The 575,267-nt window shown below is 37.3% G+C and overlaps 1 protein-coding gene, 2 long non-coding RNA genes, 1 other non-coding gene and 1 pseudogene across 4 annotated transcripts; 2 read left to right on the forward strand and 3 right to left on the reverse strand.

Moving 5' to 3' along the window:
• Nucleotides 1-30,956: 30,956 nt before the first annotated feature.
• GPR158 (G protein-coupled receptor 158) lies at nucleotides 30,957-467,536 on the reverse strand. The gene is given in 11 exon segments (XM_025930720.2): nucleotides 30,957-35,368; nucleotides 36,097-36,243; nucleotides 39,428-39,533; nucleotides 45,078-45,216; nucleotides 61,274-61,512; nucleotides 90,991-91,100; nucleotides 171,173-171,241; nucleotides 230,854-231,077; nucleotides 260,269-260,371; nucleotides 430,544-430,649; nucleotides 466,585-467,536. Coding segments are annotated over 11 exon segments (3,678 nt in total). The 5' UTR covers nucleotides 467,478-467,536; the 3' UTR covers nucleotides 30,957-33,826.
• LOC112868016 (U6 spliceosomal RNA) lies at nucleotides 83,149-83,255 on the reverse strand. Its single transcript, XR_003224216.2, has one exon. It is a non-coding gene; the product is annotated as a U6 spliceosomal RNA (small nuclear RNA).
• On the forward strand, nucleotides 134,132-158,662 carry LOC147579461 (uncharacterized). Its single transcript, XR_015253175.1, has 2 exons — nucleotides 134,132-134,529; nucleotides 157,615-158,662. It is a non-coding gene; the product is annotated as an uncharacterized LOC147579461 (long non-coding RNA).
• Nucleotides 467,537-536,526: 68,990 nt separating the features above from the next.
• LOC147579462 (uncharacterized) lies at nucleotides 536,527-540,527 on the reverse strand. The gene is made up of 2 exons (XR_015253975.1): nucleotides 540,262-540,527; nucleotides 536,527-537,805 (listed from the first exon to the last, which is right to left on the reverse strand). It is a non-coding gene; the product is annotated as an uncharacterized LOC147579462 (long non-coding RNA).
• A 2,654-nt stretch (nucleotides 540,528-543,181) lies between these two features.
• On the forward strand, nucleotides 543,182-543,310 carry LOC112868069 (U4 spliceosomal RNA; annotated as a pseudogene).
• The last annotated feature ends 31,957 nt before the right edge of the window (nucleotides 543,311-575,267 follow it).

Consider the following 575,267-nt stretch of genomic DNA (forward strand, 5'->3'; position numbering starts at 1 on the left):
AATTTTTTTAACATTTATTTATTCTTGAGAGACAGAGAGGCAGTGCATGAGCAGGGGAGGGGAAGAGAGAGAGAGACACAGAATCCAAAGCAGGCTCCAGGCTCTGAGCTGTTTGTCAGCACAGAGCCAGACGCAGGGCTGATACCCATGAGACCATGACCTGAGCCGAAGTCGGGCACTCAACTGACCAAGCCACCCAGGCGCCCCTATACTTTTTTAAAAAGTGTATTTATTCATTGAGACAGAGAGAGAGCGTGAGTGGGAGAAGGGCAGAGAGAGAGGGAGAATCCTAAGCAGAATCCCATGCTGTCAGCACAGAGCCTGGTGTGGAGCTTGAACTCATGAAACTGTGAGATCATGACCTGAGCCAAAATCAAGAGTAGGATGCTTAATCAACTGAGCCACCCAGGTGCCCCGCATCTTATGTATGTATGTATGTATGTATGTATGTATGCATGTATGTATGTATGTATGTATGTATTTACGTATTTACTTATTGAGCACAAGCAGGGAGGGGAGAGGCAGAGAGAGAGGGAGAGAGAAAGAGAGGGAGAGAGAATCCCAAGTAGGCTCCACGTTCAGCATGAGGCCCAACACAGGGCTCAATTCCACAACCCTGGGATCATGACGGGAGCCAAATTCAAGAGTTGGATGCTTAACTGACTGAGCCAGGTGCCTAAAAAACCAAATGTACTTCTATATACCAAAATAACAACTGGGAAATAAAACCTTATAAAATCACAACATTTAATAGGTCATCTAAAAACATGAGCTACTTAGGAATAAATTTAACAAAATATGTGCAAGAGTGGTACTCTAAAACATAAAAAAAATGAGAGACAGTAAAGATTATATAAATAAACACAGAGATTGAGCACGCTTAAGGGTTGGAAAGTCAATATGTTAAGATATCAATTCTTGTGGCAATGAATCAATTATTGTGTCTATAGTTAACAGTACTGCATTGTATGCTTCACATTTTGTTAAGAGGGTAGATCTCATGTTAAGAATTCTTACCACAATAAAATAAAATAAAGTAAAATATAAAATAATGTCAGTTGTACCCAAATTGTTCTATAAATTGAATGCTATGTTAATCAAAATCTCCACGGGATTTTTTTTGTGGAAATTGGCAAGTTGATTCTAAAATTTATGTGGAATCCAATGCTAAGGGCAGAGAATAGTCAAAATAGTTTTAAGGGGGAAAAAGAATCAAGTTGCAAGACTTAGAACTATCTGATTTCAAGACTTTCTAACAAATAACAAATCAGCATAATGTATTATTTGCATACAGATAGATATATAGATCAATGGACCAGCATAAAAAGATATATAGCACAAATGTATAGGCAATTGATTGCTTATAAAGGTGGCAGGATAATCCATTAGGATAGTCTTTCCAACAAATAGGTGTTGGATACCTGAATAAACATATATTAAATAAAAAGAACATCAAACTCTGTTTCTCATGTCATATGCAAAAACTTACTCAAGATTGCAGTTAGACCTAAGTTTAAAACCTGAAACTATAAAATCTAGTGACAAACAGGAGAAAATCTTTGCAATTATGGAGTAAGCACAAAACAGCTAGCTTGGAAAGAGTTGGCAGTTTCTTTTCAGTTGAAAATACACTCCCTATATGAGACAGCAATTCCATTCTTAAGCACTTACCCAAGAAAAATGAGAACATATGTCCACAAATATCTCTGGATGCTAATATTCATGGTAGCTTTATTCATTAAAGCCTAAGACAGAAAGTAACCCAAATGTCCATAAGTAAACACATTGAGGTATATGCATATGATAGAACGCCATGAAGCAATGGAAAAGGAGTGGATTGCTGATGACATGAGGTATGGATTGAATTTCAAAAACATTCGCTGAGTTTTAAAAAAGCCATGGTGTTACTTCATTTATATGAAATTCTAGAAAAAGCAACACTAATCTATAGTGATAGAAGACAAATCAGTGGTTGTCTAAGACCAGGATTTGGGGGAGGGGTTACTGCAAAGGAAACAATGGAGTTTTTATAATGACATAGATGTTCCATATCTTAATGTGGTTGTGGGGGGGGGTCTGGGTGGCTCAGTCGGTTAAGCGTCCGACTTCTGCTCAGGTCATGATCTCACAGTATGTGAGTTCGAGCCCCGCATTGGGCTCTGTGCTGACAGCTCGGAGCCTGGGGCCTGGAGCCTATTTCAGATTCTGTCTCTGTCTCTCTGCCCCTCCCCTACTCGCTCTCTGTCTGTCTCTGTCTCAAATATAAAAAGTAAGCCACACACACACAAATTTAATGTGGTTGTGGTTATGTGGAAATATACATCAAGTTCCTTAAACTGTAAAATAAATAAAAGTGATATTTCTTAAAAGGGGGAATGGTTCTCTGTTTTCTTTTCCCCCCTTGCTTTTCAGAATAAGAAGCATCGAGCAGAGTTGCCTGGTTACTTTCAATCAGAAACTCCTTGAAAAGTCTGTTGATGAAGGGAGAATCAGAATTAGGCCATTAGAACAGCTTGTTTGACATCTAAATGCAGAAATTCCTACGGGGAAAAAAAAATCACTGTTTGAATTACTGTTGTGTATAAGGAATGGCCTGCAGAGAGGATGTCCTGGCAACTTTCAGGTAGGGTTACCTTTCCCGGGGAAGTGAAGGGCACAGGATTAGGAGCTCATCATTGACAAGGATTCTGAAACTTCATTTTTATTAATACATTGTTGTTTGTGTGGCAGAGGGATTGCTAGGCTGATTGGGAAGTCTTTCCTGCACTGAAGAAACAGCACCAATTAACAATATTCATCGGCCACTTCAGCTCTGCAGGTTCAGGCTCATTTAATTTGACAAAAGAAGCTCCTTTTTCCTGAGTAGGGAGTTTTTCTCTGCCTCTAGCCCTGGTTTATGGGTAGAGATGGTAGAGGAATTTTCTTCCAGCTCAGCCATCTATCTCCCCATCTCATGCTCTTTACCAGGCCATGGGATCGCACACTTCAAGGGTACCCATTTCAAGACCTTCTCGTTTCTTTATCACCAAAGTCACTCTCCATATGTTGTTAGCCAAAGGCCCCACTGCAGTGTTGACTGGGTGTCTTTTTTTCTCTCACTCTTAATATTGCTCTCTTTCCCTTCAATTCTCTCTTCCTTTCTATCCCTTTGTTCTTCCTTTCTTTTCTTTTATTGAGGACTTCACCAGTCCCTGGCATATGTTCAACTATATGCCCCCCATATGGAATGATGGTAGACTGGCCCAAGCCATCATATGGAATGATGGTAGACTGGCCCTATAAAAAGTGACAATCATCAATTGTGGGTAAAAGAGAAGATGATAAATATCCATCACATCACAATGGAATTGATTTTTTAAAAAGTATATTCTTTGCCATGTAGTGGAAACAGGCAGACACAAAACAATTTATACTAAAAGAGTGTGAAAGACATGAGCAAAACTTTTAAGGGTGATTGACAGGTTCATTAACTTGACGATAGTGATGGTTTCATGGGAGTTTATTATGTCAAAACTCATCAGATAGTACAATTTCAGTATGGACAGTTTATTTATATCAATTGCACCTCAGCAAAATTGTAGAGCAAGCAAATAGTCGAAAAACATCTATGACTTAAAAATAACCAGCCAGGCTATCATCACCTGCAGACAAGTGTACGTGGAACTTGGGCGTGTTATTTACCAGCTGCAACCTTACTATATGAAAGTCTCATTTTTCCTTAAAAATTTATAGTGTGAAGATGTATCTAATGAATGTTGACTGCTTCTTGGGTGCTCTCATGCAAGCTTATCTCATTGTGAGCTGATGAGTCAGCATAAAAGCTGCATAATGCCTCCTGATCACACCCACTTCCCCAAATAAGATTGTTTTAACTCACTGTTCCCATATTTTGAAGGATACTGTGAAAACATACGAAACAGAGATGTTATCCACCCTGAACCCCAGTAACTTTATCGTCCAACGTTGTCATACATACTACCGGAGCTAATGTCCTGAGGTCACCTACGGAGGGCTTATTCACATTGATCAATGCTATTGACCACATTGGTTTGCAAGGAAAATTTTCCTTTATCCACCTTCAAATAGACAACACTATGAGTAATCAAATATGAATGATGGAAAGATAGCCTTATTCCTCGAAGCTCCTTTATTTATTTTTTCTTTTAACAACGTATTATGCTTAAAAGCAGACCATTTTGACAGAAATGAACATAGATTATGTGGGTCATCTATATTCTCTGTGTTAGAATCATTACCCTATTAACAATCCATGATTATGTTTTGTTCTGATTATGGATTTCCGTGCAGCAGACTTATTGTTTGATAATATTGGAAAAAATGGTTAAATGTGGTTATGTGTACTTGCTTTCAATAGCTTTATTGAGGTATAATCTGTATACAAAGAACTGCACATATCTAATAGATACAATTTGATGAGTTTGGACATATGCAGATGCCTGTGATTCCTTCAACACAATGAAGATAACAGATCCAACATCTCCCAAAGTTTCCTGGGTCTCTCCCGTTTTGGTGGTGGGAATATAATCTGAGGTCTACCGTCTTAAGAAATTTTGAAGCGCACAATACTGTATTGTTGACTACAGGTACTATATTGTACAGCAGATGTCTAGAACTCATTCATCTCGTGTAACTGAAACTTATCCCCCTTAAACAACAACTGTGTGTTTCCTACTCCCTCAGCCCCTGGCAAGCACTATTGTCTTTTCTGCTTCTATGAATTGGACTATTTTAGATACCTCATATAAATGGAATCATGCAGTATTTGTCCTTCTGTGACTGGCTCATTTCACTCAGCAGAACATCTTCCAGGTTCATCTATGTGGTTGCAAATGGCAGAATTTCCTTTCTTTTTAGGCCGAGTAATATTTATAGTGTGTGTGTGTGTGTGTGTGTGTGTGTGTGTGTGTGTGTATACCTTATTTTCTTTACCTATTCATCCATCGATGGACACTTTTGAAAAACTTCCCCAGAGTAACTATAAAGAATATATGTTAGGGGCGCCTGGGTGGCGCAGTCGGTTGAGCGTCCGACTTCAGCCAGGTCACGATCTCGCGGTCCGGGAGTTCGAGCCCCGCGTCAGGCTCTGGGCTGATGGCTCAGAGCCTGGAGCCTGTTTCCGATTCTGTGTCTCCCTCTCTCTCTGCCCCTCCCCCGTTCATGCTTTGTCTTTGTCCGAAAAATAAATAAACGTTGAAAAAAAAATTAAAAAAAAAAAGAATATATGTTAATGATAATAATTATTTCTCCATGCTTACTGTGGAAGCTGGAGAGCTATAAATCAAATGTAAAGCTCTGTTTTGGGGGATGTTAAGAATGTATCCTGGGTGCTATCGTTACCCTGGCAGCAACTTATTTTTCTACCATTGTTTTCTCTTTATCTTCGTGTCTTTCTTTAAATCTGTTGTATTATTCCAAGCTTCCACCACTCCTTTTTCAAATAAGGTGGGGTATAAAAAAAAAGGAATCACAAACGTCCTTTAGATGTGAGAAATGTGAATCTTTTCAAGTGTTATTTTCAAGAGCCTCAAGGCAACACCAGGATAACAAGATAACATGAAAACTGTAGAGATAAATTGTGAATCTACGTGAGCCCCAGGGTGGCTTTTACTTACAAATCATACTTCTCAGAGGGTTGGACAGACATAAGCCAGGGATTCAGAGACAGAGAGCTCTGAGACCAATGCTTGTCTCTGCCTAACGATGACATGTTCGCCGCAGAACAAGGATACACTGGGGAGAGCAGTGGCATGGAAGGAAGTCTGTTTCAGAGGGAAATCATTGCAACGTCACTGTCCAAACATAGCAATAGGTCATGACTATTAACTGATGAACCTGGAGAAGAAAATAAATCAGTCATAAGAGATCATGTGTGATAACCACAAAGGACTGATGAGTAACATTTTCCACCTGGATATTAATGCATTCTTAGTGTTTTTGTTGCTGTGGTGGTGGTTTCTATTTCTGGGGATTTTCATACAATAGAGGTATTGTATATGTATGTATACAATATGTATTGTATGTATTGCAGTGCAGGTATGACACTGCAGCAGGTGTCAGCCCTAATAGCCCTTCGCTTTGGTTGTCTCCACGAGGAGTCACTGCATCTAGTACGACGCCTTTCTTAGAGGGCCCACAACGGAGATGGGGTCCGGAGGAACACACAGAGCAGCCTTTCAGTTAGGGCCAAGCTTCCGTGCTACTTTATAACCCACGCAGAATGCATAGAAGGTGAGGATTGGAGCCTGGTGTCTACTCTGTCATACTGAACAAGAACACCGTTAGGTTCATGTGGCTCTCATGCCATGGTGACCGTAGATGTGGGGAAAACCCACATCTAAGCCTGCAAATGTCTCAGGGTGACAAGATGAAAACACTAAGGATGACCGATCACAGCAACCAACTAGACTTAACCGTAGCCAGTAAAATCGTTTCCTCTCTTGGCTTCTGCACTTTCTCCAAGTCTGGCTCTTGCCAGCGGGTGGGTGCAGTGCCTCTTACCACTTCCTGTTCAGCTTGCCAGATTAAAATTGATAAATGCTCGCATAAACTCTTAAAACTTTTAATGTGACTCGGTTTATCTTTTAACAACTCGATTCAGCTGATTCCCAAGCAAAACCCTAATCCAGTTTTAGGTAGTTGGCCTTACCAATATGGACATTTCCTTCTTATATTACTGAAGTCAAATAACTTTAGAGCTTAACTCATTATTTAATATTAGAAGCACTATTCATATATAGCCTTTATAACCCTAGTTTTGAAAAGATCTTATGTTAGATTAAGTGGATGTACCATAACTGAATTACTATTGTTAGATATATAGGTTTTTTTCCTCATACTATTATATAGTTTCCTCAAACTATTATATAGTTTCGCCCCCAATTTTTTACTATTAAAGATCAGAAATACTTTGTGCATGTGATTTTTTCCCATATTTTGTAATGTTGTATTAGGCTACTGTTTCATAAGTTGAGGATAAGCCTATATAAAAGGTATACATCTTTTTTACTGCTTTTGATTCATATTGCTTAATTACTTTCAAAAGGGACTAGAACAATTGCTAATGCTGCAATTGAAGATATCCTTACTATGAGTGATATCATTTAAAATAGCCTTTCTTTAACAGGGAAAAAAAAGTACCTGTGTAATTTCAAAGGAATCCCACATTGCCCACTGTATACTGGTATCTATTTTCTGCTTTGCAATATCTAGAAAACCAATACTGATCCCAAGTGGACTGGGAACATTTCCTAAAGACACATTCCCTGGACCACAGTTGTTAATTTCTGACTTGTGAATGCAAGCTGCTCAAAATATTGGGATTCGATCATGTACTTTCTAATTAAACTCAGATCCTGATTTGGATCATTTTGTGTTTGGAGAGGTTAAGAGCATCATCAGCGGAGAGAGTGTGGAGGCAATGGAAACACTGTGCAATTAATGTTCTTATCTTTTTTTTATTTTAGGTAATGGCACTTCTGTTTTTCAGAATAACATCTTCAGGGAAAGCATATTGAATTCAATCTGTTGTGTGAATATTTTCAGTTAGAGAAGGTACAGTATGTATGTATAAGTGAATGTACAGGCTTCTTATGATTTATTTTTGTTCTATAGCAGCCTTGGAAATAGAACTGAGCTTTTTATATAGCATCTTCCAGAATCAGGGTAGCCCTAAGCTCTTTATGGAGCAGTCATTTGGGCTATGGCTAAATATGGCTCATCCTTATAGTCAAAGATAAAAAGTTCAGATAATAAACCACTTCATTTTTCTACATGACATCATGTAAATGGTTTTATTTGGGGCTTCCACAATTGCACGGCTATTTTTGCCTTTGCAGGTGCATCTTTTGCAAGTCTCAATGTCCTGTAAAAGTAGTAGGCTATCAAGGATGTTCCAGATGAATCTATGGGTAGGGAGTGGGAATACCCTTCTTGGAAAACAATCATGGAAACAGTCATGGGATCTGCACAGAACTGGTAACTCCAAGGTGTTGCCCAAGTATGTAAGGACAGACCTACCTCAAAAGGAGCAGCTGTAACTTGACCATAGTGGGGGAATTATAGTGGGAAATAATTGAAGTAGTAATTATTGCTGATAATTTTTTGCCCTGCCTGCTGAAAGTACCCATCGGAGCTCTTCAGTTGCCTGGTGGGTAAATGTATATATGCAACACTTTCTTCCTTATGCTCAGGAATAAATTTAGTAACCATGTTTACCAAGAGTACCCTTTTATAGCCTGAACCACACATTTTGGTCTGTGTTGCCATATTAATAGCAATGCTTTGCATTTGTTCATTCAGACTTTTGAAAACCTACTTTTGTATTATCTATACAATAACAGCTCAGTCATTAGCTGCTACCTCCTAACGATCTCTCAATTTCCACTTCTCCCCACTACACTTCTATTTGAAACTTTTGTTATTCTTGCTTATACAACTATAGTTGCCACCAGGCTGGTGTTCCTACTTATTACACTCTTGATTCTGTTGTGACCTATTCTTCATAGAAGAGCTTGAGTAAGCTTTAAACGTCATAACTCATGACATGTCTCTGCCCTGCTTAACATCCTTTATTGTTTTCCACGGTGCTTATAAAAAAACCTAAACGCACAAAGGCCCTACGTGATCTGGCCTCTCCCAACATTTCCAACTCATACAGCTCCCTCCTATCTCATGACCACAGCAGCCTTTGTAAGTTCCTCAAGCACAACCCAAACTGCCCTCCTGAGGACCCTTGCACCCGATGCATCTGTCTGAAAACCTCTTCAGGTGGCTGAATTCTTCTTATCCTTTGGGATCGAGCTAAATCCCAAAGGACAGTTCATGGAGTAGTTCATCTCCAAGAATCCTGCCCTCTAAAAATGAGGATTTATGGAGAATGTGAAGCCCGGATTAGGTTCTATAGCTATGGAAGCATGGAACGTGGAATGAGCCTAGTTTTACCACTCTTTGTCCACCACTCCTGCCATAATTTAAGCCAATCTGTGTTTTATAGACATTCCTCTGTCACTAACTCGGGAGATACTAAATTATAGGGACATTTCTTCTATTTTTGTTTGCTTGCATTATTTTAGCTACAATGGTTAGGAAAAGAGGGAGGATGTTGCTGATGTTGAGTAGTTTCCTAATGGCTGAGATTGATTCTGGCGGGATGGGTTTTGACTACTTGACAACTGATAAAGATGCATGCTTATCAGCTTCCAAGGAACCATGCACCCTTGGGTTCTTTGGAGAGAGGTGAGGGCTCACCTTGCTATGTATTTGTCTGTATTTGTATTTAAAAATGATCATAAAACAACTCATCATGAGTTCTTTGATTTAAAATGGAAACATATTTTAGGTCCATTTTCTGCCCTTAAGTAATATTTCCTCTGCACTAGGATATTACAGAGTAAACAGGTCATTTTTCCTCTGGGATATATATTTTTTCATCCAAACATTGTGTTGCAAATATAATTTTTACATCCATTTGTGACTCATTCTCACTCTCTTAACCTAGAGGCTCCCCATTGTCGGCTGGTCTCCTCTGAGTTATTCATCCAGGTCTTGAGCAGATTGTGTACATATGGCATGTGTCACCTTGGACAAAACTGAAAAAGGGTGATAAAAAAAGAAGCAAACACTACTTTCTCTAACCGTTAATAATTTGCATCTCAGATGTTTTCATGGACCTTCATTTTAGAATACCTGAATCACAGAATGGAAAGAATTCTTAAAGATATTTAGGCCCCTAGCCTCACAGATGCATCACATCTTGGCTGTATTGCCACCATGCTTCTTCCAGCCTTACCACCTCAGTAGTGGGAACTTACTCTCTCCTGGGGGGACACCATCTTTGCACAGAATTGTTAGAAAGTTAAGGTAACCCTCAACTTTTGGCTATTACCTTGGTCAACAAGTAACATATTCTTTCATCCAGGTCCTTGAGTAAACACTAAAGAGCCAAGAACAGAGGACAGTGGTTGACTTCTAGAGAACTCTAGAACCGTCAATCAACATGGGCTGTGTCCTATAATCTGGCTGCAATGTTTAATGGGGACACCACAGAAGTCTTTGGCAATTAAGGTACACTATATATCCCATCCTATTAACATTCCTGGGTGAACCTCCCCAGTCTAGGAAACTTTGGTGACCTCATGTTGTCCTCTGACATGGGGTAGTGGGCAATGTTATTGAGTAAGCTAAGCCCAAGGTAAGGATTTGACAAAGATTTATATAGATTAACACCTCTTCTCTCATTGCAGATTTTCCAAAATCCCCTCAAAGTTCCTTACCTCTTTATCTCCATAACAACACATGCCATGATGATCCATAGGAGAGCCTGATAATTCGATTTTATCACAAACTGAGAGATGTTCATCTCTTCATGTGTCTCCTGATAATGGTATCTCCCTTCCTTCTGGGGCTCTTGACATTTGGAGATGCATAGTACATGCCCAACCACACTAGAAAAATCACCAGGTGAATCTAAAGCTCCCCATGCCTTCCTGCACTAAGGATATTATGTTTATGTGTCTTCTCCACAATAGTTAGCATTCACAAGAACCCAAATTCCACAATTTATATGAATCTTGTATCTCCAATGTGGAAAAGGTAAAGGATCCCAGCTGTACAAAGGTAATAAAAAAAGGAATGTGGATTCTTGCTGGTTGACTCCAGTGAGGGGAAATGGAAGATTATTGAGTTCTGAAAAAAGCATAGGCCAGGAAAACAAGGAAAGGAAAAATACAGACCAAGCTAGGTTGGCTATAGCCTGAAGTTGGGTAAATATAGCTCACCTCAATTCTGCTGGAGCACACCCCTCCCCTCCAATTTAGCTTACTTTGATAATGTATACACTTGTTTGCAATTGCATCAAAAAGGAGATGAGGTTAGCCTGGCATGACTTAACTTGTTCTAACTGAACCCATGCTGGCTGCTAACGATCGCTTTTTTTTTTAAATGCTCCCAAGCCATCTGTTTAATAATCAATTCTAGAATTTTGTCTGAGAAGAATCTCAATGCTAGTGAGGTGGAAAGATTCCCCAGGCAAAGATCAAGAGACACAGGTTCTAGGGCCAGGCTCTGTCACTAACCAGTTGAATGTTGCTAGGCCAGCACCTTACTTTGTCTTATCCCATTTCTTCTCTAAAATGAGTGGGTCAGAGTAAATGATTTATATGGTTCCCTCTGGTTATGAATTTATGATTCCTCCACTACATTAGTCTATAGTTCTTGGAATCTGCTCTTTCCCCTGTTGAAAACCAGGACTTTAAGCAATTATAGTCATTAAGCCTTTCTGTTCTGTGGGTTCTAGATACTGCTCTTTCACTAACTTGTTAGTAAACCAGGAAAGTTGTTAAAATTCTATAGGTGTCAGGTACTTCAAAAACGAAGGTGTTTAGGGGCGCCTGGGTGGCGCAGTCGGTTAAGCTTCCGACTTCAGCCAGGTCACGATCTCGCGGTCCGTGAGTTCCAGCCCCGCGTCGGGCTCTGGGCTGATGGCTCAGAGCCTGGAGCCTGCTTCCGATTCTGTGGCTCCCTCTCTCTCTGCCCCTCCCCCGTTCATGCTCTGTCTCTCTCTGTCCCCAAAAAAATAAATAAACGTTGAAAAAAAAATTAAAAAAAAAAAAATGAAGGTGTTTAAACCATAGCACCTCGGTAGCTCAGTCAGTTGAGCACCTGACTTCGGCTTAGGTCATAGCCTCATGGTTTGTGAGTTTGAGCCCCACATCGGGTCCGCTGCCGTTAGCACAGAGCTTGCTTCTCATCCTTTGTCTCCCTCTCTCTCTGCCCCTCCCCCTCTCAAAAATAAATAAACATTAAAAAAAAAAAAAAACCCCAGATGACATCTGCATTTCAGAGCATGAGCCCATAATGCCTAGACAATATTGAACATTATTTTTGTGTCCACATCCTGCACATTCTTTTTTTTTTTTTTAATGTTTATTTATTTTTGAGAGACAGAGAAAGAGTGCAAGGCAGGGAAGGCAGAGAGAGAGGGAGATACAGAATCTGAAGCAGGCTCAGGCTCTGAGCTGTCCTCACAGAGCCTGAAGCGGGGCTCAAGCCCACCAACCCTGAGATCATGACCCATGCTGAAGTCAGACGCTTAACTGACTGAGCCACCCAGGAGCCCCACACCCAGCACATTCTTGAAGTAACCAAATATTGTGTGTTTGACCCTGGAAAAGAGAAACAGACTCCCAGGTTGAGCAGCTGGGCTAAGCTTAAGCATTATCAGGCAAACAATTTACTGAATACTATTTAGAGTGACCAGTTGCTTTCTTCCTTGCCTTAGATTGAAATAATCTTGAATTTCTAATTCACACTAAATTTTTAATTTAATTTTCCTTTTTCCAATTGAACATGGTCTGCTGCTTGGCCCATTTGCACTGACTGAGGGCAACATGTTTATCTCAGAGAATGTTACAAAAGCTCTAAGGTAACAGTGAGAGGCATCTCTAAAGCTGCTTCTGTTTTTTTCTTTCATAGGTAATGAACGCTTTGGGTTATAGAGCTATTTTATTCTGGCCTGATGGTGTTGCATGACTCAGTGTAGATGATTCCCACAGGAAAGTCTGATTTTCATCCTTTGACTAAAAACTAAAAATAGAGCCTTCAACCCATCCTGGACTCTCAGCTGTCATATGCCGTAGAACCTGGGCACTTGGCATGGTTTATTGCAGCTTAAAAAAATGACTGTATTCTTTAGGTTAAAATAAAGAACAAACAAATATAAGTGTGTGACTCTGGGATGTTGTTTCATTTCCTATTGTCTTTATTCTCAGTGAGTTATGCAGCTGAAGGCGATTTTCCTTTCAAATTTATTTAAATGCAATTTTTTTCAAAGGTGACTGTAAGTAGGTATGGCCAGGAAAAGATATTCTGATTAATCACAGAGTCTTGTTAAATGTGCCTTCTCGAGAATAATAAATGCTGATGGAATTTCACCGTTTACATAGTCTCATTGTGGGTGGGCAAATCATCTGTTAGCCCTTCAGGCATAGGCAGAACAAGGTTGAGTATTTCGCCTCAAGTCACAGATCCAGTGAGTAGATGAGCTAGAACTGGCACCTGGGATTTATATCATTAGCCACTTCAATCTTTCCACTCTTAGCACCCCACAAGTGCCACTCCGCCACAACAAAGTGTCAGCTAAAGCCAGTGCGATCTTCTTCGCGAATCCTGCCCAGGGCATTCGTGCACACACAAATCGTCTCCGTCTCTGAGTATCTCTTGGAGTTCATGTTTGTGCCACACAGCTGAAACCCCTTCTTAGTTCTCTGTAGCCTTCTCATAGGTTTATGTCTTGGCTAGACTATTTCTTCTGTAGAAACCTCCTTCAACACTGAGTGCCAAGCTGAGTCCACAGTAGGTTGACTAGTTCAGTTCCAGAAACATGAGCTTACAGGCCAGAGAAGAAAACTATGCCATCCCTGGAGGTAACACATGGGAACTCTCCCATGTGGATTTCTGCGTGCAACCCAATTAGTCATAGACTCGCCACATTTCGTCAGTAGAAAGATAAAAAAAGAGCGATTAAACCTAAATTAAGTCCTCTGAGACCCTGGTTGATAAAATCCTATTCTTAAAAGTTTCCCTGGAAAAAACTTTCTAGTGTCTCACGATGAATCTAGTACATGATTCTATGGTTAGGAAATTAATTTGACTTGCAGAAGCAACCAGTTTGACTCTTTTGACTGAATTAGTTGGTGAATTCAGTCATATAATTCATAGAAGCAATTAAATTTTAAGATATTCAAATTGGGTTTATATGCTTCTGTAGCAAATGTTTTTTGCAAATCTCCCTTGTTCAGTTCCAGCTGATGCTGTGGGAAGTTACTAGTAATGGGCATGAAGCCCTAACACAGAGCTGCTGCAGATGTCTATCTCATTAGGTTTTAGACCAACCTGCTGAGAGTAAAGGGGAACTGGCCTATTACATCTTTTTCAAGAACTGGCTTAGGGAGGGCAGACTTCGCGAACTTGCAATTACACAGTTAGGAGCAGATTAATTGCAAAAGCCATTATGTCCATTAGTTAGTCCCAATATTTTCTTGTCGGAGATCAAGAACATGACATTGAAAATCACGTTGGTGGACCGAGGACATTCTCTAAACCTGTATTTCCATTTTGTGTACTTTGAAACTATGCCAGTTATTAATGTTTCGGTTCCAAATCCACTCTTCTTTGCTCTGCCTTGTGCTACTGGAGACGGACCCTAGAACACTTCTCCTTCATCAGCAGGTGCGGTGTTAGGGCTTGACGTTAGAGAGCACGGGAGAGACACTGAAAGAGGAAGGCGCTTTTCTTCCTCTTTCTGGTGCTGTTCTCTTCTTGCTTCTAGGGCATGACAATGGCGGGTATGTGAGACCCAGGGGTGCACACCCTCTGGTGATTTCCATCACCACCCAGCAAGACATTCGTTCCATCAGCCTATCTCCCATCCTAAGGGCCATTTCGTCCCACCAGTTGTGGCTTGTGACATCTCAGCAAACTTCACCAGGCAGTGGGCTACACATGCACAGAAACATCCTCTCCAAAGACATGAGTCTCAGCTGCGGAGTGGAGCCTTTTCCAAGTTTGTTACCACTTGGGCACTTCTCTCAGCCCTAGGGGTAGTGGATGCACTCGGCGCCTGCTATTTCTGTATTATTCATAGTTCTTTGGGCCTTCTTTGAAGTTGATCCCTTGTTACTAGTTGATAATTTTCCCAGTCAAAATCACTAGTGTGGCTTCTGTTTTTTGACTGGACCCGGACAGATATAGAACCCTTTCAAGAATAGATCATCCTCGGTCTCTGATCCATTTGGCTTCAACTGTTAATTCTCTCCTCTGTTTTGGCCCTGGTTATGGGTTGGTATGGACTTTGCTCCCTGGGACTGACACAGAAAACTCTTCATGAAGGTCATGTAGCAGGAGTGGGAACCACGGGCATCTGGACTAGTTCCTTATGTAACTTTCTTGTGCCTTCAGGACCTGCTCGACCCTGATCTCATATAAACCACTTCCATTTGATGATGGAGTCTGCTAATCACACTCACTCTGGCTTGGCAGGTCAGATAACACTCAGTTTATGATGGGCTAGTCAGGTCACATGGCAACTTGGCAGCTCATGGTTAAGCATTCAGTCTTTGCTAAGACCCAACAACAAGCCAAAAGCTGGTTCTCAAGTGGAAAGTAATTATCTGCAGAGGATGGTTGCTCTAAGATCCTTGGGGTCTGGAGTATGATTGGCCTATAGAGGCTGCCAAAGGCTCCGAGCAGTATCTTCATCTGCCACTCACAACTTAAGCACCGGTGGGTCTGCTGGACCCATTCCCACAAGTGGCGGAGCAGCCTGCAAACAGCGTAGGCTTGTTGCAGAACCTTCTCTTGTTCTGGGCTCCGCTCAGAACTGGAAGCTTTTCTAGTTATTTGGTGAATGGGCCAGAGCAGCACACCCAGATAAGGAATATGTTGCCTTGAAACTCCAGAGACCCACTAGGCATTCTGCTTCTCTTCCAGTTATAGCAGGGATTCGACGTAACAATTTATCCTTCACCTTAAAAGTGATATCTCGGGAAGCCCCTCATTCCTGGACCCCCAGAAATTTCACCGAGCTGGAAATCTTCTGAATTTTTGTCAGATTGATCTCTCACCCTGTGACATGCAAATGTCTTACCAATAAGTCTAGAATTCTTGCTCAGTAGTTCCAATTAGCATTATATCATCATTGTAATGGACCATTGTGAAATCTTGTGGAAAAGAGAGGCAATCAAGGTCCTTGTGGACTAAATTATGACATACGGCTGGAGGATTGATAAACCCCTAAAGTAAGACAGTGAAGGTGTGTTTCTGGTTTTGCCAGCAAATAGCAAACTGCTTCCAATGGTCTTTACTAATTGGTAGGGAGAAAAGCTTTTTCCAGATCAATGGCTACACACCAGGTACCAGGGGATGTGTTAATTTGCTCAAATGAGGAAACCACATTTGGAATAGCAGCTGCCATTGAAGTCACCACCTGGTAAAGTTTATGATAATCCACTGATATTCTCTAAGAACTATCTGTTTTCTTCACAGACTAAATAAGTGAATTGACTGGGATGTGGTGGAAATCATTGATTCTGCTTTTTTCACGTTTTTGATGCTGCTGCTAATCCCTGCAATATTGCCAGAAATGCAGTATTGATTTTGGGTTACTATATTCCAAAGTAAACACAATTCTAGTGGCTTCCACTTGGCCTTGGCCTTTGCCACCATAGTCTATGGGTCATAGAAACAATATGGAGATTCTGCCAATTGCTGAATATTTCTAATAATATTTCTAATAATGCATTTTGGAATAGCAGAAATATCTACAGGATAAGCTCAGAGACTAACCCTGAGATATACCTGAACTAAGACTCCATTGATCACTTGATTTCCATAGGCCACTACTCTTTTAAATCACAACATTTTGTATTTCCTGGAATTTGTGTCTAGTGTCCAGTCATCTCTGAAAGTCTGATTATTTCCTTTTCCCCAATGCATAGTCACCCCTGTGAAAGGCTCTTTCCCCTCTTTGCAAAAGGCCAGGAGAAAGATTAATAGTATCATTTTTTGGCTGTATAGGGGGGCCCTTCTCCAAGGATCTGGTGTCCTCTTCATACCAGGGCTTCCGGGTATGTGAGCTGGCTCAAGTCTGGGAACTGACTCAGGGGCCATGACTCTCTGTTTTGATGATTCATGTTAGACTTCTATCACTTGACCTAAAACTTCCCCACATATGCAAATCAAGGAAGAATTTAGTAGACTGCCCACCTATTTCTCTTAGGGAAACTATGATCAAGTAGCCTGTGAGTCAGGATGTTATGATTGCTGCTTTGTCGCTGATGTTCACTATGATAACCACTGGCAAGTTGTTTTGGTGATTAATTTCCACCAGTGGCTCTTGCCACCTGGAATCCAATTATCTCTCTGACATTTAAGGATCCTAGGTCAGTGATAGCAGTTCACCTTATAGTTTTGAACTACAGAAAAAAGTGACCACAGAGTTCTTCTAGGATGCTGAGGCTCCCCTCACAAATGGATTTTTCATAGTCATAATGAAAGTTATGTCCTCTGGCTCCTTGGCCGGGTTGAGGGGGGGGGGGGCGGTTAGCTGATAAATCAACTTCAACATTCCAATCTCCCTAAGCCTTTAGATATATTTTTCTCTAGTACATCAAGGAAGTTCCAGTATTCAACTTCATTTAGTGTAGGCCACCTTTGGGTCCATGTTTCAGTCAATCAAAAAGACAGAGCCCTTTCTAAGTCCTCAAGTTACAATAGTGAATCCAGAATCGCTGTTTAGAAGGCCTAATAAATTCACCCTGACCCAACTTTATATTCCTGTCACCATTATCTCACACTATAATATTAATTACTACACATATTCCCCATATTCTTGTCTGTATAAACTAGAAAAATTGTGTCATCTTTTGGAATGTAACACATGTCGTAAGTCACCCCTTTTGGGAGCCCTGCTAGAACTTGAGTCTAGCTATGAATCTAGAAGCAAAGAGGAGTGGTATAGGCATGTTTTGAGGTGAACCAGTTATGTCTTTCAAGGAAATTCCTTCAGAGGAGGCCATTACAATTTCATCAGGCAAAACTGGATTAATCTCAGTTGGGGGTGAAAGGGCCGTTTCTACAAATCAAGAAGACTCAGTGTCCCCAGCTTTATCAGTATCTACTCATATGCCCCATTTCAGTTTTCAAGACTCCATTCCTTCCTAATCAATGCCTTTACTTTAATACCTTGTAAAGTTGGGAATTCAATTTGCATTGTAATTAGTGAGTTGTAATACAACTCATTCACTGCATGAGATTCTGGGTTAGGTTTTCATAAATCCAAATCCTATGGCTACAAGAGGTAAATATTTCCTTCAAGGAAGACGTAGGAGCTTTCAGGTCATTATGTGGTGCCAGAGGTGGGAATTTGAATCTCTGAACACATCTTTTTCTTTCCCCATGCTGTCCACAGCAGTTAGGAACAAATAGCCAATCTTATTATACTTGTCAATTTGGCAAAATGTTCTAACATATCAAATATATGGCCATCCAGAAACTACTTTTGTAAGTATTTGATTAAAGGTGAGATTTTTACACATATTTTATGGAAAAATTAGAAAAGTCTTGAATGTGTCAGAAAGAAAGAATCATCCCACTGAAGAAATAGTCCGGGGATTCTGTGTTAGGGAGACAAGAGGAAGCTAGAGGACCCAGAGAACATGGCACAGGAAAAGCCTGAAATTAAGTGCAGTGGAGTGATTTTCCAGAGCATTTTCAAGCTCTCCTGCTCAAGAAGCCTTTCCACTTTGGTATTACTCAAACACCATTGCTAATTCCCAGCTTTGAAACTGAACTCCAAACTTCTTTAGTTCTTTCATTTCTGTAGTATACTACTACAATATTTAATATTTAGGTAACTCTTTTTCCAAATTAATGTATTTTTCCCTTTTGTATTTCTGTGAAAATTAGCATCTCCCTTACAAATCTGATAGAGTTATCTGCCTAAAATGGGGATCTGAATGAGGATTATTCAGAAGGAATCTAAAAAGAAATAGTTAATATTAAACTTCTGCTATTATAAACAGGATTTTGCAACAAAACACTATGCTTGCATGCCTGGTTTGATGTAGGGAAAGAGGATTTTCTAAACTACTTTAGGCCTGGATGATATGGATCATAGAGTTAACTCCTTAAAGGTAGAGAACATAGTCCTTCCACTAATGAGGGAGTGGGGAAAATATGATGAAGGAAAAACTAGAAGCCTACCCCTTCTAGTCTGGTGGGATTGTAGGGATAGAAAGGAGAAAGAGGGAGAGAAAGAAGGTCATATACCAGGTTCTCATCCCCCCACCAAATATAACTTCTGGTTGAAGCATCTGGGGTGGAGGAGTGGCTTCATGAAACACAGAGAAGCATGGGACAGTCCAAGTTCATGGCATACTTGTCCCAGGGGCCAAGGGGAGGCTGCAAAACCTCAGGAGAAACTCTATATGGGTCGTTCTGGCACGGGGGGGGGGGGTGATGGCATGAAGGCGGTGACAGATGACAGACGGTTGAGTACAGCAGCTATTCTGAAACTCATGGCCCATACTCGGTGTGCAAGAAAGTTGGATAACTGTGTGCCCCAGGTATGAGATGTGGAGGTGCTAAGAGTACCTACCAGTGGGCTGAAGTGCCTTGGGGTAAAAATTTGCTGACGAATGAAGAAACAAGGATTTCTAAACCTGGGCCAAGTCTCTAGGCATGCAGGCTCCAGGATGACAGTGGTAAAGATTGCAAAAGACTGGATGGAGGTGATTCCTCCATCACCTGTCCAGTGAACAAACCAATCAGAACCAATGACCACGTCTCCCTCTCACCATGAGAACCCAGTAAGACCCTTCCCACACCCAGATGCACTGGAGAGAAGGGGAGGGGCAAAGTATGACATTATTTACACAGAAGTTCATCATACCAAAGATGGACATTATGCTAGGTGAAATAAGCCAGTCTCAGGAGGACAAATACTGCATGATTTCACCTCTATGAGGCATCTAAAACAGTAAAACCCATAGATACAAAGAATAAAATGGTGGTTGCCAGGGACTTGGGGAGGAAGAATGAGAAGTTACTAATCAATGGGTCTGAAATATCAGTCATGCATGATGAATAAATGCCAGAGATTTGCTGTACAACATGGTGCCTACAGATAACAACACTGTGTTATACACACTTAAAAATCTGTTAAGAGGGTAGATCTTGTGTTAAATGTTCTTACCACAACAACAAAAAAAGAAAAGAATGCTTACAAACAAAAAGGAAAGTGCTGAGATTAGAAGGAATTGAAATAATCATTTGCAAATCACAGTTGTCCCTGTCTCCCAGGCCGGCTGGTGGAGGCCTGGAAGAAGAGCAGAGCATTTCTGGGGAAGAGTAACTACTTTTTCTCTATGTATCTAAGTATAGGCTTATTCTGCTTCAGTTTTTTTTTTTTCTGATTTTTTTTTTTTTTTTTTTTTTAAATGCAGAGTGCTTTTGGGGGCTGTACCTCTTGTAAATGGTACAAAGCCTCCTGTCTGTCCATTTTGCATTTAATTTTTTTTTTCAACATTTATTTATTTTTGGGACAGAGAGAGACAGAGCATGAACGGGGGAGGGGCAGAGAGAGAGGGAGACACAGAATCGGAAACAGGCTCCAGGCTCTGAGCCATCAGCCCAGAGCCCGACGCGGGGCTCGAACTCACGGACTGCAAGATCGTGACCTGGCTGAAGTCGGACGCTTAACCGACTGCGCCACCCAGGCGCCCCTGCTTCAGTTTGTATAGTAGTTCATTCTTGATTACATGGCGGTCTGAAAGCCCCTGAAGCAAACCAAACATTCTAAATGAAAATAATAACAATTTAAGTTGATATTAGGGATAATAACTGGATTTTTCATCTAAAAAAGGTAATTTTCTAGAAAACTGCTTTAATTATTTCTTCACAATGACTTCTTATGGATTTGATTCACAAAAAATTAAAACATTTAACACACACTGCTTTATGAACGATATATCTCTGTTAGATTTCTCTTGTATCTCCTGGCTCCTCAAGGGAGGAGAGTAAGTTTCCTTCCAGTGAGCGCGACACATTTTACAGTGGTCACAATGTAAATGTGGTGATTGGAGGCCCTTTTTATTCACTGGGGATGATACAACACATATATGTTTTATAGAAAAGTATGAAGAAGGGCAAAGCAATTATGTTGCGTATTTAATTATACATGTGGACAATAACATCGTGATTTTCAGTTTGTTCAGGTTTCTGTTTTGTTTTTTGTCTCTACATTTCAGGACCCCAGACTGCCCTATTTGTTGAGGGCACTCATGCTACAGTCAGTCTGTCTGCACTTGGCTGACTTCATCACTGTTCATCTATTATTCATGCCATTCACGGTTCCATCTCGCCTTATTATTTTCATTTCTTCCTTACTGCCTCCTATTTCTCCTTTCCCCCTCCTTTTCGGATACTTGCCAGTTTGATGCTCCTGGCACTAGGCTTTAACAACCTCATCTATTTACATCAGGCTCTTCTTTCCCACTGGACCTTCTGTCTTCTGTACTTGGAGCGTTTCTCGGTTATTTTGGCTACCAGTCATGGTCAACCACTAACTCACATCCAAGTTTGGGGCTGTCCCTGAACCCTGAGGCTGTTAGACTTCCCACACAGGGAAAACATAGGTATTATAATTCAAATAAAACAAAAACAGATACAAAAAGTCAAGATGATGGAACCAAAATATCTGTCAGATGAAGCTTATAAGGAGAATTTTAAAAATCAAGAGAGAATGGCTGCTAAATGGTCAATAGATCCTGAATAATTTACTTATATTTAATTTATGTTTGAGATGCAAATGAAGCAAATGGATTACTAGAATTGTGTTATTATAATTTTTAATTTTTAATTTTTTTGAGAGAGAGAGCATGCGTGCATGTGGAAGCAGGGGAGAGAGGCAGATGGAGAAGAGAGACTCTCAAGCTGGCCCCATGTTCAGTGTGGATCTTGGGATCAACCCTGGGATCATGACCTGAGCTGAAATCAAGAGCCGGACACTTAACTGACTGAGACACCCAGGTTCCCCAGAATTGTGTTATTTTAAATGAAGGTGGAAACAAGTAAGTACTTTCTTGATAAACTAAAAAGATGGGAATGAATATGATTGGGTCACAGCATGGGATGTACCTTTTGGAGGACCCACAGATGAGTAGAACACCTGTGGGAATTCCTAGAACAATGAGCTCTTTGAGCTGGGGAAAGAGGTGCTATGTAAATGTCAGGTTATTTTTATATCCTTGTTACTTAAGATGCTCCAAAAAGGTCAAACATTAGCCAAAGAGAACAGAATCTTAGGACACACATGTTTTCCAGCTTTTAATGGACTAGACCCATTCATCTGGAAGAAGTTTACCAGAGGGGTCTCACAGACAAGGTAGAAAAACAAGGCTACATATTTTTACCAAAATACTAATAAATTAACTAGGTTTTAATCCTTATAAATTGGTCTCAGAAGGATTTGAATCCTAGTGCATAAACAACTTTCTATTTGTTTGGTAGATGTGGGGGATTTAACAGATTCAGAAAGAGTATCAAATATCTTAAAGATAGGGAACATGTTCTTCAAAGTTCAGTTCTCAGTTCATACAAGAAGCTCAAGAAAAACTCATTGAATTGATTTGGTTGGAAAGGAATGTTAGCCCACTGTGAACTGGGCCAAACCAACAACTCAGTAAAGTAGACTGTCATTTCACTATCTTCTTGCTTAAATTTCATATTGGAAAGAATTTCCCTCAAACTGGAATTGTCTAATTCAAATATTACTTTTAAATGATCATTTCTAGCAAAGAGGAGCATTATATCCTCATGATGATCTTATGCTCAGTTTCTTTTGGATTTTATCTTAGACTGTTAATTGTACACCTTATAAAAGGAATATTCTTGATAAACTTTCTGGGTATTCACAAATTGTTCTGTTAAAACTTAGACTACCACCTAGAACCACCCACTGTAATGCCACCATCTACCACGAGGCAGCAGCTTTATCATCTCTCTCTAGCTGCCCAGGGTCAAGTGTATATCGTGAACATCAAACAAGTAAATTATATTAATGTTATATCATAGGAAAGCCCAAAAAATGCAGTTACCATCTTGGACCAAGGGGATAAAACATGGAAAGAGAAACCGAGGCTACCAAATGATTTACATGCTGTTATGTCTCAAAGCATCACCTTCTGCAATATCAGGTTTTTTTTTTTAATTTTTAAAAAATTTTAATTTATTATAGAGACGGAGAGAGAGAGAGTACACAAGTGGGGGAGAGGGAGCCAGAGGGAGAGAGATACAGAGAGAGAGAGAGAGAGATTGAGAATCCTAAGCAGGCTCCACACTCACTGTGGAGCCCGATGCAGGGCTCAGTCCCACCATCCTGGGATCACAACCTGAGCCAAAGTCAAGAGTCAAACCCTCAACCAACTGAGCAACCCAGACACCCCTGTGATGTCAATTTTAAGAAGGGGTGACTGCTCAGGTAAATTGGTTGAAGGTAGTCAGAAAATTCAACTTTGTCCCTCAATGTGCACTCCTCAGGTGGATATTATAATATATCATACACTTCATCGTCATGACAGGCAGATTACTTCACTTTATAATTTCTCTTTTCTTGAAGTGCCACTATAAAATTAAAACGTTCTGTGCACCCAAAGCCCACCATGAGGAGTTTTACACCAAAAGAGCTTCGGACCTGTAGTATCACTGATTCCACAGTACTTGATAAAGCTGGTACATTCCAAGAGTAGACTTAAGATCTGTATTTAAAATGGAACTTTCACTCATTTGGCACTGCAAGTAGCAGGTGGAATGAATTATTATATAGATCCTTCAAAGAATGGATTCCTCATTAACAGGATGGTTTCCTATTCTATAAAAGGCCATTTCTCTCCTCAATAATTACTCTATTTGTGGCATTGCCTTCTCCTCATTCACCTCCATTGTTGAAAGGTCCAAAGTAAGGGCTATCATGATGGAATTTAGGCTACAGTTTGGTCAATCAATTGAACAGACTTTCAATATCAGTCAGCTTTCACTGGGTTAAGATGTGCTAACAAAGAACCCTAAATTCTCAGCAGCTCACAAAAACAAAGTTTCATATTTTGCTCATATTATGTGTTGGCTGCGGAACTGCTATGATTTTGCTGAGCTCTGTGTGGCTCTGATCCACATGTCTTTTTTATTCTGAGATCTAGGCCAGAGGAGAAGTGCCAATGTAGGACATGCTGTTCTTGAAGCAGAGAGAAAACAACCAAGAACCACATGAACATTCTTAAAGCTCTGCTTGAATGTGTCTAAGCCTGAAGTCAGTGGGGGAAGGGAGTCCCCTCCTCCCCAGGAAGGCCCTGCAAGTCATGTGCCTGTGGGTAAGGATGTATATATAATAGTCTCACAGGGAAAGCTGTATATAAGTGGGAACAATCTCACATTCTAAAACAGTCCATATTCTTGTTCTCTTCCTTCATCAAGCAAAATACTCATTCATCCCTTTTTCAAGGAAAACACAGTCCATTTCTATTTAGTCACTCCAGCAGATAAAGCTTTCCTTGATCTAGAGTTCTGTGAACTACAAAGACGAGTTACTGCCCCTTCCCATCTTGTATACAAGAAACAATAGTTTCCCATTGATTTATTAAAGAAAGTAGTGCAGAAATCTATGACGTTTACATGCACTATCAAATTTAAAGCAAAAATTCTCTTTAGTCATATAGAAGGCATTGAAAGCCAACATAGCTTACATTACCTTTGCTAACATTCAAGCCACTATCTGAGATAAACTAAATACTGGCCTCCTAGACCATAGCACAGAAGTTTAAGCTGGGTCCATTCATATTTTTGTCAACATCAGAGTTTTGCCTAGTGTTAGCCTTGCCCTTCTTTTGTTCTTGCTATTAGGTATACTTCTACTGTCTGTTCATCTCTTAAAAAAATGTCCAAGCCACCTGGGCATAAACCCTGCCCCTTTCAATCGCACCCTGGAAGGCTTCTTCAGGACCAACCTCAGATACCTCAGAACCTCTGTAACGTCCGTAATGATGCTATGGCCGTTGTTTTGCGTGTTCTGGTCCCAGGCCAAATGGTCCAGAAGCCTGAATTTCATTAATTTCAACTCGAAACCAGGAAGGGATTTCAAGAAAAAATAAAAGTTTTATTCTAAATTTAACTTTCTTATATCAGCTGCCTGCTACAAATATTTTCTTGTCCTTTATAGAGACACAAACTCCTTGCTTACACAACACAGGCTTTCAATGAGCTATCTTTACTCCATTCCCGGTATTTCACCTACCCCTTGGGATCAAAGATAATAAAAATTTCTTAAGTTAAACACAGTTTTATGAAACAACAGGGGATAATTACCAGAGAAATAAAACGCAAAGGGACCATGATGCATTTGTGCAATATTTGGACTTGGGAGATTTGCTCTTTCAATATATAGAGAAGTAATGGGATGTAATGCATATATGTAAAATGGGCCAAATTTCAGGAAAACTGAATCAATTTTAAATTGATGTTATCCTTTTTATTTTAAATACAGTGAGAAAGTTGTAAACATCAATGTGGAGAAATCTATAGTACATAATTTGTGTTACTCATGCTATTTCTTCTCTGACTAGTAGTAATTGTCTACTCTCCAAGCTGACATTGAGTTGAGCATCAAGGGAGAATATGGTGTGTTGTACTCTGGAGATCATTTTGAAAGGGGAGGCATTTATTACACAAAATTGATCTCTGGATTAATCATCCACAAATCTTACTACATAGTTGCATTTTATACTTATTATGTTTGATTCCATTAGTCTTTAGGCTTATAAAGTTTATTTAAAACTTGGTCTCCCAAAAATATTTCGACCAGGCTTCTAATGATATATGATCATTAGTAGCTACTTCTTAAAGAATCAGAGCTATTTATTCCCAGCAAGGACTAATAGTGAGAAATTGAGCCAGTCTCATGATTCAGAAAGCAAATTGCTTTCCAGCATCTGATTCAAGGAATGACCCTAGCTTCATTTTGCTTTTTTTTTTAATTATTATTTTTTTAATGCTTTTATTTATTTTTGAGAGAGGGAGAGAGACAGACAAGACAGACAGAGAGAACAAACAGGGGAGGGTCAGAGAGAAGAAGAAGACACAGAATCCGAAGCAGTCTCCAGGCTCTGAGCTGTCAACACAGAGCCTGCTGCGGGGCTCAAACTCGTGAACTGCGAGGTCATAACTTGAGCTGAAGTCGGACGCTTAACTGACTGAGCCACCCAGGTGTCCCTCATTTTGCTTTTTGAAGTACATTCCATGACTCCCCCACCCCCTGAACCTGAGAACTCTGTAATTTTATATTAGTATAAAATATATCAAAAATTAAGGGGATGGGGATTAGTCACACTGCTGTTCCCTTTCATTTGTTTGTCTTCTTTCTCTAGATAATTTTAAATTTGCCAAATGTTTGACTAGATGTTAAGAAGTTTGTTTAACTATATACATTCTAGCAAACAGCTTAACACATTCAAACCCAAAGTGAAATTATACACACACACACACACACACACACACACACACACACACACCTTAGTCATAGAACTGGAGGGGTCCTGAGATACCATCTCCCAAAACCTCTCATTGTCTAGGTTAAGAAATGTAACAGAAAGCTGAAAAGACTTTCCCAAACCAAACATACCTGTGGCAGAACCAGGTTTCAGAAACAGTCTTGAACACCTAGTTTTTTTCTTAATTCATTCTTTTACATATCAGCAATATTTACCACTATTTGTATATGTTATAAAATATCTATAAAATATCTCCCAACTAGAAGATATTTGCAAATGAAATATAAGATAAAGCATTAGCATCCAAAATATATAAAGAAGTTATCAAATTCAACACCTGAAAAACAAATAATCCAGCGAAGAAATGGGCAGAAGACATGAATAGACACTTTCCAAAGAGGACATCCAGATGGCCAACAGACACATGAAAAGATGCTCAACATCACTTATCCTCAGGGAAATACAAATCAAAACCACATTGAGATACCACCTCACAATGGTCAGAGTGGCTAAAATGCACAACTCAGGAAACAGATGTTGGTGAGGATATGGAGAAACAGGAACGCTCTTGCAGTGTTGGTGGGAATGCAAACTGCTGCAGCCACTCTGGAAAACAGTGTGGAGGTTCCTCAAAATACTAAAAATAGAACTACCCTACGACCCAGCAATTGCACTATTAGGAATTTATCCAAAGGATACAGGAGTGCTGTTCATAGGGGCACATGTACCCCAATTTATAGAAGCACTTTCAACAATAGCCAAGTTATGGAAAGAGCCCAAATGTCTATCAACTGATGAGTGGATAAAAAAGACGTGGTTTATATATACAATGGAATACTACTTGGCAATGAGAAAGAATGAAATCCTGCCATTTGCAACAATAGGGACAGAACTGCAGGTAAGTGAAATAAGTCAATCAGAGAAAGACAGATATCATGTTTTCACTCATATGTGGAACTTGAGAAACTTAATAAAAGACCATGGGGGAAGGGGAGGGGAAAACATAGTTTCAAACAGAAACTATTGACAATAAATTATATTTAAATAAATAAATAAATATCTCCCAACTACTTACACGTTTTTAAATTTACACTTTGAAAATGTTTTTAAACTTAAAGGTATAGAAATGTAATTAAAGCAAGTAGGTCCACAGAGCAGAAGGAAAGGTATGTTTTGCTTTAGCCTTTTCATGGCCTCTGGGTCTTTAACCACCGAGGAGGGTACACTGCTCTGTGTGGTGACTCTCTCTGAGTAGGTCAGATAATGTCAGAATTGAGCAAATAGATGATTCTTCTGCATCTTTGCTGGAGGATGTAAAAAGAGACAGTGTCTCTGTGTATTTGAATAACAGACTTTCCAGCTTTCCAGCAAGTGGTTTCAGCAGAGTCATTCTGCTGACTTTTTTATCCAAGTGGTTATGAAACCGAGTTTGCACATGAGTATTCTTGAACAATTCTTCTTATAGTTTTCTCATTGCTTTCCCAGAAAGCAATTCCCGTATAAGGCGCCCTTTAACTCTGGTTTAATGCTGATTTATTTGCATGGCCTGAGAACCACAGTAATAAATCCAAGTTTCTCATTTACCGTATGGACAGAGTATTGTAAGAAGTGGAGGGAAAAATTCTTAAGCTACATGAGTCACCATTTGTGTTCATAGTTACTCGTCTTTAAGATGTAAGAAAAGGAGAAATATCTTTCATGATATTTTCACTATTTGGCAAATTTAGATAACTTTTGCAATATTCCAAGTTACAAAAAAAGTTGTATGTATGTACATATTTCTTTCACATATAGCACCTTTAGGGTTACCGAATGTGTACAATGACTCCTATGTAACATGAAATATATGGAAATGAAATCCTACAGTCATGGGGCACCTGGGCGGCTCAGTCAGTTAAATGTCCGACTTCAGCTCAGGTCATGATCTCATGGCTGAAACCCTGTATCGGGCTCTCTGCTGTCGGCACAGAGTCTGCTTCAGATCCTCTGTCCCCCTCTTTCTGCCCCTCCCCTGCTCATGTGCTCGCTCTCTTTCTCTCTCAAAAATAAATAAATGTGAAAAAAATCCTAAAGTCAGTCAAATATCCAAATAGTTTGTTCAAACTATCTCATTTCTCAGAAACATCTGAATGTTTAACATCAGGATCTATTTTTATGTGGATCATCTTGTATAGATCCTGACATGCTTTATTTTTCAGAAAGTGTTCAGAAAGAGTAGCAAGTTTCTACAGCCAAATATTTACTTTTTATGAAATACAGAGATGTCTTTTACAGCTCTAACAAATTGCAAGACCAATTAGTATTCAACATTTGAGAATTTTTGTAGCTAGTCGTCATCCAACTCCTGAATTTTTCTTTCTCTCCAAGTATATTTTAGACAATGATTAGTAATCAAAATTTGAATTGGCAAATATTTATTGAACTCCAAGAAAAGCACACTGCTTGAAATTGGGGATCTACAAATGGATCAAAAAATTCCTCACCCTCAAGGAGCCCTTAATTTGGCAGACTATTCAGAGAAGCATGTGACTAAATTGTGAGTCAATGCAATTACAGACATAAGCAAATTCCTAAGGTAAGTATGGAAGAGAGAGGAATTCATTCTGATCTGGGGCATTAGGAAAGTGTCCCCACACAGGAAGTGGGGCATTTGTGCTGCTCCTTGAACAGGGTAAACAATGCAACATCTTGGGGTTCCTGGGTCAGTCCTGGTTTATGTTTTTGTCCAGTCACAATTGTAATACTGCAGTTGCACAAACAAAGGTTTTCTTTGGAGAATACATTATATAATCGCAGTGGTACTGATGTTGACAGGGAAAAGAAGGAGGGAAAAGATTTTAGATGGACCAAGCAGCAAGTCAAAAGGCCTTGAGAAATAAAACCCCATGGTATGTTTGGGGGAAAACTATGCATCTTTGTTTTATGTACTCAAAAGAGGGCATCTTCCCCCTTTTCCTATTACTGTTTGAACTGAAATGGGAGTATGTTCTAGAAGAGTATGTCCTGAACTTTTCTGTTTGCATTATTTGACTTCTTTTTCTTTCCAGGAATGTTACTGTTATGCAACACAGACCCCTTTCTATATTTATCCCTCATTTTCCATTTTCATTTGATCAGTGTTATTTCTGACAAAGTACTCTTTTCACATCACAGAGAAAGAGAGGGAAGTAAAAAACCAATTCATACATTTCATCATCTGCCTTCTAACCAGTTAATATTGAATTAGAACATACAATTGTGCTTGAACTTTCCAAGCAATATATGCTACTTTCCAAGAAGCATATATTTGAAGAGAAAATAACTAAACTTTGATATTATTTCTGTTTTTATAACTATTTAAGGCAAAAAGGATGGAATTTGCTGAAATAATAAAGCAAATCTTAACCAACCTGTAGTGTTTTAGAACAACAGATTTACATTATTACTTGCATGATAAAGGCCATTTCCAATGGAAATATTTCCCTCAGGTATTTTTTAACAGAAAGTTCTAAATTTAGAACAAAGAAACAATTACTAGCATTATGCAAATATATGGAAAAATAATACAGTCGTCAACTAAGCAATTCCAACAACGGATAAGACTCTACCTTCCTTATCACATGAGAAGGGACAGTAGACTTGACTTTCATGATTTGTTAATTGCCAGCTGCTTTTGTCTTAGCCCTTTAAGGTCAAAGAGCTCAAACCACTGATTCTATGTCTAAGCACAAAGAATATGTAGAATACGGGACACCCATGTCTAAAGAGATGGGGAAGGATGTTCTCAATGACTTGGTTACTGGAAAGGAGCATCTTGCTCCCTCTTCTGCCCTCTTGCCTCATCTTCTCTGCTTCAGAGAGCTGCCATTCTCACATGGGAAGCTAAGTCTATACTGCAGCTCTTTTCCCAGCCTGGTTTAATATAAGGTCTCCCCACAGCATGAATTTGCTATTCTTTTCCACAGCTTTTCTTGTGGGCAGGTGACAGGAGGTCTATAGATTTTCAGAGAGGGGTTTTAAATTTTTTGAAACGATCCAAAGTGTCAATAAGCTTAGAAGGAACATTTATACTTGATATAGTTATCTACTGCTCTGATTTCTGACCTCATATAACAACACCAATACCATTTGAAGACTCCAGTTTCAGAAAATAACCAATAAAATCTTTTCCTCTCCTCTTTAGGCCCTCACCTTCCCTTCCTTTGACTCTTCTAACTGATGTAGCTGCCTGCAGTCTCTTCCCACTTCAGTCCATTCCTGGGCTGCTCCCCAAATGATCCTTCTACATGACTTCATTATGACCCAGTTTAATGCTTTTTGATAGGTCCCAGTACTGCAGGATAAGGCTGTAGTTAATCCGAAGCATGGCGTGCAAGGTTGCGTGCGATGACTTTTCCAGGGTTACACCTCCTGTTTATACCTGATGCCTTTGCAGAATTTCAGCCTTATGAGCTTGCACTACTAAGCCTCCCCTGACTCCATGACTTAGTCAGGCTGTCCTCTGTATTACTGCAGCAGTGACTGGATACTGGACACGGGATATTGGAGCTCCTGTTCATCTAAAGATCATCACCATTGCTTAGCAAGTTGCCCGTGTGTGTTCAGATAATTAAAAAAGGTAACTGAATTACTTCCCATTTAGGCAGAGCTGTCTTAAATCAAAACCACTAGTCCTAACAGGTTTTATTGGCTCCAAATGGTTACCTGTTTGAGGCCACATCTGGCTGATCATATATTTCTGTACATAAGCATATGAGGATGTATGTGCATGTGTACCAAAGCCAAAGATACATGGGATTCCTTCTCAAGTTGGTTAGGTGAAATAAATTTGATTCTTTTGATAGACACACAAATCGCCATGAATCACTTTCATATAAATATGTTTTATTGCAGAGAAGTTATTATTATTTACATGCTGTAACACATCACAACATAAATTTACCAAATATTTCATGGTGAGATGCTGTAGGTTTCAGATAATAGTTTCAGAAGAACCACAGATTAAGTGAAGAGACTTACAGCTTTATTGACTCTACAACTCTCGGTTGCTAAATGCTAGAAGTCAAAAGGCAGTGTTTTTCAGTCCTACCTGTCACCACTTGCATGCAGAAACCTAGGAAGCAAATACAAGAGAACTGTCGAGTTTCAAATCCAAGTTGCCACCAAAGTTTACAATGGGCTGAGTTATATAATTCATGTCGTAAAGCATTTAATTCTTGCATAAAATATACAGTTCTATTAAGATTGGTATAAATCTACTTATTTATAAACCCTGGCTTAAAAACAAGGACAGGATGCAGCCTGCACATGCATTGAGAAGGACAACCTAGCAAATGTTTGTGACCTTAACAGTGTTTATTCACTTTCTTACTGTTATCGATCTAGGAAAATAACCTCAAGAATTGTAGATTTAAACTTCTCTTGGTGATAAGCAATGGCAATGAAACTCTAGGAAGGACCCTAGGCACTCTCACTGATTTATGCTGGTGGAGAAAAATCTATGGACTGTAGACTGTCACTAAGGTATAATTTGGCAAGTCTTCTTTAAGCCACATCTCTAGCAGGATCATCCTGAAGTGCAATAAAAAGTCACTGATGCTTGACTGCTTATGTCTCAAAAAGCGAATAAAGTGCTCACAGACCTGGAACATAAGTGAAACAAGCAGGTAGACCTGGCAATTCCTATCCAAGTTCACAAATATACCTTAAAGTTGTATTCCAAGGTTACTGAATACATAGGCCTTGACTGAAAAGGAAGAAAAGAAGGAAATAAATGAAGGAAATGCAGAAAAATAGAATCTCTATATCTCTTCAAACCTACCCCACCAACCTGAGTAATGTACAAAGTGAGCAAATGGGTGAGGAAGATTTACGCACAGCTTTGCAAAATGGTGACACGCTCATTGACTCCTGAATAAAAATCGTTGAGAAAATTTGATGATGAATAAAGAGAAGTCCTAGTTTCTACCCTCCACTGAGAATGATATTCTCTCAGAACAGCCCCATATCTGCCTTCTGATTCTCTTTTCTTATCTTTCATCCTCCTAGCACGTTCCCCTTGCTTCTCATTAAATGAAAAGTTACTTAGGCGGGAAATGTCCTGGCCAAATAAGCCGTCGGTACTCCAGCGTTTAGCGGGGAGAGAAAGGGAAGTCTGCATTCTATTTCTAAGTAATTCATCTTTAACTAAGATGAGACTGAGCTTCAGATCAGAATCTCTTCTCACGATCACATCAGCAGGGCTAAGTCAGCAGCTTAGGATTTCCATGCCAAATGATCAGCGTGGAAGGCAGTAAGTTTTACAAATTTCGCTCTGGGACCTGTTTTGCTTTGCATGTGAACCTGGCATTTTTAATTGTGAGCGAGGTGGCAATATGTAGGACTTGTAAGTTTTCCAGTGCTCGGGAGAATGAAGAGCCTGTACCGTCTGACAGGCTTTGAATAAATCAGGTTATAAACCTCTTTGGGATTTAAGCCCAGCAAGTGCTACCCCTGGCTGAAGCAACGAGTAAGAGTTTATGAGAATAAGTAGTTGGAGGTAATTTAAAATATATATTCGGTATGCATAATAAAAATATATCCATACAATGATCTTGATGCTATCATAATTTTTCTCTTTAAAAAAATACTCCCTTGAAAGTGCTATCAGTAGCTCCCTTTCTGTCTGTGTTTTGAAAGGCAAATTCCCTGGCTCCGCAGGGAAGAGAATTCCTGTTGTAATTCTCATGTCATTCCTAGAGTCTTCCCTTTCGGTGGTGATACTAATGTGCAGTATATTTTTCTCACTCTTAGCTTCTTCCTTACGAAATGCTGCTAAGTATGAAATACTGAAAAGAGTTAAAAGGGACAATAGATTGGAATGAAGGCGTTACCTGTCTCTGACTCTGAACAAACAATAGGTAAGTTGTCCTTTACTGAGACATATGACTAGAGTAGGACCGCTGGGTCTCAGAGTCCTAACAAGAAGTGCAAAACAAGTAACTCAACTTGTATAAAAAACCCTGATTAAGACAGTATAACAAACCATGAGGTGAAACAATAGAGTCAAATCCAAATTCACAATATATATAAACCACAGCCAGAACGAAAAGAGTTTATCATAACAGTTATGGCTTCCCAAGCCAGAGAAAGCTTACTGTACTTCAAGAATCAACTAAAGTTGATAGATAGCAGGTATTCTGTAACTTGCGAGAACAACTGGGTAGCTGCAGATTGCATAAATGTGTTGTGTCACATAATATCAAAGTTATTTGCAAAAGTTATACAACCTGGAATGCTTGAATATGAGACACAACCATGTACTGAAACATACATTTATAAGAAAATGAGAGCAATCATTAATATAAAAGGTATTTTTGGGATGCATTAAGTTAGCAGTGCTATCAAGGTTAAATAGGTAAAGTAAGTTCAGTTAGCTACTTAGAATTTCGGTCGTATATGTCTATACCTTCTTCTTCTTTGCACAATCTCATACTGTGTCTTCTGGTTTGCCTTGCTTAGGATCTTCAAAGGGCCATGGGCAAATACTGATCAGGGGCAGACGGTGAGGGCTACTCTCCCTACGTGCCGAAATGTAAGGATTCTCCTCATGTCCTCAGGGGAAAGACTTCTCTAGGCCAGTCTAATTCCTCCATTGTGATGTTGCTCTGCCCTCCAGGTCTTCTTCTGCCCTTGTCTTTCCCCTTTCCCTTGACTGACAAATATTCTTTGGGAATTTCTATCTTCTGTGGAATTCAGGGTTTCTTCCTTCTTCTCCTTTTCTTTCTGGGGATGCTACGCCCACAAGTATCCCAGACCTCTTATTTCCGAGGCCCTGCTATCTTATTTGCACTTAAAGTGGAAGAGGCAGCAGGTAAAGCACTTCTTTCAGCATTTGGTAGATCTGGGGTCTCAAACTCCCAAGGACACACCTCAGCTCGCGATGTTAAAGGTTGCTGAAAGTTATTACTTGAGTTATAGGAGCCAGGCACGTTTTCCTCAGGGGAAGATGTTTTTTGTTCCTGGTCTCCCGTTTGGTTGAGATTTCCATTCTCTACTTTTGGTGCTACGGCTTTGGGGGGCAGCTCTTCATATTGCCCAGCACACACGTTTATCGCATAACGCTGACCGCCATTCTCACCTTTAGCCCTCCCTGGGGGAACCTGAGTCTTGGAAATCAAATTCTTCTCATCTTCCAAAACGGGCTGACCTTGGCTCTCCCAAGGGCATACCTCAGCCTTGTCTATGCTCTTCTGATTGGTTTGCTGACATAGTTCAGCTGCCTTAGGCTTCTGATGAGATTTTTCCTTTAAGGAAAAAGTTGGGTTTTTCTCCATTTCAGAAGCTGCAATAGATACGTGTTTTTGAACTTTTGATTCTGAAGGCACGGGACCAGGGGCCAGGTCATAAATCTCCCAAGGGCACACTTCCCCTATGTCAAAGTTGTTCTTCATCTGGGTGGTGCCTGGGCTCATCTCAGAATTGGCAGTGGACGGGTTGACCCTTTGTTGCTTCATAATCCCAGATTTCTGAGGTTTTCTTGGCTCCTCCAAATGACTGGAGTTTGGGGGGGCAGAATCTTTAGTCTCTGCATTATCTGAATTTGAGTATTTTCTGTTTGCTTCTTTATCTTTTGGCAGAGGTTTCTGGGAGTTAGCACGTTCTTCCAGGCCTGATGTTTGGGTCTTCCCAGCTAATCCAAGAGTCTTCTCCTTGGCACTTGCTATGACACTGAGAGACTTTTGTAACACGGATGTTCGTGGGTGCCCCTGCTTCTTCTCTGAGCTGAGATTGTGAGCACTTGCTGACTTACACACCAAAGGCACAGACTCTGTGGACTCGGCCTCACTGTTTTCTTTCAGTTTTTGTGTTAATTTTTTACTTGACAGAGACTCCAGTGTGGAATGTTCTGTAGACTCCTCTTCTTGGCTTTCCCCCGGTAAACTGTTGGACTCTTCTGTGTGCTCCCGCACATGATCGTAAGTGCTGTGGGATTTCTTTAGTGAGAAGACTCGGTTTTTCAGGGACTCCTCCTTGGGCTTCCCGGTGTTACCTGAAGACTCTTGCGGGTTCTTCCTGACCAGGGCAGTGCTTTTGGCTGTGCTGTGGTCTGTGACTTCCTTGTCCTCTTTGGAACACTGCCTGCTGACCGTCTCTGGGATCTCGGTGATACGCCTCATGATTGAACGGCCTAAGCCCTTCTTGGAGCACCGCTTTTTCTGGAGGTGGGGGTTATTTGTAATCATCTTCTTCCTCTTATATATTTCCAACTGGGCATAGAGTTTCTTCAGCTCATCCTGCCAGAACAAGAGCAAATTCACAGAGATGTGGAACTTAGTGATTTAGCAAGGTAATATTGCTAAATGTAATTTGAGGTTTATTAATTTGCATTCTGTTTCACATAGCGTTTGAACTTTAAGACCTGAACACATGCATTTTACCCTTGTTTCATGGAGCAAGCCCTTGGGACTTATGAGTTGTGTGTGCCAGACTCAACTGGGATCACAATAAAAACACAGCGTATTATCTACCGATAAGCCATACCCCTAAACGATATTGGAAGCATCATGTAGCCATTGATAAAATTACCCCTAATGGTAGATCAGATCTAGGGGACAACAGACCATCAGTTACTGAAAGCATCTTCTTACTCCAAATGCTGATGTGTTGTCACAGATTATTCTCAGTAACCCATTCTCTCTGCCCACAGATCTGCCTTTCCATCAGCAAAATGTCATAAACGGTATTAGGGGACCAGTGTAACCAGTTCATCATTACGGCTGCTAATAAAAGTCAGCTGAGACCATCAAGAGTGGCCTGTAGAATTTCTACCATAACAAATGTTTTACACCTGAATTAACTCCCTTTGATGTCTTTGGTTCTTACAAAAACACACATTCCCCTTCTCTTTTTCTCTCTGACTCACACATGCACACAGATGAGCATACACGTACATCAGCCCACATGGGCTTGCCTGTATAAACGGGGTTAATCTGAAATAAGAAAGATGAAATACTGGTATTACCCGAATGTCTTCTGGGTCTAAGCTGTGCTCACTCCATGCTGAATTGATACTGCTGTTCAGGTAGGATCCAGACCGGCCCATGTCTAGCTCATCTTCATATGCTTCTGTAGCAATGTCATCTCGTGGGTTATTGCTTGAATGCGAAAACTGCAATAGATAATATGAGCTGTAGACATTAGCCCACTATAAGGCAGAGCATAATAATTTTCTAAAGGTTCTAATGTTCATATTATCTCTTCGGCTTAGAACTCTTCACAAAAAGATCTGCTGCTATGTTTGTGTTTTGCTTTCCATGTTACACGCTAAAGCTCTTAGGCAATATTAATGAGTGGTTCCTTCTCTGACTACTATTTTCTTCTTTGTCTTTTCTCCAGGCTCCCGGTGTTCACTTACGCGACTCCTCTTCCATTATATTTGCATTTTGAAAATGAAAATAGGTAGAAAAACCCAAACAAATGTTTTCCAAGAGTAGCAATTTAAACTCCCCGGCAGTTGGATGGAAATATTTTTTGAGCAGTAGGGTCTACCTTGTGTTTGTCGTTTTGTTTCAAATAGGGGACACTGTATTTCATCTAAGGGCACAAGTGGCTCTGATCACAGACAGTGACTTTCTGTCTACTCCACTTAGCTTCAAAAAAGTTGCTTCCAAGACTCAGGGGACAAGGGATCTTAATTCCAACCTCAATTGTGTTGACAGTGATATCTTGAACAAATCGTGGAGCCTCTCTGGAGCACAGAGCCCTCTCAGCCTAAAGTGATGATATCTAACTTTAAAAGTCAGAGATTCACTGAACCTACAGAATTTTTTCTCAAGCTCATTATTCTCAAGTTCCTCCTTCACCGAACATTTTGAGGTATTTTTATTATTTTCATGTGTCTTTTTGATATTTTTCAGTTTCATGTACTCTTGCTATCTCTATTCTTTTGCAAATGGAGACATGAAGAAGAATGAATTGGGTAAATGATGGAAAGCAGGGAGACTCAAAACAATCCAGCCACTTCACACAATATATAAACTAAGTGACTATTCTATGAAAATTGAGAGAAAGGCTTAGGGAAATGAGTTCTCTTCTCACAGCTTGTCATCAGCTCAAATACTCCTTTAAAAAATTAACAGATCACCCTTTGATGATACAGAGCAATTTCAATGTCAATACTTGTTAAAATATTTATGTGGGCCGGTGAACATATAACTATATATATAAGATATATATATATATATATATATATATATATATATATATATATATATATGATAACTAATGTGAAATGGCAATTCTCTACTTAAGGAACCGTGAAGGTTTTGTTATAGGGGCTGGTTGAGAAACCACAGAAATGGGTGAATCTTGCCTTCACTCTTCTACTTATGTTTGTGGTTCCCATATGTGTCAGGAACTTAAGGCCATAAAGATGAATAGAACACAGTCCCTATCCTTCCAAATCTCACAAGCTACTAGTGAATCACTGAGAGGTTATTGATAAGAATGGACTTGTTTTTGTCAAGCACAGTCTTAGAGGTGACCATGAGTTTAAGAAACAGTTACTTGTCAGATATTGTCCATTTTCTACTGCATTATATTTCCTTATATCCATCTAAAATAATATTTGAAATATTTATCTTATCTTTTCTGTTTCCCCCTTCTCCAGAACATAAGTACCACAAGAGCACATATGTTATCTGTTCATTACTCTTATTCTAGTACATAGACCAGTGCTTGGCAAAGCCCCTCAATGATTTTTTTGTAGTTATCTGAAGTTGATATATAATTCATATACCATGAAATTCTCAATTTCAAATCATACAATTGAATGATTTTTGGTTTATTCACAGGGCTGTGCAACCATCACCACTATCTAATTCCAGAATATTCTCATCACCTCCAAAAGAATCTTGAACCCAGTAGGCAGTCACTTCCATATCGCCTCCTCCCTAGCTAGTGGCAACCACCAATCTACTTTCTGTCTCCATAGAGTTGCCTGTCCTGGACATTTCATAGAAATGGAATCATGCAACCTTTTGTGTCTAGCTTCTTGCACTTGGCATAATGTTTTCAAGGCCTGTACAAGTTGTAGCGTGTATCAGTGCTTTATTCCTTCTTATTGCTGAACAGTATTCCATTGTATAGATACACCACATTTTGTTTATACATGTATCAGTTGATGGACATGTGGATTGTTTCCACTTTTTAGCTGTTATGGATAGTGCTTCTAGGAACATTCATGTACAAATTTTTGTATGAACACGTGTTTTCAATTTTTACAACTGAATAAATAGCCTGAGTATACAGTATATCCATCTAATAAAAATGTAATCATATAATGGAAAGTATGAAAATGGATAGGATAAACTGCAGTAGCAGAATAGCCCATGGAAATTGTGGCTATTTGGTATAATTCAAGTAAGGAAGAAAGTAGGCATTTGGCTCTATTTACATTTGTTTGGACTTTCAGTCAGGCTGAATTTCATTTAATGTTTTGGTTAATTGTGAGAGGAGGTAAAGCCTGGAGTGGAGTGAATGATAAGAAATCACAATTCTTGTCTCAACCATGCTAATAATATATCGTGTGCCACTTACACAGATACATAGTGTCCTAATATTTTGTTTTTCCATGGGCAAAAGAGGAAAATAATAATAATGCTCTAACTTGTATGTTATTCTCCCACACTCTGCGATCATATTATTTCACTGTAAGCAGCTTTATGGCTATCATGTCCTAGATGAGGAAACTGAAACTCAGAGAGATGAAAGTCTTAGCTAATGATTCCCTACTGTATAACTAGTGGGGGCGGAGCACATATTGATAATTCCCCCCACTTCAGTATGCTGTCTAGATAAATCTTTGTCAGCCCATCTTTATTAAGCAGGATTCTTCTATACACAACATTATAATTATTTATTTCTATTTATATAAAAATTTTCTGAATGTTTGCAATACAATGCTTCTTGAATATCAATCCAAACAAGAGGACTCTTAGAAGAGGCTAATTCTTTTCAAAAAATAATTTTGATGTTATAGCTACAGTCAAAGGCCATCTTGAGCCCATAATTAAAACATAACTGTGTATCAAAATATTTGAAAAAGAACTGAACCAGAGGATGGGTTTTGTAAAAATTGAAGCATTTAATAATTATATAGGATATTTAATAAATTCGAAAAGAAAAGAGACATCTAGTTCCCTGAGGAGAGAGCTTTAAAATTATTTTAGAGCGTCAAGCAAATCTCCACACCTCTCTTGGCCTATATGCCAGATATTTTTTTAAAGCAGAAACAACTCCATGCTTATTTAAAATAATTGTCTTGCAAGAGAAAAGTAATGTTAAAGGAGTACCTTTGGAATCAAAAGCAACCCAATGGTGACTGTCACAGTCAAATGAGTATGTGCAAAATACAGCATTAGCATCCAGTCAGACTGAAGTCTTGAGGCAAGAACGAATCTGAAATGAGAATTCACCAAGTTAGTAATCCAACAAGATCTCTATTTAAAACCCTAGGATACTTGGAAACTTTTTTCCTTGGTGTATTTTAAAAAAACAAGCAAGCATGGAAACAGTTGTATTGCTGTTTCTATGGCATATATTGTCATCACAGGAGAATAAGGCTCAAAGTGACTGCAATTGGATAAAGATATGAACTCTTTATTATTTTTAATTTTAAGTTAGTAAGAAAGACAGCATATAGATATATAATGTGCTAATCATTTCCTGGAATTTTTATTTTGTATGTAAATTGAATGTCTTAAAATTAAAGCCACGAACACTTATGAATTCAAAAGAAGAATGGGCTTACAAACTGGTGACTTCAGGAAAATTTGGGCTATGAGACACATCCAAATAACTCTTGATTCTAATTCTCTACATTTGAAAACATTAATCAAGAAAAAAAAATAAGAAAAAAAAAGGATAGGTAATTATCTGTCTTTGTGAATGACCTCAAAGGCTTCAATGATGAACAATGTAATGGAAAAATGAATATACTAATGGTTTGTAAAACGCCTCTTCTAAAATAAAAAATTTAGTTATTGTAAAGTATCAAACTGTTTTATGATAATTTAAAATGCAATATTTAAAATCATATCTTGCTGAGTAATTTATAAAGTTGTGTTCTAGGAGAGTTTGCAGGAAACTTGTATAGGAAAACTTCAGTACTGAGATCTACTCTGGTAATTGCTGGAATATTTTCATAAATCATTAGGTATATGTACAAACAAACTCATGTTTTAAGGACTCATTCTTTTGCAGAAACCAGATGTTGCTTTTATCAAGGTCCTTTGCAATTATATTTTTCTTTTAATTTTTTTCCCATCTACTGTTTATCCACGAAAAGCTAAATATGAGATTTTACTGCATTTGGAATTAGACAATCAGCATTTTGATTCAGTGATATACATCATCAAATTTAAAAAGCTGATATCTTAAGACAATGCTTATGAACATTAACATATATAATGTTATATAAACATATATGAATCTAAACGCAGAAGAAACTAATTTTATATCTTTTACTAAGTAAATTAGTATTATTTATACTCAGAATTTCCACTAAGTGGATTTCTTCCTCATTTTTACCTCTATCCTATCCCCCACTCCCCCAAATACCAAGTTTCTCACCCCCCTCCCTCAAATATCAAGTTAAAATGGAGGCTCAAGAGTTGTCCAAAATGGAGAGGTAGTTTCCCCTGTGTTTGGAGACATACACAAAATGGACTTACAATACATGCATAGAAGTACAGAAAACTCACGATAGCTCACACGTTACTAAACAGGATTTTATGAATTAACATCTTCTCTAATTCCTTTGTCAGAAAAGTGGCTTTATACCTGCCTTGGATATGACTAAATGAATATCCACTTTGTTCAGGGATGAGATATTTTTTGACAGAGTCTCTGTAGGGTCAGGTGAGATTTTTTTTTTCTTTTTTAAAGCAGTGAAATAGGATCATCATCCTCAGTAACAAGTTACAGTATCTTAAGCATGGAAGCAATATAAAATGTGGCCTGGAAAATGATCTCATCCCAAACTGCTGGGGCCATTTCCAGTTCTGGGGCAGACAGTTATAGGGAAGGGGATGGGTCTACAGTCCACAGGCTCATGCACTGGGGATTCCTATTCAAATGCCAGTGAACATTATGAATGCCAGTGAATGCAAGTGAATGTTAGCCTGACAGTATCTGGAAGGAACAATGCTTACATGTATTTTAAATTAAAATGGTGAGTCTCCCAAAAAGTAATTTTGAAGTACTGTATACGAACATCAATTTTCCCTAAATTAACCAGCTTTTATTCAACGTTTTTTTTTTTTTTTTTTTATTTATTTTTGGGACAGAGAGAGACAGAGCATGAACGGGGGAGGGGCAGAGAGAGAGGGAGACACAGAACCGGAAACAGGCTCCAGGCTCTGAGCCATCAGCCCAGAGCCCGACGCGGGGCTCGAACTCACGGACCGCGAGATCATGACCTGGCTGAAGTCGGACGCTTAACCGACTGTGCCACCCAGGCGCCCCTAAATTAACCAGCTTTTAAATACTGCTGGGCTTGTTAGGTTGCAATTCTGACTAGAACGATCTTAAGAGAAATTGGGTTTTGCAGTCATTTTAAAGATTGGTTTTCTTTGAAAGACTATTACAGCTTCTAAAAAAATAGATCTAACAGTCAGGACCATAGAAATATTCAAAAATTCAAGTTAGGAAGAAAAGCAAACCTTTTAAAATCTCGCACTTTCCCAAAGCTCTGCTTTATGCTTAGTGAAGGATTATAGAACAGATTAAGCAAAATGCCTTCTGCATTATGAGACTGCCGGACTTAATCCTTTTAGTTTATTTGTTTAATCTGGCAATTTGATGAGAATAAAAGTAAATCTGTATATAAATATGCAGTTATAGCTTTACATATTTATGTATGTATATATACATACATACATACAGTTATGTATGTATAATTTTATATTTTAAGCAAATAAGAAAGAACAGATATGTCCTATTGATAGAGAATATCTTTGCTGATGTTGGATGCCTTATTTAATATTATTTGATTCTATTAAAAAATTACAAAGATGAACCCAGTTTATTTAAATTATTACGTTCTTGTTTCTTATTCTTGGACTTTACCAACATTGGAATCATAGCATGTACAAATTCAGTCCACATGTAAATAAGAAATTGTATATACTTGACTCCTTTAATTATTACTGCCTATTACTTGCTTCTTGCTCATCTCCCTAAAGTCAGTGTTCTGTAGATTTAGTGTGTCAAACTATAATTCTATCCTTGGCTGTTTATGACCATACAAGTTAAATTTCTGAGAAAGTAGCTAATATATACTATGATTCTTTGAAGCCAATATGCTACAATCTAATTGAAAGGTAAGTTAAATTTGGAACTTAAAATGTAGGGCTTCCCACGCAGGTGTTCTTAGGCTTGCCTAAGAAAATACCAAGGCCTCCTGCTGCCATTGGAAGTCCTCCCTGTTCAAAACTTATAGGGGACTACACAGTTGTCTGGAAGAAAATTGATCTTGTGAGTATGGCATGTCTACTAACACCAAATCTACTAGGTTCAACATGAACAATTCAGTCAGCACTTGTGCCTATGTGCACCCAGCTCATCATTTACATGGTTCATCTGGCTAGGCTAATGGGTTGTTTGGGACTCTGTAGGAAAGACCTAAGCAAAGTAAGAAAACTAATTTTGTTTTAAAGCAAGCTCGATGCCCAATGTGGGGCTTGAACTCATGACCTTCAGATCAAAAGTCGCATGCTCCCTGATTGAGCCAGCCAGGCTCCCAAGAAAATTATTTTCAGTGAATATTTAGCGTGTGTTTCCTAATATGCTAACAGTGCTTATCACTTTTGGGTGGTTGGATTAGGGAGTTTATTTTTTATCATTTTATGATTTATCTGTAATAACCACCTATTGCCTTCTTAAGAATTTTTTTTAAGTTCATTTAAAAAGTGCTTTACCTTGCCTACTGCTGAAAAGACTTGGACCAGTTGAGAGTTTAAAATCCATTGAAAAGGGGCGCCTGGGTGGCGCAGTCGGTTAAGCGTCCGACTTCAGCCAGGTCACGATCTCGCGGTCCATGAGTTCGAGCCCCGCGTCAGGCTCTGGGCTGATGGCTCAGAGCCTGGAGCCTGTTTCCGATTCTGTGTCTCCCTCTCTCTCTGCCCCTCCCCCGTTCATGCTCTGTCTCTCTCTGTCCCAAAAATAAATAAACGTTGAAAAAAAAAATTCTAAAAAAAAAATAAAATCCATTGAAAAAATAAATCAATAAAATCAATCAATCAATCAATAAAATCCATTGAAAAAACATTTAACAATGAAAATTGAAAAGAATAAATCTTCAAGTAGAAAAGGATAAGAATCAATTTAGGCAACTGCTTTAAACAGATTTAATTTCTTGGGCAATTTGGTTCTAAGAAATACAGCAGCTGATTGTAGGGCAAAAGTAGGAAGGCCTTTGCATGACATGGTCACATTCTGGCAACAGAAGACATTTAAACTCATCTGCAATAAGCCTCTTGGTATGCTTAGAACTCTGCAATTGGTTCGTTTATATAACACTTAACTTATAAATGGTTCTAGAGAAGCATGTTTGTTATACCTTGAAACATATGTGTTTGATATCCTGGACACAAAAAACAAAAATGCAACTTTTCTTGGGAGATGGTTTGGGAGACCTGTGAAGGCTTTGGGGCTCCGCCCATGGCAGAGTCCTCTCTGGTGCTCACTACACTGTGCACCGAGGACACCTCCTCTCGTGTCCTCCAGCTTTAGTCTAAATAGGATTAAGAGAGACTTCTTTTTGCCCAGTTATAATATCATATTTTGCTTCTCATCTTTCCTTCCTCTTCTCGTTTTCTCTTTTCTCTCTCTTTTGAGAGGGGTCAAGACAAAGCAAAGAGGCAAATTCCCTGGATTCCTAGCCCTTTGATGGAGGCTCCAAGATGATCAAATCATAAATACCCCCTTTCTTACTTAAAAGATAAAAAGTGTAGGTGTGTCTAAGGCTCAACTGCTCTCTGCCATCATCTGTTCCTAGAAGTGCAAGATATAATTTTATAATTATTGACTAAAGTGAGAAATGATAAATATCTTCCAAAACTTCCACAGATCCACACCTTCCCACTCTGACTCCCACTATTATTATTGTTTTTCCACTGAGGGAAATGGCTGAATAATTAAAATTTCTCATTGTATTCTTAAGTACGTCTTAACTTTTAAGATATGTCGAGCAAGTAATGACATTTATTTTGTTACTTTTGAAATTATAGGATTTCATTTTTTGTTCTCACTGAGGTTTTCATTTCATTTTCAGATAGGCATAAATTCGCAGAAGATAAGTCACACATATTTCATTTTGTTCACTTATCATTAGCCCCTTTCTTCCTCCTTTATACTGACCGAGTACGAAATATAGGGGATATCAAAAAATGGAGGGCCAAGCATACATGCGTACAATAGGTCACTGCTAAACCCCATTGCACACAAAAATCTAGTCCTTGGGTTGGAATGGTTTTTTAGTTTTGAATTCAGCAGAATAAATACACATAAATTGTCTATCTGAACATTGATTTTAAAAGCGTAACCCCATGCATTAAACATGAATGGAAACACAGATAATTTATTATATCAACTTTATGATGTATGCATGTGTAGCTTTATATCTTCAGAACAAAAAGTATTACATATCATAACAATATTCAATGACATTCCTGTAAGTGGTTTGATAGAATACAATAATACAGAGTAATTAACCTTCAAAATAAAGGTAGTAACAAAACATCAGCAGGAACTAAGAACAGTTAAAAAAAACAAAACCCTACATTCATTTGCCATTTCTGTGACAAAGAAATTAGTCAGCTTAAAAACATTATCCTTCCTGAATCTTTCCATGATGCATTTTACCCAATTTTGCTATTTAAATCAAACCACAACACATTGGAGAAATAAAACAGTTATTTGCTAGCTCTACAGAGCACTTGCCTAATTGTATGGAATATAGCAGAGATAATGAGCTCATTGTGAACTGCGACAGCCATATAGCGTGGCTCATGAAATGCTGATGGGACTGTCCGCACTGCATAGCAGAGATAAACACCCCACAAGAGGAATAAAAATTCAGCTGTGAGAAGAACAACAACAAAGAAAAGAACAATTTTCCATTAGTTTTATAGGTGAATAAAAATGCAAAATTTAAGTGCTTTAGCATGCATTTTGTGTCTATTACAGAAACATAAGTTTAGCTAGAAGTAGATGCATACAAAATGTCATTCACATATGAATACATGTGACATACATTTAAGATTTTATTCAGTGTGTAGACTTTTCAAAGGTACACTTTGGTTTTTGTTTTCTTGCTTTTTTAAAAACAGTGCTTGGTGTCTCAGATTTTTCTTTTGCTAATGCCTGGCTTTTTTCCTGAAACAACTGTAAAATTATTTTCTACATCCCCAACCTGAGTTTAAGATATTCACGGAGCATCTGGGTCATAATGAAGTCATCAAGGCAACAAAGGCTTGTATTGTGTTCATATGTAGCTTCTAGAAATGTAAGGTCTTACCGCATTGAATCTGGTTCAACAACATAAAAATATCCATTGCTAGAAATGTGAGAAAATAGGTTGATAAACATTCAGTGGCATATTTTATAAATGAACCATTATTTCTTCACACATGACAGAAATCCCATCTTTTGTGGGTGGAGTGCTGAAGGCTTCGTAAAATTCATAATCACCTTGTTTGTGGGATCAAGCCAGAAGAGACAAGCATAGTAAAGCGGTTAAGGATAAGGGCTTCAGAATCACATTAGGCCTGATTGGAAATTCTGGCTCTGTCTCTAATTAACTTTGCATAATCTGAGGCAATTTAACGTCTCTGGCCACAGTTTTCTTATTTGGAAAATGAGAATAATAAAAAGTACATATTTCATGAGATTATTTGCTAATGAAATTAAAAAATGGATATAAAGCACATAATATAGTTACAGACATGGTAGATATTAGATACGTAAAGGAATACATAAAAACACACATTAAATGGATCTTATTGTTAAACATCTCGTTTGACTTTTTTTTCCAAACTGAACATCACTACTTTAACCCTTTTTGACCAATAATTGCTACCATTCATTTTATCTGTCTTAGCGACATGACCTCACTGTAAGATAGTATCTAAAGAAGATAATATCTAATTAATAATAAAGAAGAAAGCTCTAATTTGGAGAAAATATTTCATCAAATGTATTACCTGGAGGTAACCTACTTACTTATGTACTGAGACACTGACTTCCATTCCCATATGCTAAAGCTGTTTTACCTGCCAACCTTTCAGCCTATTTCTGTCAGTATTTAAACAATAGGTAGTGCCCTAATTATTGAAAATCCCTTAAATAAACACATCTGTCAAGAGATACTCTAAAACCCTGATGTGGTTAGAAGCCAAATAAAAAATAAGGCACACTCCAAGATCTCCATAAGATTTATTCAGTCCCAATTATTCAGTATGTTGGCCACTGGCCATGTGCTATAAATGTTCTTTCCAGCCGAGTTCTACTGGATCAGGAAAAGCAAATCAAGAAATGCTGAGGTCTTCATGTAGCACTTTCCTTCCTAACTCTTGTATTTCTTTTCTTTTCTTTTTTTTTTTTTTAAGTTTATTCATTTATTTTGAGAGAGAGAGAGGAAAAAAAAGAGAAAGTCTGGGTTGGGGAGGGACCGAAAGGGAGAGAAAATCCCTAGCAGGCTCTGCATGGTAATCGCAGAGCCTGACATAGGGCATGATCTCACAAACTGAGATTATGACCTGAGCTGAAATCAAGAGGCAGATACTTAACCAATGGAGCCACCCAGTGGCCCCCTAACTTGTATTTCTGTCCATAGTACTGCTATTGCCTCTTTACCCACGTTGGAAATCTCAGCTGCCTTTCTTTGGTACATTGAGTTGTTTTTCATAGGGACCGTTCCTCCCAGTGCCTACAGTGACTACCCTTTAAGTGCCTATCATATTGCTCTTTATTTGTTACAGTTATTTTTCAACTGCCCCATCTAAACCTGGCTTCATCCTGTGTTCATTCATTCTTTATTTTCTGAAACTCCACTTTGATCACATCAGGATTTGTCCAAATCCCTGGCACTCCACTTGGGTTAGCTGATTCACATTTCCATTATAAAATTCACTCATACTCACTTTGGACCTTGGAAATAATTCTTGCCCCAAAAGGAAGACTACAAGGGATTCATGTCTGGGCAGACATGTCCTCACATTTAAGCCTTTCTTGCTACCCAGTCTTCATGTTAGTTGCTCACTTTGCTTGGCCTTATTCTTTTGTGCTTGTATATTTCTCACCCCTGATTTATCTAGTTGTTAACCCCTCAGGTCAGGCTTTTGTGAGGTACTGCATGCATCGTCATTCAGATATCTCTAGTGGCTTACTATTATTTTACGAAGGCTTGGTCCTGACATTCCTAGCTCCCTGTGACTTCATGCTATACATCCAACATGACCTTCCAATACTCCCTAGCATGAACTCTGAGCTGGCCCAGGAAGACTCATTGTCCTCTGACCACTTCAAAGATTCTTCTTGCTTCTGAGTCTTTGTTTATGCTATTGCTCACACCAAGAATTTCTTCTCACCCACATTTTCCAATCTTATCCAGTTTTTCAACGTCCAATTCAGGCCCCACCTCCATCACAAAGCCGCCTGAATTGATTCTACCTTGCACTGAATTTTCCTTCCTCTAATCTCTTATGGGTTTTAACTATCGATACTGCACAATGCAGAGAATAATGCCACAGGATATATAATTGAGAGAAAATTATTTGTGGAGTCATGTTAATCACTCCCTTCTTTAGCCCCAAATAGTTATGACCTTCAGGAAAAGAAGCAAGTCTTATTTATTTATTTACTTACTTTTTAAATTCAAGTATAATTAACATCCAGGGTTATATAAATTTCAGGTGCGCAATCTAATGATTCAACAAGGAATGGAGGCTTTCAAAGATTTTTTCTGCCTTTGCCCACATAGACAGCAACAGTATGGAGCATACATAGATAAGATTCAATAAATATTTGCTGAATTGAAAGAATATAAATGATATCACTTTCATGTTATTAGAGATGTAGACTTTCTGTTACCTTGTCACTCCCTCTAACACTGCAGGGATTACAGACATGTAAAGGTCATACCGGCATTATTATTAATAGTGCTAACTGCTGTTTACTGATGGGCCACGACGTGTATGGTAATGTGCTTGCCACTTAGGAATAATGAATCCAGAAATATTGTTAAACAACCAGCAGCACAGAAGTATGCTGAAATGGAAGGATTTCCACGTAGCAGAAACTATCTCCTTCTGAAGACACCACCTCCTGCCACTTGTTGCAGTCTTTTTACACAATGTTATCTTGAGGATTAAAAAAAGGAAAACAGGTTAATTAGGGTGCTGTAATGTATAATTATATTTAAATTATTATTTTTTTTTTAAATTTTTTTTTCAACGTTTTAATTTATTTTTGGGACAGAGAGAGACAGAGCATGAACGGGGGAGGGGCAGAGAGAGAGGGAGACACAGAATCGGAAACAGGCTCCAGGCTCTGAGCCATCAGCCCAGAGCCTGACGCGGGGCTCGAACTCACGGACCGCGAGATCGTGACCTGGCTGAAGTCGGACGCTTAACTGACTGCGCCACCCAGGCGCCCCTATTTAAAAATAAGAGATAAAGTAAGATTCCTCCCAACAGCTAAGCTTAACATTAAAATCATTTCATTAGCAATATCAAACAATATGCTCTGGCTGAAAAACAATTTATTATTCAAAGTACCAATTAAACTAAATGTGATATATAAAAGTTGTGCTTGGGAAAAAAAAATCAGTTTCATATAATTAACTTCAAACTAACACTGCAATTAGGAAAGAAAATATGCAGATGTTACCAAATTTTGCAGTGTTATTACGTGGGAGTTGAAATATGTGTTGTGCTTCTGCTTTAGAAAATAATTTCTGCTGTTAAATGATTTTGATGGGAGGCATGAGTACAGTTAGAGAGGGAATTGCATTTATATTCAAAGACCCAAGTGGAGCTTTCAGAAAACTGAGGTATTTTGCTTTTTAATCTATAAGGGATACCAGTTTGAAAGTGAGCTACCATAGCCTTTAAAAAATTTATATATGATAGTGAAAGCGATTTCAAGTTATCTTTCCAAAGGGCTGGGTCAAGCAAAGTGAGAATTAGTATCAGTTCTTTGACACTGAAGACGCCTGGGCTCTGTGATCTCAGAACACCCACGATGGCTGAGAGGAAAATAACTTCAGAGTACAAATGTCTCTCAAGCTGTGGTTCCCTGCTTTGCTGTGCTGCAAAGGCATTTTTGTCTTAGTAACATTTTATGCTTCTTAGCCCCTTTAAAATTATTTTTATGTGGCACAAGTAAATATATAAATGACACATTTAGGTTGAATTTTCCAAGAATTTCTGTTTTTTTAAAAGAATTTTTTAAATGCTTATTTATTTTTGAGAGAGAGAGAGAGAGAGCAAGGAAGCATACGCAAGTGGGGGAGGGGCAGAGAGAGAGGGAGAGACAGAATCCCAAGCTCGCTCTGCGCTGTCACCGCAGAGCCTGATGCAGGCTCACGAACCGTGAGATCGTGACCTGAGCCGAAATCAAGAATCAGAAGCTTCATCAACTGAGCCACCCAGGTGCCCCTCTAAGTATTTCTTTTAATGTCCTCCTCTGTTTTCCTCTAAGTCCTTCACTTTCAAAGTTTTCTGGTTTTGTGCATGCAATAACATGGTAGGCAGCACAGAAGTTATCATGAAATAGGAAAACAATAATGCTTGAGAGTAACTCAAGTTCCAGTGTTCTAGGCCTCAACTGGCATACAGGAGCCTTGATATTTGGGAGGCTTAGTTGCCTTTTCTTTTTAAAATAAGAACAGTTGCGAGAGTTACAATGCTGAAAACAATGAGAATGATACTCTTGATAGAATTTTAAAGCTAGAAGTGACTTTATTAGACCATGGAGTCTGGGGGTGCTGTTTGGAGTGTGTACGTGGCTGCAAAGATGGGTGGTTGGTGAACTGCTGTGATTCTGCTTGCCTGAAGTCCCTTCATTGAGCTTTGGGACAGAGACTGAAGCAGTAGAATGTGGGTGCTGCAGTACGTTTCACAAGGAGGACAGTGGAGGCAGGAATATCTGCTCCTTCCTTGGCTCTCTGGAAACAGTGAGCCACAGGGATGGGCAGCGCTGGGCTGCAGAACATGCCTGTGGAGAACCCTGTTGTATCCCTGTTGCCATCCCTGTGGTCACAGCAAAGTAGGGCCTGGAACACAGGCTCCTTAGTTCCTGACCAGTGTTCTCTAAATGACATCCTTGGGCTGAGATGAGGATGCTCTTACTAACTCTATTCTTTGATCTATTATTAACAGAGGCATAGACAAAACCTTGGGAAATATTTTTTTTCATCTTATTGAAGAAAACAAATATTTTCCCAAGCAACAATTGTTTGCACTTTAAATAATTACTATGCTAATTAGGAAAAGCTAGTAATTCCATTCGGAATTACTTTTTGTCCCCTGAGTCTGACTTTGTAGCTAACATCTGTTGAACGTGCCAGGCACTGTACTAAATGCCTTTTGTACATTATCCACATGTATGAAGGCTTTATTGCAGGCTGGGCAAAATGTTGAATGTCCCAGTTTCCAGCTTGGATCACAGATACCGTGTCGTAATACTAAGGAATACGATGGTTAATCATATGAACTATGTAGTGATTTGATTATTCCTCTCTTACACTCACTGCTAAGGAGTTCTCCAAGGCAAGCACTGCTGTGAATGGTCACACATTTGCAGGTTGGCTTTTCTTTATTGCTTCCTTTCATACATCTCTAGAACTTGGATCAAGTTTTTCACCATCTCCACTGCATCTTGAGTGGGAAAGTTAGAGAAGGCATATATTTTACCCCCTCTGTCTCTGGCACGTACATTTAAAGTTCTTAAGGTTTGATATGGGGTGATAGAAATTTAGTGAAATTCAGAAGCTCCAGAGTCTATGGACACACATTAAAAGATCATGAACGTAGGAAGAGCTCATAAAGATAAGATAAGATTGGGGAACTTTCAGGGCACAGGGTCAATGTCACAAGGCACAGGGTCAATGTCAGGACAGCAAGTTGTGTCTTCTAGTAGTGTTTCTTCCATTTCCCTCTCCCTGTCATTTACATGTGTGTTGTTTGAAGAGGGAGCTGCAGTCAGGATTATGTGTTACCTTTAAGAACTACATTTAGAGGCACCTAGGTGGCTCAGTCGGTTAGGCTTCTGCCCTCAGCTCAGGTCATGATCTCATGGTTGGGGGTGGTAGTTCGAGCCCTGTGTCCCCTGTTTCAGGCTCAGAGCCTGGAGCCTGCTTCAGATTCTGTGCCTCCCTCTCTCTCTGCCCCTCCCTGCTTATGCGCTCTCTCTCTCCCCCTCTCTCTCTCAAAAATAAATAAAACATTAAAACAATTTAAAAACTATGTTTAAAATTGTCAACCTTTTTTAAAGACTGACAGCATCGACAATTATTTACCTTTGTTTGGGCTACATCCCTATATTCGCACATACTTTTTTAAGGGCTAGGTTGAGTGGTTTTAGGATGATTGTGTGTGTGGGAGGGGGGGGCTATATTTCTGTTTATATTCTATCTTTGTGAAAATTATTTTACTTCTTTGAGATGTAGTTTTTTATATGATGTTAAAGGGGAAAGAGAATAAAACAATTTATTTTATACCTTAGTTTTATACTTACAGTGCCATTATCTCTTCCGGAAGTTAAAGAAATTAAATTCCTTGTTCAATTTCTAGCTTATAAAATCTTTTGAAGATAATTTTGCTGAGTTAGGCTTGGCTCAGGACATTACTTGACCACTGAGTGGGGGACTCACATGGTCATTACAAATCTGCCTTTTTCTTGGCCTAAAGGTCTTTTTCTTATTTAATTTATCCCACAGTTTCCACTACTTTGGGGAATGGGTCTCAGTGAGTTGAAACTGAAAAACCCACCAACCTTTCTACTCCTACATATTCTAATCTCAGAGGAAATGGTGGTACCAGGCTCTTCTTGATTACTGCAGAGATCGGAATGGGTTGAGCTGTAAGAATACAGGGAAACTTGCAGTCCATAGGGATTAACAGCTTGTTATTTAAACTGTGATAGTCCTCTCAATACAAGGAAAAGATCTGCCAAAATCTTCTTGACAACTGAGTTTAATCTATAGGATATTCTGTTCAAGCAACTAAAGACAGCCTTTTTTTTTTCCTTCTTAATGTTGCTTCCTCCCTTGAAAGTTCCAGAGCTCCCTGGGAGCTGAAACCCCTGAGAAGAAATTATGACCACCACGGATATCTTAGATACTCTTGCTCCCTGGCCTTTAGGAGCTGTCCCAAGAGAATCCCCAGCCCTAACCTCAAATCTCCTAAATTTCCAAAAAGAAAAGTAGCACTGTAAGGATAAAATTAAGATAGAAAATAATTTGTCCTGTTAGCCCTGTAGCATCATATAAATAAATACTCCTCAAAGACGTAACAGACTTTTCAGAAGACGTGGTATACAGATAAACAAGAAAATACCCCCCACTTCACTCTTTCTAAAAACAGTCAAGCAAGACCCTCCAAAAGCATGTGTGAGTTTCTAGCAATGCAGCCCAAGCCAAGGCAAATAAATTGTCTCTGTGGTCAGGCTTTTATCCTTTGATTGAAAATTAAAAATACATTTTTAAAGTGGTAACAAGTGATGCAGTGTGGATGAAGACATATGGTACATTAGACTAAAAGAAGATGTATGTAAATGAACCTACATCATGAACATTAATCTAAGTCAGATGAAGAGGAAGTCTAATCTATTTTCTCCCACACTCATTAAATGGTGTTTATATCACATTTCACCTGTCATAAGATAGACTAATCTTCTACGGTAATTAAGTATTTACATCCTCAGAAACAATGACTATTTTAGAATTTCCCTATATAACTCAGTAAGAGAGTTACTGTATTCTTCTTGGTTGCTTCTAAACATTGGCATATGACTAAGTAAATGACTGGACACATTGTTTTGTGTGTTTAAGATATCATACTAGGAAGGAAGAGAAAAAGAAGAGGATGTCAGTAAAGAAGAGAGTAAAGATTGTGTTTCCTGTAGTGAAAACATTCCATGTGGAATTCATGGAAATGAATTAGAACTTTTGAACAGTGGAATAATGAATATTGGGATTACTTTAGAACCACCAAATATTTAAAAATTCCCAAATGAAATGGGAACCCAAGCTCAACATGCCTGTTTGATTATTGCTTAGGTTTTTCTCTATGTCTTTCTTTCAAACTTGGTGAATAAAAGATACAGCAAGGGATGCCAAGCTCTAAGAAGTTTCCAAAACCACAAGATACCTCATGCACTGGTGGACTTTTCACAACTATGAAGACATGGACAAAGATCTTAATTTATAAAAGAGTCCTTATCAGGGAATAGTTATTAAATCATATAAATGTGGTTGAGAAGAGTTAAGCCATAACGGTGATATAGAAAGATACAGAGAATAACAGAAGGTAAACAGAAACCTGGATATAATTTTTTTGTATATATTCTTGTGCTTGATTAAGGAAGGCGGCAAAATAGCTTTATTCTCAATTACATCTTTTAAATCACATTAGATTATCATCACCTAACTTCTAGAAGAAACCAAGGAAACATTTCAGTGCTTGCCTAGATCTGAACTAAAGCTTGATGCTGAGATTTAGCCATGGAATAGAAGTTCCACATGTCTGTGACATTACCATCTATCAGTCACCCTTTTACAGCCTTGTTTCTTGTAGGTAAGGTATATGTCTGCTCACTTATTCTAATTTGTTTTGGTCATTGGTACTGTTTATCTTCAGTCTATGTTCTGAATGTGTAGTCAGATACTGACTGCTAACCAATGAAAGAATGAACTCCACTATATCACCACCTCTATTAAATTTATGTATTCCATGGGGTGCCTGGGTGGCTCAGTTGGTTGGGTATCCGACTTCAGCTCAGGTCACCATCTCGTGGTTTGTGAGCTCAAGCCCTGCATTGGGCTCTGTGCTGAGAGCTCAGTGCCTAGAACCTGCTTCAGATTTTGTGTCTCCCTCTCTCTCTGCCCCTTACCTGCTCGCACTCTGTCTCTCTGTCTCTCTCTCACAAAAATAAATAAACATTAAAAAAATTTAAAAATAAAAAAATTAAAGAAATTATGTATTCCAAACTTGGAAGCCCCATGTTGGAGGACTCTGCCTGCCAGCACTAAATCCAGGTGAAAAAGTATGGTCTTCCTTACTCTAGAGGTGACCTTATAAAGATAATTCAGGCATGAGAAGTTAATTCTACTCGTGTTAGTTTGTACCAACAAATTAGGAAACTCATAGGGTAAAAGAATTTTAACTTTTTAGCCATGAAAAATTTAGTTGCTATTGTGCAAAATCTTGACAAGGCACAACTGACTAGCAACTTACTAAATAGGGCAAATAGATTTAGAAAAAAAAATCTGAGAATCCTACTACCAACATTTTTAGGATATTTATTTGCTGCCTCCATTAATTTAGAAGAATGTTTCTCAGTCCCAACTCCCTTACCCTTTACATAGAATAGTGGAGTAATAAAAATTTTTTATCAATAGCATATCAGTTTTATTCTACTTCAGTATTTATAAGTGAATTATGTAATGTTTAAAAATATATATAATTTTGTTTTGCCATGTCAAATTTGTACCAATCTCTTATTTTGACTGTTGGACAAGTCAGAGGTAGAATTTTATAAAAAGGGCTCAGGGCTGTCGATTTAGTTTGTATAACTTGCTCAAAAATACCTCCCAAATTTGAACATACCATTAAGGGAATATGGGGACCATTGTGTAACTGCTGGATTTTTAGCTTTATCATGTTTCCTCACACTGTTCTAATCCTGACCATAGAAAATACTACAAGATAAAGGGAGCTGAGCTCATTCTTTATTCTTTCAGCAAATATTTATCAAGAGCTGACAAATACTTTGTTAGGTGTCAGGGATATAGTGAGAACAATCCAGTTGATGTTGCTGGGGAGTATTATAGCTACCAGCCTGGGAGAGAAAGGAGGGATGGGCAGATGTAAGCATATGAGCTGTAGATAATGTATTGAAACATACTCAGAAAATTCAAAGGGGTGAGTCACAGGATGATAAATAGTATAAGTTTTATAGTATTTTTTTATTATCGTTATAGATGATCTCCAAAGAGATATGGCAGTTAGTCTGATCCAGAAGTATTCTGGAACGTTCACATTTTGAAATTCATTTTCCACCAGATTAAAAAAAAATCACTAGGGTTACTGGAGGGGTTGTGAGAGGGGGGATGGGCTAAATGGGTAAGGAGCACTAAGGAATCTACTCCTGAAATCATTGTTGCACTATATGCTAACTAATTTGGATGTAAATTAACAAAAATAAAAAATAAAACATAAAATAAATCACTAAAAAGCTCCCAGACTTCTGGGCCTGGAAAACACCCTCACATTGCCCCATGTTCACCTGTCTTTTATAGTTGCAATGTTTACACTTCTATTTTATTTTTTTTAATTTAATTTATCTTCAGTAATCTCTTTGCCCAACGTGGGGCTCAAAATCCCCACCCTGAAATTAAGAGTCACATGCTTTACCGACTGAGCCAGCCAAGTGCCCCACACCTTTATTTGTTTTTCATGAAAGCTGACCTCACATTTTTTTTTGTATAGGACAAACATGATTATTAAGAATTATAAATAGATATAAATAACAATGGGATTCTGAAAGTCATCATTTCCCCCTTTCTATGTTTTCAAACAAAGAAACTCAAAGAAGAAACTGAGTCTCATAGAGGTTTGGAGATTTCGCAAGCAGTCTCTACACCTGTTTCCTCCTTCTGAAACCCTGTGGCAGGGACACCTGTCTGAGCAGTTCTGGAGATGCCCTATGCAGTGGGCAAATTCTTTAAATGTATGACCCATATTTCTACCTAGAGTTCTACTTCAGTGGGAAGACTAGTACTGCACTCTTTCAAATGGTTCCCTATTTTGTATTTTTAAAAATTAAATCCTTTTTGACAGGGAAAGCTAACCCAGAATGCATGTTTATAAATATATTAACTATTACTTTCTCTTTTTTTTCTAAATTGACTCCTGACATTGATGTAAGCGTACAGAGCTTCTGGATGAAAATTTTCCACAACCTCCAGGTAAAACCTATCTATTGCTTCTCCACAGCGTGTCCCTTATATAGAAACATTTCCATTTAGGAAATGGAATAATTTAGCTTTTAGTACAGGTTTCCTCTTGGCTGACTGAAGATATAAGAATTTACTCTTGAATAACAGTCTGAGTATAAAAAAAAAATCTAAGGGCAAACACGCTACTTATAGAAATATATAAAGAGAACTGCAAAGAAGCATCTGCTGCACATTAGAAAACATTAAATTAAAAGAGGTTAAATACAGAATATCTAGTGCTACATGCACTAGAAAGAAAAATCAAAGATGCACGAAAGATAAATAAATGGAACTGCTGTAGGGTAGTGTGAAAAAAAATCACAGCAACCACATGTCGCTGATTTTTTAAGACAGTCCTAATTTCAAATATTTGTTCCTGTTGTGAAACTATGTGTCTTGACTTTTCTTTAGAGAAACGTGTTGCTGGAGTTTTTGAAACTATGGTGTTCCAGTAGTTTGTAGGAACAAAACGATGCCTGAAGATAACAAAACAAACACCACCACCATTTGACTTCCTCTCATCTCATGGTCTCTGCACCCTATCACTAGTCTTTTATTTTCTGAGACCCTAATGCTACCATTTCACATCTGTGGGAGTATTAGTTTCACTAATGCCTGCCTCTCAAGTCTTGCTACTTTTATCTCACTGCTAAAGCCATGCCCCAGATCTTCCAATCATAATCTCTCCTCTTAGCGTCTCTCTCCTCACCTTCACGGAGACCTGCTTATCATCCAAAGAAATGCATTTCCAGCAGCAGCTATGGATCTGTATTTTTTTCTTGTACTCCCTACCCCGCAGTCCTCAGGAAAGTGAGCGCAGGGTCCTCCTTGCTCTCTGTGTATCCCCTTCTCTGGTGTTATCCAGAATTACTGTATTTAAAAAATGTCTACTTTTTCCATAGTTTCGTCCTTGCTAGCGGGAAAATTTGCCACCAGGTAAGCTGTCTCTCTGGAGGAAAGCAGAGTCTAGTGGCAGGAAAATACAATAAAAACAGCCCAAGAATCTAAAGAACTATCGCAGAGGGAGCAGTTAAATAGCCTGAGAGAACTCTGTGGTCAGAATGGAATTCTTTTTTTTTTTTTTTTTAAGATTATTTTGAGAAAGAGAGAATGTACGTGTCTGTACGTGAGTGGGGGAGGGGCAGAGAGAGAGACGGGGAGAGAATACCAAGCAGGGTCCACGCTCAGCACCGAGTCTGATGCAGGGCTATTAGAGCATGACCTGAGGCAAAATCAAGAGTTGGACGCTTAACTGACTGAGCCACCCAGGTGCCCCAGAAGGGAATCTTTTAATGAATGATTTGGGAGGTAGGGGAGTATCAGAAGACAGGAAAGTCATATAAAGTGAGAGAGGTCACTGGAGATAAGGGGGTTAATGTTGGATGAGGGGTTACTTTAGGTGATAAGAAGAAAAAAATAAGAATGGATAGAAGTACAGGAAGATCTATAGATATGTAGATAAGATTTGGAAACAACTGATGTCTAATTGCTCCTACTTACTTTTTTCAAGGAGGAGGCATCTAACAGAAAAGAAGTTTGAAGGTATGAAGAGGGAGTACAATATAAGACTTGAAATAATCACTGCAAACAATGTTCTAATGATTGATCAGGGAAACAGTATTATGGAATGCCCAGAACACAGCTGAGATAAGTGACATGTGTTTTAATATGTTCATCTGATTACTTCTTTGGAGTCAGTAGTTCTACACTTTAGAATAGCATCCAAATTACCCAGAAGGCTTGTGAAACACAGACTGCTGGGCCCCGCTATTCTTTTTTTTTTTTTTTTTTCAATATATGAAGTTTATGGTCAAATTGGTTTCCATACAACACCCAGTGCTCATCCCAAAAGGTGCCTTCATCAATACCCATCACCCACTCTCCCCTCCCTCCCACCCCCCATCAACCCTCAGTTTGTTCTCAGTTTTGAAGAGTCTCTTATGCTTTCACTCTCTCCCACTCTAACCTCTTTTTTTTTCCTTCCCCTCCCCCATGGGTTTCTATAAGTTTCTCAGGATCCACATAAGAGTGAAACCATATGGTATCTGTCTTTCTCTGTATGGCTTATTTCACTTAGCATCACACTCTCCAGTTCCATCCATGTTGCTACAAAGGGCCATATTTCATTCTTTCTCATTGCCACGTAGTACTCCATTGTGTATATAAACCACAATTTCTTTATCCATTCATCAGTTGATGGACATTTAGGCTCTTTCCATAATTTGGCTATTGTTGAGAGTGCTGCTCTAAACATTGGGGTACAAGTGCCCCTATGCATCAGTACTCCTGTATCCCTTGGGTAAATTCCTAGCAGTGCTATTGCTGGGTCATAGGGTAGGTCTATTTTTAATTTTTTGAGGAACCTCCACTCTGTTTTCCAGAGCGGCTGCACCAATTTGCATTCCCACCAACAGTGCAAGAGGGTTCCCGTTTCTCCACATCCTCTCCAGCATCTATAGTCTCCTGATTTGTTCATTTTTGGGTCCCGCTATTCCAGGGTCTGACAAGCAAGTCTGTAAATGGGCCCAAGAATGTGCATTTCCCAGGTGCTGTTGCTGCCATTGGTTTTGAGAGCATACTTTTGAGAGCCACTGCTCTTTCTCCATCTAATGATTAGGTAGAATCAAAACCCCTGAATTTGGTACATCTCTATATATCTATATATACCTTTAGGAGATATATCTATATCATCTATATCTATATCTATATCATCTATATCTATATCTATTATTTATAATCTATCTATGTATATCTATATATGCCTTTAGGAGATATTTATACATATCTCTCTCCTGAAGGCAATCTAGATTGACTTTATGGATTCATCATCACATCATATTCCTGGTTCTCCAAATTCATATAACAGGTTTTCAAGACTCACAATAAACTTACATATCCAGTATTAGTCACAATGTATTCCAACATAATCTTCTTTTCTAGTTGGGCACTTCCTTCATGTTTCATACAATTTCCATCCACCTTCACCACTATTCCTATCAAAGGGAATGTTCTCTGCACCACTTTACAATAACCTAAATATTACTCATGGCTCAAAGAACTTCTCTTTTATAAAAATTCCTGGGTTCTGGTCCAGACTGTTGTCCTCCTTTGTTGAACTACTATTGTAACAAGAGTCTTCACCACATAATTTTGTTTTTAATAACTTTTAACAATTTCCATTTATTTATACAAACTAATAGTAAGCTATTTGGTGAGAGGAATAAGGGTTTTATTCATTTTATGTCTCCTGCAAAACGTTCAACACAGTATCAGAGAAATTATAGATACCCAGTGGGTCTTATTTATTGTATGAAAATTTACTTATATATAACAAAGTTTATGGAAAATAAATTACAGATTGCTGTCAGCTATATATTCTTATTCACTCTATATAGACATCAAATATCATAAATATGATTTTCTTTAAAGTGTAAAAGAAATTTTTAAAAGGCCTTGAATACATGTCAAAACCAAGATGTACAAAATACAAAAAAAGGCTAGGTAAATAGGCCATGCTTTCTGCTTGTTTATTCCCTACAATGATGTATTTTGAGTATTATAAAACAGAAAAGAAATATAGTGGGCTTTTCTTCACAGTAATATGGGGAAATGATTTTTCCTAGTTTGGTTAACTTGGATTGAACAATATAAAATAATGTCAGAGATTTATGTTGAGTAGAAATCTTATATCTATATAACTTTTTAAATTTTCATATCCATATGAAAGTCAGAATCAGATTAGTTCTACGCTTTATCTTCTGACATTGATATATACTGATACGGATCTAATTATAATTTCCGATCTCTATTTTGATATTAATGAAAATAATGATGATTGGCTTTACATATTATCAATATAACCATTCTTTTATATACCCACATTGCTTTATTCATACAGATATCAGGCCCAGAAAATTTCTAAAATGTCTTGCCCAGAAAAATATTATTACATTTAAATTATAAACTAAATACATATTTTATTAATTAACTTCTGACAAAATACTAAATGTGAATATTCAACCAACAATCTCCAAGTCTGGGGAGACAGAAAATAGGAATTAAACTCATGTGTTTATTTTTTACATCTGCCAAATAAAATTAAGATTTGTCCTGTGGTTTACTGAGGGGAATGACAACAAAATAATAAAAATTCGTTTTCATTATTTTTTGTATCTTTAGAGGCCTAGCTTAAAATAGCCTAATGTTAACAGCAGAAAAATTCCTGCTGATTTCTCTTCCTCATTTTTCAAAAAACCAAGATGCCAGAGAAACCCGTGTTTCTGGCTTAAGCCTTTATGTGATTCTCCCGAGTTCTCTAGTTTCTAAGTCATCAAACTCTCACTAATCCCTAAAAAGCATGGCTTCATTTTTGTGTAATACTGGACCTCCAGAGAATTCCTAATAAATTGTCTTCAGATGAAAGATAGATTAATTAATCATTTTGCAAGGAAAATCTCTACACAGGGAGTACCCTGGATCCTAAGTCTGATATATCACAGGACCAAACCTATATAAAAAATTTCAGCATGTCTCCTTTTTTTTTCCCACCTAAAGAGATAAATCAAGGGAACAGCTACTGTTAATCTAATGGGAATACAGTGAGAAGGTGGAAAATAGAAACTCTCTGTGCAAAGAAGTTGCCTTTATTTGCTGCATTTCTCCTTCTAATTTCCTCAATTGCATTTTCTCAACAAAACTACAAAGCTACATAACTATGAAAAAAAGAATGGGAACTCAGAAAAAGTTTGCATTCCACATGTCATTATTGTCCTTTTCATAAAATTGCTTTACCAAAACCATATCAGGTGAAATTACTTTCAGTTTGGTAAAGGGGAGTGGTAAGGCGTCTACAGAAGTCTATTTTAATGCCACTGGAAAAAGGACAAGGCAAGCGCGCAAACAAGTGACCACATACCAACTGCTGTCATGTGATCCCAGCGCTCAGTGAGGCACATGTTGAAGATGAGGTGATCAGATGTTTGCCCTTGGCCAATAAGTGAAATCTGCCTCTCCAAATTCTGGCAAACAGACGAAGTCCAGCCAACAAGAAACCAAAATACTACCAGGAGCATTACTGCCAGCATCCTCATGACCCGTCCACCAGTCATATACGGAATCCGTTGGGCTGTTCGTGAAAGAAACACTTTCAAAACCCTGGAAAAGCAAAACATCAAAATGTGAAGGTAAGCTTAATAGTCAGAAAGTAAAACTCCACAATATTTTATTTTTCTAGGTGAAATTTAAACCCACCCACACCCTACTTATGCAGTTTTAACATGAAAAAACCTCAAAAACAGTATTGCTTATATTTTCACTTAATTTCATTCTAGTTTTTAATCTTTCAATAGCAAAACAGATATCCTACATTAGATGCCAGTGAGTCAACAGATTTGCAAAGGATGGAATTCTTTTGAGTATGTATTAATATTTCAAGGAAAATACTCAAGATCTTAAAAAAAAAAGATCCATAGGCAAACATTGCTCACACAGGGTTTCTAAGGGCTCAAAAATAGTCCTGGAAGTAAGTAGTTGGGTTTTACAATATTATACTAAGTCAAAAATTTCCTTAAATCAGTTTTTTTTAACAGCAGAATGTTACAAAAGTTATTTTCTGAAAATTATTCTAAATGACCTCTCTCTATAATTATTTCATTACATTACTAAAAATAATAATGAAGTGAATATGAAAACAATGAGAGAGGTATTTAAATAGGGTAACTGAATTAAGATCACCATATTAAAGAAGAGGATTGGGATGACATATAAGAAATGGATCTGGAGAAACTTAACACAAGACCATGGGGGAGCGGGAGGGGGAAATTTAAAAACAGAGAGGGAGGGAGGCAAACTGTAAGAGACTCTTAAATACAGAGAACAAACTGAGGGTTGATGGGGGTTGGGGGAGAGGGGAAAGTGGGTGATGGGTACTGAGGAGCGCACTTGTTGGGATGAGCACTGGGTGTTGAGTGGAAACCAATTTGACAATAAATTTCATATTTAAAAAAAAAACTAAAATACATAAATAAATAAATAAATAAATAAATAAATAAATAATATTTTTTCTATGTATGCAATTCAAATGAATAGCTAGAGTTGAGAACTACTGGGTTAAGTTACATCTAAGAACTATTCCATTTCTAGTTATTGTGTGAAGGCAAAATCCAAAGTTACTGTACAGGTCCTTCCGTTTACCCATTTCTTTAACTTTATCCCCAGAATATTCTTAGCTGATTTTCACTCCCCACTCTCATTCTGAAATTTTATGTCACAAAATTGTGACTTAAAATAAACTATCATGAATGGTTCATGATACTATGGGGGTATCCACAATCAATTTCCAAAAGGCAAAAATAAATTTATTTTCCCAAATTTCTATTCTGTCCTTCATCTCATTCTTTTTTTTTTTTTTAAATTTTTTTTTTCAACGTTTATTTATTTTTGGGACAGAGAGAGACAGAGCATGAACGGGGGAGGAGCAGAGAGAGAGGGAGACACAGAATCAGAAACAGGCTCCAGGCTCTGAGCCATCAGCCCAGAGCCCGATGCGGGGCTCGAACTCACGGACCGCGAGATCGTGACCTGGCTGAAGTCGGACGCTTAACCGACTGCGCCACCCAGGCGCCCCCCTTCATCTCATTCTTTATAAAATTTTTATGAAGTATTCCTATGAATTCTTCACAAAAATCATTTTAAGTCCAGAAATGAAACATACACACTTAAAATAGCCTAGATGTCTTATACTATTTTTTCTGTCTCTATAGACCTTCAGTAGCTCTTCCAGAATCAACACAAGACACCCAGCAAAGAAATTTATTTTTTAGCAGACTTTTATTTATCCTTCTTTCCCCTATATCTTTAACTCCATTGTCCTTCAATGTCCTTCAACTAACACACAGCATGAAGTTATTTAATACTGAATAAAATACCCTCAACTTTGCTGTGGAACAATGTAGCAAGATATGTATAAAAAAGAGTACAGCAGAAGACCTCTTTAACTATTCTCCACTCAACTAGTTTATCAGATTAAGGGTTATTCTCCATTCTCTATGTAAAACATACTGAGTACTGCCCATGTCATGCTAAATGCTAGCAGCGACACTTAACTTGCTACCTCTGTCTGGTATGCCTCAAACACTTCGACTCCAATCAGTTGAATTGCTACTTGTTAAGAATCAGTTGTATGTGTCCCCAAATTGTGCCCATTGTTATCAATTTATATAATTTAACCAAATTATAAATAAAATAATTACACATGACTGAAACAAAAGGAGACTTATTTGTATAAAATCTGTCTTGAAAGCTTTGGAAAGACTCCATGTAGGTGAATCATTAAATAAGCTGTTAACCTAGGGGAAAGTGAGGAAACTTTAATATATTGGGGTGGTCAAAAAACATAAAAATCTAGAAAGATTCTATGCTCAGAATGCTTTAAAAAATCTTTAGATTTGTGGTCTTATTTATTTATTATTATTATTTTTTAAATTTATTTTTGACAGAGTCAGAGTGCGAGCATGAGCTGGGGAGGTGCAGAGAGAGAGAGGGAGACAGAATCCGAAGTAGGCTCCAGGCTGTCAGCACAGAACCTGAAGCGGGGCTCGAACTCACAAACTATGAGATCATGACCTGGGCCAAAGTTGGATGCTTAACCGACTGAGCCACCCAGGCACCCCCAAGTTGTGCTCTTATTTAAAGAACCAATATTGTGAACAGTAGATAATGCACTACAGTAATTTATGTTAGAAAGAGAACAATGCACTCCAAACGTCAGACCCATAGTCAAACAAGGGGCCTATTTAAAAAACATTGGTAAATGATTATTTGTGTGTTTTAAATTGTAGTCTCTTATACACTTTAATGCCTTTCACTTTTAAACAAGTTTATCAATTTATTGACCAGTGACTAATCCCCATAAGAAAGGCTTCTACTGTAATTAGCAGATCAAAAAAATTCAGAGAACTCTTAGAAATAAGAGAATTTTTTTTAAATTAATGTCTTTTGCCAGTTCCAGTCTTATTTTCTGTAGAAGAAACTTGCACCCACTAGGTACACATAATTGTTTCTGGTCATACCTGGATGAATTCTAAGTTTTGAATGACTAGGAGCTTAAAAGAGGAAATCTGGCTCATTTTTATGGTCTTCTATATTTTGGCTAGGCAGAAAAAAAAAGAGAATTGTTCTAATTTTAGACACAATTTGAATTGAAATAGAATTATAATAAACAAATATTTATACAGTGACAATCATATACTGGGTATCATGCTAAGCAACATGGGAAGAATAAGATACAGTTCTAGAAGCTTACAATCTAACTAGAATCAAGTGTAGAAATAACTACCATATAAAACAGCATATATTCTACATTGTATGTACCTAGTAAGTCTAATAACCTAATAGAATAGGTTATATTTGGCCTGGACTTCAATGGATACCAACAGAAATGGAGGAAAGTGGAGAAGATATAAGGAGATATTCTAGCTTGAGAATAACATAACATAACAAAGTACAAAGCAGGAAATGTAAGTTGCATTTTGCAGAGGAAATCTATATGATCCCACTTTGATAATCTTTTAATCAATAAATCTGAATTCTAAATTATTAGAAATTTTCATGTTTTCCAGGTGATGTCTTGGGTATTTATTGTATAGTCTGAGAATTCAAGATTATCATAGATCCCATAATCTCATTTCCAGAGAGGAAAAACCAAAGCCAAAGGCTTCATGGGTCTCCTGTTATTAGTTTTATTGGCTTTTGAATACTAGGAAACACACTAACACAATTGTGCACTTCAGTCTGAGCATTTCAGGATATTGGGTTTTGTAAAATGGAAGAAGATGAATTTTTCTAGCATTGTTTTCAAATAAAATGAGAAAATTCTGCCATATCTTTAAAAAACAAGCTCTTGTTAGTTTATATGGGTTCACTCCCTAGATAGCAACTTCTAAAAATGAAATCCTTAGATATGCATTCATATGAAATACAGCTGTAGGAAAAAATACAATAATTAAATTTCTTAGATTACTTTACTATTTTTTTTCATAGATAAATCTTTAGGATACCATCTGTTCAGAAGATTTCACTGTTTCTGAAGGAAAGCAGTAACATATACAAGAAGATTGCAAGAAATTGACAGAGTTTAAAAAGGCATATTTAAAGAATATATTCAGTTCTCATTATTAATGGTAGATAAATTCATGGAAATGATGTTGTAACAATGAAAAGGGCAACCCAGGAATTGGCTGTCACTGGAGTATCTGTCTCTACTTTTTCACTTCCCACACATTTCTGGTTTGAGCTCATAAAACTCCACTGTCAGGACTTGTACTTCTCCAAGTATCTAATTGATATTTGTACTCTTTTTTTTTTTTTTTTTTTTTTTACTTGATATCTCTCCAGCTTTCAGCATGGCTAAAGCACTTGGCTTCCATTATGTCACATCCCCTTGATTTTCTTCCTATTCCTCTGTCAGCATCTTTTTAGTTTCTGATACAGATTCTGCTTCTCCAGTCTTCCCCTTAAGTGGTAGTGTTTCCCAAGGACCTCCTAAATGTAGCCATCTAGATCTATTTCTTACTTTAAATATCGTACCCAGGGAATTCCATTGACACCCCTGTTTCAGTTATCTACATGCTGGTGAGACCCAAATCCATATCTTCGGTTTAGATCTCTCTCCTGAGCTCAAGATCTTTCTACTCAGTGACCTACTAGACATCAACAGGTCCCCAAATGAAATTATCCCTCTTTCCACTCCTTCTTCCTCTAGCCTACTTTTCTCCTGTGTTACTTATCTCAATGACTAGTATCACTTAATTGATCGAAGCAGAAACCTAGGAATAAACTTTAATTTTTCTCTCTCACTTACATTCCAGACATGAAATGAGTGATCAAGAATTTAATTTCTACCTCTTCAATATCTTTCAAATCTTTCTCTTCTTCTCCATCTTCACTGCTATACTGGCTCCTGGTCATCAACCTGCTCCTATAGTAGCTTCCTAACTAGTCTACTTACTGGTCTTGCCTACCTTCAATCCACACTCCACACTCCACACTGAAGCCACAATGGTCACTTCTGATCATGTTACTCCCTGTTTATAGTGCTTCAGTGGCTTCCCATCCAAATCCTAGCTCCTTAATATGGTAAAAGACCTTTAAATGCCTTTGAATATTGGTTCCTCCTTGTCTCAGCAGCCTTATCTCTCACCACTCTCCCTTTCCTATAGACCTTCAGGTCCCTGTGGACTATATCTGAACCTTTGCCCTCAGTTTTCCTCACTGCCCCCCCCCCCCCCCGCCCCATGCCAACACCTAATTTTGCTAATTTCTACCTATTATTTCAAGGTTCAGTTTAGATGTTGCTTGCTCTAGGCCACTGGTTCCCAAACCGGTATCATCAATATCATCTGGAAACTTGTTAGAAATGCAAATGCAGTTATCTACCTGCTCCCAGGTTCATTGTAATTTAGTAAACATACATCAATAGGCAATTAAAATACGATGGTTTTGGGGAATAGTATCAGCAAAAATGATGGAATAAAGAACCCACAAGTCCATCCACCCATAAAAACCATGAATAAAGTGGCAAATCTATTAGAATCAACTTTTTTGGAACCCTGGAAAAGAATCAAAAGCTTATAGCAACCAGGGGGATGCTTAACCAAGAGAAAAACAACTGAATCTGAGTAAAAAGTTTTGTGACATTTTAACATACTGTTCTATCCAGTGTCCTATCTCCCACTCCCCAGATCAGTGGTGGACTTGAACACATCCCCCATTCTCATCACAGGCAACTAGTACTAGGCAAACAAAATACACCTTTTTCTTAAAAAATTGTGGTTGTTCATTTTGACCTTTCTGGTGGCTCTCTGGAGGACTAGTTCAAAAGGCCTGCCTTTATTTTTTTTTAATTCCAGTTATATTAGTTTCAAGCGGACAATATAGTGACTCAAGAAGTCTATACATTACTCAGCATTCAACATGACAAGTGCACTCCTTAATCCCCATTACTATTTCACCCATCTTCCCACCCACATTCTCTCTGGTAACCTTCAGTTTTTTCCCTATAGTTAAGAGTCTGTTTCTTGGTTTATCTCTCTCTCTTTATTTCTTTGTTCATTTATTTTGTTTCTTAAATTCCACATATATGTGAAATCATATGATATTTGTCTGTAATTGACTTATTTTGCTTAGCATTATACTCTTTAGCTGTATCCATGTCATTGTAATTGGCAAGATTTTATTCTTTTTAATGCTGAATAATATTCCATTGTGTATATATATATATACACACACACACACACATATATATATATATATATATATATATATATATATATATATACCACATCTTCTTTATCCATTCATCTATCAGTGAACACTTAGGTTGCTTCCATAATTTGGCTATTGTAAATAATGCTGTGATAAATATAGGGTATGTATCCTTTCAATTTGTATTTTTTATTTTTGGGGTAAATACCAGTAGTGTGGTTACTAGATCATAGGGCAGTTCTATTTTTAACTTTTTGAGGAACTGCCATACTGTTTTCCACAGTGGCTGCTACTAGTTTGTATTCCCACCAAAAGTGCAAAAGGGTTTCTTTTTCTCCACATCCTCACCAGCATTTGTTGCTTATGTTTTTATTTTTAGCTATTCTGACAGGTGTGAAGTGATATATCTCACTGCAGTTTTGACTTGCATTTTAAAGTCACCCAACTGGGAACCCTCCCAAGGCTGAGAGTCACTTGACTAAAACATTTAAAGGCAAATGGATTGGTTGATGTCACTTGGGGCAAGAGGTAACAGTTAGGACAAACTATAGACTAAACAAAAATGAATGAAGGCTGGGAAAGAGATATGCTGGGCAAAAAAGGCTTTGAAAAGTTCCCAAATATTCCCGGGCATCTAAAAAGCTGAAAAATACTCAGAAAATACCCAAGAAGGCGCTAAGTTCTCATATCCTGTTGACCCGAGGCTCTGTAGAAGCAAGAAGTCTAAGGCAAAGTGGTAAAGTGCTTGACTGAGTGTTGAAGACATGTCCCAATATACACATACACACACAGTCCATGTGCAAAAAATAAGAAATTTAAAAGAAGTTTTTATTTGTTTCAGACTTTAAGGAAATCTCTGTTAAATAACTAGCTCATCACTAAGTCAACAGAACAGAGACTTCAGTGGCTATACATAACAAAGGATACAGATATTACAGAATTAGCTCAGAAAAGCCAGTAAACAAATAAACAAAAGCAACTACAACAAGAAACAACAGTAAATGCTGGGGAAGATGAAGAATCTGATTCCAGATTTACCACATCATAATATTCAAAATTTCCAGTTTTCAAAAAAAAAAAAAAAAGAGACATGCAAAGAAACAAGAGTATATGGCCCCTATGAAAAAAAAAGAAATTAATAGAAACTGCCTCTGAGGAAGCCCAGGCATTGTACTTATTAGACAAAGATGTTAACTGTACTAAATATGGTCAAAAAGCCAAAGAAACCATGCACAAAGAACTAAAGAAAGAATGATGTTTCACCAAATAGAGAATACCAATAAATAGAAATAAAAAGGAACCAAGAAGAAATTGAAAAGTTGAAAAGTACAATAACTGAAATGAAAAATTCTCTAAAAGGATTTAAATTCTCTAAAAAGATTTGACAATGTAGAAGGAAGAATCGGTATATTTGAATATAGGTCAATTGAAATTGTACAGTATGAGGAGCAGAAATGAAAATAAAATGAAGAAGAATGAAAAGAGCCTGAGATACCTATGGTACACTATTAAGAATATTAGGATTTACATAACGGGAGTTCCAGAAAGAGAAGAGAAACAAGCCAGAAAGAACATTTGAAGAAATAATGACTTAAACTTCTCAAATTTGACAACAGACTTAAATTTACATATTTAAGAAGCTCAAGTAATCAAAGTAGGACAAATTCAAAGAGACTCACATTAAGACACATTATAATCAAACTGCTGAAAGCTAAAATGAAGAGAAAATCTTGAAAGCAACTGGAAAAACGTTACCCATTACATACAAGGGATTCTTAATAAGATTAAGATCTAATCTCTTATCAGAAACTATGGAGGCCAGAGGGCAGTGGGATAACATATTAAAAATGCTAAAAGAATGCTTGCTTCAGCAGCACATATACTAAAAAAAAAATGTTAAAAGAAAAAACAAACCTGTCAACAAAGAATTCTATTATCTGGCAAAACTGTCTTTCAAAAATGAAGGAAAAATTAAGACATTTCCAAATAAATAAAATGGAAAGAGTTTAGGAAGGGGCATCTGGGTGACTCAGTTAAGCATCTGACTCTTGATTCTGACTCAGGTCATGATCTCATGGTTCATGAGTTCCAGCCTTGCATCGACTCTGTGCAGACAGTGAGGAACCTGCTCAGGATTCTCTTTCTCCCTTTCTCTCTGCCCTTTCCCCACTTGTGCATGTTCTCTACGTCTCTCTCTCTCTCTCTCTCTCTCTCTCTCTCTCTCTCTCAATAAATAAATAAACATTAAAAAAAAAGAAATATTAAAGGAAGGCCTCTAGGCTGAAATAAAAGACACTAGGCAGTAACTGAAATGCACATGAAATAATGAAGAACATTGGTAAAGGTAACTATAGAAATAAATCTAAAGGTAAGTATTAATGTATTTTTGGCTTATAACTATTCTTTTTTTCTTATATAATTTAACAGGCAACTTTATAGAGTTACAAGTATAAATCTATGTTGATGGTCACACAATGTTGAAAGATTATAATTTGTGACACAAAGTAAAAGGGAAGCAGAGTGATATATGGCAAAGGTTTTGTATACTATTGAAACTAAATTGGTATTATTTGAAACCAGGTTTTTATATATTTAGAATATTAATGTTTTTAAATGTTTATTTTTGAGATAGAGACAGAGCATGAGTGGGGGACGGGCAGAGAGAGAGGGAGACACAGAATCCAAAGCAGGATCCAGGTTCTGAGCTATCAGCACAGAGCCTGACGAGGGATTCGACCCACAAACTGCGAGATCATGACCTGGGCCGAAGTGGAAAGTTTAACTGACTGAGCCACCCAGGAGCCCCTATATATTTAGAATATTAATTGTAGAATGTGAATTGTAATCCTCAGGGCAACTATTAACAAAACAACCACATATAGAAATAGATGAAAAGGGAATAAATATGTAGAAGTGCTCTTACCATAAGAGCAGGTAGTAATGAAGATATTGAGGAATAAAATGATAAAAGATACATACAAATAAATACCAAAATGATAGGAGTATGTCTTTCCTTATGAGTAATTACATTAAATGTAAATTGGTTGAATTCTCCAACTAAAAGTTAAAGATGGGAGAATAGATTTTTTAAAATGATCCAACTGTATGTTGTCTACAAGAGATTCACTTTGGCTCCAAAGAGAAAATAGGTTGAAACTTAAACAACAGAAAAAGATACCCCATGCTAATAGTGACCAATGAAGAGCTGGAATGGCTATGTTAAAAAAATAGTTTAAGACTAAGTTTGTTAAAAAAGACAAAGACACTACAAGTTATAAGTATCAATCCATCAAAATATTAATAATTGTAAATACACATGCACCAAACATCAGGGCCTCAAAATATATGAAGCAAATACTACAGAACTGAAGAGAGAAACAGAGTTCTACATTAATAGTTGAAGACTTCAATATCCTGATTTCAATAATGGATAGACTGTCTTGACAGGCAATAGGAAAATCGAGGGCTTCAACAACATTAGGAATCACCTAGATCTAATAGACATGTATATAAAACTACATAGCAGATTACACATTCTCCTCAAGTGCACAGAGAGCACTGTCTAGGATAGACACAAATTAGGCCACAAAACGAGTCATAATATATTGAAAAAGATTAAAATCCTACAAAGTGTTTTCTCTGACCACAATGGATTGACATTGGAAATAACAATGGAAGGAACTCTGAAAAATTCAAAAATATGTGGAAATTGAATGGCACACTCTTAAACAACCTACGTGTTAGAGAAGAAATCACACAAGAAATTAGAAAATAGTTTGAAATAAATCAAAATGAAAACACAACATACCAAAGCTTATGAGTTTTGAAAAATTTAGTGTTTAGAGGGACACTTATAACTGCTAATGCCTATATTCAAAAGAGAAGAAATATATCAAATCAAACTTTCCACCTTAAGAAACTAGAAAACAAAGAGCAAACTACATTGAAAAAAGCTGAAGGAAGGAAATAATAAATATTTGAGTCGAGTAAGATGAAATAAATAATTGCAAAACAATAGAGACAATAAACAAACAACAGCTGGTTTTTTGAAAAGATAAACAAAATTGACAGATTTTTAGTTACTCTGACAAAGAAAACAGAAAATTCATATTATTAGAATCAGGAAATCAAGGGGAGGAGACATTACTAGCAACTTCACAGAATAAAAAGGATTATAAGAAAATACTTATGAACAACTGTATACCAAAAAAACTAGGTAACCTAAATGGAATGGGCTAATTACTAGAAACACACAAATTACCTAAACTGACTCAAGAAGAAGTAGAGTATCTCAAAAGATCCATAATAAGCAAAGATATTGAATCAATTATTAAAAACTTTCCAAAAAAAAAAAAACCAATCAGGACCAGATGGCTTCACCAGTGAATTCTACCAAACATTTAAAGAATTGACACCCATTATCTTCAAACTCTTCTAAAAGTAGAAGAGGGATAAACACATTCTGTATTATTTTATGAACCCAGCATTATTTTGACTCCAAAGCCAGATAAAGACATCACAAAAAGACAATTACAGACCCATATCCCTTTTGAATATACATGCAAAATTCCTAAGCAAAATACTAGCAAATCAAATTCAAAAGCATGTTAAAAGAATTATATCCCATGACCAAGTAGGATTTATCCTGGGAATGCAAGGTGGTTTAACACACAAAAATTAATCAATATAATATACCATATTAATAGAATTAATAGAATGAAAAATCCTACATGATCATCTTAATTTGTGCAGGGGAAAGCATTTGACAAAAATCTAACACTCCTTCATGATATAAACATCAATAACTAACTATAGAAGTTAAATTCTTCAACTTGATCCATATTGGGCTTCTATGAAAAACTCACAGCTGATATATTCCATGGTGAAAGACTTAAATCTTTCCCCCTAATATCACAATCAAGGCAAAAAAGTTGTTCTCACCACTTCTACACATCACTGTACCAAAAGTTCTAGCCATGGAAATTAGTTGAGAAAAAGAAATAAAAGGCATTCATATTGGAACAGGAGAAGGACAGGTATAAGTAGATGACATGATCTTATATATAAAAAACCCTAAAGAATACACACACGTGCACACATACACAGACTATTTGAACTAAAAACCTAATTTAGTAAGTTGCAAAATACAAGTTTAACATACAAAAAAAAATTTTATTTCTGTATACTAGCAATCCCAAAATGAAACTGAGGAAACAATTCCATTTACTATAGCATCAAAATGAGTAAAATACTTAGGGGTAAATTTAACCAAGGAGGTAAAAGATATGTGTGCTGAAATCTATAAAACATTACTGAAAGAAATTAAAGAAGACCTAAAGAAATGGAAAGACAATCAGTGTTCATGGATCAGAAGACTGAATATGGCAATACTTCCTAAATTGATCTATAGATTCAAGTCAATCTAGAGATTGTAATGCATTCCCTACTAAGGTTCCAATTGATTTATTTTCAGAAATGGACAAACCGATACCAAAATTCATATGAAATTGCAAAGCACTTCAAATAGCCAAACGATCTAGGGAAAAAACCAAAGTGGTCTTGGACGACTCATACTTTCTGATTGCAAATGTTGCTATAAAGCCACAGCAAGCAAAACAGTATGGCACTAGCATACGGATAGATATGAGTAAATTAAAGTATGAGCAATTAAAGGTAAATTTTATTCAATAGAATAAAATTGATTATCCAGAAATAAACCTTTACATCCATGGTCCACTGTTTTTGACAATGGTGTCAAGAACATTCAATAAAAATAGTTTTTTGTTTTTTTTTTTAACAAATGGTGCTGGGACCAGTGGATATCCACATGTAAAAGAATAAATTTAGACCTCTACTTTACATATTATACAAAAATTAATTCCAAAGGTATAAAACCCAAATATGAGAGCTAACACTATGAAATGCTTAGGAGAAAACAGAGGTAAAATTTTTGATCTGGGATCAGGCAATGGTTTCTTAAATATGATATCAAAAGCACATGTAACAAAAGAAAAAATAAACTGAACTTCACAAAAATAAAAAAAATTGTATATCAAGGCACACTATCACGGAAGTGAAAAAGAAAACCCCCAGAATTGAAAAAAAATACTTTCAAATAATTTTTCTAATAAGGGTTCATATCCAGAATATATAAAGAACTCATAGAATGCAACAACAAAAAGGCAAACAACCTAATTAAAAATAGGCAAAGGACTTGAATAGACATATTCTAAAGAGATATAAATGACCAATAAACACACGAAAATAATCTTGACATTGTTAATCACTGAAGAAATGTATATCAACAGCACAGTGAAATATCACTTCACACAGACTAGGACAGTTACAATAAAACTAAGTGGATAATAACTGCTGAAGATGTGGAGAGGCTGGAAGCCTCATACATCTCTGCTGGAAACAGAAAATGATACAGCCCCGAGGAGAACAATTTGGTGGAAAATGCTAGACATAGATTTACTACGTGACCCAATAATTCCACTTCTAGTTCTTATATACCTATGAGAATTGAAAAATAGATTCACACACAAAAAAACCTGTATGTAAGTGTTCATGGTAACATTATTCATAATAGTCAGGAGTGGAAACAACTCATCCATCAAATGAATGAATAAACCAAGTGTCGCACATACATACAATGGAATATTACTCGTTAATAAGAAGGCATGAAGTACTGATACTTATTACAACTTATCACATATTACATATTACAAACATATCAGAAACCACCTGAGCCGAAATCAAGAGGCCGACATTTAACTGACTAAGCCACCCAGGCGCCCCTAGTCTTTCAGTTTCTTTACCATACATTTATAGATAAAAAATAGTACTAGGCCATAGGGGACCACAAAAAGATGACAAAATTCTTTGCAAATATGAAGTTACTCTTTTGTATGTGTGATTACTTATAAAAACAAGAAAATAAAATTCTCAATAAATAGTTGCATGTTAATATATTTAACCTATTTTAGGTTTCTCATAAAAAAGATGCTAAACAATATAAATACAAAAAATTAAATATATAAAAACTCTAAAATTACCATTGCATTCACCTTCACCTTAACCCACAGTAAAATACACAAAACATATTAGCTAGCAAGTAGAAGATGCGACCACAAAAGAAATTCGGATTTGCTATGTGAGTAAGTAATGACTCTTCAGTTTGTCTGACCGGTAGTATTTTTAACTTTTTAGATGGTATTAATTACCCTTAAAATAGAAGAACTTTCAGTTATTGCCAGTGAAACTTTTGGAAATTAATTATAAAGTATTCCTGTGATTGCTCTTTGGTTCTCCTACTGTCTAGCTATTTACACTTTGTTTCACCACTAGATTCTAAACTCTGACTTAAACTTCTTTGCAGGTCCCAGAGTACCTACTACATTGCCTTGCCTATTATACAATATCACAGACTCGGCTGTTTTTACATGCAAATTGATTCCTTCATTAAAACTATAATATATGGCCCAAGTAAAACAATAGAAAACTATAAACAAACAGAGAAAAATGAATGCCTAAAGTAGCACTAGCTGTACAGAAACACTTAGCATTTTGATGAATTTTATTCTCTAGTATTTTTTCTATATGTAAGTGTGTTTTATGACATTAGGATTACAATATATAATTTATGTGGTTCTTTTGAGCATTTTTTGTCATACAACATTCTATATTTGTAAATAGCATGACATATGATGGCACATAATCTTTTAAGCACATCATTATTTTTTTTCATTCTAAACTACAATCCAATGAACATTTTTTTCTCACTCCTTCAAAGCCCCAAAAGTCTAAGAATGGAAAATAGAAATCTAGTGCATTAACTTCTATACATATCAGTTGTTACTATCTATATTGGGGAACATTGTTTCATCTCTTTTATCACGTTTAGAATGGATTGAAAACTAATTGAAAAGGGAACTTACAAGAAAGGTGGTATACAAGGTCAAACATATTTTTTAAAGATATAAAGTTTCATATTTTTATACTGGAACAGATGCCAACTTAGGAAAACTTTTCCAGCGACTAGAGAACATAGGAAAAATTTTATCTATGTAAACCTGGCTATAATATGAAAAAAAATCATAAGCCTTCTGCATATGTACTATTTTCTTTTTAAAATGTTTTTAATGTTTACTTATTTGAGAGAGAGAGAGAGAGAGAGAGAGAGAGAGAGAGAGAAGAGAGAGAAAGGGACAAAGTGTGAGTGGGAGAAGGGCAGAGAGAGAAGAAGACACAGAACCTGAAGCAGGCTCCAGGCTCTGAGCTGTCATCATGGAGCCTGACATGATGTGGGGCTTGAACTCATGAACCATGATATCATGACTTGAGCCAAAGTCAGATGCTTAACTGACTGAGCCACCCAGGCACCCCAAGCCAATGTACTATTGTTGGCAACTTAAGAAGTATATGTGATTATAGCCTTCAAAGCCCCCTTTTTCATGAGCTTGACCTATTTTTTTAAGTGCCCCTCATAACATTCTTTGCTTATAGACTAGGACCTGCTGTATTCTTGGGTTAGTTTCTCTCTACTGTGTTCTACCTCCCCAGCCCCTGACAAACCTTTCTCTTTCAGGTCACCTTCCTAAGCTGCCTGACTGAATACTGTATTTTCTGGCTGACACCTAGAGTGTAATCTATGTTTATGCATATGTTTGTCCTACCTATACACCAATATTTTAAGAACATTATGAATAATTTTTGCAGATCAATTTTTGTATACACTTTTCTTTAGATTTCAAAAAAATAACTCACTTTTTAAAAAGCTCTTGATACATATTACCAAATATTTTCAGTGGATTGTACCATTTATGCTCTCTTCTTCAGAGTATGAGGGTATCTTACTCCTTGGATATTTAATATTATGAACAATTATAATTAAAAAAAAACCCCTTTCTCCTGAAATAAATGAAATACTGATCCATAATTTCCCATTGTTTTATTCAAAATTTTTTGCATTCAGTTTTATAATTTGTTGCAATTCTTATAAATTGAGATGAGACTGTGAGGTAATTTTTTTTAGACAAAGAGCTAATTTTCAAAATTATTTGTTGAATTGGCCATTCTCATTCTGTTGTTTTGGAAAGCTTTCTCTAAAAGTTTTGTAGTGCTTTCATATCAACCCTTAAGATTATTCCTAGGTATTTCAGGTTTACATTTAAAATTGTGAAGAGGACATTTCCATAATTATCTTCTCCAATTTAAAGGTAAATAGAAAGCTATTCTTTCTTATACAAACCTATACATCTTGCTTAAATTTTCTTGATTGAACTTTCATGAATATATGAATAATTCCTTTTCAGAGATATAACTCATATACCATAAAATTCTTCATCTTATGGAAAATTTATGAGACATGGTAAATACGGTAAATTTGACTTTTATGAAATTTATAAAATTCAGTTGTTTTAGTGTATTCATAAAATGTGCATCATAACCCCTATCTAATTTCAGAACAATTTCATCACCCCAAAATGAAACCTCATACCCTATTTTTACTCCTCATTCTTCTTTTTCCCCTAGACCCTGGCAACCACTAATCTACTTTACGTCTGTACAAATTTGTCTATTATGAAATATTCTGAATATTTCATGTAAATGACATCATAGACTATGTAGCATTAATGAATACACTCCATTACTTTTTCCACTGAATAATATTTCATTGTACAGATAAACCATGGATTGTTTATCCATTCATCAGCTGATAAACCCTTGGGTTCTTTCTAACCTTTGACTTTCATGAATAATCTTATTATGAAAATTTGTTGTATATATTTTTTTCTGTTTGGACATGTATTTTCAATTCTCATGGATATACACCTAAGAATGGAACTGTTGGGTGATATGGTAACTTTATATTTAATATTTTGAGGAACAAAATTGTTTCAGAACTTGGCTGTACCATTTTGCAATCCCACCAGCAATGTATGAGGTTTTCAATTTCTGCACATCCTCACCAACACTGTTATTTTAAGACTTTTCGACGATTAAAAATAAAACAGACTTTTTGATTATAGCCATCTTTGTGGGTTTGAAGTGCAATCTCATTGTGGTTTGAATGTGATATCTCAAATGACTAGTGAAAATTTAAGCATCTTTTCATGTAGGTATAGGCCATTTGTATATCTTCTTTGGAAAATTGTCTATTCTATTCAATTCCCATGTTTAAAGTTGTATTGTTTGTCCCTTAGTCGTTGAGTTGTATTACTTCTTTACATATACTGAATATCAGACCCTTATCAGATTTGCAAATATTTTTTCCTATTCCGTGGGTTTTCTTTTCACTTTTTTTGGTATGCAGGTTTTTTTTTTTTTAAATTTTAGAGTGAGAGACACAGAGAGAGAGAGCGCATTCAGCACAGAGATGGATGCGGGGCTTTATCCCACGACCCTGGGATCACGATATTAGCCGAAATCAAGAGTTGGATGCTCAAGCAACTGAACTTCCAGTTCTTTCCTTAAAGTTAAATTTATTTACACAGAACAAAATACACAAATCAGTGCACAAAACAATGACTTTTGATGAATGCAACAGCTTATATAACCCACACTTCCATCACTTCAGGAACAACTTGCTTATCCATTTTTCTGTTGCTGGACATTGGGTTGGTTCAAGTTTGGGGCTATTATAAAAAAAAATCCCAAGCAGGCTCTGCACTGCCAGGGCAGAGCCACATAGGGCTTAAAACCATGAACTGTAAGATTCTGACCTGAGCCAAAACCAAGAATCAGATGCTCAACTGGCTGAGCCACTCAGACACACTTGTTATTGAGTTCTATGAGTTTTTAAATATATTTTGGATTATTAAACCCTTTATCAGGTATATGAATTGCAAACATTTTCTCACATTCAGTAGGCTGCCTTTTCATTTTGTTGATGGTTTCCTTTGCTGAGCAGAAGCTCTTTATTTTGATGTAGTCCCACTTGTTTATTTTTGCTTTATAAAAGCTTTTGTGTTTGGAATCAGATTCAAAATTCATCGCTAAGACTGATATCAGGGATCTTACTGCCTATGTTTTCTTCCAGGAGTTTCATGGTTTCAGGTCTTACATTCAAATCTTTAATCCATTTTGAGTTAACTTTTGTGTATAGTGTAAGATAGTGGTCCAGTTTCATTCTCATGCATGTGGCTGTCCAGTTTTCCCAGCACCGTTTATTGAAGAGACTATCCTTTTCCCATTCTTGCTTCCTTTGTTGTAAATTAATTCACCATATGTCAATGGGTTGATTTCTGAGTGGTCTTCTGTTCCACCTCTGTGTGTTTCGATTGCCATAACTTTATAATATCTTTTGAAATTAGGGAGCATGATGCCTCCAGCTTCATTCTTTCCAATTGTTCGTGTCTGCAATTTCTTTCATCAATGTGTTATAGTCTTCAGTGTACAGGTCTCTTGGTTAAATTTATCCCTAGGTATTTTATTCTTCTTGATGCAATTTTAAATGGAACTATTTCTTAATTTCTCTTTATGATAGTTTGTTATTAGTGTATAGAAACACAACAGATTTTTGTATATTTATTTTATATCCTACAACTTTACTGAATTCATTTATTAGTTCTAATAGATTTTTGGTGGTGTCTTCAGGATTTTCTATATATATCATGTCATCTGCAAGTTGTGACAATTTTACTTCTTCTTTTCCAGTTTTGATGCCTTTTATTTCTTTTCCTTGCCTAATTGTTCTAGCTATGACTTCCAATACTATGTTGAATAAAAGTGGTAAAAGTGGGCATCCTTGTCTTGTTCCTGATCTTAGAAAAAAAAAATTTTCAGCTTTTCAAAACTGAGTACAATGTTAACTGTGGTTTTGTGATCATATATGGCCTTTAGTATGTTTAGGTACATTCCCTCTAGATCTGCTTTGTTGAGAGTTTTTATCATCAATGGATGTTGAATTTGTCAAATACTACTCTGCACCTATTGAGTTGATATGATTTTTACCTTCATTCTTTCACTTTTTTTATTGAAGCATAGTTGATACACAATGTTACATTACTTTTAGGTGTGTAATATAGTAATTTGACAAGTTCATACATTATGCTATGATCCCTGCAAGTGTAGCTACCATCTGTCACCATATAATGCTATTATAATATCATTGGTATATATATTCCCTGTACCTTCTATTCCTGTGACTTATTCTTTGCATAACTGGAAGCCTGTATCTCCCACTACCCTTCACCCATCTTGCCTATCCTTGCACCCCTGTTATTTTGTTACTTTCTTGATAGTATCCTTTGATGCACAAATGTTTTTCATTTTGATAAAGTCCAGCTTATCTACTTTTTTTCTTTTTTTGCTTGTGCTTTAGGTTTCTCTCCAAGACTATGAATATTTGTGTTTCCTTATAAGAGTTTTATAGCTTTAGCTCTTACATTTAGGTCTTTTATCCATTTGGAATTAATTTTTGTAAATGGTGTAGAGTAAAGGTCCAACCTCATTCTTTGGCCTGGAGAAACCTGGCATTGATCTGTGTGCCTCTTCCTCTTGCTGTAGCTTTGAAGTAAGTTTTAAAATCAGGAAGTGTGAGTCTTCCAACTTTCTTCTTCTTTTTTAAGATTGTTTTGGCTATTCTAGTTCCTTTGCATTTCCATACGAATTTTAGAACCAGCTTGTCAATTTCCACAAAAAAGTTAGTGGGATTTTAATAGGAATTAGGCTGATTCAATTTAGGAAAGATAGAAATCTGAAAATACTGAACTTGCCAAACCATGAACAAGGGATGTCTTTCCATTTATTTAGGTCTTCCTTAATTCTACAGTGTTTTGTAGTCTTCAGGGCACCTTTCTAGCAGTTCTGTTGTTAAACTTATTCCTACATATTTTATGGTTATGCTATTGTAAATGAAAATTTCCCCTTAATTTCAGTTTTAGTCTGTGGCTAATGTGTAAAATACAACTGATTTTTGTATGTCTGTCGTGTACACTGCAACATTGCTAAACCTGTTTATTAATTCTAATAGTTTTTGGTGGATTCCTTAGGATTTTCTCTACAGAAGATCATGTTATCTGGAAACAGTTTTACTTCTTTCTTCGATCTAGATATCTTTTATTTCTTTTTGGAGCTTAACTGCTCAGGTGAGAACTTCTAGGACAATGTTGGCTAGAAGTAGCAAGAGCAAACATTCTTGTCTTGTTCCTAATCTTAGGAACAAGGGGTAAAGACTTTAGGGGTAAAGACTTCAGTCCTTCATCATTAAGCATGATGTCAGCTGTGGGTTTTTCATAGATAACTTTTATCAGGATGAGGAAGTTCCCTTCCATTCCAAGGATGTAGAGTGTTTTATCATGAGAGTGTGTTGGAGTTTTGTCAAATGCTTTGTCTGCATTTGTTGGGATGATCACGTGGTTTTGTCCTTTATTATGTTAATGTACTCTATGACATTGATTGATTTTTGTATGGTCTAAATCCCACCGGGTCGTGATGTATGATCCTTTTTAGAGGTTGCTGGATTCTGTCTGGATTGAGATTTTTATGTCTATATTCATAAGAGATATTGGTCTGTAGTTTTGTTTTCCTGTGATATATTTATTTATTTTTGGTATCAGGGTAACATTGGCCTCTTACAATGAATAGGAAGTGTTGCCTTATCTATTTTTCAGAATGGTTTGCAAAGAATTAGTGTTAATTATTCTCTATATCATTGATATAACTCATCAGTGAAGCCTTCCAGTACTGGTATGTGGGGGATGGGGGGGCAGGAGGGGAAGATTTTTGATTAGTAATTTCAATGTCTTTACTTGTTTCAGATTTGTTTAGATTTTCTATTTCTTCTTGAGTCAGTTTTGGTACTTTGCATTATCTAGGAATTTCTAGAATAGTTGAGCTTTTAGTGTTAAATTCCTTGTTAGCTCAAATCCAGTCTTTTGAACTGGACACATGTGAATTCTGTGTGATGGACATTAGGATAACCAGAGGCCAAGCAAGACAATGACATGTTAGAAAGTATTATACAGGTAATACTATCTAAAATCACAAGCTTAACAATAGTCATGTTTAAAGGAAAGTAGTCTAAATACACAAATTAAAAGACGGAGGTTGTTAGATTAGACTTAAAGATGCAAGTCCTCACCGTAAGCTTTCTGCAAGAAATGCACATTAAATGTAAAACAAAGGTTTGGGGTGCCTGGGTGGCTCAGTTGGTTGAGAGACCAACTTCGGCTCAGGTCACGATCTCATGGTTTGTGAGTTCGAGCCCTGCATCGGGCTCTGTGCTGACCGCTCAGAGCCTGGAGCCTGCTTCTGATTCTGTGTCTCCCTCTCTCTCTACCCCTTCCCTGCTCATGCTCTGTCTCTCTCTGTCTCAGAAATAAATAAACATTAAAAAAATCACTTTTAAAAATAAATATAAAACAAAGGTTTAAAGTTAAAATAATGGGGAAAAAAGATATAACATGCTAACACTGATCAAAAGAAATAAAAAGTGGTTATATTAATATCAGACAAAGTAAATTTTATAGCAAAGAATATTACCAGGGACAATGAAGGTCATTTCATAATGGAGTCAATCCTTTATCATTATGGATAGGACATGAATCCATGTCCTATGAATAGGACTGAACAACTCCAAATGTTTATGCATCTAAGAACAGAACTTCAAAATATCTGAAGTAAAAACTGAAAGAACTGTGAGGAAAAACAGGCAAAGATGAAATTTCCAACTATTCTCTCAATAGAACAAGTAGAGAGAAAATTAATAAGGATATAAAAGATGAACAAAATTATTAAACAACCACAAAACCACAGAAGACACATTCTTCCAAGTGCCCGTGGAACATTTACCAAGATAGATTATATTCTGGGCCATAAAATGAGTCTCAATAAATTTAAGAAGATTCAGGTCATACAAGGAATGTGTGCTAACCAGAACAGAATTAAATTAGAAATCAAAAACAAAGATTTATGGAAAATCTCTCAAATATTTGCAAACTAAATAACCAATAACCTGTGGGTCAAAGAATAATTCAAAGTAGAAATTATTTTGAGCTGAATGAAAACGTAAAAAATATTTGGGAGTGGACACTTGTAAATGCTGGGGGAGGGACAGCAGAGTAAGCAGAGGCCAGGTGAGTAGATGGCGCATCAGGAAGGACGTAGGTGTGTCCACGTAATAACGCCAGCCGAGCCCCTGCCTCTGGGCCCAGACAACGGCAGGCAGCTGGCAGCAAACAGCTTGCAGAAGCAGACTGTCTCACTGTGGCCTTTATTATTTATTTATTTTTTAAGAAATTAAAAAAAAAAAAAAAATTAATGTTTATTTATTTTTGAGACAGAGAGAGACACAGCATGAGCAGGGAAGGGGCAGAGAGAGAGGGAGACACAGAATGTGAAGCAGGCTCCAGGCTCTGAGCTGTCAGCACAGAGCCGGACGCGGGGCTCGAACTCACGAACTATGAGATCATGACCTGAGCCGAAGTCGGATGATTAACTGACTGAGCCACCCAGGCGCCCCAAGAAATTTAAAAAATTTTTAATGTTTAGTTAATATATTTATTACAGCACATTGTTAGTCAAAAGTGTGGAAGCTTCATGAATTTGCATGTCACCCTTGCACAGGGGCCGTGCTAATCTTCTCTGCATCCTTCCAATTTTAGTGCATGTGCTGCTGCTGTGAGCACTCACTGTGGCCTTTAAAGCCTGGCTGCCCTTCTTTTTGCTACATGAATGAATTAATCTCATTTCCCACTTATTCTCTCACATCTACTTCACATGAGGAAGAGAAATATTTCCACTTGAGGGCATACAGTCTCTAACAAAGAACATTAGGATAAAGTATTTATCAACTATAGTCCAAGAAGTACTAATTCTGAATTACCAGATGGGCTCTTATTTGGCATTTTAATGTTAAGGAACACACAGAGAATTGCACACACACATATACAAGGTGACACCATACAATCCAGGCAATAAAAAACATCCCATGTTTCCAATGTGGCACATAGCCCCTAAACTATATACTCTAATTCAAACCTATTTCCAGAAATCTTGACATAAAATGCTCCTGCTGTGATTAGAAATTAGAGCCCCATATATATATATATATATATATATATATATATATATATACATACATATACATATATATACATATATATATGTGTATATATATATATACACACACACACACACACATATATATATAATCTCAAAAACAAAAAAAGGAGTTTAATATTAAAAAGCTTTGAATATAGATATTATACAATAAAGGGTATTTAAAAATTATGCATCACAAAAAATCAAGTAGGACATCTGAAGTCAGACAAAATAAGTAACGCTTTAAATCTCTTTAGTTTTCTGAGAAATGTTCCCATTTTATTCATGTCTAATATTTAATATATTCTGAAAAGTAGAAAAATTAAAAAATGAATTTTGTTTTTATTTCTAATTATACTGAAAAGGTGCTCATTGATGTTAATGGTTCTGTATGAATACAGACCTCTAGTTATCTTTTATCAATATGCTTACATATCCCCTTTTATTTCCTATAAGTAGATTAAATTGAGCATATTAATTCATAAATGAAGCTATTCAAGCCAGCAACCCTTAATTAGCTTCTGAAAGTGACAAGAACATACCAACATAATTAACAATATTTAGGGCCATTCAGCTGGGCCAAACCTTTGGGTCCTGTAGGAAGCCAGACAGGGCAGCGTGAAGTCATTAGAAGGGGCAGGATGGGGAGGAAGGAGCAGAGGGAATTGTCCTGTCCTCCAGCTGGAGATTTTATAATCAAAGAGTAACTCCTTGGAGCTTAGGGGACTCTATTTTCATGGTTTCTGCAGAGCCATTCATAAGGACTAGCTGTATACAAAGTCCCACAGGACTCAGTCTCAGACAGCTGTGGACGGATTACAAGTACTCCAAGAAAGGGGAGATGAGTATAGGAAGGACAAGTGAGAGGACACAATTTGCTTATTTCTCAGGTTTTCAAGGCCTCACTTTTTCTAGGTCCTTCAAAGCATATGAGTGATCAGAATGACAGAAATGTAGGGCTTGCAAAGCTAAGGTATGTAACCACACACTTTCTGAAAGTTAATTAGAATCGGGATAGCACGCAAATAGTTCTGTGCATTAGTGTGAGCCTTTATGGTGCATTCCATGCCAATGTTTCTTGAATTAATGAAATTATGAGGTAAATTTATCTTGTTAAGAGCCAAATGTCTTTTGATCTTTCCTGTTTCATTGCAAATAATTTAAAATGGTAAAAATATCTCTAGGGAAACTGTTTAAATCTTAATCTCACAAAGCCTAGGTTGGCACTCAATGAACTAAGAAACAGGTAAAGAGAAAGTCAAATTATTTACAAATCTAATTTTTTTCCCAAACCTCTTAAAATGCCAGTATTAGACATAGTTCTGAAACATGAATTTGAAACTTATTTTCTAAATTTTCATCCTAAGCATGTCATTTTTCTATAGAGCACCTAGTTATTTTCCAGTAAATGCAAAGTGTGGGTATAGAAGGTAAAGTCTCGGGTATTTGGTAGTCTGCCTCTGAAGCTAAGTAACTTTCTTTGAATTTGGAACTTACTTAGTTTTCTATTAACAAAGAGTCTCTGTTTAATCAAACTTTAGCCAGGCTCTTCTGAACCTTCTGCTCGACTGGGCCCAATGTTTGGACTTCCCTTGTCTTTTTGTTTGTTTTTCCTAAAATTAAGTTTCAATTATTCCAATAAAAGGATATAATTGCTTCAATTACTAATTAAATTTTGTGTAATGACTATATTCTCTATAATTTATAAATGCCTAAATTTCAATTTGCAACAAATTCCTGAGATAGTAGGTTTCAAAATACATAGAAGCTCAAGGTGTGTTGTTGTTTTAATCCACACAGTAAAAGAGAAAAAAGCAGAAGTAAATTCTCTTTGGATTTCCCTTGTCTTTACACTGCCCAATTGTAGCAAGATTCTTACTAAGTCAGTTTTGGGACAATCTCCCACCCTTGATATCTGAGACCACCGTGGCTTGCCTTTGTCAAGACTCCTATCAAATTGGTTTAGCAAGAAATTCACCTTTGCCTCTGATGCTTTCTCTTAGTAGTTTTCCATCTACTGCTCCTTAACTGTTAATCTCCACTTTTCCTTGTTATCTTCAGAGTTGAGCCCAATCTCTCTCTCCTGCTGTAAAACTCCATTGTCATTGACCCCTGAATGAAGTCTGTCTCACCATTCTTTAATGAGTGTCAGAATATTTTTTTTCTTTAACAATGTCCAAATATAACTCTAACAGGAAAAGAGACCTTCCTCAGAAGCTTATGAGTCCCTTTTCTCTGAGACAATATGGTTCTCAAGAAATGTTACTATGAGTAATTCTCCATGTGAAGGTATTCTAAATCCAGAGTAGGCAGCCGGAAAAGATGATAAATCACAGTGAACTCAGCAGAAAGGAGGACCTGAAATCATCATCATTATCATGATCCATATGGCAAACTCTTCCCATTTCCTAGTCAAAATGCAATGTCTGTGGTTACATGCTCAAAGGATGTTTAATTGAGACATTATTTTGGTTGAGGTGGGCAACTGGCTAAAACCATTTTGAAACTATTTCATATTCAAACCCCTATGGACCATGATTTGGGACCTTCAACATCATTCATCTGTGAGCTGGAGTTAACTGCAAGAGTTTTAGAGTAATCTTGTGTATGCCCAGAGGCATTTGCTCAGCCACCTAAGAACAAAAGTTGTTATTTTTTTGGCTTTCATAAATGAGGTCTAACCAACACCTTGCTCAATGGTCTGTTAAGGCAGATGGTTCTGCAGCTAATAGACAGTCTAATTTGCCTAAGTTCCTATCTCAAATTGCCTGCCAGCCAGTGGTTATCATAAGTTAAGCTAAAGAAGGAAACCTTCATCTTATTACAAGCTCTTAGCTTCTTTATATAGTCCCACACTTGCTTTTCTTTCTTTTGCTCTTTCAAAAATTTAACATACCTTACTGTATTTTATGTATCCTTATAAAGAATACATAAAATAAATAAATATAAATATCATCCAGTCACTTTTCAAAATTTACTAGGAAACAACCAAAAATAAAATAAAATAAAATAAAATAAAATAAAATAAAATAAAACCCTTCTCACAAAGTGTAAATATTTGGTGCTAATGAGCACAGTAGAGAAAACTGCTATGTATTGTGTTGTATCTAGAGCAAGGAATACTGAATAATGTATGAAGTGAAAATCCCTCATCCAGACCCAGAAGAAGGCTTTTTCACAGCTTGCTTAAATATTCATTTTAAATATAGTACAACAAAGTCTTTTGTTTTTCCTTGATTAGCCTTGGAAAAAGGAACACAGCAATTTGTTTCCAGAAACCATATTATAGGGAATAAGAAAATGTTCCTTTAGCATTAAGTTTCTTAATCTCTTTCCACCTCCTTTCCTTTAAAACATTTCCTCATTTTGCCTCCTGAAATTATACTTGGCTTTTCTGCACCTAGAGATACTGCCTTCCCAATTTTCTTAAACCAACTTAACTTAGCAAGTAATCTGTGAACACACACATCCATGGAGGTGCTAGATGTTCTTTTAGATCTGTCTTACATCATTCATGTCCCAAGTCAAACATATGTATGGTTCCTGAAGGAAACTCCTTTTTATCAATGAAACTCCTTCATTTTTTGCTACTCCAACACTATTTTCCCCCTTTTGATCCATATTAAGCAAGCTAAAACATGATCATTCTTCCTTCTTTCTTTCTCCAAAAAGGAACAAATAGTTTCAGGTTCAAATAAATTGCACTGCCTGAAGTTGGGGCAGTGGGACTGGTTTGCCCTAGGGTGTAGGTAACAAAGGGACTGATTTGCCTACAGATAATTTAAGGCAATAATAATGACAACTAAAAGTTGGTCTGCTTTTTATCTCCATCATGTGTTAGTGATCCTTTGGTTTGGCATTGTAGTCTTTGACTGCTTGAGTCTCAAATGTGGGGAGACACCACTAAATTAAAAAGTAGAAGATTTGGTAAAAGTACATGGAACTTTTAAGTCCCCATCCCAGGCTAACAGTATCATCTCTGTGACAGAGTGAGAGAGATCTTGTTCCTTTTTCACATTTGCTTCAAGTTTTCTGAGATACTGGAATTCTGTAAACACTACAATCAATCAATGAGAAACCAGGAGATGGAGAAAGAAATGTTCTATTACTAAACCTTGGGGGAAGTGACTGAAATAAAACAAAAACTCAGGTCTTTTTTGCCTGTCCTATTCTCAAGCGACTATAACATTCATCTTATATGTCTGTACTGATAATTTCCTTAGACTTTTCTGCCTAAAGAGTTGGGTTTACCTTTAAAAAAATCTTGAAATGAAAAATGAAGTTTCTGTGAAAATGATATATGGCATTCATTATGCTATCTTGATTCCTCAATCTACCTTGGATCAGGTTCTCTAAAGCCTAGTTCTGTGACTTTCTATCCTTCCAATGAATTTCCTTTTTGCTTAATTTAGCCATAGTAACCCCTCCCCCTTGATATATTTACATATATTCCAATCATATTTAGTCTTTACAACAACTTTACAAGTGAAGTGAGATAACTGATTTTCAGATGTTAAAATAATTTTTTTTGGTTTTGTAAATAGTTAATGGCAGGATTAAAATTCAAATTTGGATTTGTTAGGATTTATGTCTTTCCTCTTTATCATGTTACTACAAAATCTTAGAAGTCATTTCTTCAGGGCCACATGTTGCTTGAACCTAAAAGACACCAACCAAAGACACCCCTAGCTGCTCCATTCACTATAACCCATTCATTCACTTAACAAATATCTAAATGTATAAATATGGGCAAGATGCACAACTAAGGATGGAGAATACAAAGCTGGTTCAGCCGTCACTTTCATTGGGTTGTTCACATTCTTCTTGGATACTAACTGTTCAGTTTTATAGATTTAAACAATACTGGAATCAGTTCATTTAAACAATATGGAAAAAAACAGAATATAATATGAAGCCATATGTTTCAGACAGGATAAGAATAACTCAGCTCATTAAGTTAGAAACAGTTTCTATTCAATTTAGACTTCAGTGGGGGTAACTCTTCACTACAATGACTTCTAGAAATACATACAAAGATAGAGCGTTAATTCCAGTCTTTAAACAAAAGAATGATGAACTAAACTAGTTTCTCAAATTCCAATCATTTGCAGACCCCACTCAAGATTTCTGCCTAGGTCTGCATACAAGCTATACATTCTTTAAATCAATTTCTATTTATTGCTTTAAAATATTTTAAAGGAAACTTTATATTGCTACTTTCAATGAAGAACCGATAATCCAGAAATGTAAAGTAAGTATAGAAGTGCAATGAGAGAGTTAATAGTTTATATCCAGACAGCACTGCAGTGCACAGCTCTGAGCCCAAAGCTTGATCTGTTCTTTGTTGCAAAGGAGGATTAGAAACTGTTTGGCAGGTGTCAGAGACCTACTGGTTCCACACTAATTTTTCTCTTGGATATAATCAGAAGGATGGAAAGAGAACCTAAATGGAAGTAATTTTCTCATTACATGATTCAGCGCTATTTAATACTATATTTGCATCCCACCAAACAGCCTCTTACAGACCAGAGTTATATGTTGTAGATACTTGGGGACATACAGTGAGTCAGGGGCCTATGAATGAATGCATTATGTGTGGAGAGAACTGTTGGAAGCAGCTTTCAAGGCTGCATCTGACATTTTTATTCATTCAATCATCGACTAACGTGTATTAAACACCTCCAATGTATCAGCCATTGTGCGAAGAGGTGGGGATTCAATGGTAAGACCCTCATTTCAAAAAGAAAGTAAATTAGGTAAAAATGAAGAAGATAATTAAATAAACAAATTGTATTACATAATAAAGAACCCAAGAGATGCCAAGTGTTAGACTCACAGGGAGAAAGATAATTTTTAAATCTCAAGAGATCATCCTTTCTCTCAGGATTTCTAGAAGGCCTATTGTCTGTTATAAGCAATAACAACGATTACTCATTTTCTTTGGTGAACACCAGCTGAAAACAGCTATCATATAAGGAATGAAAACTGGAAGACACTTGGAGACTACGAGAACACAATAGCAAAGCGTGCTGTGGTGTGGGAAGAATAAAGCGAATGTCAGAAAGAACAGTAGAGATTTGTCCAATCCTTTCCATTTATAGGAAATAGAAGCCTATGCTTTCCTAGAGTTAGAGGCTGAACTGAGATTTAAGCTGGATTTCCTAAAACCCAGTCCAATGTGCTGTGTACTATAGGACATATATAAAAGAAAGGAATCTTGAGAGTTAAGGATATTTACATTTATTCTGAAAAGACAGTCTGGAGCATTCCCAGTAAATAAGTAAAAATGAAACAAGACAAACAAACAAAACAGAACAAAAAGCAACAACCAGAAAAAGAAATGGAGCTTCTTGTGTAATACACAATACAATGATCACATTTTAAGATTGAAAGGGGAACATTTAAAGATAAATGTAACACATATTATAGCTCTAAGATAAGCTGCTTTCTGAGCCATATTAAAATACTTTTATTGAGAAACACGATCAAATTAACATGGAAATATGAATGGTTTTCTATGGTTATAAAAATGACTTTAAAGCTAATCAGCATAAAGGTTTTCCTCTACAGGGCTGCAGATTTATCATGCAGGAGAAATTACGATCTCTCTCTCTGATGGTCTTTGGCACCACTGCATTGAGAGCGCTTGCAAAGAGGAGACATGGGAAACCCTTTTGTGCACAGATAATATATTATATTGCCTATTTATTCTTCCTATTTATCATAAACATTAAGAAAAGTAGGTGGTTTTGAAACTAAGTATAAAAGAATTCACACTATTATCTAATTTACAAGGTTGATAATCACTAGAGCACGCTGGTTAAGGAGGAAAGTCAAGAATACCATTTTTTTTTTTTTTGAAATTCACCGATAGAATATCAGCCGATCACCCTGGGGCATGTGATTGATGAATGAAGAACAGTAGTTTATGTCAAGTAAGCATATTGCTGAGTTCTACTATGTAAGGATTCTTTGGTAGCTCGGGACCTGGACTATTATTTCAGCGGTACTGTCTTTGTCTTCCTTCCTATTCTTAGCTAGTAAATACTGTCTTGCATTCATTCTAAACTATTTTTTATTCAGAATTCAAATTTTCATACCTAATGGCATATTTTATTAAAGCATGTTGTTCAAATTCAGTTGTATTAAAGATTCTCCTAGAGATTCTTAATAATATTGCCCTGAAAATGAAAAATATATATCATCTTGCTATCTCAATTCTTGAAATTAAACCATTTATGTGGCTGACCCAGCTTGCAATGACATGCCAAGACACTTTGATCCTCTCCTGGGAATGAAAACTTAGGAAATATAATGTACCTGTGAAGCTTGAGAGTGACAGTTCCATAAACAGTAGCAAAACCGAGAAGACGGACCCATCTTAGGAGAATACAGCGAAATGTGCTTGGCTCAAAGTACAAAATAACAACCTGTGGGATGAGAAGAGAAAGAAAGAGACCTTCAGGATCAACTGATGACCCATAGACTAAAATAGTATTTCATAATCTGATGTTTAACACATATGAATTTTAACATAAGCACACATCTTTTTGAACAAAACTTTATATTGTTTTGATCATTCATTGTCCATATCAAAGGACTGCAGAGTCTCCCTATTGTTTTCCAATCAAACCTAAGTTCCTTAACTTTTAACTTTCAGGAGTTTCTATCAATTGTCTCTAAGCCTGTGGTACATTCAAACCTAATGCTCTTTATTACCCCAGAGGGCCAGCCAGGCTGGCCTCCATTATGATACTTCGCTGGAGCCTTGCTGATTCCCACCTCCACACTTCTGGCAGTACCTTTCCCCAGTCTGAACTAGCCCTGAGAGGATTAGCCTGTACTGTAGTCCCCAGTCAATCTCCCACTCTGTAGTACTTTCTCCACTTAGTACTTGGCTCAATTGCTTCACTAACTCCTCTCTTCTCACTCCAGAGTTTTCATCGAGTAAATATTAATGAAGCATTTACCAGGAGCCAGACACTCTACTAGAAGCTGTAGACACAAAGGTTAATAAGAAAAAGAGAGACCTGGAGGTGAGGAGTTGTATTAACGTAGCACAGGTGCTGTCTGAGCATCTGTGCAGGTTCAGTGGGATACAAAGAACACGTGGCCACTTCCAGGGGGTGGTCAAAAGGCATGTGCAAGGCACTGTATGTGCTACCTTTCATACGCTACTGGTATTTTGGTTTTGAACAAGCCCTCATAGAATAGGAATTGGTTTGGCCCCACTTAAACAATCCAAAGAATAAATGCTGTTGAGAAAAATGTAGACTTTGATGTTAGAGCAGCTGGCCTGAACTGATTTTGCCGAAAACAAGGTCATCATAACAGAAAAACTCCTCAAATACTCACCCCTAAAACCCTGAGTGTTATTTTACATTTTTCTATCCTAAGGATGTAAATATTGGGAAACATAAAGCATGGCTGGGGGACATGGGGTGGGGGACATCTTACAAATGAAGCCCCACTCTCCAGCAGGGCCAAGAATGGCATTACCTATAACTCTCTGCTGGTATTTCCCAAGTAGTTCTACCATACGAAGATATTAAACTAAGTACTTCCAATACCATTAGAATTACATTCTCAAGGAGTGGGAAAAAGGCTGGTATTATGAAGAAATCAAAGGAAGGTAAAAATAGGTGTGGCCCCGAGATAATGTTGCTTTGTGTATATGTGGTATTTGCCTTTAATATTCTAATTTACTAGGTCTACGCTGAGGATAGAGATAAAGATGTTATTTTAAAATTCAATATACCAGGAAAGTATTTGGAGTCATCCAAAAATTGATACATAAAAAACAGTTCTTTTATGGATTATTTTCACAAAACAAGTTAAAATTCTGTAAATGCATATTCTAAGTTTTATTTAGCTCACATATTTTAGAAATAGTTCCTTTACACAAGGGTCTGATAGTAATTATAAGTTCTGCAAAAGAGGCTGTATTGTTTAGTCAGGAATCTGAGCCTTAGGAAGAAGTGAAAATTTAGGAGGAAAAAAAAACAAATAGAGAAAACTTGATAGAAGATTAAGGGATTGGGGGATCACATGTGTTCCTTCTAATGGCACAGAGAAATGACACATTAGAAACTAGAGAGAGAGAGAGAGAGAGAGGGAGACCTAAAGTCTAGAATATACAAAAGCTCAAATGTTTCCACTAGAAATGGTTCTAAAGATTATTCTAGCACAGTAGATTCTTGGAAGCTGAAAAGTCCTGTGACTTATTGCAAAGTTTTCCATTGCACACCAAGTAATGGATAAGGGAATGAATAAGCAAAGGTGACCAATGTAATATAAAAGTTTGCATATCTTTTTATTTTGAAGGAAAAAAATGCTCTTGAATTATTCAGGAACTACTGTTCTAGCTTCCAACTTTTATTTCACAGATGAAGAATTAGAGGAAGAATTAATGAGAGATTGAGTCGGTCAGAAATAAATGAAAGAATAATAGTCAATTTTTTCAATATCTACAGATGAGGTATAAGCTTAAAAATCATAGAAAGTGAAATTCTGTTGAACTTACTAAAATATATTGTTAGAAATGGTTCAGCAATAGTGAAGTAGAACTCCTAATTTTGTAGTAGAGAAACACAGGTTCTGAATCCAGTCTCCCTGGATTCCAATCCTGGTTCTCTTCCTTACTAGTCGTGTGGCTTCGACAAATGACTTAATGTTGCCTTGCTATGCCTCAGTTTTCCCATCTTTAAAATGAACACAACACTAATACTTCTAGGTGGTACTGTTTTGAAGTTTGAACGTGATAAACATAGTGCCTGCTACATTGAGCATTCAATAAAGTTTGGCTAATACCATTAGGAGAGTTGATTTATGCATGCTTTGTTCTAAAAGTGACCATTCTCACTGCAGTATAATTATATCTTATCGCAGTGAATTCTTTTCTGATTGTTCCACCCACTCTCTCTGAATTCCCCTTATCACATTTTGACTGTATACTTTTTTACTTTATCTTATACTGTAGTTAATTGTATGGGGGGAGGTCTCCCTGAATCAATGTAAAATCAGAAAAGGCATGCTTTTCCATATATTCCATGTGTTTCACACACAGAAAATTTAAATATGTTAAATGTTTGGTCAATGATTATTTTAGTCAATTTAACAAAGAAAATATTATATACAAAATAAAGTATTTGAAAAGTCCAATTACAATTCACTAATCATTGTGATTCTAACTCATAATTCACTATTTATTTACTCTGTGTGAGGCAGTAAGTGATTTAGAAGTCATAAGGATAAATCCAATGTGCATTAGGTTATCAGGTTATAGTTTAGAAGAATGGATGCTACGTGTAAATGATAAAAATAATGGCATGATAATACCAAATGTTTACACAGCACTATTGCTAGACATGAAATTAAGCATTTTTACAGTATTTACTTATTTAATCCCCACAATACCTTACATAGTAGGAACGTTATTTTACAGAGGAGGAATGACACATAGAGAATTTAAGAGATGCGCTCAATGTCACAAGCCAGGAAATGTCAGAGCTAGGATCTGAATCCAGGCAGTTGAGTTCCAGGGCTCACATCTTGCCTCTCTAAGTAGTTCTACCACATGGGGGAGGTGACAAATGCTAGCATACTGTGAATCGAATCATATTGAGGATTCAGAGAAAAGGGAAATTACTCTCAGTGGAAACAAGTGAAGTTATCCTGAGTAACAACCTGAGGGGGAGAGGGTTTAAGTATGTAAGCGAATAGGAAAGGGGGAGGGAGCCCAAGACAAAGGCACAGTTGTGGGAGAGCTTCAAGAGCATAGAGTATATGCTTACAGCCAGGAAGACATAAAGGGCAACACTAAAAATCAAGCTTTAAAACAGAGATGGAACCAGCTTTGAATAAAAGAGCCAGGAATTCAGATTTTATTCCCTGAGCAGACATGTCATTAAACTTCTTTAAATTGAGATCAGAAGTGGGTTCCAGGGAGTTAATCTGGCAGCAGCATGCATGAGGGTTGGATGCTATGGAAGGGGAAGATACTGAAGGTGAGAGGGCCAGTTGGGAGAAAAACAAAACAACACAAAATGGATTCATCATCTTCCTCACCAAACTTTTTCCTGTTCTTGTATCTTATTTCAGCATCCCCCTTTGTTCCAGTCCCCAGATGCTTCTGCTGTCTTAACTCTCCTGCATAGAACATTTCAGTGGCTCACAGGGCTCTTATGAAAAAGTCCAAATTATTTAGGATGATAGACACCAGTTACCTCTATTTAACATCAGTACTTTCACCTATGCCAGCCCTCCAATTCTTGCATCTGCTCTCCCTTCTGACTGGATGCTCCTTAGACAATCCAACTGCCTCACCCGTGCGTGGCTTATTCTTACTCACTCTATGGGCTTCAGTCTAAATCTCTCTCCTTCTAGAAAGAGGAGACCTTCCCTGTGCACTCAGCACACTGCCCCTACTTGATTATAGCACCAGATCCACAGCACTGAATTCGATTTGTAGGCTTTGTGACAACCATGTTTATCACGTTCAATTCTGTCGTAACGTCACTAGCAGTGCTGGCACACAGAAAGTGCTCATAAATATGTGTTGAATGAAAGAAAACATACAGCTGTAGGAAAATGGTAAAGAAGGATATAACTACTGTCGTGAGGATGGGAATCCAGACATTCAAGAGAATAGAGGAAAGAACACGCTGATTCACGAAAATTGGGCAGCTGATTATTTGTTGAGGCAAAAGAGAATAAAGTATCAAAAATAATGTGAAGATTTTAAGCTTGGGTGACTGGGAGGATGATTGTGTTTGAAAGGAAACAGATAAAAAAGAAGATGCATGAGTCTGGGTAAAACTATGTTAACTCTGCTTAGAAACCTCCCCACCCCCACTTCATCCTTCCTGGATTGGCGCTCCCCAGACTGAGTTGGATTTTCATCTTCTGCACATTAGTTACTTGTGCTGAATTCTGAGCTTTTCTTCGTTGCACTCACCAACTCTACTTTGATATAATTATTTCTGTAATTCATTTGTTAAATGTGCCTACTTGCTATTTGTAAATTGTATGAGGGCAGGGATCGTAACTATCTTACTCATGATTACATACTCATTCCTTGGTATCCTATCTGGCGATGGTATGTGAGCCTTAAATGTATGTGGAATGAATGAGATTTAAGAAAGGAAGGGAGGGAAGGAAAGGGGAAGTAAGGAGGGAGAAAAGATGATAAGTTTATTTTTTGATGCACTGAGTGTCAGTTCTCAACATCCCACCCAGATCTAGCTTTTTAGTAGTTAATATATTCTATAATGAGAAAGAAAGAAAGAAAGAAAGAAAGAAAGAAAGAAAGAAAGAAAGAAAAAGGAAAAAAGGAAGAAAGAAAGAAAAGAAAAGAGAAGAGAAGAAAAGAGAAGAAAAAAGAAAAGAAAAGAAAAGAAAAGAAAAGAAAAGAAAAGAAAAGAAAAGAAAAGAAAAGAAAAGAAAAAAGAAAAGAAAAGAGAAAAAAGAAAGACTAGGAAGTTCCAATGTCTTTCAAATCCCAGTATTTCTCTTTTTCTTGTTAAATACAATGTATATAAATGTATGGATTAAAAAATATTATAGATACCCCTTCCCAAATTCTGAGTTATTGACACATATTATAAAAACCTTCATAACAGAAGAAATGGAGAAAATCTAAGCCCCTGAGCTGAAGACTTTATGAATGATGATGATAATACAAATAGCTGCCATTTCATGTAGCAATAATGATAGCTCCCCATGCCTCCCACACACTGTTAGTATGATAGATATATTCCTTCCAAGATATACTTTACTATTCTCACTGTAAAGATAAAGAGGCTTAAGTTTGATGGGGTTAACTAATTTTCCCATGGTTATCAAAAATAGTATGTTTTCAAACCAGAATCCATACAAAGTTCCTCTACTAGAAGAACTGTCTGAGGTATATTTTCAAAGTACATATTTCAAGAGAAAACTTTCTGCATATTCTTTCCAGTACTAGAGGATAATGGTAGATATAAAGATACTTGGTGTGTGAGAAGCAGGACATAAGAGTACCACTTTTTGAGTAACCTAAGGACCGAAGACCATGCATAATTGCTGGATGAATGAGCACAGGGTATAAATGTGAAGTAGGTTTAGAAGGGTAGGGTGAGAGAAAAAGAGACCTCTATATATTTTAAGGACTTGGTTCTTCAACATTGGAAGATTTTTCAGAGTGGGATACTCTAGGCATTGTGTTTTTAAAAAGCACTACTGTTGGGGCCTCTGGGTGGCTCAGTCGGTGAAGCGTCCGACCCTTGGTTTTGGCTCAAGTCATGATCTCATGGTTTGTGAGCTCAAACCCCTGCGCTGACAACATGCAGCCTGCTTGGAATTCTCTCTCTCCCTCACTCCCTGCCTCTCTCTCTCTCTCTCCCTCAAAATAAATAAATAAAATTAAAAAAAAAAAAGCACCACTGTTTTGGAAATGGCCTTCCAAGTCTTCCCCTCATTACAAACAAATCTATATAGATTATTCACCCATATCATCAAATACGAATTTTTTTTTTAGCTAGTTTTGAAGTCAGCTTGATTGCCTATACTCTTTGGATACTGAACACAGATAATGGGGGAAGAAAAGAGAACCACAAGAGAAAAGAAATAGCCTTTCCAAACAGGAACAAAATAGAGGAACAATTTTAAATAGAATAACTTTCTTTTGCAAATACAGACGCAATATCAGAGACAGAAAATTAAAGTCTGCTGTGTCAGCTCAGTAGGTGTGAGGCCCAGCGCTTTTGGAAGAGGACCGCTGAGAAGGTAAAATGGTCAGAAGCTTGCACAACCCAGCGCTCTTCCCAGAGCCCTGAGAGTAAAATGTGTGAAGCTCTGGTTTTAGGCCTGATATTTTAAGGATCTGGGCAACAGCTTCCTAACAGCCTGGGACACAGTAGTTCTACTTTCCTAATCGACTCGTCCAGTGTTATTTGCTTCAGTCCAGTGAAATTGGTTGTGAATTAAACTAGTCATATAGGTGAACGAGGCGCAACATGCTTTGGTGTCTGTGTTAGTAGGTGTGTGTGAACCGTTTTATTTACAGAAGAAAGAAAAAGATTACTGGGTAATGGGAGAGTAACCGGTGCCAATGACAGGAGTTTTGTTGATGAAGTTGTCCTCTGATGAGGATGTGAAGGACTTCTAAAGCTTTAAGGGCTCTCTCTGCCACTTCTACAATTTCCTTCTGCTTTGTCCAAGGAAAAGTCTTGCTAGTCAAATATTTTCCAGGGCTACTCAACCTTCTCCAGTTTACTCTCTCCCAACACTCCTTACCAAACAAGTAAAGGATAAAGCTGATATCTTGACGGAGGACAGTCTGCAAGGTAACGCTTGGAAATATCTAATATTAAATCCTAGTACTTAAACCAACTGCAATTGCTATCTTTTGAAGTAGGAGGCTGGGAACGAATCGTGTGAGTGGAACTACATATATTTAAGCACTTTTATACAGGATTTGCTTTATAAAATAAGTAGATTCAAAGTTCCTTGAGTGTGTTCTAAAATGATTTTTTCTATATTTGGCAAGAGATATGATTCCACACACAGGAAATATTTAGGATGAAAATGTATGTCTTGTGAATGTGTAATTATCTAAAGTTGGATCCAAATGACAAAAAAATAAAAACTACTTAATACAACTTTATACTTCTGCAATTACCACACAAATGAAAGGGACTATGGCTGTGATTATGTCTTTACACAACCGTGGTCTAGAACTTATTACTTTGCACTTGGCTCCTATTACTCCAAAGCAGCAAAGGAAGAATAAATTAATATAGTAAAACATGATATATATATATATATATATATATATATATATATATGACTTTTAAATATTTAAAATGTAGAGAAGTAACATTTTGGGGTTATTGTGACAGCAGATGAGATATGTATGCCTGACACAGCCCCTCTAAAATCTCCAGTATAATACCCTTCAAAATATAAAAAGAAATTAAAAGGGTCACAGCTGTAAAAACTAAAGGCAAAGATGACAAGATCCCAAAGTCTCACTGGTGATTCTACTCACTGCCTGGTAGATGGTATCGAATTAACAAGCACACCTTTTAAATAAAACATCACATGCCTCATCCTCTGAACCAGAATAAGATCTGAAAGCCCAAAAATAACAGGGAAAGATTTTCATTCCTACTCCTTGTCAGGGTCTAATTCTGTGACCCCAGAGGCTTTTACTAAACGATACAAACAAATTAAAATGTCCTTGGTTGTGTCCTCACTGTGCGAGGACTATTTCCACCTCAGCCAGTCCTGCAGCCTTCTAGTCCATGACCACTTCTCCCCCATCGGCTGCCCTCTTCTCCATCCATTCACCGATTAGAACTGCCAGGATGCGGCACTCAGATATGTGATACTTAGCTGTCTAAGGGAAAGCACAGGCAAGGTGGAAGGAAGAACACTGAGAGAGGATGCTGCGAGAGGGAACAGAGAGCCTCCCGAGTCTGTTTTCCTATCTCTCCACAAGAAAAGGCACTTTGTGGAAATACTCCATCCCAACAATAAACATAGAAACAAATGACTATCTTTGTCTTAAGCTTTTATAACCTCAGTTTATGTGTTCAAAAGGAATAATTTTCTGGTCAAAAGTAAATTAAGGTGCATGAAGAGAAGATTATACCATCCTTAATAATCAAGTTCTCAAAAATATTAATGAATACAGTGAAGTTCTTGGGATTTATTTTAAGTGAAAAAACAAGCAGCACATAAAATATAGAGTTTAAGTATGATACTGATCATGCTTAATATTTATTTTTATAAATGAATATATATACACACACATACGTATACATAAATGATAGTATATCTACTCCCCGCTTATTACCTTTAACACCCTTAATTTGTTCCACAAAGCAGGGCATGAAGGGGTACCCATAAAGCCAGTGGGGGAAATGAATTGTATTGTTTGCTCCTATTAAGAAGTCCATCCCAAAATTATGTTTTCTGCAATTATCAAAAAAGCAAAAACAAAGAAACAAAAAATCTAAAGCTATGGTTCTGCTTCTTATTTTCTCTCCTGATGCTCTTATGAGTGAACTGTATGTTCCTCTGAGAAAAACATACACTACACATACACTAAACATACACATGAGCGGAATGGTGAGATTATGACCAAAGTATTACAGTTAAACCATTTTGTCACTATGAAAAAAATGTATATTCTCTGAAATGGTCATAAACTCTTGTTAGGCTCCAGTTGAAAACCTTATTGTCAATATTTACTAAGGGTTGGTTTTGAATCAATACAAATATATACACTTATGTGTGTGTATGTATGTCAATCTAAGTATCTCATGAACTTAATAGTGTTGCCAGTGAGTCTCTCGTTTTAGTATTAAGTATGCACATACTTCTCAGTATTTTAAAAATTTTCTATAACTAGAAAAAAAGGTTAATTTACGTAAAAAAGTATTCCAGTATCTCTTACAGGAGCTTAATAAATGGTAAGACAACACGAGATAGCTGAATCTTTTAGTTGAATCCATGCAGATAATGGGAGCATAAAGTTAAGCTTTCCAGATCCTCTCCTAAAATTTAACAATAAGAAAGGTATAGTTTATCTGATACATTGGCAGAGAGGTAAAAAATATACCTCCTGAGAATGAACAGGTTCAGGAACAAATGAGCTCTAAATATGATCAATGATTTTCATATTCAGTTTTTTTTTATAATGGACAAAGAATAGTACAAGAGTTGGTAAACAGGATGGTAATGAGAGGCCATTAGACATTGGGGGACTTTATTTAATTCAGAATATAAAATATATGCAGCATGTATCCTATGAATTTTTGCTGTGATTGCTGGCAGAATGATACACCTGGTTTAGAGCTAAATAAAAATAAACAGACACACACACACACACACACACACACACACACGAGATGAATTAATTAGCTTAAGTAAAACATATATGAGGCAGGAGAACAGATCTGATAAGACACAAAACTTTAAATATGAAAATTCTCATCTGTAAAATAGTGCAAATGTATGAGTTGCCTACCAGTCAAGTGGAAGGAGTTCTGCAGCCTAGTGCAATGAATAAAAAGAAGGAATTTGGAGTTAGCTGCCATAAATGCCAGTCTGGGCTCTACCACTAATTAGACATATAACCTAGAACAAATCCCTTAAGTTCTGTGGAATTCAGTTTCCTCAACAGCTTAATGAAGATAAAGCAAATCCTATAGTATCTATAGAATCACTTAATAAACCATAGATAAATGGCAAATGCCAGTTTTATTATTAACGTAAGAATTACTTTTGATATTTGTCACATTTCAGTCAAAAATGTGTTTAGTCCTCTTGTACATATAGCTTCAAATACTAACAGAAAAGAAGCTTCTGAATACTGTGGAGTTGAGAATGTAGTATATGCAGAATGGGAAAGAAACACATAAAGCAAACTATGTTCTTAAAGCAGTAGCAGAGCTATTAGCACGATTGGTGAAGGCAAGGAAAGCCTGGTATATCTGTTACCTATTGATATAACAAATTCGATAAACTTCACACCTTAAAACAACACATATCTACTATCTCACGGTATCTGTGGGTTAGCAATCTAAGCATTGCTGGTTTCAGGGTCTCTCATAAGACTACAATTAAAGTATTAATCAGGGCTGGGATCTCATCTGAGGGCTCACGGTTCTAAGCTCATGTGGTTGTTGACAAAATTTGGTTCCTTGAGGGCTGAAGAAAGTGGGGCCCTGAGCTGGCTTTTGGTGGGAAGCCACTCCCAGTTCCTTGCCATATGGACCTCTCCAACATAGTAATTTGATTCACTGAAGCCAGCAAGAAAGAGTCTGTTTGCAAGATAGATGTAATAATCTTTGTAGCCTCATCATGGAAGCGACATTCTTCGTTTCACATTGATGTGTTTTACTGATTAAAAACAGGTTAGTTAAACAGAGGGAAATGCACAGGCTGTGAATACCAGGAAGCAAGAATCACTGGGGCTATCTTAGAAGCTATCTACCACAAAAGGCAACCCTACTTTTATTTTTAATATATGTATTTTTAAATGTTTATTTATTTTGGACACAGAGACAGAGCATGAGTGGGGGAGGGGCAGAGAGAGAAGGAGACACAGAATCTGAAGCAGGCTCCAGGCTCTGAGCTGTCAGCACAGAGCCCGACGCAGGGCTGGAACTCACAGACCATGAGATCATGACCTGAGCCGAAGTCGAACGCCCGACTGAGCCACCCAGGCGCCCCTTAGGCAACCCTACTTTTAAATCATCAGAAATGCTGTTATTTTCTTTTTTTTTTTTAATTTTTTTTTCAACGTTTATTTATTTTTGGGACAGAGAGAGACAGAGCATGAACAGGGGAGGGGCAGAGAGAGAGGGAGACACAGAATCGGAAACAGGCTCCAGGCTCTGAGCCATCAGCCCAGAGCCCGACGCGGGGCTCGAACTCCCGGACCGCGAGATCGTGACCTGGCTGAAGTCGGACGCTTAACCGACTGCGCCACCCAGGCGCCCCAGAAATGCTGTTATTTTCAAAGTGAATGATGTAAGAAGAGTATGGAATCAAAAGCCATTACATAACTAGAACATGCACTTAGAGAAAGGATTATATGGAAAATAATTTTAAAGGAGAACTCTTTAAAAGATGAAAAGGATTCTACCAAGGCTGCCTCTCCATGGAGTCCAATTCATTGTTAAGTTTGTAATTCTGGGATTGTTGCACATAGCTCATGACTAGAAGCTGTGGAGAAACAACTTTTTTGTTTGGAATATTTTTAAACAATGAGAAAAATATGGTCAGGGTGGTTTGGGAGAAATAATTTGAATCTTTTCAAGTATTTATGTCTATGTTTAAATTGTGACTAAGAAAGAATGCAAACTTCAAGTTAAACCTGGCAGATTGAACATGTGTATGTCTGCTACTTCTGGAAACTCTAGTTGATGATGTTACAACAGTCAAGACCAAAGAGAGGATGAGTAGAAATGCCAACAGATGACAGATATCAACAAAATTCTGCAAGATGGAAAGCAGATGGCAACATATAACCAGATGAAGAAACCAAAGAAGCAGAAACATGCATCCAAAGAGAGAGAAGCCTCTCAGAGGTCTGTCTCATAATCTTTTCGAAGGAAGATGGGAGATGGATAATAACAATAACAGCATCTAATGAGTGCTTTCTATGTTCCAATTACTTTTAAGGTGCTCTACATGAAACAACTTACTTGTTCCTTACACAAATCCTTTAAGGTGGGCATTATTAACATTTCCACTTTACGCATGGGGAAGCTGATGGACAGAAAAGTTGAGGAATTTGGACAAGGTCACACAGCTAGTAAGTGACAGAGCTGGGTTTAAACCTGGCCCGAGTCTATAGCACAAGCTCATTATCATGATGTCTCGCTGCCTGCCATCATGTAGGAAAGAGTAATAAGTTAAAGATAGGGGCCTTTGATAGAGGCTGGATATTGTAGAATGCCTGGTCACCAAGAACTTCGACCAGCTTGTTTAGTGTAGCTAACATGGAGCGGTTAAACTGAATAATGTTTATACGGTAAAAGTAATTTTCAAGTAAAAAGAAATGGAAAATATAACTAAAGATCAGAATGCAATTAACAAATGGGAAAATGGGGAGCCTGGGTGGCTCAGTTGGTTAAGCATCTGACTTCAGCTCAGGTTATGATTTCATGGTTCATGGGTTCGAGCCCTGCGTCGGGCTCTGTGCTGAGAGCTCAGAGTCTGAAGCCTGCTTCGGATTCTGTGTCTCCCTCTCTCTCTGCCCCTGCCCTACTCGCGGTCTCTCTCTCTCTCTCAAGAAATGAATAAACATTTAAAAAAACCCAAAAAGCAAACAAAGAAACAAATGGGAAAATGAGTGCTGAAAACCAAAAGCAGAATGATTCATGAAGAAAATTGTGAAAGAAAAGAGTGACATCACAGAGACTGAACTACTGAGTCTGAGAGAAGAGATAGGCATCATCAAGGGAAAATTTGGGAGCCAGGAACCAATTCAATGGTCGTCAACTCTGAGTCAACATTAGAATCACCTATCGTGTAAAACCATGGGAAAGCCCAGGGTTCCCTTGTGGAAACTTTGAGTTAGGAGTTTCAGGGCACAGTTTGAATAATCTAAATTTTAAAAAATGCTCTTAGGTAGTTTTAATTTAACAAGGGTTAAGAGCTGCTGATTTCGTTTGTAGCCCAGAAGCAAAGCACACATGGAGCTGGTGTAGCCACGGTTCAGACCAAGACTAGGGAGGGGTGAAGAAAGTGTCCAAAAATTAATAAAATACAGTAAGAATTCCATTTCTAAAAAATGTCCTACATATACATGCATACAAAATATGCAAATATTTATGTCCAATATTCACTAAAGCATTATTCACAATAGCAAAAACATTGAAAATATCGTCTACCCAGAGGGGATGGCTTAAATTTATAATTCATGTTACATACATACAAAATGGAAAACAAAGAAATTTAAAATAATTAAATGGCTGACTCTGTTGCTACAAAAACATCTTTAAGAGAAACTGTTTGAATGAAAAGAAAGTTGCAGAACCGTGATAAAAATATGCTTCTGTTCGTATATGGGTAAAAAGGAATATATGGAGGCACACAATTAACTATTAAGATTATTTACCTTTGGGGTGGGTGGATTGGAAGAGGCAGGGAGAGGGGGATTTTTACTATTGAATTTACATCCTTTGGTACTAGTTGATTTTTTTTTTTTTTTTTGCAATGAAGATATATTACTTTTATAATACAGGAATGAGAAAATGCATAAAAAGATTTCTGACATTCACTGTAATCACTATAAATCTTTATTTTAACATTTTAAGGAAAGAATCTCATGTTTGTCCTGACAGCTTTACCAGTCTTTGCCACCCAGTCTGTGACACACACACACACATGCACACACACACACACACACACACATACACACACACACACACACACACACACAGGTTCTTGGGAGGACACTGCACAGCTCTTTCACCGTTGGAGTCAGGGCAAAGTGGCCACTCTGCCTGCAGTTGAACCCTGAGTTTGTCATCCACGAGGATGCCTTACTTGAAACTGGTTTCAGGGAGGCTGCAGGTGAACCTCGCCTCCGGGGTGTGGGAGGCTGTTTCTAAACATCCGGATGAGAGAGCGAAGTAGAGAAGGTACAATATGTAATATCTATGACATTAAATGAAGATGGAAAGATACAGAAAAATGACAGAAGAGAAATGGGAATATCTTACAACCCCCAGACCTCAATACAGTTACAAGGTGCAAAAGAGTTTGCACACACAAAAAGGACTGAAGTACAGCATTTTGAGAAGAGAAAAAAATGATAAAGTGACACAATATATAATAAGATGCTTAATAACCAAAACTTTTTTAAAGCCAAGAAAAGAATATATAAAAACTTGATCAATGTGCCATTTCTGGTCCTCAGGTGGCCTCTGTCCCTTGGCCACGCCCATCTGTTTACCTTAGCTTTATGGGTCATCCTTTTCATTGACAGTCTTGCATAGACCATTCATGGGAAAAACCGTCTTCCTGTTTATAGTTCAAAGATTGTTCCAAATTTGTTGAATAAAGTGTGCAGAATATAAAACATTAGGGTCCATGAACCACAACCTCACTAAAAGTCTGAAAAAAGTAATTATTCAAGCTGCAGTCACAACCCAGAGTCAGAACTGGCCTGTCAGTTGTAAGTGTGCCTTCACCATTGCCATGACCAACTCTCAAACCCCAGGCAGAAATGTGCATGTGTTTCTTGAGAAGCAGAGGCACATAGTGGAAAGATTACAGTATTTGAAGACCCAAGGGACTGCTCTGCCGCTTACCAGCTGCATGGCCTTCAGCACATCATTCTGACCATCTCCTTTCTCACCTAGAAAGCTGAGCTAATAATCCCTTTTCTCTCACCTCCATGGGATGGGAAAAATGTATGTGAAAGCACTATGTCCACTAGAGGAGTGCATTTGTTTCATATATATATATATATATATATATATATATATATATATATATATATAGGATTGATTCCTTAAAGATTGATTCCACACTGTTTTCATTTCTCTTTAAAGTGAGCATTGAGTGATTCTACCTGATCCTTATAAATTCTCTGTCAATGGCAAAGTGACATAAAAAATATCAGATCACTATGGTGAGGGAACTGCTTAGCCAGCCTGATTCAGTCTGAGTCATTCATTGCCTCACCCCTCTTGGAGAGGACACATTCTTATAACTCAGCTCTAAATAAAGGAGCTGAAAATAAAAATCTAAGTTTAACTGTAGGATGCCATAAAAGCTCTTCAGCATTTGTCAGTAAGCAATAACAAATGGGTGTTCTCCGTATATTTTCAATCCTCCTTGTATTCACTTTCCTGTCCTGGAGTACTCTGTTTAACACACAGTCATTACCAATAATAAAAATAAATCTGTACATGGGATTTTTACTGTTTATTAAATACCTAATTATTTCTTTCCCAAACTGAGATACTTAGGAGGTTAAATGACCTGCCCAAGATGACAGTGATTTAAACATGTCAAAGGTGGAATTACTCTAAATTGTTAACATTTTCAAAGAATGTTCCCCTTCCTTTTTTTTAAGTTGGTTTGTTTGTGTGTTTGTTTGTTTGTTTATAGACAGAGCACACATGGGCAGAGAGAGAGAGAGAGAGAGAGAGAGAGAGAGAGAGAATCCCAAGCAGGCTCCACACCATCAGCACAGAGTCCAATGCGGGGCTTTATCTCATGAACCGTGAGATCATGACCTGAGCTGAAATCAAGAGTTGGGTGGTTAATCAACTGAGCCAGCCAGGCACCCCAGTTCTCTCTCCATTTTAATGAAAAGTTGCTTGGTCTCCCAAACTTGCATTTCCTTATTGGTGAAAATCAAGTGACTAATTGCCCCACAACCTAAGTATTTCAGAGTCAGTGTTCTTCAGATAAATGTTCTATATTTACACATACACCTTCTCTCTTTGAAATTCTTGCAATAACCCCCCTCCTCCGCCCTTGTCTCCACAAGAACTGAACTCCACGTTGTTTCACACACACAGAACTTTCTTCCACAACTCCCACTCTACCCTCTGCACTTCCGCACACCCAAACTTCACCTTGAAGTTCCTCAACTTCATTGTCTTTCACCTCTCGTCTTTCTCAGACTGGAGGGGATATACACGGCCATGTGCTGGATCACGTGGAATACGGTATCACCTGGAAGAGCTGTCTTTTGAACCATATGCCACAGGCTCCAGGCCATGGAAAAAAGATGTTTAGTCTAAGAATACTATGGGGCGCCTGGGTGGCGCAGTCGGTTAAGCGTCCGACTTCAGCCAGGTCACGATCTCGCGGTCCGTGAGTTCGAGCCCCGCGTCAGGCTCTGGGCTGATGGCTCGGAGCCTGGAGCCTGTTTCCGATTCTGTGTCTCCCTCTCTCTCTGCCCCTCCCCTGTTCATGCTCTGTCTCTCTCTGTCCCAAAAATAAATAAAAACGTTGAAAAAAATTAAAAAAAAAAAGAATACTACTTGCGTTTAATCCTAATTTCCTCCTTCATCCATGCTACCTTGAGGACATCTTTACCTCAGTGAATGGAAATTATACTCCAAATTTTGTTAGAAGTTTTCTATCCAAAATACAAATCTGATAATATCTCATCCTTGCTTAGAAACCACTTTTGGCTTCCTGTTTTATTATTAAAGTGTACCTGTTTGTAGTGGTATACAAATTCCCCTTCTTGTTTGTCTTCACAATTCTTTTTTAAAAAAATTTTTTAACGTTTATTTTATTTTTGAGAGAGACAGAGAGTGTGAGCAGAGGAGGGGCAGAGAGAGAGGGAGACACAGAAGCCCGATGCTGTCAGAACAGAGCCCAACGTGGGGCTCGAACTCACAAACCATGAGATCATGACCTGAGCCGAAGTCGGACACTTAACCGACTGAGCCTCCCAGGTGCTCTTCTCCACAATTCCTTATTAGTCTTCTCTTCCAATACCATCTAACAACATATCCATGTGCTAGCCACATGCAATTTTGCAGACCCAAGTGAGCACAGACTTTCATAACTCTGTGTCTGTATTTGTGCCGTCAACTCTAGAACATTCTTTCCCCCTTTTCACCCAGCTACTTCCCTACTCTTTATTCCAGAGAACAAATATTTACTTGTTTCTGTAGCCTTTCTTATATTTCATAGGTAGTAGCCTCTTTCTCTGGGCTCATATCTATATCATGGAACATATTACATTGCATAAAAATACCATTTTTAGATCTCTCTCCACTGGAAGTATGTTCATTTTTGCTTACCGAGTGAATGAATGAGAAGGTTTTTCATTTAGGAATCAACAGCTCTAAATTCAGCTGCCTCTTTAGGTTTAACAACCTAAATGCACTAAGATAGATTTGGAGGCCCAAGAATATGTCCAAGTCACAAGGAAGGAGGAGGAATAACTTTTGCTAGATATGCTACTGTGTTCTCGTAAGGATGTGTGATAAATCACATAATTTTAAAGTCTTCAATAAAAAGATAAATTATTTAAAAATATTTTTCTTGCAGGTTGTCACAATGTTCAAGATACCGGCCATTAGAATCATTCTCTGTATCTTCAAAAGATCCCTATCAAAATTTATCTGAAAGGATTAGAGTGATGATAACTAACTGAAAGCCACTTCGGACAGAACAATTCTGGTTTTCTTTTTCCTTTATTTTAAAGTTTGTTTGTCTGTTGGTTGGTTGGTTTGGAGCACGCATGAGCTGGGGAGGGGCAGAGAGAGGAGAGAGAGAATCCCAAGCAAGCTCTGTGCTGTCAGCCTGTGAGATCATGACTTGAGCCCGAATCAAGAGTCAGACACTTAACCGACTGAGCCACCCAGCAGCCCCTGGACAAAAGAATTCTTAAAGGAATAGGCACAGGATGGGGAAGTTTTGATGGAAAGCAGAAGGGAAGACACGGGTCAGGACACGGTCTACTGCTTGGATGGGAAGATCCCGGTGACGCAGGCTCTCAGATGCCAGAGAGAGCTGGCACAGAGATGGAAGAGTTTGGCACTGATGCAGGAGGAGATACTGAAGGGAGAGGCAGAGAGAGACTGAGACGAAGAGGAGCAGATGCTTGGCCTGCTTCCAACTGCTTCACGTGACGACGTCTTCTCTCTCCAGGGGTACGGTCACATCAAAATTGCTGAGTTTAAGCAAGACCTTAAACAGAATTTTAGCATGCATATTTTTCTCGGCATATGTGCTTATTTATCTGGATAGCTGAGGAGCGCTCTTTAGGTATTTTTAACCTTTCCTGCTTGCTGCTGACTCAATAGCAATAGCGTGCTCTTGCAGCATACTGTCTGTGGGGGTGGGGGGACAGTGAGGGTCAGAGCGGGGGCAAGGACACTTAGCCACAAAAGCTTCAAAGGGCTATCAGATGGGCCTACCAGGTGCTAGGTTCTGTCTAGTCAGGTGCTAGGTTCTGTGCATTCTGCATCTGTAATAACCTTTCATGACCATAGGTCAGTTTGGGCTGTTTTTGAACTCTACAGAAATGGGATCATGAAGCATGTATTCTTTGGAGATGAATGACTATCACATTTTTGGGGCAGTACGTGGTTTCACACTGGCATTACAATACTCCCATATATGGGGAAAGGCTTCAGAATCTTAAGAAATTTTTTCACAGGTATAATCTCATTTTAGAAGCTACACAGCTACAGTTCCACTCTGGCTCATCACAGAGGTCCAAGAGAGATCCTGGTTGCCCCCCTAATCTCCTGACTCTCCTGTTGCACCCTAAAAGGGCTAGGTTGGAGGGGCAAAAACAAGGATCATGTGTGAGTGTGATAAAACTAGACTTTTTTTGTGGCGTCATACTGACGCTGTTAGGTAAGAAGGGCCAGTAGGGTTCCTTTTGTTGTTTTCGGCTTGTTATTATTTGGTTTAAATCAAATTGGTGGGAAAGTAAGACAAAAGTGTTTGAAAACTACTTTTGGTCATTTGCCAATTATTAGAAAGAGAGGATCAAGAAAAACAAACAAACAAACAAACAAACAAACAAACAAACATGGGGAGAAGATGGGAGGTAGATCTGGGAGGCAGATCTGGGAGGTAGAATGTAAAACAGAGAGGGGACCAATGAAAGGAAAAGATCAGGCCCAGCTTCCATGGGCCAGGAATGAAGGATTGAAGGATGGCTTGTCCCCATCAGAGCAGTCACTAGGCCAAGGACGATAAGCAGCTTCCTATGTTCTGTTTAACCCCATCACAACCTCCGCAACACAGCTACCATGGTGTTTATGTGTTTCACCACAATGTTTTGGCATTTTTTGGTATCAGGCACCCTTCCACGATGCTTCTACTTTCTACTTGTGTGAACTAGTAAAATAACAAATTACAAGTGAAGGCAATGCCTGAGTAGGCATGGTAACCACCAATGCAGCTTCCACCTTCCCCTCACAGCAATGGAAGGCCTACTAAAGATGCCTTCTGAGGACCAGAAGTTTTAAACTTTCATAAATTCCAAGTTATCCTTTCTTTTTATGTTCAGTGATTGGTGTGTTCTCCCATGGAAATTGTTACCTACCCCAAGATTGTCATCATTTCCCCCCACATATTTATCCAATTATTTTAGAACTGTTTGTTGAAAAGACTTTTCTTTCCATGTTGAATTGCCTTGAGTCCTTTGGAAAGAAATCCAATGGCCTTACGGGCGCTTGGGTGACTCAGTCAGTTAAGCATCTGACTTTGGCTCAGGTCATGATCTCACTGTTCATGAGTTTGAGCCCCATGTCAGGCTCTGTGCTGACAGGCAGATCCTGGGGGCTGCTTTGGATTCTGTTTCTCCCTCTCTCTCTGTCCCTCCCCCTCTCATGCTCTGTCTTTCTCTCTCAAAAATAAATAAACATTAAAAAAAAAAAAGGGAAGAAATCCAGTGACCTTATATGTATGGATCTATTTCTGGCTACTTTATTTTGTCTGACTGATCTATTCATCTACCCATAGTCCAATTAATACTGTCTTGAGTCCTGTAGTTTTAAAGCAACTCTTGAAATCTGATAGTATAAGCTTTGTTCTTTCTACATATTGATTTGACTAGTCTAGACCTTTTGCTTTTCTATATAAATTTTAGGACCAACTTGCCAATTTCTACAAGAAAAGCCTACTGGAGTTTGATTACAAGTGCAATGGTTCGACAGAGTAATTGGAAGAAAACATTCACTTATTTAATGTATGGACTTTATACATTCTTCCACTTATTAGGTGTTATTTTCTTTTGTTAATATTTTGTAGTTTCCAGTGTAGTTGTCTTGTACATTTTTGATACATTTATTTATAAGTACTCGGTGCTTTTAGATGCTACAGTAAATGTAATTTAAAATTCTTCACTTTCTAATTGTTTGCTTCTGTGTATAGAAACAACTGACTTTTGTATATTAGCTTTGTATCCAAAAGCCTTGCCAAATCACTTAGTGAATTTAGTTCAGTAGTTCTAGTGTTGTAGCTGTCTTTAGATTTTTTTATGCAAATAAGTATGTTGTTCAAGAATAAAAACTGTATTACTACTTCCTTTCCAATTTGTAGCCTTTTATTTCTTTTCCTTGCCTTGTTTCAACTAGCCAGGACCTCCAGTATGATGTTGAATGGTGCTCGTTTGAATAAATATCCATTTCTAGTTCCTGATCTTAAGGAAAAAGTACATATTTCACTATTAAGTATGGTTTCTAGATAGATGGCATTTATCATAACTGAGGAAGAACTGTTCTATTTTGTTTTCTGAGAGTTTTTATTATACATGGGTGTTGAATTTTTTTCAATGTTCTACATCAATTTAGATGATCATGTAAGTTTTCTCTTTTATCCTATTAATATGGTGAATTATAATATTTGATTTTTAAAAATCTAACCTTGAACTGTTGAGCTAAACACCACTTGGCCCTGAGGTATTATCATTTTATCTAGTTCTAGATCCAGTTAGCTAATATTTTGTTAAGGAATTTTGAATCTACATTTATGAGGGTTATTGTTTATTTGCTTTTCTTATAATATCTTGGTCAGGTTTTGGTATCAGGGTATGATAGCCTCATAATATGAATTGGGAAGTATTCTCTCATCTATTTTCTGAAAGTGTTGTGTAAGGTTGACAATCTTTCTTTCTAAAACCTGTGATAGAAAAGGCTAATAAAGACAACTTTGCCCATAGTTTTCTTTTTGAAAAGTTTTTTGTTAAAAATTTACTTTATTTAATATGAAAATGCCTATTCAGATTTTTGATTCCATCTTTTGTCAATTTTGGTAAATTGTATTCTTCAAAGAATGTATACACTTCATCTAAGTTTTGAAATTTGTTGGCATACAGTTTTACTCTAATATTGTCTTGCTAGCATTTTAATGTCTGTAGAATCTTGAGTGATATTTTCTCTTTAATTTCTAATATTGGTAACTAGTGTATTCTTTTCTTTCTTAATCAGTCTTGCTAGAGATTTGTCAACTTTATTTTTATTTCTTTTTAATTATTTTCATGTTTATTTATTTTTGAGAGAGAGAGAGAAAGAGAGACAGAGTGCAAGCAGGGGAGGGGCCGAGAGAGAGGGAGACACAGAATCTGAAGTAGGCTCCAGGCTCTGAGTTGTCAGCACAGGTCCCGATGTGGGGCTCGAACTCACAAACTGTGAGATCATGACCTGAGCTGAAGTCAGACACTCAATCGACTGAGCCACCCAGGTGCCCCTGTCAACTTTATTTTTAAAATAAAATATTAGCTCTTGGTTTTGTTAGCTTTCTGTATTGTTGTCTGTTTTCTATTTAATAGCTTCTTATCATTATTATTCCTTTTTTTCTACTTATGTTAGCTTTAATTTGTTCTTTCTGTAGATTTGTAAAGTGAAAGCATGAATCATATTTTGTTTCTACATAGTGTTTCTACATTAACATATAATCCTATAATGTCCCTATAAGCACGGCTTTGGCTGCATCTAAGTAATTTTGATATCTTGTATTTTCCTTATCATTCACTTTGACATATTTTCTCGTTTCCATTGTGATCTCCTTATTTTACAAACTGGATTTTTAGACAGTTAATTCTCAATTTGAGGCTTTCTAAGTTACTATATTATTAATTACTTATTTCACTCAGTTGAGGTCATAGAATGTATATCATATGATCTCCATTTTATTTATTTATTTATTTATTTATTTATTTATTTATTTATTTATTTATATTTTAGAGACCAAGAGGTAGCACATAACCAGGGGAGAGGAGAAGAGGGGGGGAGAGAGGGAGGGAGGGGGAGAGGGAGAGAGAGAGAGAGAGAGAGAGAGAGAGAGAGAGAGAGAGAGAGAGAATCTTAAGCAGGCCTCATGCTCAGCATGGAGTTCAATGAGGGCTTGATCATAGGACCCTGTGATCATGACCTGAGCAGAAATGAAGAGTTGGATGCTCAACTGACTGAGTCACCCGGTCGCCCCTATGATATCCATTTTAAAAAATATATTGAGATTTACTGTTTGGCATAGCATTTGACTATCTGGATGAGTATTTCACATGTACTTTAAAAGGATTTGTATTCTTCCATTGTTGAGTGTAGTGTTCTATAAATAGCAATTATGCCAAGGTTTTTATATCTTTTACAATCTTACCTGATTTTTGTGTGTATGTGTATAGTTGTATTATTTCTCATCAAGACAGGAGTATAAAAGTATATGACTTGATCATGAATTTAGCCATCTTTTAAGTTTTGTTTCATTTTGTTTTGTTTTTACTTTATGTATCTTAAAAGTTCTGTTATTTATGTGAATTTATGTTTAGGATTGCCATGTCTTCCTGATGAATTGACAGTTTTGTCATTATGATGAAATGCACCTTTTTACCTCTGTTAATATCTCTTCATTTGAAATCTATTTTGTCTGTTATTAACAAAGCCACTCAGTTTTCTTATGCTTCATATATCTTTTTCAATCATTTTATTTTTCATCTTGTCTGTCTAACGTGCATCTTTTGTAAACAGCATACAGTTGGGCCTTGCTTTCCTGTGTCTGGCAATCTATGCCCAAGTGCTGCCCAGTCTGTGAGTGGGCTCCCAAAGCCTCTACTCTCTGCACGCTTGCCCTTTAGTCTTGTTTTGCCTGAATCCCAGAAGGTACTTCCTTGTTTTTCTGGCAACTGTGGACCAGCACTTCCTGGGTAATCCAGTACATTTTTCTCTCATCTGGTAGGCTGTAGCCACACCTTCTACAACAAGGTCTAAACTCCTGCCTTGCAGGGAGGTGGGGTTGCGGAGAGAGGCCTGGATTAAGCATCCAACTTTTGGTTTCATTTGATTAAGCATCCAACTTTTGGTTTCAGCTCAGGTCATGATCTCATGGTTTGCTGAGTTTGAACTACAGGCTCTGTGCTGACCATGCAGAGCCTGCTTGGGATTCTCTCTCTCTGCCTCTCTCTCTCTGCCCCTTCCCCACTCTCTCTCTCTCTGTCAAAAATAAATAAATAAACTTAAAAAACAAACAAACAAACAAACAAACAAACAAACACAAAACTCTTGCCTTGGAGATGGAGCCCCTTTTCAAGTTGTCTTCTCTTGGGCACTTTCTCTCAGCCCCACAATGCCATTTAGAGTTCTCTTTATATCTTTATACTTAACTCCCCTGTCATAGTTTAATAGCCATATTAAATTCCCACTGTTCAAATTCCTGTATAGTTTCTCTCCAGATTGGACTCAGACTGACAAATCCCCGTCCTATGGCCCCATCATTTTGACAGTGTATCCCCTCAATTTCGAACTTCTCTAGAAGAACTGAAATATATGCTTTAACACGTCATGACTAGATTTCAGGTGTTTGCTTGAGTTCTAGCCTGGATCCACTGCATCAACTGGGGGGTGTCCTCAGGGGAAAGTCAAATGATGTGGATCGCATCCAGTGCAGTTCTGTTATCCACAGGTTAAATTCCTTCCTGTCTCTGCCTGCCTTGGGTAGTTTTCCAATACCTTCAAATAGTTATGTTTTTATATATTGTCCAGAGTTTCTAATTATTATGTGGGGTAAGGTTAGTTCAATATAAGCCACACTGTTATTATTCAAACAAGAGTTGCTGTGAGTTTTGTAAACAACTTTAGTGCAAAATAATTCACATTTCATCACATACATTCATTTAAATAACCATCCAATTCAATGTTTTTCATTCTGTTCACAGAGTTGTACAACCATTATCACGATCAATTTTTGAACATTTTCACCACCCCAAAGAAACCCTATACCAAGTAGCAGTCACTCTCCATTTGTCCTCTGTTTGGGGCCATCTACTTTCTGTCTCTGAAATTTGCCCATTCTGAAAAATTCCTATAATGGAATTATGCAATAGGTGGTCTTTATAAACTGCTTTCTCGGATTCAGCATAATGTTTTCAAGGTTGATCCACGCTGTAGTATATATCAGTACTCATCCCTTTTTATTGAGGAATAATATTCCATTATATGGATATACTGTATTTTGTTTATCCATTCATCAGGTGATAAACATTTGGGTTATTCCTACTTTTTGGCTATTGTGAAAAATGTGAATATTTACAAACAAGTTTTAGTAAGAACATGTTTTCATTTCTCTTGGTTATATACATAGTAGTGAAATTGTTGTTATATGGTAACTCTGTGTTTAACATTTTGAGGAAATTCCAAACTGTTTTAGAATATGGCTTGCATTGTCTTAGATTCCCACCAGCAATGTGCGAGCTTTCCAATTCCTCCACATCCTTGCCAACACTTACTATTGCCTGTCTTACAGCTATCCTAGTGGATATGAAATGGTGTCCTACAATTTTTGATTTGCATTTCCCTAATGATTAATGATGCTGAGCATCTTTTCATGTTCTTATTGCCCATTTGTATATATTCTCTGGAAAAAAATCTACTCAGATGCTTTCCTCTTTTTTAAATTGGGTTTTCTGTCTTTTTATTATTGTTATAAGAGTTCATCACATATTCTGGATACAAGTCCCTTATTAGATGTATGATTTGCAAATATTTTCTCCCATTCTATTTTTTTTTCTTTTCACTTTCTTTAAAAAATTTTTTAAAATGTTTATTTATTTATTTTTGAGAGAGAGAGAGAGCAAGGAGGGGACGGACAGAGAGAGAGAGACAGAGACAGAGAGAGAGACAGAGACACAGAATCCAAAGCAGACCCCGGGCTCTAAGCCTAACTCAGAACAGAGCCTGATGAAGGGCTTGAACCCACTAACCCACAAACCGCGAGATCATGACCTGAGCTGATATCAGATGCTTAACCAACTGAGCTACCCAGGACCCACTCTTTTCACTTTCTTGATGGTATCATTTGCAGCACAAAGTTTTTTATTTTGATGAAATCCAACTTATCTATTTTATCTTATGGCTTTGTTATCATATCTAAGAACCCTGTCTAACCTAGAGTCATGAAGATTTATAGCTGTGTTTCTTTCCAAGAGTTTTATAGTTTTAATGATTACATTTATATCTTTGATTTATTTTGAGTTAATTTTTCTATACAGTGTGAGGTAGGGATCTGACTTCATCATTCTGCATGTGGATATCTTAGCTCTTCCAGCATCATTTGTTGAAAAGTCTTTCTTATCTCCATTCAATTGTCTTCTCACCCTTATGAAAAATCAGTTGGCCTTAAATGTAAGGATTTATATTTAGACTTTCAATTTGTTCCACTGATTTATATTCCATTGATCTATCCTTTTGCCAGTAACTTATGCAGTATCTCTTGATTACTGCAACTTTGTAGTAAGTGTGGAAATTAGAAAGTATGATTCCTCAAACTTTGTTTTTCTTTTTGAATATTCTAGGCCTCTTGTATTGCCATATAAATTTTAGATCAGTATGGGAAATTCAGCAACAAGATAGCTGGCATTTTTATAGGCATGGCATTGAATCTGTAGGTCAATTTGGAGAGTACTGACATATTAATAATAAGCTTTCTAATCACTGAATTCCATGTATGTAGGTTTTTTAAATCTCTGTAAATGATGTTTTGTAGTTTTAACCATACAAGCCTTGCACTTTCTATTAAATTTACTCACAAATATTTTATTCTTATTGGTGGTATTTTAAATGGAATTTTCTTATTAATTTCATTTTAGGATTGTCCGTTGAAAATATGGAAGTCAAGTTGATTTTATCCCATAACCCTCCTGAATTGTTAATTTAATAGTTTTAGTGTGTATTCCTTAGAGTTATCTCTATATAAGATCATGCCATCTGCAAGTAGAAATAATTTTACTTCTTCCTTTATAACCTCTATGCCTTTTCATTTCATTTTCTTGCCTAACTGCTCTGGCTAAAGCCTCTGGTACAATGTTTATTAGAAGTGGTAACAGTAGACATTACTGTCTTCTTCCTGATCTTAGGGGAATATTCTGTAGATGTCTGCTGGATCCAGCTGATTTATATTATTTCCTTGTTGATCTTCTGGTTAGGTGTGCTATAGTTTATTGAAAGCAGGGTACTTAAGTCTCCAAATATTGTTATTAAATTATCTATTTCTCAACTACATGACTTTTTTTCAAACTGGGAAAACTCATTAGTTTTGATTTTTGAGTTCAGCTCAAAAACTCACTAGTTTTGAGTCTTGAGGCAAGCTCCTCATCAAAAACTTCTATACCATTTTTCAGGCCAACCATGGATGATTACAAAGTCTTTACCTGACAGGCCTCATGGGGAAAAGTTGCCATCGCCACAGCAGACCTGATGTACAGTCTTGATGCACCACAGTCTCTGTAGGGATTTACAGGCTAGGACTCTGGCCCTCTGGACAGTCATGTTCTACTCATATATGCATTCTTAGCATAGGTACTTAACCCTGAGATCTCCTGACTGAAGGACCTTTAAGACACTTTTCTCTACTCTGATTCAGTACTCCGTACTGTTCCATTCTTAGCCTTTCCCCCAGCTCCCAGCCTCAGGGCTCTCTCAGCAGTGAGAAGATTCCCCTTGTCTGCTGATTCATCTGACCCTCTCTTGGTGCCATTCCATGGGGTAAAAAAGAAACAATGGGGAAGCCAGGACTTTCTCTTGCTTAGTTTCTTGCCTCTACTACTGCCAAAAGTGATGAAACGCTTGTCTGTTACTTTCATTTTGGCTTGTTGCCTTAATCAGCTATTCATTCGGACACCTGGCAGCTCAGCTCTCTCCAGCTCAGCTCTTGACAGGACTCTTCAATGCCGCTTTATCTTTTTATTTTGTGAAGAGTTTTTTTTTTTAAACAAATAAGCTGAGAATAATATAACCTTGTCATTTGCGCACCACACAAATGAATAAATGTGAATAGTTTTGTTATTAATTGCTTTGGGTTTTTAAACAAAACAAAACTTTATCAATATCAACTAGATTGTTCCTAATTCCCTTCCACTCTCTCATTGACTCCTACCTTCTCCAGAGGCAAACACTAAAATGAATTCGATGTAAATGCATCCACAACATGTTTTTCTACCTTTGTTCCACTTATATGTATTTATAAATAATATATAACCTTGTTTTGTGAGCTTTAAATTTTGTATGTAAGTGGTAAATTGTGGATTAGCCTTTTTTTAAACATTTTTTTAATGTTTACTTATTTTTGAGAGAGAGTCAGAGCACAAACAGGGGAAGGGCAGAGAGAGAGAAGGAGACACAGAATCTGAAGCAGACTCCAGGCTCTGAGCTGTCAGCACAGAGCCCAATGTGGGGCTTGAACTCATGAACTATGAGATCATGACCTGAGGTGAAGACAGATGCTTAACCAACTGAGCCACTCAGGCACCCCTGGATTATCCTTTTACAATGCACAGGTCTCCCTTTATAATGAATTATATTCAGTGGATCCAATTTCCATCAAGGCAAAGTTAAATACATACCTCTTTTCTAATCATTCATTTTCCCCCAATTCTCATATCTCATTATTAAAGCAAACGAGAATTTGATGAAAGTTGACATTACAAGGGATAAGAAAGCTATACGTCTGTTGGAAGATCGCTTTTTATGAAAAAGTAAGCATAGAATTTCCTTGAAAACAGAACCCAAATAGATTTCTAGAGCCCTTTAAAAACAGAGGGATCTGTTACATACCCTGACCATGCCAAGATATGGTCTCCTACTTGGGAAGTAACAGAATTAATAAAAACTAGTTGAAACTGCTTGTTTGAGTATTTTTGGACATTTCACCAAACTGGCAAGGAATTGTAGAAGTAAAAAGGGCTTCTGAGATCATCTATGACAATTGTCTTAACTTACTAAGTAAGAAACTGAGACCCAAAAAGATTAGCCAATTTGTGAAAAGTCATTCTGTTAGCCAAACCAGGACTTTAACTCAGGTCTCCTGATTCCTAGTTCACTGTTCTTTACACTAATTACTAGTTACTAAACTGGGCTCCGTAGAAGCATCCCAGGGGTTATTTGTAAGTGTCAAAGTAGAAGATCAAGCAAATTAGTCTCTGGGCCTCTCTCCTTTCACCCAGGGTGCTTCAACTTTCAGTGTCTGTTATCATCTTGTCACAGCTACCATTTGTCCATGTAGAGTGCGATGACTCCTTAAATGCATGTTGACAACAGTCCTCATATGAGCTATTATTTGTGTGATGCTTTCTGCCATTTCTTTCACACCATTAGCAAATTGCCATTATTTTTGCAAAATCCATTCGATGGAGTCTCAAAAGTTCATCTAAACACTTAGATTTTACTGGGCCAAATTGCCAAGTAATATTATTATCACCTTTGTATCCATTTGTATATCATGCTAAAATAAGTAAAATGGAGGGCTTTACAATGTGGCTATTTTAGTTTAGTTAAAACGTAAAGCTTCTACATAATATCATCTTTAGAAGTAAATTATTAATTGTATGGGATATACATTTTTTATTCTTCTTTGGGCTATTTTATCAAATAATGGCACATTAGTAAACACTGTTGTTGTCTATCCAAACAAAATTTCTGTCTTCACTTACTAACAGAACTCAGATGTCATCAAGGGTTATCCATCTCTGTGGCATACTGTTTTTTTTTTCAAAGATGAGTACACTGATCTCTGTCCTAACCCATATGCTCTTCTTACAATGTACTGTTTATATGCCTCCTTAAGCCTTGTAACTGCCTTGTCCAACAGAGTATGCTAGAAGTAATATTACGGGACTTTGGAGTTAGGTCAAAAGAAGGAATGCAGCTTACATCTGGCTCTCTTTTTCTTGGGATGCTTGTCCTTGGAACACTGACACCATTTTGTAAGGAAACCAGGCATCCGCATGGAAAGGCCAAGTGTAAATGTTCCAGCCACCCCTCCAGCTGCTACAGTCTTCCAGCCAACAGTGAGCATCAATGTTAGATGTATGAGTGAGAAGCCTTCAGAACATTTCACCCTAAGCCTTTAAGTCTTCTGGCTGGGGCTCCAGACATTGTGGAATAGAGAAAAGCCACTCCTGCTGTATCCTGTCAGAATTCTTGACCCACAGATTCCATGAACATAATAAGTGGTTGTTTTATGCCACAAAGTTTTGATGTAATTTCTTATGTAGTCATGGTAACTGAAGCAACACTGCACAATAAAGTCCATAATATTCAGGGACACTGATTTTATATTGATCCCAGGGGTGGGCTCTAATTCAGTTAAGCATGGTAATCATGGTAATCATTTGCCATGTGACATTCAGAAATGTCTAGAGACATTACTGGCTGTCATGACGGAGGCAGTTGTGCTTCCGGCATCCAGAGAGTAGAGGCCAGAAATACTGCTAACCATCCTATAATATAGGAAAGCTCCTTCTTACCCCCAACAAAGGATTTTCTAGCCCAAATTGTCAATATTACCAAAGTAGAAAACTCTGGACTAAGGCAATCAATAGCCTCATCTATATAGACCTTAGCAATTGGTAGCAATTTGTGAAAGAAATTCTTGACAGGCGGAAGAAAAAAAGGTGCTAAGACATCTTATCAAACGAGATTGATCATATTTGAAGTATCTAGTTCTGAACATTAAGATTAAGTTGGAGAAAAATGTTTACAAAAATACCAACTATACTTTGTCTGTCAATTGCCCTGGGTAATAATATTCAGATTGGAACCCCAGATTTCTGAAGGTATAAATATTTGAATATTTTTGTTGGTCAAAGAAGCTTTGGAATTTCCGTCTTCTTCCTTTGGCATAAGGAGAAATTAATGGATGATTCTGGTAGTTTTGTTTTAAAATAATGTGTTCAAGTGGTTATTGTCATGTCAGATAGTTGTTATAGTATCATTAGAATTTAAAAGATAATTCCCTGATAGAGTGTATCCTTTCCTGATTTGTGATATATAACTTACTTTGAAGAATGCCATAAACCTATTTTTATAGCCAGATTGATGTTTCGTGTTTTTGTTTGGTTTTTGGTTTTTTTTTGGGTAGAATCTGTAAAGCATGGATTTCTTGTCATGAAAATTACTGTTTTGCAGCATAAACATTAGGCTCTCAATTACCCATATTATTTTTTAAAATTTATTTTATTTTTTATTTTAATTCTGGTATAATTAACATACAGTGTTATATTAGTTTCAGGTGTACAATATAGTGATTCAGCAATTCTCTAATCACTCAGTGCTCATCATGGTGTTTTCTTAATCCCCTTCACCTATTTCACCCGTTCACCAACCCACCTCCCCTTTGGTACCCATAAGTTTGTTTTCTATATTTGAGAATATTTTTTTCCCTTTGTTCGTTTGCCTTGTTTCTTAAATTCCACCTGGGAGTGAAATCATATGGTATTTGTCTTTCTCTGACTGATTTATTTCACTTAGCCTTATACTCTCTACATCCACCCATGGACATGGCAAGATTTCATTCTTTTTTAGGGCCAAATAATATTCCATTTCATATATACCACATCTTCTTTATCCACTGATCAACTGACACTTTGGTCAATTCCATAATTTGGCTATTGTAAATAATGCTGCAATAAACATAGGGGTGCTTATATCTTTTTGAATTAGTGTTTTCATATTCTTTGGGTAAACTCCCAGTAGTAGAATTACTGAATCATATGGTAATTCTATTTTTAATTTTTTGAGGATCTTTCATACTGTTTTCCACAGTGGCTGCACCAGTTTGCATTACCACCAACAGTGCATGAGTGTTCTTTTATTCCCCACATTCTTGCCAACACGTTTTTCTTGTGTTTTTGATTTTAGCCATTCTAACAGGTGTGAGGTGATACCTCATTGCGGTTTTGATTTGCATTTCTCTGATGATGAGTGATGTTGAGCATCTTTTCATGTGTCTGTTGGCCAACTGTATGTCTTCCTTGGGAGATATACGTGTTCGTGTCTTCTGCCCATTTTTAATTGGATTATTAGTTATTTTGGGTGTTGAGTTTTAGATATTCGCCCTTTATCAGATATGTCATTTACAAATATGTTCTATTCTGTAGGCTGTCTTTTTGTTTTGTTGTTTCCTTTGCTGTGAAGAAGCTTTTTAGTTTGATGTAGTCCTAATAGTTTATTTTTGCTTTTCTTTCCTTTGCCTCAGGAGACATATCCAGAAAAATGTTGCCATGTCCAGTGTCAAAGAGGTTACTTCCTGTGCTCTCTTCAAGGATTTTTATAGTTCCAGTTCTCACATTTAGGTCTTTAATCAACTTTGAGTTTATTTTTGTGTATGCTGTAAGCAAGTGGTCCAGTTTCATTCTTTTGCATGTAGCTGTGCAGTTTTCCCAACACCATTTGTTGAAGAGACTGTTTCCCATTGCATAGTTTTTACTCCTTTGTCAAAGATTAATTGAACATACAGTTGTGGGTTTATTTGTAGTTTCTCTGTTCTGTTCCATTGACCTATGTGTCTGGTTTTGTGCTGTTTTGATTAGTATGGCTATGCAGTATATCTTGAAATCTGGGGTTGTGATACTTCCGGGTTTGTTCTTCTTTTTCAGGATTGTTAAGGCTATTTGGGGTCTTACAGGTTCCCCACAAATTTTAGGATTATTCGTTCTAATTTTGTGAAAAATGCTGTTGGTATTTTGATAGAGATTGCATTGATCTGTAGATTGCTTTGGGCAGTATGGACATTGTAACAATATTGGTTCACCCAATCCATGAACATTGGGATATCTTTCCATCTGTTTGTGTCATCTTCAATTTCTTTCATCAATGTTTTATAGTTTTTATAGCACAGGTCTTTTGCCCCCTTGGTTAAGTTTAAAGTATTTTATTACTTTTGGTGTAATTGTAAATGAGACTGTCCTCTTAATTTCTCTTTCTGCTACTTAATTATTAGTGTATAGAAATCCAGTGGATTTCTGTATATTGATTTTGTAGCCTGCAACCTTACTAAACTCATTTTTCAGTTCTATTAGGTTTGTGATTCAGTTACCCATATTCTACTGCTAATATTATATCCCACTCCATTTCAGAGCTCTGGTGTGGTGCTTTCTGAAGAGTGGTGACTTTTTAACCAGGCTCCTCACCATTGTGTAGTAATTAGTGCTGATCACAAATTTTCTTCTCTCCCCTTCCACACAATGGTAAGATTACACTTCTACTCTCTCTTAAAATTAGGAATGGCACGTGAATTTTGGTCAGGAGGTGTAATGTGGTTGCAATGCTGCATAGCACTGCCTGAATCTCAGAATAAGCCTCTGGCTGATCCATGATAGATGGATAACCTGAGCCTGAAATAGATGTTTTTGTTTTAAACTGCTGAGAGTTTGGGATTGTTCCACAGCATAGCCTAATTTATCCTGTGTGATACACTTTGATAAAATGGACATTGGCCATTCTTTGTGATAATTATATCCTCAAATGATAAAATATAACATTTACTTTAATGGTCAGAGTACAAACTCTTAAATCTATGCTAACCAATATGTAGCAAAGGCTAAGTTGCAAGAAAGAATAATGATAATAATAATAATAATAATAATAATAATAATAATGCCTTTCAGATATTCTTAAGTATATGAATTAAAGCATACTATCTGAGTACTACATACTGATGTTACATTGGGTGAGTCCTTGCAGATTTTGCTGAACTGCATTTTAGTGTCATGCTATCAGCCTCCCTGAAGACTGTTTCAGGAGATACTCCTATTTCTCTATTGCTTTGTCAGAGAAACACAAGAGCAAAACAGAGCTGTCTCTTAATGAGAATCTCTGGCACTCAATATGCTAAAAGTGGTTTGCTTTTTTAATCTCAGAGAAGCTCATATAATGTAACTATGTTTCTCCCTTTGTGCTAGCTATTAACAAGTTCCATGTCAAATATGTGGTCCATTTCTTGTCAAGTTATGAAACCGCAGAGCGTATGGAATATATCGAGAGGAAAACAAATCATAATCATTTTCGTACCAAACTCTCCTTTCCTTTTGATTTCTTCACTAAATTGTTCTTTTAATTTCTTTTTTCTTTTTTTCTATGTTTTAATTTCTGAGCTATTTTTATTATTTTGATGCTCTGTAGACAGCTCTATAAAGTTTTCAAAAATCTTTTTTTTTTGTGCATGTGATTTGTAATTACAGAATTATTTTGTTACTTTTTTGGAGACATTTCTGTCCACTTTTACAAATTTTTGGGTTTTTTTGTACATCTCAGAATAAAAATTAAGTCGATCAGTTATCAGTGTAGCTCCTTCAGTCTACGGCCATATCACTCTGAATGGGCCCATCTTGTCTGATCTCACAAGTAAAGCAGGGTTAAACCTTGGCTAGTACGTGGATGGGAGTGTAGCTCTTTCATTGTTATCTGACACACTTACACTTTGATGACACAATTCTATCTGTATCGTAAGGCTGCATAGCGGAAAACAGTATTTCAAAAGGCTTTTAGAGACTATTAACTTCTTGCTTCATCAAAATAAGATGCTTCAAAGATTGCCTTCTAACTCACTTATATTTTCATAAGTTAATTTTGCCACCCTGATGTTGGGTTAAGTTAGGAATATACCAGTGGATATCTACTCCTTCAGCATGAGTTGGGGTCCAATTTCTGGAGGACAGTTTTTAAATGACCTCTATATGACTGTAACTTAATAAGGCTTAAAAGAATATACCTTTCCAAGTAATATCTATAGAAGACATAGCTTATTCTCTTAATGCTATCATTGTCTTAAACATTTTCTGTAATTCTTCTTTGATGGTTACTTTTAAAAGCATATGCAACACATAAAAAAACTGTCTTGTGACTGGCTGGCTATGGCAGAACTACAGAATTTAAAGACAAATCACAATTTTGTGATGTATGTATATCGAACCTGACATTAAGTTTTCCAAGAGATACAAATAGTTCAATTTAACATTTATTGCTTAAAATTTATTAGACATTGTGTTAAGAACACAAGGAAAACTGAGATTTGCATTTGCCATGAAGGAATATAGAATCTAAAGGAGGGAATAAATCCGTGCTCAAATCATTTCAATGTATCAAAGGTGTTTTGATTGAGGAACATGCACAAAGATTGCCAAACTCAGTGAGGAAACTTCCTTGATGAGAAAAAATGTTTTAAAGAACAAGAAAGTATTATCCAGTTGAGGAAGAGGAAATGGGTTTTTGCAAGAGGCACATACAAAGGCATGAAGGCGTGGGATACGATTACGGTTGTAGGGAAGTACAAGCACCCTCTTATTTGCTGGTGCACAAAGTGTGGAGTAGTGGGAAGAGAGAGGCCAGATCCGAAGAGAAGGGCAAATCACTGAGGGTCTTGTATGCCATACCAAGCAAATGAAATTTCATCCTAAAGTTAACCCGAAACCACTGAGGAGTTTTACACAGTAGAGTGACATAGTTGAATTTGTGTTTTTGAAAAATCCATCCTGGCATTTGTTTGGAAGATGTATGGAATTGAAGTAAAAATTGCAAAAGAAATCCAGAGATAAGAGACAGCAAAGGGATTTGGAGGGTCAGAAGATGAATGCACTGAGTGTACTTTGAGGCTTAGAAACTTGGTAGGAGAGTAGGGAACCTCTATTCAAGGGAATTTGATTTAAAGCATGGGGCACATGTAAAAATGGCTTGTTTTTCCAGAAAGAAACTATCCTAAATTTGCATTCAGTTCATGTTAAGGAGTTATCATACAATTTAGAATTCAGTGCTTAGAAATGGTGCATGAACTCTTGAATCTGGTTAGATCTGGAAAAGACCACAGAGCTTATGCTATACATCAACTTTACCTCTAAAAATGAAAAACAGAAAGGAGAAAATATACAGACGGGCTTTAGTTGTTATCACTGTCATCAAAATAAGAACTAACATTTATATAACGTCTCGTGTTTAATTAAGACCCTGTTCTAAGCTTTACATATATTATCTCATCTAACCTTCTTAACAACCCTATGAGGCAGGTACTATTATTATTCACATTTTAATGATGAAGAAATTGAGGCATATAAAGATTAACTCATTTTCCTAAGACTGTACAGTCAGTGGTGGAGGTGGGATTGAATTCCAGGTAGAATTCCTGTAAAGATCACATGTAAGGCATGTAGGTAATGGTTTATCCAGAAATAATGTTCATGGTTCTACTACAGTGCACATCACAACATGCAACAGAATAAAAATTTCTATTAAGAGATACAAAACATTATTATATGAATTTAGAGTTAGAATATTCAGCCATGATTAAAAGGTTCAATCAGTAGAGAAAAGCCACATTCCTGCAAGTAGGAGTTGAAGTATGATATAAAGAGCGAGGTCCTCAATAATGTCAATCACTCTGGAAAGAAGACCTGTCCCACAGAAAGCTGACTCAGGACGAACAGGAATATCCTAGACTGCCATAGAGTCGAAATCTATCTCTGTTGGTATTGACTCTGAAGGTAGTAAGGATTTAAAGGTATTTTCCATATGATGGGCTGCACAGTGATGCTCACCATGTAGAAGCTGGCCGGGGGTTAGGAAGTAAGGAACCAGGCTAAAGGCTGGGCCTGGCATCTATTTCTGGGCCACAGGATGAAAGCACTAAATTTCTTGGAGCTAATTGAAAACCAAAACAAGTAAAGTTGGAGACTCAACATTTCTAGAAAAAGGCAGAAGTACTTAGTTGGCCACTAATCACTCTAGTTTCTTTATTCTGTCATTTATTCATTCACTCATTTATTCAACAAATTTTGAGTTTATGTGACAGGCATTGTGCTAGGTAAAGGACAATATATTAGCAAATAAAAAATTCAGTGCCTGAACTCATGGAGTTGAAACTAAATGAAGGAGAGACCCATAAATAAGTAAACAAAACAGTATTAATTATAAATTATTATAAATGTTACTGAAGAAATAGCATGCAAAGATGGAAAACAACAGCGAGGAAGCTTACTAAGGGTAAAGTAGGCCAGAAGACCTCTCTGGAGAAGGGATATTTAAGGCATGACAGGAAGTCATTCTTCAGTCATGTGATAAGTAGTAGACAATAATTCTAAGCAGAGATCATAGCATGTCTACTTGTATAGAGTCTGGTGTATTCTGAGGAACTGACAAGGAATGGGAAGAGCCACATAGTCTCCTCCTAATACTAAATACTGGAGATTCTGTTTTAGTAAGGGAGCTAAATTCCTTTGCCTGGGCTAATTGATAGGGCACTGACCTCAACTCTAGTTTTCTTCACTCTCAATAATGTAGAATCTGTTACAAGGACAGAGAACCACATGTCCATACATGCTTAGATATCTATGGTAAAGGTTGGGTTTTTTCTTTTATTAGTGTTAAAACAGGACTGGCTTAAATTTTGATATCCTATGTATTCCTAGATTTTCCCCACACTATAAAGTTATACTCATGATTTCAGATCAAGTATTTTAAAAATACTGTCCCTGAAACTTTTTATCAAGGAAGAGAAGTTTCTGCCCTTTGGATAGCATTATCTACCACTGAAAAATAGGAAAGGTGGCTTGGGAATTTTCTCTAGAAGTTTTGGGTAATTCTATGGGTTAGATAAATAATAATAATATAATAAATCTATAATAACAAATAACATAAAGGTATTAGTGAGCTCACTACATGTGTTTATTATTTTTGCCATGCCAGTGTCTACAGGAAGGAATGTTTTAAATATAAGAGTGTTTACAGGAAGGAATGTTATAAATACCACAGCACCTTTAACATGTGAAGGGCAGGCAGGGGCAAAAGTGTCTGAAAAAAGGTATAAATGTAACTCAAAGACTTTCCTTGCTTAAGATTTACTCACAATCCATTTTCCTGGCAACAGAGATGGCCCTGCCTGTAGACTATATGCTTGGGAGTTACCTCCTCTTGGCCTCTTCATTTGCACACTGCACTTTTACAGAATGGTCCGCCAATACTGGAAAACTGCCAACTATATAGGGCATCATTGCCCACCAGGGGCAGGGAAAACAAGCCAGCGTATTTTCAGTGTTTGGAAGACTACCGGACGGCAGAGTGGTTCCACCTTGGCCCTCACTCACCGTGCTGGTACCAGGGCAATCCTATAAATGTGGTTCTAAATTACAGCATCACTCAGAGCTTTGGTTAGATGGCACACTTAACCTTGGTTCACCTCAGATACAATAATCTATGTCAAGTGCCTGACACACGGTAGGTGCTCAGTACACGGTAGCGTTCTCCCCTGCCAGGGGTCCTGGGGAGGGTAGTTTATTGTGGAAAATACCCTGGCTGTATCTACTTTAATCTGCTCTGCAGTTAGCTTTGAAAAGGATGACTGTTCTGAGATTATATAAGCCTATCTCTGTCTTAGGGGAAGCTTAAAATAGTCTTCAATTCAGGCATTCCTTCTTTGGGACTAGCCCTGGGCTCCACTGTTTCATTTCAAGAAACAGTAATCAGAGCTGGTAATCTTCCCAGGCAAAAGGTGCCCGACAGAGCAGCACCCGGAGGAGGAGAGTTAGCAGATGGGCTTTGGAGGCTGGAGTTTACAGAACTCAGGGACAAGCTCTGGGATCGACTGGGGGGAAGACAATAGTTTGCAGCTGCTGGGGGCACCAGATGTATGGAGAGCAGTCAGAAGATGAAATGGAAGGGAACGCAGGGCCTGGTCTTAGAGGTTCAAATCCTGGCTCTGCTATTCATTAGCTGTATAAATTGGGCAGCTTCTTTTACATTTGGTCCTGTTTTCAATACTAAAGTGGGAACTGATTTTTCCCAGCCTGTGTCACAGGACTTCAGCAGTATTTATTTATGAGGCAGAGAGTGTCAGGCACCCTCACCAATCTGATTTGCAGGTTCAAGTCCAATCTCCTCAGGCATTTTCCTGTCTCTCTGAGCACACCCTGACCACAGCTGCATTCCCAAGGCTGTTGTACAAGGGCTATAACCCAGTCCATAGCGCTTTTCGGATTGTTTTCATCCAGGTTCTGTATATCCCTTCAACAAATATTTCTTACTTGCCTCCTGTCAGGGAGAGTTAAGTGTTGACTTAACGGCTGCAGACACACTGACAAAGGTAACGGGATGCTACCCGAGTGCAAACTGTGAGTAATTTAGTAAGGGAGAGAGACAGTAAATACACAAACATAAATAAATAATTTCAAATGATCACGAAGAGGGGAGAAGCTAGGTTAGGTGATAGGAAATAACAGAAGGGAAGGGTTTTGGAAGACGGTTAGGAAAGGCCCCTCTGAAGAAGTGGCGTTTACGGTGAGATCTGGGAGATGAAGACAGGGAGGCGCTGTGCTCCTCTAGTGGGGATACAGAGCGGCTTCCCTGTGAGGACGCCCTACACTGGGGCCAATCATCCTCTCTCCTCCCAAAGTGGCCCTGACTATCTCGGTTCTGAGCCACAACCTGTGGGATTTCTCCCACCCGGTTTGCCCAAGGCAGGTCAGTGTCCCACTCTTTCCTCTGCCCTTTCTGGCTTCCACTTCCTACCAGGAATTATTTCCAGAAAGCATCCTTCTGTTTATGAGCGTGATAGACTGAAACCACTGCTGTGCTGCATAACTGCAAGTCTTAAAGCACGTTTTCCTTCAGTGTGAATATGGCCTGATGCCAAACACAGCTGGAGACCTCCAAGCAAACTATTTTCAGAGGAATAAAATGTCCAAATGATTCCTGAATTAATTTGATCTCACACAGCAACCTGATTTTTTCTTCCATTCTTCTACCTTGCAGCAGTTTAATTTATATGCCAATAAGCTGCCATGTGCAATAACTTTGCAATTGTAAGCCCTGTTCATTTATCAGTCACTTCACACTGTGTATACCTCTCCAAGATTTAAATGCGTTCATCTGCCTCAATAGAAGCCAAACCAGTTCTATGTGTCAGCAAGGGAAACATCCAGAGAAAATCCACCAGCTTTTATGTTTTAATTCCAAACAAATAAATGAAAACTTGATCATTTGGTTAAGATCGATCATCTTAAATAAATCACTGTGTAAAGGTCATATGTGCCGCATCCTAGAGTAACTTAATAAGGGTCCTGTCCCACTTTCTTTCAGGATTTAAAAGTGATAGAAATCTAATCTATGCTTTCATTTCTTCCTTTTTTTCTGCCAAAAGGCATGGGGTGATCCCCAGGTGTTTAGAAAAAGTCAAAGTAGACCGTAGACCATCAAATTAAAAGCAAATATCACTCTAAAATCCAATGAAGGTCTCACACTGGTGCTTCCTTCCATATTTACCTGCAGTACATAGGCAATGTAATTTAATAAAATACGGGTTTTAAAAGAAATCTGCAGCCCTCAGCAAACCAGATTCAATTAATGATTACCACGGACTACAGGCTCAATCCTTAACAGGGTAAAGGGCAAGAATCAAAACATACTTTTCTCTCTCTTATCTTCTTTTGGGATTATGGTACTAATCTTCCTGAGGTTAACATGTAGCTGAAGAGAATATTCATCAATGTCTGACCTCCTGAGAAAAATGGGATTCATTCTGCTTTTTAGCAATCTGGTTAACTGTATGCTAAAATGAAATAGAGTGAAGGCAATTGACCTGTTGGATGCCAAGACTTCCCACTGAATTTAGAATAAAATCCCGACTCCTTCTACCACCAAGGCCCTCCGTAACAGCCTTGTCCACCTCTTGCTCACTGTGCTCCAGGCCCTCTGGGCTTGCTTTGGAGTCTCAAACCTGTCACAGTCTATTCTTGATTTAAGGCTTTTTTTCCTTGCTAGTCTTCTTGCCTGGGGTTCACGAAAATGGCTCCTTCTCTTCATTTGCATTTCACCTCACGTGCCACCAGCTCAGAGTGCTCTCTTCTAACTCTGCCTCTTCTGTTTGTATTCTCCGTAGCGTTCATCATTATCTGGAATCCTTATCTGTTTGTTAGCTACCTTTATCTTCTGACTCCTCTGCTAGACTCTAAGCTCCTTGAGAGCAGGGGTCTTTATCTCTTATTAACCATGATATCCTCAAAAAGCGAACAGGTAATTTAGACCACAGGAAATACAAAAAGGCAAGGAACAAACACATGCTCTTCAGGAACATCTCTGGCTCTTGCATGGCTGAGTCAACATATCACCTCAGCACAAAGACATCCCAGGGTGCATGACACCACCTCTTCTGAGTGGTGGGGACAAGCGTCCTTCAGGAGACCCTGCAAACAGAACTGGAGCGTCTGGGTACGGAACTGCAGATTCCACTGTATTTCAGGGCAGGTAAATTCCTTTCACTGACTCACAATGAACCTTGTCCAGACTCTTGAAACTACAATTCATCATTTGCAAAATAAAATTTTCCCAAGATCAGAACTTGCAACTTCTGAGAAAGGATGAAAAATAAATGAAATATATCTACTTTTATTAGTTTGCTACTAAGCAGTCTTCAAGCTAAAATGAAAATCATTTCATACCATTCAGATGCTTCTATGCTTCCCACTTTTCTAGATTCCTGAGAACTCCACTCTGCATTCTCCCAAGTCTGAAATATCTTAGTCACCCCAAAGGCTTCCTTAGGCCCTGAGAAGAAAACCATCCCCAGTCCCCAGGGCCATCCCTAGGCCTTGCAGGCTTAAGGCGTTCTTAAAGCTCTCAAGCACATGATTCACTGCTCTTGAGTCTCAATGCCCAGCATGTAATGCCTTTTGACACAAATCTGACAGTTCTGCAATCCAGTACCTGATAACATTCCAACGTCTTATAAGCAGAGGCTGCTCTAAAACAAGGCAACTGTATTTGCCTCCCACATAGTACTGAATTGAAAAATGGTTTGCTGCCCAGGTGACAGATCGTGGGAGGGTTATTAGTCACATATAATATCCACTTTTTCTGCCAAATTACAACCTAAAATCTAGATACAGAAATCCCAGGTTTACAAATATTAGTCAGACAGTTGGGCATAAAGCTAGCTCCAATATTATGTAAACATCTATGGATTCACTTTCAACACATTGCAGTAGTGAGTCTCAACCTTGGGTGCACAGAGGAATCATCCAGAGAGGTTTTAAAATGCTATCACTCAGGCCTCGCTTCATACCAACTATACTAAGTTTTTTGGGGGGTAGGATTTAGATGTGAGCAACTTTTAAAGTTCCTAGGTGCTTCCGATGTGTGACCAATTTTGAGAACCACTGATTTATAGAAAGATCTCTATTTAGAACCAAATATGCCTTCTGGTCTTCATTTAAAACCCTATATAATGAATGACTGCATTTACACACAACACAAACACATACACAGAGGCAAATACAATCTCTGATGGGAGAAGTAGGGATGGGCAGGGAAGGTCATAACTGGAAGGAAAATGAGGGCGTATTGCGGGGGGAGGGGAGGTGGGTGATAACATTCTGTTTTGTGTTGGTTACATAAGTGTGGTCAGTTTGTGAAAATCAATCAAGTTGCACATTCATGGAATGTGCACTTTTCTGCGTATATGTCAAACGAAAGGAAAAACTAGAATTACAAATAAAAACGTCCCCCCTTTCTTTTCTCCAAACTGGTATTTTAAATGTTATTTCCAAAATGCTAAACTGGTCCAAGATTAAATAAAGCTACACTGAAACCCTGAAATCAGCAATGTTAAACTATTTTAACAAGGTTTAGTGCCATATTTAAGAGGAAATGAAGTGGTCTCTTTCAGCATTACTGATCAACGGCAGTCTTTGTTCTTTTCTTTCTCTCTTTTTTTAAACAATATCCATAAAAATTTAAATCTACATTTGTCTTCTTCCTTTAGATTCTAAACTCCATGACGGCAAGGACCATTTCTCCTTTGTTCAACATCTTATTCACCAAGCTTATCACACAACGTATGGTATTTGCTTAATAAGTATTAGTGGGGGGATGAAAAAATGAAAAACCAAATCAATGAATACCTGGAACAGAAGCTTTCTCCTTAAGGGTCCTATCTTTTGAATATTTTATGTGCATTTTTTCTAATCTGTGTACAAGCCGATACTGACTAAAATATCTTTTTGGTAATACCACCTCCTGTTTCGAAATCATGGTTAAAGCTTCCCTATTACCAAACTGCAAATTCTAAGTTGTTCTGCTGTTGATAGATACTTTATGTTCTTATTCCTCATAACCCTACCCTATAGGTACCTTGTGATCAAATGCATTTGTAAATGCTGGCTTTAACAAAGTTAATCATAGTCTTTAAATACCCATATGCATTTTAAGTCACCAGGAGGGCATACACACTTAGCATGCAACACTTTCCAAGTTTATTTACCCACAGAACACTTTATTCAGAAGGCATCTGCTGGATTACTGTTTCACAGAACCAGTGTGGGAAACATTAGCTTCCGTTATTTAATAAAAACTCCTTAGCCTTATATTCAAGGACTTCAAGGATCTGGCTTTAGCCTTTCCTTCTGGCTTTCTCCCCCACCCCCCTTTGTTTCAGTTCTACACACCAAATATGCTTTGAGCTTTCTTATAGTAGCATCTTAACACAACCACCCTCCACTGAGATTCTCCTCTTTGCCTCCTCTACCTCCTTTCCCAGCTCAGATACTAGCTTTTCCAACCATACATTTCTGATTTCTCCAGTCTGTGGAATTCTGTCTTATAAACGTCTGCTGTTACTGTCTGCACAACTCATTTGGCAACTGATGAAATACTGCCAATCAATGAAATTGTTTCTCACTGATGGTAAAGTTACCCAACTGTAAAAATGTTTATGTACAATTTCCTCCAACACTACGAACTCCATGAAGACAACTCTGTTATCTTCTTGTTTATCCCTCGGATTGTTTCTTTAGGACAGTAACTGTTGAACATGGGTTAATAACTATTCTAAGGCTGGAAGATAATCTTTATCTAGCCCAAAATGACAATGAGGATAGCTATTTCAGCTGTTGAAATTCTCTCCTTTCCTCAAATGCCTCTAATTTTTCCAAGCATTCTTTCCCAGCTAATTGGAAAAGCACCAATGGTTTCCACTAACTTGAAAATTCCCTAGAGTACTTTACTTTTAACCTTGTTAAACACCTGCTTATAGGCAGAAGTAAAATTAAGTCTGCTTAATTTGTTTTGAATAAAATCTATCAGACAGTCATGTGTAGTTAAACACCTGCTGTAAAGTTGTAAGGAGAACTGTGGCCATATCTCTAAAGTGTCTCTCCATTTCTCATGGTCCAAGACAGTGGCATTCCAAAGGATGCCTTTATTTAGTCGATGTTCAGAAGTAACTGGAGTATATATGGACATATACAGCCAAGACCTCTCAAAGTTTTACCTCATTAATCTGCAATCACAGCAGAACAGAGAGGCCAGAGCCTAATTATCAGAAGAATATTAAGTGATTGACAGGGAGATATGTGTAATTAAGCAATATTAAGAATAAAGTGCTGCATTTTCTTTAAGTCAGGACTCTCAACTGGGAGTGAATTTGCCTCTCAAAGGACATCTGGCAATGTCTGGGGATATTTTTGTTTGTTACAGCTCCATTTTTGTTTGTTACGGCGGGGATGTTACTGGCACCTAGTAGGTTGAGGCCGGGATGCCACTAAGCATCCCACAATGCAAAGGAGAGACCCCACAGCAATATGTCAGTGGTGTCGAGGTTAAGAAGCCCTGATAAAAGGTAAGTAATGGAAGGTAATGAAGCATGGAAAATTCCTCAGCTGAAGGAGAGAAGAAATGGGGTTATTGTTTAATTTAAATGCATATCGGGGGGCGCCTGGGTGGCGCAGTCGGTTAAGCGTCCGGCTTCAGCCAGGTCACGATCTCGCGGTCCGTGAGTTCGAGCCCCGCGTCGGGCTCTGGGCTGATGGCTCAGAGCCTGGAGCCTGTTTCCGATTCTGTGTCTCCCTCTCTCTCTGCCCCTCCCCCGTTCATGCTCTGTCTCTCTCTCTCCCAAAAATAAATAAACGTTGAAAAAAAAAAATTAAAAAAAAAAAAATAAATGCATATCGGTAATTTTATAACGTAGGCTAATTTCAGTGAAATTAATAACAATTTTAGGAATCTCCGCTGTTTTCTGTAATAAATGGAGATCAAAGCTGCAGAAAATTTTCATAGGAAGCAGACTTACTTAACATACAACTCATCATCACGTGGAGGTTTCTTCTTATAGTTAAATGACCTAGCAGTACACAATAAGTTTTTAAACATTAAAATGAAAAGAATGACATCTTAAAATAATCTCAAGAATAGCACAAGTGGCAGAGTTACTCATGAAATACTGCCTGCTAAGTCAATAAATAAATCTCATTAAACTGAATTTGTTCTTCATGTATTTATATATCTAAAAAAAAGTGTGCTATACAAATCTCTAAATGGTGAGATAATTTTCTTCTCTTTGCTTATCTGCACCTTATAAATTTTCTACAGTGAATCAGTTCCCACCATTCACCTCTGGCTCCAGGCAACCACTGCTTTCCATTACCATTAATTAGAATGGTCTTTCCTACAGTTTCATATAAATGAAATCATACAGTATATACTTTATGGAATGGCTATATGCTCTTGTTGGTGAACACCCTGGTTGTTTCTAGCTTTTGCTTCTTAGGATAAATAACTTGGGGAGACTGGGTGGCTCAGTCGGTTAAGCTTCCAACTTCAGCTCAGGTCATGATCTCACAGTTTGTGAGTTCATGCCCCACGTCGGGCTCTGTACTGACAGCTCGGAGCCTGGATCCTACTTCAGATTCTGTCTCCCTCTCTCTCTGCCCTCCCCCACTCACTCTCTGTCCCTCTCTAAAAAATAAATAAAATATGTAAAAAAATAAATAAAACTTATTAAAATAAATAAAACTTATTTAAGAATAGTACATTAATTTTAAAATATTAAAATTAAAACATTTTTAATGTTTATTTATTTTTGAGAAAGAAAGAGAGACAGAGTGAGTGGGGGAGGATCAGAGAGAGAGGGAGACACAGAATCTGAAGCAGGCTCCAGGCTCTGAGCTGTCAGCACAGAGCCTGATGGGGGGCTCAAACTCACAAGTCACGAGATTGTGACCTATGCTGAAGTTGGATGCCTAACGGACTAAACCACCCAGCTGCCCCTAAAATATTCACATTTTTAAACATAAATGAGTTCATATTCTTTAATCCACTCAGAGTGATGCACTTTACAGAAACAATTAGAGATTTATATAAGTAGTCACATACAAAGTACTTCACTGTGGAGTGGTTTAAAATAGCCTAAAGCATTAGGGAAAAAAAAAGAAAACGAAAAAGAAAGAGAAACTAAAGGTTCAGCAAGAACTAAATAAATTTTGGTAATATAGTACATCCATGCAGTAAATTACTATGCAACTGTTATAAATGATAAAGTTGGTGCATACTTAATGATATATGTAAATGAAATTTAAAAAAGATAAAAACACTATTTAAAGTAGGATTCCAATTTTTCCACTTAGATAAAAGTAGTATCAACCAAAATGCATGCTTATACTATAAAAATTTTCTCTGAGTATGAGGATACAGGTGGTCTCTGCTTTTTTTCATATAGCTTTCCATTTAATAAATTTCTTTTTTGTAAATTTTTTAAATGTTTCTTTATTTTTGAGAGAGAGAGAGACAGAGACAGAGTGCAAATGGAGGAGAGGTAGAGAGAGAGGGAGACACAGAATCCAAAGCAGGCTCAGGGTCCGAGCTGTCAGCACAGAGCCCGGATGTGGGACTTGAACCCACGAACAGCGTGATCATGACCTGAGCCAAAGTTGGATGCTTAACAGACTGAGCCACTCAGGTGCCCCTCTATTTAATAAATTTCCAAATGAAGCATAATAATTTATGATTAGAAAAAATATAAAAATTAAAATCTATTGAGATATTAGTGAACAAGTATTTGAATTAAAATTAATTCATAATAGAGATCAGTGAGTTTTATCTGTATATTGATTTATGTTATACAAAACAAAGATTATTTAGCAATATCTCCATACATACCAAAGATTCTTCTCTCTACCATAGAATATCTGGTAGATTTTATTTTTGGATTCCCTCTCCCTCCTCTTTCCTACAAATCAGTATCTAGGCAATTGAGGGCCCCAAATGCAGAAGTTAATTTTCCTCTCTAGTGTGTAAAATTTTCATGACTTTATTATAGATAAGTTTGTTTTAACTCTAAAACATTCCAGATATTAAATGACATTTGCGCTTATGTGACATTTTAAAAATGATTCATATCTTAAAAAAAAATTTTTTTTATTTGAGAGAGAGAGAGAGAGAGAGAGAGAGAGCACGCACAAGCCAGAGAGAAGTGCAGAGAAAGAGGGAGAGAGAATCTTAAGCAGGCTTCATGCTCAGTGCGGAGCCTGACACAGGGCTTGATCTCACAACCCTGGGATCATGACCGGAGCTGAAATTAAGAGTCAGACACTCAACCAACTGAGCTACCCAGATACCTCAAAAATGACTTAAATCTTAAAGGAAACATTTAGAATGGTTTAGGCTATAATAGGCACCCATTTATGAACTTTGAAGGAAAGCACAATACACAAATAACTTCAAAATCACCTTATATACTTTTTTGTAAATAAGAAAGCCCTCAAAGATCATCTATATTATCAACTCTGACTAAACCGTGTCATCTCACCAAACTGTCACAAAATACACACCTTCACAGCTTTGGTATTCCAATTGTAAGTTATATTATAGATGTTTAATTCACTAGTCTAAATGGATAACACAATAATTTTCCAATACAGACACTAAAAATCTGTGATAGATAAGGTCACTCAGAAACCTGGCTGCTTACATCAGACACTTCAGGAACATCTAACTAACTCAGACCCATTCTTTCACTCTGTGTTTATCCACCTAACAAGTCCAGGGAGTTTCCTGAGTCAATAATGGGCTACCTGCTCTGTGTCCCAGATGCTCTCCTGAAAGATTAAAAAAAAAAAAAAAAAAAAAAGCCCCTGACTCAAACTATCCTTCAGAGTGAATTCAGTCAGTGAAATAATTTAAAAAATAATTCTTTTAGAAAATACCCTAAGACTACCCTCCTCTAAGAATGACATTTACAAAGAGCAGCATGGGGCTTATCTGAGTGGTGCAGAGATAAACTTGGCTAGAATGGAATGGTGCTGGGTTATATAAAAGGGAGAGGAATTGAGTGAGTAATGCTGAGTCAGATGAGGGAAGACAAAAGCAGAGCACAGGGCTTTCACTGCAATTGTGCTTAAGTAGGCCCCATACTAGGAGACCTCTCAAAGTCTAGCTCCTCAATGCTCCTTGAACAAAGGCATCTATGATTCAACAATAAACACATCCCAAACTTCTCTTTTTGTGAAAGGACTAAATGTCAATAAACTTTTTAAAATCAACCAGAAAATATGGTGTTCTTCTAAGTTGCAATTCTGTACATAAAGATTTTTGTAAGCATTGTAATTTCACTCTTTGTAAGTGCCAATTTTTACTCAAATCCAAAAAATAATTTTCAAATATTAAAAAATAAAACATAAAGGGTAATTTAAGAAAACAAGTCTTTTAAACACAAATTTATTATATTGGATAATAAATAGCATTAGCATCAAAGTAGGAAGAGTTCATTTTTCATTTACTGGATAAGTGGATTGCCTATCGTTTGTTACAAGACCAATAAAGTAAGCTCATCACGATGAATATTTTCATTTTCACCCTTTCATGTAAAATGTCGGCTTTTCTCTAGTAACTTCCTCTGTGTGGACAGTCTTCCCACTGCATGTTCAAAGAGACTTGGCCATAGGTAGATAACACAGACTCATGAAGTCTATAAAGTTTTGGATTAGAGTATAAGAAAAGAGCTTAGAGTCCAGTTATAAAAATATTTTTCTTGTAAAGGTAGTGTTTTATCTAAAACTAAAGGATGAAAAGAAGACCAGGAAGATTAACTCTTTCATTGTAACACACTCTCAGTAGACAATGAGTAGTGTACTCTAACAGTTTGTATCTCCTAAACAGCATGTGACAAAATTAAAAAAAAAAAAATTAGTGCCACTGAAGAAGCAAGAGATGGTGGAAGGAAGTCTGTAAGCAAGGGGTAGTGTTTTATAGAGAGAATTTGCCCTCTTCTTTTCCGTGTGAATAGTGTTTTTGACCCAAGAATGTTCTTCATAGCACTAATGGCAATGACAAATACAGGAAACCACATTGACCACATAAATGTCCAACAACTGAGGGTATCAACAAGTTATCTTTGTAGTAGAATTATGGGTAATTTTCTTATCTTTATACTTCAATTCCTAACTTTTCTAAAAATGAACACTTTTATAATAAAAACATTAAAATTATATTAAAAATTTTGAGGGGCGCCTGGGTGGCGCAGTTGGTTAAGCGTCCGACTTCAGCCAGGTCACGATCGCGCGGTCCGTGAGTTCGAGCCCCGCGTCAGGCTCTGGGCAGATGGCTCGGAGCCTGGAGCCTGTTTCCGATTCTGTGTCTCCCTCTCTCTCTGCCCCTCCCCCATTCATGCTCTGTCTCTCTCTGTCCCAAAAATAAATAAAAACGTTGAAAAAAAAATTAAAAAAAAATTTTTTTTTTGAGAATAAATCTGAATTCTTTTAGGGATATAGGAAGAAACCAGGTGTGTAACAGTGTTCCGTACATGATAATTTATCTCAACAATTTTGAGAAATGTACATTTTTTTGAGATAGTTATTAGTCAATGTTCAACGAGGCTCAGCTGCAGAAACAAATCAACTCAGAAATCCCAGTGACAAACCAAGACTGTATGTCACTCTTACAAAATCTAATGTGTCTTAGGCAATCCTCCTCTATCTTGCAGCTACCCCATGTAGAAAACATGTCCTCCAAAATTGCCCTGGCAAGGGGGAGGTCCAAGATGGTGTCACAGGAAGACGCCGAGCTCATCTCCTCCCATGGGCACACCAAAACTATAATGACAAATGGAATAAATCCTGATGAAAAATAACTGAAAACTAGCTGAACAGCACTCTCCATAAGGGATAAGAGGAATGGGTAGGAGAGGCAGAGACAAGGTCTTGCCCAAAACCTTACTGCTTGCATGGCAACACACTGTAGGGAGGGATCTCGTGGGCCACAGCCTCTCCCTGAGGAGCGAGGAATTTGTGCCCCACTCTGGGGCCCTGCACCAGACAGATGAGGCTCCCCAAATGTCTGGCTTTAGAAATCAATGGGGCTTCCTTCCAGGTATCCAGGGAGTTGTGGGGATCTGAGATATTACTTTTGAGGGACTCATGTGCAGACTCACTCATCCCAGGAACCAGTGCAAAGGCGGCAGGTTGAGAGATGATTAGATTATGTGAAAATGATTCAGTTGCTCATCTTACAGCATCTGCCGGAGGGGCAGGGGTTAGCAGGGATTTTCCTCAGGGACAGAGACATTTAAAAGTATCATTTTTTGTACTCTGCCTCCACCTTGCTAGCTTTCGTCGGCATGCCCAGACACAACCTTGCTAGGGAATGCACTGCCCCAGAGCTCATCCCAGGGCTCACTAAGGTTTCAGGTGTGCCCTGATCCCAACACTCTCCCACAGCCTTACTAAAGCTGGTGGGTAAGCACAATCCACACAGGAGGTGTATCTTGATTGCCTGGCTCTGGTGACGATAGGGGCTTATACTCCTGGGCCCCACAGGATCTTAACATTTAGAAAGACAGTTCTGGGCAGGGTGTCATACCTAGAACACAACACAGAGAGAAGACCAAAACACATCCCTAGTCTGCACATGAAACAAGTCCGATTAATTGCCGTGGAGCTTCAACTGAAGGACAGGCTTCAGGTTTAGTACACCTCCAAAGGCTACAGAGGTGCTCATGGGGAACATAGGCAGGGGGACACCATGTGTTCACCCTCCTTTGGCCTTGTCACAGCTTGCTGTTACTTCCCTGAAGGGAGTTTATACGTTTGCCTGAAGCCCCAATTCTTGCAACTGTTGCCCAAGGGATGCCTTCAGATATCTATAATTGTGGTCTCATGGGAACACATATATATATTTGCATACTTTTTAAAAGTAGCTGTTGCCTGAAGATCTGGCTTCTACTCAGCCTGAATCTGGTTTCTGACTGAGATCACTCCCTTTGGAAAACTAACAGGTCTTGGCATAACCTCAACAATTGGGACCTATCAAGAATAAATCAGGCTACTTACATAATCGCAAAGGTGTAAGAGACAAGTGAGAGCTAGGGCAGGGTGGAACAATGAGGCTCACCTTCTACACAAAAATACACCTTCGAGAATGGGAAAGATTGCTATTTCACCTGATACAAAGAAACAAACACAGAGAATCAAGCAAAATGAGAGAGGAATATGTTCCAAATGAAAGAACAAGGCAAAAATCTCAGAAAAAGATTTAATGAAATGGAAATAAATAATCTGCCTGATAAAGAGCTCAAAGTAATGGTCCTATAGATGCTCATCAAACTCAGGACAAACACAGTAAAAACTTCATGGAGGTAACAAAGAGAAGTCATAGAGCTGAAGAATGCAATTACTGCACTAATACTATACTAAAAAGGTTCAACAGCAAACTAGTTGAAATAGAAGAACGAATCAGCAGCTTGTAAGATAGGATAGTGGAACTCACCCAAATACAACAACAAGAAGAAACAAGAGTGAAAAAAAAAGTAAAGATAGTTTAAGAGACCTAATGTACAACATCGAGCACAATAAGATTTGCATTATAGGAGTTCCAGAATGAGAAGAGAGAGAAAAAGGGGTAGAAAACTTACCTGAATGGCTGAAAACTTCCCTAACCTGGAAAGGAAACAGATATGCAGGTCCAGGAAGCAGAGATTTCCAAATAAGATGAACCCAAGACATATTATAATTAAAATGTCAAAAGTTAAAGAGATATTCTTAAAAGTAGCAACAGAAAAAGAACATGTTACATAAAGGGAACCCCTATAAGACTATCAGCAGAATTCCTGTGAGGAATTCTGTAGGTTAGAAGGGAGTGGCATGACAGATTCAAAGTGCTGAAAGGAAAGACCTGCCAAGCAAGAATACTCCACATGGCAAGGCTATGATTCAGAAAGGAGGAGAGATAGAAAGTTTTCTAGGCAAGCAAAAGATAAAAAAGTTAATCACCACTATAACAGCAGTATAAGAAATGTTGAAGGGCCTCTTTAAGCTGAAAAGGCAATAATAACAAGAAAACATATGAAAGTGAAAGTCTCACTAGTAAAACTGAATATATGTATAAATGGGTAGTGGATTAACCACTTTTAAAGCTAGTGTGAAGGTTAAAGTACAAAAGTAGTAAAATGAATCAGGCAATAATTAGTTAAGGGATACACAAAATTTTAAAAATGTAAAATATGACATCTAAAATATAAATATGTGTTGGGGCGCCTGGGTGGCTCAGTCGGTTGAGTGTCTGACTTCGGCTCAGGTCATGATCTCGTGAGTTCGAGCCCCACGTCAGGCTCTGTGCTAACAGCTCGGAGCCTGGAGCCTCCTTCAGATTCTGTGTCTCCCTCTCTGCCCCTAACCCACTCACATTCTGTCTCTGTCTCTCTCAAAACTAAATAAACATTAAAAAAAATTTTTTAAATAAAAAAATAAAACATAAATATGTGGGGGGGGGTAAAAATAGAGACATTTTAGAATGTGTTTAAGTTGCTATGAACTTAAAACAGACTGCTATGTTATATGTAAACATCATGGTAACCACAAAGCAAAAACCTACAGTAGACACACAAAAGATAATGAGAAAGGAATCTAAACACAATACTAAAAGAAATTCACCAAACTCCAAGACAGCAAGAGAAGAAGAAAAGGAACAAAGAGGAACTACAAAAACTGCCAAAAAAACCACAGAATGGCAATAAGTACATATGTATCAATTATTACTTTAAATGGACTAAATTCAATCAAAAGACACAGAATGGCTGAATGGATTGAAAAAAACAAGCTCATCTATATGTTGCCTATAAGAGACTCACTTTAAATGTAAGGACACATACAGACTGAAAATAAAGACGGTGTGGGAAAAGATTTTCTAAACAAGTGGAAATGAAAAGAAAGCTGATGTAGCTATATTTATAGCAGACAAAACAGACTTTAAAACAAAAATGCTGTAATAAAAGACAAAGAAGAACATTATATAATGATAAAGGGGGATCAATGCAACAAAAGGATATAACATTTGTCTGTATATGTGCACCCAACATAGGAAGACCTAAATACATAAACCAAATATTAGACCTAATGGGAGAAATTGACAGTAATACAACAGTAGTAGGAGATTCTAATATCCCACTCACATTGGTAGATAGATCATCCAGAGAAAAAATCAATAGGGACACATTAGCCTTAAATGACACATTAGACCAGGTGGACTTTATATATAAAACATTCCATCCACAAAGAAGCAGAAAAGACATTCTTCTCAAGTGCACATGAAACATACTCCAGGACAGATCACATGTTAAGCCAGAAAACAAGTTTCAATAAATTTAATAAGACTGAAAACATTATGAAGCATCTTTTCTGACCATGTGGTATCAAACTAGAAATTAATTATAAGAAGACTACTGGAATCGCAAAATTAAATAACATGTTACTGACTAACCAATAGGCCAATGAAGAAATCAAAGGGAAAATAAAAAAAATACCTCGAGACAAATAAAAATGGGAATACAAAACCCAAAATCTATGAGATGCTGCAAAAGCGGTTTTAAGAGGAATATGCATAGCAATACAGGTCTATATCAAGAAACACAAAACAAGTCTCAAGTAAACAATTTAACTTTATACCTAAAGGAACCAGAGAAAAAAGAACAAACACAAACCAAAGTTTTTAGAAGGAAGGACATAATAAAGATCAAAGTGGAAATAAATGAAATAGAAGCTAAAAAAAATAAAAAGAGAAAAAAAATATCAATGAAACTAAGAGCTAGTTCTTGGAAAGGATAAACAAAATTGACAAATATTTAGCTAGACTTTACCAAGCAAAAGGAGAGAAGACTCAAATAAACAAAATCAGTAATGAAGGAGAAATGATAACTGATATCACAAAAATCAAAAGATCATAAAGACTAATTATGAAAAATTGTGTACCAAAAAACTGGAAAATCTGCAATAAATAAATAAATTCCTAAGAAAACACATCTTTCCTGGACTGAATCATGAAGAAATAGAAAAATCTGAATTGACTCATTAGTAGTAAGGAGACTGAATCAGTAATCAAAAGCCTTTCAGCAAACAAAAGTTCAGGCCCATATGGCGTCACAGGCAAACTCTATGAAATATTCAAAGACTAATAGCTAATCTCAAATCTTCCAAAAAATCGAAGAGGAGCTAGTGCTATTAAACTCATTTTATGAGGCCAGCATTACCCTGATACCAAAACCAGACAAGGACACCACACACACACACAACACACACACACACACACACACACACACACACACACACACACACACACACATTACAAGCCAATATCCTTGAACATAGATACAAAAATCCTCAACAAAATATTAGCAAATGGAATTCAAAAGTACATTAAAAGCATCACACACCATGATCAAGTGGGATTTATTCCACAGATGCAAGTATGGTTCAACATCAGCATTTCAATCAATGTAATGCACTACATTAAGAAAATGAAGAATAAAAGTCACAAGATCTTCTTAATAAATGCATAAAAATTATCTGACAAAATTCGACATCCAGTCATGATAAAACTCTCAACAAACTCATAGCTAATATACTCAATGGTGAAAAACTGAAAAGTTTTCCTCTAAGATTAGGAACAAGACAAGGAAGCCCACTCCCACCACTTTTATTCAATACAATACTGGAAATACTAGCCAGAGCAATTAGGCAATAAAAAGAAACAAAAGTCATCCAAATGGGAAAGGACAAAGTAAAACTGCCATAATTTGCAAATGACATGATTTACATTATACTAATAATAAATCCTCATAAAGAGAAACTAAGAAAACAATACCATTTACAAGGACATCAAAAAGAATAAAATACCTAAAAATAAATTTAACCAAGGAGGTGAAAGACTTGTACACTGAAAACTATGACACTGATTAAATAAATTAGAGACACAAATAAATTCTGTGGTCACGGACTGGAAGAATTACTACTGTTAAAATGTCCATGTTACCTAAAGCAATCTACAGATTCAGTGCAATCTCTATCAAAATTCCAGTGGCATTTTTCATATATCTATAGCAAATAATTCTACAATTTGTTGGAATCACAAAAGACCCTGAATAGCCAAAGCAATCTTGAGAAAGAAGAACATAGGTAGAAGTACTATGCTCCCTGATTTCAAACTACACTCCAAGGCTATGGGAATCAAAACAGTATGATACTGAAATAAAAACACACACAGATAAATGGAAAAGCAGAGAGCCCAGAAGTAAATCAGTACCTATATGGTCAATTAATTATGACAAAGGAGGCAAGAGTATACAATAGGGAAAGAATAGTTTCTTCAATAAATGGTGTGGGAAAAACTGGACAGCTACATGCAAAATAGTGAAACTGAACCTCTATCTTACACCATATACAAAAGTTAGTCAAATTTAGTCAAAATGGACTAAAAGGTTGAATATAAGACCAGAAACCATAAAACTCCTAGAAGAAAACATAGGTTGTAAGCCCCTTGACATTACTGTTGGCTATACTTTTTTTGGTTCTGACTCCAAAGGCAACTGCAACAAAACTAAAACTAAATGACTGGATGACTTGCATTATACTAATAAAGGTTTTCTTTTTTTTGCATTACATTTACTTTATACTAAAAATACAGCAAACTAAAATGCTTTTGCACAGTGAAGGAAACCACTAACAATAAATTAAAAGGCAATCTTCTGAATGGGAGAAGATATTTGCTTATCATACATCCAAGAAGGGGGTAATTACCAAGGTATATAAAGAATTCATACAACTCAACAATGAAAAGTTAAACAATTTGATTAAAAATGGGAAGAGGATTGGAATAGGCATTTTCCCAATGAAGATGGACAATAGGCACTTGAAAAGATGCTCAACATCATGAATCATCAGATAAAGGCAAATCAAAACCACAATGAGATATCAAATCACACCTGTCCGAATGGCTATTATCAAAAAGGCAAGAAATAACGTTAATTGGACAGGTTGTGGAAACAAGGGTGGAAATGTAAATATAAAATTGGTGCAATCACTATGGAAAATAGTACTGAGGTTCCTCAAAAAATTAAGAATAGAATTACCATATGATTTAGCTATTGCATTTCTGAGTATTTATCAAAAATAGTGAAAGCATTGATTCAAAAAGATACATGCACCTCCCCATGTTTATTGCAGTATTATTTACAGTAGCCAAGATATGGAAACAATCTATGTGTCCATGGATGGACGAATGGATAAAGATGTGGTATATAAATGCAATCTAATATTTCCCAGCTATAAAAAAGAATGAAATCTTGCCATTTGAGACAACACGGGTAGACCTAGAGGGCATTATGGTAAGTGAAATAAGTCAGATAGAGAAAGATCAATATCTTATGATTACACTAACATTCAGAATCTAAAAAAATGAATTAATAAAGAAACAAACAAAAGAACAGACTCAAATATAGAGGACAAACTGGTGGCTGCCAGAGGAAAGATGGATTGGGGGATGGGTAAAACAGATAAAGGTTATTATTAAGAGGTACAAACTTCTGTTTGTATAGAGACGAAAAATACAGCATAGTCAATAATATTGTGATAACATTATACGGTGACTAATGGTAACCACACTTACGATGAGCACCAAGTAATGTATAGAATTCTTGAATCAATGTTTTGTACACCTGAAACTAATATAACATTGTATGTTAATTATACTTGAATAAAAAGAAGAAAAAGATCATTAAAAAAACCTTTGTACCTTATTCAGTGCCCTATAATATCTAGGAATTCAATTTAAAATTGGCTTCTCAGAATATGTCTTCCTAATACTTGAAAACTATCATCACTCCAAACACTATAAAACTTATCACTGCCATCTGCCTAGTGATTGAGGAAAATTTAGAGTATAGAATATAAACAAAAATAGAGGCAAACGCTAAATATATATGATGACAACCAACAGTTGTGCATAATTGGTCCTAGCCCTGGCCAGATAAAATTTCCAGCCTTTTAAATGTGAGGCTTCCTTAAACAAACTTCTTTAGCAACTATTCCCATTTGACACATCTCTGACTTTAAAGAAATGTGGAGCATTTTGTTAAACATCAAAATTAGCAATTTGTAGCAATATTATCTCCCTTAAAATAAAAAGGCCTCATAGCAAAGGGAATAAAGCTTAGAGTACAAACCATCGCTTCCCTACCCAGTTTTAGCACACTAAACTCAGTGTGCCTACACTATGCAGTTTAAAATAACTTCCAAAGGTCTTTAAGCCATCAAAACTAGTGCACCCTAAAGGAGTTGAGCTGTCACCAGAAAACCCCATATAGGAAAACCCATCTTAGGTCCCTCTTTAGTAGTTATCTAAAAACCCCTTAGATTAAAATAGGGGCTTCCTTTCCTGTCTGAATCACATCTGTTACATAATTACTTTTTTCCCAAGCAAGTGAAAGAAACAAGAAGAGCTATATAAAGATTACAATTAATAATGATAGGCAGTTTTCCACTAAATGAAGTCTGCATTGTGAATTGCATAATCAGTACCTCAGTAACCTTAGTTCTCTCCTCAAAAGTCATTGCTAGAGTCAGAGACAGGATTTCTTTTATATGCATATATATTATCTTTATAAATGATATATTTTTTATCTTTTATAAAGATAATATATATGCATTGAAGAAATACAGAACATGCAAACCAGCATTTGGAAGAAAATAAAAATCACATGCATGGCAGAGATGAGATCTCATAACACAAAGAATTCCCTTCTCTCAGTTTTTTCAGTTAAGCACATGGCCCCTTATGTTAAACAAATGAACAAACAAACAATTTCTTTTGAAGTAAAGGGTGACCACATAATGAAATTCTGACAAATGGGGCTAAATGAAAGAGAAGTATAGTATTCCCTCCCCCTTCACACTTTCTTCCCACATCCTCGCTTCCTTAGATGAAGATGAAATGGTTAGAAGGGAAAGAGGGAATGGGTCACCCAGGATCCCCGTAGCTGTGAAATAGTTTTGGACTATTCACGGCCATACTTCTTTTTATGGGAGAAAGACAGTTTAGCATTTTAAAGCTTCTGTTCTTATGTTCCTTGGAAATTTCAGCTAATCCTGACCCCAACAAGTGTATCTAATCCTAATACCACCATACTGCTCGTTATCTACCTTTTGAGTTTTTAAATAGTCACAATTATGCACTATCCCTTTAAATTTTTATTTTTAGTTAAGTCAGTTAGTGTACTTGTTTATTTTACATGGGAACTCATGGAGCATATGGGAGACTTCCTTCATTTAAATACAGTGTTATTTTTTTGAATTGGAGTTTTAAGTAGGTGTCAAAACAAGGATGCTTTTCCTTTTGTCGGAATTTTCAATGTTAGGGGCAGCAAAATGAAATACTATATGGAAAGCCGGGCAGTAAACGTACTCTGGATGAATAAAGCAGGTCAGGTGGGACTATGAAAAACAAGAATACATAGGGCACATGTCTAACTAGGGTAGCTACTATGCAAGTCCAGCAGATGGCTGGCATTATGGGAATGAGGGACCTGTATATATAATCAGAAAAAAATGGTCTTTTAACATAAACTTTGCTAATTTTTTTTTTGGTTTTTTTATTTTTATTGTTATTTTTTTATTTTTTTAGTATATGAAATTTATTGTCAAATTGGTTTCCATACAACACCCAGTGCTCATCCCAAAAGGTGCCCTCCTCAATACCCATCACCCACCCTCTCCTTCCTCCCACCCCCCATCAACCCTCAGTTTGTTCTCAGTTTTTAACAGTCTCTTATGCTTTGGCTCACTCCCACTCTAACCTCTTTTTTTTTTTTTTCCTTCCCCTCCCCCATGGGTTCCTGTTAAGTTTCTCAGGATCCACATAAGAGTGAAACCATATGGTATCTGTCTTTCTCTGTATGGCTTATTTCACTTAGCATCACACTCTCCAGTTCCATCCATGTTGCTACAAAGGGCCATATTTCATTCTTTCTCATTGCCACGTAGTACTCCGTTGTGTATATAAACCACAATTTCTTTATCCATTCATCAGCTGATGGACATTTAGGCTCTTTCCGTAGTTTGGCTATTGTTGAAAGGGCTGCTATGAACATTGGGGTACAAGTGCCCCTATGCATCAGTACTCCTGTATCCCTTGGGTAAATTCCTAGCAGTGCTATTGCTGGGTCATAGGGTAGGTCTATTTTTAATTTTCTGAGGAACCTCCACACTGCTTTCCAGAGCGGCTGCACCAGTTTGCATTCCCACCAACAGTGCAAGAGGGTTCCCGTTTCTCCACATCCTCTCCAGCATCTATAGTCTCCTGATTTGTTCATTTTGGCCACTCTGACTGGCGTGAGGTGATACCTGAGTGTGGTTTTGATTTGTATTTCCCTGATAAGGAACGACGCTGAACATCTTTTCGTGTGCCTGTTGGCCATCCGGATGTCTTCTTTAGAGAAGTGTCTATTCATGTTTTCTGCCCATTTCTTCACTGGGTTATTTGTTTTTCGGGTGTGGAGTTTGGTGAGCTCTTTATAGATTTTGGATACTAGCCCTTTGTCCGATATGTCATTTGCAAATATCTTTTCCCATTCCTTTGGTTGCCTTTTAGTTTTGTTGGTTGTTTCCTTTGCTGTGCAGAAGCTTTTGATCTTCATAAGGTCCCAGGAATTCACTTTTGCTTTTAATTCCCTTGCCTTTGGGGATGTGTCGAGAAAGAGATTGCTACGGCTGAGGTCAGAGAGGTCTTTTCCTGCTTTCTCCTCTAAGGTTTTGATGGTTTCCTGTCTCACATTCAGGTCCTTTATCCATTTTGAGTTTTTTTTTGTGAATGGTGTGAGAAAGTGGTCTAGTTTCAACCTTCTGCATGTTGCTGTCCAGTTCTCCCAGCACCATTTGTTTTTTTTTTTTTGGGTTTTTTTTTTTAATTTTTTTTCAACGTTTATTTATTTTTGGGACAGAGAGAGACAGAGCATGAACGGGCGAGGGGCAGAGAGAGAGGGAGACACAGAATCGGAAACAGGCTCCAGGCTCTGAGCCATCAGCCCAGAGCCCGATGCGGGGCTCGAACTCACGGACCACGAGATCGTGACCTGGCTGAAGTCGGACGCTTAACCGACTGCGCCACCCAGGCGCCCCTCCCAGCACCATTTGTTAAAGAGACTGTCTTTTTTCCATTGGATGTTCTTTCCTGCTTTGTCAAAGATGAGTTGGCCATACTTTGTGGGTCTAGTTCTGGGGTTTCTATTCTATTCCATTGGTCTATGTGTCCGTTTTTGTGCCAGTACCATGCTGTCTTGATGATGACAGCTTTGTAGTAGAGGCTAAAGTCTGGGATTGTGATGCCTCCTGCTCTGGTCTTCTTCTTCAAAATTACTTTGGCTATTCGGGGCCTTTTGTGGTTCCATATGAATTTTAGGATTGCTTGTTCTAGTTTCGAGAAGAATGCTGGTGCAATTTTGATTGGGATTGCATTGAATGTGTAGATAGCTTTGGGTAGTATTGACATTTTGACAATATTTATTCTTCCAATCCATGAGCAGGGAATGTCTTTCCATTTCTTTAAATCTTATTCAATTACCTTCATAAGCTTTCTATAGTTTTCAGCATACAGATCCTTTACATCTTTGGTTAGATTTATTCCTAGGTATTTTATGCTTCTTGGTGCAATTGTGAATGGGATCAGTTTCTTTATTTGTCTTTCTGTTGCTTCATTGTTAGTGTATAAGAATGCAACTGATTTCTGTACATTGATTTTGTATCCTGCAACTTTGCTGAATTCATGGATCAGTTCTAGCAGACTTTTGGTGGAGTCTGTCGGATTTTCCATGTATAATATCATGTCATCTGCAAAAAGCAAAAGCTTGACTTCATCTTTGCCAATTTTGATGCCTTTGATTTCCTTTTGTTGTCTGATTGCTGATGCTAGAACTTCCAGCACTATGTTAAACAACAGCGGTGAGAGTGGGCATCCCTGTCGTGTTCCTGATCTCAGGGAAAAAGCTCTCAGTTTTTCCCCGTTGAGGATGATGTTAGCTGTGGGCTTTTCATAAATGGCTTTTATGATCTTTAAGTATGTTCCTTCTATCCCGACTTTCTCAAGGGTTTTTATTAAGAAAGGGTGCTGGATTTTGTCAAAGTCCTTTTCTGCATCGATTGACAGGATCATATGGTTTTTCTTTTTTTTTTTTTGTTAATGTGATGTATCACGTTGATTGATTTGCGAATGTTGAACCAGCCCTGCATCCCAGGAATGAATCCCACTTGATCATAGTGAATAATTCCTTTTATATGCCGTTGAATTCGATTTGCTAGTATCTTATTGAGAATTTTGGCATCCATATTCATCAGGGATATTGGCCTGTAGTTCTCTTTTTTTACTGGGTCTCTGTCTGGTTTAGGAATCAAAGTAATACTGGCTTCATAGAATGAGTCTGGAAGTTTTCCTTCCCTTTCTATTTCTTGGAATAGCTTGAGAAGGATAGGTATTATCTCTGCTTTAAACGTCTGGTAGAACTCCCCTGGGAAGCCATCTGGTCCTGGACTCTTATTTGTTGGGAGATTTTTGATAACCGATTCAATTTCTTCGCTGGTGATGGGTCTGTTCAAGCTTTCTATTTCCTCCTGATTGAGTTTTGGAAGAGTGTGGGTGTTCAGGAATTTGTCCATTTCTTCCAGGTTGTCCAATTTGTTGGCATATACTTTTTCATAGTATTCCCTGATAATTGTTTGTATCTCTGAGGGATTGGTTGTAATAATTCCATTTTCATTCATGATTTTATCTATTTGGGTCATCTCCCTTTTCTTTTTGAGAAGCCTGGCTAGAGGTTTGTCAATTTTGTTTATTTTTTCAAAAAACCAACTCTTGGTTTCGTTGATCTGCTCTACAGTTTTTTTAGATTCTATATTGTTTATTTCTGCTCTGATCTTTATGATTTCTCTTCTTCTGCTGGGTTTAGGCTGCCTTTGCTGTTCTGCTTCTATTTCCTTTAGGTGTGCTGTTAGATTTTGTATTTGGGATTTTTCTTGTTTCTTGAGATAGGCCTGGATTGCAATGTATTTTCCTCTCAGGACTGCCTTCGCTGCGTCCCAAAGCGTTTGGATTGTTGTATTTTCATTTTCGTTTGTTTCCATATGTTTTTTAATTTCTTCTCTAATTGCCTGGTTGACCCACTCATTCGTTAGTAGGGTGTTCTTTAACCTCCATGCTTTTGGAGGTTTTCCAGACTTTTTTCTGTGGTTGATTTCAAGCTTCATAGCATTGTGGTCTGAAAGTATGCATGGTATGATTTCAATTCTTGTAAACTTACGAAGGGCTGTTTTGTGACCCAGTATATGATCTATCTTGGAGAATGTTCCATGTGAACTCGAGAAGAAAGTATATTCTGTTGCTTTGGGATGCAGAGTTCTAAATATATCTGTCAAGTCCATCTGATCCAATGTCTCATTCAGGGTCCTTGTTTCTTTATTGACCATGTGTCTAGATGATCTATCCATTTCTGTAAGTGGGGTGTTAAAGTCCCCTGCAATTACCACATTCTTCTCAATAAGGTTGCTTATGTTTATGAGTAATTGTTTTATATATTTGGGCGCTCCGGTATTCGGCGCATAGACATTTATAATTGTTAGCTCTTCCTGATGGATAGACCCTGTCACTATTATATAATGTCCTTCTTCATCTCTTGTTACAGCCTTTAATTTAAAGTCTAGTTTGTCTGATATAAGTATGGCTACTCCAGCTTTCTTTTGGCTTCCAGTAGCATGATAAATAGTTCTCCATCCCCTCACTCTCAATCTAAAGGTGAAAACTTTGCTAATTTTTAATGTATGTAAGTAATTATAGAAAAATTGATTAATCCCTATGTAGGAGAGTAAAGTTATCTGAAGGACAAATTCATCAAATTCATGGCATAGGTACTGTAAAACATTTTTTTTTTTTTTTGTCTTATAGGCTGATGATATTTAAAATCCAGCTTTGGATATTAGAGTGTGTCAAAGATTTTTAGCAGCTCTAGCTGGATTGGGGTTGCCTGACTGGTGTGCTGAATGAGAATTTTTGATGATTGGTGTGATAGGCAGAATAACAGCATCCAAAGATATCCATATCTTAATCCCAGGATCCTAGGAGTACATTATGTTTTGGTCTCCATTTATTTATTTATTTATTTATTTATTTTTTATTTTTTCAATATATGGAATTTATTGTCAAATTGGTTTCCATACAACACCCAGTGCTCATCCCAAAAGGTGCCCTCCTCAATACCCATCCCCCACCGTCCCCTCCCTCCCACCCCCCATCAACCCTTAGTTTGTTCTCAGTTTTTAAGAGTCTCTTATGCTTTGGCTCTCTCCCACTCTAACCTCTTTTTTTTTTTTCCTTCCCCTCCCCCATGGGTTTCTGTTAAGTTTCTAAGGATCCACATAAGAGTGAAAACATATGGTATCTGTCTTTCTCTGTATGGCTTATTTCACTTAGCATCACATTCTCCAGTTGTTTTGGTCTCCATTTAAAAGAGCATAGGGGTGCTCAGGTGGCTCAGTTGGTTGAGTGTCCAACTCTTGATTTCGGTTGAGCTCATGATCCCAACCCACGTTGGGCTCCATGCTGAGCATGGAGCTTAAGACTCTCTCTCTCTCCCTCTCCACCTCTCCTCCACTCGTGCTTGCTCTCGCTCACTCTCTCCCTCTCTCTCTCCCTCTTTCTCCCCCTTTCTCTAAATAAAAAATAGAAAAAAAATTTTTTAAAGAGAGTAAAAGAAAGGATTGCTAAAATACCAGAAGGGACCAAGTGCCTAACATGAAACATAAGTGCACACAATTCACTTTATTTGCTATATGAATTCTCTCCCTTTTTGAGGGTGTAGACAGAAAATTCCCATTTATCTGATAATGAGATCAGCTGGAAAACTCCAAAAATAACTATTCATTTCACTTTCCTGGTAATTAATATTTACTGTATTTTACCAAACACTTTGTCTATGACAGATTGACACAATGTAAAACTAACAAATGAGTTAAAAACATTCACTCATTCACCACACATAGTTTGAAATGCATTGCTACAGGCCAACGGTTTTCAGAGTGTGGTTCAATGACCATGGACCAGTAGTTACCAGCATCCCTTCGGAACTTATTTGAAATGCAAATTTTCTGACTGTAACCTAGATTACTGAATCAGTGGGGCTCAGCAATCTGGGGTTTAACAAGTCCTTGATGATTCTGATGCTTGTAAAGTCAGAGAACTCCTACTTTAGGATATGCTACTTTGTTAACTAATACTTACACATCTCATAATTGCATCAGGCACTATTGTAAGCATTTGCATGCATAAAATCATCCAACGGTAAGTTTATAATCCCCATTTTACAGATAGGGCAATGGAGGTCCAGAGAGCTTAAATGACTAACTAAGGTCACACAGCTAATAAGTGTCAGTTACAGTGGCTCCACAGTCCATGTTCTTCACCACTATACTATAAAGCCTAATATTGATCAGATAAGTATACAAGAGATAAGGTGTTTACCAGCTAGTATATTAAATTTATCAGGAAACAATTGCTATAACTTAATTTAAGTTATAGCAATTAAAGTTAAGTAACAATGCTAATTTTGTTAGCATGTCAACCATGAAGACAGGGTTCTATAACAGGGTTTTATCAGAGCTTTTTATATCATAATACCAGGTAGCAACCTTTTTATTATGCAGATGCTCTGCATTGTTGGCATATCTAATGCCTTGTTTATAGGAAACTAGAAAAATATTCATTGGATTCTTACTATATGCCAGACATTATGTTACACATTAGAGAAGGCAAAGATGTATAAGATATAAGATAACACATACAAAGTACTTCAGACATTGATATGGAGAATCACAAAATAAATGTCAGCTCTCATATCATTATCTTGTTGTTTATAATGGAGAGGGAAACACAGGAACTCAACTATAAAACCAAACATAATACAGCAATACTGCAGTAGAGAAATGATGGTGTAATACTTATTCTGTAGTACTTTTTCCCTAAATGCATTAACAGTGTTAATGAGAGAGATAATCTCCTTCTTCTCTCCCTTTCTCTTAATTTCTTTTTTTTTTTTATTTTAGAGAGAGAGAGAGAGAGTGAGAAGGAGAGAGGGGCAAATGGAGAGAGAATCTTAAGCAGGTCCCAAGCTCAGCACGGAGCCCCACGTGGGGCTCGATCCCATGGCCCTGGGATCATGACCTGAGTTGAAATCAAGAGTTGGACACACAACTGACTGAACTACCCAAGCACCCCTTTCTCTTTTTGCACCTCCTCCCTGAAGTCCAGGACTCTGAAGGCAGGACTTCATTTCTCAATGTTTTCAGAACATCACCATATGACTGTTTTTCAGGACGGAATCATGGCTTCATTTCTTTCAAATGCAAAGGGGCAGAAATAAAATATATTTTTCTAAGGAAAAACTGAGAAGACACTGAAAGCAAAAAGTGAGACTTCCTTGAAGCCAAGATTCCCAAGGTGAAAAAAAATGCCATTTAAACATTACCTGAAAATTGTACAATTTGCCAACATTGAGCATTCAGCTTTGACTTTCAACATTCTATTTAAACAGAGTAGGACAAGAAGGTGAAATAAAAGGGCAAAATGTTGACCAAGTGAAGGCAAAATAATTCCAGTACTACTCAATATTGTCAACAGTTGCCAAAAAGTATAGGTTATTAGGTGTGTAATCCATTTTTGTAGCTTAAATTTTTTAATTAAAATTCTGTCTGAGCTTATATCACAGATCAATTCAGTGTTAGTCCTGAAGATCTGTACTGTCTGTCCAGAGTAGGTAATTATCAAATCTTTCATTTGCTTTATGATGGCAGAAATAGCCCAAGTGACTGTATGACTGGTACAGTGACAGTGTCTGAAGAATACACGGACACAAGCGTGCCTGAATCTGGACTGACTAGGACTTGAAGGATAGTAATCATCATCTTAGTCACTATTCTATCAGAGACAGTCATTTGGCCATAGAACGCACAATTGTTCGCATGATCCAGACCACTGTATACTGTGAAATAGTTATCCCAAAATCTGAAAAATCACTGTCAATTATTAGAAAGTTGCAGTTTATTCATAAGGGCTCCCAACCAACTGCACTGAGATACTGTCTGAATCTAGTGCGAAGTCCTGAACAACAGGAAAATGAGAGAAACAGCCAAAATTTACACATTCTCAGAGAGGACCCAAGTTCTAATTTTTGCCCTGACCCCAGGCTTTCATTTGGTATTTATAAAGAGAAGTCTTAGTACCTCTTTTTTTTTTTTTTTACCAACACAATGAGTGAACTAGATGTGTTCTGATCTAAGTTCAAACTCTCCACTTATCATACCGTATTTAAGGACTATTTAAGGGCTTCCTTTATGACAATATTCACTTCTCTCCTGCACCATCATTTTCCATCTCTATGGGATCATTCCATAGCTCTGCAAGAATGTAATTTAGCTCATTTAAGGAAAAAAGTCTCTTGACCTACAACTTCCTTCAGTACTCCAATTCTCTACTCTTTACTGTAAAACTTGTAGAAAGAGGGTTTTACTTGCTGTCTCCATTTAATCTTCTCCATTTATCACTCACCTCTGTTCTGAAACAGGTCTGGTCAGTACCACCTCAACATTCCAAATTCAGGAGCCAATTCTTGTTCCTCATTTTAGAAGACTAATCAGCAGCATCCAAAGGAATTAATCACTCTTTTCTCTGTCTTTCTTTATTTTTTTTTTATTTATTTTTTTTTTCAACGTTTATTTATTTTTGGGACAGAGAGAGACAGAGCATGAACGGGGGAGGGGCAGAGAGAGAGGGAGACACAGAATCGGAAGCAGGCTCCAGGCTCTGAGCCATCAGCCCAGAGCCTGACGCGGGGCTAGAACTCACGGACCGCGAGATCGTGACCTGGCTGAAGTCGGATGCTTAACCGACTGCGCCACCCAGGCGCCCCTCTCTGTCTTTCTTTAAACATAATGTGTAATTCAATTGATCCTACTCATACTTCCCTGCTAGGTTATTCCCAGTCTCCTTTACTGGATCCTCTTCATCTTCTGCACCTCCAACCATCACAGCATATCCATCCATCTATCTCTCTCTCTACCCACCTACCTACCTACCTACCTATAATCTATCTCTCGTGATTTTATAGAGAGAGAGAATAGATGACCATACCCATTTATCCACCACTCTGTTTAAGAAAGAGAATATTACTATTCACTACAAGCTTCCTTTATGCCCCTCTTCCTCTTTGATCCCATGCTTTTCCCCCCCTTCTCTGGCAACCATCATCCTGGATTTTGTGTTTGTCATTTTCCTGCTTTCTTAAGGTTTACCTCATATGCTCATATTATACACACAGACACACACACACAATTTCACTCTGTATAAATGGAATCACACTTAGACAACATTATGAGATTTTTAACATGTATTCTTTAAGGCATACATTATAGGATTTATATTATTAATTACAAATATTTTCATAGGTATTATGTGGAAAAGGAGGTAATAACGTTGAGCAAGATAGAGCAGATCTCAAAGCCTTCATATGAGATGTTCACTGTTACTCCGTAAGTACGGGCATATGCCATATGCGCTTAACCTCTTCTTTTTTTAGAGCATCTTTTACGTTAGAGCATCTGATGAAATGCTGTGCTTTATACTGGAAGGCGAAATGTACATCTGCTTTGAAAGAATCCATATAATCAGCAAAGCCTCTCCTACCCTCTTCACAATAAACAACAGCACTTGTATGCAGGCTGTGTTAGGTCACGTGCGGACTCAGTGGCATGACTGACGTGAAATGGACAAGAATCAAGATCAGGACAAGTGTTTTTTCCCACATTTCTGTAAGCATGATGAAAAGTGGACACTTTCATATAGAAATTAAAGTGTGAAGAATGAAGAAAGTCAAAGTTAAGTTTAAAGTAAGTTTTGGATGAAAATGTCATCTGAACATGTCTATGTTTCAGTTAATCATATTTATATTATTGCTGAAGCCTAGAGATGGCATTCGAAATAAATTTCATTTTGGAATACTCATGGAGAGACAAATAATGGAAATTTATACACATTTAATCATAAATTACCTTTCCTTTAAATAATTTATATTAATATAATTATAATAATGATTAATAATACATTTTAGGTAAATGTATTACTGAAATAAAGATATAAATTGACATATTTTCTGATACGTTTTAGGAAAGCAATCTGTTCTTTATCCCAGAAGTTCACACTGACCTTTCTAATTGAAGCTATGGGTCCAAATGATTTCTTCAATCACACTTATATCAGCCTGAGACTGCTCTGAGGTTAGGTTTTTGTTAATATGATTCTATGTAAGTATTATGTCTTGATATTTTTTCCTGTTTTGCTATTTTAAGTAATAAATCTGCTTTATTGAATTGTGACTCTTCAGTGACACTTTGTAGTCCCTGACATTTAAGGTATGATTTGCCATGTCAAAGCGTCATCTCCTTGTCATTTTTAAAAAAATACTTGCTACTCTTTTAAATGATGTTTCTAAGTCTTCCACAACTGTTTCCTATAATAGCTTTGAAGGGGAAACTATTTTTTAAGACACATTGCTAATGTCATGTCTAGCAACTATTTTTCTGTTTGTAACTATTTTCTGAATTATCTATTAAACATCTTTAAGTGTATTTTTACCTTCTTATGTCAAATTATTCATGCATAAGGCTACAGAGATAAACTTAGACATCACAGTATTGGTAGTTTGTTAATATGAGAATGTTTTCCAGAAACTATTAAAGTTATCTTAAATCACAGGTTCACATTTAATATCTAACCCTAAAGTATACATTTGTTGGCTTTTTTATTAACTGAAAATAAACTACCAAATTTCAGAAATAGTTAATTACATATGTGTCTTGGGCCCGCACAGGAAAATTTAAGATACATTTTTATAATCAGAGGAGAAATAATAACCATTGATAAAGAGACAAAATGAGTTTCTGCTGTGCTTTTTCCCATGGCCAAAGACATTATCCCAAAAATTCTAGCAAGGGAGTTAGAAATAAACTGATACTTTACCCTTTTTTATAATTTTTTTCTTACTAGAGAGCTATAACATGCTAGCTATGACATTGATGCAGAGGTACAATTTCTTATCTTTTGACTCAACCCATCTGACTGTCAAAATCTCTATCATTGCCAGAGCAAGCATCTCCTTATTTGTTGCTATTAAGGCATTTTCAGGATAATTTATTATGTGCTTAGTCTACTGCCAAACTGTGACATTTCTGCCTCCACATCACCGCTGAATCTGTTTCCATTTGGTTCCATTAGAGATTCTCTGCAATTGTGGTGGTTTATTCTCACTTTAATGTCCTAATTTTTGAGTTAACCTCTCCCTGTTTATTATAAGATAACGAGTTCCTTAACTTTCTTTCAATGAAGGCTTGACATTTGAGCAAAGATTTAAAGAAGATGGGGAGTTACCCAGGGATATATGTGGGTTAAGTTAACTTAAGCAGTTAAGTCTGCTCCAGGAAGAAGAAACAGCCAATGTCAAGGCTGTGAGGGTAGGTGCATGCCAGACCTACTCAAGGAAGAACATCAAAACCAGTACTGTTGCAGCAGAGTGAGAGAGGCAGAGAGGAGGGGAGTATGACGTCAAAGAGAGTGGGGCCAGGTCACGTAAGACTTTGTAGGCTACGATTAAAGCCTCTATTATTGGTCTAGATTCCTTCTTACCTCTCTCTAGAGAACTCAGAGGTAGACAGAGATATACAGGCACACGATTATATAGGTGTATGTGCATGTGTGTCAGTTGCTTTAGTTAGAATTATGTTGAAACTCAACAATTTTCAATGTGCGATAAAGGAAGTAGATGCAGCAGACACGGTCCTACTCTTCAAAGGCTTACAATTTAAAAGTATAATTATAACAGATCTATTCACTGAAGAATGAATATTTGGCATAGGAGGGCCAAAAGGGAACTGGTGAATTTTCCTATAGAAACATAGTGTCTTCCCAGATTGGAGAGAGAGATTTGGAGATGTCATCTTTGTTGATGTACCTAAGTAGCACACTAGCCAAGGAAATTATCCAGAGCTAAAAAAGTGTGGTAAAAGAGGAACGCGAAGCCTCAGATTATAATATAACCTAAATTTGTGGCTTCATGTGATCTCAAAATAAAAGTAGCCTGCTTCAATCTATTCCTTCTGTTGCTCTCCATTTAATTCTTCATAAAATAGCTACCTATAAAAACTGCTTTCTTCAAATATGAAAAGTAGCAAGTCAAAACCACAATGAGATACCATTTCATACCCATTAGTATGGCTATTAAAAAGAAAAAAAAAACAAAGTAACAAGTGCTGGTAAGTACATAGAGAAACTGGTCCTCATGAGTTGCTGGTAGGAATATAAACTGCTGCAGCTGCTTTAGAAAATGGCTTGGCAGTTTCTTAAGAGTTGAATTACCATATGATCCAGCAATTTCACTCCTAGGTATATACCCAAAACACTGAAAGATGGGCCTCAGATACTTACACGCCAATGTTCATAGTAGCATTATTTATAATAGTCAAAAGGTAGCAACAACCAATGTCTATCAACAGATAATGGTAAATAAAGTGTGGTATTATACATACAATGGAATATTATTGAGCTATAAAAAGGAATGAAATTCTGACTTATGCTACAACATGGGTGAACCCTGAAAATATTTCGTCAAGTGAAATAAGCCAGGCATAAAAGGACAAATTTAACTTGGGATGATGAAAAAGTTCTGGAAATAGTGGTAACAACTGCAAAACACTGTGAATGTACTTAATGCCACTTAATTGTACATTAAAAATGATTAAAATGGTAAGTTTATATTTATGTATATTTTACCACAATGAAAAAGAAGTACCACACACACACACACACACACAAAATCAGAAAGGAACCAGCACATACATACTCTTTGTTTAAATAATGGAGAAAAAGGCATATGAAGAATGGACAACAAAAGTGACGTTACCCAAGAATATTGGCACAAGTTCAAATTAATTCTCACAGCTTCAGAGAAATTACAAAAAATATGTTCCTTCTGATAAAGAATCTTAAAGAAAAAGACAATAGAATCAAAGAAGAGATAAGAAAAACAGAGAAAGCGATACAATTGCTCCAAGAAAGCTGGAGAAGTGAGAAAGTGAAAATGAAAATAACAGTGGAGAGGTTAAAAGAATATTAGAATCCACTCAAGCAGAATAAACACACCTGAGAATAGCATAAAGGTCACAGAATAAAGGCTTGATGGAAATACACAAAGCAGGGGCGTCTGAGGGTGGCTCAGTTGGTTAAGTGTCAGACTTCAGCTCAGGTCATGCTCTCAGGGTTCATGGGTTCCAGCCCTGTGTCAGTCTCTGTGCTGACAGCTCGAAGCCTAGAACCTGCTTTAGATTCTGCCTCTGCCTCTGTCTCTCTGTCTCTCTCTGCCCCTCCCCTGATCATGCTCTGTCTGTCTCTCTCTCTCTCAGAATTAAATAGACATAAAAAAAAAGAAACACACACGGAAAAATAGAAAACAGCAAAGATATACAGGTGACTAGAAACACTTATAGATACCAAAGGAAAAGAAAATCCAATGTATACATAATTCCTGTTCCTGAAGAAGGAACAAGTTAAATGTATATATATTTAAATTCCAGGAATAGAAGAGGTCTTACATCTATATATTGAAAAGAAACACTATGATCCAAGAAAAAAAAATAACACAGAATGATAAATTTCAAGGCAATTTCTAGTTTATTTAATTGCAAAACTGAAGAATGACTTATTGGCACGTAGGCAGAAATATTAAGTCATCCACAGGAGGGAGAAATCAGGCTATTTCAAGAGCTGTAAATATTCAGATGATAGATGTAAAGTTCTGAGCAATACAAAGTGTGTCTTGAAATTTTTATACTCAAGCAAGTTATTCTTCATGTATAAGGACACTGGGTAGAGATTTTCAAGCATATAAAAATTCAAGAACTATAGAGCTTTTCCTTCATGAAAAACCTATTAATGAAAACCAAGGGACAAATTAAAATAAAGAACTGAGTAATGAAAAGCCAGGTTACAGACATTAGTGGAAAATATTAAATATATTTAATAAAGACCTGAGACCAAATAAGTTATGTGGATAATAGTTTTAAAACTGCATATTATATGCATGTTATAAATGCTAACAATTCAAAGATTATTAACTAACAAAAATCAAAAAGTGGAAGGAAGAGGCAAAAGGAACTGTATTTAAATTTGATTTCTTAGCCGTCCCAGCTTAAGTCAAGTGATATTATTTAAAGTTGAAACATAAGATAAGTGAAAAAGAATTAATCCAACTTTTAAAACATTTTGTAGTCTTTTTTAACTTTAGAAACCTATTAGGACTAATAATGTTTGCTGTGAAGATTCATTTATCTAAAGCTCAGTAATATCTTTAGTTTCACTTCAGTTTTTGGGTTAAAACAATAAAGATTACAATTAAGTTTCTATTAAAAATGTCATATATGTATATCCTGATTTCCACCATTCACCCATTTTCTATTTCAATGTATAAATGTGTACACACAGATGTCTTAAATGATCAAATGTACATTGTGATTATTTCTGAATGATAATGAACTTTGGTTGTGTTTGGTTGTGACTTTTTCTTTGTGCTTAGTTTGCAAACAATGGTAGTATATTTCACGAAAACAACAGAGTATTTTTTAAGAAGAATACAGTCTAATTGGCATTTATTTTAGCAAAAATTTTTTTTTTTTTTTATAAATTTTTTTTTTTCAACGTTTATTTATTTTTGGGACAGAGAGAGACAGAGCATGAACGGGGGAGGGGCAGAGAGAGAGGGAGACACAGAATCGGAAACAGGCTCCAGGCTCTGAGCCATCAGCCCAGAGCCTGACGCGGGGCTCGAACTCACGGACCGTGAGATCGTGACCTGGCTGAAGTCGGACGCTTAACCGACTGCGCCACCCAGGCGCCCCTATTTTAGCAAAAATTTAAACACTGTTGCTTTTTCACTGACAAACTAAAGCCAGGGGTCCAATTCTCAATGGTTTAAGGCTCTCAGTTTATTAAAACTCTTTCAGCTAAAGGAAGATTATTAATTACCGACTTTTGTAAGTAGATGACCACACCTTCCAACTATCAGTCTTCTCTCTGGTAGGCTGAGGGAAGTGTACAGGAACAAGTGGATAAATGGAACCACAGAGAATTCCAAGACATTTATAGCCATGTCTTCAATTCCTCTAACCTATCCTATAAAAGAAAACAAAATGGGCGCCTGGGTGGCTCAGTCGGTTAAGTGTTGGACTCTTGATCTCTGCTCAGGTCATGATCTCATAGGTTCTTTAAGTTCGAGCCCCACAGTGAGCTCTGTGCTGACAGTGCAAAGCATGCTTGGGATTCTCTCTCTCCCTCTCTCTGCCCCTCCCCAGCTCCTTCTCTCTCTCTCTCAAAATAAATAAATAAACTTAAGAAAAAGAGAGAACAAAGTGTCTTAGTGTCAAACTCTTCCAGCTCCCTTGAAGGAGGTAGTCTAGTTGTTGCCTTTTAATCTCCACATTTTTAACCAATATTCCTCGAATTTACTAGTAGTTTGGGATTAAGAATCTTCTATTCACCCGAAGAAGTGGCTCAGTTGGTTAAGCGTCAGACTCTTGATTTCAGCTCAGGTCTGTGCACACACACTCTCTCTCTCAAGATAAATAAATAAATAAATAAGAGTCTTCTATTCCCATACTCTTCAAGCTACCTTGGCATGAAACAACTATCCCCATACTAGTGTTTTCTTGATAGTACTGCTATGCTCATGAATATTTAACTTTCTTTCCAATTTACTTTTTCCCCTTCGCTCTGGTATCCATCCAAATGGATCTAAATGACAGCAAGTAAGATGCAGTCTACATAAGCTTTAAAAACTGTGTTTTAAAGATGGAATTTTTGAGCTGAGGAGAAATCTCCTTACAAAAGCCTCTAGATAACTGAGGTTTGAGAAACACTGGTCTAGCTGTAAAATTGGGAACTTGGTACCCTATGTTTGTCACAATGGAACTGAATCTGTCTCAGTACTGAATTGCTAACATTTCTCCCTAAAAACAACCAGGGCTCCTTGGTGAAAAGGCTGATTCCAGGGCTGGGCTAGGGAAAGTACTTTCTGTTGCACTATAATGGAGGAAAGGGCTCAGAATAATTGGGTAATATGGAAAGAATGCAGGAGCCAGCTTCAAGGGGCTCTCACTGGCCTTATTTAGGTTAATTTGAGCTTTAAAATAAATAATAATGGAAATAATAATAATACTAACAACAACAATATGCTCAGCTGCTCTAGCTGTATATTCTCATGATCACATTCTCACTCTCCCTCCCTGATTTCAACTGTCTCTCCTTTATTTCTCTCCTTTGAAGCTCTATGCTCAGAGCAATACTGTCTTGTTTTCCCTCTGCTTTTGAATGTTGTGTGTACTTTATACTAGAAGGAAAACAAAATCTGAGTTTTAGTTTTAGTCTTTGGGTTGATCAATTAAAAAAGCAATCTTTGATACCTCTTAGGTTCTGTGCCACTGAAACCAAACTGACATGGTCTATAGGGTTATTTGCCAGGTTAAATATAAAGTAGCCATTTTTGTAAGTCAAATGTCTTAGAATCAGAAAGTTCATATGATTCAATAACATGGTCCATCCAAGCTCACAGGAGTTTTACATGGGTTCTTACAGCCAGAACTTAAGCTATTTTAAATTGGTTCCCTGTTTTATCTTCTTGCCTTTTATTTCCTTGGAGACCTAATATGGAAAGGTGACTGATCAGAAGGTAGAACATGGGTGTCCTTGATTACCTGGTCTAATGTGATCTCAACCTCATATTCACACCCACTACCACAGGTAGCATCACAGAGTGAAAGGAGTCAGGAGACTAGATTCTATTCTGGGCTCTCTCACTACTTAGTTGGATAAGTTATAGTTTCTCTCAGCCTGTCCTTTCATTTGCAAAATATAGGATGAATAAAGACTAAGTTGTATCTGATATTTCTTCCTTTCCTAATATTTTTTAGCTCTTTATTATAGGGCCTGGGGTGGGGTAGGGAAACAACGTGAAAATTACTATTTATTTATACAAGTATGAGTGTGCTTTATAAAAAGGCACATCAGCCAACCAAATAGCTAATCAAGGTTACCAGAAAAAATTCACCTTATTAGCTGAAACTGTTGGTTTACTCAAGTCAAAAATGAACTTCTAGACTCCATATCACTTATTATGTTTTACCAATTGGTAAAATGTCATTTTTATGTAATTTAATAGGTTAAATATACTTTAGTTGATTTTTAAAAGTTCTTTTATTTCTTTCGTCTAGAAATTGTATTGGAGTTTTTAGGTGATTATGAAGACTAATCATTTGTTCACAAATATATGGACTTCAAATCATGAGTCTCTTTTGAGAATCTGTAAGAAAATGTTTTAAATGCTTTTGCTCTCTGCTATCCAATTATAACAGTGCTAAATTTAGTCAGATTTTGGTTTGTCCTCATCTGCACAGTGATGATAATCTCTAATTTGGACTTCCCAATATAAGCATTGTTATGAAATCGTCTGTAGTCTAAGATTGCTTAGAAAAGGCAAAAATAACCTTAATTCTTGCAAATCTGAACAACAATATGCAGCATAAAAAGAAGAAAAGGCTCATTGCATAACAACTCAGCAGAGCAGTGAATACCCAAAGCCTCCTTCCATGGAGTTACCCATTGCTGAAAACAACTCTCCTTTATTCAAGCACACTTAAAAAAAAAGAACAATAAACTATAACTCCCTTCAAAACTTTCATGAGCAATTCTGGTAGAGACCACACCAGGAACAGAGAAAGTAGGTAAGATATTTAACAAATAGGAAAAGTATAGGTCACATTTATATCATCAAATGATTAGACCTTTGGGCTATACTAGATTTACTGAATCAAAAAGTCTAGCCAGAAGTTATAAACTTCATTTCTGTAAAACCCAGAGAAGTCAATGAGCCCTGGCCCAATAAGCAAGTTACTTCTCTTGTCAAGAATGATTTATGCATGTGCATCCATGCACATATACACACCCCATGTAGGAAAAAAAAAAAAACAAAACACCTTTACTATCAATTTCCGATACATCATCTCTCCAATTCTTTCACCTAAAACAAAATTACTTTCCTTTCTAGACTCAATCAATAGTATATTTTAATCTCCTTTTTTTCCCTGTGTCTTATGTTCTATCCAAACGTTCATTAAGTAACCTGACCCATTCTGTCTTCAGAGCATTAACACTAACTTATTTGAAACCACAAGGCACACAGTATAAACTTGGGAACTATACATTAATATCTCCCAATGTAAACTGGGGAACTTACAGAAAAATACATGTTATAGAAGATGAAATAGATAGCTAATTAAGCACAAAGTCAATACGATGAGGTATTGTAATGTTTCTGTTGGACACTATTTGTTTGGTAAGTCTTCTTTTCTGTTATTCTGTCCCAGGCATATTAAAATTATCAAGCAGAAGTGCTATCATTATATTCCCTTTTTAAAAATGTTTATTTATTTTTGAGAGAGAGAGAGAGAGGTCATGTGTGCAAGCAGGGGAGGGACAGTGAGAGAGAGGGACAGAGGATCCAAAATGGCTCCGCATTGAGAGCAGAGAGCCTGAGGTGGGGCTCAAACTCAGGAACTGTGAGACATGACCTGAGCAGAAGTCTGATGATGCTCAACCAACTGAGCCACCCAGGCACCCCTATATTCCTTATAAATGTCCATTCTTCTCCCTTCTTTTTCTCTGTATCTGATAATCATCAATAGGTATGGGTCCATCAGATGTCTTTCAAAATTGTATCCCAGTCAATGAAAGGGTCTTTAATAACTCCTTTGAACATTTATTAGCCTAGAATTTACTATTCTTTCAAATGTCCTTGCTTCATAAAGTACTTCATTCATTGAAGAGGCTTTAAAATTCCTTTATAGGGGCGCCTGGGTGGCGCAGTCGGTTAAGCGTCCAACTTCAGCCAGGTCACGATCTCACGGTCCCTGAGTTCGAGCCCCGCGTCAGGCTCTGGGCTGATGGCTCGGAGCCTGGAGCCTGTTTCCGATTCTGTGTCTCCCTCTCTCTCTGCCCCTCCCCCGTTCATGCTCTGTCTCTGTCTGTCCCATAAATAAATAAAAAAACGTTGAAAAAAAAATTAAAAAAAAAAAAAAATAAATAAATAAAATTCCTTTATAGATTTCAGGCCTATGCTCAGTAATACAACCACTTCATTTGAATAAATATGAACCTTATAAATAAAAATAAAGCCAAATTGTGCTAACATCTCAAAATAACATTAAAGAATGCTTTTGGTTTTTGGTTTTTGTTTTTGAGAGAGCGAGCGAGCATGCACACATGTGTGAGTGAGTGGGAGGAGGGGCAGAGGGAGAAGGAGAGAGAGGGTCTTAAGCAGGCTCCTGAGCACAAAGCCCAACATGGGGCACAGTCCCATGACCCTGAGATCACGACCTCAGCTGAAATCAAGGATTGGATGCTTAAGTGACTGAGCCACCCAGGTATCCCTAAAGTTTTTTTACTGACTAACTGTTAGCACTAAAGTAATATTAATAAGGATTATCATTCTTAGTCCTCCACAATCAAGCAGATTCTATTTGGAAGTTACTTCAGTAGGACAATAGCCACTAGTTTAGGGTACAGTTCTAAATTCATCCAAGTACAATCTTTTTCATTCATTCATTGCATATATACTGTGCTTCAGATATGGTGACAGGTTCTGGGCTGTGAGCAAAATAAATGTAGCATCTCCTTGTTCTCAAAGAACTAGAGTTTGCACAGGAAAATGACATTAATCAATTAATTGCACTTGTGAATGTACACTTACAAACTGAAACGGGGGTTGTCAAGAAAGACAGTGGGATTTCATGAGAAATTATTGTAAGGAATTTGACTCTGATTGGGGGGTCAAGGAAAGCTTTCCTAAAAAAAGTAAGAAGCAGAAATCTGAAGAATGACTAGTTGTTAATTAGGCAGAAGAAGTGGTGAGATGGAGGTAGGGGAAGGAAGAGAGGACTCTTCAAAATTGAAGGAAAAACATCCTAGGACAAGAGGCATATTAGTTTCTTATTGCTGCTATAACATATTACCACAAACTTAGTGGCTTAAAACAATACAGATTTGGGGCATCTGGGTGGCTCCGTCACTTAAGTGTCTGACTTTGGCTCTGGTCATGATCTTGCAGTTTGTGAATTTAAGCCCAATATCACACATCAGGCTCTCTTCTCTCAGCATGGATCCTGCTTCAGATCCTCTGTCTCCCACTCTCTCTGTCCCTCGCTGCTCACTCTATCTTTTTCTCTCTCTCAAAAATAAATAAACATTTAAACTCCCCCCTGCCAAAGCACTACAGATTCATTATCTTCCAGGTCTGGAAGCCAGAAGTCCAAAATGGATCTTACAGGGATAAAATCAAGGTATTCTTCAAGAGGCTCTAGGGAAGGATCTATTTCCTTGCCTTTTCCAGCTTCTAGAGGCTGTCTGCATCCGTTGGCTTGTGGCTTCTTTTATCCATCTTCAAAGGCAGCAATAGCCAGTCCAATCATTTTTCATGATACCATCTTGGTTCTCTCTCTTCTGCTTCGCATTATCATTGAGGACCCTTGGGCCCATCTAGATAATCCAGGATAATCTCCTTATCTTTATTTAGTCCTTTATTTAACCACATCTGCAAATTCCCATTTTCCACATAAAGTAACATATTTATAGGTTCAGGATGGTGGCCATTTTGGGGTAGCTATTATTACACCTACCATGAGAGAGATTATGTATCATTTATAAACTGAAAGAAGGTCAGAGTAGCTGGGTGCAGAAAGTGAGAAGATAAATGGTATTGGATGAGGCTGAGGAGGTGGGCAAGCACCACACTATACACATCATAAACCGTATCAAGGGTTTTGATCTTTATTGTAAGAACAGTGGGAAGCTAGCTATCAAAGTAGTGAAAAATTAGATGTTATATTTTAAAATATTCCTCTGGCTACTGGATAGAAAATGTATCTTAAAATAGCAGAGGTTTAGGAAAAAGATGATGGTGACTGCAGCTGCAGATATTCAGATAATTTTTATTCAGATTAGTGAAGTCATTTCAGTCTTTTAGTCCTAATTGGGTGATTCTATAACTTTGGTTAAACATCTTTCTGGTAGTTCTACAGGGAAGACAAAATGTTACCATGTACAACTTTCCATTTACAGTCCCAGGCATGATAAAGACTCTTTATATTATATTGCTTCTATTAATTACTGTGCATAACTCCATGCTAGTAAATCAGACAACTTCAGTAAAAGAGATGATTTCATGGAAAAATTAAAATGATTATACCCAAATAAATTCTATCTTAAGAGAAAATATAATTCAAGAAGTAGAAAACCTGAATAGATTAAGAACCCTTATAAACACTGAGTGAAGGCAGAGGATAAAAAAATGGGATAATGGAGCAGGCAATGTTATAATTTGTTGCCCATTCCAAGGATTTTGGCTTCTACTTTAAGTAAAATGGGGACTCATAGAGACCAGGGAGAGACTATAACAAAAATCTGGAAGAGACTGATAGTGGTTTAGACACCAGGATGACAGCAGTGACTGACTGAGACAGGGGAGTGGCTGGGTTCTTGGTATGTTTTGAAGGATTTCTGATGGATGTAAGAAAAATAAAGTTGTCAAGAATGACTCCAAAGTTTTAGCCTGAGTAATGAGAGGGAGAGAGTTGTCATCAATGGAGATAGGGAGACTGACTTTGGGGGTGAGAGAGATCAAGTATCTCAGTTCAGAGCATGACAGGGAATTCTGGTAGACCCTCAAATGTATTGCAGAGTAAGCAGTTGAATATGAGTTTGGAGCTCAGGGGAAAGGTTTAAGCTAGAGATATAAACTTGAGAGTCATTGTATATAAATAGTATTTTTAAATACTTTGAGGCTAGATGAGATCACCAAGGGAGTATGTAGACTATGAAAAGCTCTATAAGGACTGAACTCTGAGGCACTCAAGTATCAAGCGGTAGGAAAGAAGATTAAGAATTAGCAAATTAGGCTGAAATGGAGCAATTAGTAAGGTAAGAGGAAAACCAAAAAGAACATGAGGCCATGGAAGCCCTACCTTTTCCTTCTCTAACTTCTACTGATCTTTCAGATCTCAGTCAAGTGATATTTTATTCCCTAGACCTGGTTAGTTGTCTCTTCCAAGTGTCTCCACAGCATCCTGCCTCCACAGCACCTTAGTTTTTTTTTTCAATTATAATTGTCTATACTTACTCATCTCATTCTATACATTGTAAGCTTCCTGAGAGAAGAAATCAAATTTTTGTCACTCACAAAATATTCCCCGATTAGCATAGTACTTGACATGTAGTAACTGCTGAATACAAGTTGGTTGAACTGAATTAGTAAAATCGGTACTTACCTTCTGGTTACAGACAGGTTACTAGTGTGATAGGAAGAGTCTACTAGGATTATCTATGCCACCAATACCACACATACATTCATTTTGTTTATTTTTCTATGTAACCATTTAGAATTTTTCAGCATGAAGTTTTTGGTATGTCTCATGGTTCGATTCAAGTAGAGGGGGAAGAAGAAGAAAACCAATATCTATATGTTTATGGTAAGCATACATACCAATCATACCTTGACAAGTTAGCTCACTTAAGCAGTTAACCCCATACTCACAAATTTCAGAACAAAAGTATGATTAGCTCCACTTTACACTTTATTTATTATATAAATATAAAGATATGTGTACATAAACATATATATATAAGCAAGTAACATCATATATGTGAACAGTTATATACATCATATATTATATATATGTGAATAGTTATATATATCATATATACATATATATGTATTTATATATATGTATGTGTGTATATAAACAAGTGTGTATATAAAGAATTATAAACTAGTAATATATGTGTTAACAGTTATATATATCATATGTATCATATATATGTATATATGCATACATATATACATATATATGATATATATGATACATATGTATGCATATATGATATATATAACTGTTTACATATATAATACATTACTCATTTATATTTATATTACTGCCTGAGCAAAATAAAATAAATGGCTATTTTTAAAATACAATTATGTTACTTACCGGAAAATATAGAAGCAGAGACCCAAAAAGAATTGTTTCCAACAGAATAAGGCCCGATGCCCTGATGCTCTAAAAAAAGAAAGAAAGAAAGAAAGAAAGAAAGAAAGAAAGAAAGAAAGAAAGAAAAAAGAAAAAGGCATTGTTAATTTACATTCCTAGCAATGGAAGAGCTTACCTATTGTGACAATGCCTCAACCAGTGAATGAAAAATGGCTAGTATTTCAGACAAGAGACCTTAACTGAAACATGCGAAAAGACTGACTATAAAGGTGGTGGTGGATTTAATGATATTGCCAGTGGCTTTATGGAATTTTGTCCCCTAAAATTTTAATCCATGAGCAAAATGAGCAGCTGAGAACACTAGAAGATGCTTTCAATCCAAGAAATACACAGACACAAAACATCTTGCTTGTATTTCTGAAACATCAATCACTAAATGCAACGTGAAATATATAAAAAATTATACGTGGTGCAAACATAGTATCTTCACAGGAAAATAATTTGAAATAGTAGCAACAGATTTTGCAACAACAAAAAGAAGTTGAAAACCCAAGCCACAAGAGTCCATTACATTAAAACAATGTCAGATAAATGACAGCCAGAAACAGGAAATTATAATATCTCTTCAAAACACTGCTGCTAGGACATTGTTAGACACAGAGGAATACTTTATGTAATCCCTCAAAGAACTCAAGGCTTTCATTAATCTAAGAATTTGCAATGGAGAAACAAGTTTAGACAGTGAACAGACTTGATTATTCAAGTGGCTGCTCACTATTGGTCTTTATTTTAGCTACCAGATGCTTTTAAGTGAAAAGAAAATTTCTATCAGCAAGCCTTTAAGTGGGTTTTGGCTGGTAGAATTTCTAAGATTGCAAATTACATAAATACCTAATTATGAGTACTATTTTTTAAACTTCACAAAAAGATGACACTAAGAGCGAGAGTCCAGAACATTATACAAGACTGCTTATAAAACAATCAATGCAATATTTTTTTTAAAAAAAGGATAGGAAAAGAAGTTGCAAAGCTTAACGGAAAGGACAGACATTGGAGTTATCTTCATCTCAGTTTGAATTATGAAATAATCCCTGTGAGTTAGGCAACCTTGAACATCAATGTCTTCACCCATAAAATGTGTATCCTAATCTTAACCTTATTAAATCTGAGTTTAATAAAATATGAAGTATACATAATGGCTACTATTATGTCTGATACTTAGTAAGTAGGTATGCAGTCTTCAAAGTAAAAAACAGCACCAGGATGATTAATTTGAAATCCACAGAAACAGATATAAGTAGCAGTGAATTTTTTTTTTCATGCTTGGGATCCAAATGGCCCCAGAAAAGCTAAAAGTGGGGGTCGAGAACCCAAGAGTTTTTTTTTATTTTTAGAGCCAGTAGTTTCTTAGCTATGTTACGACCATTATTACCACATAGCAGTGGTAGTGGTGCATATATTCTTACAGTAAATAACCTGTTTCCTTTTCATTTGGTAATGTTGAGCAATCTTCTTAGCCCTTCACTGCCTAGCTCCTGGCTGAGCAGAGGAGGCTATAATTTCAAATTATTAATTGGAACTCCAAAAAGAGGTTCCATAACCAAATGAAAAGCCTATTGAAAATGTGCTCTTTCAGCACTCTCAATAATAACCAAATTATGGAAAGAGCCTAAATGTCCATCAACTGATGAATGGATAAAGAAATTGTGGTTTATATACACAATGGAGTACTATGTGGCAATGAGAAACAATGAAATATGGCCCTTTGTAGCAACGTGGACGGAACTGGAGAGTGTTATGCTAAGTGAAATAAGCCATACAGAGAAAGACAGATACCATATGTTTTCACTCTTATGTGGATCCTGAGAAATTTAATAGGAACCCGTGGGGGAGGGGAAGGAAAAAAAAAGAGAGGTTAGAGTGGGAGAGAGCCAAAGCATAAGAGACTCTTAAAAACTGAGAACAAACTGAGGGCTGATGGGGGGTGGGAGGGAGGGGAGCGTGGGTGATGGGTATTGAAGAGGGCATCTTTTGGGATGAGCACTGGGTGTTGTATGGAAACCAATTTGACAATAAATTTCATATATTAAAAAAAAAAGATAAAGATAAAAAAAAGAAAATGTGCCCTTTCCTTCCTTTTTTTTTCAGAGAGAGAGAGAGAGAGAGAGAGAGAGAGAGAGAGAGAGAGAGAGAATGTGTGCGCAGGGCAGGGGCAATGGGAGAGCAAAATCCTAAGTAGGCCCCATACCCACCCTGGAGCCCAGTGTGGGGCTTGATCTCAGGACCTTGAGATCATGACCTGGGCTGAAGTCTAGAATTGGACAGCTTAACTGACTGAGCCCCCCAGGGACTCCATAATGTGTACTTTTCTCTTCAAAATATTCTTGGGCTGAGTTGGCTTCATGGCTTCACAGAACGAATAGGTAGCTAATAGGTGGGTCTTCAGGGACAAAAAAAGAAACCTCATGCTCCCTAAAAAATTTCCCCGTTGTCTTGGTACTGGAAGTTCTTTGATCTAGAACAAACCCTTTTATTTTATACCTGGTGCCAAGAATTAATATACTAGTGTTGTAAGTAATATGTTGACTTAAGTTCAAAGCAAAGAACAGAAATATTTTCTTAGAATCTAAGTGATAGGATGAGGAAGGAGAGAGGAGGATTGAAAAATGAAGACAGTGCAGTTACTCTGGAAAACAGTGTGGAGTTTCCTCAAAAAGTTAAAAGTAGAACTACCCTATGATCCAGCAATGTCAGTACTAGATATTTAACTAAATAATACAAAAATAAAATAAAACAAAACAAAAACACACTATTTCAAAGGGATACATGCACCTCAGTGTTTACAGCAGCATTATTTACAATAGCCAAATTATGGAAACAGCCTAAATGTCCATTGATTAATGAATGGATAAAGAAGATGTAATACACACACACACACACACACACACACACACACTGGAATACTACTCAGCCATTAAAAAGAGTGAAATCTCGGGGCGCCTGGGTGGCGCAGTCGGTTGAGCGTCCGACTTCAACCAGGTCACGATCTCGCGGTCCTCGAGTTCGAGCCCCGCGTCGGGCTCTGGGTTGATGGCTCGGAGCCTGGAGCCTGTTTCCGATTCTGTGTCTCCCTCTCTCTCTGCCCCTCCCCCGTTCATGCTCTGTCTCTCTCTGTCCCAAAAATAAATAAACATTCAAAAAAAAAAAAAAGAGTGAAATCTTGCCGTTTACAACGACATGGACAGAACTAGAGAGCGTTTTGTAAGCAAAATAAGTCAGTGAAAGACAAAAACCATATGATTTCACTCATATGTAGAATTCAACAAATAAAATTAAAAAAGGGAAAAAAAGAGAAAGAGGCAAACCAAGAAACAAACTCTTAGCTATAGAGAACAAACTGGTGGTTATGGAAAGGAGGCGGGTGGGGGGATGGGTTAAATAGGTGATGGGGATTAAGGAGTGCACTTGTGATGAGCACTGGGTGTTACATGGAAGTGTCGAATCACTATATCTTATACCTGAAACTAATATTACACCGTATGTTAACTAACTAGAGTTAGTAGAAAAACTTAAAAGAAAAAAAAAAAAAAGAAAAATGAAGACGGACAAGAGAGATGATGAGCAGAATAACAGAACCCAAAGAAAAATTTCAACTCCTTCACAGTTGTGCCCGAGATAGAAATGGTGGTATGAAACCCTTTCCACCAGAATTGCTAACTGCAAAACTCTTAGAAAACTTTATTGAAAGATGATCAACAATTACAACACAATATTTATATAAAACACTAACACACAAATCAATACCATATATTTTCCAGATATATTTAAATATACCAAATACAGATCTGGAGGATACATACCAAGCTGATAACAATGTTTTGTTTTTTTTTTTTTCTGGAGAAGTGGATAGATTTGGGTATAGATCAACTTTTTCAAAAACATTTTAATTTCTTTGGAGATTTAGTCATGCATTGCTGTGTAATATGAATTTTAATAATTTAATAAGTAAAATTAAAGAAAAGAAATCTAAAATGTGTCATTTCAAGTTATTAGAAAATTCCACCATCAGGCATCATAATATACCATAGGGCCTAAATGAAGCCCTTCCTAACTAATATCTACTTAAAAAGATTTTATTCAGTACCAACTTCCTGCATAAAATTATCAAACAGTATTTTTATGATACTTACAGGTGAATATAAAGCTGGGGGAGTTATCACTGAGCCTAAGTCTCTCCTTTAGGATCTATAATGCCTAATGAATATAATTCCAGAGTTTACAAGAGAGGTGTACAGATTCCACTTCACTCTACTTCATCCCACCTGCTCCATTTCTTAAACTTTCTGAACTGACTTATGAAGGTTTGTAACAGATATCAAACTTATATACTAAAGAAAAGAGCTCATAGTATGATACCAATCTTACCGAATTACGTCAAAGTCAATTTCTAAATTTCATAATCCTTGGATGCAAAGTAGAGAGATGTAAAATGAACCACAATTGCAATCGCCACAAGATTTGCCCATGAGGTAGGCACCCAAAGGAAGCTAGGTCACTGGAAGTAATAAGGCGACAAGAATGCTGAAGTCTGAATTTTTTAAAAAACAATTAAAATGCTTTGTCATTATTTCCTTAATCCTACAAGGACTAACTACTTCATTTATATTTTTAAAACATTTTTAGCCACTGGGGAAATTAATGTATATCTTACTAAAACAGTGCAGCTATTTTGAATTATGGCTGATTTCTTTAGCCTGGTAGTAATTAAAGTTTCTTTCTATTACAAAAGGAACCTCTGAGCATGAAGGTATTTTTACACAGCTGTACCTCAGAAGGCAAAATGAAACTACAATAAAGCAACAGAATTAGATTCTGAAGAGAAAGAACTGGCATAAGTTTGGATTATAAACCAAGACTATAAATCTATATTATTTACAAAAAGAATTAGCTGTGATAGCAAGGAGAACGGACTTCTTCTATTTCTATAAAAAAATCCACAGACTGGGAGATTACAAATAAACACCTGATGAAATAGTTACACAATAATAAACTGAAAGCAAAATGTAAAAGTGGTCCTGAAAAGAAACCTGACATTGAGAGATATGAGGACACTGTTTTTCAATAATTTATTTACAGTGATATTAATAAATGAGAACAGACTACACCCAGTTTGGCAGACTATATGCAATTAGTTTCTCTTAAGAAAATCTGTGATGAGGGGCACCTGGGTGGCTCAGTTGGTTAAGTCTCTGACTCTTGCTTTTGGTTCAGTTCAAGATCTCATAGTTCATGAGATTGAGTCCCCCATTGAGCTCTTCACTGACAACATGGAGACTGCTTGGAATTCTCTCTCTCTCTCTCTCTCTCTCTCTCTGCCCCTTCCCCACTTGTGTGTGTGTGCGTGTGTGCTGCGCGCTCTCTCAAAATAAATAAATAAACTTAAACAAAAATCTGTGGTTAAATATTGAAAAACCATTCAGATTTAGAAAAATTTGTCAAGGAACAATTGCCGAAAATGGGGTCGGTTCAAATCAGTATTATTTTTTCCAAAAAAAAATTATCAGCAATAAAAAAGGTACAAAAAAAGCAGAAGGATATGTTCAGGACAGAGATGGGTAAAGTGAAATCAAAGCAATCCAGAGAGTTTTATTTTAATTATTTTTAATTCTGCATTCAAGCATAATTAACATATAGTGTTATATTAGTTTCAGGTATGTGATATAATGATTCAACACTTCTATACATTACTCAGTGCTCATCATGATATATATACTCTTAATCACCTTCACCCATTTCACCCATCCCTCCTACCTACCTCCCTTTAGGCAACCACTCCTTCTATATTTAAAAGTCTGTTTTTCTTTCTCTTTTTTGTTTTGTTTCCTAAATTCCATATATGTGTGAAATCATATGCTATGTGCCTTTCTCTGACTGTCTTCACTTAGCATTATACCCTCTACATCCATCAATGTTGCTGGAAATGGTAACATTTCATTCTTTTTTATGCCTGAGTAGTAGTACGTTGTATATATATGCACACACATACACACCACTTTGTCTTGATCCATTCCTCTACTGATGGACATCTGGGTTGATTCTATATCTTGGTGATGGTAAGTAATTCTGCAAGAAACATTGGGGTGCATATATCTTTTCAAATTCATGTTTTCATTTTCTTTTGGTAAATACCCAATAGTGGAATTACTGGATCATGTGGTAATTCTATTTTTAGTTTTTTGAGGAACTCCCATACTGTTTTCACAATTGTTGCACCAATTTACATTACACCAAGAGTGAGCAAGGGTTCCTTTTTCTCTACATCTTCACTGACACCTGTCATTTCTTGTGGTTTTGATTTTAGCTATTCTGAAAGGTGTAAAGTAGTATCTCATTGTGGTTTTGATTTGCATTTCCCTGATGATGAGTGATGCTGAGCATCTTTTCATGTGTCTGTTGGCTACCTGTATGTCTTCTTTGGAAAAATGCCTATTCAGGCCCCTGCCCATTTTTTAATTGGATGGTTTTATTTTTTAGTATTGAGTTGTATAAATTACTTATATATTTAGGATATTAACCCATTATCAGATATATCATTTGCAAATATCTTCCCCTATTCAGTAGGCTGTCTTTTTGTTTTGTTGATGGCTTCCTCTGCTGTACAATAGCTCTTCCTCTACAATAGCTTTTTTTTTTTTTTTTTTTTTGGTGCAGTCCCAACATTTTAATTTTGTTTTTATTTCCCTTGTCAAAGGAGACATATCTAGAGAAATGTTTTTATGGCTCATGTCAAAGAGATTACTGCCTTTGCCTTCTTCTAGTTTTATGCTTTCAGGTCTCATATTTAGGTCTATAAGCCATTTCAGTTCATTTTTGTGCATGGTGCAAGAAAATAGTTCAGCTTCATTCTCAGTTTCTCATTGTTTATTGAAGAGAATGTATTTTTCTTATTGTATATTCTTTCCCACTCTGTCATAGATTAATTGATCATAAAAGCATAGGTTTATTTCTGAGCTCTGTATTCTGTTCTATTGATCTGTGTGTCTATTTTGTGACACTACCATACTGTTTTGATTACTATACCTCTGTAGTACATCTTGAAATCCAGGATTGTGATACCTCCAGTTTTGCTCTTTTTCAAGATTGCTTTGGCTATTGGATTTTCGGATTATTTCTTCTAGTTCTGTGAAAACTGCTGTTGGTACTTTGATAGGGGTTGCATTGAATCTGTAGATTTCTATGGCTAGTATAGGCATTGTCATAATATTGGTTCTCCCAATCCGTAAGCATGGAGTATTTTTCTGTTTGTATGTTTCATCTTCAATTTCTTTAATCAATGGTTTTAGTTTTTATAGTACATGTCTTTCCCCTCCTTGGTTAAGTTTATTCCTAATTATTTTATTATTTTTGGTGTAATTATAAATGGGATTGTTTTCTTAATTTTTCCTTATGCTACTTCATTATTTGTATCTATAAATGCAACAGATTTCTATATATTCATTATGTATCCTGCGACTTTACTGAATTTACTTATCAGTTCTAGTATATTTTGGTGGAGTCTTTAGAGTTTTTGATATATAGTATCATATCACCTGCAAAAAGTGAAAGTTTTACTTCCTCCTTACCAATTTGGGTGTGCTTTATTCTTTTTTGTTGTCTTGTTGTGGCTAGGAATTCCAGTACTAAGTTGAATAAAAGTGGTGAGAGTGGACATCCTTGTTTTGTTTCTGATCTCAGGAAAAGCTCTCAGTTTTTTAGCATTGAGTACAATGTTAGTGGTTTTCATATGTGGCCTCTATTATGTTAAAGTATGTTCTCTCTAAACCTACTTTGTTGACATTTTTTAACATGAATCTTTGTCAAATTTGTCAAATGCTTTGTACTTTGTCAAATGCTTTTTCTGCACCTACTGAAATGATCATATGGTCTTTATCACCTTTCTTATAAATGTGATGCATAACATTGATTTGCCAACATTGAAACACTCTTGCACCCCAAGAATAAATACTACTTGATTGTGCTGAGTGATTTTTTTGATGTATTGTTAGATTCAGTTTGCTAGTATTTTGTTGAGGATTTCTGCACCTATGGTCATCAGAGATATTGCCTTGTATTTCTCTCTCTCTCTCTGTCTCCTACGTATGTATGTATGTATGTATGTATGTATGTAGTGTCTTTATCTTGTTTTGGTATCAGGGTAATGTTGGCTTGTTGAAGGAATCTGGAAGCTTTCCTTCCTCTTCTAGTTTTATAAATAATTTGAGAAGAATAGATAGTAACTCTTCTTTAAATGTTTTCTAGAAGGGTGCTTGGATGGCTCAGTTGGTTAAGCATCCAACTTCAGCTCAGGTCATGATCTCATGGTTTGTGGGTTCAAGCCCTGCATTGGCTCTGTGCTGACAGCTCAGAGCCTGGAGCCTGCTTTGGATTCTGTGCCTTCCTCTCTCCCTGCCCCTCTTCCACTCATGCTCTGTCTCTCTCTGTCTCTCTCTCAAAAATAAATAAACATTAAAAAAATTTAAATACTTGCTAGAATTCACCTGTGAAACCATCTGGTCCTAGAATTTTGTTTGTTGGGAGTTTTTTCATTGCTGGTAATTGGTGTTTTCTAATTTTCTATTTCTTCTTGATTCATTTTGGGAGGTTATATGTTTCTAGGAATTTATTCATCTCCTTTAGATTGTCCAATTTGTTGGCATATAACTTTCACAATATTTGTATTTGTGGTGTTCTTTGTATTCTGGTGTCAGTTGTAATTTCCCCTCTATTAGTTCTGATTTTATTTATTTGAATCTTCTATCTTCTCCTCTTCCTCCTCCTCCACCTATTCTTCTTCTTCTCCTTCTTCCTCTGGCTAAAGGTTTATTAATTTTGTTGATCTTTTCAAGGAACCAGCTCCTGGTTTCATTGATCTGTTTTCTTCTTTTTTAGTTTCTATTACATTTATTTCTCCTCTAATTAATGATTTCCTTCCTTCTACTTGCTTTGGGCTTTGTATTTCTTTTTATAGCTCCTTTAGGTGTAAGGTTAGGTCATTTATTTGAAAGTTTTTCGTGCTTTCTTGAGGTAGATCTATATTGCTATTACCTTCCCTCTTAGAATTGCTTTCGCTGCATCCCAAAGATGTTGAACCATTGTGTTTTCATTTTCATTTGTCTCCATATTTTCTGATTTCCTGGTTGACCCATTCATTATTTAGTAGCATGTTATTTAATCTCTATATATTTGTGTTCTTCTTAGATTTTTTCTTGTGATTGATTTCTAGTTTCATATCATTGTGGTTGGAAAAGATGCATGATAGAGCTCAATTGTTATGAATTTCTTGAGATTTATTTTGTGGCCTAACAGTGATGTATTCTGGAGAATGTTCCATGTACATTGGAAAATAATATGTATTCCGTTGTTTTGGATGCAATGTTCTGAATCTGTCAGATCCATTTGTATCATTCAAAGCCACTGTTTGTTTCCTTGTTGATTTTCTGTCTAGATGGTCTATCCATTGATGTAGTGGGGTGTAAAAGTCCCCTACTGTTTCTGTATTATTATTTATTTCTTCCTTTATGTCTGTTAATAGTTGCTTTATGTATTTGGGTGCTTTCCTGTTGGGTGGATAAATATTTACAATTGTTGTATCTTCTTGTTGGATTGTCCCCTTTATGATTGTGTAGTCTCCTTTTTTGTTTCTTGTTATAGTCTTTTCTTTTAAAGTCTATTTTGCTCAATATAAGTAGTGCTACCCCAGCTTTCTTTTTGCTTCTATTTGCATGATAAATGTTTTTCCATCCTTTCATTTTCAATTTGCATGTGACTTTAGGTCTGAAAATAATCTCTTCTAAGCAGTATATAGATGGACCTTCCTTTTTTACCCATTAAGTTACCCTGTGTCTTCTGAATGGAGCATTTAGTCTATTTACATTCAAAGTAATTATTGATAGGTATATATTCATTGCCACCTTGTTACTTCTTATGATTGTTTTTGTAGTTATTCTCTGTTCATTTATTCTCTTTCTCTCTTCCTTTGTGGTTGATAGCTTTCTTCAATGATATACTTAGATTCTTTTCTCTTTAATTTTTATCTCTGACAGGTTTTTCATTCATACCATTAGGTTTATATATAACAACTTATGCATATAGCACATTCCAATTAAGTTGATGGTTGCTTAAGTTTGAATCCACTTTAAAGTACTAAATTTTTTCTACCCCTGCCATGTTTTATGTATATGATGTCATAATTTACATCCTTTCATTTTGTGAACTGAGTTTTATAGATATAATTGATTTTAGTGCTTTTGTGCTTTAACCTCCATAATGGTTTTATACATGATTAATCTACTTTTATTATGTTTGCATACACTTGTGAAATGTTTTCCTTTCCTAATTTTCTTACTCGTGATTATGTCCTTTTCTTTCCTTTAACATTTCTTATAAGACTAGTTTAGTGGTGATGAACTCCTTTAACTTATATTTGTCTGGAAAAACTCTTTATCTCTCCTTCCATTCTGAATGATAGCCTTGCTGGATAGAGTATTCTTGGACACAGGGTGTTTTGTTTTGTTTTGTTTTGTTTTGTTTTGTTTTGTTTCAGCACTTTGAGTATATCATGTCCTTCCCTTATGGCCTATAAAGTCTGCTGAAAAGTCAGCTGATAGCCTTATGAAGTTTCCCTTGTATGTAACTGTTTTCTTTTCTCTTTTTAAAATTTTCTCTGTATCACTACTTTCTGCCAATTTAATTGTTATATGTCTTGGTGTAGACCTCCTTGGCTTTTGTATTGTTGGGGGCTCTATATGCCTCCTGGATCTGGATGTCTGTTTCTTTTCCCAGATTAGGGAAGTTTTCAGGTATTATTTCTTGAAATAAATTTTTGTCCCCTTCTCTCTGTCGTCTCCTTCTGGGATCCCTAAAATGTGAATATTATTATGCTGGATGTGTCGCTGAGTTCTCTTAACAAAAATGCCGATGGGTGCCATTATTCTGTTTTGTTTTTGGTGTTTAGCTTGGATGCTTTCTATTATTCTGTCTTCCAGTTTGCTGATCTGTTCTGCTTCCTCTAGTCTACTACACTTATTCCCTACACTTATTCATTTATTCCCTACTACAAAATTCCCTGAATTTTTAATTTCAGTCATTGAGTTCTTCATCTCTGATTGGTTCTTTTCTATATTTTCTATCTCACTGTTGAATGTATTACTGAGATCCGCCATTCTTTTGTCAAGTCCAGTAAGTATCTTTCTTTATCACTGTTACTGTGAATTTTCTATCAGGCATATTGCATATCTCCATTTCATCTAGCTCTTTTGCTGTGATTTTGTCCTGTTCTGTCATTTGGGACATATTTCTCTGATTCCTCATTGTGTCCAACTCTCTGTGTTTATTTCTGTGTATTAGGAAAGTCAGCTACATCTCTTGAACTTGAGAGTAGTGGCCTTATGAAGAAGAGATTGTGTGGTGCCCTGTAGCACAATGTCCCCTTCACCAGAACCTGGCACTTCAGGGGTGTCTCCTAAGTGTGCTGCATGCTGAACCATGTTTGCCTTCAGTCTTGTCAGCTACAATGGCACTCTTTGCCTGTTGTGGGTAGAGTTTGGTCCCTCTACTATTAAGTGGCCAGTTTGTGGCCATCTTGGCCTAGTTGGGTTAGGCAATATGTCTGCCCTCAGTCCACTACTGGGTTCACAGGGAACTATAGGATGCTTTCCCTGTGTTCTCTGAGACATTTTCATTGGGAGGCAGGGCCAGGAATCAAATCAGCTGTCTGCCCCCAGCCCATTGCTAGGGTTGCAGTTGAACTGGTGTATGTGGTTTTCTTCCCCTCTCCCTGGGTAAGAGACCCTTTGAAGTGATGCTGATCACTGTCAGGTATGCTTGCAGAATGAGACATGTCAGTCACTGCCTGGAAGGACTCCTAGACAGTGGTGCGGGTTGGATGGGGCAAATCCACAGGAGAATGCAGGGGCAGGGCATACTGTATTAGCAACCAAGGTGGTAAGTGTTCATACTGGTTCCTGCAGGTGTCCTTGCATCTGGGCTGGGGAGGAGGAATAATGGCACTCACCGGCATTTTGTTCTTGGAGAAGTCTCTGAAAGATCCCTGCCCCTCCAGTGAATGTTTTGAGACTAATAAATAAATCTTCTTCTTGTATACTTTCAAACTGCTCCCTCTATGCTGTATCTGAGATGGGTTGTTTTTTATGCTGGCTCTATAAGGGTGGGGTCTCAGTTTCCTATTTCCTTCTAGCTTTTCCAGTTGATTTTTAAAGTTACTGTGTTAAGCCCCACTGATTGTAAAACCTTGCAAAGTTAAGCCCCTGTGGTTTTCAAAGCCAAATGTTTTGGGGACTTGTTTTTCTAGTATAGGTCCCTTATGTCTAGGGTGTCTGGTGTGGGGTCTGTTCATCTCCTTGTCCATTCTTGTGGTGTCCCCCACTATGCTCAGTCTCTTGGGTTAGTTTCATTCTTGACTAGGACTCTATCCTTCCTACCATTTTCAATATGGCCTCCTACCTGTGATTAACTGTGGATGGTCTATTTTGCCAGTGTTCCATTCATTTTCTGAGTTAGTTCCACTGATGTATCTGTTGGGATGAGGTAAGTTTAGGCTCCTCTTACTCTCCCATCTTCAAGAATAGTACCACAGAGAATTTTAAATGCATATAATAACGTACATGAGCTTTATATCCAGACAGTTTGGAATCTCATCATTGGCCGCTTATCAGCTGTGTGATCTTGGGCAAGTTGCTGAACGTTCTGAACTTCAGTTTCTTCATTTAATAAAATGGATGTAATGATGCCCCTCCTTGCAGCACTGTTGCAAATACTGGCCATAACACTGCCCAGCATGGAGCAGGCACTCAGTCAATGGTACATCATCATCAATGTTTCATGGACAGATAGAGAAAATGAGATCAACAGTCTATCTAAGATCACTCAGCTGATGAGTGACAGAACAAGGTCCCATTATCCACTGCTGCTGATTCTTTTTTTTTTTTTTAATTTTTTTTAACATTTATTTATTTTTGAGACACAGAGAGACAGAGCATGAACAGGGGAGGGGCAGAGAGAGAGGGAGACACAGAATCTGAAACAGGCTCCAGGCTCTGAGCTGTCAGCCCAGAGCCTGACGCGGGGCTCGAACTCACAGACCGCGAGATCGTGACCTGAGCCGAAGTTGGCCGCTTAACCGACTGCGCCACCCAGGCGCCCCCCAAAAAAATTTATTTTTTATTTTTTTTTTTAATTTTTTTTTCAACGTTTATTTATTTTTGGGACAGAGAGAGACAGAGCATGAACAGGGGAGGGGCAGAGAGAGAGGGAGACACAGAATCGGAAACAGGCTCCAGGCTCTGAGCCGTCAGCACAGAGCCCGACGCGGGGCTCGAACTCACGGACCGCGAGATCGTGACCTGGCTGAAGTCGGATGCTTAACCGACTGCGCCACCCAGGCGCCCCCCAAAAAAAATTTTTTTTTTATTTTTTTTTCAACGTTTATTTATTTTTGGGACAGAGAGAGACAGAGCATGAACAGGGGAGGGGCAGAGAGAGAGGGAGACACAGAATCGGAAACAGGCTCCAGGCTCTGAGCTGTCAGCACAGAGCCTGACGCGGGGCTCGAACTCACGGACCGCGAGATCGTGACCTGGCTGAAGTCGGACGCTTAACCGACTGCGCCACCCAGGCGCCCCTCCACTGCTGCTGATTCTTAAGTCAGTGTGATTTCCTCTGTACATCCAATCTGACCCTCAGTTATTTTCTCACCCAAAGGAACAGAATTACATGTAATATAATAACAATAACATGTAGCACTACTAAAGCATTTTAAAATAAATAGACACAAGTAATAAACAAATTACAAGTAAGGAGTTCAGTTCAAATGTTATAAAAAATTACTATTCAGTTTAAAATTCTTGATGGTTTTATGCAAAACATTAAAAAATTGTCACACTGCCTTAACTAGGAATTCTTCCTAATTTCTAAAAGTTCACAAGAAAGCCTGTTTTCACATGATTTGACAATTTGTAGTGGAGCTGTTTAAGACATTTTAGAAAAATTAATTTATCCAAAAATAAAATCCAGACTAACATATACATTAAAGTACTGTATATATATTAAGTATACACATAATGTATATATGAAAGTATATACTTTCATATGTGTATACTTTCATATAAACATTATATATGAAACATATACAGTTTCTTATTCTTTAAAACAGTACAACACACTGAGTTTTAAAATTTCTGGTATTTTTATGCATGTGATATTAGATATAACAGGTCATTCATTATTAATTATGATTCACCATTTAATGCAGGTTTGGCAGGATTTACATGAGATACCTGTCCATTTGCTTAGCTTTGTTTTAAATAGTGTGAGCATACAGAGGAGTTTCCTCCTCCCGCTCCCCACGGAACTTCAGTGCCTGATATTATGGCTCAAAGTTGCTGACACTCACAGCAAGTGCAGAGATGCAGAATAACAGATGCATGAAAGAGAACATTTTGGATAACCTTTACTTAGCCAAGCTCATCTCTCCTGCGTATGTCCTTAACAACTTAGTACCAAAGCTCTTTCTATCAGACTTCTTCCCACCTCTTAGCACCTCTCCTCTGCTAAGATGCCACTAGGATACATTCCTGAAATATAGATGATCAGGTCCTTATTTGTCCTCATTTTTTCCCATAATTTACAAAAATAGCTTTGATGTCTTTGTATCTATTTGCAAACTTCAATTCTCTTTTTCTTTTAGTACTAATAAACAGAGCAACTTATATTTCACATAATGGAGATAAATTCTCTAAATGTCAAAAAAGCATACACAGTGAACTTCACAAACTAAAGAATTTTGCCTTGAGAAGGATTACTGTATACCCTTAAGTAAAGTGGCATGAAATTACTGAAACAAAATATGTTATCTGCTTAGACTTCTATTATTGATTAAAAGCTACTGAGATTGATATATTTTCAAATAAAAAGTTGATAATTGAAAGAACAAATTCCTCCTCATGAAGAATCCAAACAGAATCATAATAAAATATAAAATATTAAGTATTTTAAAAGATATTAATAAGATAAAACACTTTGCTTCTTCAAATAATCTCTGTTATAGAGATGAACTCAAATATCATCTAGTTTGACATCATTTTTTAAACATAAATATATTTTATACTTGAATAAATTCAAGAAACTTCATAAATCATTACTCAGTTTCACCTAATTGCTAAGTAGCAATCTTACTTCATCATTTGAACATTGCCCAATTTCAGAATTTTTTTTCTTTTTCAGTCTGGTATGTTGAAAACTGTGGTCTGTAAGGTAACTACTTTAAAATACTGCTGCTCACACAGAGGCAACAGAACCCATCAAATGTTAGCCAGACAACATCAGCATCTCTTCAATCGCCTTATTGAAGGAAAAAAAACCAATGTGAGAACAAGAAGAGAATTGCTCAGAACCGTTAAGGTTGTCTTGAACACATCAACTGTCTTCTATAGCATGTTTAAGAATATCTGGAATGACTAGGCAACATGTAAAATAAAGAACATTTCATATATTGTCTGATATTTGGAAATAGTCTAAACAGGCTACGACTTGTTTCTGTTCCTTCAACTCCACCTTAACACAAAAGTTTTAATTCTGACAAGACACTTAGAAATGTCCAAAGAAACACGATGAGCATTTCGGTGAATAAACCAATAGATGATTTAATGATGTATGAGATGCTCTTTATTTGCTAAAGTTAGCAGTTCAGAAATTTAAAAGAGCAGCATTATATCTGACAGGCAAAAACAAAACAAAACAATTGTTACTTAGGTGCAAGGGTGATAGAGACAGGAACTCAAAACTCAACCTCTAAAATTGTGTAAATACCTCTAGATGACATGCAGTAAATTGGATTCTGATTTTCCCCAAATTAAGAAGAAGAATCATTAAATGGGCATTATGGACGGGATTCAGTCCACACGGAGTGCATCATTCTTAAACTTGTTTGCCCGAAGACAAAGTGGAAAAAAAAGGAGGGATATATTAACTAATCCTGTTTACATTTTGATTGTCAATTCTATTTTTTTCACAATCCATTAATTGTTTTCTGTTAATTCATTTGAGTTTATTTCACATTGAACAGACTACAGAATTTTGCCATTCTTTATGGTATCTATTATGATTTCAGCTTCATCTGCCTGATTTGTTACCAGAATAATCCTTTTTTTATTTAACTTTATTTTTTATTTTTTAAAATTTACATCCAAATTATTTAGTATATAGTGAAGCAATGATTTCAGTAGATTCCTTAATGCCCCTTTCCCATATGTTTTTGAAATCATAACATGTTTGCAATTAGATACTTATCTTGATATTTTAGAGTTGTATATATTACATTATAAATATGGTTCTGCAAAGATTTTCAAATAATAAATTCATAATTTTTAATCAGATAACAAATGCTAACCCTTCCATACAGAATTCAGAAAGGTCACAATAACTGAGGGATATTTTAATTAGGCATTCTTCTCTGTTTGCATCCTACTTATTTACTCTTAGCTCTAAAATATATTATAAAAATGTATTAGGATTAGGCTATCAGCTCAAAAAGACACAAGAAATAATTAAGTACATTTAGACATTTGACAGAAAAGAATTACTAAAAAGTTAAAACAATGTTATTTTAAAAAGCAGAAAAAAAGTTTTACAATGTAATAGATTTTTTTTTTCTTTTCAACGTTTTTGTTTATTTTTGGGACAGAGAGAGACAGAGCATGAACGGGGGAGGGGCAGAGAGAGAGGGAGACACAGAATCGGAAACAGGCTCCAGGCTCCGAGCCATCAGCCCAGAGCCCAACGCGGGGCTCGAACTCACGGACCGCGAGATCGTGACCTGGCTGAAGTCGGACGCTTAACCAACTGCGCCACCCAGGCGCCCCCAATGTAATAGATTTTTAAAAAGCAATTGTGTTTAACCTCATCAAACACAGAACTATTAGGGCATCTGGTGGCTCAGTAGGTTAAGTAGGTGGCTCTTGATCTTGGCTCAGTTATCTTGATTGCATGGTTCATGAGATCAAGCCCCGCATTGGGCTCTGTGCTAACAGGGCAGAGCCGACTTGGGATTCTCTCTCTCTCCATCTCTCTCTGCCCCTCCCCTGTTCACACATTCCCTCTCTCAAAATAAATAAATAAACATTAAAAAAAAAAAAAAAGGAAATTGCCTTTAAAAGTCTTTAAAAAAACCCAAACTATTACTAAAGCAGTTTTCTAGAAGTAATCAAATTTTGAAGTTTTTTTAAACTAATGATTCCAAGTCTTTATCTCTAGCCTAGACCTCTTTCTGGAGCTCTAGACTCATATTTTCACTTTCCTATAAGAGAATTCTATGTGAATGACCTATAGGTACCTGAAATTGAAGATTTCAAAAACTAAAATTTTCCAGTGGTTAATGGTAATCAGCTAATATTTTGTAATAAAACTCTCTGAATATACATCTATAGGCTAGAAATAAATGAGGTAGGTTTTATGACATATTCAAATACCTTTGGTCTTTTCCAGAAGTCCTAAAATTTCACTGACTTTCTCACCAAATAAATTAATAAGTAACCAAATAAATGATTACAATGAAAAGCAACATGCATGCTGATCCATATTCAAGTGGAGAGGAAATTCTTCACTTTAATTGACGGGTCTGCTGTATGATTTAGAGGATAAATTAAATAGTCAAAATCTTAGTAAGTGGAGGAAAAGGGAAAGGAAGAGAAGCACGAGAGGAGGGAAGTAATAGAAACCATCTGTTTAAGTTTGGTTTAGCATATTAGAGGGTCTTGGTTTCATAAGGATAAAATGGAGGAAGCAGATGGGTAGGTGGAGGCAGAAGTGGACTCAAGCATAAATGAAGCCACTGTTCTCTGAGCCTCCTTGCAAATGCCTTCTGGGGTCCTTCTGCCCCTGTGCTCTTCTGCCCTCAACCCTTCCGCTTCAGACAACCAGTACCCTCAGGGCACCCTTTCTGTCACCTCATCCAGGCCTGCCCTCTTCAAGCTAAGGCACATATTTCAAAATAATTCCCTTATTCCTCTTAATCTTCAACTTGTAATTTCTTCCACGCTTAATCTTACTTACTAGTTATAAACAAAAAGGAGATGATAAATGCCAATTAGGGTGTTATGACTAATAATAATTAAAAGTTTGCTCCTCCAGATAGGACTTAGAAGATAAAGCAGATAGCCAATACTTAAAACCTAAAGGCAGAGATCTTGAACTCTGAAAGTTAAGAGAGCTATTAACACAGTAGGTCTTCTTATGCCCCCAAAGAGCCTATGACCCTTTCTGCTAAGATGCCCCTTTTCCTCTAAGATTGCTCCTTCATATAAGCAAACCATTCAGAGGATGTAGAGGTTCCTTTTAGGAATGAAGGATCCCATCATTCTCATCTTTTGTTGAATTTTTTTTAAGAAGCAATTCATGTTTCAGAAAAGGCTTTTATTTCCAGTTGTACATCTAAATCCATCAAGAATAAGTCTATCTAACCACAACTACCACACATCTGTGCCTCAGTTAATCCCCTAAACCTCTGTTAAGGGTAGGCTAAATGAGTAGGTTTGCTTCCCTTTATTAATTTCTTTCTTTGAAGCAGAATTTTGTATAATATGGGAAGGGACTTTTTATTTATTTATTTATTTATTTAGGTTTCATGTTTTATTTATTTTTGAGAGACAGAGAGAGTCAAAGCATGAGCAGAGGAGGGACAGAGAGAGAGAGGGAGACAGAAAATCCAAAACAGGCTTCAGGCTCCATTCAAGCCATCCGCACAGAGCCCGCTGCAGGGCTCGAACTCATCAACTGTGAGATTATGACCTGAGCCGAAGTCAGACACAACCAACTGAGCCACCCAGGTGCCCCTGGAAGATGACTTTAAGATACATCTTTCACTATGTGATAGGTTTCATGACATGCTGGTAGGTATGACTCCAAGGACCAGAACAGCAGCTCTCTTCTACCCCCAAGAATGCATTTCATTTACTATAGTTTTTTCTTTGTTTCTTTGTTTGCTACATTTTTAAGCCCATGAAAGACGGAAAATGCATAAATTCTGGGAATAAAAAGAAAAAAAAAAACAACTTGGGGGAAAGCAGGTATAACCAGAACCACTGTATTAGATAAAAGAGGGACCTCGAAGTATATCTAGCATTGCTAGTTTGCTCGTTCAATGGCATTTTCCCCAATTGAAGATACCTTTTGATTTTAACAAAATGTTGATAATAAAAGTGATAGTAATGACAACAATAACAGTAATGACAGCAGAATTTTTGTACCAGCTAGTATTCCACACAGTTTATGTTAATTAACCCTCACAAAAACATTTAATCCTCACCACAAATCCCCATTTTGTAAATTAGGATGCCTGAGACTTAGAGATGTCAAAAAACCTGCTCAAGGAAATTGACAGAGGCAATATTATATAGTGGTAGCATTCAACTTTGACCCTCTCACTTTCAGAATTCAACTCTGTAAAGCTGTCATTTAAAATAGCATCTGGACAGAGGCCCCTGAAACAACCTTTACCAACCTCCCACTAAAATACAAAGACGCATGTGAAATAGAAAACTGTAACCCTGCTGTGAACAGGGAATTCAAAGCAGAAATACAAGTAGAAATAAAAATGTGAAAAAGTACTCATCCTCACAAGTAATCACGAAATGTAAATAAAAATTGTATTTCATTTTGAACCCATTAGATTGAAAAAGTTACAAAGATTGATAACAAAAATCACTGATTAGAAAGCCAGAAAATGGGCACTTTCATACTGATAAAAATCCAAACTGATGAAGCCTTTGAATAAGCAGTTTTGAAGTGCCTATCAAAATTTTAAGTGTCTGTACTTGATTATACCAGCAACTCCACCTCCAGGGAATTTATCCTCAGTAACTATTTGCATGTTTTCACAAAAATATACGCACAAGAATGTTTACCAAAGCACTGTTGGTACAATACCTGGTGAAAAATTGAACAATTGGAATATCCATCAATAGCAGAGAATGTAAACCATGCTTCATCCATATGAATGCAGCTATTTAAAAATGAAAAAGATATGTACAGGCACGACAAGAGCTTCAATAGAAGTAATATTGAAATAAAAAAAACTTTTTAGCAAAAGAGTGTTCATGCATATATTTAACCCTTGATGGCATATATCTTCTGGGAAAAGGCAAAAGTGGAAGGAAACAGGGGTCTTTCTCATTGCTTTATAATTTTTCATTGTTAATTTTGTATAACAACAACAATGCATTCATTTATTATTCAGCTAATAATCAACTAAAAATCCTAAATGTTAACCAAGGAAGGGAAAAAGAAGAAAGGGAGGGATGTGGAAGGAGACCTACTCAGAGTAGGTATAAAAAAATCAAAAAGCCAAAGAAACCAAAATAAAGTTTTGGAGTCTGTTTACAAGAGACTTAATTAGAGGAAAGGTATCCAAGCATCATCTCTAAGGCCTGTCATGTAATAAGCATTTATAGTTATGGGGAAAGGAAGTAAGATAAATGAAGGAAAAAAGGGAGGGATGATGGAAAAAGCAAAGTCCAGAGAAAAAAGGAATAAACAAAAATTTATCATGTAAAAGCAAAAAAAAAGTAATAATCATAATGCCAATATTTGTTGAAGTGAAATGTAAGGTAGCATGAAAAAGGAAAAAGAGGATACTTTTTAAGGAGGGTTCACCCCTAAGTGCAGAGCCGAACATGGGCTCTCATGACCCTGAGATCAAGATGGGAGCTGAGATCAAGAGCCGGATGCTCCACCAACTGAGCCACCCAGGCACCCCAAAAGAAAATACTTAATATCAATCAGTTTTATCATTTTCTGAAAGCTCTAACAGTAGAAACCCTGAACACACTGTGCCACATAGCCCCTGGGGCCTCCTCAGCCCCGTCTGCACTTCACTGCCCTTTGCTCATGATGCTTCTGCCAACCTGGCCACTTCAGTTCTGCAAATGCAGCTGCTCCCCACCTTAGGGCTGTCAGAGCTCATCCTGTCCCTTCACCCTGGCCTATTCCCACCTCCCTCTCCAACCCTCATCTAGCTCACTTCAACTCATTCCTCGGGTCTTAATTTCATGGACTTTTCATACAATAAATGTTTTTTGAGTGCCTTCCCTGTATCAGACAAGGTGGCAGACACAGAAGTTTCAGAGACTTTTCTGAACTACCCAACCTGGGTAAGGTTTCCCACACTTTATGCTCATTGCGCACAATATGTCCATGAGTGGCACTCTTATCACAACTGAAATTCACGTTGAAAGCAACGTTCATAAGCATCACTTCCTAACAGAAAGAACATCTACCATAAATAAACCTACAAGTCTTGGCGGTGAGGCAGACATTCTTCTTAAAACCAGGCACAAGGTAAGGATACCTGATATTAACATTGGTATTTCACATGATTCCAGAATTTCTATTAAATACAACGGGATAAGAAAAAGAAATAAGAGCTATAAGGACTAGACATGAGACAACATTATGATCTGGTAAGAAAGCTGTCCTAAAGAAATAATCTGAATCATATACAAGATGTTGTTATAAGAATGTTCCATGCACAGCATTATTCATATTGGGAGAAAATTAGGAACAATTTATATCCTGAGATATAGACAAATGGTAAAATAAATTATGATATACTCTATGATGTAATAATATGTCATAAAATTCAAGGTTTTGGAGTGTACTTAATGACAATAGAGTATAGGACTATAATTTTTATATATGGAAATATTTTATGTTAAATTTTAAATGTTTTTAAGTACCGAATTGTAGACTTCTAAGTGATTTTTACATTACTTAAAATTTTCAGCGTTTTTCAAACTCTGTAAAATATCCTTTTATTGCATTTATGAGATGGAACGGTTTAGGACTCTAATTTCACACAAGGATGGAAAAGATTAAAGTAAACTGTTAAAACTGTTAAAAAACATAACATAACATAACATAACATAACATAACATAACATAACATAACATAACAAACAAAACATAACATTAAACTGTTAAAATTAAAGAGACTGACAATACCAAATGTAGAGAAGATTTAGAGCAAATGGAATTTACATAAATCAATAATGGGAATATAAAATGGGAATTTATTTTTTTAATTTTTAAAAAATTTTTTTCAATCTTTATTTTTGAGAGAGAGACAGAGAGACATACTATGAGCGGGGGAGGAACAGAGAGACAGGGAGACACAGAATCCGAAGCAGGCTCCAGGCTCCAAGCTGTCAGCACAGAGCCCGATGCAGGGCTCGAACTCAAACAGTGAGATCATGACCTGAGCTGAAGCTGGACACTCAACCGACTGAGCCACCCAGGTGCCCTATAAAATGGGAATTCAAAGCTGTATAACCACTTTGGAAAATGGTTTAGCAGTCTCTTACCAAGTTAAAAATACATCTGCTCTGTGACCAAGCAGTTCTGCTTGTAGATATCTATCAAAAACATTTGATCACAAAAAGACTTCAACAAGAATGTTCCCAGCAACTTTATTTATAATAATCAAAAAGCAGAACGACTCAAATACCCATCCAACAGGAAAATGGATAAACATATTATATAAAACTCACACACTGAAATACCACTCAGAAATGAAAGGGGAGAAAGGCTGATGCACACGACCAAGATGAATGTCCAAAACAACATATATTAAAGAAGCCAGGCCCAATAGAGAACATATTGCATGATTCCATTTACATAAAGTTCTAGAATGAGTATAGCTAATCTATAGTGATAGAAATGTGAACGATGGTCATCTCTGGGTAGGGGTGGAGAGAGGCATGGGGATTGACTAGGAAAGGACATGAGAGAACTTTCTGGAGCTAATGGAAATTTCTACATCTTGACAGAGGTATGAATTACAAAGGTGTATGCATTTGTCAAACTCACTGCACTGTACAATTAAGATCATTTCACTCTATGTGAATTATATTTTAATTAAAAAATAAGTAATACTAAAGGATCTGAAACTCACGCTAAAGGGTCAAAGATAAAAATTAACAGAACTTTTATCCCTCAAATCTCATGAAGCTGGTGCCACCAATTTGCAAGACTTACCATACAAGGAGTAAAGCAGCAAAGAAACCTTTACTCTATAATTTTCTGGTATTTCTACCATTTGTACCTTCATTTTGTGTGTTATATTAGCTTACATTGAAGCTAGTAACATTTCCAAACTTCTCACTCATTTACATCTATCTGATCATCTGGCAAAGACAGAAGAAAGCCCTACAAGAAAGGGTACAAGAAATAGAAAGAAGCTCATAATTCTCTACTTACACTGTATCAAAGATGAGAAACACTCACACACATAGCATGGTAATTAAATACATAAGCTTTGCCGTTTTTATGACTTGAGCCTTGCATAATGGTTCTGCCACTTACTGGTTCTGTGTCTTTGAGCAAAGTTTATTTTATTAGTATTAGTTTCAGTTTATTTTAAAAGCTATCAAAATTCAAATTAAATATGATTTTTCAGAATAAACTACAGTAAAATATATCATAACTATATAAAACATATATACCTGCTCATTTCTTAGTGCACATAACATTTATTTTGAAAATAGTCTCTAGAAATCGATTGTTAAATTCTGATTCTGTTCTCCTTAGGTATAAACAATTTTGCCCTTCAACGAATTCTTAAATTTAATTCTGATATGAGTAAATTTTTGCTAATATATTACAATTGTGTTTAAATTTGCAATAACATTTTTATGACCTTTCAGCTGATTAGTCACTCATTTATCTGGCCTCAGATAATACCTTTTACTAAAAGGGCACCATAAATAAAGCAACAAAACCCTCATTTGCTATTATTAAAACCGATGGAAGATTTTGTTGGGTTATCTTCCCTGTCTTATCTACCAATTAAAAATGTCACTAGAAAAAAAAAAGTTGCTGATTTGCCTTTTGGTGAACATAAAAATAAAACAACAAAAAACGTTATATCCATTTGCTGGTGAACATTTAGCTCAAAATTCATATCAGAGTCTGTTCACGGTACCTAGTTGTTTACAACTGGTTTTGGCAAACACAATTTTATAGTTATCCAATGTAACAAGAAAATATGCTAGAATATAGACAACAATATTGTATTACAATCATCAAACTTGCTAAAGGACTAGAACATAATTATTCCAACCACTTAAAAAATGATAATGTAATGTGGTAGAGGTGTTAATTATCACTACAATGGCAATCATTTTACAATATATAAATGCATCAATTTAACACGTTGTACATCTTAAATTTACATAATGTGATTGATCAAATATATTTCAATAAAAATAGGCTAGAGCTTGATTTGAGCATGTCAATTATGAAATAATAAAATAGAGTATTTTGGTTTACATAATTAAAATGGCCATAATCACATGTCCAGTCATTAACATGAATGGACCACATGCCAGATAAAGTACAAAAAGTTCTGAAACAGATATATATGGAAATCCATGGGCAAAGTATGCTCTCAAGTGAGTAAAATTAAGGTAGTCATTAAAACAGAATGGGTCCATTGGTGCTATATCAGTTAAAAAACTGTCTAAAACCATATCCAAACTTTCCTATTTTTTAATCACTGCTTTTGGAAGACAACAACTCTCTCACCATATGCCCATGGTCTGAAAGCACATATCTGGAAGGCTGTTCTTGAAGCCTTGCAAAATTTACAAAGATTTTGTGACTTCCTGACTCACAGAAAGCTGTAAATAGAACCTATTTTAAGGCATTTTAACACTAGTTCTCCTGATACCAGCAGAATAAATAAATCAGTGTAAACGGACATAAAAGTAATTTGATTACTTTCCCTTACTGAATCTTAAAATTCAAATCCTTCAGGTGATTCAAATTTTGGATAAAGACCTAGAATAAGGGTTTTCTTTTCTACACCCTCCCTGGGTGATACGCAGTAGGAATCTGCCTCTCTTCATATCCTTTCTCTGGGGTACCGCTTTCATTCCCATAATCAGTTACCACCTCATCACGACAACTCAAATCTAAATACTAGGTCTGATCTCTCTTCTGGGCACCAGTCCTGTCTCCTCCAACTAGTTTCATGGATGTCTTCATCTTAGCATGTCCAAAACCAAACTTCTCTTAGTCCATTCAAACCTGTTCCTTCGAAATCCTCTTTCTTTGTTAATGGCTTCACAGTGTATAACGAAAATCAAATTAGAAACATGAGAGTCATTCTAGATTCCTTTCTCTCATCACTACGGCCAGTACTATGCTGTTTCTTCTTACGAATTATCTTTGAAAATTACTCCCTCTCTCTCACCCCTACTGTCACTGCCTTAAATCACGCTTTTCTTCATTTCTCTGGAAAAAATTATAATGGATTCCTAAACGGTCTCTATATTTCCAGTCCCCACGTTCTAGGTTACCTTCTGCATTCAGCCAGGGAGATTTCTGTAAAACATAAATGTACTGTGTCATTTCTTTCTTAAACTCTTGTGATGACTTACTGTATACGAATCCAAATTCCTTATCTCAGCATTTAAAGCTCTTCATGTTCTAGTTCCTTCCAACCTTTCCACCTTCATCTCCAACACTCCATAGACCACATGCTGTGTTCTTCTGGGTTCTTTTTAATCCCAAGAACTTTGCAAAATTTTTTCTTTTACCTAAAAACTCCTACTCATCTTTCAAAGCAGTTCAAATACTGCCTTTTCTGGAAAGATGTTCCTGATGTTTCTATTTAGAGTCAAGTGTTACTCCTTTTGTATACCCACTCCTATTTACATTTTTACTTGTTGTTAATGTATTTATGTCTATCTTTTTCACCAGCCACTTGGAGCTACTACAAAACACCTCACAGAAGACACAGAGTCTTCTGTGTCCTATTACATGTAAGGAAAGCTGTATACTCCATTTCAAACCTAGACATGAAATAAGTTGCAGGAATAGTTTTTCCCCAAATAGTTAATAATACCAAATTGCTACATAACTGCATGAGGGATATGTATGTTTTTAGTATGCTTATTTAGATGTAGAGAAGTTGAGCCTCCTCCTCAAGAAGCATAATCTGGAAACTTCAAATAGTGGACCAGAAGCATATATACCATGACTAATGTTCTCTAGTGACGCTACCTCAAGATTATGCTGATTTTAAATTCAATAATGTCATGTATGGAATTCTCAAATTTCCATCTGGACAAGAAAGAAAGAATACACTTTGGAGTTGAGAATCGAATAGTGACATTATTTCCCACTGGTGTTTTGTTTTTCATTTTCCCCATTCTTCTATTCAAAATGCACACACACATACACACACAGTTCTGGCTCTCATGGAGTACTCAGTTATTTAGGAAAGACATACATCACAGACTGAGGTAGAGATTGTTGCTCTAAAGCTATGGTTCTTAATGGGGCAGCAGATATTTGACGATGTCTGGAGACATTTTTAACTGTCATGACTTAACATCTAGTGGATAGAGGTCTGGGATGTTACTTACAACACACAGGACAGCCCCCCACAACAAAGAATTATCTAATTCAGAATGTGAATAGTGCTGATGTTGAAGAGCCCTGTTCTACAGGAAAACTTCTCAGAACTGCAATAGGACACAGAAAAGAAATCCGGATGGGAATGAGAGCTTAAGAGAGGCTTTATTGAGAGTGATGGATGAGTTGAGATATGAAAGACTAGAAGGAGAAAAAAAGAGTTAAATAGGTGGAGTGGTAATGGATACAGAAAATTGACAGTGTTCGAAACAGAGAAGCCACAGGTATTATTAAGTCCCTGGTGTGCATGGTTTATCCAATGACAAGGGTGTAGCTTAAGTGCCAAAAGGAAGGGGAGAGAAGTCAGTGTTGAAGCTGTAAAGATAGCCAGCGTCAGGCATGCTTGAACTTGTAAGTATGGGTTTGGATTTTGGTCTCTATCCTATAGCACTGGAAAGCCATCAAAGGGTTTCTGAGGAAGGACACAAGTTTTAAAATGACAAAACTGAACTTAGAAAAGATCTCCCTGGCTGCAGGGTAGAGAGAGGACACTGAATGAGAATTCCGATGAATGCAGGGCACTACAACAAGGGGGTGGCAGTGGAGATGGAGAGAAGTAAGTCCGTTTGAGGGTGCCAACTTGACAGGGATTTACGACAGACTGGCTATGGAAGGTGAGGAAAAGAGAAGTGTCAAAGATGATGCTGTGGTTCTTACTTACTCTCTGATGGATGGTGGTGGCATTCCCTGAGACGAGAAAGAGCGGCAGAGGAGGATCCAGAAGTTGGTCGTTAACATACTGATGAATTGAGGCACAAGCAGAAATATCAATTAGGCAGTTGGGACCATGGGTTCACAGGACAGAGGAAATGTCTGTGATTATTTAGGCACAGATAATAGGAGAGAGGGTCTAGGGTTCAGCTGAATTCCAGCTGCCTCTGTTATTTATATGTGATTCTCATCTGCTGTCTGTGTTTGTTACATCTGTCTTATGTAGTCATGTCTTTTCGCTTATTTCCTATACTTATCTCACTGGTGAGCCACTGGTGTTTGCCTTCTGCCTTGCTGGTTCATTTGTTGTTGTGCCTAACTGCTCATTTACTTTCACACAGCATTTCTGTTGGCTTATTTGTGTCAAAGACAAAACAAAACAAAACAAGAAACAAATCTAAACTTCCTTTCTAGTTTGTGTAGCCTTTATTGTCTCTCTCAGTCATTCCATGCTGCTAACATCCAGAGCAGCCTAATCAAGGGTCTTCCTTGATATTTGATTTCTTTTAGAATCAGCTTCCATGTGTGCCTCCTCTCTACCTTCACAGACATTTAAAAATAAATTTTCCTATTTCATGGTAAAAGGAAAAGAGGGATAAAGAGATTGTGAATTTAATTTCACTGAGTGAATCCTGATTAGGGGGGAAGGGCCCCTTTTTCTCTCTTGCATGTTCCATTGTCTCTGAAATTTGGTGCCCTTAAGGAATACAACTTCCTTTGGTTTTATTTCTCCCTGACCAAGGAAAGCCAAAAAAATAGATTATGATTTCTAAAAGGTTTAGTGTTCATGTGATTGTAAAAAGTATAAATTAATGAGAAGAACGGATGAGAAGAACAGTTTTTAGGCTTTACCTTCAGCCATGGAAGAGGATATAAAGAGCAATTCTCAAGGTTATAGGTCAATGGCTCTCAACCCTAGAGGTATATTAGCAACACATAGGACAATTTAAAAAATTATATGTGCTTGGAGACCCCATTCCAAGAAACTTTTTCATAAGATCTGAGAAGGAGGTCTGTCTTCTCATTCACATTTTAAGGGCCACACAGAAGAACCTGAAATTGATTGCCTGATAGATTTAAGTGACACCAACCTGATCCAAGCACACGAGACTTTACTGGTAGTTGCCCACCAGCAGCAAGCCACTAATAATAGTGTCTAGACGGGCCAGCCAGAGTCCAGGAGTCAGGAGGGTGAGAATTGTGGGATAAATTCCAAAGCAAAAAGGGCACCCCAAATCATAAAAGCCAGAAGAAGGTAAACTGGTTATCTTGGCATTGCCAGCATATGCTATTCTTTTCTTTTTTTAATGTTTATGTATTTTTAAGGGGGCACGGGGGAGAGGGAGACACAGAATCCAAAGCAGGCTCCAGGCTCCGAGCTGTCAGTGCAGACCTGATGCTGGGCTCAAACTCACGAACTGTGAGATCATGACCTAAGCCAAAGTCAGTCCCTTAAACCGACTAAGCCACCCAGGTTTTTTTTCTCAAATGTTTATTTTCGGGGGGGGGGGGGCAAGCAGTGAGAGATCAGCGTATGCTCTTCGGCTTGCTAACTGAATCTGGTGCAGAGACATACTGTAAATAGGAGGAGCCAGGGCAAAGCAGCAGGACCATGGTGTTAGTGAAACATGTGTGTATGCTGAGTTAAAGAGATAGACTTGAGTAGGAAGAAAACATTTTAGAGATAAAAGTGTTGAGGCTCCAAAAGAAGTTGAGTAAACAATAAATATGGATGATAGCAGCTTCCATAATAATTATGTATTAAATTTCTACTGCCATAAGGCAATAAAGGTTATGGCATTTTTTTATTTCCTTTAAGGTTCTCTGCTATTATCATTCACCTTGCTTCCCTTCTTTTCTATTTTTCATAGTAAAAACGAGGCCACATGTTTTCGAAATGAGACTGAGTCCTACCTCCAATCTATTTTAAATTTGGGTCCTAGAGCTAAAAACTGGCTGTATTACTCAAGTGGCAAAAATGCTCCTATCTGAATATTACATTCTGGAATAGAAAATAACATATACCCTTCAAAGCCCTCAGCAGTATTATAAAACAGTATTATACTTAAATTTAGTAATATTTTCTAAAGAAATGATAAAATAAACTGGGAATTCATGAGAATGGGTAAATAAACTTTAAAGACTTTTTAACCTCTCAAAAATTCTGCATATTTCTAGGATATGAAGAAATCCTGGCCTTGCTAATTAGCATTATAAAGATAATTTAAGTCTCACAGACTTTGCAAAGCAAAAGAAGGAAGAGAAAAAAGGTCAGTGAGAATCTTACTTCTCTTGAACTTAAACTTTTTCTCAACTGGGCTTTCTTCCAAGTGAAATAAAAGTCTCTCTGTCAGATGTATTTCTTAGGCCCTATTGGTGGGGTGCTATTATAAATAGTTAAGAGGGGAAAATAGAAATCTATGCTTTGTTTCTACAAACACCAACTAGCAAACAGTCAATTAAAGGAAGTGTTTCGAGAGGCCTTCTTTTTTCTCTTACTGGCTACTGTACAGGAATCCAGCTGTAGGCATAGTAATGTCTTTTCTTAAAACAGCCTGACTCCACCTGTCAGGGTTAAGCGCCACTCTGAAGATAGTGGCCGAAGCTCGCGTCCTCAGCTAGCATTCAGTCCATTTCTCCCCTCTGATCTGTGGTAGAGAGAGACAAGACAGGTAATCTGAAGGAAAATCCAATATTGAAGTGAAACCCCAGAGCAACTTATCACTCTGAGATGCTGCAGACAAGAAAACACACCCAGAACAGGTCCCCTTTTGCCCTCAGGAAGCCAACTTATATATTTATAGGTGTGTGGAGGAGAGTATGATTTTTATAGATGTGGAAGACAAAGATAAGACAGAACCTTGGTTTCATGACAGCTCATCTCTAAAAATCTCCAGCAGAAGGAGAAAATGTATAACTCCTTGTCATGGTTACCCTTCCTGTCGCCTGAGAGCCCTGTGATTCTAACTGGGTGAACAGAGAATGCCGAGGGACAGAAAGTACCATAGATACAAATACAAGGAAGGAAGGGGGGGTATAAATGAGCTCTGAAATCTCCTTAAGGGATAGTGCCTGGCCTCTAGTTAGAGAAATGCTGACACAGAAAAATTATTAGGAGTCTCAAAATGCAGTCTCAAAACTGTACTCTAGTTGAGCAAGATCAATCTTTCAAGTACTGACAAAGTTAAATTGCATATGAATTAGCAGTGGCCCAAGAGCTCACCTCCAAATGAAATTTTGTTCAGTAGAGTAAAAATGTAAATAAAATTTAAAATTATGACCAAGGCAGCTAAGCCATGCTTGTCGAGGCCAGCAGACCTCAGAACCAAGAAACAGAGTAGGCCCCTGGAAGCTATATTTGAAATACAGATTGAGGCCTAGCTGTCCTATCTCCTTGCTCAACTATTCCGCCTATGGAAATTGTTTTGAAACTTTAAGTTCAGGATCTGAAAGGCCTGATTATGTCACAAAGAGAGCAGCAGGTCAAGAAACTAGCAAATGCTCCAAATCAGACTCACCCTTGTGGCTGACAGAAGTGACCTCACGGTAGAATGAAAGGGCGCCAAGGTGACCTTTGGCCAAACTGTATCCAGGCATCCTGACCTGAACCTTACTTTCCAGCACTGAACATTTGTTCATTTGGGTCTAGGATTTTTAGCATTCCTTATAAAAAGACAAGTAGCTCTGGAATGTGTAGCAGCAATAAGGAAGGCACTATGGGAATAGAAACTAGACCAGGCAGGTGCTGTATTTGAAGTGACAGCCAACTTTTTTTCAGTAAAGAACCAACTAGTAAATATTTTAGACTTTCCAGACCTTACTAGTTCCATCATAACTACTCGCGTCTGCTACTGTAGTGTGAAATCAACCAGAGACAACATGAAGATATGCGAGTGTGGCTGCATTCCAAACAAACTTCATTTGTGGATACTGAAGTTTAAATTCCATATAATTTTCACGCCTCATGAAACATTCTTCTTTTGATTTTTCTTTAAAGCAGGTGACAGGTCATAGTTTGCTGACCCCTGCTGTGTCAGGAAGTGAAAGTCACAAAATATATCTCCCTGACTTCAGTTTTAACTGTGATAGGCCTAACTCTACACTGAGCTCCTACAACAGAAAGGGCTCAAGATGACACGTAACTGTAACACTCCCACTAACGTCTTATAAAATTGCTGTTTTCATTGAATTTAGAGGATGTTGCTCATTTAATTATGAGTAAACAGTGGTTTGCGTTATGACCTCAGGAGTATCTTTAGGCATCATTTTCTCCATTTGTAACTGAAGATGCTAATTACTGTTATTTCTCTCCCTCCTGGGGACTTCTGTAAAATTAATTAATGTTCACACATATTAATGCTGTAAATGCACTAAGAAACTTGGAGAGTGAACATTTTGTAAATCTTCTTTAAGAGAAAACAAATGGACACAAAGCAAAATGCCTCTTGTAAAATGTCTGTACTTCCTTGAATGATAACCATTCAGTTAACATAACTTCCTATGCTGGTACTTTCTATCTTTTCAACGCTCTTTCCTTCCTTTCAGCAAAACTTCAGAGAAACACCTGTGCTTTCCAATTTGATCTGAGTTCTCAGCAATCCTTTTATGTGCACCTGGGCGTCCCTTACTTTGCCTCCAGCGGCTATGCCAAACGTTCGACAGTCCCCTCAAGTCTCCGGCTCACTCCACTCAAGAACACTCTGTAAATGACCTTATTCCAAATCTCAGACAGAAAGTGCAAGAATTTCTTCAGCTCTGTGGCCTGATCCCCAAATTATTAATATCTGCTTCATCAGCATCACTGTTTCTCCATCTGAGAGACAATTCAGATTTTCTCTGGTCCAAAGTGAGTATCTCCACTTCTACCTAGGATCCTATTCCCTTCTGTTGCCCATGCGACCCTGTTTCAACAAATATTCCATGTTTTCCCTAAGTTTCAACCTGTTCTTCTCTCCCTTCTCTGATGGTTTATAAATATGTTCCCACATTTCAAGATGAAACTCCATCAACCCAGAGTTTCCTCTTTGGTTATTTGGTCATGCCGTCTTCCTGTTCACTTTAGAACCAAGCTCCTGGAAAGAACGCTGTACATTTATTCTCTGCTTTTCTCTCTCTTATCCACCTATGATTCCACTACACTCTGACTTCTGTGACTACCACTGCTCAGAAACTGCTCAGGCAAAATTTCCAATGCCTTCATAATCATCAAATCCATAGAGGCATTTTCATCTGGGATTTCTTACAAATGTGAGGGAGTGATCTAACACTTTTTCTCTGTATGACTAGACAAATGTTCTAACTCTATTAAATGCAATCCCAATCAAAATTCCAATAGGATTTTGTGTTGGGTTTGACAAGATTTGCCTCAATGTTAAATACGGAAAAGACTAAAAATATCCATAATATTTTGAAGATTAAGACTACCAGCTACCAAACACCTACGTTCCAGTGAAACAGCGTGACATGGGGACAATAAGCTGTTTTAGCACTCATTTTTCTTCATTGCCCTGTGTTATTTACTACTGCTAATAACTCCATCTCTTTTGAGCCACTTTCTCTTTGTTCCCATAAAATTCCTACATCGGAGTTGGCTCATACATCTCACTCCTCTATCCCCCTTCCTCCTTTCCTTTCTTCTTTAAATTGCTAAGATTCTGTTTCAAATGCCTTCTTTTCTTACTCTTTACACTCCCCTGGGAAAGCTCAGAAGTTTTCATGGTTTTAACTATCACCATGCAGCCAACTCTGTTTCCCTGCTGTCTTTCCAAATAAGATTTCTTAGAAGTTTCAGGAACGTGTGCTTTCTCTAATTCTTCAGTCATGACATAAAAGTATACTGTTAAGGTTGCCGGTGACCTCTGTGTTACCAAATCCACAGTGTACTTTTCTCCCCTCATTTTATTTTCTCACTGTAGTAGTCCCCATAGTTGTTCACTCTCTCCTTCTTTTAAATACTACCTTCTTTTGGATTTTGTAATCTGATACTGATCTGGCTTCCCTCTATTCTCTTTGGTCACTCCTCAATTACTCAAAAAGCGTTCTTACATTTTACTTTGAATTGTTGAAGAGCTCAGAGCTAAGCATTCTCTTCTTTTTACATTTCCTGTATGAGGAATCTCATTTATTCTCACAGTTTTAAATTTCTATGTCTTAATGCTTATAAGTCCTAATTTATAGCTCTAGCCTAAACCCCTGCACTCAGCTTGCAATTCATACATCTAACTGCCCACCTGACAACTCCACTTTGATTCTCACAGATGGGTTAACCATTAGGGATGCCAGATAAAATAAAATACATATGAAATAATTCATATAAACAATATATGATGTTTCAGTATTAGTTTACAATCTTTGCCACAGACTTATATTAAACCACTATTCATTGCTTATCTAAAATACAAAGGTAATTGGGAATCCTGTTTTTTTATGTGCTAAATTTGGCAACCCTAGTTAAACTTATGTTCAAAATGGAACTCTGGATTTTTGCTTCCTCCGATCTTCAAACATTCTTTTTCCAGTGTTTCACATTTTCTTAATTTTAGTGGATAGTACTATTCTTAACCCAGTCCCTCAAGCTACAAAACTGAGGGAATCAAACTTGATTTTTCTTTTTTCTTCACTTCTTACATCAAATTCATCAGCAAGCCCTGTCAGTTCTATTTTTAAATGTACCTCAGATTTAGCCACTCTTCTCCATTCCCACTGCTATCATTATCTCTTACCTAGACTAATTCAATAGACTTCTTATCATTTCTCCCCACTTTTACACTTGTCCCTTACTAATCTGCGCTCCAGAGGGCAGTTAGAGAAATTAGTTTAATACTTAAATGGAATCATTTATTCCCTTGCATCAAATCCTTCAGTGGCTGACTGCACTTTAAGTAAAATAAAACTCTCCACTCTGGCCCATAGAACTCTGCATGGCTGGCACCTGACTATCTCTCTGACCTCATCTCTGTCCATTCACCGTCTCAGCCACTATTTGCCATCCATTCTGGCTTTCTTCAGTTCCTAAAACACAGCAAGCTTCTTGACACTTTGGCATCTTCCCAGATGTGGCTTTCTCTTCCTGGAATAACTCTCCTGTCCCTATTCTTTCGCCTCCTCCTCCTGCTTATCCTTAGGACCTCAGATACAATGACACTGCCTCAGAGTAGTCCTCCTAAACAACCCATCTGCATAGATTTTCCTCAACCCCATTCTTCTCTCCAATCTTATTCTCCTTTCTCACTTCACTCTGTTTCTTTCCTTCATAGCACTTATCAGTTCTGGTATTTATTAACTTATTTACTCGCTTACCTTTACCCCACAAGATTATGAACTCCATTCATAGGATCACAGACCCTGCCTGTTTTGTTCATTCCATAAAGAATGCCTGGGAACTTAGTACACCCTCAAAAAAGACTGAATGAATGAGTGAATGACTGACAAACTTATTTCTGTGGTTCCATGACCATATGTCTAACGAACGTCTTTAGCCAGATCAACAATTCATCTCAATGGCCTATAAGATAAAATCCAAAATGCTTAGCCAGATTTTTCAGGATCCATACTGAAATATTTGAATTTCTCTGGATGTGTCATGTGCTCTCCAGTGTCTTTGCACATATGTCTCTCTGCCTAGCCTGTCCCTCTTACCTCCCCTCTGATCAGTGAAATTCATTTTTCAAGATTCTTCTCAAGTGACACTTCTCTGAAATCTCCCAGACCACCCCCTAACTACTCTTATTTTTATGCCACCATCATATTCTATACATAGCCCTATTAATAGCTAACAATTATTGGCACTTCCACAGGTCATTAATTTATAAGAAGCTTATAAGCATCCCATATATTTTAATCTTCACCACAACCCTATGAGATTAGATTAATTATTATCCCTATATTATAGAGGAGGAAACTGAGATAAAGAGAGGTTGGTAACTTACCTAAGGTTTAAGAGCTCTTATATGAGAGGCCAGGACAGAGACATAGATGGATTTTAGTCTGTGACCTTAATCACTATTCCCTATTGTCTTGCCACTATTCCCTATTGTCTTGCCAAGAACTCAAAACACACTACAGTGTATGTCTTTATATACATCCTGTATTTCCTTATATCCATCCCCCACTACATTGTGAACCTCTCATGGACAAGCCAGTATCAAAATCACCTTTGTAAACCTAGCTAAATATTCATGAATAAACAGTTAATGAAAACACTAATTTATAATTGTGTAAAATCCTTTACGTATATTTGAATGGCTTTAAAAATGAAGATCTAAGGAATTTATTAAAAAAAAACAGATTCATCTCACAATATTTTTCAAATGGCAAGCAATTCAGTTTATTAGTACATCTATTTTTAATGCGTTATTTTTAGCATACTTAATATGTAACTGACCTTACCATCCAAATATGCATAAGTAAATGTAAGTGTCTCAAAAAAGGAATTGAGCTTTGATCATTTAAGCATTTTGTCTCTTTTTTTTTAATTTTTTTTTTCAATGTTTATTTATTTTTGGGACAGAGAGAGACAGAGCATGAACGGGGGAGGGGCAGAGAGAGAGGGAGACACAGAATCGGAAACAGGCTCCAGGTTCTGAGCCATCAGCCCAGAGCCTGACGCGGGGCTCGAACTCACGGACCGCGAGATCGTGACCTGGCTGAAGTCGGACGCTTAACCGACTGCGCCACCCAGGCGCCCCGCATTTTGTCTCTTAAGACATACACAAACATGTTATAATCAGTCTAGTTCTTTATAACTGATAATTAGTATTGCTGCCACCAGATGGAGTAGGAGGCTATTTAAATGGTATTTCTTAAGCACAGAAAGAAAAGAGATCCCTTCAGCTAAACTATTTTTCTCCACTCGTTTGCTTCTCCCCATGTTTACCCTTACCACCAACCACCCCGATATGCACGTACATACATTCACATTTGCATACACACACACACACACACACACACACACACACACACACACACACACACAGCCCTAAATCATTAACTATGAGTTTCTCCTTGGGTTAAAGTACTAAATGATGCCATTAGAATGTAAAACTGTCTGGTAACTCAAATGAGCAGAGCCAAAGAACATATAAAGCCATAAAAATGGTGCCACACAAGAAGTTCATTTAGTTAACTAGTAAGCCATGGCAAGAATGAAGCATAAGACATATAAGTTTTGATGGGGAATAAGGGAATTTGGAAAAAAGAATGTGTGCAGGCCTAGAATTTGGATTATTACAATGCGGTCAGTGTTGGCTGGGTCTACTTATTAGATTTTAAGATAAAATTGTGTTGTAACCATAGGACAGATAGTTTAGCACAGTAGCTAAGAACTATCATGAGTTATAAAGTCAAACAGAGCTGAATGTTAACCCTAGCTTCTCCAAGTAACAGTAGACTGGTTTCTTAAATTCTTTATGATTTGGTTTACTCAAACATAAAATGAAGATATCTACTTATGTGGTGGCTATAAGAATTCTGTAGCTCCAAATTCATACCTATGATGTTACACTATTTCATTTTGATCACAGCACTTACTACCACCTGATACATTCTTCTTTATGTCTTGTATTACCTATCTCCAGTGTCAAATGTCAACTCCTCAAAGGCAGATCTTATTTGTCCTGTTTAGCGTTATACTCCCTGGATGGTTAATAGTTCCAAGCATTCAGTAGATGCTCAGCCGATGGATGATAAATGGAAGAAAGCAATGGAGGGAGGGAGGCAGAGAGGGATAGCATAAGAAGAAAAGACGAGGAAAAATAAAAAATGGAAAATGCTGAAGTATTTATTTATTTATTTATTATTTTTTAGAGAGAGAGACAGAGAGAGAACCAGTGGGGGAGGGAAAGAGAGAGTGGGACAGAGGATCTGAAGTGGGCTCCATGCTGACAGTAGAGAGCCTGATGTGGAGCTCGAACTCACGAACCCCAAGATTATGACCTGAGCCAAAATCAAGAGTCAGATGCTTAATCAACTGGGCCTACCAGGTGCCCTATAAAATGGAAAATGCTAAAATAAAACTTTAATAAATGGTGAAAATGTGGTGGAGAAGGTTATGATTAAATAACTATATTAAAAACATTTTCTCCTATCACTTAGTATTCTAAAAGATCACTTTTATGGGCCACGTATTGAAGGGCCTGGATGCCACAATCCAATTTTCAAAACTTAATTGTTCCCAGGTTGTTTATATTATACTGATTTGATAAACATACATACACATATTAATAGATCTGTAAATTCTTATGTGCATACATATGATTCCTTTAGTGAAGTCTTCTGGAAGAAAAACTATTATGAGTTTTTAAGTTTATTAAACAATCCCAAATTTTATCTAAAAGTTTCTACCAATGTACACAACTCTCAGCAATGGATGGGAGCACCTAGACCCTAACATCTCACCAACACAGAGCATTATTATTATTATAAAAGTACATGTCTTTGCTTTAATTTTCATTTTGTAATCACTCATGAATATAGAGAATGCATTTTTATACTGTTGTTGTTTTTACAAATTGCTTATGTGTATTCTTTGCCTATTTTTCAATTGGATATTCTTCTATTTCTTACTGATTTCTAAGAGGGTTTTGTTTTTATATTAAGAATGTGAATACTTTACGACCATAGTATATCAAAACCCTTTTTTCCTAATTTGCTTTTTACTTTTTTTTTAATTGTTTAAATGTTATACTTATTTCTAAAGCTCACTCTTTAGAATTTGAAAGCCAGAAAAAGTAGACATTCTTGATCACTAATAAAAGGAGCTTTAAGGAAAGGTAACCTACAAGTGAACTAAATAATTTCCTAAGTAACTAGAGGAAGAAAAGAGATGAAACTCTAAATTTGAGCTAAGGGACTATGCTCCATTCAGAGCTCATAAAATATTTTTGTGTCAACAAAATACATTGGGGGGATAAATACTGTGTGCTGGGATGGAGACCGTGATTTTTTAAGATCAAATTTCTGGTCCTTTTATTAAAATATACCATATATATTTGTCAGAAGAGAAGTAAAAATGAGTAAGAATTGAAAGCATTACATTTTATTTGAAATACACTTACTTTTAAATACTTAGGGAAAGGCACCTGTCGAAATACACTTCAGACTGCATCAAGTTCAAAATGCCTTAGAACTGGCTAGTAAATTATGGAATAGGATAACTCCTAGTAAATCCATTATACCTTGGATAAACAGCAGTTCATCATCTGCAGAAACTCTGAATTTTGATATAATTCTTCAAGAGGTGGGCTATCCCTAGACAAAATAGTTTCATGGCCATTATTATTGCAAAGGTCCTCTCATATCCTAAGTTGATAGTTTTTCTTTTCTCATTATTTCCTCTGAGCCTGACACTCCTAGAGAAGTGGCAAATAATGTGGTGCGCCTGTCATCAGTTTCCCTGCTAACATCTAGGGCTGCTAATGCTAGCCAGTAACAACCTTTCAGAATAAATCCATTAGCTGCCTCAGAATCTTTTTTAACACAGTGCTCCAATAAACTGAAGGGAGGGGGCAATCAGGTTTTAGCTCAAGTTCCCTTCCTCATTAGCATGACAACGAATCCTACTTACACAGTACCTGCATTTTAAATAGGAAGCCCTTAAGGACTGGAAAGCTTTCAGGACCAAAATAAGTGAAGCCCTAACACCTTGGGGACATTGGCCTTGATGTTTGGAACAAGGATGCTTAGCCCACACTTCCTTGATCACACTCTGCCCTGCACCTACTTTTAATGCTGGGGCTGGCCCTACTCAGACTTCTTATAACTTGAAGAAGATCATTTGAAAGTTAATTCAGAAAACATGTTTATATTTCTCCAGTTTTCAAGTCTAGCACTTCAGGTTTCTTCATACATATGTTTAAACATATTTCATGGGAGGAAAAATTACACAAATGCTATCAGGCATCATGTTACAGAATCAAATATTTTATTTTATTTTATTTTATTTTATTTTATTTTATTTTTTATTTATTTTTTTTTTAAAGTAATTTTTTTTTTTCAACGTTTATTTATTTTTGGGACAGAGAGAGACAGAGCATGAACGGGCAAGGGGCAGAGAGAGAGGGAGACACAGAATCCGAAACAGGCTCCAGGCTCTGAGCCATCAGCCCAGAGCCCGACGCGGGGCTCGAACTCACGGACCGCGAGATCGTGACCTGGCTGAAGTCGGACGCTTAACCGACTGCGCCACCCAGGCGCCCCTCAAATATTTTATTTTAAATGATATATGCTTTGCTTAGTTCTTATCTTCTTACCTCCTATAAGGACAAAACTACAGAATTAAAAGTTGTTACACTTTCTTTTTCAGTAACTTTTGGAATGGCCCAGAAACTCCTTCAGTGAATGAGTCCATATACACACATAGACATAAAAACATTCATCTCACATTAGCTGGTATGAAATGATTCCTATTTGTAGATTCAATACTCCCCTACACTGCTTACTACATCAGGCAGGTTGGATTCCAGAGTTCATATACCGTTGTTGTTTTGTTACTGTTTTCCAAACTCTTGGACCCACTGAGTTCTCTAAGTCCAGGGACAATGACACCTATGTCCACAATCTGTTAGTTAGAGGAATGATGGCCTCAGCAGGTTACAGATAATCTTTCTATACAGTTAGTATATCAAATTAAGAATGTGAATCTCCCAGATTCAAAGAATCATAGAATCTTAGTGCTTGGAAATTACCTCATCAGATTTACCACTTTAAAGACTAAGGATAAATAAAAGGACAAATAGCAGCAGAACAGACCTTTGACTCCAAAAAATAGATATTAAATACATTGATTTTGAATACAATTAGAGTGCCTTTCATTTGGAAATTAAGTATTTTATAAAGACTCGTATTTCCTCTTTACAATTAACTTAATGTTGTTTGGCTATATTGCCTATAAATTTATTTCTTCTTCAAACACATCCTATCAGTGAAGTAAGTGAATAAAATAATCCAACATAATTTATTAATGAAGGTAATTTGAAAATATTCTAAATTTTGTTCTGTAAGTGAAATATGTTCCAACCCATCTGTGTTTTAGTAAGAGGCAAGTCTATAAAACAACACTCTTATTTGTTTTATGTTGTATACAAAAGCCTAGATGAAGTAATTGTTGTAGGAACATAATCAGTCATGCTTAAATTCACAACAACTATGAACTCGAGCTGACACAATCAGTCCTGCACTGGCAGCTAGGTTAAATGGAAACATATGTATTAAAGATTACTTTAAGAAAAGTACTAATATTAAATATATTATGAGGTTGAACAAATATGCAAGTTGAATACAAAATCTGCAAAACTCACAAAAAAGAATTCATATAAATTCCAAGAGTCTATGACTGATATAAAATGCCAAAGAATATAGGTATTCCTGGTAAGATAGCAGGGTGGGCAAGATGTATCAGGCAAATTCCTCTCTTTCCCTTTCCAAAACTGGTATGATTTTAAGACTATACAAATGAAAAAAAAATCTATCTTCGCAGTGAGAACCATCAGTGAATGATGTCAACGTAACAGTAAACAGTAAGTAGGTAACTACAATACTGATTGAAAAAAAAATTACAGTCCGACCAGTGACCAATTCTGAAAAATCCAATTCTTTGTCATTCCCTCAGCGCTCAGTGGATTAGTGGCAGTATAAATGAGTGTACAGAGAACAAAACAAACTTGAAAACAGTGTGGGGAGAGGTGGGAGAGGTGTCAGGAGATACATGAGTTTCCCTTCAAAGTGATTGTTCCTTATCAGCAGTCCAAAGAGTTAAGTGCTCCGAATTTCACTAACAGGATGCTTTAGGCTCCTTCCCAACCCCGCAAGCCCTTTGCTGCATCTCTAACTACTAACTGTCTATTTCTCTTTAACTTAAATCTGGGGTTTGAAGTTACTCTGCTCCTCCTCCTTTTGACTATAGGCTAATACTGTAGAAGATAAGAATAAACAATCCAAATAAGGTCAGCTGAAAAGAATAAATTCGTCATTTTTGAGGAAATATCTCTGAAATAGATTGATAGCAAAAAAAAGAAACAGAAATTATAGAAACATCTGATTTGAGGGGCGCCTGGCTGGCTCTGTCAGTAGAGTATGTGACTCTTGATCTTGGGATCTTCTGAGTTTGAGCCCCAAACTGGGTGTAAAGATTATTTAAAAATTAAAAAAAAATATTAAAAAAAAAAACCCACAACATCTTATTTGAATTTTTGGTCACGTTCAGGTGAATTTTGCACTGTTTGAAACTACAGTAAGCAAGATTAGAAGTAATAGCAGCAGCAGTATTACTGAGCATGTACCAGGCCCTATGCTAAATGACTCATATGTATGATCTCATTATTTTTCACAAAAACCCTTAGATATATATCACAACTGTCCCCATTTTACCTATGATAAAAGTAATTTAGAGAGACTAAGTGATCTGTTAATTAAATACGGAACTATGTAAACTTAGGGTCACACATCTAGAAAATGGAAGGACTGGGATTCTAACTCAGGCTATCTGACCCCAAAACCTTTTCAAATAAAGATAGAAAACATAAGGAACAGTAGTACAAAAATTAAAAACAGTTGCTGAATTTTATAATATCCTGTACATGGGGGACAGCAGGTTGGAAGGTGCTAAAAATGGAAAGAATGAAATAGAAGACAAACAAAAGCATCTCGAGATGGGAAATCCTTCAAACACATCAGTGAGAATATTAAAAAAAAAAAGAAAGCAAGCCTTGAGATCCAACCTATACTTAATAAGAGGTCTTCAAAGAGAAGCCTGGAACTAAAGAAGAAGAGACAAAATAAGAACTAACACATGGGAGACTTCTTAGTATCAAAAAACCAAAAAACTTGATCCAAAGTTTGAGAGTATAGATTTCATTTTTTGCAACTTCAATGAAAAAAGAGCCATATCATGATGGTAAAAGTAAGTAAAGAAGTTAATACGTATTCAGACGAGAAGTTTTGCTCCATAAAGGACAAAAACTGGGCCATCCTGGAAATTGCCCACAATGCTTCTTTTTGAAGCATAAACGAAGCAGCGATAATAGAGCTTTGAAAGAAAAAGAAAGTAACCCCCCATTTCTGCCCTAGCCAAGGTGTTGTCACGTAAAAAGCCACAGTTGGTGGGGGTAGGGAGGTCAGATATGATATAGGTATAGAACTACCCTTTTTGAAACAAACCACATTAAGATACGTATATTTCATAATGAAGAAAGATTGGCCAAAAGTCAGAACTCAAAGGCAAAAAAGCCCAACTGGAAATATATACAGTGAGCAATTAAACCATATAAACATACAGGAAGAAGTCTAAACAATCGATTTAACTGCAGCAAAAGCCAAAATATGTTAAGGAATTGTTTTCCCTTTGAAACACATGATGGCTCTTATTGAAAACAGATGGAAACTAACCACAGATTGCATGTTAATAAAATGGGAAGGAGGAGATGAGGAAAAATAAAAGTGCTAAATTTCTTATATATATTTAATAATGGGGAGGGAAAATACTATAATTATGATATTGGGTGATATTTTATTAGTTCCATAGAATTAAAATACCTAATAAGTTTAAGATCAACCTTGTCATCCTTAGGAAAACAGAAATTAAGGAAAATATCATATATCATAAATATACAGAAATAAATAACATCATCCTATGTTGGGTAGTAGTAATGGACTAATATCAGAATGAAGTTTAAGAAAAAAATTTTGTAAATCAGTATGCATCTTCTATAGTCCCTCTACAGCTGCAATGAAGGTACCAGTTCTTGGCTTCCAACAATTCTACCTCTTTTCATGTATTATGCTGCACCTCTCTTCCATAAAAAGCAAAGGAAATGAAAGGCATGAAAGTGTAATATTACTAATTATAATTACTATTATAATATTACTAATTATAAAAGGAAAATTTTAGAGATGATTGACTGGGACTATGAAAGATAATCTGTGGAAGTATACACATTTAATTGAAGGATGGTACAAATCACAAAATCTATTTGTAAAAAGTGATATATCACAATACTTAAATTTAGCCAAGCAGACAAAAGAGTTGCACACTGAAAACGACAAAACGCTGCTGAAAGAAATGAAAGAAGACATAAATAAGTAGAAAGACATTCTGTGTTCATGGATCAGAAGACCGAATATTGTTAAGATGGCAATAGCACCCAAGGGATCTACAGATTCAGTGCATTCCTATTCAAGATCTGATGGTGTTTTAGAAAACGTAGGAATTCATTTGAAATTTCAAGGGCTCCCAAATAGCCAAAATAATCTTGAAAAGAAGAACAAAGTTAGAGGACTCACACTTCCTAATTTTAAAAGTTGCTACAAAGTTACAGTAATCAAAACAGTGTTGCACTGGTATCAAGGCATAGGTCAATGGAACAGAAGAGAGACCCCAAAAATAGATCTTCGTGTATATAGTCAACTGATCTTTGATAAAGGTGCCAAGACCAGGCAATGGGGAAATGATAGTATCTTCAACAAATGGTGCTGGGAAAAACCAGGTAATCTCATGCAAAAGAATAAAATTGAATCCTGACTTTACAGTATACACAAAAATTAGCTCAAAATAGAATGAAGATCTAAATGTAAGTCCTAAAACTCTAAAATGTCTAGAAAAAAATATAAAGGAAAAGCTTCATGACATTGGCTTCGGGAATGATTTCTCAGATATGAGACCAAAAACATAGGCAACAAGAGAAAGCACAGGTAAATTGAATTTTATCAAAATTAAAAACTTTTGGGTATCAAAGGATACTTTCAAGAGAGTGAAATAACAGCCCACAGAATGACAAAATATTTGTAAATCCTACATCTGATAAGTGATTAATATTCAGAATATATAAAGAACTCTTACAAGTTAACAATGAAAAACCAAACAACTGGATTCATAAGTTAACAAAAGACCTGAATAAACATTTTTGCAAGGAATATATACAAATAGTCAATAAACACATGAAAAGATGCTCAATAGTCACTAATCTTTAGGAAAATGCACCTCAAAATCACAATGAGATAGCACTCTCATTCATTAGATGGCTATTATTAAAAAAGTAAACAAAATAACAAGTGATGTTAAAGACGTGAAGGAACTAGAACCTTCATGAATTATTGGTGAAATATCAAATGCTACAGCCTCTGTGGAAAAGTTTGGTGTTTCCTCTAAAAGGTAAACACAGAATGATCATATGATTCAGTAATTCCATTCCTAGGTTATATCCAAAGAATTGAAATCAGCGACTCAAACAAATACTTGTACATCAATGATCATGGTAGTATTATTTACATTAGCCAAAAGGTGAAAAAATAACCCAAATGTACATCAACAGAAGAACTGATAGAACAAAATGTGGCAAATACATATAATGGAATATTATTCGCAGTAAAAAGGAATAAAGCTCTGATACATGCTCCAATATGGATAAGCCTTTAAGACATTATGCTAAGTGAAATAAGCCAGATAGGAAAGGACAAACAGTGTATGATTCCGTTTATATTAGATACTTTCAAAAGACAAATTTGGAGAGGCAGAAAGTGGGAGAGAGGTTACCAGGAGGGACAGAGTCCAGTTGGAATGATGAAAAAGTTCTGGAGCAGATAGTGATGACGGTTGCACAGCGATGTGAATGTATTTAATGCCACTGAATTGCAAGCGTAAAAATGGTAAATTACATGTTATGTATATTTACCACAATAAAAAAGTAATACATCTTCCTTTATTTCACCAACATAGGCATTAGAACATCATAATTAGCCTAATAGAATTTCATTAACAAATCAGTCACACTCTATATTAAAAGCATCTAATTTTCCAAACCAAAAATGTGCAGCTATAAAATCCCTTGTCAATTAATTGCTAATTAAAGAAAAAGAACTACTACAGCAATATAAGGGAAAACACAAACCACAGTTTGTTCGCTTTTAAAAAGTGACTATCACTTTTTTCCCCCAAACTACTAAGCTCAAACAAACCATGCTAAAATTTACTAAGAATAAATCAAGCAAACAATTTTTTTTTCAGAAGTGGAATATGCTGCTGTTCCTTCCAGTGTATCTTTTCTCCTCCAAATTTTTCACTTGGAAATAAATTGTGCTAACACTTGACATTATTAAGCTTTAAGGAACCATACTCTGTCTTCAGAATGGCTAATAGAAAAATATGTTACTTGTCAAATTATTTGTTTAAAACTGTAGAAGGGTGCACCTGGGTGACTCGGTCGGTCAAGCAACCGACTTCAGCTCAGGTCATGATCTCATGGCTGGTGAGTTAGAACCCCACATCCGGCTCTGCTGACAGCTCAGAATCTGGAGCCTGATTGAGATTCTGTGTCTCCCTCTCTCTCTGTCCCTCCCCCGCTCATGCTCTGTCTCTCTCTCTCCTTCAAAAACAAACATTTAAAAACATGTAGAAATAATTTAAAAATATTTAACATGCAGTATCTTTTTTTTAATTTAATTTATTTATTTTTGAGAGGGAAAAAGGGGCAGAGAGAGAAAGAATCCCAAGCAGGCTCAGTCAGCACGGTCAGTGCAGAGCCTGACACGGGGCATGAGCTCACAAACCATGAGATCATGACCTGAGCTGAAATCAACAGTCCAACGCTTAACAAACTGAGCCGCCCAGGTGCCCCAATATGCAGCATCTTTAAAATACTGTGTTAAAATTGCTGTTTTAGATCTCACTAGGGTCAAAATCATTCAGTTTGTTGACAGATTTAATCTTTAACCAAGGGCACAAGGACAAATGTACATAATTAGTTTTCTAAATGTTTGTGCAGAGTAAAATTTAATTTGCTCTTTGTGGTATCCTACTACAAACCTCACCTAAAAATATAATGGAATCTAGTTTGTGCTGTTCCAAATGATAAAACATTAAACCAATCTTCAATCGATGATTATTGGTATGTAACTGCAGAGTTGGTATTTTTGGCATGGGTAAACCTCATTTAACTAAATGAACCTATAATTAGGCTTCCTGGGAGAAGCAGTGAAACTAAAGGCAAATTTCTGTATCATCTCATGTCTCCTAATATTTCATTTTAGAACAGAGAACTGTTTTCTGTTACCATTACAGTACATTTGCATGATGTCTGATATACAGGATCAGCTGTTGGATTTGATGCTGCCATCACTGTTTCTATTTTCGATCTGTGAATGTGGTTATTTCTGTCACTTCACAGAAATAGTCTAATTAAAAAAAGATGCCTAAGTTCACAAATGGTCCATTTCTAATAGATCCGTAATGAAATATAATTTCTATACTAAAAGCATTTAAGATGCTATATACTATAAATTCTGGTGGAACTGGAAGAAATAATATGGTTCACATGCTGGAGAAACAGGAAAACGAGCATAAGTCTCAGATTCTAACCTCTTTATAGGTGCATGTCTGAGTAGATGCCTTAGCCATCATTACTGCGTATCACTTCCGTCACCAGCTTGTCTCACTATTATATTACAGCACATAGCTTCCCACTCAACAGAAATATGAAGAAGAAGCTGCCATCCAATCGTCACACCTCAAACTTGGGGTCGCCCAGTGAATACCTTTTGAAAACTCAGGAACCAACAACACTTCAGAATGTTCATGTGATGAATGTACAGTCCTCCCATTTTTCTAGATCCAGGATGGTGAAGAAATTTCATGCAGAGAACCTGCTTAGAGTCCTGCTTGATGAGAGGGGATCTGAGGCTAATTCTGGATCAAATGGGAAAGAAGACCAAATATGTCTATCACTGCCTTGTAGTGATGGCATGTGTGATGCACACTGGCTAACTCCAATCTAGATATTCTAAAGGTATCCTTGCATTACATTAAATAGCAAAGAACAGGGTATCAGGACCACATTTGTGATGCCTCTACAGAACTGATTTACCTAAGCTATATTTAAACATTAAAACTTTAGCAGAGAGAGGAGCCAAGATGGTGGGACAGCATGGGAGTTTTTTGTGTCTCGCATCTATGAAATACAGCCAGATCAACACTAAACCATCCTGCATACCTAGAAAACAAATGAGGATTAACAAAACAATCTTCACAACCTGAACCACAGAACTCAGCAGGTACACACTGCAGAGAGGTGAGGTGGGGGAGAGAGAAGCCACAGAGGGCAGGGAGCTGTTTTTGCTTGTGGAGAGAGGATGGAGATGTAGGGAGAGTACAGGAAAAGCACCCTCCCCAAAAGCAGCTGGGAGAGAAAGTGGAAAAGTGGAAACAGCTGCAGGGACTGAAATAAAAAGGGAGAAAGGAGAAGGTTTAAATTCCATTAAGACTCTATAAACAGGGGAAGTGCAGAGTCTGAAACTCCACAGCTCGATACCTGGCAGTTCTCTGGTGAGAAGGGCAAATCCCCAAGAGCACGGTGAAGCCTGGGGGGTCCCTCGGGCCACAAGGGGAGAGGCAGTTCCTCTGCTGGGAGCATATGTGGTAGAGGTTGTGCCCCACCACAGGCAAAGGCCCCAGTGGACCCCAGAGAATAATCACATTAGCTGGTGTTGGAACAAGGTCATTAAGGGTGAAGCCTAGTGCTAGATTTGTGTTGAAATTTACCATAATCCCTGAAATGCTGCTGCTACACGATCACATGAACTTTTCCTGGGGTGGGCTGGCACCAAGGCACAGTCTCTGGGCATCAGCAGCAACATGGTGCCACAAACATTCCTGGGTGCGACTGGAACCCAGCCATTGCTTGGTGAGACCCTCATGCAGAGAGGCAGAATGGGACAAAGCCGCAGTCCCTCAGAAGTGAGGGGTTGGAAACACAGCTGCGTGTGATATAAAACTCAGGAAGGAGGTGCCACCTGGCAACCTGACAGCTTGATCACAGACAGTGTAAAAGCAGGAAGTGGACAGAAGCCAGAGACAAAGGACCAGCGTGTGATTGCTGATCCAGGAGAACAGAGTTCCAATACTTGAGACTGGGTGGCTGGGTGACACCACTTTCACCCCTACCGCGAATGCGCATACACACCTACCAGCACCGCAACAATCTACCCCAGTAAACTAAGCAGTGCCATCTAGTGGAGAACAGAGCCATTACACTAAGCCCCACCCAACTGGGCCAACCTTGCTCTCAGGAACACCACAAGTCTCCCTGCCTGCTTAGTTTACGGACTATAAAGTGCTTCATAGTTTGAATCTTAGAGGAAAATGATGTAATTTCACTCGTATTTCACTCTGCTCACTGGTCCACATATTCAATTTTTTTTTTCTTTTCTTTTTCTTGACTACAGAAAGAGAAAAAATTATTTTTATTCTCAATTTTTATTAAAAATGTTTTACTTAAAAAATGTTTCTCTTTAATTTTTTCTTTTTTACATTTTTATAAATTTTTCAAATTCTATTTTACTTCCATCATTTCATTTTGTTTTATTTCATTGTGATCATTTTTTCAAATTTTCAAATATTTTCCTTTTTTTTCCCATTTTTTTCTCTAACTTATCAAGCCCCTTTCAACACCGAGACCAAAACACACCTAGGATCTAGCATCATATATTTGATTTGTGTGTGTGTGTGTGTGTTGTTTTTAATTTTTTAATTTTAATTTTTTTTAATTAAAAAAATTTTTTTACCTAATTCATTCCTTTTCTTCCTTCAAAATGACAAAAGGAAAGAATTCACCCCAAAAGGAAGAGCAGGAAGAAATGACAGCCAGGGACTTAATCAACACAGATACAAGCAAGATGTCTGAACCAGAATTTACACTCACGATAATAAGAATACTAGCTGGAGTCAAAAATAGATTAGAATCCCTTCTGTGGAGATAAGAAGTAAAAGCTAGTCAGGGTGAAATAAAAAAATGCTATCACTGAGCTGCAATCACGGATGCATGCCATGCCAGCAAGAATGGATGAGGAAGAGCAGTGAATCAGCGATATAGAGGATAAACTTATAGAGAAAAATGAAGCAGAAAGAAAGAGGGAGACTAAGGCAAAAGAGCAAGATTTAAGAGTTATGTGAGCAAATCATAGCAGAAAACTTTCCTAACCTGGGGCAAGATACAGACATCAAAATCCAGGAACCACAGAGAACTCCCATTAGATTCAACAAAACTGACCATCAACAAGGCATATCACAGTCAAACTCACAAAATACTCAGGCAAGGAAAGAATCATGAGAGCAGCAAGGGAAAAAATCCTTTACCTACAAGGGAAGACAGATCAGATTTGCAGCAGACCTATCCATAGAAACTGGACAGGCAAGAAAAGAGGGGCAGGATATATTCAATGTGCTGAATCAGAAAAATATGCAGCCAAGAATTCTTTATCCAGCAAGTCTGTCATTCAAAGTAGAAGGAGAGATTAAAAGTTTCCCAAACAAAAATTAAAGGAGTTTGTGACCGCTAAACCAGCCCTGCAAGAAATTTTAAAGGAGATTCTCTGAGGGAAGGAAAGGTAGATAGATAGATAGATAGATAGATAGATAGATAGATAGATACCAAAGCAAAAAAGACTAGAAAGGACCAGAGAACACCAGAAACTCCAACTCTACAAGCATCACAATGGCAATAAATTAATATCTTTCATTACTCACTCTAAACGTCAATGGAGTAAATCATCCATTCAAAAGACATAGGGGAACAGAATGGATAAGAAAACAAGATCTATCTATATGCTGTTTATAAGAGACCCACTTTAGACCTAAAGACACTTGCAGATTGAAAGTAAGGGGATGGAGAACCATCTATCATACTAATTTTCAACAATAGAAAGCCAGAGTAGCCATACTTACATCAGACAATCTAGACTTTAAAATAAAGACTGTAACAAGGGATGAAGAAGGGCTTTATATTATAATTAAGAGGTATATCCACCAAGAAGACCTAACAATTGTAAACATTTATGCTCCAAATCTGATAGCACACAAATATATAAATCAATTAATCATAAAGATAAAGAAACTCATTGAAAATAATACCATAATAGTAGGGGACTTTAAAACCCCACTTACAGCATGGACAGATCATCTAATCAGAAAATCAACAAGAAAACAATGGCTCTGAACAACACACTGGACAAGACGGACTTAACAGATACATTCAGAACATTTCTAAAGCAGTGGAACATACATTCTTCTCCAGTGCACATGGAACATTCTCCAGAATAGATCACATACTGGGACACAAACCAGCCCTCAACAAGTACAAAAAGATCAAGATCATACCGTGCATATTTTCAGATCACAACACTATGAAACTCAAAATCAATGCAAGAAAAAATGTGGAAAGGTAACAAATACTTGGAGACTAAAGAACATCCTACTAAAGAATGAACGGGCTAACCAAGAAGTTAAAGAGGAAATTAAAAAGTACATGGAAGCCAATGAAAATGATAACACCACAGCCCAAAACCTCTGGGACACAGCAAAGGCGGTCATAGGAGGAAAGTCTATAGCAATCCAGGTCTTCCTAAAGAAGGAGGAAAGATCTCAGATCCACAACCTAACCTTACACCTTAAAGAGCTGGAAAAATAACAGCAAAAAAAGCCCCAAACCAGCAGAAGACCGGAAATAATGAAGATTAGAGCAGAAATCAATGCTATTGAAACCAAACAAAACAGAACAGATCAATGAAACCAGAAGTTGGTTCTTTGAAACAATTAACAAAACTAATAAATCACTAGCCAGTTTGATGAATAAGAAAAAGGAAAGGACTCAAAAAAAGAAATCAAGAATGAAAGAGGAGAGATCACAACCAACACAGCTGAAATAAAAACAATAATAAGAGAATATTATGAGCAATAATATGCCAATATAATGGGCAATCCAGAAGAAAGGGACAAATTCCTAGAAACATTTAAACTACCAAAGCTGAAACAAGAAGAAATAGAAAATTTGAACAGACCCATAACCAGTAAAGAAATCGAATTAGTAATCAAAAATCTGTCAAGAAACAAGAGTCCAGGACCAGCTGGCTTTCCATGGGAATTCTACCAAACATTAAGAAAGAGTTAACACCTATTCTCTTGAAGCTGTCCCAAAAACTAGAAACGGAAGGAAAACTTCCAAACTCTTTCTATGAAGCCAGCATTACCTTGATTCCAAAACCAAAGACCCCACTAAAAAGGAGAACTATAGACCAATTTCCCTGATGAACAAGGTATTAGCCAACCGGATCCAACAATACATTAAAAAAATTATTCACCATGACCAAGTGGGATTTATACCTGGGATTCAGGGCTGGCTCAATATCCACAAAACAATCCATGTGATTCATCACATTAATAAAAGAAAGGACAAGAACCACATGATCCTCTCAATAGATGCAGAGAAAACATTTGACAAAATACAGCATCCTTTTTTGATATAAAGCCACAAGAAAGTAGGGAGAGAAGGATCATACCTCAAGATCATAAAAGCCATCTGTGAAAGACCCAATGCTAATATCATCCTCAATCGGGAAAAACTGAGAGCTTTCCCCCTACGGTTAGGAACAAGACAGGGATGTCCACTGTCATCACTGTTACTCAACACAGTATTGGAAGTCTTAGCCTCAGCAATCAGACAATACAAAGAAATACAAGGCATCCATATTGGCCAGGAGGAGGTCAAACTTTCACTCTTCACAGATGACATGATACTATATATGGAAAACCCAAAAGATTCCACCAAAAAACTGCTAGAACTGACCCATGAATTCAGCAAAGCTGCAGGATATAAAATCAATGCACAGAAATCGGTTGCATTCCCATACACCAACAATGAAGCAGCAGAAATAGAAATCAAGGACTCGATCCCATTTACAATTGCACCAAAAACCATAAATACCTAGGAATAAATCTAACCAAAGAGGTGAAAAATCTATACACTGAAAACTATAGAAAGCTTATGAAAGAAATTGAAGAAGACACAAAAAAATGGAAAAAGATTCCATGTTCCTGGATAGGAAGAACAAATATTGTTGACATGTCAATACTACCCAAAGCGATCTACATATTCAATTTCAAACAACATCAGCATTCTTCACAGAGCTAGAACAATCCTAAAATTTGTATGGAACCAGAAAAGACCCTGAATAGCCAAAGCAACCTTGAAAAAGAAAACCAAAACAGGAGGCATCACAATCCCAGACTTCAAGCTGTATTACAAAGCTGTAATCATCAAGGCAGTATGGTACTAGCACAAAACCAGACGCTCAGATCAATGGAACAGAATAGAGAACCCAGAAGTGGACCCACAAACATATGGACAACTAATCTTTGACAAAGCAGGAAAGAATAAATATCCAATGAAATAAAGACAATCTCTTGAGCAAGTGGTTCTGGGAAAACTGGACAGCGACATGCAGAAAAATGAACCTGAACCTGTGTGTATACATACACACACACACACACACACACACACACACACACACACACACACAATGGAGTTTTACTCAGCAATCAAAAACAGTGAAATCTTGCAATTTGCAACTACATGAATGGAACTATTACGCTAAGCGAAATTAGTCAGAGAGGGACAAATATCATATGACTTCACTCATATGAGGACTTTAAGACACAGAATAGATGAACACAAGGGAAGGGAAGTAAAAATATATAAAAACAGGGAGGGGGATAAAACATAAGAGACTCTTAAATATGGAGAACAAACAGAGGGTTACTGAAGGAGTTTTGTGGGGGGGATGGGCTAAATGTGTAAGGGGCATTAAGGAATCTATTCCTGAAATCATTGTTGCACTATATGCTAACTAACTTAAATTTATTTATTAAAAATAAATAAATAAATAAACTTTAGCACAATATCAGGAAAATTAACAAATAAAGCTATGAAAATTATTATATTTATTTTCTGTAAGGATGTTTATCATTCAATACATTTAACAATATTTTCTATTTAAGAATCCACAGGAAAAATATCTCTGAAGACTTAATGATAGGCATATTCAAATTTCATCTGAGTGACTGGTCAGTTTTTATCTTATGAACCCTAACTTGCTTTTTTTCTCCTATTTTCACTGTTGCTAGAAAACCCCAGAAAGTTTTCTCTAGCAACAGGCTAAAAACAGTATACCTGCCCTCATGGAATCATTCCATATCTTAACCCCACCCTTGACTTCAACTAATTTTTTTCTACCCTTTTTTCGCTGAGCCTCAATCTATTAATACTTTTAATCTTCTAGAAATTTTTGTTATGGGTGCTGGTGTAAGACAAAATATAAATACATACCTACCTCACCCTAATGGGTTACTTTGGGCAACTGACAATCTCCTAGAGGCTGGGTTTTCTTTTCTATGAAAAGAGGGGTTACTTCATTCTAGTTCTCATATTTTGTCATCTTTCTAAATAAAAACCAGGAAATTAGTAACAAATTGATTTACATGACCAGCTTTTAAACTGTTACCATTGCAATAATACAACAGGGAGCATACATTCCATGACTTCATAATTGATAGTCTCTCAAGATTTCTGTAACTTTCTCATTTCTAAGGTAGAGGTTGGAACCTTCCTAGAAAGGTCAATGATATAGATAAATATAAATAGTAAATAGCTATAGTTTACTTGTACACTTAACATCTGAAAAAAAAAACAAAAAGCCACATATAAATAAATGCATAGTAAACACTTTTTAAAGATAATTATCTATATAGAAATACCTGTGCAATTGCACGTGCATATGTGAATTGGCACTTGTGGAGCTTGGGTATTCAAAACATTTTTTTTTTAACTGAGACCAATTAAGTGAAACTATCCTGCCTACAGTTTAGTATTCCTTCCATTCCTTCACAGTGAAGAGTTGGCCAAAATAAGAGAATCTGTGTTTTGTTCATTTCAGCTATATCTGGACAATCTATTAGGATTAGTATAAGATGATCATTTACAATTATAAAGACAGTTTAAAAGAATTTATTGCCTGGAATCCCACTGTTACATCAAATAGGCATGGCTATATTTTTAAACACCTTATCTTTTAAGCTATTTTAAATGTCATACTTAGCCCCTAACATTGGAAGGAAACAGATTATTAATTTCACAAAGAGGTCTAAAATAATATAATAAATAATATGTATAATAAATATAATAAAATAATATAATAACAAAAGACAAATGTCTAGTAAGGTACTCTATATAAATTATCTCATTAAATCTTCAAAAGTATCCTGTGAGGCAATTAATAAACTCCTTCAAAAATTTTTATAATAGGGGCGCTTGGGTGGCTCAGTTAGTTGAGCATCTGACTTCAGCTCAGGTCATGATCTTGCAGTCTGTGAGTTTGAGCCCCACATTGGGCTCTGTTCTGACAGCTCAGAGCTTGAAGCCTACTTCAGATTCTGTATCTCTCTCTCTCTCTCTCTCTCTCTCTCTCTCTGCCCCTTCCCCACTCATGCTTTATCTCTTTCTGAAAAATAAATAAATATTAAAATTAATTAAAAAAATTTATAATAGCTTTATTGAGATATAAATCCTTTTACAGTGTACAAGCCAGTGGTTTGTAGTATACTGACAGATTTGTGAAAGTATCACCATAATCTACTGGACCAAAAAGAAAGAAAAGAAACCCTGAACACCTTAGCAGTAACACCCCATTCTACCCTCCTTGTATCTCTTGACAACCATTGGCTTACTTCTTGTCTCTACCAATTTGCCTATTCTGGACCTTTCACATGAATGTAATCATGCGATATATGATCTTTCATGACTGTTTTCTTTCACTTAGCATGTTTTCAAGATTCATCCATGTTGTAGTGTATCAGTACTTCACTCCTTTTTATTGACAAAAAAGTTTGCCATTTTATGGATATACCACATTTTATTTATTCATCCATCAACGGATGAACAGTTGGGTTGTTTCCATTTTTTGGCTATTATGAATATGCTGCTATCAACACTTGTGTGAACATTTTTGTGTATACAAAGGTTTTATTTTTGTTATTAGTTTCAGCTGTACAATATAATGATTCAACAGTTCTATATTCTTCTCAATGCTCATCAAGGTTAAATGTACTCTTAATCCTCTTTATCTATTCCACTCAGGTACCTCCCTTCTGGAAACCACGAGGTTGTTCTGTGCGTGTACACACACACACACACACACACACACGCACGCACACACCACATCTTCTTTATCTATTCATCTCCAGATGGACACTTAAGTTGCTTCCATATCTTTGCTATTGTAAATAATGCTTCAATAAACATAAAGGTGCATGTATTTTTTTGAATTACTGTTTTTGTTTTTTGGGGGTAAATATCCAGTAGTGAAATTACTGGATCATAATGATAATTCTATTTTTAATATTTTTGAGGAACATCAATACTGTTTTCTACAGAGGCTGTACCAGCTTGCATTCCCACCAATAGTTCATGAGGTATTCTTTTTTCTCCACATCCTTGCCACTGCTTGTTATTTCTTGTGTTTTTGATTTTAGTCATTTTAGACATATGTTTTCAATTCTCCTGGGTATACACCTAGGAGTGGAATTATTGGCATATCATAACTCTATGTTTAATTTTTTAAGGGACCAGTACACTGTTTATATTCCCAATAGCAATGAATGAGAGTTTCAATTTCTCCACATCCTAAACAACACTTGTTATTGTCTTTTTTATTTTTATCTCTGCTAGCATGTGCTATAGGCTTGATTAGAATTTTCCTAATAACTAATGTTATTGAGCATTTTCATATGCTTATTGGCCATTTGCGTATCTTCTTTGGAGAAATTTCTATTCAGATCACTTGGTCCATTTTTGAATACTGTTGTCCTTTTATTATTTATATGTTCTGAGTACTAGTATAGTCTGTAAATATTTTCTGCTACTCTAGGGGTTGTCTTTTTACCTTTTTGATGATGTCCTTTGATGCACAAAAGTTTTCAATTTTGATGAAGTCCAATTTATTTATTTTTTCCTTTTGTCATGTATATACTTTTGATGCTGTATCTAAGAAACCTTGCCTTACCCAGAATCATGAAGATTTATGCCTATGTTTTCTTCTAAAAAATGTTTCTTAGTTTTGGGCCTTATATTTAGGTGTATAACCCATTTTAAATTATTTTTGTATTTGGTATATTAACCCCCAATTTTTAAGTTTATTTAGTTATTTTGAGAGAGAGAGAAAGAGAGAGAGAGAGAGAACAAGTGGGAGAGGGGCAGAGACAGAGGGAGAAAGAGAGAATCCCAAGCAAGCTCCATGCTCTCAGTGTGGAGCCTGATACGGGGCTTGAATTCACAAACCCGTGAGATCATAACCTGAACCGAAACCAAGAGTTGGACGCTTAACTGACTGAGCCACCCAGGCGCCCCAACCCCAATTTTATAGAGGAAGAAACTAGTTGAAGTGAGGCTAAGCAATTTTCCCAAAGTATAATGGCATTCAAGGGGCTGGACAGGATTCAAGTACGAGCAATGTTACTCTAGAGACTGCACACTCACCCACAATATTATGCTACTTCTACACTGCACACAATGTCTTTCTCTTTTGTCAAAATAGATATAAATTTTTAGATTATAAGTTGTTTATTCTTTATAGTATCAGTGGGTAGGCAATGCAATGGGAAACTTGTAAGAGAGGCATCAGTATTACTTCAAATACTGATTACTTCAAGTAATGATCAGTTTTCTGCTTTATGCAAAAAAAATGCTGTAAAGACACAAGAGAACTTTAAAAAGCAAAGCCAATATCTACATGTTATAAACATGCCATCTTTACACTGGAAATGGTTTACTGCTTTCACAATTCTCTTCCTTTTGGTAACTGAAATCAGAAGAGAAAAGTTCACCAAATGTTTCCTTTCTTCAGTATACTAGATCTGCATTCACTGACTATATTAACCTATATCATTTCCTAAAAATATTCCCCCTTCTCTTATGTCACATTCTGTGAAAACTGATTCCTCAAAAAGTGACCATCCTAAAACTAGATAACATCTAATTTATTTACTACAACTAGTTTGTAGCTATAGAAATTTCACTAAATGATACACGAAGATATCTATTCTCATGAAAACCTTATCAAGTGGCATTTCATATGACGACCCAGAGAAGTTTGAAAGGTTAGTAACTTTGGAAATGTTAAGTAACATTAACATAGATCAAGACATTGGTCCATCAAGAACTATCTCAGTGCTCAACATCGCTCCTCATCAGGGAAATACAAATTAAAACCACACTCAGATATCACCTCACGCCAGTCAGAGTGGCCAAAATGAACAAATCAGGAGACTATAGATGCTGGAGAGGATGTGGAGAAATGGGAACCCTCTTGCATTGTTGGTGGGAATGCAAACTGGTGCAGCCACTCTGGAAAACAGTGTGGAGGGTCCTCAAAAAATTTAAAATAGACCTACCCTATGACCCAGCAATAGCACTGCTAGGAATTTACCCAAGGGATACAGGAGTACTGATGCATAGGGGCACTTGTACCCCAATGTTTAGAGCAGCACTCTCAACAATAGCCAAATTTGTGGAAAAAGCCTAAATGTCCATCAACTGATCAATGGATAAAGAAATTGTGGTTTATATACACAATGGAGTACTACGTGGTGATGAGAAAGAATGAAATATGGCCCTTTGTAGCAACGTGGATGGAAGTGGAGAGTGTGATGCTAAGTGAAATAAGCCATACAGAGAAAGACAGATACCATATGTTTTCACTCTTATGTGGATCCTGAGAAACTTAACAGAAACCCATGGGGGAGGGGAAGGAAAAAAAATGTGGTTAGAGTGGGAGAGAGCCAAAGCATAAGAGACTCTCAAAAACGGAGAACAAAGTGAGGGTTGATGGGGGGATGGGAGGGAGGGAAGGGTATGTGATGGGCATTGAAGACGGCATCTTTTGGGATGAGCACTGGGTGTTGTATGGAAACCAATTTGACAATAAATTTCATGTATTAAAAAAAAGAACTATCTCAGATTTCTTAATATCCAATATAATATTCTACCCATTATATATCATTAACTCCATTTAGCACAGCAATCATTAATGATTATAATCAATCAAAATTTGTAAAGAACTGTTATCCCCTGTGCAAATGAATTATACTACATAGAAAGATTTCAGAGTAGTTTATTAGATAGACCTTTTAATTCTACCTGCTCTGCCAGGGATAGGTTTTTTAAAAAACGGATTGTTATCTAGGTAACAGTGGTTAGATATTTCTCAACTCCACTTGCCTGCTTCTTTATTACATATACACTTTAACACATATTTTGTTGCAAAAGAAAAACAAGTATTGGTTAAATGAAGAGCATTTTGCCCATTTGCACTTTCTGGCTAACTTAAAGCCTGATTTTAATTTGTGTTGTATGCTTCTGTTAATGAAACTGTCTATTTAAAATAACTATTAAAGTCTATAACATTAACATAATGGACACATTCTCCTAGAATCTCAATAGAGGGTTTTCTTTTATTATGTTAACTTGAGGCCTTGTAATAGATGCCATTCACAGAGAGTTGTTTTATTTTTTTATTTTTTATTTAAAAAATTTTTTTTAAATTTTTTTTTAACGTTTATTTATTTTTGAGACAGAGAGAGAGCATGAACAGGGGAGGGTCAGAGAAAGAGGGAGACACAGAATCTGAAACAGGCTCCAGGTTCTGAGCTGTCAGCACAGAGCCCGACGTGGGGCTCGAATCCACAGACTGTGAGATCATGACCTGAGCCGAAGTTGGTCGCTCAACCGACTGAGCCACCCAGGCGCCCCGAGAGTTGTTTTATTTTTAAAATTTCTAATGGGAACACTTTATGCTTCCAGTAAGCTTGGTTATCTAAACCAATCTGTATAACTTTGCTAACACGAAGGGGTCATTTGAATTTGGAAAAGCTGGAAACTTTAGACTTTGTGGGTTTTTTTTCTCCCAATACAACAAATAAGTTTCTGAAAGAAACAGAACCACAAATTCTGACAACAACACTGGCTACATATAATTCATTGGGTGACCAACTGAAGACAATTTCCCAGAAATGTTTACCCTGGACATTTTAGCATTTCCTTCACCCCTGACTAAGAAGCATACAAATGTTTATACTATTCTTTGATTTCTCAGAACAGAACCAAAGGGCAGCCTCGCTCAAAAGTCATATAAGCCCCTTGTAGGATAATGTGCTCAAAAATAGTCGTCCATTTGCCAATGGTTAAGAGAAATAAAAATGAAATATAACAAATACCAAAAAGCTTTCTATATATGAAAAAATTAACAATACATTGGCTACTAGCAAAATAAGTTCTTCTAGAAGCCAAAGAGATAGAAAAGAGAGTTCTTCAAGGCAATAAAGTACTGAGGCTCCACACTAAATTGGGGGAAGCATTCTGTAGAAGAAAATGTTATAATAAGGTTCCATATTTTTAAACCCTACTTCTCTTAGGAAGTTAAAGAATGTAATGTTCATACTCTGGTCTAATTATATGGGAATAGGAAGACTTCTGCCAAACAGAGAGGCAACTGGGGCTTGGAAAAACTCAATTTGTTTGAAAACAGAAGTGGTCACTTTGTAATAAAAAGGAAGTACATAACCAGGGTACCTGGGTTTACCTTTGCTTTGCGAAAGTGGTAGACCACGAGCATGCTAACGAAGTCGAGCAGCATACACAGGGCTTGGAAGGAGATGATAGCAAGTCGCAAATACTTATCCTCCTGGACAAAGCAAGGGCTGTCATCAGCACAGTAGGGGCAGCCCTCTCTGCAGGGTAGGCAGACATGGGCTTCTTCTGACACATCTTTTGCACTTCCTGCCAAAGGGTGATCCGGATCCCTTCCTGAAAGTTCCAAATAAAACCACAGTGTCATTGCACCTCTGAGATAGGTGAGATTGAGTACACAAAACACATCCTCACCTCTCCATTCCTTATCCCTTTTATTAAAGATTTTTAGCAAGCTTCTTGCTAGGGGAGAGAGTTACTTTGCTTTTAGACTCAAACAAAATTTTTTTTATCACTTTGATTTAAAAATGTCATTCAGAGTAACTGAGAAAAATTAGCAAAAGTGTAACTAAAATTCCTCAAAGGCAAAGAAGAGTTTTCTGTTATATCATTATCTACCAATCACCAAATGATACTTCCTATGGCACAAATCATATTCCATAAGTATTTGTTAAAGAATTAACCAGAAGGAAGGAGAAGAAAGTTCTCTCTTTCCTGTACCAAGTCATACCCAACACTTTTGGAACTTCTTGACCTAGATGGCACAGAATCCAAAATGAGGCTTTGATTGCTCCTTAATTCAGCAGGGATCTCATCTACTAAGTTCATTAGGTCTAAATTGGATAAAATGGCACTTAACCGACAGTTGTTCAGTGTGCAATTGCCTAATGATGGTGCATCCTTTGCCCAGAGTATAATCCATACTTACAGGCTATCATGTAATTTTCCACTTTGTCTACTCATAGGACATTTCTCCACTATTAACTAACCGCCACTATTGACCCTCCCTTTACTTTTAGATTCTTATTCTCAGTTATCAAACTTAATTTAGCTCTGAAGCTCAATAGGTAAAGATTTTAATTGTTGAGTTGAGTTTAACATTGACAAATATCCAATTAATAACATAAACTAAAAAAAAATATTTCCAACTCCGAACTCAATATGAAAGACATTAGGGAATATATACCCGGTTTAGTATATAATATAGCCACCCAGTTTAGTGTATAACACAACCACCCTGTTCAGTATGTAACACAACCTTGATAGATTGAGGAATCTGAGAAAGAGGTTGTTCTGATTAAAACAGCATTTTAATAATATAAAGTTTAATAGAAAGTCTTTATAACTTTCAACTCTTGTTGAAGAAGGTTCATATTCTTTCTAAAATGTATTTGTCTGCTTTCCTTCCTTAATATATAAAATAGAAAAAACATAATTGAGTATTTCTTGATAATTCAGTATACAATGCTGTTTAAGAGTGACTATTCTGCTACACGGTGAAAAGTATATGAAGTCAGGTATCCAGAAGATATGGTTCCCATTCCTAGGCAGCTCTGAGAGATTAGGCAACTCACTTGACCACTTTGGGTCTTGGTTTACTTATGTACAAAATGTGAATTGCTATGGGGATTAAATGAGTTAATGTATATAAATCAGAGTGCCTATTTTAACTTCTTCAAATATTGAAGATGCAAAGAGGAAGTAGAAATTGTTGGTGCCTTAAAGAAAATTACTATTGTTCAAAGACAAGAAAGTTAGAAGCTTCGAAGAGCTGAGGTAAGGAGGAAGTAAATGGGAATGATAATCTCCATTTTAGAGAAGCTAACTTTGAGGTCCAACTCATTGTCCAAGAGTAATACACAACAAGAAGTGAACAATAATATAAGACTGGGGTGTGGGAGAAGGATCAGAATCAGAGAAAGAACCTACAGAGAGGTCTGGGAGTGGATAAGACAATAATTAGGTAATGTAAAGAGGGAGAACAGATATGTGCAAATTTTTACAATTTCATAAAAGAAAACATTTATTGGAACACACTGGAATGTGATCAAAGATGATGACTGAGGAAAGGCTATGAGGCAAAATGACTGTTTTATCCTTCGTTGACCTTTAAGATGGTGGTTCCCAAGGAACAATAAAGACTGGAACTAGGTTGTTGGGGCTTAAGGAATAAATATGTGATAAAATAGAATATTATTTCAATAAATGCTCCTTTGAATGAAAAAAAGCCAGAAAAGTTCATAGTTAACAGGAATAATGATGAAGTAAAAAAAAAGGATTTTGGTTTTGTGTTTTGTTTTCTTCTATTACAGGTAAGTTCTGTAAAAGGAGGCACTGGAAAGACTGGTAAGAATAGGATGGGAGGATTGGATGTAATCAAAAGCACAGTTGGAGAAATTAACTGTAAGAATAACTGATGGCTTTTCTCATCAGCAAAGGAAAGAAGTAGAGATGGATTAAAGATTTTTTTATTTTTATTTCTTTATAGAGAGGAGAATCAGTTGAAAACTGTTCTGAAATACAGACCAAAGAAAATGTGGAAGTCAATTGTGTAGTCTTATACCTGTGAACAACTCAGGTAGAATAGGTGTTGAGAAAGAAGAAAGCTGGTCTTGAGGATGAACACATGAAAGATTCGAGCAGCACTATTATACGAGACGACTACTTGGATCACTTCGCAGAAAAAGAATCCATTTAGAGTAAGATGGTATGATTTACTAGGAGATCTAGTCAAACCAGTTTTTTTCTTATTTTCTACAATTACCAGTAGCACAGAAACTACTGCAGAGACAGAGCAGTTAAGGAGAGAGAATAAAGAAAGGATTGTGACAGGGGCACCTGGGTGGCTCAGTCGGTTAAGCGGCTGACTTCAGCTCAGGTCATGATCTCGCGGTCCGTGGGTTCGAGCCCCGCGTCTGGCTCTGTGCTGACAGCTCAGAGCCTGGAGCCTGTTTCGGATTCTGTGTCTCCCTCTCTCTGACCCTCCCCCATTCATGCTTTGTCTCTCTCTGTCTCAAAAATAAATAAATGTTTTAAAAAAAAAAAAAGGATTGTGACAGTGGCATTTTAGGGAAGGAGGAAAAGCCAATACAAAGCTGTGTGATGGACCTACAGACTTCACTCCTTCAGGGTGGCTGGTGCTCAATCCTCCAGAGACCTCCTGAGTCTGAGTCAATCTAAGGGATGAAAGAGGAAAACATTTCTTCATCATTGATCTTAATTGATCAAGGGTAGCCTTCAGAGTCATCAACTCCTGTACATTTTTGGTTGTGCACTCATAACTTTGGAGCAGATTCCTGCATCTTGTGCCATGACTCTAGTGATGCCCTAGAGTAGAACAGAAACCTAAAAGTGTGGTATGAAGTTCCAAGCTGAGGCAAAATATAATACAACTGTATTTATGCAAAGCTCTTCAAGGCTTTCAGGAAACAGAGCAATGACTGGAGTAAGAGGTAGGGCCAAGTGGCATTTGAAGGTATTAAAAACAGGTATATAATATAGATAAAAACTTAAGGAATGATAGGGCACACATATCAAAAGCTACAAAGTACAAAAGTGTAGGATACTAAGAAAACAATAAATTAACTCTGAGTGCAAACTGGATAGTCACGTGAATGAAGCCAGAAAGGGTTATTGTACTGAAATAAGATAAAGTTGTCAAAGATTCAGATGGTCTGATGATGGTGACAAAAATGTCAGGACTGCTAATGACAAATTTGGAAGACAGAGGTCAGGATTCCCCCTTCTGACCAAAATGGGAAAATATGGATGGAATTTACCTTCATATCAGAAACAATAAAAAGAATAGACAAAATATTAAAGTTATGGTTTTATAGACTGGACATCTGGTAACAAGGGACAGTAATTCCTAACAAGTGCAAATGCCCTTCAATAAACCAAACTCTATAAATAGAATCACAACAAAAATTAAATTAGTAAAAAAAGAAAGTATCTATGGAAAGTCTTTATTTTGTGAAATAGCCCTTCTTAATCCAGTCTTTGCTTATTGCTTTAGCTAAACAGGCAGAAATTTTCTCATTTAAGTTTAAGAAGCTCTCAGCTGTCTATCAGCCAAGAAGTGTGTACTATTTACTTTCTATACATATTAAACTTGAAACTTCACCCATATCTAATGGCATAATTCTCCCAGATGGTATGAGATATAGCATCTGAATTACTCAAATAAGAAAAATACAATTGACCCTGAACAACATCGGTTTGAACCTCATGGTCCACTTATGTATGGATTTTTTTCAATAAATATATTGGAAAATTTTGGGAGAATGTTGACAATTTGAAAAAACTTGCAGATAAAAAAAAACTTGCAGATAAACTGTATAGCCTAGACATATTGACAAATTAAAGAAAAAGTTGCATATGTAATGAATGCATAAATATATGTAGACGCCAGTCTATTTGAACATTTACTATCATAAAATATACACAAATATGTTATAAAATTTAATATTTAGGGTGCTTGGGTGGTTCAGTCAGTTAAGCATCCAACTTCGGCTCAGGCCATGATCTCACGGTCCATGAGTTTGCGTCCTGTGCTGGGCTCTGTGCTGACAGCTCAGAGCCTGGAGCCTTCTTCAGATTCTCTGTCTGCCTCTCTCTCTGCTCCTCCCCCACTCTCGCTCTGTCTCTCTCTCTCTCAAAAATAAACATTTAAAGAAATTTAAATTTTTTTTAACATTTATCAAAATGTGCATATATTTACAGACAACACATGAAACCATCCCACAGTTGAGAGAAATGTAAACAAATGTAAAGATGCAGTATTAAATCATAAGTGCTTAAAATTAACTGCAGTAATAATTTTGTAGCCACCTCCTGATGCTATTGTGATGAGCTCAAGCATTGCCAGTATCTTCCTAAAACCCCAACTGTTGCTAATCATCTCTGCATGAGCATTTTGTCTCTCCAGTAAATTGTGTAGCACATAAAAAGTGACCTTTCAGGGCTCTCACGTATTTTTTTACCTGTGTTTAGGGCAATACTGTAAACCTTGAATAACACCATGAGACTCATACAGAGTGCCACTAGTGATGCTAGAAGTGCCCACAATAAATTTCATATTAAAAAAATAAAAAAATAAAATAAAATAAAATCTTAAAAAAAAAGAAGTGCCCACAAGAAGCAGAGAAAAGTCATGACGTTACAAGAAAAAGTTGAGTTGCTTGATATGCACCGTAGATTGAAGTCTGCAGCTGCAGTTGCCTGCCATTTCAAGAAAAAGAATCCAGAGTAAAGACAATTGAAAAAAAAGAAAGAAAGAAAAAAGGAAGGAAGGAAGGAAGGAAGGAAGGAAGGAAGGAAGGAAGGAAGGAAGAGAAAAAGGAATTTGTGAAAATGTTGTTGCAGCTATGCCAGCAGGCACATCCTAAAATACATTTCAATCTCATATTGAAAATGCAGCTTTTATGTGGGTGCAGGATTGCTATAAGAAAAGTATACCTATGGACTCTAATATGTTTTGAAAAAAAAGTGAAGTCATTAAAGCAAAAGGAAGGTGAGGGATCTAAAGCTGGAGAACTTAATGTCAGCAAAGGATGGTTTGAGAATTTTAGAAAGAGGTTTGGCTTAAAAATGTCAAGATAACAGGAGAAACAGCTTTTGCCAATTAAAAGTAGTAGATGAATTCTCAGATGCCTTTAAGAAAACCATCGAGGAGAAAGGATATCTGCCTGAACAGGTTTTTAATGCAGATGAAAATGCCCTGTTCTGGGGTGGAGGGTTAGGGTGGTTTGGGAAATGCCACAAGAGATGTTTATTAATAAGGAATAGAAGTAAGCACCAGGATTTAAGGCAGAAAAGGATAGGCTAACTCTGCTCTTCTGTGCAAATGCAGTCAGGTTTATGATCAGGACTGCCCTTATCTATACAGCTCCTTGTAGGGAAAAGATAAACACCAGCTGCCAGTCTTTTGGTTGTACAGGAAGGCCTAAACAACAAGAACCCTTTTCTTTGGATTGGTTCCATTGATGCTTTGTTCTTGAAGTTAGGAAGTTCTTTTCCAGGAAGGTACTGCCTTTTAAAGTTCTTTTGATATTGGATAATGCCCCTGGCCACCCAGAACCCTATTGACTTCAACACCAAAGGCATCAAAGGGTTCTACTTATCCTCAAATACAATGTCTATAATTCAGCCTCTAGATCAGGAGGTCATAAGGATCTTTAAAGCTCATTACATGGTACTCTATGGAAATGATCATCATGGCCATGAAAGAGAACCACAACAGAGAGAATATCATAAAAGTCTATAAGGATTATGCCATTGAAGATGCCATCGTTGTTATAATGAGAGAGCCACAAAAGCCATCAAGCCCCAAAATAAATTCCTGCTGGAAAAAGAATGTGACAAATGTTATACATGACTTCATGGGATTTACAACAGAGCCATGGCAAAAAAAATGTGGGGGAGGTAAAGAGAAATTTAAGAGTGAATGGATACTATGTCAGAGGAATTAACAGAAGACCACTTGAGGGAGATGAGTGTGGCCCAAGAAGTGCCAGATGATGAAGAAAAAGAGGAAGAAGAAGCAGTACCAGAAAACAAGTTGACATCACACAATTTGGCAGAAGCGTTCTGATTACTTAAGGACTTCTTTTAACTTCTTTTACTACAAGGACTATTATCTGATACAGGTGCTAAAAGTAACACAAATCATGGTAGAAGGATTGGTACCATATAGAAACAGAGAAGTGAAAAACAGATACATTCGTGTAAAGTGGCAGCAAGTGTGCCTGCTTCTCCTGCCTCCCCTTCCCCACCTATGCCCCCACCCCCACCAAGACAGCAAGACCAACCCCTCCCCTTCTTCCTCCACACCCAATTCAACATATAAACAATGAGGATGAAGACCTTTTTGCTGAGCTAGTTCCACTTAATTGACACTAAATAATAACCATGCCATACAGTTACTAAACTCATTTGTTGTATGTGTATGTGTCTTCATGTGAAAATCTAGTAACTGTCAAGCAAAAAGTATATGAGACATTTCTGTGTCACCATCATCATCCTCACTTAAGTATTCTTTATATAGAACATCATGTGCAAGACTTGTATGGAAGTGGATAACCTATTCTTCCAAAGGCATCCAGTAAGTGATATTTAATATAAAATTAATAATGTGTTAGTTTTTTTACCATTTTATAACTTTGCTTCCAAAGAATTAACATTATGGTAGAGTCTGCCTCTCTCTCTCAATTGGAGAAACTGTGTATGAGCCTATTAAGTGTTTTTTTAATGTAACAATGTTTCCAAGACAATATTATGAATATGATTGTAATACCGTATGCCGTAAACATTTTATATGATTCATCCATTAGCATACAGGGTTGGCTACCATGAAGCAATTGTATTGATTACACTAAATATTACTGCTTCTTTATCACTGCCTGAACTGTAATATCTATAAATAAATATGAATTTCTTTTCCATATTACCTTTTCATTTTTGATGTCTAGTGTTAGTAATACATTTAAAATCTACAGTGTTTCGTATTATATAAGAAAGGCAATATTGATGTAGGTAATGACAGATGATTCGTCTCAAAAACAAATGAAATAAACTTATAGTACCAATACAGTACACTACTGTAAATGTATTTTCTCTTATCATTTTCTTAATAACATTTTTTCTCTAGCTTGCTTTATTGTAATAATAAATTATAGCACATAATACATATACAAAATATATGTTAAACTCTAGTTTTCGTAGGACTTACAGTCAACAGTACGTTATTAGTAGTTAAGCTCTAGTTGGGGGAGTCAGGAGTCATACGTGGATTTGTGACTGTGCAGGGGGTTTGCACTCCAAATCCCTTTGTTGTTTAAGGGTTGACTGCACTGCAAAGTGTTAAGTGCTCTGTATACTTGAGCTTGTTGGTTTTTATAACACAACCATGACAAGCAGTCGCAGTCACAGTCACAGTCACATTTTAACTACATTTGACAAGTTCTTCAGCTTTGTTAAATTTTCCATCATTTTTAACCAATCAAAATTTGAGAGTTTCTCTTTGCCTAGGACCAAATCTGTGGTCCACTTCTAGTAAACATAGAAAACCTAACCTTATCCCTGATTTTTTACATGACCAGTATTTTACTCTTGCCCAATTTCCTCATCTTTAATTGTTATTCTGTTGCAAAGTATAATTCTGTAAGGTACTCCAAATCATTTTTGGAATGAGTATGATATAGAAAGCACTGATAAAATAGTACCTCAAGTTTTACAGAGTTTGACAGAAACAAATTATTGTTCAATTCAACAACTATTTTCTGAGTGTCAAATGATATGTCAGGAACTGTTTTACTGGAATAAATCAGTGAACAAAACAAAGATCTCTGTGCCTGTGGAATTTGTGTTCTACTGAGGGAAACAAACACAACCAATCAACATAATGGTAAATAATATTGTATGTAAAACTGAGAAATGCCAAGAGGAAAAAACAAGTACAGCAAGGTCAGGGGCATCAGGTGAGCTAGGGGTGAGAGATGCAATTTTAAATAAGTGGTTAGGGTATATCTCATTCTTTTTTTTTAACTTTTTTTTAATGTTTATTTATTTTTGAGAGCAAGAGAGAGAGAGAGAGACAGAGTATGAACAGGGGAGGGGCAGATAGAAAGGGAGACACAGAATCTGAAGCAGGCTCCAGGCTCCAAGCTTTCAGCACAGAGCCCAACGTGGGGCTCAAACTCCCAAACTGTGAGATCATGACCCGAGCCAAAGTTGGACTCTTAACCAACGGAGCCAACCAGGCGGCCCTGGGTAGATCTCATTCTACAAGTGATATCAAAGCAAAGATTTGAAGGAGGTAAGACAGTGATCCATTATGACTTGTGATCGGAGAGAATTCCAGGCAGAGAAAGGAGCCAGTATAAAGAACCTGAGGTGGAACCATACCAGGCACATGTAACAGAAAGAGGCAAGTGTGGCTAGAGCAGACTGAGTATGGGGCAGTACAGTGGAAGATGAAGTCAGAGAAGTAACAGGGCCAGATCATAAAGGGCATATGTGGGTCACTTGTAGGGACTTGGATTCTACCTTTAGTCAGATAGCCATGTAGGATTTTGAGTAGGGGAGTGAGAACGATATACCTAATGTAATTATAGGATTACTTTGGTAATATAGAGAATATAGTGGAGTGGGCAAGGATAAGAAGGAGGGAAATTAGTGAGAAGCTTTGAAGTAATCCATGTGAGACTTAACGGTGGCTGGGACCACAGTGTAACAGTAAAAATTGGCTAGATTCAGATTTTTCTGATGAGTTGGTTATGGAATGAGAGAGAAAGAAAAGAGTCAAAGACGATTCCTATATGTTTGGTGTTAACAATGGATGGATGAAGTTACTAACAACCAAGAGAAGAATGCATGTGGAAGTTTTTGGAGAAGGCCGTAAGTTCAAACTTGACATTTCAGTTTGCAGATGCCTACCAGAGACCCTGGTAGTGATGTGAAGTCTGGAGTTTGGAAGAAAGGTCTGCATTGAAGATACAGACACAAAGGTCATGGGCATATAGATAGAATTTACAGCCAAAAGACTGGGTCAGATTACCAAGGGAATGAGTATAGATAGAGACAACTCCTGGGGTCCTCCAATATTAATGTCAAACAAAATTCTTAGTCAGGCAAAACTTTCCCTGGCTCTGACTCACATTTTAAAGGCTACTGCATTATTTCTTTCTACAATTGTAAATTCAAAAAGCTTTAAAAGAAGAACAGCCAACCAGCAGACAAATATTTTCTCTGTGCTTAAATGTGACTTACCACCATCAAAAAGTTAAAGCTGCTTTGGTTTGGGTTTCCCAAAGGCAGAGCCTGAGATAAGTACCTGAATATAGGTAGCTGATTTGGGACCCAGAAAACAGGAGTGAAGGATGAGCTAGAAACAGGAAAGAAAGGAAAGGCAATGAAAAGTATTGAATTGGATAACACCATGGAGAATGAATCTTCCTGGGAGGACCATTAAAACTGCAAAAAGCACCCCTCAGATTTGTCTCTCCAAAGGATGGGAGAGGCTGGCCCATTTTTGCAGTAACCACCAATCCCACTGGTTGACAGCTATTCCCAGGGGACTTCAATTTCTCTGCACTCCTGGATAAGTGCTTAGCAAGCTTAGGGGGCATCAGAGAAAGCCCTGAGGCCAAAAAAGGGAAGAAATTCTGTGGGCATTTGAGGTAAGGTACTGGCAGCATGTCCTGTAACTATCATAGTAGCTAAAATATGAAGTGGGTCAAACGTATGTGATACAGGGTGGGAAAAAAAACCCCACAAACCAACAAACAACAACAACAACATAACCCAAAACCCAAAAACAAAAACAAACTACAATAGCTTCTAGGTTCCAAAGTCAGCTGTTTCTGGTGTCACTCATATAGAAAAGAGTTTGAATGGTACCCCTCTAGATTTGAACAACATGCTTAACCAGAAGCTGGACATAGAGAGATGAACAAGCTTGGAGCCTGGCAGGTCACACAGATGATTCTAATTATGCTATTAAATACTTTCCTATACATTCACAAAGTAATTTACTCTGCAGAAGTAGCTTATCTTTGCCTGTGGTCCTTTTCTTTTCTTTATAATACTATGTCTCTATCAATTTGTTGAAGATTGTACAGAATACAATTAATTACTCCCAATTAAAACTATTTTATTTAAAGAGTAGAACCCTCTCCAGTTCACTCTTTGTTATGTAGATTTTAACTGAATTGCAATATGGTGAGATGCCCTAATAAAATGGATTGATCAAACTACCCAAAGTGTATTTTTAAGACCTGGAGGCCCAATAAGCTTAAATCACGATCAGAGGAACAACCTTATTCACATTAGCAAAAAAATAACAAAACAGTTTCTCGTTTCAGATTTTGCCGAATTCAACAACTCAGATTTGTAGAGTACTGTCACAGGCTCACATAAGACACTCTGTAACATTCTAAACGTTTGGGTTTAAGATCAGTTATTTGTTTCCTCTCTGTAAGACATATCCAAGGATTTTTTTAAAAATGGAAAAAGAACAAATTCTCTTTTGCAATTAATAATATGGTACATTTGTTGTCAGAGCTTGGGAAGATGGCAGAGTAGGAGGACCCTGACCTCTCCTCATCCCATATGGGGGAGTAGATATCATCCACATCCAAGTCAATAAACTGGAGAGTGATCTGAAGACTGGTGGTACAAACTCCACAACTAAATATAGAGAAGAAGATGCATTTGAAAGGATAAGAAGGTCAGAAAGGTGGAGGGAGGTTGCCTACAGGAGGGAAGAAGCTGTGATGAAGGACAGTGCAGAGAAATGGGTCCTAGAACCAAGCAGCTCGCACGGGGAGGACTAATCCCCATAATGATTGGTTTTGAAAACCAGAGAGGCTGAATTGTGGGAGTTTGTAAGACCAGGGAGGGGGATTGGATTCTAGAGAAAAGAGAAAAGGCATAAAATTTATTTGAAGAAATAATACCTGAAAACTTCCTTAATCTGGGAAAGGAAGCAAACATCCAGATCCAGGAGGAACAGAGAACTCCTATCACAAATAAAAAAAAAAAAAGCAGACCCACACCAAGACATATTGTAATTAAATTTGCATAATATAATAATAAATAAATAAATTTTAAAGCAGCAAAACAAAAGAAGTAGCAACTTATAAGATAAAACCCATTAGGCTAGTAGTTTTTCAACAGAAAGTTTATAAACCAGAAAGCAGTGACATGATGAATTCAAAGTGCTAAATGGGAAAAATTTGTAGCCAAGAATACTCCATCCAGCAAGGCTATTATTCAGAATAGAAGGAGAGATAGAATTTCCCAGACAAACAAAACCTCAAGGAGTTCATGACCAGTAAACCAATCCTGCAAAAAATATTAAAGGGGACTCTTTGAGTGGAAAGGAAAGACAAAAGTGACAGTATGAAGGTAGGAAACACAAAAGCAGTACAAAAAACAGTCAAAGTACTTATTAAAAAGGGGCTATAAAATATAATAACACATACCTAAAATGTAAGGAAGAAAGGAGAGAAGAATGGGCTCAAACTTAAATGACCATCAACTTAACATAGACTGCTAATGTGCAGAAGAGGTGATATGCAAACCAAATGGTAACCATATATCAGAATCCACTAATAAATACATAAAGAATAAAGAAAAAGAAATCCAAATACATCACTAATGAAAATCAGCAAACCATGAAACAGAGAAAGACAAGAAAGGATCAGAGAAAATCTTGAGACAAAAACAACAAAATAAGCAATAAGATGGCAATAAATGCATATCAATCAATAATGATTTTTTTTTAATTTTTTTTTTCAACCTTTATTTATTTTTGGGACAGAGAGAGACAGAGCATGAACGGGGGAGGGTCAGAGAGAGAGGGAGACACAGAATCGGAAACAGGCTCCAGGCTCTGAGCCATCAGCCCAGAGCCCGACGCGGGGCTTGAACTCACAGACCGCGAGATCGTGACCTGGCTGAGGTCGGACGCTTAACCGACTGCGCCACCCAGGCGCCCCAATCAATAATGATTTTGAATGTAAATGGACTAAATGCCCCAATCAAGAGACAGAGAGTGACAGAGACAGAGGGTGACAGAATGGGTAAAAACAAACAAACAAAAAACAAACAAAAAACAATATATATTCTGCATATAAAGACTCATTCTAGATATAAGGCACCTACAGATTGAAAGTGGGGGGATGGAGAAACATCTATTATGTAAATAGATGTCAAAAGAAAGTTGGAGTAGCAATATTTATATTGGACAAAATAGACTTTAAAACAAAGACTGTAACAAGAGACAAAGGAAGACACTATATAATAATAAAGGGGACAATCCTACAAGAAGATAGGATAATTGTAAATTTATGCACCCAACATAGGAGCAGCCCAAATACATAAACTCTTAATAACAAACACAAAGGAACTAATCGATAACATTACAATGATAGTAGGGGACTTTAACACCCCATTTACCACAATAGATAGATCATCTAAACAGAAAATCAACAAGAAAACAATGGCTTTGAATGACACACATTCTTTTCAAATGCAGGTGGAACTTTCTCTGGAATAGATCACATATTAACCCACAAAACAAGCCTCAAATTCAAGAATATTGAAGTCATACCATGCACTTTTTCTGACCACATGCTATGAAACTAGAAGTCAACCACAAGAAATTATCCAGAAAAGATCACAAAACTGACATTAATTACATGCTACTAAACAATTAATGGATCAAGAAGGAAATAAAAGAAGAAATTAAAAAGTACATGGAAAAAAATGGAAATGAAAACACAGTGGTCCAAAACCTCTGGGATGCAGCAAAAGCAGTTCTATGAGGGAAAGTTATAGGAATACAGGCCTACCCCAAGAAGCAAGAAAAATCTCAAATAAACCACACTAACCTCACCCCTAATACAGCTATAAAAAAGAATAACAAAAAAACCCTAAAATCAGCAGCAAGAAGGAAATAAAACAGATCAGAGCAGAAATAAATGATATAGAAACTAAAAAATAATAAAACTGCTCAATGAAACCAGGAGTTGGTTCTTTGAAAAGATCAATTAAATTGATAAACCTTTAGCCAGACTTATCAAGGAAAAAAGAGAAAAGACTCAAATAAAATCACAAATGAGAGAGAAGAGATAACCAATACAACAGAAATATAAACAATTATGAGAGAATATTATGAAAAACTATATGCCAACAAATTGGACAACCTAGAAGAAATGGATAAATTCCTAGAAACACAAAAACTATGAAGCTAGAGACAGGAAAAAAATAGAGATTTGAACAGACCGATAACCAGAAAGAAATTGAATCAATAATCAAAAAACTCCAAACAAACAAAAGTCCAGGACCACACAGTTTACAGACAAATTCTACCAAACATTTAAAGAAGAGTTAATACCTAATCTTCTCAGACTATTCCAAAAAATATAACAGGAAGGAAAACTTCCAAATTCAATCTATGAGGCCAATGTTATCCTGATATGGAAACTGGATAAAGACACCACTAAAGAAGAGAACTACAGACCGATATTCCTGATGAGCAAAGATGAAAAAATCATCAATAAAATATTAGCAAACCTAATTCAACAATACATTAAAAAAATAAGATCAAGTGGGATTTATTCCTGGGTTGCAAGGGTGGGTCAATATTCACAAATCAATCAATGTGAAATATCACATCAATAAGAACAAGGGTAAGAACCATATGATCATTTCAATAGATGCAGAAAAAGCATTTGACAAAGTACAACATCCATTCATGATAAAAACCCTCAACAAAGTAGGTACAGAAGAAACATACCTAAATATAATAAAGGCCAAACATGAAAATCCCACAGCTAACACCATCCTTAATGCAGAACAACTGAGAGTTTTTCCTGTAAGGTCAGGAACAAGAAAAGTATGTCTATTCTCACCATTTTTATTCAACGTAGTACTAGAAGTTCTAGCCACTGCAATAAGACAACAAAAAGAAATAAAAGCATCCAAATCAACAAGGAAGAAGTAAAACTTTCATTTGCAGATGACTTGACACTCTATACAGAAAACCTGAAAGACTCCACCAAAAAACTGCTAGAACTGATGAGCAAATTCAGTAAAGTCACAGTATACAGAATCAATGTACAGAAATCTGTTGCATTCCTATACACCAATAATGAAGCAGCAGAAAGAAATTAAGAAAAAAATCCCATTACAACTGCACCAAAAATATTAAGATACCTAGGAATAAACCTAACCAAAGAGTTGAAAGACTTGTGCTCTGAAAACTATAAAACACTGATGAAAGAAACTGAAAATGACACAAAGAAATGAAAAAACATTTCATGCTCATGGATTGGAAGAACAAATATTGTTAAAATGTCCATGCTACCTAAAACAATCTATATATTTAATGTAATCTCTATCAAAATACCAATAGCATTTCTCGCAGAGCTAAAACAAATAATCCTAAAATTTGTGTAGGATCACAAAAGACCATGAATAGCCATAGTAATCTTGAAAAAGAAAACCGAACTGGAAGCATCACAATTCTAAACTTCAAGTTATATTACAAAGCTGTAGTAATCAAAATTGTATGGTACTGGCACAAAAAAAAAAGACATAGATTAATTAAACAGAATAAAAAACCCATAAATAAATCCTCAACTAAACGGCCAATCTTCTACAAAGCAGGAAAGAATGGAATGGAAAAAAAGACAGTCTCTTCAAGAAATAGTGTTGGGAAAACTGAACAGCAACACGCAGAAGAAGAAAAAACAGGACCACTGTCTTACACAATTCACAAAAATAAGTTCAATATGGATTAAAGACCTAAATGTGAGACAGAAAGCCATAAAACTCCTAGAAGAGAACACAGGCAATAATCTTTTTGAGGCTAAAATGAACAAATCAGGAGACTATAGATGCTGGAGAGGTTATGGAGAAATGGGAACCCTCTTGCACTGTTGGTGGGAATGCAAACTGGTGCAGCTGCTCTGGAAAACAGTGTGGAGGTTCGTCAAAAAATTAAAAATAGATCTACCTTATGACCGAGAAATAGCACTGCTAGGGATTTACCCAAGGGATACAGGAGTGCTGATGCATAGGGGCATTTGTACCCCGATGTTTATAGCAGCACTTTCAACAATAGCCAAATTATAGAAAGAGCCTAAATGTCCATCAACTGATGAACAGATAAAGAAGTTGTGGTTTATATATACAATGGAATACTACTTAGCAATGAGAAAGAAAGAAATATGGCCTTTTGTAGCAATATGGATGGAGTGTTATACTAAGTGAAATAAGTCATACAGAGAAAGACAGATACCATATGTTTTCACTCTTATGTGGATCCTGAGAAACTTAACAGAAGACCATGGGGGAGGGGAAGGGGGAAAATTACAGAGAGGGAAGGAGGCAAACCATGAGAGACTCTTAAAAACAGAATAAACTGAGGGTTGATGGGGGGTGGGAGGGAGGGGAAAGTGGGTGATGGGTATTGAGGAGGGCATCTGTTGGGATGAGCACTGGGTGTTGTATGGAAATCAATTTGACAATAAATTTCATATTTAAAAAAAAATAATCTTTTTGACATTGGCAGTAGCAACTTCTTTCTAGGTATGTCTCCTGAGGCAAGGGAAACAAAGCAAAAAAGCACAGTGAAGGAATCAACAAACAAAACTAAAAGGCAACCTATGGAATGGGAGAAGATATTTGCAAATGACATATTCAATAAAGTGTTAATATCCAAACTATATAAAGAACTTATAAAACTGAAAACCCAAAAAACCAAATAATCCAATTTAAAAATGGGCAGATGAAATGAACAGACATTTCTCCAAGAAGACACATAGATAGCCAACAGGCACATGAAAAGATGTTCAATATCACTAATGTTAAATAGCAAATCAAAACTACAATGAGATATCAACTTCCACCTGTCAGAATGGCTAACATCAACAACACACACACAAGAAAAACACAGGTATTGTTGAGGATGTGAAGAAAAAGGAACACTCATACACTGTTGGTAGGAATGTGGTAGGAATGCAAACTGATGCAGCTACTCTGGAAAACAATCTGAAGGTTCCTCAGAAATTAAAAATACAACTACCCTACCATCCAGCAATTGCAGTGCTGGGTATTTACCAAAAGAATACAAAAACACTAATTCAAATGGAATACATGCACCTCAATGTTTATACCAGCATTATTTACAATAGTCAAATTATGGAAGCAGCCCAAGTGTCCATGAGTTGATAAATGGGTAAGGAAGATATGGTGTGTGTGTGTGTGTGTGTGTGTGTGTGTGTGTGTGTGTGTGTACAACAGAATATTATTAGCCATAAAAAAGATGTGAAATCTTACATTTTTTTAAGTTTATTCATTTTTGAGACAGAAACACATAGTATGAGCAGGGGAGGGGCAGAGAGAGAGAGGGAGACACAGAATCCAAAGCAGGCTCCAGGTTCTGAGCTGTCAGCACAGAGCCCAACGTGGGGCTCGAACTCATGAACCACGAGATCATGACCTGAGCCAAAGTCAGACACTTAACTGATTGAGCCACTCAGGCACCTCCAAAAGATGAGAAATCTTAACATTTGCAGTGAAATGGATGGAATTAGAGAGTACAATGCTAAGTGAAGTAAGTCAGTCAGAGAAAGACAAATGCCATCTGATTTCACTCATTTGTGGAATTTAAACACAAAACAGATGAACAAAGGTAAAAACAGAGAGACATAAAGACAAGCCAAGAAAGAGACTCAATTTTTTAAAATGTTTATCTATTTTTGAGAGAAAGAGAGAATGTGAGTGCGGTAGGAGAGAGGGAGAGAGAAACAGAGGATCCAAAGGGGGCTCTCTGCTGATATGGGGCTCAACCTCACAAAAGAACCACAAGATCATGATCTGTGCCAAAGTCGGATGCTTAACCAACTGAGCCACCCAGGAGCCCCCAGACTCTTAATTATAGAGAACACACTGATAGTTACCAGAGGGGAGGAGGATGGGGTTATGGGTTAAATAGGTGATGGGAATTAAGGAGTGCACTTGTCATGAAGAACACTGGGTGATGTATGGAAGTGCTGAATCACTATATTATACACCTGAAAGTAATGTAACACTGGATTTTAGCTAATTGTAATTAAAATAAGAACTTAAAAAAAAGGGACACATTATTTCTGAAATTTATTGTATTACATTTATATAATTAAAAAAAATTGGCCTCTCTGCCTTCCTTCTTTCTCTTACCAGAAAATATTATTCCTAAATGAGACTTAGATATCATTTCTGCATTATGATAGAAAAAAGATACATTCCTTTCAGTAATCCAACTTTGTTACTCTTTATATTTCCTAATTATGGTCCCCTCTACATTGGCATATTTTGTTATTATTGCATTGTGATCGCAATGTCCTCCAACTCTTATTTACTGGGGAGACTATGTTCGTTGTCTATATTCAACCTATTGATATAGAAAACTCAAGGTAGCATTCAGGAACACAATAATCTCAGACTGTCCTGTTGAATAGCACGTTCCTGCCGTCCATAGCTGGACTTAAACCTGTCTACTTTCCTCCATTATTCTCTTCACCAACTGACTATCATGATCTATACCAACACAGAAAAGTTTTCATGCCTAATCCAGTTTGTCTCACTTCTCTTGCTGATGCTCCAACTCCTTGTAACTATCTTTATCTGCCTGTGTTCTTCTACTTGGCTAACGGCTAAAGTTCCACATGTGTATATGCTGTACCCAAATAAACCGTGAGCTCTCTAAGAATATGACAATGGTTTTATATCTTTATTTTCCAACCTAGATCAATATTACAAAAGACCCAGAATACTAGGCCATAGAAAACAATCATGAGTGAGGGACATACAACAGAAAAAGCTCGTACAATGCATTCTCTTCCTCAAGTAAGGCTGAAATAACAGTTAGCAGATATTATGTCTATTGAAATAGTAGCAGCTAGATATAGGTTGGAAAGTGACATAAGTCCAAACCACTCTATATTTCTTCATAAAAGTAATACTATATTATGTTAGTTAGACAAATGCTTCAATATTTGTGGATAAAAGCAATTTGTTAGAAAAATTATGATCACATTTTATTTTTTAAGATCCAAAGTATCACAAGATCAACCCACAAATGTCAAATAGTAAAGTGTTACATGAGCAACTTCCTCTTTAATAATTGCCTTGACTTTATTTGAGTATGAAAAATCATGAAGTTCTGTAAGGGACACAGAGCTGTAAAATAGAGAGGAAGAAAAACCACAAGTCAGAGACCTGATTTCTAAAGCGCAGAAAAGCTAAAATTGAGTATGAAACTTTCTACATTCAGTATTTCCTGGAGGACTCAAAGCACAATTAAATAGTCTTCTAGTTTTCAAAAACATTTTATCAATTTATGCTGAAGTTCTCTTTCCAGGACAAAGGAATATATTAAGCTAGTAGAAATCATAATACTACCGAATAACAATAATGGGCTTCTTGTTAATCTACTAAGTGGTACCTTAATTTATAATGGCTTAAAATTTTAAGTTCCCAGAGGATAAGGGCCATGATGCAGACACCTCTTTATGCACTCAGCACTGAAAACAGTATTTTATACATACTGGATACTCAGCAAATGATTGCTAATGATGAAAGTGCTCTTCCAAAAGAATAAAAGACCTTATCTGTAATACAAATGTATAGTTGAAAATATACAATCCAATAAACCTTCTTCAGGTTCTCAAGCCATTTAGTGGTTAAGAATTTATTTAAAAATGTTATGTTTCAAGATGCTGGACACAAATTAGAAATATATGTTAGGAACAGAAGTCATTATAGGTGTCTTTGGAACCTATAAGAAAGTGTGTTTAGAAATCATCTTGGAGAATAATTCGATTTGGGAATCTCAGTTCTGAGCAACATGTAATCATCCTCTGTGCACAGAATCTCAATCTGTTTTGCTAAAGCATAAAAATGCAGATAATACTTGGAACATTCAGATAAAACAAATGCTTTCCTGAAGACAAATGGCAAATATGAAGAGCTATTAGCTTTGGCAATAGACAGCAGCTTTTCAGCTCATTATATGGATGATCAGTATGCTGCCTTGAGCAAAAATATAAAAAAGGACAGGAGAAGGTTATAGTAGCACCACAGGATACCTGAAGGATCAAATATTCACCTGTGAACATGAGCCCGTTGAGATAAATTGTGAAATTTGTGAAGAGTATGTTAACCTTTTTGCTTACTTTAATTTTACTACATTGGCATCAGAATAACACAAAACCCTGGGGCATTTTTATGTAAGTATAGTTTTATATTTATATAAATTCATAAAAATATAAACTGTAGAACAGGTAAGTAAACCATAGTACATTTGCTCAGTGGAATTCTATGGAACTATTATGTTGAAGAAAATTATATATCAATTTATCAAATAAAAAAATTCCATATATCCTTTACTTAGATGCACTATTTATATTCCACAGCATTTACCCAATCATTGATATTCTCTAGACAGATGGATAGATGTTTATAGATTTTATACGTGTACAATTTTTTTCTGAACCACTCGATAGTTAGAGATACTTCATCCCTTCACCCATAAATACTCCTGTTTGTACATCCTAAGGAAAGAGAATTCTCATATAAAACCATATTCCAATTATAAAAGTTGGGAAGTTTAGTATTGATACAATATTTTTTATGAATAGTCCATATTAAAATTCCGTCAGTTCTCACAGTTATGTCTTTTGTGGCTATTGCCATCCAACCAGGATGAAATCTAGGGCAAGGCAACGCATTTACGTGCCAGGTCTCTAGTCTCTGATACGGAACGTTATTAAAATGAAGTCGTTTTTCTAGTCTCCCAAAAAACTTTTCTGATCAGTTTGCAAGTTTTGATGTTTCATAACATTTTTGTTTCACAAAGTATGAATCAGTGAAATTTTAAGATTGTATCACACAGCAAACATGCAGCTATGAAAAATAATGTATACTAGATGCATGTAACAAATATTAAAGCATGTGCCTGTATGCTACTCTTGGCCACATTGTTTTACATTGAATAATAAATGTAATACTTCACTCTCTATCATTAAACTAGGAAGTAGAGATGATTCCTTAGTGAGTACTTCATTTTATGGTTCTTTTAAACTCTGTACTACTTTTTGATATTCTTTTTAAAAAATTTTTTTAATGTTTATTTGTGTTTGAGAGAGAGGGAGACAGAGTGCGATCAGGGGAGACACACAGAAAGAGGGAGACAAAGAATGGGAAGCAGGCTTCAGACTCTGAGCTGTCAGCACAGAGCCCAACGCAGGGCTGGAACTAGCAAACCGTGAGATCATGACCTCAGCCAAAGTCAGACATTTAACCCACTGAGCCACCCAGGCGCCCCAGCTTTTTTGTATTCTAATAGTAGAACAGTTAACACGATTAACAATGCTTTTCTAAATATTTCATTCTATTTGGAGATTTAGAAAAATCTTCTACTGAAGAAATATAGGTAATTCAAAATAACAAAAAATGTAGAGATAGAGTTTTAAATAATTTTCTTAGACATACTATCACTTTATTAAATTTGAATTTCAGTTAATAGTGTTGTCATTCCTAGCAATACCTGTTCCCACAAAAAAGTTCAGCAAAGATTAAACTGCATTATTTACTAATTAAAAGTTGCCCTTATAATGTTAAGCATTAATAACTTAAACTTTTTCCTTCAACACGGCAATGTTATCAAGAGAATTGCAAATGACATCAGTAGGTAACATTAGAAAACCTATATGCAAAGTTCTATTTGAATGCCTACTACCAAAACAAAAATTACACTCTTTACAATGAGAAATTTTGTCATCTAGTGTGAAAATTCAAGTGGTAAATACGGTCACTGCTGATGAAACACTACAACTTTTCAGAAATTTCTTAAAATCAGCTTTTTGGCTTGGTTTTCTAAAGATTCAATTAATGCACAAATTAAAAGGGTACTTTTCTTCTGCCCCTCCTTTTTTTGATTAAAAAAGAACATACATTTCTCTTAATCTCTTAGATTGCTATTTTTCTTGGAATTTTCTTGGAATACAAGTATCCTGGAATAGAAGTATCAAATTTATAGATCAAGATGTACCCACATTTTTGTGACTTGTGATACATATTGTTAAGATGTACCACAGAAAGTTTTCCTCCTATGTTTTATGGGAAAAAAAAGCATTGAGTTTCTGATTTAGAAAGGCATGAGTAGGGCACTTGGGTGGCTCAGTTGGTTTAGCATCCGACTTCAGCTCAGGTCATGATCTCACAGCTCGTGGGTTCGAGCCCCATGTTGGGCTCTGTGCTGACAGCTCGTAGCGTGGAGCCTGCTTCAGATTCTGTGTCTCCCTCTCTCTCTGCCCCTCCCCTATGCGTGCTCTCTATTTCTCTCTCTCTTTCTCTCTCTCTCTCTTTCTCAAAAATGAATAAACATTTTTTAAAAAGTAAAAAAAAAAAAAAAAGAAAGGAATGAGTTGAAGTGGGTAGAATGGATTGAAACAGAAGTTATATATTTCAGGTCTCTATAGTACAAGCATCAGATAGAAATATCACTACAGTATTAAGTGTTTTGCTGGTTAAGAGTCTTAAGTGCCAGCAGGATAAAGCTGTGTTTTCAGAAGAGCAAAAAGATAACATTTGAATATTTGAGTATGGAGAGAAAACATGCCAACCTTTTAAGGCCAGTTAAGTCATAAAGCTCTTACGTTTGATCTGATTTACTGATTGAACAGTGGCTGTATTTTACTCAAGACTTTCTTCATTTGTTGCTTGTGGATATTGCAATATGTTTTGAGAAGATGTGAGTCTGTCCAGTAATCTTAGAAACCCCACTTTTTATACTCACTTTTTTTTCTCCAGTGCTTAAAACAATGCAGAGTCAATGCTCAGTAATATTTTTTGACAGACGGGTTTTTCAGACATATAAATCAGTCAATGAACCAATCACTCAGATTGGAGGTACTGTAACCCTCCATGATAGGAATTGGTTATGGCAGAGGAAGATACAGCCTGGACCTTTGCAAGACTAACTCAGATGCCCATATGTCATGACCCCTTCCTCCTTCCATTGTAAGGCATGTGAGAAAAAGATGAATCACAGACAAGGAACATAATTCAGCTGAAAGTAACAGAGAATCAAGTCAATGAGAGTTCAACACTAGCTGTAGGTACAAATAACACTCATCTGAAATCACCATTAGGGTAAACATCTCCCTTCTTTCCATACGCATATTTGCTTTTTCATTAGAACTAGAGGGAACATATTCATCAATCAAGGTTTGGAGTTACAATGCAGCAATGAGCTAACCATCGGGAGATATATTGTTATTTGTTTTTTCATGGTGTAGGATGATAAAGTAATCTGTCTTCAGTTTTCAGCTTGTTAAAATCACATCCAAAAATCAAGTGGAAAAAGGTACATGTACATGAGTAACTCCAACACATTCAGTAGATTTCTGTGTATATTTGGTTCAAGATCTATAATGTCCACAAGAAGAGAAGAGTTGGCTGAATATGGTTATACCTAGACTATTATACAAAAAAGATTTCTACTGTTAGGACATGAATGTATATCCGCATGTCATAAAATCAGGATTAGCTAATATGCCATCATATACTTACATCATGAATGGCTAGTTGTAAAAATAAGTTTGACCTGAAGCCCAGTGCAAGCATTTTAAAATTTATATTCCCTCACTATGAATATAGTCAGAGGTCCAGTGTTTCCCTATATTTCTATGTACTTACTGATGCATATATTCATTTTTTCTATTGTCTCCTACATTTTAGATCTTGGAAAGATTCTGATATGACTTATAAAATTATTAAAAACAAATGTATTTTTTGGCTACAATTTATTCATTCAATCCCCACAACATCCAATATATAAATACTATAAATAAAAGGACTAAATTCCCCATATTCACATTAAAATAATCGCTATCATTTGGGGGACATGGTATGTTATCTCATTTACTCCTCAAAACTAGCAAAGAATAGATTCCACTATTCCTACTTTATGAATATGGAAAGAGAATCTCAGAATTTAGAAGAGACTTGCCCAAGTCTCCAAGACAAGATTTAAACCCAAATATGTTTGACTCAAAAGCCCACTCATACATTGTTCTGAGTCAATTATCTAGAATTGTGAACAATTCCTCTAGAGAAAGCACTATGGGCTGCTGTAAACAGTGGAATGAATGTTGGGTGGCAAGCAAGCTGAGTATATTAGTTTTATATTGCTGCTATAAGAAATTCCCACAAACCCAGTGTCTTAAAACAATACAAGTGTATATTGCTTCCTAAATGAAATATAATATAGTTATATTCATTCTTATAGTTCTAAAGGTCAGAAGTCTGACATGGGCCTCACTTGGCTAAAATCAAGGTATCAGCAGGGCTATATTTTTTTCAGAGAATCTAGGGAAGATTCCATTCCCTTGCCTTTTCCAGCTTCTTGACGTCACCTACATTCCTTGGCTGGGTTCATTCCTCCATCTTCAAAGCCAGCAATGTAGCATTTCTCTGACCCCTCTTGTGTCCTCACTTCTATCTCTTACCACAGCCACAAAACTTCTCTGCTTTTCAGGACTTGTGATTAGAATGATCCTGATAATCCAGGATAATCTTCTCATCTCAAGGTCTGTAACTTAATCACATCTGCAAGGTCCCTTTTTGCCAGTGTGAGGTTGATATATTCACAGATTGTGAAAGTGGAACATACACACCTTTGAAGGGTGGGAAGGGACATCATTCTGCCTATTACAGTGAGCTAATATGTGACTGATAGTCACATCTCCCTGCCAGAGGGCCTTTTTTAATATTTTGGGGAAGACGATTGTTTACAAAAGTGAATCTCAAATTAGCAGTCCAATAAAGTAAAATAATGTAAATAAATAAAAAAATATTTTTTAATCTATTGAAGTAATTTTCAGCTAGTAGGAAAAAGGAAGATTTTTGGATGACTGAATATTATAGATGGTAGCAGGGTTCGTTTTAAAGACAAACTGAACTGAAAAAGTCTGGGACGTGAAAATATGATCCTCTGCTGGGAAGTGGAGCATATACTAGATGAAAGGAATCAAAATGGAGAGATACTTGAGGAAAGAGGAAAGGAGAATAGACAAAATCTTCTAAATAATAATCATAAAAATAACATTTTTGAGCATTTAGTATGTGCCAACTACTATTATTCGAACTTTAAGTTTATTCTGGAATCCTTATAACAATTTTATAAAGCATGTGGTGTCATTCCAATTTTACACAGGATATAAATGAAGGTTAGGGAAGTTAAATAATATAGCACAGTGCAAGTGATTAGCAGCACCAGCATTCAAACCCAAGTTAGACTTATTCCAAAGACCATGCTCTTAATCACTGTGCTAACCTATGAAAGAAATTCAGCTCTGGTAGAAATTTAACAACCAGGGACGTCCAAGACTGTAGGAAGCATGTCCCAACAGTTGAAACGAATACAGTCAAAGAAAAACAGATAAAATGCAATAGTCGACAGTCCAAGAACGTTAACGGCATTGGGAATTCTTCCACTGGCAGCCCACCCTAACTTCCAGACACACTGAGTGACTGGACTCCATTCACTATGAATAGGATTGATGAAGGAAGACTTAACAAGTGAAAATTAGTCAAATGAATGAGGCAAAAACAAAAGCACAAGTAGATGGATAACCACGCTACTACAATTGAAATAAAACTGATCAGGACTAATTTTACACCACACCAGAAGTGAATCAGACCACAAGGTTGAAGTCCTACCAGTAGCAAAAGTGATGATGCTGATAATGAGAACATGATGTTCAAGCTCTCTTCATCTGTTCTAAATTTGGGATCGGTATTAGAGATTGATAAAGGACTTAGTCTGCATAAAGTCAAATATCTCCAGCTCTCCGATCATGAAAAAAGGAGGGGTAAACTTATTCCAGAAAGGTGAGCCTTGCTTAACAGTTTGCTCAGCATTCCTGTATCTTACCTGCTTTCAAAGAGCTTCTCTTTTCCTCCAAGATAATACCTTTTTAAAATCTCTACTTTCTTGTCTTTTCCCCCCCACCACCATTAGCACCAGAGTTGCCAAATCAGGGACTGTGATCTTTAAGTATGGGTCATTGGTAAGTTGGATTCATCTGGAAAGGTACATAAACTGAATCAGTCAATTAAAAGACAAGAGAAGTAAAACTGAAAGGTTGGGAATGTATCCACAGAAAAGAGAAAAGAGGTTTCACTGGAGACAGAACTCACACAAAGACTGATGCATTTGAGAGAGATGAGCGTGTCATAAGCTTCTTTTACATCAACCTGGAAGTGCACAGCCTGGATTTGAAGAGACAGTTATACATCGGTACTTGGTTATTCTGAACTCCTGTTACTATCCAGATGTCAGATCCTATTAGATCACATATGACCATCAATTTCAAGAGAGATCCAGAAACACAGCTCTGGGCTGTCAGCACAATTTTAAATCATGTCATTTAAACACATCCGTGTTGGTCTTTACAAGCCCTTTGTTTACTGTGGGTCTTACTCTGAATAAATATTTTAAATCACTTCATATTTTAACAGGATTTTTAAGTCACATCTACATTTTCTATAAGACAACAGCACTATATCTCAGCTCCCGTCTCCAAATGTGACAACCGGACAATAATAGATGTGGGAATTTCAGATGTTGACTTTCAGATTCACAACTGTAAATTAAGTTGAGTTTTATCTTTGAGGTATCGTGTTTTCTGAATCCCATTCTCCTGATCAGGCAACAGATTTCCTCCTGTTGCCTCTAGCCCCCAAGTATTCTTCCTACTGCCCTACTCAATGTGTCACTGGTTGTTACACTTCTGCCGTCCTGTCCACGTAGAATTCATTCTCCAAAAGTTCTAGTTTTAAAAAATTGGTTATTGTAGTATGATAAAATATGTGACAAGGTGCTAGTGATCAATGATGTTTAAGGACTATCACTGCTGTTTGTTCACCTGCATGTGTGATTATTCACTTATTTAACTATATGTATGAACACTTGTTACATGCCATGTACTATGCTATCAGTTTCACAAATGTTATCTCATTTTTGGGTCTTCAATGCCTTCTTTACCGTTGGTTCCAGAGCTATACCTAGTCATTCCTTAAGTCATGGGTAGCTCCCTAAAAACGTTTGAAAACAACTGTCAATATGAACTTCCTGGATGCTATGATGAAAAGGCAATATAGCAAAACACAGATATATATAGTATATGTTTTGATAATAACAAAAACTAGAAAAAATGTTTGGCAGTCCTCAGTTGATGACCCTGATAAGTTATAACTTGCATTCCTGGTCAGACTGTTGTAGTCTTTCTTTAGGACAAGGAGTAAATCATAGTGGTTTTTCCTGCAACCTGACAAGACCATCAGGAAAGATAGTTTTGGTCAAGGAACACTTTACTGACTTCAAATTGTAATGTGTAGCTAGCTTTCTGCTCTGTCATTGAGGAAGGTCAGGTCTCGTTAAGTATGTGCTAAGGTCAAAGCTGAATCACAGCTAAGGTCTAAATATAGATCATCTTTCTAAAAACTGTGGCCTCTTTTCCGTGGCTGCAGTATGTACAACACAGGAGTCTGATTTACACAGAGAAGCCGCCTTTTCTTAGAGAAAGTAGGTCCAGTGAAAAACACTGGCTTTTAAAATAAGGAAGAAAGTAGGAGTGTGCAAATTAAATAAAGATAAGTTGTTAAAGGTTAACTAGTTTCTCCTGGTGGTGTTGTAAGCAAATAGCATAGTCATTCTCTGGTTCTAAAATATTTAGATGTTTTATTTCAGTCACATAGTGGGAGCTGAGAACAAATGTGGGTAAACCAGATACAAAATACCTTCACCGAACATAAGCTAAAACCTATTCTCTTAATTCTTCAGTGTTGAATCATATGTTATGTCTGGACGATGAATGTGAAAAATGTCAAAGTGGCTCTGGTATTGCCATGGGTTGGTACACACAGATGCAAGGAAAAGCATATCCATCCTGAAAGTATGTTATCATCACTGCTATTGCATGAGTTTTCTATTGCTACATAACAAATTACTGGAAATTTGGGGGCTTAAAATACCTCTTCATTATTTCCCAGTTTCTGTTGATCAAAAGTGTGGACACAGTGTAACTGGGCTCTCTGCTTGGGGTCTCACTATGCTGAAGTCAAGGTCTTGGCCTGGCTGAATTCTCCTCTGGAGCTCAGGATCCTCTTCCACATGTTTTGGGGCTTTGTGGAAAATTTTGTCGCTTGCAGCTGTAGAACCGAGGTCCGTGTTTTCTTGGTCGCTGCCCATGAGATTTGCTCTCTGCTTCCAGAGGCCACTCTCAGGTTTTAGCCATGTGGCCCTCTCACAACAAGGTAGTTTACTTCTTCAAAGCCAACACTAGAACCTCTCTTCAGTCTGTTACTATGGGAAGGATCTTACTGAGTGCAATGTAATCACATAGGTGACTATATATCACCTTTGCTAGATAATATAGCTTAAGCAAGGGAGCAACCAACTAACTGTATTCCGAGGTCCTACCCACACTTAAGAGGAAGGTATTGGACAGGGCATGTGGGAACAGAATCTTGGAGGCCATCCTAGAATTATACCTTTAACTACTAATCAGAACAAGGGCTTAACTCTGAACTATACAACTGAGGAGAGCGCAAAATGTTACTCATCGCCAGAGCCTAAAGTTAAATGTAAACAGACTCAATTCCAAGAATAATTTTTTCCAGGAGAAAATAAAACAGAACAAAAAAACCTCCGAATGTCTGCCAAAATTCCCAGAGGAAGAAGCTCAGGTCTCAATCTCAGTGTACCCTTTAAACGATGCCTAGTAGAAATGCAAACTCCTATATAGACTAATAATAGGGGCTGCAAAGATTTGTGAATGACTATCTAAAAGATACCTGCACCTCAGTTTCCGTAATCCCAAACCCTAACTTCCTATAAAACCACCCCTTTTACCACTACGCTCTCTCTCTCTTTGTTACCATATCCAATAGCTGGCTACAAGCCAATGTGCTTGTTACCATATCCAATAGCTGGCTACAAGTGCAATGTGGCAACATTGCATTCTCTAGAGATAAAGTAAAAAAAAAACAACATTCTAATTGTAGCACTGACATTTTTTGGAATAGGAATATAATACCAGATAGTCAAGTTTTGATTCTGGAGTATACACCCTGTATGATCACCTCCCCTGGAATGTGAGTGGACCTGTAAATATGATGAGATAGTCTCTCCTTCGAATAGGTTACATTATCTGGCAAAGTGATGGGATAGTCACTCTCGTGATTACATTGTGTTATAGAAGCTTCAATCTGAGCAGAGTGAGGAAATTCTTTCGCTAGTGTTGAAGAAGTGAGCTGCAATGTTGTAAAAGGGTCACCTGGATAGGCCTTTAGGTAACTTTTAAAAGCTGAGAGGAAGCCCAGACTGACTAACATCTATCCAAAACATGGTGGCTTCAAGCATACTGTTCCAAGATATTGGCCTACATGAGTTTTCAAGAAGACCCTAGGCCTCAGATCAGACCACATCCCAGATGACACCTCAGTTTTAGCCTGGTGAGTCAGGGGACCAAGCTAACCTCTGACTAGAAAGGGAACCAATGAAAACTGTGTGATAATAAATTTGTGTCAACTTTGTGGTATTTCTTTATGCAGCATAGAAAACTAATACATAAACAAATTAATAAATAAATACACTAGCAAAATGAGATTTAGGAACTTCCTGCAGCAACCGCTCTCAATAACTAAATCCCAAATGAGCTTACTGCATAGCTACACTATTTTCAGGAAATGTACTGAAAACCAAAATATACACTTTTTTTTTTATGGTACTCCAGGGTACTACAGATGACAAACCAAAGCAAAAACTCCTTAAGGGTTGAAAGAATGTCAAACCAGTGGGGACTGAAATAAAGAACCCCAACAAAGTTAAAAGAAAATCTGAATAACTAATAATGGTGTATATTATGCATACTCATATATATGCACAGAAGCAAAGGGCACTTACTCGGGAGGTTGTTCAGTGAGAAGTCTTGAGGATGATAGAATCCTGCTTTGCAAATGCACTGATAGGCTCCAAGCACGAATCCTAGGCCTTTAATTGGCATACACTATGAAAAAGAAAAGACAGCAGTATAGTTGACCAGTTTATTTCACAGTATAAAGACTCACAGATATCCACCACTGCAAATGGTAACAGAAGTATCATGTTTTCCAGAAATAAAGTATCTCTTTTTTGAACTATTATTTTAGATTTGTTTGTCAACAGACATTTTTTTTAGAAGCAGCAAACTGAGTTACCTTTCTAAATACATGCCATTATGGTTGCAGGCACCACACAACTTTAACTCATTCAGTTGCCATAGGGAGTAAATTTCTAGGCACAGCTTTTGGGTTTGATGCCCCAAATAATCATCTGTTTGCTTTGAGAGGTATTTCCAAAGCCTATAAGAATGTCTTAAAAGAGATTCCGTGCTAAATACTTCTATCAAAGCAAAGGCAAGTAGGTAGGTAGGTAGGTAGGTAGGTAGGTAGGTAGGTAGGATGTGAGATGTGAAAATTGCTTCTCTGAATTAAATATTCATCACATTTTCATCGTTGGAACAGAATAACACAAATTGGTGAAATAACAAAACAAGTAAACTTTAAAACACAAATTTAAAAGAGAAAAAAAGATGGAATAATGACACCAAGGGCTCTTTACCTAAAATCTGTTTTATAGATAAGTGTTCTACATGTACATAAATCTAAAAAATTGATCATTTTCCAAAGATGTCACATCAACAGACATAATAGACATCTCCCAAAAGCTTAATCTTGGTTTCTTTCAAAGAGATCCTTAAATCTCATAAAATTTGGCTTGACATACTTCATTTCTGCTACATTTCTTTTTGGCCCTCTATTAAGATGCCAATCCTTCGACTTTTAGCCATAATAATCAATTAGAAAATATACGCTCTAATGGACTTCAAAGTTATAAAATGTCCTTCTGATACAGAAGCCCTTAAGAGAAAACTCTAAATAATTTAAATAATAATTATATAACCTAAGCTTCAATGATTAGTATCAAAATCAATATTACATACCATGAAAACTCCAAGAAATAGAAAAGTATTTTTATCTAAGGTAGCAAGAGTTAATACATGTTCTAAATTCAGACATAACAAGAAAATATTAACAAAGAGCTTTTTAAGAGATCTCTTTGAATATTTTATTTCATGACTTCTACCCCCACACTTTTTCTTTTTACCCAATACACAATTTTCAATTGAAAGCATAGTTCTTGACCCAAAGGAAGATACAAGAAGAGATAAGTACCAATCAATTCAACTGAATTGGCAAGTATTTATAAATTAGAAAATTAGGCTTAGAAAATTCCTATAAAACCTCACTGAAATATCATATACTATTTAAAAAGACCCAGTTACACAATAGGTCAGATCATATTTCTGAAGTATATAAATAAAAAAAAATAATTATAGCATTTATTTTGGAGAAGCACTAGTATTACAAAAAGAACATATTATATATGTGATCAGTTAGAAAATCTGGATTTGAATTATGACTTTATTACTAACTACTTTTGTGAACTTAGGATGTTCTCGTAACTTCTCTGAACCTCAGTTTTTTTTTTTAATTTGTAAGAACAACCATTCAGTCAAATTCATGTACATTTTGAAGAAGGCAGAAACACCAAGATGCCCTAATAAATTAAATATAGGGTTTGAAAGGAAGAGAAGAATAAAGGACTTTATTCTGGTTTTCTGGCCTGAGCAACCTTAAGACGGGAGCTGCCATCATTGAGTGAGGAAAGGCTCTTGATAGAGTAGATTTGGAAGAAAGAGCAGAAGTTCAGTTTTGCAAATGTTAAGTGTGAAGTGTCTATTTAAAATTTAATTGTAGATATCAAATAGGCAGGCTGATAAAGTAGTATGGAGCTTAGGAGAGATGTCTGGGCTGTATAATTTGGGATTGATTTGCACAAAGATGAGAGATAAAGCTATAGAATCAGGTAAGACTAGATCACTAAGAGCGTGCCTATTGGCTATGAAGGACACAGGTCCAAAGTGGTGAGAGGACACCCTAGAACTAAAACGTTAGGCAGAAAGGAAAAAACAAAGGAAACTCAGAAGAGTAATTCAATGGGGGTATCATTATCTCATTAACTAGATTGTGATTCTATGAGCATAACATGTGAAATTTCTTGTAAGTTACATTTAGCAAACATTCATCCAGCATAGATTTATCCAGGTAAACTAAGTCTTACATACTAAGAATACAGTGGTGTAGTTTAAATATTCTGCCTCACTGGAGTTTGGAGGTTAATGCTATTCCTTCAAATAACACTAAATTCCCTGATAATGTGATAGCACTGCAAGTTTTCATTTGAAAACTTTAAATGTTTAAGGCAGATCTGAAAGTTTATTAGAACAAGAATATCTCTTTACAATAAACTAACTCTAAGGTTGAAATAAAAATAAAGGTTAAAAAACCTAACTGATCAGATAAATATGACCAAATATAAAGTTTCTTAAACATTAAAAAAAAAAGTTTTCCAGTCTTACTATGGAAAACACAGCAATATGAATTATTAGTTACCTCAAACTTTTTTGTCCTTTTCTTAAATTACTTTATATTTTCAAAGGAAAGTAAAAAGCATTCAGTCAGTTAACATCAATATAAGAATATCATCCTGCTGTACTTCTTCCAAGATTGTAGGACCCCATGGAACCTAATGTGCTATTACTTATATACATCTGTCTTACTTAGAATATAAAAGTGATCCAGGCTTATTTTTCTATTAATAATTATAAACTTGCAATCAACTTGCAACGCTTTCTTGCTCCATCCACCATCAAGATTCCCTAACTTTGCCATCTCCCAACCAAACTTACACATTTCCAAGATTAGGTAACTAGGTTAGTATTCAAACTAGTTTTTAAAATTCTACATAAGTATGGTGACTCCTCAACCAATGTTGACCATATTTGGACTGAGGAGCTGCTTTCTGTAATTTTTCTCCTGAGGGATTTAGAATTTAAAAAAGATCTTCAACCTAATATAGGAAAAAATTCTTCAGAATTTTACTCTAATTTAGCATTCATTTAAAAATATTCATTTTAGGGGCGCCTGGGTGGCGCAGTCGGTTAAACGTCCGACTTCAGCCAGGTCACGATCTCGCGGTCCGTGAGTTCGAGCCCCGCGTCGGGCTCTGGGCTGATGGCTCAGAGCCTGGAGCCTGTTTCCGATTCTGAGTCTCCCTCTCTCTCTGCCCCTCGCCCGTTCATGCTCTGTCTCTCTCTGTCCCAAAAATAAATGTTGAAAAAAAAATATTCATTTTATGTATTCAAGACATTCATGTTAGATATTCAAATCTAAACCTTTCTAGTTTATCTTCATAGAAGTCCAAGAAAGTAGAAATGGAAAAAAGCAACACTTCTTCCTCCATGAAGGTAGCAGTTCCGTGATAGCCTTTGATAAACACTAAGCTTCTTATATTAAGACTTACAGTATCTCTGTGAGTGAGGTAGCTACTCACAAGATTGGATGCCCTCTTTGATGAAACCAAAATGCTCATACTTACCAAGCCATGAGCAGAGATATATTAAGGATAGTCTCAACAACATACAATTAAAGTCACATTCCTAGGAGTAATTCAGATCCAAATGGAAAGAGATGGTGGTCAAGAGTGTAGAGCAAAATAGATTCCCAGAAATATACAGCCTATCAAATCTGAGTTATGAAGAAATAAAAATTCTGAACAGATTTATAACTAGTAAGGAGACTGAATCAGTAATCAAAACCTCCCAATGGAGAAAAAAAGCCCAGGACCAGGAGGCCTCAGTGGACAATTCTACCAAATCTTTAAAGAAAAATTAAGACTAGGGGCGCCTGGGTGGCGCAGTCGGTTAAGCGTCCGACTTCGGCCAGGTCACGATCTCGCGGTCCGTGAGTTCGAGCCCCGCGTCGGGCTCTGGGCTGATGGCTCAGAGCCTGGAGCCTGTTTCCGATTCTGTGTCTCCCTCTCTCTCTGCCCCTCCCCCGTTCATGCTCTGTCTCTCTCTGTCCCAAAAAAATAAATAAACGTTGAAAAAAAAAAATTTAAAAAAAAAATAAAAAAAAAAAAGAAAAATTAAGACTAAACTTTTCCTCAAACTTTTCTAAAATAATTCCTAATTCATTTTATGAAGCCAGCATTACCCTTATATCAAAGTCGGACAAAGATACTATAGGAAAAGAAAACTACAGATGAATATTCCTGATTAATATTGATGTGAAAATCTTCAACAAAATAATTGCAAACCAAATTCAGCCCATTAAAAGGACTACACCATAACCAAGTGGGACTTATTCCTGCAATGTAATGATAATTCAACTTACAAATCATTCAATGTAATACACCATTGTAATACACCACATTGACAAAATGAAAGACAAAAAACTACATGATCATTTCCATTCATTTAGAAACAGCATTTGACAAAATTGAACACACTTTCATGATAAAAACACTCACCAAACTAGGAATAGAAAGAAACTATCTCAACATAATAAAGGCCATATATGAAAAGCCTATGGTTAACATCATACCCAATGGTGAAAGCCTGAAAGATTTTCCTCTAAGATCAGAAACAAGACAAAGCCACTTCTTTTTTTTTTCTAATATATTTTTATTTATTTTCAGAGATAGAAGGAGGGAGTACGAGTGGGGGAGGGGCAGAGAGAGAGGATGAGAAAGAGAATCCCAAGCAGGCTCCATGCTGCCAATGTGGAGCCTGATGCTGCTCAATCTCACAACCATGAGATCATGACCTGGTCTGAAATCAAGAGTCAGACCTTTAAGCAATCAAGTCACCCAGGCACCCCAGGCCACTGTCACTTCTTCAGCATTACTGGAAGTCCTAGGCAGAATAATTGGAAACAAAATAAAAGGCATCCAAAAAAGAAAGGAAGAAGGACAATTATCTGTTTGCAGAAGACATGACTGTATGTGTAGAAAACTCTAAAGATTCTATCAAAAAAAAAAAAACCTATTAGAATTAATAAATATATTAAGGTAAGTTTTAGGATACAAATATAACATACAAAAAAATTCATTGAAGTTCTATACACAAAACAATCACAATCCAGAAAGGGCATTAAAAAAACAATCCCATTTATAATAGCTTCAAAACTAACGAGGTGACTAGGTGGCTCAATTGGTTAAGTGACTACCTTCGGCTCAGGTCATGATCTCGTGGTTCATGAGTTCAAGGCCCATGTCGGGCTCTGTGTTGACAGCTCAGAGACCGGAGACTGCCTCGAATTCTGTGTCTCCCTCTCTCTCTGCCCCTTTCTCACTCATGTTCTATCACTCTCTCTCAAAAATAAATAAACGTTAAAAAAATAAAAAAAATCGGGGCACCTGGGTGGCTCAGTCAATGTAGTGTCTGACTTCTGTTCAGGTCATGATGTGTCTCTTTCTCAAAAATAAATAAATATTTTAAAAATAAAAAAAATTATAAAAAGAATAACATACTGAGGAATAAACTTAACCAAACTGAAAAATACAAAACATGGCTGAAAAACATTAAACATGCAAACACCTGGCCTGATAGCCATGTTCGTGGATTGGAAGACATAACACTGCTAAAATTCCCATGCTACCTCAAACAATCTCTATTAAAGTCCCTAAAAAAAATCCCAATGACAGTTTTTACAGAAACAGGAAAAAAAAATCCTAAAAATCATACGGAATCTCTAGAACCCCAAATAGAGCAACCTTGAAAATGGAGAACAAATTTAGAGGTCTCACATTTTCTAACTTCAAAAACATTTACAAAGCTAAATAATCAAAACAGGGTGGTATTGGCATAATGGCAGATGTATACAGCAATGGCACAGAATACAGGGCCCAGAAATAATCATATATAAAAAATCATATATACATAAATCATATATAATGATCAAATGATGTTTGCAATGATGTTTCCCCATCCAATGGGGAAAAATGGGCAATCTCTTCAACAAATGGTGCTGGGGAAACTGAATATCCACATGCAAAAGAATTAAGCTGAACTCTTACCTTATAGCATACACAAGAATTAAATTCAACATGGATTAAAGTTCTAAACATAAGGCCTAAAACCATGAAATTTCTAGAAAGAAACAGGGGAAAACCTTCACGATACTGGGTTTGGGAATGATTCCTTGCTTATGGCATCAAAAGCACAGGCAACAAAAGCAAAAAAAAAAAAAAAAAAGCAAATGGGACTACATTAAATTTTTAAAAATTTCATTCAACCTATAGAATGAGAGAAAAGATTTGTAAACCATGTATCTGATAAGGGTTTAATATCCAGAACATATAAAAACTACAATTCAACAACAAATCACCTGATATAAAAATGAGCAAAAGATTTGAATAGACATGTCTACATAAAGGACATACAAATGGCCAAGATGCACATGAAGAGATGCTTGATATCACTAATCATTAGAGAAATGCAAATCAAAACCCCAATGAGGTATTAGTCTATACCCGTTAAGATGGACACTATTGATCAAACAAAATAACAAATACCGGTAAGGCTGTGGAGAAATTAGAATCCTTATGCACTGTTGGTGAGAATATAAAATGGTGCAGCCACTTTACATGTTTTAAGAAACAACATGGGGGCGCCTGGGTGGCGCAGTCGGTTAAGCGTCCGACTTCAGCCAGGTCACGATCTCGCGGTCTGGGAGTTCGAGCCCCGCGTCAGGCTCTGGGCTGATGGCTCAGAGCCTGGAGCCTGTTTCTGATTCTGTGTCTCCCTCTCTCTCTGCCCCTCCCCCGTTCATGCTCTGTCTCTCTCTGTCCCAAAAATAAATAAACGTTGAAAAAAAAAAAATTAAAAAAAAAAAAAAAAAGAAACAACATGGAGTTTCCTTAAAAAATTAAAAACAGAACTGCCATGTGATCCAGCAGTCCCACCTCTAGGTATGTATCCAAAATAGTTGAAAGCAGGATCTTGAAGAAATGTTAAATAATCATATTCACTGCAGCATTACACACAATAGCCAAGAGGTAGAAACAACTCAAATGTTTACCAATGGATGTGCTAATACATACAACGGAATTACTACTTAGTCTTAAAAAAAGAAGGAAATACTGTCACAGGCTTCAACATGGATGGACCTTGAAGATGTTATGCTAAGTAAAATAGGCCATTCACAAAAAGATAAATACCATATGATGTCACTTATATGTGGCATCTAAAGTAATTAAATTCATAGAAAAAGAAAACAATGATGGCTGCTAGAGACTGAGAGGGGAAATGAGTTATTTAGTGGACATGGCATTTCAGTTTTGCAAGAGGAAAAAGTTCTAGAGATCTGTTACAAAACAATGTGAATATAGCTAACCTACTGAACTGTACACTTAAAAATGGTTAAGATGGTAAATTTTACATCATGTGTTTTTGCCACAATTAAAAATTTAAAAAAAGAATTTAGAGCAAAATGGTCTTTTTCCTCAACAATGTGTATGTAAACATTACAGATCATGTTGCAACACAGAATTGGCATGGTACGGAATTCATCTCAGCTCCTGGTGAACATAACCACAAAACAAAACCTGGTTGGCTTGACAGCCATGAAGATTTTGTATGAAGGTACTACTGAGCAGTGCAGTGGCTAAAACAAAGGCTAAACTTAGGTATGTGGAGCATTCAATGGAAACAATGCTTGTGCCTAAGGATCATATTTACATATAATTCTGAAGAAAAACCAATTTGCACCCAAAGGAGGAGGCAAAAAAAAAATGCAAATACAATAAAACTGATATCATTTGGGGCGTCTGGGTGGCTCAGTCGGTTGAGCGTCTGACTTCAGCTCAGGTCATGATCTCGCAGTTCTTGGGTTCGAGCCCGCGTCAGGCTCTGTGCTGACAGCTCAGAGCCTGGAGCCTGTTTAGGATTTTGTGTCTCCCTCTCTGCTCCTCCCCGGCTCACACTCTGTCTCTCTCTGTCTCAAAAATAAATATAAACATTAAAAAAAATTTTTTTTAAACATATAATTAAAAGTCCTCTAGAAATGGGTCTTTCAATACCTTTCTTTAAAGTTTGTTTTTGAATCTTCTTAAAATGTAAAACACTTTTTGTCTTCTCTGAACTGAACACCATGAAGAGAATTTAACATTTTCTTCCTGAGTCAGAATCATTACTCTGAACACTAGGTACTAAACTATGCTGAAATACACTAATGCCCTCTGGAGCTGTTCAAAGTTTATGGCTATTTTTTCATACACTAAATACTAAGACTGCTGAACTTTTTGAGTTCTTATGCTTAGTTTTTATGTTTTTTTCCTTTTTCCTTAATTTGAAAACCAAGTGTCATATTTTAAATGTAAAATATGCTAGAACTGTCTTTTCCCTTCTAATTTATAGTTATAATTACCTGTATACCTGGAAACTAGATCACCAAGCATAAAAAGCCAGAGTATTTGAAATAATAAATAACAAAGCAAGAATAAGTAAGATAATAGTTAATATTTTCTAAGTGTTTACTATATGCCAGACACTGTTCTAATGCCTGCACAAGTATTAATACGTTTAATTCTATATCAATTTTATTATCTCCATCTTAAAGATAAAAAAGTGAGGCACAGACCATTAAAGTAGCTTGCCCAAAGCCACAGAGCTAGTGACTGACAGAGCCTAGATTCAACCCCAGGGGTCGGGCTCCAGAGTAATAACTACTTTCCACAAAATACGGGTGCATAGTAGCATTCTATAAACAAGAGTGGATGTCACCACTTGAAATCTATCTTGATTGTTCTAAGACTTTTATTTTTCCATTTTTCTGGGTTTGGGGCAATATTCCAAATGGATCATTTTGCTGGATTTTGTATGAAGTTACTTTAGCTTCAGGTAAGTGAAGATTATTAACTTTAATATATATATGTATATATATATGAATTTAATAATATATATGATAATTTAATATATATGATATAAATATTATATATATATATTTAAGACATGCAGTTAATTCTTGTACCTGTTACAAATTTTAAAAATAAGCCTCTGCCTTCCCAATGCAGAGTTGCTTAGCTCAGATTTTATAAAATAATCTTCAATTTAGGGCATACCAGTGAAGTATGTCTTCTGTAACTGAACTTCTGAAAACAGAAGCCCCTCTGGGTCTAAGGAGAATCATGAGGCCAGTTCACAGATGCTTAATCCCAAACCAAACTCAGCAAACACAGCAATGGAGACCAAGGCCTTCCATGGTAGATGAGGCTGTCATTTCTTTCCCTTTAGTGGCGAAAGCATGCCTGTTCTGCTTAGACAGAAGCCTTGCCTAACTCAGACAAGATTTCCTGCTGTATTGAACTGACCGAACCTTATTCAAAATGCAGATGGCAACAACCAGAGGGACAAAGGAAGAGTCTTGACATTGGCAAGATGAAGTAGTAACTTCATCTTCTAGATTATTTTGAAAAGCAGCTTTTTTCTTTTACTCCGTCTTTGTAACTTGTGAAGAAATACTGTAAAATGTTGAATGTGTTAATTTGGGAGTGGGTTTGCGGGGACATCGTACTAAAACAGGTGGCTCTTCTCCACAACTATTTGCAAGTTTATTAAAAACAAAAGGAAAATACTCTAAGCGAGGAAATCTAAAAGGCCTCCAGGCAATGATAGGGTACATATCACCCACAAATTTCATCAAACAATCCTCCAAGAAAACAAGAACTCATGAATAACAAATCATGCCGTTTTTCACCAGGGAGAGAAAGAACTATGCTTTGTCTCTATTATTCATTAGTTTCTAGAATCTAGTTTAAAAAGTATGATGGACTGGGGCAGGATAGGGGGAGAGGAATGAGGGGATGTTTTACTTCATGATATGGTTAAAATTAAAAAAAATAAACTTTTCTATTACTAATTTTTGACATGTGTTTGTTGTCAGTGGAGCCAGCTCTCAAAAAACAGGGCTAAATGATGACGATGCAGCATCTGGCTCAGACACATTGTAAGTCTACACACTTCACACTGACACACAGCAAGATGCTTTGTGGGAGTTGAAACTGACTCTGGGAAATGTCAGGATTGTATCTCATTGAGTAAGCAAACCCAGCTTTCCAGACCCTACTACAGAAATAGCCCCGAAGACTCAAGAAACATAGTTCTTAATGTGCTCAACACTTAAAAAAAAACTACACAGTGCTCTGCCCTAAACTCCAAACTCACTAAGAAGCACCTATGTTCTACCTTTGATACCCTGTGTTTCCTGTGGCCACAGCTCAAACCACTGAGAATTTTCTGTTCATTCTTGACTTAATTTAGCTCTTGCTTACTAAACTTCATCGTATGCTATTTGCTTCAGTAACAAAGAGGAACAAAGTTCTCAGAGAGCACAACCCACAAGCACAAAAGCAAATCAGAGTTGCTGTATGGTGCTGTGCCCTGTTGACCACTAAATGGCCTCCTAAAACCACTAAAAGGTATGTTTGGAGGAGTCCATCTTCAAACATTTTTATAGAATCACTTGTTCAAATATAAATTGCTGTTCTAAGAACAAAAATTAACAAAAGAATATATGTAATATGATTTCAATTTTATAAAATTCTTTTATAAAGTCCTGTTTAAGGATATATACATATGTGAAACTAAAGAACAGAGTGATAACACAAAATTCAAGATAATGATTACTTTTTGGTGGGACAGATGAGTGTAGGATGAGGGAGGAGTATACAGGGAGTTTCTGAGGTACAGGTAACAAGCTATTTTTTTAAAGTTTACTTCTTTGTTTTGAGAGAGAGAGAGAGAGAAAGAGAGAGCATGCACAAGTGGGGGAGGAGCAGAGAGAATCCCAAACGGGCTCTGCACTTGAGCACTGAGCCAGATGCAGGTCTTGATTTCAGGAACCAAACTGTGAAATCATGACCTGAGCCGAAAAAAATCAAGAGTCAGACTCTTAACCGACTGAGCCACTCAGGTGCCCTGTAACAATCTATTTTTTAACCTGAATAGTTGGTACAATCTTTACTGCAATATCCCCAACTCCAAGCACAGTGCTTGATGTATAGTAGGTACCAGAAAATATTACTAAAATGAGAGAAGGAAGGAAATGACTTTAATTTCTAGCTATGATACATTGTTGTGTAGCCGGATGACGTTCCCACCAAAAACAATTAAAATGCCTAGATAAATGAAAGAAAAAAAAAAAAGAAGGGAGGGAGGGGAGAAAGAAACAAACTAACCTACCTACCCATGTGGAGGCATCAGAAAACTGCAAATGGAGCCAAAATTGAAGGGCCAAGATCATAGAAAGAAGGAAAATGCATAGATATTCCATATTCTCCATTTCTGAGTCAAACATAATATTTGATAATATGAGGCAGTGGGGAAAGACTAAGAATCTGACAGATGGAAGCTGGTGAGAGGTAGAGAAGCCAGAAAAATTAGATAATCTCACAGGCCTGAGGATGAAAAAATAATCAGTTTGGGGGCTGCAAAAATACTCAACCCTAGAGACAAAATCCCAGAGATAATAAGAGGACAGAAGACTAAGTGTCAAAAATGTTTATTAAATTTTTAAGTTGCCTAAGTTGCAAGTCCAAGAAGCAAAGCAGGAACTGAAGAGAAACAGGGTTGAATTTCTGGCAACAATACAACGTTAAACTCCTGAACTGGAGTTTAGGACCTTCCAAGGACAAAGGGCTCTAATAAATATCCAAGGTTCTCAGTAAGCCCCTGGAATATCATACCCTGGCAATAAGAGTAAATAAATATTCTGAGCTTTTCACAGACTTCTGTCCATTTTGGTATATATCAAGCACTACTTGGGTTAAGGTGATCTCTCCCTATCTAGTAAAGCATCATAGGCAGGATAGAGCCTCTCTGGAAGAAGGCAATGCATACAGAACCACTATGACAACATAATATCTGGCATTAACTCTCAAATTACCAAATACACCAATAGAAAAACAGACAATATAAACTGTTTCACAAATGAGTACATACTCAAGTTACTGAGAGAGATTTTTAAATAATTATAATCACTATGTCCAAGAGAAGAGAAGACAATAATATAAAATTTCCCCAGAGAATTAAGAGTACACTTATTTTGATGAGTACTCAGTAATATATGGAATTGTTAAATCACTATATTGTACACCTGAAATTAATATAACACTGTATGTTAACTACACTGGAATTAAAATAAAATAAAATTAAATATAAAATATAAAATAAAATTTCTCCAGGGAACTGGAATCTATTTTTTTAGAAAAAGAGTAATATAGATATTCTAGAACTAAAAAAAAAACACCAAGATTGACCACCAGAAAAGAAAGGATAAGCCAAGTCAAATAGAGTTTAGCAGAAAATATCCAGTCTGAAGTTTAAAAAATAAATTAAATACTAGAAAAGAACACAAAGAATATATGGTTTATAGTAAATCTGACATATATGAATTTGGAGTCATATAAAGAGAGAAGAGAAACAAAAGTGGACATTTTTCCTAGCAATCTATTTTTATATGTAAGTGCTTGTTAAACAAGCATGGTCATTTTGTGAACTATTCTGCATGTATATTGGACATCAATAAAAGTTTTAGAAAATAGCCAAGTACACTATGAGAAACCACTTCACACACTTTAGGATGGGTAACATAAAAAGCAAACAATAACAGGTACTGCTGAGGATGCTACCATCCCAGTGGGCCTGGAGGGCACAGCATCAAATATTGTTCTTGAACCTTAAGATCTAATGAAATTTGCCTTGCTAAGTTTTGAACTTGCGTGAGACTTATCTCTCCTTTCTTCCTTCTGATTTCTCCTTTTTATTTATTTATTTATTTTTAATTTTTTTAACTTTTATTTATTTTTGAGACAGAGAGAGACAGAGCATGAACAGAGGAGGAGCAGAGAGAGAGGGAGACACAGAATCCGAAACAGGCTCCAGGCTCTGAGCTGTCAGCACAGAGCCCGACGCGGGGCTCGAACTCAGGGACCCTGAGATCGTGACCTGAGCCAAAGTCGGACGCTTAAGCGACCAAGCCACCCAGGCACCCCAGATTTCTCCTTTTTAAAACAGGGATGAATGTCTACCTTATCCCTGTTCATTGTGGAAAGTCTTCAGAAAGGAAGCCTGAACCCGAAAGAAGACACATAAATAAGAAAAAAGAAATGTTAAAAACAGATGGTATCTTTAACATACTTCATTATTTAAAAATTTTTATTTAAGTTCCAGCTAGTTAACATACACAACGTAATATTGGTTTCAGGTATACAATACAGTGATTCAACACTTTCATAAAATACCTGGTGCTCATCACAAGTACACTCCTTGATCCCCAACACTTGTTTAACCCATCACTCTACCCCCTCCCCTCTGGCAACCATCAATTTGCTCTTTATAGTTGAGAGTCTGTTTGATGGCAGGGGGCACAGCCAGTTAAGCATCTGACTTGACTTCTGCTCAGGTCATGATCTCGCAGTGTGTGGCATAGAGCCCAAATCAGGCTTAACGCTGGCAGCACAGAACCTGTTCGGGATTCTCTCTCTGCCCCTTCCCTGCTCATGAGCTAAATAAATAATAAATAAGTCTGTTTCTTGGTTTGCCTCTTTCTCTCTCTCTCTCTCTCTCTCTCTCTTTTTTTTTTTTTTTTTTTTGATGTGGATAAAGGAACACCACCCTCTTGCACTATGAGTAGGAATACGAACTGGGTGCAGCCACTCTGGAAAACAGTATGGAGGTTCCTCAAAAAGTTAAAAATAGAACTGTTCTATGGTCCAGCAATTGTACTACTAGGTATTTACCCAAAGAATACAAAAATACTAATTCAAAGGGATACATGCATCCCAATGTTTATAGCAGTATTATCCACACAACTCAAGTGTCCATCAATTGATGAATGGATAAAGAGAATATGGTATACATACAATAATGGAATATTACTCAGCCAAAAAAAAAGAATGGAATCTTGGGGTGCCTGGGTGGCTCAGTTGGTTAAGCGTTCAAGTTAGCTCAGATCATGATCTGACAGTTCATGAATTCGAGCCCCACATCAGGCTTGCTGCTGTCAGTGCAGAGCCCGCTTTGGATCCTCTGTCTTCCTCTCTCTTTGTCTTCCCCACCTCCCAGCCCCACTGCTCTCTCCCTCTCTCTCTTTCTCAAAAATAAACATCAAAAAAGAATGAAATATTGCCATTTGCAATGACACAGATGGAGCTACAGACTATTATGCTAAGTGAAATCAGTCAGAGAAAGACAAATACCATATGATTTCACTCATATATGGAATTTAAGAAACAAAACAGATGAGGAAAGGGAAAAAATGAAATACATACTTCAAATAAAACATTAAGATTGTCAAATTGAATTGAGCAAACTCAAAGGCTGCTAGCAAGAGATACATTTTATTTTATTTTTTTTTTTCAACGTTTATTTATTTTTGGGATAGAGAGAGACAGAGCATGAATGGGGGAGGGGCAGAGAGAGAGGGAGACACAGAATCAGAAACAGGCTCCAGGCTCTGAGCCATCAGCCCAGAGCCTGACGTGGGGCTCGAACTCACAGACTGCGAGATCGTGACCTGGCTGAAGTCGGACGCTTAACCGACTGCGCCACCCAGGCGCCCCAAGAGATACATTTTAAATAAAGACATGGGGTGCCTGGGTGGCTCAGTCAGTTAAGCATCCAACTTCGGCTCAGGTCAAGATCGGAGTTCATGAGTTCCAGCCCTACATCAGGCCCTGTGCTGACAGCTCAGGGCCTGGAGCCTGCTTTAGATTCTGTGTCTCCCTGTATCTCCCTGCTCTTCCCCTGCTCTCTCTCAAAAATAAACATTAAAGTTTTTTAAATAAAGACATAAGTATTTTAAATAAAAGGATGGAAAGTATATTATCTTATTTGGATATCCACAAATCCTGAAATAAGGATTTGAATAAAATACTTTATTTCATAGGTAATTCCATGAAACCGAAGAAAGGGAGTAAAGGAGACAGGAAAAGAAAGACAGAATCAAATAAATGATGCTTCATCTAGAGAATTGCCAGTCTGATAATTGGGACTTAACTCCTCTAGAGAATTCTGGAAACCACCTTAGAATGAGCGCTAAGCTACCTAAACTAGCTAAGAGCTACCCACCTGAGTGTGGTTTACAGCTATTCTCAAGGATATTAATTCTCTGGCACTTGAAATTTCCATAGTCTAGCCAACAGACAGTCCCTAGGCAAATGGAAATCCAGCCTGTGCTCTACAATCAGTGGGAAGAACGAAAGAAAATGAGTGGCATGTTGGCAGATATGCAAAGAATATAGCATGTAAACATATATCAAAGAAAGCTGTGTAGGTATACTAGTATCAAAGTTGATTTTTTTTAAGTCAAGAAGTATTACTAGAGATAAAAAGGATATCAAATTCTTAGGAATATATTACAATCTAAATCTATCTGCATCTAAAAAGATAGTTTCAAAATATATAGAGTAATAAATTAAAGATGTCTGAGTAACCTCTTCATATACAAAAGACATACCTCATTAAGAGAAATTAAAGAAAATATAAATAAATGAAAAGATACACCCATCTTCATGGATTAAAAGACTAATGATTGTCAAGATGTCCAATCTCCACATTTAATCTATGGGCATAATACGCTTCCAACAATATGATCGTAAATTTCATATGGAAAATTATAAGGAAATAGGCCCCTTGGCAAAGGGCCAAAAACACCAAGGGAACTTAACAACAACCCCTCAAAGAATGGCTTTCTAGGATTTCAAGACTCTTTGTAAAGCAACAGTAATGGTAATAATGTGGCATTGGCATGAGTCAAGAAATATTATACGAAGATCCAAAATAGAAAGTCTAGAAGCAAACCCAAGGAACATGTGATTTATGACAAAGGTGGTTCTGGAGAGCAGTAGAGGAAAGAACAGTCTTTTCAACAAATTGTGTTGGGTCTCAAAATGAACAAATCAGGAGACTATAGATGCTGGAGAGGATGTGGAGAAACGGGAACCCTCTTGCACTGTTGGTGGGAATGCAAATTGGTGCAGCCACTCTGGAAAACAGTGTGGAGGGTCCTCAGAAAATTAAAAACAGACCTACCCTATGACCCAGCAATAGCACTGCTAGGAATTTACCCAAGGGATACAGGAGTACTGATGCATAGGGGCACTTGTACCCCAATGTTTAGAGCAGCACTCTCAACAATAGCCAAATCATGGAAAGAGCCTAAATGTCCATCAACTGATGAATGGATAAAGAAATTGTGGTTTATATACACAATGGAGTACTACGTGGTGATGAGAAAGAATGAAATATGGCCCTTTGTAGCAACGTGGATGGAACTGGAGAGTGTGATGCTAAGTGAAATAAGCCATACAGAGAAAGACAGATACCATATGTTTTCACTCTTATGTGGATCCTGAGAAACTTAACAGAAACCCATGGGGAAGGGGAAGGAAAAAAAAGAGGTTAGAGTGGGAGAGAGCCAAAGCATAAGAGACTCTTAAAAACTGAGAACAAACTGAGGGTTGATGGGGGGTGGGAGGGAGGGGAGGGTGGGTGATGGGTATTGAGGAGGGTACATTTTGGGATGAGCACTGGGTGTTGTATGGAAACCAATTTGACAATAAACTTCATATATTGAAAAAAAAATTGTGTTGGGTCTCATGGCTATTCATATGGAGAAATATGAAACATCTTCCTATTTCTCAACATATATAAAAATAAGATCTAAATGTGCAACACAAAACAAGCTTCTAGAAAAGAGCATAAAAGCACATCTTCATGATTTAGAGGCAGTATTAAATGTAAAAAAATACATTAAAACTTAAAAATACTTTTGATCAGCAAATAGATAAAATTTATAAAGTAAAAAGTCAAGTTGCAATGTGAAAGTATTTCAACATATATGATAAAAAATAGTTCACATATGGGGCGCCTGGGTGGCGCAGTCAGTTAAGCGTCCGACTTCAGCCAGGTCACGATCTCGCGGTCCGTGAGTTCGAGCCCCGCGTCCGGCTCTGGGCTGATGGCTCAGAGCCTGGAGCCTGTTTCCGATTCTGTGTCTCCCTCTCTCTCTGCCCCTCCCCCGTTCATGCTCTGTCTCTCTCTGTCCCAAAAATAAAAATAAAACGTTGAAAAAAATTAAAAAAAAAATAGTTCATATCTAGAATATGAAAAACATCAAAACATTCCAATGTAAAATTGAGCAAAAGTTTAAATGGCATGTCACAGGGGCGCCTGGGTGGCGCAGTCGGTTAAGCGTCCGACTTCAGCCAGGTCACGATCTCGCGGTCCGTGAGTTCGAGCCCCGCATCAGGCTCTGGGCTGATGGCTCAGAGCCTGGAGCCTGTTTCCGAGTCTGTGTCTCCCTCTCTCTCTGCCCCTCCCCCGTTCATGCTCTGTCTCTCTCTGTCCCAAAAATAAATAAAACGTTAAAAAAAAAAAAATAATAAAAAAAAATAAAAAAAAAATAAATGGCATGTCACAATGGTTAATAAACATATAACAGTTTCCAATCTCATTAGTCTTTAGAGAAAAGCAATTTTTTTTTTAAATTTTTTTTTTTCAACGTTTATTTATTTTTGGGACAGAGAGAGACAGAGCATGAACGGGGGAGGGGCAGAGAGAGAGGGAGACACAGAATCGGAAGCAGGCTCCAGGCTCTGAGCCATCAGCCCAGAGCCTGATGCGGGGCTCGAACTCACGGACCGCGAGATCGTGACCTGGCTGAAGTCGGACGCTCAACCGACTGCGCCACCCAGGCACCCCGAGAAAAGCAATTTTAAAATAACTAACACATACCAAAATGGCTAAAACTTAAAAACTGATAATCCAAGTATTAGTGAGGAAATAGAATAAGTAGAACCTCATATAATACTGGCAGACATATAAATTGATACAATTCTTTTGGAATTGAATTTGGCATTACCTACTAAATTTGAAAATAACTAATCCTGTTATCCAGCTATTTCATTCCTAGGTATATACCCAAATGAAAGATATGCAGTCTCCAACAGACATGCAAAAAAGGCTGCACTGTTTCTCTAAAACTTATAAAAAGTCAAATGTTCCTCTAAAGTAGAATGAATAAACTGTGCTCTATTTACCTAATAGAATACTATACAACAATGAAAATAAACTAATGCTATATGTAACAGCATGGATGAATCTCTCAAACAATGTTGAATAAAATAAGTCATGTATGCTACATTATTCTATTTACATAGTGTTTAAAAACAGAGAAATGCAATGTTTAGTGTTAAAAGGCAGGACATTTGCTAATTTGGGGAATAGTGAGGACAAGGTGATGGGCAGGGGCACAAGAAGGCCTTCTGGGTGCTGGTAATGTTTTTTGTCTTGAAATATGGGGTACTTAAAAAAGTGCTCCTTTTGTGACAATTCATTGTGCTGTATACTCATGATTTTGTACTTTTACACAATGCTTTTCATTTCAATAAAAATTATAAAATTAATATTATGCCATACTTCTGCCTTCTCCCACAAATCTTTTAGTTCCCTTCTCTTTCACCTGTCATAGAAATTCTAATTTTTATTATATTTATTTATTTGAAAGAATCATAACATTCTGTTCATTACGATTTTGCTAAAAGAGAAAGGATCTATATACTGATATTGAAGGAGGAAGCCTCTGGACATTAAAAGCAATTATATAAAAAATTATGTAAAATTCAGAATGTGTTTGCATGCACTCAGTACTTGGCTGCCTCTCAAGTATTTGGAATCTCAATGTACATTTGCATTTCCCCAGTGAAATTTTAGAGGCTTTTTCAATAGTAATTAGCAAATCAGCTACAAAATAAAGGGCATAGGGCTAAACCAAAAGCCAGGAACCACACTGCCTATTAAATGCTAAATCAAACTAAATGCTATATTCTCAAGTGGCATTGAGCTTTTCTTTTATGATGGGGGAAAAAATAAAATATTATTTATCACTCACAAAGAAAATCATTTTAATTGGTATAATTGCTATCATTCTCAGCTGAAAAAGATGCAAGATTCTTTAAACAATTTATCTTATCCTAGAAAAAATTTCAAGATGCATGAATGTCCTTAGTTCATCATTGAACTGCACACGAAAAAGTTATTTTTCTAAATAGGACAACTTTTAAGTAAATATTTAACAATTAAAATATTGATGATAAATCTTCTTTAACTTTATAATTAAAATAAGCCTCTCCAAATAATCTGTATAACATTCAAAGTCCTGCATACACTCCTTAAAATCATAGAAATCTAGTATGCTTTTGCCTTTCCTGCTGTTCTAAACCTAATTCTGACCAAAACAAAACAAAAACAAAACAAAATAACAACAACAACAACAAAACACATTTGGATGGGGGCGCCTGGGTGGCGCAGTCGGTTAAGCATCCGACTTCAGCCAGGTCACGATCTCGCGGTCCGTGAGTTCGAGCCCCGCGTCGGGCTCTGGGCTGATGGCTCAGAGCCTGGAGCCTGTTTCCGATTCTGTGTCTCCCTCTCTCTCTGCCCCTCCCCCGTTCATGCTCTGTCTCTCTCTGTCCCAAAAATAAATAAAACGTTGAAAAAAAAAATTTAAAAAAAAATAAATAAATAAATTAATACATTAAAAAAAAACACATTTGGATGGAAATATAAAGTAGCTATACCATTTTAGCATTCCTAGTATCTGCAAGTGTCAAATGTCAACTATAAATGACATGTACCCTAGACTTTAAGAAGATAGACTTTTAAAAACAGGCCTTAAAAAAGAAAAGCAAAGCTGGAGGCATCACAATTCCAGATTCCAAGTTATATTACAAAGCTTTAATGAACAAAACAGTATGATACTGGCACAAAAATAGACAGATAAATAGAAAGAATAGCAAACCCAGAAAATAACCTAAAATTCTATGGTCAATTAACCTTCGACAAAACAGGAAAGAATGTCCAATGGTAAAAAAGACTGTCTCTTCAACAATGGTGTTGGGAAAACTGGATAGCTACATGCAGAGGAATGAAATTGGATCACTTCCTTATATCACACAAAAAATGAATTCAAAATGGATTAAAGAACTAAATGTGAGACCAGAAACCATAAAATTCCTAGAGGAGAACATAGGCAGTAACCTCTTTGACACTGTCCAGAGCAAATTCTTTCTAGATATGTCTCTTGAATCAAGGAAAACAAAAGCAAAACCAAACTGTTGGGACCTCATCAAAATAAAAATCTTCTGCACAGTGAAGAAACAACAGAACTAAAAGGCAACCTGCAGAATGGGAGAAGATATATACAAATGACATATCTGATAAAAGGTTAGTATCCAAAATATATGAAGAACTTATAAAACTCAAGACCCAAAAACCAAATAATCCAACTAAAAATGGGCAGAAGACATGAACAGTTAGTTTTCCAAAGAAGACATATACATGGTCAACATGCTCAACATCATTTATCATCAGGGAAATACAAATCAAAACTACAATGAAATATCACCTCATACCTATTAGAATGGCTAAAATCAACAATATAAAAAACAACAGGTGTTAGTAAGGATACAGAGAAAGGGGAACCCTCCTGCACTGTTGGTGGGAATGCAAACTGAGTGCAGCCACTATGGAAAACAGTATGGAGGTTCCTCAAAAAGTTAAAAATAGAACTACTCTGTGATCCAGCAATTGCACTACTAGGTACTTACCCAAAGAATATAAAAATACTAATTCTAAGGGATGCATGCACCCCGATGTTTACAGCAGCATTATCTGCAATAGCCAAACTACAGAAACAGCCCAGGTATCCACTGACCGATGAATTGGTAAAGATGTGAGACACACACACACACACACACACACACACACACACACACACACAGGAGTATTACTCAGCCATAGAAAAGAATGAAATTTTGCCATTTGCAAGAATATGGATAGAGCTAGAAAATATTATGTAAGTGAAATAAGTCAGCCAAAGAAAGACAAATATCATATGATTTCACTCGTATGTGGAATTTAAGAAACAAACAAAAAAAATGAGTAAATGGAGAAAGAGAGACTGACAGAAAGTGAGAACTAAACCCAGAAATAGATTCTTAACTGTAGAGAACAAACTGATGGGTACCAGAGGGGAAGTAGAGTGGTCGGTGGGGGATGGGTTAAATAGGTGATGGAGATTAAGGAGTGCACTGGTAATGAGGCACCAGCGGTTGTATGAAGTGTTGAATCACTATACTTTCACCTGAAACTAATATAACACTGTATGTTAACTAACTGGAAACTTAATAAAAATGTAAAAAATGAAAAAAAAAGGAAAAATTATTCAAGAAAACATATGTAAAATTCAGGAAAAAAGAATATTCAAGAACACTGGGAAGTTCTAAAAAGTACCATTTTGGCTCTAGAATCAGAAAACTAAATCCTTTTAAGGAACACAAAAGTTACTAAGCATTAGCATTAAGAGCTTAAAAATTTTTTTTTTTTATTTTTTTTTTTTTCAACGTTTTATTTTATTTTATTTTTGGGACAGAGAGAGACAGAGCATGAACGGGGGAGGGGCAGAGAGAGAGGGAGACACAGAATCGGAAACAGGCTCCAGGCTCTGAGCCATCAGCCCAGAGCCTGACGCGGGGCTCGAACTCACAGACCGCGAGATCGTGACCTGGCTGAAGTCGGACGCTTAACCGACTGCGCCACCCAGGCGCCCCAGGAGCTTAAAATTTTAAAGTACCCTCATTTCCTTTTTGATAATGTCTGCAATGCCCAATCAGGGAAATACACAGAAGGCATACATATCAACTTCACCAAAGCATTTTCCATTACTTTAATTTTTTTATTCATGAAGAAATATAAAAGGTTTGAAGATATTATTGAATAATCATTAAAAGAAGCTCTAATTAATGAAAGGAAACTTATGGCAGTGCATTCTAAGGCCTTTGGTTGTAACACTATTTTCCTTAATATGTTTAACAATTGCTTGGATGAAGCATTAAGAGGATGATATTGGAGAATTAGTGGGCAAGAACATAGACTCTGGAGTGAGGCACTTTAGTTCAAGTCCCAGAGTCACTAATTAATAGCAATGGAACCTTGGGTAAATTACTTAATCTCTTTATTTTTTTTTTTCAACGTTTTTTATTTATTTTTGGGACAGAGAGAGAAAGAGCATGAACGGGGGAGGGGCAGAGAGAGAGGGAGACACAGAATCGGAAACAGGCTCCAGGCTCTGAGCCATCAGCCCAGAGCCCGACGCGGGGCTCGAACTCACGGACCGCGAGATAGTGACCTGGCTGAAATCGGACGCTTAACCGACTGCGCCACCCAGGCGCCCCTTACTTAATCTCTTTAAATCTTATTTTCCTTTCCCAAAAAATGGGAATAATAATGTCTTTTCTATTTCATAGAATTGATTATTTCATTTTACAAATACTCATATGGTGTTTATTATATGTTAAACATTATTTTTAAATGCTTTATAAATATTATTTTATTTAATTCTCATAGTAACTCAGCTAGATATGATTATCATCATCCTCATTTCACAGATGAGACTGGGGTAGAGAGATTAACTAACTTGGTTCAGGTCACATATCTAACACATGGCAGAGTGCAGTTTAGTTTAGATATATACAATGTCCATTCATATAGAATGCCCATTCACATTCATTAAATGTTAGAACTCATCATAATCATCATCACCGGAGTGATATTGAATTTACTAGATGAATTTACTAGTGAGTTTAAATCAACTGAAAGCAGAAATAGAAAGGGCAATAGTTTAATTAAAACAAAACAAAATTTAACACAAAAATATAGGGTCCTATGATTGGATTTATAAAAGCCAGTTATATAAATTGACAAATTGTGATATGGCTGCCAAAAACTGCTAAAACAACCTTCAGCTGCATTAATGGTAATAAAGTAACCTAGAATTAATAATCATTCATTCATATATGGAGTACTGATTTCAATAGCTTGAAATTCAGTTTAAAGGGAGGCTCTACACTCGAATTGAAGTGATACAAAAAGGAATGATCTCCTTCTCCCACAAAAAAACAGGATTCAATTATAATGTACACAAGAGGCACCTCTATGTGTATTGTAACATTATTAACAATAGCCAAGATATGGAAGCAAATAAGTGCCCATCAATAGATGAATGGATAAGGAAAATGTGGTATATAGATGCAATGGAATATTATATAGCCATAAAAAGGGTGAGATCACGCCCTTTGAGACAACATGGATGGACCTGGAGGGTATTATGCTAAGTAAAATGAGTCCAAACTGAGAATAACAAATGCCATAAGGTTCCACTCATAAGTGGAATTTAAAAAATGAATAAATGGGGTGCCAGGGTGGTTCAATTGGATGAATGTCTGACTTCAGCTCAGGTTGTGATCTCACGTTTCATTAGTTCGAGCCCTGTGTTGGGCTCTGTGCTGACAACATAGAGCCTGGAGCCTGCTTCGGATTCTGTGTCTCCCTCTCTCTCTGCCCCTTCCCTGCTCACACTCTGTTTCTCTCTCTCAACAATAAATAAACATTAAAAAAATTAAAAAATGAATAAACAAAAAGCAGAATCAGACCAATAAATACAGAGAACAGACTGACAGTTGCCAGAGGCAGGGTGGTTGGGGGTTTGGGCAAAATGAATGAAGGGGAAGGAGGATTTCAGGCTTCCAGTTATAGAATGAATAAGTCATGGGAATAAAAGGCATAAGGAATACAGTCAAAGATATTATAATAGCAATGTGATGGAACAGATGGTAGCTACACTTGTGAACATAGCATAATGTATAAACTTGTCAAATCACTAAGTTGTGTACCTGAAACTAATGTAACATTGTATGTCAACTATACTCAAACATTTTTTAAATAGAGGCACAGTTTAGATTCAAACATAAATAGGTTGAAAACAAAGGACAGAAAAAAATGTATACCATGAAATCAAAAAGCAAAAGAAAACTGGTGTAGCTGTGCTAGTATAAAATACTATATAATTTAAAATAAAAGTTGGCACTGGAGATACAGGAGGATAATTTATAAGGATAAAAAAACCAATACATTAAGAAAATATAACAGTTATTAACAGGCATGCATCTAAAAACATAGCCCCAAAATACAAGAAGCAGAAATTGACAACTGAAGAGAGAAACAGAAAATTTAATAATCGTAGAAGACTTCAATGCCCCACTTTCAATAATAAATAGAAAAGGTAGATAGAAGATCAATGGAAAATTAAATGACTTGAACAACATTATAAACTGAACCTAGCCAACAGACATCTAGAAAACAGTCCATCGAACTAATATAGAAGAAACACTCTTCTGAAGTGCATGAGAAACTTTCTCCAGGATAAGCCATATGTTAGACTATAAAACAAATCTCAATAAACACAAAAGGATTTAAATTATACAAAATATGTTTTCTGACCAAAAGAAATAAAATAAAAAATCAGTAACATAAGAATATTTGGATATCACAAATAAGTGGAAGTTAAAAAATACCCTTAATTAACCAATCAAAGAAAATGTCATAAGGTAGACATATCAAGATAAATAAAAATGAAACCACAGCATACCAAAATTTGAGGATACACTGAGGATGGTGTACAAAGGAAAATTTATAGCTATAAATGCCTATATTAAAAATTAAGATTTCAAATTAATAACCTAAATATCTGACTTAATAAACTGGAACGATGAGGAAATTAAAACGTGAAATAAGCAGAAGAAATAAAAAGTATAGAGATTAGAGTGGAAATAAATGAAACAGACATTTTTTTAAAAAATAGAAAAAAATCAACAAAACTAAAAGTTGGTTTTTTGAAAACATCAAAATTGGCAAACCATTAACTAGATTGGCCAAGAAAAGAAAAAAAAAGGGGGGGAGAAAAGACTGAAACTGGTCAAATCACGAATAAAAGAGGAAATATTACTATCAACCTTACAGAAATAAAAAGAATTATAAAGGAATATTATGTACAAGTGTATACCAGCAAGTTGGAAAGCCTAGATGAAATAGAATAAAACCTAGAAAAACACAAACTACCAAAACCAACTAGAAATAGAAAATCTAAATACACCAAAAACATGAGACTGAATAATCAAAAATACTACCCACAATAAAAAGCACAGGCCAAGATGTCTTTACTGGTAAATTTTACCAAACCTTTACAGAAGAATTAACACTAATCCTTCTGAAACTCTTCTAACCACAGAACAGGAGAGAACACTTCCAAAGTCATTTTATGAGGCCAATATTATCCTGATACACCAAATCAAAATAACACAAGAAAAACACAGATCAATATCTCTTAGTATGTAGACACAACAATCCTTAAGAAAATACTATCAAATTAAACCCAGTGGATATTAAAAGAAATATATACCATGATTATGTTCCATTCATTACAGGAATACAAGGTTGGTTCAACTTATGAAATCAACATAATACACCATATTAACAGAATAAAGACAAAGACCACAAAAACAAAGATCATATCAATAAACATAGAAAAAACATTTGGCAAAATGAAATGTCATCACAAAAATTAAAAACAAACTAGAAATATAATGAAACTCCCTCAACTTAATAAAAGATATCTATGAAAAATCCACATACTGGTTAATGGTGAAAGACTGAAAATTTTCTGCTTAGATTAGGAACACACCACTTCCACCCAACATTGTAGTGGAAGTTCCAGCCAGGGTGACTTACAAAAAACAAACAAACAAACAAAAACAACACACACATACAACAAACAAACAAACAAAATCATGCAGATTGAAATGGAAGAAGTCAAACTATCTACTTGCAGCTAACATCAGCTTATATATAGAAAATCCTAAGGAAACAACAACAAAAAATATTAGGACTAATTAACTAATAAATTCAGTGAGGCTCCACAAGTCTTGAAAAGTGCATTTGTAATAGTATCAAAAAGAATAAATTTAACAAAATAAGTACAAACTTGTATCCTAGAAACCAGAAATCATTGTTGAAAAAAAAATTAAAGAAGACCTAATAAATGGAAAGACATACCACATTCATGGTTTGGTGTACCTAATATTGTTAAGATGACAAATACTACTCAAATTGGTCTACAGAGTCAACAAAATCCCTACCAAAATCCCAGGTATCTTTTTTTTTTCAAAACTGACAAGTTGATCTTAAAATTCATAGGAAAATTTAAGGGACCCAGAGTAATCCAAATAATCTTGAAGAAAGAAAAACAATCAAGAAGGAAGAGAAAGAAGAAAGAAAGAAAGAAAGAAAGAAAGAAAGAAAGAAAGAAAGAAAGAAAGAAAGAAAGAAAGAAAGAAAGAAAAAGAAAGAAGGAAGGAAAGAAAACCTTGAAGAAGCAAGCCCTCTACTTCCTGATTTCAAACTTACCACAAAACTACAGTAATCAAAACAGTGTGGTACTGGCATATAAATATATACATCAATGGAATACAATTAAAGGGTCAAGAATTAAAGAACTACATTTATAATCAATTGATCTTTTGATTGTGGTACCAATACAATTCAATGAAGAGAAAGGATGGCCTTTTCAGTAAATGGTGCCATGACAACTGGATATTCACATGCAAAAGAATAAGGTTACATTTCTGTCTCACACCATATACAAAAATTAACTCAAAGTGAATCAAAGACCTAAAACTATAAAAATATTAAAATAAAATATAGGGGTTAATATTTATGACCTTGGATTTGGACATCTATCCTTATATTGACACAAAATAGATGAAAAGCAAAAGAAAGAATAGATTGGACTTCATCGAAATTAAGAAACTTGGTGCATCCAAAAATATCATCAATAAAGTGAAAAGGCAACTCACAGAATGGGACAAAATATTTGCAAATCATATAACAGATAAGGAAATTTTGTCAAGAATATATAAGAACTCTAACAACTCAACAATTAAAAAGAATCCAATGAAAAATATGACAAATAATCTGAACGATATTTCTCCAAAAAAGATAATAAGCCAATAAGCAAATTAAAAGATGCTCAACATCATTAGTCATTATGGAAATGCAAATTAAAACCACAATGAGATACCACTTCATGTGCACAAGGATAATTATAACAGCAACAAAACAACAACAACAACAACAAACAACAACAAAACAGACAATAGCAAATGTTGGCAAGGATATAAAGAAATTTGAACTCTCCTACCTTGCTGGTGGGAATGTAAAATGGTATAAGTCATTATAGGGAACAGTTTGGAGAGCCTCAAAAAGTTAAAAAAAATGAAATTAACATATGATCCACCAATTCCATTCCTAGGTATATACACAAGAGAATTGAAAACATATATTCACACATAAACCTGTACTCCAATTTTCACAGCAGCATTATTCATAATAGTGTAAAAGTAAAAATAATCCCAGTGTCCATCATCTGGTTAACAGATTAATAAAAATGGAATATACCTGTACAGTGGAATAATTCAGCCATAAAAAAAACTAAATACAAATCATACTATAACATGGATGATTTCTAAACGAATGAAGGCAGATATAAAGGGCTACATATCACATGATTCCATTTATAGGAAATATTCAAAATAAGAAAATTCATAGAGACAGAAAGTAGATTAGTATTTCCAAAGGCTGGACAGAGAGGGTAATGAAGTGTGGCCACTAGTGGGTACAGCTTTCCTTTTGGAGTGACAAAAATATTCTGGAATTAGATAGTAATGATGGTTTCACAACTCTAAATATACTAAAAACTGTTGGGTTGTACATTTTAAGAAAATAAAAAATAAACTTTAAATTAAGGAAATAGAATGAGCAGGAGAGCATTATACAAGTTAGACTTGGAGAAACTAGAAATATTTAAGTCAGAGAAAAGTGAAGACTCTTTGGGATATGAACACTGTCTAAAACACTTTAAAATCACATAGAGCTATAAATATCTGTACTGTGCAAAATATATTAATATATTTCTCTAATCACCTCTAAGGGTGTTACATAAATGAGCTAAAGACGGCTCCTTTATACTGGCCCTAATGTTATACTTCTTTACAGCAGGCGCACAATTAGTTCCAATCCACCAGAGCCAAATCCAAATTTTTATACATCCAATCACTTTAAATATTGCCCAAATACGCATATTTTTAGCCACTTAGGGCCTGCCTGCTTTGCATACCCTGCTAAACTGCATCCAACACCTGCTAGTCCCAGTTTAGACAAACCCTGACTCTATAAAGGACCCCAAGCCTCTGCTACCCTTTGGAACTCTCTGACCCAGAGACTTCCCATCTTGCAACTGAGCAACATCACCTGCAGGCATAAGTCCCCTTTTCCCCCAGGAGTTCCCTTGACATCTCCTTTTGAGTGGTGACCCTGTCCTGCTGGCTCTGGAGAGTCTGCTGTGAGGGATTTCTTTCATACAACTGTCCAAGAGACACCCAAATAAAGCACATTCTGTGTTTTTGTCACCTCATGGTTATGTTTTTTCTTTGATCTGTCCCCAAGTGCTTCAACTCACTGCAAAGCCGTTACTTCTACTGACTGAACCTACATTTTGGCTCAATATAAAAGAATGTCTATTAGTTAAAGATGGTCAAATACAAACATGTGGTGAGTTCTCTGTCCTTCCAAGTATTCATGCTTAGTGGTTAAGCACTTACCAAAGATGCTCTGAAAAAGAAACAAAAACTAGATGAATGGTTTAGACTAGAAGAATGTTGGTACAGGTCCCTCCCTAATTTTAAAATTCTAGAAAATAATCCATGACCAAAGTATTTCACCAGCAATAACTGATATTGGTTATTTCCTTAGCACATCTAAGTAATTCAGTTTAACTATAGTCAGCAACTGGTTTTCCCACTGGAAAATAAAGGAAATCAGATATGTGATCTGAAAAATGACAATGATTTCTTGATTTTTAACACAGAAATGAAGTATGATTCACCAATTACTGAACTTGTCGTAAATAATCTTAAACTTCATGAAGAAAATACAATGGTTTCTAACTATTTGTTAACACAAAATTGTTATTAAGGTTCCAGTGATAACTGGTAAGAACTACATTTGGTAAGTATAAGTAACAATGTGAGCCTATTAAATAAACAAATAATCAGCCACAAATGTTAATTACATCAATTTTTCTTATATAAGAAAATTACTATTTCGAGGAAAAGGAAGCAAATTATGATCATGATGAAAACGCTTTAGCAGAAAAATTGTAAAACACTTACAATATATTTTAACATGAGAATAACCAATGAAAAAAATACTCAGTTATTTACATAAAAACATAGTTTCGTCTAGAGAGCATAAGTAACTGTGGGAATTGAAGCAAGATATTCAGGGATTTTCACAAATGAAAGTACTTTACTATCGAATTAAAATTTGTTACTTTGTAGACTGGAAAAGATTCACTGAACATTGGTAGATCACTACTTGAACATCATTGAGCCTTGCCTCAGAGGAAAATTCTATTTAGTTGTGAACGGAACACCTTCTTCCGATCCCACAATAAGACCTAGTAAGCATAAAGGTGAGAAAGGTGGCAATTGTTCAGAACTCTAAATTTTATATTTCAAGACTGTGATGCCAATTTTTATTATAAAAAAATCAGTAATGGAAACCTTTTGTTATTTAAAACAAAACTTGGCCTCTGTTTTGTGCTATATTCAACATTCTAATTAGGCTAAATCTACCTCACAAAGTAAGGTGTAGGAAATAATCATTGTAAAGTACTTTTTAAATACCAGTGTTCATACATGCTAAATAATAAGCTTAAGTACTACAAAAATTAGCTATTTAGTAAAAAATTGGATTTTCTTGGAGAACCAAGTACTCAACAGCAGAAATCTACTTCCCCTAAATTATACATAGTTATAGGTCTAGGGGTTTCTGACCAAGGGGCCAGGACTGGGAGGGGTGGTGACTCAGGTATCCGAGTGGTTCCGGGCAGTGGCTACTTCCCCATCGTTAGAAAAGAAAGAAATTTATTGGTGGCTTTAATGTACCAGGCCAGGGTATCACCCTTAACAGAACCAAGTCCCCGCCTGAATCAATTAAAAAATGCAAGGAGACAGTAGCTACCTTTAATCCTTTGTCTCTTGTCCTTTTTTTATAATGACACCACTTAGTCCAATTCAGGAAGCCTTGCAATCCCCTCAGACCTTCATTAAGTCCTATATTGCGCTTTACCATTTGTCCCAGGACCATGTCTCCCCTGCCCCCCATCCCAGATTCTCAGGACAATTTAACATGAAAATAAAGTTGTTTCCTTGCTACCACTGCTGCCCACTGCCTTAGGCAGAAGCTGTCAAAAAGAGGGCTTAACTCTCCCTCCCTCAGTCTTAGTTGGAGACTTCTCAAAAAGGGGTCACATTTTATTTCAAATGTTAGATACCCTAATTGAAACAAAGAAAAAGTTTTAAACAGAATCCCAAGAATACCTTCTCTTCACAGGCATATCCTGTGCTTAGGAGACATTTAGAGTGAGCGCACAGTTAGGTTGTCAGCCTTTCTCTGTAAGCAAACACTTGTTCAGTCTCCAGACTGGGCACAGATGTCACCTTTTCTGTGAAAGATTCTCCCTCTCACCCGGGGAGAGTTGACTATTTGTTCTTAGCATTTTGGTCACATTTCCATCATACATCTTGCAATACTCATAAGTACCTGGCAACCAAATATTTGCTGAGCAAATCAGTGAATGAATAAATTAATGAATGAAAGAGACTGAAGCCAGGAAATAAAAAATCCTATGATGAGCACATGTATATTAAAACATATAGTCCTGTTTTAAATAGGACAGGAAAGAAAGGAGGACAAATCCTAGCACAGGTGGAGGAAAAGTCATCACCCCTGACACTCACCAGCATTCAGATCTAACCAGAAACTACTGTCCTGTCTCCAAGGCAACCAACTCTTAGAAAACTTTAGGAAATAAAAAATTGACTTCCCTGTCAATACATTCCTCCCTGCAGTATGAACTGATAAAGCTTCCATTCCCTCACCTTCCCTATCATTCCCACTTCTGATCCTGGCCCTAATCCTTTTAAAATTAGTATAAAAATTGGCCAATGGGCTAAGTCAAGAAAATGGTGTTGTATCTCCACAAATATCACCTTCAATACTATGCTCACAAGTAAAGGGCGGGTTAAAGAGAAGTGAAACAAAGATAGGAATTCAGAGGACTTTTGACCAAGTCAGATAAGGAATATTGTCAATGTATTGTTAGCTAGAAAAAAGGGGTCCAAGAATAATTTTAATCTATTTCTCTAATTGTCTTCTCTGACTATAACCCTGCCAACAAAATTTATGGCCATAACTACATTTTATCTAAAAAATATTGAACTTTATTAAAAAGCATTAATTTCTGGATATTCACAATACATAGTTATTAATGAAAGAGATCATCCTCCATGCCCCCTGATTTTTCCAAGTTAGGGTCAACCCAATTAAGATAAAGCCTACTTCATTCATCTTTTTGTCAGCTATGCCTAGACACAGTTCATTAGCAAAACATGGAAATTCAGCCCCTGTCATCTTATAGTTCCAATTCATTCAACTTTTATTGTCACCAGGTTCATCTTTGCAACAAGTCAAACCACTTCCACAAAGCAGGCAAGACAGAGTTCCATGGTATTATTCCACTAGCAAAATTTCCAGATGAAGTTGGCAAGTACAGCTTTCTTCTAGTCTTGCCAGAAAAGAGCACCAGTTTGATTTCACTGGACCCTGGAGTAGCTGTAACTTCTGTGGGCTAATAATGCTCCTTTCCAAGGATGTCCATATCTTAACAACCAAAATCTGTGCACATGTTACTTTATATGGCAAAGAGATTTTGCAGATGTGCTTAAGGACATTGAGATGGGGGATTTATCCTAGATTATCCAGGTGGGCCCAGTATAATCACAGGGTCCTTCCAAGGGAGATGCAGGAGGGTGAGAGTCAGAGAAGAAAATGTGAGAGGAGGCAGGACGGGGGGGGGGGGGGGGGGGGGGGGGGGGGGGGGGGGGTTGGGGGGGGTGGTTAGTGTGAAGCTAGAAAGGGTCAATAAGCAAAGGAATGCAGGAAGCTAAAGCTGGAAAATGCAAGAGCAAAGATTCTTTCCTAGCATCTCCAGAAGGAACCAATCCTGCTGACATCTTGACTTTAGACCAGTAAGGCTGATTTCATAATTCTGACCTCCAGAATGGTTAGATGATAAATTTGTGTTACATAACTAGGTTTGTGGTAACTTGTTGAGCAGCAATAGGAAAAGAATGCAACTGTTTACAGACATTTAGAATGGGATTGTCAACAGTGAAATAATGAGAAACATCAGGATTCCAGTTGATTGATTTTCTTTCGGATCCAACCTAGAATTTAACATTCTATAAATTAAATAGCCAGAGTGAATCTTCAAAGCAAGTTTCAAGAGGCCTGAAAGCCCAAAATTGAAGCTTCTTCTTTTACATAACACATCCTAGCCCCCCACCCCCAGATCTATAACTTGAGGTGTGGGGCTCTCCTCTTCATGGGGGGTGAGGAGATCATGTATATTGAATTAAAAAGAGAGAACTTTTGGAGCATATTACAGACTCATTATTTGTGCACTCCAGTAACAATTTGCTTTGATTTCACCAGGAAAGATAAGCACTCAGTTTCTATTTGCTTGCCAATGTGGAGTGCTAGGTAGGGCCAATAGCATTGCCTCCATTAACTTTATCTACCAATGTACTATTTGTAGATTCTTAGCTATTAACACTATAACCTGTTTATGAACCATTGTAATACTTACTAAAGAGAATATAAACTTGTTTTTTTCTCATACATGAACAAGACCTAATGTGGTCTTCCTTCCATCCTTCCTAAAATATCATTTCTAGGTAATATTTATAATAACAGTATGAGCAACCTTAAATGTTTTCTCTTGTCAGCATCATTCATATCTTATTCATAAAATAATATTCAGGAAGTCAACAGGTCTACCTATATAGGCCTTCTACCTAAGATTTTCAGTGCCGGAAGCCGAGCTCTCCAACCAGACTGACGGCAGGGCCCGGGCGGTGGACGGATCGGGACTGCAGGGCAGCCCCTCCGACAGTGAAGCTTCTTGTACTCCCGCTTTTATGTAATTTGGCCTTAAGAAAAGTACCTGGGGGATTGTCTGTTGGGGAATTGCCCTCGACAGGCCCCCTGGGAAAAGAACCATTGGGGAAAGAAAATAAGGTTCCGCGAGGAAATTGTGCGGCCTTACGTTTAGCCCTTGCCACCCTGCATAAAGACTCCTCTACCTAAAGGAAGGATAGCCTCACACATTTGCCAGCAAAGGAGGGATAAATGGATTTAAAAGCCCCACTGCGGCAACAAAGGAGTGTATCTATGGGCACAAGTTACTCCAACCCGTAGGCCCACCTGTCCCCCAGGAGGCATTCCAGATGATGACTGAACCTAGTCGGTTAAGGTACAGAATGGTTCGTTAGTTCCTAGGTGCATTGTCTCACTGAGAACGTATAAGGCATAGGTTCCTAAGGCCCTCTTGGCCCCCTCCTGGCACCTCAGACTCAGGTGAACACTTTTGTTCCTCAAGCCACAAGTGGTTCAGGGAAACAACTAAGAGGCCATGTCCCTGTAACTCTTCCACTTGAGGTGTTGAGAGATAGATGACATTTCATGAAAACAGCAAAGCAAATGCTTTACAGATTATAGATAAACGTAGATACACAATGAAAATAATGTAAGAAATTAATCAACAAGCAAAGGGCAGGAGGGAACGTTATGAGAAAATAACCATGTTATCCCTTAAAGGGTGATTACACATAGGAACATTTTTAGAATTAGGTAATGCTAGAAAACATAGATGACACACGCTATCAGAAATTGCTAGCAAATATAATGCCAATATAAAGCGGCCAGTTCAACACACTGCTGTTGTCTGTGTCCATTTTTATTTTTGTTTTATTTTTTTTTCACTTTTTTGCCGACACCGTGCATCCTTCGGGAATCCCTGGGCCTGCTGGAGCTGGACTCTAGCATTTCAGGAGTCAGCCTAAGACCTCTTCGCACTCATGTGAAACATGAAAATGATATAACCTACTCACACATCACAATTCTGAAGAATAAAGAAGCCGAGAACAAAAAAATTCAGGGAAAATAATTTTTCAAAATAGAATAATCCAGAGAATAGAATAATTCAGAGAGCTGCATGAACTCTTCATCAACTTTCAGGCAGCATAGGCCCAAAGCCCTAAATGGTAGCCAAGAAGTGTAGAAGAAGGCATGCACACACCACAATAGGCACACAGGTCCCTTAATAGACATTTGCATCAAAGGCTTATTATCAGCCCAGTAAGGCCCACATGAGTGTTGAATGTTGATAGTGATGGTGGTAGGGACAATATGGCAGAGTGGAATAAAGGCTACGCTTCTCACACTGGCACTGCTTATAACAAACTATGACGATAGTCAGGTGATTCAGCTTGCCTATTCTTCAGCTTTTCCATCTGTAAAATTATAATTGGGCCATATAATCACCAACATCATTTTCATTTTCAAAATACTCTAAGTCTTCTGAAAAGGTCAAAATACTATGCAGAAATACATTGAAATATTGGGAAAATATAACACATAAATGAATTATTAAAATATGTAGCCTATGCCATTATCTGTACTCCATAGTGTCTTCCAATTTTCTAAACAGTCCTCTATTACAAAAAATAAACCAAGTATTTTTGAACTCCTAACAAATGCCAAATGCAAAACGATGAAGAAAGAAATGATGGCTTTCACAATGATGATGATATGATCTATTATTTATTATGTATATTATATATATATCTATTATTACCAATAATGCTTTAGGCACCATGGTAGGCCCCCCAAAAACATCCACATCTTACTTCCTGGAACCTATGAATGTTACCTTACATGGCAAAAGGAACTCAACACAGGGTGACTAAATTAAGGGCCTTGAGATGTAGAGATTGTCTTGGATTATCAGTGTCTAACCTAATGCAGATTCTTAAAAGTGAAGAACCCTAGGGGCGCCTGGGTGGCGCAGTCGGTTAAGTGTCCGACTTCAGCCAGGTCACGATCTCGCGGTCCGTGAGTTCGAGCCCCGCGTCAGGCTCTGGGCTGATGGCTCAGAGCCTGGAGCCTGTTTCCGATTCTGAGTCTCCCTCTCTCTCTGCCCCTCCCCCGTTCATGCTCTGTCTCTCTCTGTCCCAAAAATAAAAAGACGTTGAAAAAAAAAAAACTTTAAAAAAAAAGTGGAGAACCTTTCTGGCTATGAACAGAGGGAGATGTGACTATGAAAGGAGAGTCGGAGGGATGCTACACTGCTTGCTTTGAAGATGAAGGAAGGGGACCACAAACCAAGAAATGTAGAAGGAAGGTCTCTAGGAGCTAGAAAAGACAAGGAAATACTCTCTCCTAGAGCCTCCAGAAAAGAATGAATGCACCTCTCCCAATGAGACTGGTATCAGACTTCTAATCTAAAGAATTTATAACCATAAGATTATGAATTTGTGTTGTTTTAAGCCACTGAATTTCTGTAATTTGTTATAACACCAATAGAAAACTAATACAGGTACCATATATATTAAATACTTTACAAGCATCTCAGTTAATCCTCAACACAATCCTATGAGGTAGGAATTATAATTATTATTAATTTAAAGATGAGACAACTGAGTCTTCTGCAGGTTATGTAACTTTTCCAAAGGGACACAAATTATAAAAATCAAGCCAGGATTTGAACTTGGGTATATCTGACTCCACGTCTGCGTTCTTAACCTGATGCTCCGGTCTTTTCCTGCCTGTGTTTGGAGGATACCAGAAAACAAAATCTAGGTCCTTTGTTATCTCTTGAAATGACCAGGTTCAAGTTCTGTAACTCAAAATTCTGACTTATTTTCTTCTTTTTTTCAGGAATTTCCCCCAACATGAAGTCTTCACAAGCAACAAAACAAGGGTGAATTCAGTCTTGCCTTCAGAAATGCAACACGCTGTGTATTTATCAAACTGCATTTTGATTTCTTACCTAAATGCCCCAGAGGAAAATGGAATGAATGCCTTACGAAAAAGGCCCACGAAATCTATAAGGAGCATATATACCTGGAAAGAGTTGGACAAGTTAAATGTACATCTGAGAACCCTTACCAAATGAGATGTGTTATTTTGTGTGCTTGACTCCATCTTTCTTTATAAGAATTATTTTTAAAATGGTCTTTCAGACATACAAAAGAGGAAAGTTTTCTTATAATGAACACTTGTAGTTTTGAGGTGTCAGGAATAATTCCTAAAGCTATGTAAAAGTGATTTGCCTTTTTGGGAGAGTGTGGGTTGGTGACTTTTACTTTGTCAGGTGGCTTTAAGAGCATTAAATCTGAAATTTAATAAATCATACCCAGTTGTTTTATCATCCCAGAACAATATTCCTTTGTTCAAAATAATTATGAGAGCACCCAGAAACATGAGAGCTTTATAAGAACTTAAAAAATGGCTACTGAAACTCTCAGGGGTAATTTGATGAAAATGTAACTCTCATCACATACAGCATATATAAGCACAGACTTGTTATATCCATTTAGGGGTGACTTGGGTCAGCAGCTCAGCTCCAGGCCTGTGACTTTAGATATGCTACATTTAAACTCCACTTTCCTCATCTTTCCTCATTATCTTGGGTTCCATCTACTCAGTGTGCTCTAGAAGCAATACAAATTGCTCAAAGTGTTTTAATCCAACACTTTCCTAGATACCATATCATTGTCTCCCCCATATCCCACAAACATATTCCATCCTACAAATGCCTTGCTGCCCAATGATAAAATGGATTGTGATGCCCTCTGGGGGTTTTCTGGAATAGAATCAGTTATTTGGGCTATCTCTGCTTTGATTTCCCTATTCGTAGAGTATAGCAAGCCCCGATTAAGACATCTTAAATAGCTAAAGTACAAACTATGGTGAAAACCAATAGAAGCCAGCAGATTTTGATTTTTCCAGGATAAATATAGCTAATACTAATGACTTCGAAAAAAAGAAACAAAAAAAAATCAAGCAGATTTATAGCATCATTAGTATATCCGAATTATTAATGATCATAAATAATAAGGATTATGACACTGGAGCTAATATTGCTTCATGTTTAAACAGCAAATCTTTTGCGTCTTTCCCTTGCAATATTTTAATCTGGCTTGTGTTTAAATTTATGATTAGTAAAAATACAAATGGCTACATAACAGGATTATGAGAAATATGGATCTTTTCCAGACTTAGGCTTTGGATTCATAAAGGGTACTCTTGCCTGATTTCACAAGAGATCAAAGTGCTACAAAGATGTCTTTAACTTTTGTTCTATGACAGAAGTCAGAAATCATGTCAAGAGCCTTGCCACACAGTAGGATGGGCATGAAAAACGTTTCTATCAGAGAGAGACTTAGTAGAGTTCCCACTGGTCAGCCAGCAGGAGGGTCCTTTTTTCTCTGTTTGCAGAATGTTGCCTGACAGAACCACTGAGGGATAGGTTGGATGGTCTGCTATGGCAATACAGGACAGATGGAGTCTGTCCTTATTTACCTAGCAAATATGGACACTGGCTTCCCTCTCAACACAGGGTCAAATATAGCAAATGACATTCATTTTGGAGAATGCAGCTGCATTACTTGAATATAGTAACTATGAATAGAACTAGCATTTCTAGTAAATGGTGATGTAAATGCTTCATGTTTAGACATTTACTTTTTAATATAAAGCATTTTAATGTTTTATCTTGAATGGAACAAACCATAACAGGTGGAGAATGAGATTCTGCAGCCTCCTTAAAAAAAATCAAGATAATTAGTTCTTAATTTGATCTCCAGCCCCAACAAAATAACACAAAAAATACTGTCAGTGAATTCTCTGTGCTTTCATATTTTGAGATCTATTTTAAATCTAATGCTGTACAATATGAAGAGTGTTTCCAGCTGCTTGAACCTTTAAAGCAATGAGTCCTGATGAATGTCTCTTGAGAAGAATGCCAAGCACAGAGAAATAATGAAAATTCAGATACTAATGAAGGCAAATGTGAACCAGTAGCTTCAGATTAGTGTAGGAGGTCTGAGTAATATTCCAGCTTCTATTGGTAGATATGCACAATGATCTTAAGTAAAACACCTAATTTAATAGCACCTCCCTCTTCTGTGAAATGATAATGAGGTTTTTTTTTCTCTATTTCTTGGGAACATGCTGACAATTATCAAGGGTCCTAAGTCCATAGAGCCTATGTACCTTCTAGCAAGATAAATAATTACCTGCCAGAAGTAATATATTTTAAATAATGGTTTTCAAAATATGCTCCACAAAATGCCTGCCTAAGAATTGCCATGGGTGCTTGTCCAGCTTTCTGGGACACATTTAGATCTGTTTAATTCAAAATATCTTGGAAATTAAGTCCAAAGATTTGCACTATTGAAAATCATCATAGATGATCTTTATGCATTCTAAATTTTAGAAACTACTGAACAAGATTTTGATCAATCAGGATGACTTGTAAGGTCACCAACTCTACGATTTTAAGACCAAACTAGAACCATACACTAAAAAAGGTCATTTTTGTAAAATTTGTAGTATTATCTCTGTAAGCAGAATAATTGAATTATGCGAACAGATTTAGGCAATTTAGCATCTTCATAAGAACATACAGATAGTAACAGATGTAGTCAAAACAGTCTTTCGTATTCAATTTTAAGTGGGTTGACTAAAATTAAATGAATTGGGAACCATATCAGGTTTTAGTCATCTGCTTACTCTCTTCCTTCTCCAATTAAGCCAAAATTTAGAAGCAAGAGTCATACTTTCTTTTACCTCTTAAAATGTCTAAACATCAAATTTTAGAAGTTCTGGATGGTTTGCTTAAAAAAACAATGTTTATTTCTAATACCTGAGCATATTAAAAGAGGTGACCCAGGCACATTAAACTTATCTCCATATGACCAATATCTAAATCTTACTCTCCTTTAAAACAGAAAGTTTGCTAGTTATCTAAACAACCTCATTTTGTTGAATCAGAGACTTTCATTGATGCTTTACATGACTTGATGAGTATTCTATCAGAAAACCCACGAAAATGCAGTTCTCTCTATAGATGAACAAAGCTCAAGTCTCACTTATCCCTAGCATACTCCCCTCAGGGCTGAGGCAGACAACAGGAACTGTTGCTTAACAAAAATCACAATTCGATAGCACCTCACACCTGTCAGAAAGGCTAAAATTAACAACCCAGGAAACAACAGATATTATCTAAGATGCAGAGAAAGGGGATCACTTTGTGCTTGGTGGGAATGCAAACTGGTATAGCCACTGTGGAAAACAGTATGGAGATTCCAAAAAAAATTAAAAATAGAATTACCTTATGACCCAGCAATTGCACTACTAGGTATTTATCCAAAGGATACAAACAAAAATGCTGATTTGAAGGGGCACATGCACCCCAATGTTTATAGCAGCTCTATCAACAATAGTTAAATTATGGAAAGAATCCAAATGTCTATTGACTGACAAATGGAGAAAGATGTGGTTTATATATGTGTGTGCGCACACACACACACACGAATATTACTTGACAACCAAAAACAATTAAATTTTGCCATTTGCAAAACATGGATGGAACTAGAGTGTATTATGCTAAACAAAGTCAGTCACAGAAAGACAAATATATGATTTCACTCATATCTGAAATTTAAGAAACAAAAGAGATTAACATAGGGAAAGGAAAGGAAAAATAAGATAAAAACTGAGAGGGAGGCAAATCATAAGAGATTCTTAAATACAGAGAACAAACTGAAGGTTGATGGGGGGGATGGGTTAAATGGGTGATGCGCATTAAGGAGGGCACTTGTTGGGATGAGCACTGGGTGTTACATGTATGTGGGGAACCACTAAATTCTACTCCTGAAACCATTACTACACTATATATTAACTAACTTGGATTTAAATTAAAAAAAAAAAGGCACTGAGCTTCTGTGAATGCATTAAAACCAAGAAGTATGCAAAATCAGGAGCTCTGCAACAGATAATATGAGTTACTTGGAAAAATAAAAGAACTTAATCCTCACTCTTATGCTACAATTTATATACAACAAAGCTTTGGGAAATAAGTAACTAAGCTCTGTCCCTATATAATCACCAGCAAAGAATAACACATTCCAAAGTCAGTGAGAAGAACTGTATGAAACAAAAGAAAAAATTACAACTTTTCCCTAAGAACATACACTAAAATTTTAATAGTGATTCTCTTAGGATGGCAACATTCATGTGCTTTTTATTCATTTTTGTTTGTGTTGCAATTTTTTGTGCCTTCTAAAAGTTTACAACAAAACTAAATTACTTTTCCTATAAAAAATAGAGTTGTAAAAAGTGAGAGTTGCAAAGATGGTCCGTTATTTAGAAAAACACATCTCTAAGAGTTGTTAAAGAAAAGTGGTATCAGGTAAGTGTCAGGATCCAAAGAAGGCAACAGACTACAGAGCTGAAGAAACAACAATAAGGAAGAGGAGAGGGAATGATGTAAGGAAGTGGAGGCTAATAACAAGCATGCTGGCATCCAGGCTTTTCAATGCTCCCTTCAGTATTTAAAGGGCTAGTACACAACTCAGGGCTTAATAATGAAAGTGAGGAAATAAGAACCTATAACAAATTTAGCATGCTATTATAGGGAACTAATACCCAAGGAATAAAAATAAATTCTGTTCACACAGATGCGCATGCTAAATTTTAGCATATTTCAAGCAGATATGGAGGTACCGTGTATTTGTATCACTGAAGATGGTACTAAAGGAGAAAATAATTCAAGACCACTAGGTACCAGGAACTCTGTTCAATTAAATCACAGCGTGTTATGAAAAGAAAAGTGGAGGCATTTAAGGGAAACGGGGGGAGGGGCATATGCTCAACTTTCATTTTTTGTGTTTTTTTTTTCTTTTTCTTTCTTTTTTTTTGTCAGAAAATGTATTAGGGATGGACTGAACTTTGGAAAAATGCTACAAAAGATTAGCACAGATCTGTAAAAAGGTGTCAGGCCAAAATCTAGAGCAAATATTACTTGGTGGAAAAATATTCAAAATACTGGTTTATGAAAGAGAGGGGGAAATTACTGGTTTGCTTATGTCAAACAGAAACAGAAACAAAAAAGAACAAAGGAATTTCCGTTGCTGGTAATATGGTGGCCCAGGTATTATGATGGGCACTCCCACTTCAAGTGAACCCCCAATAAAATACACCTATGTTCTTTCTTCTTTCCTGATTCCCTTCTTTTGGATTCATTATTCATCATTCTGATGTTCCTATATGTTACCTGCATAGTTATTCATCCTTTTACTATTTCTTTAGATGAAGGTTTCCCTAGAGATTATAATATCCACTCTTGACTTGTCAAAATCTAATATAAATTTCCTTCCTAGACAATGCATGGACATTAAAACAGACAAGTAACTTTCCTTCCAATTTATACTCTAGCATATTTTTATAGAACATTATTACTATTGGTTAGTACAGTCAATATTAATTTATATCTACCTGTGTTCAATCTATTCTACTTCAATCTTTCCTATTATCTCCAGACTTCCACTTGGAATCATTTTCCTTTGTCTGAAGAATACTTGTTAATATTTCTTTGGTGTTGTTCTGATGATGAATTTTGTCATTGCTAGTCTGAAAATGTGTAAGTAACTTCATTTATGAAAGCTAGAACATTCTAAGTCAGCATTTATTTTCTTTTGGCATTTTGAAGATGTCATTACAATGTCTTTTGTCTTCCACCCTCTATGATAAAAAGCCTATTTTCAGTCTTAATGTAGCCCCTTAGATAACAATGTTTATTTCCCTGACTGCTTTTAAGATTTTGTCTTTGCATTGGTTTTCGCCCTTATACTATTATATATATATATATATATATATATATATATATATATATATATATACTTCTAGTTTTCTTTATTTTTATCTTTTTAAGGTTGACAGTACTTCCAAAATCTGTGGTTTGAGGTTTCTCATCAGTACTCTGAGCCACTATTTCTTCAAATATTGTTTTTGGTCCATTCTCGCCTTCTTCTTCCTCTGGGACTTTAATTGTTCCTATGTTGTATATTCTTATTGCACTCTCTCTATTTCTTAAGCTCTTTTCTACATAGTTTACCTTTCTGTTTCTCAACTTTTATAGCTGGATCTATAAATCCACCTGATTTATCTAAAAGCTGCCTCTACAAAACACTGGGATCAACTGAATATACATATGGAATCAATGTATTTTTATCACCACCTTATACCTTCATAAAAATCAATTCCAGGCACATCTAGGTGGCTCAGCTGGTTAAGAATCCAACTCTTGTCTTCGGCTCAAGTCATGATCATGGTTTGTGAGTTTGAGCCCCATATTGTGCTCCGGACTCATAGTGTGGAGCCTGCTTGGGATTCTCTCTGCCTTTCCCCTGCTCACTCTCTCTCTCAAAATAAATAAACATAAAAAATTTAAAAATAAAAATCAATTCCAGATATATGAAAGAAATAATAAATCTTCTGAAGAAAACAGAGAAGAGTTTCTTCATGACTTTAGATCTTAGGCAAAGATTTCTTAATCACAACACAAAAACAGTAACTATAAAGGAAAAGTGATTAATTGGACTTTATTGAAACTAAAACCTTATTTGTCTACAGAGATATCATTAACAGAGTGAAAAGACAAGCACTACAGGCAAAGAAGATATTTCAATACCCTAATTTGACAAAGGACATTATGTAGAATATAAAACAAATTTCCATAAATCAATAATGAAAAGAACACATATATTGGAAAAATATTAAAAGACTTAAATATGAACTTTAAAAAAGAGTATATTCAAATGTCCAGTGAACATACAAAAAGGCACTTAATCTCATTAGTTATCAGGGAACTGATAATTAAAACTACAATGAGACAGCATCATACAATATCAGATAGGCTAAAATTAAAATTGACATCATGTTGGCAAACATGTAGAGCAAATTTTATATTCATATATGGATGGTAGAAGTATATATTGATACAATCACTTTAGAAAACTCTTTGACAATATCTACTGCAGAGGGATATTCACTTACCTTATGACCAAGCAATTCCACATCTAATTATGTACTCAATAGAAATGTGTGAATATATATACAATTAAAGATGTATATGAGAATGTTCATAGCTACATTATTCATAGTAGCCAAAATCCAAAGTCCCTCATATTAGAATGGGCAGACTATGGTATATGCATATAATTGGATACTAAATAAAAATTAAAATAAATTGCTATTGCAATGCATAACATGGATGCACCTCACATTCCAAACTGTTGAGCAAAAGAAGTCAGACACAAAAGGATGCATAGTACATGACTCAAATATATGATATGCAAAAACAGGAAAATTTTTCTATAAGGTTATAAAAGTGGTTACCCTTGGAATGAGGGGATGGTGTTGATTAGGGAATACAGAGAAGACTTTTGGGAAGCTAGTCATGTTCTATGTATCTTGATCTAGGTGGTGATTTACATGGGTGTGTTCACCTTATAAAAACTGATACGTAGTTCATAAAAACCTTTTGTCAGTTATGATTTGTACAGTTTGCTGTACATATAGTACATTTACAGTAAAAGAATGTTGAAAGCTAAAAAATAAAAGTTAAAATGTAAAAATTTTAACAAATTTTAATATTTAACAAATACTGTCAAGTATCACCGTGATAAGGTTTTGGGAGATATCAAATGCTGCTATATTTTCAGAAAATACTCTGTATAACAATTTGTGTATCAATAGGATCCCCATTGTTATAAATTACTTACATTTTCCATTTATATAATTTTTAAATGCTATTATAAAAAAAGTACACAATGAGTAACATTATTTAGGATGCTTTTAGCTAATATTTAGGATGCTTTTATTATTCAAGATGCTTTTAGCTATACTAGAAAATCCTGACTCAACTGAATGACACCAATAAGGAATTTATTATCCTATAAAAGAAGCCAAGAGGTTGGCAATTCCAATGTTGGCTAATTCGATGTCTTAGCATCTCTGCTGCATCTGACTGCTTTGCCATCTTCATGTATCAATTTTGTCTTGAAGCTTATGACTTTATGATCACAAGATGGCTACAACAGTTCCAAGCATCATAGTGTCCAGAAGCAAAAAGGAGACTTTTTCTATTTTAGGATAAAACGTTTCTCAGAATTCCTTCAGCAGACTTTCCCTCATGTCTCATTAGTTACAGATTTAGAACATGCCCTTACTTAAACCAATTACTGGTAAGGGGAATAGATGAGTGCACAAAATTGAGTAAGATTTATCAGGATCTAATCCTTTGTCTCTGAGGGGTAAGCAGATACCTGAACAGAATCAGAATTCTGTTAATAAGAAAGGGGAAGAGGGATAGGGGGTGGTTGTTGCAAAGGCAACCAAAAGTATCTACTATAACAGCTAACTGAATCACAATAAAGGAGGCACAACATAAATGTTTTTTAGGTATCCTTTAAAATATCTGTAATGCTATTAGTTTTTATATATTCTCTCTGGTTTTATTATCTACATATTTTTTATCTTGTAAGAATTCAAGTGTAAAAGTTCAAGTAAAGAGATTGGCTTACCCACATTTTTTGTTTTATTTTTATAAGATAGGTAAATAAGCTAAACACAAGGAATTCATTTTTCAAAATATTTGCCTATTTAACTATTTGAGTAAATATACACATAGCTCCATCACCCATATCTTTGACAATAACAGTACTATGACAATTATCCATGTTCACAAATAACAACAACAACAACAATAATAATAATAATAAAACAGCTAACTTTATCAGTTGCTTACTGTGTGCGAGTACTGTGTTCACCACTTAAAATGTAAGGAACTCTTATTGAATTGTCAGAGCAAATCTTTTAGGTACTACTGTTATCCCCCATTTTGCCAAAGATAAAACAGAATCACAGAAAGTTCTTTAAATTTCCCAAGGCTGCACAACTAGTTAATGGTGGAATCATTTAGTCATATTGATGACTGGCAATTTTAAAAGATTACTAAGAGGGCTCCTAATATAATAAATTAATTCCTGACGAATACCAAGATTTTTTTAAACAATATAATGACTTCATCTTAGAGAAGCAAACTTGATACAACCAAGGTACTGGGTTATCAGTAAAGTATAAACAAAATAACAACATTGTTCTAGAAGCTTCAAGAAAATAACAGTAGGCCTTATTAGAATAGCCTTTCTTCAGACTTTGTAACACCCTGGACAGAGAGGAAGTAATTGTCTAGAGAAAAGGTCTTAGTTACTGGACAAAACCCCAACAACAAGGTTAAACTCTTGTGTTTAGAAATATTCCACAGGACCATAGAGCAATAGCAGTGGATGATTTCATTCTAACAGATAAGCCAGGAAATATTCCAGTTACCATATTGAGATATTTTAGGTCAGATTCATGAATAACATTAGAAAGTCAACAAGTTATTTATAAAAACAATATTCCATCATTTACAACATCAACAAAAGGGTGCTATTACATCATCCCATAACCCCAGAAATTTCTATTCCTATGCAAAAAGCTATTAGTGAGTAGTTAAATATTAATGAAGAATGTAGTTGTATCTTTGGCATTAAACCAAGTTTTAGCCATTAGTAAATCATGTATTTATGCCAAAAAATCCAAGTATAGTGCTCATTTGCTCTCCCTCTGTTCAGTACTAACTCAAAAGTTTGTGTTGGATTGTTCTAGAAACATAATATTGCAAAAATCTGTAGACTGCACTTATTTCCTGAATAAGTGAATTATTTGTAGCACTTACGGTCTTTCCGTATCCTAGCGGTTTGTGCAATATTCCTTGTAAAAATAATGTGGAAAAAGATTATTTTAAAAAATAAAAGATTTCATGGACCTTTTCTATCTAGCCAGCTGTTCACCATCAGATAGATCTTATTTCTTCTGACCTCTCCTAAACCTGACATTGATTCCTGCCCATTCCCTGACTTGCACATCAGTAAGGAAGATACACTTGATTTTGGCTTTTTAAATTTTTTGAAAAAATGGAAAAATAAAATACATAAAAGCATAAAGCAGTGAGTCAAAAAATCTCATTTTGTAATATTTGTCCTGTACTGCCCTTTTCACATCTAGTGTCCATTTTATTCTCACAGGACTCTCATAGTAGTAAGTAGTAGTAAAAGACGTAATATTTACTCCACTTTATAAGGAGAATTGGGTCACATACAAGTTGAATGTGTGAGGGTGATCCATCTATTCAGAAACAATCTGAAACCCAGGTCTGATGTAAGGTTCAAGTTCTTCCTATTCAGACCTTGCTTCTTTGAGATACCATATTTTTTGCACAGTATGAAAGAAACTGAACTGCTTATTTAAAAACTGAAACTGACCTGGCACAACAGCTCTGGACTTCTCAGAACTCTCGATGTCAACTCTGTTGTCAGATTCAACAAAGCTTCACAATGACAGGATACTGAGCCAAGTTGGGAAGGACATGATTCCAGTAAGAAAAAATTGATGATTATAGACTTTGAGAAAATGGAAATAATAGAATAAGCTGACAATGAGTTCCATTTTGGGCTCTTGTTTTAATATTTCTTCCAAATTCTACTAATAATATACTCCTTATCTAAATTCATAAAAATGTTTAGGTAGCCACAAAATAATTCATTTAATACCTAAACTTTGGGAGTATTATTATGATGATGATGAGTCAAAATGTGAAATAAGCCTACTTCTAGTTGTCATTTTTTACAAACACCCTATTTTCCTTTCAATAATTCCATTTTAGCTTTTTATAGATAAAATATTCCCTTTTGAGGGGCGCCTGGGTGGCGCAGTCGGTTAAGCGTCCGACTTCAGCCAGGTCACGATCTCACGTTCCGTGAGTTCGAGCCCCGCATCAGGCTCTGGGCTGATGGCTCGGAGCCTGGAGCCTGTTTCCGATTCTGTGTCTCCCTCTCTCTCTGCCCCGCCCCCGTTCATGCTCTGTCTCTCTCTGTCCCAAAAATAAATAAAAACGTTGAAAAAAAAAAAATATTCCCTTTTGATTTCTAGTAGGAAACCACTCTCCTTAAAATTTTTTATAAATGGAAGTAATGCATTTCCTTCATAGGAACCATATTATATTTGAACTACAACGTATAGTTTAAAAAAAAAAAGCAGCACTTGAGGAACCCCGCCAAGAGCAGAGGGAGCAGGGTGTCTCTGAGCTGTCTGTACTTGGCCCAGGACACTTGAAACTAAACCCAAATGGCATCGAATAAGCAGCTCACCCAGTCATTTTCTTTCTGTAAAGGATTTTCTCCAGGAAATCATCTCACAATTAGAGTGCTATCTTCTCTTAGCAAAAAGAACCATCATGTGCTTTGAGAGTAAAATGTTTTGATATATAACTTCTGCTTATATGTTTAGTTAACATGTCTTTGGCCAATTCTCATTTTGGAGGGAATTTAGAAACTAGTAAATAATTGTTCTTTTCCTTTGGAGTGAAAATCAATTTTTAATCATTTATTCTCCCTTCTTTATGCTATCATGCCCAATCACTTAATTCCAGTGGGACAAATATGTCACTACAGCACTCACAATCTACCTTAGAGATGAGCTCTGAAGTGACCGATAGTCAAATGTTACACGATTAAAATTAAGAAAATCTTAAAATACAATATGTGGATATGTATATACAACAGTGTATGGTAATTCTTTTACATACTAAATTTGAGAACCACTGGGATACCTAAAAAAGAGCCAAGAGAAAGGCTTCCTGCAGAAGTGTGGCCGTTCAAACCATTCCGCATTTAAAACAACCACTGACTCCCTAGCTAATAGGCAATGGGTAGAAACTTCTAAAGTGTTCCTGTTTGCCTATAGTATTTATTCCATTCTCTTTGGATATTAGACCTCTATAACCTCAAGTAATATAAAGCATGTTTTTGTTGTTAAGGGAATTAGAGAAAATGAAAAAGTCACCTGGGAAGAGTTATGTTCTAATGCTAACTTTAAGTTAAAAAATAAAATCAACCGAACCTCAATATTCTTTGAGTGTCTTTCATCTACAAGGCCCGATGACCCTACAGACCCCAAGAAAGTGAAGTTCCTTTCTGTCTGGTTTCTCTAAACTTGCTCTCAAATGCCCCGTTCATCCTCAAGAGCCTAGGTAATGTCAGGCAAGGGTTAATAACTCAGGCATACCATCTTGTCCCTGCTGCTCCAAGCCACCTTTAGATGCCGATGCTGGGGGAACCCTAAAATGTACTGGAAACATTCTTAATGTGGAGGGTAACTACCCTTCCTTAGTGGTAAACAGATGTTATTTCTAGGATTAGCATTGATTTTTTTAAGTTATAAGGAGAAATACTAAATATTGAAAATTAATTTTACATTTAAATGTTCTCTTTAAAGTTAAGTAGACTTACATAGAAGAAAGATGGGAAGAGAGGCAGCATGGTACGATAGAATAATGACATGAAAGTTAGAAAATGCAGCCAAATTTCTTTAGGTCAGAAGCTATAACTTTCAGTAATTTCTGTGTTTCAAGGGCCTACCCAAACACAATGCCTGGTTCCTTACAGTTTTTCAATGCATATTAGCTAAGCTGGAAATGGTTCCAAAGCCTGTTCAGTACATAAGGATCACTAGAAATATGTTTCCCTTCCAGATCTACTAAGTTGGAATCTCCAGTGATAGGTCCCCAGAGATATACTTGCCAAAAGGTCCCCTATGTGATTTTGATAAACACATTCTACGAATCTCTTTTAAGTTTAAAGCCACAGAAACATATGTATGTACTTTTTCCTTGGATGCCATATGTTAACAAAGGACTTTTTCCTTTTTTATACAGTTTTGGATTCCATTTTTTTAACGTTGCTTTGTCTTAACCTTTTATTAGAAAATGTTTTAAACATACACAAAATAGAGCAAATAGTCAACTGCCACGCACTTTTCAACAATTATAGGCTCATTGCTAGTCTTAATCTATACTGCCACTCTCACATATGATTTTGAATAAAATCCCATAGAGAACAAAGGATTTTTTTTGAACCATGATAGAATGGGTTCTTCTCCAAATAACGTCACAACAAACTGTGGAAAATGCAGCCTGCGTGACACAAGTCTCCACCCTGGAGTGCAGAGCCTGGGATGAAACAAGCCAGCTATACTGACGAAAATCATAAGCGATGGTGGCAATTTCTCTTCAAAGTCATTGCTTTTAGCCTTTCTTACGGTTCATTTTATTCCCTACACAATTTTAATATGCTACCACATCTCTTGGAGTAATGTTTGAGTCAGTCTGCTTTACTGCTATGGGTTCACGGATAGAATTCTCTTGTTCATCTTTACCTCTAATAATGATAAAGCTTACATAGATCTGAACCAGTAGTTCACATCAAAACAACACTAATTGGTAGAAAAGTGTGACATCTGTCTAACTAACTTGAGTGCTAGAATTAAGTCAGCAAAGAAAACAATTACTGGAAATATAACTAAATGTGTCATGCCACATCCTAAGATGGTGTTCCCTTTCTTTCCTTCCCTTTTCTGTCACAGATTTGAAACTAGTATTAACCCAGTAAAGAGAAGCTACTATTTTAAATGTGAACATAGACATTTATTGTTATATTACTATTTACTATAATTTGTTCTTTCAGTATAGGACCAAATGTGGTAGATTGCTGCATTCCATTCAATTCCACTTGATTCTCCTTGGTAGTTAAAAGAATGATGTTTTTCCAAAAGCTGAGTTAAGGCTTTAACCATTCAGATGTCAGTCAAATTGCAACAACTTATCATTGAGTTAACCTGGTTTCATATTTGAAGAAAAGGTTTTCTTAATGAAGATGTCAGAAAGTAAAATTCAACCCCAACAAAGACCATAGGTAGTTTCCTAAGCATTCCTAGGTTCTAATTTCTAAATATCATTCATATAAAAAATATAATAGGATCAACCTCACAAGACTAAAAGTCCTATATGGTATTCCTAGGGTAGCCTGGTATTCTTTGCTTTTGGTCTGTCTCTACTGTACAGCTACTTATTACACTGGGCAAGGATCAGAAAGGAACACGGAACTGCTTCCCCAGACTTGAGTTCTCTTATGCTAACTTTCAGTACATGTGACTTTCTTTCTGTGCTTTTTCAGCAATTATAAAAATTCTGTTTTAATAAATGTGAGTCATTACTGTTGGGGACATTTATTAAAAGTAGGGTAAGTGTGTGGAATAGAAAAGAAAAGTAAAAGGATAGGTTAGCTGGAAGATAAAGGTTTTAAAAACTTAAAGAGAATAAATACAGATGTTGTACAATGCTACATCTGTTAGAAAAGAGGATAATGGATAATATATGTAAAAGGTAACAGACTATCCTCTGGGGCTGTAGCTTGGGAGGCACACAGTGGGTTCCAAGAGCTGGATTCACATGTCCAAATCACAAAATCTGAAAATTATTGAATATTTGTACAGCAGGCTAGGTAATGGAAATAAAACACCGCTTACATACACCTACAACAAAGCAAAACAAATTTATAAGCTTTTCAACCAAACTACCAGGCACAACAACTGTAGAACACTACCAGTGAGCTAGAAATAGTAAATATAAAGTAATCATATGTGGAATTATTATTAAATTAAGATGTAGAAAATGTCATTCACATTTTATTCTTTAGTATGATATATTAATTATTTCATTTCCGTGGGCAAAAAGAAAAATTTATAATAGTTTTTATTATTTACCGGACATATTGGCACCCAAATCTACATTATGCTATCAATATGTTCTTCAAGGTTTCCAGAACTGAAGAAATGTTCCAACAAAATTAACACATAAGGTGCCAAATATTTACATGGTGGAATATATATTTAATAAAGTACAATTATTGAAATTTACAAACAATTACCTACTAAAGTAAATAAAGTCTTTCTGAATCTGAGACTTCCACTCAATCATAGTTCCAAACATGGGTTCTAGGATCAAAACTGTGAGGATTTTTGGTATCTAACACTAAGTACTGCCTGCATATATTTCTCTTCCTTCATTATCAAGACAGAAATTAGTGCCTTCCTATTCTAGAATATCTCAAGGAAATTAACTCTCAGACCAATGGGCTAACCAAATTGTAGGGACAAATTATACATATTTTAGCCTTATCTGTAGACACACTTTTAACACCACTATTTTTTAGATCTTTGTCATCAGTTTCAGAAATGGCTTATCTAGCAACCACACTATTGGTTACGGTAGAGCAGTATATTCGATATGAATGTCCACTAATAGAGTTATTATAATAATACGAACTTCTAAAAAAATACAAATTTTAAGAAGATTCTGATCATCCTACCAAATATAGTAATGATAAAAAGATTTGATATTTCCAGGCAAGCCATTCTGAATTTCAGTCTCTTCACAGTTTTCTCTAACCTTTTTGTCAACTTCTCAGTTTCCAGTCAAGCTCAATGGTTAAAAATGAAGTACACAGGTAATTAACTCCCCCATCAATAGTAACAGTTACAAAAGCCAGCATGGCAATTTACATTTGGTTAGTGCTTGATCACTCCTGCCTTCCATCTCTAAGAAACATAAATCCCAAAACCCCTTCAGAATGCAAGTCTAGCACAGATGGAAGGAGTTTTATTTCACTTGGGAACTGAGAAGGCGAAGTCATTCCAAAGTGGAAGAGAACATAACCAGGCCAGTGTGCACCATTTAATTCAATGATTCCCTTGTGAGGTACACGATTTGCTGGTGCACTGCTGACAGCAGAAATGCTGCTTAGCACAGCAATATATTAGCCATTTGTGAGGCATTAGGTTAGCAAATACCTAAGACCATGGAAAAACTGAAAAAGTCAATGGAATCAGGTTGTCCGAGTGACTCTGAATCAAGGTTTGAGAATACTGGTTTTAAAAATGGGCCCACCTGTTGGGATGAACACTGGGCGTTGTATGGAAACCAATTTGACAATAAACTATATATATTTTTAAAAAATGTGCCCAGATGCATAAGGTAGAATGGCATTGCAGATACTTAGGGAGGTTTTTCTTCATTCCACTCTTTTGAATGAATAAAACAAATGTTAAATGCCAATCACAGGTTTTATACCCTAATTCTTTCCCTTTCCTCCCATTTCTTCACTTTTTGCTTTTTTCTCTGTTGTGTAGACTTATCTGTGGAAATTGTAGAGAAGAATGGAAGAAAAATATAAAAATTATACTCATCCTCACCCCTATACTTTTTATCTGCCTCTCCGGCTTTACTTTTCTTTATTGTGCTTGCGATCATCTGACATATTTATATTACTTATTACTCACACATAGTAAGCATTTAATAGAAAACAGATCTGCTGATAAATAAACATCTGTTTGCTGAAAGTGACATTGCAGTGTAGGAGGAAAATTAAGATTTTAAGTGTGTAAGTTATGGCCATAATTAGCTACAGGGAAGACGGTGGAAACTATTTGAAATTTATCTACAGTATCCCTCCAGTCTCCTTTACACAGCCCACCATACCCTCTTCAGCTCCGTCTCTTCCGTGACTACACATCCCTGGCACTCAGTACCCTCGTGCTGAGTATGATAATGGTGATGGTTAGAATCTAATAAGTGCTCCGTTTGTCCCAGGCACTGCAGCAGACATTTCATATATTTTATCTAATTGTCACGACAGTCCTGTACAATCAGAATTTTATATAGAAATAAGAAAATCTCAAGTGATCTTTTTGTGTGTGTGTGAGGATCAAATCGGCTAATACATGTTAGGCGAGTAGAAAAGTACCCAGCCAGAAGCTCTACGTATTCGCTACTACAACTACTGTTATTATTGCTTTATCTTCATTTTGAGGATGAAGAAACTGACTCAGAGTGATTACGGAGTTGACCAACAATATAGAGTGTGAAATTAAAAGAACCTGAATTGTAACCCACATCAGCGTGGCTCCCGGTCTGTATTTTTTCCACCATGTGACACTGACACCAGCTGGCTGTTCAAGCTTTTGACCCAGTGTTATTGTTGAGTCTGCTCTCTCACTGGCATATGCCATGGCCTGAGTGTTTGAGTGCAGAACGGCTCCCAACTTCTGGGGTATTACCCCAGGACTACTTTCTGATACAAAATAGTAATTCTGAGCTAATATTTTGATGATGCAGTTTGTTTTAATCTAGGCTTTCCCAAAATATTTTCCACCAAACAATACTTCCCCCAGGTGCTCCTTGAAGTGGTTGGCCTGGGCAACTAAGTATGAGAAATAATAATTGTATATTTTTCTTATAGAGGCACAAAGCATTCCGGTATTTTAACAGTTTTGTAAGTCTGAGTAAATAAATCAGTTTTTTTGAATGACTTATTTATTGGTTTATTTATTTTTAAATGTAGTACTGTGAATATATGTATGAATTCGTGTATGTACGTATGTGTATATTTATTTATTTGTTATCAAATTGGCTAACATACAGTGTAGCCTTGGCTTCAGGAGCAGATTCCCGTGATTCATCATTGACATACAACACCCAGTGCTCATCCCAACAAGAGCCCTCCTCAATGCCCATCACCTATCTTCTCCACTCCTTCACACCCCAACCCTCATCAACCCTCAATTTTTTTCTCTGTATTTAAGAGTCTTTTATGGTTTGCCTCCCTCTCTGCTTGTATCTTATTTTTCCTTCACTTTCCCCATGGTCTGTTAATTTTCTCAAATTCGACATATGAGTGAAATTATATGATACCTGTCTTTTCTTATTTTGCTTAAGACAATAACTTCCAGTTCCATATATATTATATATATTATATATATGCATATATAATATATATAATATATATGTACATTATACATTATATATATATGTATCCTCCAGTTCATATATATATATATATATACACACACACACATATGTACATATATACACACATACATACACACACACACGCCACATCTTCTTTATCCATTGATACATATACATATACATACACATATATACATATACATATGTATATGTACACATATGTATACATATGTATACATACACACACACACGCCACATCTTCTTTATCCATTGATGGACATTTGGGCTCTTTCTACACTTTGGCTATTGTTGGTAGTACTGATGTAAACATTGTGGTATATGTGCCCCTATGAATCAGCATTCCTGTATCCTTTGGATAAATTCCTAGTACTGCTATTGCTGGGTCATAGGGTAATTCTATTTTTAATTTTTTGAGGAACCTCTACCCTGTTTTCCAGAGAGGCTGCACCAATTTGCATTCCCACCAACACTGCAGGAGGTTTCCCCTTTCTCCACATCCCCACCAACATCTGTTGTTGCCTGAGTTGTCAATTTTAGCCACTCTGACCGGTGTGAGGTGGTATCTCAATGTGGCTTTGATTTGTATTCCCCTGATGATGAGTGATGTTGAGCATCTTTTCATGTGTCTATTTGCCATCTGGATGTCTTCTTTGGAAAAGTGTCTATTTGTGTCTTCTGCCCATTTCATCACTGGATTATTTGTTTTTGGGGTGCTGAGTTTGGTAAATTCTTTATAGGTTTTTGATACTAACACTTTATCGGATATGTCATTTGCAACTATCTTCTCCTATGCCGTTGGTTGCTTTTTAGTTTTGTTGGTTGTTTCCTTTGCTGTGCAGAAGCTTTTTATCTTGATGAGGTCCCAATAGTCCATTTTTGCTTTTATTTCCCTTGCCTTCAGAGACATGTTAAGTAAGAAGTTCTGTGGCCTCGGCCAAAGAAGCTGCTGCCTGTTTTCCCCTGCAGAATTTCGATGGTTTCCTGTCTTATATTTAGGTCTTTCATCCATTTTTAATTTATTTTTGTGTATAGTGTAAGAAAGTCACCCAGTTTCATCCTTCTGCATGTTACTGTCTAGTTATTCCAGCACCATTTGCTAAATTTCACAAGATCATTTAAAAAAATCACTACTCTGTAAAGGACACTTTAAGAAATATTAATCCCATGTAATGGATATAATATTAGGAATTTCAGACCACAGGGGAAACGTTGTGTTGCTAAGGAGTTGTCTTTACAGTGACAAAAATCATACCAGACTCCAGTAGTTCTATCCATGGGCCCCTAAGAGATAGTGCAATCTAATGTCATGGAGCTAGAGAAGATCTTAACTCTCTTATTTATAAACAAGGAATACAGGACCAGAATTGTTAAGGTATTTGGACATAATTTTAAGTTATAAAATACTTTAGGAATTGGTTTGGAAAATGAGGAAGCTAATATTTTACTTTTGAATCTAACAATTATTTAAAGCAGAGAAAATCAATTAAACTCCTTATCCTTCCGTTTTCCTTCCCCACAAAAGTTTTTACTCTCAGACCACAGAGGCTATTATCAGAAATTGCCCAGATAGTTCAAGGCTACTTAAAGCTTTTGGGGAAAACTTCATTAGACTCCTTAGATAACACAACACAGAGTAGATTACAACTTTGATACACTTTGGACATTTTTTTATTTTAACATGATTGGAAATGCTCATTATTGTTCTTGTTTTTAGGACACCTATCTACAAGTCACTTCTAGGCAGGATCAGTAGGAAAAAAAAAATGATGACCAAAGGGTATATAAAAATTCCCTATTAAAAGCGTTCTTTGTTAAAAGTCCATGGGGATACCAATCATCTCCATCTCCTCTCCAAATTACCCAAAATAATACAAAAGAATGTAAGTAAAAATAGTGTACTTTCTGTGAAAACATAGCTGCAAGACAAATCCTTAATATCATTCCAAAGGCATCCGTTTCTTAATTCCTCGTATGTAGATAGGTTAGTTCTAAAACTATTATGGGTCTTTATGTTTACTAAAAAAGACATTACTTTTGAGACACCTGGATGGCTCAGTTTGTTAAGAGTCCAACTTCAGTTCAGGTCATGATCTCTCAGTTCATGAGTTCGAGCCCTTTGTCAGGCTCTGTGCTGACAACTCAGACCCTGGAGCCTGCTTTAGACTCTGTGTCTCCCTTGCTCTCTGCCCCTCCTTCCCCCTGTCTCTGTCTCTGTCTCTGTCTCTGTCTCTCTCTTTCTCAAGAATAAACATTTAAAAATTAAACATTAAACAAAAATTAAAAATAAAGACATTACTCTTAAATTGAAACCCTCAAGTATAAATGTTTATTAGGCATTACAATTCTGTAGATATATAAGTGTCAATATATCTGAAGATGCTTTCCAATTGTAATGTTCAGCTTCCTAACAAAACTTTCAACTCAGTACACTCCGGTTTCACCCTAAGAAAAATTCATGTTTAGTTTTAAATTGTGTATCTCACTCACAGAGCAGGAGAGTATTGTCTATAAACCATCTCCTATAACTTTCTCATTTTAGAGTCGAGGAACTCTCTCTGATACCTAGAGAGATTAAGTGCTCTGAACAGATTTACACAGCTAATTAGTAGCTAGCAAGGATTAAAAATAACTCTACATATACTCTCCAAAGGCTTACCTATTACTCTATGCTGTATAAATTTCTAAGTAATCCATGTATGTACAAGTCACAGATAGATGCCAGTGTGTAATTATTCACATATAATCAGAATGTTTTTATGTTAGATATATTAAGGGAGGACTGGATAAAATTCACTTACTTCTACCTGAGATTTAGAAAATATTATTTACTTACATTTCTTTTTTTTATTTACATTTCTTACACAATAGTTTATCAGAATGAAAAATCCTGCTGCTGTGACATTATTTTCAGAACTGTTATTTTAGTTCAGCCCCAAAATGCTGATGTATCCTAGGAATGCTACCTAAATGACATTTCAATATTAAAAATTCATGTGTATATGCAAGCAGCAAGGATTTTGTGATCCACATTTTTGGAATAGCTAAGGCCATATTCACACACTAAGTGTCCCATAACAGGTTGCCAATTTATAAACAAAAAGCTATCTCTATATTGAGCACAGAAATTGTGAAAACAATTAGTACCACTAGAAAGATCATCTCCGTGTGGTTTCAGATGTCATTTCTAACAAGTGAATAGCTCAGATGACTAAAGTGCCACAGTCCTGTGAGGAACAAACTCACAGATGGTCCAAGTAGCCCCTCTCCGTTCCATGTTCACAGTCTGTAAGTACCTGGAGTTAACACTTAAGTAAGGTTAATATTTTACATAAAAGATGGTATCATCACTGTGATAAATCTAGCTAGGAAAAAACTCAATCAGCAACTATTTATCATCATTATAATACTCTTTTGTTTTACATAAAATTGATCCATTTGGTAGCAAATAAGATTCCTCATTAACTAAAAAGTATAATATGGCTTTTACTTATTCTCAGAACTTTATCTACTCACATTAGGTTTTATCCTAAAGACCACAGTATACCAAGCTCAAGAGATTCTCTTTGAGCTTCTGAGCCTTTACGTTTAGTATTCTGTTTGACAAATCCTTATTGAAAATCAATTATGTCCTACGTGTTGTACTTGATTCTAAGAATAAGAAAAGTGGATAACGCAAGGATCCTGCCCCCAAAATATTCAATTTAGTGGGTTAGGCTATTATGTACATAGTAATTTCAGTATACTGTGACAAGTGTGATGATGGAGGTATTGACAGGATCATAAGGATGGACATTGCGGGCTACCTATTCTAGACTAGCAGTCAGTCAGGAGAGGACCCTAATGGATGTGGCATCCAAGAAGAGTCTTGAAAGATGAGTCAATGTTAAACCAGAAAACAAGGAAAGCAAAGGCCACTGGAACACAGGAATGCAGGCATTCCTTATTGTACTGCAGCTGACCTTTTCTGCATTTCACAAATATTGCATTTTTTACAAATTGAAGGTTTGTGGCAACCTTGTGTCAAATCTATCAGCACCATTTTGCTAACATTTGCTCACTTCATGACTCTGTCACATTCTGGTAATCCTCCCAATATTTCGATCTTTTTCATTACTATTATATTCATTATGATGACCTGTGATCAGTAATTTTGACTTGCTGAAAGCTTAAATGATGGCTAGCATTTTTCAGCCATAAAGTATTTTTAATTAAGGTATGTACATTGTTTTTTCAGACATGATGCTATTTCACTCTTAGTAAGCATAGTGTAAACATAACTTTTATACGTACTAGAAAAACAAATAATTCATATGACTCATTTTATTGCAATATTGGCTTTATTGTGGTGGTCTAGAACCAAACTGGCAATATTTCTGAGGTATATGCCGGTAGACTGACAGACCCTAGTATATGTAGAGAATTATGTACAGTTCAGTCCCCTTGCAGCTAAAAGTCTGGAGGGATTAAAAGAAAGTCTTCCAAATCATATTTAAAAATTTAGAGTTTAATTTTTAGTGCAGGGATTGTAAATTGTGTAGAAAACCTAACACCTGAAGACCCAGAATTGTTTTGTTTCATCAACATGACACTGCTTTAGAACTTTTACTTTTGAGTACTTCGAGGCATGAAATACATTTTAGCCATTTTTACAGGATACAGTAATTCACTAGGGTTTAAAGGCAATTAACACATTTAAAGCACAAATGAAACATATTAGGTTTTCATTTTTTAAATAAAATACAGTGAATATAGCTATGATCACTGTGATCAAACGAATAAAAATATTGTGAAACATCTTCCAAAAACCACGTATATCAACAATGAGAATAAACAAAACCTGAAATAAGTAAAACCAAGAAGAATAAACATATATGTGCATTATGACTAGAATACAGGGAACACTATAGAAATCAAATTAGTTCTATGTAGAAAAATCAAACACCATTTACCAGTGGAGCTATTTCTTAATGTTCTATCTCAAGTCTTTAAGACAATAAGCCAGAGTCCAGGGAAAACACTATACAGAAGAGAGAAGAATGGAATGGAAAGTTTGTGATTAAATTCAATTACCCTTGGAAAGGGAAAGTCCACCCTAGATGTGAAAATATTGGGAAAAGAAGCCCAAATAAATCAAACTGTTAATAATAGATAAAAGACATTAAAGTACATGGGATTACAAAAAGCAGTCTTGAAAGGGCAATGCTGATGGAGAGAGAAAAAAATGGAGAGAGAGGCACCCATTGGAAACTTTACCATAAAGGGATAGAAAAGCCAGAAGGTAAATTCAGGATACTACAAGACACATGTGGGAAAAAAACAAAACAAAACAAAACAAAACAAAACAAAACAAAACTGTATGGCACACATCATCCCTCTATCCCTCACTACTTTCCAAAGAAGCCATCGATAAATAAACTATGTGTAACTCTTACCAAGAGAAGTGAGTGGTTCTTGAACCAGAAATCTCAAAACTCACATCAAAACTGCCAGCCCTGTTCAAAAAAGTATAGGAACAAACAAAGTTTGTGAAGAAAATACAAACTGAGAATCAAAATAATTCAGCTGATGAAAACCTAAAGCAAAAGAAGACTATGGCACAATATTCTCAATAGTATTGAATATCTTCAAATAAGTATTTGGAGGATATAAAAACAAATATTAAGCCAGAAATTTAGAAACGAAGAAGCAAAATTACCAAAAAGAAGAAAGAAATAATGGAACTCGGGGTTTTTTTTTTTTAGATAAGTGAAGAAAAAATGAAGACAAAAACCAACTCATAAATAAAGATTAAATTACAAATACCCCATACAAAATGAACTGAATGAAAATGAGTATTGAAAAAATTTTTAATGAAAGTGAACTTTAAAAGACATAAAAACAACCACTAAATGAAAGAAGAAATTAAAGGGGAAATGAAATTTCTTGATACAAACAAAACCAAGAATTTATCACTTAACCAACTGAGCCACCCAGCACGCCTGAGTCACGATTCTTAGGTATGATACTACAAAGCACAAGTAACAAAATAAAGAATATAAAAGTAGGGGGCAACTTCAGGTCAGGTCATGATCTCACAGTTTGTGGGTTCAAGCCCTGCATCGGGCTCTGTGCTGACAGCTCAAAACCTGGAGCTTGCTTTGGATTCTGTGCCTCTTTCTCTCTCTGCCCCTCCCCTGCACACACTCTGTCTCTGTCTCTCAAAAATAAATAAACATGTAAAAAATTTTAAAAATAATAAACAAGTAGGAGCATAACAAACCACAAATCTGTCCAGCAAAAGAAACCATCAACAAACTGAAAATAAAACCTACTTAATAGAAAAAAAAAATTTGATTATGGAATAGTATAAGGGATTAGTATCAAAAATATATAAAGAACTCACATTAGTCAACAGCTAAAAAACAAATAAACCAATTAAAAAATAGGCAAAGAACCTGAATGTACATTTCTCCAAAGAATGTATGCAGGGGCACCTGGGTGGCTCAATCAGTTAAGCGACCAAGTACTGATTTCAGCTTAGGTCATGATCTCCTGGTCGCGGTATTGAGCCCCATGTTGGCCTCTGCACTGGGCGTGGAGTCTGCTTAAGATTCTCTCTCTCTCCCTCTCCCTCTGCCCCTCCCCTGGTCACACTCCCTCTCTCTCAAACTAAATAAACATTTACAAAATGAAAAATTAAAATTAAAAAAAGAAGATAAGCAAAAGACCAATAAGTACATGAGAAGATGATCAGTATAACTAGTTATTAGGGAATTGCAAATTAAAACCACAATCAGATATCACCTAATGCTTGTTAAAATGGCCATCACCAAAATATTAGAAATAATAAATGCTATGTGGATGTGGAAAAATGGGAACCCTAGTATACTGTTGGTGGTATTATAAATTGATACAGCCACTATGCAAAATACCATGGAGAATTTTTTAAAAATTTTTTAACGTTTATTTATTTTTGAGAGACAGAGTGTGAGTAGGGGAGGGGCAGAGAGAGAGAGGGAGACACAGAATCTTAAGCAGACCCCCGGGCTCTGTACTGTAGGCTGAAGAAGTGAGCCTCATGTGGGGCTAGGACCCATAACCGTGAGATGAAGTCGGATGCTTAACTGACTGAGCCACCCAGGCACCTGAGAAACATTTAATTAAAAACAGAACCAGCATATGACCCAGTAATTCCACTTCTAGGATTGTATCCAAAGGAAATGAAAACACTTACTTGAAAAGATAACTATACCCCCATGCTGCATCCCCATATGTGCAGCATTATTTATAATAGCCAAAACATGGAGAAAAAAAAACCTAAGTGTCTATCAATGAATGAATGGTAAATGGAATATTATTCAGCCATAAAATAACCAAAAAAATCTTATCATTGGCAACAACATAACTGGACCTTGAAGGCATTATGCTAAGTGAAATGAGTCAGGAAAGGAAAAATACTGTGTGATCTCATTTACATGTGATACCTTTAAAAAAATCTCATAGAGTTCAGACTTGTGATTATCAGGGGTGCAAAGTAAGCGGAGGGGAAACTGCAGGCAGGTGGTCAGGAGGTACAGACTTCTAGTTATAAAATATGTAAGTACTAGGGGTATAAATGTTCAACATGATGGCTACAGCAAACACTGTTATATGATATGTAAGTAAAGTTGTGAAGAATGTAAATTCTAAGACTTCTCATCATCACAAGAAAAACCTTTCCTTTTTTTCTTTCATTTTTATTGTATCTATATGAGAAGATGGATGTTAGATAAACCTATTGTAATGTTTCACAATATATGCAAATCAAACCATTGTGCTATATGCCTCATATTTATACAATGATGTATGTTAATTATTTCATGAAAAAACAAGGGTGGAAGACATGAAAAAAGTCAAAAAGAAAGTAATTAAGATAGTCCAAGATGTATAACAAATGTAAAGTTGAGGTCCCTGATATAGGAAAATAATACAGTAGGAAAAAGACTAATATTTAAAATTATACACCAAAGGGCTTTCTAAAAGTAAGAAGACTTGACCAATGTTTCCCAAGTGGTGTGCTTAGGCATACCAGTATGCTGAGAGAATTCACAGGCATGACATGGAATATTTTAAGTTTGTGAGGAAAACACAATAATATTTGACCATCTGTTGAAAATCACACAAACGACTCCTTAAAAATCGTTCACAGATTCAACATTTGATACTACTACATTTTTTTTCATGGCATCAAATCTTTGTGAATTTGTACTGTCAATAGTTGTGGTAAAAGGCAAATACTATCTGAGAACTAATGTGGAGCAGGCAAGATACAATTTGATTCTAAGGTTTGAAAAATTGTACTGTGTTCAACAGGCTCATATATCCAAAGGAGCTGATCTAAGTTAGTTGAAAACTACTTTCAAATGGCCACCAAGTTCTCAGGACATAATACTTACTAAGTTGTTTGGACCAGAGTACTTCATGAATAGAATTATTATACTTTTTTTTGTCTCAGGGTTTCATGGAAATATTTCTGAGACTCTATGGGTACTATGTATTAAGAAAGTTAGAAACCTCTGCTTTAATCCATATTTGGAAAGCACTTACCAGATATCTTGGAAAACTGATCCTTAATGATCAAGTCTGAGACACAGCCTATTAAAACTACTAGATTACAGGAGAGGAGTTAAGGATGGCAGAACAGCATGGAGACCCTGAGCTTATCTCATCCCTGAAACACAGCTAGATCAGTGCCAAACCATTTGGAATACCTAGGAAATTGGTCTGAGGATTATCACAACAATCTGTATAATGAGCCATAGAACTTGGCAGGTACATGGTATGGAGAGGTGAACTGAGGGAGAGAAAAGCCATGGAGGGTAGGGAGCTGTTTTTGTGGAGACAGAACAGAGAAAGAGAAAGGGGTAGAGTACAGTGCATCAGGATTCTGCAAGAAAAGTACTCCCCTGAAAGTAGCTGGAAGAAAGACAGAGAAAAAGTGAAAACACTCAAAGGTGGCTGAACAAGCAATTTGTTTCCCAAAACCATTGACAGGAAGAAAGGAAAGGGTTTCAATACCACGAACATTCTGTAAACAGTGGAGCACAGAGTCTGAAGTTCCAGAGCTCAGGACCTGGCAGTGTTCTGGTGAGGAAGTAGGACAAATCCCCAGGAGCAGGCAGTGGGGTTTGAGGGGTTTGCCACATGGGAGAAGCAGTTCCTCTGCTTGGAGTGCATTTGGTAGAAGCCATATGGTCTCCCCACAGGCAAAGGTCCCAGTGGACCCTGGAGCAGCCACGTTTGCTGGTACTGGGACAAAGACGCCAGAGTGCAGTGAAACTTGGCACCAGCTGTGTGTTGTGATTTGCCATAATCTCTGAACCTCTGCCACTGCATCATCCCAAGAACATTTTCTGTGGCAAGCTGCACCTGGCCATTGCTCAGCAAGATCCTACCCCAGAGAGTGGAGTGGGTCCAAGCCACAGGGGTTTTTGAAGTGTGGGGTTTTGAAACACAACTCCATCTGAGATAAAACTGTGGGGCGAGGCAGGCAAACAGCGTGAACAAGGATGGGGTAGAGGCAGGGAGCAGACAGAGGCCCGAGACAAAAGAGGGGTGCTTGATCGCAGGTTGGTGAGTATGAAGTTCCTGTGCCAGAGACTAGGGAGCTGGGTGAAGCCATTTCCACCTCTCCTCAAAGTGTGCATACACACCACACTGATCCACCCCAGTAAGCTAAGCAGTGCCACCTACTGAAGAACAGAGCCGTTACACCAAGCACTGCCCAACCACACCCTCCAAGCATATTCCCTAGAAGACCAGGACAAGTCACTCCACCTGGTTAATGTACAGACTATAGAGGGCTTCATAGTTTCAGCTGTAGGAGAAACTGGATGTAACTTCATTCGGGTTTCATTCTGATTGCTGGTTTATTTGTTTTCTCTGCTTCTGTTTTTGCTTAAATTGTTTCCTTTTTCTTTCCTTTCTTTTTCTTGGATATAGAAAGAGAAAACTTTATTTTTGTTTTCTTTATTTTATTTTTAAATTTTTATTCAATTTCCTTTTGTTCTACTTTATTATATAATTTTTTAATTTGAAAATTTTTCTTACCTTTCTTTTCTTTTCTTTCCCTTTTTTCTTCATTCTATCAAGCTTCTTTCAACAAGCAGACCAAAACACACCTAGAATCTAGCTTCCTTTACTTATTTTGTTTTTTTTTTAATTTTTATATGTTATTTTATTGATTTTTTTCCTCCAAAATGACAAAATGAAGGAATTTACCCCAAAAGAAAGAATAGGAAAAAATGACAGTCAGGGGCTTAGTCAACACAGATATAAGCAAGATGTTTGAACTAGAATTTAGAACCACGATAATAAGAATACTAGCTGGGATTGGAAAAAGCATAGAATCCCTCTCTGCAGAGAGAAAAGAAGTAAAATCTAGTCAGGATGAAATAAAAAAAATCCTATAACTGAGATATCAAGATGGTAATTTTGAATAGATGCCACGACAGCAAGGAAGGATGAACCAGAGCAGCATATCAGTGATATAGAAGATATAATTACAGAGAATAATGAAGCAGAAAAAAAAAGAGGGAAACAAAGACAAGAGATTGATACAAGACTTAGAGAACTTAGTGACTTATTAAAAAGGAATAACTCTGAATCTTAGAAGTCCCAGAACACAAACAGAGAGAAAAAGGGGCACAAGGTTTATGTGAGCAAATTATATTGGAAAACTTAGCTAATCTGGGGAAGGACACAGACATCAAAATCCAAGAAGCACAGAGAATTCCCATTAAATTCAACAAAAACTGACTATCACCAAAGCATGTCATAGTCAAATTCACAAAATATACACAAAAGGAAAGAATTATGAAAGCAGCAAGGGAAAAAAAGTCCTTAACCAATTAGTAAAGAGAGATCAGGTTCACAGGAGACTTATGAAGACCTATCCACAGAAACATGGCAGGCCATAAAGGAGTGGCAGGATATATTCAACATGCTGAATTGAAAAATATGCAGCCAAGAAATCTATATCCAGCAAGGCTATCATTCAAAATAGAAGGAGAGATAAAGAGTTTCCAAGACAAACAAAAACTAAAGGAGTTTGTGACCACTAAACCAGCCCTGCAAGAAATTTTAAGGGGAACCCTTTGAGTGAAGAAAAGACAAAACAAAAAAGACCAAAGCAACAAAGACTAGAAAGGACAAGAGAACATCACCAGAAACACCAACTCTACAGGCAACACAATGGCACTAAATTCATATCTTTCAGTACTCACTCTAAATTTCAATGGACTAAATGCTCCAATCAAAAGACACAGAGTATCAGAAAGGTTAAGAAACAAGACCCATCTACATGCTGCTTACAAGAGACTCATTTTAGACTTTAAAAACTTGCAGATTGAAAGTAAGGGGATGGAGGACCATCTATTATGCTAATGGTCATCAAAAGAAAGTTGGAGTAGCCATACTTATATCAGACAAAATAAATTTTAAAATGAAAACTGTAACAAGAGGTAAAGAAGGGGATTATATTATAATTAAGGATCTATCCACCAAGGAGTTCTAACAATTGTAAATATTTATGCTCCCCAATGTGGAGATATCCAAATAAATAAATAAATTAACCACAAACATAAAGAAAGTCATTGATTACAATACCATAATAGTAGGGGGACTTCAACACCCCACGTACAACAATGGAAAGATCATGTAAATAGAAAATAGCAGGAAAACAATGTCTTTGAATGACACACTGGACCAGATAGACTTAGCGTATATATTCAGAACCCTTCATCCTAAAGCAGCAGAATACACATTCTTCTCAAGTGCACATGGAACATTTTCCAGAATAGATCCCATACTGGGTCACAAATAAGCCCTCAAAAAGTACAAAAAAAATCGATGTAATACCTTGTATATTTTCAAAGCACAATGCTATAAAACTCGAAATCAACCACAAGAAAAAATCTGGAGAAACTATGAATACTTGGAGATTAAAGAACATCCTACTGAAGAATGAATGGGTTAACCAAGAAATTAAAGAGGAAATTAAAAAGTACATGGAAGTTGGGGCGCCTGGGTGGCGCAGTCGGTTGAGCGTCCGACTTCAGCCAGGTCACGATCTCGCGGTCCGTGAGTTCGAGCCCCGCGTCAGGCTCTGGGCTGATGGCTCGGAGCCTGGAGCCTGTTTCCGATTCTGTGTCTCCCTCTCTCTCTGCCCCTCCCCCATTCGTGCTCTGTCTCTCTCTGTCCCAAAAATAAAAATAAAAAACGTTGAAAAAAAAATTAAAAAAAAAAAAAAAAAAGTACATGGAAGCCAATGAAAATGAAAACACGACAGTCCCAAACCCCTGGGATGCAGCAAAAGTGGACATAAGAGGGAAGTATACAGCAATCCAGGCTTTCCTAAAGAAGGAAAAAAATCTCAAATATACAACCTAACATTACACCAAAAAAAGCTGGAAAAGGAACAGCAAATAAAGCCCAAAACTAGCAGAAGAAGGGAAAAAAATAAAGATTAGAGCAGAAATCAATGATTGAAAACAAAACAAACAAACAAACAACAATACAACAACAACAAACAGAACAGATCAATGAAACAAGGAGCTGGTTCTTCGAAAGAATGAACAAAATTGATAAACCCCTAGCCATATTGATCAAAAAGAAAAAGGAAAGGTCAAATATATAAAATCACGAATGAAAGAGGATAAGTCACAACCAATACCACAAAAATACAAACAATAATAAAAGTATATTATGAGCAATTATATGCCAATAAATTGAGCAATCCAGAAGAAATAGACAAATTCCTAGAAACATATAAACTACCAAAGCTGAAACAGGAAGAAATAGAAAATTTGAACAGACCCATAACCAGTAATGAAATTGAATTAGTAACAAATATCTCCCAACAAAGAATAGTCCAGGACCGGATGGCTTTCCAGGGGAATTCTACCAAACGTTTAAAGAAGAGTTAACACCTATTCTTTTGAAGATATTCCAAAAAACAGAAATGGAAGGAAAACTTCCAAATTCATTCTACAAGGCCAGCATTATCTTGATTCCAAAACCAGACCCCACTAAAAAGGAATTACTACAGACCAATTTCTCTGGTGAACATGGATGCAAAAATTCTCAACAAGATACTAGCAAACGAGATCAAACAATACACTAAAAGAATTATTTACCACGATCAAGTGGGATTTATTTCTGGGTTGCAGGGCTGGTCCAATATCTACAAATCAATCAATGTGATACATTGCATTAACAAAAGAAAGGATAAGAACCACATGATCCTCTCAATTGATGCAGACAAAGCATTTGACAAAATACAGCCTCTTTTCTTGACAAAACCCTCAAGACAGTAGGGATAGAAGGATCACACCTCAAGATCATAAAGGCCATATACAAAAGACCCACTGCTAATATCATCCTCAATGGGGAATAACTGAGAGCCTCCCCCTAAGTTTAGGAACACGACAGGGATGCCCACTCTCAGCCACTGTTACTCAACATAGTATGGGAAGTCCTAGCCTAAGCAATCAGACAACACAAAGAAATAAAAGGCATCCAAATTCACAGAAAGAAGTCAAAATTTCACTCTTTGCAGATGACATAATACTCTATGTGGAAAACCCAAAAGATTCCACAAAATAACTGCTAGAACTGATACATGAATTCAGCAAAGTTGCAGGGTATAAAATCAACATACAGAATTTGGTCTCATTTGTATACACCAATTATGAAGCAGCAGAAAGAGAATTCAAGGAAATAATCTCATTTACAATTGCACCAAAAACCATAAAATACCTAGGAATAAACCTAACCAAATCTGGAGAAACCATGCTCTGGTCCACCTATGGACCAGTGCATAGAGTCCATCTATGCACTGAAAACTATAGAAAACTTATTAAAGAGTTTGAAGAAGACATACACACACACACACACACACACACAATGGAAACATTCTATGCTCATGGATTGGAAGAACAAATATTGTAAAAATGTCAATACTACCCAAAGCGATCTAATATTCAATGCAATCTCTATCAAAATCACACCAGTATTCTTCACAGAGCTAGAACTAACTTTCCTAAAATTTCTATAGAACCAGAAAAGACCGTGAATAGCCAAAGCAATCCTGAGAAAGAAAACCAAAGCTGGAGCCATCACAATTCTAGACTTCAAGCTGTATTACAAAGTTGTAATCATCCAGACAGTACAGTACTGGCACAAGAACAAATACATATCAATGGAACAGAATAGAGAACCCCAAAATGGACCCACAAACATACGGCCAACTAATCTTTGACAAAGCAAGAAAGCATATCCAATAGATAAAAGTCTCTTCACCAAATGGGTGTTAGGAAAACTGGCAGCGACATGCTGGAAAATGAGCCTGGAACACCTTCTTCTATCACACACAAAAATAAACTCAAAATGGATAAAAGACCTAAAAGTAAGGGAGAAAGCCATCAAAATCCTAGAGGAGAAAACAAGCAACAACTTCTTTGACCTTGGCTGCAGCAACATCTTACTTGCCATGTCTCCAGAGACAAGGGACACAAAAGCAAAAATGAACTATTGGGACCTCATCAAGATAAAATTTGCACGGTGAAGGAAATAATCAGCAAAACTAAAAGGCAACTGATGGAATGGGAGAAGATATTTGCAAATGACGTATCAGATGCTAACCATATTCTGGTTAGTATCCAAAATCTATAAAAAAACTTATCAAACTCAACACCCCCCCAAAAAAATAATAATCCAGTGAAGAAATGGGCAGAAGACACGAATAGACACTTTTCCAAAGAAGACATCCAGATGGCTAACTAGACACATGAAAAGAAACTCAACATCACTCATCATGGAAATACAAATCAAAACCACAATGAAATACCACCTCACACCAATCAGAATGGCTAAAATTAACAACTCCAGCAACAACAGATGTTGGAGAGGATGTGGAGAAAGAGGAACAGTTGTGCACTGCTGGTGGGAATGCAAACTGGTGCAGCCACTCTGGAAAACAGTATGGAGGGTCCTCAAAAAATTAAAAATAGAACTACGATACAATCTAGCAATTGAACTACTAGGAATTTATCCAAAGAATATAGGAGTGCTGATTCAAAAGGGCACGCGCACCCCAATGTTTATAGCAGCACTATTGACAATAGCCAAAGTATGTAAAGAGCCCAAATGTCCATCGACTGATGAATGAATAAAGAAGAAGTGGTTTGTATGCATATACCCACATATATACATATGTACATGTGTACATATACATGTGTACATACATATGTATATATGTGTGTATATGCATACATACATACATATCATAGCAGAATATTACTTGGCAAACAAAACGAATGAAATCTTGGCATTTGCAACAATATGGATGGAACTAGAGTGTATTATGCTAAGCGAAATAAGTCAGTCAGACAAATATCATATGATTTCACTCATATGTGGAATTTAAGATACTAAACATATGAACATAAGGGAAGGGAAGCAAAAATAATACAAAAACAGTGAAGGAGTGGGGAGCTTGGGTGGTTCAGTCAGCTAAGTGTCCAACTTTGGCTCAGGTCACGATCTCATGTTTCATGGGTTTGAACACTGCATCAGGCTCTGTGCCAACACCTCAGAGCCTGGAGCCTGCTTCAGATTCTGTTTGCCCCTCCCCTGCTCATGCTCTCTCTCAAAAACAAGTGAATATTAAAAAATAAAATAAAAACAGTGAGGGAGACAAAGCATAAGAGACTCTTAAATACAGAGAACAAACTGAGTGTTTCTGGTGCGGTGTTGGGTGGGAGGGAAGGGATAAAGGGGTGAGAGGCATTAAGGAAGACACTTGTTGGGATAAGCACTGGATGTTATATGTAAGTGATGAATCACTAAATTCTATGTATGAAATCATTATTACACTGTATGTTAACTAACTTGGATTTAAATTATATATATATATATATGTATATATGTATATATAATCTTTAAAAAACTATTAGGCTATAAAAATAAAGAAAAATAGAGGTCTCAGGAGAAAAATCAAATAACTTACAAGAGCAAGAATATTAAATGGACATCAGACTTCTCAAAAGCAAATTACACAACAAGGCAACAAAAGAATAGTGTTTTCAAGAATTAGAGCAAATATGAAACATGATTTTTATATGCAGCCAAGCTGTCCTTTGAGTATCAAGGGTATAGAAAAATAGTTTTAAACGTGGAATAACTCATGAAATAGAGTACACACGAGCCCTTCTTATGCATTCTACAAGCAAATGTGTACCATCTATTTGTAGAGAAACTTCAGTTGTATATATGTCAAAAAAAGAAAACAGATGAAGACAAGGATATTTTTAAAAATATGTTCTAAAAATGCATAAATAGTCCAACTAAAACATGACCCAGAAAAGGAAAGAGAAAAATAAAGTAGAATAAACTCTTACTTTTATGGGCAAGAGGTCAAAGGGTACAATTTAAAAATGACAAATTATATAACAAGAGGTGAAATAAAAATATAGATTCTAAAACCATTACAAAGTGTATTTTAAGTACAAAAGAAGTTACTAGAAAAAATATCAACCATCCTAAATACGAAGAATATTTTAGAAATTAAAGAACAAATCAAACAAATCACAAAAAGGAAAATTTCCAGGAAACAAAACAATGCAGTATTAGTGAGTTGAGATACAGAAGTCATATCAATAAATGTAGACTGTCTTTACAAACCTATTACAAGATAAAACCTTCAAGCTGGTTCACAAATAAGAACCAACTACATGTTACATATTTAAAGAAACATCTAAAAGAAAGTGATTCAGAAAAGATGAGACATATAAGGCAAAGGGAACCAATAGTGAAGCAGGAGTTGTGATTTTGCTATAAAATAAAGTACATTCTAATAAAAAAACTCTTTTTTAAAAAAAGCTAAATGCTACAATTCATAATAAAGATATCACATTCATGGATATTCATGTACCACTTAGTACACCAACCACGTTTACAAAGCAGAAATGAACAGACCTGAAAAAGAGACAGAAAAATAATTTTAAAAAACTTTAACACACCACCCATAGTATAAGACAGGTTAATGGACAAAAACCAAGATATAGCAGACCAAACTGTATAATCAATAAACTGCATCTTACAGATATATACCAAACTTTTATCCTCAGTAGTCAGAGAATATGCCTTCATCTTAAGTGCATATGAAATATTAACAAAAGTTTACTATATAGTAGTCATACTGAAAGCCTAAGTTTCACAAAAATAGAAGTATTTAAAGACAATGGTTTCTGACAAAAATTCAGTAAAGCTAGAAATTAATAACAAAATAAAATACAAAAAGGCCCTTCCTACTGAATATTAAGGGTAGAAGTCCCTTCTCTATTAAACAATTTGTGTGAAAGGAAAAAAACGAATAGCTCTTTCAGAATTTCTAAAGACAGTGATAATAAAAACACTACAAATTATTATGGCATACATTTAAAATAATCAAGAGAAAAATTTTTAGTGTTGAACACTTTTGTTAATAAAAATAAAAGGATGAAAATAAATGTTAGAGAAGCTAGCTAAAAGCTAGAGAAAAAACAACAATGCAAACTAGAAGAAATAAAGTGAGGGGAATAATAAAGACAAGCACAAAATTCAATGTGGTATAAAAAAGAAAACCATTGATCCAATTAATAAATCAAAATCTTGATTTCTTGAAAAAATGACAAAAATACTTTTTTTAAAAAGCAGAGAAGTAAAAATTCCATACAAGAAATAATGAGAAACCAATTACTCAATTTTAAAAATTTAAAATGATGCAAATCTCTATGTTAATAAATTTGAAAACCTAGATAGAATGAATTTTTTTTCTGAATAAAATACAATTGACAAAATTTACTCAATTAGAGAGAACACTTCAAAAGACAGATTTATTACTCATAAGTAGAGAAAATTTTGAAAAATCTCAACTAAAAAGCTCCAGGTTCTGATGGTTTCACTGAAGAATTCTACCAAACCTTTAATGATTAAGCTACCCTAATGTTTCATACATTATTCCAGAACAGGATAAAAAAAAAAGTCTTCCAAATTCTATGTATAAAGCAAAGGTAACATTAAAATCTAGATGTGTAGGGGTACCGAGGTGGCTCAGTTTGTTTAGTGTCCAACTTTTAGTTTTGGCTCAGGTCTTGATCTCATGGTTTCGTAAGTTCAAGTCCCAAATCAGACTCTGTGCTGCCAGTGCAGAGCCTACTTAGGGTTCTCTCTCTCTCTCTCCTTCTCTCTTGTCCCTCCCCCACTCATGGTGTCTCTGTCTCTCTACAAAATAAATAAAGTTAAAAAATTTTTTTAATCTAAATGTGTAAAGACAATAGAACAAAAGAAAACTATCGATCAGTATCATTTATCAATATCATTTCAAAAATTAAAATATTAAAGTAAATCAAAAATCCAATTCTACATTAAGATATGTATACACCACTATCAAAGGAGATTTATTCCAGAATTATATCAATGGATTAGTCCTTTAATATAATACAACATAATAAAACATCTAAGAAGAAAAATGATATGATTATGGCTATCAATTTTAAAAAGTAAAAATAAAAAATAAAAACTTTTACTCTTTGGTAAAATTTAACATTTATTTCTGATTAAAAAGCATTTAAGAAAACATGAATCGATATATACTCTTTCTATGTAATAAAATACAAAACTTAAGTTTTAAAACCAGTATCTTAATGGGAAATCACATGAGATACATCCTTGAGATTAGAAATAAGATAAATATATCCACTCTTTCTACTACTATATAACATTGTATTGGAGATAATAGTAAATGCAATTAGAAAAAAAATCTATTAGAATAGTGGTTCTTTCTTTTTTAATGTTTATTTATTTTTAGAGAGAGACAGAGTGTCATCACAGAGCCTGATGCGGGGCTCGAACCCACCAACCATGGGATCATGACCTAAGCCAAAGTCAGATGGTCAACCAACTGAGCCACCCAGGCGCCCCTAGATTAGTGGTTCTTAAAATGTGGTCTGCAAACCCAGGTAATTCTAAGACTCTTTTAAGGGGTTCACAATGTCAAAAGTTTTCCCTAAATAATACTAAGATATTACTTGCTTTTTCTACTGTATTGATACTTGTACTGATGGTGCAACAGCATAGAGGTTAAAACTGCTGGCATCCTAGCACAAATCAAGGTCATGACATCAAACTTCACTAGTAACGATTATATTATTTACTATCAGGAACTAGAAAATAAATCAAATATCACTTAAGGATGTCCTTAATCTGGGGCAACTGGCTCAGTTGGTTAAGCGTCCAACTTTGGCTAAGGTCATGATCTCTCAGTTCGTGGGTTCAAGCCCAGCATTTGGCTCTATGTTGACAGCTCAGAGCCTTGAGCCTGCTAAGGATTCTGTGTCTCCCTCTTTCTCTGACCCTCCCCGACGCATGCTCTGTCTCTCTGTCTCAAAAAATAGACATTAAAAAAAAGAATGTCCTTAATCGAACAGCAAAAATTATTAATATTATTAAATCTCAAGGCTTGAGTACATTTCTTTTTAATATTCAGTATGATAATAGGGGAAGTATGCATATAGGACTTATGTTGCATACCAAATTATAATTTTTGTTTCAAGGAAAATCACTTGTACAATTCTTTCAGTTGTGAGCTGAATTAGCACTTATTTCATGGAACACCATTTTCCATGACAGAAATTGACAGATAAATTATAGTTATTCAGATTAGATATCTGGCAGATATTTTCTAGAAAACACAAAAAGTGAACTTTAAGAAAAAAAACTGGCAAGATTTGCTGCCAATGACAAAATTCAAGTTTTAAAAATCTTATATCTACCACCATGAACCTGACAGTTTTCCAACAATTTAAAGCCTTTTCTGATGAGATCGGTAGCAATTTTAACAAATATGTTTTTTTTTCTATTTTATAATGTAATGTGTTAACAATTGGAATAATTGCCTAACTCAGTGAAACAATGATCTCTAATACATGTGTAACAAAGTCATGCATGAGTAAAAGACACATTCAAACTGCCAGATACATTAATGGGTTTTAATGTAACATTGTACAAAAATATATTAAAATTGTTTCAGGCTTCCATATATGGAATGAGTAAGTCACTCACTTGTTGAATCACTGTTGCACACCTGAAACTAGTGTAATATTGTGTGTCAACTATACTTCAATTAAAAAAAATAAATTTCAGATTCTATATTACAAATAATATTGGAGAAGTTACCACAAGTCAAATTTTGGAGTACAAAACAGAATATCTACAATTCTCTGAAAATATTAATAAAATACCCCTTTGTTTTCCAGCTACATATCCATATGAGGCCAGATAATTTTCATATAGAAAAAATAATGTCACAGACTGAATGCAAAAACAGATATATTCTGCTTCTAAGCCAGATGTCAAAGGGATTTATAAAAATGCACAATAATATCAATATTGCCACTAACTGAATAAAGTAACTCATTTCTAAAAATCTGCTAGCCTACATAGGATGTACCATTGTAATTTTTTAATTAATAAATACTTATAATTTTCATATAGAAAAAATAAATAATAAATACTTATAATTTTCATATAGAAAAAATAATGTCACAGACTGAATGCAAAAACAGATATATTCTGCTTCTAAGCCAGATGTCAAAGGGATTTATAAAAATGCACAATAATATCAATATTGCCACTAACTGAATAAAGTAACTCATTTCTAAAAATCTGCTAGCCTACATAGGATGTACCATTGTAATTTTTTAATTAATAAATACTTATAATTTTCTGAGTCTTAATTCTAATAAATATTAATAGGCAACTCACATAACCAAAATGTCTTGGGGAAACTCAAAAATATTTAAGAGTGTAAAGGGGTCTTGGAGACAAAAAAGCTTGGGAACTCCTGACTTCCAGCATTAGAATGGAAAAGCAAAACTATTTCTATTTATGTAGAGGTTTTAGAAACCACAGAGCATCAATGATAAAACTACTTTAAGTAACACGAGAATCCAATAAATTATCAGAACACAGAGTTAACATACAAAAATCAATATCCTTTAAATACACAATAAATAACCCAATAGAATGGATATAGTAAAATAAAAGCATTTACCATAGCAAAACAGAAAATAAAATACCTTGAATAAACCCGACAAAAAAGGCAAAGCCTATGTGAGAAAAACTTTAAACTTCTGAAACTTCTGAAAGGCACAAAAATAGTCTTAAACAAATAAGATAATGTCCCTTGGTCTTAGATAGGATGGTTCAACATTATAAAGATGCCATGTGTCTTCAAGTTAATATACATATTTAAAACCATTCCAGTAACAAACCTAAAAAGTTTTTTTATGAAGTTACTAAGATTCATGCATAAAAAAAAGTATGTAAGCTAAATTATGACAACTGAAAAATAAATACTACTAGTGTGAAACTAGCCTAACTAAATATTAAAATTTTTAATTCTCCATAATTCAAACAATGATATATGAATAGACAGACTGGAGACTAGAACAGAAGTCAACCCAATACAGAATTTTAGTAAATAAAGGTGTCATCTCAGATTGCTGGAGTTAAAAAAATGTATGTATTATTAAATGGTGCCAGGACAACTAGATAGATATTTTGGGGAAAGACAAAATAAAATCCATACCTCATAACATTTACAACCCATGTATATCAGAGATCCCAAACAAATAAAACCATACAAGCTCTAGAAAAATATATCAGTAAATTCTTGTATAAACTGGTGGTAGCAGAGGATTTCTAACTATGACTTAAAATCCAGAAGCATAAAAAGAAGATAAATTTCACTACAAAAAACCAAAACTTTTGCATGGCATAAGAATACAATAAGCAAAGTCAAACACTATTGAACTGGGAGAAAAGATTTTTAACATCTCTCACAGATAAAGTACGCCTACCTCTGATAAAGAAGGAGCTCTTAAAAACTTACGGAAAAATAAAAACTACAAAATTTTGCTTAAAAAATTAAAGAAGACAAATAAATGGAAAGACATTCCATGTCCATAGATTGAATATCACTAAAATGTCAATACTACCTAAAGAGATCTACAAATTCAATGTAATTCCTATCAAATGCCAGCAATGCTTTTTGCAAAAATAGAAAAACCCATCCTAAAATTCATATGGAATCTCAAGGGACCTTGAATAGCCAAAAATCTTGAAAAGAACAAAACTATAGTTTTGGAGTCACACTTCCTGATTTCAAAACTCACTGCAAAGCTACAATAATCAAAACCAAGTGGCACTGGCATAAAGGCCAACATACAGGTCAATGAAATAGAAGAGAGAGCCTAGAAATAAACCTAGAAATAATGTGTCAAAACCACTCAATGAGAAAAAATAGGGTTTTTTTTCCAACAAATAGTGTTAGGAAAACTGGATATCCACATGTAAAAGAATAACGTTAGACCTTTATCTAACATCATACACAAAAATTAACTCAAAATGGGTCAAAAACCTAAAGATAAGAATTCAAACTATAAAAGTCTTAGATAAAAACAAAGCAAAAACTTGAAACCTTAGATTTGGCAATGATTTCTTGGATATGAAACCAAAGGCACAAGCAACAAAAGAAAAAATAAATTAGATTTCATAACAATTCAAAGTTTTGGGTTCAAAGGAAACAATCAACCATGTGAAAGGCAATCTACAGAATGAAAGGAAAGATGTGTAAACCATTTGTTTGATAAGGGGTTGATATTCACAGAAATTCATATCCATAACAATATGAATGTATTATTACATTCATCAATTATTACAAATATCAATTAACAATATTAATATCACTCAACTGTATACTTAAAAATGGTTAAGACAGTAAATTTTATGTATGTATACTTTATAATAAAAAAATGAAAAAAAATTAAAAGGATGAATAACCAAAAAACCCCACCAAACCCTGAAAAACATGAACAGGTAATTCAAATATAGCCCATAGCCACATTAAAAAATATTCACCTTCACTAAAAATAAAGGAAATATACATAAATACCAGGCTGAGATATTTCTCACATATAATATTGGCCAAAATTAAGAAGATGACAACACGTGATGTTAGTGAGGTTGTGGGAAAAAAGGCAATCAACCTTGCTAGTATGAACACAAAATGGCACAACCATTTGGAGGGGAATTTAACAATATCTAAAAAAACAATATATGTGTTTATGTTTTGATACAGTAATTCCGTTTTGGGGAGTGTTTCCTAAAGATACATCCCCAACAACATGGATATATATCTACATAGATATATAGAGATACACACACAAATACACATATACACATATACACAGTTGATCCTTGAGCAATGCAGGGAGGTTAGGGCATCAAACCCCCTACATAGTCAAAAATCCACATGTAACTTTTGACTCCCCAAAAACTTAACTACTAATAGACTACTGTTGACCAGAAGCCTTATCAATAATATAAACAGTATGCTAACACATATTTTTTACGTTATATGTATTATATACTATATTCTTATAATAAAGTAAGCTAGAGAAAAGAAAATGTTATTAAGAACATCATAAAAGGGGGCACCTGGGTGGCTCAGTTGGTTAAGTGTCTAACTCTTGGTTTTGGCTCAGGTCATGGTTCGTGGGACTGAGCCCTGCATCTGGCTCTGTGCTGACAGCGTGGGGCCTGCTTGGGATTCTCTCTCTACCTCTGCCCCCATGCCATATATTTGCATTCTCTCTCTCTCTCTCTCTCAAAATAAACTTAAAAAAAGAAGAAAATCATAAAAGAAAATACATTTACAATACAGTATTTATTGAAAAAACTCCGTGTACAATCGGACCTGTGCAGTTCAAATCTGTGTTGTTTGAGTCAATATATTATGTATAAGATTATGAGAGCACTGCAAGAATTGCAAAATACTGGGAATAATATAAAAGCTAAAATATACAAGTATAGTGAAATACATTATGAAACATCCACACAATGGAGCACTATACAGTCTGGGAAAGTATGAAGATGAATTCTAAGAACTAATATGGAACTATTTTCAGAATATACTGCTAAGTGAAATTTCAAAATACAGAAGAGCATTGAGAGTATGGTACCTTTTGGGTATGAAAAAGGAGGACTGAGAGAGAGAGAGAATTAACTCATTTGTGGGGGGGAAAAACACATGATAAATAAACCAAATAAAATAGTAAAATGATCTACCTATAGGGATAAGTGGAAATAGAGAGGGAAAAGGGGGTAGGAAAGAGTTCTAAGAGATGGAGTAGGAATTAACACTTTCCTGAGAATTTCTTTTTGAAATTTTGTCTTTTGAACCATATTAACATTTTAACATTTAAAAACAAAAATATCAATGAGAATGGGGATTAAAAAACACTAAAATGGCATAACAAGAAGCAAATTTTCTTTTTTTTATGTTTATTTGAGAGAAAGCATAAGCAGGGGGTAGGGGGGTAGAGAGAGGGAGACACAGAATCTGAAGCAGGCTCCAGACTCTGAGTTGTCAGCACAGAGCCCAAGGTGAGGCTCGAACTCACCAACTGTGAGATCATGACCTGAGCCGAAGTTGGATGCTCAACTGAATGAGCCACCCAGGCGCCCCAAGAAACAAATTTTCAAATGAATATAACTTCACAATATTTAGACTACCTGTCTTCAGATTAAAGACAAGAACTATAAACAAATGTTGAACTTCAATTAGTAAGTCCATTTATCACAGTGGATGGCTCAGTGATTATGAAACTACTTTTGGTGTATTCTAGGATTGAGGATGAGGAGAGCTAGGGGTCTTGCGTGGACAGTGAGAATATTATAGTGTTAATTTGGAAGTAGAGGTAAAAATATGTACTCATAGAAGTTCATAGACACAGAGACAGAGAAAGGGGGTGGGAAGAGAAGTATACACAGATCCCTGAAAGATCCCAGAATCAATACTCTCCTCATAGTAATGAGCACAATAGCATCCAAATTGTGTTTTCTAAATGCCATTCTCCGTTAAAAGGAATCAGGGCTCCAAGGATGAATAACTGATTCCAGAGCCATGGCTGAGAAAGTATAAGGTGAGCCTGGAACATCTTGTGCCAGAAAATAAGAAAATGTTCATGAAATAATGGGAACAGGTCAAAAGGATACAGGAGGCAGACTGAAGGGACTCCTACTGGCCAAATATGGGACAATTTGAGTATCAAAATATACAATTATAGCAACAGATTAGGTATTAGTTTTTTAGAGCTGCCACACAAATACCACAGACTGGTGGCCTAAACAATAGCAACTTATTTCCTCAACTCTGTGGGCTAAAAGTCTGATCAAGATGTCAGCTGTATTCATTTCTTCTGAGGCCTCTCTCCTTGGCTTGTAGATGGCCATCTCTTCCATGTGTTTTCAACATGGGGCCTTCCCTTTGTGCATGTCTGTATTCTACTCTCACCTTGTTATGAAGACACCATTCATACTGGATGAAGGCCCACCCTAATGACCTTATTTTAACCTAATTACCAATTTAAAGACTATCTCCAAATACAGTAAAATTCTGAAGTACTAGAAATAGCACTTCTATATATGAATTGTGGGGGACAAAATTCAGTCCATAACAGATTAAAACCAATTGGATAAAATAAAAACCATGAGTCCAAGCTTTTATAAATAAATGAATTATTTAAGTAATGGGAAAAAATTCATTACAGAATTCCAAGGGGATATCTATACAATCTCAAAGTATCTCCCCACAAATAACAGAAAGAAAAATAGTAACTCCACAGTAGAGGAAACCAGCATACACTAGATTCAACCAAGGCTACAAAATTAACGTAACAATAATGGGACAAATAGCTATCTTATACCTCCCAACATAATGATTGCAAAAAATTCTGTGATATTCTTGACGAAAATGTATGATTTCTATCTAAACATGAGGAAACATCAGATAAACCCAAAGTGAGGAACATTCTGTAAGTCAACTTGTCTATGTGCTTTAACAACGTCAAAGTCATGAAAGACAAAACGTACTGAGAAACTGTTTCCAAAGAGGAAACTAAGAAATATGATACTTAAATGCAAGGTGTAATCTTGGTTTGGCTCTTGGCACCCATATTTTTTTTAAGCTATGAAAGATATTATTCAGATAATTAGTGAAATATAAAGCATTGGGATATATATATATATATTTACTCCTCATCATTCATAGATTCCATATTTGTGAATTTATTCACTGGAATTTATTTGTAACCTCCAAATCAACTGCAGCAATTTCACAGTCATTTGTGGGCATGCATAGAGTAGCAAAAAATTTGAGTCACTCAACACACATATTCCAAGCTGAGGTTAAACAAGGTGACATTTTATGTTGTTTCAGCTGTCATATTATAAACAAATGTCCTCTGTATGGTCTATTTAGTGCCACATTTTTCACAGTTGAGCTTTTTGTTGGTAATTTTACTATTTAAAATGGTCTCAAAGTATAGTACTGAAATGTTGTCTAGTGTTCCTAAGCACAAGAAGGCTGTAATGTGTCTAATAAAGTACTTGCTGGTTTCCTTTAAAAGAACAATGGTTAGCCTCCATCTCAAATGCTGACACCTAAAGGTCGCCCTAAGGAAACTACTCTTCTAACTCTCCACAGTGACCTCTTTGACATTAACCACCCTGGATTGTACATAAATTCTCCATATACATATGTATATATATATATACACACACACACACATACATATGTTTAAAATATTGTCATTATCTTCAAATTACAAAAAGCTTTCCTGTGGTTTCAAAATGAAATTGTCAAAAAGAATATAAATCATTTTTGTTTAACTTCAACTAGTATCATCCCAAAATATATATTTGAAACCTCTCCCACGTAGACAGTGATAAAAATTTTATATCATGTGTCTACATGCTTTTTTCATAAATAAAAGATGGTACAAAGTACTTCTAATGTTCCCATTATTATCAAGACTTAGTTGAGCATTGCTATTTGTGATTCAATTTACATTTAAATTTCAGCCTTTTGGAAAGTACATCTAAGTCCCTATTGAACAGTTTCTCAAAACCTTGTTTTACATACAGATCAATGCAATATTTAGGCTCCACCTAAGTTTAACTAAAAATGAACAATTAAATATAGTTCCAAACACTTGCCACATATGTATAGATGTAGAAAAGAAAGAAAACAACTCTCAGTAATAGATACGGCATATAGTAAAGATAGGAACATATAAAAAAATGTATGTGCATGTGCACACACTGTGAAAAAGTAGAAAAAGACTAATTTTTAATGTCCTTGTACTTTTTCTTAACTTCATTCTATGCATTATGACAACAGAGGCCATGTCTGTTTTGCTCTCAGTTGTATCCACAATGTCTCAGCAAGTATTTCTGGAAAAATAAATAATAATATAAAGACCAGTTTGACTACAACTGAATCCCAATGAGAGATATGGAGTACTAAGTGAAAACTAAGGTTGGAGACGTATAGCCAAATTACGGAGGGTCTTAAAACCCAACTAAGACACAAAATTAAAGTGATATATGTAGTGGGCGATAAGGATTCATTGTACATGAGGGAAGTAACCTCATGAAAATTTCATTTGAGGGAAATGATAGAGATATATTAGCAAAATGAGAGAAAAACATGAAACAAAATAAGTTGGGAGGCAATTACTATAGTCAGTGTCAAGTGATAAGAGTCTAAGTGTGATAATAATAGGAATAGAGAGGAAGAAGAAACACCAAAAATATTTCAGATAACAAATGAAAATAACATTCAACAATAATGCCATTTGAAAAGTCATTTCATGATAACTTAGATTCACTTTTTTTAGAGACTCCTCTCTCTCTGATTAATTTGCCTCCACTTCTACCTCTGATACACTTACAAATAAAGAGACTTGAGTTACCCAAAGCCATATTTCTGATTTAATTCCATTATGTCTCAAGGCAACTTATAAATTATAGGTTTGTCTATTCCTTAATCCTGCTCTGTACAAAATCAACCAGCCAAAGTAAAAGGCCAAAAGCAAGTGGCCAAGAAAGGCTCCAGACATCCACACACTTTCCCACTGTCCACAGTACCCTTCTCATCTTCTTTACTTTATTACTTGCAACTTATTCTTAGCACAACACAGGCATCTCTTTTACTAAACACATTTTCTGATCCAACCAAACTGAGATGAATCCTTGTTTCTGTGTCTCCATAGGATTGTGGACTCATTTATATCAATGCAATGCTAGGTATCTGGGAAGGCATTCTTTAGGGAAAGAGATTACATACCCCACCCAATCCGGACAGATTTGCCATCACAGTACTTCTGAAGTAGACTGATTTCTATTAACCAGTTCTCTCCATCTTAGTTGACCTAACCAAATTCTATAGGGAGATTGAATCAGGAAGACAAAACAAGAATAAGACAATTATTTTCAAATTGTGCTTCACAAAGTGTTTTTTAAAGCCACCCACCAAGGGTGTAAGATGATTTGAACAGTGAGAGCCCTAGAAGTTCTTAGAATAACTTTCTAAGAGTCAGGGACTACGTAAAGGTAGAATGTGCCATTCCAAAAGGGTAAATTCTTGACACAGACTAGATAACCACTTGTTAAATTGCTACAGAGCATATACAGAAATCAGAAGATATCTGGATTATATTATCAGCGTTGTGCTTTATATGCTTGAGGTTTATCAGATTATTTATAGTCCTCTGATGTTCTCATATTCCGAGAGGCAATGTCAAAGAAAAGTGACCCTAAAATCTACTTTATAACCTATTACTTATTTAGCCAGTGTGACTTTGGGCAAACTCCGTAAGTTCTTTGATCCTCATTCGCAGAGCTGTCTTGAAGATTTGTAAAAACATATAAGGAAAAAAAACCACATAGCTGCAGATACACACACTCGTATTCAATAAATCGTAGCAAGTGTTAGCAAGCTAATATTTATTCTTTCTCTCATTTGTATGTGCACTTAGCTTCTCCATAAAAGCAAAAGTATTGAGTCTCAAGACAAAAGTAAACTGACAGGGATAAATGATAAATGGCATAGCTTCCTTATGTACAACGCATGATTATTCTGAAACAGAAAATAACATGACACAATGAACATCACATTAGAAACTTCTAATTTCACCCTCAATCTATAGTCATTTGGAAAATTTCCAATGGCTTTGTGGTTTCAACCAATTTTTTTTCTTATTTCCAGCTTTAGGTAAATAAAATTTTTCTGACACCTGGAATATGGTTTCATGCTTGTATCACTTACTTATTATTTATTTATTCTAGATATTACCACAAAGTTCCCAATTAAAGACCAGACACATTTTTTTCTCTAAATAACTAAGATAATAGTATTAGCATCATGGTTAATATAGAGGGAGATTCTTTTAAGTCAATAAATTCTGTTTAAAAAATCTATTTCTAGCTTTAGAGGAAAGGTATGTATATCTGGCTGAAAGAAATTGGAATAGAAGGAGTATCAATAATTGGAGGACATGAGGATGAACATATGGCATGAGTAGGCCTCAGCTGAACTGAAATAGCGACAGCTATAATGGCCATTGAGCACTAGCCCCATACCAAGCCCTATGCAAGAGTCACACGCCAGTTAACTCTTATGTTAGCCCTCAAAACAACTCTATGAGACAAGTTTTATTACCATCCCTCTCTCACAAATGCAAAAACTAAGGCACAGAAGGGATGAGTAGTGTGCTCAAGGTCATACAGAATGTAAGAATGGTAGATGAACTTGGCCTTCTTCTTCTGGAGCCAGCAACGTGAAACACTGTGTTAGACAAAGAATGAAATATCTCACCCTTCTTCAACCTTCCCAGCTGGCTACCTCAGTTTTGTATAGGAAGAGATATTTGTGTCTCAGGGAATCCCTTCAGCAATCTTGAGTGTAGGTATCTGTGAGGGTAACACTATAAGATAGTATCTAATATTATTATCTAACATTATCATAGTCGAGAAAACTGAGACTCTTAAAGAGTAAAGACACTTGCCAAGGTAGATAACTTTAGAAAACTGTGAATTTGAGATTTTAAGCCAGGTATTTCCAAACCTGAGCTCTGTCTGCCACACGCTTTTTTTAATGAAAACTATTAGGAAAATCCACCATAGGGAATAAACATGAAGCTGCTTAGAAAAACACAGCAGTCACAACTTAATTAAATAACAAACACTGCTTTATGTATAGCACTACACATATGTGGGTGTAGCCTAAATCACAATAACTTCTTACCAGAGGAGGGCAGAGGAGGGAATTATATGACTAACTCTACTGAGTCTGTAATTGGCTAAAACCCCCAAGCCCTTTACACACACATTGCTTCTAGGCTGGATCTCATTGATTCCTGTATTTGTACAAATAATATGGAGAGCTATAAGGCAGCGTTTCCCTTTTATCTTTGTGAAAACTTATCTTGTTAGATCTAATCCAACCCTCTAGGTTAATAAACAAAATAGGGGCTCTAAACTGAGATTCATTTTGACTCACTAAGAAAGGATCAGCTACCAAAATTTTTTAGCCAAGAAAGCGATTTTTCATGTGACATGTATTAACTAATTAACAGTTTGGGGTACTATTATTTCAAAGATGCTGTCAAAACCTTTTAGGAAGCTGTTTCAGTCATTTTAATATACTATTTTCCTTCCCAGGTCTGTCTATAAATTTATAAACTGGATTATCACATTCTCTTTGTGCAATCTTTATCTAAATTATGGTATGGGGCGCCTGGGTGGCGCAGTCGGTTAAGCGTCCGACTTCAGCCAGGTCACGATCTCGCGGTCCGGGAGTTCGAGCCCCGCGTCGGGCTCTGGGCTGATGGCTCAGAGCCTGGAGCCTGTTTCCGATTCTGTGTCTCCCTCTCTCTCTGCCCCTCCCCAGTTCATGCTCTGTCTCTCTCTGTCCCAAAAATAAATAAACGTTGAAAAAAAAATTTTTTTTAATTATGGTAAAAATGTGGGTCAACACAATTAAAGACAGAGATCTTTTTCATCTGTTTCTAGGTCCCTAGAGACCTCTCCCTGGCAGTGCTGTCTAATGAAACTCTATGTGATGATAGACATTTTCTAAGTCTTTGTTGTCCAATACAGCAGCCACAAGCCACAAGCAATTATTGAGCATTTAAATGGGGCTAGTGCAGCTGAAGAGCATAATTTTTAAATTTAATTTTAATTAATCTACATGTATTTTTATATAGCTACATGCGGCTAGGGCTCACTAATTGGACAGCAGAGCTGCTAACAACACACCATGAACCAGCATTCACAAGATAAAAGATTTGATCTAATTGCTACAACCAATTACCAATTACGAATCCTTAACTGTCCTCACATCCTCACAGCTAATTCCCCCATTTTGATGTGTGGCTTTTATGAAAGGCTTTGCCAAATTTCATGTATTGTGATTACTACATTTTATTCACCTACCAAACTAGGAACTAAGTCAAAGAATAAATTATAGGGGCGCCTGGGTGGCGCAGTCGGTTAAGCGTCCGACTTCAGCCAGGTCACGATCTCGCGGTCCGTGAGTTTGAGCCCCGCCTCAGGCTCTGGGCTGATGGCTCGGAGCCTGGAGCCTGTTTCCGATTCTGTGTCTCCCTCTCTCTCTGCCCCTCCCCCGTTCATGCTCTGTCTCTCTCTCTGTCCCAAAAATAAATAAACGTTGAAAAAAAAAATTAAAAAAAAAAAAAAGAATAAATTATAGCAGCCTGTGTATTGTTTTCAAAACTTATTTTGTATCTGATTGGTGCTTCCTCTTCTAGTTGTTCACAAATGGTTTTTAAAATCTACTTTAAATTTCTGTGCTCAACAGGTGGCTAGTGGCTACCATAATGCACAGCTCAACTATAGATACCATCACAGAAAGTTGTATTGATCAGCACTCCTCTGGAGCAGGAACTGGCAAACCACAGCCTGGAGGCCACATGCTACCTGTACCCTGTTTCTGCAAGGCTAATGAATTAGAACTTACATTTACATATTTAAAGGGTTGTTTAAAAAATATCAGACACAGATTGTATGTGGCTAACAAATTCCAAAATATTTACCCCTTGAACATTTCAGGAAGAAGCTTGCTAACCCCTGTCCGAGAGTAAGACGTATTCTAATCCCATGTAGCGAAGCCTAAAAGCAAGCCCCCCCCCCCCCACATGATCCACAGGAAAGACAGTTTTGTGGTTGAGTCCCACCAAATTAGAGTAGCTAAGGGAATATTTTTGACTTTTCAATGGAATACTTTCAGGAATAAAAAGTAACAAGCTACTGATAGATGCAATAAACAAATCAATCTTGAAGATGTTACACTTAACAAAAAGTCTGGACACAAAAGAATACCTACTGTATGATTCCATTTATATGAAATCCTAGAACAAGTAAATCTATAGTAATAAAATTAGATGAGTAGTTGCCTGGCACAGGAGATGGGGAGAGACTGATTGCAAGGAAACACTAGAAAACTTTCTTGAGAGATGAAAATCCTATACATCTTGACTTGAGTAGTGGTTACACAGGCAAATAGCTTTGTCAAAAGTAGATGACCTTTGCTGAATGTCAACTATGCATCAATTAAAAAAAAAACTAGATGACCTTACAATGTATTTACATATATATATATATATATATATATATATATATACATATATATATATATGTAAGTTATACCTCAGTAACGTTTATTTTAAACATCTATTCTAGAATCTCATTTTAAAAGTCAATGCCAAAGGTATCAATATGCAGTATACAATATTTGATTACCCTCCCTTTCTAAAAATCAAGAATCAGTCTTTTAACATTTTCCAATGCTTTAACAAAATCTCTTGATGTAGGAAATAATTCAAAGCAAGTAAGTCTTCATTTATAAACTCTTCACTCACTCTGGATAAATTTTCCTTACTAATATTCACTTTTATTTATTTTTTTTAATTTTTTTTTAACATTTATTTATTTTTGAGACAGAGAGAGACAGAGCATGAACGGGGGAGGGTCAGAGAGAGGGAGACACAGAATCTGAAACAGGCTCCAGGCTCTGAGCTGTCAGCACAGAGCCCGACGCGGGGCTCGAACTCACGGGCCGTGAGATCATGACCTGAGTCGAAGTTGGCCGCTTAACCGACTGAGCCACCCAGGCGCCCCTCACTTTTACTTTTAACCTGAAGATCTTTACTTTGGGAAAGATTACTGAATCAAGACCAAATTTGAAGAATTTGACCAATTAAATCAATATTTATAAAGTTTGGGCCCAGATATTAACATTTTCTATTTTGTTTCTAATGAATATCAAGCAATGAGAATTGCTTTGGGTAGTATGGATATTTTAGTAATATTTGTTCTCCCAATCCATGAGCATGGAATGTGTTTCTATTTGTTTGCGTCACTTCTGTTTCTTACATCAGTGTTTACTATTTTCAGTGTACAGTTTTTACCTCCTTGGGTAAGTTAATTTCTAGGTATTTTATTATTTTGGTGCTACTGTAAACATGACTATAACTTAAATTACCCCTCTGCTACTTCGTTATTAGTGTTTATGAATGCAACAGATTTCTGTATGTTGATTTTGTATCCTGTGACTTACTGAATTCATTGACCAGTTCTAGTAGCTTTTAGGTGGAGTCTTTAGGATTTTCTATATATAGTATCATGTCCTCTGAAAATACAAACAGTTTTACTTCTTCCTTACCAGTTTGGACGTCTTTTATTTCTTTTTATTGTCTGATTGTGATAGCTAGGACTGCCAGTACTATGTTGAATAAGAGCGGTGAGAGTGGACATCCTTGTCCTATTCCTAACCTTAGAGGAATAACTCTCAGTTTTTCCCTAGGAGTATGGTATTTATTAGCTGTGGGTTTTTCACATATGGCCTTTATTATGTTGAGGTATATTCTCTCTAAATCTACTTTGTTGAGAGTTTTTATCATGAATGGATGTTGAACTTGGCCAAATACTTTTTCTGCATCTATTGAGATGATCATATGGTTTTTATCCTTTCTCTTATTAATGTGATGTATCTTGTTGAATGATTTCAAATATTAAACAACGTTTGCATCTGAATAATTTAATGTACTGTTGGATTCAGCTTACTAACACTTTGCTGAGGATTTTTGCATCTATGTTCATCAGAGATATTGGCCTATTGTTCTTTTATTTTTGTAGTGTCTTTATACAGTTTTGGTATCTGGGTATTCCTGGCCTTGTTGAATGAATTTGGAAGATTTCCTTCTTCTATTTTTGGGAATAGTTTGAGAAAAATAGGTACCAACTATTCTTTAAATATTTGGTAGAGTCCACCTGTGAAACCATTTGGTCCTGGACTTTTGTTTGTTGGGAGTTTTTTGAAAACTGATTCAATTTCATTGCTAGTATTTGGTGTATTCAAATTCTCTGTTTCTTCCTGATTCAGTTTTGGGAGGTTATATGTTTCTAGAAATCAAATTCTCTATTTATTCCTGATTCAGTTTTGGGAAGTTATATGTTTCTAGAAATCAAATTCTCTATTTCTTCCTGATTCAGTTTTGAGAGGTTATATGTTTCTAGAAATTTATCCAGGTCTTCTATGTTGTCTAATTTGTTGGCATATAATTTTTCATAATATCCTGTTATAACCATTTGTACATCTGTGGTGTCAGTTGTTATCGCTCCTTTATTTCTGATTTTGTTTGAGTCCTCTCTCTCTTTTTTTTTTAATGAGACTGGCTAAAGTCTTATCAATTACATTGATCTTTTCAAAGGATCACTTCCTAATTTCACTGATCTTTTCTATTGTTTCTTAGTCTCTATTTCATTTATTTCTTCTCTAATCTTTTATTATTTCCTTCCTTATACTGACTTTAGGCTTTGTCCTTTTTCTAGCTCCTTTAGGTGTGAGGTAAGGTTGTTTGAGATTTTTCTTGCTTCTCTCTTCTGCTTTTCTTTCTTTCTTGTCTGTATTGCTATGAACTTCCTTCTCAGAATAGCCTTTGCTGCATTCCAAAGGTTTTGGACCATTGTGTTCCTTTTCCTTTGTCTCCATGTATTTTTTTTTTTTTTTTAATTTTCTCTTTTGATTTCTTAGTTTTCCCATTCATTGCTTAGTGGCATGTTATTTAGCCTCAATGTATTTGTGTTCTTGCCAGATTTTTTCTTGTGATTGATTTCTAGCTTCATACCATTTTCGTTGAAAAAGATGCATGATATTATTTTGATCTTTTTGTTTTTGTAAAGATTTGTTTTGTGGCCGAACATGTGATCTCTTTGGGAGAATGCTCCATGTGCAATTGAAAAGAATGTACATTCCACTGTTTTGAGATGTAATGTTCTGAATCTATCTGTTAGATGTATCTGGTTCAATGCATCATTCAAAACTACTGTTTGTTTCCTTGTTGATATTTCTGTCTACATGATCCATGCATTGATGTAAGTGGGGTGTTTAAAGTCCCCTACTATTATTGTATTACTATCAATTTCTTCCTTTATGTCTGTTAATACTTGCTTTACTTGTGTGCTCCCATGTTGGATGCATAAATATTTACAATTGTTATATCTTTTTCTTGAAGTGTTTACTTTATGATTATGTAGTATCCTTCTTTATCTCCTGTTATAATCTTTGTTTTAAAGTCTATTTTGTTCATAAAAGTATTGCTACCCCAGCTTACTTTTTGCTTCCATTTGTATGATAAATGCTTTTCTATCTCTTCACTTTCAACCTGCATGTATCTCTAGGCAGCAGACAGATAAGTCTTGCTTTTTTATCCATTCAGTCACCCTATGTCTTCTGATTGGAACATTTAATGCAATGTTCCAAATGTTCCAAATGAACATCTGTTCATTTAATTCAAAGTAATTACTGATAGATACGTACTTATTGCCATTTTGTTACTTCTTTTATGCTTGTTTTTATAGTTCTTCTCTGATCCTTTCTTCTACTGTTCTCTTCCCGTGTGGTTTGATGGCTTTCTTTAGAGTTATGCTTGGATTCCTTACTCTTTGCCTAATATGACAGGTCTTTGATTTGTTGTTACCATTAGATTTATTTATATCATCCTAGGCACATAGTATTCAATATTAGGTTGAATATCACTTAAATTTGAACCCATTGTAAAAAGCACTAAATTTTTACTCCTCTCCCCCACTGCCATGTTTTATGAATATAGTGTCATACTTTATATTCTTTTATTTTGTGAATCCCTTGACTGATTTTTCTAGATAGAATTGACATTACTGCTTCTGTGCTTTAACCTCTGTACCTGTTTTATGAGTGATTAATCTACTAGTTTTATTATGCTTGCATGTACTTGTGAAATTTTTTCCTTTCCTAATTTTCTTACTCTTAAGTGTGGCCTTTTCCTTCTTTCCACTCACAGTGTTCTCCTTAACATTTCTTGTAAGGCCTGGGATTTTCTTGATCTCTCCTTCTAAGATCTTGAATGATAGCCTTGCTGGATAGAGTATTCTTGGCTCCTGCTGGTGTCCAGATATTTAAACTGTGGAGGAAGACTGCAGTATTTAGACTGCACCTGCCAGTTCTTTACTTCTTAAAGAAGTCTCCTAAAGATTCTGCTCCTCCAGCTCCAATGTACAATCTGAGATTAGTAAATAAATTTCCTTCCTGTATACCCCAGGTTCTTTTCAAACTGCTGATTCTATACTGTATCTTAGTGGGGTTATTTGTTATGCTATAGGTCACCTTATTTTAAAGATGGAGAAACTAAGGTGTGTGACACAGTTTATATTAGTTGAAACATTTTCTTGAGGAATATTATTTTCAAAACAATTCCTCCCCTTGTCAACTCTCCAATTCATATATCCATATACCTTTTTCTAAATTCTCACATTATATTTTGAATTTCAAGTTTAACCATAAGCATCATAGACAGCTTATATTGATAGCACACAAGTGGTTTAACTGAGCAAAGAATAGCTGAGAAAGTTAAGCTCAGAGGCCACTAACCCACCACATTAGTCTTAGCATCCAACAGAAAAATACCAATTGAAGAAGCAGTGATGTTTTCACTCTGGTCAGACAGTGCTTCATTTAGACAAAACTAAATGAATTAAATTGGTTTTATTTCTGCTATATGATCTACCCTTTTCTAATACTATCTGTCTCTTTCCTTCTCTCTCTACATCTCCCTCTCCCTGCCTCTGTCTTTCTCCCTTGGAGTTTCTTTTACTTCCATGTGTCTCTTCTTTGGAGCAGAAGAGGTTACATGGAGATTAAAACAGTTTATGAAAATAAACTGGTTTCTTTTATTCTCAATCATACCAAAGGGTACATTGGCATATAAACATTGTTAGGCTAATAAAATCATTACTATCTATGAAGTAGAGCATGCTATGTAAAAACCTTTACCAGGAAAATTTTCCTTAAGATTATTTACATTCAAATGGCACAAAGAAAATTTTATTTTAAGATGTGTGGTAGGTAGAATAATCCCCACCCTCCAAATGCCCACATCTTAATTCCTAGAACCTGTGAATGCTACTTTACATGGTAAAGGAGAAATAGGCTGCAGATGAAATTAAGGTTGCTATTCAGCTAAGGTTGTTTACTTTATTTTTTTTTTAATTTTTTTTCAACGTTTATTTATTTTTGGGACAGAGAGAGACAGAGCATGAACGGGAGAGGGGCAGAGAGAGAGGGAGACACAGAATCGGAAACAGGCTCCAGGCTCTGAGCCATCGGCCCAGAGCCCGACACGGGGCTCGAACTCACGGACCGCGAGATCGTGACCTGGCTGAAGTCGGACGCTTAACCGACTGTGCCACCCAGGCACCCCTAAGGTTGTTTACTTTAAAAGAGAGATTAACTTGGATTATCCAGATGGTTACCGGACAAGCTAGACATCCTGACTAAGATTTTGAGATCATATGAATGACAGAAAGGTCCAATATCTTTCCCTGTAAATTTATGTTTTAAGAAGGCAAAGAGAGAATGTCATTGCCTATAGGAAATTACGCTTCCATGTTCTTAACATGGCAAAGAAGGAAGTTCTTGCCAACATTAGAACATCTGCTAGAGTACTATCTCTTTTACTATTTAAATCACTGGCCTTTTGCCTGATGAGATTACACCAAAATCACAGACAATGGATTTTCTTTCCATATTCCTCTAGTTACCTATCTTGTCACCTGTGATGGTACACTTTTTCAACTCATTACCAAAGATAAAGTGATAATAGCCAGGTAGCCTTATTCCCAGAAAATATGAAATGACTCACCATTATCAAAGCCAGCCCAGTGAGTCACAAGCATGACTCAGAAAATTCAGCAGGAAGATACTTCTATGAACTGAAATTATCTTGCTGAGAAAACTGGGTTAATTTAAAGAAGGATTTCTACTCCCTTTTTTAATTATGAGAGTATTAAGACATGATTTTAGGGGCGCCTGGGTGGCGCAGTCGGTTAAGCGTCCGACTTCAGCCAGGTCACGATCTTGCGGTCCGTGAGTTCGAGTCCCGCGTCGGGCTCTGGGCCGATGGCTCAGAGCCTGGAGCCTGTTTCCGATTCTGTGTCTCCCTCTCTCTCTCCCCCTCCCCCGTTCATGCTCTGTCTCTCTCTGTCCCAAAAATAAATAAACGTTGAAAAAAAAATAAAAAAAAAATAAAAAATAGACATGATTTTAATACTGATCAAAAATTTTGTTAAATGATGATGACTCACAAACTTTCTCCCACTATCCTCCCACTAAAGATGCTTATGTTTTCTTACTTTTAGTCAGCAGTCCTTCCCTTGTTTCAAATAACTGGAATCTCATTAATCTTTTATTAGTTGATTGATTATACAACAGCAAAATAATATAGTTGGTGCAACAATGACAGGGCAAAAGAAAATTAATTTATTTATAAGTAAAAACCTACATCATTTAAAATATGAGAAGTTATCAATTTAAAGAACTTTATTTAAAATCCCCAAATCAGGGTTAAGAAGACAAGATGATCCATAGAAACTAGAATATAACTTGCTATGAAAAAATAATGTCTAAATTCTCTCTCTCCAATCCTAAACACTTGTCTAGAAAAGTATAGTACCTACAAGAACCTAGCAAGAAATCTGGTCACTATTCTTGCCAACTTGCTTCAAAACATACACTATCAGTAATAATAATATGGCTACCATTTTTTGAGAGACTAATATTTACTAGTCACTGTGTTAGGTACATAATATATCACTTTATCTTGTAAACAATGATTAACCTCATTATGAGGATTATCCCCATTTATTTAAAACCTACAGAGCCTAGGCAGAATGAACCTACTACCTAAGTAGGAGAGTCTGGAGCCAGGTTTGGTTTCATGGTCAGATACCTCTCCCGACGCCACAGAGCATATTAAAATGTAGGTTTTTCTTCATAAAACAAAAAAGATAAAAGTAGAGAGTAAACTACTTTGTGTAAATTCCCCTATTCCCTATTAGAAAAGAAATACTCAGAAGCGTATGAAGAATGCATCTTTTACAGTTATTCCACGAAGGAAAAACTACAAAATTTCAAAGGGTCATTTAGAAATCAATGAGCTTATATCCCTTATCAGGAACAGTAGAATACATATGATCTTTTACAAGTAGCAAAAGATACCTTTTGCATACTGTCTGTGTAATTCATAATATCTCTCATCCATTTCCTGATGGGAAAAATCACATCCAACTCACTGTGACTGATTTCTCCTTCTGTCATCTTGTAATCCTTGTATTTTTATCATCATCTATCATTGCTTACTTTCTTAATGAACCACATAATTCTTGACAAATACATGACTTTTATAACATAGTTCCTAGAGAAAATAAATCAGCTTAAGAAAATTAAGTTTGTGTTTTGTGCAGCAAACAAATTTCTTCCTCTTTCTATACATATGTGTCCATGTGTATGGGTGTGCATGTTTCTGTAGAGAGAAAAGCAACTTTGTGTATGATATCTGGCTCGTGTTTGTAGAATTCGATTAATACCTTTAAAATTCATTCATTCATTTATTAATAGGCCTCAAATTTTGTGCTCTTTCCACAAGCTGCTAAACTTAGCTCTATTTCTGGTTGCCAAATCCTTTACTCCCTCATTCAATACTTCTGTTATATAGAGCTAATATATTAAGAATGAAAAGGATGTTCAGGGAGGTTGCATTGAAAAGCATAACTAGATCTAAGGTCAATGAAATGCTTTAACCCTCTGCTCATCATGGGAAAATTTATCCAAAAGTAAAGGGGGAAAAAGTGTCCATTCAAAGTAGCCTTGAAAAAAAAGTTAAGACAAAGGAGCAATCAACTCATCCAAAATAGATTTTTTAATGTTAAAGTAAACAGAGTTATTAAATGTTTTTGTAAAATGCATTATGGTATTTTATTTTGGTTCTATAGTATTTGTCAATACCAAATATATAAAGCTACATATAAAAATGTTTCATACAGCTCCACGAAACTCATGAGTATATTTGATATTAGAGGGATGTTGAAGCCACTGTATCCTCTTTATGATGAGAAACAAAAGAAATTTCTCTACGGTCTCAGGATTAAGAATAATATTTTGTGCTTCTCCTAAACAACTGGTCTTTTAATCTATTATACACTATAAATCAGGAAATGATTCCATTTCCCTCTTTGTGATGCTACTCAAAGATAAATCTGTGGCCTACATTTAGAATCTAATGGATAGATTTTGTATATTACCTCACACATTTCTTCTTTTCCTACCTTTCCCTCTCTTTCTCTTGAATTCTTTCTTTTCCTATTGGTTTTTATTTTATGCTACTTGCTCTATTTTGCATATCTTTGGAAGCTAACTTAAATCTTTTATTTTTAACAAGATGGAGAGATTCACAACACAAAATACAATACATAATACAAAAATTATAATATAAAAATGCAGATTATGGCTGTAATTATGTTAAAAGTATGACTGTATACAGAAGATGATGTGCAAATATTAAGATAATTGCACGAGACTGTCAGTACTATAAACCTTTTACTTTTTTCTAATTATGCCACATTTTTATTAAGTTTTTAATATTTGGGTTAAATTTTTATTAAAGTAGAATTTTATTTTTAATGTGTACGACTTTGGTGCACCTGTACAACCGAAGAAATATACTATATTTGGTCCAGTTAAGATTGTGTTTTTAAATTTTTTTAATGCTTATTTATTTTTGAGAGAGAGAGACAGACAGAGTGGGAGTAGGGAAGGGGCAGAGAGAGAGGGAGACACAGAACCTGAAGTAGGCCTCAGGCTCTGAGCTGTCAGCACAGAGCCTGACACGGGGCTCAAACCCACGGACTGGACTGCAAGATCATGACCTGAGCCGAAGTCAGACATTTAACTGACTGAGCCACCTAGGCACACCTAAGATTGTGTTTTAATTACATATTTCAGAGGGCAATTTTATTTACATAACATATAGTTATCTAGAAGAACTGAAATAAACAAAAATTACCCTACTTAGGTTCCAAGTGAGAGAATATATGGTAAGAAAATAAAAAGAAGAAAATACTCTGTGAAATGCCTTGCTTTATACATACGAAAACTTCCCTGCTGTAAAGCCATCTACCACCTGATTATCTAGTATATTTCTACTGCTAATGACAAAAAGCTATTTTTCTATTATTTTTTTCTGAGTACTGATCTATACTTTCCTTGAATGATTTCTATTGCCGTTCCCTTTCCGTTTGAAATCACAATTTCTTTTTTCTTGCATTGATAAGTTATCATAACATTTTATCATCATACGAATTATACTCTTTTGCTTTTAAGCTTTATCAATGGATTCTGCAGCTGTTAGTACATCTTTAAACACTGGATTACATACGTCATTAACTGTCTTGCCTTATACTTCTTAAATTCTAACGTCTGAAGACAAAATTTGCTCAGAGTATTCCAAATGACATACAAGAAGACAGTAGTAATAGGAATGCAGTCGTGTTAGAAAATTGGGAAGAATGTATATGGAATTTGTTTCTAAAAGTCAGTGTTATGAAATATCTTTGACATACTGGATAAAAAGAGTTACATTGAATTTAAGTAAGTTTTCCTATCTCTTGGTCTTTCTGATTGTGTGGGTTGTTACTATAGTGACAGCCAATCCTACATTCAATTATTTAACCTTGACATTTTTTTTTAACATTTTTAAATTTATTTTTGACAGACAGAGAGAAACAGAACACAAGTGGGGGAGGGGCAGAAAGAGAGGGAGACACAGAGTCTGAAGCAGGCTCCAGACTCTGAGCTGTCAGCACAGAGCCGGACACGGGGCTTGAACTCACGAACCATGAGATCATGACCTGAGCCGAAGTCGGCCGCTTAACTAACTGAGTCATTCAAGGGCCCCAACCTTGACATTCTAAGCAATGTTACCTTGTGCTTATTACATTTTTGTGACTCCACAGGGTCACTGATTGTGTGATTATTTTATTGTCAAGGTAATTAATGGAAATGTTAATTAACATGGTTCATGATAATGAAGACTTAGAGAGTCCAATTTCTTATAATTAATTAGTCTTGATTTGTCATTCTATCTCCATATCTTATTCATGAATTTAAAACTAGCTTTCCTCTAAGGTTATAAACAACCATAACAGGATGTTTTTCAAATTTAAATTACATTTTTCATAATCCTTCAAAATATAGTTTCTTTTTTATTTTTTTTTAAAGTTTATTTATTTTTGAGAGAGAGAGAGAGACAGAGTACAAGTGAGGGAGGGCAGAGAGAGGGGGAGACACAGAATCTGAAGCAGGCTCCAGGCTCTGAGCAGTCAGCACAGAGCCCGACGCAGGGCACGAAGTCGCAAACCGTGAGATCATGACATGAGCCAAAGTTGGACACTAACCAACTGAGCCACCCAGATGCCCCTCAGAATATAGTTTCTTAAAAATAACAACAACCCTTCACACTTGTGGGTCTGTACCAGTTCTTGATGCACATCTAGAAGATATTTAAATACTCTCTCCTTTGCCTGAAATGCTTTCTCCTTACCTGCTTGGTGGACCTTCATTCATATTTTAAATCTACCCCCTGCTATTTGTTTGACACTCTCAGAGCTGTCTCTTCTACATTAAACTCATACATTTACTTGCATGTCATAATTGTTTACATATCAATCTCTGCACTAGAAATGAACTCATTGGGAAACAGCAACTATGTCCTATCCATTTTATGCCCCTAGTGCCCATTATTGTATCTTGCATATAATAGAAGTTCAACAAATGCTTGTGGGTGAATAAATGATCTCATCTCATCCTCATGTAACATGAGGTGAAGGCGAGAAAACAGAGGCTTAAAAACATTAAAACATTTGCCAGAGGCCAAATTGCTTAATAAGTCACAGAACACAATGAATAAGTTTCTGACTCCTGTCCCATTTACACACTCTCCTGTGTATACATAACCATCACAGAAACTTAAAGAAGAGAGAAAAGGAAGAATATAAGATAGAAACTCTGCCTTTAAAAGGTATATGAATGGTATATGGAAATAAACACTGTGTTAAATAGAAGAGAAGAAGTAGAAGTAGAGCCACAATAATGAATGATCTGTACATTTAAGATTCATTCACTCAGAGGACTAACAAGAGTTGATAAGTTATAATGGAAAAAGTCTAAGTGGAGCAAATGGCTTCTATAATCATATATAAATGTACTAATTAACAAACACCTATAGGGAAAGAGCCTTTTGTTGGAAAATTCTAACCTGTGGGTATTTATATTTTTCTGTCTAAACAAAGATAGATATTTTAACTTTGGATATGTTCTGTTCTTGGAGATACAGATAGATAGATACAGATACAGATACAGATACAGATACAGATACAGATATAGATAGATGTGATATAATAAAACAGACACTTAAAATTACTCTCACCTCCACCATTTGAGTTGAACCTATATATAAATTCTAGTCCAAGTGAAGAATAGTTAAAAAAATAATCTCTAGGTCTTGAAAGTCTAGAAAATTTTCCATATTTGAGTACATTTCTTCTCAGTAATACAAATTAAAGAAAATCAAGTGATCACTTTTCTTCCCAATAAAATAAATTGAAAGAAAAAAATCAAATAGATGCACTTAAATGAGTGCCAGGGTCACTGGAACTGTACTCTCATTTGTAATCAAATGTTGTTACGAAGTAAAAATAGGATGGTAAGTGGAAGATCTTGATTCTATACTGAATCAGCCACAAACTGATCATATACAAATCATATACAAACTGAATCATATACAAACTGTGTATAAGCCCCGGAAAAGTCCTTTAACTCATCTGTTAAGATTTCTTGTTTGTAAAATGAAAAAGCAGGATTAAATGCTCTTCAAAATTCCAAATTACCTGGATCTGTCACCTTTTATACTTTCTTTTCTTGAGAAGCAATAAAGCTTAGTGATTGAAAATACAGGTTCAAACCCCAATTGACTACTTAGAAAGCATGTCATCTTGAGCAGGTGACTTACCCTTACTGTGCCTCATTTTCTTTATCAGTAAAACATTAAGTTGTGGAGAGGATTAAATGAGTTAACATGTGGAACATGCTGAAAACAGTGTTTGGCACATAGTAGGCACTATATATATGTTAGCTATTATTATCTTACCACTCCAACTTTCACCAATGGTGACAAGGTGGATCTAGGTGTGCGAAAATTATGTTATACTGGGATTCTGCTTGAGCTAGTCCAAACCAAAGGCTTTGGTAATTTGTAAAATACATTCCATAAATATAAATTCCACATTTTCAAAATTTCCCATTAAGACATAATGGATGGGTACTATCAGCTTCTATGGGAGATGCAGAAAGTTGGAAAGAACGCTAGTCACACTCTTAACACAATAAACAACAACCAAGAAAATTCTGAACAATCTGAACACTCCCAACTTTTCTTGAACTCTTTAAAAAGCTGAGGTGGTATGGCAACAAACTCCAACCTAAAATCTAAAGAAAGAGCAACGAACTCTAACCTAAAATCTAAAGAACGATAAGCAAAACAAAAAAGAAAATGTGAGCACCCACTTATCTGGTACAGACACCAGTAAGAATTCAGCTAAAAATTTTAATAAATTGCCAAAAGTTAAATGTGGGCTAGCAAGTGAGTAAAACTATTCGGGAGCCACATATATAAGAGGAATTCACAGCATTTTAAGGTTCTTCTCCAAGTCCTGACCTGTTTCTCTTAAGAAAAAATGACTGGTGAGAGTCTTGAAAAAGGATTATTCATGGCGTAGTCATGGAGGAAGGTACCAACAGACATTTCAAAAACCACATGAAAGTCCACCCAGTTCCATTTTTCCTTGTTTCCCGTATAGAACAAATACTTTCCAATACTAGTAGAAGCCCAACAAAGATATTTACTTGTAGGACACTGGTGAAAACCCACTGAAGCTAGGAGAAAAAAAGACGTAGGTGGGAACCTGTACATCTGGAAGAGGGATACCCAGTCCATGACCTACAACTGGGGATGGAATAGGGACACTGATAAAGTCATGCCCCTGAGACTCATGAAAATAGTGCCTGCCTAAAACAGAAGCTTATTCAAAACTGCAGCAAGTCCCCCCCCCCCCCAACCCTCACCACAAAGATAATAAGCATCAAGTAACAATAATATACTGCATGGATACTGGGCAAGAAAGCAGAAAGAAACTCTGTCTAAAGTACAGCACAAAGGGAAGATGTGAAGCTGAGGGCTGAAGATTGAGAAAAGAAATTCATGGCAAACTGCATCGCTCTAAAAACAAGGTAAAAACTACTAGAATTTGAAGCATATGGTGCAATGAGGGTAACTACATGAACAGCAATCTCAACTCCAGATCAACTTCTGTCCACATTGACTCAAGAGTACACTGAAGGCTTAGCAGAAGGAAAAATACATACATTTCTAGGCAAAAAATATATTTACTTCAGTTGTTACTATCTTATACCCTATGTCTACAGAAACTAGGGAATCTGGACTACTATTATTAACAGATTATTATCTGCTCTAGAGGAAAGGGCAAAGAAAATACAAGAATAAGTAGGTGATTTCAACAAAGATGAAAATTATAAGAAAGACTCTAATGGAAACATTATAAGGAGAAACAGACTTAACACAATTAAATAACACCTTTCACAGGCAAATCACTGGACTTGAAAGCCAAAGAAAGGATCAGTAAACATGAAAATAGGTCAATAGAGAAGTACCAAACTAATACAAGAGAAGAAACAGAGTGGAGAAAAATATCAGAACAGGGTACCCAAGATTTATGGGAGAACATAAAATTCAATGAAAGATTCTGAACCACAGATTCAAAGGGCCTAGATAGCCCAAGGTAAAAGATAAGCATAAAAAATATAGCACCAACCAGAAACTTGGATCTGCACACACACAAAAATGAAAAAGCTAAAAATGGAATAAATTAAAGAAAACATGAAATCTGTTTTTCTTATTTTTAAATACTCTATAAGATCATTGAAAGTCTAAAGCAAAAATAGTATTATTTCATACTATGCATTTATAGTGTGTAGAAAAGTAAAAGAGCACCACAATAGCACAAAAGATGAGAGGAAAGAATTGGAAAAATAGCGTATAGTTCTTGCACTATCTGTGAAACAGTATAATATTTGAAGGTAATTAAGATGTATATTGTCAACCACTGTAAACCACTAAGATATTTTAAATAAAAGGAGATAAGTAATAAACCAATACTGGAGATAAGATTAAATAATAAATAATATCCAGTTTTTAAAAAAGAAATCAGTAAAAGAGGGATAAAACAACAGAATAAAACTAGAAAATGATATGCTTTTAATCTAAGCATATAAATAATTAGATCAGCTATAAGTGATCTAAAAACAAGTTAGAAGAGACTGATTGAATGAAATAGCAAGACCCAAATATATGCCATGTATAAGAAAACCTATATTAAATATAAAAACAAAGATGGGTTAATGGGGCATCTGGGTGTCTCAGTCAGCTGAGCATCCGACTGTTGATTTCGGCTCAGATCAGGATCCCAGGATCGTGAGACTGAACCCACATCAGGCTCTGCACTGAGTGTGGAGTCTGCTTAGGATTCTTCCTCCCTCCTTCTGCCCCCTCCCCCACTTGAACACACACTCTCTCTCTCTAAAAAAAAAATTTTTAATTTAAAAAACTATAAAAAAAGCAAAAATAAGTTAAAAAATAAGGACATAGAAAAAGAAATATTATTCAAACATATATTAAAAGAAAGCTGGGATAGCTACATTAATATCAGAAAAAGTAGACTTCACAACAAAGAATAACAGATACAGACGTTACATAATTAATGGTAAAGAAGAATTCATTCTCCAGGGAGCCATAAAAATTCTAAATATGAATGCAACAAACAACAGAGCTTCAAAATATATTAAACAAAACCTAATCAAACTAAAAAGGGAAACAGACAAATCTACAATTATATTTGAAGACTTCAAGACTCCTCACTCAGCAATTGATAGAAAAAGCCACAGAAAAGCAGTAAGGGCTATCAAAGACCTGAACAACACTATCAACCAACTTGACCAACTTGACATTTAAAGAACACTCTACCCAACAACATAAGAATATACCTTATTTTCAAGTGGTAATGGACTATTCACCAGGACAGACGATATTCGGGGTCACGAATTTCCTTAAATGTAAAAGCATATATGTCATAAAAAGTATATTCTGTGACTAAAAAATAATTAAACTCAAAATCAGTAACAGGAAAATACCAAGAAAATCCTCAAATATTTAAAATTAAACAGCCAAATAAGAAGTTTCAAGGAAAATTAGAAAATATTTTGAACAAAAATAAAAATACAACATATAGAAATGTATTAGATGCAGCTAAAGCAATGCTTAGGGAGAAATTAATAGCATTACATGATTCAGTCTCAACTTGGTAATCTAAGCCTCTGGTACAAAAAATGAGAAAAATAAGATCAAATTAAAATCAAAGCAAGAAGAATAAAAACATAGGCAGAAATCAATGATATTGAGAAGACAAAAACAGTAAATCCATGAAATCAAAAATGGATTATTTAAAAAGATTCATAGGGGTGCCTGGGTGGATCCATCTAGTGAGCATCCGACTCTTGATTTTGGCTCTGGTCATGATCTCAGGGTTGTGGGATCTAGCCCTGCATCAGGCTCCATGCACAGCACAGATCTCTCTCTCTCTCTCTCTCTCTCTCTCTCTCTCTCTCTCTCTCTCTCAACCTTTGCCCCTTTCCCTAGCTTGTGCTCTCTCTCTCTCAAATAAAAAAAAAAAATAAAAAATAAAAAAAATTTTTAAAAGATTCATAAAATTGATGAATTTCTAGTAAAAAAAAAAGACATGAATTATCAATATCAGGAATAAAAAGGGGACATTATAAATATACATGTCAAATATATTTTAATAAAAACATTATTTTAAAAAAACAACTATTGGAGAAAAAACAAGAAAACTCCAGATTCAGATAGTTTTACTGGTGAATTATATCAAACATTTAAGGAAGAAATAACACCAACTATACACAAACTCTTCCAGAAGATAGAAGAGAATAGAACACTTCCCAAATCATTGTTATGACAGTATTACTCTGATGCCAAAACCAGACAAATACATTACAAGGCAACTAGAGACTGATACTCTTGTTATCATAAACTCAAACGTTCTTATCAAAATACCAGAAAATAAAATTGAGTGTTATATAATAAGGATAACACATTAAAAAAAAGACTATCTAGAATATACAAAGGGCTCTGAAAATTAAAAATGAGAAAATAATAATTCAATTAGAAAATGAGCACCAAAAACCCTGTATAGAAACTTGACCAAGATAATGTAATGTAAGATGCAAATAAGCACATAACGACGTGTTCCACATCATTAGTCATTAGGGAAATGCAGATAAAAACCAAAGTACACACCACTACACAGACTAGCAAACATTTTTTAAAAAACTAAACTCTGCAACTGCTGGTGAAGATGAAAAACAAATGGAATTCTCAGATACTGCTAATGGGAATGCAAAATGAAAGAGCAACATGGGAAAACAAAGTATCAGCTTTTTATAAAGAGCTGAAATACATTTACCATATGCCAGTGCCACTCCTATTACTCAGCAAGAGAAATAAAAGCTATGTTCACACCAAAATTTGTATATGAATATTTATAGCAACTTTATACATAACTGTTACAAATTGGGAACAACCCAAATGTCCTTCAACTAGTAAATAGATACACAAACTGTGGTATAACCATTCAGTGGATACGACTTAGCAACAAAAAGAAACTATTAACATATACAATAGGAATGAATATCAAGTGCTGATGTTAAATAAAAGAAGCTGGACACACAGGGCTAAATACTATATGGTTTCATTTACATGACTTTCTGGAAAAGGCAACTTTTTAGGGAGAGAGCAAAATCACAGGTTGCCAGCAATTTCAGAGGCGTCTCCAACACAGTGAAATTTGGGAGAGTAATTGGTCCATTCATTCTATAACCTGATTATGATAGTGAATACTCCATGAATTTAGCACAACTCATAGAAATGTATATAAAAGCAGTTAATTTTAATATAAGTTTAAAATTTTTAAACTTGTAGAAGGAAAATAGTCAAGTAAAATTATTATTCTTATTTGGATTATAGTTCTATAGCTACACTGGTATTCTGTGATAAATACCTTCACATTTAATACTAAGGTGAGAAATGTCACTGGCTATTTGTTGATTTTATTAAGCTAACTTTAGGTTTTATTCATTTTCCATATTGTCTTCTATTTGATTAATTTCTGCTCTTTACCATTTTCTTCCTTTTACTTTCTTTGAGTTTATTCTACTCTTCCTAATTTCTTTTTTTTTTTTTAATGTTTATTTATTATTGAGAGACAGAGAGACACAGAGCATGAGCAGGGGAGGGGTAGAGGGGGGAGAATCTGAAGTAGGCTCCAGGCTCCGAGCTGTCAGCACAGAGCCGGATATGGGGCTCAAACTCACAAACTGTGAGATCATGATGTGAGCCAAAGTTGGACAGTTAACCGACTGAGCCACCGAGGAGCCCCCCTAATTTCTTATGTTGGACACTTAACCTCATTAATTCTCAGCCTTTTTTTTTTTTTTTTTTCTATTATAAGCATTTAAAGCTATGGAGTCATTTCTAAGTGCCACTTTTACTATATCCCAAAATGATGATATGTATTATTCTCACTATTATTTAGTTCTAAGTATTTTTTTTTAATTTTTTTTTTCAACGTTTATTTATTTTTGGGACAGAGAGAGACAGAGCATGAACGGGGGAGGGGCAGAGAGAGAGGGAGACACAGAATCGGAAACAGGCTCCAGGCTCTGAGCCATCAGCCCAGAGCCCGACGCGGGGCTCGAACTCACAGACCGTGAGATCGTGACCTGGCTGAAGTCGGACGCTTAACCGACTGCGCCACCCAGGCGCCCCAGTTCTAAGTATTTTTTATTTCCATTTTAATTTCTTCTTTTACCTATGAGTTATTTAGAAGTGATTTAATCTACAAAAAGAAAGAGAGGGGATTAGTTCTTTTTAACTGGTGACTTATTTAACTGCATGAGTAGTGTATGTGGTATGTTCAGTATAAAATGAACTCTTCAAAATTGGTTGAAATGTGATTTATGGCTTCACAGTCAATTTTTGTAAACATTTTCTACGTGACTGAGAAAAATACATTGTCAGTTTGGAGGTCCGGAGTTTGTGTATGTATGTACATTGAATCAAAGTTCTCAGCTATGTGGTTAATCTTCTATTTGCTTATTCATTGTCTACTCCCCCATCAATTTCTGATATCTCCCATCCTTTTTTTTTTAACTTTTTTTATTTATATATGAAATTTATTGTCAAATTGGTTTCCATACAACACCCAGTGCTCATCCCAAAAGGTGCCCTCCTCAATACCCATCACCCACCCTCTCCTCCCTCCCACCCCCCATCAACCCTTAGTTTGTTCTCAGTTCTCAACAGTCTCTTATGCTTTGGCTCTCTCCCACTCTAACCTCTTTTTTTTTTTTTTTTTTTTTCCTTCCCCTCCCCATGGGTTCCTGTTAAGTTTCTCAGGATCCACATAAGAGTGAAACCATATGGTATCTGTCTTTCTCTGTATGGCTTATTTCACTTAGCATCACACTCTCCAGTTCCATCCACGTTGCTACAAAAGGCCATATTTCATTTTTTCTCATTGCCATGTAGTATTCCATAGTGTATATAAACCACAATTTCTTTATCCATTCATCAGTTGATGGACATTTAGGCTCTTTCCATAATTTGGCTATTGTTGAGAGTGCTGCTATGAACATTGGGGTACAAGTGCCCCTATGCATCAGTACTCCTGTATCCCTTGGGTAAATTCCTAGCAGTGCTATTGCTGGGTCATAGGGTAGGTCTATTTTTAATTTTCTGAGGAACCTCCACACTGCTTTCCAGAGCGGCTGCACCAATTTGCATTCCCACCAACAGTGCAAGAGGGTTCCCGTTTCTCCACATCCTCTCCAGCATCTATAGTCTCCTGATTTGTTCATTTTGGCCACTCTGACTGGCGTGAGGTGATACCTGAGTGTGGTTTTGATTTGTATTTCCCTGATAAGGAGCGACGCTGAACATATTTTCATGTGCCTGTTGGCCATCCGGATGTCTTCTTTAGAGAAGTGTCTATTCATGTTTTCTGCCCATTTCTTCACTGGGTTATTTGCTTTTCGGGTGTGGAGTTTGGTGAGCTCTTTATAGATTTTGGATACTAGCCCTTTGTCCGACATGTCATTTGCAAAGATCTTTTCCCATTCCGTTGGTTGCCTTTTAGTTTTGTTGGTTGTTTCCTTTGCTGTGCAGAAGCTTTTTATCTTCATAAGGTCCCAGTAATTCACTTTTGCTTTTAATTCCCTTGCCTTTGGGGATGTGTCGAGTAAGAGATTGCTATGGCTGAGGTCAGAGAGGTCTTTTCCTGCTTTCTCCTCTAAGGTTTTGATGGTTTCCTGTCTCACATTCAGGTCCTTTATCCATTTTGAGTTTATTTTTGTGAATGGTGTGAGAAAGTGGTCTAGTTTCAACCTTCTGCATGTTGCTGTCCAGTTCTCCCAGCACCATTTGTTAAAGAGACTGTCTTTTTTCCATTGGATGTTCTTTCCTGCTTTGTCAAAGATGAGTTGGCCATACGTTTGTGGGTCTAGTTCTGGGGTTTCTATTCTATTCCATTGGTCTATGTGTCTGTTTTTGTGCCAGTACCATGCTGTCTTGATGATGACAGCTTTGTAGTAGAGGCTAAAGTCTGGGATTGTGATGCCTCCTGCTCTGGTCTTCTTCTTCAAAATTACTTTGGCTATTCGGGGCCTTTTGTGGTTCCATATGAATTTTAGGATTGCTTGTTCTAGTTTCGAGAAGAATGCTGGTGCAATTTTGATTGGGATTGCATTGAATGTGTAGATAGCTTTGGGTAGTATTGACATTTTGACAATATTTATTCTTCCAATCCATGAGCAGGGAATGTCTTTCCATTTCTTTAAATCTTCTTCAATTACCTTCATAAGCTTTCTATAGTTTTCAGCATACAGATCCTTTACATCTTTGGTTAGATTTATTCCTAGGTATTTTATGCTTCTTGGTGCAATTGTGAATGGGATCAGTTTCTTTATTTGTCTTTCTGTTGCTTCATTGTTAGTGTATAAGAATGCAACTGATTTCTGTACATTGATTTTGTATCCTGCAACTTTGCTGAATTCATGGATCAGTTCTAGCAGACTTTTGGTGGAGTCTATCGGATTTTCCATGTATAATATCATGTCATCTGCAAAAAGCGAAAGCTTGACTTCATCTTTGCCAATTTGGATGCCTTTGATTTCCTTTTGTTGTCTGATTGCTGATGCTAGAACTTCCAGCACTATGTTAAACAACAGCGGTGAGAGTGGGCATCCCTGTCGTGTTCCTGATCTCAGGGAAAAAGCTCTCAGTTTTTCCCCGTTGAGGATGATGTTAGCTGTGGGCTTTTCATAAATGGCTTTTATGATCTTTAAGTATGTTCCTTCTATCCTGACTTTCTCAAGGGTTTTTATTAAGAAAGGGTGCTGGATTTTGTCAAAGGCCTTTTCTGCATCGATTGACAGGATCATATGGTTTTTCTCTTTTTTTTTTGTTAATGTGATGTATCACGTTGATTGATTTGCGAATGTTGAACCAGCCCTGCATCCCAGGAATGAATCCCACTTGATCATGGTGAATAATTCTTTTTATATGCCGTTGAATTCGATTTGCTAGTATCTTATTGAGAATTTTTGCATCCATATTCATCAGGGATATTGGCCTGTAGTTCTCTTTTTTTAATGGGTCTCTGTCTGGTTTAGGAATCAAAGTAATACTGGCTTCATAGAATGAGTCTGGAAGTTTTCCTTCCCTTTCTATTTCTTGGAATAGCTTGAGAAGGATAGGTATTATCTCTGCTTTAAACGTCTGGTAGAACTCCCCTGGGAAGCCATCTGGTCCTGGACTCTTATTTGTTGGGAGATTTTTGATAACCGATTCAATTTCTTCGCTGGTTATGGGTCTGTTCAAGCTTTCTATTTCCTCCTGATTGAGTTTTGGAAGAGTGTGGGTGTTCAGGAATTTGTCCATTTCTTCCAGGTTGTCCAATTTGTTGGCATATAATTTTTCATAGTATTCCCTGATAATTGTTTGTATCTCTGAGGGATTGGTTGTAATAATTCCATTTTCATTCATGATTTTATCTATTTGGGTCATCTCCCTTTTCTTTTTGAGAAGCCTGGCTAGAGGTTTGTCAATTTTGTTTATTTTTTCAAAAAACCAACTCTTGGTTTCGTTGATCTGCTCTACAGCTTTTTTAGATTCTATATTGTTTATTTCTGCTCTGATCTTTATTATTTCTCTTCTTCTGCTGGGTTTAGGCTGCCTTTGCTGTTCTGCTTCTAGTTCCTTTAGGTGTGCTGTTAGATTTTGTATTTGGGATTTTTCTTGTTTCTTGAGATAGGCCTGGATTGCAATGTATTTTCCTCTCAGGACTGCCTTCGCTGCGTCTCAAAGCGTTTGGATTGTTGTATTTTCATTTTCGTTTGTTTCCATATGTTTTTTAATTTCTTCTCTAATTGCCTGGTTGACCCACTCATTCGTTAGTAGGGTGTTCTTTAACCTCCATGCTTTTGGAGGTTTTCCAGACTTTTTTCTGTGGTTGATTTCAAGCTTCATAGCATTGTGGTCTGAAAGTATGCATGGTATGATTTCAATTCTTGTAAACTTATGAAGGGCTGTTTTGTGACCCAGTATATGATCTATCTTGGAGAATGTTCCATGTGCACTCGAGAAGAAAGTATATTCTGTTGCTTTGGGATGCAGAGTTCTAAATATATCTGTCAAGTCCATCTGACCCAATGTCTCATTCAGGGCCCTTATTTCTTTATTGACCGTGTGTCTAGATGATCTATCCATTTCTGTAAGTGGGGTGTTAAAGTCCCCTGCAATTACCACATTCTTCTCAATAAGGTTGCTTATGTTTATGAGTAATTGTTTTATATATTTGGGCGCTCCGGTATTCGGCGCATAGACAATTATAATTGTTAGCTCTTGCTGATGGATAGACCCTGTCACTATTATATAATGGCCTTCTTCATCTCTTGTTACAGCCTTTAATTTAAAGTCTAGTTTGTCTGATAGAAGTATGGCTACTCCAGCTTTCTTTTGGCTTCCAGTAGCATGATAAATAGTTCTCCATCCCCTCACTCTCAATCTAAAGGTGTCCTCAGGTCTAAAATGAGTCTCTTGTAGACAGCAAATAGATGGGTCTTGTTTTTTTTATCCATTCTGATACCCTATGTCTTTTGGTTGGCACATTTAATCCATTTACATTCAGTGTTATTATAGAAAGATATGGGTTTAGAGTCATTGTGATGTCTGTATGTTTTATGCTTGTAGTGATGTCTCTGGTACTTTGTCTCACAGGGTCCCCCTTAGGATCTCTTGTAGGGCTGGTTTAGTGGTGACAAATTCCTTCAGTTTTTGTTTGTTTGGGAAGACCTTTATCTCTCCTTCTATTCTAAATGACAGACTTGCTGGATAAAGGATTCTCGGCTGCATATTTTTTCTGTCTAGCACACTGAAAATCTTGTGCCAGTTCTTTCTGGCCTGCCAAGTTTCAAAAGAGAGATCAGTCACGCGTCTTATAGGTCTCCCTTTATATGTGAGGGCACGTTTACCCCTTGCTGCTTTCAGAATTTTCTCTTTATCCTTGTATTTTGCCAGTTTCACTATGATATGTCGTGCAGAAGATCGATTCAAGTTACGTCTGAAGGGAGTTCTCTGTGCCTCTTGGATTTCAATGCCTTTTTCCTTCCCCACTTCAGGGAAGTTCTCAGCTATTATTTCTTCAAGTACCCCTTCAGCACCTTTCCCTCTCTCTTCCTCCTCTGGGATACCAATTATGCGTATATTATTTCTTTTTAGTGTATCACTTAGTTCTCTAATTTTCCCCTCATACTCCTGGATTTTTTTATCTCTCTTTTTCTCAGCTTCCTCTTTTTCCATAACTTTATCTTCTAGTTCACCTATTCTCTCCTCTGCCTCTTCAATCCGAGCCGTGGTGGTTTCCATTTTGTTATGCATTTCGTTTAAAGCGTTTTTCAGCTCCTCGTGACTGTTCCTTAGTCCCTTGATCTCTGTAGCAAGAGATTCTCTGCTGTCAGCTATACTGTTTTCAAGCCCAGCGATTAATTTTATGACTATTATTCTAAATTCACTTTCTGTTATATTATTTAAATCCTTTTTGATCAGCTCATTAGCTGTTGTTATTTCCTGGAGATTCTTCTGAGGGGAATTCTTCCGCTTGGTCATTTTGGATAGTCCCTGGCGTGGTGAGGACCTGCAGGGCACTTCCCCTGTGCTGTGGTGTATAACTGGAGTTGGTGGGCGGAGCCGCAGTCAGACCTGATGTCTGCCCCCAGCCCACCGCTGGGGCCACAGTCAGACTGGTGCGTGCCTTCTCTTCACCTCTCCTAGGGACGGGATTCACTGTGGGGTGGGGTGTCCTGTCTGGGCTACTTGCAGACTGCCAGGCTTGTGATGCTGGGGATCTGGCGTCTTAGCTGGGGTGGGTAGGCAAGGTGCACAGGGGCAGGAGGGGCAGGCTTAGCTTGCTTCTTCTTAGGTGATCCACTTCAGGAGGGGCCCTGTGGCAGCAGGAGGGAGTCAGATCCGCTGCCGGAGGTTTGGCTCCGCAGAAGCGCAGAGTTGGGTGTTTGCGCGGAGCGAGCAAGTTCCCTGGCAGGAACTGGTTCTCTTTGGGATTTTGGCTGGGGGATGGGCGGGGGAGATGGCGCTGGCGAGTGCCTTTGTTCCCCACCAAACTGAGCTCTGTTGTCAGGAGGCTCAGCAGCTCTCCTTCCCTTTGTCCTCCAGCCTTCCCGCTTTCTGAGCAGAGCTGTTAACTTATGACCTCCCAGACGCTAAGTCGCGGTTGCTGTCGGGACACAGTCGTCAGGCCCCTCCGCTTTTGCAAGCCAGACTCGGGGGCTCTGCTTGGCCGGCAAGCCGCCCCTCCGCCCCGGCTCCCTCCCGCCAGTCCGTGGAGCGCGCACAGCCGCGCCGCCCTTCCTACCCTCTTTCTTGGGCCTCTCGTCTGCGCTTGGCTCCGGCGACTCCGTTCTGCTAATCCTCTGGTGGTTTTCTGGGTTATTTAGGCAGGTGTAGGTGGAATCTAAGTGATCAGCAGGACGCGCGGTGAGCCCAGCGTCCTCCTACGCCGCCATCTTCCCTCTCTCCTGATATCTCCCATCCTTATGGGTTAGTCAATTACTCCAAGCAGTTCTATAAAGTTTTGCTTTATATAGTTTAAAACTATTTTATTAGGTGCATACAAGTTTAAAGTTATCTCTTCCTTGATGTAGTAAAACTTTCCTTATTACATAGTGACTATCTTTGTAACCAATAGTGTTTTTGCTTTCAAGTCTAGTTTATATTACATGAAGATGGCTATGTCAGCTTTCTTTTAGTTAGAATTTGCCTGGAATATGTTTTTTCATCCTTATTCTGTCAAACTATCTGTGTCCTTGTGTTTTGACTGTGTTTTATCTAAAAAGAATATAGTTGGATTTTCTATTTTTAATTCAATCTGTCAATCTATTCTAACAAGCTACTTTGATTTACATTTATTTATGACTGTAATCTTTTGATTTGTTTCTACCATCTTACTTGCTTTTTGTGTTTTATTATTAATCTTTTGGCCTAATTTGTCTATGCTTCTGTGGAATTCCTACAAATTTTTCTTATTCCATTTTTATCTTTAATGTAAAGGTAGTTGTACACCACTCTTCTTTCAGTGAGTTTACATATTACCATGCATAAAAGACTGAAATTAATCAGTAGTAGGACAGTCTAATGGTTAAAGCCATGGACCCAGACCAATCACCTGGATTCACATCCTGTCCTACTTCTGTGGCTTTAGGTTGTCAGTTTTATCACCTGTAAAATCTATAAAATCACTTACGTCCTAGGGTTATGAAGGGCACTAATGTAGGTTGATATACATATACCAATCAGAACACTCCTGGTATATCACAAGCACTAAATTCATATAAGCTAATTATAGTAGTGACAGTAGTAGTGTCATTGTTATCATTTACCCTCCTCTTAAAGCATACAAGCTCAGACCTGATTAATTCCTTCCTAGCTTACATATTTTCATCCAGTATTTTAATTATAGCTTGTATTTTTTCTAACATCACAAATTATGTATTATTAATGTTTTACCCAGAAAGTTTAATAATTTCCTACATATGTACTATTTTCTTTGCTCATCATTCTTTTTTCTTTAATCTCAGATAATCTTTTCTTTTTTTTTTCTTTTCTTATCTTTCTGTCTTAAGTACATCATTTAGAAGTTCCTTTAGTGAAGGTCTGCTAATGGTAAATGCTCTCAGCTTGTTATTTAGTTACCCCTCATTCTTGAAATACAGTTTTACTGGGTACTCAATTATAGTTTTTTTCTCTCAGCATTTGAAGATACTAATATTCTAGTTATTATTGTTTAGTATTTGTCATTTTTCACTCCGGACTACTTTTTATATTTTCTTTTTTTTATTATTTTAGTTTTACCATGATGTGTCTCAGAGTTTCTTTTTATTTATTTTAAATGAGATTCTCTGGGTTTTCCTTGATCAAAGAATTTATCTTTCATCAGTTTGGGAATTTCTAAGGCATTATTTCTTCAAATATTACCTCTTCCTCCTATTTTTTTTCAATCTACTGATCTGGGTAGCCATATATTCATACTTCTAATTTAATTCTCTATATGTCTTAAACTCTAATATTTTCCATCTATTTCTCTGTTTTTACATTCTAGATAACTTCAAATCAATCTTCTAGTTCACCAATTCTCTCTTACCTGAGTTTAATATGTTTATAACTTAATTTATTAACTATATCTTCATTTCTAGAAGTCTGTCTTTAAATCTTTGTGCCCTATTTGATAATCTCTCATGCATTGCTCGTTTTTTTCCTTTCTATCTTTATATTTTATATATAAATATACTGTATCATTATATTGGCAATGCCAAGATATGAATTATTTAGAAATCTAATTCTGTTGTTTATCATTTTCACTAACTTGCTCACAGCTTCCTAACATGGTTGTCACTTTTTACTATATACTATTTGGTTGAACACGGCCTCTGGGAATTCTGAGGTCTTGGGCCTCAGGTGGTTCTTCAGTAAAGATTTGTACTTGGTTCTGCTAGGCATCAATCATATGGGCCTCCAAGAATTACTTTAAAATAATATCTTGGCTTGGATTTTTCCTACTAAATAGATAATTTAAATTCAAGCTCCAGATCCAAATGAGGGAAAGCCTAAGGCCTGAAGTTGCAAATTCTCAGGAAAGCTTACTCCCCTCCCAAAACCAGAGTTACCAAGGTGTCAGAAAGGTTACTTACCCAATTTGCCAGCCAAGTAGAGTTTTTTCTAGGCCACTTTCTTTTAAGAGTGCTATCCCTTTGAAGGTCTAAGTTTAGCCACTTTTTGATGGCCTTAGGTCTAGTTGCCACAGAATCTCCACCAGAAAGCTATTAATCCTCAAGACAAATTTCCTCATTAAAGCATTTGTTCCCACAGTGACCCAAGTTCCCAAACTTGCTTATTTCACTGGCTTAAGCTCCATAATTTCTTGAGGTTGGATTTTGATTTGGGTTTTTTTTTGTTTTGTTTTGACGTTTGGGAACTTCCCTTATGTTTTTACAAAATCAGTTATTAAATTAAAATTATGTTTACTTTATATTATCCAACTTTTGAAAAGATTTATCATATTTATCTTTCTTGCAGGAGCTGGTAAGTACTATCCTACTCATTACATCTCTGCTCAAAAACTCCTGTTAACTTTTTTTTTTTTTTTTACTAAAGCTTCAATTAAAATTAAATTAATAGATGGGGCTCCTGGGTGGCTCAGTCAGTTGGGCATCCGACTCCTGCTCAGGTCATGTTCTCATGGTTTGCATGGTTCGAGCCCTGCGTCAGGCTCTGTGCTGACAGCTCAGAGCCTGGAGCCTGCTTCGGATTCTGTTTCTCCCTCTCTCTGGCCCTCCCCTGCTCATGCTCTGTCTCACTCTCTCTCCCAAAAATAAATAAACATTACAAAAATTTTTTAATTAACTTAATAGATGATATTAACACTCTGGGTGTGGGGGAAAACTCTTTAGAATATACGCTTCACTGTTCTTAGTGACTCTGTGACAAATCTGCTCAGAAATTATTCTACTTGCCTTTGCTTTACTTGATTCAAAATTTGGAATTTATTCAGGTGAGTTTCTTGTTCAGGTTTGTAATAGAGAAAGCATCTTTCTTGATGCAAAATGGCCTCTGTGCTTGGCAGATTCTGTTCACTGGGAATATCATTTTTCATGCACAGAATGTGACACTTCTCTCACTCAAATTAAAGTATTCCTCTTGCCTTATCTCTTGACAGATGAAGTCCAACTACCAAGATTTCTAGTGATCTGTTTAGACTAGTGCTCTGTGTTCCTTAGTCTCTGCCTAGGTTTTTAGAGTGGTGTGATTTTATCACCATTGTATGTTATACAAAATGGCTTACATCCAAATTTAAATAATTATTCAATTGAATTGTCACATAGGAAGGGCAAAAGACCTCATTATTATACCCATTCTAATAGATACTTTGAACATATTCAACAACTATTAAGCAAACATTCCAAAGGAAGAAGCAGAAAACAGTTTTAGCCTTTTTTTTTCTTGCTTTGTTTGTGTGTATTTTCGCTAGATCAAAGCTGACCAAGACAGAGAGGAGTCCAGTGAATATTAACTGCACATGGGTAGGTTCTGCTCAAAGTACAGCGATACTACCATCCACATTTTAATCATCAGAATCACACCGAACAGTGTTATCGCAGTAAATGCTAATTAAATGTACTATGCCTTGACACCCAAAATAAAGTGTTACCAAATTCAACCTCAAGCAACAGAGATCCAATTCCTCTGAAAGCTACAATTTTCACAAAAGCTCACTCAATAACAAATGTACTTTTTGGTTGTTTTCCCACAACATAAAATAAATAGAAACAGACGTGGAAAAGCAGTGAGACTATTTAGAACAAATGTCCCAGCTACAAAACAATTTGCTCTTCAAACAAATAACTACAATATACATTTCTATAATAACATGCCCTAAAAGGATCAATAGTCTGGAAGTCAGGATATCTGGGTCCCTACTTCAGCTCTGTCAACAATTAGGCATGTGATCTTGAACAAATCACGTCACTTCTCTAGGCATCTTTTTCTTGACCCATAAAATGACAGAAGTGAGCGAAATGATCTAGGTTTCCTTGTGGGTACAAGTTATATGAATTTTTAAAATATGTGTAAGTGCTTTTTTAATGGCAGAGGGCTACATGACCATTAGCCCTCTAATCATGGCATTCTTTGATGCCACATGTGAGCTGGGGCAATGAAAGATGAATAAAATGTCTGGCAGCATAAGTACCAAGGATGCACCTCTCAATTCTCCCTCTGAAAACCTCTCCAATCTCTCTTTTCCTGGCAGCATGTGAAGGAAGGGTGTTGAGAAGATTGTTATTTGTATGAAAGTATGTTCTCTCTTCTGCTATTGTTGTAGTTGTTAATAAGGGGCTAAGGCGGAGGACAGATGTTTCAAGAGTTCAGTGGGAGAAGTTAGTGTATAAAACGAAAAGGATCGTTATTTAATAAAGTGATGGTTCTAATTGTTTAGTGTGTATTAGAATCACCTGGGATTCTTAATAAGTCAGGAATTCAGTAGATTTGGGAGGGGCCTCAAAATCTGTTTTTGACAGGCATCCCAAGGAAGTCATAAACTTTATTTTAAAAACACATCTCTCAGCAAAGCTCAAGTATGAAATTTGTTGTGAAACTGTGGAACAGTGCCTATAAAACTAGACGTTATGAAAAACTTTTAAGATGATTTAAACAAAATCTCAGCACACAATCCTTTAATACCAACAAGCTATAAACAAGATTCTAGAACTGAAAATATTATTAAATTAGCATAATTTTTCCTAAACAAATGGCCCCACCACCTTTTGAAACAAGGATAACTTTCTATAATTCTAGTAGTATTACTTTCCTGACAATATAATTCCTTTTTCTTTGTCACCATAACTCAGCTTTTATAAAGCTTCTCTTCTCAAGACATGCAAAAGTCATGGTTTAGGATACAGTTTGGGGATTTACAATTTGTGTGTGTGTGTGTGTGTGTGTGTGTGTGTGTGTGTGTGTGTATGTTTTCTATATTTACAATTGGGGATTTACTTAATTGATGATAATACATCACAGAACACAATAAAGGTAGTTTAGTTCATTTTGTAACACCTGGTAGAACTGAAATACTTCATAATATCTCTACAGTGCCCATCTAAATAGATATATGGTTTTGGTGGTTTACTAACATCAAGCAAAATTAATTTTTAAAACATATGCATTAATGGGTTTTAGATGTATCAAAAGGGTGGGTCATATTCTACACTCAGAGACATATATTCACCTACCTTGGAATTTGATAATTTGCTTTCAGTTGTCACCAATTTCCTCATGATAATCTCTACATAGTGAACACTTAGAAGAAAGTTGTTTTACAAACCACACACAGTCACCTATGTTGCTAACTAATGGATACCAATTAGAGGATGCATATAAATTAATCTTCACATAAAATGATCTTTTCACTGAAACTCTTTCATGCCCTCTTTATATGATTACTATTTGGAGACACAGTGAATAGCTTATGTTAGAAGCAAGCCTATTTCATTATTCACATGTTACAAAGGACTTGGTTGATCACATGTAATATGTACGTGTTTTCTGGATGTATAGGGAAAATGAGTATCTCCTAAAGAAATAAAAGGCTTAGAAAGAGTTGGATAACGAAATCAAAACAATATTAGGTGTTGTGTAACTAATTTTAATACAAATGTTGACTTCAATAGCAAAATTAATGGGCTAGGTGGAGAGAAAAATACCTCAAGTTTAAATGGACAATCACAACCGACTATTGACTTGACTCTCCTAAACCACATAAAGCAGAGAAAAATCACCTTGAGCAAAAACAGTTTTCTTCAATGCTCAAAGAAAGTACAGAAGAGGTACAGTGAACTGGAAAGCAAATAACTGCTTTCTCCCTAGTAAGTTAAAGTCCTGAGTAGACCCGCCTATCTAGACTTCTTAAAGTACTTTAGTTATAGTTAGGTATGAATTATCTCATTTTTTACCCCCAAAACTATGTTTAAAGTAAGGGAAATGTTATTTTCTATACATAATAGGAAAAGAAAGCCAAAAATCTTTACTTCATCTTGTGTGCACAAAAAAGTTAAGATATCAATTCCTTTAACAAAGTCTTTGAATGTTCTTAGGATAGATTTTCAACCGTAGCCCATTTGTCAAGTAAACTACTTCTCCATGGGTAAAAGCAAGGATACTGTAGTTAGACTGCATAATATGCCATTCTCCTTTAAGAAACACTGCTACTAAGAATGTGGTTGCCAGTGTTGGAGGTGTGACTAAAACGGTCTGATGGTCACATCCCAGACAGCAAACTAGACAGCACAGGGAAGGACATAGATGACATAGGAAATGCAACGCCAAAGAACCAGAGAACAATTACAGTGACATTAAAAAATGATTTGGGAATCAGGATATCTGGATGCTAGTCCCAGTTACGACATGTGATGTGACCTTGGGTAATACATAGCCTTTCTTATCTTAAGGAATCCTCCCAGCTCTTACGTTCTAGAATCCCATAAAATTATGATGTTGACATATGCATGGGTCTTAGCTATAATTCTAGAAGCTCAACCTTGATTCAAAGCAGTTCTGGATAATATTTTAAAAGTCTAGTACATCCCTGGATAACCTTCCTCTAATGTTGCAATTTGAAGGAACATTTGCTGTTCTATTTCTTTGCCTCACAAGCAGCCAACATTTTTCCTCCAAATTAGGCTTCCCCTCCCCATCCAATCTCTGATTGCTGTGTTTATCCTACTATATTTTGACTGTTTCTATTTCCATTCCATTTTGTACAGGAGGACCAACTTGTTTCTTGATGAATGAATCTCCTGAGAGAAGTAATCCATTTTTATAAACATTCTGGGAAGGTAATTTCCGCTGAAAATAGAAAGCTGACATTTGTACATCTTTCTGTCTACATTTATGGATTGACTTAACCATAAAAGCATGTAAATAAGAGATGGGGTCTTGAGACAGGATAACAAAAAAAGGCTAGAGAAAAATGGGCAAAGAAGGAAAGGAGAGCAAAGGAGAGGAAATGGAAAATATAGGAAATATGATATAAATCATCTGCCAAAGCAGTGAGACACTATACTATCTCTATTGTCTGAATAAGCACTAAATCCAAAATTTCTCTAGTTAACAAAATGTGACAGGGGAATCGAAAAGGCAAAGAAGCCAACAATATATTACTAAAAAAAACACTTCAGAAGTTTAGCAAAAATATACAAGACTCAAATTTAAATGACTTTAACTGTTTGGCAACATGACTAAATTACATTAATACCACTGAACTAAGTGGCTGTATTATCCTATAGCTCAGAAATGATTCTTTGCCCTCTGGTCATTAGGTGCCCTCACTTGCCACTGCTGGTTCAGACAGCTACCCTCTAAGTTCTCTGCTGGCAAGAAGTATGCACACTGGCTTAAGGTGACCCAGGAGGCATTTGTCATCACCAACGAACAAACTGAGGGCACTACTGGGTATTTTTGCCCAAAAGAAATGTATCATGACAATGTGATATCATGTGTGTAACTTAAATATTCTGGAATGTAACATCGTATAGGCAGCCTTCAAAAGTCCTTGGTTTATATAGTCACATTATAAACCCCAACTTCACCTGCCATAGGACACAGGTGTGATAAGGGTGAATGGAACAGAGTGCTCATCACCACTCCAAGGAATGCAACTGAAACAGACAACTCTCTGAAAATTGGACAGTATGTAAATGAGATATCTTCCATTGATATTTCTTTCATTCAATATTTGAGTGACTATTATGCTAAGCATTGTGCTAAGAACTGAAGATAAAATTAGGGGCAGAACGGACCCATATGGCTTAGAGTTTAATGGAAAAAACAGACACAAGTAAAATCATCACATAAATGTGTAATTTAAAATTATCATAAAACTATGAAGAAACATTGGCCATGACAGCAAATAACAGGAAAACCAAACCTAGTCTGAAGTTAGAAGCTTCTCTAAGAAAATGCTGCTTGAATAGGTTACTGAAGGACAAAATGAACTAACTAGATACAAAAACAGGAGAAAGACATCCAAGAAGACATAACTGGGCATGTAAGTGTCCTGGGGTGTGAAAGAGTGTGGAACATTGAAGGAGCTAAAAGAAAGCCCAGCTAATATCACTGGAGCAAGAATAAGAGCAGTGGGATGAAAATAAAGAAGTGGTCCGGGCTAGTGCATGCAGGAACTTCCCAGGCCATGAAGAGGATTTTGAACTTCACCTTAAAAGCAGGGATGGCATCAAAAACTAAGCAGAGGAATGACATATCAGCCTCTTAACTCTCTTAACTGCAGGGAAAAGAACAGAGCAGAGAGGACAACAATGCATATAAAGAGATCCATTAGAAAGTTCAAGCTCTGGGTAATCTGAACAGAGGTGTTGCTGGGTAGATAGTAAGAAAAGTAGACAAAAATATCCATGAGATAAAATCAACAGGCCTTGGATAAGGTGATGAGGAAGACACAGATATAAAGGAAGATTCGTAGCTTTCTGACTTGTGCAAGTTGATATATGGTGGAAACATTCACTTGGACAGAAAGCATGAGAAAGGACTATATTGGAACAGGGTGGCATTTATGAGGTCCGTTTGGGGTATGTTGGGTCTAAAGTGCCTGTAGGACATCCAAAATTAAATGGTTTGTTGGCACAAACTTCTGGTCTTGTTGCCTGGTCCTTCTCATGTCTCCTCTCCATGTACTTTAAGCATGCCTTCTAGGAAGTCCAAATGTTGCTCTATTTTGCAGACAAATTCAACAGTACCAATCCTACTTCCAAATTTAGCTCCAAGCCTTCCCCTGCAAATGGGGGGGGGGGGGGAAATCCAGGTGCTTAGGGAAAACAGAAGGCCATTTATAGAAACACAAAAAACCTACAGAGTTCTTCTGGCAGAACCTCCTTCTTTGGAAAGTTCATATGGTTTTGAGGGGTTTTCCGGTTTATAAAAGTATCACTGATATATATCCCTTTTTAAGGTATACAGCATGATGATATGACTTACATATATCATGAAGTGATTACTTCAATAAGTTTAGTTAACACCTATTACCTCATATAGATAACAAAAAAAAAAAAAAAAGAACAGAAAAAATAATTCCTCCTTGTGATATCCTTGTGGTCTACTCTCCTAACAATTTCCTTATATATTATACAGTAGTGGCAATTATAGTCTTTATGTTGTACATTACATGCTTAGTACTTATTTACCTTATAATAAGAAATTTGTATCTTTTGACCATCTTCCTTTAATTCTTCCTCCCCCCCCCCCCCCCCCGCCGCCCCGTTAACACAAATCTGACCTCTTTGTCTATGAGTTTGGGGGGAGGGGCGTTATTTAAATTCCACATATAAATGAAATTATATGGTATTTGTCTTTCTCTAACTAATTTCACTTAGCACAGTGCCTTGTAGGGTCCATCCATATTGTAAAGAGTTTCCTCTTTTTTTTATGACTGAATAATAGTGCATGTATTTATATCTTATTTAGTCATTCACCTGTTGCTGGATAATTAGGTTGTTTCCATTTCTTGGCTATTATAAATAATACTGCTATAAACTTGGGGGTGCAGATATTTCTTTGACAGTGTTTCATTTCCTCCTGATATATTCCCAGAAGTAGAACTGCTTGGTCATATGGTAGTTACATTTTTATTTTTTTTGACGATTCTCCACACTGTTTTTCATAGTGGCTGTACCAATTTACAATCCTACTAACCAGGCACAATGGTTCTGTTTTCTCCACATCCCTGCTAACACTTGTTATCTCTTGTCTTTTCATGATTGCCATTCTAATAGGCATGAGGTGATATCTCATTGTGGCTTTGATTGCATTTCTCTGATGATTAGTCACATTAAGCATCTTCTCATGAATTTCTTGGCCATTCATATGTCTTCTTTAGAAAAATGCCTATACAGGTCCTTTCCCCTTTTTTAATCTGGATTATTTTTTGCTATTGATTTGTATGAGTTCTTTATATATTTTAGATATTAACCCCTTATCAGATATATGGTTTGCAAATATTTTTCCCATTCCATAGGTTGTCTTTTCTCTTTGTTCATGTGATTTTAAATAGCAATCATGCCTTTTTACCCTATGTATGTACCAATGCACAAATTAATGAATCTTTCTGAAGCTACATGGAGTATACCTAAAAAATCTTATTTTACATCTTGATGAATATATGTTTAAAATCTAAAATGTCCAGAATCCACTTCAAGTTTCCCTATTTTCCTACATGAACCATCTGTTCTATTCAAAATAAAGTGAATCTTTCAATTAATTGATGTTGTTAAATATTGTAAGAAAATCATTGATTTGAAAATTAAAAAAAAGTGAAATGTCAACCCTGTGCCAGGTCCTATGTCAGAGTATTGAGATGATAGGGAATACAGAGAAAGTTACATAATCTCCATTTTATAGGTGAAGAAAAGGAGACAAGAAAAAAATTTAATTTCTTTAAAGTCACAAGTAATGTTTTAAGCAAGTTATTGGCAAAAGACTAAAGCCCGGGTTTCTTGGCTCCCACCTTACAGATCATCAAAAACTAAATAACATAAGGACATATGTATCACCTTAAATTACTCAGGCATTTCCTAACACAGCTCACATATTTTAAAGTCTTAGTTTACTTGAAAATAATTTACTGAATACCAATGACATTTTATTAACCTTATTTGATCCTCATCGCCAAGGCAATATGGTTAACTCATGGCTAACCTACTCTTCTATATCCTCCCTAGTTCCTGCCTCCATTTATATGTGAATTATAGAAGTCTGTGCACAAAAATAGAAAGTATGCTGGCGGCTGTTCTAAAAGAAAGGGCAAAACTGAAAGAAAAGGTTCCATCTAGAAGAAACTACTAAGTGTCTTGCTGTCTGCTACTAGTCGACTTTTAACGTCTTGGAAACACTGACCCATAGCTTTCAGGGAGATGGTCAGCTTAACTGAGGTACAATTTACATACAAAAAATTGATTGTCTTTAAGTATACAATTCAATAAGTCTTAACAAATAGAAATATATAAGCTCTCAGCAAACTCATTTATAAATCTGGTTTAATCCATGAAGACATACTCAATTATGTTATATAAAATTGCAAAGACTTCACAGATATTCTAAAGCTCATCTATGTACCCTCCTCGATAGACCCTGGATTAAGAGCCTTTGATCCCAAGTTAAGTATTCCCTTATGGGAATTACATTCAAGTAAACATTCTTTTTCAGGTTGAACAGTGTACTCTTTATCCTATTCATAAGATAATGAGTATGCTTTTATTTCACTTGATTAAGTATTCACCTGATCTCACATACAAAGTATTCAGAAAGTTCTGATGTGCAATACTGAAATATATATTCAGGTTGCATATAAAGGACGCTTTTTTGCATACAGTCTACTTGAAGATACTACCTACAAAAAAATATTTATGCTTCAGTAGCACAAGGACTGGTCCATACTCCCCACAATTCTAGTTTGCACCAATTTTAAGTTATTTTGGTAAATATTTCTATTTGTAGTGGAAGACGTGATAATAAATGAAATTGAGAATAAGTTAAGGAAATCTAATTTTCATAAAACCTCCACCGCTTTGGATAATTCTGCAATTTGGTTAACTCAAATGACATTTACTTAGCACTTCCTGTGTGCAAAGTATGTTAGATAGAGTGGAGGACACACACAAAAGGAATAACTCCCTACTCACCTATTATCAAAAATTGTAACCATAAATTTGGGCTCTATCATTAAATATGTAAAAATAACATTACTCTTAGTTAGAGCAACACTGGGTTCAACCACAAATTCAAAATTAAAGAGGTTTCATTAGGAAGAAAGTTGTCAAATTAAGACACATTTGTAGCAATGAAATTATAGTGAGGTATGAACTTCTTTCTTACATACTGTTCCAAAATAATTCCATGAAAATGATAACATGAAACCTTCATAAACACTGTAGGTATCTTTTATACATGATGGTTTTTAAATCCTGAATGTTATTTCATTTAATTATCTTTGCTTCCATGCTATAGAGTTAACCAGTTCCAGAAAAGAGGTTTAAGTCACATTTGATTGAAATTTAAAGAGAAATAGAGGGTAGAAAGATGAAACAGAAGAGAAGTAACACCATCTCTCATATTTTCTTAAATGGCCGAATGAAAAGTACTGCCAATTACAATTTAATACAAATAAATTATTTAATTTAGTGTCACAATTAGGATAAGACCATTGCTGAATGTAAATTAAACATTTTCAAGCAGATTCCAGATTAAAATCTTTATATCCATTTTCAGGCACTAAGGAATTTTCTTTGTGATTCTTTCCAGGATCATTCTCTTCCTCATCAAAAGATATCCACGAGGTTATGAACTGCCCATATCATTTTAAATTTTTTTTTCAACGTTTTTTATTTATTTTTGGGACAGAGAGAGACAGAGCATGAACAGGGGAGGGGCAGAGAGAGAGGGAGACACAGAATCGGAAACAGGCTCCAGGCTCCGAGCCATCAGCCCAGAGCCCGACGCGGGGCTCGAACTCCCGGACCGCGAGATCGTGACCTGGCTGAAGTAGGACGCTTAACCGACTGCACCACCCAGGCGCCCCATGCCCATATCATTTTATAAAACATTATCATTCAGTCATTCAACACATATTTATTGAAAGCAGCTACTATTTATAGAGTTTATTTGCTACCCTATGTGCTAAGTAAACCTGTCTTTTACCTTTCTATAACAAAAAAGAAAACAAAGAAACAAGTTGCTCAGGAAGCTTAAAACATAGACAATTGAAACCACACTGTATTCACATGAAACAGTTGATCCCAATTTGTTTAACCGCATTAAAACCCAGTGATCCAATTACGGTATGGCTAACAATACACTACAAATCAATTCTTCTCTCCTGCTCTTCAGATCCGATCGGATTTTTTTGGCCCTTCACAGTAAAGGCCTACAAAGGCATTCATTCTACCTTCTATGTATTGGCTTAAAACGCTGAGGAATACAAACAAGATCCTACCATCATGCAGTGAAAGACAACTATTAATCAAATAATTAACACTTAAAAATGTAAATTACAAACTGAGGTGATTGCCCTGAAGGAAAGAAACTCAGTTCTATGAATATCTTTAACAAAAGACCTAAATGGTCAGAGCAAGATTACTAAAGGGGAAGAACTGAGCTGAGATCTGAAGGCTAAATAGGATTAACTAGAAAAGTGGGAGGTTGAAAGGATGGGCAGTGAAAAAAAGGTTTCAGATCAAGAAAGAACACGTCCTTAAAAATCCAGTATGGCTGAAACAGAGAATCAGAAGAGTGTGGTAAATCATACCAGTTCAAGAATATTGATGTTTATTCAAATAACATAAAGCCAATGAAACGTTTTAAGCAGCGGTGTGATATCAGATTGTCATTTTGAAAATATCACTCTGGCATCAAAGTAGAGACTAGATTGTTGAGCGAAGAAGATCAGAACAGTTATGAACAAAACCAAAAAGGAAAAATTTTATTTTCACATCCCTCATTATTCTAGTTCTTATGCCAAAAATTTCCAGCTAGGATCAGCCTCTTGGTAGAATCCCAATTTTCCAACCTGTTCTCTTCTGGTCTTTGATTCTCTCACTGCTTTGCTATGTGCTTTCCACAACTAACTAATCAGAGCTAGGTGCTTACAGATCCATTAAGTACACCATCTCTCCCAATTCTTGCTGTGAGCCATTATCTTAAGAGACAAAACTTGCTGTATTAAGATAGGTTAGCTAGTGCTAACCCATTAAAAATTAATTTACGTTAATTAATTTATATTAATTTAAAAATTAATCATGAAATCATAGCGAATGTATGCAGCACAAGTTTATTTCTCATTCATATTACATGCCTAACTCAAGTCTATAGAAGACTGCTCTACATGGCCACTTAGGGATTCAGGATATTGAAACTTCACTATATGGAACACATGTGCATGCTGACTGTAGCAGAAGAGACAGCGTGATACATTTTATGCCAGCAATAAATACTCAGGCTCAGAAATAACACACATCATTTCTATTCACAGCCCATTTTCCATTGTCCAGACCAAAACACAGCTCAACCTGAGTGTACAGGGGTTGGAAGGTACAGTCTTCTATGGACTTAGAAGAGGGAAAGAGCTAAATATTGGGAAACATTACCAAAGCCTAATATATGCTAAGAAAACTCTTTTTATTCTCCTCAAAAGAATTCCCTATTTTACGATATTCACCTGTAAGAACAAACAACAACAAAAACACTGCGTTTAAGTAGAATTCATTTCAATGAGATACACAGAGAGATTGATAAATACAGACAACAATAAAGAAACATACTGTCTTAACACATTTATGCAGCCTCATCTTGAATAAATGTACCATTTTAGTTAGACTTCTTGAAATATTAAAAAGAGGTCATAGGGTCAGTTCTACTTTCAAGCAAGCATGAACCCCATGGATAGGACTGGAGACCAGAAAAGGTACTCTTTTAAATATCACTGTGACAAGTTTTAACAACACTACCTTGACATATGAAGGATCTGCCTGATACTATTGGCAAAGGTAATCAAAATGGAAAAAACATTATGATATCAGTGTAGCAATCCATGTCAAAGTCTTCATTGTCCCTTGTTCTGCTTCTCTCTGCCATGTTAAAGAACCACCACAAAACTTAGGGGCTTCAAACAAGTATATTTTGTTCCCACTCAAAATTGTGTGTGGATCAGGGTCACCTGGCCTGCTCTTATTTGGGTTCTTTTACGTAGTTGCAATCAGGTAACAGTTGACCCGGGAGTCATGTGGAGGCTTGACTGGTCTACACACCGAAGATGTTTCTATATTCACATGTCTGGTACTTCTGCTGGGATGGCTGTACACCCGTGAACTGGTCAAACATATATCATATATATCTTTCCCAGTGACTCCTTCAAATACCTCACTTGAGCAGCCTTATAGAATGGAAGTCTCAAAATTAGCTGGACTTCTAACATGGCAGCTGGTTTCCCCTACAGCAAGCATTCCAAGAAATCAGGGCAGAAGCTGCAGGACTTTTTAAAACCTGGCTTTAAAATATATATATGCATCATCAATCTGGTTACAAACAACCAACCCAGATTCAATGTGTAAAAGACTAGACAAGGGTATAAATACCAGAGGGTATGATTCATTGGGAGAGAGGGATCTTTGGAAACCAGTTACCACATAACTGGTTTAGGAAATAAGAGCTACAGTCAACAATGCCTGATGTGTGACAATTAGAGATGGCTTTCTTGAAAATAGGGGCGCCTGGGTGGCGCAGTCGGTTAAGCGTCCGACTTCAGTCAGGTCACGATCTCGCAGTCTGTGAGTTCGAGCCCCGCATCGGGCTCTGGGCTGATGGCTCAGAGCCTGGAGCCTGTTTCCGATTCTGTGTCTCCCTCTCTCTCTGCCCCTCCCCCGTTCATGCTCTGTCTCTCTCTGTCCCAAAAATAAATAAACGTTGAAAAAAAAAATTTTTTTTAAATAAAAAAAAAATAAATAAATAAAAATAAAAATAAAAAAAAAGAAAAGAAACCAGAAATATGTCCAATAGGGTGAAAATTCAGGTCTTCAAATACCAAAAGATAGCATTAACCAACAGACAACATTATAGAAAACTTATCACACCATGCACTGGAATGTACAGCCACTTCTAGGCACACAGGATCATCACACAGCAGCAGAGCTTTCGAAAAACAGTAAAAAGCAGCATCTTCAATCATGAAATAAAATTGTAATAGCATCTTTGAAAAGGAACTAAATCTATTAACAAAACTTCAGAAAAATCATTTTATGAGATGTGGAAATAAGAGCTTTCTTTCTCCCAGGTTTCCTTTATCTATATTCATTTTCTCCTGAAACTCAAATGTAAAATACTGAAAAGTTACTCAGAATGTCTTCCAAAGTGCATCGCAATCATTAATTAGTTATTCCACACAATGTTCCCCAGAGGAAAATAATGATAATTATCCATTATTATGGAAAGCAATAGCCGGCTTCTAAAGACCAACTTGCCCAAAGAATGTGATTTTTCTCCAAAGCTTTCCAGAACCACAACTCTTACCATTAAATCATGAGAAATCTGCCGTTCCTAGTTAAGCCATCTGTTCACTTGGGGAGATATCTTTTATCTTGTAGACACTAAAATTAATGTGTTAAACTAATCATGTGCTAATATTGTAGTTAGATCTCTGTTTACTCTACTTGGTTCCAAGCCCTAAAAGATACATAAGAAAGCTCCAAAAAGTGAAACAACTTGTTTTACTTGCAGGAAATAATGTCATTATTACTTCCCCTGAAGAAACCATTGTAAATTTAAAATTGTGTCACAGTTTTAGATGCTCTAAGCGTTACATTAAAGACATAAAACACAGCATTTTAATAACATGTTATGGTTAATTAACAAACCCTGACCTAGAACAAAGTCTGTGACAACCCTACCTCTCTGTTTTGCTATATCTGGCCTAACTGCTCTTGTTATTTATTTTCTCCTTTTTTCTAACCTCCAAAGGGAAAAGGGTGATGACAGTCATAGCGGTTAAAAGCATGGATCATTTTATAGATAAAAGAGTGCTTTTCTGAACAAATCTGCATTATTCAAAAAGATAACTGACTCTGCCATGTTAATTGGCTCTAATTTATTCCGTTGAAATTACATCATTTTCTGTGCTAAACTATTCATAATCTAAGCATATCTCACACTGATTTGCTGAGACTCTGAAACTAGTCTATCAGAATTAATTAGCGAATTAAGAGACTTTGCACTAAAAATTTCTCAGCAAAGGAAAACAAAATTGCATCAGCATACTGTGAAAGATATAAAAGAAAAAAAAAACCAGAATGTAGTAAAGAAAAGTAAAACAAGCTGAACATTTTCTTATTCGGTTGACCACAGGTAGAGTAGATTTAGTTACACAAAAAGCACATTGTTTTGAAGAGGGTCAAGAGCATTAGAAAATTGTTTTCTGTGAATGTGGTCATCTGGCCTCAAAAGCAAAAGGTTTGGCTGAGGAAAGTACAAAGGCAGGTGAACAGGAATAGACATGAATCAAAATGGGCAGCCAGATTTTAAGGAGTTGTTCTTAACCTTGGCTATGCAATGGAATCCTGTGGGAGCTTTAAAAATTACTGATGTCTCAGATATTCTAATCTAATTTATCTGGAGTGTTACCTGAGCATCAGGATTTTTAAAAGCTTCCCAGGTGGTTTCAATGTGCAGCAAAGTTTGAGAACCACTGATTTAAAGGTTAGCCACGGTCAGGTAGGCTATAGCCCAGGACAGGAAGCTGTCACCATAAATAAAGACAAAGGGGAAATAAATACTGATTTTAGTAATGTAGCAGAATTGATGTTCACGGAATCTCCTCCTGGTATAGCACAACTAAAAATGCTAAATGAAATATTTTAAAACATTTTTCCTAATGTCTGCCCGGTTGACAAAAAATTAAGAGAACTGTCAAGGGCCAGAATAGAAAGAAAACACAAATCCTCAGAAATAAGTAGCGTGGTGGGGCGCCTGGGTGGCTCAGTCGGTTAGGCCTCCGACTTCGGCTCAGGTCACGATCTCGCGGTCTGTGAGTTCGAGCCCCGCATCAGGCTCTGTGCTGACGGCTCAGAGCCTGGAGCCTGTTTCGGATTCTGTGTCTCCCTCTCTCTCTGACCCTCCCCCGTTCATGCTGTCTCTCCCTGTCTCAAAAATAAATAAACGTTAAAAAAAAAATTAAGGGGCGCCTGGGTGGCGCAGTCGGTTAAGCGGCCGACTTCAGCCAGGTCACGATCTCGCGCTCCGTGAGTTCGAGCCCCGCGTCGGGCTCTGGGCTGATGGCTCAGAGCCTGGAGCCTGTTTCCGATTCTGTGTCTCCCTCTCTCTCTGCCCCTCCCCCGTTCATGCTCTGTCTCTCTCTGTCCCCAAAATAAATAAACGATGAAAAAAAAAATTAAAAAAAAAAGAAATAAGTAGGGTGGGAATTGGCAGTTGCTTTGAAAAATATGGCAATTCTTGCTAACCTGGACCCTGAGTTTTTAATCAGCTACATATAAAGAACAGAAGACAAAGCCAAAGGCCCTTTTAGAGTAGAAGGTCAGATTAGAGAAGCTCCCTTAAACCTGATGCTTTCAAAGGATGACATTCTCAGAAGATGGGAGCAGGGGGAAGAGAGAAACCCAAAAACTGTCCCACCAAAAGAATAATACAAATCATTCTTAGCCTTAACTCTGGATTCTTCAGAAAAAAATAAAAAAGTCTACCCTGCATAGGAATTCATATTAACTGAGTGGCATAAAAAGTCTTAGGCCAAAAATTAGTTGTAAGGGTCATGAGATGATGGTGACCACATTACCAGGAGCAAACACAATTCCTCTCCTGAAAGAAAACACTTTGATCCAGGGACCAAAAGATATCTACTGATGATATTCTGAGAGAAATGGCCTCAACATACATGAAAAAATAAGCTTCTGTGAGAGAGAATCATAAGGAAAAGAGATAAAGAATCAAACCGAAAACTGTAATTACCAGATATAAAATGGAAAATAAAGCAAATTCCTTAGCCTAAATAAAGTACATCTTCCAAACAGAAAACCTCCTGCAAACATCATATACAGTAGTGAAAAAGTTGAATCATTCTTTAAAAGCAGGGGAAATACAAGGATCCCCATTCTCATTAGTTCTATTCAACATTGTACCAGAAGCTGTAGTCAGTGGAATCAAATAAAATAAGGAACAATATGAGGAGTGGAAAGAAACAAAATTGGCATCGTACAAAGACAATAAACCCCCTAAGGAAAAGCATTAGAATTATTGAGAGAGTTTAGCTGGTAAATTGAAATTCTACACATCAACAGTAGTTAGAAAATGGCAATTTTTAGAAACATACTATTTACTGTAGTAACACAAAAGTAAGGTAACTAGGAATAAATCTAAAAACCGATGTGTAAGACTGAAGAGAATATTATCAACTTTAGTTTAAGATATTAAAGATGACCCAAATAAAAGGAGAGATAAATAGGAATACAATATTCTAATTTTAGTTCCCCCCAATTGGATGTAATACAATTCAGTTAAATTCTAAATGAGGTTTTATAGAACTCAAGTTGATTTTTAAGATTTATATGAAAGAGGGATAGCCAAAAAAGGCTAAGACACATTTAAAGAATCAGGCACAAGTTTTTGTTTTGCCAGATATTAAATCTTATAATAAAGCTATAATAATTAGGACATGGGATGATAGGACAAGAATGAACACGTAAAACAATAAAAAAAATACAGAGCTCAGAAACAGACTCATATGTATACGGAAATTTCATACAACAGAGCAGACATTGGACATCAATGGGAAAAGAAACAAAAAATTTATCTGAGACAATTAGTTATCCATATTGGGGGCTGGCAAAATACAGTCCACAAGCCAAACCCAGTAAGCTTTCTGCTTTTGTAAATAATGTCTCATTAAAACACAGCCACGCCCATTCATTCAAGTTTTGTCCTTGGTTGCTTTTTTTGCTACAGTGGCAGAGCTAAAAATTACAACAGGGACTATATGACCTGAAAAGCCTGAATTTTTACTATTTTGTCCTTTATAGAAGTCTACAGATCCCTGATATTAAAAACATTAGAATGAATTCCTACCTTCTGCCATAATAAAAATCACATCCAGATAAACAAAGAACTTCAAAAGGAAAGGCAAAATTTTAAAATTCATAGAAGAAATTATTCAAAAATAATATTTCTATGATTTGGGGATAAGAAAGGATTTGCTTAAAAGATGTAAAAAGCACAATTCATAAAGGAAAAGTTTTTAAGTATCTAATAAAATTAACTTCGGTTCCTCAAAGACACTATCAGGAGAATTTTTAAAATACAACCTACAATCAGATGTAAGATAATCACACTAAGCCACCAAAGGCTTTATGTATACAATATATAATTAAATCCTACAAATCAAGAATATGAGCAACATGAAAAGCAAATAGAAAAAAGAAAACAAAACAGTCATTTTACCATGTAGTAGAAACATAAATGATCAATTAACATAAGAATAAAAAGTTTATCTCATTAGTAGGCAGGGAAATGAAAACTGAAACCACAATGAGATGCCATTTCACATCTTCCATATAAATCAAAATTAAAGAATTAGACCATACCAAAGGCTGTGAATGTGGCAGAGCACTAGAACTCTCATACAACACTGGTGAGAATACAAATTGGTACAGTCACTTCAGGAAATACTTTGGCACCACAGATAAAGTGGAGGCTCCGTCTAGTGTAGGACCCAGCAATTCCATTCCTGAGAAGAATTCTGGCACACATGCACCAGCATATATGTGTCAGAATGCTTTTTGAAGCACTGTTCTGGGTAGACAAAGGAAAAGGGAGAGAGGACTGAAAACAATACAAATGTTCACTGACCGCAAAACTGGTAAATTGTGGTATATTTATACAGTAGAACAGTATTCAACATCAAAACTCAATGAATCAATATATAGCTACACACATCTGTAAGGATAAATATTAAAAAGTTTATATTAAGCAAAATAAGAATAAATTGTATTTATATCTCAAGAACCAACACTAAAAATGTTATCATTTAGAGATATAATAAACTATGAAGAACAGCAAAGACATATTTGAAAGTTTTTTAAAAAACTCTTTCCTAGAAAAGAGTGTTCATTTATTGGTAGATAGTAGCAAGAAGATGCATTTTGGGAGAAACCCACGGGAGGCTTCAAACATTTATTTTAGAAGCTGAATGGTATTTACATGGATCTTGATATTATTATTACTATTATTATTACTGTTAAAATATATAAATTCATTAATATGCATACTATATTTCATAATAAAAAAGGAAGAAATAGAGGAAGGGTGAGAAGGGAGGGAGAAAGTGAGGAAGTCAGCAGTCTAGCAGCCATGTTTAAAGGCCAAAGGCCTGCGTGGCTCAGTTGGTTGAGCATCCGACTTCAGCTCAGGTCACGATCTCGCGGGCGGTCCATGGGTTTGAGCCCCAGGTCGGGCTCTGGGCTGATGGCTTGGAGCCTGGAGCCTGCTTCCGATTCTGTGTCTCCCTCTCTCTCTGCCCCTCCCCCCATTCATGCTCTGTCTCTCTCCGTCTCAAAAATAAATAAACGTTAAAAAAAATTAAAAAAAAAATAAAGGCTAAAGGAGGCCTCTGGTTCAATAGAAATTTTGTACTGAAGCATTCTCTTTTTTTTTAAGCTAGAAAATTAAGATCTAGGAATTATTTATTTTTATTTTTTTAATGTTTATTTATTTATTTTTAAGAGAGAGAAAGACAGACAGACAGAATCGCAAGCAAGCTCTGTGCCGTCAGCTTAGAGCCTGACATGGGGCTCGAACTCATGAACCGAGATCATAACCTGAGCCGAAATCAAGAGTTGGACACTCAACCAACTGAGCCATCTGGGCACCCCAAGATATAGGAATTATTACAGCGCTTATAATGTAACTAAGTTTTATATTAAGTATATTTTGAACACAGATATAAATGAATAAATAAATAAGCAAATGCATGCCTGCATGCTTTATGTAGGGATGATCTAGTACCCTGAAAGAGCAGTTTCTTACACCTAGTTTAAGAATCCACTTGAAGTTGTTTGTCTGAAATGTTTTAGACCTCTCCATTTGGCCCTGGGTACCAAGTGAAATTCTCTGGCAGCTAAAAGGATTTCATGGAATTATCTTGCTAGAGACTAGATTATTTTTATTTCTTAAGCACATAGCCTTGGAATCAACTGGTAAAACCACATTTTAGTCCTATTTTGTAGAAGAAAGTCATTTACATAGTCTTAAATTTTAGGAGGTATATATAAGGAGCAAGGATAAGCAACAGAGGGGAGGATTTTTTTATACTCTTCAGTTTCCCTAATCCTGTTGGACAAAAGACAACGCTTGGTTCAAGGACAAGAAACTTCCAAAACAAGTCTAATTTTAGAAGTAGATATACCTATATGAACATGGACCTATATCACTTGCAAACCGTAGCTAAAAATTAAGGGCCATTCAAAATAAACATTGGTACAAATTAATGACATAATATGAATACAAAGTGATTTATATTTAGTAAGCAGAATAGACAAAATGTTAATACATAAATAGGCATCAAAGATGTTTTCAAACCTTGAGAAATTAGTTTGGATAAGTGAGAAAAGGAAAAAAAAAAGATAGCAGATGCCGTTTACTTACTGTGTTGATTAGAAGGGCAGAATTATTACCTCCCTTACTCTTACATACCCCATCAGTGTTTTCTGGCAACCATATATTACTATTGGCTCGCATGGAATTCACTGTTAACCAAAATTTCTACATCTTTTTCATATTTAAAACGTTTGCTAAACCATCTACTCACCAACCTCTATCTGAGACAATGTTTCTCATTTAGGAAAAACAGCAATGCTATGCAGAACTTTGTATTTATCCTTATCAAACTTTACCGTGTTAACTTTAGCCAATTGTTTTTATTGTTAGAATACTTTTTGTATCTCAATTCTGTAACTGTAATACATTTACTAATACTGTTAGCTTTCTTTCACCCGTAGATTTGCTGAGCATATCTACATGTTAAACTAGGACATGGAATAGAACAACCAAGGATGACAACTAAAGCACTCTACATTTAAAGATCGGATTCTCCAGGGACACCTGGGAGGCTCAGTCAGTTAAGCATCCAACTTCGGTTCAAGCCATGATCTTATGGTTCGTGAGTTCGAGCCCCACATCAGGCTCTGCACTGACAGTGTGAAGTCTGCTTGCGATTCTCTTTCTCCCTGTCTCTCTCTGCCCCTCCCCTCCAGGTACTCTCTTTCTTTCTCTCAAAAATAAATAAACATTTAAAAAATAAATAAATAAAGGTCAGATTTTCCATATAGAATACATCATAAGGTATGCTACATTCCAACAGATTCTTGGACACTATCTCTACATAAATGCATATCTTTTTCTAAATATCTTCGTAATATTTTTATGTCACAATAGTAATTAAAGAAGCTATTTAATACTTATTTGGTTGCCAAAAATACATTTTTTAAATGTGTTTTTCAACGTTTTTATTTATTTTTGGGACAGAGAGAGACAGAGCATGAACGGGGGAGGGGCAGAGAGAGAGGGAGACACAGAATCGGAAACAGGCTCCAGGCTCCGAGCCATCAGCCCAGAGCCTGACGCGGGGCTCGAACTCACGGACCGCGAGATCGTGACCTGGCTGAAGTCGGACGCTCAACCGACTGTGCCACCCAGGCGCCCCAAAAATACATTTTTTAAAAAGCCTACAGTACTCAGTAATTATATAGTAAGGGCTCTGGGGAACAAATGCAGATGGCAGCCACAAGGTTATTGTAGTTATGGACCCACAAGGCCTCTGTCACAGCACTCACTAATATACCTTTAATTCCACACTCTGATCCTGAAACAATGCTGAAAATAGAAACTCATTGTGACAAGACATGGCACAGGTAGTAGGCAGAATACTAAGATGGCCCATAAGATCCCCTCCCCCTTTTACACACATTCTTTTTAGAATCCTCTCCCCCTTGAGTATGGACAGGTCTGTGAATACGGTGGATTTTACTCCCAAGATTAAATTATGTCATATGATACAGATAAAGGAATTTTGCAGATTTAATTCTGAGTGAGTCAAAATGAAGATTATTTTTTAATTTTATTTATTTATTTTGAGAGGGGTAGGACAGAGAGAGAGAGAAAGGGAGAGAGAATCCCAAGCAGTCTCCACGCTGTCAGTGAAGAGCCTGATGTGGGGCTCAAACTCATGAACCGTGAGATCATGACCTGAGTTGAAATCAAGAGTTGGATACTTAACTGACTGAGCTACCCAGGAAGCCCAAAGGGGAGATTGTTTTGAATGAGTCTGACTTAGTTAGGGAAGAGTTATTCAAAATAGACTGGGATTCAAAGTAAAAGACATTCTCCTGCTGGTTTTGAAAAACTAATCCTTTATGTTCTAAAAGAACTACATGGCTAGAACCTGAGACAGCTCCCCTAAGACCTGAAAGTGACCTCTGGCTGACAGCCAGAAAGAAAACAGGGACCACTGTCCTAAAACCAAAGAAAGTAAATTCTAATGACTTGGATGAGTTAAGAAGAAGACCCCAAGCTCCCGCTAAGACCACAACCTCAGGTGACATGCCCGAGACCTGCAGAGACCCAGGCAAAGGACCCAGTTATGTTCTGCCTAACCTTCTAACCTACAGAAACTGAGATCATAGATTGTTGTTGTTATAAACTGTTAACTTTGTGGTAATTTATTATGCAGCAAAACAAAATTAATGCCACATATGAGAAATAAGACAGTCATTCTGGCCCTGCCATCGAACAATATACCTGGTAATTTAATGCTTAAAGCTAAACTGAGATAAATTGATAAGGAAACCTGGGAGAAAAACAAGATTCAGCTATCATTGTTAAAATTATCTACAGGGAGCAGTACTGGGAGCTATTTGCAGAGAGAGAGAAAGACAGAGAGAGAGACGGGGGCGGGGGGGGAGAATGATTATCAATCACACAACTAGAGAGGCTGATGAAAGCAGCATCTAGGAATAGCTGGAGTCCAGATCCACAGAACAGTTGATGCCATTACAAAACCTGCAGCAAGGATTTCCAGGAAGTAACAGACTCAGCAGGACTATACCTAAGACTTTCTATGTTGATTTCAAGGACTGAGTATTATAGTAGTTGTGCCTCCAAATTAGCTAACTCTCTCGAAAAAGTGAGTTTAAAATTTATCTAGTAGATATTTTTATTTTTTTTTTATTTTTTTTTTTAATTTTTTTTTTAATGTTTATTTATTTTTGAGACAGAGAGAGACAGAGCATGAACGGGGAGGGGCAGAGAGAGAGGGAGACACAGAATCGGAAACAGGCTCCAGGCTCTGAGCCATCAGCCCAGAGCCCGACGCGGGGCTCGAACTCACGGACCGCGAGATCGTGACCTGGCTGAAGTCGGACGCTTAACCGACTGCGCCACCCAGGCGCCCCTCTAGTAGATATTTTTAAAAGAGGAGAAAATTTGGTAACACCTTTGGAAATAATCAATAATCGAATATACTACACCAATATACTTTCAAAAGCACTTTTAGTCTCCAGACAATCACACACTCAACTGTTTTCTAACAAAAATAGCAAGGTATTCTGAATGTAGATCTTTAACATTTGTTCCCTTTCCCATTGCCCTTCTTGAAATTTCTTGTTTTACTGTATATAATGCAATGATATCAGTGCAACAACAGTATTAGAAGTAGAATTTGTTTTTTCAATCCTAAATTATTTGTTATTTTATAATTTACTGAGCTCCTATGAATTTATTCTTATGAGGCTTTCAGAACTTTCTGATTCAGTGACTGTCAAAATACTTAAAAAAAAAAAAAAAAAAAAAAAACCTTTTACCAACTATTTTAAAAAATAAGCAAACCAAAATTCTTCAGGGAACAATACTATTTTAAGCTAATACAGCTATGTTTTTGTCATGTGATAAGAAGCTTTGCTCTTCAGGATATGCTACATCACACACTATTTTTAAAAACCCACTTTAGAGAGAGCCAAAGCATAAGAGACTCCTAAAAACTGAGAACAAACTGAGGGTTGATGAGGAGGTGGGAGGGTATTGAGGGAGGGTATTGAGGGTATTGAGGGTTGATGGTGAGTGATGGGTATTGAGGAGGGCACCTGTTGGGATGAGCACTGGGTGTTGTATGGAAACCAATTTGACAATAAATTTCATATATTGAAAAAAATAAAAATAAAAAAACCCACTTTAGAGTCAGTATCAGCTCATACAGTTTTGTAAATCAATTTGTCGTGTTTTACCATAAAGGAAACATTTTTGTCAAGGAATTTTTGTGGATGTTTCAGCAGAATAAAAAACAAATAAAACAACAAACTTGTATAGGCAAACTTGGTTTTCTTAGTATTTTATAAATACAACAATGAGCCAAAGCCCAAAGTACGGGTGGCGGCATAAATCTTTAAAAAACACCTTGTCCCTTAGTACTGAGCCACAGAAGTTCGCTCTCATAATCCGTAAGTGAACGGCATACAATAGTTAAAGCTCTTGGATTCATACACACATGATCCTCCCATTGGAAAAAGCAAGCTAAATGCTAGACTTGAGACAATCACTTGGAAATATCAAGAATGGAACTTTATGGTTTCTACAGTTTTACCACTCTGATGTATTGGGGGGTTTTGTTGTTGCTGCTGCTGCTGTTGTTGTTGTTGTTGTTCTGAGATCAGGAAATATTTTATTGATCTGATGGAGAGGGGATATTCATCTAGCAGTTTGACTGCTGATACTCCCCCGACCCTCCCATGTCCTTTTCACACAGGTGTGTGAAAGAGACCCTTTTATGGCAAAGAGGTTTTCAGAGTACCTCCAGCAACAGAACCAGGGACATCTCTGGGTGTGGCCTGAGGCCTTCATCCGGGGTTCTGGCTTTCAGTGTTTTTTTGTACTTGCCAGTCATCTCCTTGGGTAACAGGACTTGCCCTTCCACTTCACAGGTGCACTTCTGCAGGCAGTACTTTGGGGGGGCCAACGTGGGCCAGATGAGAAGGCTGCTTTTTCTCCCACTGGTCTTCCTCAAAGGTTTCCTCGTTCTTCCCCAATTACTTTTATACATAATTATTAAATTGGCAAAAAGCAGTGGGCAATATTCAGTTTGCTTATTTTGTCCCAAGGCAAGTTTTATATATTTTTTAATTAATTTATTTATTTTGAGAGAGAGATTGAGCATGAGCAAGGGAAGGGCAGAGAGAGAGGAAGAGAGAGAGAATCCTAAGCAGGCCCCACACCACCAGCATAGAGCCCGATGTGGGGCTCAAATCCATGAACCGTGAGATCATGATCTGAACTGAAACCAAGAGTTGGTCACTTAACCAACAGAGCCACCCAAGTGACTCCAAGTTTTATAATTTTCCATCAAAAGGAAAACTTTTCTTTCTCAGACAGTTATCCCATCAACAAATCAGAGGCATTTTATATATCATTAATTGCAGCATTGGCCAGAAATTACATATCATGGCTTCATCATGGCTCATATGCTTAGAGAGCATCATCCATTGGAAAAATGTATCACATCTTACCAATATCTTCTCCACAATAGGCTTATGAAAATTAACACACTTTCTATAATTATATCTGCCTATATCAAAGGAGATTCTGAGTGCATTACTCATAACAATCAACTCCTTCCCAATCTCCTTAAAGTTGAAGGTAGAATCACAGATTTAGGATTCCTCTTATTTAAGCTTTCCATGAATGTGAGGATGATTTTTCATAGCTCTTTTAAGCATGCAAGCAATATCTCTTAATATTATATCCAATAAGTAATCTTCTCAAAGAAGAACCCCCTTTCCCATTATTCTAATGAAGAAATTAAATTTTAAAGTCGTTATAGGTTGTTGAAGAAATTATTTTGTACAAGACTAAGTTCAGGGTTCAAAGGTATTAAGGTAACAGATTGGTAATATAGTTGATGTGACACTTTAAAAATCAATAAATAACAGATTGTCATCTTGATGGAAAGTCTCAGTACAAATGACCTTTCCAAGAAAAAGAGAATGGCTCCAGTTAGTGCTAGAATGTTGGAAAACCAAATTAGACCTTCTGGCACCATTTTGTTATACATTCCCCAAAATTTCCAAGTTAGCTAAACCATGTCATTGACCCTCACTGAAGCATCTCAGGCTTCCAAAGGAATGATTTCAGAAAAATCAGTTAATCTGAAGACCACTCTTCAATATCTATTAACAAATATATGAATTTCTTCATTAATTGACCAGAACGCCTATTCTGAACATGTCAGCACAGAATGAAGACACTATAAAAAATCTCCTATGCTTGCTAAAGTGCCACATCCAAAAGCCCTCATTTATTAAGCAGATGCGTAAAACAGTAACTATTACATTTATTAAAAGAATTTTATTTTTCTGAAAAAGTCACTAGAAATTAAATGCCAGGTCTTCTAGCATTCAAAAATTTCTTTATTGATCATTAATTGCTTATGCATTGTTTGTTCCATTTATGCTCTCTATTTCCATGAGCAGTGAAACCTCAAGCTCCTGAAAGACAGATGCCATGTCTTTATCATTCTATTCTATCCCCCATGATTGTACTTCAGAGTCTTTCACTGTTGAATTGATCAGAGGATATTAAAGGTTTAGCATTTATCTTTTTTAGAGAAGGCATTTATGTTTTTATTATTTTGAGAGAGCATGCACCAGTAGGGAAGGGGCAGAGAGAGAGGGAAAGAGAGAGAATCCCAAGCAGGCTCTGCACTCTCAGTGCAGATATGGCGCTCGAACTCAGGAACCGTGAGATAATGACCTGAGCCGAAGTCAGATGCTTAACTGACTGAGCCACCCAGGCACCCCTAAAAGCTTAGTGTTTAATTTTTTGATCAGGAGTGCCTCAATCAGAAGTTCTGATTAAAGAATTGAAAAGTCATTTCTGAAATTAAAGCTAAGTCACATTTTTAGAAAAAAAAACCTTGTAGACACTTTAAAAATCACTATAAATGAGCTTTTCCCAAGAACAGAGCAGGCCAAAGGCTTTACATGAGGTTAAGGGAGCTCATTCACCATCTTTATTAAAGAACCGACCCTCAAAAAATATATCACTTGAGAGTAGATTTGTCATCAGTAGAGACATGGCCATGTACCAAGGACAGCCCTGTCTGCTTTTAATGGGCAAAACTGAAGGGAAAACAAAAATTTCTGTTCGAAAAAAAAAGTTCAAATTAACTATGGTGTGTCTTATAATAATAAATAATGAAGAGAGGGCGATCTAATTTGGGACTGATTGAACTATACCTACTCTTTAAAAAGCTCCATGCGGGGCACCTGGGTGGCGCAGTCGGTTAAGCGTCCGACTTCAGCCAGGTCACGATCTCGCGGTCCAGGAGTTCGAGCCCCGCATCAGGCTCTGGGCTGATGGCTCAGAGCCTGGAGCCTGTTTCTGATTCTGTGTCTCCCTCTCTCTCTGCCCCTCCCCCGTTCATGCTCTGTCTCTCTCTGTCCCAAAAATAAATAAACGTTGAAAGAAAAAAAAAATAAAAAGCTCCATGACAGGACTTCAGTAAGCAATTATTTTTTAAGTATAGGGTTTAAAAAAAAAAAAAAAAGAATTTTGCCACAATCTTAGAGATTGTCAATTTTGTCACAAACCAAGGTTGAGAATCACAGTCTTACACCCACCCACCCCCCACACACATTTATACACACAAGTAACTAGAATTCAATTTCAGTTGAAGAACAGGTCACATTCCAGAAATAGATCAACAATTTCTAGGTTACTATTTATGGTTTTCTTTTGTTTCCTTTTTTTCATCCTCTCTGCCTCTTAACACTCTACCTTAAATGCTAATAAAAAAAGGAATCACTGAATCCCATGTTATGACTCAGAGGACTCACTGACAGGAGCCGTAACCCGAGCCAGGAGCCACCCTTGAAGATCTGACCTAGGATGGGCCACTTCAGTGTGTCCCAGAGACAAGTTGTTTGATTAACACCTACACCAATTACCCTCTTGGGCTCCTCTTTACTTCCCCTTCAGTTGATTTGGCATTGCCTTTGGATATCTTGATGAACAAACAAGCTTTTAAAGACATTTCCATGTCCTTTCCGGAGAGCAGTTGTAGAACTAGTAGTTAGAAGAAAGTCCAGTTTAGAAATAAAAATTCTAAAGCAATGACCAAGATGTCATGCCCTAGGAGCCAGTAAATGCAAAATGTGATTTCAAAATTTGCTGAGAACTATTACATTAATGAATCAAGTGACCACATCAGTCCCAGAATCATTTGTGGTGCTAGAATAAAAATCTACCTCTGGAAAAGTAAACCAAATACTTTCAGATTCCTCTGGATTTCCACATACCTTCCCTGATCTTGTTTGGATATCACCTTCTGTGTTCTCAGATATGAATTATACCTACATAGGTATCACTTAGAGAGTTTGAACTTCTAGCATATATACTGTACTCCTATCTTAAAGCTGGTGGGCAGAAAAAGATCAAAGAAAAAGCAGCAGCTCCTGCTCTAGGTTATCTCTGGTTGTACTTGAGAAATGGGGCACAGAGTCCCAAGAAATGACCAAACATAAAGACATACTGTGGCTACCAAATACACAGAAGCAGAAAGAGTGGTAATAGCAGGGTAGAGTAATCCACTGGAGCCTTTTGATTATGAGCTAAGCAAGGGTAGTTATTTATTTGCTTAAACCCAGATAATTAAAAAAAATGAAATGTCTATGAATATTGGATAGAAAGGACAACTACTGTTCTATGTAACTGGGGCAAGGTTAAAACTGTTGAGACTCAGGACAGGAAGATTAGGCCTCCAAATGCCTAGAAACATCGAATACCCATCAGTCTCTCCCAATGGTAGTTATCATTTCCTGTCTCTTTTCTTCCTATGTGCTAGAGACACATAGAAACAAGGGAATAAATAATTATTTTGTCTTCTATATATAAACATCCATGCTAAACATAAAGGGCCCATAAAGGAAACCCTCAAGTCACTTAATATTACTGGAGATGGAGTATTCATAATATCAAAGATCTGTTAAACAAGCAATTTACTGATTACCCATTTTGTGTCAACCAACACATCCCTGACTGGCACTGGGGACACATTAAAGAACAAGTAACATAACCCAAGTAGAAGAGCATGATCTAAGAGGGATTATGGACACAATTAAATAAAAGTTCATGCACTATGAGAAGTATTCAATGCTATGAAAACTTATATTAAGGGGATCTCCCTTTGGGATCAAAAGATGTATTCCCACATGTATTTAACCTAGTTTTAAAATATGAGTAGACGTTAGGCAAAGTAGACACAGGATCATATGATCATATGCATTCAATTAAGTTTAATTGATTCTTTTTGCTAAGAACTTCACATGAGGGGTACGCAATTTGGGAGAGGCTTTACAGAAAAGATCCACTTAAGATGACCTCCAAAACATACATAGTAATTTACAAGCAGAATGCATAATTAAAGACCAAATTGACTGGCATAATAGAGAAAATTCCTTCCATTTTAGAGCAAAATGTAGCTTGCTTCTATTGATGATCAATGAAGTAATAGGGCTTGAATTGGGCTTTAAAGAACTAGTAGATTTAACAAGGGTAAAATAATATCCAACACACAGTAAATACAATAAGTACAGAACTAGAAAAAGGAACTTTTATGACATGTGAAAGACTGTATGACTTGAAAAGTAGTTACTGGGAAAGAGGTTAGTTAGCTAAATTGAATAAAATCAATGTAGATGGCTTTGAGCGCCAAGATGACATGATTCCACTTGATCTAACATCAGTAAGAACACTTTAATCTGTTACTGCCTTCTGTCTTAACTTCAATCTTGTGAATTATACCTAAGACCTTCACATTACAAGGGCTATGAATTCCAGATCTGGTATAGGAATGGATATGGCCAGGAACTGGGCAACTCATGGTGGATCAAGGTAAGTACTGGCTAAATTCTGGGAGTTACAATGAAGAACAATGTACAGACCCACTGAATTTATTTCTATTTGGATGTCTTAAAACTACTCTTACGATGCATAACTTCTGAGATTCCCTCAATATGATACTAAGTCTCTGCTAATTCAGGTTTCACTGATCAAAAAATAGTAAAGAAAGAGAGAGAACATACAAAACTTATTCAGTTGAAATAAATAATTTGTCTTCTGAAAATTGGTATAGTATTAATCTTAATTAAAATAAAATCAATCTATATCTAAAACATTTCGAATCAAATAAAGCATTATCTGAAGAGACAAGTGGACACCTAATCCAAAACTCAACCTCAAAGTTTTATTAACATTTAGTTCCAATGTTATGTTTTTCCCTAGTGATAACTTCCTATATACCTTGTTCATTTATCTGTAGGAAAAGACAAAGAAGATCAAGAATTATATGGAGCAATATTAATCTCAATCCAGTTTTCCCCAAGGAATTCAATCATTCAGAAAATACTGATGTTATGTTTGTATAACTTAATTTATATTTTTTAATTTTTTTAAAGTGTATGATTTTAATTCATGGTTTCTTATTGCCATGAAATTAATGGTCACCTTCCTACCGGCCACATTTTGAAATTTTACTTTATTTCAAAATCTGGTGCCTTCCATGAAGCTTCTGAGACTGCTTGCTGAAATAAAACTTCACCAGGTATATTGCCAATATTTGTCTATGTCTGTGGATTAACTACACTTAAGTGTGGCCTAGGTTGCAATATGTTCTCAACAGCTGCTTACTGCCTCCTCTTTTGGGTTTCCCTGCAAATTCCACAAATTCATATGGCAACTAAAGGTCCTTTGAATTGGTAATTTTCTTGGAAAATTGTCATGTTTAGTTTATATAAACATTTCACGCATTCAAGACAATCATTTACTCATTCGGCCAATATTTGTTAAATACATACCAGATATTGGCTCTCAACAATTTACTAAAACACTTAAAAAAAAATACCTGCACTGAGATGTCTCACCTAATGAGGCTGGGTACAAAAAATGTGTTTGAATTGTCCAACAACTATCCAAGTGACATAAAAATTCAACTGTACCACATTTAAGAATTCATTGAACACTCTAAATTTACTGACGTGCAGCACATCATATAACAAAATAAGAAAACAGTAGAGTTGTTATTGTATTCTTATGAAAGTGCAAATTTCAGCACTGGATAATAACTGAGTTAAAAGTTACATAGAGAGAACTAACTGAGGGTGGATGAGGGGGTGGGGGAGAGAGGAAAATGGGTGATGGGCACTGAGGAGGGCACTTGTTGGGATGAGCACTGGGTGTTGTACGTAAGCCAATTTGGAAATCAATTATATATTTTTTAAAAAGTTATATAAGGGAAACAAAAACTCCAGAAATTTCCTGAGCACAAGCAGCCATACCCAAATATATTTTCAGAATTCATCATTTTTCCAACCCTCTTATTGAAAACGTGAGGAACTCATTTAAAGGAAAAAGTCTACTTAACTTCTCAACAATCAATGAAAGGTTTAAAAAAAATTGAGAATATTGGTCAAAATCAGTTGAGTACCATTTACTTATTCATCTCTTTTCTGATGAGAACATTTAAGATCTACTGTCAGCAACTTTCAGTATACAATGACTTATTAGCTATAGTCACTCTGCTGTATATTAATTAGAACTTATTCCTCTGATAAATAAAAGTTGGCACCCTTTGACCTACACATTCCCATTTCTTCCTCCCCTCAGATGCTGGCAACCACCATACTATTATCTGTTTCTATGAAACTAGTTTTGTTTTGTTTTTTAGATTCCACATACAAGTGATACCATATGGTATTTGTCTTTGTCTCTCTGGATTATTTTATTTAACATAATGTCATCCAGATTCACCCAAGTTGTCCCAAAATGAGAGGATTTCCTTCTTTATTATGGCTAAATAATGTTCCATTGTACATACCACATTTTCTTTATCCATCCATCCATTGAAGAACATTTAGGTTGTTTCCCTAAATTTGCTACTGTGGATAAAATGTTACAATGAGGATGAGAGATCAGATATCACTTCAAGATACTGACTTCATTTCCTATGGCTATTTACCCAGGAGTAAGATTGCTGGATCATACAGTAGTTGTATTTTTAATTTTTTGAAGAACACTATATTGTTTTCCATCATGGCTATATCAATTCACATTCCTACCAACAGTGCATAGGAGTTCCCTTGTGATCTCTTCTGTTTTTTTTGTAATAGCCATGTGTGAGGAGAGATCTCATTGTAGTTTTGATCTGCATTTCCCTGATGATTTGAGATGCTGAGCACTCTTCCATTTATCTATTGGCCATTTGACATCTTCTTTAGAAAAGTATCTACTAATATCTTATGCTCATTTTTAAATTGTATTAGTTGGTTTTTGCTATTAAGTTGTAGGAGCTCTTTATATTTTGGATATTAGCCCCTTATCAGATATAGGATTTGCAAATGTTTTCTTCCATTCTGTAGGTTGCCCTTTAAATTTATTCTCTCCTTTGCTGTGCAGTAAGTCATTTCTGCTCTAATCTTTATTATTTTTTTCCTTCTGCCAACTTTAGGTTTAGTTTGTTCTTCTTTAATTTAGTCCCACTTGTTTATTTTAGTTTTTGTTGCCTGTACTTTTAGTGTCTTATCGAAGAAATCATTGCCAAGACCAACGTCAAGGAGATTTTTCCCTATGTTTTCTTTTAGGAGTTTTTGGATCTCAGGTCTTATAATTAAGTCTTTAGTATACTTTGAGTTAATTTTTATAAATTGCATTATATAGGAGTCCAGTTCCACTCTTTTGCATTTTGATATCCATGTTTTCCAATATCATTTACTGAAGAAGGTATCTTTCCCCATGTGTGTTCTTGACACTCTTGTCAAAATTAGTTGACCACATATGACTGGTTTTATTTCCGGGCTCTCTATTCTGTTCCATTGGCCTGCATACCTGTTTTTATGCCAGTACCATAATGTTTTGATTTAAAAACTTTGTGATATATTCTGAAACCAGAAGTGTGATGCCTCCAGCTTTGTTTTCTTTCTCAAAATTGCTTTGTCTATTCAGGGTCTTTTGTGGTTCCATACAAATTTTAGTTAGTTTTTTCCATTCCTGTGAAATGTGTCATTGGAATTTTAACAGGGATTGCACTGAATCTGTACATCACTTTGGGTAGGTGGACATTTTCATAATATTACTTCTTCCAAGCCAAAAACAAGTATATTTTTCTAATTATTTGTCTCTCCTTCAATTTCATTCATCATTGTCTTATAGTTTCAGTATATAGGTCTTTCACCTCTTTGGTTAAGTTTATTCTTAGGCATTTTATTGTTTTTGATGCTATAGTTAATGAGTTTCTTTCTTAATTTCTCTCCAGGCAGTTCATTGTTACTGTATGGAAATGCAACTGATTTTTATATATTGATTATGTATCCTGAAATTCTACTGAATTCGTCTATTAGTTCTAACAATTTTTTTTGATGGAATATTTAGGATTTTCTCTATATGAGATCATATCATCTACAAACACAGACAATTTTACTTCTCCCTTTCCAATTTAGAGGTCTTTATTTTCTTGCCTAATTGCATGGCTAGGACTTCCAGTACCATGTTGAACAGAAGTAGCAAAAGTGGGCTACATCCTTATATTGTTCCTGATCTTAAAGAAAACGTTTTTCACTTTCCACCACTGAGTATGATTTTAGTTCTGGGGTTGTCATATATGACCTTTACTATGTTGAAGTACATTCCTCTTATACCTAATTTGTTGAGAGTTTTTTTTTTTTTTATCATGAAAGAATGTTAAATTTTACAAAATGATTTTTCTGCATCTACTGGGTGATAATATGATTATCCTTCATTCTATTAATGTGGCATATCACATTTATTGATTTTTGTGTGTTGAGTTACCTTGCATCCAAGAGATGAATCCCACTTGATCATGGTGTATGATCCTTGAATTTGGCTATTATTATGTTGAGGATTTTTACACCTATGTTCATGAGAGATATTAGCCTATCACTTTCTTTTCTTGTAGTGTCCTTGTCTGGCTTCAGTATCAGGGTAAGGCTGGCCTCATAAAGTAACCTTGGAAATGTTTCTTCCTCTTCAATTTCTTGAAAAAGGTAGAGAAGTATTCGTGTTAATTCTTTCACTGTTTGGTAGAATTCATCTGTGAAGCCATCTGGTCCTGAGGCTTTCTTTGTTGGAAGGTTTTTGATTATCAATTAAATCTCGATACTAATAATCAATGAGTTCAGATTTTCTGTTTCTTTATGGTTCAGTCATGGTAGGTTATACGTTTCTAGGAATTTATCCATTTCCTTTAGGTTGTCCAATCTGTTGGCATATGACTGTTCACAGTGGTCTCTTATAATACTTTGTATTTCTTTTATATCAGTTGTAATATCCCCTCTTTCATTTCTGATTTTATCTATTTGAATCCTGTCTCTTATTTCCTTAGTGAGTCTGGCTAAAGGTTTGTCAATTTCATTTGTCTTTTCAAAGAAACAGTTCCTAGTTTATTGAATTTTTTTTTAATTGAAGTATAGTTGATATACAATATTACATCAGTTTCAGGTATGATTCAACAAGTCTACCGTTGATCTTTTCCAGTGTCTTCATTTATTTCTGCTCTAATCTTTATTATTTTCTCTTTCTGCTGACTTTAAGTTTAGTTTGTTCTTTCTTTTATACCTCCTGGAGGTATAAAATTAGGTTGTTTATTTAAAGAGAACTTTCTTTTTTCTTTTTTTTTTTAATTTTTTTAACATTTATTTATTTTTGAGACAGAGAGAGAGAGAGAGCATGAACAGGGGAGGGTCAGAGAAAGAGGGAGACACAGAATCCAAAACAGGCTCTGAGCTGTCAGCCCAGAGCCCGAGGCGGGGCTCGAACCCACGAAGTCGGATGCTCAACCGACTGAGCCACCCAGGCACCCCTTAGAACTTTCTTTTTTCTTAATGAAGATGTTTATCACTATAAGCTTTCCTTTTAAAACTGCTTTTGTTGCAACCCCTAAGTTTTGGTATGTTGTATTTCCATTTTCATTTATCTTAAGATACTTTTGACTTTCCTTTTGATTTCCTTTGATTTCTTCTTTGACCTGTTGTTCAGAAATATGTCATTTAATTTCCACATATTGGTGAATTTTCCAGCTTTCCTTTTGTCAGAAAAGATACTTGACATGATTTTGATCTTAAATTTGTTTTGTGACCTAATATATTATCGGTCCTGCAGAATGTTCCATGTGTGCTTGAGAAGAATGTATGTTTTTCTGCTGTAGGATGAAACATTCTGTAATGTCTGCTAGGTCCATTTGGTCTAAGGTATAATCCAACTCCAGTGTTTCCTTATTGATTTTCTGTCTGGAATATCTATCCATTGTTTAAAGTGGTATATTGAAGTTCCCCACTATTATTGCAAAGCTGTCTATTTTTGCCTTCAGATCTCTTAATAATTGTTTAATATATTTAAGCATCCAAAATTGGGTGTGTATATATTTACAGGGTTCATCTCTTGATGAATTGACTCCTTTATTATTATAGAAGGGCCTTCTTTGTCTCTTGTCACAGCTTTTGATTAAAGGCTATTTTACCTATTTAAGTATAGTTACCCCTGCATTTTTAGTTTCCATTGCAAGGAATATCTTTTTCCATCTCTTCACTTTCAGCCTGTAAGTATCATTAAAGCTTAAATAAGTCTCTTCTAGGCAGTATATAGTTGTTGTTTTTTTTTTCTTTCAATCCACTCAGCAACTCTATGTCTTCTAATTGGAGAATTTAAAGCATTTATATTAAGAGTAATTCATGATTGGGGCGCCTGGGTGGCGCAGTCGGTTAAGCGTCCGACTTCAGCCAGGTCACGATCTCGCGGTCCGTGAGTTCGAGCCCCGCGTCAGGCTCTGGGCTGATGGCTCAGAGCCTGGAGCCTGTTTCCGATTCTGTGTCTCCCTCTCTCTCTGCCCCTCCCCCGTTCATGCTCTGTCTCTCTCTGTCCCAAAAATAAATAAACGTTGAAAAAAAAAAAAAATTTAAAAAAAAAAAAAGAGTAATTCATGATAGATAAGGACTTACAATCACCATTCTGTTAATTACTTTCTGATTGTTTTGTAGTTCCTTTTTTCCTCTCTCACTGACTTTCTTATGAATTGATGATTTTTGTAGTAATATGCTCTTATTCTTTATTTTTTACCATTTGTGTGTCTATTTATAGGCTTTTGCTTTGTGATTTGAGGCTTTCATAATATATTTCATATATTTCATAATATATATATTTCATAATATATATATTTCATAATATATATTATATATATTTCATATAATATATATTATATATATATTTCATAATATATATATTTCATAATATATGAAATATATCATAATATATCTTATAGTCAAAACAGTATATTTTAACTTAACTTAATTTCAATTACATAAAAGAAGTTCTAAACCTTTACTTGCCCCCTTCACATTTTATATTGTTGATGTCCCAACTGACATCTCTTTACATTGTGTACCAGTTAGTAAAATATTGTAGCACTAATCATTTTTAACACTTTTGTCTTTTAACCTGTATGCAAGAATTCAATGTGATTTATACACCACCACTGCAACATTAGAGTACTTTGAATTTGACTGTATATTTACCTTTACCATTGAATTTTCTTCTTTCATATGTTTTCATGTTACCAATCATGTCCTTTCATCTGAAATCTTGAAAAACTTCCTTTACCATCTCTTGCAAGGCAGATTTAGTGGTAACAAATTTTTTCTGGGAAAGTCTATGTCTCTCTTTCATTTCAAAGGACAACTTTGTTGGTGAACTATTCTTGGTTGGCAGCTTTTCCTTTGACCATTTTGAATAGATCATCCCGCTCTCTCCTGGTCCACAAGGGTTCTGCTGAGGAATCTGCAGATACCCTTATTGGGATTCCCTTGTATGTGCCAAACGACTCTTCTCTTGCTGCCTTAAAATTTCTGTCTTTGATTTTTGACAGTTTGATTATAAAGAGTCTCACTGAAGGAGCACTTGGGTGGATCAATCAGTTAAGCATCTGACTTCGGCTCAGGTCATGATCTTGTAGTTCATGAGTTTGAGATCCACGTCAGGCTCTGTGCTGACAGCTCAGAGCCTGGAGCCTGCTTCAGATTCTGTGGTTCCCTCTCTTTCGCCCCTCCCCCACTCACAATCTGTCTCTCTTTCTCTCAAAAATAAATAAACATGAAAAAAATGTAAAGGTCCCTTTGGATTGAATTTGTTTGGAGATCTCTGAGCTTCATGTCCTTGGATAGCCATATCTTTCCCCAGATTTGGGCCATTTTGGGCTATTATTTAAGTTTTTTGTCCTTTTTTCTCCCTCTTCTCTTTCTGGGACTATCATAATGTGAATGTTGTTTTACTTGATGGTATCCTATACCTCATATAGCCTTTTTTAACTCTTTTTTATTCTTGTTTCTTATTCTCTGGTAACTGAATAAGGCCAAAAGATCCGTCTTCAACCCAACAGATTGGACCTAATCTTGAAGGTCTCTATTGCATTTTTTATTTTGTTTATTGTATTTTTCAGCTCTAGAATTTCTATTTGGTTCTTTTCTTATTTCTGTCTTTTTGTTGAACTTCTCATTTTGTTCATGCATTGTTTTCTTGAGTTCATCGAACTGTCTGTGTTCTCTTGAATCTCACTGAGTTTCTTTAAAATAATTAATTTGTATTCTTTTTCAAGTAACCTGCAGATTTCCATTTCTTTGGGATCACTTACTGGAAAATTATTGTGTCTTGTTTCCTTGTTTCTTGTTTCTGACAGCTTTGTGCTGATATCTACTCATTTGAGAGAGCAGTCACCTCTGCACTAAAGGAAATGTTCATTTCTGCACTATAAAATACGGTAGTCACAAGCCACATATGGTCATAAAGCATGTGAAATGGGCTAGTGTTACTAAGGAACTGAATTTTAATTTTATTTAATAAGACTTAGTTTAATTTTAAACTTAAATAGCTACATGTAGTTCGTGGTAAAGAAACAGACATCAGTCAATGAGTAAAAGAATAAAGTATCTATTAATAACTATACAAGGAGGTATTGTTATCTTTCTTCACATATAAGAAAAGAAAGAAGAATAGAGATCAAATAACTTGCCTAAAGTTTCACAGCTAATAAATGGTGAAATGAGGATTTGAACCCAGATACCGACCCGCAGACTTTACGCTCATACTTATTACATGGAAATCTATTTTCTCAGATGATTTCAGCTAAATAACCTGGTTTTCAGGTTTTTGGTAAATTTATATAATGTTATAATATATGATACTACAATAGATTATATGCTCAGTACCAATAACTAGTGCCTGAAAAGAGTTACTTCCATGCTGTGAATTATATCTTAAGTATTTATGAAGTTATATAAAAAATATTTCTTATATAGGAACAATGAGCAATCTTTTATGCTTCCAAGTAGCCACCTCCCGAAAGTTAATAATAATCTATGCTACTTATTGACTTAACAATATAATTCTAATGCAGCAAGTAATAAGGAGAGCTTAAAGGTTAATCCTGCTTCACAACAACTAAACATTAGAAAGTACATGTTTGAGACATAATGGTCTACAAAACATTCCAAAGATCCACTAAAAAAGGAAATAAAAGGTCAGAAAAACTATCTATGGACTCAAGCCCGAGCCAAGGAATAGACAGCCAAAAGGGGCAAAGTTGCCCAGGGGCAAATATTTTAGGAATGAAATTAAGACTTTGACCAGCCACAAGTAAAGAAGAAAAATCCTAACTGTTTTGCTGGTCAGAGACACTCAGAAGTGGCTTCCCATGTCCCAGATCAACAGTACCCCTTACGTACAGAAAGAAGCAGAAACAAAATCTAAATTTTCCTCATTTTAGGTCCATAGAGTTTCCACTGAATAAGATTAAGCAATGAGCTCACAAACAAACATACCAACTCAAAAAGAAAAAACAAAACAAAACAGTTTTTATGAATGAGAACCAGAAGAAACACCTGACAATATTTTTACTCTCAAGAATTGTTTCTATAGACACTATAGGGAAAAACTATAGACAGCTATGCACACACTGTTTTAATAAATAAAGGGCATAATTACAAAGTCAGGCAACCAATACAATACTGTTAGACATAAACAGATTTGGAGGAGAAAAACATAACACTTACTTATGAAATTGTTAAAAAGTTACCCAAACAAGTGAAGAAAATAATCAACTGATTAAAAAGTAGAGACAATTAGCTGTACTGGAAAATATGTCCAAAAATTACCTACCCTCAATATAGCACAGAAAAACAAGAAATTGATATGTGAGAGGAATGTTAAAAGATACAGAGAACAGAAGGAAAAGATCTAACATATACGTCTCATTGGAAGGTCAAAAAGGGAAAGTGAATGGAGAAAAAGTAATATCCAAAGAGATAATGGATGCAAAATTTCCAGAATTGATACAAAAGGCGAACCCATCAATCCAGGAAGCATATATCTCAGGTGGAATAAATTAAACAAAACAAAACAAAAAAATCTATGCTTTAAAATATTATTTTTAAAAATCCTGAGAATGTAAAAGACAAAATTAAAGGTACCTATAGAGACAAGGTAGAGTACTCACAAAGTCATGGCAATTAGAAAAAACAGCAGACTTCTCAACAACAATAGAAGTCAGAAGGCAGCAGAACAGTATCTTTAAAATGTCGAGGAAAAGTAACAAAACTGTCTAGCAAAAATATCTTCGCTAGATGATGATATGATGATGATGATAAAAGAATGATGATAAAATAAAAATATTTAAATATAAGAACAGAGTTCACTACCAAGAGACCTCAGTAATTGAACCTCAAAAGTATGGACTTCGGGAAGAATAAAAAGGATCCTGGAAGGATAACCTAAAGCGCAGGAAAGGCAATGATAAACCTGCATTTTAAGGCAAGCAAACACTTCTTAAAATATTAATTTTCATAACACTTTCTAATTTTTAGATTTTAAAAGAACAGAAGTGGGCTTCTGAGGTAACTAGGACCAGATTTACCTTGCTGCCTTAGCCAAATACAAAAACTGGAAAAAAATAAATAAAACATCATTTCACAACAGGCAAAGCCAAATACTCCCTAGGAGGAGGAGAAAAATGAGGTAATCCCTATGACTGCCCTAGTTTACTGCCTACAGAGTCTTTTAGGCTGCAGCACAGAAAAAGGTAAACTAAGTAGTCTCCCTGAATGGAAAAGACAAAGTTGTTAGTAAGGCCAAACTGGCTAGAATTCCAAGGAATTGTACAGTTGGTAGAATTTGTAGAAAATGTTATTAAAAAGCTATCACAAATAAAACTTTATATGTTCAGAAGACAGAAGATGGTGCACAAAGTACAAGAATGTCTCCTGAGAGGGGCATGTGGGCAGGTGTTGGGAGGGTGGTAATGAAACTCTCTGGAACCCTGGAAGATGAATCCCACTAGCTGTCCCAGCTGACTGTGAGTGCCATCAAAACTCACTGGAGAGTGGGACACTGGGCATCCTGCATGCCACTGGCTGTAGCTCACCATTGGAGTCGTAATAAAAAAGCATCTTAGAACCAGGAAGAAAAGCCTCTTCTTCATTCAGTGCCTCTCCAATGCCGTCTACCGAAAAGCTTAACATTGTCCTAGCTGGCAAAAGAGAAATGCTTACAGGGCTCAGCTCCAACATCACAAAGCCAGGCAAAGAAGAATGGATATGGAGCAAAGACATAAATTGACAACTAGTACAAAGAGGATACAAAACATTTAAATCTCTAGATTTCCACCTATGACAGGGAAGATTCAACTTGGTGGTTCTCTAATAAAAAACAGAGCTCTGTTTTAGCTTCAGATAAAAGAATAATAAAAGTATAACTAATGGACAGAAGCTCAACTCACTTCAAATTTTACTAGAAATATGTCACATCTCCATTTCTCTGTTCTCACAGACTTAATTTGTAGGCTTATGGATAGCATAACTGAGACATCTTAGTAAAATAATATTATCTAAACTACCCAGATATATTACATATATAAAATAATATACATCTCATATTCACAGACTTGCTGATTTACTTGCTGCGTACACACACACACACACACACACACACACACACACACACACACACTTAACCTCACTACTTATCAAAGAAATACAAACTGAAGCAAAGTTAAGCACAAACTTTTTACTCATCAAACTGACCAAGAATAACTAATGTCCAGTAGAGGGTATGAGAAATGGGAAGGCTAAAAACTGATGAAGGTAAGCTTCTCCAATTATACATTTATATATGCTGCAAAATTTGTTGTCAAGAATATAATCTAATTTTAATTTGGTGGTTTGGTTGTGGAGGAGGATTTAGCTGAGTAGTATTTGTAAAGCTCTCTATTTTTATGTCAAAAAAGAAAAAGAAATGCAATTCTTAAAAGCATCATGTGTTTGTTCATCCTTTCAAATCTAGATAAGTGACAAAAACACTCAACAATGGCAAATTGAGAATCACTAGTCAATTTGTAGAGCCACCTACTCCGAATACTTTACACCCATTTTACAAAATGTATCCATCACAAATGGAAAACAATAGGAACTAAAGCACATAACTAAGTCATTGTGGCATGTACAGAGTTTTTATTTTATTCTAAAAATAATAGTTGATTATAGTATTTGTGATAATAGAAGTTCTCTAACAAGAAGTAAAGCCATCAATTTTAATTGAACCTCTATTCATTTTTAATTAGAACTGCTTACAATGATTAAATCAATGAAGTACATTTTAAATGTAGTGAAATATAAAACAAATTAAAGTTAGACCTACAATCTATATATTCGGGAAGGTTTTCAGAAACCAGGAAGAATAGCATGAGCAACTGCTCTCTGCCTGGAATTTTCCATTCCTGAAGGAAAATTGAGTGCCTGGCAAGCTCTGGTGAAATTCATCTAAATCTTTCTTGTGGGTGTGATATAGTGATGACACCAGCGACCCTAAGAGATACTCTATTACAAGAATATGGTATTATACATGAACTTAAACTACAAGAACAGCCTTACCAATAAGATGTATAAGTCACAGCCTTTGCCTCAAGATACTCTTGCATCAGCAACTGATCGGTCCAAATTCTTCACTGATATGTAATCTATATAAATTTTTAAAAAATATCTGAACCTCAGTTTTCTCACCTATAAAACTGGAATAGTAATAGGTATCTTCTAGGACTGTTCTGAGGATTAACTATACCTTTATATGTATTTATACATACACATACGTATACACACACATACACATATGACAAAGTGAAAGGGCAGACACCCAATTGCAATTGACAGTAATCAAATCATTTTTATAATATTTTTATTTACTTTTATTTTCTTAGAGAGAGAGAGAGAGAGAGAGAGTGCACATGAGCAAGTGGGGGACAGGAGCAGGGAGAGAGAGAGAGAATCCTAAGCAGGCTCCACACTCAGCATGGAGTCCAATGCCAGGCTCAATCCAAAGACCCTTGGATTATGACCTGAGCCAAAATTAAGAGTCAGACACTCAACTGACTGAGCCATCCAGGCACCCCTATCAAATCTTTTTAATACAGCATTATAGGTGGCACATAGGAAAGAACCTGCACTGCCATGTGGTTTCTGCCTTCATGGTAGTTACAGTCTAGCAGAGAAGACAGATATAAATAAATAATTATAAATAACTAATAACTTCAGGCATACAAAGTGCTATGGAAAATAGCTGATATTTATAGAGACTGTACTGTGCAATGCATTTTACATATATCATAATATCACTCCCATTTAAAGATATTTGAGCACAGGTTAGGAAACACGGCCAGTCTGAATTCAAAGCCAGCACTTTTAACCACAATGCAACACTATCTCAAAAATAAAAATACTATGCAGTACTGTACAGGGGTGCCTGGGTAACTCAGTCAGTTGAGCATCCAACTCTTGATTTCATCTCAGGTCATGATCCCAGGGTCATGGGATTGAGCCCCACATCAGGCTCCACACTGAGCATGGACCCTGCTTAAAATTCTCTCTCCCCCTCTCTCTCTCTCTCTCTCTCTCTCTCTCTCTCTCCCCGCCTCTCTCCCCCCTCCCTCTCTCCCTTGCTCACGTGCTCTCCTTCTCTCTAAAATAAACATTAAAATAAATACTGTACGTACATTTTATACATACATTTTATATGATGTTATAATCATCATATTTTTTAAAATCACACTGGCAGCAGTGCAGATGATCAATTGGAAAGGAATAACACTGAACACAGGACAGTACTAGAAGCATCCAAGCGAGAAATGATTAGTACTAGAACAAAGTCAGTTGTAGTAAGAATGAGAGAAGAAAACAAACTGATGAGCTACTGAGGTAGAATTGATAACACTTTGCAAGTGACTGGATATGAAAGTGAGGAAAAGGAAAAGCTCGACACACTGCCACCAGAGAGACCTGGCTACCGAGCACTTTCATAACTGAAGATTTAATCAACCCTGGCCCAGGAGGAAAGGCACAGGATTTCATTTCCACTCATCCCCACTCATTACCCTGCCCTTAGCTGCAACACATTCATCACAGTTGCAAAGGTAACAAAATATCATTGTACAGCTACCAACTGAGAATTTAATCTATTTAAAGAAAAATCTGTGAAGTCTTTCACTAAAGAACAAAAAATAATCTGGAATCTCTATTTCAACAAAGAAATAAAATATTAAATTGACTTTTCATTTTAGATATATACGTGGGATTCATTTGGTCCTAAGAATGTCCTGACTGAACACCAAAAATGATGTTTACTGAATTCACAATCCGTTAGTTAAAAACAAAAGTTAAATAGCTTACCCAATGATAAGAGCAAACTTAAGAAGAAAATTTTCAGACATTACTTGAATATGTCATTTTTTAATAAACAGCATTAGCTAGCAGACATATTGGTCTTTTGGGCTGCAGAATTCCACAGGATTCCGCATGCTTTAGCATGTAAATGAATCAATTTACATTTAAAATTCCAACATGGAAGGTGGAAGGGTAAAATACAATATACTTCATCCTTTGACATTTTGGTCAAATTTGTTAAAAAATTAACGTGAAAAGTCTAAAAGTTTCTTTTTTTATTCAAATTATCTAATAAGTGAAATAATACATGAAGATTTTTACCTGGAATGCAGTCACTATAGTTAGAAATACACAAACAATATGTGATATTTTATTTTAGACAACTTGCTATTTTAACTAATGTTATTGTTGTCTTTCTGTCATCTGCCAATTCTGAGGACACAGACTGAATTCAGTGGAACCTGAGGCTGAAATTATCAAGAGGGAAAATGGAGGGGGTATGGAAATCTGCCAGCAGAATCATCAAAGTAAGGAAGAGAAAGAAGGAGAAACCAAGAAGTAGAGTCAACATCAGAATTATACAGTAGCTTATAAATACACTAGATCAGACCTCTCAAACTCTTTGGTCTTGGAACCTCTTTACACTCTTGAAAATTATTCAGAATCCCAAAGAGCTTTTATTTATGTTGACTATATCCATTGATATTTACCATATTGGATATTAAAACTCAGAAATTTTGAATATATTTAATAATTCATTTAAAAATAACAATAAGCCCATAACATGTTAACATATTTATGAAAAATAACTATATTTTCCCAAACAAAAAAATCATTAGTTTACATTTCTGCTTCATATTTCTTTCTGCATTCAATGTTTCTATATCATATCATAAAGCCTCTGTACACCCATAAAAGAATGAACAGTTCAAAATGCAAATAACATCTTTGAATTATTATGAAAATAGTTTTAACTTCATAAACTCCCTCAATAAGATCTTGAGGATCCTAGGGGTCCTAGGACACACTTTGAAAATGACTGCATTTGACAAACATTTTTTTTTCAATATATGAAATTTAATGTCAAATTGGTTTCTATACAACAGCCAGTGCTCATCCCAAAAGGTGCCCTCCTCAATACCCATCCCCCACCCTCCCCTCCCTCCCACCCCCCATCAACCCTCAGTTTGTTCTCAGTTTTTTTTTTTTTTTTTCAACGTTTATTTATTTTTGGGACAGAGAGAGACAGAGCATGAACGGGGGAGGGGCAGAGAGAGAGAGGGAGACACAGAATCGGAAACAGGCTCCAGGCTCTGAGCCATCAGCCCAGAGCCTGACGCGGGGCTCGAACTCACGGACCGCGAGATCGTGACCTGGCTGAAGTCGGACGCTTAACCGACTGCGCCACCCAGGCGCCCCTGTTCTCAGTTTTTAAGAGTGACAAACATTTTTTTTGAGACAAACGTATTTTAAAAGGTAGCAAATGAAAGTGACTTGCAGACCAGCACATAAACAAAGCCGGCAAGCACAGTGGCTCACCTTATAGTTCCAAGAATTTGGGGCTTCAATAGAACTAGAATTTCAATGGAGCCAAGTCTACAGAGACAATTATCCGTTATCCTATCTCCAAATGTAAATATTGAATCAACCCTATAGAATTTCCTCCAGGTAATCATGGAATTGTACACACCAGCAGGAAAAACTGCTTTTGCATGCATGAAACAGAGATTGTACTGAAAAGCCAATAGTAAAATCTACTGAAATAATTATATAATCAAGATTAAATCGTGGCTTTTCTTCAATACAATAATTATGGTAAGATAATAGAAAGCACTGCTGAGGGACAGCTCTCTTTCCTAAAGAGCTATAAAAATAAAGTAGATATCTACTTTCAATGTGTGGATATTTAAAACAGTATAAGATACTACTTTCTGGAGATAATACATGAAACAAAAGCCTTTTAAAGTCTCCCCCAGACTTATGAGTCCTTGAGTATTTTTACTCTGGGCTCTGATACATCCGACATTCCCCCTTTACACACTTTTCTAATTCATGCACAATAACTGCTATAAATATCCATTTAAAGTTTTCTTTGTTTTTCCTCTTAATCCTTCTGTTTTCAGTGTTTGGGCTGCAATTCCAGGCCCTACCCTTATACCTGTTTCACCAGTTCCATTCACTGTTCCATTCACTGTTCCACACACCTATATGTGAGTTCACATTTGGAAATACAAAAATTTAATTAAATGTCACACATTCTTGTGCATTATAAAGACAATAGCAACCCAAACTATGAGTAAGCTGAAAAAGGGCAAAAACATAATGATTTCAAATGACAAACAATTTTGAAACAGACACTTGCAAATTACTTTGAGGGCAAAAGCACTTAAGTTATTTCAATACTTTATGTTCTGCTTGTATCATCAACCACCCACTTGTTCTCTCTCAATCTATAAACCCTGGGGAGGGAAAAATAATGATAAATCGAAACTTGCCCTGGATGAATACACATAAATGACTTGGTAAAGACACCAAAAAAAAAAAAAAATTAGAAAGGTGGTAAATAAGGCTTTTTCTTTTAAGAGGAAAAAGGGATATCAAAGCTAGAGTTTAACTCTTGTATAATACAGTCAGTTAAAGCTTTCTAAATCAGCCAAAGGCTGTAACTAAGCAACATGATTCTTCACTGTGCTCAAAAAGGGGGCTGTCAAGCATCAGGAGCCTCATTTTTCACTGAAAGCTTTGACAAGTTTCCACCATATTTTATATAATTGTAGCAGAGGGAGTGCCAGATTAGATCTGATTTGCTGTCATAATGGGATTTTTTCCCACATAAGCTAATGATGCAAAGCTATATTTAACCCCAAAAGAGTCACCCTCAAGCACTTACTGTATATTCTGATTGCTTCTCATATCTAGAATTGGACAAGTAGCAATTTTTCTGCTAGTGAATATGACAAAAGCAAAGGTTTAATAGGTAGATTTTTTTTTTTCTCCTGATTGGCTCCATTATAAATTTAGCTACAAATTCCAAATAGGTTCACTAGCTTTTCTCACCAAATTGAGAAGATCAAGAAAGTCTGTTACTTTGACTTCATATCCATTAGTGTATGCAAGTCAACCCTCTTGCCCCGCCTACTGTGGCCAGCTGAATATGCTGTTAATTTCCCACCTTAAAATTGGACCCACTCTCACCCTTGGTCACAGAGAAGTTTGAGAGTATTTAGGGTGTTTGTCTTCAGCAATGGTTTAGAGTCTAAAACGTATTTATATATTATCATAAACACAGTGGCTCCCTTTGGTATCTCTGTACCCAGTGAGCTGCAATCCTCCATATTCACCACTGTTTTATTTCTACACTCTGACTTGTATTCTAATTCCCTGCTAGAAGGGGGTCCCTTCATTTAACACCTACCTCCCCTCTTAGCTGATGTCAGGACAATATGTACAGCCCTCACCAACCTCTGTCTAAGGAGATGGATCGTATCCCTTGAGTTCTGTTTCAAACTGGACATTCCTACCATCCCAAGTCATGCCATAGAGTGAAACAAGAGTACCACTGGCAAGAAACTTCTGAGGCTGCCACTCACACACCTGCAAGATGGAACACTCTGTATACTGACCTTAATCCAAATTTGTATGTGAGTTTGCCACATGTCTTGGAAATTTGTTTTGACCACCTGAAAGCTGGATCAGTTTGACACCTGATGTCTCGTACAATAGATCAACAGGTTCAAGATTGGTGATACAATATAGTGATACGGATGTATACAAAGCAGTGTTATTCAGGAGTAGATACCAAACATCATGAGTTTGTCATAGTTGAAAAATGGGTTTCTCTCCTACTCTGAGGTATCTGATTCCTTCATAAGCAAAAGTACCAAATTAGCTTAATGAAAAAAAAAATGAACGATACTCCCCTATACTGCCTTTCTGGTTCAGGTTGTCCCAGACTAACAATCTAATGTCAGCTGAATATCTCTGGGTGTTTCCTTCTCATCAAAATTTATTAGTCCTGCATCACCGTGCCCAAAGTGCTTAATAATTGGAAATAAAATCCTATAAGCTAACTCAAACGAAGGTGGCAAAGATAAATAATAGTTTGCTTTACCATTATCACAGAGAAAAATCAGAAAATCTCAGGTTTGAGAAATCTCACAGTCAGTGTGAGAATTCAAGGTATCGTCAATGCAAGGAAAATCAGTGTTGTGTTTGGGTGGAAGCACCTTTTAGTGTTTCCCTTTACAGTATGCTAGAAGTAAAAAACCTTAGGGATGCAGAAAGCTTAAGAGGCACCAAATGCAACTGTATAACCATGTTGCGTGAAATTTTTATGAACCCTGCAAAATTCTGTCAAGTGGTACCTTTCACTGTTGAAAATACTAAAGCCTATAGCATCCTCATGAAGTAGTCATCCTGGCACTGTGTGATTAAATAACTCCAACATTCACATTTACAAATTCATGTTTAAAAAATATATATTCTCAATTTTTGAACAATTCTGATTGTTCAAAAGTTCCGCTTATGCTGAGCTAAACAGAGCCTTCAGTAGTTCCTACTGGCTTACTGATAAGTCAGTCACTTATCTGGGTCCTTTCAGAAAACACATAAATAGTCCTTTAATAGCTACTTTCATGTTTGAAAACAGTTGTCAGATCATCCACAGGTCTTCTCTTCCCTGGAAAAACATCTTTAATGTCTTTGAGTCTTCAAAAACCAGTGTTTCAAAGTCCTTAGTGATCTTTTATTTTAAATTTCTATATTCCTTGTCATACTATTTGAGGTATTTTCTGTTAAGTTTAGAAGACAATGAGATGTGAACCTCCCAAGACCTAGACTCAGGCTAAGCTGGCTTTTGCTATTGCTGTTTTGCAGCCATACCATACTACTGACTCATATAGAACTTTCAACTGTTCTCCCAAATATTACTGTTCACATGTGCTGCAACTAAACCGTATCTTTCTTCCTATGTTCAAAAAGATAGACTTCTGTATTCATATTCAGGATCTTACCTTTGTTCCTACTAACTTTCATCTTGATAGACAGGTCCATTTCTCCAACTCAGCAAAATCTTTTTAGTCTCGGATTTTTAACTTTTGATGAGAGTTATTCTTTTTTTTTAATTTTTTTATGTTTTTATTTTATTTTTGAGAGAGAGAGAGAGAGAGAGAGAGAGAGGGGGGGGGAAGGGAAGAGAGAGAGGGAGCCACAGAATCTGAAGCAGGCTCCAGGCTCTGAGCTGTCAGCACAGAGTCCAACGTAGGGCTCAAACTCATGGAACGTGAGATCATGCATGACCTGAGCTGAAGTTAGACGTTTAACCGACTGAGCCACCCAAGTGCCCCTGATGATTTACTTATTCTTAAATACTTGTCTCCTATATCATTTTTCAAAGACTTGATGAACTTTCCGACCAGCACAAGGTCCCAAATAAAACCCTACAACAAACTGCTATGACCTTCACTGCAAGTTAGCATCAGTCAATTCAATCACTTCTTAAACACAAACCCAAAGCCTAGGCTTAATTCCTCTCTTCAGTGAGAGGGATGTGGGATTTTCAAAGTGGCTACTTAATGCAATGCCTATGTACCATGTCTAACATGACACCGACATAGGACAATACCCCCTAATCTCTTCTATCCAAACCCCAAAGTTAAATGTATTTTGTAATCTAAAACTCCCTGTACACGCTCACTCTTAGTCCAATATAGATTTATCCCATTGTATGTTTCCTAGAAAATAATAGAAGATAGTTGCATTAAAAAAAATGTGTTCTGGAATCAAGCAAACCTGAATTCTAATTCCAACTCTGCCAATTACTAACTGTGTGATTATAGGCAAGTTATTGAACCTCTCTAGGCCTATCTCATTGGTAAAATGGAGACTATAAAGATAAAATTTATGTATGCAAAACACGTGGAACAAAGCAGGTGGAACAATTTTTGACCAAAAGCAAGTGCTACTAAGAAACTGCAGTGGTCATTAGTATTAATGTTAAGCTTTATTTTTAAGATTTTGATAAAATCTTGGAGTTGAAACAACAGAAAAGTGAAACCCACCCACAGTTTTTACTGTGGATTCATCCACTTCCAACTGTAACCTTTGATTTGGAGGGGGTTGTTTGTTTGCATTGGCAATCCTCACTGGGAGCCAAAAAAGAAAAGGAGTTTCTGGATATAACAGGGAGTCTGCCACTTTCTCATAGATAGTCTCGGGATTCTTCAAATTGACTCGCTTTCTCTATTCTCTTCTTCCCAGCTCCATAGAGTTCTAGATAGAGATACCATGAACAGTTAAAAGATAGATTTGTCTTTTGAGACTGCATGTGCCCTATCTCTTTCAATCTACCCACTTTATACAAATAATGAGCTGCCTTACAGAAATCACTCTGCACATAATTCCTATAGTTATAAATTTCACATCCTAAAATTAAAAGGGCTTGTTTTCAGGGTATAAAAGTTGGCTGCTTCTTACCAGTTTTCTACTCAGTTACTTACACAGTTTGAAAAGACTTTTTTTGCATAATATCACTTCACTCTATATCCCAAAATTCTTATTAATTCTTAAACCATGCTGGAGGACCTGATTCTTTTCCTTACTGTATATCATATATATCATTCCATATCAATAAATGAAGAATGATATCATCATTTTATTTTTTTAATTTTTTAATGTTTATTTTTGAGAGAGAGACAAGACAGAGCATAAGCAGGGGAGGGGCAGAGAGTGAGGGAGACACAGAATCCAAACCAGGTTCCAGGCTCAGAGCTGTCAGCACAGAGTTCAACACAGGGCTTGAACTCACCAGCCATGAGATCATGACCTGAGCTGAAGTAGCTGAACTGACTGAGCCACTCAGGGGCCCCAATATCATCATTTTAAATAGAAATACAGTATTGTGTTTTTACCATGCATTATAATTAATTTAACCAATTCTTTCTTGGTATGCATTTAAGTTGTTTCTAAATTTTTATTACAATAAACAATATACTATAATAAGTAGTCCAATACATATGTATTTATGCCAATTTTTTATTATTCCCTTATAAAACTTATTCAAAGTAGAAGTAGAAAGAAAAAGAACAGATGGGATAAGGAAGAATGCAATTCACAATGGTGATACATTTTACCATATTTCCAGAAAGTCTGAGAACAATTTGCATCCTTATCAATACTGCATGAGAATGTCCACTTGGCTAAAACTTCACCAACACTAAGCATTATATTTTTTTTACCATTTGCCAATTCAATAAGTAAATTCTTGTACTTCTGGAAGATGTGTGAAGACTTATCTTTAATAATAGGGATTATTCATTCCTATGTCTCAAAAATTACTGTACGTATTTTAGTCCCTTAGCAAAGTTAGTATTTAAAAAGCTAAAGTCAATTGATATAATTTTAAGCTCTCTGGTTCCCTCTAGAATGAAATGATTTCTTTTCAGTTATAGATTTCCTCTGTCTTGTTGACCACTGTATTAAATAATACCTAGAATATAGCATTGCTAAATAAATATACATTGAATGAACGAAAACAATGAATTTGAATTAATCTATTAGAAAATGTGTCCCATGGAAGATAAAACATGTATCTCGTTAATCATAAGTATTAACAAGACTAATTGTTCAGCAAACTTTTAAACTGGGCATCAAACAGAGAAGCCTAAGGTATCTAATTAGAGGTGAACAGACTAAAGTCAGAACTGGGTAGCACGAGACAAGGTTAGAAATAGTGGTCCACAATTTCACCAGAATCTAAATACAAACCAGTTTTCAACTAGGCATAAGGAAAAACATACAGTATTCTGATAGTGATTTTAGATTTTCCTACCAGTGATTCCCTTCCTCTTCTTTTCCCTCTCCCTATCTCTGTCTCTGTCTCTGTCTTTCTCTTTCCCCTACCACAAGATGGCGATAGCCACTGTTGAACTCTTAGATCAGTTGCTGAAAACCTCTTTTCTCTAAAGGATAAAGCCAACTTTCCCTTAACTGAATTTTTATGTACCGCAGTACTGTTATTTTGGAATAGTGATTCCTAACCCTACTTTGGGAAGAATTCCAGATATCTCGTCCAAATAATTCTCAGGAGCATAGTGGAAAAACTCTGAAAACTGTAATCAGTTTCTATTAATTTAAGAAAGAAGGACTATGTAACAAAATCAAACACGTTAGGCCTTTACAACTTCAGAAATAAATGGATCCATACAGTAGTAGCATGGCCTGGTTTTGTTAAGTCTAGTAAAGCAAGGATACTCGCTTGAACCAGAGGATATTTAGCTTTGGAAGAAAGACTTAGAAGCAGACTGACAGCAATCTTCAAATATCTGAATGACTACTAGGAAGAAAAAAAAAATTAACTCAATTTTTGGGTAATTCCAGTGGGAAATATCAAAAGCAGTGGCTGTATGTTACAGGGAGTCCACCTAGCAACAGAGTGGGCTGCCTCCATTAATTCAACAAATATGTCAGGTTCTGCTAAGCACCAATGAACACCTGATCATTGCCCTATATTCCAACAGGAGAGTACAACTTCACGTTAACCATGTTTTGTATTAGCAAAAAGGAAAAAGAAAAGTTTCACTACAAATACAGTAGAAATTTAAATATGTAAAGATTGCCAGTATTTACTTTTCACCATTTACTAAAAGATTTTTACAGTTTTCAGTGTAAAATAATGGCATTAAAAATCATTTGCAAGTTTCTCAATATTTATTTTCAATTGAGTTAATACAGTAGATCATAAGAATGCCTATATAAGCCAAAATTCATTTCAAGTTTCTCCTTAAATGTCCCTTAGTGGATTTAAAGTCAGTGTTACTATAAGAGGAAATTCAGAGATTGGAAAAGTTTCAATAATCTTTGTGTTTTGACTTCACTATAAGCTAGACCATATTCTAGAGGATAGCTGTCCACTACACTGTTCAATATGGTAACCACTAGTTACATGTGGCTATTATACATTTGAAATCAGGCTAGGAAGGACCTGAACTCTTAATTTTGTTTAATTTTAACTGATTTACATTTCAATAGCCATAATGTGGCTAGTGACTATCACATAAAACAGCAGAGTTCTAGAGATAGGAGGACAATAACATGTGTAAAGCAGAACCTTTCTAGAAAAAAGGAGATTTTAAAGAGAAGAGATTGGTGAGATTGCAGCCACAAGAAGAGAACTAACACACAGCTGTGTCTATGCAATTTCCCTCAGTCAAATTGAATTAAATAAGAGATCTATGGGAAAGGACTCTATATCCTGCTGTAGCCAAATGAGTAAGCTATATTCTGTATATGAAACTGCTTTCAAAAAGAGAATGATTAACTCCTTCTGCTTTCCTTAGATTTTTGCATTAAATTTCTTTTCTTGCATACTAAATGAGATCTTTTCTTACATTTTCAACTTTCTAAAAATATATCTTTAGAAATTAATTAGATTTAATGTAGTAAAGAGTTACAAGTAGAGTCTCATGCAAACATTCAGTAGAAAAAAGAGATATCAGAAAAAGTATCTTAAAGCTATACAAAACCATTTGCTGAGCCAACAACACAACCATTCTGGTGATTCCAGATAGAACCATAAATCTGATAACCTCAAGATGTAGTCCCCACAGCAGAGGACACAAGGTTAATTGGCATGTAAAAAGAAAATAGAACTTCTATTTATATTTAACCTTTGTATTTAAAAAAAAGAAATTAAGCTTTACTAATTTAAGACTCAGATTGACATTAATGCTCTTACTCAGTCCACATATCATCGACCACAATACTGATAAGTCCCTGGAGGGATCCTGAAGGAATGCTAGGAATTCCATGACAGAAATATTGACAGTGGTTAACTGGTTTCTTCACTAGCTTTCAAATTTCAATGTATTACCGTTTACAATTGACCATCTAAGTGTATTTACAGAGTATATTTTAAGTTGTAAAATATTTACAATTCTTCCTAATGAGATGGTATGTGACCTGGAAAACCTTTTCCCATACAAAGATTTTCTGGTTATCTCAAAGGGAACTACTGTTTCTAAACTCAAAGATTAGTTATGCATTACTCTTTAAAAACAAAAGAAAATGCCCCAAATTTGCTGACCTGCTCTACGATGACAAGTGGTTGTCAGCAGTGCCTATGCAGCAGGTACTTTCAAAAATATAAGCTGTTCCTTCAAAGGAAAAGTAACATTTTAATAATCCATGAGAAAGCCTTTTCAAATGAGCATTTTGAAAACAGGTACAGTATTTGGAAACATTTTCAGTGTTTTTGTTGCCAGAAACTATTAATACTCATTAACTGTATAAAGTTGGAAATAAAAGTGTCTAATCTGTTTGAAAATATTCTTCACATAAGTTTGAGTGGACTTTTTAACCTATTCCCTTAAAATTTTTAAATTCTAACTTTCCAAATAGTTTGTAAGGACCAACTGACATCAGGGTAGAGGAAAGACTACCAGCTGAATTTTGCAAAAAACTTTGTAAAGTTGGTAGATGGAACCGAAAAATGAACATTGTAATTTAGAAAACATTGTCAACAATTTATTTCTTTAATTTGGAATAACATATTCTTATGAGGAATATTTTCACAACCATGACAGACATTAAAACAAAGTAAAAAGTAAACTGAACTTAGAGACCTCTGAATCACTGCATTACTAGGTATTAAACTTTTAAAAAATGATGAAGCATAATTGTGAATCAGTTCACTATTCTCGTTAAAGATATAATTTTATAATATATAATCTACATTAAAATATTTTTTTAATGTTCATTTATTTTTGAGAGAGACAGAGACAGAATGAGAGTGGGTTGGGGGCAGAGAGAGAGGGAGACACAGAAGCAGAAGCAGGCTCCAGGCTGTGAGCTGTCAGCACAGAGCCCGATGCAGGGCTCAAACTCAGTGAGATCATGACCTGAGCCAAAGTCAGATGCTCAACCGACTGAGCCACCCAGGCGCCCCCAAAATATTATTTTATCTTTATCTCAAACTAAGTTTTCTAATTTATGATATATAGAATATATAAATATAATAAAAGACTCATATACTTTGTAGATGAAAAATACACATATACTAATGGGCAGATACTTAAAAAGTTTTAAGGCTACCGTCCTACTTTAAATAATGATTAAAAAGTTTTTACAATGGAAATAAAGTAAAAGAAAACTTTTAAAACAAAAATGAATATTGATTATTTTAATGTTTTTAAAAACTATTCTGTAAGACAGTATTTTGTGTACTAAATGCAAACAATATGAAAATGGGCCAAGGATTATTTAAATGAACACTGACAACATGATCAAATCCCTATTGCAATGATCTGGTCACTTACAAAACAACCAGAATAATCCTGCAATCCAGTTCAGGATGTCGGTTCAGATCCTGTTTTACTCTGCCCTTTGAAAAATACATAGTGGCCTCCTAAGGGAACGTTTGGGTCCCTGTAAGGACCCAAACTCATTGAGAAATCGATTTCCTCATAAACCATCCCATGCTTTTCTAAAATGCTCCTGAGGCTTTTGTCATTGGTCACATGCCACTTGTCTGTTTCCAACATCCGACTCACTATTCTGGTTTAAGATACCCTGCAGGCTAAAAATTCAACACACCAGAAACATTTCGAAAGTGAAAAGTTTGCCTCAATATAACTAAAATGTGTGACTTCCACTAGTATTTGCAAGAAAAGAATGTGAAACATTGGCAAGATAAAACCCACAATAAACATGATGAGTATCTCTGTTTCTAATGATATGCATATTCATGAAGATAGGCCCCTACACCCTAGAAATATGAATCATGTTAAGTATTTCCGAAAATAAGCCAGTTTACACAGTGATCTTTGGGGTCCGTAACAGAAGACATGTGACAAGGAACAAAGGAGAGCCAGCGCAGATGAAAAATACCCTGAACAAGTGATTTTTCTTTGTTTTCCCAAGCAATAAAAATGTCAAGAGAAGCCAGATCCTAGTCTCCAACTCACATCAGTACAAGGAGGGACTGAAAGACTACTGGTAGTCCCTAGACTGAAGATGTGATGTGGAATGGTTGTAGGTGCCTAGAGTGACAAGCATCAACTGAAGAATCTTAGAGACGTCCAACACAACAGTGTGAAGAGGTCCACAGAGGCCGGTGCAATTCAGACTACCCACCAAGGACCTCATGGGCCAGGACACCAACATCTCCCACTCTCCATTCTAGCACCTGAGCAGGGGAGAGGGTGAAGAGAGCCAGAGTCTAAGTCAAAATATGCATTTTGTACATTCAGTGTTTGTTGATACTATTTTTTATCATTAAGCCTCTTTCTACAACATTTTCAAATGAAATTCATAGAACTGTCCATTGTTTTATAGGACATGTTTTCCCAGTTTTTCCTATAGGAATCTAATAAATACAGTGCTCCCATATATAATGGGAGTTACACATTGCAACCTAATCTTTCTTAACCAGAACAGAGGATAATATTTTATCTTGAAATAACTTATTTGAAAGCTTTAAAAAGACACAACACCCAGAAAATTAATAATCTTGGCGCAATGAAAATAAATCAACCTTCCAAAAGAAGAAAGAAGTTCTTCCAATATAGCCATCTAGTCAAACAGAAGTGCTAGAAGGAAAAAACAAACAAACAAACAAAAAACTATACCAAGATTATTGGAGGCAAGCAGCAACTGTAACAAACTGAAAAGTAAATACCTCCTTGTTTGTAGACAGACTACTTATTTGAACCATCCAGGAACACCACTGAAACAAGGCTATACAGAAATGAGCCCATAGCCACACTACAACATCCATGCAGAAAAAAATTCCACCCTGGCTGAAAGACAAAGGTAAATAGCTATATGCTATTGGCATGGAGATAATAATCAAGCTAAAGATGTTCACTGACCAGTGATTGAAATTCCTATCTTTAGAAACGCCAGAATGAATCCAAAGGGAAGTAGAAACTCAGAAAAGTTCAAAAATCATGAGAACAAAGAGTGAAAGGAAGCAAAAAGAGGACCCTAACTTCTATGAATTGCTAAGACCAACACCTTTCACTTACATAATTTGAGTCCCAATTTGGGGGTGAGGGGAGAGAAGGAAGTGAGGGCTGTGTGGAGGGGTGGCTATGTGAAGATGTACAGAAATGTGGGAGGGGATATGGGAATATGCAGGAATGTACAGAGGATACTAAGGAAGTAGGAGTCACAGGGATATGGCAGGGATATGTGACGGATTTAGAGGGAGGTGAGGAGTTATGAGGATTTCTTGGGGTTTTAGTGGGTGGGAGGGTTGAGAGATATTGTGGTAGGGAGTATGGGGATCGGAGGAGGTATAGTATAGGTAGTGGGGATGTGTGAAACCGTGGAAGATTATTTGGGGGGTGGCGGGGTATGAGGGTATGGGAGTACATGGGTTGTATATGGCAGGATATGGGAAGGCTGCACATGGGAAGCATGCAATGGGCATATGTACATGCATGTACACCAGTGTACTGCCTGTGCACTTTTTTCTCTGTATAATGGCACAAATAAGCAATCACTGATAGTATCCTTCTGCCTTAAAATTTCTTACCTTAAAATTATACTACGTATTGAACCTGAAACTAATGTAACACTGTATACTAACTCTACTGAAATTAAAACAAAATTAAAATTAAAAAATAAAGATCATGTAAGAAGGTAAAAAATGCACTACATAAAATCATCTTCACAAGAGCAAAAATTAAAATTGAAAATTTAAATTACTACATTTATAGCAATATCCCCTGTATTTTAAATAAGTTAAGCTGACCCTCCTCACAAATTCATGGACTCAAAGGTAGGACAGCCCAAGTATTCATTTAAGATCAGGAATTTTATTGTACAGCTGTTTCCAGTATTTGGCGACCTGAGAGACAGATACTGAAAATGAAATCAGGATGTCATTGCATTTCTTCTCTGAAACTTCAAAAGACAAGTAACAGTCTTATTTCCACATGTATGATCTCTAGGCCTATTCTTTACCAACCAGAGTCCCATGAAATCGAGCACAGATAGGAGCTGCAAACTGGAAAAACATACACAAGTATACATGTTTCATATCCAGGTCCCTGTATAGTTTTCTCCTTGTTCTCAAAAATTGCCCTGCCATACTTTATTGCTTTCCTACCAGATGGCAGCATGTCTGAATGTATAGCTTCTACGTTTCAACAATCATCACACTGCATAAAAATGTGCATAATCTGGTTGACCCCTCCTGGGATTTCTCACTTCATGGCTATTTTAATTGGAGCCCCGTTCTGAAGAAGAGGGTCAGACTTTAACTAAAGCAAAACGTCAGACATATTTTTAGCTTCAGCCAAATGAACAGTTATTCTGCACAACATTTTTTACCCCTCTTCCAGTTCATTTGGCAACATTCAGAACTGCATAGGAGATTTTTCTTTCCCAGTAGGATGTCTCTTGTTCACTTACCCATACAAATACAATATAATTCAAAAGTTATACATTTCCGAGCTTCTGATTTCAGAGGACTTTATCTTCATGTTCTTACCTCTGAATTGTTAAGGTGACATTTGTGAGTTCCTGAAAACCAGCCATCACTTGAACATTGGTCAATGTCCACTTTCTGAAGATTTATGTCAACTTTCATAACACCCCTTAAAAACAGAGAAAGATAAGAACAAATTAATCTGAGCCTTTACAATTTCTACCTCTGTGCTCCATCCCAGAAATCAGACAAATCAATATAAGAGTGCACTAAAAATTTTCACATCGCCCACTCACATCCAACTAAAGTGTACCAAGTGAAGATAGGCACACAGTACAACAGAAAAAAACACGTATTAGTTTTACTTAAGTCCCAAAGGCATAGACCCTGTATTGTTCACTGTTTTCAGCTCCCCATATAATGCCTGGCCCATAGAGGTGCTCAATAAATATTCAGTTGATTGACTGAATTCCTGACAGTTTTGCTCTGGACATGGCAGCGAAGTTGACTCTAAAATAACAACTGCCCCCCAGTACCCCTTCTATTAAAGTAAACCAAAACAAGGCCTTCATCTCATTTCTTTCTATCCCTATTTCCCAATGCAGGGCCAGGGATAGGGAGATGGGGAGGGGAGGATAGCATCTCTTTCCTCTGATATTCCACCACAAAGGCTTTAAGCAGCTCTTCAGGTCTCCCAGTGCTCCAAACCAGAGATTTGCACCACCTACAGAAGTGCTGATTAGCAATTTTCTTCTCTTAACTCTGGAAACAAAAACACTGCATTTCACTTAGCCATTTGAGAAAAATCACTAAGAAAGAGAGCTCACAAATTCAGAGCCAAAAGTAAAACTGCAAAGAAAGCTCCAATTTTATCTAAAATTTTTCCATTTTCTCCAACCAATCTTCTTACATTTTCATTTTGCTAAGATCCCTCTCTTCTATTTTTCACTACCATGAGCACTACTAGCAGCAGAAACATTTTTCCTACAGTGAACTGTCACCACCTGCACTTCATTAAAATAAATATTCTATGTTCTGGGCCTTAAAGCTCAAAGCTTTGTAATGTCGTTTCTCACAAACTTGAGTAAAGCAAAAACACATTTTCAAGGTCTCTTGTTCCCAATTTAAACTATTTTCATTATGGCATTATTAAATATGTACAAATATCAAGTTAGGCTCAAACTCTTCGTATCATAGTTCTTGTACCTACAAAAATACCCACAAAATTATGAAATAAATGCAAACAAAACTATAAATTCAACAAAATCTAAATTTAAAATATTAATTTAAAAACACCAATGATTACACTTGGCCAAACTAAATAGAATAGAATAGATATAGATATAGAATATAGACATATATATCTATATATATAGATATAGAATATAGACAGATATAGAATATAGAATATTCTATTCTATCACCTACTCTATCACCTATTATGATTCATTTCTCTCTTTTCTCCTTTTAAACTATTGTGAAATCTTCCCACAAAGCAGTTTAATGTCATTTGGGCTTAATTTGGGGTGAATAAGTCACTTATGTTTTGTAAGGCTGCCTCTGATCTTTCCTTATTTACCTGAAACAAAGTACTACACTAAGTAGCGCTAACATGGTCAAAAGAGATAGAAAACAGAGACACCAAACCCTCTTGCTAGTATTTGGTTATCCAGATAACCCAGAACATGTGTAAATTAATTTTTCAGAGGATCACTGAAATGAAAACCCAAAAATTATCACAGAAAACTTACAAATCCTTCACAGAAACAAACTTCAATTTGCAAAAGACACAGTTTGCAAGCTTGTGGACCATGATTCTATAAAACAAATGGCTGTTCATGTGATAAATTAATGAATTCCCAGGCAACCTAATGCCTTAGCCAGTTTCCTCCCTTGCTCTTTCAACAAATACTTATTTCTGGTATGAGCACACCACTATGAGAGATGCCACGGAGGTGAACCACATAGGCCCAAATATAATAATGTCAGAACGTTTAATGGAAAAAAGATGGTAAATTCTGGGGGATCTGGGAAGTTATCATTTGGGGTATAGAAGGTATTCCATTAACATTTGTTCATTTTCTGATTGCCTTCCTTGCAGGACTTTCACTAGAACTATGTTCCACATAGGTCATGCCAATCATGCTGGCCCACTGCACGCTCCACTTCATGCTCTTTGAAAAACTATATATTCATTTTTTTCAACCATTCAATAAGTATGTCGAGGCTTACTTTGGGCCAAAACTGTTCTTGGCTTTTGAAATGCAACAGAAAGGAGGGGAAAAAAAGTCCCTGCCTTCACGGAGCTTCACTGTAGTGTGGGTCATACTACAAAGTAAAAAGTGCGATTCCAAAAAAAGAAAAAGAAAAACTTCCAGCAAGTCAGTGGAATGATTAGGTTTTTGATTTTGTTTTTTTTAGAGTGGACAGGAGACTACAAATTCAACCAGTGACTCAAGGTATAATTACAGCAGGTTCATACCACACTCTCCATTACCAGTCAACGTCAATGACACAAAATATCCCCCTGAGCTACTACTGTCTAGTATATTTTGGTATTCTGCCACGAATGGCTTATTTGGAATACATCTCTAAGTAGTAAACTAGTAAAAACTATACATTTTTATTTGTTCCACATCTGTCAGGAATAACGAGGTCAGGTTTTCCTCAACTATCTGGCTACACTGATTTTAGTTACAAGATAGTGCACATCTTCCCACTCAGGAACATTGGCCACTTTAAGATTCCGGGAGGCTGCAATTACTCTGGTCCCTTCAAAGGGAAACTGGCTTAAGAAATAGGGATCTTAATCACTGAGAGTTTTCCCTCTTAATTCTAGGTTCATATGCAAGAACCAAAAGTCACCGCAGACCGTAAACAGCTCACGAAGCTTTCTGGGGTTTGTGCAAAACCACCAAAGGTAATGAGTCGTGCGTTTACCAGCTGGGAATTCAGTGCTGACTCATCTTCATTAGCGCCGCTGTGCTGCCTTGGTGCCTGGAGACCTACAAAGCCCTCAGGGAGGTGCCGTTGACTTCCTGCAGGGGAAGTGGAAGTTTGGGGGACTAGGTGGGAAAAGAACGCTCGCTGGGTGGGAAAAGGTATCCTGCCGAAAACCACGCAGAGGCAAAACCACCCACTAGCTACCCTGAGCCCACAGAGGGTGGGCCGGGCTAAGAGCCCAGCAGCCCCTGAGCGGTGAGTCCCCTAAGCGCATGCCTCCTGGGGGCGGAAGTACTGCTCCCACATCCGATGAGCGGGTGCCTCTGGGAAGCTCTGGGATTGTGTAAGTGGCTGCAGTTCCCTGGTGTGGGGTCTGGAAAGCAAGGGCCAAAAAAGCCAGGCGAGTGGCCTCCAGAGAAGAAAATTTTGTAAATTATATCTCCCAACACCTGGGTGTTTAGCTGAGCTGCAGACCAGCATTTTTCTCTTCTACCTGACACCTGAAATGCCACAAGCCTAAAATGGGATTCGTCCTCCACCCAAATTTGCAGTTGCCCCCATGTTCTTTTTCCATGAATGGCTTCCATCCTTCCAATTATCCGAGTCGATAATCTGTTGCGAAACCCCCAAATCAAAACAATTGCCAAGTTCCCTAGATTGTACTGCCTGAATGCTTCTTGCATCTTAACCCTTCCCTTCCTTTTCTGCTACCACTGCCTTGGTTCAGGTCTTCATCTCTCACAAGGCTAAAAACATTTTACAATAGCTTACTGATTTGGTCCTACCTCGTATTGCTCCAGGTAAAGATACTGGTTTGTAGGTGCTGATGTTTATTTTGTTTAGGGTCCTTCTTTAAGAACCACGTGGAAAATCATGAACACATGTATCACAATATGACCTTTGGCCCCATATCTTTGTGTTTTAACTGCTGGGTGGGTAGCAAGATCATTACCAGAAGCTATTTGTATACCAGGATGGCTAGCAATAACTTAGCTATACGTAAATGTAACTACAAACTGCTTTAATATAGATAAATAATCCTGAACTTCCCCTTAGCTGGTTTCCAAAATGCCCACAGCCTAGGGAAAATGTAATAGAAGCAAGTTACAGTAGTAAGAGACCCTTGCAGTTAAAATATCCTCCTTTTAAAAATTTTACAGAAAACGGTTAACCACAAAACTCATTGCTAGTGCTCATTCCAGGACATTAGAAGGTTTCCACACAAGCAAAGGGCACTAGAGCTTAAGCATCACACTGTGCTGTCCTTGCAATCTTTGAAATATGTCAATCTGGGGCACCTGGGTGGCTCAGTAGTTTAGCCACGACTTCAGTTCAGGTCATGATCTTCCCGTTCACGTGTTCAAGCCCCGTGTTGGGCTCTGTGCTGACAGCTCCTAGCCTGGAGCCTGCTTTGGATTCTGTCTCTTCCTCTCTCTCTGCCCCTCCCCCATTCACGCTGTCTCTCTGTCTCTCTCTCAAAAATAAATATTTTTAAGAAGTAAAAAAAAAATTAGCAATATGTCAATCTGGTCCTAACAATTCCCTGCTTAAAATCAATTCTTTCTCACTGTCCTAAAGAATAAAATCCAAGCTCTTCGGTATAACATTATATTCAGGCCCCTGCTACTATTAATGTTTCCATCCACTCTTCTGCATACATTCTTTGTTTCAGACAATTCACAACTACATGTGGGTCCTTAAAAATTCATGTTGTCTCAGAAAGCCATTCTTTTATACATGCCTTTATATCTGAAGTCCCTTTGCCTAAACTATGCTCTACCTATCATAACTCCTACTTGACTCCTTTCTAAAGCCTTCCATGAACTCCAAATCTGATTTAGAAGCTAATTTCCCTCTCTCTCTCTCTCTCTCAAAAAAAAAAAATAATAATTAAAAAAATTTTTAACTCTCTCTCCAAATTAAATAAACATTAAAAATTTTTTAAGAAAAAAACAAAAAACAGGGATGCCTGGATGGTTCAGTCGTTTTAGTGTCCGACTTCGGCTCAGGTCATAATCTCACAATTTGTGAGTTCCAGCCCCACGTCGGACTTTGCTGACAGCTCAGAGCCTGGAGCCTGCTTCAGATTCTATGTCTCCCTCTCTCTTTGCTCCTCCCCTGCTCATGCTCTGTCTCTCTCTCTCTCAAAAATAAATAAACATTAAAAAAATTTTTTTTAGAAGCTACTTCTCTCTTCTCCCCATAATACACTGTGGTTACCTTCTTCATATTTTAATGATCTGTTTTTCCCACCAGACTAAAATTTCCATAGTCCATACCTTTGTAATATTTCCCCTAAGTCCTGTGTGTGTGTGTGTGTGTGTGTGTGTGTGTGTGTGTGTGTACATACCATATCTTTATCCATTCATCAGTCAGTGGACATTTGGGTTCTTTCCATAATTTGGCTATTGTTGATAATGCTGCTATAAACATTAGTATTTCTGTATTCTTTGGGTAAATACATAAAAAAGAATGAAATCTTGCCATTTGCTACAACAACATGGATGGAGCTAAAGAGTATTAGGCTAAGCAAAATAAGTCAGTCAGAGACTTCACTCGTATGTGGAATTTAAGAAACAATGTCACTCGTATGTGGAATACAATTTCACTCGTATGTGGAATTTAAGAAACAAAATAAACAAACATGCGGGGAAAAAAAGAGGAAAACCAAGAAACAGACTCTTAACTATAGACAACAAATTGATGTTTACCACAGGGGACATGTGTGGGGAGATGGGTTAAATAGGTGATGGGGATTAAGGAGGGCACCTGTTGTGATGAGCATTGGGTGTTGTATGTAAGTGTTGAAGCACTAAATTCTATACCTGAAACCAATATTACACTGTATATTAACTAACTGGAACGTAAATGAAAACTTAAAAAGAAATTTCCCCTGTCTCCTAAATCAGCCCACCCCAAATATTAACCTTGAAGAAACTGCAGATGCTAGAAAGAAGCCAGAAGTAGTAACAATGATGGCCTCCCCGCAAAGAGAATACACAAGCAAACTGAAAACTATAATGAACTACTATGGGTGAATGGACGGAAAGAAAGACTGGATAGGTTGAAGGAAAGTTTTTAAATTCTGCTTTTGCTTCCTCCTCTAGTACCTTGGACAATAATTTCCTGCTCCATTACTACCAAACAATTGACACCAACAGCCCATATAGTCAATATTGATGGGAGTACAGGGAAGAAGTTCTGCCAAAAAAGATGATACAGATGCTGGTAGACCAGCTGCCATCGGTCGTCTATCCTAACGACCACAACAAAATCTGGTGGCTAGAAGTGGGTTGCTGACATAACAAAAACCTAAAACATGTGGCTCTGGCTTTAGCATCAGGCAGCGGCAGAAGCTGGAAGGCTTTCAAAGAGATGGCTAATAAAAGCGGGAATATGTGGCTAAGTCTTTTAAGACTTTGAAGACATTGTGTTTTAAGACAATGAGGAAAATGGTATCGGAGGCAGAGGAAAAAGGAACTGTTGGTACATAGTATGTGGAAAGTTTGGCAACACTGTCACCTGTGAACAATTGAACTTGTAGATCTACCTAAGGAAGTTTCTAGGCCAAATGCAGAAAGTACTACCTGGGTTTTTTTTTTTTGGCTATGATAGATACAAAAAGAAAAACATGGACTAAAGGAGGAACTGCTTAGTTTTGGTTTGGGCTTTTAAAAGTTTGTAATTGTGGTAAAATATACATAACACAAAATTTACCCTCTTAACATCTTAAAAGTGTGCCGTTCAGTAGTGTTAAGTCCATTTGTATTGTTGTGCAACCAATCTCTAGAACTCTTTTCATCTTGCAAAATTACAACTCTCTACCCTTTAAACAATAATTTTCATTCCCTGCTCTGCCTAACCCCTAGAGTAAAACCATTATTCTTTTTTTATATCCCTAAGAATTTGACTACTCTGGGTACCCCATACAGTTGGAATCAGACAGTGTTTGTCTTTTTGTGGCTGGCTTATTTCACTCAGTTTAATGTACTCAGGGCTCATCCATGTTGTAGCAGGTTTCAGAATTTCCTTTCTTTTTACATTTATTTCTTTTTGAGAGACAGAGAGAGACAGAGCACAAGTGGGGGAGGGGCAGAGATAGAAGGAGACACAGAATCCAAAGCAGGCTCCAGGCTCTGAACTGTCAGCACAGAGCCCTATGCAGGGCTTGAACTCACAAACTGTGAGATCATGACCTGAGCCGAAGTTGGATGCTCAAACGACTGAGCCACCCAGGCGCCCCTCCTTCCTTCTTAATGGAAGAGTATTACAGTGTGTTTATACACTGTGTTTTGTTTATTCATTCATTTGTTGATAGACACTGAGTTGTTTCCACTTTTGTGGTTGTGAATAATGCCACTATGGAGCTATTTAGTTTTTGAGTAAAATTTAGAAAAAATATCAGAGAGCCAGAATTGGGGGGGCGGGGGGAAATATTGCAAAAATCTCTTCTAGCAAAAGATTCTTGGAATATTAAATGGCTTCAGAGCAAAGAACCACTTTAGGGGAGCATCTGTAAAATCCTTCGTTAAGATGTCAGAAAGATGTAAGGCGGTGTTTCATAGAACCTTTCAGCTAGACTAAAGGACTCCAAATGGTCTTCCAGGTATGCCTCATAGACACTCTCTGTTAAGCAATAGGGATTCTAAGATTTTTAAGGCTTTATTGCACAATAGCCACAGGGCCCAAGATAGAAAATTGCCTATCTTAAAAAGATTTAAAAATCTGGCTTCTGTCTAATAGAGTGAGACCCAGTAAGATTCATAGAAAACCCAGAACATTCTTCAACTAATAGCATAAGTAGGAGTACTGTCATTCTAAATTAAAAAGAAAAGAAACAGTACAAAATAAAGATACTTCCTCCTCCCCACACTTCCGTGGACAAGAAGGAAGCCAAGAAAGCCATTCGGATGAAAACTTAGTCAATTTCTTAGGGAAGAGGAAGGATGGTTCAGAGGACAGAATCAAGAACTCAGAGGTAAAGGCTGAACCTTCAGAGAATTATTCCCAGAGAGCAGGGTAATCAAGGAATTGGTGATATGCGTTGAAGTGGATTTCAAAATTGCCATGATCTAGTAGCTGCTATGTGTAACCTGTTCCCCCGTTTTTTTTTAACTGGAGTGTTATTGTAGTTGTGCTATCCCTTACCATCATCATATAGTAAGGGAGGATAATGGGAAAAGGAGACAGATAATATTTCTTTATAGGTCTTCAGATTCAGAGGTAGTATACTTGAGGGACCATACACATGAAGACTCATGCTCATCTAGACTTCATTCAAATGGCTTAATCCTGACTTTAAGACAATACCACAATGAGATGAGACTTTGGGAGTGAAGGGTGTGAAGGGGGTAAGTATATTCTGCGAATAGGAAGCCTAGCTATCCTGAAATTATCCTGCCATGAGGAAATACAAGATGCCAGGTGAAGTGAATATGGAAAGAGAGTGTACCAAGAAGTTCCCATACATACACCAGCTACTTGAAACATTTCAGCCCAGTTGTCAGATATGTCTTAGAAGTGGATCCTCCAGCCCCAGCCACTCCAACTGATACCACATACATCAGAAACAGACTACCCAGCCAAGTCCTTCCCAAATTTGTGACCCACAGAACTGTGAAAAAAATATTTGTTTTATGCCCCTAGGTTTTACAATACATTTGTTATGCAGAAATAGGTAACTCGAAGATCTAACCAATATAGATGTCTTATATTGGTAAAAGGAACAGTAGATTAAGAAGATATAGCCATCAAGAACATATGTGCACCTGAGTGTGTATGCACATATGTGTGTATTTTTATGAACAACGTATATAACTTAAGGGAGAAATAAATTGTTCAACAATTGTAATCAGAAATTTTCACATACCTCTCTGAGAAACTGATAGGTCAAACAAAAAGCAGCAATGTTAGCAAGTATCTAAATATTATAATTAGTAGAGTTAAGCTGTTAGGCATCTATAGAACTCTTTGCATGACAGATAATTCACTTTCTGTTTTAACACTCACAAAATATTTACCAAATATTTATCGAAAATAAACCAGAGATTATATTTCAAAGGGAACCTCAAATTCCAAAGGACCAGTGTCTTATACATTATAACAGTATGTCCTTGAATCATAATGCATTAAATTATGAATTACATGTCTTAAAAGGCTACTTTAACGCATTTCATATGTTTGAAAAATAAAAGCAAATTACTAAATAACCCTTAGTTTTAAAGATAAATGAATAAATACTCAGTACTGAGTAGCAATGAAAACACTACAGATAAAGAAACTGTGGAACATAGATAAAAATAAAACTGGGGGCACCTGGGTGGCTCAGTCAGTTAAGCGTCCAACTTTGGCTCAGGTCATGATCTCACACTTTGTGAATTCAAGCCCCGCATTGGGCTCTGTGCTGACAGCTCAGAGCCTGGAGCCTGCTTCAGATTCTGTCTCTGTCTCTCTGCCCCTCCCCTACTCGCTCTCTGTCTCTCTGTCTCTCTCTCTCAAATATAAAAAATAAAACATTTTTTAAAAAAAGTTTTTAAAAAAAAGGGGGGCGCCTGGGTGGCTCAGTCGGTTGAGCGTCCGACTTTGGCTCAGGTCATGATCTCACAATTCGTGGGTTCAAGCCCCGCATCAGGCTCTGTGCTGATCTCTTGCTCAGAGCCTGGAGTCTGCTTCGGATTCTGTGTCTCCTCTCTCTCTACCCCTCCCCTGCTCACTCTCTCTCTCTCTCTCTCTCTCTCTCTCTCTCTCAAAAATAAATACATGTAAAAAAAAATTTTTTTAATGTTAAAAAAAAATAAAAATAAAAAATAAAACTGGAAGGAAATTTTGTTGCTTTAAATACTATACACTTATAAGGAAACAAGATTTTTTTAAAAATCTAAATATTTAATTCAAGAAGGTGGAAGTCAGCCAAATTTGGAGCTATTTCAGCAAAAAAATAAAAATGACAATATTGGATTCAACCCCCAAAATCAATATCTATAAGTCCATGCTGAAATAAGTGATCAAATTAAAAAGTGAGGAAAAAGGGAAAACTCTGTTTCAAAAGAATTACAATCCATAAATTTAGAAAGAATTGGGGAAATAGAAAATCATCATTGGAATACCACATAAACAATTGTTGCAGGCAAGACCTACTGATAAATCCTAAAATTAGTGGGAAAAACTTTAAAAGGAAACAGTATATTTGAATAACTTCAGAGCATCTCCCCCAAACATTCATTACTATCTTGGTGTTAATGTGTACCCAAAGTTCTTTGATACTACTCTCTCCATGAACAGGAAACTACTTCACCTCTCCTTGGTGGGCTTAATTTAGTAATTCACTTAAAAAAGGGGGGAAATAGTAACTTTAGCATAGAGAAAGCTGGCAAACTATGTGTCTTCATATGGTCTCCACATTAACCAAGTGATCAAGGCTAACATCACCTATACTAAAACATATTGGTATTATGTATTCTGTGATATGATACAATGAGAAAGACAGTTTCTGTCTATTGTATTCTTCTCCAAAGTCCATAATGTCAGTCCAATCATGACAAACCATCAGACCAATCCAAACTGAAAGACACTGAACAACATACCATGCCAGCACTCTTCAAAAGTGTCAACAAATGGTTCATAACATGAGAAGTATCTTTAAAGGACAAGGAAAGACCCAGAAATTATCACAGATTGGAGGAAACTAGGGAAACATGACAACTAAATGGTATGTTAGTTTGCTAAGGCTACTATAACAAAGTACCACAGATTGGGTGGCTTAAACAACAGAAATTTATTTTCTCATAATTCTGAAGTCTAGAAGTCCAAGATCAAGGTGTCAGCAGGGTTGGTTTCTTCTGAGGCCTCTCTCTTTGTCTTGTAGATAACCATCTTCTCTCTGTATCTTCATGTGGTCTTCCCTTTTTGCATGCCTGTCTCCTAATTTCTTCTTCTTATAAGGAGACCAGTCATATTGGATTAAGGCCCATCCTAATGACCTCATTTTAACTTAATTACCTAAAGAGGTAACAGACAAGGATCTTGTCTCTAAATACCGTCACATTATGAGGCATGGGGGTATTAGGACAATCAAGATATGAGTTTTTGGGAAACACAATTCAGCCTATAACATATGGTATCCTGTTTTGGATCCTGGAAGAGAAATGGGACATTAGTGGAAAAACTGAGGAAATCTGATTAAGATATGTAGTTTAATTAATAGTGTTGTACTAACATTACTTTCTTAGTTTTGATAATATTGCCCTGGTTACGTAGATGTTAACGTTATCAGAAGTTGAGTGAAGGGTATGTGGGAACTGTCTATACGATCTTTTCTAATCTTCTTAAAGTCTAAAATTATCTCAAAATAGTTAAAACTTTTCAGTTATTAAAAAAAACTAAAGTTTTTTAAAAAGATAAGAGATTCAAGTGTTTAAAAGAAAATATGCAAAAAAAAGTAGGCAAATGAAAAATAAAAGGAATGTTTTAAAAAACTGTTAATATTAATGATTCTCTAATAAACTTTTAAAAACTAGAGTTAATGGACAAAGGACACATTGGTAGAAAATATAACATGGCAAACTTGCCCCAAGAAGGAGTATAAAATTTAATAGGACAATAAGCATAAAAAATTGAAATCTTTCACTTCTCAGAAAAGCTTCAGGCGTCTATGTTTTGTCTATGAGTTCTACCAAACTTTTAAGGAACAGTTCTTATATCTTTACAAGATATAACAAATTAAAAGTATAACAAATTAAAATATAACAAATACAATGCATTTTATGTGATTTTGATTCCAAAACACATGAGAATAATACCATATATATATGTGTGTGTGTGTGTGTGTGTGTGTGTGTATATATCCAACATATATATATATATATATATATATATATATATATATATATATCCATTTTAACTACATGTAGATCCAAGAATCCTAAAGGAAATATTGGCTAAACAAATGTTAAAATATCTTAAAATAATTATACCTCATGATCCACTGGAGTATATCTCAAGAATGAAAGGATGTTTTAACATCAGAAAACGTATCAATGAGGTGAGATTACAGCAGAATAAGTGGACCATAGACTTGCCTCATCCCATGAATGCAACTAGATAACTATCAGATCACCTTAAATATCCCAGAGATTGACCTGAAGACTGGCAGAGCAAACTCCACAACTAAAGGTAGAAGAGGCCACATTGAAGAAGGTAGGAAGTATGGAGATGGGGTTTGGGAGAGAAGCAGATTGTGGCTGCTGCAATGGGGTTGGAGTGGTCTTGGAGAAGGATGAGAGACAGACTAGCACACAGGGGAGTGAATGGCAAAACGAATCCTCATAGCAATTGGCTTAGAAAGAGGGAGAGCCTAAATTTCATGACTTCGGGCAACGAGGAGGTGTTTAAAGCCTAGAGTTTTAAAGGTTAGCAGGCTTGGCTGCTTTAAAAACCTTTAAAGGTTATAGAGCTTGGAGGGCACTGCTCTATACATCTATACAAGGAAGTCAAACAACCCATGGACACACAGCATGGGAAGAGTAACCTGAAGAGTGCCTGGGGCACAAGTGTGGGGAGGTTATTTGTTCATCTCAGAGTGAAACCTAGAGAGACAGTATTCATGGAGAGACCCCTCCAGGAGCAAAATAATTGGCTGGTGTCATTTCTCTCCTTTGCCCCTCCATATAAGCACAGGACCAGCCACCAGTGAGAACTAGTGCAGCTCTGACACTACTTAAATTGCTCATACCAAGCCCTTTCCCATCATGCTCCAATGATCCTGCCGTTCCCAATCATGCTTGCTTTCATCCCAGTGCAGCAGAACTTCTCCCTCAGAGCAGCCCAGATCCCTGCAAACACCGCAACTCCCATTGTGGGAGTTTTGCAGAGCCTCAGTTACTGTGGCAGTGGCAACAGTCTCATTTCACAAACATACCAGAGCACACCTAGTTAAAACATGCTACATTCAGGCCAGGAACCAAACACTGCCCACAACAGGCAAAGATAGCCTCTGTAGACAACTGGACTGAAGGATAAAGGTAGGAAACAAAAAAGTAGAAATGAATACTTCTGTAAAAAAATCAGTCAAGGAACTCACAAAATAAAAGGATATAAATTATTAAAATATACACATAAACATGGGGAGGGGACAAGAAAATAATTGATTCAAAATTAAGTGAACATCACCTTAATATAGATTGTTATACACAGAAGAGGCTTTATATAAACCTACTGGTACTGATATATCAAAAACCACTAAAAAATATGCAAAGAATAAAGAAATCCAAATATATCAGTAAAGGAAATCAGCAAACCATGAAAGAGAGAAAGACAAGAAAGGATCAGAGAAAATCTTCAGAAACGACTACAAAATAAACAATAAAATTATAATAAATGCATATCTATCAATAATTACTTTGAATATAAATGGACTGAACACTCCAATCAAAAACCATAGGGTGAGAGAATGGATAAAATAACAAGGCCCATCTATGTGTTGCCTATAAGAGACATTTTCGGCCTAAAGCCATCTGCAGGTTGAAAGTGAGTAGATGGAGAAATAAGTATCATGCAAATGAATATCAAAAAAAGCTAGAATAACAATACTTATATCAGACAAAGCAGACTTTAAAACAAAGATTGTAACAAGAGACAAAGAAAGACACTATATAATAATAAAGGGGACAACCCAACAAGAAGATATAACAATTGTAAATATTCATGCACCCAACATAGAAGCACCCAAATACATAAAACAGTTACTAACAAATATAAAGGAACTAATCGATAATATTACAATGATAGTAGGGGACTTTAATACCCCACTTATATCAATGGAGAGATCATCTAAACAGAAAATCAATAAGGAAGCAATGGCTTTGAATGACACACTGGACCAGATAGATTTAACAGATATGTTCAGAACATTACATCCTAAGACAACAGAATACACATTCTCTTCAAATGCGTGAAGAACATTCTCCAGAATAGATCACATATTAGCCCTGACAAATCAAAAAAATCGAAGTCATACCATGTGTCTTTTCTGACCACAATGCTATGAAACTAGAAGTCAACCACAAGAAAAAATCTGGAAAGACCACAAATACGTGGAGGTTAAATAATATGCTGCTACACAATGAATAGGTCAACCAGGAAATAAAAGAAGACATTAAAAATTACATGGAAACAAATGAAAGTGAAAACACAATGGTCCAAAACCTTTGGGATGCAGCAAAAGCAGTTCTAAAAGGGAAGTTCATAGCAATATAGGTCTACCTCAAACAATAAAAATCAAGCAATAAAAATCTCAAATAAACAACCTAACTTTACACCTAAAGGATCTAGAAAAAGAACAACAAAGAACTCTTTACCATCAGAAGGAAGGGAATGATAAAGATTAGAGAAGAAATAAATGATATAGAAACTAAAAAATTAAATTATAAAGTAGAACAGATTAATGAAACCAGGAGCTGGTTCTTTGAAAAAAATCAGTAAAATTGACACCTCTAGCCAGACTTATCAAGAAAAAAAGAGAAAAGACTCAAACACAATCACAAACAAGAGAGGAGAAATAACAACCAACATCACAGAAATATAAGAGAATATTATGAAAAAATATATGCCAACAAATTGGACAACCTAGAAGAAATGGACAAATTCCTAGAAACATATAAACTACCAAAACTGAAACAGGAAGAAATAAAAAAATTGAATAGATTGATAACCAACAAAGAAATTGAATCATTAATCAAAAAACTTTCAACATACAAAAGTCCAGGACCAGAATGCTTCATAGATGAATTCTACTAAACATTTAAAAAAGTTAACACCTATTCTTCTCAAATTATTCCAGAAATAGAAAAGGAAGGAAAACTTCCAAATTCATTCTATGAGGCTAGCATTACGCTGATACCAAAACCAAGTAAAGACGACAAATAAAAAAGAACTACAGGCCAATATCTCTGATTTCTAAAAATCCTCAACAAAATACTAGCAAACTGAATTCAACAAGTCATTTAAAAAACCATTCTCCACAATCAAATGGGATTTATTTCTGGGTATCAATGGTGGTTCAATATTCAGAAATCAGTCAACATGATACATCACATCAATAAGAGAAAGGATAAAAACCATATGATCATTTCAATAGATGCAGAAAAAAACATTTGACAAAGTACAACATCCATTCATGATAAAAACTCTCAACAAAGTAGGTTTAGAGGGAACATACCTCAACATAATGAAGACCATATATGAAAAACCCACAGCTAACATCACCCTCAATGCAGAAAAACAGAGAATTTCCCCTAAGGTCAGGAACAAGACAAGGATGTCCACTCTTGTCACTTTAATTCAACATAGTACTGGAAGTCCTAGCCACATCAATCAGACAACAAAAAGAAATAAAAGGCATCCAGTTTGGTAAGGAAGAAGTAAAACTTTAGTCTTTGCAGAAGACATGATAATATATATAGAAAACCTTAAAGACTCCACCAAAAACCTGCTAGAACTGATAAATATTTTTAAAATATCTATACTACCCAAAGCAATATATAGGTTTAATGCAATCTCTATCAAAATACTAACAGCATTTTTCACAGAATGAGAACAAACAATTCTAAAATGTATATGGAACCACAAAGACCCCACATAGCCAAAGGAATCTTGAAAAAGAAAAGCAAATTCTGGACTTCAGGTTATATCACAGAGCTATAGTGATCAAAAAAGTATATGGTACTAGTACAAAGATAGACACATAGATCAATAGAACAGAATGGAAAACCCAGAAATAAACCCACAATTTTATGGTCAATTAACCTTCAACAAAGCAGGAAAAAATACTGAATGGGGAAAGTCTCTTCAACAAAAGTGTTGGGAAAACTGGGCTACTTTCTTACACCATACACAAAAATAAATTCAAAATGGATGAAAGACCTAAAGGCGAGACCTGAAACCTTTAAAATCCTAGAAGAGGACACAGGCAGTAACCTCTTTAACATTGGCCATAGCAGCTTTTTTCTAGATATGTCTTCTAAGCCAAGGGATACTAAAGCAAAAATAAACTATGGGGACTACATGAAAATAAAAAGCTTTTGTACAGTGAAGGAAACAAAATCAATAAAACTAAAAGGCAACCTACTAAACAGGAGAAGATATTTGAAAATTAAATATCTGATAAAGGGTTAGTATTCAAAATATATAAGAACCTACACAACTCAACACCCAAAAAACCAAATAATCTAAATAAAAATTGCCAGAAGACATGAATGCACATTTCTCCAAAGACATACTGATGACCAAAAGACACATGAAAAGATGTGCATCATTACTTAGTATCAGGGAAGTGAAAATCAAAACTACAATGAGGTATCACCTCACACCTGTCAGAATGGCTAAAGTCAACAACACAGGAAACAACAGGTATTGGTGAGGATGTGAAGAAAAGGGAACCCTCTTGCACTGTTGGTGCAATATATTATGTACATTATATAAAATACAATTATATATAATATTAGTCATAAAAAAGAATGAAATCCTGTCATTTGCAACAACATGGAAGGAATTAGGAATATAATAATAATAAGCATGTCAGAGAAAGACATACCACATGATTTCATTCATGTGGAATTTAAGAAACAAAACAAATAAGCAGAAGGGGAAAAAAGAGCCAAATCAAGAAATAGACTTTTAACTATGGAGAACAAACTGATGCTTAGCAGAGGGGAGTGGGTGGGAGGGATGAGTTAAATGGGCGATGAGGATTAAGGAGTACACTTGTAATGAGCATTGGGTGATGTATAGAATTGTTGAACCACTGTATTGTACACCTGAAACTAATATAACATTGTGTGTTAACTAACAAATTAAAATAAAAACTTAAAAGACCAAAAAAAGAAGAAGAAAGAAAATATATCAATGAAATTCACAGCATTAATAGAAGAAATAAGAATAATTATATGATTATTTTAATCAAGGTAAAAAAGCATTTTCCAAAGTTCTACCACCCAATTTTCTTTAATGATGAACTAGAAATAGGAGGACACTTTCTTAACTTGATAAAGCTTGCTTCTATCAAAAATAATTAAAGGAGAAACTTTTTAAGATGTTCCCTTTAAGTCAAGAATGCTTACTATCTCTGATGCTGTTTAATATAGTACTGAAAGTCACAACTAATTCTATAAAGAAAAAAAATGATATGTAAAGTTCAGATGAGATTAAACCATCATTATTTGTAGAGAATCATTTATCCGACAATAAGTCAACAGACAAATATGAGAATAATACAAAAGTGCAGCAAGATTAATGGACACCAGATCAATGTACAAAAATCAATAGCATTTATCTATACCAAAATCTGCACCAAAAAATTATACCTAAAAAGATGCCATTTAAAATAGCAACAGAACCCATAAATTCTGTAGTAGGTAACTTAATCAAGAATACACAAAACCTCTATGGAGAAACTTTGAAGCTCTAATGAAAGACAAAATAGATGATCTTAATAAATTGAGAGAGAGCCCATGCTCTAAGAAGGAATAATTTACTATATTAAAAATGTAAATTCTCATCAAATGCAGCTATAAATTTAATGCAGAACCACTAAAATTCTATACAGAATTTTGAAAAACTTGATAACTTACCTGAAGTAGAATAATAAACGTAAGTTGTGAAAAGAAAAGAGGTAGGCCTTGCCCAAGCAAGTATTAAGACATACTGCCCTACCATGGCAATAAAACTTAGTATTAACAGAAAAACAGACATGAGAAACAGTGTAACAAAATAGAGAATTCAGAAACATACATATGCATATAAGGCATTTACATGTATGATAAAGATGATAACGTTGGGAATCTGGCTCACTGAATGAACAAAAATAATACCTGGATACCTACCTAACCATGTGCAAAGGTAACTCCAGATGTTCAAAACCTGACTGTGAAAAGTAAACCTTTAAAGTTAGTGGTTGATAACATAAAAGAATATTCTTGTGACGAGGTATTGAAAGCTTCTTAAACCCAAAAGCATAGCCTGTAAGGCAAAATTTTAAGAAAATAACATCAGAAATTTTTGAAAATTCTGTTCAAGGGAAAAGGTAACTGAAAGGTGACAGACTGGGTGATATTACAATGTACAAAATTGTCAAGGAAATATTTTCCTATTATGATTCCTATATATCAAAAATATATAAAAGTAGAAACTTTTTAAGATGTTCTTTTTAAGTCAAGGCAAAGGATATAAACAAGCATTTTACAGAAAAGTAAACCCAACAGACTTACAATGTGCACATGAAGAGATGCTTAAGCTCATTAGTAATCAGAGAAATGTAAATTAAAACAGTAGTGAGATGTCACTTTGGATTCATTAAACTAGCCAAAAAATTAGAAAGTTGCACAACACCAAGTGTTGGCAGTAACATAAAGCTGTAGGATCCCTTATGCTCTAGTGGTGAGTATGTAGACTGAGTATGTAGCCTGTCGAGAGAACAATCTTACAATATTTTGTAAAATATGTTCACTCCTCTCTGTAACCCAGAAATCCTGCTCTTGGATTTATCTTTCAAAGAAATTCTCACTTAAATCTATAAAGGGGTATATAAGCTTATTGCAGTGTTATTGTAATTTCAGGGAATTGAAGACAGTCTGGGTGCCCATCCCTGGGACTGGACAGTTTCTACACTCTATGCAGCAGTAGAGTACCATATTGCAATAGAGAAATGGACTGGTTATATATATAGCAACATGGAGAGATTTTTAAAACAGAGTTGTGGGGGGTGCCTGGGTGGTTCAGCCAGTTAAACGTTCAACTTCAGCTCAGGTCACCATCTCGCGTTTTGTGGGTGCGAGACAGCTGTGCTGACGGGTCAGAGTCTGGAGCCTGCTTCAGATTCTATGTCTCCCTCTCTCTCTCTGCCCCTCCCCCACTTTCTGCCTCTCTCTCTCCCTCTCTCTCTCTCTCTCTCTCTCTCAATAATAAACGTTTAAAAAAGGCTTTTTTAAATATTTATTTTTGAAGGAGAGAGAGACAGAGTGTGAGTGGGGGAGGGGCAGAGAGAGAGACACAGATTCTGAAGCTGTCAGCACAGAGCCCGACATGGGGCTCGAACCTATCATGGACTGAGCTGAAGTCAGATACTCAGACAACTGAGCCACCCAGGTGCCCCTAAAAAAAGTTGTTTTTTTTTAAAGAGTTGGGTGAATAAAAAGTAAGCAAAACCATGAGCTATATAGCAAGTATTTAATTAAAATTATTTGCACACAAGTAGCATATGAAGAGAAGAGCGTATCTCATAAACGGGATGCGATCAAGGAAAAGTGAAAAGACTTTTTTTTAAAGGGGAAGAAGAGCTATTTTCTTTCTTTTTCCATCTAACTGTAGAAGAGTCTACATTCATGTTTCAGTGACTTAAGTAAGCTTTGTGTAGTTTCTTCACTTGAGGCATCTCATCCTCAGAAAATATCCTCAGAAAAGCACCCAGCATCTGTATCATTTAATTCAAGCATGTAAGTACAAGAAATACAAAAGAACCAAGAACATAATCTGATGCCCTCTAAAACATCTAGAAAATTTGACAAGAGTCTGTCTCAAAGCAAGGAAATGTTCTCCTCCCCCATGCTACTTTGCAGCAGACACGTCCAGAGAAAGCTTGCCAAAACTTTACATAGTGACAAACGTCTTCCATCTGTCTGGCTTCTTGTTCTTGGAAGGTTTTTTGGCAATCAGGTCACACCTTCCTTGGGAAGATCTGTACATTTTGTGTGAAAAAAAAAAATAACTCAAGTGTGATTTTAAAAAAAGAGAAAGAACCAATAAATACAAAATGAAGTAAGGTCAATCAGGAGAAACATCTATTTTCCATCCACATATACAATCTTTGCATTTTGAGGCTCCTCAAGGAGATATTTTTTTTCAAACTTAAGTGCAGCATATCTCTTCAAATTGCTAGGGTTCAGAATTTGTTAATAGCATTTTTCTTTCTGAAAAATACATTTTGAGTCTGCCACTTTTATAGAGGTCACTGACTAATGTTTCATTTGTGGTTTTCCTTCGCTGGGATTGTTTTGAGCTTCATTTTATTTCAATTCTAAATAACAAGAGGACAATTTATTTTATCAAACACATCCACAGTGTTCCTTGTATCAACTCTTTGGATATGACTATTTCTGAATGGGGCATAACAATCCCTTTTCAGGGGGCCCAGTACAAAGAGATCCCCTATATTGACCCATTTTTTCCAAATAACAATCCTATAAAAGAGGAAGTATCCTCTCGTTTTATAGATGAGGAAAATAAGGTTCAGGCAAGTTATATAATATGTCGAAAGTCATACTTTTTTAATGTCTAGGAAGGAAAAAATGACAAAGTATATCTGTCATGGAAAATAAATGTTTAATTTATGTCTTAAAATATAAAATAATGATCTCATACCTTCAGTTTCCTGTTGACTTAATTAAAAGTGCCATTTATGTTAGTGTTTGGCTGCAATATCTAAATGAAAATATCTTTGTATTAATCATTTCTTAAATTACTAAATTTCTCTTTTTTTTCTGTTGATTCTTATTCAGATGTTCAGGTCAGATTACCCAGATGATAATCTGCACAGTTTGTGTGTGTGTGTGTGTGTGTGTGTGTGTGTGTGTGTGTGTTTACTCTAAAGGCTACTTCTAATCCAGAAATAATAGCAGTAAATAAGGCCATAAAGTAGATAAAAAATTTTCCCATTGAAAGTAAAATAAGCCACCCTGGTTAGGAACCCAAGATGTGAACTAAATATAGAGTTTACCTGGATGCTTTGAACCCTATGTTTTAAGTTATCGTTTATTAGGTACTCGTTAACTGTCAGACATTATGCTAGACAACCTTAAAGCGTTCTCACTGAAACTGTATGTGATTGATATTATTTCCCCAGTTTATGTTACAACTATGTATTATCAACATCATTTCCCCTAAATAATAGTTAAGAAATCTGGGACAAAAAGAGATGAAATGGGTTGCCTAAGGAGACATACCTAATAAGGAAAAGGGCTGTATATGATATCCATATCCTTGGTATAAGTGTAGGAAGACTGGTCAGAAGACCCAAGTTTGAGCTCTTGTTCAAGTTGGTGAGTTGAGCATATATTTCTCTACCTCATCCCTCTATATCCAATTGTAATGGCAGTTGGATATGGAGTCTCTTCCAACAGACTTTTCAAAAAGATTTTAAACTCAAAGTCAATTGGTTTCAAGAGTAGAAGTAGAAAATGAGGCAGACATCAAGATAATGAATTGAAGGACTTCCTTCTAAACAGTCACACAAGTTATCCTGCTTTGTGTGCTGTAATGGAATGTATTCCCAAACTGAAACCCAAGACGATTCTGTAAAGAGATGGAAAAAAAATGCCTGGGAAGAGCTAAAGTTTCTAAAATTGGTTATTAGTTCTCCTAGAGTAAAGGTCTAGGGTGGCCCAGAGACTTCCAACTTCCTTCTCAGGCACCCTAAAGAAAATGAAGCCTCACGATCAAGGGAGAGTTCTACTGAGAAACTAGACCTACACATCTGAGAAGGCTCCGTGTCATCTAGCCATGTAAATTAACTGAGCCCTTCAATCATAAAACTGATGACTAAGGATCACATTTGAGATGAACTGGTAGCATAAAGGAGAAGAACTGGTATGAAAAAGCAAAACAACTAAGCCAGGAACAAACAACAGTAATTCAGGCAACAGAAGACAATTTAATAGGTATTTTAATTTTCTCAAAGAAATTTAAGAAAATGATCATACAATTATGAAGAACAATCAGAGCAAGAAAGAGTTTGTAGAAATTAAAAGAGATTGACAAATGAAAATAAATTTACTAAAAAGGAAGAAAAAATAAAATCTCCTAGAAAGGAAAGTAAAAAGAAAAACATGGAAAAATGAGAAAAAAGTTAAGAAATACAGAGATCAGCTCAGAAGGTCAAATACCTAACTGTTAGGAGTTCCAGAAAGAGAAAATGGATAGGAGAAAGTAATTTTAAGCAATCACAAAAGAAAATTTCTGAGTGGAAAAGTCTAAAAGGGCCAACTAAGTGGTATGGTTGATGAATAAAAAGAATCACATCTAAGCACATCATCATGAATATTCAGAACCCCAAGGAAAAAGAAAAGACCTTAAAAGTTTCCATGGGGAGACAAGAAACAATTACCTACAAAAGTGTAATAAATCAGGTTAATATCAAAAATGTTTTACCACCATCAATAAATGCTAAAAACAATGTCTTTAAAATTCTGAGGCTGAAATGACTTTGCACCTATAATTCCATATTCTGACAATCAATCATGCGCTAAGACATGTTTTCAGACATGGGAAGACTTAGAAATTTTATTTAGAAAGTACCTGAAATACTTAGAAAGTATTTGAAATTGTGCTCCAGGAGATGAAAAAATAAAAATTCTAGAAATAACAGAACCTGCGTCCAACACACAGTTGAATTCAAATTTTCAGTAATTCGAAAAGATTTTCCATGATAGTTATTCCGCAGAAAATATGAGACTCCAACAAGAATGGCTTCAAAACAATGTGAAACTTTTTAAAGAAATAGTATGATTGATTAAGAAGTTAGATGATATTAGAGATAAGTAAAATATATGGTTCCTTTTTCTTTCTTTAACAAGAAAAAGAAAGGCAGAAGCCAATTCCAAGGGTGGGGAGCAGTATGTGAAGTCTCCTTGCAGACACTTGCAAACTAAAGGTAGCAGGGTTTCGAGCAACTGATCTAGAGAGAGATAATCCATTAGTTCTTGGAATTTGGAACATTCTGAAAATGCACGGATTCAGTTATTCAAGTTTCATTTCTTAGAGGCAATCAATAGACAAAGCACAGAGGGTTTTGGCTTTTTATGATTATTATTTTTTTCTTACTGCAGTGACAGGTTATAAATTCTACCATCTTTAATTATCTAAAAATACTGGAATAGCAAGAGAAGTAGGAAGACAGAGAAAGAAAAGTAAACCATATAAGATATTATTTAAAATTTATGTGTGCAAAAAGCAAGGTAACCAATAGATTAAATTCCACATTTGTCATGTTAGAGAAGGTAATGATGATTATTTTATTTCCTAAAACCCATAAACCAGATTTTCATTGTTAATGCTCATTAGAGATACACTCCTACCTATACTTCCCATAATGCAAAGTCTACCTCCAAATTCATGTCCAAATATTTGTGGTCTCTCTTCTGACTCTTCCAATCTCACTTCTATGCCTTGTGCCTCTCACAGGCAGCCCCTGACCTCTACGTCTGAGACCTCACCATAAAGGACAACAAAGTATGTCAGGAAATGCCAAATGACAAGACCTGCCAGCTACCAGCTTGAGAGAAGTCAGGGATCTGCAGGACGTCATTCCAGGCATGCTGGTGAAGAAAAAGATGCTTCGCCCAGGAGTTAACCTGCTGTGTCTCTGCCCTTATTCTGCTGTGTCTGGAAAAGGCTTTATGTACAGGTTTGAGCCAGGGAGCAAGAAAAGCACCCAGCTTATTTTTGCAAGAAATTTTGGATTTTTTATGTCTACCTCCTTTGCCTCTCAAATTCCAATTTGTTCATTCACATTTGAGAATGGAGCAACTAGAAATAGCTTATTCTTGGGGCACCTGGGTGGCTCAGTTGGTTAAGCATCTGACTCTTGGTTTCGGCTCGGGTCATGATCTCATGGGTTCATGAAATAGAGCCCCGTGTCAGGCTCAGTGCTGACAGAGCCTGCTTGGGTTTCTCTCTCTCCCTCTCTCTCTGCCCCTCTCCCATTTACACACACACACACACACACACACACACACTCACTCACTCACTCTCCCTCTCTCTCTCCCTCTCTCAAAATAAACTTTAAAAAATTATATATATATATATATATATATATATATATATATATATATATATATAAAGAAATAGCTTATTTTTTTACTGAAATTTCATCAGAGAGACTGGAAAACTCAAACTCCCAGAGCTAAGGGAGGCAATGGCAAGAAGGCCAAGAGTAAAAGGAGGAAAGAGAAAAAAGCACCAAAATAAGATAACATTACAACCAAACCATCCAAAGGAAAACACTGTAGATTCATCCACAATTTACAGATTGCTAAGGGGTAGAAATGTTTAAAGCACTTAATATGTTTCTATATTACCACAGTATCTTAGCCATTTATTGAACACCTGCATATATTACACTCATCTTCTATGTCATTACCCACCTCTCAGTACATTCTAGTGACACTTTCTTTCTATTCTTAGACCATTTGAAGCTCATTCTTGTCTCAAGACCTTTGTTCTTGCTATTTCCTATTTAGATCATGATTACCTCAACTTGTTCCATGCCTGTCTCCTTCTCATCCTTCATTTCTTAACTCAACGGTCTTTCCTGACCATCCTATTTAATGCAGCCCACCCTGCCTCTCAGCTATTCTTTATCTCATTATCCTATTTATAACTTTATATCACTTGTTCCTATCAAGAATTATTTATTATATTTATTTTTCTTATTTATCATCTATCCCCCCACCCCCACAAAAAAATCCATGTTATTTTCATTATTATATCTCTAGCATCTATGGTCCTAGCCAGACACATGTTACATACTCTATAATGTTTTTTTTAAAAAAATACTACATTCCACACATTATGCTAAACTAAATATATATAAAATATATATAAACCACATATATACTATATATATATAAACCATATATATACTATATGTATATATAAACCATATATATACATATATATAAACATATATATATACATAGATATATAAACATATATATATGTGTGTGTGTATATATATATATATATATATATATATATATATATATATATGACTGTTTACTCTTTACAACCATGAGAGGTACTCTATACCCTTTCAAGATAAAGACATGGAAAGAGTTGAGTAACTTGCCCAGTGTCACATGGTAAGCAAAAGTGAAAGCTCATGGATTCAAGTATACGTTTATAATCCTAAAACCCTTCCTCCTAGACACTATTCCATACTGCCTCCCTGAAATATGCAAGATGATTTCAAGAGGGACTGAATATGGGAAGTCATAAAATGTGGTTCTTGCATGTGAAGGCCATGTAGAACTGGTTGGGGAAATAGGACTTTTATATAAAGAGACCAGAAACAGCTGTTTTCATGAAAGCCCCTATCTTAACAGTGAGAAAAAGAACCCAAAATAAAGAGAGGGAGATACAGCACACTACTCTGTGGCCCATATTCCAAGGCTCAGTACCTGTGATGTCTCTGCCTTCATGAAGAACCTGCTATTCATTCTACCCCTACCAATAGGATCGTTCACAATATTGAATTGCTTCAGGTATTCAGAATTGCCTGTATCCAAATCCTTTGGATAACTAAAGCTGAAGGATCTACAATTTTTAATTTTTATTCTTAAAATCTTGGGAAATGGATTATATATGTTATAACCTTATTAAACGCTTTTTGCCTTTTTCCAAGTTGGTGCTTAAGGATCAGTTGCCTCTGAATTACAAAGACTTTGTTTTAATATAGACTTCTGAACCTATCCTCAGATTATCTTATTCACAGGGTCTGGGGAGGGCCAAGGAACATATTATTAGGCTTTCCAGATGATCCCGATGCCCAGCCATGTTTGAAATCAGTGAATAATGAATATAAGTTAACCTTTATTTGATGACTCTGGGTGTTTTTATTTGTGCCTACGTTAAATTACAAGTTCACTGCAGCCATAGCTAATGCAAGTGATGGTCACTTCCCTGGGTGTCAATTTCCTCACTCGTAAAAGTAACTATAAATTGGGTTATATTATCTCTAAAATCCTTTTTACTTCTAAAATTCTAATTCTTCAAAAAGAAGCTTTGTCAGGACACCGACTAAAATTTGCTTCTTTAAAGAATGACCCCACCACCCACACACACGTTTTCTTTTCAAAATGCATCCTTTATGGATAAACCTTAGATATAAAACACTTAACCATGAGAATAATAAAGCTGTATTAGTAACAAATTCTACAAATAATTTGCCAAGTTGTTCTTTTTGAACCCTGATGATGTAAAAATGTAAATTAATATTACATTGATTGATGAAAATTTTCCAGTCCTCACTCATATCAGGTTCTATATATGAAATGATATTATGTTCCAAACAAGTAAGAAAATAAATAAATAAATAGAAATGTGATCTGTCAGACTCATTCACGAACACATACACATACATATACATACAGAACCCTTGAAATAAATAGCCCCAGAAGAGAATATTTATATGAGTTATCTCTACACCAGCAGCTTTCAAACATAGGCATTTTGCCCCCAAGGAGATATTTGGCAATGTTTGTACACATTTTTGATGTCTAGGAGGTCCACAAGGTTGCTACTAGCATCTAGTAAGTAGAGGCCAGAGGTGCTACTACACATCTTAAACAAGACAGCCCTCACAACAAAAGGTGATCTGGCCCAAAATGTCAATAAAGCCTAGTATGAGAAACCCTGCTCTGTGCAGTGGTATGAGGCATCAAATAAGGGAAATCCAAACTCTTCATTCAGGCAGCTGACTAGACAAAAAAAGAAGAAAAAGAAAAACCACTTAACTCCACAATTCCATTTAAATCTCACCAACTGAAACTAGTTATGTGGCTACACCATGAAGTTTTTATTTACGCCGTAAAACCTCTAAGCCCTTTAAAAAAGAAAGATCTATTTCCTCCTGTTTTTGGTCCATAAGTGGTCTTTTTTTAAAAAGCCTATTTATTTTTAGAGAGAGGGTGAAAGAGAATCCCAAGCAGACCCCCCACTGTCAGAGCAAAGCCTGAGATCCCAAGCAGGCACCGCACTGTGAAAGCAAACTGTGAGATCATGACCTGAGCTGAAATCAAGAGTCAGTTGTTTAACTGATTGAGCCACCCAGGCACCCCTACAAGTGGTCTTTTATTCTCACTGTCCTAGGCATTTTCCCACAGTGTGAGTGAAATCCTTCACCAGATGGTGTGGGAAAGATTTTGATAATCCTTTGATAATCTAATCTGAAAACAAAAGTTTCTGCCACTTCTGGCCCAATGTTTTGTATATTTCACATACATTAAAAGGACTGTGGGGGTATCTGTCTGCCTCAGCCAGTAGAGCATGTAACTCTTAATCTCACATATGTGAGTTCAAGCCCCATATTGGGTGTAGGGATTAATTAGAAATAAAATCTTTATATTCGCAAATGGCATATCTGATAAAGGGTTAGTATCCAAAAATCTATAAAGAACTCATCAAACTCAACACCTAAAAAACAAATAATCCATTTAAGAAATGAGCAGAAGACATGAATAGACATTTTTCCAAAGAAGACATACATTTGCCTAACAGACACATGAAAAGATGCTCAACATCACTCATCTTCAGGAAAATATAAATCAAAACCATGATGAGATACTGCCTCACACCTGTCAGAATGGTTAAAATTAATAACACAAGGAACAACAGGGTTGGTGAAGATGAAGAGAGAGGGGAACCTCTTGCACTGTTGGTGGGAATGCAAACTGGAAAACAGTATGGAGGTTAAAAATAGAACTACCCTATGATCCAGCAATTGCACTCCTAGGTATTTACCCAAAGAATACAAAAATACAGATTTGAAGGGGTACATGCATCCTGATGTTTATAGCAGTAGTATCAATAATAGCCAAACTATGGAAAGAGCTCAAATGTCCATCAACTAATGAATGGATAAAGAAGATGTGGTATATATATACAACAGAATATTACTCAACCATCAAAAAGAATGAAAAATTTTCCATTTGCAATGACATGGGTGGAGCTGGAATATATTATGTTAAATGAAATAAGTCAGAGAAAGACAAATACCATATGATTTTACTCATATGTAGAATTTAAGAAACAAAACAGATGACCATGTGGGAAAGGACGAAGAAAAAAGAGAGAGGGAAACAAACCATAAAAGACTCTTAAAGATAGAGAACAAACTGAGGGTTGATGGAAGGATGTGGGTAGAGGATTGACTAGATGGGTGATGAGTACTAAGGAGGGTACTTGTGATGAGCACTGGATGTTGTATGGAAGTGATAAATCACTGAATTCTACTCCTGAAACCAATATTGCACTGTATGTTAACTAACTGGAATTTAAATAAAAATTTGAAAAGCAAAAAAAAAAAAATCTTTAAAAAAGAGAAAAAAGAGAAAAAAGAGAAAAAAGAGGGGAGCCTGGGTGGCTCAGTTGGTTGATCATATGACTTCAGCTCAGGTCATGATCTCCCAGTTCGTGAGTTCGAGCCCCATGGCAGGCATATATTCATCAAATATAAGATACCATTAATTGAAATATGCAGCATTGTGTACCATTAAAAGGAAATGTATGCCAACTGAAAATGACATGCTCTCAATCATAAGACAGATCTCAGTTAAAAGACATCAAAATCAGGAAGAAATACATCTTAGAATTGATAAAACATATTATTCTATACTGAATTACCTTTTCCTCTTTCTCAGATAAAAGCTATGTGTCATATTACTCTATAAAAGTTCTTCCATAGTAATGTAAAAAGGCATACCCATGGGACAAAACACATAAGTGGAAGAAAGCTAGGTTAAAGAAATAAACCAAAATCTTATGTAATTCGAAGTTTCCTTTTAAGTTATAGATGCACTGGGTACTTTTGCTAACTGGACAGATATTTTTTAATTCTACATTGTCTTGTTGTAGTTACAGTTTTTAACTGGGAAAGTTAGAACAGATATTATATGTATTTAAATTAATTAGAAGTAATTGTTAACCATGTACGAGAGAGAGAGAGAGCAAGAGAGACAGACTTCCTTCTTTGACAAAAAGGTAGGTAACAAGATTTTTGTTTGGGAAAAATGATCTTGGGGTCAGATCACTTAAACGAATTTTGTGTTTCCTATAAATTCTACCTAGATGAAACTAGATGTATCCTAAAATTGCTCTGAGACACTATAATATGCTTTGATACAAAAAAGAAAGTCATGGCTCCTATACTAAGTTTGGTATTGTAGAAAACAGAGGTCTTTTAACTGAAGAAGTATTTCATAAAACAACCTATCCACCCAAATATTTTTATGTTTTCTTCCCTGAAGTAAGAGAGACTCATGGGATGAGTAAATGCCCAGATAAAGTAGAAGTTGCACATAGAATTTTTTTTTTTACTAACAGCTGAGAAGCAAATAAGGCTGACAGACCAGAAGAACAAGCTGCCCTCACCCCCCGCTCCCTGGTACATATGCCAAAGCTGTGGACAAGAGCCTAATAACATTGTCGGCTGCAAACACTCTGAGCATAGCCCCGGTACCAGTGTGCTGCCTATTTGTGCATAGTGGCCATCAAGCTGCCAAAGTTATCAAAATCCCAGTGTACTATTTTAGTAAGTCTGCTAAAATAACCCTGTAAATACCAGTCCAGAACTGAAGGGAGAAAACAAACAAGGCACTAATGCTTCTGTACCAACCAAGTGCAAACTAACGTCAACAGCATACTTCTCGGCATCCCAGTATGTTACAATATAATCATAAAACACAGTGCAGGTTGGAAAAAGGTAGCCATAAAACCCTGAACAATGAACACCAAACTGCTGCCTTTCTTAAATTGAAAGTAAAATTTGACTTATCTTGCAGTTGAGGCTATAAAATCAGCTAGGGAGGGCATCAGTTCCCTCTCCAGAGGGCAGGCATATACTCTTGTTATTTATTTAGCAGTCTCAGAAATCCCATTTCTGCTTCCAAATGCATGTTCTAGAAAATGGCAAGTAATACTGTGTCACTGCTGCACCACAATAAATAGCCCTTTTCTTTACATTTTAAAGCCAACTACAGAAGTAAATTGAAAATGAGTTGTTATTAAGAGTGGGTAGGTAAGGAGCTTCAACCTAAACATTAGTTATCTTGAGGGAAGTTACACAGGCATACTGATGCCCTTGATTTAGAAATTTGCAAAATAGGAGCGCCTGGGTGGCTCAGTCAGTTAAGCTTCTGGCTTCAGCTCAGGTCATAATCTCACGGTCCATGAGTTCAAGCCCCACATCAGGCTCTGTGCTGACAGCTCAGAGCCTGGAGCCTGCTTTGGATTCTGTGTGTGTGTTTCTCTCTCTCCGCCCCTCCCCTGCTCATGCTCTGTCTCTCTCTGTCTCAAAAATAAATAAACATTAAAAAAATTGCAAAATAGCTTCTTGTTGACTTTAAGTATATTCAGGGGGTCTTTCAAGATCTGGAAATTCAGGGGGTGCCTGGGTGGCTCAGTCGGTTGAGTGTCCAACTTTGGCTCAGGTCATGATCTCATGGTTTGTGAGTTTGAGCCCCGCATCAGGCTCTGTGCTGACAGCTCAGAGCCTGGAGCCTGCTTCGGATTCTGTGTCTCCCCCCTCTCTCTCTGCCCTTCCCTTGCTCGTGCTGTGTCTGTCTCTCTTTCTCAAAAGTAAATAAACATTCAAAAAAAGATCTGGAAGCTCAGATCATGCTTCTTATTTTGAAATGGTATTCAAAAGAAAGAAAGAAAGAAAGCTCTCATTTCCATTAGTATATATATTTAACTCAGTATACATCAAGAGGGCTTTCTCTAATAAATAAATGACTATGATAAAAACATACATTGAACATATATGAACATGATCTTCATTTAAATGAAAATGGATTAACTGTTTTCAGCATTCTAATCAAATAAAACTTCAAAAGTTAAAGTAACATGTTTAATTATGTACATAATCATAGACTTTCAGGGTTATAAGGAGTCCTACATGTCACCTAAACCAACCCCCTCAATTTATAGATGAAGAAACTGAAAATTAGAAAGGCAACTACTGCCCATGGTAACACAATGAGTCAAACACCACCCAGTCAAACACCACCCAGAAGATGCCAGTATCTTCTGTCTCCAAGGCCCATATTTCTATCCTGATCCACTGTCATTACAAGTGTTCACAATAATGAGGGATGAAACTAAGCCATCATATAAATTATAAACTATTAACCACATGACTTTTAATTCAGCTAAACTAAGAAAGTTTATCTCTGAGGGAAGTACTTGGGAAGCCAGAAGTTACATTACAAAATATTTACTGAACTTCCTGTATGATCACAATTCTTCACTTAGTCACTACAGAATCCCAAAGGAGATGTACTTTACTATTCACAGCTTACAGATGAAATAATTGAGACTGAAAAACCTCAATGGCAGAAGTTCATCTAAAAACTCTTTGATATATAACCCAGGTAGGCATCTCTGCTGTCTACAGGCAACCTCTTTTCACCACAAGAGGGATTATCCACAAGAGGGATGTAAGATATGTCTAGCTTGGAGCAAGATGGTCATTTCTTTTATACTGTGAACTTCCCTCTCTAGTTGAATGCAGAGATCTGTACCAGAATCACTGATGGAGGTATATGCGTATAGGATGTAAAGGAAAGAGTGAAGTGATCCCTCAGGAGTCAGCAAATCAGTGACATCAACGTTTGCTGCGTTAGTTTATAAAAAGGGGTTTCCACACTATTGTGATCTTTCCTTCATTGCCCTATTGCTTTTTTTTTATCAACATCAAGTCTGACATTCACATGGTTTCCTCTTCCTCTACATGTTACTTCCCCAGCAATATCATTTCCACAAGGTACCGCACTTATGTGTATTATTCCTGTTTCCAGAGCCTACTTGTTGACGATTTGGATAGACCAATTAAGAATACATAGAAAACAGAGTTATAAAGATATTTGGATAGCATAAACTCCATTCCCACATTTTAATTATGAAGAAGCTGATCTCCAGACAGGTAATACTGCCAGTCAGAGACAAAACTGGGACTTGAGGCAAAGTTCTGTCAAGTCTAATACTCTTCTTACTATACGACATACTTGGTTGTGTGGTTGGCCTAAAAGTAATAAGTGTGTTTGACTTATTTGGGCCAAATATATTATTTCAAGTCATTACTATGTTATATTTTTAAGTAACAAGGTGAAAATAAAGTTGGTAAACAAGAGATAACAGTATAGGATGGCGGAAAGACAGTATGAGCTTCATAGCTAGATAGACCTAAACTTGATTTGGGCTCCCTAATTTACTAGCTGTGTTCCCTTGGGCAGGTTGCTCAACTTGCCTGAAGTTGTCACTAGCTGAAAATACAATTACATTCAATGGTATATATAAAGCATCTGATATATAGTAGGTGCTAAATATTATTTGTTCCCACGAATTCTAACCTACCACAAAAGAGCTGTGCCACTCTAGCAAGTTCCTTTAGCCCTTTGGGTCTTGTTGCCTCCATTGCAAATTGAGAAGATGAAAGAAACCAAGTGAATTCCTAAGTCTCTTTTAGCTCATCAAAAAATAATTAGTTCCCAAGGTTCCTTTACCTTAATATAAATTCAACACCTTATATCCATCCTAAGCACTGAACAGTACAAAGTACCACTGGGAAGATATCTATGATTTCAGCATAATGGGATCCAACTCCATAGCACTTCCAGTTCCTCAATGAAAAATTATTATGCAAAACCAAAGAGTTAACTTTAAGGAAAACTCTACAAAGACATCACAAACCTAATGTAATAAATATAAACAACTGAGGATATATCTTAAATTATTACTCTCTCTTTTGCTGAGATGGAATATGAGAACTAAAATATTTACACTATAGGACAAAAGACCCAAGGGACATTTGGTCAAAGCAACTAATGCCATTTTTTGAAAAAAAAGAAATGAGCAATAAATTTCTCTTCCCATGTGAGTCTTAAGCCAGGCTTTTAAACTTAAGATACTTGTGTCATTCTGAAGCAGAGGGGAATAAAATTTACTCGGAGAGGTATTTTATAATGATAAACATTAATATAAGAAGGTGGTTAACCATGTTCTCACATTACTTTTGAATTTCATGTTTGGGATTTAATCCTCTAAAAATAAAATGTTTAAACGTTTGACTATTACATGCAAGATGTGAGAAAATACTAACTTATCTTAAATGGAAATTTTAACCACATTTTTCTTCCTTTCCTCTTCCATAAGAAAATTTGTATCAATGGATTTTCCATTACAGATAAGGCTTTTGGCAAATAACATTGTGGACGTTCAAAATACATTTTAACTCATGTGTAGAGCTCTTAATCATGGCTGTCCAAAAATTTATTTGAGGTTTACCTTGTAAACATGTCTGTACAATATTATTCACCTGTATTACAGAATGTAGAATGCATATTGTATATCATAAAACACCACCACCAAAAAAAAAAAAAAGAAAAAGAAAACACTTTGCCTTTTAGAAAGAGACAGAAAAGGCCCATTTAAATAGTATCTCAAATGTGTGAAATGAACACTATATTTTTTTAAATCAACAGCTGTGTTCTATGAGCCAATTTTTTTTGTCCTAAAAGATGATGAAGAGTAAACTATGTCCCCCAGCATGCGTTGTATGCAGGGGTTAAGAGAGCCACAGAAATAGGATTTAGGTACATAAATATCAAGTATAGTGTAAACCAGAAGCAGAAGACCTGGATCCTGGTTCTGTCATTACTCTATTGATTTATGATTTTTGGACAAGTCACTTCACCTTTTTAGTGCTATTTATCTATGAAACAACAGGAGGGTCCATCTGATCTTTAGAAGATTTCTTCTAGTTCCTATAATTAACATCTTGTGCATTTAAGGGGTGCAAGACATCGAGCAAAGGCACTTCAGGAGTGCACTTATTCTGCTCTTCACACATGCTGCCAGGATGAACCAGCTTCGTAGAGAGCCAAATACTAAATGGCCTGGCTTTGTGCCTTGGCTAAAGAGTACCATTGATGACTGTGAAAGCACTTAAAGAAACTTAGCCAGAGGAAACAATTTTCTGAATGTAGTCCAAAAAAATAGGTAGGGGGTGTGTGAGCCCTCACAATCTCAGACCCTTTGTGTTCTCAGCTTTTCATCTTAGCTGGCAGAAGGCACTGAGTTTATTTAGGTGACTCATGCTTTCTGAGCCTTAAGAGAAATGATTCTGAAAATGAATGGCTATCCCCCTAGACCCACATCTGACCTTTGAAAATACATATATTTTTGTGTAGCAGCTCTATTATATGCAGCATTCTTAGAATACCTTCATAAAACAGAGTTTAACATAGTGGTTAAAAGTATGAAAAGGGCTCAGATCCTAGCTGTACTACTTACCTGCTGTGGGAGCTCAGGAAAAAAGCTTAACCTCTCCCGCTTCAGGTTACTTTTTCTGTAAAATAAAACTAAATGAACTAAAAACTAAAAAAATAATAAAACCTAATTCATAGGGTCATGAAAATTAATCAAGATAATGCATGTGAAGCAGTTACCACAGAATCTGACAGAAAGTAAACGTTATAGATAGGTAAATAGATGATGATGATAGATGAAAGAAGAAAGAAAGAAAGAAAGAAAGAAAGAAAGAAAGAAAGAAAGAAAGAAAGAAAGAAAGAAAGAAAGAAAGAGAAAAGAAAGAAAAAAAAGAAAGATCGATCCTGGGAACTGGGACTCCCTAAAAAGATTATCTGAAGGCCACAAACAATTTTCTGGCACTGAATGGCATCTGCTGATCTTTCCTCTTCTAGCAAACATTATGGCAAAGACTCAAAGCTGTGCTCAGCTCTTACTAATAGGATCCTGCAGAAATCAGGAGGAAATAAGATTATCCTAAAAGTAGGAAAGAGTTACTCTGGCTTAAGACAAGATCTTTAAGAGAGACAGAAACACATGCATGTGCGTGTACCCACACACACACACCACACACACACACACACACACACACACATACACACACATTTAATGTAGTCACATGGCGGGGGGGGTGCTATCTGTATATATATTCTCAAGTATTGCTGCACCAAAAGCTACAGAATTTTATAACTGGATGGCTCCCTGGAGACCATCTACTTCAACTCCCTCATTTGGTAGTTAAGTAGCTGAGGCCCAGAGAGGTTAAACAACTCATTGGGGTTCATTCAGCAGGACATGACACTGCCAAGACAAGCTTTCTGATTTCCCCTTTTGCCCACCCAGGACTCAGCCTGGTATCTTTCCCCAGGTCAGCATCCTGTCCTTGTTGTGCCAAACAGAGCATCAAGGCACTCGCACACAGAGGTTTCTCACTTTTGCCTAAGTTCCTAAACAATACAGAAGCAACCTCAATGCCCAAGACCTTCTTGCCAGAACCTCCCAACATGGAAATTGGGGAGGATCCCAGTCATTCTGTGGCTCTCTCCAAGGCTCTCTTTGGAATTTTTACTCTTCCCTTTCTGTTCCTTCCTCACATTGATTCTTAAGTGCTAGTTCTTAGAAGTTCCTCAGCAGAAAGGTCAGGTACTTCCCAGGGCAGAAGTTACCCCCACTATTTTGCAAATTCTCATCTCCCCACAAATGCTATACCTTTAGACAGGAAATACAGAAAAACTGTTATTAAATTTCCTCCAAGCTCCCTGAGTGAATTCAGTCTGAACTAATCCCTTCCTCCCTAAGATAACTCAATCCAGTTCATTTATAAAGTGTATGAGTATGTGAAGGACTAGAGAACCCTCAGGTATGCCTGACACAGAGAACAGGACAAAGAGGGGACCAAGGAAGGGAGACTAGGGGGAGGAGAGAGGTGGGTAGAAGGAGCACACTGATCAAACTGCAAAGTGGATCCTGGAGACAACTATGCTGCTGAGACTGACTCACTGCTGAAGGGATAAAACTGCGGAGGGGATATACTCTGGTAACTAACAGCAGACGGGTATCCTGAACCTCGCACAGAGAAAGCAGGCAGAGGCTACCCCTAAGTGGCAGAACCGAGCAACTCTGTCTTCCTCCTGTTCCCTTTTCTTCCTCATCCAATGCTGGCCACTCTGTGCCTCACCGGCACACCCGAGCTCTCCAGCTTCCCTCCGATCACCCCAGAAAGGGAAATACCCTCCCTGCTCTCCCGTGGGCTGAAATGAACCACAGGGCATCCCCCGAGATTTCTCTCAACTCTGACAAATGCTCCCCAGTCCCCTGCCCCTTGCAGGGAAACTGATCTGAGAGAAGCTTTCACTGAACTGACAAACCTAGGGCGCTTCTTGTCCCTAAGCACAGGCGCCCGCGATAGGTGTCCCTCAGTCTGGGTCTCCGCTGGGAGGGGTGGGAGGCGTTAAGAGTCACAGCCAAGTGTTCCTTCCCCACATGAGACACCGGAAGGAAGACTTTGCTTTTGCTTTTCCCCCCCTCCCTACCTGAATTCCGGGACCAGGTTAGGCTGCAACCCGTAGAAAGCAGCGGAGAGAGTGACCAGCCACCCGGGTTTGTAACTCCCGTTCTCGCACTCCAGATAAGGTGGAGACCACTTGACATGGCTCTTGTCCCCGCCAAGCCCGTCCCTGCGCCGCCAGCTATGGCCCAGGCTCCGGGGCCCCTGATTGGAGCCGCGGCGGTGTAAGTGGGTCCTCCACTTGCGCCGCAGGCCGTGGAACCACTCGGTCTCCAGCGTGGCGTTGGCCAGGTGGTGTGCCGAGGAGGACAGGTCCTGGAGCAGGATGCGACTCTCTTCGCGGGTGGCCTGGAGGAAAACCTGCGGGGCCGGCGCGGACAGCGACTCGGTGCTGAAGGTGATGGCTGCCCGGGAAATGCTGGGCTCGCCCTCCAGGAGACTCCGCACCAGTGCCTGGTACCACTCCAGGTCGTCCTGCAAGTTCTGCTCCCGCGACTTATTGCTCTGCAGCATCATGTTGAGGAAGTTAGTGGCGTGTGTCAGCGTGTCCAGTGCCCCGTGCAAGGAGGGATGGGAGCTGGCTAGGGCTGACGACTTCCCCGGCAGGCCCGCCAACTCGTAGCGGCTGGAGCAGTTGGCTCGCTTCAGCTCGTGGGAGTCCCCGCTGTAGAGGTAAGAGGCCACGTCCATGGGCACCTCCTCGGCGAGTTTCTGCGCCAAGATGGTGCCGTCGGTGGAGCGGCTCCAGGGAGCCGAGGAATCCGAGGCAGAGGCTCGAGCCGGCTGCTGGGCGTGCTGCTTCAGCCTCAGGGTTCTCTCTCTAGGGGGATCCAGCCGTCCCGGAGGGTCGCGGCTGGCGCTAGCAGTTCCCAATCCCAGATGAGCGAGCAGGAGGCAGAAGAGTAAGGGATAAGCCATGGTTCCAATCTGCTTCGCAGAGAGGAGAGGAGGTGACGGGAGGAGACACTTTTTAAATTTTGGTCGTCAATTTATCAACAGTAGGACTTTTCCTAGGAGTCGTCCCCCTTCTCCAGGTGGCCGAAAAGGACTTTAAAATAAGAATGTTTTGGAATTGTCCCGGCTGGCTAAGCTACCGTCACAGGAAATCAAATCACCTGTGGCAACGCTGGCTGCACCCGCTCGATAATGGGTCGGCTCGGGATTACGCACCTCACAGCCTTGAGCAGAACAGGTTACATCCCCTCTCTCTCCCGGCGGCTATAGTTAGCCTGCTTACGTCTTTCTGCTCAGCAGCTTCCACTGTCGCTCTCATTGAGGTGTGTTCAAGAGCTGCTGCTGCTGCTGCTGCTGCTGCTGCTGCTGCTGCTGCTGGCGCCGCGGCCGCCAAAGACGCTGCTCCATCATCTCACCCGTGGCAGGTCGTTCCCGCCTCCCGGCTCTGGCTCCTCCTCGTTCGCTTCGCCGCGAGGCGCGGAGTGCGCGCACACAGACTCGCACCGCCAGCGCAGGACCGAGTCCCGAAGAGCAAAGATTTCTTTTAGGACGTTAGTCTCTGTGGAGTTTATAGGACCAGGAAGCTGGTTAACTGGAGCCCTTAGGTTTGGCCACAAACCACACTCCTGTCTCCCCTGCTCTGGAGAAAAGCCGGTTTAAAGAGGCAGCTTGGCCTCAACCAAACCCTTGAAGGGCGGCTTCAAGCCGTCTTGTTCTCTGTTTGGTCGACTCCTGTGTCAATCAGCCGACTGCCATTTGTTGGGCTGGGGCGGGAGCTGTCCAGTGCTGAACCCGAGGCGGCTCAGAGGAGGCGCAGGAGGAGGCGGTGGCTCGGGATGCAGCAGCACCGAGTCCTTTCACCCACTCGCGTTCCCTGATGACTCGGAAACCCGAGGGGGTGGGGGTGGGGTGGGCGGGAATGAAGAGAGAAGCGGAGCGTTTGTGGCTCAGAGCGAAGGAAACTTGGACGTACTGAGGAGGAAGGTGTTGGCGTCTTGCTGCTTAGTTAAATCGGCCTTTTCTTTTGCCTGGAAAAGAGGGAGAGAGGAGTTTTCATTTTTGACTTAAATCGAAGGGGAAGGACGTAGGATGGAGACGTGTCCTCCTGAGCATCTGCTCATTTTGGGCAAATTATCAAATCCTCCTCCTTATTGTCGGCTAAAGAAATTATTAAAACCTACTTGCGGAGGTCTTAGCAATGAGGGAGTAATGGAGACATCTACCGGCTGAGCTTTAAGAAAAAAAAAAAAAAAAGCCGTATTTAAGGAGCCTCTGCCTGAAAGGGGGCCAGGATGAAGGGGAGTCTGTGAAAGTGTATGCAAGTGAAAATGTGGAAGGGAGAGGTATGTACAAGGGGGTGAGACTCAGACTGTGAGAGAATGAGAATGAGGGAGTCAGTGTTGAATGAGAAGGGAAGTTGTTCTGACTGGGAGTTTCTAGAATTAATGGATCTAAGAACTAAGACATCCAGTGAACTATAAGTTGGGATATCCCAGCAGAAGAAAGAAGACCCACAGAGTAAAATATGTATAATAACAATAAGCTGAATAATATGCCAAGCCCCCCCCCCACCCCCAGTTATTGAGAAATCTCTTAACACAGTCTAATCATTTTATCTGAAACCTTTAAAATGTCTTCTGTTTGGGATGAGCACTGGGTGTTGTATGGAAACCAATTTGACAATAAATTTCATATATTAAAAAAATAAAAATAAATAAATAAAAATGTCTTCTGCTAGTCTGAAAATGCTAATTAGTACTGAATATATAAGGCTGTGTGCACCTCCAGTTTTCATTGGCACCTCTGTTTTCAAATTCCCCAAGACAAACACGAATAGAAAATCCCAAATTCACTTCACTTCCCAACCAACAAAATGTCACTGGTGGCATTCTGAGGTAGCACTGCTTAGATTTACTTTACCACTTCATTTCATTCTCCCTAGTGAGAAAATATCCAAGCAGTGAAATGTAAGTTCCAAAGAGAAAAAGGTTGTCTGTATTGGTCACTGTAGTATCTTGAACATCTAGAATACACAGAAATGCCTGGTACATAGTAGGCTCTCACTAAATATTTGCTAAATTAATGAATAAACCAGAGGGTCATGATGACGAAGCTAATTACTTAAGAAGTAAAGTCTGCCCGATATGTCAGTGATGTAGACTTTTGGAATAAGACTTAGCAATGAGTTTGCCAAATTACAGCACATGGTCTCCAAGTGAGTTTTTACGCATATGCAAAAAACTGTTACTGGATCTATACTTATTTACAAGTAAATTTCATGTTCACAGCCGAGTTTTTGTTTAAATTTTTCTTCGCAGTATATGCTCCTTTGCTAAATAAAGGTCATCTCAGTTTAATGCTCTACTATAGCATATGTGGCAATAATAACAGAAGGAATTTCTGTTTGTCTAATTTATCAGAATATACAATATGATTTTCTATCTATTTAACCAGCTAGGGACTGAAATGTAATTTCCTCACTAACCGATGTTTTTAGAAAACATACATAATTTGTTAACAGTTCATTAAAATTGTCCAGCATGGCATTTAAAAAAGAAGTTAAAATTTTATTAGTAGGTCCTTCTATAAGTAATTCAATGACTGAACGTAACTAAAAGGTTTTGGTTCTGGTACTAGCATTCACCTAAGCAAGATTTATGGTCACTGGCAAGACCTTTAAAGTTCTGTGTCTTAGGACACAAATTGTATCCAGGCTTCATGACTTAACACTGAGGGAGTACTAAATGGTATCTGAGCCACTCTCCAGAGGTACAGCTCTTCCCTAGCTTATGTTTGCCAGGAGCAGAGCAAACTATGAGAAGCCTTTGCAATTTTAGCATTCCCTTCAGTGGCTCATCTTCAGGCTGTATTGCCAAATAACTGATGTGGACTAGTTGGATTTAGAACAGCACTGCCCAAATAGAAATACAATGTGAGCCACAAATGTGATTCATATATGTAATCTTAAATGTTCCAGTAGCACATTTAAAAAGTAAAAAGAAAAAAAAAGAAAAATAATTTTAATAATATATTTTATTTAGCCCAATATATACAAAATATTATTTCAATAAGCAAACAATATAACAATTATTAGCGAGATATTGTAAATTTTTTAAAAACAGCTTTTCAATGTTTTTATTGATTTTTGAGGGAGACAGAGAGAGACAGAGCGTGAGCAGGGGAAGGGCAGACAGAAAAGGAGACACAGAATCCACAGCAGGTGCCAAGCTCTGAGCTGTCAGCACAGAGCCCGACATGGGGCTCAAACTCACAAATCGTGAGATCATGACCTGAGTCGAAGTTGGACGCTTAACTGAGCCACCCAGGTACCCCTACATTTTTATACTAAATATTCCAGATCTGGTGTATGTTTTACACTCACAACACATGGCATTTCACACTAACCATATTTCCAAAGCTCAATAACCACCTGTGACCAGAGGCAACCATAGAGTGCAAGCTCAAGAAGATAGGCATTGTGATCTTGAATGCTCTAGAAAGCCTAGTTCTAGGAGGCCTGGTCCGTTTCATAGGTCTAGATTTAAGGTAACTGAGTAGCAGACAACCCTTCATCAATGTCATTGTCCATCGATGAAGGAAAGAATCCAAAAGAAGTTTTTATAAAAGACCAAGATTTAACACATACTCATATGCCTCTAAACAGATTACAAAATTCCACACCCACTCACAAAGACATATCATTCACTCTATAAACGTTGATTGAACCTTTACTATGTATCAGGCATTAGGCTCGCTACTGGGGAAAATAAACACATCTTCTGCACAATGGACCCATGGACCTTACAGTCAAGTGGGTAGAGAGAGAGGAAATTAAAAAAACAAACAAATAAGTTTAAAAATTATATATAGTTATAACGGCCATGAAGAAATAAACACTGAAGTGATAAAAACTGCAGGGTGTGGGGGTGGGAAGCTTCTATATAAAGAGATAAAGAAACAAGAGACTTCTGGGAGAAGGTAATACTTGAGCTGAGATCTCAAAAATGAGGAATAGTTAACTAGGTAGTAGGTAGTAGTGAGCTAGCTAAAAATAAGATAGAAAGAATCTTACCTCAGGTACAGGGTGTAATCTATGAGTACACTAAGACTACCAACATTCTATCCTTAACAGGAAGGAGTACTGGAAGAAAATAACTACAATAACCTAAAGTTCATATATGATATGAAAAGTATAAACAATTGAGACAAAAAAATCATTTTATAAAATATTCAGGTGATTATGGCATGAATAGCATTCCCCCCCCACACACACACAAATTACATGATCATAATTTGTAGATATAGACAAATACCCCTGTAGGTCTCAAAAGTAAGAATGAAGTTGTCTAAATACATATTGACACTGCACAGAAACTGGACTGTAATAGAATGGTGCATACAAGACGTGTAAGCCTTGTATGAAAAGGCCCAAAGCTTTATCATCACAGTCGAAGAAGTCAATCTAATTGCTTTAGAACAGTGAAATTTGCTCTGATAAAAAAGCAATGTGCAATGGAGTTATGAGGTATTAGTCGTAATATGATTGATGTGTCACTATTATAAAAAAGAAGATGTGATGTTTGCATATCTTTAAATGAAAGAAATTAAAGGAGGTCAAAAACTGCTGAGACCAGATTTTATATGAGCAGTATAGGTAGAGTTATTTTTAAAAATTTAAGTGCTGCTTTAAATCATTGAAATCAGCCAGTATTAGGACAGTGGAATATGGTGAATGGACACTGAATTGGCAGTTGGGAAACCAAAATCTACTCTTGGCTCTGCCATTGTCCAGTCACATGACTTTTGACAATTTCCTCAACCTCTCTGAACCCTTTTGCTTCATTTGTACCATAAAAGTGATGTATTAGATATATCCACAACTGGAACATTTGTGGCTGAATAGCAGATAATGGTCTAGGTATATTTTCCAGGAACTCATCGTTCTTAATAGTTCCAGATTTACAAGGTAAATGTTATTTTTAGATGAAATAATGACGAATCTTAGTAAACAAAATGGCACAACACCAGTCAAATTCCTGATAGAGCAAATGAAACAACAAAGGGACAGCACAGTTTGTTGATAGAACACAAAATCAGATACTCAGTTCTTATTCCTAATCTTCCTGAGATTCTGGATTTCCCTAAGCATATGCTATCCCTGTGCCTCATAGGCCCACTTTCAATATGAAGATCATAGTATTTGTTACCCAAGAGCAGTAGTTTTGAAATTTCTGGATGTAGAAGTATCACTAGAGGATTCTGAATTTCTCTGTGGGTCTGGGTAGAACTTGAGAATCTGCATTTTAATAAGCACCACAGGTGATTTTGTTGCAAATGGTCCACAAAGAACATGCTGAGAAATACTGCCTTGAGCCATGAAAAGTAACTCTAAGACATTAGGAAAGAAGATGTCCTGGTAAACACAAAGCCTTGCTATAAATTATGAAGTGTAGCCTATGAATAACAATGAAAATAACACCTATAAAGAGTAATCTTTTTGTCAACATCAATATCATCATTACTGTCATCTAAACATTTATACAGCTCCTACTGTAGCCAGGCATTGTCCTAAAGATTGTCCTAAGATTAGCTCCTTTAGTCTTCATTGCCGCACTGAGTTTGGTACTGTTACCATTTTACAGATGGGAAACAAACCAACAAAAAAATGAATTGCCCTAAGAAATACAGCCATCTGGCCCAGATATCACACTCTTTTTTTTTTTAAATTTTTTTTTTTCAACGTTTATTTATTTTTGGGACAGAGAGAGACAGAGCATGAACGGGCGAGGGGCAGAGAGAGAGGGAGACACAGAATCGGAAACAGGCTCCAGGCTCTGAGCCATCAGCCCAGAGCCCGACGCGGGGCTCGAACTCACGGACCGCGAGATCGTGACCTGGCTGAAGTCGGACGCTTAACCGACTGCGCCACCCAGGCGCCCCTCACACTCTTAATCCCTATACCAGTGGTTCTCAAACGTTGATATGCATTAGATCCACCTGGAGAGCTTTTGTCAAAGCACAAATCCGTGGCCATACCCCATAAAATTGCTAATTCAGTAGGTCTAAAGTAGGACCTGAGAATTTGCATTCCCTGTGGTAGCTAACAAGTTCCCAGGTGATGCTGATACTGGTGAGGAACAACTCTTTGAGAACCACTGCTGTGTGTCATGCTTTTCATCATTATAATCTGTCACGTCTATATGCTTACACTCATTCCATATATTTCACATGGAAAAAGAAGAAAGTCAACATCAATGGCTGAAAAAAATGCCTGAAATCTGCTTGGGGAAAAAAAAACTCTCTGGTTTTCTATTTCCAACTTAGAAAGTTTACCCAAGATGTTTATGTTTTTTACTTAGCAGTTTATTCTCGTCTGCCTCCAGTTTACCCTTAAAACTCTTACTCCTTGTCAGCATCATTTCTAAAAACACTCCTGCTCTTTCAAGAGCCATCTCCTCTGATTTTCACTATAAAGTTGTGACTTGGGCTGTTCTTGCCTTCCCAATAAAGGGCATCTTTTTTAAGTACTGCTAAATAGTATCATCTACGGAGTCACTTGGGCTTTGACTCCCATCCCCCCCTCCACACACACACACATACACAATGGTTCTGTAAACCTAAAGATACCTGAAGAACTTTCTGACCACAAAGGAAGAAAACACCAGGAATTGGCATTTATGTGGGAAAATCCTGAGTGTGCTAAGGCAAAGAATTTCCTTAAATGGCTTTCCATGTCCCTGACCTGACATTCAGCAGTGCTGGAAAGGACTAATGCAGCATTTCAAAAAAGCACACCAAATTATTGAAAGCCCAACCCTCTTTAATACAAGGACTGGCTCCCTTTCTCATTAAGAAATAAGAACAACCCAAGATTTTGAAATAAAATTTACTGAAAAAGGAACATTTTGGATAGGAAGAGATGGGAAATGGATTATTTGGTGTTTGCTCAATTTTGTCTGCTTCTCTTCTTGGAGGGAAACTCCTCATACCGTATGTATGTGTTTGTTGTTACAGTTCATGATATCTTTTTCATCAGCACATTACCTCGGGCGTAACGGACGTTTACTTCATGATCAGTGTAGGACTTGGCTCTCCATCTTAATACAGGAGTTTTGGAAAGTTGGGAACTTCAAGGGTCCTGGACCATGTCTGCAGTCAGTGCACATTATGTACACATAGGACACACTAATAAATGGCAATTCCTCACTAGGAAAGAGAAGAAACTTGTAAACCCAAACACACTTAGAAAGAACAAGTTTAGCAAAAAGCAGAACCATGCCTGCAAATTCGGAGAACGAACTGATGGTGGCCAGAGGGAACGGGAGTGGACACTGGACAAAATGGATGAAGGCGAGTGGAAGACACGGGCTTCCATTTATGGAATGAGTAAGTCACAAGAATAAAAGGCACAGCGTGAGGAATATAATCCATAATATTATAATAACATGGTATGGTGACAGGCAAGCAGATAGCATAATGTATAAAGAAGGTGAATCATTATGTTGTACACCTGAAACTGATGTTAACATTGTGTGTCCACCATACTCGAACACAAATTTAATGAGAAAAAACAAGTTTATAATAATATTAAGTCGCTTTTAGAAGTTTTGAAAAGTTGGGGGAAATTAATCCAGTCATGTTGATGTTGTTGAATTTCCAGATATCTTCTTATTGTTGGGGCTTTATGGGGAAAAAAATGAGACATGACACAGAAATACATTCCAGGAAAATGTAGTGAAAGAAGCAAATAACTACACATATTCTGATGGAAATATTTTCAGGCTAAGAAAATGACAAACCTAATCATGAGTCCAGGTACAAAACAGTTTTGCAGATGTAGCAGGATGTGTGCTGAAGAAGTCTGACTCTTGTGGCGTATATAAATTGTTTCTATCTGTTATTTTGATGTACTCTTTGGCATAAACAGTTTCATGGAAAATTTTGCTTCATCTTTAGCAACCGTTCCTTATTCAGACACGGGAGAATTTCAGAGACATTTTGGCACAAGAAGGTTTCAGTTGCTTTTGTTCACTGTGTCAATAAATGTTCTTCAGTAATGGGGCTGACTTCAAGTATACATGGCCATCACGTACCACAATGTCTGGGGAGAAATGGGTTCTTCGTGAGCATTCTGCAGAAATTAGCTCTTATATATTGCATAGAAACAGCAGACTAGAGAAAAAGAAAAAAGAAAAAGCAGACTAGAGAACAGAAGGCTAAAAAGAGAAACAATTTTCAAGAATCTGCTGTATCATGAGTACCAAATGTGATGAAAAGGAGCTGCTTCAACTGTTTGTTTTTATATCTCAAATCAGATATTCTAGAGGAAAAAAATTAAAATTTAATTAAAATTCAGGAAAGCAGTAAGAATGAACAAGAAAGTTTTTCTGAATGTTAGAGTTGTTTTTAATTGAGATGGATTAACCAAGAACCAGAGGGAATCTTTCCTTGAAGGATAATTTGTGACCTTTGGTAGAAACTACATCTATGTATCAGAAATGAGTTATATTTATATTCCTCCTGGATAGACAGATGAACCTAATGGTCATTGGAATCTATTTCTTTCCTACAGCTCTTTGATAGACTGAGATCACTGATACACTCAAATAATTGAGACTGTTTATGTTGCCACAAACAGTAAAACTAGCGCATACACATTTCACCCATAATCCTTCCCATAGGTATTAAAATCCTGTCCCTTTTTGCCACCACTCCTCTTGTGCCGCATTACTCAACCTGGCATTCAAGACCATTTACTAAATTCTTCTCCCCCATCCCACCAGCCCTCCACTACCTTTTAGACTGTCTCCATTCTGACAAAGCTATGCTGTTTACACTCTTCCTTTATAAGTACTTTGCACATTCTAGTCTTATGCCTGCCTTTGTAGAAGCTAACTTTGTTTTTTGAGAAGAGAAACTTCTACAAATACATGTTTCCTCTCCTCAAAATCTTTCAATACTACCAACTCTCTGACTAGACGTTTCTCCTAAAAGATACACAAAGGGTGAATGGATGCATGAAAAGATGCCCAACACCACTGGTCTTGAGGGAGATGAAAATTAAAACCACAAGATACCATTACATGCCCACTGGAAGGACTACAATAAATAAGACACACAATAACAACTGTTGGTGAAGATGTGATAAAACAGGAGGCTTCCTACATTGCTGGTGGGAATGAAAAAGTGGCACAGCCACTTTGGAAAACAGATTAGCAGTCTCTTAAAAAAGTTCAATACAAACTACCACACGACCCAGCAATTCTACTTGTAGGTGTTTATCCAAGAGACATGAAAGCATATGTCCACACAAAGACATGAGCATGAATGTTCACAGCAGCATTATTCATAACAGCCAAAAGCTAGAAATGACCCGAAGGTACCTCAACTGGTGAATGGATAGACACAATGTGGTACAACTATGTAATAGAATACTATTCAGCCATAAATATGGCCAAGCCACTGACACATGCTATGCCTTGCATGCAGCTCAAAAATATACTAAGTGATGGAAGCTAGACGCAAGAGTTCATATATTGGGTTTATATGAAATGTCCAGAAAGGGCAAATTTATAGAGACATAAAGTAGACTGTTGGTGACTTGAGCCTAGAAATGGAAGAAGAGGGTTCTTACTAGGGGGATGAAAAGGCTCTAAAACTGTTGAGAATTGCTGTGCTATTCAGTAAATTACTTGAAATCACTGAATTGTACACTTAAATGGGTGATATGTAAAATGTACTTCAGTAAAGTTTGTTTTAAAAAAAAAGAACTATCGGGGCGCCTGGGTGGCGCAGTCGGTTAAGCGTCCGACTTCAGCCAGGTCACGATCTCGCGGTCCGTGAGTTCGAGCCCCGCGTCGGGCTCTGGGCTGATGGCTCGGAGCCTGGAGCCTGTTTCCGATTCCGTGTCTCCCTCTCTCTCTGCCCCTCCCCCGTTCATGCTCTGTCTCTCTCTGTCCCAAAAATAAATAAACGTTGAAAAAAAAAAATTTTTAAAAAAAGAACTATCAACTGTAGGTATTCTCCATGATTCAACTGATTTTCTAGAATCCTCCTTTGGGTCTGTCTAGTAACATCTTGGTTCTTATGATTCCATTTTTCATTATATGCTTTACATTTGCTGACATAATACTATCTCTGAACATTTACATGGACAATTGAAGAAATTTTGGATAGCTTCCTCATCTGTATTATTTTTTTACTTTATTTAACAAAAAATCCTAACAAGGGGGGCCACTATGTTCCAGAAACTATTCTAGATAAAAATGATATTGCAATAAACAAGTTAAGTCTCTGCCAGCATGGTGCCTACATTCCACAGAGGAGACAAACAATAAACAAATGAAAAATAATATCACATAATCTTCAAATGTAATAAGTACTATGAGGAAAAATTAAGTAGAATAAGAAGTTTGATAGAGATTGTTCATCAGGGAAAGCAGTTGATTAAGTGGCATTGAGTAGAAGATTGAATGATGCGAAGAGCGATACATGGAAGACACAGGAGAACAACTTTCCCAGAAGAAAATAATGATCACAGAAGCCATGAAAGGGGATCAAGTCTGGTCTTCCCAGAAACAGCAAAAATGACTGTGCAGATAGAGGCCAAAAAAAGAGGGAGGGGAAGAGAAGGCAAGGATCCAATCATACAGTGTTTTGGGGGCTATGGCAATGAGGTTCAGTTTTATTGCAAGGACAATGGGAAGTCATGGGAGAATTTGACAAGAGTGACAAAATCATGAGGACTGCTATACAGTCTGAAGGAGGAGGGCATGAGCAGAAGCATAGAGACCAGTTAGGAAGCTACTGCAGGAGTCAAAATAAGAGATTACAGTGCTTTGGACTGGAAGTAGACAGGGAAAGCAGGATGATAATGGTCAAAATGGCTAAACATTCTTGAATTCAGGAATGTAATTTTCTGAAGGTCAGAACTTGCCCATGAATACCCTGTGTTATATGAGAATAAGATAGTCTTTAAAAAAAGGATTTTCTTAATGTAGAAATGTTAACATATAAAATAATTTGTGCCAACTCCATTTGGTAGTAGAAATCCTAAGTTCAGATTCAAAAGTATTTTTATTTTTTAGAAAAGTCACTGTTCCTACTTATTCATATAAAAGTAATTTTATCCCAGTTGAAAAATGAGCAGAAGACATGATCAGAGGGGTGCTTGGGTGGCTCAGTCAGCTGAGCAGCCAACTTTGGCTCAGGTCATAATCTCACAGTTCGTGGGTTTGAGCCTCACATCAGGCTTTGCACTGGCAGCAAGGAGCATGCTTCAGATTCTCTGTCTCCCACTCTTTCTGCTTCTCCCCTGCTTGAGCTCTCTCTCTTGCACACACACATAAATAAGCATTAAAAATTTTTTTAAACAATCCCTATCAAAATAACACCAGCATTCTTCACAGAGCAAGAACAAACAGTCCTAAAATTTGTATGGAAGCAGAAAAGACCCCAAATAGCCAAAGCAATTCTGAAAAAGAAAGCCAAGCTGGAGGCATCACAATTCCAGAATTCAAGCTGCACTACAAAGCTGTAATCATCAAGACAGTATGGTACTGGCACAAAAACAGACACATAGATCAATGAACCCACAAATGTGGAGAGAATATCCAATGGAATAAAAGACGGTCTCTTTAGCAAATGGTGTTGGGAAAACTGGACAGCAAAAGAATGAACCTGGACCACTTTCTTACACCATACACAAAAATAAACTCACAATGGATGAAAGACCTAAATTTGAGATAGGAAGCCACCAAAATCCTAGAGGAGAAAGCAGGAGACAACCTCTTTGACCCTGGCTGCAGCAACTTCTTACTCCACATATCTCCAGAAGCAAAGGAAACAAAAGTAAAAATGAACTAATTGGGACCTCATCAAGATAAAAGCTTCTGCCTGGTGAAGGAAACAATCAGCAAAACTAAAAGTCAGCCTATGGAACAGGAGAAGATATTTGCAAATGACACATCAGATAATGGATTAGTATCCAAAATCTATAAAGAACTTATCAAACTCAACACCCCAAAAAAGAAATAATGCAGTGAAGAAATAGGAAAAACACATGAAGAGATGCTTTTTCCAAAGAAGACATCCAGATGGCTAACAGACACATAAAAAGATGCTCAACATCGCTCACTCATCATCAGGGAAATACAAATCAAAACCACAATGAGATACCACCTGACACCTGTCAGAGTGGCTAAAATTAACAACTCAGGCAACAACAGATGTTGGCAAGGATGCGGAGAAAGAGGATCTCTTTTGCCCTGCTGGTGGGAATGCAAACTACTGCAGCCACTCTGGAAAACAGTATGGAGGTTCCTCAAAAAATTAGAAATAGAACTACCCCCTGACCCAGCAATTGCACTACTAGGTATTTATCCAAAAGATACAGGTGTGCTGTTTCAAAGGGGCACATGCACCCCAATGTTTACAGCAGTGCTATCAACAATAGCTAAAGCATGGAAAGAGCTCAAATGTCCATCGACAGATAAATGGATAAAGACGTGGTGTGTATATATAATGGAATATTACTCGGTGATCAAAAAGAATGAAATTTTGCCATTTGCAACAACATGGATGAAACTAGAGTGTATTATGCTAAGCGAAATTAGCCAGAGGAAGACAAATATCAGATGAATTCACTCATATGTGAAATGTAAGATACAAAACAGATGAACATAAGGGAAGAGAAGCAAAAATAATATAAAAACAGGGAAGGGGGGCAAAATATAAGAGACTCTTAAATATAGAGAACAAACAGAGGGTTGCTGGAGGGGTTTGGGGTGGGGGATGGGCTAAATGGGTAAGGGACATTAAGGAGGACACTTAGGATGAGCACTGGGTGTTATCTGTATGGGATGAATCATCGGATTCTACTCCTGAAATTATTATTGCACTATATGCTAATTAACCTGGATGTAAATTAAATTATTTTAATTTGTTAAAAAAGAAGACATGACCAGAAATTTCAAAACAAAAGAAACATGTGGCCTGTAAACATATTAATCTCATTAACGACTGTGGAAATGCAAATTGAAATACAATGAGATACAAGTTAGATCTATAAAATTGGCAAATAGTAAAAAGTCCAATAATGCCAAGTTATTAGCCCCGGATGTGGAAAGGATGGAAGAGATGGAGATTCACAAAATCTCCTGTGCGTTGCTGTTGGACATATAAATTAGTATGATTGTTTTTGGAAAATAATTTAGCATTATCTTATAATGTCAAATATTCACCTATTCTATGATCCAGCACTTCCATTCTTAATATATACACAAAAGAAATTCTGGAACATGTATACCTTGTGAAATGTACAAGAATGTTAATAACATTACTGTTTTTTTTTTAATTTTTTAACGTTTATTTATTTTTGAGAGACAGAGTGTGAGCAGGGGAAGGGCAGAGAGAGTGACATACACAGAATCCAAAGCAGGCTCCAGGCTCTGAGCTGTCAGCACAGAACCAGACATGGGGCTCGAACCCACGAACTGTGAGATCATGATCTGAACCAATGTCGGACACTTAACCGACTGAGCCACCCAGGCGCCCCAACATTACTGTTTAAATAGCACAAACCTCTGGCCTAAATGGTCATCAATAGGAGAACAGGTGGAAAAACTTGTGTTATGCTCACACATATGAAATGAAAGCAAGGACATTATGAACACAGACTCCAGAGGGATGGCTGGGCTCTTTGGGTAGGGGTGAGGTCTGAGGATGGGCCAGGGTGCTAGGCGGAAGACTCACAAGTGCTCATCTAACACAGTTAAAATAAATCAATCAGATCATGTTTGACCAATGGTGAAAGTGTCTTGAACAAAAGATTATGTTAAATCCAAGGTCCTGACATCAATTAAAGGAGCAAAAGAAATGAAGGGGAAGGGCACAGAAAGGAAGGAAAGAAATCACTATCAACTGTCTGCTTCTATAGCTTTGTCCCCAAATGAATGACCCTCATGGGCTATATGACCCTCTTCACCCTTTAGAACTTACTGGGCTGACAAATCTGACAAAGCAATGGTGTAAATGTTCCTGTTGATGCCAACATTTTACTCCTCCTGACTAACACAGTCCACTTTTTCTCAATGCCAAAAAAGTTTCAGTGCTCAGACAGGCCTCCTGATTTGAAATCAGGAAAGGTTCTCAGTGTCTGCCTTCAACTAGACCTTCGTCTGAATAATAGGTGTTATTTACATTTGGCTGAGCCATCATCTTCGACAGCAGTCCACTTCAGGCTGAAGTTTGATTTCACTTTCTGAGGATCAAGTCCTTTCTCTCCTTCCCTGTCAGTCTCTAAACTTACGGAGTTTGTACCCTGAGCACTATTTCCAGGCCTCCAACAGGTCTCCTCAAAGACTGGCTGACCCACTTTCCAGATGGAGCCAACATCACCCTCTATCTGATCCATAAATCATGAACAGAAGGCTGAGGAAATGAGAAGCTGTGTACCCACTGGGAGGGGAGCTGAGCTTCCAGCATGGGGTGTACAGCAAGATCACAGGCACACAACATAATTCTCCAGAAAGCCAGTTTTGATCAATGACGGAACAACCTGGCTCCAGAGGAAATTATCCCAGATTTTTAAGCAAAAATAAACAGTAATATTGTAAGTAGGTAAGATTTACCACAAATCTGATCGGATGCATTTAATGGTGTGTGGTATGATAATTATGGCACCTGAAGACTAGAGAGCAATAGTAAGCCATGCACATATTTGACAATAATAGCTATTTCAGGGATTCCCTCAGACAAAAGATGGGGAAGAGAAAAGATAAAGTTTGGGAGCTCCTCTCCTGCCAGAAGGGCACAGGGCAGTGCTCCAGTCCGGTCCTCCTTCCCTAAAGAGGATTTAAAGTGTAAACTCAGGAAATAAGGCTGATCCCTCATGGTACCTGGGCTATGAGTACCTTCTTTCAGTCCTCCTGGAAGAAGAAGATAGTCAGATACCCCAGAGATGCTAATTTCAGTGTTCATTTAGAAGTCTCTGGTAATAGATAAGCAGAGGGAAGCCCTACCTAGGAGAGAGGGTGGGGTGGACTTCTTTTCAACATCAGGAAACTGTGGGAGGCAAGGTGCTGTGTAGTGAGAGATGGTGAAGACAGCTAGATACATAAAAAATAGCCATATTGTCAGTACAACATAATGATAACGTTGAGTCTGGATATTTTTTTTTAACTAAGCTTTTTACTACTTAACTCATTCTCAAGTAAGTTAGGAATAGAAGTGAGAAGGGGGCTGCTCCTGGTGGCTCAGTTGCTTGAGCATCTGACTTCGGCTCAGGTCATGATCTCATGGTCCGTGAGTTCAAGCCCCGCATCAGGCTCACTGCTGTTAACATAGATCCGGCTTCAGATCCTCTGTTTCCCCCTCTCTCTCTGTCTCTCTCCCGGTCTTTCTTTCTCTCTCTCTCTCTCTCTCTCTCTCTCTCTCTCTCTCTCTCTCTCAGAGTAAATAAACATTTATTTAAAAAGTGAAAAGGATGGGATGCCTGGGTGGCTCAGTTGGCTGGGCATCCGACTTCCACCCAGGTCATGATCTCACAGTCCATGGGTTCGGACCATGCGTCAGGCTCTGTGCTGACAGCTCAGAGCCTGGAGCCTGCTTCGCATTCTGTGTCTCCCTCTCTCTGTGCTCCTCCCCCACTAATGCTCTATCTCTCTGTATCACAAAAATAAATATCTCTATCTCTCAAAAATAAATAAACATTAAAAAAAATTTAATAAAAATTAAAAAAAAGAAAGAGAAGGAGCACAGAACATCTCTTAAATACAGGCAGAGGATTTTAGACTTCATACAACAGTTGCTTCATACAACAGTTATCATCAATAACTTTATCTTTAAAATTGCCCTGGAAGTCGATTTGTTCTCAGAAATACACGCCCAGGAATAGGTCTTTGAATTGTCAAATGACTTCTGAATTGGTGAATTCCTAAATACCAGGACAGAGCTTTCTGCAAATTGCAGTGAAGCTGTTTTTGCCTCCATTTTACTGGCTTTGTTATTACAGCATCTATTCTGGAAGCTGAGTTTCCCCATCCTCACATCCACTTCCTGCCAGGATGAGGGCAGATTTGGAACCAGGACCAGGAGAGAACTGAGCTGCCATCCTCAGAGGTAGATTTTTTAAGCATGAGAGTCAAGAGGCTTAAAAACAATTCGTGTCTCTGCATAATGTACCCACCTGAATTTCTTTTCTGGATTCTTTTTCCTTATTTAAACTTGTCATTTGAGCAGCTGAAGAAAAAATATGGGCCCAGGATCTCCCTCTTAGTAAGAGAAGCACCTCCTCCCCCACAACATCCTAACCAAAACAAATCAATTAGAACAGCCTCCAATCAAAAGTCAAGAAGTGGGTCACCTGGATGGCTCAGGTCATGATCTCATGGTTTGTGAGTTTGAGCCCTGTGCATGGGGCTTTGTGTTGACAGCTCAGAGCCCGGAGCCTGCTTCCAATTCTGAGTCTCCCTCTCTCTCTTTGCTCCCCTGCTCACTCTCTCTCTCTCTCTCTCTCTCTCTCCCAAAAATAAATAAATAAACATTTCATAAAAAAGAATTCTGAGCATATAAAATATATCTTTAAAAAAGTCAAGAAGAAATCAGAGAGGAGATCGGCAGGGCGGGGGGAAGTAACATTGACTAGGTGGATAAGCCTGGCCACTCTAGATCTTTCTAAGACTGCTAAGTTATTTCTCAATAGCTCTTTTTCTGGTTGTGTTTGATATCTGTGGGATCCCTCCGTTCTTACTATAAGAGTGGTAAAACGTTAAAGTTTAGGATGTGAGCCAAGAGGAAAATGGCCAAGAAAATAACCTGGCAACTTTCAGGCTAGTTTCTTAGTCATGGGGATGAAAGAAGTCCTTGCATGGGATCAGAAGAGCCACCTGCGGGTTGGAGTCAAAGTTCTGTAGTAACAAAACAGTAAGTACCACTTGGGGGTTTTCACCTCCTACACAGATAGTTCCCTGGGGAACTTCATTCAATTGGATTGAACTTACAGATCCCAGTCATGGCCATATTCTTCAAGACTGACTAATATTAATCTCCCACTGCCATCAGACTTCTCTGAGGTGGCAGACAAAAATGCCATCTGTGACTAAGCCGGGTGCATGCCCTCTGGGTCTGAGTTAGGCAGATCTCTCAGTACATACCGTGTACTCTGGAACTCAGAACACCTCAGGAGAAACAAAGGAGCCGTATGAACATGCAGGAGTAGGCAGCTGTCACCATGCCTCCATCCTTAGCTCAGCTCCTGTCCTACACAAACAGAGCCTTCCCCTGAGATGTGACCATTGGGAAACAGGGATCAAGCTGCTAATCGCCCAGATTTTGAAACGCCAAACCTTCTTAGTTTTTTGTTTTTGTATCATCACTAGGAAAAATGTTTACAAACTCGGATGTAAATGGAATCAGGCTTTTAAATATTCTAAGAAACAAAGGAAGTTTTACTCTAATATTTCATCTCAGTGAACAAATCAGACATTCAGCCTCATACATTTTGGAAAGATCTACCACACCAGACTGGACCCACGTTCCAAGGCTTCACACAGTGACGGGGCTTAGTCCTCGTTCATCTGCTTATTCTACTTACCATCAAGGTACCCACTGTCCTTGACTGAGTGAACCCAGACCCAGTGGCTCTTTGATGCATGCCAGAACACACATGGGCCACATGCACCTGCCAAATCTAGCAAAAACAAAGCAAGATGAAATAAAAAACAAGCAAACAAAAAATTGGAAATCCAGTGAAATGTGAATTTCAGATAAATAACACACAATTTTTTTGGTGTGTTCAATGCAGTATTTATACCCCCAAAATTATTCATTGTCTATGTGAATTTCAAATATAACTAGATGTCCTATATTTTATCTGACAACTCTACTATGACCCCTTCCCCCACCCCCACCCCCCCCCCCCCCCCCCCCCCCGCCAATATTCTTCTCTGAGATCTTACTGCCTCCCTACCACATTTCCAGTAGACAGGACCTGGGTCACTGTAACTCCGGGATTATGAACCTCTACTAATACTAGACCAGAGGAAGTTTTTGTTTTGTTTTGTTTTGTCTTTTTGTTTTTTGTTTTGTTTTGCTTTGTTTTTTTTGTTTGTTTGTTTTTTGGTCTTTTTTTCTGGGGAATTATTGTTGCCATTGGGATTAAATTTTCTGAAACAAAGACAAGAACGTTCCGCAGATGGTTCTGTACCTCCCTTGAGGCAACGAATTAAAGGCTGCTCTCTTGAAATGAAAGTGGGGGAGGGGATTAAGGTCTCAAATTGTTCATCCACACATCTTTTTTTCCCTTTAGTTTTCTCTCTCAGCCTCTCTTCTTCCCTTTCTCTCTGCTTTCTTTTTACAATATCAAAAGAAATTGTTGAAAAAAATGTATTTTTATTTAGGTCAAGAGTTCAGGCAAATTCTTACACTGTGAAAGAGATTTATAAAAACACAGTAAGACTGTTAGAATCCCAGGAGGCCAGAGTACAAATACAAAGGAGTAGATAGGGTCACATCTTCCAAAAATCTTTTTTCTCAATTTACATTTCAAGACCGTAGACTTTTTTCCAGTAGAAGTACGATCCCATTGTAACTCAAAACAGAATTTGCTAAGAAAACACATTGTTGCAGTACAGCTACATATACTTATTTTTAAAATATTTTTAATTTGCTTTATCTGCATTTAACTGCTGATTGGATTATTTCAAGAAATCCTGGATACACCCTAAGGAATGAATGAATGAGACGAATTGCACAAAAATGTTTCTAAAAAGATGCTCGTTGCAACATCAGTTATGAAAAAGAGAGGACCAATTTAAGTGTCCTTCAATCAAATATTGATTCAATTGTGCTGTAATTACCTACTATAGCTATTAAACCTGATATTTTATCCATCATTATGTCAGAGTTTCCTAAAGTGAGGAAAAGAAGCTAAAAGATATCAGGAGTGGAAAAGAAGATATAAAACTGTAATTTTTCAATGCAACACAGTTATGTATGATAAAATTCAAAATAATCTACAGTTTAATTATTTGAATAAATAAAGTAAGTTTGACACGGCTGGCAGATACAAGGGCACGATACAAAAATCAGTTGTATTTTATACTAATGTAAGTAATTTGAATATGATTTTTTTAAATTTACAGCAGCATCAGAAAAAAGGAGGAAAAAAATATTTTCAAGGACTCTGCACAGAAAACAGTAAAATAATTTAATTATTAGCCAAGATAGACTTGGAAAACAGGATGTCCCTGATGTCAACACTTAGGATAAAGCTGCAGTAATTCAGATGCTGTGGTATTGGCTCAAGGACTGACAAAGAGACCACTGGAACAGAATAGAGTTCAAAATGAGACCCACGCATATTGTCACTTGATCTATGACAAAGGTGGCACTGCGGCAACCTTTGTGGGAATAGGACAATCTTTTCAATAAATGGTGCTGAGTCAACTGGTTTACTCAGATCCACCTTCAGGACCGAGGCACTCATTCCCTGGTTGCTGGGAAAGTTGGCTGCTGATGGCACACAGCTGCATCTGTCTCTCTGAGAATGTCCCTTAGTCAAAGAAAGCTGCTTTATCCAAGATTATACTCACTCCCAGAGGGTAGCCCACATCCAGTAACTGGTGCATGCAAGTATCCAAAGTTCTGGCCCTTTCCTAGATTGGTCACTGAAGGACCATTACAATTCAAGAGCTCCCTTTGGGAATAGCCTAGGTCCCAATGCAACTGTATCACAGCTTACCCTCTCTCTCCACCCAACCTTGCTTCTTCTGCTCTCTCTCATGTTCTATCTGAGAGTTTTATCCCCATAAAACTCCTGCACACAAATCTCAATTCCCCAGATTTGAGCTCCAGGGAACTTGACCTGGAACACACTGGAAAAAATTAACCTTGACTCTACTTCATACTTTACATGAAATCAATTCCAGGCGAGAGTATAACTAAATATGAGTGGTAAAACATATAATTTCTAAGAAAATCTTTGACATAACAAAGCCTCCACTACTTTGGAGTTGAGAAAGTTGTCTTAAACAGAACACAAAAGCACTAACTATAAAGAAAAAGACTGATAAATTGGACTACATTAAAATTAAAACCTTCTGTTTATTAAAGCATACCATTAAGAGTGAAAAGGCAAACCATAGAGTGGAAGATACACACAATACCTAGTAATCTACAAAGGGCTTATATACAAAATACATAAAGAGAGACCAAAAAATCAACATGAAGACAGACAACCCGATGGAAAAAAGGGAAAGAGACATGAACAGGTACTTCCTCCAAAAAAGATATCAAAATGGCCAGCAAACATATGACAGGGAATTCAAACTTTTTAGCACTAAGGTAAACGCAAATTAAAATCATAATAAAATACTCACCTCGAACCCACTGAAATGGCAAGACTGAGAGTTCCAAGTGTGGGTGAGGATGTTGGGCACCTGGAATTCCCAGACATAGCTTTAGGAAATTTGCATAACGTAGTCTAATAAAACTGAGCATGCCCACATATATCACTTCTTAATATCCCCGCAGAAAATGAGTGTGCATATATACCAAAACACTTGCACAGAAATGTTCATAGCAATATTATTCATGATAACAAAAAAAAACTTAGAATAATCTAAATGCCTGTTAATTTTTATAGACACCAAAGAAAGAAAGCAGTAAAAATATAGTCACAATACATGAGGAATAATATAGAAAATGCCTGGAAAGCAATGAGAGTATGCTGATGCAGAGCATCTAGAAATTGGGACAGTCTTGAGTAAGAGAATGGTAGGAGGAAATAAATTTAAAATTTTAGAAACTGTCTCAGTCAAGTGATAATTAGTACTTGATTTATTTGTAGAAATTCATACAATTCCTTTCCTCTGACTAGAGTATTACATACACACACACACACACACAGCTTATAAATAAATATGAGCAGAACACAGATAAGGTAGTATATTCCTTTAGTGAGTAGCTCCCCGTCAGATCTCTGCCTCTCTCAGTTGTCTGATGTAGTAGTAGCATACTACATATCACCACGACCAGTGGTAGTGAACTTTCCTGGGTGCAGTCCTATGATAGTCAATTTTATATGTAACTTGCGGGGGGGGGGGGGGGGAGGGGCATTGTGTCCAGATATTTGGTCAAACATTGTTTTGGATATTTCTGTTCTTTGAATGAGATTGAACTTTAAATTGGTCCACTCTGAGTAAATCAGATTGCCCTTCATAAGATGGTTAGGTTACATCCAGGGACTTGAAGGTCTTAAGAGAACAAAGACTGGCCTCTCCCAAGAAAGAAGGAGTTCAGTCAGCAGACTACCTTTGGACTCAAACTACAACTCCTCCCTGAGTCTTCAGCCTGCTTGCCTATTGCATCAGATTTTGGACTCACCAAACCTCTACAATTATGTGAGCCAGTGCCTTAAACTAAATCTCTCTCTCTCCATGTAATACATGTAATATGTGTGTACATATATGCTGTATACACACACACTCGCTCTTGGTTCTATTCTTCTGAAAAAGCCTGACTAATGCGAGGCCTAATACTGGGAAAAATTAATTTTCTCACCCAGGTGAGCCTGGCACGAATATTACCGGCTTTATTGCATTCCTAGCTGTAACTGATGCCTGCCTAGTAAGTTCATCTCTTCTTTCTGAAATTCACAGTCTTAAACACTTCCTCTCCTTCCAGTCTCTCAAATTCCACCATTTCTTCTGTCTTTACAGGGACCAAACTGAAGACTAGAGGCATTTTTTTGGAACAGCGGTGTATCTGTGCCCAGTCCTGGTCCCCTGCTGTGCTTTTGTGTCTGCTCTGACATCTGGTTGTCCTCTAAGCGGGCTTGTCTCATCTTGAATGTCCCCTGATACTTCAGCTTCTTCAGGATCCTTGTCATTCCTTGAGTTTTTATTCAACAGTTTGAAACTCCCTAAAAACTAAACCTTCTCTTTAACACCTAAAGCATCTCAGATTTCAATTTTTTGTTTGTTTGTTTCTTTAATAGAACTGCATTCCCCGAGGTCGGTCTCCCTCAGCTCTGTTAGTAAACAAGACTTATATCCTAAGGTACAGTTTCTTCCCTCTGGCTAGTTCCCAGAAATCCTTTCTGGTCATTGGGTTGATTCACTAGCTGATCATTCTCTGACTCCAAATCTCCCAAGGGCTTATAAAAACATAATCTGCCTGTTCCCCTTCCCCAAGTATTTGATTCAGTAGGTCTGAGGTGGGGCCTGGGAATTTGAATTCCTAACAAATTCTCAGGTAAGGCTGATGCTGTGGAACATGGAACCACACTTTGGGAACCACTGCTCTAGCTCTGTTTTCTGAATTGCTGTCTTCTGTGCCTCTTGATTCCTTTTAGTTCCTAAATCTTTTATAAATATCATCTCTGCTGGTCTAGGGTGAAACTGAGAGTGGGGAAGGGGAATGGGCACTCTCATACAGCCTACCTCTATAGGCACAGGCCAAGGATAGTGGGAATTCAATTCAACATCACAAACTTTTTTTTTTTTGAGCGGCTGATGTGTTATAAAGCACTACTGGGGAGAGGTTACAAAGACCACAGCTTCTGTTCTCAAGAAACTCTAATAAGGGGAAACTATAATATAAAGCAGGATGTATTATATTATAATAAATATAATAAGACATTATAGGTGCTCCAAGCATATTCCCTAGGTTAAGCCCAGAGGTCAAGGCCAAGATTCGCTCTCAGGGGCACACAAGTGCAGGGGCAACAAGTTCACAATCCTGAGTGAATGCCTCCTTAAATTTTGCTTTCTAGGGACTTCACTTGCCTCTCCTGTCTCAGCCCAGCCAAAAGTCACAACTGAGACTTCCAGTATCCCTGATGCATTCCAGCCTCTTCCTGCATAAGTATATTCTCTACCGGAGAAGTCTGCTTGGCCTGCATGCCAAGTGGGCCTGAACACCACCTCTAATGCTCAACCACACATAAAGTTTGTAATGGAAACAAAAGCTCACGGAATAGCTGGACAAAATTTATAGAGTAAGAAGATCAGAAGGACTGAGGCTGATATTTAAGGCATACTAACATTTAAGAGATGGGATTTGGAAGGAGAAACTTGCAAGTTGTTGAGAAATGGGTAAGTAGAAAGAACCAGTATAGCTTGAGATCTGCTTTGATGTCTGAATGAAGTGTGCAAGACACAGGACTTGCCTTAAAGAAGCTTCCAGGCTAGTAGAAGAAACAGGACCCACACTTGAAAAAATAAATATTCTGGTGCTGAGCACCAAATAAGTGTTGAGGATAGACTGTAACAAAGAGAAGTAAAGTAAGACTTGCCTTAACCTGAGCAACACAATCCTCAGTTTTCACAAGTAAAAAATGATGAGAGTGATATTAATTTCATAGGGTTTTTATGAAAATTTAGTAAGATAATTCAAGTCCTATGTACAGTTGCTGATTATAGCAACCATTAAGTACATTGCTATATTTTTTAATGTTTATTTATTTATTTTTGTGTGTGAAAGAGAGAAAGAGCTTGAGCAGGAGAGGGACAGACAGAGAGGGAGGCAGAGCATCCAAGCAGGCTCTGCACTGCCAGTGCAGATCCCAGTGCAGGACTTGAACCCATGAACCATGAGATCATGACCTGAGCCAAAACCAAGAGTCGGACATTTAACCAACTGAGCCAGCCGGGTGCTCCAGCACATTGTTTTTTTTTTTTTAACGTTTATTTATTTTTGAGACAGAGAGAGACAGAGCATGAATGAGGGAGGGGCAGAGAGAGAGGGAGACACAGAATCTGAAACAGGCTCCAGGCTCTGAGCTGTCAGCACAGAGCCCAACGCGGGGCTCGAACTCACGGACCGCAAGATCATGACCTGAGCCGAAGTTGGACGCCCAACCGACTGAGCCACCCAGGTGCCCCAGCACATTGTTATTTTTATTGTAATTCTTGTTGTGATCCTGTTACTGCTGATGATGGACAAGGAGGAGCTGGAACGGTCAGGTTGTAGAGCAGGATTCACCTACATCCTGAAACAAGGTGTCCAAGCAAGGACAAGTTCAGTGGTTGCTAAAGTGTGAGGGTGAGTCAGAAGATCAGTTTGTTGAGACTGTGTGCAGCATGAAGAGTTGATAGTGGTTAGATTGAAATCTTGGGGTAAGAATTTTTGGCTTTTCCCTAGAATTAATCAAGAATCTCTGAAGATTTATGACCAAAAATGACATGAATGAAAACAATCTTTTGGTGACATTAATTTATAAATCTAAAGTAGTAACAGGAAACATGATGTCAGGTAGTTCAGTATCTTAAATATGAGATGATGCTAAGTTATCAGTGAAAATAGGAAGGAGAACACTCAAGGTACAGTTGACCCTTGAACAGTGTGAGGGTTAGGGGTACTGACCCCTCACACAGTCAAAACTTCACATATAACTTTAGATTCCCCCAAAACTTCACTAAAAACCTACTGTTGACTGCAAGCATTACCAATAACATAAATAGTAGGTTAACACGTATTTTGTATGTTATATTTATTAATACTGCCTTCTTACAGTAAAATAAGTTCAAGAAAAAATATTATTAAGAAAATCTTAAGAAAGGGAAAATACATTTACAGTATGGTACTGTATTTATCAAAAAAAAGTCCTTGTATAAGTGGACCTGTGCATTTCAGACATGTGTTGTTCAAGGGTCACCTGTATATGTTTGCAAAAGAGAAGATCAAATTCAAAAGAGAAGAATATGTGTTAGGTTTGGGTGGGATGTGGTGCCTGCCGTCTCACTGAGTCCTCATATGGTCTTTCCCTGTCACATGGAGGAAAAAGGAGATCTTTAGTGTCTCTTCCTCTTCTGATAAAGACAACAGCCTTTTCAGATTAGGATCCCACCCGTATTAAATCATTTAACCCTAATTACATCCCTAAAGTCCCCATCTCCAAATACAGTCAAAATGAGGGGTTAGGGCTTCAACATATGAATTTGGGTAGATGGGGGACAATGCAGTCTATAACAAAGATGTTATATGTTACTGTGAGCCATAAAAGTATGAATTGGAGTGAATCAAGAAGAAGATAATTTTGGTTTTAGGCATGGGTGGCTGGTTAATCTACAGCCCCATTCAATAAAACATTCAGTAATGATAAAAATGTTCCATATCACCATTGTCCATTATGGTAGTGACTAGTCACAAGTGGCAACTGAGCATTTAAATTTGGCTAATGAGACCGATGAAGTGAATTTTTAATTACATATACATTCAATTAAATTTAAACTGTATTGGCCAGCACAAGTTACAACTACAGGAACCTTGAACAGAGTAAAGAGATCCTGTCAATAGTGACATATCTAAGGCTCCTCCTAGGCCTTAAACTCTTGTACTATACATAGTCAGTTTCAAACCACTTTTTATTATAGAAAGAAAAACTAAAGTTCTGAAAAGACATGTGACTATTATCAGCACAGCCCATTGGTTATAGATCCTCAACTAGGGCTTAAATATTTTCATGGCGGCAGTCATGAAATTAGGGATGTTTAAAAGGCAGCTGAAGATAGGCAACTATTGGTCAATCACTGATATCGATGCTTTAGAGACATCCCGTGGATGTTATGGTTGCAGCTATGAAAGTGGATACAATTGAGAGAGGGAAGGAATGAGACTCCATGTCAAGCCTTGGTAAATGCTCACACTTCAATAGAAGGAAAACAAAAACAAAATTTAAAGAAGCTAGATTTTCATCTGCCACATTTACACCAACAACTAGTTAGCCCCAGACTGCCACCATCTTGATATATTCAAACTTCCTCTCCAAGAAGTGGGCACAGCGATAAAGAGCAGGAGCCGTTGCTTCTTTCACATTCCATCTCCACCAGTCATTAGCTGGGTGGCCAGAGCAGGCACTTAAACTCTGCACTTTGGTCTCCTACTTTGCAAAATAGGGATACTAACGAGAGCCACTTCTAAAGTCTACTAAGAGGATCAAGTGAGATGGTGTGGAAAGTGCCAGCAAAGCCCTGGCACACAATACATGTTCTTTAAATTTTATATAAAAACTAAAGCTTCCCTTGTCCCCTGTCTTGTTCCTCTTCCTGTGTCTCCAATCTGGACTAACAGCATTGCCCTTTATCTAGTCAGTCTTTCTGGGAACCTGAATCATCTTTTATTCCTTCTTCTTCCTCATTCCCCACAGCCAGTAATTCATCAAGTGGTATTGACTCTAGCTGCACAGTATCTTTCAGATACAGCCCCCTTGCTCTGTGACTTCCACGACTGCTCTCACTCAGATCCTCAGCACCTTCACCGGGACTACATTGCACTTTCTGTCAATAGCATCTCCCTTTCCAATGTGTTTGCTACACCTGCCCATTCTCTACACCATCTCCAGGGTGGTAGTTGTAAGCCCTGGGTCATTTTGCATCCATCCCCAGCATCCTTCTTTGCGCAGATAGGATTAGGTTGATGTTCCTCATCATGGCATTCAAGACCCTTCCCAACCTACCCCCAACCTACCTCTCCATTTGGAATAAAAATATTGCATCTTTTACTCTGAATCAAGAATACATAAATGAGTCAGTACATTTTTTAAAAATTCAAATAAGTGTCTTGTGACTGTGTGTGGACCTAGGAGGAAGAAATGTTTTTGTTTGTTGGTTGGTTGGTTGTTTGTTTGATTCCTAGGGGGAATGCTAAATTCCTTATTAAACTTTGCAGGGAGATTCCTCCCCAGTACCTCCTATAACTAGAGGGATCATGTGTCTTCTTTGTCAGAACAATCCTCATTTAGAGCTGTTGATCCTGTATGTGTGTGTGTGTGTGTGTGTGTGTGTGTGTGTGTGTATTTGAGAGAGAGAGAGAGAGGTAGGGGAAGAGAGAGAGGGAGAGAGAGAATCCAAGCAGGCTCCATGCCCAACATAAAGCCTGACACAGAGCTGGATTTCATGACCACGAGATCATGACCTGAGTTGAAATCAAGAGTTGGACGCTTCACCAACTGAGCTGACCAGGCGCCCCTGTCCTGCATAATTTTTAAAATTCCCCCATTTCATTCTCAAAACTGTCTTCATTTGGACAATAAATGATGTGGTCACCTAGAACTCACCTTGCCAAAATAAGCCAGTCTGAAGAGATGAAAGATAGCAACAGAATGACCAGCCCCATTCTTCCTGCCCATCTTATTAGGTGGTTGGCTTTGGAGCACTCTTCCCTTCTGTCATTATCACCTACTTCCTTTTGGAACCCCCCCAGGGTCACTTAGTTTTTGTGGAAGCATCTCTTTCAAAGCAATGCTCATACTTCCTCAAATGCTTTATTAAAAATCACCTCATGGACCTGTTCTCCGAACCTAGTTGATGAGAAAAACTAATAGCTAAAAAGTGTCTAGATGTGCCACCTTCCCAGAGAGAATTTATGAATTTTAAAAAGACCTTAAGAGCCCTGACCAAAGGAATGACTAATGGAGGAATTTTAGGAGAACTGTGTAGGTGTCAGCAGTGTCATTAAAATGATGCATCAGAGGCCAGGGATGGCATGAGGGACCAGGGATGACGTGGGCCATTGCTCACAGCCCTGATTGACTGAATAAGGGAGAAAGAGATGGGGGTAGGGTGGACACAAGTAATGAATGATCCTGGAAACTAAGAAAAATGTGAAAATTAAGGAAAGGAACAACTCAGGGAAATTACAGCTAGGGACTCTCTAGGCATGTGTTTGGAAATTGAACATGAGTGAAAAACTGTCAGGAGTAGAAAATACACAAACTATTGCAAAGAACCTGCAGTATTCCAGCCAAGCCAACTAAAAGATGCTTTCTTCATAGAAGCCTTCCCTGACACCTGACCCTGGTCAGGTTCCTCTTTTATGTGCTGTCTGGGACTAGTTTCCTCTTCCTTCGGAGCAACACCTCAATCTGTAGTAATTCACACGTTCATTTAGTATAACTATTTGTCAATACCCATTATTCCCACTTGGAAATAAGCTGTACCAGCACTCAGACCATATTTCTTTTTGTTCTCTATCATACCTTCATACCTAGTGAGGGTCTGACACATATTTTGTATTCAATGAATAGTTGTGGAATGAATGAAGGAATATTTGTATTTAAATATAAATAAATATATATAAATAAGTGAGCATCAAGGTTCATCCTAACTTGATTTCCTAGAAATCTTCCAGATTAAATAATGCTCAAAATTGGTAAAAACCAATATGGATCTTCCAGGTCGATTATGGTCTGGAGTCAAATAACCTTCATCACCCAAGAGCGTACAAACCTTATATTCAACATACATTTATTCGTCACCTAGTATATAGTTTAGAGGTTAAGATCACAGTTTCTAGGGTGAATGGCCTGGTCAGATACCTACTTATGTGACCATTGGGAAGTTAATTAACAATTCTGAGCCCTAATTTATTCATAAGATAACAGGAATTTTAATAGTACATATCTCAAGAGGTTGTAAGGAAAATTAAATTACTACAAACAAATCACAGAGCTTGGCACATAGGCACAGTATATAGGATCAATAAATGTTAATCATTGCCATCATTACTATCAATTTTTATATCTAAAAACCCTGGTACCATAGGCTATGGAGGATGCAATGATAAATCAAGCAACTTATTGCCCTGTAAGAGCTTATAGTTAAGGAGACAAGAGACAGAAAGTAACAGTGGGATGAACACAGATGAAGCAAGAGTACTAAGAGAATTCAGAGGAGGGAGGAAGGTGCGTCAAGGACATCAGACCAAAGACAAACTCTGATGCTGTTTAAACAGCCAGATCTATCTTGTTTACCTTTAAACGATCTCAGATAGATGCTCTTAGCCAAATTAGACAAATGCTCCACCAACCCGGTTAGTCACTCTAGCTCGTTTGGGATGATGTACAGCAAAGGGCAACTATAGCTTTGTGCACATTTTGAAGGGATTCACACAAAGACATCAGAGTCAGAACACACTTCCAGCTAACCAACCGTGGTTCACTCTTTCAGAAAATACTCTTTGTTTTTGCAAAGATTTTGAACAAGGAGCCTTCCCTGAACCATTGTTATTCTGCTGTACAGCCTGATAGAAATGAGTGCCCTCTCCTCCCCTTGCTTAGCACTGGCAGTTCTCTGACAAGATAAGGTCACACCAGATAAGGTAATTATTATGTAATAAACAGCTTGTCCAACTTAATATTAATCATGAATGAGTTCTTACGTGTACTGCTTAGAGAACTAGCACCTCCTACACCCAATGGACCTTACACCCTTGTATACATTTTCTCTTTCAATGTAACAATCATCAACAGTCAACAAAGGGCTATTTCCATGGAATAGTGCTTGAAGACAGATAGCCCCTCTAATCCCTCCTTGGAATACTCCCCACTACCACCATCACCCTTACCACCACCCCTTACACGAGAAGGGCCTATTTATCATTCTAGACATGCCTATTTATCAGCCTCTCCATAAGTTTACTGGGCCTCAGTCTTCAGATTAAAATGGCAGAACTGGTGGAGAGAAAGCAAAGTCAGTCAAATCCAAACACAGTACAATTAGATTTTAAATAGTCCTAACCCATAATCTCAAATAAGCATAAAGGAAAATAATAAATCTTTGAGATCAGCATTACTAACACATAGATTGATTAACCACATTAAAAGATGGAATACTTTTCCATAGTTCTAAGGTTAAGCAGAGGGCATATTTAAACAAATGGAGAATTCTTAGCTAAGGACTAGTTAATTTCCCATTCATTCAATGATCTATTCTTGCATGCAGTCATTCATTTATCAAAAATGTTTAAGGACCTACTGTGTGCCAGGTAGTGTTTAGATGCAGGAGATACAGCTGTAATCCAGGCAGATACATCCCCCCCCCCTCAGAAAAGGAGATGGACAAGAAACAAACAAATGGGGCACTTACACTTCTAAGTATTATAAAGGAAATAAATGGGATGGAATAAAAAGAATAACCTGGAAAGGGCAGGAAGAGAAATAGAAAGGAGAAGCAGAAAAGATAGTAGACAAAGCCTCTGAAGGAACATAACATTTGAGCTGAAACCTGAAAGGTAAGCATGAATTAGTCATGCAAAGAGTCATCTAAACAGAGGGAACAAGTGTGAACTCTCAGATATGGACAAGAGCTTAGTATGCTAAAAATACATGATGCGATGGAGATATTAGTTAATGCTATGGAGGTAATTATTTGACAATATGTAAACGTATCAAGTCAACATGTTGTAACTTAAATTTACACAATGTTATGTCAATCATGTCTCAATAAAGCTGTGGAAAAAAATAGAGAAAGGAAGCCAGTGTGGGTGGAGTAGAGTGGAATGGGGAAGTTGGAGTGTTGAGATAAAATTGGAAAGGTATGCTAGATCCAATTTGTATTTTATTGTAAAAGCTAATAGAACATCATATACAAAAATTAATTCAAAATGGATTGAAGATTACAAGAACCATAAGGACAAAAACCATAAGACTCTTAGGGAAAAAAAGCATTGGAAAAAATCTCCATTACATTGGATTTGGCAATAATTTCTTAGATAAGACACCAAAAGCATAAGCGACAAGAACAAAAATAGGTAAACTAGACTTAAATTGAGAACTTCTGTACATCAAATGACACTAATAAGAGAGTAAAAAGGTAACCTACATACTGGGAAAAATACTTGTAAATCATATATCTGATAAGAGATTAATATCTAGAATATATAAAGAACTTCTACAACTCAATGACAGAAAAACATACAACCCAGTTCAAAAATGGCCAAAGCACTTGAGTGGACATTTCTCCAAAGAAGATCCACAAATGACCAATAAACACATGAAAGGTTGCTCAAAATCACTAACCATTATGAAAATTCAAATGAAACTACAAAGATATACTACTTTACATTCATTAGAATGGCTATTATTTTTAAAAGGAAAGGAAAGGAAAGAACAAGTCTTGGCAAGAATATGAAGAAATTGGAACCCATGTACATTGCTGGTAAGAATGTAAAATGGGCAGCCACTGAGGAAAACTATATGTTGGTTCCTCAAAAAATTAGACACAGATTTACCATATGATCCAGCATCCTACTTCTAGGTATATACCCAAAAGAATTGAAAGCAAGGACTTGAATAGGTATTTGTATGCCAATATTCTAACAGTATTATTCACAATAGCCAAACAGTGGAAACAGTCCAAATGTTCAACAGAAAAATGAATGAACAAAATGTGTTATAAACATACAATGGAATCTTATTCAGCTTTTAAAAATTGAAATTCTGATATATGCTATCACATGGATGAACCTGGTGAATATACTGAATAAAATAAATCAGACACAAATATTGTACAATTTTATTTTTTTGAGGTACCTAGAATAATCAAATGCATAGACACAGAAAATAGAATAGTGATCATCAGGGACCGGGTGGAGGGGGGAATTGGATTTATTGTTTAATAGGTACAGAGTTTCAATTTGGGATTATGAAAAAGTTCTGGGGATGGTTACACAACAATGTGAATGTCACTTAATACCACTGAATTGTACTCTTAAAAAATGGTTAAGACGGTAAATTTTATGTTACATGTATATTACTACAATTAAAAAACCAGGGGCACCTGGGTGGCTCAGTCAGTCAAGTGCCAGACTTCAGCTTAGGTCACGATCTCATGGTTCGTGGGTTCAAGCTCCAAGTCGGGCCCTGCACTGACAGCTCAGAGCCTGGAGCTTGCTTCAGATTCTGTGTCCCCCTCTCTCTCTGCCACCCCCCCCACTCTCACTGTCTCTCTCAAAAATAAATAAATATTTAAAAAATTTTAAAAACCTATTGGAAGGTATTGAAGAGTATTAAACAATAATTCTCATGATCTGACTCTATGTTTAGAAAACATTCTGTTTGTTTTATGAATGACAGACTTTTGAGGGAGGAGGTTAACAAGATAGAAACAAATGTAAGAGATAAAGTATTAGTGATAGTGGCAATGCAATAAAATGGACAGATTTAAGATTCTGAAGATAGAACCACAGAGCTAGATGATGAGCTAGATACGGGGTGTAAGAAAAAAGATAAGAATGACACCTAGGGTCTTGGCTTGAGCAACTGAGTGACACCATTAATAACATATTGGAAACTTCAGAAAATACATGTTTGGAATGAGGTGAAATCAAGAGTGTTGTTTTCACACGTTAATTTCAAGAGGCTTATTTTGCCTTCAAAATGGAGCTGTTGAGTAGGAAGTTAAATATGAGTCTGAGTCTAAGAGAAGTCCAGGCTGTCCCATCTGAGTGGTCATGTTGATGATATTCAAAGCCATGGTACTGGATAAAACCAAAGTGAAAGAGAGACTGAGAGAGAGATGAAAGAAGAGAAGAAGGAGGAGGAGAGAAGATAGAGGAGAGAAAGTAGAGAAAAAACAGATCCAAGGAATGAGTTCTGGTCCACTCTGACATTAAAAGCTTCAGTGAAAGAAGCTAGGAAGACTGAGATTGAGAGGCCAGCAGACAAGAGAGGAAGCAGACAGCAGCTGGTATCACAGTCACCCAGCCGAGGAAAATGCTTCAAGTGGGAGGGAATTGTCCATTTTCCTGTAAAGGGAGAGCAGAAATGATCCTCAGCCCGGTACAACCCACTCTTCTACAATCCATGGACCTCATCTTATACCAATCCTCTCATACTATGCTCTAGTCTCCTTGCTCTTTCTAGACCAAATCACATTTGTTCCATCTCAGAGTCTTTCATTTGCTTTTTCATCTGCCAGGTTGTTCTTTATAATCTTAATATGTCTTTCCCTTATCATTCATATCCCTGTTTCAATATTATTTCTTCAAAGAGTCTTTTCTTGACTCACTGGGATAATTCCATCACCCCCACCATTTATCCCATGTCCTTGTCTAGCTCTTTCCTCCAATATATTTTCCTCATAGTACATAATCATAACCTGAAAATATACTTTTTATTTGTCTGTTTTAATTTGTATTCATTCTCCCCCCTAGAATATACAAGGAAGAGACTCGATCTATCTTTTGTCTTTGTATCTGTAGGACCTGGCTGTAGAAAATATTCAACAAATATCTGTTACATTAACAAATAACTGAGTGCAGATGGAGCTAAATGTAAGGATTTGCTGGTGAAAATGCAAAGGAGGTCCACTCTTTTCTTAGCCACTTTTGATCCAAAGTTCTTGACTGAGAATTAGTTTGTAAGAGAGGTATATTATGGGAAAGGAAGGGTGAGGAGTATGGAAAAGTAGAATTGTTCAAAATTGTTAAGTGACCAATTGAGTTTTGTGATTACAAATCCAATGACTGCTTACTCTGGACCAGACCGTGTGCTATTTGCTCATGATTTAACAGGGAAAGAGTTTGGCCAAGGCAGTTTACTTTATAACCCCAAACTTGACAGTGTTGTGGAAGTGTCCTTTCTCCCCAACTTCTAGAAGAGGTGCTAATGGTAGTGAAAGGAATTGAATTTACTTGAATTCAACTCTCATTTTCTGAGCACCTATAGAGTGCAAAAACATTTTATTTATCATTATAGGATGATGTTTAAGTCATATAATACACTGCTCCTACCCTCACAGATACTGCAAACTACTTAGGGAAGTCCAATACTTAGCCCAATATATATGACCTACAACTTGAGAACTTGAGCACCAGGTTGAGACAAAACTGTTGGATAAAATCCATCAATGGATAGTCTTTGAGTAGCCTTTTGACTTCCTCTTGGCAAGAGTTTTACTTCCTTTTTAAAATTGTTCTTCCTGGGGGCACCTGGGTGGCTCAGTCAGTTAAGCCACCAACTCCTGATTTGGGCTCAGGTCATGATCTCATAGTTTGTGAGATTGAGCCCATGTCAGGCTCTGCGCTGACAGCACAGAACTTGCTTAGGATTCTCTCGCTCCTTTTCTTTCTGCTTCTCTGCCCTCCCCCCTCAAAATAAATAAAAATAAATAAAATAAATAAAATAAAATAAAATAAAATAAAATAAAATAAAATAATTCTTTCCTAGGAAGGTCTAGATGAGGACTGCATAGAAGAGGGGCCTGTGTATAGGAACAAGCCTCTCCAGGAAGCAATCAAGCACCATGTGCTTGGTTGCAAGAAACAGAAAACCCAACTCAAACTGTACGGGAAATAAATATATTGCACAAGTCAGTGAAAAGTCCAAAGACTGAATCAAATTCAAATGCTATTTGATCAGGACTCCAGCACAGTCTTGGTTTTTGTCTCTGCTCTATCTTCCTCTGTGTATTAGCTTCATCCTCAGGCTAACCTCCTCTAAGACAAGATGGATGGATCAGTCCCAGGCCTCCAATGTCCACATCACTCCTTATTACAGGAGAGGGAATTTTATTTCTCAAACCACCAAAAGTCTTCCACTCTAATTGACCCAAATTAGTTCTCATACCCCTTAGAACTAATCACTGAGATTAGAGCAATGTCAGGCGCTGACTGGTTTAGGTTTAGAAATGGGAAGGTAATCTCTAAGCCAGTCACCATGGCAATAGGCACAAGATTTTGCTGATTGGTTCAGGTCAGTCAGGACCTCCTCCACCTTTGGCTGAGGGTTGGGTGGTCAGGAGTCAATCCTACCCATGAACATTGTGTTAGGAAGTGATTGGGGCTGGGGCGGGCGGGGGGCAGGGGGGGTAGTTGACAGAAAGGAAAGCAACAATGTACATGACAGGCAGACCCTCCAAAACTGGGAAGATTCAGACTCATTCACTAAAAGAAGGCAATAACGTGGTGAGTGATATCTGGGGAAATGAATCGGTGCCTATAAAGCATTTTGTAAGAATAATCCACTAAACAATAAGAGTGTAATCATTGGAATGCTTTGTACACATACTAACTCTGCAGATTGCCTGAGCTCGGGATCATTTTACTGCTGTTACTCTGACAGCAGCCCTCCTTGCCAAGATTGTTATTGTGGGACCAGCTGAGCTATAGAAGCCCGGAGGGTTCTTTAGCTCCTCATTCATCTCTGTGACATTTATTACCGATTTCATAACATAGCCCCCTCAACATCCAAAGAAAACAGCTAGAGGAAGGTCATCAGCAATGGAAACAGTACACCTCCTTGCAGCCCCTTCTCAACACAAATCTAAACAGAAAAGGGGTGGGTCCTTCATTGGTTCAGTATCTCTCTCTCATCCTTCTTTTCTCTAAAGGGGGCAAGTCACTACCACCTGCTTATCAGCTGCTGCCTCCTGTCATGGTGATGCCAGAGCAGCCACACAATGTGGATAAGAGCCCTGCTTTAGGAGTCATGACAACTAAGTTCCAGCCCTGGCCTTAGGTTAGTATCTACTGTGTTACCTTAGTCCTTTAAGTATCTCTCGGTCTCAGTTCTTCCTCTGTAAAATTAGCTATTATTAGCTAATTATTAGTTTGTATGATCCAAGGTAAACTTCCCTGGTGGAAAAGTCTTAATCTTCATTCAAAATTTAAAAGATGCTCTATCTTAGTTCAAGTTCCCCCAGGAAACAGACCCTGAGACGGAGCTGTATGAGAAAGTTTGTAGGGAGTACTCTTAGGATCAACACTCATGGGAGAGAAGGAAGTAGGACAGACAGAGGGACATGTTGTACTGCACTGAAGTCTTCATGCAGGCTTCACGCAGGCTTCACCATCATCACACGGGGAGCAGTAGAGGTTGATGACCCTTCAGAGCCCAAATTGAGGCAGGGGGGATTGGTTTTTATCAACAGGACATTGGATACAGCTCCCCCAGAGAGAGGACCTGACCTTGAGTAAGGAAGTTCTGTTAAACTGTTGACAATTGCCTGGAAAGGACTCAAGCAGTGAACTTTCAACAACCAACACTTCTGCAAACCAGGGGACTGAATGTTTCAGTCCTGAGGGGATTTGGGGATCTTAATGAAGGACCGCAACACTCATGACATATCCTACTTCTATATCTTCTGAATATGGGGACCAAGGCAACCAGAGACCATGCCTCCTCCCTTCCCAGTCTCTGTCCCCATATGATGACCCAAGGTACCCAACTTTTCCTCTAATGATTTCCTGAAGGAAAACTAATCCTGGAATCCTCCTTATCTTACTTTCATATGATGGGGTGACTGAGCATAACTCAATATGCAAACAGCCATCAGAAGAAAGCCAGTCTCCTTGGCATTACAGAGGATGTTACTTTGACCCATGTGAACTAATGCACTGCCGTTTAAAGAGCATTTTATTTTATTCCCCAGAAAAAAAAAGAACTTGATGCATTGAATGTTACCTTTGAGAACAGCTCTACCCTTATATATCCTTGTGACAGTTGATAACATCTTGTGTGATATTAACATTTCTTTAATTTATAACTGGAGGAACTGGTGGCCAGCAGTCTTTCTGGAAAGGCTGTATGTCTGAGAAACTCTCTCCTTTCAACTGCTAAGAGTGAGAAAAACAAACACTTTCTTTATAAACTGAGATATCTTAGTTTTATAATTATAATTCCTTTACCTGCCTTTTTTTTTCCAATTTAACTATTTTAGAGTACGCTTTTCTTATATCTCTGCCCTTTGGTTTTGAGCAAAAGGCACATCTTAAAAATATCTAATCAATAAGGAAGATGCAATTCCATTATGCATCAGTTCCCTTAATAGGACCTATTTTAAACTTGGATTTCCTGGAACTAAGATATCCAGAGGTTTATCAGAAATAATTAGACAGTTTGGATTAGGTATATTTCCAAGTCCACAATTGCTTCTTTGGATACAAATTTACACAAAGCCATCATTAAAAAAATCTTTTAAAGCTACACCACTTGAAATGACATCCTCATTAAATAAAATCATCCTAGTGTGGTTGTTTAGTAAGAAGGATAGAGAGACAGAACCCCCAAAATAGTTGTTTTTAGAATCAGTCAGGAATTTAGGAGACTCCAACTCTCCAAATGTAACTCAATGTATTAGAAGACATTTTCCTGCCTGAATGAATTCTAGCCATTATAAATCAATTGTAAATTTTTTACAGAGAGTCTACTTTATGCCCAACACTGCTGGTCAGAGTAAGATATATCAAGAAGAACAAAAAAATTTCCTGCCCTTGAGAAATTTACAATCTCACTGGGGAGAATAGACTAGCACATGAAATAATTAAAGCACAATTAAATCTAAAATACTCTAAGCTTAGTTCAGGGAGGTGGAGGGCTCAATGGATTCAGGCTGATGTCGGTATGAAAGCTTTTACAAAGGGGTTAGGAGTGAAGCCTTTGAAAGCCCCACTTGAACTGCAAAATTATTTTCTGGGAGGGGCAGTGTTTTAAGTGTTCATTACTTTTTAATGTCTTATCTATAAATTATTGATTAGACTGCTGAACACTGAGTTGTACTTGAAAGGAATAGCCAACAATGGGTCAGGTAAGCTTGAAGGAAGGGAGGACCCAGAGAAGGTCTGAGAGCTGATGGTACCACTTGAGGGAAGGCAGCTCTGAGTGAGAGTTCAAAGGGTGTCAGCAAGAGAATATTGACCCTTGGTCCATGTGGATAGAAAGAGTCAAGGAAGGGAAGAAGAGGCAACCAAGGGGAAAGTTTCCCCAAAACAATCAGTGCCTCCTCCAAGATTCAGGGCCAAATTTGCTGGCCCTGCATTGAGTGTAAAGGGAATTGAAAAGTATTATAGCCCTTCTGTCATTTCAAATAACCCCTGATCCTGGACACAGTCACTACCTTCTGGAGGGACTTACTGGCCCCACCCTTCTTTGCTAAATCTCAGGCTTTAAAAGTGCTAGAGAGCATAATAAGGAAAACCTGAGTCACAGCACCATGACTCAAGAGTTTCAAGGAGAAACCTAAAAGAGTTTACAGTAGATCATCAATAATAACAATTGCCATTAATTGAGCAGGTACTCTGCCTGACACTGGTATATATTTATAAGTCAGTATCTCATTAATCTTCAAAATCATACTTTGAGATTGTGGGTTATCCCATTGTACAGCTGAGGAAAGTGACTCTCCTGGAGGTTATGTAACCTGCCTTAAAGGAAGTATTAGAATGAGTTCCCTCATTCATTCAAATGAATAACTGAACGAACCAATCAATTAAGAATGTTCTATGAAAATGAAAATTACCAAATTACCAAGATTTGTTAAGTCCCTGAATATTGGCAGAGTATTTTCATGTATATCATGTCTCTTGATTCTCACCACAATACTGTAAGAAACATTTTACTTTTTCCTTATACAAATAAGAAAATAGACACCCAGAAAAGGTACGTGACTTGACTGTGATTTCTCAGCTAGTAGGAATAGCTTGAAACGATTCAACCCCAGGGATCTGAACACCAAAGTTACCACTGTTCCCATCAAAGGCTCCAAGTCCAGGAATAAGAAGATAGATAGTCTGAGGGCTGAAGGGAAAGGATGCCCTCACATGGATGAACACAGTTACAATTTACAGGATTGGTTTGACTTTCCCACGATGATTATTTCTGTTATTCTCCTGTATCCCCATTTTCTTGCATACAAAGCCTGCCTTTTTTTAACGGGATTTTTTGGGGCGCAGAATTATGAACAGCAGAAAAGGTGAACATAGACAAAGACAGCAGCCTACCCTGAAACTAGTTTTGAGCAAGGAAAATGCATTATCACAATGATCTCAAGAATTATGAGAGGTGTAGCCAGCAGAATCCCTGGGGGGTTGTGAAAAAGAAGAAAAGGAGCAGAGAGGAACAAGAACAGACATGAGAGGTGGCATCAGGGCTTAGCAACCTGCCCTGTTCCTGCCACTGGGGATGTTACCATGGCAGTGAGGTCCCTGGAAACAGGCCTCTTCAGCCAAACTCCTTGCCCATCCCCCAGAATCCACCCTACAAAGCCAACCCAACCCCTCTCTTGGAAAGATCTTGTGGAAACTATTAAGATAATGCAGTTCCTTGCTGACTTTGCCATTGGGAGCACCGGGAAGATCCCCTGAGCCAGACTTTCTTCGAGTGGAAGAACTGGAGGAGTCGCTGCCATGGCAACACAGTTCCCCTGCCCATTTATACTATCTGTGAGCTGGGGGAGATCCCTAGAGGAAGTGGTTCCCCACCTACTTCACCAAGGCAGGGAAATTGCCAAGGACACACAGATGGAGAGGCGCCTTAGGGAATGTTCCATCTAGCCTGAAATGGCTGCTGGAAGTTGCCATGGCAACTGGACTTCTTGTCCACCAAACCATGAAGGAAGGAGATCAGGCTGAGCTGAAGGGCTGTAGAGGAGCCTACCCATGCCAATGCAGGTCCAGGATCCCACTTGGGTACTGTTGGGGAGGGCCTCTCTTAGGTTGGAGGCGTCCTTGGGAGCCCAGATTTTTCCTGTGGTATTGAGAAGAGCTGACTGGCCCTTCCATGAAAGGGCATTGCTAATGAAGTAGGAAGACAAAAAGGAAAGACTACAGAAAACCAATGGATGGTTGCTGTCAATCTCAACAGTGACCTTGTCATTGGAAAGCATTTGAGTTGCATGTCACACATGCAGGCCCTTATTTTTGTCTCTGTGTTGAGCTCCCTTGGGTAAATCCCTTAACTAATAATAAAGTATCTAATATTCACATAGGTGGGTTTGGCCTCCTGGGGGCAAAAGGAATGGAAAGTAGCACTGGACATAGTTGTAAGAGAAAACAGGTTCTAATAGGTTGAAATTTTAATATTCAGGTTATGCATGTGTGTGTGATTTATATGATTAAGAGTGTGAACCATGAAAGAAATGAAAAAAATAAATAGAAATAGAACTGTTTTAGGAGCCAAAAGACATGAGTTCAAGAGTCCCAACATTGTTGATTACAAGAACTATGTGATTCAATCAAAGCACAGCCTTTGGAGTCAGAGACCACTGCTTCTGCATCCCTGTTCATTACCATATCTATTAGTCAAATCCATAGACTAATGTGAATGAAGGATGAATAAGACACACTGATTTATAATTGGTCTTTTCTAGACAGATTTTTTGAGGTATAGTTAGCATACAACATGTGGAGCATACTTGAAGTGTACCATTTGATAAGTTTTGATATCTGTATACTCCCTGGAAACCATCAGTAGTGAATATATCCATCACCCTCAAGTCTCTTCATTCCCCTTTGTAATTTCTTCCTACCATTTCTCCCTGATTCCCCACCTCAGCAATCACTGTATTGCTTTCTGTCGGTATAGATTCATGTGCATTTTCTAAAGGTTTATGTAAATGAAATCAGATAATACATACTGTTCTTGTATGTGTGGTATCTTTCACTCAGTATAATTATCTTGGTATTCATCTATGTTGCTCTGTGTACCAATAGTACACGCCTTTATATTGCTAAATGTATTCCATCATATGAGTGTGTGATTAGTTGTTTATCCACTTATCTGTTGACATTTAAGTTGTCCAATTTGGGGCTATTACGAATAAAGCTGCTGTGAACATTTGTGTACAAATCTTTGTAGGAACATAGATTTGATTTTTTTTCCCCGAGTACAAATCTAGACATGGAATGGTTGGATTGTATGGTGGGTGTATGTTTAACTTTTTAAGAAAGTGCTAAATTGTTTCCTGAGTGATTGTACCATTTTACATTCCTATCAGGGGTATATGTGAGTTTCATTTTCTCCATATCCTCATCAACACTTGATATAGTCAGTCTTTTTAAACTTCAGCCATTTTAGTAAGTGTGAGGTGGTATCTTGTTGTATAACTGGGCTTCTTTATTGCATTTCCTCTAAGTGGTTGAGTAGTTTTGTTGCCTTCTGGGTTCAGAAAAACAGCATCACTTGGAACATAGAGGGGTGGATGGTGAATTTAACCAGCTAACAGGCCACATGGCTAAACTTGCATTAGGGAGAAGAAGGAATTAGACTTATTTCACCATGATTTCACTGCCCAACAGTGACACAGAGACATGGCACAGTGACCTTAGTATGAGATACTGGTGACATTTGACATGCCCCTAGATGATCAGTTACAGCTACCATATATCAGGTTCCTACTATGTATCAGACAATGGTTGAGGACTTACATAAATTATTCCTTTTCACCCTCACAACACAGTGAAGTAAGCATTATTATCCCCATATTGCAGTTGATGGAATTGAGGATAGGACAAGTTAGGTAAGCTTTGTCCAAGATCACTTGGAAACAAGCAGGAAGTGCGTGGCCCAAAGCCAGTCATGGGTGCAAAGACAGTGCTCCTAATTACTGTGTTCTAAGCTTCCCAGGTGGTTAAATGTACAGAAGCTGCCTACCTCATGGACAGCATCTAGAATCATCAGAATAGAATCATAAAAATGAAATTGAGGGAAATATTACTCATTTACTTCTCACATTTGTCATTTACCAAAATACCATTATTTTTTTACCAGCTTTGGGCCATCCCCCTCATGCTTCTCTTGCTGCTGCTATATGTGTCTGTATGTGATCTGATTCATTCTTAAATATGACAATAATTCTGTGATTTACATTTCATCTCATATACATATAAAGCACCTACCATTCTCCCTGTCTCAAAAATAAATAAGACATTAAAAAAAATTAAAAAAAAAATAGGGGCGCTTGGGTGGCTCAGTCGGTTAAGCGGCCCACTTCGGCTCAGGTCATGATCTCTCGGTCCATGAGTTCAAGCCCCGCGTCGGGCTCTGTGCTGACAGCTCAGAGCCTGGAGCCTGTTTCAGATTCTGTGTCTCCCTCTCTCTGACCCTCCCCTGTTCATGCTCTCTCTCTCCCTGTCTCAAAAATAAATAAGACGTTAAAAAAAAAATTTAAAGCACCTACCCTTGAAAGTTGGTTTTATATCAGTATCTATGAGAAGAAGGAACATAAAGATAAATACAATAAAACATTGGTTTGCAAGCATAATTTGTCCTAGAAACATGCTTGTAATCCAAAGCACTTGTATATCAAAGTGAATTTCAAGACCCATTGGCTGAGTTGTGATCATGTGACATTCAGCATCACGAACTACTCATTGTAAGATATCACTCACTTATCAAGTTAAAATTTATTAGAAATGTTTGCTCATCTTGTGGAACACTCACAGAACGAGTTACTCGCAATCCAAGGTTTTACACAAATCATGTTTTAACACCCATACAAATCCTCCGGGAAAATGAATATAATTCAGGTCAACAGCTGGTCATTTTGATCTATCCAAATGTATATGTAAAAGTAGTCAAACTCACTGGTTAAAAAAATATGCAAGTTAAAATAGACACCATCAGTGACATGTCAATGATTGCTCATTAAACCCAGGGAAAACATTTTTAATTAAAAAAAAATCAGATGCCATATCTTCTTATCTATCTCATTTTACCTATTTGCAGAGGTATGTTTATCTGCACACCGCCATACACGTGCATCGTTGTAATGAAGTGCTGGTGGGCTGGACCTTCTGTGGGTTAGACCTTCCGTGTGCTGTGAGTGGGAATTTTAAATTGCAACTGCATTCTGTTCTCAAAGGAAACCGGGAAGGGGATATATATATTTATATGTTCAGAAGGGCTCCTACCACTCAGCCCAGTAGTTAATCTTCTAATAAGCTACCTTAAGGAATGAAACTGATACTATACATTTACCTAAAGGTTATTTGCCATTGCCTTCTAATAGTAAAAACTATAAAAGCACCTGAAATGTTGACCAGCGGGAGACCAGTTAAGTCTTGGTATAATCGTACATGGTAAACTATCATGCAACTATTAAAAATTATGTTTTTGAATAATGACTATAGCTAACACCACTGTACAATACTTGTTAAAAGAAACTTGTTAAAAGAGCAAATCCTAAGTGTTCTCATCACGAAGAAAAAATGTTTTTACTTTTATCCTTTTTTCTTTCTTTTCTTTTCACTTTATAGAAGACTGATGTTGACTGAAACTGTCACGGTAGTCATTTCACAATACACGTAAATCAAACCATCATACTGCATGCCTTAAACATTGACAGTGATGTATGCCAATTATTTCCCAATGAAACTGGGAAAATTTATTATGTTTTTGAGACATATTTGAAGATATCAGGAAATACCCACCTTCTAATGCTCAGTGAAAACAAGCAGGACACAAAATTCTACATAGAACATTTCAGTCTTGCAACAGAAATCACATATATGTACATCTACTTTGTCAAGTGTTTATATTTCTGTTTTCAGGAAATAAGATATGAAAGGAAAGATTTGTAGCAGTAGGTATTTTGTGGAATTTTAATTTTATTCTTTATGTTTCACTTGTATTTTCTACAGTCAGAATTACCGTTCTTACAGCCAGAAAAAAAAAAAAAAAACAGGTTTTTTTTAGAAACACCAAGCAAGACAATAAATGTACTGGTGACTACAATTCATTGTCCAACTTCCTAGCTCACCTCATCCACAGAAACAGAGCTAACCGAGGCTTGAAAGAACCACCCAGATTGGGAGCATCATTACCATGGGAGGTGTAAACACTCTTCTGTCCTGGCTCAGTGGCATAGACTTTTGCCCTTCAGGATCTGTAAAAGACCACTGGTGCCTTGTATAGAAACACTAAGACCTAATATCAGCTGTCTTGAACAAGGCCATTACCCTGTCAAAGGAAGAGGAAGCTGTGTCATACTCTGAAGTACCTATTTCTGGCACTCTCCTTTGTGCAAGTACAGCATGACTGGATCCTCAGCAAAGGAACCTTAGGAGAAGGCCCCACCAATACGGAGTCAGAGTCATGTGAAAGGGTCAGAGGAAGAAAGATCAAGGACTCTGTGTGGGAGGGACATCATGGACATACTGTACAACAGACAGAAAATAGGCATCCATCTATCAACTGCATTCCCCACCGGCATGGGGAATAACTCATGTCTTGTGACATTGCTTTCAGTCCTTGATTATCTCAAATACCTGAAAATACTTTCAATCAGCCTTTCTGAAAAATACCAGCTCATGAGCTACATTTCTCTTTCCTTCATTTGTCTACATTAGCAATGTCAATGTAAACTTTCCTGAAATAGAAACCAGCAAACTTCTTAAAACATTTTTTGATGAGTGGCCCTCTTTACTTTCCCTTTCCTATTATTTTCCATGCCTCTCATCAGAAAATAAAAGAATCAGGGGCTCCTGGGTGGCTCAGTCGGTCGAGCGTCCGACTTCGGCTCACGTCATGATCTCACAGTTCATGAGTTCGAGCCCTGCGTGGGGCTCGGGGCTGACAGCTTGGAGCCTGGAGCCTGCTTCGGATTCTGTGTCTCCCTCTCTCTCTGCTCCTCCCCCACTCATGCTCTGTCTCTGTCTTCAAAATAAATAAAAATAAATAAAATAAATAAATAAAACATTTTTCAAAATAAATAAATAAAATATATAAAAATATTCAAAATATTTTTTCAAAATATAATATATTTTGAAATATAAATAATATTCAAAAATAAATAAAAAAAACATTTTTAAAAAATTTTTAAAAAGAAAAGAATCAAAATTCTTGTCTGATTGATTACGTTTTTCTGACTGATTATGTTATTTAACTTTTTTAAGCAAATTTTCTCAATTGGGGTTATTTCCATAACCAACAAAAAGTAACTATATTACCTATATTAATAAAAACTTGGATAAAAATATGCTTAATCTATTTTGATAATCTATTCACAGGCATAAAAACATTCAAAGAGGTTAATCATTGTCATGAAGAGATCAGTAAAACTATCAATTTCAAACACAGTATTTATTAATGCCTCCATTCGTTTAATCATCCCTCCAGGATTCATGGTGGCCAGATTCCATTTAGCCAGTAGAAGCATTTGTGGAGCACCACAAGCGAACCCTCTAAGAAATAGAGCAGGGTAGATTGAAAGCACTGGCCTTATGTGATATGCCAGCCCAGGGCTGCTGGTGGAAAGCTTGCAAAAGGACATAGTGCGAAATTCCTAGGTCCTCAAATTCCAGCACAGGTAAAGGGAGGCTGCACAGGGTGGGGCGCAGGTGCACAACAGAAAACATTACATAAGATTACAGAAAAAATGTCAGGACCCATGCTCCCCAAACTAGGCCTTTGCTGAGTAGCAGAACTGATGCCTTATGAGGTAGGGTAAAGTGTTTCTGGATGCTGACAGAGCCTTTTAAGATGTAGATAAACTCCTGGGGTCCCTTCTGGGGAGACTTTCACTCTGGGCAGACTGCTGATCACCACAGCTGACCTGAGCACAACTGTATGCCGAAGGAGGATTCCAGCAAGCATAGGTCTGTATTTTTGGAAAGAAAAACATCACACACAGAGTCTGGGGAGCCTCTTACTAAGCAACAGATTCACGAGTATTAATAAAATAGGAAAGCCAAACTTCAGTTAAAGTCCACTTTAACTATAAGCGACCTTACATATGACTTGTCTCTTTTGAACAACTGTATCTCTGAGAGATCCTCACAAATCCATTTATTTCAGAAAAGATGCTAAAAAACACTCCAGCTCTTCAGAAGAAGTCTGGAAAAGTCTGTAATTAAATTTGGAGATTTAGATGATGATGGAATGCAGAAGAAAGAAAGATTCAGGGATCCTCAGGCTTGGTCAGATATGGCCACATGGAGGAAGTGATTGTAGGAATTTTACTCTGTGTGTTGCACACTTACTGGCAGGGAGATATGAAGATAGTGTGACTGTCCACAGCAGGCATGGGCTGGAATGTGCGAGCAGCAGACAAGTCTACTCCCCCCACAAATCTGGAAAGAAGCAGTTCTATTTAGAGTCAGCCTTGGTCTTGAGAACCTTGAATGCTCTGGATCAGATTAGGGGTCCTAGACTATTCTGAGTAAAGCCAAATTTCCTTCCCAGAGCAGTCTGCCCTATTTTGGAAATCTAGGATCTCTCAGAGATACAGTTGTTCAGGAAAGACAATTGCCTCCTGGAGATTTCTGGGATTAGAGCCTTTGGTTAATGAGCCTCAATCTTTCATTTTTTTAAAATGTTTGTTAATGTTTATTTATTTTTTGAGAGAGAGAGAGACAGAGCACGAGTTGGGGAGGGGCAGAGAGAGAGAGGGAGACACAGAATCTGAGGCAGGCTCCAGGCTCCGAGCTGTCAGCATAGAGCCCAATGCGGGGCTCAATCTCACATACCAAGAGATATCATGATCTGAGTCAAAGTCGGATGCTTAACCAACTGAACCACCCAGGTGCCCCTTAATCTTTCATTTTTGGATAAGACTTAGGTTTGTCAGAAAGCTAGGGATCAGAGGCTGAAGAACAAAAAGAATGATCTGCCGTATTCATAAAAGGATACAGGGGGCAGGGGGAAGGAAGTGTGTGGTGAAGAAAAGCATCTGAAATGGTAGATAAAATACATATAGAATAAATAAGATTCCCCTTACTCTTAAAAATTGAAGGCAAGCATTGAGAAGGGCACTTGTTGGGATGAGCACTGGGTGTTGCATGTAAGTAATGAACCACAGGAATCTACCCCCAAAACCAAGAGCACCACTTTACACACTCTATGTTAGCCAATTTGACAATAAATTATGTTAAAAAAATAATAATAGATAAAATGTCTGTTGTCCTAACTTAAAAAATAAAAATAAAAATAAAATTGAAGGCAAGCAATTAGAAATGAAGGGTAGATTTTTCTAGTCCTTTCTACTCATATATATTCAAAAGATGTAGTCAAAAAATGCATATGTTCTCCGTCACAGTTATTGGAAAGAACCAATCCCCACACATTAAATCCGAATAAAGAAGAAATGCTGCCTTAGTGAGTAGATGGGGAATAGGAAAAAAAAGAAAAGAAGATGAGAGGTAGGCAGTACAGGGTAACTTGCCCAGAAGGCAAGTCATGGCCCATAATTCAAGGTGGCTGATACACACTAAAGGAATTTAATTCCAATGGACCAACATTTAGTGAGCACCTACTAAGCGCAAGTGCTGGAAACCACAAAAACGCAATGATAAATAGGATGTGACTCCTCCCTTCTGGAGTTCACAACCATTCAGTGAGAACCAGATCAGAATGGGAATAAGATTTAAGTAAACCCAATCTTTAGGGTTGTAGTAAACAGATGTTAAGGGTGTTAAACCATTTATTCAGGAGAAGAACAGCAATCTGTTCAAATGCATGCCAAAGGCAGTAACTCCCAGCCCTGGCCAGTCTGCCAAGTAGATACCACTTGTGATTTAGGGTATTCCCAATTAACAATCTCACGTCACAACCTCTCTTTGACCCCTGGAAACCTGCAGTCCAGTGCTTAGCATCTCTGAAGCTTTTTGGTTCAAGCAAAACATAATGCCTCAGACTACGGGATCTGAGGCAAAGACTCCCTGGATTCAGACTGTGGCTCGCCCATCTACTAACTGTGTGGCCTTGGACAAGCTTTCTTAACCTCTCTGTGCCTCGGTTATCATATTTGTAAAGTAGATACCTTCACCAGGATATTGTTGAGGGCAGTAAGTGAGCCAATAGCTATAAAGCCTTTAGAAGAATGTCTGGCACTTGGTAAACACTGAAAAAATGTTAGCTACTTTTATTCCAGAAGCACTGATTAGGAAGTCTCCTTCTTCATCATTATCAGCCAATACCTTAACAGGACTGAACACGAAGTGATACAGGTTTAGGAAACTGGATGTGGAAACAAGTGGAGTGAGGGGTCTAAAGGGGAACAGGAAGCAAACAGCTGGCTGTTTTCCAATGCTGCCGGGTACCTCTCAGAGTGACAAATCTGGGCTGAGACTAGGCAGGAGGCAGGAACATTGCCTGGGACACAACATGAAAGGAGGTACTTGCTCTCAGGTGGGAGCCGCCTAGATGCCTCTCTTGCCCTACCCTAGCTCTGGATCTGCTTACTCTTCCTACTGCTTTCTTCCTGGAGCCAGTTCCTTGGGTTTACCTGCCATTGCCTTTGATAGAACAGGAAAGGACATGGACAAATACATGACAGAAAGGAAAGTTAGCCAGCCAGGTAGTCACCAAAATTGTATAAAACCACAACCAACAAGAGATCCCACGAGTGATGCCGCATCTCTGTCATGGCTGCCCCCACCAGCGATCCAGTGTACAAGTAAGGCCTGAGTCAGATGCCCATCCCCACCTGCCCCACCCCCCACTGAGAGAGCTGCCGAGGGAGGGGTGAGTACCCAGGGAGGGGTTGGGTGTTGGGAGCAACTGTGAGGCTGGAAGCAGGGTCAGGAAAAGTGCTGGCTACCAGGGTTGCTGAGTCTCTTGGAATGGTTCAAACTGACCTTATTTAATCCTGTAGAAGCACTTTCCCCATGTTTATGCTTAGAATAGCTAGAACAATAACCTCAAGCCTATAACCAAGAATCCATTCTATCAGAGAACACTGACTCTGTCCTGAAAAGGCCACTTGCCTGGAAGCTATCTGAAATGCCCAGGCACCCCCTAGTGGTAAAGGTTGGTGCCATGAGTGCGGAGAGCACTCTCCACCTGCAATGCAAGATCCTGAGAGATAATGGAAAGAAGGTTTAGAAATGTACCTTCTCCCCTCCCCAGTGAGAATGGGCATGCCAAAGGCTTGCTATATCAAAGGACGTATGGCCTCATCTCTGTCAGACAATATGCGGGAAGGATGAGATGCTTGCCAGGCAAAGAGACCACACTCAATTTGGCTTGTGTTCTCCCTGCCAAGTCTCCTTAAGCAGTTTCTGGGTCAGGGTAATGGGCACAACCTCAATAGATGCTGAGATTTTTATTTCTTGCCTGTTTGGTAACGAACTGAAACTCTGAAGATGGAATGAGGCTTTCTTCCCCTTTCTCCTGGTCCATATGTTAGTAAAGGGACTGGAGGTAAAGCTTCATGGCTCCTTCAGACCTTTAAGCTGACCCCAAGCAGGCTTCTTCATGGATTGACACTTGGCTCTCGGCTTCCATGCTAAGAATGAGTCATAGATTTTACTCATATTTATACGTAATAGTAATTAACATACGTTGATCACTTGACGGAGTTTGTCTGGTGGTTAAACACAGCACCAGAATGCCCAGAATCAAATCCCATTGTTATCAATGACCAGCTTTGTGACCTTGGGAAAATTACATAAACTCTGAGCTTCCACTTTCTAATCTGTAAACAGGAACAATAACAGTAACTACCTAATGGGGCTACCTAGAGAATTATATGAGTTAACATATGTAAAGCCCTTAGAATAGAACCTGACACATTGTAAGTGCTAGGTGTTAGTTATTATTATTGTTCTTGTTATGTGCTGTGCCAGGCATATAAATTATTTTTATTATTATTATTATGCATTATTACATATATCATCTTCTTTTGTCTCCTCCACAACCCTATTATCTCCATTTCACAAATGAAAAAACTGAGGCAGAAAGATATCACACTGTAAGTGGCTATGGCAAATAGGGGGCCAGCACTGGGACCCTTGTATATAAAATAGCAGGAGCTCAGAAATTCATAATAAATTATCTAAACAAAAATGTATAAGAAAGTGATATGGGATTGTGTGGTGGATATAAAAGGGAGGTCAATCAGGGAAAGAGGTATCAGGAAATACCCCACTGAGGAGGAAAGGCTGGTGCTGGGTCACAAATGATGGACCGAAAGGGGAAGAGAAGTGTAAACAGAAGGGACATCCTCAGCAAAGATAAAGATGTGTGAGGCAGCAAGACATGTTCTGGAACCACAGCTAGTGGTTGGGATGAGAAGCAGGATGAGATGGGACTTGGAGAGGAAAGGAGTCTGATGGCGGAGGGCCTTATGTGCCAGGCTGTACTCTTGGACCAATGGGCAATGATTAGGGCAGTGGGGAACCATCAGAAGATCTTAAATAGGGGAATGGTATGAGAGAACCAGAAAATCCACTTGTCTGCTCTCTTTTACAATAATTGATAAAAATGGTGACTTGGATGAGTAGTTTGGGTTCCTTTTTGCAGATCCTCCTGATCTTGAGATTTAGTAGTATATGTGTGTTCAGCATCTCTGCACCACAGGCCATTTTTCTAGTTAGTTTTGACCAATACTAGCCCGGTTGGAGATGAAGATAGAAATTGAATAGAAAGGAACAATGACATCACTAGCCCCTTTTATCGCTCCCCCCACCTGCCTGAATGAAAGTCATACAGTTTCCCCTTAAAGTTACTAAGGTTCTAAGTTAATAATGGTTCATGGCTTCTGTCATGTTTTCTGTTTAACACTGTCACTTCCTAACCGATTCACTGGTACTCTTGGAGAGGACAATTCTAGGGTCAAGGAATCTGTCCTTATCAGTCAAGGTCAAAATTAGAAATAGAAGACACTGGGACATCTATCGCTCCACTGAAACTCAGCACACCATCACTCTAAAGAAGAGAGCCTTCCCCTTAGTTACCTTCAAGAGATCTGAGTACCAGTTAGACTTTCTTCAGCCAAGCTCCGTGGTCACCAGCAAAATAATGGAGTTACAGGTGATGGAGGCACTTAGGCTTCCAGACTGAGCCCAGCATACCACATCCTCTTCCAAAGCTTTATAAATATCCAGGGAATGTGACAGACTCAGGCATCATTACATTTCTCACCAAGGAAAGATCACAGTAAGATAAATAGAAATGCAAAAGGAATCACAGTGACGGTATGAAGCACCCGAGAAAACCCAATCCTTTTCTTGACTTGTTTCAAGTGCATTTTATGAGTATGATTGATGGTAATAGTAGAAATGGTAATGCGGAAAATCACAACCTGGAAATCCATGATCAGCTGGAATTATACGGTAGTCACTGGCAGTGAGTTTTCTCCTGTCTTTAATACCCTATAGTAAGTACCCTAGCTGAACTTGAGAACTATCTGGAGAGCTTTAAAAAACATTCCCTATATACCAGTTCAGTCCGATTAAACTAAAATACCTGCAGGGGGGTTCTTAAGTATTTTTAGAACAAATTCTTCTTTTTTTTTCAATATATGAAATTTATTGTCAAGCTGGTTTCCATACAACACCCAGTGCTCATCCCAAAAGGTGCCCTCCTCAATACCCATCACCCACCCTCCCCTCCCTCCCATCCCCCATCAACCCTCACTTTGTTCTCAGTTTTTAAGAGTCTCTTATGCTTTGGCTCTCTCCCACTCTAACCTCTTTTTTTTCCCCCTTCCCCTCCCCCATGGGTTTCTGTTAAGTTTCTCAGGATCCACATAAGAGTGAAACATATGGTATCTGTCTTTCTCTGTATGGCTTATTTCACTTAGCATCACACTCTCCAGTTCCATCCACGTTGCTACAAAGGGCCATATTTCATTCTTTCTCATCACCACGTAGTACTCCATTGTGTATATAAACCACAATTTCTTTATCCATTCATCAATTGATGGACATTTAAGCTCTTTCCATAATTTGGCTATTGTTGAGAGTGCTGCTCTAAACATTGGGGTACAAGTGCCCCTATGCATCAGTACTCCTGTATCCCTTGGGTAAATTCCTAGCAGTGCTATTGCTGGGTCATAGGGTAGGTCTGTTTTTAATTTTTTGAGGAACCTCCACACTGTTTTCCAGAGTGGCTGCACCAGTTTGCATTCTCACCAACAGTGCAAGAGGGTTCCCGTTTCTCCACATCCTCTCCAGCATCTATCATCTCCTGATTTGTAGAACAAATTCTTCTTACAAAAGATTTCTCTATAAATCCACATCACATATGTGATGAGATTTCTAGGCCATCCTGATAATGAGTGACAGTATCATTCCCTCTAGAACAGAAGTGAAAGGTGATGGGGAAAAAGAAGTGGTAAGACCATGGACTTCCAAGCTGAAGAAGAACAGAATGCATGACCCCAAAATATGTCACTTTGGCAGGTGGATATTTGAGCTAAAGGCAGTCAAGAGTCAGCAGACTCAAGAAAAATGTTTACTTCTTCCTTAACCACCTATAAGAATTTAGATAGTGGACCTGGCCCAGACAGAAAGCTATTGCCAGAGATAACTTTTATCTGAATGACCTATCTATAAGGCAGGGCAAACATCTCTGCTTTTCTTTTCACCCTGTGAATCACTCTCCTCTCCTTTGAAGCCCCAGATCCCTATCCAATTCCTTAGCTCAAAATGGCATTATAAGCCTCAACTGCTCCACTTGCCTTTGGATATCATATTTTTATGGATCTCCTGTACTGATGAAACTAGCTTTTCTCCTGTGAATGTCTTCAATCAATTTGATTATGAAACCAGCCAAAGAATGTAGGGGGATAGAAGGAACATTTTTCTTCCCCAACATGAGCCAGCTCCATAAACTAAAGTCCCTAATCGTTCACTTACCAATTGCCCAGACAAGTTACTTACACTACTCATTGAGTTGTGGCTCCTTCATTTGCAAAATGAGGATAATATGGCCTGTTCTGAGGATTGTGATGGGGAGTGACTCATGTGTGGTGGTTGACACCCAGCAAGTATGCAAGCAAAATTGGCCATGATAGTAACCACAATGAGAAAACAAAGAAAGATGAAGAATCAAGACATGTATGGCATCCCAAACACTGATACTAACTAGATATGAGAGTTGCAGCATTGCCGGGAAAATTGCTTAAACCCCCTGGGTCTAATTCCTCATAAAGTTTCCACAAACTGAAAAGTTTGAGCTGGTTGTTTTCAGAGGTAACATTTAATCTCTAACATTCTGTCGCATTCAAAGAGCAGCATCGGCTGGAAAGGATAACACTCTCATCAGGAAATTAGTGAATACTGTTGTCTGGTTCCCGACAAAAAGAATGAACTAGAAGAAAGGGTAACAGACCGTTTCACAAGACGCAGCTCCCTGGCAGAGGTTGGCTCTTCGGTGGCCACATCTGAAATAGATGTCCGTTCTCTCTGCATCCGTTCTCCAGCTTTAACCAGTGACTCCATCCGTATGCTCCACGTTCAACAGGTCTAATCAGGCACTTCTCAGGCATCGCTAAGTAGTGACCTAGGGAGGGAAATACAAAAGTGCATTAACTGCAACTCAGAAAAGCAGATTCTATCCATTGCTCCAGTACCAAGTGGGTACAGGACGCAACTTCTCTGTACCTCAAATTCCCCTCTAGGAAATGGGAATAGCAGTTCTTGAGCATACTTCCAGAATCTTGAGAAGATGATTTTGACTTAATGGAATGAAGTCTAGGAACTTTAAAATATCTGAGGAAAAGAAAATGGAGATGCTCTGAATCACCTTCAGGAAGACTTTTAAAGACCAGAAATGTACACTCTTCCATTTAAGTGAGATCTTGAATAAAATTAAGGACAAAAAAAAAAAAAAAATACCACTGCAAACTAGAGGTGGCCTGAGAAAGTCCATAGCAGTAATGCCGATTCATAGAACCGGAAGCACAACACATGGAAAACTTACAATTCGACAAAATCATATGTAAGCTTTATGTAAAGTCCCTCAGAGAGCTACTGATTCTACTCCTTGGTTCTCCAGGTTCCTTTGTAGACACAATCAGCCCCAATGTCCACAGCACTTTAAGAAATGTATTACTGGTAAATTTGCATACATTAGCATTATCTAGAATACAAAATGGTTCTATTATTATGTAAGCAGGCTCAGTTTAAACAGGCTGTCAGTTAACTGCCTCCAGGCTTGGCAGCCTCTAGTTTGTTGGCAGATAGAACATTCCAACCTGCTTTTTCCTGTCATGTTTTTGACAAACATTATCATAAACCAGGTGCCTTTTTGAGCTGTCACCTCATCTTGGGCATCTGCCTCATCCATCAAACAGAGCACCCATTAAAAATTGGGGACATTATTTCAGCAGCTAATTAGCCAAGCTAAATGAACATATAAATTCATTTTCAATTCAACTTTCCATTCCTTTTTCCAGCTGCTAATAGAGGGAGCAGAGTCAGTAATGTGTTACGGATGGATGATGTGTGAGGTTATGTCTTAATAAAAACCACATGTCCATGCAGATTTTTACAGCCAACAATTATGAAAACTCTGTCCATTTTAAAACACCCACAACACATCCAAAAAACACCATACTGCATTTAATAATTCTGAGAGATTGATTATAAATATGAAAAGTTGTTTCATATACATATGAAAAATGCATTTGTCATCAGAGCCAAAAACACTGGAGAGTCACAGGATGCCTCCCCTGGCAGCCCCATGTGAACCTCAGCACCTGACCATGACCTCATCTCTCCTGAATGCCCCAAAGGAGGACATTCTCCAGAAGGATGAGCTGAGTGTTCTGTGTAAACACTTCTCAACACGCTTCATTTCAAAATGAATGAAAATGAGAACAATGTCTTAAAGTTTAGACTTATTTAATTTTCAAAGAAGAGGAACTTTGGGTTTGCAGTCTACCCAGTCCTCCCCCGCCTCCTTAAGTGTAATCCACACTTTAATCATGGGAACTGTAGCATTATGCTTAAGACACTGAGTTTTCGCATCAAGCTGAAAGCGTTTGTGAAGCTGGGGAGAACTACTCCCCAGAAAGGATGAGGGAGAGGAATCAGGGGTGCTCAGGCTAGCCTGAGGTCAAGCGTCAGTGTCTGTCTACTCTCTTATGAGGACAGCCCAGCTTTTTGTAAACGGAGGTTTCGATGAACTTGAAGAAGAGGGTTCGACTAAATGGCTAGTGGTTAACACGTCCCCCATCCTAGTGCTGGGGCTGAGTGCGAGAGGATCCTGTTTTAAAAGATAACAGCTCCTCCATAGGGACAAGTTGACTCGTGAGTACGAGGCTAGTCCTGAACTTCGGAAAGGGCCTAGGGTAAACTCCATGATGTGGAAAGAACAGCAAAGGTGGAGACATTCCTGTCAACGCGGAAGCCAGTGTCATTTCTTTGGCAGCACGGCTGGATAGCCAGCACTCACATGCGGAACATTACGCCAAGTAGGCACAAGACGGACAGTTTGGGAGCTATTCAAAGTGCTCTGATTCTGCAGGTCCCTGCCAACTTATGTGCTAAGGAAGAATTGTGTTAATTAATAGGGAATGTGTGTGACGAAAATGAGTATCACACAGCAAATGCCACTCTGCTCAAAGCCTGGTCTTCTATAGGGCTGGGTGGGAGACAGAGCATTAAGAATAAAACCCGATCCCATCCATCAGTCTCTGTGCTGACTTCCTTGCCCTCTCTACTGGCCAAATGAGCCTAAAGAAACCATTCATTCAGTGCCTCCATCTATCAAAGTCTACTGAATATCTAAAATGTTCCATGTCTCCTGTTATAAGCCCGGTCCTCTGCCCTGAGGATGCAGAAATGGCTTTAGGGCCCCCTTCTTGGCCTCGGGAATTCATTTATCACAGTTTAGTAGGGGAGGAGACTACTCTACCTGTGAGTAATTAAGATGAGACATGGTCAGATAGCAGCAGGAATGTAGTAGAGGTTTCTTGGAGAAAAGGCTCTGTCCACACTCCCTTCTCTAAAAACTAGCCATCCCCACAGGTCCCAGTGAAGAGATAAGGCATTCTCTGGCCACAGTGATGAGATCTGAGCTAGAGATGGGATCCGAGACAAGCTAAGAGATTCTTTGTCTCAAGAATTAGAATTGTAATCCAGAGAGGATTATTCCAGGCATTGTAGCTGAGAGAGTCAAGAAAGCTGGGACTGGGACAGCCATTTCCTACCACATGTACCCTGACAAGAAGGCAGAGAATGTCTGGCTATGGAAAACAAGCAGAAAGAAGCAGACACCCAGAGGGAAGCAGAGATAAGAGATTACTCGAGTGCTCCTTCAGAGAAGGGGGAGCAACTTCAGATTCTGATTTCAGATTCTGGTTCAGCCCAGGTGGAACTTACCTGTACCTCCTACAACAGGCTCCTTTGACGTGGGCCAGACAGAGACAGCCAAGAGACAGGGCCCCTTATGAGAGGATGCAGACGGCACTGCAGGGAGTGAGGAGAGCAGGGCTGGTTCTGAGAGCAGGTGCGTGGGGCGGGGAGGAACGGCACTGATTCGGCAACATGTGCAATTTCATTCCCTTCACCGAAACAGACAGTCCTGGAGGGCCTGCCACATGGGCCTCCTGCCATTCTCTCACTCGTGCCTTGGGTACTGAGGCCTTCTCCCCTGTCAACATAGAGGGCACAGGGTGTGACTGAGGAACATTTTTTTTTTTTTTTTTAATCCTTGTTAGAAGTCACAGCTCCTATGACCTTGGCCTCATTCGTTCTAGCTTCCAGCTACTTCCACTTCTACTTTCCCAAAAAGAGCTCTGGAAATGTTACCTGGTGGATGCTTCCAGAACAATGAATCAGCGCACGGTAATCAGTCCCTCCGTGAATTCTAAGAACCTGTTCTTTTGAATACTCGGCAAGCATCCATCTGATGCTTCCTTATGAAGGCTCAGAAGCCGCTTTTTAATCTTGAATGGTTTGGTATTTGTCACATATGTATGTCTTGTTTTCAGAGTTATACACTCCTTGAGAGCAAAGACTATGCATTGTTCTTCTTTTTAAAGCCCTGATACCTACAGACCTTAATGTGAGAATAAGAACTTCATGAATAAGAATAAGTCCCCTCCATGCTCATCAGCTCGTTAGAACACCTAGAGATGATGACATCTCTGGACTTCAGCTGGCCCATTCTCTTGCCCATGAACTCCTTCTGCCCTCCACCCCAGGGCAGGCCGAGGCTTTAAAGTCACTTCTCAGAACAGGAAGAAGAGAGAGACCATAGGGATCAAAAAGACCAATCCCTATTTCAGAAGAGGAAACCGAGGCCCAGAAAATGTCGCCCTCTCCACATTAGCTGGCTGGTGAGGGGCATTATGTCCCGCCGCTGGCCCACACAGCCTTTATCAAACAGATGCCTCCCTTGTGCTTTATGAGGAGGTGGGGGTGGGAGCAAGTCTGACAGTTACCTTCCTCTACTTCTTTTTCCAGCTTCTAGAAGCCGTGGGGAGCCAGGCATCTGATACTTCCTACCCCGCTTTCAGATGCTAACTAGCCTGGCCCACTCTGCCTTGGCCAAGCTCCTTGGTCACAGAGTGGAGCCCGCCACCCCGATCTGAAATGCCTGGGCACAGGACTTCTCAAGACTTAAAAAAAGGGTTTAAACTCCTTTCCTCTGTACCCCCCGACCCCCTCCCCAGAGAAAACATCTCCAGGATTCAGAAACCAAGGCAACCTTACTTGACTCCAGCTCCCAACCTTACCTTACAGGAATTTGTTCTGGCTCTCTGACAACCACAGCGATTCCCCCTTATCCCCCAGGGGAGGGGGGGATCCTTCCAAAGCCCCCAGTGGATGTACCACACCACAGGTAGTACTGAACCCTATGTAGACTATGTTTCCTCCTGTACATATATACCTATGATTAATTTATAAATTAGGCACAGTAAGAGACTAACAACAATAGCTAATAATAAAATAGAATTGTGATGATATGTTATAATAAAAGTTATGTGAGTATGATCTCTCTCTCTCTCTCTCTCTCAAAATATCGTACTATACTGTACTCACCCTTCTTGTGATAATGTGAGGTGACAAAATGCCTACGTGATGAGATGAAGGGAGGTGAGTGAGGTAGTCATGGTGATGCAGTCAGGCAACTGTTGACCTTCTGCGGATTCATCAGAAGGAGGATCATCTGCTTCCAGACCCTGCATTGACCAGGGGAACTGAAATTCCAGAAAGCGAAATTGAGGATAAAAGGGAACTTCTGCGTTCATATACCATAGCTTAAGAAATCAGCTCCTGGCGGGGGTGATGGGGAGGGCGGGGGGTGGGGGGGGGCGGGCAGGGTGTCAGAACCGGTCGCTGTACCCGAGGCCAACCTCAGACCAGGCACATTATGCAAAGCAGGCACAAGATGGACAGTTTGGCAGGAGTTCAGTTACCTCGGTTCACGGGAACTCGCGCCAGCGCCTGTGCAGAGGAAGTAGTGTGTTAATTAATGGGAAATTCGTGGAAAGGAGATTCGTGCCACATTTCACATCAAAGACCCCGTCAGGAAACAGGGCTCTGAAGAGAGTCACGGTATTGGGCAGGTCGGAGGTGTTTGTGAAGGAAGAGGCGGTCCGGCCTTTCTTCTAGAGATCATACAATGTCTCCACCCCTCCTCCCCACGCTAATGAGACGCGTTCCTCTTCATTGTCTCCCACGGCAGCAGAAATGAGTCTTTTCAGAGTATTGGGTGCTCACAACGCCCTCCGCAGAGATGCCCAGCCAGCAGACCCAGTGCCTTGGGATGCTGGCCCCAAGAATGCTGAGCAGCAGCCCCGCTGCCCCTTTGGGGTGTTTCTCTTTTATCAGCACCCAGTCCATCAGCCACTCACAGAGCTGCGCCTTCTCTGTGAACCGGCAACCAGACACCCGGCCCCAATCACGCTGAATGTCAATTGCTGCTTCCTGTGTTTGTCTCTCCCACAAGATTGCATCCCCTCAGGCCATACCTAACCTCTCCTAACCTACCGTGTTGTAGGATGAGTAAACGTGGTGAATAAATGAGCAGAGGAATGAAAGACAAAGTTCCCAGGATAGGCTCCGATAAACTCAGACTAAAGTGAAAATTACCACTAGGGCAAAGTGATACTGTTCCAGAATATTTGCATTCTTAAAGCCTTTCACCAGCACAGCGAAAGGAGGTAGAGGATTTTAAGCAACAGGTAATTGGGAGGAGAGGAGTTTGGGGAAAAGGCATTTCAAGGGCAGAACCAGAGGGAGACCTCAAGCGCTGGGTTACAGCTGAGAAGGCAGCACATGGTCTGTAGAGACTTGGCTAGTTATTTATTTTATTGTTTTATTCAATTTTTTTAATGTTTATTCGTTTTTGAGAGACAGAGACAGAGAGTGGGCGGGGGAGGGGCACAGAGCGAGGGAGACACAGAATCCAAAGCATATTTTATTTTTCATTTATTTTTGAGAGAGTACAAGTGAGGGAGGGGCGGGGGGGGGGGCAAAGGAGCTGAAGCAGGCTTTGTGCTGAAAACAGCAAGCCCAACCAAGGGCTCAAATTTATAAACCCTGAGATCATGACCCGAGCTGAAGTCAGTCGCTTAACCAACTGAGCCACCCAGGCGCCTCTCACTAGCAACTTTAAACAATGTCATTGACATTATACCCTTCCAAATCTTTAGCTGATCTAGGTTTTAAGCAATGTTGCAGTTTATTGAGTATTAGCAATATATATGTGTCAAATGATCACATTTTTTATAATTTAGCCTTTAATATACATTGTATTGTGTACAGAATTTGATTAGGAGAAATCCCATTATATAATTGCCCCCTACTAAGTGACCCACGTTCCTTTGGAGATGAAGGATTTCCCAGTCCAGAATCTCTCGTGCTTGCTTTGGGTGGAGTTCACGTCTGCAATCTCTGTGGTGCTACATGTCCTTCCTTCTAAACAGTGGGTTCTAAGTAAATAATGACGGCACTGTGAGTGTAAAGACAGATTTGAATTCCAATCCTGTCATTCCATGTGACCCGTTGGAGGCATTTTTGAAATTTAACATTTAAATTTTAAAACCGTGAAACAAGTGAGAACCATGCGGTGTGATTGTGAGGGTTACGTGCCAAGTTTAATTCATATTTTGCTGACTTTTAATCTTTTAATGTAAAACGTATTTGTTTTAACTGATACTTGTTTTGAAACTAGGGAATGAACTCAGCAAGCAACTTAATACTGGTGGCACGATTTCATAGTTGCCTAAGTTATACTTTTTCTATTTTATTAATTTTCATTTACTCATTACTGAACAATTATTTACCTAAAATATTATTATATCAGTTTGTAACCAAAGGGTTGAACTTCCAACTGCTAGGTAGGTAGAAATAAAATCTATTGAATAGTTGTACATTTTTTTCTTTTTTATTCTGTAATATTTATTTTAGGCTTAAAAAAACTTTTTCATTGACTAGAATATATAACAAAGTGCAAGAAAAGAGAAATTTTACTGTGTTTCTTTTTAAAAAAATGCTTATTCATTTTCTGAGAGGGAGAGACAGAATGCAAGTGGGGGAGGGGCAGAGAGAGAGGCAGACAGAATCTGAAGCAGGCTCCAGGCTCTGAGCTGTCAGCACAGAGCCCAATGCAGGGCTCAAACTCACAGACTGAGATCATGACCTGAGCCGAAGTCGGATGCTCAACCGACTGAGCCACCCAGGCGCCCCTACTGTGTTTCTTTTTGGACATTCTTCATCTCTTCACAATTGTTTCTGAAAATAGTTTTGTTGTACAGGGGAGGTGATTTTTTAAAATATGATCCACTCCAGATGTCAAATATGCCAGTAACACCACTGGGGAGATCTGGGGCATTAGAATCATACCATGTAAGCAGTGCCCCCACTCCAGGCCACCTCTGCCCCAGCAGTCACCCATTAGTGACTTTCTTATTTTACTTTCTTCATAGCATTTCTCATCATCTCAAAATTTTCCCTCTACCTCTCCCCCCTCCTCCTCCTTTCCTCTCTCTCTCCTCCCCACCCCCCAACTAGAATATGAGCTCATGAGAACAGAAACTGTGTCTTTGTTTGTATTGTACATAGGATGTGCTTAAAGAACATTTATTGGATGAATTAATTAAACAAACTACACGTAAGGCAAATTTCTATTCCAGTCTGGAAATGCTGACCTTCTTCATGATAGTTGGGAGCCAGAGCGAGTGGACCTTCCGCTGCAGGCTGGCAATGTTCCGCAACGCTGTATCCTTTAATTAAGTCGCTATTTTTGCTCAGTGGTGCTATGATAGTTGAAGTCGAGTTGCTAAGGGCAACATACCTTTGCTTTTCCATCTTCATCTACTCCCCTCAAAAAGAATACCAAAAAAGATCTTTTAAAAGGTTCAGGCTTGAAAAATCCCCAGAGGAAGAAAAATGCCCCCGAACTATACTCTTATGTAATGCAATCATAATTATAAAACTTTCAGTTCAACAATTTGAACCATTTTTTTCAGCTGCCAGATTAACGGGTCTTAAAGGTTTTTGGTTCTTAATCATTTTTACATTTCATTATGGGGCTCTTAGAAGAAGAAAAGAACCTTCAAGACACGAAAACATAAAAGGATCAATTTCCAGGCACTGTGATTTGTAATCCAAGTTACTTGGGGCAGTAAGAAGGACAACATAGCTTTTCACTAGGCTTGTAACGTGAGGCTGACAGTGGGACCCTAGGTTTGGCCATCAGTTACTCCCTCTCCTGTGCCCACATTCAATCAATCTTACAGGCTGTAACTTCAAACTATTTCTCACATCTAACACTTTCTATCTATGTATTAACCAACAGCCTCTGGTTTCCCTGCCTTCAACATTGCTTCAATCCCTCAATCCATCCTTCCCAAAGCCAACCATCAGACTGTACCCTTCACTGCATAAAATGTCCCAGTGACTTTTCTTTGCCTGGAAAAGAGGGTTCAAATTTTTTAATGAACTACCTTCTCCAGGATAGCACCACCTCTTTTTTGTCCCTCATCTGCACTTAATAATCTAATAACCCCCACTCATATAGTTCTCCAAACACCCCATGAGGCTTCTCACATGAGCTCTGTGTCTGTGTAGAGGCCAGGCATAATGCCTCTACCCAAACCTCTATACTGTGGTTGATTCCTACTCACTTTGTAAGCCTGAATTAAGCATCACCTCCTCCAGGAAGCCTTCTTGGAAACACTCTTCCACCCAATCAGAATCAAATCCTTCCCTTCTGTATTCCCAAAGACCCCTCTCTCTTTCTTTGTATAATGTCAAATTGTAATTATGTGCATATGGATCCATTAACCTTATGAGATTGTGGAATTTCTGAGGTCAGAGACTATAGCTTACTCAATGACAAAACAGTCTTTTCAACCTAAGGATATATTCTTAGAAAGGTCTAAAAGTAAAATTTCACTTTATTATACATTTGAAGAACGGCTTTTTATGTAAAAACAAAGTCATGAACATGAGATCACCCTGGCCACTACAGGAAAAGTGTACCCAACAGCTGGTTCAGCCCCTTCTTGCTGGGCTTCCTCAAGTCCCATGAAGGGACTCAGTACCCCAGTTTGGGCACGGAGGATGTTATCTTCCAAGACTGCTTACTCAGCACCTCTCATGGGTGCTAAACTAACTTACTATTACCGGGTCTGGTTGCCCCTCAGTTCAGAGCAGAAATGGAGACACAATGAGCTGAAATAGGACGTGCTTGCTTTAGAATTTACTGAAATCTTATTTGTGATATGTAAGCTTCTAGGGACATCTAATTAGTTCCCTGAAGTTGAGCCTGTGTTTCTGGGGAAGCTTTCTCAACCTGCACATATCCCAGGTCTCCCTTCAGTCCCATTAGCTGCGAGGCCCCCACCTCCACATTTACTTGACTCTGACAGGCTCTTAGAGGTAAGAACTTACATCTTGACAAGGCTTCCCAGTTATTCCGTTATGTCATCAGCCTCATGCTGCTAAACACAACGCCCTTGGACAGCTGTCAGACTATCCCTCCACTTATGAAGTGCTAGGGTCAAAGCAGTGGCAGCAAGGTTCTTGTGGGACTGGACGCCTCACTTGTCCTCTTATCACAGTTCAGCCCCAGCGTTTCTGTAGTGTTTCCCTAAGACAACCAGAAGAAGTAGGAAGAAGGAACATCATGGTTCGTTGGAAAGGACGTAATCAGAAGCAGGAAGAATAAAATGTAGAGAATTCCAGGGAAATGAATACCGACGGGTCTTCTGAGATTGCGTGATCCAAAAGAGGTTCTTCCTGGCAGGGACCATGCAAAGAATATGCTCCTGTAGTCACCAAACCTGCAACCTTGTGGTAAGAGCAAAATTCCAACCTCCAGTGAAGGTCCTCAGAGGTTGAGGGAAAAAATAATGGAATAATGATAGCAACTGCCCTCTGTACTCCTTTTATAAAATTGGAATTAGAAGGAGATTTTGCAAACATTGTGATAGAACAAGCCTACCGTAGGCAGGCATTGTCCTCCTAACACTTCCATGTGCCTCTAAATGTCCAGCAACACAGCTAGCAAGATGATCTAGAAATTTCTCAGACCACTTGTAAAAACAAAACAAAACAAAACAAAACAAAACAAAAAACAAAAACCACGAAAGAAAAGCACTTTTATTGGTTAGTCGTTCATGTATTTGACAAAAATCAAAAATTTATTGAGTTCCCTCCATACACCAAGCACCTGGCTATATCATAAACTAAGAGACTATGTCCCTTTTGTTCACTTAGTATAGTACCTGGCATATTGTAGGTGCTCGTTGTCCAAACAAATGTCAATGAAGATCAATTTCTAGCTTGACAGCACGAAGAGCTCTTGCAGACCTATTATTTCCCAAGGAAATCAGTGAACATTATTTTTGAAACAGCCATTGAAAGCCCTAAGTTCTCGAGGACATACAGTAAATCAAGAAATATCTATATAAGAGAATCTATGAAAATTTAGTTTAAAAAAAAAGGGAGTGAGTGGTATTTGAGCCAGAGCCACTTCCTTCTACCCCCTCCCCAGTTCAGCGAGGCAAAGACCCCTCTCCAGAGTGGTGGAGCCAAGGACACAGGGCTTCCTTTCTCCCAGCTTCCAGTTGGAGGGCTTTCTTCCCGGGAGGAGCAGGACATCAGCATTCTGCCTCAACTCCCCAGTGCTGAGGCCAGGTTGTGGGCAAATGCAGTAGAGAGGCAGGGGTTCCCTTGAGGCCCCACTTGTGGAAGATAGGTTTTACCTTGAGCTCCATGATAAGAGAGCCAAGAAGACCTCAGGCTATATCTCTTCATCCAGTGCTCGACTCCTAAAGTAGGGGTGTCGCTCGAAGAAAAGGGTGTTGTGGTTCCCCATCCCAGTTCCAGAACCCCAGCTCAGAAATTCTGAGGGGGGAAGAAACAGACCAAAAACCAGATAGCTTCTAATCTCCCCAAAAGAATTGGCTTCATTTGCAACCAAAGTGCAGAGAAATTCAAGCCTAGGGAGCTCTTGGTAACAGTGGATGGGATGATGGGGGTGTTTGGGAGGAGCTTTGTGGATTTGGTGAAGAGAGAGGTTAAACTGTAGGCTGGCTAATTTTCAGAAGAAAGAGCACTGAGGAAGGACATGGCTGGGCGGACTCCTCCTGGGGTCAGAACATGTATCAAACAGTGACCTCAGGAACTTGTCCTTCAAGAGAACCTGAGTGTGATTGGATGTGTCCATAGAGCAATTTACGTCTCTAGGGTATTGTGGAAAACAATAGAGCAATTAATCAGCCAGCAATAGTGGACTCTAATAGCGGGGAGTGGTCAGGGAAAGAGAAGACCAAAGCTCTACCCAAACCACCGCCATCCCAGAGGGACTGTGGGTGGACCCCAAACTGTGCCTCCCTCAGGAGCCACCTCCGAGACCTAACCCCGTGGGGGTGGGGGTGGAGGCCCTGAAACTTCACGAAAATGATCCCCGGCCCATCACTCAAGCTAAACAAGCAAATAACAATCACAACACCTGGGGCGAGAGAGGAGGGAAGTTACCAGAGTTGCTGCAATATGTTCAGTTCCCAAGAAAAAATTACCAGACATGCAAAGAAATGAAAGTATGACCCATATACTGGGCAGGCAACAGAAACAGCCTGTGAAAGCAAACAGATGGTAGAATTCTCAGAAAAAGACTTCAAAGTAGCTGTTATAAATCTGTCCAAAAAACGAAAGGAAGCCATGATTAAAGAAGCAAAGGGATGATGATCATGGCACATCAAATAGAGAATATCAATAAAGAGATAGACATAAACTAATATGTGAGTGAATGAATGAATGAACTGGTAAAGAAAAGATGATAGACTTTTAGCAGCAGGACCACCCCCCTAACGTTTGCAGAGACCAGAATAAGAGTAAAATTGGAGGCCTGTCTCCCATATGTCTAAATATTTAAAAGTTATAACTCAAACTAACAGACTGTTAAATAAATTATGTTTTAGCCTCATACTTTGAAAAATACACTTTCATACTGACTTAGATACTTGAGGTGTGATTACAAACAACGCAGACCACCACATTCAAGCTCTTGTCCCCCAAGTTTCCTCTGAGAGCTGCTTTTGGCCACTGGGGGCACCTCTGTCTTTGGACGCAGGGAGGAGGCCCGTGCAAGCCCTGGAGGTGGACCCCGAGCCTTGGAGCAGGGAGCCTCTGGACCTCAGGTGCCCCACAGCATAGTCCATAGTCTCAAGTCCAAGCAGGCATCAGAATCACCAGCAGGGCTGCTAAAACACCGATCGCTGGTCCTGTGCCTCAGAGTTTCTGATTCAGTGGTTCTGATCGGGGTCCAAGAATTTACATTTCTAACAAATTCCTAGGTGATGTGATGCTGCTGTTTGGGGAAGCACATTCTGAGAACCGCTGGTCCAGAAAGGCTCTAGGCGGGTATCGCTTACAACCCTTTGGAGAGAGCCTTTTGGTAGAGAGTCAGAGCAGACTTTTAAGCACAGGGCCTAGGACAGAGCCCTCCTGTCCAGGGCGACTTGGCCACAGCAGAATGTATAGCAGGTGGCCTGAGAGATCGCAGGGGATCATGCCTAATGGGGTGCTGCACCTCTGAATGCAGCCGTTCTTCAACACTGGGGTCCAGTCATTCATTCCATCAGAGACACATACTCGCCAGCAACAGACCAGCCCCTTTATTGAAACCAAGTCCAAGTGCCAGGGGGCACAAGGATGCTGTCATTCCCCCTATCACCAGTCATGGGCTGACACAGCAGCAGGGTCAACTGAGGTTCCAGTGAGAACAGGGATTACTTTGTTCGTTCTGAGAAATGCTAACTAAATCATTTGAGCACAAAACCTTTTTCTGGAGTATCATCTATTAACATCATGTGCAAGTATTTTGGGAACAGTAGCACTGCCCTGTTCTAACAGGAGATTCGGCCACCTCCCTCAGCAAACTTTTGAAAAGGTAACCGAGGAATCAGATAAAAGATTTATTTATTTATTTATTTATTTTTGCTTTCTCTAACCCAAACTTCAGAATTGTCAGATGGCTGTGAAACAGGGGAGGAACAAAACTGAAAACAAAATGACTTGCTTAAACCACAGCGTCCTAAAGAGGCAGAGGAATCGTTCTGTAGGCATTCGGAAAACTCGGCACTGGCTAACTGCACTTTTGTCCAACAAAACGATTTGATAAGAAAATCTGCACTCTGCTTAGGCACACCAAACAAGCAGTAGGCTAATTTATTTAAAAAAAAAAAAAAAAAAGGTCATGCATTCTTTCCACAAAATTGCCATGACTAAGGTCTGAAAACATCACGTCACGAATGAGCTGTAGAAATAACACGGTCAGCCCTACCTCACCCACAAAACACTTTCACATCTTGAACTTCTTTTCCTTTCCCATTCATCAGGAGGTCACCACGAGCCTTTGCCTTTTCCAGAGCAAGAGCCAGCACACCGAGGAAGTGACTTTCACAAGGCCACACCGTGTGTCCTTGCTTGGCACCCCCCCCCCATCCTCCAGGGTTTCTGGGGGAGCCACGGAGGGGATGTGTGCTGGAAGATGAAGGGTTAATGTGCGGTTTGCCTCTTGAAATAAAACCCCCTGAATTTGCTCAAGGACATCCTTTAAATTCCTTTCCTCCAGCACTTTGTTTGCAAGCCCATAAATAGCTCCTCTTCAAACACAGACTGAAAGCCCAACCTAATAAAAGAGGTAAAACTGTTTCTGGGCTGAAGTCCTTATTGTATTTGCACAGGTCGGAGCTATAGTGTTCACTCTGATCTCAGTTTAAATAAATGGCAAAGAATTTGAGTGCTGCAGTCTCATTCTTGAGATTCCTGTGAAATGGGGACGTTATTCTGTACCCACTGCAACCGCACTGTAGGGACCGGAAGGCTGCCTGTTCTTCAAGGAGTACAGGTCGGGATGCTCAGAGGCCCTGGTCCTAACAGCAGGGGAACGTGTAGGGGGGCGCGGGAGCCAGAAATCAGAAAAAGGAAGTGCTTCCTGCTTTGTTGCTGAAACTTGCCCTAGGGGGTTAACAAACAGGGATGGTGATGGACAGCAGAGAAAAGGAATCTTCCCATAGGTTGCTCTCCACGAAGAGGCTAAATACTGTTTTCTCATGTTGAATTATAACTGGAAGAGCTGTTCATATCTCATCTAATTCAATCCTCTAGTTTTACCAACAGGAAATTCTAGACCCAGAGATTTCAAGCTGTTTGCCTTAGGTAGGTAGGCAGGTAAGTAGGTAAGTAGGTAGGAGGTAGGTAGGAGTTAACTAGGTGGGAGGTAGGTGGGTAGGAAGTAGACAGGTAGGTAAGTAGAAAGGTAAGTAAAAGGTAGGTAGGTAGGTGGGTACAAAGTAGGTAGGTGGGTGCCAGGAGTAAGGAAGATCTCCTCGTCTGGCTGTAGCAAGACTTCTTTATAAGCACAAGAAGTGATTAATAAAGGACTTAGTTCTTGTATGGAAGCTCCTCGATTCATTCTTGAAATAGCAATGTGGCTATCTGAAGTGATTGGCTAAGCTGTGAAAAAAGAATACCAGAGAGACTTTGGACAGAGCCCTAAATAAGTGTCTTGCCAACAACTCTTGTAATATCCTCTTCCGTTTTTCTCAATGTCCTTAAAATTTTACATTTACAAAAAGCCAAAGAAAAGGGATTTGACGACTTTTTCCAATACTTTATATAAGTCTTCTCAGGTTCTCAGCTGTTTTGTCCTATACTCTGTTTATATTAACAACACCTTTTGCCCATGACACAGCATAAAGTGAATCTGGACATAACAAGTCACTAATGCTGGTGAAAAAGAAACACAACTCAGTAGATTACTGAATTAATGAAAAGAAAAAAACAAGCTGGGATATTGCCCTGAAGGAAAAAACATCCCCTGATGTCTTGTCTTGTGGCAGCAGTAGACACAGATGGCCTGTTAGAGACAAAAACTTCTATGAGTAGGAAGAGTCTCCTTCAGAAACACAGCTTCCATTGTTTTGGGAGGGCATTTAAGGACACCAGTTCTTGGCTTCTGGACCTTGTGGGGCAGAATTAGCCTGTTTGTCTGGCGTGTTCTCCACTAGAGGGAGTGAGGGTCCTTCTGTGGATATATCTACGGGGAAGAACTTGCAAAAACCCACAGCCCTCTGCTGTGGACCAACGGAAACCTGGAGAAGAGAAGATGGCACCTCTACCTCAGGACACATCTCTCGTTGGCTTTAGATTTCTCCAACGAACAAACACTGAGAGACCATACAGTGTATGTCTGAAGTAGACCCTGGGCACAACACACAAAGAAGCGTCAGCTTTACTTCCATTTTGGAATGATGTATAAAAAGTAGAAGCGTGGAAGCCTGTGCTCTCGATTTACTAGTTAAAAATTGGTCCACTTTCACCTCACCTTCATCCATTACCTAAATGATAATCCAAGCACATGGAATGAGTCAATGGCCTTTGCTTCATCTGCCTCTGACTTTGGCCACACTCGGAGGTAGTTGACGTTTTTAGAAAGCAAATAAAGTAAGAATTCCTTTTCTTTTCAAAATGATAACTCCATCCTGCAACCAATTACTGAGTTTGGTGTTAAAGAGTATCTAAAACACTGTAGATATGTGAGGGGCAGTTGTTCCATTATTTACCATAGGAGTCACAAAGAGACTAGATGCTCATGGCGCAAGAATAGTAGAATAAATTATGAAGAAGCCATAGGATGTATATGATAAATCCTTCAAAATCACACTTTAATAATAATTTTAATGACATTAGAAATGATTACAAAATAGTGTTAAGTAAAAAAAATAGCATATCAGAGAACTGATAACATAAAATGCTCTCAACTATTTTATTAAAAAAACAACAACAACACAGACACCAAAATGCCAATATCTCTGAAAAGCAGAGTTACAAATGGGCTTATATTTTCTTTCTTGTTTTTTGTTTTGTATTTTCAAAAGAAACCACCCTGTTAAAATGAAGCTATTAATTTTATAATCAGAAAGAATGTAGTTCTTATATCATTATTACTGACAGCTTACTTTTTGTCATTGTCAAAAAAGGAGACGTAAACCACCGGGCAAGAACAAGAGCTGGTTCTTGGGAGACTGCGGAGTGGAGAGTGATGGGGAAATGGATGGAAAGCAGGAAAGGGAAGACCAAGGAAGTGATAGCAGTAGGATACTACGAATTCATTTCACCTTCCTCCGTGGTCAGAGGACAGCACTGCATCCAACCAATCACTGTTTTCCACGAGCAAAAATCGGGAAAAAAAAGAGTGACAGCATCATTGAAGACATTGCCTAATGAAAACGAACTCTTTCAGTCAGAGACAAATTAAATGTATGGACTTTGAGATATTCTGTTTGATGGCTTCGCAAGGCAGAGAAAACAGAATAATTAGTTACCATTAAAAGTTTTATTTGTCCTCTGCTCAGCTCAATTGACACTGATTATGAATAGGTCAAATACCATTTAATACATTTCAAATTCTTTTCTACTTCATAGAATCCATTTGGTCATTTGCAGGTGTCTATGAATGGGTGTGTTTTATCTACTGAAGGACATTTGCATCGTACACTGTGAGTATATTTGGCATGGAGGAAAAGGAACATTACTTGGTAAAGTGATGTTAGCAGAAAATTACTACCTGGATAAAGGGACATTTCATGCATGCATTTTGGAAGAAAGCTTAGAGATATCTTTTCCAGGTGCCAGAAGTCTTTCTATGAACTAATTTTTGCCTCAGACCTTTGCTGAGCCACGCAGAAAGGCAGTGTCTAGAAGGAGAATGGTCTGGGAAGAAAGAACAAGAAAACTGGGATGGCTGACTTACAATATTTGGAAACACACGGATGAGTTCCTAGGATTGTGCTCTTGAATAATGGGAGTCTAAACAACAATTATGCCACCTACTTCAACAGCTGCTTTGTATCTCACCTGGAGGTATGGTCTATGGAACAAGGAAAGGTCTGAAATGCGGTGAACAGGGAAAGAAGATTATGAAAATCGGGGGAATAATAAATACAGAATTTTTAAACTAAAGAGATTAAGTAATCAGAGATTGTAAGTAAGTAAAACCCCAAGGAGAAATTTGTAGAAGTAAGACAAAGCTCTATCAAAAGCACCAGAAAGCCTGGCAGCTTAGTAAGAACTGAGTGCCATCCAAGGTGAGTCCTGAAATCATTCTGTGGTCCTCACCTCGCCTTCAAGCCTCATCTCTCACTGTGGGGCAATGGAAACCTTGAAATTGATCACATTGGCTACATAGGCTAATCTCTAGACTTTGAACTTGTAAACGTTCCTATGATGCTCTCCAGCTTTCTTATCTCTTTGTGGTGGAACGTGTTTATCTGCCTAGACTTAAAATTGTTAATGATTAACTGGTAGAAACTAAAGGTCTAATTCTTTTAGCAGTTTCCCCAAAACAGATACTTTCCCTCCGTATCCAATATTGCGCTGATTTTCAGAAACTTCTCTTTCAAATTGTAAGATCAGTCCCTTTGGAAAGTGCTTTTTTATTTCTTTAGCTCAAAGAAGTGCTGTGTTGTTGCTTCAGGGTAACACATTAACAGCCTAGTCATAGTGCCTCAGTGCAATTATCATCACAGTCTCCTCTGGAGCCCAACTGAGGAACCAGCAGGCAACCACGGCAAAGAGAAAGCCATGAGAGGGTGTTTTCCCTGGGGGAAGAAAAAAGATGACATTTGAAGCACTGTGAGAGGGAAAAAGACAATTACCCTTCATACCCGGCAACCCCAGGTAATTAGTTTTAGTGATTACAGTACACCAAATAGGTACTGTATGATACGTTCGTTCTCTGAGGTCTCAACATTTTTGTAAATGTATGACAAGAATTAGGAACAAAATAGATGGTATTAAGCCATTTTCTGTGTCAGTAATTAGTCAATAGTAGTTGGGAACAACCTCTTACCAGACTCTTAGATTACAAGTAATGATGACACCACACCTGCTCTCCAAAATGATCCAGTCCCCCCGCCCCCAAGAAAAGGAAGAAACCAGGATTAGTTCCAAACAAACAAACATAAATAGCTGAAGGAGAAGATGTATTTAAATGAAGGCTTCAAAGGCATGGAATTCTTTGAATAAGAGGAAAGTAAGTACTGTAGTATAGAAAAACAATAATTCCCAACTGTCCTTGCTAAGGTTTCTTTTTTTTTTATTTTTTTCTTTTTTTTTTTTTCAACGTTTATTTATTTTTGGGACAGAGAGAGACAGAGCATGAACGGGGGAGGGGCAGAGAGAGAAAGGGAGACACAGAGTCGGAAACAGGCTCCAGGCTCTGAGCCATCAGCCCAGAGCCTGACGCGGGGCTCAAACTCACGGACCGCGAGATCGTGACCTGGCTGAAGTCGGACGCTTAACCGACTGCGCCACCCAGGCGCCCCTCTTTTTTTTTTTTAATGTTTACTTATTTTTGACAGACAGAGAGAGGGAGCGCATGCATGCATGGGTCAGGGAGAGGGGGAAGGGTCAGAGAGAGGGGAACAGAGGATCCAAAGTGGGCTCTGTATTGACAGCAATGAGCAAGATGTGGGACTCGAACCCATGAACCACAAGATCATGACCTGAACCAAAGTTGGATGCTCAACCAACTGAGCCACCCAGGTGCCCCAAGCTCAGGTTTCTTAAAAGCAGGGCCTAAAATGGGGATCCTTCTTCCAGTGGTTTCTTGGTTTGTGCTCTCAGGGAAGGGGGTAAAGGAAAAGAATAGATCTAGGAGGGAAAAAGCTAAGCAAGAATCCAATCTTAGCTGGAGACTGGTTTAGCATGGCTCCCACTGGGACAGACACCCTGGAGCACAAATTGCACCTGAGTTAGGTCCCACCTTGAGGTGAAGGGGCTGGCCTATGCCCGTCTGTCATCTGCCATGGTCTGTTAGCGTGAGTAGGTAGGCTACACAGAGATCCCAGGTTGTCTGGGGCAGGGTGAGTGGGCGATTCTCCAGAATGGGGGCAGCTGTGAGTTGTTGGCAGCTACAGGATGGGTGTGCCGGCTGGTAAAGAGGGTCTAGGTAGGGCACCAATGGCATCAACTATACCAAACATGTCTTAGATGAATAGCATCAGGCCACCACTCGGTACTCAGAGCAAGAAGTTGGCTGCACAGAGCAGTGGCTGAACGTGATAGGAAGCCACCGTAGACATTCACTGAAACCCATTCCCATCTCATTAGAACTAAAATCCTTCCTGTCTGGAAACACAGAAGATAAAGTTAAAGCAATAGTACGATTCTCAGGTAATGAATTAGACGAATGTGGGCCAGATGCTTACCAGCTCTTCCAAGCTTTATAACATGGAGCAAGTTACTCACTTTCCCTGAACCTCAGTTTTCTCATTTACAAATTAATAAATATAAATAGGGGCACCTGGCTGGCTCAGTCAGTAGAATGTGCAACTTTTGATCTTGGGGTTATGAGTTCGAGCCCCATGTTGGGTATGGAGATTACTTAAAAATAAAATCTTTAAATAATATTAATAATAAGTAATATAAATAAACTTATCATAGGAGATAATAATACTACCTTGGTTATGGGGTGAGTATTAAATGAGATCTTATATTTTCATGAGGTTAGCCCACTACCTGGCATATACTAAAGGCTCCATAACTGAGGGTTAATAATTATTAATTTGGAGGGCAATTTTCCAAGTTGATCAGAATTGTAAAGTGATGCCACATCAATGGGAAATCCAATAATTATACCAACACCTAACCTAACACGTCTATGGTACTTTGTAGGTTATCAAGTGTTTTCATATGTATAGTGTCATGGTCCCCGTTTTACGGGGGAAGAAACAAAGACTTGACTCAGAGAGCCCATCAGGTAAAGCCCCGGAACTACTACCACAAGCTGGAGATCTCTTGTAGATCTGGCTTTCTGGGTTCTCACAAAGTTCCCCAAGCTCCCGGGGGAGCAGATTTGTCAACTTATCCAAGGGATTGGATGACCCCCAAATTTCATGTCAGGAAGTGGTACTTAGTATTTTATCCATCCTGGAATGAAGGAACCATTTTAATCAACAAGGGAGCATCACATATTTAATGGCTTTCCAAAGGTTTAAATGTTGATTTATCTGTGTTGCTGTCAGAGCCAGGCTCATTGCTAATCCTTACTCACATAAGCTTAGCACATGGACTGGAGAGAACTGTACTTTTTAGTCTGAGAAGCAGGATCCTTAAGCCAAAAGCAGGAAGGGGCAGCAGGAGACTCAACTCAGATGACCTCTGCTTCGTCTTCCAACTCAGAAGTTAGCCAACAGAAGTGAAAAAAAACCTAAAATTTGAATACACGTTGCTTTGCAAAGTGCCATTGATGTCACCACACAGACATTTGGAAAAAGTGAGGTAGATCCTAATTTTCTCTTCGAATAGTTCAAAAGCAAAAAAAAAAAAATTCTTTTCCATTTTAAAACTACATGCTAGTAAACAGTTTAACTAACTTTTTTTCCCTACTGAATGTTTTTGAGTATCATGTAGTCATGCCTGTAGTAAAAATACAACTTAATCCACAGAGGTGAGTAATTTTTTTTAAGTCATAACTTTACTTGGTAATCTGTTCCTAAGCGTTGTCATTTTCTCTTCCAGGAATTTATTCTTCATATTGAACCTAGACCATTCCTCTCAAAATTGTCTCTTATTTTGTTTCCAGAAAAAATAGAGAACATCGTTAGTACCAAACTCGAATGAAAAGTATACCTTTGTCTATTGTGAAATATTAGTCTACTCCCTCAAATGTCTCTTATGCAATTCAAATAATCACAAATTCCTCACTTCTTCATCCCCTCCTTAGGTATTATTGTTTATACATACGTGATAGCCACTGCTTCCAAAGTTCTAAATAATTAGGAGTTTGTGTGATCCAGGATTGGGACTGTCTTTTCAAGTTCTTAGTCAAAGATTCTCAGCAGACAGCCTGATTCAGGGCCACCTGGGCAACAGCCATCCAAAATATTTGGAAGGCTCCAGTCTCCTCTGAGCAGAGTGGTTAAGGCTGTGGGAAGAGAAGTAGACAGATCTGGGTTTGCGTTCCAGCTATGCCACTTACTGATTGTTCATACTTGGGTAGTAATTAATACCTCTGTGCTTAAGAAATGAGGCTAATCATGGCACCCATTTCATAAAATTCTTATGAAGAAAGAATGAGACAAAACTATGAAATAATAGACACCCCAAGAATATTAGTGATTGTCAGAGTAAAATTCTGTTCTTCTTATCATCTCATGGTCATCTGTCACTTGCCTGAGTTCTACTGGTTAATGAAACAATATAAGACTTGAGTTTACACATACCTCTTTCTCATCGTTAGTTTTCCCTTTTGAATACACATTCAAATGTAATGTTATTGACATTCCCAGACTGAAAATATATTTTGTCTCCCTTGAGTCATTCAGAGAACCTTTTGGCTACATTGCATCCAGTTTGAAGTATACTAGTCATCTGAGTGTACTCAAGGCTTTAGGATACGCAGAAGAAAAAGTCAGTCTTCTAGGAAGCCACTTTTGTAGTAGCCATGTAATTGATCTCTGGTCTAGGTTCTGAAACAAATTAGTTCAGAGGGAAATTCAGCAGAGAGCAAATATCATTTAGATTTAGAATAATAGAAACCTCCAACGTCATAGTTGGAAGAAACCTTAGATGTCATTCCCACTTGATGCATAAATTCTCTTCACAGTGTCCTTAAAAAGTAACCATTCAGTTCAATCGAGTTCAGTCAGGCAGCTTGACTTGGTAGAAAGTTTTCCCACATTTTGAGCTAAAATATTCTCCATTAAGATGATGTCTACTCATTGGTTCTCACTTTTCCCTTCACATCCCTATACCCCCGAGGGAGAGTGTAATACCTCTGCCACTGGACAGATCTTTCCTATTGAAAACATCCATCTGGTCCTTGCTACATGCTCTTTACCATTTTCAGAAATTGACATTTTAAAAAGTAAATATCCCCAATTCTTTCATTAAAATGAAAAAAATTACTTTGCTCTTTTTTTTAATTAAAAAAAAAAAACCTTAACATTTTTCTATTTTTGAGAGAGAAAGAAAGCGCACTAGCAGGAGAGGGGCAGAGAAAAAGGGAGACACAGACTCCGAAGCAGGCTCCAGTCTCTTAGCTGTCAGCACAGAGCCCGATGTGGGGCTCAAACCCATGAACTGTGAGATCATGACCCAAGCCAAAGTTGGAGGCTTAACCGCTGAGCCACCCAGGTGCCCCCAAAATTGCTTTGCTCTTAAAGTAATCACTGTGAATACCACTGTAAGAAAGACTTACATACACACACACACACACACACACACACACACACACACACACACATACACACACTTTCAAACCTCGCCCCAACCACCATTTTGTAGCCTCAAACCTGTAATCATTTTCTCCGTATTCCTTTTGCTTTTTTACCCAGCAGGACTAAAAGAGACTTTAGATACTTGGGGCTAAAAATATCGTAACATGCCCTTCTATAGGTAGCTTCATATGTATTGTGTCTTATTTGGAACAGTAGCTTGTTTGGACACGCCCAATTACCGGAATCAATGGAGGTCCGCATGCCATTCTCAAAGATTCCCTATTCTAACTTCTTCTTTCCCAACCCTATTTAAAGCATATAACCACACAGGTAACTTTGGAGACCATCATGGTTTTCTCCAATTACAGAGAGACATTTGGACTTATATGTTCCTTAGCTTGACGAGTGTTTCCGGTTTCAGAGGGGAAATTGTTCCACTGAAAGAAATTGCTGAGGTTTCCCTTTATATTTTATGACACTACATCAATATAGATAAACATATTTAAGAAAAAAATTGAAAGTAAAGAGAGTACTACTATTGCCATAGCGGATATTGGTAGTAGAACAGAAAGAGCCACCACAGAGTGAAGTGATTCTTGACAGGTGGGCAAAGTTCCTTATTTAGTATTCAAGTTAACATACTTTTGAGAAACAGTAAATAAATTGGGAGGACCTCCATGGCATGTATGATCACTATTCTAGTGTCCTGAATGGGAAAAACATTAACTTCATGCCCTATAGCATATGGTGGTCAGCTTTGCGCAGTGGCAGTATCATAGCCAATGAAGTTTATCCGAGGCGCGATTATTGCGAATAGAATATGGTGGCCACATGCAGCTGGTTCATTTTGGAGAAGTCTCTGCTTAAAGATACACTGATGTATTGCTGCCAAAATGTTATATTATGTAGAATATCTTCTTAAAGCTCAAGGCTATTTTGATTTCAGCATTTAGGAGAAGTGGTAAGCAATTCAGATACATGACTTGCTCACAAGCTGCGAATATTTTAGACTTCTCAGGGTTGCTTAATCTAAGAAAATTCTAGCTTCTTGAGCATTACCTCCAGGAAAGTTGTTACAAATTCAAAGGCATAACATTGTTTCTTATATAGATTATGGGATTTTGAGATAAATTTTCAGCCAGACTTTGACTTTTGGGATTCTCTTCCTCCCCCTTCTTTATATAAGGAATCTTCTAAATAAGAAATAAAATTCTAAATCTATCCAATGCCAAACATACAAATACATATACAAAAATATAAATACAAATACATAAACATACAATACTATTGTGTTGTTTTGTTTTATTTTTTAAGTCCATGCTATTCCCCTGGTTAAAAATATTGTAAGTTTGGGGTGCCTGGGTTGCTCAATCACTTAAGCATTGGACTTGGGCTCAGGTAATGATGTCTCAGTTTGTGGGTTCGAGTTCCATGTCTGCCTCTGTGCTGACAGCACAGAGCCTGCTTTGGATCCTCTGTTCCCCCTCTCTCTCTCTGCCCCTTGCTCACTCTCTTTCTCTCAAAAATAAATAAACTTTAAAAAAATATTGTGAGCTTAATATTCTCTTAGCATTCCTTAAAATTATTCCATTAAAAAATCATAATGATGCATAGGTGTGAGTGAGGCACCCTTATAAGACAAATTGCACCGTCCAGCTGTTGAGATGCTTGATGTCATTTTACCTTATTCTTGACATGTCACACTAGAAAAGAAAAAAAAAAAAGGAATCTCTGTATAATAAGATTGAGAATGTTACCTTACCAACTTTATACAACATGAAATCTTTTAAGAAATTTAGCAGAGAGGCACCTGGGTGGCTCAGTTGGTTAAGCCTCAGACTTGATTTTGGCTCAGGTTATGATCTCACAGTTTGTGAGTTCAAGCTCCAGGCCGGGCTCCATGCTGACAGCACAGAGCCTGCTTGGGATCCTCTCTTTCCCTCTCTCTCTCTGCCCCTCCCCCGCTCGTGCACACTCTCTAAATAAATAAATAAGTAAATAAATAAATAAACAAATTAAAAAAAAAAAAGAAATTTAGCAGTTTATTGTAGTCTGTCCTAAGCACCATATGGTGCATATTTTCAAATAATGAAATACCTGCGGAAATACCATAATGGCTTGTTTTGGTTGGTGGCTTTGAGGCTTCTTATCTGTTCACAGGCTTTGCCAGGAATTTTCGTTTTCCTAATGTTATTCACAAGGTGTGACCGCTTGTCCCATTCATCATGAAGAACAATAGCATACTTATATTTTGTTAAAGCCAAGGAAAATTCTTAGAGATGAATGTTAATAAACTCTGTCTACATGGCCACAGGTGGAGTCAAGATGTAACTAATGTTATGTTTATTTGACTAAGAAAGGGAGCCAAACTGGATAATTCCCAAATCTAATCAAACCAATTTTACTGGAAGTATCAGATTTTCGCTGCTTATTTTGGTCTTTATTCTACGTGGTGTTGAAAAGAGACAACTTAGTCTTAAGGCATAGATTTCAACCTATCCTAGCTGCTTACCCAATTGATGCAGAGAAAAATCCAAAAAATAATAAAGAAAAAAAATGCATTTAGGATACAAAGACATGGAGGGATCTGGTTCTTTCCTAAGTTTCCTTCCCGGTCTTTCTGTTTTTCCAAAGAAGCTTCAGAAAAAATTGCTAAATGTTTAATCCAGTGCTAATGACTAATGAAAATGACAAGATCATTCTTGACGAGTGGATTAGATCTATTTTTATTCTACCCAGTCACACAATATCTGCTTAATGGAAAGCCCCCTCCTGTGTTCCTCAGTGATTAAAGAGACTTGCCCCAGAGGTAACATGGGAACTTCCTGGTTACATGAAGTTTGTACACAAGTTCTAACTTGAAATATTCCTCATCCAATGCTTAATTGTCTGCCATAAATTGGAAAAAGTAGCTGGGGACTTGGATTTATTCTGGGTTTGAGCCTTCTCTGGAGGTTTTCAAAATTTTTCAGCATCCACTGACACACTATGAAGTTATGAGGTTATGAGTTATGAGGTTTGAGTTATGAGTTATGAGGTTTGGGTCAACTCAAGATTTACCTGATTTTTTTATTTTAAAACCATTGTTGGTTTAAAATCATTCTGGTTTGGGGGCACCTGGGTGGCTCAGTTGTTTGAGCATCCGGCTCTTGGTCGCAGAGGGGGTCATAGTCTCTCAGTTCATGGGATCAGGCCCACGGCAGCCTCCATGCTGAAAGGACGGAGCCTGCTTGGGATTCTTTCTCTCCACCACTCATGTTTTCCCTCTTTTCCTCCCTCAAATTAAAGAACCAAAACATTAAAAAAAATTTTAATAAAAATAATAACATAAAATCATTCTGGTTTTAAAGTCAAAATGGCCTCCTCAGCCATCCCGGTGCTTTCAGTAAGTGGACCTAAAATTCAACAATTTGATGCAAATAATTTAGAGCCCTGCCTCCAACAGCCAAGCAAAAGTCTCACGAAATATATTATCAGTAAAACTATCTTTGATATTAGCTACATATAGGATAGGTATATATATATATATATATATATATATATATATATATATGTAATAAAAAGGTAAACAAATCTTTTTGATCAAAAAGGTAAACAGATCATTTGAAAACTAAAAAGTATACTTAGGAGAAGAGTTAAGTTTCTTAAGGTAGATAATCAATATACAATAAAGCATGAATATTTATTTCAGAATGTTTCATAAAACTTTTTTTCTCATATGGAACTGTCACAGAATGTCACAAAATGTTAAACAGCCTTTTATAGACCAATCTCTTATGCCATGGGTAAATCCAATCAATCTTTCTGGTTTCTGTCGAAATAAATTTGGGGAAGGAAATACCAATTTTTGGACAGTCATAGAAGTGCTTCCATATATTACACTGAATTCTATCTGTAATTTCCAAATCAACTTCCTTGACTCCTTTTCCAGGTTACCATTCTACCATTGGATGGTTATTCTCAAAGCCTTCTCCCAAGTGTTTCTTTAGGGAGCCATACATTCCCAACTAGTTCATGCATTTGTTCATTAATTTATTCAATATTTATTGAGTATCTATTATATACTGGGCACTGGGGAACTTTTTTTTTTTTTTTAAGATATAGCTCCTGCCTTCAAGAAGCTTATGGTTTTTAGGAAGAGATAAACACACAAAAAGAAAATTCACTATAGAGTGTGGTATACACTTACATAGAGGTTGGCTAGACTTTGTGAGAGCTTAGAGCAGGAACATGTTATCTGGGTTTGGGTGTGGGAGGGTGACCAGAGAAACCCTCCAGAAAAGAAGACACTTGAAAGAAGTTTTGGTGACCAAGTTGGAGTTACCTAAGTGACTAGTAATGAAAACAGTGATCCCATTTACCATGTGCCAGGCACTGAGCTGAACCCTTTACAAACTTAAGCTCATTAGTCTTTAGTAATATAGTAGAGAATGATTTTTTTTTTCTCGTTTCATAGATGAGACAATGAAGGCTTAGAACTGGTCAGTGCGTTAAGCAAGGTATACAGCAAATAGGAGAGCTCTATCCAGGAGAGTGTTTCTGGCCAAGGAAACAGCATATGAGCAGGTCTTAAAAGGGGTAATAGTCTGACCTGTGTGAGCCCGGAGGTGGGACTGTGTATCTGACCCAAAGCCAGCATGTGCGGCAGGGAGCGTGGCTGTTGTGTATAAGGAGTCTACAGCTGAGCAATGCGGAATCGCTAAGTTAAATATTTTCAATTTAATTCCACAGCTATGATAAACTCTTGAAAGATCCTACCGAGGACAAGAAAAACTTGAGTATATTTATATGTGAAGGCTTTAGTTCATCTTTTATTTTATTTTTATTTTTTTTTTTCAACGTTTTTATTTATTTTTTTTTTGGGGACAGAGAGAGACAGAGCATGAACGGGCGAGGGGCAGAGAGAGAGGGAGACACAGAATCGGAAACAGGCTCCAGGCTCTGAGCCATCAGCCCAGAGCCTGACGCGGGGCTCGAACTCACGGACCGCGAGATCGTGACCTGGCTGAAGTCGGACGCTTAACCGACTGCGCCACCCAGGCGCCCCTTTCATCTTTTATTTTATTTGAGACCTGGTGTTACCAATTGGCATGACTTGAGTACCTCCCATTCCTCCAGTGATCATTTTGCACCTAACGTCCCCTCTGCTAATTAACATAGATTTCAGTGGTAGGATTTGAAGTGCTAAGTAACTCCCTCAGAAGTGTTGATCCCTCATTAGGGTTTTTCAAACGGTAACTAACCCATTTAGTTGGGTTAATCCGTGCCTGACTAGGACACTTCAGGTGCCTCCTCACTATGCAGATTAGACAGATGATATTTTAAAGCAAATCAACACAGAGACGACGTAACCGCCAGATGAAAGCTTACTAGTAAAAACAAGAGAGAAAAGTGTCCCTTTGTGTGGGTGTGTGTGTGTGTTTGAGGCAGTTGCCGCAAGGACAAGTGGAGACACGCTAGGAGTGAGGTGGCCCCAGTCATTTCCTTTTCCTGAATGGGTGTGCAGATGATGAGTTAGGAATGTGTGAGCCTCTGCACCCCTTTGTCTGAAAAGCCTCGTGACACGCTCTGGCTCCATAAACACAGCCATTATCCCTCATGCCTTTTCCACAGTTGGGCGGTGCTGACGTGGAGAAGTCAAGGCACAGACAGGCTGACACTGAGAAATGAGAGCAGTATCTGAAACAAAGGCTCCGGATGGCGTCATGTTTCCACGTGGCTGGCCTGGAGACAGATGGCACATTTGCTGGGCGCTGCTTGGGAGAAGGGGACTTATTCTGGGCTAAAGACAAAGCCCTGGCACCCCCCCCCCCCCCCCCCCCCCCGGGACAAGCTGACAGGCAGGATGGCAGTGTGCCTCCTTCCGAGCAAGATCTGAAGGAGATCCGGTATGTATTCCTTTTGTTGTGTGATGCCCTCAACTCAATCAATGCAGCACTTCAGGAACCACGTGGGATTCCTAGGCTTACAGAATCTCTTAACAGCTCAGGCCCCAACCCTCCCTCGCAAATGAGGGAGCACATCTGCACATACTCACATGATTTTGTGTATACTTTCAGGAGGACCATGGATCTTCTCCGTTCCTAAAAGACTAGTGTCTTTCAGAGCAGCTTAAACTAGAATGATCTCTGAGGGCGAAAATATCAACAAAGTAAATAAATTTTCCATCATTTCACCTCATTTCAAATCAGATTTTCGCTGAAAATAAAACCAGAATTGTCCGGCCTTTGAGGTGTCTTACAGCAACGTGAACAGCCCTCATTTCTTTATTCCTAGTAATGTTTGGCTGAGGTTGGGGGCTACCCAGCAGGAATGCTAGGGAGGGGGTTCCTATACTGGATGGGAGATTGGACACGATGACCTATGCATGGGCCTTACAACTCTTGAGCCCATGAGCTTCCATTTACAGACACCCTTATGACTCCAGAGAAGGAGACTGCTGGAGAATCTCCAGGAGTCACAGAGAATTCATCTCCTCACAGGAGGGTCAAAGGTTGTCCGGAGAGACTTCAGGTCTCTACAGGGAATCAATTCTAAGAACATGGAGTTCAGTAACACGTGCCCATCAAGCCTGCTCGCTTCCTTAAGAAGCCCCTAGATTGGGGCCTGGGGGCTGGGACTGAGGGGCAGGAAGGGCAGGAAACAGGAGGCAGGCCTGGGGTCAAATTTCCTCCAGGACTAAGAAGACAGAGATGAGCAGTTGGGGTATTTGAGATCTGGGGGGCTACTCAGAGAGTGGAGTGCAGTTTTCCTGTGGAGTTTGTTATCCCCTCGTCACCTCCCAACCCTAGGCAAAGAGAGTCAGCATTCAAAGATGCTTATTTGAAGACAAAAAATGCTTATACAAAAAAGAAAAAATAAAACACACACATATAAACAGTAAGACAACACTGAAAGGGACAATAAAATGTTCCTAGTAAATTACTTTTGGGTTGTGAATTGATAGGTAATCTTGGTATGTTGTATTTTATACATATCTTTATATGGATAGTCTGTTTTCTACAACAAACATTATGACTGCTTTCCAACAAAGCAATCACAACATTTGTAGATACAAATTCTTATTTAGAAATACAACCCGTCATTTTTGTTAGGTGCGGGCCTGGTAAGACCAGATTAAATAACTCTGGGAGATAAGCAGGCTCTAGGCTTCTTTGGATGCCTTGAGATAATCACCAACGCCATGAAACACAGGCAATACATGGACAGGGTTTTGCATTCAACGAACTGAATCTTGCTTAAGGGAGTCTAAACACAAGCTGAGCGCATAATACTTTCAAACACAGTAACAGCCTCAGTGATGGAAAATCTCTTCTTGATTTGGGATTCCATCTCTTTGGACACCCTCTCTTTTTCCTGGCACAATTTCAGACTTCTCTTTCAAGAGCTTTATGTAGTCTCAGGAGAGGTTGGGAACAGCGACGTTGGCCACACCTTCTATTTCTGTTCTCATGGTGGCAGCCTAGCCTCGCCTCTCTGACCTCCTGCCTGAACTATTCCGAGAATCTCTACCCATCCTCTGCCTCCATCTCATCCTTCCCACACTGCCCAAACCAGAGTTTCTGTCTGTGATGCCACCTTGCCTGGTGAATCAACACCTCCATCTGAAATTCAAGAGCAGGTGCCCTTAACTCCTAGCCCTGATTTTACCAAGCTGTTCCTAACACAAATAACTTTGTATAGAAAGATCCAGGGAAATTAGAAGCAGGAGTTTCTTTATTGAAAAACATTAAACGATTCTCCCAAGCAACTGCAGACGGGTTGATCTTGGTTTGTATGTTCTCATTTCGGTCACACTGCCTTTCAGACTAGGCTTCCTGGTCCATAGGGGTAGAGATGGTATCTTCTAGCTCTTTCGAACCCTCCATTTCATTGATTGTAAAGCTGAGCACTGAGTAGATAGTTTATACATTCTTGACACGGTAGAGGCATGGTAGCCGAGGAAATCTGCTACTCTGCTATTGGAACGATTTCCAGGGGCCTAAGGATAGCGAACTCTTCAGAATTACAGACTTTGGACTCAAATCGTCTGCACACATCTGCCTACTGGACCAGCATCATGTGTCCTTTGCACAGTATGTCTGTTTCATTCCACAATCAGACCATGAACATTTAGTGAATGTTTGTTCATGCCAGCCCCTTGGTAGGTAAAGTGGATCCAAAGATGAACCAGGTATAGCCCCCGCCCTCAAGCAGCCCAAATCTACTAGAAAGTGAGATACACAAGAGTGACTGTGACACAGAATAATAAGTGCCTTTCAGACTGTGGCTTTGCACAAAGGGCTCTCTAGTCACAAAGGGGCTCGGGGGGGAAGTTGCAAAGGTCAGAAAACATTTGAATTGGGCTTTGAAGCAAGAGTGAGACGAAACCAATACAGACTTGAAGGAAGAGCATTAGAGGCAGAGGGAATGATGCATAAAAGTGCAGAGAGGTGAGAAGCAGATTACATATAGAGAAGCACACGCCTCCCATGTGGCTGGAACTACGTGATGAGGTGGGAAGAGGGGAGCTGGCTTCAAGGAGGTAGGCTATAGGGAAGACCAGGGTGGGGAGGAGTGTGCAGATGGTGGGGAGCTGGGAGGGGTGAGGAGGGGGCTTCCTCTCCTGATTCCTCCTTTCATGTCATTTTCACGTAGCCCAGAGGTGACTGGGCTCTCTCTCGCCATGATGTGAGTCACTGCCTGTCTTCTCTGCCCAGGCCTGAGAGTGGCCTGATGGAGGTGAGTGCTGTTACTAACATGTTCCTTCATACACAAGTTTCAACAATTAGTAATAGATGAGGTCAGGCCCACTGTGTCACCAGCTGCCACAAAGCTGGCTCCAGAGTGCCATCAACTCTCCAACCTTGCCCGCAGACAGGTTCCTGCCTCAGGAAACAGGACATCATGCTCAGGAGGGACACACGAAGCGGAAAAATAGGAGGAAAGAAATTGCAAGAGGCTGGCCTGAGACTTCCCAGACAGGGAGTGGCTGTGTAAAGCCAAGATTTTCCCCAAACATTCCAGAACTGTCTATTGAGAAAGAAAGAAAGAAAGAAAGAAAGAAAGAAAGAAAGAAAGAAAGAAAAGAAAGGAAGGAAGAAAGAAAAGAAAAGAAAAGAAAAGAAAAGAAAAGAAAAGAAAAGAAAACAATGGAAAAGGAAAGAAAAGAAAAGAAAAGAAAAGAAAAGAAAAGAAAAGAAAAAGAAAGGCCTACTTTTTCTTGTCCTTCATGAAGAACTTCAGTGGGAATGTGAAGAAAGAGCAAAAGGGCCTATTTGCAAGAAAGAATGATTGAGTATGCAGGATTAGGTTCATGTGTAAGCCGGGAAAAAGTTTCCCAAATGGTGTCGTTTGTGAGGTTTCTTCTGTACAATAACATGTCAACTAGACCACGGAGCTGTTGGAAATGCACAGATCCTGTCCTTTGAATGTGTAAAAGTGACTTCTAAGCTGCAAGTAACTGGTGGTAGTTATGTTATTCCTCTATGTGAATACCCTGAAGAGTAGACAAATCTCTTAGAAATTCACACTTTTTCTGTCTTGCACTCAGCAGATATTTGTTGAGCGGCTACCGTATGCCAGATGTTACTCTGTAGATACTGGAAACATCACCGTGAAGAGCTAGTTTATAATCCAGTGGTGTGAATTCACTTACCTATGCCTTATACCAACTTTCTCATATGCAGAGACAGGAAGGAAGGGAGAGAAGAGTGTGTAGACAGCGGTGCTGGCAGTCAGAAGTCACCGGTACCTGGGTGTGGAGAGAAGGGAAGCCTACAGGTAGGAAAGAGGAGAAGAAAGGGGTTGTTGGAGAATTTGAGGAGAAACTTTAGATTTTTACCTTTGTGTGTGATTCTCTTCTTAGCTACAGCCATTCTGGTCGTACTATCCCAAGGAAGTTCTCCCAAAGCTCGTATGACATTAAAGCATTTTTGTCTCTTCCCTCTGTGAAACTAGAAAATAGAAACTAATCTCAGTCTGACAGAGAGGAAGGGAAAGGGGAACAGAGAACCAATTCCTGCCGGGAGGGTTCTACCTTGCTGTCTGCTGCCCTGCTCCTTCTCATTGGAGAGCCCGAGTATGGAGGAAGCTAAGGAAGGTGAGGGTTGCAGGTAGGGTGCACAGTAAGGAGTCCGGAAGTCGCCCTCGGTGCTGGCCCTGGGATAAGGCTTATTTCCTTCACCTGGACACGTGTGGCAGTAGGCAGCCACACAGCTACAAACAAGGGTGGATTTCAGAGCTCAGGGGCTCCGGCACATTTCTGGCACCTGCGGGCTTCCCATGCCATTTGGTGGCCATGGAGCATGGAGACAGAGCAGGTGGCTGGAGGTGGCTCCCCAGGTAACATGGACATTCCTGAGCTCAAAGAGTTTTGCATCCGTGCAGCCAGCCCACGGGGTCCCGAGAGACTCTCTTGTCTCAGGAGGGTTTGACATCCTCATTCCCTTATGTCCTAGGCACCACTGGGATGCTGTTTACTCTGCCAAGGGAATGAACTCCCTGCCAGTCAGTTCAGACCCAACCACTGTTCAAGCTTTATGACTTAAGACCACAAAAACTGGAAAAATTGCTTTCAGGAAAACACCCCTTTTTTGGTGTGGTGAGTCTGCACGTGTGGCGAATGCACGGGGAGGGCGTAACGTTTCTTCATTGAGTGCTTTGAGGTGTTAGTTTTCCTCACTAGACCTTACTTGTTTCTGCTGATGATCTATTTGAGAAATTAGAGCAGACTTGACCAATTTCTGGCTGAGGTGTACTTGGGCTCCTTGTTGGAGCATGTGTGGGGAATGGGGACCAGCATTCCTTACCCAGACCCTTTTCCAGGGCAGCCAAATCACCTGGGAGCCAGGCACCCAGTCTATTTGCACAATGCAGTTTTCGACTCTGAATCATCCTGGGTTCTCTTCTTGGTATCGCTTTGGATTGCACTCAACAGCATTCGGGTGCCTCAGCTTCTCCTTGTACAGACAGGTTTGTTTCCCAGGCTCCCGGGGCACCCCGCCTTCAGGAAGCAGAGAGGCCCCGGCAGATAAAAGGGTTGCCTACATTAGACGCCCACTCACCTGGGACAACCAGGTATTGGTAACAGCTTTTTATCACTTCCAGCCCCACAGAACTTACACAAGTCTGCCCTAGGCAAAATGGTGAAACAGGCCCAATTCATCTGAATTCGTTGTCTCTTCTTCTGTCAACACTAGCTAGCATTTCCTTCTATTTACACTGAAATGTGGCTTCATGCGGCAAGTGTTCATTGACATTTATTTTGCCAAGAGATATGAGCCAAGCCCTGGTCTAGGCAATGAGGCTGAGGCAGGGAACAAAACAGATGAGGCTCCTACCTCATGGAGGGGTTGAAAGCTGCCATGATATTTGCTATGTCAACTTTTCCTTATAGCGCACAGATACCTGTACATGGTATAAAACTATACTGAGAAAATAATATTAAGTGGTTAATCTATATGTGCCTTAGAGTATAAAGGAATGCAGAGGAATGATACACACGGATGGGAGGAGGTCGCCACTGAGACAGGAATGGGGACAGGGTTGAGAAGTATGCAAGAGGGGTCCCAATTGTATCAGTAAAGAATTCTCAAGCTGAGTGGTGGGTACACAAGTATTTGTAAATTATGATTTGTGCTCTTTCGTATGTCTTAAATATTTCATTACAATATTTATTATATTTTAAGTGTATTTATTTATTTTGACAGAGCATGAGCAGGGGAGGGACAGAGAGAGAGGGAGAGAGAGAAAATCCCAAGCATGCCCCACACTGCCAGCATGGAGTCCAATGGGGGCTTGAACCTAAGAACCATGAGATCATGACCTGAGCTGAAATCAAGAGTGGGACGCTCAACCAACTGAGCCACCCAGGGGCCCCGCGTTACAATATTTAAAACAAACTATCAGTATAGGATAGAAAGGTGGATGGGCAAAGATGCCCATTACAGAGCTATTTGCTGTCGTCAAAATATTTTAGACTAAGTGTGAGACAAGAGAAAATCGGTTAAATATGGCACAGTAAAAAAAAAAAGCCAAATGATACTGTGAATATTACTCTGTCCTCTGAATCTGAAGCCGCCTAGATCAGAGCATCATTTTCCCTGGGCAGAGTGGAAGAGGATAGTAAACTGGTGCCTAACTGAAAGTTTGATTCCCCCCATTTTATTTTCTCCAGAACTTTATTCAGCCCATAATGAGTATAAATGTGTTTACAAAGTGAGTATTCCTGAGGATATAGAAATGTTCAGTTATCACTGTACATCATCTTTCTACAACAGATAAAAGCATTTAGTTCTTGAGCCTAAGGAGATACGAAGAAGGCAAAATGTGAAAGGCTGAAATCAGGCCCCCGACCACCATCTACGAGACAAGACTTTAGCACACTTGCCTCTCGACTTTCCAGACGAGGAGGCTTGATTTCAGTGGAATTTTTGTTTCCTTTCTCTTATTAGATCGTTCAGATAAGGGAACCATTGCTCACTTCTTTCATTAGGCTCTACAATGGATAGTATGTAGTAACGGACCTTACCAAGGATTTGATTACTTCCGTCCTTCCCCTTTTGCACACCCTATCCAAGAATTCTAAGGAATGTAGCTTTCAAACCAATGATACAAGACAACTGGCTTTCTGCTCTGTTCTCGGGTGATTAAATTATGATTTTGCAGCCCCCTATAAACTTTTTCCATATAAAACAATCAAACCGAACATTGTTTTATAAGTGTATGTGGTACAGTTACGGCTACCGGCCACTAGGTGTCATAACAGAGAGTTACGCAGGAGGGTGAGCTGGGTTTGTGTTCAGGCCCTTCAGCCCCTTTCACTTCAACAGCTTGGTGATCTCTTCTGAGTTTCCAAGAAAGCTTCACAACGGAGCTTTATGGGAAGATGAACATATGTACTTATCACTCTGGACTATTTGCATTTATCTCAAATTGTTGAAATGTCTGTTCTCTGTTAATAAACCAGAAGCAAGAAGAGGCGTGTTTCAGGGCAGAAAAGAGATTTGACACCTTTCAATCGTTCATCCTTCAGGCAAGACTTGCCGTTACATTCAGTTTCATACTTCCGTTTTTGTAGCCTTGTATAATGTTGTAGTGTAGAAACTTAGTGTAAGTAAGCTTGTAAATTCAGTGTATAAAGAAAATGTCTAGTTTCCAAAGTCTGTACCTCTAAGGCACATATAGGAATGTAAATCATTAGTAAAACATAAGTATGAAATGTGAGTTGAAGTGGAAACGATGTAATTATACCACATTTACCCCTTATCTTACTTTTAATAAAGCAACCTCCTTTTATCATAAAATGTCCTTCATCCTTTTTGAAACTCAAGTGAGATACGTATATACAGTTGGATCCTTTGACTCGACTCCACATATTAGCTTTATTCTGCAATAAACGTCTATGTTCTTGTCTTACCTGTTGAAAAAGGCAAAAGTAGGCGAGCTCCAAACCCATATAGCGCAGCTAACCCTCCGCCCTGAGCTCCCGAACACAAATATGGCCCTCAGTTCCCTGTAGTTCACGTGCCGTCAGTGCAGCAATAAACTAATAGAACTGCCAACTGATCTAACTTCAAAACCAGATGATTATCACTTGTACTTTACAAAGTTGTGAATTCAAGATTTTTAATCTCACGTGATCTTTAAAATCTTAACTATAAATTTCATGAATAAATTTTAAAGTTATAGATGTGGCGGCGCCTGGGTGGCTCCGTTGGTTAAGCGTCCAACTCCTGATTTTGGCTCAGGTCATGATCTCTTTCAGCTCAGGTCATGACCTCATAGTTCGGGAGATCGAGCCCCACGTCGGGCTCTGCACTGACAGTGTGGAGCCTACTTGGGATTCTCTCTTCTTCTCTTTCTGCCCCCAAATAAATAAAGATTTTTAAAATGCTCTAAAAAAAAATAAAATCATAGATGTGGGTGAGGCTATAGATACAGATGATACTGATTAGGTGTAGATGTAATTTCTTCCAAAAAAGACAAACAATTTGTAAGGGGAAAAATGAGAGAAGAATGGAGTTTAGTGATTTTGATTATACACTCCAGTCAACCAGTCCTTTCATGGGAACTGCAAGAATGTAAAGTCTGAAGCTGGATCACAAAACAGCGCTGTTCACTAATTACCGCCTAGAACTTGAAAAAGACTGCTCAGCTGTTTGCTACCTAAGATTCAACTTTGAGACTTTTACTAACACTCAGCCTACATAGAAAGAAAAAAAGAATTTGTGATTGGAATTATTCACAATGATTACCTTGGTAGTTTCTATGTTGCTCAAGGCTATTGGTTATATTGTTCTAAAGCACAAGAACTGAAGTATTCGTTCTCAAGTACTCAAGGAAAATATTAAATAAGAAAATTTTGAGTAATTCAATATACTTTAGTAAAGATGAGAAAGGAAAGAGGAGGATAATTAGTGTAATTATTGGTGTTAGTTCTATCTCTTCAACCTGGCCTCCTCAGGGAATGAGGCATTTTATACAAGTGGGTAAAACATTACTTACTAAAAATTTTAGGGCAAATTTTATATTTAATGGAGAAAAATAGATGCTTCCCTTGAAGATCGCAAAGTACCTTCTATCACTGATCCTGTCTCACTCAGTACTGGAGGTCGTAGCCAACATTACAAGGAAAGAAAGAGAAATAGAGACAAAGGATAAAAAAGTCATCATCTACAGCTGATCACCTACCTAGAGAAATGGACATAATAAGAAAATTTAGCAAGGTTGCTGGATACAGGATCAAATTACAATAAACTATGCTATGTCTTTATGTCAATCCTATCCAACTATATAGCTAATTGTATCCAAGTTACCATTCACAATGACAACAAAAATATAGATATCTAGAGATGAATTTAACCAGTAATATATAAGATCTCTAAGGAGAAGTTTGTAAAACTCCACGACATAAAAGATGATCGGAATAAACAGAAACACATTCCATGTTCTAAGCAAGGGCAACTTGTTATTATAAAGACATTAATTCTTCCCCAGAGTAATCTATTAATGGAATTCAAATTCTGACAGGATTTTTTTTAAGGAAGTCAACAGACTCACTCTGAAATTTAATAGCTAAACCTACCTTGAAAGTCCCAGGGAAATTTTGGGGTATTTACCAGAGATTGTCCCCTTTGGGGCCCTAAACTTTACCCCCACGGATTTGTTTTTTTCCCTTTTTTTCTTTCCCTGCCCCACGAATCCAATAAACACTTTGCTCAGCTTTTCCAGCCTCTCAGCTCCGTCTTCCACAATCAGCAGAGCCTGAGAGGGGAAATATGGCACCATAGTCTGAGCTCTCTGGGGGCCCCTTCGCTTTTGGATCTTGGCTCAGCAAATCCTCACCGTCACGATAACTCTCCGATCTAACAGATCAGTAATACTTTGTCCAGCTCTCAGAGGGAGGTTTGGTTTCATAGGAGAAATCCCTTTGTTCTTTTTGACACCTTTGCATCATTTCAAAAAGTGCTCTACAAACCCCAAGTATGTAACCTTGGGTTTTACTGTCTGCTGGGCACATTCCGATCGCTACCTGCTTCTTGTCATTGCTATAACATGGTTCTCTTGATGGCACAGATTCTCTTACTGCTTGCTCCAAGGCACCCTTGCTCTTTTCTATTTCCACGGTTTAACTGGTGGAAAAACGATCTCTTGACATCTCATGCCGCTCAAGTCAACATTTTCTCCCTTCCATAATGTTTGATTTATAGACCCTTAACCTAGATTTCCAAATCCTGTTCACTCATTACTTCTTAAGATCATGAGGATTATGTGTATTTTGTTTACCACAGTTTCTCCAGTACCTGGCAAGGAGCCTAGATGAGTGATCAATTGTTGATGATCGATAACTATCTGCTGAGAATATACCTACGAGCGAAATAGCAACAAAAATGTATTGAGACCTACTTAGTGTGAGGTACTCTTCTTTAAAAAATAAAAAAAAGGTTTATTTATTTTTGATAGAGGGTGAGGGAGCATGAATGGGGAGGGACAGAGAGAGGAGAGAGAGGGAATCCCAAGCAGGCTCTGTGCTGTCAGTGCAGAGTCCAACTCGGGGCTCAATCTCACAAACCGTGAGATCATGGTTTCAGCTGATCATGATTTCAGTCCAAATCAAGAGTTGGATGCTTAGCAGACTGAGCCACCCAGGCGCCCCTGTGGAAGGTATTCTTCTAAGCAATTTACAGTGAATCCTCCCAACAACCTTCCGAGGAAGGATATTCTCTTACCTCACTTTATAGGTAGGACGTAAAGACGTTCAACAACTTGACCTTGTTACTCAGCTAGCAAATGGTTGAGACAGGACTTCGATATAGTTATTGTGACTCCAAAGCTGGCCTTCTCTCTCTCTTTTTTTTCCCCCCAACTTTACTGAGCTGTAGTTGACACTTAACACTGTTAAACTTTCAGGTGTGTAACATAACGACTTGCCATATGGTACATATCACAAAATGATCATCACGATAATTTCACCTAATGTATCCATCACCTTGGGAAGCCAGGCTTCTTTTTATTTTTTTATTTTTTATTTTTTATTTTTTAATTTGAGAGAGAGAGAGCGTGCACGCATGATCTGGGGAGAGGAGGTGGGGGGGTAAGGGACAGAGGGTAGAGGGAGAGAGAATGAGTCTTAAGCAGCCTCCATGCTCAGCCAGATGTGGGGCTCGATCTCATGACCCTGAGATCATGACCTGAGCCTGAATCAAGAGTTGGAGGCTTCATCAGCTGAGCCACCCAGGTGTCCCCAGGGAAGCCAGGCTTCTTAATTTCCTTTCTCAATATATGACCTCTTAGAAGGCGCTGGAGTTCTTTCTCCTCCTCCCTTCCTATACTCATTTCCATTTCCTCCCTTTCTTATATAACGCTGGATATTTCCATGTCAATATGTATTTGCTTTTAAGATAAGAGCTTGAAGTTTTACCCTTACCCAAATCACAGGGGCCACCAAGACCGCAGGCAGTCCAGTGCCTGAGAATGGCTTTGTGAGAATCCCTTGCCTCTCATAGGTCCCCAGCATGTTGCACAACTCTGACCTGCTCACACCCTTTGATGAGTTATAAAAGCAGGGCTGAGAACAGCCTTCTCAGACTTTGCTCCTGGATCTCATTTGGTTATGCTGCTGATCTGGGCCAGGGCCTGTATGGGACTCATGCTGCTGATCTGGGCAGGGCCTGTATGGGATTCTGCTTCTCATCAGCATCTGCTGCTTGCTGTGAATTCCCTGACTGGGGCCTGGGTGTGGTTTTCCTTCTGCCTGATTGTTCTTCCTCATGCAGGCCTTATCCTGGTGACCCATTGCTTGTCCTTTCTTGCCTTGGAATGCTCAGATTCAGAAGTTGGCCTTGCTTTTTATAATAAGATTATGTGCCCTATTTATGTTTGTGAACATCCTGGCCTTGAACCCATATGTCATCTCCAGGCCATGTGGACAAGTTAGGCTCTCAATTTTGGTCATTTAATATACCTCTGGGGCTTCCCTACAACCTGAGGCTGACTTGTTTACCCTAAGTTTTGCTCGTTTTCCCACTTATTAAAGAACAGCCCTTAGTGTATTCCCTCAACTCTTTCCTTTCTTCCTCTTCTTGCTCATATTTCTCAGCTTATCTCCACCCTGTGATCGCTGGTTTCATGAGAGAACCAGATGCGCATGTGAGAAACCTTCCTCATTTTTCCCCGAGAACTTCTGCAGAGGAGGTGTGACAAAGCCATTTACGCTAACAGTATGATGTGGTGTAGAGGTGGGGATAATGGAGGCTTGCCAGGTCTGACCTTGAAGAATATTCCAGAAAACTCCAGAAACTGTATGAAAGAGGCCACAGAAATAAAGGCAGAAGCAAACAAACAAATTGTGACCAGAAACTATTCGGTGGGAAATAACATAAATTAAAATAAGATCTAATCGACTCCATTCTGTATGCCTTTCTGTTGTACTGTGTGTGTGTGTGTGTGTGTGTGTGCGCGCGCGTGTGTGTGTCCGAGAACCTGCTGGGACCATCTGTTAAATGTTTATTTCCATTGTTACTTCGGAGGTGCCAGAAAAGCCTGTGAAGGAAAGAAAGAGGAAAATAGCTTTTTAAGATCATTGGAAGATGATCAAGAAAAGGAAAAGCCAGGAGCCAAATTCAGCCTCAAGTTCTGTCCATCTTTTTATAACCAGAAAGTTCTAGAATAGGCAAGTCTACCTTTTCAGGGAATTATTACCTCCATCTCTGCTTGTTTCCTCGTTGTTGATACCACTCTTTCATGGTAGAGGAAGTGGAGTACTTAGGAGGGAGACATTTTGTCATTTGTCAATACTTCTTTGCAAGAACAGAGGAAATGGAGCAAAGGCAGGAAACAAACCATTTTACTTTACTTGTTAGCTCTTCTGGAAAATAGTTTGAGAATAAGGATGAAGTCTTCAGCCAAAATAAGGTACAAGAGCTTGTCTGTACAATTTAATTATTCATGCTTTCCCTTCCTACAATTAGTCTGGATAATCAAATACTGAGTGACCCAGAAAGACTGAAAGACAATGGAACATTTTCCAGTGGCCTCACATGCTCCTGAGGTTTAATCCTTCTTGCTGACAGCCAAGAATAGCTTCATCGTGGAAAAATTGAAGAAGAAAGTAATTAGCATCCCTGAACAAACCTTGAAAGTTTGTGTTTACATTGGATTAAATTCATAAAAGGAAAAATTGGGTTTTTCTGCTCTCCGAACTATAAAAATTTGGGCAGACAATACTTAAAGTGCCAGCAGCTTCAGAGTCAATTACCTTAAACCTTGTTGCCAAAAACTAATTTTATTTGGTGAAAAGCAAAGTGAGAGTCTACTGGTTTGGCCCAAACCTCAAATTAGCTTGCAAATGACAAATTCTCATTTTTTTCCATCAAAATAAAATAGCTCCACTTAGACATTGTGTATTTCTAGGAGATTGAAACCAACATATAGAACTTACCTTTAAATACTGTAACCACTTAACAAAGGCCTGGGGGCACTTTTGGCTAGAATACAACAGAGCAGAGTCTGGTAAAAAGTCCATCTGTTTAAGGAAAGTTATAGTGAGATTTCTGTAATTTACGGAAAAAATTACTTTAGGTTCATCCTATGGAAGTAAAGGATTGTAGTGCTTTACATGAACTCTCATTTCATCCTCACAGCCCAATAAGGCAGGTATTTTTATCCATAGGTTATAGAAGGTAGAAATAGTAACTTTCCCATCGTCTTTTTTTTTAATTTAAAAGTTCTTAATGTTTCCTTTTTTTGAGAGAGAGAGAGAGACAGAGCATGAGCAGGGGAAGGGCAGAGAGAGAGAGACACAGAATCCAAAGCAGACTCCAGTGCCCAACGCAGGGCTCAAACCCACAAACCATGAGATCATGACCTAAGCCAAAGTCAGATGCTTAACTGACCAAGCCACCCAGGTGCCCCTCCTTTCCTAGAGTCTTAAAGGTGGTGATGAGTCCAGGACCTGCCTGCAGGTGGCTTAGCCTCAGAACTGTCTCTATTAAGCATAGGGGGAAAGTTTTTCCCCTCTAACATATTACAAAGTTTGCAAGATATAAGAAAACATTTAAATTATGGAATTAGAGCTTACCACCCACATAAAAATAAAGGTGATAGTTCTAATGATTGGTGGAATGCTCTCATCAAAAGCTCATAGACACTACTGATCACGAATTCCTCTTTTTTTTCAGAGAGATTGATTCTGGACTTGAGACAATATGCTTAAGCTTTTTGCGGATCATTTTGGCTTTGCAAAGACATGGCCTTTAGGATCATTTTGATTGTTCCACCAGGAGATATTCCATTTCCCTGTGGAAGAGAAAATAGCCAGATTGAGTTATAATAATTAACAAAAATCTCTTACATAAAGTTTGTTGAGCATTGCCTCCACATCCTCTTAGTTTTTTCCTCCAATCCTTTAGATGCTCACACAAAAAAAGTACTGAGAAAATGACCAAGGCTTTAATCAATGCTAAAGCAAACCAAAGACTGATTTAAACAATTTCTGGAAATAATGTTTGATTTATAAAATCATTTTCATTGATAAGAGTTCTATTTGTGATATGTTTATACTTTTTATGCTAATATACTATATTTTAGAAATATTTAAAGCTGAAATGAAACTCATTTTCCTCACTATTACAACTTATATTTTCAACATCATTATGTTCTTATTCTCATATTATTTTCCCACAAAATGAGAAGGAATAGAAATCTAGCTCTCAAAAGAAATGCTCCAGAGGCGCTGGCTAGCTCAGTCAGAGGAGTATGAGACTCTTAGTCTTGGGGTTATGGGTTCGAGCCTCACGCTGGGTGTGGAGATTACTAAAAAATAAATAAACTTAAAAAAAAATAAAGAAAGGAAAGCTCCAGGGCAAGATGAGTCATGTAAAAATACACTGGAGGAAACCAATAGGTCCTAGTCTCACGCTACTATTTCCACTAGCTTCTGATATGGCTAAGTGGCTAATATCAGACCACCTCACCTAGGAATATGAATTATAAATTTAGGTAACATACAAATACAACAGCCATTTAAAGGCAATGAAGAGCAAATAGGCATAAACTCGAGGGGATTAAATTCTCGAAATAAGAGAACTGTACTGTCTATAATCCATATTTATTCAACTTTTCCCTGAGAGCATTCTTCAGACTGTAAGGCATGAATGGACACAACTCAATCAAGAAGTAGCCATTTTATTAGCCTAAGAAGTCAGAGATGGAATTAGGAGCTACTAGAGTGGTTAGAAATTGGGGAAGCAGATTCCAGGTAAAAGGGGAACCTATGACAGAGATAAGCCCTCAAATCTAAGCATACCCTACCTTTAAATACTTGGTTGACCCCGGAATAGAGCATGTGCAAGGCATGACTCCAAGGATGCCTGAGGAAAAACAGTGTCTGGACACTGCAAAGAGCAGAGATTTTCGCAGCTGTCTGCTACAGAGAAGACAAAGGGGATTAAAGATCAGAAATGTTAAAGGAGCTTGAAAAACACTCAGAACATTTCAATGAAAAGCCAGAAGAGCCACACTGTCAACGTGAAATTCAAATCCCAGTTCGAAAGGATTTGCCTTGGAACTCGGAGAAAAAACTAAAATAGACCTACACTAATAAAGCCTAGAACCAAACTTCTACAAGTTCAAGATGAGTGGCAAGCAATTTACCTGCCTGCTACAAAAAAAAACTTGACATTCTTCAAAGGAAGATAATAGAATTCAGGATCTTTACAGTAATTTATCCAATATATCTGGTATGTAATAAACACTTAGTAGACATGAGAAGAAATAGGAAAATGTGACCCATAATTAAGAGAAATATCAACGAATACAAACAGTCCCACAGATGACCCAGATGTTGAAATTAGCAAAGACTTTAAAATAACTCTGATAAATATGTCTTAAAATTTACTGAAAAATATAATCATAATGCAAGGAGAGATGGGGACTTTTAGGAGAAAAATGGGAAGTATGAAAAAGGATCAAATGGAACCCCAAAATATAACATCTGAAATTAAAAGTATATTAGATGTTATTAACAGCAGGTTAGACACCATGGAAGTAAAGGATTAAGACCCTAAAAACCAATGCAGCCATTGTAAAAAAATATTGTATACAGGCAAAAAGATGTTACATAAGGAGGGACAAGGATGGGAAAATGTATGAATGATAACTGATTCTAATTAGAAATTGAACAAATTAAAAATTTATTTTCTAAAAAAAATTTTTTTTTTCAATGTTTATTTTTTATTTTTTTGGGACAGAGAGAGACAGAGCATGAACGGGGGCGGGGCAGAGAGAGAGGGAGACACAGAGTCGGAAACAGGCTCCAGGCTCTGAGCCATCAGCCCAGAGCCCGACGCGGGGCTCGAACTCACGGACCGCGAGATCGTGACCTGGCTGAAGTCGGACGCTTAACCGACTGCGCCACCCAGGCGCCCCTAAAAATTTATTTTAATTAGAACATAAATAGGCTTTCACACAATTCTATTGATATGAAAACATAACTGATGATATTTCAAACTAATTCCACTACATTTATTATTATTTAATTTCAGTGGTTTTGAGATATTCTGGAGCAAAAAGGTTTATAATTGACTAAAAGCGACTGGAAGTAGTGCTGTTTCTTTTTTTTTAATATCAAAAAGGAACATATAAGGTCAAAACGATACAAAATGGAGTAAAAAAATATTGCTACATGTAACATATACTTTAAATTATTTTGAAATACACAGAAAAGTAAAGGTGGTAATGATCATTACGTTAAGGTGGTGGGATTATAAGTGATTATTTTTCTCTTCTCAAATTTCCAAGTTTTATACCAATGGCCTATTCTTCCTTAATATTTCAGTATGTATTTCTGAAACACAATGACACTCTCATACATAACAATAGCACAACCCTCAAAATCAGGAACTTAATACTGATATGCTACCACCATATAATCCAAACATTTCTCTCAAATTTTGCTGATTGTTCTAAGAATGCCATTTATAGATCTACAATTAAGTCCAGATCCTGCATTGCATTTTTATCTCCTTGTACTCTTCAATCTTGAACAGTTTTTAGATGATTCTTTAATTTTCATGACCTTGAAGTTTTTTATACTTTATATGCTGAACTAATTTTAGACTAACAGAAAACTTTCAAAGAGTACAGGAATTCCTATATGCTTTGCATTCAGATTCTTCAAATCTTAACCATTTTAACACATTTTCTTTATTTCTTTTTTCCAAAGTATTGCAGAGAAAAATGCAGCGATGATCACTCCTTACTTCTAAAAAACATCAGTATGAATTTCCTATTAACAAGGACTTTTCCTTATGATACCAAGGCACAATTATTAAACTCAGAAAATTAACACTGATATAATACTTTTATCTAACCCACATTCAAATTTTGTCAACTAACCCACAAATGTTCTTTTTATCAAAAGAAAAAATGATGTCTGGTCCAGGATCCAACCCAAGATCACAGGTTGCATTTAGCTGTTACATCTGTTTAGTGTCCTTTAACCTGGGACAGTTCTATAGTCTTTTTATCTTTCACAATCTTGGAACTTTTATTTATTTATTTTTTAAAGTTTATTTTGAGAGGGAGAGGGGGAGAGAGAGAGAGAGAGAGAGGGAATGCATGAGCTGGGAAGGGGCAGATAGAGAGGGAGAGAGGATTCCATGCAGGAGCCCAACTCTGGGTTCAAACTCAGGAACTGTGAGATCAAGACCTGAGCTAAAACCAAGGGTCGGATACTTAACCAACTGACCCATCCAGGCACCCCTGGGAATTTTTGAACAGTACAGAAGCTATCTTGTAGATTTCCCTCCAAAAAATGGGAAACATCAGCAGAGAAATGAAAACAATGAAAAGAACCAAACGGAAGACTTGGAATATAATAACTGATATAAGAAAATCACTGGAGCAACTCATGAAAATAATGGAGGTACGGAGGAAAATGTCAGTGAACTTGATGGCAGATCAATAAAAATGATCAAATGGGAAGAATAGAGGGGGAAAAAAACACTGCAGAAAAGAACAGAGAAAATAGTGACAGAGCTTCAGGAACCTATGTGACATCATGAAAATGTGTAACATACATGACAATGGAGTCCTAGACCGAGAAGAGGGATGTTGGGACAGAAAAAAATATTTGACAAAATAATAGCCAAATGCTTCCCTTATCTGGTGAAAGGCATAGGTTTATAGATTCAAGAAGTTTAGCAAACTCTGAACAGAATAAATTCAAAGAAAGCTTTGGCTAGACCTACCATAATCTAACCTGCTAGAAATAAAAAACACAGAAAAGCCCTGAAAACAGCTAAAGGAAAAGGATAGATCACATCAGGAGAAACAATGATCCAAATTACTGCAGTTTCTCATTAAAACCATGGAAATCATAAGACAGCAGAATAGCTTCTTTTCTGAAGGACAGCCTCAGAATTGTTAGTGTTTATAACCCTCATCTCAAAATTACACCCCTAGTAATTTGGTATAAATAAGTGATCAAAAAACACCTAAAATGCTCATTCTGGTATTGCTTAAAACAGCAAAAACTATATAAGTAAGTAAGTAAATAAATAAATACATACATAAATAAATAATTGATAAATACTTCAAAAAAGGGATTAAATATATAATTGTACATCTTTATACAGTTCTATGCAGTCATTTAAAACTCTATTCATAGACTTATTGACATGGGCAGGTATCTACCATCTTGTCAAATTTGGAAATCAAGCTATTTAAAAGGTATGCATGGCATATTTTCCGAACTTACGTACACAAGTTCTCACCAAAGTAAGGAAGACAGTATCACAACTTTGTCTAAGGAAGAAAGAACAAAAGGTTTAACTGCCGTTGGTTTCAAATATTATTATTATTTTCAACATTATTTTATCTTAGTGTTAAAATTCTCAAATCATGACCAAGAAGATATGTCTTCCTGATTTACATGAGTTCCTCTTAAAAAGAGGAACTTCAGGGGCACCTGGGTGGCTCAGTCAGTTAAGCATCTGACTTTGGCTCAGGTCATGATCTCACGCTTTGTGAGTTTGAGCCCCGCGACATTGGGCTCTGTGCTGACAGCTCAGAGTCTGGAGCCTGCTTTTGGTTCTGTGTCTCCCTCTGTCTCTGCCCCTCCTCCACTCACGTGCGCTCTCTCTCTCTCTCTCTCTCTCTTTCTCTCTCTCTCTCTCTCTCTCTCAAATATAAATAAACTTTAAAAAAAGAGGAACTTTAATTTTAAGAGGAACATTTAATATAACTGTGGTACATGGTTTAAAAGGGTCCTCGATGAACCGTGCCTCCCCAGGTCCACACCCCCTTCCCATGTCACTTTGCTATTCTTCCCGTTGAGAGGAGGCACACACTTCTCCTGAATCAAACTAGCCATGTGGCTTGCTTTGACCAACAGAATGAGAGGAAGTGGTGCTTTTGGGTTTTGGAGCCTATATCTTAGGTACCCTGCTAGCTTCTGCTTCTGCTTTTGGAATGAGCAGCCATGTAAAGGCTATCTTACTGGGAAGAGGAATCACATGAGGAGGGAGGCCCAGAGGGATAGAAGACCGAGGCGAATGGAGGCACCACATCTAATAGCCAGCCCCAACGCCCAGAATTGGAAGTAAAGTTTTTTGGGATCCTGGAGGTCTAGTGACATTGTCCCAGCTCATACCACATGAAACAAGGATGAGCCATTTCCGCTGAGTGTTACCTGAGCTCCTAATCCACAGGATAGGTAGCAAAGGGTGGTTGTGGCACTCCCTCGTCATGCATAGGTAACTGAAACAATACCACTCAGTTACAAATCTCCACATCAACTTAAGGGTACCCAGGTGGCTCAGTTGGCTAAGCTACAGACTCTTGATTTCAGCTCAAGTCATGAGCTCATGGTTCCTGAGATTGAGCCCTGCATCAGGTTCTGTGCTGATAGTGTAGAGCCTGCTTGGGATTCTCTCTCTCCTTCTCTCTCTATCTGCCCCTTCCTCGCTCATGCTCTCTCTCAAAATAAATAAATAAAAACATTAAAAAAAATCTCAACACAGACTTAAATATTGCTTACAGCTAGAGAATAAGAAAATGTCAGGAACATAACATGGTGACCATTTTGAGTGAACATGCCAGAGCAAAACAGTCCCTATTAAAAAGAGAAAATTTGGGTATTCGAGCAAAGCTTGATGAATTTGCTTTCTAAGTAGGCATCACTCACCAAGATCCTATTATAAAAAACATTTTTCAAGCTTTTGATTCTGGCATTTAGAATTGTTATGTAGCATTAAATTCATTTCACAAAGGTATATTTGAAAATTCACAGCACCAGGGTAAATAATTTAAAGCAATGTTCTGCTAAAATGACTATCAAAATTCCTGGCATTGAAAGCTTTGAATTAATTTAGAGACACCTGCTATGCAAACAAATTGCCAAAGGGATGTCAATGATTCTCAGTATACACATTCTTATTTAAATAAGTCTTGCTACCTTTGACAACTATGGAACCTTTCTCAATCCAAATACTAAGCAAGCAGTGTAGGTCTAGGTCATTCTATATAGTTGACATTTGAAAAATAGATACGATTCAAAAGCTATTTAATAAAACACAATTTGAAACAAAAGTGTACATTTGAAATCATATTCATCCATTCTATTCCAGTATCAATAATCGGCATTCATTTCAGGTATCAACCTAATAACAGTATTAGAAAGATTCTTCTTGAATATGTTAAAATCATTCCAAAAGTGATTTTAAAATGACTACTAAAGAAATCTCTGATTTTCTAAGATAAGCTCCTTCAAAATTTAAGACAGTAATAGTAACAGCACCCATAAGAATAATGTCACGTATTCTTGTAAAAATCTCCTCACACACATTATTTTATTAGAGCCCCATAACAGATGTGTATCAATTGTATAGATTAAGAAACAGAGGCCTTTGCATATGAGAAAGGTGCTCACTGTTGCTGTAAAAAGAGTATCTTTTAAATCATACGCCTAAGTTCTCTAAGAGTTAATTGCCTAACTCATGTATTATTATCAATGAATGTCACAAAATTCATATACAGGTAGCACCATAACTCAGATAGGGAAATGGGGACACCACCCCGCTCCATGTCTGTTGAAAGCATAAATTTCATGAGAATCTTTGAGACAGCTATCAAACTTCTGTCATTTTTCCAGATAACCAAAAAAAAATTTAAAAAACAACTCATTTGGGGCGCCTGGGTGGCACAGTCGGTTGAGCGTCCGACTTCAGCCAGGTCACGATCTCGCGGTCCGTGAGTTCGAGCCCCGCGTCGGGCTCTGGGCTGATGGCTCGGAGCCTGGAGCCTGTTTCCGATTCTGTGTCTCCCTCTCTCTCTGCCCCTCCCCCGTTCATGCTCTGTCTCTCTCTGTCCCAAAAATAAATAAACGTTGAAAAAAAAAATTTAAAAAAAACAAAAACAAACAAAAAAAAAAACAACTCATTTTATAAGGGAAACTATCATTTTCTATGATACCTTACCCTAGATTAAATAAATAAACAAACAAAACAAAGACAGATATTGGACAAAATGGCACGCACAGAGAATCTGAAGTGTCCTATAATATTTTGTACCTTGGAAATGACTGCAAGTTAAAATGTTCCATTACATAAGAAAACTGCCCAATAATTGAGTGTGGGTTACATTTTATTGCCAGTTATCAGAATTAAGTCTATCAAGAAGTCAATTAACTAAAAATTTATTAACAACTGATACTGTGGCAGGTACCAAAAAATTTAGACTTCTAAAGAGAGTTATATTTAAATTGTAAAAATGGGGTGCCTGGGTGGCTCAGTCGGTTGAGCATCCGACTTCGGCTCAGGTGGTGATCTCACAGTTTGTGGGATCGAGCCCCACGTCAGGCTCTGTGCTGACAGCTTGCTCAGAGCCTGCAGCGTGCTTCAGATTCTGTGTCTCCTTCTCTCTTTCTCTGCCCCTCCCCTGCTCGTGCTCTGTCTCTGTCTCTCAAAAATAAATAAATGTTAAAAAAAAAAAATTTAAAAAAAAATTTAAAAAAATAAATTGTAAAAATGATAAGTATTTATAAGAAAGATATCTGGGAGGTTAGCAAGTTAACTCTAGGAATTAGAAACAGCATATAACTAATAAAGCTAAAAAGAGCAGGCATGGTGGATGCTGGGGGAACAATGAAATGAAGTAAATCCTGAAAATGTTGATAAATAGATGCGCAGGGTTTATGAAGTCATTTCTAGTAAAACAATATAAGGAGGAAAGAAGAGCAAGAAAGGTTTGGAAGTTAAGGGAAACATAGAAATTGCATTAATTTGGAGGTAAAACTTTTGAAAATTCCTGTATGCTTTCATTAACGACTGAGGTATTTTCCTTCTCTTCTTTGAAGAGGGTTTGGAGACTATTTGAAGATGCAGTGGGAAATAAAAGTGCAAATTAAATGTTCAGTGAGTTGGGCATGTGAAACAGTCCACATCTGCTCCCTACTCACGCATCATCAAATCTGCACGTCCTTCTATATTCTTGATCTTTGTGAATGGTAAAACCATCCATCCAGTTTATAAACCAGAATCCCTCTCTATGCCCTTCTCATTGAATCTGTCACCAAATCCTATAAAGTGACTTCCCAATTTTTCTTGAAACTGCTCACTTTCCACCTCCTCCGTCCATACTCTGGACTCCTAATTGGAGGCCCTGGAGGCCCTTCCCTCCACCCCTCCCGCTCCCCATCCCCAGCTAGCATGATCTTTCCAGCATGATCATACTAGCCTGATAGTTCTAAAACAAAGAGTTGATTATGGTATTCCACTTAAGATTCCTCAGCGACACATCATAGCTTCAAAAATTATAAACTCATGGATCCTGCCTGCTTTTCTAGCTTCATCTTTATAACCTCACATTTACACAGTTTGTTCCAGGCGAACTGAACAATACATACTGTATTTCAGGACATGTTGTTTCCCACTGCCCACCAATTTACCTATGTAAATGTCACTTAACTTTTACTTTTAATTAAAATTTTTTTGTTTTTATTTATTTATTTTGAGTGACAGAATGCAAGCAGGAGAGGGGCAAAGAGAGAAGGAGGAAGAGAGAATACCAAGCAGGCTCCACACTGCCAATGCAGAGCCCAACACAGGGCTCGAACCCACAAACCATGAGATCCCAACCTGAGCTGAGATCAAGAGTCAGACACTTAACTGACTGAGCCACCCAGCACCCCTTGACTTTTAATCTTTGACTCATATGTGGTCATCTCCTCCAGAATACCTTCTTTAGTCCCTCACTCTCAAGTCTGTCTCTCTTCTTGGTTCCCGACGTATAGTTTCAGGTCTGAAACATGATCATGGCTTGAAGTGGGTTAGGGAAGCATTAGCCAGGCAATTGTTCAGTACACCAATCTTCAAGAAGACTTAACCTTAATCAGGAAGATTGCTGAGAGAGAAAATTTGTGTTTATCAATACTATACGTGGTTAAAAGGATTACTTTGATAGGCTCCTAGGAAATCAGAAGCCTGAGAAGACCCAAGAATATGCTTGAATAGTAATAAATGATTTCTAAACTGCCTTTCAAAGAGGGAGCATTTGGTTAGTTCCCACATTTTTACTTTGCTGGTTAGGGTGTCAGGTTTGGAGTCAGAGCAAAGCTGTTTGGAACAATATAGGAGAGGGCATCCTCTGCCAACAAACATCCTTCCCTGCACTGTGCTTGTGGTGTGGTGGTCTGTGCAAAACTGTGGTTTCTTTCCAAAAGAAAAGTGGGTCAGATACTTAAGGAACATCAATTTCAAGGGAAAATAAAGACCTAATTAGCTTTCTCAGGACACACCATGTTTCTCTCTGGTCCTGCTCGTAATATTTATCACATGATCTTGTAATAAGTTAAATGACTTATCGAAGTTCTCCATAAGTTTCCCAAGTGCTGAGACTATGACTTTTTTGTTTTGTAACAAGTCCCTAAAAGGAACACGTTCACCCAAATGTGCTATCTTGAAGTATAGTGAACTGACACCCAAAGATCAGAATTTAGCAGTGGGTCCAGACAGCAGGACTGTCCAGAGAAGAATGACCTTGAGTCAAGCAGGTAAGAATACTATGTTCCCTAAAGAGACTTTCTTTTCATGGGATAGACACAGAAGATTGTGAGGGAAAATATATTCCTTAAAACTATACTTTCTTTGGTTTGACCTCATGTTTACCAAGTAAACTACTGACTGCCTATTTCCTACTTTCATGTAAGGGATGGAGGGTCCTGGATGGAGAAAACCAAATCTATGGTCCCTAGAAAAACGTATCTACCATTATCAATCAATAAATTTGCATTCTAGTTTATACATTATTCTCCTAAAAGTGTGATTAGTAGAATATAAGATCTCTAAATCTGATTGACTGTGTGTATGTGGACAAATCATAATTTCTGAACCTCTCATTCTGCTGACCACATCAACCTATCTGAGGTTTGCGGTAAATCAAATAAAATAATATGTGTGTAACCATTTTGAAAATTATAAAGTTCCTACATGTATTTTTTTCCTCTTCGACAAGAATGGCCTACATATGTCAAAGGATATTTTAACTTTGGTTATTTTTTCCCTAAAATTTTATTTCATTTTGGTACTACTTTTGCCCAGTAGAAATTTTATGCTCTTGACCTGATTTAAACTAATATTTTCCTTCTTTCCACTGCCAGTAAAATATTGTTATATTCAACTTTTCTCAGGAGCAAGACGATCTGTATTTCTTCATACTAGACGACCACATTGAAAAGAAAAAGGGGTACCTCTTGACCTGATGACTCTTCATCTGGAAAATATACAAAATACTGTGAAAAAACAAGCTATTAGGATCTTTTAGGATTAAGTTACATTGCTTTATTAGACAAGAAACTACACAGATGTGGAATTCACAAGAAATGATGTATTTTCTGGTAATGACCCATATTGATTTGGCAGTTGTTTAAATATTATGTCAACCAATTATATTTAAAATCTCAACCAGATTGGAGAGATAATCTGCTTGGAAATTGGAGAGGAAGAAAGTACTATCGAGGGCAAGTAAAACTGTTTTTTGAAAACTGCTACTTGACTTGAGCCTTGCAAAACTCAAAACAAATACGAATAATCTTAAATTTTGTCAAATCAGGATATTAAATCATTTATTTAAACCACTCGACCCAGTAGAAATGCTATTTTTGTGCATATATTTTCTGCTCTATTAGAGGACTGTGCTAAAATGAGCAGGTTCATAATCCCTTATCCAAAACCCATAGGGTAAATGTGTTTTGGAATTAAAACTTCTTCAGATTTTAGAAAAGTGATATTGTATGTTTGCCATATAATCAGTGCAGTAGTAGTAAAAGGCTCTCTGAAAAAAAAGTGGGTGTTTGTTATACCTTTACTGAGTAAATGATGTATAGCAAAATTATAAACAATAATAAAATATATAATATTCTTTTCTGTAATTATATATGACCGATTTTCACAGAATGCTTTAGTTAATTTTTGTCTAACTCTTATATCCATAGCCAATCTATGGTTATGATTAATGAAGGCAGGTAATTCAGTCATGAGTGTTGGTTGGTATTTTCCTTAATTCTTAAGTCTTTTGTGGGGAGTTATAAGTTCTTTTTCTAGCATATATATACATATACACACATATATGCATACATGTACATGTACATACATATTAAATGCATTGCAAGCCTTACACGTCTGACTTCCACTGTAACTGCATCCCTATAAATTTTATGTTGTACTCATTATTGTCTAGTTTTCATTTTATTTTCAAATAGGTTGGATTAAATTGTTTCCTTACTTAAAAAAAAATGATGTAGAGGCACTACTTTAAGATCCATGAAACTTCTTCAAAGTCCTCAGCCTTTATTTCCCTATTCTAACACTTTTTGAAGTATGTCCTGCAAAATATTTATAATTTTCCTTTCAATTGACAAATCAATTTGAGAAGAAAGGGTTAAACATAGTTGAGACAGGTTTCCTTAAAGCAGGAATAATGTGCCAATATGTGTACCAGGAAGGAATTTAGCATGTCTGACTCCATGTTGCATCTATTTCCCTTGCTGCTGCGATCTATACTTTAGAAACTTCTGCTTAGCCCTGCAAGTAGGCATGTTACAGCTAGGATTTGCAAAAAGTGCTTTTTACCCCAAATGTACTTCACCTGAGGAGAGAAGTACATACAGAAATGACTATGCTATGTTTAAGATTTACAGGAGTGACATGAACAGATTCCTGTATGCAAAGATCAACTGACTAAGGACAAAGAAGTTACTCAACCTTCTTCAAAGTCTACAGATATCAGTCACCTTTTGACTTCAACTCCCTCCTCCTTCCTTTACTTCCTAACATAAAACAGGATTGGGACGGCATCTGGGTGGCTTAGTCAGTTGGGGGTCCGACACTGATTGTGGCTCAGGTCATGATCTCTCAGTTTGTGGGATCCAACTCTGCGTTGGGCTCTGCCCTGACAGAGTTGTCTGCTTGGATTCTCTCTCTTCCTCTCTTTCTGCCCCTCCCCTGCTCACTCTGCCTCTCAAAATAAATTAACAAACATTAAAAAAAAAAAAAAGCTCAAACCTCAGGATACTGGAGATGTTTTTTGGGGGACAATAGTCTGCCATCTCCTCAGCTTTTCAAAACTGTTTGACTTTTCAAAGTAAGTATATGTATAACTCTGTTTTTAAAAGCACAATTTAAAACTAATACAAGCCCCCATTGGTGGGAATAGGAAATGGTGTAGCTGCTATGAAAAACAATATGGCAGTTCCCCCCCCAAATTATATAAATAGAATTACACCATCTAGCAACTCCATTTCTGGAAATACATTCAAGAAACTTGAAAGTGGTGTTTTGGAGAGGTATTTGTACCCATGTTTATAGCAGCTGTATCTACAATAGCCAAAATGTACAAGCAATGTAGGTGACCATCAGTGGATGAACAGACAGACAAAATGTGGTACAACGTGGATGGAAACTTGAGGACATTGTCCTAAGTGAGGTAAGCAGTTACAAAAGGACAAATACTGTATGATTCTATTTATATGAGATAACTAGAGTAGTCAAATTATAGGAAGAGAAAGTAGAATGGTGGTTGCTAGGGCCTGGCAGGAGAGGGAAATGGGGAGGTGTTTAATGGTATAGAGTTTCAGTTTTGCAAGACGAAAAGAGTTCTGGAGATTGGTTGCACAACAAGTGAATATACCTAACAGTCCTGTACACTTAAAAACAGAGATGTACACTTAAAAAAGGTTAATGTGGTAAGTTTGTTATCTGCATGTTCCCATAATTATAAATAATTTTTTGAAATACGAGTTTCTAGGGGCACCTGGGTGGCTCAGTCAGTTAAGCGTCTGACTTGAGCTCACAGTTTGATC

This window comes from Puma concolor, chromosome B4, assembly GCF_028749965.1.
Source record: "Puma concolor isolate L17-30 chromosome B4, mPumCon1.1.hap2, whole genome shotgun sequence".
NCBI classification, from domain to species: domain Eukaryota; kingdom Metazoa; phylum Chordata; class Mammalia; order Carnivora; family Felidae; genus Puma; species Puma concolor.